This window comes from Aethina tumida, chromosome 7 (genome assembly GCF_024364675.1).
Source record: "Aethina tumida isolate Nest 87 chromosome 7, icAetTumi1.1, whole genome shotgun sequence".
Classification (NCBI taxonomy): Eukaryota; Metazoa; Arthropoda; class Insecta; order Coleoptera; family Nitidulidae; genus Aethina; species Aethina tumida.
In genome coordinates, this window is record NC_065441.1 from 13,603,689 (window position 1) to 14,153,578 (window position 549,890).

Below are 549,890 nucleotides of genomic sequence, written 5' to 3' on the forward strand. Positions count from 1 at the left end.
GGGCTGTGTCCTGGACCGCAGTCCTCGGACTTGGGATAAGTCGCCGAGGCCGCTAAGTGCGACTCTCGATCTCTGAAAGCTCCCGTTTCAGCCGTCAGCCCCCCACCCGACCGTGAACGGGCGTGGCCAACGAGCTTTCGGGCCCGCCCCCCGGGGATATCTTGGATGCAGTCACCCTTGAGTGACATGACGGCGAAGTCAGTCCGTGGTACGCATCGTGTGGCATAGGACAAACGATAATAAGTCTTTGCCGATTTTCGTGCACACGGCCACGTGTCCCGTTTTTCCGCGGCCGCCAGACAGAACAGCCAGCCAGCCGGCCGATACGGTCTTAACGGATAATTACGGGTAAATCGGGCGTAATTCGTGCCCGCCCGGAATTCGATCAGCCAGAATAAGTTTGTGCAAGGAACCGTCGTACCGTCTTTGTTTATCACTGACCGGCCTTTTTGTTTTATTTCGGTGGTACACGGACGGATTTTGCTGGTGCTAAAGTGATTGTTTTTTTTTTGAGTTCATCGGTTTCCGGGTTTTTAGTTCGTTGATTTTTTTTTGTTTTCACTTGGGTGACGGACTGTTCGCATGAGTGGCGGTCTTCAGTGCTTTCCTTGTTTTATCAGGTAGGGGTTATTAATTTTATAATTAGCTATTTATAGTGGTGAATAGTTATTTTATGGATAAAATTGCCCGTCAAAGAAAAATTGTGGAATTTCCGTAATTTTTGTAAATTGGATTAAAATTTAATTGTTACTAGCCATTTATTTTTAATTAGATTTAACATAATTTAAAATTAAAAAAAAAAAAAATTAAATTATATGCTGAAATGGAAAATTTTGCTATGGAAAAACAAATTTGGAAAATAATATTTGAAATAAAAAAATACCTAATTTTATAGTAAGTTGTTACGTTTGTATTTATATATTATCACTAATTAATATTTTAATATTATTGTAGTCTAAAAAATTTTCAAAAAAATAGTTGATAAAAAGTACATATAAATATGTACAATACATTTAAAAAACTATAATATTAATTGACAAAGATAAAATAACAAATTATAACAGAAAAAATGGTGATGTATTTGTTTAAAACATGTGTAATATTTTGCCGTCGCAAAATTTGTTTCTATGAATATAATATTTGAAGCACGCAAAGTTGAAATATTAATTTGATAAAATCATAATTATATTTAAAATGTAAATATAGCGTAAACAGTTATTATAAAATATAGTGTAAAATATAATAATTAATATTATTACAAATTTAATTTTTATTCCTTTCATAATTATATTATAATTTATTAATCTTAATTTTAAAATGCACAGTTTTATTAACTCACTTTAAATTATAATTTATTTTTATTGAATTTAATATAATAATAATAATTAAAACATGAATTTATATTAATTATTCCACTTGTTTTGATGAATTTTAATTTTAAAATATTTGATCTTGATGAAAAAATCAAAGGGATTTGTTTAATTGAATTTCACAAATAAATAATGGTTCAAATTTTAAATTTTGATTTATAATTTTTGAAATTTTAAATTTTTATAAAATTTTAAAAATAATTAACGTTACAGAATTTTTTTTTGTGCAAAAAATATTGATTTTATTAACATATATTAATGTCTCATACAAATTAATCGACAATTTTGTTATTTGATTATTAATTTTAATTAGACAAAAATTGGAAGCATATAAATTTTCAATATTTTAAATTAAGAATCTAAATTGATTCAGTTTTCTTAATTAAGGTATTTTCATTTAAATTAAAAATAAAAATTAGCACTTTAAACTTAATGTTATCAATTAATTCAATTAAAAAATATAAATAATCAATTCCGCTGATTTTTATATATATTTAAATATGTATAACCGAATAAAAGAAAACTGTGTAGAAAATTTTAATTTTTTTAATGGTAATGGTAATTTATATGAATTTATTTCATTCCGTTAAAAAATTAATGATTCTGATTCTGATCTGATTTTTTAAATACAACTTATAAAATAAGAAAAGATAATAAATTCTCTAAAAAATTTTATTCATAAAAAATAGGAATATTTTAAATATATATAATGAATAACAGAAAATTATGTAGAAAATATTAAATATTTTTTTCAAGTTAAGTTAATTTCACTTATTTTAAAAATAAAAAGTAGTAATTTACATTTTAATATATTCATTTTATTTAGGTAAATGATTTTTTAAATATAACTTATAAACACATCAAAGCTAATAAATATATTAAAATAAAATTTAGTTTTTTTATATTGTCAAGGGTAAATAAAAAGTACTTTTTTCTTGGTTTTGGTTGGTTTTAATATAATTAAAATTAAAAGATGTCATTCTGTTCAATTTTCTGAAAAATTTTACAATTAGATTTCCTTAAATTTTTAGAACAATATTCTACTAGTAAAATTAAATAAAGTATAATAATAATAACAATAATTGAATAATAGAAAATGGGGTAGAAAATTAAAACTAAGTTTTTAATTAAAAATATGAATTTAAATTAAAATATTATGTTCATTCTAAACAATGGAAAAAATAAAAGAGGTAATTTAAATTCAATGTGTATCAAATCACCTCATGGTAAACAGCAATGTTTTACTAGTTTAATTAAAATACGAAGTATAAAATAACTAAGTGAATTTACTTGAAATAAAACCACATGAATTTAATTTTTTCATTAAATATTTATTTTCAGTGAACCGATTAAACTTATAAAAGTAAATCAAAACTTTATATTTGAACGGTTATTAAATAATTAATGAAACACTGCAACGAATTTAATAAAACACCTTTCAGTTTTTAATAGAAATCATTAAAAAAATATTAATCAATTTTTTAAATTAAACAAGCATTAAAGCTGAAAATGGCTAATTTTAGTTTGTTTGCCCACCTCGTTAATTCAGAACAAACTCAAAACAGAACCGACTAATTTCTTGTCTAAACAATTAACCGATATTGATTGCTTATTTTGTGCATCATCATTAAATTAAAAACATTTTAACTCTGTTACAATATTCTTAATAAGTTGGTAATTTTTCTGTGGATCGTCGATTTTGTCTTGGCAACATAATCTAAAATGATACGCATGTAACCGAGTCGATTACATGTTAGATTTCAACGGTCTTAGCAGATGTTAATTAACCAGTTGATCTATCACTTTTAATTAGCTGACTTGAAGGAGTCCGAGTGTCAGGTTATCACTGATAAAACCCGTCATTAATTAACCAGCTGAATTTTCAAGATGTCAGCACGCCGACGTGTATGACGGTTGAACTCGTGTCCGATAATTGCGACAAAGACCTCAATTTTCCTCCAGCTCGTATCAAAGACGTTCACGACAATGATCGCCCCCCACCGGTTTTTATTTAAACGCACATAACTTTTATTGTGCAAATAGAAAACGCCGCCGCCGCGATTCAAGCACGGAGCACGAGGGCACGAGCATTAGAGAAAACGCAAGTATTCGACTGTTCCTTTGATGGCTGGAAATCTGGCATAGAAGTCGTTACAATTTTACGGCGGAGCCGTAAAGCCTTTAAAAGTTTCGCATAAAAGCCGACCTTTTATGAAATCCCCCCGCCGGAGTTTTTCAAAAGTTCATAGTTGACTCTCGAGTATGTTGCATTTCGTCGAATGTTTACTTCCCGATACGGCGAATTAAAATCACCTCTCACGTTTGATACGCCTCCCCGTCACTCCAAGCGACATTCACGTCGCACAATCGCACGGATCTACCTCATTAAATTTGAGTGCAACTAAAAAATTTTTTTATTGAATTTTACGGTCTTAATTATGTGCGAAGTGTTTATTTGAACTGTGCCGATTTGAATGTGGCTTACCCTCTTTTGACGTTGATCAAAGAGGCCGGACGGAGAGTTTTCTTTTCACTTTTGGAAACTGGATGAAGTTAATTGAATGTTTTGTACGGGCTGCGGAACATGTTTCAAAAATCTTGTACCTAGTCGAATTCACTTGTGCTTTAATCAAATCTTAAGTAAAAATGAATTCAAGAACAAAGAAGTCACCATAAGTTATCTTAAAGCCTTAGAGGTTCACATCACATTCAGAAACTACTTTTTGAAAAATATGTCATACGTCAACAATACGGTCACAAAACCAACTGATAATTAAAATAAAAATGTTGGTTTCAGTTAGATTCAAGTGAAGAGCAATTTTATCAAAATTTTAATGATGTGAAAAATAAAGGAATTTTAAAATTTAATATAATGTATAAATTAGAATATTTTCAGCTTCAGCTGAAACTTAAAAATACCTTAAAATCAAATTTATAATTATTCACACAAAATATCAGAAATGTTAGTTTTAATTAGATAAAAAATATATATATTAAAATTATCTCTAACAGATTTAATTTATGCATTAATATTTTAAAAGTTAAAATAATATAAATTCAGGTACTGGGAAAGTAATTTATGATTTAAACTGCATACATTATTTGAAATATTTTACTAAATACATTGTTGAAGAAGTTCTAAGTGATGAAGTGGCATGATTTAACAGTGTCAATGGATAAATTGAAGAATAACAACGTCCTGGTCATCCTGAAACAGGTAGCAATGAAGAAATTTTGGAAAATCTCTAAGCTTGTTTAGAAATAAGTCATTAATTAACCTGGAATCAACTAACTATTAGAAAAAGGATCAAAGCAATTAATTTCATAAATACAGATATGATGAATTCCATTCATGCAATGCAAATGAATCTTTTATTGATTACAACAATTTACGTTGGTCAGAACAACGGTTTTAGATGGTAAATATACTGCAACAATACTTAAAAGAAGTTTTAACCCAAGAAAGAGTTTAATGACTGAATGGTAGACAGTGCTGGGAAGTTTACATATTGACTCTATACTAAAAGACCAAACGACCAACGCAACTTTCTACTAGTAGCAAGAGTTTATGAAAAACTTACTTAGAACAAGTTTCTTTAGTCAATAGAAAAGACGTGTTGCTTCTTCATCTTAAAGCAAGACCAGATGTCCCATTAGAGGAAGCTTCAAAATGAGAAGAGCTACCTCTTCCACCATTTAGACAAGATATTGTTCCATGTGACTCTTATTTTTTTAGTCATTGTCTATTTTTTTGATAAAATTTTTTATTTTTTTCTGAAATTCAAACAATAATTATAATTTTTATTAATAAATATTGGTTTTATTTTCATTAAAAATTGAAATGAAAATATTCTAATATAATTTGTACAATTAGATTTTCTATAAAATTTATTTTACTATTAAAACTGAATAAAATAAAGGTAAAATTTAATGTGAAATTGAAAATATTTTAAGTGAGTAGTAAAACATTGTCCATTTCACATTTTAATTCAAACCAAAATATTCTTTCAATTGTTCAAATAAATTCATCAAATTTTTATTACTTATTACTAATTAATTAATTAATTATAATTCTACGTAATAAATATTAGAAAGAATTGTTTATTAAAAATAAAACAACAACAATAATGTATTAATTTTCTAAATTGGATGAAATTGATTGAACATTTTGTACAGCTAGTTTGTACCTAGTCGTTTTTAAGCATCAAACTTTAGAGATAAATGAATCGAAAGACAAAACACCACTACATAAATCATTGTAGTCGTGTCAGAGGTTAACATCTTGTTCAGAAAACCACTGTTTGAAAAATGTACGGCTACCGATACGTTCAAAAGGGACGAGTGACTGGCCAGTTCCATTGTGCACGACGGGTGGTCATTGCGACCAAATGAAGACAAATTTTCGAACCATGGCTCGCTTTGACGACGTTCCGACGCACGGGAATCGGTCCAGCCATCCGCGATCATCATTTTCGAGATGTCATCTCATTAAGACGTTTGGCGAATCGGGAATTGATTCGATCTCACTGGTATTCGTCTCTTGCTCATTACACAAGCGGGGATAATGAAATCAGATTAGATTGACGGTAAATAAATAGTGATGTTTGTCGGGTCTGATTAAAGAGGTGAGTGGTAGCTTTTTTGAAAGGTCGTTGATCGATCTTGACTAGTGGCACTTCCTGTTTTTGATTGAACGTATCCTATCTCTGGATCTGCACCAAAATTAAGAGGTCACAAGGTTTTAATTCTTATCAAATACATAATATTTCAAAGGGGGATTTGATTTTGTAGTCGGAAATTTGCTTTTACAAAAAAGAAATCATGATTTCCGTCTGGTGCACCAAATAGATCTAAATCAGTTCCTCAATATTTGATAAACATAAGTAGAAATTTAACGGTAGGGAATTGTTTACACAATAAATTAACTGTGCCTGTTCCAAGTACTTGGTTAATAAGCTCCACAAACTGAACCGAGTGAGTAATTTACTGTTTCATTGCTCGCTCACTTCTAAGACCAGTCAGGTATGGTAGTATATCTCGGTAGTAATTTTTCCTCGCAACAAGATGTTAACCTTTGACGCCCGATCAATGATTTATGCTCGTGTCAGCGGCGACTTCCACTTTTGTTCGTTGCACCGCACGATAATTTGTCTTGAGGTGAGCAAGAATTCGGTGTCTTGCAGAGTAATCAATCGTTCCCTCCGTTAGATCTGACGTGCGCGTAATCGTTTTAATTGAATCGTCGTTTTGGTTTGCAGGACATTTTAAGAAGTCACCCTGGGAGCGACTTCAGGACCCGTCCCGACTCCGGGCGGGTTTTCACCAGTGATTTCCGCCTCAAAGACGCTCTCCTTACGCGACTCGTCCTGCGCCGAGGCCCTGTGGAAGATGCCCCACAAAGGTAAACCCCCCCAAAATAACCCATCCATCCATTTCGTATCTGATCTCGGCGTTAAATCGAGCACCCGCACCAGAAAAACGGCATTAATTCCGAAACCTTAATACAATCGGTTTATCAGATGATCGAGAAATATGCTCTCGATTATCCCTGGGGTTCCGGAATGGAGGCTCGTACCACTCATGAATAGAAGTCCCGTGGCTTTGACAAGTCCGGGTCGTTTGTCCTTTTTGTCGACGACGCCCTCTATAATAATCTCGCCGATCGCATAATAAACCGGGCCACCCCTCACAGCAAACGCTCGGTCTTTAATCAACTTGCAATTAAGCGGTTCGAGGCTTTTTTCAACATATCTACCCCGCCGAAATCGCCCCCCCACTTGTGCGATCGAGTTAATATAGGTGGCATGCGATCGACTTGTTAAACCGCGTGCCGCTTCAAAAAGCCGCTCCACTGCGGCGGTTTCTTAATTGTGTTTTGGCCCTCTAATTTCGGCCGCACGGATTCATTAAGTGATGTGTGTTGATTGGGAGTTATTACCGGAAAAAGACGGTCAATTGAGGCGACAATTGGATCAAACGAATGTGGGAGATGCTTTCGATTCAAAAAACACTTCCTTGCATGCACAAAAATTTGCATAACGTGAGGATTTTAGTAGGCACTTGCCGCGATAATTACACATTAGCAAAGAAGCTTTAGGTAATGGCTAAAAGCTGGAATTTAAGTGTGCCGTAATCCCGTAATACATTAGCGGTAATGCATTATATAAAGGGATGGCAGGTTCTAATGTTACCAAGTTAACTCCGCCATTCACTGCACCATATTATTGCTTATCCTCCGTTCGCTCTATCAATTCAATTGCATTTGCCGCTGGACCTTATCTAATTTGCCCAGATTTGACTGGAGATTGGATACTAAATGGGTTAATCTACTCAATTTTCTTCACTTGTTGATTCATCCAAGAGTAACTGTCCAAACTACCTCTTTGAATATATATTGATTTTGTTGACACATTTATCACATTTATCTCTTACTTAATTTCTTGTAAATTGTCTTCCTCATTGATCGTCAGGGCCTTGATTGAAGTTAGAAAAAGTCTTCATAAAGCTTCTTCAAATTCATTCATCTATTTTTAAAATTCTTGCGTTTTTTTCTTGTAAAGGCTCAAATAAAAGTATATTTAAAGTTAGTATTAATTAAGCAAGTCTTATAAATAAATGGTGGGCCTGTGCAAACATCGAATTCAATCTAAATTTGTAAGATTTAACCGAAGTAAAATAAGTACACGTTTGTATAAGATGATGCACTTAGTGCCGCTTCCCAAGGAATAAGCGAGTTCTCGTCGACAAGAGGCTCGGTCTCGCTTCCGCCCCGTTTTCCCTCATCAGCCGTCTTTGTTCAGCGACTGGCGAAGCGCCTCGCGAAAATGGCGTCTCTTTGTTGACTCGGTAACCCCGGAGTTCGCGACATTCGCGTTCAAATTGCATTAACCTTAACATTACATGGAGAATTGAGGACGTACTCAGACGTGAAACTGAGCGGAGCGGGGAGCCGCCCGTTTAACCGGTAAGATGGTGACAGTTTTGCGAGGCACGCAGACATAAATTAATGGCGAGAACTTGGGGGTGGGACACCGCTCAAAACCAATTTCGACGTTGAATTTATTCTGCCATTTATAATTCTACTTCCGTTTCAATTAATGCCTTAATATATACAAAGTGTCCGCAACACCGACGCAGAATCGGGGCTTAAGGCTTTTGATTTAATGTCTGCTTTTACAAACTGAGATGATTAAGCAGATAATTTGTTGCTTTGATTAAAATGCTACATTATATACTATTTCGTTGAGCACGCCTCGTCTTCTCAAGTTCATTTTTTTAATTCAAACTCATTGACGGATCAAACACCGAAGCAACAACTTAACAAAATACATCACAATCTTCTTCCTTCCAGAAGATACTCATCACCTGGATTCAATCCGATGTTCAACAGACAGAAAATTAAATTATCTCCATTCTATCTACAATCAAGGTACCAATAACTTAACAGATAAATTGAAATTACAGTAATTCTTCGAAAAGGAAAATTGCTGCCAATCCAATTTATTTCAATAACCTCAACTGTTGTAAAATTGTCTTCAAAGGGAGGCGCAATCCCCTCGAAATGTTTTATAGCAACAATCTTCTTCCTTCCAGAAGAAGAATTCATGCACCACATGGGCCAAAATACAATTTTCGGATGTTCAACAGCCGGCCACAGCGGCATCAACCAACTCGGCGGCGTCTACGTGAACGGCAGACCGCTACCGGACTCGACTAGGCAAAAAATCGTCGAACTGGCCCATTCGGGGGCGCGTCCCTGCGACATATCCCGCATCCTGCAAGTGTCGAACGGTTGTGTGTCGAAGATCTTGGGCAGGTAGCTAATTCCAGGATTAGGCTTCGTTTATGCCACTAATGAAGTTTTAATTTCAGGTATTACGAAACGGGGAGCATCAAACCCCGAGCTATTGGCGGTTCCAAGCCCAGGGTCGCGACGCAGCCGGTGGTCAACAAGATCGCGGAATTCAAGAGGGAGTGTCCCTCGATTTTTGCCTGGGAGATCAGGGATAGGCTGCTGTCGGAGGGGGTGTGCAACAACGATAATATTCCAAGTGTAAGTAAACATACATTTTTGTAATCATACGCCTCTTTCCTCCGTTCCATTTCCGTGGAGTTTTAGCAAGTTCAATAAATTGGAGTGAGTGAACTGAAGTAGATTTCAAACAAAGTTCAAATATAAAAAGAATAAGTTGTTTGTCGATAAATTAAATTATATTTTAAGGCAGGTTTAATTGGATAAAGGATATTATCATGTTTTGGTTTGATTGAAATTGATTATCAAATACACCTAAATGTATTAATTTACTAATGGTACTAAAATTAATTTTAATTATTTAGTAGTGTGTTTATGTAATTCAAATTTGTTTAACATTATGGATAAGTTAATTCCAGATACTTTTAATTTATCATTAATGATATATTTGAATAGTATATTTAATCACATATAAATACCAGGTGTTACAGGCAAAACATATGCATTACTCACCTTTTATTGAGTCAATACATGTTGTACTCCTTTCTCTTTTTTGATTTCTTTTTTGGGTCCATTAATTTTTCCTTAATAATATATACAGTTCATCTTCCCAATTCTTCCACTGTTCTATCAGTGAAATTCAATTTTTAACAATTAGTTGCCATCATTTCAAGCATTGTGCCTCGGAATTCTTTTCTTCTGGTCATGTGGGTATGTTTGCTTTATGAATGGTCAGTTCCAGCTAATAAATAAGTCAATTTCTGAAGTGACGAAAACGATTTGTATAAGAAACTGGACAATAAAATTGACGTTGGTATTACAAAACATCTTATTTAAGTCGTCGAAACACTTGTGTGACAATAAAGCAGAAGTAGTTATTTGTCGGCTTATTCCGACATTCTCGATGATGACATTAATATTGTGTATTTTTATACTGTTTGTACCGTTTTTCCTGAATGAAAAGGACCGAATGAATGAATTCAATTTTCCATACAATGGATCCGAAAAGCTTGGAAATACATAAATCTGGTGGCTGCGACGACAAGGGTACGTTTGTCGGTGGCCATTGTCAGAAAGAAATGCAAAGCCATTATGACGACGAGAGTGTATCGTTTTGATGAATTCGAGTGCGTTTCAATGAGAACGTTAAACTGTACGGAGCATTGTGTGTCGCAGCTACCTGCTAGCCTGTCAAATTTGAGTAAACAAAGCCAGATCTCATCTCTAATAAAGTTTGCCCAGAGCCGACATGCGACATGTTACACAAACATGACCCCAGGGGCAACTTGTCTAATATATTCTGTTATAGTTATTTACCTCAGGTTAAGTCTATATATGCAACTGCCTGTCGTTTAACCGCATACTACTCTATCCGTGAATCCCGACAACAAAACAAATAGATTGTGTCAATAAACGTTTCTAATATTCGATCTACTGACTCAGATATCAATTGTTTTATTCATGAGACTCCAATATTGCCGTCATTGTTTCATGACGCTAGGATCCCTTGTGAGTTTCTTCTTCAGGACTTTAGGTCAATGAATATTTGAAACATTATATTGACTTCTTCCAGACCTAATTTTCTAATTGTCGAAGGTCCACATTAATCCATAGTTTTAGCACAAAAGCTTTAAAATTTCTATTAGCCTAAAACCGGCCCACAATAGAAAATTAAGCGCGGTGCTTTCTTATAATTTTCGCCGCCACAATGGTCAACAAATATCCACAATAGCTCATTAGAAAGTGATATGATCCGCCGCTACGATAAACGATGACTGTGAGATTTATTTTGTATTTATTGTATTCACCGACAAAAATTATTGGGACCGGTAACTGTTTCTAGTTTACAATCATGCTGCATCAGTCAAAAAGAATCGAGAATCATCCGTGGAAGCCTCAATATCTAAACAACTAACTAATCAGTCGGTCTACTTCAATAAGTGATGCATTTGATGAAAAAACTCCAGTCACAAACATAGATCATTAATTGGCTCTCAGTGTGCTTGCTAAAGACAAATATTTAACTAATGCTTAATAAAAAAATCAAAACACGTATGAGAAAAATACTGACAGTGTAAACCGGAACAGCGCGTGTTTCAGCAAATAAATAAATTTGTGCTTGGCACGGTGAAATGGCGGGAATTGGAGCGTTTGTTTGAAACCTCCCACATTATTTTTTTGTTTATACATCTTTCCGCTATTGATCCCGGCATTTACATAAAGCACATAATATTTCTGGAGCAGGTAAAATTTCCGTCAAAGATATTCATGAGTGCTCATTTCAGACCGTATTTCCAGGCCGTGTCACTGAAATTTTTCCAGTAAACTTCCCTTCCAGGCTTAGGACGAACGTTTTTGTGTTTTTGCTCCTGCATATAAAAAAAGAAACGAAATTCGCGCAGCCAAGAGACCTTTATTTACGTACATACCTCCATCACGCAAATCCACCATTTTATCTAATCTCTGCCTATTTTTATAATCCCGGCATTCCAGCCGCCACACTCCCTTTCCGCTCCCGGGGACCCGGTCGCCTAGGTAACCGGACTCCCCCGAAATGCCTACACACCAATTTAACTTTCCTTGTTCACTTTGATTTTATTTTCTATAAATATTTTGGCATCTGATGAGACTGCTCGAGCCTCAAAGTGATACTAATGACGCAATATACATTTAATTTTGCCCGAGAGCTTTCTGCAACAGCTATCAAGTTTTATATGGTACTTTTGTATGAAGTTGGAAGGATTGGAAGGAAACTGGTATTTCTAGGTGATATTAAAACTGAATCAAAACTACTTTGTGATACATTTATTTAAGTACAGATATTCAAATGAGAAGTAAAACCAAATATACTTCTGTTGATTAAGTTTGCACGTTAAACAAGGAAGACTGAATAATTTGATATAACGCACGGATTATAGACAACATGTAATGATACCCATGTAGATAATCCAAATCAGATTTACAGTCCCCTGTTTATAAATAGACAATGCAAACCGAAACATGGAAGTTTATCAAATGAATTCCATTATGCCCATCTTCTTTGTGCCGTCCCCGCAAATTAAACCACGAAAACCCGATACCAGCCAATCTCGTGGCGTTGCATCAAAGGTGCAACCGTCTCACCCCACTCGCCGTCCGCATTAATAACCGCAAGTTTTGGAGAGATCCCGTCGAAAACACCTGGCGATCTCCCCCTAGCCGTTATCTTGTCCGAAATAACCGCCCCATCTGTCCAATTGGAAAACCGGAACACCAGCCATTTTCTTTTTGCGTCGCGCACACAATGGGAATCCCTCGGTTTTAATCCGGGGCCCGTAAGGCGCTGACAGTCCTCTATCCACGCTCATTCCTATTTTCACGCAATGCGTATCGATGAGCTTTGAGTGCGTTTGCGCAATCGGCCGTGCCACGATACACAATACGAAACGACGAAGAAAACCGCACCAGAAAGAAGTCGTTTTCCAGATGGTGCCTTCATCGATCCCACTCGAAGAGGGAAATTATACCAACGACATCATTCATAAACTTGGCGAATGCGGGAAGAGAATTGGGCATAAAATTGATGAGACCTCAATAAATACTTCGTAATAGCTTGTGGATAAACATAAAAGAAATTGACTGTAGCTTGTTTCGTAAATCACTTGGAAGTTGGCCACGGTTTTTTGTAATTTATACAATTTGTACCGAGGACTTTTTAATTTTCTCAGATTTAACCCATTGTCCATTAAGTCTAGTACCTACACTAAACCAGGAGATAATATCACGAGACGATTAACCGAAGTTAATCTTATAAAACACCGGTTCGAAAGCGAAGGTAGAAACTTGGATAGTTTTCCCTCCCGGAGGGTCTAATCCCTAAATGGAAACATTAGAAACGCGCGTACACAGAAGTTTAGGGGTTTAACGTTACCTAATTTCAGAATTAGCTACTGTACACTGGCAAGAGGCACTTGACAGTTTTCCGTGCGTGCATTCCTAGTGGGGGAACACTATCGAAGTCCGAAGGTCACTAAGCAAGAACAAGACACGTTAACTGGCCAAATTGGAAAACGATAAAAATTGTTTAATAAATCCTCCTCGGTGTTCGATGTTGAGGATCGAAATTCGTACGACATAAATTGACTGTAGGGGGTGAGAGTGGCATCACGATAGGTCAAACAATTCGTGTGCAATCGAATGTGAACAGGAAATGCCACTGTAAGGAGGAAAATGCCTGTAAATAGGATCGTTTCAACGCTACGAATATCATCCGAACATTCCTTTATACAACCTGACCGTTTCGAACCCGAAGTTATTTTATCGCTGTCGCATCACGGGGATTTTTTCTTTCTGTTGCTTAACGACACTTTTCAAATGTAGTTCAGTTCTTTTTTGACTTAGGAAATTTAAGTACTCACCACTCACATTGCACAATCACTGAAATAAAATTTTCATCACCAACTAGGTTAGGATTTTTCCATGTTCAACATTTAATTTAATATTTTTTATTTTATGAATTATCTAATATATTTTAGTTAAATTAAAAGAATGTTTAAGCAATTGATAACTTATTTTCAGGATACATGAATCTTTCTATCTTATTATCAAATTTAAAACATACTTTCAATTTGGTAGGCAACCAAGAAAACACCTGTCAATGTGTTCAATTGGTCAATCACCTAATTTAAACTAATATTAAAGATAAATAAATTAATTTATTCATAATTTAAACAAAAATGATTTTAGAAGTACAAAATATATAATGTAGTTTATTTATTTATAGAATAATTAATAAATAACTTTTAAATCAAAATGTGTTTGACATTAAAAATATAATTTATGTAGAAACTTTATTTATTCGAAAAAATATGTATCTCATGTAACATAAAGAAAAAATTATACTAAAACTCTGTTATATTTTACGTGACCATTTTTAATTAGATTTTTATTCTACTAGTTTTATATTTTCACTTCTTTTTATAGTTAGTTTATAATTTCACACATTTTGTAGACCCTTTTTATCATAAAAATTATATCAAAACAATTTCTTCTCAATGAAGATTAGGTCATATAATTGAATGATAAAAAATGAAGAGAATTTGTCCATTATTCTCAAATTACATGTATAGTAGTGGTCATTATTATGAAATTTTTTAAAATGTTAAATATTTTAGCCATTTATTTAATGTGATATTAAAATAATATTAATTTATTATTGTCATGATTACAGTTTTATATAAACTACTATATTCTTATTCTATAAAATGTTACATACATTTTTTTGAATTGAACCCGTCATAAATATAGCAACTTCAATTTTGAAAGAGATTTTTAATGATTAAATCTGTGTTACTTAATTTAACATTAACACTGTATTTTTATTTTACAGTTGCATAGATGACACAACAATAAGAGAAAAAAACAATAATCATTGTAGGCATTCAATTCAAGTATTACAGATCATATTTTTCATTTCAAGTTGTTATAATTGTGGCCTCTACTGTATATCTTATTTCTCTGTGGACTTGAAGTTGAGGGAAGTTGTGGCTGTCTTTAAAATTCCGATTTAAAACTAACTTCTTACCAAGAAAACTGATTATATTAATGAAAATAATATATTGAAGGAACAAGAACTGGGAAACTACGTTGATTATTAAGTCATTTTTCCTGGTCATACATGTATACAATTTAGATTTGTATCACTGAACATTTTACAATGAAATTTTGATTGATTTCCAAGTAATTATGTAAAATACATACTTGAGGGTGGTTGCGGTCGTTTGTGCCAGAAGTCTGCGGCTAAGAATGATCATCCACAACCAAAATTATAACCGTGGTGGTTGCAATTTGCGGGGTGGTTACGGCGAAATTTTAATTTTAAAATAAGACAGCCAGAAGCACGACTGGCGGTTGCCGAAAGCGTATTATTATCATTAAAGAGCATTGTCCCGGGGGTTAGGCCGTGTCCGAGGCGCGTTCCCGCAGTCGAAAGGGAAATCACCGCGGTTCCAGAAATTGAACAATTTAATATAGAGAAATCCAATTACATTTCACGATAAATTTCTTTTTGCCGGGTTCGTTTTGAAATTCGCATTATTACGGTGGAGCTTGGCGACGGACGAAGGGACGAGGACGGAGATAGAGTTGCGGGGTTGTGTGCCCCTCGATACGCGAGCAATTTCTCATATGACCGCACACGAATTGTACAGCACGCTTTGGTGATCTCATTCAAAAAAATTTGCCCCCCATTACCAGTCGCATGGCATTGTTGTGTTTTTACCGCACGGAACCGCCACTACTGCAACGCCGGTCCCGTCTTTTTTGGGGCCGGATCTCTTACGTAAACTATCGGCCGATTGACGTGAAGAGAAATATTCGAGCTTTTACCAAATCCAGCCCCGGATATCGCCGTCCCCGATCTGTTGTCTGTCAAAAACAGGGCCGCACTCGATGACATGTGGCTTTAACAATGCCACATGCTCTACATACATTTACATTAATTTCGCACAACTAATTGCCCTTCGGTTTTAAAACCAATTGCTTTGTTCATGTGAATATCTGATGTAATTGATGGTGGTCCACACTCATCGTCAAACCTATAACCTTTTACATCTTTCCCTCAGACATTAAATATTAAAATGGACGTCCTCGTTTCAACCCTTCACATGTACTTATAAATATAAATTGTCTGTTCCGCCTCTTCATCTTCAGCACTTGGATATCCCACCGCAATTCTTACAAGCGAATTAAAAAATTTAATCATGGTTTTTAACAATTTCAACTCTAGCACAGCCACCAATTGAAACCAGTCAAACATTTTGATGTAATTCCTTTTGTGCGTGGTGCGCAAATAATCCCCTGGCAAATTTTTGGCAAACTCCCTTTTCGATTACCATAATTGCGCCTAATAAAACTGACCGTCGAACAAAATATCGATATATATTATCCAATAAACAGTGTTGTGGGAAAGTTGAGTGAGCAAACAATACGTATGCCAGATGCAATGGTGTGCAACTCTGGCTGCGAAACAAACCGGGGTAAATGGCTTATCCCGGGGAAACGTTATTACGGCCCGTATTCTTTGCGATTAACCAAGTGGAAGTACAACACCTCGTGGCTGAACGTCACTAACACGCACCCGGAACGGGGGCAACCCTCCCCGGCTTTTTTCTTTGCATAATTATCACAATCAATATTAGCATTAGTATTACGACGACTTTATTTGTCAACACCGGGCGCAGGGTGCGTTTATTTGAGTACGATATTAATGAGCTGGATGCTGGAGTTGGGCACATGACGTTTGTTTGCTAGTCAATCATAAATGATATGACGGGGGACAAGTGGTTTATATCATAATTTGTCTATTGCCGCAGCACAATATATTTTTGTTTGGCCGGATTAAAATGTGTAATGTTATGGGACCCCCGAATCATTTTTAAAGATGACGTTTATTATTTGTTTTTAGGATTAATGGCACTTTTTATAACACCGAAGTACATATTTGAATAATGGCTCCAAAATTTAGATATATTTCTAAGTAATTTCTGAAATGATCATCTAACAAGTATAGAAATATGTTGCTTCTATTATTTATGGAGATCAAAAACAATTCTTTAGTGTGGGATAGCAAAGCTTTTGTTAATAAAAGTCTATTTGGACTTGGTTGTTGACGGTTGCGTGTTAAAATTAAATTTAAATTTTATTTAATTTTATGTGTTAAAGTTTCTTACAAAAAAAAACAAGATTACAAACTATAAATTGTGTGAAATCATCTTAAAATTAAATAATTTTGATAAATTTTCTGAGTAATAATTTATATTTTTAGTTGTAATTTAGTTATAATAATAAATAATATTAAATTTTTTTAGTTTAAAATTTTATTTAATTTTTGAACGTATGAAATAATAAAATTTCTTAAATAAATATTCATTCGATAATAAAAAAGTAATTAAGTTTTTTTATTAGTTTTTTTTTTGGAGTGGAATTTTTGAAATCACTGAATTTGAAAAGAATTTTATTTTATGACCTTACATATAATTTAAAATTCTATTTAATTTGTTAAAAAAAATTAATTAATTAATTAACAATTCTTAAAATAAAATTTTCTCAGATTATAATAAGGAAAACATAATAATATTTTTTTCCAACAAAATAATAAAATCAGAAAATATAATACACAATAAAATGTCCAAAATCCCTTTTATATGTAGATTAAGATTCCAACTTTTTTTTAAAATTTAAGATAAAATCAATTAAACAATTAAAAATTTTTCAAATTATAATAAAGAAAAAATAAGCCATTTTTAGAAAAAGAATTTTATTTTATTGTTTAATTTTTTATTTTATAATTTAATTATAATTTAAAATTTTCTTTATTTTTTTAAATGAGAAATAAAATTAATTAAACAATTAACAATTTTTCAGATTATAATAAGGAAAACATAATGAATATTTTTTTTGCTATAAAATAATATAATATTAAAATAAGAATATATAATAATATATAATATACAATTAAACCACCAAAAATATTTGAAAAAATGATTTTGAATATAATTAAAAATTAATCATTTATATTTAGATTAAGAAGAAGTTTTTTATATATAATTTTTACTTCAAAATAAAATAATAATAATAATAATAATAATAATAATAATAATAATAATAATAATTAAAAAGTAACATGTATTGTACTTTTTTTTTCAGTGGTAAATAAAGAATTTGATAATGATAATCAAATGAGCAGTAATTCAATTTTTATGTTTATTGTGTACTTTGAATTCTTTTTTAAAAATTGTTAATTGTTCAATATGATTATTGTTTCATTTTGATACCCTACAATGTAATTTAATCTTTTCCAGGTGTCGTCGATTAACAGGGTGTTGAGGAACTTGGCTTCGCAAAAAGAACAACAAGCCTCGGCGCAAAACGAATCGGTGTACGACAAATTGAGGATGTTCAACGGTCAAACGCCCGGCTGGGCGTGGTACCCCGGTACCCCAACCGCCCCCCATTTGGGCCTGCCGCCCGCTCCCGCCGCACTAACAACCCAAATAACACGGGACGACATCCAAAAGCGAGGTGAGTTAAATGGTAACAGTAAAAAGTTTGCTGTGGAATTATTCAAAAATGGCCGCCTGTAAAAGTTTTAATGGCAGTTTGTTGATTAAATAAATTTTAATTCGGTTTAAAATTCTATTTAAATGCGTTTAAATTAATTCATTGACACGCAAATGATGTTAGTCACAAAAGTGTGGAACGGTGTTTACGACACCGTGTTTGACGTGTGTTTTGGTCTAATTAAAAGTTCTTCCATATCTGATAATGATTAAAGCAGAATACGTACAAAATAACTCCTGAAAAAGTTGGTGGACGTAAACCTTTGTTCGTAATCCCGCAAATATTACGGTTTAAATCAGAAACAAACTAGTTGTTAATTATTCAAAAACAATTCAATTCATTTATAATCAAAATGTGTAAACATTAGTGTTTGTAAACAGGTGATATGGAATTATGTTTTTTACTCCCGTTTTTATCAAGTTATTTCATATTTCCACCGCTGACGGGCGCCAACCGTGAAATTCGGAACGGTTAAAACATTTTGCAAATATAATTAGTGCCGTTTTTATATGGCCCAATTACAGCCCTAATGCAATTTAAATGTTTACATGGCTGATCAGAATTCATCAAAAAAATAATTCTGATACCTCGCAACAATAAAACAATGTTTATGACGGCCAAAAAATAAAAATCCACAAAAAACTCGCATCTACTGATTCATTTCACAGATGAATTTATGAAGCGGGACCGTATCATTCGCTTGCCCGATTTACCCGTTGGTTTATTTCCAATTTCGGCCATTTTTAATGTTCAATTATTGCTGCTAAGACAATTTTTCCAATGAAACAAACAATTTCAATCAGTCCCGCCGGTCACGCCGTGTTTCCAATTCGATTTCCAGGTTCCACATGGCCGTCATTTGGCGAATGGGTGTCGTTGTCAAAGGTGGCGGATGCGCCAGTATAAACAAACGCAATTGTTTTCGGAACATCCGTGCGTCTGGAGCGGTTTCGGCGGATGGACCCGGACGTATGTCGCGAGTCATCCGAAACACCGGGGGGTTTTGCTCGCGCCGCGTTCCGCAGCGTATTTCCCACCCTATGCGCGTCCCTATTTACTTCCGCTTCTGTTAACTCCACCCCATTTCATATCCACCCTCACCATTTCATTCTCCTTGTTTTATTTCATCTTCTGATCCTATTCCCTGCCCTGCCGCCGCCGCCACCGCCGTCGACTTTGCCGCTGCCCCCCCGGATCTCCCTTTCAGCCGCCTCCCCCCCGATCCGCCTCGCCCTTCGTCTCGTTCTCCTGCCTGCCTGCGCTGTTTATGTTTTCTGCCGACGAATCTCGATTCGAGAATTTACATAATTTTAGATTTTAGCAATTTTTCCCCGGCGATCGTCAAATAAACGAATTATGCCCTCTCTTTCGGCGGTTATTGAAATTAAATCTTTATCGATCCTCAGCTAGTCACCATCTGCAACACCTCGCGTTTCTTACACAAACGTTAACACAATGGCTTTTTTATACTGGCAACATTTTTAATGACCAAAATCTAATCTAATCCGAAGTATGGAAAACACTCGTCAATATGTACCAACTTATCTATCTTATGTACCATCTTATCAAATTACAGGTTGTTGAGATTGAAAATATATTGTTTCATCTTCCTTTAAATTATTATAAGTTATCTTTGGATCTTTGTTCATCATTTTCGTCCCTTCATCTTCTTATCACAATTTGATTTCATCTTCTTATCTACCTTCAATAAATATTATTAAAGTTTGTTGAGATTGAAAATATATTACTCCCTCCATCTTCTCATCTTCCTTTAAATTAGTTTTTATTCTTGTTGTTGCTGATTTGAAGGATGAAACTTTGTTTATAATCAATTATCTTCCTATTTATTACATCATTTTCCTCCCATCAGCTTGTCTCAATTTCCCATTTCTTTTAGTTTTCAGTCGCTTGTTAATGTTAACTAACTTAAAAATACTAATGTAATGTTTTTCTCTTTCAAATTATATTCCTTCATTTTCTTATTTTTCTTCCTAATAAATACTATTAAAATTTGTTGAGGTTGAAAATATATTGCTCCATCTTCTGTTAAATTTGCTAACTGATGGATGAAACTTTGTTTATCATCAATTATTTTCCTATTTATGATAAGTTTCTTCATTGTTACCATGTATTATTTGATCTTCCTTCATTATTTTTGTCCCTTCATCTTTCTAACACAATTTGGTGATCAAAAGTTGATACATTTCTTTCAATTTTCAGTTTCCTTTGATATTATCTAATTTATCAATACGAATGTAATGCTTTTTCCTTCAAATTTGACATTTTTGATATACTTTATATTCGCAATTTATATTGTTATATTGCCCCATCTTCTTATTTTCCTTTAATACATTCTTCTAAAGTTTATTTTTATTATAACCGTTTGTAGCTTTGATCACATATGGATGATAATTAGTTGCTTCATCAATCGTTTTTCTATTATGAGTTTTTTATTGTTCTCACTAATAATTGAATCTTTCGACATCACATTTTCCTCTTATTATCTTCTTTCATTTTGAAGTTACAAACGAAACGATTATCAATAAACTTTTATACCTCAAATTGCTCCATTTTCTCGACTTCCTTTAATTAACGTTTTAAGGTTTAGTTTTTTAGAGTGGTCTGCTAATCTGATTACATATGGATGGAACTTTATTGTTTTATCTTATCATTCATCTTTCAAAGTTTTGTTGTTGCCATATTATTAATTTCTTTTTTCATAAATTTTCCTCTTCTTACCTTAACTTGATAATCAAGAATTTACACTTATAAGTATAGAATATACTCGACAGATACATTTTTTATAACGCATTATTTAATTACATTAAAATTAGTAAAAATGTTTATAAAATAATGGTGAATGGTGAAAAATTGAAAGAGGTTTGTTACCTCATCAATTCGTTTCCCTTTATGTGTTATAAGTATTTGTCGCCAAATGTTTTAGGTTTGTGTCTTTTCACACAGTTTTACCATTATTTTTATCTTTTTCAGCTGATGCAATGCACGAGAACACCTCCGACGGTAACTCCGAGCACAATTCGTCCGGAGACGAGGACTCACAACTGAGACTGAGACTGAAGCGAAAGCTGCAAAGGAACAGGACTTCCTTCACGAACGAGCAAATCGATAGCCTGGAAAAAGGTACGAACATTCCACAATAAAAAAAAACCCAGCGAAACCGCTACAATAAATTTTTTTCGTTGCAGAATTCGAAAGGACCCACTATCCGGACGTCTTCGCCCGCGAGAGACTGGCCGAAAAAATAGGATTACCTGAGGCACGTATCCAGGTAACAATTTTTTTACAAATCCGTAGAAAAATTACTCCTAACACTTCAGTAGATCCGTTTAAATTCCCGATAGTTTAAATGGCACTTGATCCATCCATAAAGCTCGTAATCGCGATGCGTCTAGTATCTTTTGATTTCCGCCGTCATTAGCTCGTGTAGCTCGCCCTTATTTGTTTTATCTCCCTCTCGAAAAGCCCCGAAAGGCAAACAATAATATTGCATTTATTAATGCGCCTCCAATTCGACGTTTAAAAAGGAACGGGGCGCAATATTTATCGTCGCATGTAAATATAATGTAATACGGCGACGTTTAAAAGAGAAGAGATTGCGAAATATTGGGGGTGGTTTTTGGCCAAATAGAGAGTGAGTGGATGCGATGCGAAGTCGAAATTGAACCCACACGTTGTTGACGCATGTTTTCAAGCTTCGTTGGTCGCTGGTATTGATCACAAAGTGCTAAACCTGAATTGGATGTTTTACGATTCCATTTTTTTTTCTCTCCTACTCTCCACCATTCTATTTCGATTTCATTTGCCAGCCGCTCGCTCGTCTTACATAATCCTGGAAAATCTATTTCTGTGTACGATCGCTTCAGGTTAATTGGATTTAATGTTAGATGTTGATAGTGGAGGGAGATTTTCGATTCTGTCGGGTTAAACTACAGAGTTGACATATTGTTAGTGAAAATCTTATTATGGCAACTTAAACTTTTTATTAAAATTAATTTTATATCATGTATAAAGAGTTTGTCATGTTTTAATATTAATTAAAAATGAATCTAATTAAAATCAAAAGCATTTGGCACCAAATAAATTGAGGAAAAAATGTAAAATCATAAAGAATATTGCTGGAAATAATTACTCTTAAAAATTTAAATTTTAAAACAACTTTTTGATGAAGCTTCTCTTTTGTATTTTTTACAATATACTTAATTTTATTAATGAAAAAATGTTACTGAAATAATTTAATAAAATATTCAGTTAATTCTCTTTAATTTTACATCTTATATAATTGAATAAATATTTAATTTTTCATATTATTTATTAATAATAAAATATTAATTTTTATAATATAATATATGGTAAATTTAAACATTAAAAAAGGAAAATTTAGTTAATATTCAATGATTATTTTTTTATTATCACAGAGAGAGAATTATATTTTTATGAATATTTTTTAATGTAATAAGAGAATTCATAATTCACATTTAAATATATCATTTTTTATGCACATGTTTTAAAATTTTTCAAGTAAACTCTTTGAAATTTCTTCACTATAGTTATTAAATTGTATAATGAAGCGTTCAAAACATATTACTAAAATATGATTATTAACTAATTCAGATTGTTAGAACGAATTTTGAGACACAGCAACAATTTCGTTACGCCAAACATTGATTTTATGTACAATTTCGACGGACATAAAGCACAAACACGCGTTGTGCCATTGCATTTTCGAATGGACGTCGTGCTTGCCTCTTTTTATTTTTGCGTTTGTTTACCCCCAATGTAGCGGAGCGCGTTTGACACACAAAAAGGTAATTAACTAACTCGTTGGAAAAAGTATCAATTGCGTACGGAATGAGAGACACAACGTACCGTGGGCGGTGGAAAAACAGCGGGGCCACATCGGACCGTGAAAAACGGGCTCACACGCAATATTGGCCGTGTCATCACCCCGGTTACATAAATAAAAGAAAACGCCGGACCCGTACGCCGGTCCGACGGAGGAAGGAAGTAAAATTGTCATTTTTCATTTGTGCACGACAAATAAATGTCCCTCCATTTTAGCAGATATTACGTATAAGCCCCTTGGGGGGTTAGTATTTGACCGTGTGTAATGAGGGGGGCGTTGTCCTAATGAAATTTTCCTTCTCCGGCATTCTGTCTTGTCTTGCAAGATGCTCTTGTCTTAATTAGGATATCCGGTTATACTGGTCACTCGTCTCACTTATTTTGTTTTAAGGATTAACCATAACTGCAGATGATCAAAGACGTTTAGCCTTCGTTTGTCTTAAGTTAGTATAAAGTTGGCCTCAGTTATGTCTTCAAATAAATGTGTGTACTAAAGTGAGGTAATTTTAAAAATTAAGATACTAAACACTACGCAATATCAATATATTTTTTTCTCTCTCAAATTTTTATAAAATACTGGAATTATCTTTATACATCTTTTATTATCTTATATAAATATTTACGATTTTTTAAGGCCAGTTTAAATCCAAACATATTAAATCAATCAATTATAGCTTAAAATAAATTTCTTCTTCCTTAAATCAACGCCAAAATATACAAAAATATACAAAACATATTTAATATGTAATATTTCCGTAAACTACTAATTATTATAGAAATCATACTTATTAATTATACATATTTGTACATAAATTAAACATTTTAATGTAAATAAATATAAATAACATTCAGTTAATGTCAGTTTTATTATTAAAGAATTTTTGATTTTTTTGTTTCAATATTTTTTAACTAAGATATTTAAAAAATATTATAATTTCACTTAAGTCTCGTTAAAATTTTATAAACAAAATTTCACTTATTAACAACATTGATGAGAAACATCTAAAATAATGATTTTTCATATATGATATAAAATACTATTTGCTAACAATTTTTGGAAAATTATTACATTCCAATGTAGAAATTTAAATGTCATTTGAGTATAAAAATATTTTAACATTCACTCAATGTAAATTTTATAATTAAAGGATATTTTTAAATTCCTGAAAAAACAGTACTATTTAATTTTTTATGCTGTTTTAATATAATAATTTAATAACAAAATATCCTAAAAATAATATAATACCACTCAAACTTTTTTTGAATATTTTTGTTGTATAAATATTTTACAATAAATAATTAATCAAAACCCATACGATTAAAAATATTAAAATTTAGATAAAAATTAAATAAATTAATATTTGTACCAGAAATATACAAATTATTATATCGTGTTGGTTTAAAAATGTTGACATAAATAGTTAATTTAATAACTGATTGTAAGAAATGTATAATTTTATTATATTAGGATGTATATTTAGTATTTCCTAAACAATATTTTATTTACAATATTCATAAGACGCTTATTCAAAACTAAATGAATTATTTTTTAAATAAAAATATGATTGCTGAATTTTAAATTATATAAAATAATTTTGGAAGATTATTATTATTATTTATAGAGCAGAAATTTTGATTTTTTACAAAAATTATAAACTACTTTAATTAACAAACAAATTAAACTCATTAATTATAAAAATTTGTACAACATTTAAAACTCATTTATATCTAAAAATATTTTAACATTTAGTGTATGTAAGATTTGTAACCTAAAGATATTTTTTCTCATACTTAAAAAATGTGTAAACCCATTCATTAATATTATGTTTTTCATATTTATACGAGTTTTAAGACGACAATTTTCTATACGAGAGAGACATTTCAAAGGGGCGGCGGTAATTGGTCTTAAAAATTCAAATAAGACATGTTCCCACACTTGGCTAAGATCGAAAACAAACAACGTCAAGTACTGCAACTCCGCAAAACAAAACGAATGAATAAACGTTCTTTAAACGTGCCCTTAAAAGGAGCTCGTATGTTTTTACTTCTTTCAAATTTATAATGAATGTACCTTTTTTTTAATAAGTATAAAATGCCACGTGTAATTTAGATCCTCATAAGGAAAAAGTGTGGTTTTTGTGTTTGTGAAGCGCAGCACGAAGTCGCCTCATTTAAATAAACTTCGATTCATCAGCATTAAGAAAGTTAAAACCATTTTTAATACTCTCTACCCGTCGTTGCACAGACCGCTGGAGTTTCGGGATGTAAGCGAATCCCGTATATGAAAACGTCCTTTAGAAACGCTGTAATTTGGATAAGTAACATGGGATGAATGGGAAAAGCGGGAGACTGAAAATGTACAGCACTTTATCTAAATTAGAAGCCGAGTTTTCATTTAGTGAAAAGCTGTAAAACACGCTTTTATGTGTATATAAACACCACCAGTTTGGATACATGAAACGATTATGTACTTTTGCGAAGTATCTTTTGATTTCTGCCATAGAAAATGTCATTACGGCCGTGTGCATGAAAACGGGCCCCTATTTGTTCGGAGCGGGGCCCCGGGGCCGCCGCCGGGGGGGGCCGTTGAATGCGAACACGAACAATGAATTCGTGTTTTTGCGTTGCGTTCAGCTATTTTCATTAAAAGGACAACTAACGTAAACATCTCGATTATACGCTGTAACTTCCACTGTAATTTATATTATGTTACAATTTGCACTAAGGAATCACTTTGTAACAACTACAACTAGACTGGCTGGGAGAAATCTTTTGAAATATAGGCACTGCACAAATTTAATATTATTAAAATCAAAGACACCTACAATCCGGTTTATTAAAATTTAATAATTTTCGTTATTATTTACTAATTTTTATCTTATTTTTAATTAATTTATCATATGTGTTAATCTTAAAAGGTTAATTCTTAATAGAAATGTAAATACACTGCACCGCAAAATTATGAAATAATTTTTAAAATTAGCAAAAATGAAATAAGTATTTTGCTTTTCTTCCATTATTTTTTTAAAATAAATACAGTTTTAAGGAAAATCTGTGAATATTTATTGAAAAAGAAAAAAATACAATTCTATTAGAGAAACAAAATTTTAGCATTTTTCAAATTAAGTTCTTTTCACCAATAAATGAAGCAATGTGTCCCCAAACCATTAACGTTCCCTCTCCAAAAGTAAGAGCTTCAACTGTATTACATTAAGCGTTCTCCTGGTCGTCTATATACCCTTCTACAACTTCATACATACTTCTAATTTGATAAATTATTGTAGTGTCTTAAAAATCTTAGTTTCTTCTAAGTACAATTTCACTTACTAACAACATTCATGAGTCCTTCACTCGAAACTAAAAGACTTCTTTATCGTTTCAGGTGTGGTTCAGCAATAGAAGAGCGAAGTGGCGACGAGAAGAAAAACTGCGCAACCAAAGACGTGTGGTGGATCAAGTGGCGGGCGCCGTAAGTCCACCGGCACCATCCGGCAGACTTCCGATTAATTCGGGCTTTAATTCCATGTACTCCTCGATCCCGCAACCGATTGCAACAATGGCCGACACCTACAGGTAAGCGAAATCAATCCGACCGCCATAAATAAATTATACCGCTGAATTGGAGAAGAATTTGACGAGGGCTGAATGGCGAAATTGATTGAAACACATGTAATTAATTTACGAACTGTCAGCCGATTGATTTCCACGTATTAGAGCCACGGACAACTGATGATCGACTGTTTTCCTGATTTGCATCTGAATATGCTCACAATGTTAAGATAATTAATCGCGTTATACTGGCGCATCAATGTCTAAATGGTAATTCGGGTTTGTGCACAACAAAAACGTCCGCGTTTGTGAGCCGACGATCCATTTGAATATTTCAGATAAACGCCCCAATGTTGTTGTCCTTGTCAATCAACATTTTCTTCCGTTAGATCTTATTTAATGAAACCAAAAAACGTTTCGTATCAAGACCTCATTCGTTTTTCCACCGATACGTTAGCAAGCCCGGCTCCATCTCGTGACGTGCCCGAACAAAAAGCCACCTCATTATTATTTAAATGCGTGTCCGTGGAGACGTCGACGGGAGAGCGAAAGGCGGCCGGTCCAGTGACAGGAACACGGGGTGTGCAACAGAAGAAAAAGGCGAGGGGTTTTCGGTAGGCATTCCGATGCGGACGGCTCGTACAAAAGGTGTCCGTCGGAATCCCGCAGACGTGACGTGCTCCGAGCGGTCACGTCATGTCAGCAGTGCCCGCCGGGGATTAACCGCGAGGATGCACAGTGCAGGAATGTGATGGGGAAGAATAGACGGGACGGTTTTTACAACTGTGTTTACATTACGCTTAACCCCTATGATAAATACGACTCTTGGCAGGCTTCATTTTCAAATGCTTATTGTTATTCTGCAGGATGAACCTGCTGGAGATAAACTCTTTCAGTATAATGGCCTCTAAAGGGATGGCTTCATCAAGACTTTTAATACATACATGATTATAAGTGTATCAAGTTCAATTTACACATGGATAAGCGTTTGCTTACGAATTTCGACACTGCTTCTGAAAAAAAAAAGAAAATTACTGTAACCCTTTGAAGGGAATTAACACCGCATTATCATTTATTTTTTAGTGGAGGCAATCAATAAAAGAGACGATTATTGCTAGTTAATAGCGAGAATAGTTACAATTCTAGAGTAAGAAAGTAAACAATCCATAAAAATGATGACTGGAGACAATTTAGTAAAATTAATGATACTTGTAGAAAAAGTTTCATCTTTAAATAGATGCTATATTCTCCTACATTATATTTATTCCATAAATCTTGATATTGACGACGTCATCAACAAGAAACATTTTTCTTAGAACAAACGCTTATCTGGCCACGGTGCGACGAAGGGATTATATCCCCACTGAGTCCTGCCACTTGGCTTTATTCGTTAGAATCAGCGGGAGGGCGTTTCGAAAAATGATTGACGAAGAGAAGCTACCGGAGATTCAGAAATTCCACATGTGCTTAGTTCACGTGTCAACCTGTCACTGGAATAACAATCCCCGGCATTAGAGTCGGCCGCGTCTCACCCTCGGACAAAACCCGATATCACTCCACCACACATCACAATTCGCATTTAATTAACTCGCCCATTTGAACGATGGTCTTATTGTTATTTAACGTAATTTGTTGTTTTGTTGCAGCTCGATGCAGGGCGGCTTGAGCAGCAGTTGCCTGCAGCAGAGGGACACCACGGGGTACCCGTACATGTTCCACGATCCGTTGCACACGTTGAGCTCTTCGTACAACTCGCGGGCGGCCGCGGCCGCCTGCAATCCGGCGGTGGCCCACTCCCAACCCACCACCCATCCATCGTACGCACCCTCGGGGACTCCCACCTCCGTGCCAGTATCGACGGGTACCGGTAAGTGTTTTTTTTTTTACTGTTCGCAATTATTTTCGGAGATTGGAAATGTGTTTTTGTAACGCCGTAATATCGGGGGATGATTCGGAATGCCATTAGAGCATCGTTCTCGCATGGCGAGCCGTTCACAATTGCCTGAACACGCTGCCAGCATTGTCGGATGGATCAGCGCAAAAATTGGAAAAGCCAAATGAACGTAACACAATTCCTGAAAGAAATTGAAAAATGACGTAGTCTACAAGAATACCCTGATAACATTACGCCACAGTCCGTGGAGGAACCATGGGCGCACCTCCACGAAACTGTGGACGTGCAAAACTTTTATTATTGTGCATCTTTGGCGGCTTGAATGTTGCTGTTTTCGTTATATAAATTATCCGCAATAGGACTGTGGGAGAAATGTGCGCTCGGGAACAAATGTTCCGTCACAAACTTATTGGGAAAGTTTCTGGAGTGGCAAAAACTCGAAGGCACGCTCATGTAGTGGCAGTAAATCCATGCTGTAAGAGGGTTTCATCGTTTCTCTCGTCGTTCTCGTGCACACTAGGTTGAGTCCATCGAACAAGTAAGATTTCAATTTTTACTAACATTAGTTTGGGCATATCTAATTCAAATTTAGCTCACTAATTTAATAATTAATATGAACTCCTTCCGGTTTTCATCTTATATTATTAATGAATATTAGCTCAAAAGCACTCATACAGACGTTTTCTAAACCATCACGTTGAGGTCCAAAATTACATTGGTTGAATAAAAATTAAAAATCCATCGAGTTTATCACCCTACAGAATGATCGTTCTAAATTAAAGACAAGCATCTTATATATGCCCAACAACGGTTGATGGAGGTGGGATTCGCAGGTTCGCAACACCGTGCAGCCGCCGGTGGAAGAAGCAAGTCTGGCATTTTGTCGGTTCGCTGCCGTAAATTTCATTGTCCCTGATCAGTTTAAAGTGTCGGTGGGAATGGTGCGGAGTCGGGGCTGGCAGCCTGGAGTAGGTGGAGGCGGCGAAGCGAGCGGGGTAACGGGCGACAGAGGGTGGTTTTCCAATTCTCGGCTCGACGGACGCTCAATAATGTGCGAACTAAAGCGAGGGAGGGGACCCGTTGTTCTGGTTGCAAGCTTCGTTTGGTAGCTCCTCTCTTGGGAGCCCACTTAACCTCAACCTCTGTGTACCTTTATGTATGATTACGTGTTCGGCGTAATGGCACGCTCGTCCGCCGCTCCGCTCACTTTGGACCTCTTTGTTTTTGCTCAAGCGACAGTGCACTCGATTGCTCGCCGGCTCACTTTTTTTTTCTCTTGGCCTTTCAAAGGTCGGATTGGCGTTAATGTCTTCGATCGATTCTGGCTTAAAGAGGTGACGACAGCCAGAAGGCAAAATGTTTAACTGAAATATGATTTATTGCGTAATTTATAGGCGCATTCAATCTTCTAAAATAAGTAATTAAGTAATCAATGCATTAAATTTAAAATTGTTTTGCTTTCAGTCAATTATCAAATTCACATTAAAACCTAATTTTAAAGAGCTGACGACATCTAGAAGACGAAATGTTCCTCAGTTTATTTTCTATAGATCCAAACCAGCTTATTCTATAATAGTAATATATGGACCAATCTTACAATTATTGTTCTATGGGCATTCCAAGTAATCTCTTGGGTCGATCTAATATTAAAGAGGCGACTCATACATTATGTTTAATGATTTTAAAGATTATATTGTTTTAGAAGAAATTAACAATCAAAAGCATCCTAAAAGAATGAATGAATAAAATTTTAAATGTTTTTTCTTCTTGTTACAGGCGTAATTTCGGCGGGTGTATCGGTTCCGGTGCAGATCCCGAGCCAGAACGCCGACCTGTCCTCAAACCTGGCGACGAACTACTGGCCGCGCATTCAGTGATCTCAACTTTTCGGGTTTCCACCGCCCGGCCTGCTCGTGCACCAGGATAACCCGACCCTGCAGCCGGCGCTGACGCCGCCCGTAGCGGCCGCGGCAGCCGCCTCCGACCCGGAGACCACCTCTTAAACGGGACAAACGATGCGAACCCGGACCAGCAGGGTACATAAATGTGAATAGTGTACATAGTTGCGGTGTATCATACAGGATTCTATAAAGTTTAAGGATTCTCTCAACAACAAAACGACGAATTTCTACAAGCTATTGTTGTGCTGTACGATTAGTGATTGGTGATCGAAACGTTGTTCAGTGACTGGGGATGCGATCGATTTTTCGATTAGACTCACCGGTTGAATTTGCAATATTTATTACTTATAACAGGGTTGAATGTTGTATTTCTGAGCAAAGCAATAAACTTCTACGACTATTGAAATTGTTACGTTCTATTAGAGGTAATTGTATAGGAACAATGGTTTTTACGTAGGAATGTGTCAAACTGTAATTAAGCATTCTTCCGGTTTTTCAATTCTACACGACTAATGTTTTAATGTACGTAAAAATCACTGTTTATTCAACTTTCAGCCACTTCTATTTAACTACCCTGTTTTAAATTACAGTATTCCACAGTAATAATAATTAAGTAATTGTAAAAATAAATGTACGGACTGTGTTATAAATTTAATAAAATGAAAGTTAGGCACATTTTTAGTTCCTAAAATGCAAAGCTTTTAATTTTTTTATATAGTGTATAGTGATACTTAAAGTATTATTACTAAGTGTTGTGTAAATTTATTGTTGCTGTGATTAATTTTAATAATTACTACATTGAATTTTATGTAGGGTAGCATATATCGCTGTGTAGACGTGTATAAATATTTGTGGAGTAATAAATTAACTATCCAAATACATTAGTTTTATTTAAGTTATTCTATTAAACTTCCAATAATTTAATAAAAGGTAAGTTTTACTTTTCTATAATTAAAACTATGACGTAAACATTGTCATCATTGTTAATACATTTTAAGGAGGCAATAAAACAACAATTTAAAAAAATACATTATATAATTAAACATATTCGGGCACATAACTTCTTAATAGAGGAGTAGTCTCTGTCGGGACTGAATTAAATAAATTCGTTTGACGACCGCCGCAGTTCAAAAAACAAGTATTATTAGGAAAGGGAGCTCTCCCCTTTTGAGTTTTTTTCTGTATGTAGTTCCCTATCCAAGCTAGTAAAGCCCAAACTACTGTTTGCAACATATCTGAAACATTAACATTTAATTTCATTGTCAAAATTACAATACAAAAATTACCTTTCCATTGATAAGGATGATCAATCACAGCCATATTAAAATTCTTAACGGTACCTCTTCTGATCGTATTGATCATGATGTACTGAAAGTAACCACCCAAGTAATAATTGGAAGCCACTATAACGGCGTAGGAACCTAATAGGACGCATCCTAATCGATGTCCTATAGAGAACATTCCGGATAATATTATCATGGTAACGATCGAAATTCCCACAAAAGTTAACCAGAAATTCTCATCGTTGCGAAATATTGGTATGTCACCTGCAATATAATTAATATAACAAATTCCATAAAAAAAACTACGATGTAGATAATTACAACTTACCCAAGCCATAGAAGACAGTGGATGAAACGAGGTATCCGGCGAGGAAGTAAGTCAAAAGCGCTGACAACAAAGGCACGCCAAATTTCACCCACATAAATTGCCACGCCACCGAGTACCCAATTCCCAGTACCAGGGATGTTGTTGACCTCGCTTAAAATAACTTTTTTTACGATATCTGAATAAACAACGCTCTATACAAATTTGTACACAATCAGATCGAAATTGATCAGGATGGTAACAAAGATCAGTTGTTAAATGGTGTTAATTGATTCGACTGTTAGAGAATTAATACTTCATAAAATGATAACGGCTGTTTAGTAAACCAAAGTATTCATTATTGAATTTAGATTATTGTTATTTTTTTAAAGCAAGATATCTTTTATGATATTTTTATATTAAGTAATTTTTGTCATTAAATATTTTCAAATTTATTTGAAATAATAAAGTAAAAACTTTTCTTAAATTATAGTAATTATAAAATTAATATTTTTTATCTACCATTCTGTAGTATATTTTTGTATTTATCGAACTGTTATTAAATATTTGATTAAAAATTACTAATACAAAAAGTACCATTAACAATAAAAAATTAATAATCTTAATTAATTTCATCCCACTAATGCTTTTATCTGCTTAGGCAACTATTTACCTACCTACACATTTTAATTATAATTATCAGAGGCAAAACGGAAACGTGCAGGAAATAATCTCATTTGAGATGAACAAAATAATATTAATAATTTATGTCTTTTAAAATAATGTTTGAAAAAATAGTATTTTTGGCACAGTAAACAATTGTTAAAACTTTAGTAATTAAAATGACTTAAAATTTAATACCTACCTTCAAATGAATATTTACTTGTCAGTGACATAATTTGAAATGTAAGAAGAACCCCAAAAGTGTATGCAACTAGAGCTAATGTAGTTTTAAAAAAGTAATGTCCAAAGAAACAAACAAAAAGTCCAAAAATCAACAACGTAGCACAAGCAAACTTCCAATGTGTAGTTACTAAAAAACTATATAACAGCAATTATTAAACAAAATAAAAAAGACTTACTTGGTCCATAACAGTCATCCCAATCCCAGGCATTACAAGCATAAGAAATTGCTGGTATGTATGCCGAGCTGGCATTATTATACCTTATTACGACTGCAAACACCTGACCAGTGCCCCTGTAAGCACTGTACAAAGTCTTGTACTTGTAATAACCCTCATAACTGGGTACCTTGTACCCGTGTTTTGTTATATCTTCTACTGTAAGCATTTTTTGCAAATACTCAAAATATTTCTCTGTAGAATTGTCCATTTCTGGTAGAAATAAGTGGTACTTCTCTATTTGGATAGAGTTGTTATCACAGTCAATACCATAGCCAGATGGAGCTTGAAAATTAACTTCTATCATGTCATCAGTTTGGGAAATCATTTGGTATGGGGCGACTTTATTGTTGAAGGTTAGGTTGCACCCTCCAGGGACAGGATCTGTATCTTTATGAATGGTTATAACTATCAATATTTTATTGGGTTGAGTAAAAAATTTCGACAGGTAAAACGTGGTGGAACTACTGTCATTGGCGTAGATCAACCCTATGTTGGTGCCTGTGATTGTCGAATGTAAATTGTTGTCTCTACTTGAGGACAGAGTGACATTATTCAAATGTGAATGTACTTGCACTATTATAAATCCGACAGAGTCCGCAATGTTTTCAATGTAAATTTGCGCCCTATCGTTCGTAAAATTGTAAAATTGTTTTAAAATATTAGTTGATTTTATTGGTCTATCAGACAGGTCGAAGGTTATGTCTTGGGCACCACCTTAAAACAAACGACATAAAATCCACAGTAAATCCACAATAGTTAAATAACTTACAGAGGGTAAAACATACTAAAACTAAACATAAAACTACTTTAAACCCCATAATTATTTATATTATTTCAATCAGCTGAGATTTGACGAACCAAACAAAACAAATGTGCGGAACTGCCTCGAGGGCCGAAAGGGGGCGACAGTGCGGCATCATGGCCGAACTCGATCAATGAATTCGTAGTAAGGTAGTGTGTAAAACGGTGCAAGGTGCAAATGGTCTGTTATAAATGAGTGGTGGCGATTCGTCCAGCCTGGTTTCCACCGCCCGGCCTGCTCGTGCACCAGGATAACCCGACCCTGCAGCCGGCGCTGACGCCGCCCGTAGCGGCCGCGGCAGCCGCCTCCGACCCGGAGACCACCTCTTAAACGGGACAAACGATGCGAACCCGGACCAGCAGGGTACATAAATGTGAATAGTGTACATAGTTGCGGTGTATCATACAGGATTCTATAAAGTTTAAGGATTCTCTCAACAACAAAACGACGAATTTCTACAAGCTATTGTTGTGCTGTACGATTAGTGATTGGTGATCGAAACGTTGTTCAGTGACTGGGGATGCGATCGATTTTTCGATTAGACTCACCGGTTGAATTTGCAATATTTATTACTTATAACAGGGTTGAATGTTGTATTTCTGAGCAAAGCAATAAACTTCTACGACTATTGAAATTGTTACGTTCTATTAGAGGTAATTGTATAGGAACAATGGTTTTTACGTAGGAATGTGTCAAACTGTAATTAAGCATTCTTCCGGTTTTTCAATTCTACACGACTAACGTTTTAATGTACGTAAAAATCACTGTTTATTCAACTTTCAGCCACTTCTATTTAACTACCCTGTTTTAAATTACAGTATTCCACAGTAATAATAATTAAGTAATTGTAAAAATAAATGTACGGACTGTGTTATAAATTTAATAAAATGAAAGTTAGGCACATTTTTAGTTCCTAAAATGCAAAGCTTTTAATTTTTTTATATAGTGTATAGTGATACTTAAAGTATTATTACTAAGTGTTGTGTAAATTTATTGTTGCTGTGATTAATTTTAATAATTACTACATTGAATTTTATGTAGGGTAGCATATATCGCTGTGTAGACGTGTATAAATATTTGTGGAGTAATAAATTAACTATCCAAATACATTAGTTTTATTTAAGTTATTCTATTAAACTTCCAATAATTTAATAAAAGGTAAGTTTTACTTTTCTATAATTAAAACTATGACGTAAACATTGTCATCATTGTTAATACATTTTAAGGAGGCAATAAAACAACAATTTAAAAAAATACATTATATAATTAAACATATTCGGGCACATAACTTCTTAATAGAGGAGTAGTCTCTGTCGGGACTGAATTAAATAAATTCGTTTGACGACCGCCGCAGTTCAAAAAACAAGTATTATTAGGAAAGGGAGCTCTCCCCTTTTGAGTTTTTTTCTGTATGTAGTTCCCTATCCAAGCTAGTAAAGCCCAAACTACTGTTTGCAACATATCTGAAACATTAACATTTAATTTCATTGTCAAAATTACAATACAAAAATTACCTTTCCATTGATAAGGATGATCAATCACAGCCATATTAAAATTCTTAACGGTACCTCTTCTGATCGTATTGATCATGATGTACTGAAAGTAACCACCCAAGTAATAATTGGAAGCCACTATAACGGCGTAGGAACCTAATAGGACGCATCCTAATCGATGTCCTATAGAGAACATTCCGGATAATATTATCATGGTAACGATCGAAATTCCCACAAAAGTTAACCAGAAATTCTCATCGTTGCGAAATATTGGTATGTCACCTGCAATATAATTAATATAACAAATTCCATAAAAAAACTACGATGTAGATAATTACAACTTACCCAAGCCATAGAAGACAGTAGATGAAACGAGGTATCCGGCGAGGAAGTAAGTCAAAAGCGCTGACAACAAAGGCACGCCAAATTTCACCCACATAAATTGCCACGCCACCGAGTACCCAATTCCCAGTACCAGGGATGTTGTTGACCTCGCTTAAAATAACTTTTTTTACGATATCTGAATAAACAACGCTCTATACAAATTTGTACACAATCAGATCGAAATTGATCAGGATGGTAACAAAGATCAGTTGTTAAATGGTGTTAATTGATTCGACTGTTAGAGAATTAATACTTCATAAAATGATAACGGCTGTTTAGTAAACCACAGTATTCATTATTGAATTTAGATTATTGTTATTTTTTTAAAGCAAGATATCTTTTATGATATTTTTATATTAAGTAATTTTTGTCATTAAATATTTTCAAATTTATTTGAAATAATAAAGTAAAAACTTTTCTTAAATTATAGTAATTATAAAATTAATATTTTTTATCTACCATTCTGTAGTATATTTTTTTTTTATCGAACTGTTATTAAATATTTGATTAAAAATTACTAATACAAAAAGTACCATTAACAATAAAAAATTAATAATCTTAATTAATTTCATCCCACTAATGCTTTTATCTGCTTAGGCAACTATTTACCTACCTACACATTTTAATTATAATTATCAGAGGCAAAACGGAAACGTGCAGGAAATAATCTCATTTGAGATGAACAAAATAATATTAATAATTTATGTCTTTTAAAATAATGTTTGAAAAAATAGTATTTTTGGCACAGTAAACAATTGTTAAAACTTTAGTAATTAAAATGACTTAAAATTTAATACCTACCTTCAAATGAATATTTACTTGTCAGTGACATAATTTGAAATGTAAGAAGAACCCCAAAAGTGTATGCAACTAGAGCTAATGTAGTTTTAAAAAAGTAATGTCCAAAGAAACAAACAAAAAGTCCAAAAATCAACAACGTAGCACAAGCAAACTTCCAATGTGTAGTTACTAAAAAACTATATAACAGCAATTATTAAACAAAATAAAAAAGACTTACTTGGTCCATAACAGTCATCCCAATCCCAGGCATTACAAGCATAAGAAATTGCTGGTATGTATGCCGAGCTGGCATTATTATACCTTATTACGACTGCAAACACCTGACCAGTGCCCCTGTAAGCACTGTACAAAGTCTTGTACTTGTAATAACCCTCATAACTGGGTACCTTGTAACCATGTTTTGTTATATCTTCTACTGTAAGCATTTTTTGCAAATACTCAAAATATTTCTGTGTAGAATTGTCCATTTCTGGTAGAAATAAGTGGTACTTCTCTATTTGGATAGAGTTGTTATCACAGTCAATACCATAGCCAGATGGAGCTTGAAAATTAACTTCTATCATGTCATCAGTTTGGGAAATCATTTGGTATGGGGCGACTTTATTGTTGAAGGTTAGGTTGCAGCCTCCAGGGACAGGATCTGTATCTTTATGAATGGTTATAACTATCAATATTTTATTGTGTTGAGTAAAAGATTTCGACAGGTAAAACGTGGTGGAACTACTGTCATTGGCGTAGATCAACCCTATGTTGGTGCCTGTGATTGTCGAATATAAATTGTTGTCTCTACTTGAGGACAGAGTGACATTATTCAAATGTGAATGTACTTGCACTATTATAAATCCGACAGAGTCCGCAATGTTTTTAATGTTAATTTGCGCCCTATCGTTCGTAAAATTGTAAAATTGTTTTAAAATATTAGTTGATTTTAATCTATCAGACAGGTCGAAGGTTATGTCTTGGGCACCACCTTAAAACAAACGACATAAAATCCACAGTAATTCCACAATAGTTAAATAACTTACAGAGGGTAAAACATACTAAAACTAAACATAAAACTACTTTAAACCCCATAATTATTTATATTATTTCAATCAGCTGAGATTTGACGAACCAAACAAAACAAATGTGCGGAACTGCCTCGAGGGCCGCAAGGGGGCGACAGTGCGGCATCATGGCCGAACTCGATCAATGAATTCGTAGTAAGGTAGTGTGTAAAACGGTGCAAGGTGCAAATGGTCTGTTATAAATGAGTGGTGGCGATTCGTCCAGCCATGGGGAAGGATCAGGAGCTGCTGGAGGCCGCACGTAAAGGCAACGTCGCGGTTGTGGAGAAAATCCTACAGCGGGCCCGAAGGAGTGGCCCTCTTGCAAGGTGGGTTAGGAATCAGCTGTCAAGTGCGATTTGTTTTCGGTTGTAATTGTCTAAATTGGGCCGATTTCGGGCGGTTTGGGGTCGATTTCGTTGGGTCACGGTGTGAACTTTCGGTCGACGCTTTTTGTTCAGCGAAAATTGATCGGGTTTTATTGTTTTTATCGGTTTTTGGTTAGTTTGATTTTGTTGTCAATTAAATGAATCATTTGTTTTGTTTAACTCTAGTTGATACGGTAATATTGATAATAACAACACGGTGTGGGTTAAATTTAAGTCAAGAAACTTTAATTGACAACAATATTAATTACAACCTAACATATCTAACCTTTCACTTTTTTAATCCAATAAGAACTTTAAATTAGTTTTTCCTTGAGATTTTCAAAATAATTTTATCTTCTTACCTGTTATTTCAAATTTAAAAAAATACAATAAGCGGACTTACGTTATATCCTACAAAACAAATAAGTAGGATATATTGACATTTTAAAAGTAAATAAACACGAGTATACAGATAGGATGTATTTCGTGTAAAATACACAATTTTAAAATTAGCTTTTTATATGTATTAAAACAAATATTGTTTTTAGTTATGAAATAAAAAATTAGATAAATTACATTGTTAGAAGTTATTTTTTAAAATATAAACTTTGTTTCCATTATAGTTAAAATATGTAATCAATATTTACAAATATACATTTGTATTAGCAATTATTTAAAATGACCGGTGATTAAAATTAATAAATGATTCATTTGTATATTAAACAGAGTACTTTATAAATATTTAGTGTTTTACATTGTTCTAATATTAATGTTACAAATTATTTATAATATCGTAACTAGTAAATCATTACTAAATTAAATTAAGATTCTTTAGGAAAATAAAATTTGGTTCATTTTTAATTTAACTCTTCAAGGAAACAAAATATTACAATTACAATTTTTAACATGAAATAGAAGAAAAAGATATCATAATCAGATATATTTTAGATAAATTTCTGGTTACATAAATTTTATAAATTAAAACATAAAAAATATCAGTTTTTATAAATCAGAAATGGAATACTGAACTTCATATTTTTACAATAATTAATTATAATTTGAGGATAATGTAATAATAAAAAGTAAGAGACATAAATCATATTTATTTTATTAACAAGATGAAAAACATTTTTAATTATTTGAATTTGTATGCTGATTTGTAAATAAAATAAGTATTTACATTTTTATTGTTAAAAAAATAAGTCATCAATCTGACATATAATATATACATAGTATGGCCTATTTGGACAAGTTTTTTTTCTATTGTAAAGCATAAAAATATAGACTTACAAATAAAATGTCACGTAGTAATATTTTAGCCATGTAAATTGAAGATTTCATAATAGCAATTTTTTTATAGAAAATGTTACTATTCCACTGGATTAGGCACCTTGTGAAGTGGATATATACCAAATTTTATTAAAAAATATGCATATTCATCATTCTGTGGAAAAATTAGAAATCATATTCATTTTATGAACTTTTTTAATGAAGTAGTCAATTGAATAAACTTTCAAAAATAGCACAAATCATCTTATTTTTCAAAAATTATAGAAGATTATACTATTTATACTATCCTTATACTAATAATATTATGTATCAAAAGTTTTTACGAAAGAAATATAATAAATGCATAGAATTGAACAGTACAAGTGTAGCATTATTCGTATAATATATCTAAATACTTAAAAATCAAGATAATTTATACTATTTTCTGACCATAGACTAATTGAACATTATTCTTATGATTTTTTTAAATTTAGTAGTCAATTGAATAAACTCTCAAACTATTTGCACAATTTTTTAATACACTGTTAAAATAATGATTAACATTTTATGGATAACCATATTGATAACAAAGATAAGAGATATTTTGGATAATGTCAATATGTATCTAAAATAAATAAATTAATTTACGTATTTGATTTTTTATATTTATTTCTTCATAGGTATAATTATTATTAGATGAAACATACTTATGTACTGATCATTGTTTATTTAGTATATAGACAAAAATAAAATATAATTAATGAATATATGTTTATATTAATTAATATTTTAGCTAAGGATTTTATTGATATTTTTATTAGATCAAATCCATTGTAAATTACGTATGGGTGAACAGTTTTACGATCGTTTAAAGCGGAAGAACGACAATTATTTACAACTCGAGTCCACATTGAATCCGTTTAATTGCAACACGAGGCAATATTGAACAATCAGACATCTCCCGTCGCAATTTGCTCGCCGGGGCCGGCACCGATTGTGAGTCACATACACGACAACAGAGTCCTTAGGTCGCGTCCGGGGCCAATTACCGGCGTTCCGGCCCCCCCGGTGTCGAAGTGGTAATAACGTGCGACAATCCAATAACGGGGGGCGCGATCATCACCTTTTAATATCGTCGGATTAAGCCCGGATGCAAACACTTGAAAAAGCGGCCAAATCCGTAAATCTAGTATCGTTATTGTCGTCTTGACGTGCGCCGGGCCGGGTGCCTCGGGCCACTTTGTGCGGCGGCCTACATGTCGGGTGTCGGGGCGTAATTTCTTGCGACACGTTCTTGTGACCGACCGTGGCTGTGGTGTGCTGATTAATATTTGGGAGGTAATTAAGTGGCTGCCTTAAATGGTCCCCTGTATAGAATAGTGCTGCTTTGGTAACAAAGGACAATTGCATTCAAATTACAAGTCAAACGCCGAGTACAAATTAAATCGATTATTCTTTAATCAAATAGGGTAAACGACGAGTTATCAATATTTAGAAATATATATATAATCTGTTATTTTAGTTTCATTATTAAATTTCTATCTTCTCCTAAATACTGTGTTAGTAACAAATTTTTGTTAAACTATAAACATAGTTTATTATTACCTTTACATTTTATTCTCTAAAATCAAAACCAGAAACATTAAAACTAGTTTTTCTTTCACTTAGAAACAATTTCTTTAATTTTCAGATTTCTGAAGAAATATTTATTATGTTAAAATATAATAACTAAGTTATTAATGTTCTAAAATACACAAAATTAAATGAATTTAATAAACACCCTGTACAAAATGTTTGACTAATATTAATGGCTCTTTATAAGGTGGTCCTTATTATAACATTATTGTTAGATCATCAGTCAGTCGCAAAAAAATTGATAACTCAATAACTATTACACATAGATATAGGACATAATATAATATAATATAGGTATTTTATCTGCAATTGCATATAAGGTTTAAAAATGCAAAAATATACAGGGTTTTCCATTGAAAAAAAAGCGTTATTAATATTCTAAAATGCAAAAAATTAAACGTAAGTAATGAACGCCCTGTCCAATTTTTTCGACTAATATTAATGGCTCCTTGTAGGATGGTCCTTGGTTACCATGTGTGCAAAAAATTAACTATCCACCAACAAAATTGGTAATTTTAGATATATTTGTGTTAAATCGTCAATCTGTCACAAAAAAATTGATAACTCAAAAGTTACTGAATTTAGGTATAGAACATAGTATTAACATTTATTTACAAATGCATGTTGAGTTTAAAAATACAAAAATATACGGGGTGTTTCATTGAAAATACTAAAGTTATTGATATTTTAAATTGGACAAAATTAAACGTAAATAACGAACAGCCTGTATAAAATATCTGACTAATATTAATCATTAATCTTTACAACATTAAAAAAAAGTAAATAAAATCAACAAACTTGATAAAACATTTGTAATAAACAACAAATTTTACACCCTTTTGCTATAAATTTTAGTACATTTCGATTTTTTATTAATTAAATTTTGATTAAATATAAAAATATAGATATGTAAACGTAAAAGTTTTATTAAAATATTCAAAGTAATTTTAATCCGTTTCAACATGAAAATTATTATACATATGTAAATAGTTTTAATAAATAAAATGCCAATTTAAATATTTATTCATCGATTTTAAACTTAAAAATTAAATACATGCCAAATCAGTATTTTCGTTATTTATTTTAATCAATGTTAATACCTCTAAAATATTAAAGAGTATTAAAATATGCTTTTTTAAATATGTTATTATTATTTTTGTTATAAATGTAAAAATATATATTTTAAGCTATTAACAAAAAAAAATACACATAATCGATTACACATATTCTTTATAAATTCAATAAAATAAAACACTTTTATATGAACACTGTCATCTGAATACAACTTCACGGAAGACATCAATAAAAATGTATGCATATATGTTAATATTTAATGAATTGAAATAATTATTTAAATTATCAAAAAAATGATACCAGTTAAATTACCACAGTAAGTTAACGGAATTTGCGTTATGATTAAATTAGCGGTTCTTTAATTTCCGTCCACTGTTTTCCCTATCACGCGAGACACCATGAAATTAACAATTACCATGGACAAAATAAACCTTGACCCATCGTCTCGAAGTCGACCCATCTCGTGCGTGGCTAATTAAATTAAATACACCACCATTATCTCCCGCGCCCAATCGTTCCGACACCAAAACAGGAAAAAAATGCGAGTGGCGGCCCGGTGCAAAACACCACGGGGTGTGGCGAAATATTTTGCGGGTGGTGTAGGTCTGATCGATCGGCCCTCGCGTTCCCTTTCGTCCCGCGTTCGCCGTTTTTGTTTGTTTATTCCGGCTCCACTAGTTTTCCACTTGACCCTACGCACCGCCGAAATTTAACGTCGTCGTTACTTTTTTCTGGCGTGTTTTCTGGTCGTTAATTCGCGAATTGGGTTTGGTTCTTGGTGATTGTTTCGGTTTGTGGGATGAATTGTTTTATTGTATAAATGAAGGGTGATCATTCTGTCTTCAGTTTTATTATTGTAACGTAATTGTTTTAGATTTTTATTGGGTCGTTTTTTGTTTCAGTTTACGCAGAGGTCCTGGGGCAAATGTACAGGATAGCAGTGGCTATTCGTCACTGCATCATGCCGCCTTAAATGGCCATCCGTAAGTGTCAATCAATCAAACTATTTTGAAGTGAAATTGACTTAAAAAATGAACACCCTTTCGTTCAAAATGGGGCAAACGGATTAGAGGAAAATCATTGGGGATTTGATATTGTTATATGAAATATTAAAATTTGTTTATTGTTATTTTATATCTCTATATTTATTTAATTTATACAATTGAAGTTACTCTATTAAAAAAGTCTATGATAATCAAATAAAGAATGGTTATATTTTATTATTCATTTACAATACAATGTACAGGAAAATAAATAAGTTGGATCATTCAATTGATAAATATGTAGCAAGTTCAATGATCTGTGTAGTATTTTTACTTTCTATTTAAAACTGTTGATTGTGCAATGTGTTTAATTGTTAAAATTATTTAAAATAAATGTGTTTGTGTATGACAACAGTTCTCAGTTATGCCATTAAATTTCATTCATATACAAACATTTTATGTAATTTATAAAATAAAACAGATAAATGTCTTGAAAAATTTAACAGAGCACTCTTTCTTTAACAAAGATGATTTAAAACAAGGCAACAAATCGTTCAGAATACTGCATTCCATATATTCAGTGTATCATGACTGCATTCTTAACAGTTTAACAACAAAAGTATATTCAAGTGATCTTCTTATAGCACTCAAATTGTTTGTTATAGAAAAAATTAAAAATAATATATTATATAAAAACAAACTTAACATTAAAATCTTATGTGGAAAACTAATTTCATTTAATAAAAAATGAAAAAATTAGCGCCCAACGTGGGGCTCGAACCCACGACCCTGAGATTAAGAGTCTCATGCTCTACCGACTGAGCTAGCCGGGCTTGTGTTAAGATATATAAAAAGATGTAATGTAAAGACCACAATTATCTTATATTTTTCACATGGATAACCGACTTATTAACTCGTAATTCAACAATAATTAATTGGATCAACAACGTACCTTTTTATTAACTGTAAGATATTATACTTTTTATGCTTGAAACATTTTATTTTATCGTAAGATTTTAAAATAGAAGAATCTAAAAATAAACAATCAGAATTCATATCTGGAATCATTGATCTGGATTCGATTAGATACAGTTTCAATCATTTTTAATTACGTTTTTGATTCATGCAATACATCAATTATTTATTTTTAACAAAAAAACTACTTAAAATAATAAAAAAATTCGATTTTTTTTGCTCATTTTATTTAACATAAGCCCGGCTAGCTCAGTCGGTAGAGCATGAGACTCTTAATCTCAGGGTCGTGGGTTCGAGCCCCACGTTGGGCGCTAAATTTTTTTAACATTAATAGCACATTTTTTTATTATCCTTGCAGCGACATCGTCAGACTATTACTGGACCACGACGCCTCCACCAACATTGTCGACAGCAAGGGTTCGTCACCCCTACACCTGGCAGCTTGGTCTGGCAATGTCGAAATCGTAAGACTGCTACTGTCTGGGCCATCGATATGCAATGTTAATCTCACGGTAAGTAACGAATTATTTATTTTATATCTGACTAATCTAAACAATCGGAAGTACACTGCAGAAGGAACAAATAAAATAGATAAGATAGGACAATTTCTTTACTTTTCTTTATTGTTTGACAAACAATTCAATCTATAAACATAGATAGTCAACTAAAAATGTTTCAAAATTCCTAAAATCATTTGTAATAAGCCAGCTAATTTTATTGCTAAATTAGAGGAAAAGCCAAATATAGAATATCCCTATGGATCTTTTGAAATATCTGTAGATTATTCTAATATTTACAAAATGTAATATATGTACGTTAAATTTATTGTACAAAACATTATTTAAAAAGACAGATGTTAATAACATAACATAACTTGGGAAACTGAAGCTTAAAATTATTTCACCACATTTTTTCAGACACATTAATTTTTATAACAGTAGGGTAGAAGGGTGCTCTCACAATTTTTGAAAATGTATTTGAGACGTGTTTGTATTAAAAGTATTGATTGATAAAACTGATAAATTTTTTGAGACAGAGCCATTAAATATTATTTATATACATTTTGTGAATTTAAAGCATGTTTTTGCTATTTGTAAAAAAGTATTGTCTCACATTATTAAGTGTAATTAAAATTAATAAATTAATTTTTGATTTTTAAAGTGGACATTATACCTTTTTTGTAGTGCATTCAGATTAACTAAGGTAGGACAGACTTCCATTTGCAGAGGAATTTTTAATTTTAAATACTGTATGGATGCAGAATTGATTAAAATGTTTATTAACGTTTGGAGTACAATGACAATTGTATTAATGCCTTTTCATTTATTCGACTTTGTGTATACATATGTCGACATCGAGCTTCTGACAACTGTTTTTATTGCTATGCAGACGTGCCAATATAATCAAGTCATTGTCATTTGCTAAGGCCTCAATATATTTATTGCCTTTTGCTCATGTCTCCCCATTCAACGTTTGACCGTGGCGCTCACTCGTAATCAAAGACCGGGCACTTTAATGCGAGATGATCCCCCAATTAATGAATTACCCGCGCGCCGTTTCGAGTGATCGTCCGGGACGCGGGCACCCATTTATGTCGACTAATCACCGATTCTTCGGCTGCGGCGGGCCACTCGAACGGGCCTTCGGGAGGACCGCAGGCCCCCTTAATTAGACGCCCGTAAACGTTCGACCTGCTGTTTATGTGCGGAACGGCTCAATGGCTGTACGGTTTTTCACCGGGGGGACCGGGCGAGTTCGTATGTTCTGGGGGCGGTTTTGTGGGGATGGGGACGGTGGTGCGGTGGAAGTTAGCAGAGTGACACTTGTCGGGGGCGTCCTTTGACGGTGCGTTCCACCCTGGATGTTGGCAATGTCAAAGGATTGTTTAGTCGGTTTGTAATGTGAAATGTATTAAAATGTAGATTCGATGTTTGATGTGCCGGGATTTACTCGCGATAAACTTTGGAACAAGCGTAAATTAATTTACAAAAAACTGTTTAAAATATTTATTATTTTCTATTAATCCATTTATTTTTATAAATTCAAGTTACAAGAGTTACATTATATATATTTAATTTCACACCGAGTAATTATTTTAACAGTATGATAATAATAATATATATAATTAAAATTATTAAAAACATTAAAATTATAGAAAAAGTTTTCGCCCAACGTGGGGCTCGAACCCACGACCCTGAGATTAAGAGTCTCATGCTCTACCGACTGAGCTAGCCGGGCTTGTGTAGGAAAGCAGGAAAAAAATCTCAGGAAAATTTTGTGATGAAGGAAATAACATCATTTAAGATTATTATAAAATATAACTAAAATATTTATAAATTAATATATTCAATTCAAAAACCTTTAACATCTTCCTGTAATCCCAATAAAATATTACGATAATAAATCACTCAACTTCTTTGTTGATCTGTTTAACATGAATTGGAGTGATAAAGGGCTACTAGGTATTATTTGAAATAATAAATGACAATAGGTAGCAGTTTGAAAAAAAATGCTTTAAAAAATTTTGGTAGAAAAGTACAAAAATATGTGCATAAATACAAGATTTTAATGATAATTATGAAGATCATATAAAGATACTATAAGATTTTAACATAATAATATAAAACATTATTACTACTTAATTACAACAATTACTACAGTCTTCAAAATATAGCTGAAAGCTGAAAGTCTTCAATAAAAAAAGTAACAAATATGTGGTAACTGAAAACCTTTTATTGAATTTATATATATTTTTGTAAGAAATTCATGATGATTTTAGTATTTTAATAAATAATTTTTTTATTGTACATTGTTTTTTCAATTAAATGAAAATTTGATTTATATATGATTTGACAACAAAATATAACAAAAATAATATATTTCAACTTTTAAATTCTAACAATGGGATACAGGTATTTAAAACCAAGAAAGATCATTAAAATAGATAAAATACTTTTCTTAAAACTCCATTTTTCTTTCCCAAAGTAATAAAAACTATGTTTTAACTACCTGAATTAAGATACTAACAAATTTTGGGAAAATTACATAAATAAAATTAGAATTTATATCTTTAAAAAACCTTTGTTTGTAGAAAAAAACACCAATAAAAACTATCGCCCAACGTGGGGCTCGAACCCGAGCTAGCCGGGCTTACATATGAAGTCCAAAATATGTGTTTTATAAAGTTTTTACTAAAACAATTCAGAAATGATATATCAAATATTTCTAAAGGTAATTTTCTAGTTAAGTATACCTGTGAAATATTGTTTTCATTAACAGTCAATAAAACTAATGTTTTTAATTCGCACACTACAATGAGAAGCTAAACAATACTGGTTAATGGTTAAAACAAATGGAATTTGAGGGGTTGCCAAACTTATGCCTGGGTAAAAAATTGGTCTTTGTCTACTCATAATATTTGTTTAATGTGTAAATAAACTGTAGACACTGTGTATTATTATAATTAATTTTAATTATTAATATACAGAGCGTTTATTTTTAGGTTATTTTTATAATTATTGTTTATTTTGCTATTTTAAACAATTATATCCTAGGGTTTCCAAACTTTTGTCCAGGAGTGTATTTAGTAGTTTATTCAAATTTATATCAACTTATAATTACAATTATATATGAAGTACAAGAATTTATTATTACATCAATTTAATAAACAAAATATTTACATACGTAAAAACTAAACAAAAACTTACACGCCCAACGTGGGGCTCGAACCCACGACCCTGAGATTAAGAGTCTCATGCTCTACCGACTGAGCTAGCCGGGCTTACATGTGAAGTCCAAAATATATTTTTCAGAAATTTTTTTGTTAAAATAACATGTAAGATGTCAAGGAGTCACGTTTTAGACCTTGTGTAACATTTTCATTACTAATTCTATTTATAAATATTCTAAATAGTCATGACAATGAACTGTTCAAGGAATTGTGTCTAAAAAAAGACAAGCAGATTACGCAACTCATATTCGGATATCAAATTATAGTTAGTCAACATTCTTATCAAACGTGTGGCGACGATTTAAAGTAAATTTGACCTACAAAATTGTAAGAACTCCGGGAGTACTAAAACTAAACTAAAATATATTTTATTTGTCTTTTTGTTAAAATACACATCATTGGCTCGTACAGCTCGAGACTCCTGTGGGCACTATATATAGTAGGCTCCGTTCTTGTGGGGGTGGGTTACCGAATGGAGTCCGGGGTTGTCCACCTTCTTGGAGATTGGCACGGCCAATTGCCGGTGTCGTGGCATCTCCGAGCGTCAGCAACGATGTTGAAAGCAAAATGGGTCCAAGACCCCCCTCACATGGTCGTTGCATTTCTGGGGGCATTTTGTCTCAATATGATTTAGATAATGGAACCTGTAGATGAAATTAGCGGAAACTGTTGCTGGATGGCCAGCTTTGCAATTTAGTGCGCTCGGGAAAAACTTAGTCAAAAAACCCGTTGAAGCATTTTTGGGGGAGGTTTCGCGTTGTTCGGATAATGTTTTATGGTTTAGTGGGCGTCTTTACGTTTTGCGTTTTAAGTGGAAAGTTTTGAGTGCGCGGCAGACATTATGGTGGGAGTTTGTGAAAAATTGGAAGTTTATGGTAGAGGGGTTTGTGTCTGTGATTAGGGTCAATGTTGTGGATTCTGACGTCAGCCATGTGTTTTGTGAGTATCGAGTGGTGTATTTGTTTTTCGTAGAATTTATTAGCCTCTTGGATGATGTAATCCTGTACATATGGCACTCCAGTTGTGTCGTGTATGTGTCGGGTTCTGCTTCTCTGGGGTGCGCTGATTGCCATTCTCAGTATTTTGTTTTGCAGTCGTTGTAGTATGTTAATGGCGGTTATTGAGGCTCCACACCAGATGGGGCATGCGTATGTCATGATGGGTCGGAGGATTGTGGTGTATAAGTTAATTTTGTTATCTCTACTCATGGGGCTGTTTGCAGAGATTAGGGGATATAGTGGCTTGATTGCACCAAATATCTTTGGTCTAATTTTGTCTATATGAGGTCTAAAGGTCAGCCGATTGTCCAGATAGGTGCCTAAGTATTTCACGACTTTTTTGCATGGAATGATGGTTCCGTCTATAGTGGGTGGAGATACTATCCTTGTGTTAGTGTATTTTTTTGTAAAGTTGATCAATTCTGTTTTTTCAGGATTTATTTTAATTTTCCATCTCTCAAAAAACGCAGTGAGCATGCCCAGATGGATTTTAATCTGTTGGGTGGCGACCTGTGAGCTAAAGGACGAGCTGTAGATGGCAGTGTCATCAGCGTATAGTGCCAAGTTAGTGTGGGAAAACTTAGGGATGTCGGAGGTATAGAAGTTGTAGAGTTTTGGTGCGAGCACCGTTCCCTGTGGTACTCCTGCCGAAGTGTTTCGTGTTTCGGATAATTCCCCGCTGATTTTTACCTGGAAGGTCCTTCCTCGCAGATACGAGTCGATTAGTTTGACCAGACATTTAGGCAGTTTTAGCTGGTCCAGTTTATACACTAGTCCATCCAACCATACGGTATCGAAGGCTTTCTGCATATCTAAAAAGAGTGCAACTGTGTTTCTCCCGAAGTTCCAGTGCTTCTTAGTGTGTTCAGCAATTCGCGCCACCTGCAGGACTGTGCCATGTTTGGGGCGGAATCCGAACTGCTCGTGTGGTGTTATGTGTAGGTGTGAGTCGGCTGTTTCCAGGCGTCGCAGTATAACTCTTTCGGCTACCTTGGAAATAGAGCTTAGTAGCGATATTGGCCTGTATGAGTTGGGGTTATGTGGCGGTTTACCGGGCTTTAGTACGGGGATAACCACAGCGTGTTTCCATTGTTCTGGGAAGTATTGCAGCCTAATAATACCATTGATAATATAGGTTAGATGGACCAGTGTCTTCCTTGGTATGTTTTTTAAAAGGATGTATTGGATACCGTCTGGTCCTGGAGCTTTGTTATTTGGCAGCTTTCGCAGAATTTGCTGCACTTCACTCGGCCTTGTGAGTAGTTTAGCAAGTTCATTGTTTTGAATTACCTCTGGTTGAGCTTTGTGTATATTCTGAGCCATTTGCTGTATGTAGTTTTGTTCCGGTGTGAGGTTTGTCGTATCAGTTTTATGAATTTCTGCAAAGTGTGTGGAGATGGCTGTAGCTTTAGATTTGTTGGACATGTGCTCGATGTTGTTGTAGAGGATGGTCGGGTATATAGGACGTTCCCCTTTTAGTTTCTTTACGTATCTCCATAAGGAGCAATCCGTGGCTTGGAGCCTGCCCAGAAGGTCCCGCCACACGTTATTTCTGTGTTGCCCGATTTTATATGTAATTTCGTTTTTGAGCCGGTTCATTATTTGTTTGTCATTGTCGAGTTTGTATTTGTGCCAACGTTTTTTGTGGTAGTTTTTTGTTTTGATAGCTTCTGTTATATCATCTGGAAGATCATCTGCTGGTGGTTTGGTTTTTGTTACCTTAGTAGTTTTGTTCCTGGCTATTTTTAGATTGAGTGTGAATGAATCCACTTCTCTCTTTAGTGATTCCAAATCCGTGATGTGACCTCTTAGGACCGTCAGAGTGTTTAGCTCGTGCCTGTACATGTCCCAGTTCGTTTCTCGGAAACAGAATTTGGTTTGTTGGAGGACATTTGTTCTTTTTTGTTGGATATTAATTAGCACTGGGGCATGGTCGGAGTCTAGTTCATGGAGTACAGTTGGTTCAGTCACTCTGCGTACTCCATTGCTTATGACTAGGTCTATTGTTGATGGAGTGCCCCCGTTATTGGGATAGTGCGTGGCTTCTTCAGGGAAAAGGAGGTCAACGTCGGAGTTGAGTATATAATTGTACAGGGTGGCTCCGTTGGTATTATTTCTGTGGCAGTTCCAGGCTGTGTGGCGAGAGTTAAGGTCCCCTAAGATTATGGTTTTGTTATACTTTTTGCAGAGTTGGTCTATTTGTGGTGTAGAAAAATTGTTGGATGGAGGGTTGTATGCGCACATTATTACGGTTCCGTCGGCTAGTTTGATTGATATATTCTCTATATGACTAGGTATACTATCTATTTTGGAGTGTGGGATGGAGTTTTTAACAAGGATTGCAACTCCTCCGTGTGTAACAAATAAACCATTTATTAAATTATTGTGAAGATTAAAACAAAAAATATTAACGCCCAACGTGGGGCTCGAACCCACGACCCTGAGATTAAGAGTCTCATGCTCTACCGACTGAGCTAGCCGGGCTTATACAAATTTTAAGAGTAATGTAATGAAACAACCAAGCATTAATTACAAAATTAATATTTACGAATTACTTCCTTATTTAGTTTATGTGTCTGTCAATGAATCTGTATTAAAATGATATGCATAAATGTCTCTTATATTGAATCAGGTTTGTTTAAATTAAAAATCAAGGATAAATTTAAGAATATGTTAATAACAATATAACGTTTTTTTACTATTTGACGGCTTTAGTTTACGGAAACTCTCGTATTTAAGCCCGGCTAGCTCAGTCGGTAGAGCATGAGACTCTTAATCTCAGGGTCGTGGGTTCGAGCCCCACGTTGGGCGCTACTTTTTCCTTTTTTGCGCCACATTATCAATTAGTAAACCAACTCTAATTGATTGAGTATTTTAATCAGTTTCAATTAATAAATTTAAAATATAAATGATTGGAAATTGTGTGTAGTGTTAATTTATTTTAACTTGTATTCAATTAGATAATTGACGTTTAGCAAATCGTAAAAATATGTGGCACACACATCATTGCACCCGTTACACTTTCATTAAATGAATGTTACTCATTATTTATGGCAAAACTGCTATTTTCTCGATTTTTTAAAAGATCTTTCCCAACGTTAAGCTCGGCTAGCGCAATCGGCAGAGCATGAGACTCATCATCTCAGGGTGACCGAACCAATAGTATTCCATGAACTAGACTTCGATCATGTTCCAGTGCTAATTCACTATCTTAATCTCAAAGTCGTGAGTTTGAGCCCCACGTTAGGGCTAATCTTTTTTTGTATTCTATTTTTATGAATAATAAATATTTTAAACCTCAATTTGTGTAAATTGCCGAATTACGTTTAGTAAATTTCAATTTCAACTGATAAAAACGTTAGACGAAAACTTATTCTGTTTAATTTTAACCAATTAAAGTGTAATTTTGTCTTTATGTCTAAAATGCTTTGAAATTACCATATTGAACTAAATTTCAAAATATTTTTGATCAATTATTGTGTTAGAAGATTTTCGTTATATTTAAATTTGTTACAAGTAGAAAAAAGAGTTTTCAGTTCTATTTTTGAAGCATAATAATTTTTTAAATTGTAATTATGCATATTGTGTAATAAAAATCACAAAATTGTCGTTAGTATTGTATAACTTTGTTTTTGTGGTTTTGCTTAAAATTAAATTTGAACAAATAAGGCTTTTAACTGAACTAAAAACGTTGGGCGAAAACTTCTACTTAATTTTCACAATGTATTAAAGTATAAAAATTTCACATAATTGTAAACCAATTGTTCTTCAGGATGATTTTGTTTATTTTCAAATTTGTTTCAAGGGGATCTTTTGATTGATAATGTTGCTGTAAGGTAACGAAAAAAATGGAAAAAGTAACGCCCAACGTGGGGCTCGAACCCACGACCCTGAGATTAAGAGTCTCATGCTCTACCGACTGAGCTAGCCGGGCTTGTGCAGGAATGGAGGAAAAAAAATCTCAGGAAAATTTTGTGATGAAGAAAAACAGAATTTATATCATTTAAAATTATTATAAAATATAACAAAAATATTTATAAATTGATAACCTGTTATGTTGATTAATTTGTTCAATTTAAAATCATTTAACACAAATGATGGTTCGACCACAACTTACTCAGACATCCCGACTTACTCCAGAGAAAACCAAAACCAAACTAAACTTTTGGCATCTCCCTATAATCCCAATAAAATATTCTGAGAATAAATCGCTCAACTTCTTTACTGATTGGTTTGCTGTCTGTTTAACATGAATTGGAATGGGGAGTGGGTACAGGTATTATTTGAAATAATAAAAGACAGTAGGTAGAAAAAAATAAAATGCTTTTAAATAGTAACAAGTGATAAAATTTGTTTGAAAATCCATAGATAATAAGTTATTTGAAAATTTAGTAGAAAAGTACAAAACATATTAAAAATATGTGAAAATTTTCAATAAGAAAATTAACAAATATAAACTTGTGGCAACTGAAAACCTAGTGAAATTAAAATGCATATTATTTTTTAGGAATTTAACAAAAATTTCTTTTTTACTTCTAAATTTTATAAATTTTAGATAAGTAAATATTATAAAATGCCTAATATTTATTTTTGTAGGAAATGATGATGATTTGAATAGTTTTTTAAAAAATATAAGTTTTTCTTCGTACATTGTTAATTCAATTAAATGAAATTTTGATTTATATACAATTTGAGAACAAAATATTATATTTAAATTTAAATTCTAACTGTGGGACACAGGTATTTAAAACCAAGAAAAATCATTAAAACAGAAAAAAATACTTTTCTTAAAACTCCATTTTTTCATTTCCCAAAATAATAAAAACTATATATTTACTACCTGAACTAAGAGATTAACAAGTTTTGGGAAAATTACATAAATAAAAACGGAATTTACATCTTTAAATAAACCACTATTCGAAGAAAAAAAAACACCAATAAAAACTACTAAACGTCAATTACCTAATTGAATACAGGAATATTTTAATTGAAACTGATTGAAATACATTCTCAATTAGTGTTAGTTTACTAATTGAAATGTATTTTAAAAAGATACTGATGAGTCCAGCAACAGCCAGATTGCTGTAAGGACGAAAAAATGGAAAAACTAGCGCCCAACGTGGGGCTCGAACCCACGACCCTGAGATTAAGAGTCTCATGCTCTACCGACTGAGCTAGCCGGGCTTATAGAAGTAATATGCTTGGTGTACGTCAAATAGAAACCATTAAATATTCCTTTGTCTTTGTTATAGACCAAAGACGATGAAACAGCTCTCCATTGCGCGGCTCAGTACGGTCACACCGAAGTGGTCAGCTTGCTTCTGGAGCATGCCTGCGACCCGGGCATCCGCAACAATCGCGGCGAGACTGCCCTGGAGCTCGCCGCCCAATACGGAAGGTAAAAAAAAACTACTGACTTTATTCTGAAAACTTGTAACGTAATTATTTTATTGTAACACATTACAGGTTGGACACAGTCGAACTGTTGATCAGAACCGACCCGTATCTCATCAAGTTGCTGAAGAAGACCACTCCGGACACGATCTTTCCCCACACGCCGTTGCATATGGCCAGCAGGAATGGACATAAGTAAGCAATTAACTTCTAATCTTAATATTTTCTCAAGTTGTTAAATGATAAAATCTTTCCCTATTAATTAATTAATTAATTGAATCTTTTTAATTTTTACGTGTCTTGGGGTTTGATTTAGCACTCATTCATTCATTAAAAAAACAGCAATTATAGTGTGTATTTCAGTCAAATTGTTTTTGAAAGATAAGTAAAGATTTGGTTTGGAAAATATGCCTCGTATTGATTGTAATCTCGCCGGACTCGACAATAGATTGAAGCTGGGAAATCTCGTCGAGCAGTACTTATTAACTATCTACCAAGGGGCCAATCGATCAATGCAACTGTCTATTGCTGTTCACGGAACAATTACTCAAAGTTTAGTTTCTTTATTCAATAGAAAAGACGTTCTCCTTCTTCATGACAGTGCAAGCCCTCATGTCGTATTAGATTCAAGAAAAAAGCTTCAATATGTTAAGTGAGAAGGTTTACTTCATCCATCGTATAATCCTTACAAGTATATTTTTGTCATCGTCCATTTTTAGCTAATAAAAATTTTAATTCAGAAAACTGAGGCTGATCTTTTATCAGTATCAAGTTCCTTGGCATGAATTTGCTTGTAGAAATTATTGATTTACTTTTCCTATACTTAAAAATAAAAAAATATATTTATTTAAGGCCTCCATGTGTTATATATTTTAAATACATTTATTAAACTACAGGTACAAAAACATTGTGTTATAAATATCTTAAAAAAACTTGATTATATAGGGAAAAAATATTGCAAAACTACTGTAACGTATTAAAGGGGTTTTGATTTATTTTTCAAAAGAGTGAGCACATACTGACGGTGTAAAATAGCCGATAGCACCTCGCGTAACTATAAAACTGGGCGCAGTTAATGAAAATCCGTAACGAAGCCTGCAGCACAACTAACCGGAAAATGCATATTGAGCTATCCATGCGTGAATATATTAAGTTAATTAGCAATTATAGACATCAGAATAGCAAGTTATGGTTGTCGATTGCCACTAGTAGCGATTGCCAGCCGACCATAAAGCGATCATTCTAGCGAAGATGATCTAGAATTGCGGCATTGATGTGCTTATAGGTGTGTGTGTGTAATAAACAAGCTGTTGCATAGGAGAGTCCTAGGCACCGGCGGGGGAGAGTGAGCCCCCGGAATTAACAGGTAGTTGAACACATCGGATTATTGACGGCACAACGGTCGCCAGCTACGAAATTGTTAGAATAATTATCTTAAATCTATTATATATCCGTGCGCATCGGGGGACCACGTTCCAGCTATCACTACATAAATTACAATATCCGTTCAACCTGTTAAATTATATTGCGATTCAATTACAGCGTAATTGTTCCTCGCATTTATCTTCATTTCATTTAGGTTATTTATCTATCTTATTGTACTTGGCTTACTAACGGTTCTTTCACAGGAGTGTCGTGGAGGTGTTGTTGCGTGCAGGTTTCAGCGTGAACATGAGGACGAAACAAGGGACGGCGTTGCACGAGGCCGCCCTGTGCGGCAAAGTGGAGGTCGTCCGCACCCTCTTGGAGCACGGAGTCAACACCTCGATACGCGACAGCAACAACTTCACAGTCATGGACCTGCTCAGCCAGTTCAACACGGCACAGGCCTCGCAGGAAATCATCAGCATCTTGAAGAGTAAGTCCGATGCAAGGTATCCCGGGTGTGAGTTATTCAGTCGTTTTCAGGATACAAGTCGGGTTTGCCGATCGGTGACAGCGACGCGGACAGCGTGATCCAGCCGTTTCCCACGTTCTCGAACGCCACAGACTCGGACCTGGGCAGTCCGTACGAGAACGTGAGACCGTCGTCGAAGAACGCCAGGTCCGTGACGACGGATCCGTCGCCGGGTACTTCCCCGCAACGTTGGGACTTCAGGCACGCACGTCCGCCTGAGCAGTTCGACGACCGACGCGTGTCCGCCGTCTCCGGGATGTCGATGTAAGTTTTGTGGTTGGTTTAACGATTTTTTTTGGTTGTGTGTGGTTGAACACTTCTACACCATGAATTGGAAAAGAACTTTATTTACCTAATAAAATTTATTTATTTATTTTTATATCCAAAATAATTCAATTTAATATGGAATATATTGAATATAATTTTATATTTTATATTATAATTACTCATTAATTTTATATTTATAAATTCATTGAACCCTTCGTATTTTTATATTTAAAAATAGGAAAAATTATATTATTTTTTTAACCTAGTATATATAAAATAAAATTTCTTCTTTCTTTCACATTCATTGAACACATCGTATTTATTCATTGAGTGATAGAGAAATTTGAATTTAAACGAATATTCTAAAATTAAGGTAATTTGAAAGATATTGCAGTTAATATGGATTCCATAAATTAAATATTCTCATGAATTTAATATTCTTACATTGGTTATACACTTCGTATTTTTATATTTAGAAATGGGCAAATTATTTTAATTATTTTTATCTCCAAAATAATTAAATTTATAATAGCATATATGGAATAAAATTTCTCATCAATATGTTATTATTCTCCTCTATTTAACATTCTTAAATTGATTGAACATTGTATTTTTCATTGAAAGATAGAAAAAGTCTTGTTTTAATGTGAAGAAATTTGAGTTCAAACAAATGCTCTAAAATTAAGAGAATTTCAAAGATTTATTTTATATATGTATGTAGTAAGATATATTAATATAATTGCAGTCAATATGGACTTCACAAATTGAATATTCTCATGAAGTTAATATTCTTACGTTGATTAAACACATCGTATTTTTTTATATTAGAAATGGGCAAATTATTTTAATTATTTTTATTTCCAAAATAATTTATATGAAATAAAATGTCTCCTCTATTCTTAAACTTTGTATTTGTTCTTTGAAAACCTCGTTTTAATGTGGAGAAATTTGAGTTTAAACGAATGCTCTAAAATTAAAGCAATTTGAAAGTTATCTTGTATATAATATACTGTGTGGTAAGACTAAATAATTATTTAAATAATTGAAATGAATATGGTATTCATAAATTAGACATTTCATATTTATATATTTAGAAATGGGAAAATTATTTTAATTATTCATATGTTCTAAATTAATTAAATTTATAATAGCATTTATGAAATAAACTAAATTCTGAAATCTCCTCAATTTGGAAATTCAAAATTTGTTGACCACTTTCTGTGTGAATGTGATTGATTTGATTAAGATATTTTTTATATTTTACCTTATTAAAAATATGAGGTAAGGTAAGTGAATTGTTTTTTATTTCCTAAACAATTAAATTTAACATGGCATACATAAAAATTAATTTCATTATAATATTTTTGACCATTTGGAAGTATATAAAAAAATATTTACCAAATAGGAAGCTAAATTTAACATATATTTATTTATTTTATTTACAAAATAATTAAATTTAACTTAACATATATGACACATGAGTAAATTTGTGTTGACGAGGGATATTTATTTTATTGCAAGTATGATTCATAATTTAAATCACTTGTTGTCATATTTCTTGTTAGACGTGCCAAATTCTTAATTATGTATTATGATTTCCACGTACATTACTCAACACCAAGTAATTGTCTTAACAACAGTATCATTTTCATTTGTAAATAATTGTTTTATTACAGCAATACATATCCTTATCATTATAGTATCATATTGCAGTAAAACTAGCTTATGCTATTTGTTTTTTTGTTTGTAATTCACAATTAGTTAATATTATTTTATTGTGTTAATTTATATTTTCGCATGTTTAGCATGAATTATACATCTTCCCCCAAAAACGGCACCAACAAAGAGGATAGCGGCTATGTCGAAATGACTTTATCACCGTAAGACTATTTTTTATTTTATTTTATTATTATTATTTTGCTATTGTCATTAACAGTTATTTGTGAAATGGAAGAGTAACTTGTTCGATCATGCGACGCACTCTTCTATTTTGCATGTTCGGCTTATTGGCACGCTGCGCTTTCTTTTTGCACCCGCACGACACGTATGCATGTTCTAGGCGCAATTCCAAGCCGTACAAAAGTCTGCCGATCCAGAAACGCAACCGCTCGCCCACCTTTTTGACACGTACGTCGCTCCAGAAGGACCGCCTGCCTTTGGACGGCATCACCTTCTATTTCAACGATCGCAAACCTAGCGACACATCGTCGATCTCCTCCTATCACACGACGCTCGATTCGCTGTCGCTTAAAGAGTTTGATTCTTCCAGGGAGTCGGACAACAGTCTGTACCAGGTGCCGAAGGCATTCATGGACAACAGCGTCCACTCGGAGGACTTGAATTATTTGTGCGCGAGCGGCAGGGAATCCGACCAGATCAGTCTGTCGTCGACGGCGTCGAGCTGCGGGAATCCCATGAGACCCGGCAGCGGCGGCGGTCCCATTTACATACCGATGAGCAATTCAAGGGGCGGCCACAGCCCCGGGTCCAACAGCAAAGTCTCGGTAAGTCCGCTGCTTCAACGTGTTGTACCAAATTGTTAGTTCTGAATGCTTTTGGTTTTTGTGATGAAAATAATCTGATATCTATCTAATACGCCATTTTTAGATTTCCATTTTTAAGATATTTGATCTATTTCTAATGTTTTAGATGGTTACAGAATTTTTTCAAATAAAATTCACTAATTTTTTTATCCCAAATTTCTGTATTGTTTTTTTTGTGAATTTGATTCGTCTTTTTCAGCCTACGCCACCGAAGAAACCGCCTCGCAGGAACATATCAATCTCTCCGACTCACATACAGCCGATGTCCATGTCCGTGGACGGCGTCAGCAACAACGCCTACGAATACGTTTACCTCGCCTCGACCGGCACCAGAAGCCAGGGCAACCTGACGGACATCGACGGCACTGACACGCGCCGCGAGCGCCTCGCCCACGGCCGAAGCGTGGACCAATACGTCGAGATGAACGTCTTCAACATAGCCCTGGACGAGGACGAGCACGACCGCAGGGGCAAAGAGCTGCACCGCGGCAAAAGCGAAGACTTGGACTGTCGCAAGCGGCAGGAACCGATCGCCATCACCTCCATGTACGAGAACGTACCCATCAAACAGCAAAATCCCCGGAGGAAGTTGCGCAGGCACGTTGACTACGAGGACTACGACTTCAGGAGAAAGGAGACGCCGACGTGCTCATCGGCGCCGGAGACGACGTTCGTGAGCAGCGCCTACATTATGGTGTCGGATGACAACACTTCGGACAGGGAGAACAGAGAATTGAAGACTAACGGCAGGAGGGCGCACGAATTTCCGCTCAGTCCGACGCATTACAATCAGCCGCCCACGCCCGATCATCCGCCGCCCTCGGCTCTGCAGGCGGAGTCGTTGATCCACGAGAAAATGCGCCCGCTCAGTCAGGTAAGTTTCTGAGCGCATGATGTCTCTTTATTTTACTCTAGATGTTTTGGTGTTGTTGTGGAATTTATGGTGCGGCACAAGAACTGTAATTATTGTAGTAGCCTTAGAAGGCTTTTATGCGTGATATGAAGAGGAGAATATGTGAGAAAAGTTATGGAATTAACTTGTTGATAAATATCATTGAGTAATGCATTTTAATTGCATTTAAAAAGAAAGAACAAGTTCATAAAACTGAAAAGTCGATGTTAAAAATGATTAATTTGTTAACAGTATTAAGCTAAAATTGTTTATTAAATAATAATTTAGTTTGATTTCTAAGAAATTATCAAATACTCTATTATAAAGAATTAGAACAACTATTATACTTGTATTATTATTTATAGTTCCGTGGAAAAAATGACGACATAAAATAATAAAAAAGTTATTCAAGTCTGAAATCGTTGCAATGTAATAGAATTTACTAATAATATTTTAATTATTATGATATTTGAATGTAAATGAAAACTTTTAGTGCATATATATTACTTGTTAATTTTAATGAAATTTAAAAAAATAGATTTCAGCCTGTATATTATTTAATTACTATTTAATGTGATTATCTAAACATTAATAGAAGTTATATTTATTAAGCTTTAAAATTATTACTTATACGAGAACGTAATTTAATCCTATCGATTGCCCAGATACTAAAACTTTTCTTAACATAGCATGTTTAAACTATTACTATGTTTAGTTGTAAGAATCTACTTTAATTAATTTATAGTATTATTATAAAATAATGGTACAATTTAAGCTGTATATGTGATATTCGTTAAGCATCTCACTTATATTATTTAGTGAACTACCCAATATGCTATGGCCATTAAGTTTTAGTTGTCGTATGTTACGTTTATGTTGCCCCAAGTATTTTATGGACCTGTTGATTTTGTTTGATTAATAAAGCTTAAGCTTTTTGTTTTTTATTTATCTGTTTTTGTTAATCCCTACCCAAATCCTGTTATTGTCGAACAAACAGGTAAGTATTCATTAATGAAAAAAATATATATCATTTTTATTTCCATCCCTTTATTTGTTCATCTGTCATGCACCGTTTTGCTTTTGTAATTATTTTCGACACGCTAATGTGATTTTAAGACCATTCCTCAATTTAATCAGGAGTACAAAAGACGGTCCAGAGATATGGAGACTGAAACTGAAGAAGAGTATCTTCTGGTTTGCGACGAGTCCAGTAGTTTTTCTAGCAGCGTTTCCCTTTCTGATAGAAGTACAGATAATATTATAGAGGAGTATCATTCCGAGGCACCATTTGCAGGTTGGTTAACAGGAAATATCAAATTAAATACTATCCAAACAAAATCAAGTTCAGTTGCACTATTTAAATTAATATAATTAATATATTATTTAAGTAATATAATAATTTTAATTAATTACCTGGTTTACAATATTTTCTGTTTTTCAATTTAAAAATTTACTGAAACTAGAGTTAAACGTTTCTCAGCCATTTTTGTCATCAGACTACATATTTTTAACCAGTAGTTTATTTAATTGCAAATATTTCAATCCCTAGCAAACTAAAATTGCACAAAAAATAGTAAAAGGCAAATTTGTTCATTCATTAATTAACTCTGAACTCCAGTTTAAGTAAAAACAAACTCAAAAAAGATCTTTTATTATTAAATTAAATTTTGTAAATCAGTGTTACATTAAACTTATTAAATTTATAACATTTTCTTAAAAAATGTTTCCTTGAAAGTTTTGAAACTAGTAATTATTATAGGAATACTAATTAAATATTTGCCTGCATTTTAAATTCTTTATTTAGCATTAATTTTAATGAGCATCTCTATTTTGTATGATTTTAGATATAAGAAGGAACTGTCTAAAGATTATTAAAAATAGGTGGAAAAAACGATGTGAGTCCTAATTGTTCTACAATAATTAATAGTGTTTATTTTAATTTGGTAGATAAAAAAGTGTATAAAATGAATTTTAAAATTTGAACTTTGAATTTGTCAAATTTTGAAACTTGTGCAAGTCGTAGAATATTTATTTTATTTTGAAATATTTTTGGTTTTTATGTTTATTGAAATTTATTGATTTATTTATGGCAGTTTATTCAGTTTGATTAATACTACGTGTAATAACAATTTAATTAATAATGAAAATAAGCACTGTAAAATTATATTCTGAACAAAGTGTATGACTATCTTAGAGAACAGTTTGTTCACTATTATTATTTTAAACACAAAGTGCAACAACACTTGATTACAATCGTTTAATTTGATCATCAATTAGAACGACAAAACCTGTCCTTTAGGTTTAATAAAAGGCTCAGCCCGTGTATTAGAAAACATCAACTCGAACACACCGGCGGAACGTCCGAAGACGCTGAAAAAGCTGAAACGCGTTTACGACAACACGAACAACGGAGAGAACGAGCGTTCGTCCAGCTCCGAAAAAGAATCCGACAACAAGGAGAACAAAGAACGGGTATCGGCCCTGTCGCCGTTCGACGAACAGGAGGAATGGGCCAAAATCCAGGAAATAATGTCCTCCTTCGGCACCGGAATCGTGAGAGAGTCGGTGTTCGTGGCCGAGTTGGAGAAGGAATTTCAGAACAGGTTGATGACAATCAGTTGTTCGCAGAACAGTTTGTGCTCGGATAGTGCCGCAACGGTCGAGAAATGGCTGCAGACTTTGGAGATGTCTGATTATGTTGGGCCGTTCATGAATAACGGCTTTGACGACGTTAAATTTCTGGTAAGTATTACGAGAATTATTGCTCAGCAGAAGTGAGCCTCTCCTTTGGTGACTTCCAGAACGGGGTGATCGAAGATGCGGACCTCAAGGATATGGGAATCACCAGCGAGATGGAGCGCCAATTAATATTAGATGCTGTAAAAAAACTACCGCTTAAAATCAACGACCAATCTAGTAACTACGCTAACAATAACGATGAGAACTGCGTGAAAAAATGGTTGAAGAGGATCAATCTGGAACAGTACTACGAGACTTTTGACAAACACCTGTACCACGATATGGAACGAATAAAACGAATATGGGATGTGGAATTAAGTGCCGTTCTAGACATCGACAAAGTGGGACATCGCAAGAGGATTTTAGCAAGTGTCAGCAGTGGAGAACATGTCGTCTCAGGACCAAAATTGGAAGAGATCAAGCCTGATATAGGGTTATTGGTGAGTGTTTGTTTCATTTGGGCGTGTTAATCTATCTGTTTTTTGATTTATAGAAGACGAATCAGCCAGTGGCGGATATGCCATCACCGTCTTCAAAATCCCTGAACAGTAACACTGGTACCATTAGGCACAGACATAAAAAATCCAGACCTGCACCACCTCCTCCTGTGAAACAACCGGAAAAGAAGAACGTGGCTGAAATGTTTGTTGGTGGTACGAATTCCATAAGGTCCCAGTGGAGGCACCAGCCCATATCCCTCATCACTGGGTGTGCTAAATATTTTGCCAACGTAAGTCAAGCAGTAAACAAAGCTTTCTTTTATAAATTATTGTTGTTCACAGTATATGGGGTCTACGACAATTATAGACTTCAAAGGAACTGAATCCAGCAAGAGATCCATGCAAAAAGTGCTGAAGAGCAAAGAACATCCCAGTGAGGAAGTGTGTCTTTCCATTTCGTACAAAGGAGTCAAGTTTGTTAGTCCAGATACACAAGTAAGTTTTACTCCAAAGTTTCTCAAAGGTGTTACATAACAGTCGATTCATTTTGCAGCAAATCATATGCGACCACGAGATAAAACACATGAATTGCGCGTGCCAAGATACGGATAATCAAAATATTTTCGCTTACATCACCAAAGATGCCGACACATTCTACTGTCACGTGTTCCAAGCCTCCTCCCCGGTAAAGAAAAACACAAACACTAATCGATCTCTTGAACCGTTCATTCGATTTCAGGAACAGGCGACCGACATCATCCTCACCCTGGGCCAGGCGTTCGAACTGGCCTATCAAATGGCGCTCCGCGACCAAGTGACCAGCAAGACCAAAACGAACCGCGAGAGTCACAAGCCGGCCGTCAGTCCCGGTTCCGTGTCCTCCCACAGTCGGGACTTCAAGGACACGAGGACGACGGACTTCAAACTGAACGGGCATCCGCTGAAAATGAAGCCGCTTACGTTGTCGATCGCGGCCGAGCCGCAAATCGACGTGCCCGTTCAGAAGACGGCTTCCAAGGCCAGTCACAACAATTAGGGGTGGAATTGGGAGGGTCGGTTTTTTATTTGCTTGTAATGTGAGTAGGATTTGTATGCTCTTGATGTATGTAAGTTGTCATTTGCGTGTTTTGATGCAAGTAACTTTATAAACGTATTTATTGGATAATATTGATTTTTTTAAGAAATAATATAATGAAAATGATATTTGTAATCTTAAAAGTTACTTGCACCTTATTCATCTTTAATTTTAACACATATCAATTTAATAATAATGTTTGTGGTGACTATTACATTCTTCACTTCCTTGATGCACATATTCCAATAATTTCTTCACCTCGTTGAGACGATTTAATTTTTCAGAACCTTCGAAAGCATATTCGAAGACGATGCGCTTCCTTTGACTAATCTATATTCATTTTAGTACGACTCGTACTAAAAGCACTGCCAATATACATTTTACATAACATATATACAAAAGCATCGAGCTGTTTTCATCTTTTCTTTCGGTATTTAAATGTTCGTAAGATTAAGAATAAAACACCCTAATATGCAGAAATGTGTACATATAAAAATTAAATGTTTAAATGTTGCCAAATTTAGAAATATATCGTCGTTTTCAGAAAGTAAATTATTTATTTGATCATTTTCATTGAATTTGGTGCTCAAAATTTTAAGTAGGTTGGGCTGTTTTAAGACATATTTGTCTCTAACAAATTAGTGTTTAGGCTTTGATGTTTATTGAAAGCACTGTTTGGGATTGTAGGAAGAAAAAGTTTATCTAAATGTTGGTTGTATAAGATACGGTTTCGATTGTTAGTTGAGAACGACACCAAAAAATAGTACTCAAATTCTTTTCATCTGGGGTTATCTCTTAAAACTTAAATCATATAACTGAAGCAATAGTTTTCGAAAATAATCAACCGAAAAGCACATATTTAATACTGCCAAAATAAGATGTTTACACTCTGGATGAGAATTTAAGGACGACATTTTTTTTCGTTCATTTTTCACATTGAATCCATTTTAAATTCTAATAATTTTTATTAATGTATGCAACTGTATGATACAAATTAGTTTACACCATTGTAACATTTTCAATTATAAATATTCATGATATTTTTATTACGTAAATGTGCAATTTCAATTTGTAAATAATTGTTTTATTTACTAATTAACTGAAATACTTAACGCATATATTGTAAATGTTAATTATGGGATATTTACAAGTTTGTTAAATTTATTTCAGGCAATTTTTATTCTAAATTATCCGATAAATTATTGTTTTACGTTTCAAATTAACGTTACACTGAACATAATTTTGACATGTAATTGCTCGTCTTCCAGTTTGTTAATTTTTAAACCACAATCCATAAATTTAACATTTATAATAATTGCCACTATATGCTCAAACTTCATTAACATTATATTCAGCAATATATTATTTTTTATTAATACACAATACACCTTAAACTTATATACATACATATATATTGCTTGGGCCTAAGTCCCTTGCGTTTCATATATTGTAAAAAAGCTCGTAATTAAGCTAAGAAATTTTGTGATTATGTTATACATTTTAAAAAGTTATACTATTATAAAATAATAATAAAAATGTGTACATATGTTAGAATATACATATATAGAAGCTTTAATTATATATAATAGCAGGGTTATCTGAATAGGTTGTATATCGCATCAAATGCTCCTTGTTTAGATGTTGACTTTTTGAAATTTATTTACAATCGATTTATGTATTATTATTTAATGTTTTATACGTTTTGTTACTTAAGAGATTTGTATTGTCTTGTAATTCTGTTTTTTTTTAATAAATTATATTTAATTCGAAACTAAGTTTCAATCCTCCTCCAAATTTTGAAGCTAAAACTAAGTAGTTATAAGGTAAGTATGACTTCAATGTTAAGTTCAAAAGGTTAATCAATAAAAATGTCCAGTTTTTACTTAATATAATTAAATATGTCCAATGGACGAGGGTTAAAAAACTACTGATCAGGGAGTAGTTCTTAAATTAACGAGTATTAAAATAATCCCATTTAAAACAGAATGCTGCCAACATTCAACAAGTCTGCAGGACCAATTCGAAGTAACACTCCAGGTGTCAACATCAGTGTCACACCCACGTGTGTTCCCCCAAAAACACAAAACAACAAAACTACACCGAAACAAAACACGTGAGGGATGCCAACCTCCAGCCAAAACGAGAACAAACAAACTGTGCCGATGTGTTCCTGCGAACTCCGGCACCGAACTGCAACGTTCGGATCCGGTTGGTCGTGCTTATATACAGTGCCGAATTTCGTGGACCACTTAACTAGAAAACCTGAACGCTCACTCGATTCCCGGCAAATGCAAAATTAGACGGGGAGGTTCCACGTCGGCCCGGTGTATCAAACCGTGAAACCGGCATTAAGCGGTTCCTTGCATGGACGCCCTAACGGAGACGGTAACGAACATCGGGCACCGATGCGTCGCCTGTTAACCCAAAGCCGACGAAGACGATAACGGGCGGACAAGAAATGATGCTGCTAAGGGGCACGCTGAATAGATTTTCAATAACTTAACTTCTTTCAGATATGCGTCATTACAGTTAATATGAAATATGTCTTTCATATTTTATAAATTGTATTTGCTGCAAAAATACCAATATTATTGTTTTAACTGGTTTATACTTTTCATAATTAATTTGGAATATTTTAACATTTATTTCTTCAAACAAAATCACATTAAAATCAATATTTTAAGTCAGTTCAATTTTAATTAAAATTATAAGTTCATACAATATATTTTAATTTAAACATTATCTTTGTAGTATTCACAAAATTTACATTGTATCTTTTGTTACTAAACAACTAGTTTTACAGTTTTTTAATATCAACATCTTGGTATACTTTTTTCTCACAAATTGTTTTACTTAATATTTTCTATCAAAACTAAAATTTAAAGTATTTTTAATAAGTTACCTATTTAAAGTATCTATTTTTAAATCTTCTGACCTCACTTCTTAACTTTAACAACTCCAAAAAAGTTTTAAAAATTTCTAATTAGGAGAGTTATTATTAATGTAACATTATGTTAATATCATTGATCATTGATTATTAATTCACTTATATCTCATTTCTAATTTGAAAATGTAACCCTGATAAACTTGTTTCTGAGATAAATTTCGGTACCATAGTACCAAAATTATAAAATCACATTGCCTTCTTTATTTTTTTCTTTTAAAAATTTAAAGCAAGATTTTAATCAAATTTGAATGTTTTATATTTAAATTATCTCTTTTTAAATGTTTTTTGCTGTACCATGACATTTCAAAATATTAAAATTATACAAATACTTTAATTTTTTATATTTATTTCTAACAATTCAAGTAAGTTTTAAAATTTACAATAATGAGCGGAGTAAAATTATATTACTATTAATATTAACTGTTAATTATCAATGATTAATATGTTTCTTGATTAAATTTCTGTATCAAACCATTAAAATTACAATACAATATCTCGAATTGTTTATTTTAATATTTTTTTCTTTCAAAAAATTAAAACAATGAAGATTTTGTAGAAATTCCTTTTTTAACTATTTATACTATTTATTATAATTTTCAATATTAATAATTATTAATATATATTAAAATTGTAGAAGTCTAATGTCTTGATTAATTTTTTTTCTTAATTAAATTTCAGTACCACATTCCCAAAATTATAAAATATTTCAAATTGTTTTTCCTAATATTTTCTTCTTTCAAAAAATTATAACAAAGAAAACTTTGACAAAATTATTTTTCAAAATATTTTTGTCTTGTAAAATTATAATTCAAAATATTAAAATTGTACACATACTTTAATTTTTCATTTTTATTTTTTAACAATTTCAAATAAGTTTTAAAACTTCCAATAATGTGAGTTGCCAAATTATATTAATAATATCAATATTGATTATTAATTATTTTATATTTCATTTTTAATTTGAAAATATAACATCTGATAAACTTATTTCTTGATTAAATTTCACTACCGTGGTTCTAAAACTATAAAATTTAATTATTAATTATTTTATAACATAACAGTACAACAGTTTTAATATTAAAAAAAATTTTTTCTAGTATTGTTTTTATTTCAAATTTAATTAAAACAAACTCAAATTTAATGTTTATCTCAGTATGTTTTTATATTTTAAAATATGGAAATTGTATAAGACTTAAAAGTTCAAAAAGAGGATTTCTTCTTCGAATATTGTATTTCCTAATTTTAATTATTTAATATCTCATTTTTAATTTTGAAGTTTAACATATTGACAAACTTGTTTCTGAATCTCCAGTTCTAAATTGACAAAACTACACAATGACAAAAATTTTGCATTGAAACTTTTTAATTTTTGTAATAGAATTACATTTTATTATTGTCTTAGTTGAAAATCACACAAAAAGTCCAAATTGTTTGTTAAAAAATAAAATTTGATTTTAGTGGTGAACAATTACTATCGGAATAATAATATTTATTCATTTTATTGAAGCAGTAAAACCATAAAATCAATATGCTCTTCTTGAAATTGGAGAGTTGGAAAAACCTTTCCAATTAAAGTTATACCAATTATTCGTATTCTTGCCGGTTATCGAACGGACGTTGAAGGAAGTCCAATTTAATGAGGTTCTTAAAGAATTTGTTTTCTCTCGTTTGTCCTTTGAGTTTATTTATTATTTCGCAAAGATGTTCGCATTGAAATCGCGAGTTTCCACTCAAATTTTTCGCTTATAAGTTGAATATAATGAAAAACTTATGTTGAAAAATCAAATTACTATCTTAATTCAAAAGTTTAAGGTACGTTATTCCAGAAAGTTTACTGTTAGGATTATTACTTTAAACCATTTTACAGTTTCATCTGGAGATGTAGAAAAAAGTCAGCAACTTCTCAAAGTTTAAATACATTTTTAAGTTAGAAAGCATCATATAGTATTCTCAATTATGTACCTAGATGGGATAAATCTTTAACACAATGCCTTATAAGTAACTGTATCACATAATAAGCACTCAATATCTTTTTATATCCGAATAATGTCCGTTTTGAATAAGACGACAGACCGAATCCGGTAATCTCATTAATGCCCCATATAATATCCGGACGAAATGAAGCGAGAATTGATACCGAGGCACAATGCATCCTCTACCTGGCTAATCCTACGTACGAGCGTATAGAAAACCGCAAATAATCCCGCTATATCGTTTATTAAAATCGGATGGAGCTGAATGGCTTTGTGGCCGCGGCCAAAGCAAGAGTGGAAGGCATTACAAGGCAACAGACACGGCTCTTCACAGACGCTCCGCAACTCGGTGCATCGTCTTATTGTCGAAAACCATTTTCGACGCATCTGTCTCGGGTTATGGTTCCGTCCATTGTCTACCTCTTCTTCTTATTCTGCTTATCTCCGTTTCCGTTGCCGGATCGTTTCCGGCTAGTGAACTTGAAAACTGGCGAGTGCCCTCACCGCCCAGCCCATCCCCGCTCCGTCCCATTTATACACTGATATCTATCTATTATCTGTCTCCGAGTGGGATTCGCAAGGTCTTTTGTTAAAAATATTGGAGGGATGGTGGAAGAGTCAAAAGTGGAAATTTCGTGCGAAATATTAATTTGTAAAGAATTCATCCACGAACCAATCCGGATTGAAGTGCACATAATTTCTACCCAGTGGCCAAATAGTGGAAGTTATTGATCATATTTTAAAAACCAATTGAATGTCTGTATATTGGAACATTGAAGTTTTATCATATTTAAGTGTTGGTAAAATTTTATTAAGATATACTCAAGAACAATTTGATAAGACAAGTAATGTCAATTTTTTTTCAGGATTTCTGTTATTTATGGTTTATGTTTTCGTTTTCTATACACATTTAATTAGTGATTTCTGAGATATAGTCTATAACTCCGACCATTTTCTAGATGTAAAAATTTAGTGACTTCTGTTAAGACAAAATGAAATTATAAAGTTTTATTTTGTTCAATGTTTAACGTGGTTGGTACCTCTTAATTAAGAAATACTGTAAGAAGAATGTGATAAAAAATAATTAAAATGTTCCTTCTTCTTATTTTTTATTACTATCCAATTAAGTATACAAGTAATTTCTGAAATATGACCGACAATTATTCGGCCACCCGACACAATTGATATTTATACCATTGAAGTAAACTTGATCATATGGTATTCATAATAATTATATTAATTATTCCAATAGCTAATACACAGTGTTTAACAGTCAATTTGTAATCGAGCGAAGTAAGTTCCTGATGCAATCATAATGAACATTGAGGGGAATTACATCGCAGAATCCGTACGTGTCGGTTGAACGTTCGCTGCTGAAAACAAATAAATCGATGTCACGTTTGACAGCGTATCTAACAACTTGCTCAAAATTTGCATGCAAATCGAATTAGTTCCGTATTGACTCAAGATTGAAGCATTTCGAACGAATGGCACGCAATCATTGCGCCGACACATTTTACCGAATTATCATCGCAAGGACCTTTATTTTCTCCGTTCGCGACGCGTCCGGGACTTTGTAAAATATGATTCGGTGATGATTTGCTTTAAACTAATGCGTTTTAAATTTATCCTTTTTAGCCTTCAAGAACAAACAAGATTGATGGTTCGGTTATAATAACTTCTGAAATTCATCCCGTAATACGTTTTGAATCACAGCTAAAATGTTCGATGATATAATTAATTAAATTAAAATGGTTTCAATTCGGTTGTTCGTGTTTTGTGTTGCTGCTTCTATTCGCGTTCAGCTGCTGCAAACTTGCCGAAAGTAAACTCGCCGAAAGTTTTCAGTTTTCAGCATTAAACACAAAATACCTCTTGTCCACGAGGCTTTTAATTATCAAGCTGGAAAAGATGAAAACATCGCGGAGAATCCCTCTCGGCCAACTTCAAGTTTCCATTTTGTTGTTTTAAGCTGTGCCATTTCAAAAACAGATCTTTGTTCAAATTTGTTCCCAGTTGTTGATCTTATCTGGGCTTAGTTGCTGTTTATTTCTGTCTTCGCTTAGATTTAATTAAAAACAGGGTAAACAGACTTCAAAAGACGCACATGAATGAACGGTTGATATTTAAATTTAATAGAGTCAAAATAAATGGTCAACGAAATGTTATAATGTATAAACATTAAAATATTATTTAATTCGAATCAATCAACAAATATCATTTTACATCTCTTCACTAAAAATTGTGAACAATTTACATAAAAATAAATCATCATGCCATATTTTTATACATTTTATTTTGTGATACCCAACTTTCAGAGATACACTTAATGATTACATGTATAAATTATTTGGGTTCCTACGACTGTATACATTTCCTGAATATATCAAAATTCTTGAGAATTTATTGGATATCTTAGATTTTTTAAAATTTTTCTTTAGGTTCTATATTTTTTTAAAATATACGTATAATTTAAATTCTTTGGTTAATTAGACTATTTAGTATTAATTTGATTATTAGTTAAGTTCTCAAAATTTTTTAGTTAAGTTCTCAAATTATTTGATTTTTTTAAATTTTTAGTTACTTTAATTCTTATATTTGAATATAAATTATTTGTGTTTTTCAATTGCATAGATTTCTTGAATATCTCAAAATTTCTTATCAATATATTATTTTTTGAACTCTTTAGATACTTAAAATTTATCTTTAGGTTTTTTTATTTTCAAAATATTTGTGTTATTTAAACTTTTTGGTTAATTAGATTATTTACTGTTAATAAGATTATTAGTTAAGATCCTTATTGACTTTAGTTTTTTTAATTATTTACGTCTTTTAATATCTTTATATTATTCATATTTTTTAGATTTTTATTTGTTTGTTTGGATTACTTACATTTTTTAAATTCTCAAAATTCTTTGGTCTTTTCATATTACTTAGATTTTTTATGTTCTCCAAATTTTCAAACTATATAATTTAAATGTAAATATGTTCTTTAATATCTTAAATTTCTTTAAATATTTTAAATTTTTTGTGTATTTTGATTACATTTTTTAAATTCTCAATATTCTTTGGACTTTTCATATTACTATTTTTTAAATTTTTAGGTATTTTAACTTTTATATATTTATATCAATTATTTGAGTTCTTTCGAACTTAATTAATTTTTGAAACTTCAAAATTTAAATTCTTTGAATTATTTAAATTCTTTAGTTTGCTTAGTTTTAATTAAGTTATAAGAAAATATTTTAAATCTTTCAAAATCTTGATTGCAAAAATAAATTTAAATTTATAGTATAAGGAATAGGTTAAACATTTCTTTAAAATTTCTTAAATCTTTTGATGTTTTTATTAGGATATATTATAAAGATTTTGAAGAAAGTATTTAAATTTACTTTGACGTATTCGTCAACAGAAAAACATTAATTACAAAAAATAATGAACAGGCGAACAATTTAAATTTGCAGCGACAAAAAAGTCGAAAGGTTTTTTTAATTAAAACAAAATTTACAGGAAGGGATATTTGAAAAATAACATGTGCCTCGAAAATGAGTGTTGGTCCTGATCAAACAAGATCCGAAACGAGGATAGGAACGTAAAATGAAGTCTGCATGCAAGTCGTACGTAGACCGCCCCTTAATTCGGGCTGATTGAAAAACGTAACCCGGGGGCAGGTGAGATAACACGGGGTGGCACTTCCACAAGGGGGAGAAGATGAGTCCGAGGCATTTCCCATTGTCATCGGCAAACGCTTGTGAAAAAAGTGGAGCGGTGGTTCTGGTGGTTTTATTGACTGGATGCCATTGTTGTGGGCAATTTAAAAATGGCCGATGGATCCCGTCATTATTTTAATTTGTAGCAGATGTTCATTATAAAAATCGGAGCGCGGTCGGTTTCATTAAGTCTGTTACTGTGCACAATGGTTTTATGTGAGGTGGACCGATCCGGTCTCGTCCTTTGTTCGATTTATATCAAGGATTGGGTGAATGGGTTCCTATTTTTTAATTTGCATTCATAGTAAATATTGTCTAGCCAATACCAAGGTTACATTTTATCTAATTGTAACGTTGGGTTTAATCCGACCTTGTCCCTTATTTTGACATAAATCTGTTATGTCTTTTATTTGGAATTAATTAAATTAAAAAAAATTACACGATTAAACAATTATTTTTATAAAAAAAAAAATAAAAAATAAATTATTACTTTCATTTCAGTGATTTTAAAATCAGCATTATAATTTAATTTAACATTTTATTTATTTATTTTTATACTTTTACATTAAAATTTAATTCTTTAAATTGTTATCTGTATCTTCTATAGATTATTATAATCTTATGTTATTTATTTATTCTAATTGCTTAAGATTCCCTCAATTCTTTAGATTCCTCTTTAATTTAATAAATAATCAAATTTATCAAATTATGTAATTTTTCAGATTTATTATTTTTAGATAATTTAGATTGTTTACATTATTTAAATGTTTAAAATACTTTTAATTTTTTTGAGTTTTTTAATCATTAAGTCGTTTATGTTGTTTATACATTTTATTTTTTTTAATACTTCTAGAATAACACTTAAAATTTAGATCTTTAAAATATTTTGGTTTTTCTAAAACTCTCCTATTATTACCATATTGTTTAAATTTTTGAAATACGTATTTGGATTAATTCCATTACACAAATTTCTTGGATTTTAAAAAAAAAATTAAACTTTGCACTTTATATAGATTCTTTAGTTTCTTTTTATTTACAAAATATATATTAATATAATTCCTTAGACATTTTAATTTTTTTAAGTTTCTAGAAATAGTATATTACAAAATTTTATTATTTAAGTTAAATTTTTTAAATTCCTTATATTTAATTTTTCAAATTATTTATTTAAATTACTGGATTAATCAGATTCTTTAGAATGTATTTAATGTTATTTTTTTAAATAATTTGTTATTTTTTTAATAATTTTTTTTTTTTTGAGAAAATTAATTAAATCTTTTATAATATTATATTTTCAAAATTTTTACGGTCTACATAAATTTCTGAAATTCAGGAACTTTGGATTTGGATTAATTAGATTCTTTAGGCTATTTAGTGTTATTTATTTTAATAATTTCAGTTTTTTGAGAAATATAATTGAATTCTTAAGCATTTTATATTTAATATAAATAATAAATAATAAATGTATTTTTTATTAATTTTCTTAGAATTATTGGATTCGTTGGTATACATAAATTCCTGAAATTCAGTATATTTGAATATCTTAGATTCATTAGACATAAACATGTACATAAATTTATTTAAATTATTTGAATTTCTCAAAATATTTTAGAAATTTTTTATTATTTGAATTCTTTAGATTCATTATATTTAAATTTTCAAATTATTTGTTTATTTATTGGATTAATTAAATTATTTAGTAATTTCAGTTTTTTGAGAAATGTTATTGAATTCTTTATATTTATTACATTCTTCAGATATTTTAATTAATTTTTTTTTAATTTAATAGATTCTTTAATCTACATAAATTCCTAAAATTCAGAATCATTGAATTCATATATTTGAGATTCTCTAAATATTTAAGTACTTAAACTTATTATGTATTTATTAAAATTTTTTAGAAACTTCTTATTGTTTAAATTCTTTAGATTCCATAGATTTAATTTTTCAAATTATTTATTTAATTTATTGGATTAATTAGATTCTTTAGACTATTTTGTGTTATTTTTTTTAAAAATTTGAGTCTTTTTTTTTAGAAATTTTATTAAATCCTTGATATTTTGAATTTTTTAGAAAGTTATTATTTAAATTCTTTAGTTTCGTACTAAATATTTATATAATTTAAATTCTTTGGGTTTGTTAAATTCTTTAGACTATATAGTTTTAATATGATACTTTAGAAATTTTAGATGTTTTAATTTTTATTAAATTGAATTCCTTAGACTAAATAAATTTCTGAAATTCTAAAAATTCTTTAGGTTATTTAGAATTAAGGATATTTGGATTTATTATGATTAATTTTTAAATTTTTTAAAGTATTTAGAGATACTGGATATTTAAATGTGCAACAATTTTAGACTCTTTTACATTATTTGGAGTTTTTAGATATGTATAAGTATTTTGGATTATTTTTCACTTCACAACTTCTAGCAATGTTTATTATCTTATACTTCCCTTCTGATTTCTTCAGCATCCACTTTAGTTCTCTCCCTTTTCGAAACGACTTCCACGAATCTATTACGATTAAAATTTAAGACAGCACGGAAAAAAAGTCCGGGAGTTTTTCTCGTTCGGAGTTCGCCACGTCCTCCAGCCGGAGATTTATGCGCCGTAATCTGTCGCGTGATTACGGCATAAAAAGTGGCCGTAAGTTATTTGGCGTCCTTATGCGTCGATGGTCCTGCAAAACTGTTGTGGACCGCGACGGGAGCGGGCGGCGGGCGGATCGGCGGAACGGGTTCTGTAGCGCGGCGTCGTTGACGTCGTGACGTTCCGACCAAATTTATCGGTGCAGAATTAGAACGCCCGACTGGTTCGCGGATTGGGGTCGGGGCTGTTTTTAGGGGGCAGGGCGGGGGCGTACGGTGTTTTCGACGTGTGTCAAGAGCAGTCAACAACGCCAGTTTAAATGATCTCTCGTATTAATTGGATTGGGTTTTTAATTAATATGAAAATTTTCGCGTTTAATGTTTAACATTATTTTCGTGGTGCGGGCGAGCGTTGCTCCGGACATGTCGATGCCATTTTATAAATTAATTTCGACTGGTGTCAAGATTTTTTTTTATCTCGTTTGTTCGAAATATTAATTAGTTCGATTCGTTATTGAATGTTGGCCTCGGCCAACCGGAATATTTGTGATTCATATTTAAGTGCCATTGTATTTTCTCTATTAATTTATTTTCTTAACAAATAAATTTTAAAAAATATATACAAATATATTTCTAATATCCAGAATAATTGGAATTAAACAAACATGTTTAAGTATCTAAACTACATAAAAAATACCAATATGTTTAATATCTGATAAATTATTTACTTTAAATTATGTAAAATTATGTCGCTTTAGGTGGGGTTATATGATGACATATTAATACATAATTATAAAAAAATAAGTTATTATTAAAAAGAAATATACATTAAAAATGTATAAAAAAGTTTTACTCTATAGAAAAAATTATTCTTACATATTAAGTTAGGTTATGTTGGGTTAGGTTTAGATAAAAATAAAGGAGTTTCAGTTGCTTTTATTTGTGTGTAGAGTTTAATAATTTTAGAAGATATGAGTAGTATAATTTTCATGTAATTATTTTTTTTATATTAGTACAAAATCAGATTCTAAATAACATTAAAATGTTAAAAAGATAAATAAGGTTAATAAGTTAAATTATTTTAAGTATAATTAAGTTAAGTGAAGGTTATGTGAGATAAGGTTAGATAAAAATAAAAGATTTATTTTATTTTCTTTTAATGGCAGTTGTATTTCACAGGAATAAAATATAAATAATTTAAAAACAAGAGCAAAATTCAAAAAATATTAGTCTATTATTTTCTTATAATCTTTAAAATATAAATTGCATATTAATATTGTACAAAAAAGACAATTACTAAAAAAATGGTACTGAAACTGAAATATAATAATTAAATTAAATAATTAACCTCAAAATGTTTAATATCTCACAGTTATTATAATAATAATTTTAAAAATTGATGATGATTAGGTTATATCAGGTTATGTTAGATTAGATTAATTATTTTAAAAATATTATGTTAGGTTAGATTAGAATAGGTTAGAAAAAGTTAGAATGGGATAGGTTAAGATGGGATTGGTTGATAAAGGATAGGTTAGACTAAAATGAAAAATAATTATTTTAATGTTCTTGTAATTGAATAAAGATTTTAGGATACAAATTAAAAAAAATAATTACCATAAAAATCTTTATTGTCTCATAAGTTACTATTATAATAATTTTAAAAGATGATGGAGGTTAGGCTAGGTCAGGTTCTTTTATGTCAGGGAAGAAGGATAGAATAGGATAGGTTAAGATGGGATAGGTTAGACAAAAATGAAAAATAATTATTTTAATTTTCTTGTAATTGAATAAAAATTTTAGGATACAAAGTTATTATAATAATAATTTTTAAAAATTGATGGAGTTTAGGTTAGGTCAGGATATTTTAGGTCAAATTATGATAATTATTTTAAAAATTTGTATAACTTCATAATATTATGTTAAGTTAGATTAGATTAGGTTAGAATAGGATGGGATTTGAAAGGATAAAATAGGATAGGTTAAGATAGGATAAGTTAGGTTGGGATAATATAGCTTAAGATATGAAAGGTTAGGTTAGGATGCAAATTGAAAAATTTTAAAAATTCGTACAATTTCATAATATTATGTTAGGTTAGATTAGATTAGATTAGGACAGGGTAGGTTAAGATGGGATAGATTAAGAAAGGATAGAATAGGGTAGGTTAAGATTGGATAGGTTAGGTTAGGCTAGGTTAGACAAAAATGAAAAATAATTATTGTTATTTTCTTGAAATTGAATAAAGATTTTAAGACACATATTGAAAAAAAATGTCTCATAAGTTATTATATTAATAATTTTAAAAATTCATACAATTTCGTAATATTATATTAGGTTAGATTAGGTTAGGTTAGGAAAGGATAGAATAGAATAAGTTTAGATAGGATAGGTTAGGTTAGACAAAACTAAAATTTATTTTAATTTTGAATAATTGTAAAAAGATTTTAGGATATAAATTGAAAAAAATAATTAAAATTTAGACAAATTAAAGTATTAGAAAAGTTAGGTATATTCAAATTAGTTTTCTTTTGTTTATAAATAGTAAACACTTATTTAAATAAATTTTAACTAGTATTCTATGTGTGTAACGATAAAATGTTGGATAGAAGTGAAACAGCGTTTAGATTTTCCTTTTTCGCAATCTAAATCGGAGTCGGGATCGGCAGTGGCAAAAAATCCACAGGGGATTTTTAATTCGATAGGAACTCATGACATGTTAATCTGTGAAGTGAGTAATTTTATTTTTATCCTCGCCATGCATCACTTGCAGGCTCAAAGCTAGATTCCACAGCCACTGGGTTACGAATAATTATGCTGTATATCTTGCTTTACACGGATTAACGCCGAAGCGGTTAAAGTGACCTGATTATTTATTTTTCCTAAAAAATACATTTATCAAGTGGAACGATAAATCTACGGGATTATTCCTGCATGTGTGCAGTGAAATTTTTACACCAGTCTATCTGCTCTCTCTTCTCTCGTGCATTCAGCAAAGGCATCAGCTCTATTTCTACATGGGATGTTTCGCGACGGATGGATGAGCAATATCCGTCCGAGTTTTTATCCTAAACTATTTTATTTATTATCTGAATTTTACTTTTATATGCTTTTGAACACTCACTGGTTGAACATTTCTTTTGTTACTCTAATTGAATCTTCACAATACATAATTGTGTAAACCTTCAATGTTGGACATGTTTGTTGAAATAGAAAATCTAAATTTATATTGTTTTTTATTTTAATTTTATTCTATACCACTCACTTTTAAAAGTTGAATACCTTGAACACCTGAAGGATTTTGGAGTATTTTCTAGTAAAACATCCCAGGACCATGTCTTCCCCATGTTATGTGCTCGTCCGCCTAAATTCGTGATTCCCGACATATGCAACAGAACGAGCTGGAAGGAAAACACCCCCGAAATTGCGTCAATTAATCAAATGACCAAATGACCCAAGAAAACATCCCGACCCGTCCGTAACCCCAGCGAGTGAGATTCTGGCAAATCAGCAGTACACAATGCACTCAAATCTTGCAAATAATGTTCGGCACAATTGACTTAATAGCGATTGCGAGTCATGTTGTTGTAATTGCACTCGTAGAAGGGCCCGAAACGCTGTTTAGGCCCTTCCATTGTCCCGAACTGAATTATGTTGCATTCGTCGTTGCGTTTGTTTCAGTGAGTTGCCACTGGAAGCGGGACGGAGTCGAGTGGGTGCTCGAAAGTCTGCTCGGATACTTCAGTTATTGTGTTTGTGTTTTATGAATTTGACCTCGTTACACTTATTGCGTTTATTTGTATGTAAACATCATCATCGGCTAATGGATGGGGTTGATAAAAGATTGCAACAGATGGCTACATCAAAATCTTCGGGCTGCAGGGAGCTGCACTTTAATATTAAACAATTTCACCTTCAGTCTGGCAAAAACTGTTCGTTATTAAATATGTAATAGGTATTACAGCATAGACTTCAATTATGCCATCGAAACAAAACTAAAACGAAATTAGCTTTTGTACAAGGAGCCTTCATATCGTACGGTAATTAAAAAACGTTGAAGAATGTGCAATCAACGCTTCCTCCTTGTCGTGCAGCACGCTCACACACACACCGACACAGCCAGTCGGAATTTGTCATTTCACCCCTAACGGTTACTAAGACAACACCCCATGTTCGCACAAAAGCGGCGTTCTTAATTAAATACCAGGCCACTTTTCTGCTGATTGTTAATCTGTGCATTTGAGATAGTCCAATTTATTGCTCATTTTCCAGACGGACGTGCCTTTCGTTGCGAATCCATGGTAAAAAATGAGTGAACGCGAAAGCTGGGGGATGATCACAAGGCACGGAAATTCATTCGAAAGGTCCGGGATTCGATGAGAGTATTTCATGATTTTAATTATGTTTTACGATGAAATTTTCGGTTTAATTGGCTCATTAAAATTAATAATAGAACATGTTACGTAAATATCTTAAAATATAATTAATTAATTATTAAATTATTAAATAACCATTACCAATTTAAATAATATATATTTCCTTATTAAGAAGAAATATATATAAACATAATTTGCAGTGAGGTGGAACCTCCCTGATAATTTTTGAATGGAACAAGATATGTAAAAACCATATTAAATGTTATCAATATATATAAAAGTTGTTCAGTACGATAAGGGCGCTACCAAATATTTTTTAATGGAAAAAGGATGGATTTTGTAATATTTATTTGAAAGATATTCTTAATCTCATTTCTCTTTTCTTTTCCTCCTTCAGTTCCATAATCCATAATTATCAATTTTAAACACTGAAGATTTATAAAAAAATTTTAAAAAAATATTTTATGAATCTATTTAAACTGTAAATTAGGTAATAAATTATATTTTTTTTTAATTTTTTCATTACTAAATTATTTCCTTTCATTTTATTTTTTTTTCTTTCTCCTTCAGTGTGTCTGTAATATTTTAAAAATATTCTGCAATAATCAGTTTACTTTATTTTTCAATTCATTTACTTTTTTCCATTCATATTTTTTTATTTAATATTAAATATATTAATATCTTTTTCTCCTATAATTTCATTTCTTTCAAAAAATTCAATTTTAAACTTAAAATTTCTGAAAATTAATGCTTTTATTAAAATCTATTTCAACTATTAAGTACTAAATTATATTTTTTTCATTTTATCTTTTTTTCTTCTTCTAATTATGTGACAATCAATTGTAAATGATTATTAATTTTCAGAAATTTTTAATATAAAAGCTAAATTACTATTTTTCTCTTATGGTTTAATTTCCTTAATACTACATATTTAACAATTTATTCATAATGACCAATTTTAAACGTTGAAAATTTATAAAAAGGAAAGTTTTATATGTAAACAATTTAGGTAAATTATAAAAAAATTACTAAATTATTTCTTTTCATTTTGTTTTGTTTGTTTGTTTTGTTTGTTTGTTTTTTTGTAATATTGTGTAATGTGTAATATAATTAAAATTAAAATAATTTAAAAAAATTCAGTAATAATATTAGTTTATTTTTCAATTAAATTTTCATTTCTGTGAAACACAAATTCTAAATCAATTAATTAAAGAATAAATAATTACTCATTCAATTTCTTATCAGTTTACATTTTTTCCTTCAGTTTATATTTTTTAATACAAAAAATATTAAATATAATAATGTTTTTTCCCTACAATTTAATTGATTTAAAATATAAACTCTTAATTAAACAATTTATTAATAATCATCAATATTAAACGTTAAAAATTTATAAAAAGGATTATTTTAAGTGTATACATTTTGTCTATCTATTTATAATATAAATAAACTATTAAATTAGCTTCTTTTTATTTATTTTTTAATCATCAAAACAATTTAATAACTACTAATTCATTTTCTTTATGTTTTATTTTTATTACTCTGCTTCAGTTGAGAATTGTTATTTTGTTCAGAATATTTTAATTTATATTTCTTCATTTCACGTTTAATACATGGTCATCAATTTTAAACGTTGGAAAAAAAATATATACTTAAGGGTAAATAATTTTATTAATATAATATGAAAGATTATTTCATTTTTTTTTTTGTTTATTGAAATTTTATTATTTTATTTATTTGTCTGATAATTTTATTTCTTTGGGACATATGAATCATTTTTCATAATCATTTATAAACTGAAAATTCGAAAAGAAAAGAAATAAAGTGAAGTTTTAATATAATCTGTTCATAATATTATGGCAATTAATTTTTGGCATTTGGTAATTTTCACATTAAATTAAAATCATATGAAAAATGTAGATAAATTTTGAAACTCTACATATGACATAAATCTTATTTGATGCTTCGGATGCTTTCCCCCGGAAACAGACGGCTTTCGGTACCGAAATCAGGCACGGTTCGGATTTAAGCCCCGCCGTCAGTTTTAAACAGGATTGTTTTAATGCCATTTATACTAATCGAATTTACTCATATAAAGAGTCTCTCTGTGTGTATGTGTATGTGTGTGCGTTCCGTTCTCCCCCCGTGTTCGTCCCCCGCATCGCCGCCCCCGGAAAACCGAAATGCGGGGAACATGTGTATGACGCGATAGCATTTAGAGGCAAAGCCCTAATGCGCGTAGATTTTAATTCCGTCCATTCAGATTGATCGTTCGACTGATAAATATTGACTTGAAAACGCGGGGTGTGATGCTAATTTTTTTAACTCTACGGTTGCTTACGACCTAATACACCCTTTCATGTTGGCACCGCGTTCATTTAATATTCAAATGCTTTATTAACTTGATTTAATTTGTTAGTCGGTCAATGAAAACGACACATTTGTTATGTAACATGCATTTCGATGGGGACATTAATCTCTTCGTTGGATCGGCTAACTGGATTGGTTTAATAAATATTGATAACTTGCGCATAATATTCTCTCGACACCCCCGCAAAAGTGTAGTTTGCAATCAACATTAGGAAAGGCAACATAAAATCACATATGTTTAGTTCAACATCAAATTATTATTTTTGATAAATATACTAATTAAATTAGTATAATTTAAATATTTAATTATCTGATCTTTATGGACAGTTATAAATATTTTTTTTACATTTATGATTAACATGTATTTGCAATTAGTATATTTTAATATTAAATAATCATTTTTTTAACAATGGTATTTTTTAATTTAATATAATGATGTTGAAAAGTGGTATTTTTAAAATTAAAAGAATAATATTGATAATATTTGGTTCATATCTCATTAAAAATCTTAAATTTTCAAAACATAAATCAACAGATATAATTAATAAGCAAAGCATAATCAAATATTCTTCTTTAATTAATTAACTTTATCCTTATTAATACTATTATTTTATCATGTTTCATTTTTTTAATTTGTTTTTTCCAATGTGAAATCATTAATATTATTAATGATTAATGATTACTTTAATATAATTAATACATATTTTTTATTTCCTTTTACTATTTGAAACATGAAAAAGAAAATTTATTTTTTTACAATCCTATGTTTATTTAAAAAAAAAATTCATTATTTTTTATATATTTTAATATGTATTATGTATGTATGTTATATTTAATAATATGTATATTATAATAAATATTATGTATAATTAAAATAAAAATATGTGTTTTTAAATAAATAATTGAATTAACCTATTTTCTTCAAATAAAAAATTATGTTTTAGTTTAAAAATGCAAAAAATAGCTTTATGGATATTAATATTACTATTAATCTTTACTATGTTTAAATATAATTTTTACCTTTGAATCCGTAAAAATATAAAATAATTATCTAAATTAAAAAACTTATAAAATATTATACATTAATTTATCATTGTTATTTTAAAGATTTTTCATTCTAAATGAAGAAATATGGTCATAACTTAATAATAACTTTTAAAATTGTAATATTTAATAACAAATTTTTTAAAATATTTAAATATTAAAATTTATAAATTTTCCAGTTCATGAATATTTATATAGCTATCAATTTTTACTATGTTTATATATAATTTTGTAATTTTTTTAATAATAATCTACTAATACTAATAAATATTTAAAATATTCATTAAATAATTTTTTATAATAAATTTTGACTTTTACCTTTTTATCTGAATATAAAAGAAAGAATATAAAATAATTTTCAAGGGTTACAAATATCAAAATATTATTTAACGAACTATTTAAGGATGTGTGATTCAAAGAAATAGAAATTTAAATGAAAAAGATCTAAACTCAACTGTATAGTTTTAATTTTAATTATTACTAAAATATTTGAAAGAGAAAAAAGCAAAATGAAAGGAAATAATTTAGTAATTTATCTATAGTTTAAACAGATAAATAAATTACTTATATATAATAATCTTTTTTTATAAATTTTTAACGTTTAAAATTAGACATTATGAATAGTCGTAAATTGTTAAATATTTAGTATTAAAGAAATCAAATTATAAGAGAAAAACACATAAAGTAATTAAGTTTTATTATTAAATATTATTAAACAATTACAGTTAATTGTCACATAATTAAAAAAGGAAAAAATATAATTGAGTAGTTAATTAATTTGTAATTTAAATAGATTTTTAGAGCAATAATTTTTAGATTATTTTTCAGCATTGAAAATTCAAAATCATTATTTATTATATATAAATCGTTTAAATTTGAAATAAATGAAATTATAGAAGAGAAAAAATATTTCATATTTAATGTTTTTTTTATTAATAAAGTATAAATGGATGATGAAAAAAACATAAAAAGAATATAATTTCACAATATATAGAAAAATATCGTAAACTAATTATTACAGAATATTTAAAAAAAAATAAAATAAAAAAGTGTAATGTAATAGTTGGTTTACAATTTACAAATTTATAATATATTTTTTGTTTAATGGTTTATATTTTAAAGTAATGAAATTGTAGGAGAAGAACACCATTAATGTATGTAACATTTTTTTTTTAATAGAAAAATATGAACTGAAAGAAGAAAAAAAATTAAAATGAATGAATTAGTAGTTTATTTATAATTTAATGAATTGTTTAAGAAAAATATGATAATAAAAGAGAAAAATAAACAAAATTATTACTGAACATTCTTAAACAATAACAGTTTATTATCACACACAATAAATAACTTATGGTTTATATAGACACATTTGTTTACATAAAAATTTTTATTATTAATTTTCAACGTTAAAAATTTACGATTATGAATAATCTGTTTGTGGATTTATATATTAAAGAAAATAAATTATAAGAGAAAAATACACTAAATCATTTAGTTTTTTTATATTAAAAATTAATTAAAAAAATACTGTTCTTTCTCACATAATTAAAAAAAGAAATATAATTTAGTGATTAACTTCTTTTCATGAAGTTTCGGTGCTTAAAATTAATTATTATAGATAAATTATATAGGGATGTAAGATTTAAAAATAAATTATAAGAGAAAAAAAAAAAATAAAATTTAAACGTAGTTTATTTATATTTTATTTGATAAATATATATTTGAAGATTTAGTTTAAAAAAATAGAATTATGAAAATAAAGCATAATAAATTAATTAGTTTTTATATTAAACAATTAGTTTATTGTCACATAAATTAAAAAGCGAAAAAAAAATAATTAAAATAAATAATTTGCAGATTATTTATAGTTAAAAAATGTATAAAAAAGTCTCTTTTTTATAAATTTTTGCACAATATTTAAAAATAATTTATTTAAAAAAGAAATAATAAAAATTAAAATAAATAATATGAAAAAAATATTATTTTTAATCATTAAGATTGACAATTATCAATAAATTGTACAAGAATTTATATTTTAAACTATGGAAATATATAAGAAAAACATAAATTTTTTTATCATTTAAAAAAATACTCGAAATTCTTATATTATCAGTTTATTATCAAATAAATAAAATAGATTATATATTTTTTTAAATAATAAGTCATTTTTATTGAATAATCCAGTCACTTTACTAATTATATATCTAATTTCTATATAATGAAATTAGGTCAGTTCAACAATGTATCATGTTTAACGTTTAATTTTGTTTGGAAGTACATCATATTTCTTTAACTTATCTAAACGACTAGGAAACACGTCCGACTCCTGTTAGCCTCATATATCTCGGTGCCCATCTCCATCTCCATCCCCAGCTCCAACCCCCTCCTCACAACAGCACACCGTCCGAATCGGGCTGCAGGTCTCCCATTTGGCGTCCGTTCCTGGGAACTGAGGGCACAACATCCATGATATCCGTGATGTAAGGCGGATCGGCTGGATGGCTGGGCGGTTTGTTACTCACGCTTGGTTGCACATTGGCGACAGCCGTTCGGAAGGCGGGGTCCGCACCCGACACTTCCACGCCACTCGTCAGAGACCAACGCGTAAACAAAAATGTTGAGCTGCGCTTCTTACTCGGACGCGGCTCACGAGTCGCGACCAGGAGACTGGTTAGCACCTTCAAAACTGGCACAGTTTAAAAAATCATTGAAGGTTTTATGTTTTAAGCAAATGGAATTATAAGAGATATAGAGCTATACAAATGTTTAGTAACTCTATAAAAGAATTCCCAAAATATTAAAATGAACATATTTTAGTTACTTTTCCACAGTTGAATTTGTTTACACTAAACCCATTTTTTCTGAATATTTTCTGGTATAATTGAAGATAATGAAGAAATCACTGATAGTTTTATGTTTTAAGAAAATTACATTATAAGAGAAATAAAACTATAATACAGTTCAGAAACTTTCTATAAGAGAATGCTTCAAATGTTTAAATAAACACTGAATACTTTAATAGTTTATTCATAGTTTAAATAAATTTGAAATCGTTTACACTGAACAATTTTTTTCTGAAAATTCTTTGTTAAAATTGAGGTTAAAGAACAAATTATTGAAGGTTCTTTGGATTAATCAAATGGAACTATATGTGAAATAAAACAATAAAAACAAAAAAACTTTCTATAAAAGAATGATCCAAATGTTAAAATAAAAAAATAATAATTGGTGTTCAAGCAAATTATAGCAAAATCGTGTTTAAGCAAAATTATAATAGAAATTAAACAGTAAACCTGGTTAGAAACTCCAAAAGATCGCTCTAAATGTTAAAATGAACACAAAATACTTCAGTAGTTTATTCGCAGTTCAACTAAATTTTGCAATTGTTTACACTCAACACTTTTTTTCTAAAAATTCTCTTGTAAAATTGAGGTTAATGAACAAATTATTTGAGGGTTTTATGGTTTAAGCAAATAGAATAATAAGAGAAATAAAACAGTAAACTTGTTTAGAAACTTTCTATAAAAGAATTATCCAAACGTTAAAATGAACATAAAATACTTCAGTTGAAATAAATATTGAAAGGGTTTATACTGAACACATTTCTGAAAATTTCATAGCAAAATTGAGGATAATGAATAAATTATTGAGGATTCTATATCTAGTTTATTCACAGTTGAAATAAATTTTGAAATTGTTTACACTGATCACTTTTTTCTGAAAATTCTCTGTTAAAATTGTGGTTAATGAACAAATTATTGAGAGTTTTATGATTTAAGCAAATAGAATAATAAGAGAAATAAAACAGAAAACCTGTTTAGAAACTTTCTATAAAAGAATTATCCAAATGTTAAAATGAACACAAAATACTTCAGAAGTTTATTCACAGTTGAAATAAATTTTGAAAGTGTTTATACTAAACACATTTCTGAAAATTTCCTGGTAAAATTGAGAATAATAAACAAATTATTGAGGAATCTATATCTAGTTTATTCACAGTTGAAATAAATTTTGAAATTGTTTACACTAAACATTTTTCTTCAGAAAATTCTCTGTTAAAATTGAGGTTAAGGAACAAATTATTGAGAGTTTTATGATTTAAGCAAATGGAATAATAAGAGAAATAAAACAGTAAACCTATTTAAAAACTTTCTATAAAAGAATTATCCAAATGTTAAAATGAACACAAAATACTTCAGAAGTTTATTCACAGTTGAAATAAATTTTGAAAGTGGTTATACTAAACACATTTCTGAAAATTTCCTGGTAAAATTGAGGATAATGAACAAATTATTGAGGATTCTATATTTAGTTTCTTCATAGTTGAAATAAATTTTGAAATTGTTTACACTGAACACTTTTTTTTTTTAAATTCTCTGTTAAAATTGAGGTTGATGAACAAATTATTGAGGGTTTTATGTTTTAAGCAAATAGAATAATAAGAAAAATAAAACAGAAAACTTGTTTAGAAACTTTCTATAAAAGAATTGTCCAAATGTTAAAATGAACTTAAAATACTTCAGAAGTTTATTCACATTTGAAATAAATTTTGAAAGTGTTTATACTGAACACATTTCTGAAAATTTCCTGGTAAAATTGAGGATAATGAACAAATTATTGAGGAATCTATATCTAGTTTATTCACAGTTGAAATAAATTTTGAAATTGTTTACACTGAACACTTTTTTTCTAAACAGTTTCTGGAATAATTTAGGATAATGAACAAATTATTGAGGGTTCCATGGTTTAAGCAAATAATATTATAAGAGAAATAAAACAATAAAACTGTAGACACTTTCTAGAAAATAATAGTCCAAATGTTAAAATGAACATGAAATATTTCAGTAGTTTATTCACGGTTGAAATAAATTTTGAAATTGTTTACACTGAACACTTTTTTTCTAAAAATTCTCTGTTATGATTGAGGTTTCTATGGTTTAAGTAAATAGTATTATAAGAGAAATAAAACAATAAAATTGTAGACACTTTCTATAAAATAATGCTCTAAATGTTAAAATGAACGAATAATATTTTAGTAGTTTACACATAGTTATAAATATTGAAATTGTTTATTCTGAACACTTTTTTTCTGAAAATTCTCTGATAACATTGAGAATAATTAACAAATTATTGCAGGTTCTTTAAGGAATCTATGGTTTAAGTAAATGGAATTATCAGTGAAATAAAACAATAAAACTGTTTAGAGACTTTCTATAAAAGAATACCCCACACTAAAAGTCAAAGTATTATAGTAGTAATAAATACTGAAGTGGTTTATATTGAAAACTTTTCTGAATTCTGAATATTTTCTGTTAAAATTGAAGATTTTGAATAAATTATAGAAGGTTATATATTTTAACCAAATGAAATTATAAGAGAAATAAGCTTCTAAAACAATGTGCTCAACATTATTTACAATCTTTATAAAAAACTTTTTCAACCACTAGATAAGATTATTTATTAAATAAACAAAGAAGTTGAACGAATTGAACTAAATACAAAATATTTATTTTTTATTAATTTAAATTAAAATTGTGAAATAGTTGTCAGTCCATGTTTTAGTAAAATTCGTCGAAACTCATTAGTCAAGTAGGGTCACTTACTCCCGGCCGAGGGGACAACATTTGTAATTGCGTTGGGTGCGAGATACCGAAAATAACGCACGTATTTCTGTTGCTTTGGGGACCCGTGGAAGTTAATTAAAATAATAAATGTGATTTTAATTTAAATAAACTTTACACGGCGCACCGGCGAACTTTGTGAAAATTAACTTTAATATTTACCTTCTAACGTATTTCGGGTCAAGTGATTTTAAGGTACGGTAATTGTTCTCTGGTTTTTTATCAAGTTACCGCGACCCCCAACTTTGATGTTTACATTGAATTATACAACAAGAATGTAATATCAATTTTGTTGCAAACGTAAACGTTTCATAAATATTAAGTGGGGCCCTGCACGTATCACGGAATGCTGCAAAATGAAAAGTAAATTAGAATTTCAGTTTCTTGATGAATATTTTAATGAAATTACCCACGGGTGCTTATTGTATCCAACTTAACTAGCCCGTTTCGGAGTTTTCATATGACCCAATTTTACGCGGAAGAAAACATAAAAGTTCGGCAGACCTCGAAACCTCCGCCACCCCCAACGTTCTCTCTAATTTACTTTTAATCTAATTCACCTCCGAGCTTACGCTAAATCATTTAATTTCACTCAACAGTATTATGAAAGCTAATCTCAACTTTTTCACTAATGTTTTGGGTCTTCTACGTCTATTTAGGATTTTATATTTTAATGAAAGTCAAATATGTTGTTGCATAAAGCATCTAAATAATCCAAAGTTTCTCCCAAATCTAAAGTAGTTATAGAGAATTAGTTATAGAAAATTAAAAAATATTTAAAGAATCTCAAGAGTCTCTAAAGTCAAAAGAATTTAAAGACTATAAAAAGACTAAGCTGTCTAAAGAAGTTGAAGTAATCATAGAATGTAAATAGAGAAACTGTTGAAACTATATTGAGAATGAAAGAAAACAGTTTTTGAAGACATTTAACAGTTTAGAAGAATTTGAAATTTATTATTACCCTGACAATCTGATTTTTTTAAATATGTTATGGAACTTATAATATGTTAGTCCAGTTGTTCCAGTTTTGAAGAGAAGACTATAAACATCCAACTAATATAGACGAAACTGTTCAAATATGTATATTTTAGCCGAAAAAAGTTAAATTTGCTTGTGGAACAATATTTTTTAGTTCCATCAAAATTTCAAAGGAACTTCAAAGTTAAAGGAAAATTTTATGTAAAAATATCTAATCTTACCCTTTCATTTTGTCTTTTCACCATTTATCCAGTATTAACGTTGAAGAAAAGGTTAAACGAAGCAATTAAAAAAAAAATAAAGTCTTAAAAGTCAAAAGAATTTAAAGACTATAAAGGGACTAAACTGTATAAAAAAGCTGAAGTAGCTACAGAATATAAATAGAGTTTCTGTTGAAGTTATATAGAGAATGAAAGATAATCTAAACAAGGTTTTTTTAAACTTTTAATAGTTTACAAGGATCTGGAATTTATTTTTATCCTGACAATTTGATTTTTCTTCATATGTTATAAAAGTTTTAATAATATTTTGGTCCAATTGAACCAACATTGAAGAAAAGACTATAAAAATTCATTTAATATACACAAAATATTAAAATTATTTATAACAAACATGTTATCTTCAAAGTTGCAGGAAAATTAAATGTAAAAAAATCTTAGATTTATTTTTACTCTTTCATTTTGTTTTTTATCTATATGTCCGGAGTCAACGTTGAAGAAAAGATTTAAAAATAAGAAAATTTTAGGAAAGAATTAAAAAAATTAAAAAAGTATTTAAAAATCTCGATAGTCTTAAAAGTCAAACGAATCTAAGGACAATAAAGAGACAAAACTCTGTTAAGCTGAAGTTGCTATAGAACCCCTTTATTTTGTCTTTTTTCCATTAATCCGGTAATAATGTCAAAAAAAAAAAAAGAAAATTTTATATACTAAAAAATTAAAAAATATTTAAAGAATCTCAGGAGTCTTAAAAGTCAAAAAAATTTAAAGATTATAAAGGGACTAAACTGTCTAAAGAAGATGAAGTAGCTACAGAATGTAAATAGAGTATCTGTGAAGCTTTACATATGTGTAGAGAATGAAACAGAATCTAAATAAAGTTTTTTAACACATTTAATAGTTTTTCATCTGTTACTAAAATATTCATAACATTTTAGTCAAATTGTAAAAGTCTTAAGATCTTATTTATCTAAAAAATCTAAAGGAGATAGAGTATTTAAGGAGAATAAAGAATGTAACGAAATTAAATAGATAGGGAATAGCAAAGAATGTATAGAAAGATTTTTATAAAAATTAAGGTGCAACAGGATTTAAAATTTACTTTCATCCTGACAATCTGTTTTTTCCTCACATGTAAACGTGTCTAGTTTTAATAACATTTCAGTCCAGCATTAGCATTGAAACGAAAAATACGTATTTATCGGAGCGTGTTCCTCGTTTTATTGGGGTCCCGTTTTAAATCTAGAAATAATAAAGTGGAAGGAAAGAGTGGCATGGCAGCGAGTAGGAAACCCGTACGTGGAACGACCGATTGGTCGCATCAGCCACGCATGGGATGCACGGACGTATGGACGGACAAGTGTGACAGCAGGACAGCAGGAGATTTGGTCAACGGCGTGTGAATGAGGAACGGTCGTCGATCGTTCCGATTCCAGGCTTAATCCCATCGCTTTCCTCCTCCGCCGCCACCGCCCTGGACCGGACAATCTCAGGTCGGATAAACTGTCCATTCTTGATCTCGCACGTTGCTCCCGAGATATATTGGACTGCTGCCGAAGACCGATCGCCGCGATTTATTGACGGATAAATCGCGGGACGGTCAATCTACTGAGTGGGTTGTATATCACCGGGTGTCACGTGTGTGATTCAAAAATTGGCCTATTTAGATTGCGATGTCGATCGAAATTTGGGGGAACTTTAAATTTATTGGGCCGATCATTCTTTATTAATCACACGGTTTTTGGCTTCATAAATGGCTTTTTTTACCAAATAAAAAATTTTCTAAATCATTTTTATTTTATAAAGGTAAATCACATTTTTATACTATAAACTAAATTAATCTTTTTTCAAGAAAGGTATTATTAATTGTAGTTACAAATGGGATTAATATAAATTAATAATTAGTATTTTAAATATCTGGATAAGATATGTAGCCTAGAGAAATCTATTGAATCTATATAATTTTAAGAAACTAAAAATCTATACTCCATTCAAACTAGGTATTCAGTAACATAAACAAATTACAGTTATAATGTTCATTTTTAGACCAAATTATTGAATCCAAAAGAATATTCTTTTAATATTTGTCTAAAAATATTATTTGAATATATCTTATATAAAATAATGCTTGACTATTATTTACTTCATTCTGTGTCTTATGTGAATACACTATAGCTTCTAGGAGACTAAAAATGTATATAGTTTAGAGAATCCAACAATTTACATAATTCAAAGTTATAAAAGAGTACAAAAAAATCTAAAATTTTTAAAGACTAAAGTAATTTAAGGAATTTATATAATTTAAAATATTTCAAAAATCTGAATATAAACAATTTTCAATACAGTATAGAAAATAATTAAATAAATAAATAAAATAAATAATATATAATATCAAATTTTCAAAAATATAAAAATTATAACTCTAATGCTTATTTCTATATTATTTTATGGGTACCAAGAAAAATAGAAACTCTTAGAAAACCTAAATAATTTGAAAAATCCAAAATGTCGAAAATAAAATCTAATAAATTTAGGGAAAATAGAGAATTATAAGCGTATAGAAAATATCAAATTAATTTCAAAAAAATTAAAATATCTTAATTTTAATACTTATTTATTATTTCTAAAATAAAATAAATAATAATAAAAAAGAGTTTAAAGAAACTAAAAAGTCTGAGAAAACTAAAGAATTTTAAAGAATCTTTAATAATTTAAATTACTACGATAATCTTAAAAAATAAATAAATTTAAAATGGATAAAAAAATATCAAAATAATTTCAAAAATTATAATTCTCATACTTTAATATTTATTTTACTCTTGGAAAACCTAAATAATTTAAAAATTAAAAATTTCTAAAATAAAATCTAATAAATTCAGAGAAAACAGACAATTAATGTGTATAGGAAATAAAAATAATAAAGGAATAATATGAAATATTAAAATAATTTAAAAAAAAAAAATAAATAAAAAATAAAATAAATAATAATAAAAAATGAATTTAAAGGAAATAAACAGTCTTGAAAGACTGAAAACTAAAGGATCTTAAAGAATCTGTAATAATTTAAATTACTGCAAGAATAAATAAATTTAAAATAAATAAAAAAAAATCTCAAAATAATTAAAAAAAAAACTAATACTAATTTATTTCTATAATATTTTAAAAGTTTAATTAATCTAAAGAATCTAGAAAGTCTGAGAAGGCTAAATAATTTTAAAAAATGTTTAAAAAAATAAATTTAAAATGAATAAAAAAATATCAAAATAATTAACAAAAAAATTCTAATACTTATTTATTGTTCCCATAATATTTTAAGAGTTTAAAGAATTTAAAGAGTGTGGAAAGTCTAAGAAGACTAAAAAATATAAAGAATCTTTAATAATCTAAATTGTTATAAGAATCTTAAAAAATAAATAAATTTAAAATGAATAAAAAATAATAATAAAAATTAATTCAATTACTTATTTATTATCTCTATAAGTCTGAGAATTCTAAAAAATAAATAAATTTAAAAATAATTAAAAAAATATAATTTCATCATGATACTTATTTATTATTTTTATAATATTTTAATAGTTTAAAGAATCTAAACAGTTTAGGTATCTTAGAAGGCTAAAGAATTTAAAGGGTTTTTAATAATCTAAATTGTTTAAGAATCTCAAAAATTAATTAATTATTATATATTATATTTTATTAATCTATAGATAATATAATTTTTTAGTAATCAAGAAATTAAAGACTTAAAATATTCAAAATATAGAAATAATTGGAAAATACTCACCATATTCTTTATTAAGATCATTAAATTTTAAAAAAAATTTGAAAATCTGAAGAATTTAAAGAAAATTAAAAAATCTAAAATACAACCAACAAACATCCAACAAAATCTAAAGGTGATAAAAAATTACTCTAGTCAGAATTAGTATTTTTTTAAACAGATATTTTTAATCTTTCCACCAAATTGTATGTATGAATTATTAACCATCAGATGTTTTAAATCCATTATTTCTGCGCACGTGTTAGAAAACCCATAGAAACAAGTGATCATTTTTGCATCGTATTACAATAAATCGCCCATAACTATTAACACCCTCGAGTGGTGACGTTTATGATGAATCGTTGACTAGATAATGGTCGTGGCAGTGAGAAAATTTCAAAGCGTTTCCTGAGAGGGGTGCCACTCCAGAACACGCCAGTATTAACTGTCATGGATACTGTACTTTAAAACTTGGGGCGCTACAAACAATCTTTTGTTCGACGTAACTACTTACGGCCCGACTGTGATTCCCGTTTAATAACCAAGAGGGGGGACGGAAAGCGTTTTAAACAATATTTAAATTCATATTTGAGAGAGATGATCGTTTTGTTTCGAATAGGATTGGTACAATGAATATATTACGGCTTTATTACGGATTATACGACAGTGCCGTAAATAGATTTCACTGATATGATTTATAGGGGTGGCGCGGACGCCGTTGTTTTTATTTATTTCATTAACACACAGGAGTAAACGCACATAAAAAATTACGACTGTTTATTATGATAAAAAATCTAATTTGCGAGTCAGGACGTTGACTCGATGAAAAGTGTGGATCAGTGCAAAACCGCCCCTACCCATTAATGGTGTCGTTTAGTTTTGCGTCATTAGGTCGGGTCCCGTGGCCGTGTGTTCTCATTGGAATAGTTTCCGTTCCTGCGGAATCTGCCACAGATATTGCGGGGCCACGAACTTCTGCATTCTATGACTTCTCGTGTCCGTAATGTTCCTGCTGTTCGCGTAATCGCCTGTCTTGTTGTGGTAAATTATTGCCGCTGGCAGAACGGGACCCCGGGGGAAAGTGAACGGCGTCTCCGTATTTCATGCGACGACAAAAACATTCGACCGCCAGTTTTGCCGAATTTATTTCGCTGGTTGTGCCGATAAATTTTCGTTTTGTGCAGTAATTTTGTATAGTAATTAGTATACCAATTCAATTACTATCGGATTATCGCATCAAATTTCGATCCACTTGTTCAAATTGCGGCACATGTTTCCCCATATTGTCAACGATTTGAACGCACTCGAGGAATACAGTACAAGTTGATTCTCCACGCGAAAAATAAATTGCCGTCCCGCACAAATAAAAGATGTACAATTAAAGAATGAATAGAGAAAGATAATGATTAGGGATATCGAAACACAATGATGGCAGTTCACGGGCGAGTAAACACTCACTGCGTGCCCGAATCAATTAAAGTATAATCCGGAACTGTGGATCTCGTGACAGACCCTCTCCGGTTCTGTCTGCAGGCAGTTGGGGTGCACGCACAAAGGGCGATACTTGCTGCCACATAGCGGCGTTTACTATAAAAAAAGGATTTTTTCGGGTTATTGTTGCATAAGGTTTTGTAATTTTAATTGGATGCGAAGTTGCAATTGATGACAATGAAGTTGTGCTTAATTATGGTCGCGACCTTTCAAGCTTTATACAGACCCTCCAAAAAATAAACTAACACGTTAACAATATAATTAGACACTTTAAATGATCAAATAATTAATTAAATTAATGAATTAAAAAACCTTACCATATAAAGCAATTGAAGTATCTACAGAAATTATATTTTTGAAAATATAATTAAAGAATTAGAGTATATATAAAATAGAATCTACAAAAGTTAAACAATAAAGAAATTTAAATAATCAAGACCTATTGAAGAAACTAAAGAATTTAAAATAGATAAAGAATCTAAATATCAAGAAACTCAATGAAATGGTATGTAGAAATCATAAAAGAAACAAAATTTTAAAGAACATTAAGAATTTAGACAGTTCAAAAATCTAAAAAAAAATTAAAATTATATCAATTTGGAGAATTTATTCTTTAAAAAACTAAAGAGTCTAATAATATATTTAACTAATAAACTTAAAATATCGTAAACAGTCCAAATATGCTGAAAGAAATCAAATGATCTGAAAAATTTAACAAATAAATAAATAAAAACTTAAATAATCTAATTGTAATAATCTAAAAAATAAAAAAGAAACTATATAAATTAAACAATGATATACATTATTTACAAACATTTAAAAAATATAAAAAATTTAAAAAAATTAAAATAATTTAGTAAATCTTAAGGATTTAAAATATAAAAAAGACCTAAGAAATAAATAAAAATCACTGCCCAAAATTTTTTTATACACCAAAGAAATTAATAATAATAATAATAATAATAATAACAATATAAATTATCTAAAATTGTAAATAATCCTCAAAAAATTGAGAAATGTCATTAATTTTGAAGAGTCCAAACTAGATAGTCTAAATATTCCAAAAAAATATATAGATTTGAAAAATTACCCATAAATTTATATTAAATGAAAATAATAATAAATAAAGACTGATATATTCCTCAGATTCCTGAAACTCATTATTTTTATATATTCTTTACTTTTTCTTATGTTCTATAGATTTCTTATACTTCAATTACTCTCCAGTCTTTAGATTTTTATAAAACCTTTGATTCTAAAATTCTTATAATTTCCCAATTTCTTAAGATTTCTACTATATTTACATTTTTTATAAGCTTTTAATTCTTCATTATCATTAGACTCTTAAGATATTTTTTATGTATTCGTAAAAAAATATTTTTATATTGTTCTTGTTTTGATTTGATAGATGTTTAAATTGTTTAAACATTTTAGATTCTCTCATTTTTTTATTTTGTTATATTTTTTAATGTTTTAGATTTTTAAATTAAATAAACCATTTGGATTCAATGAAATCTTTTTATTTCTAATAATATCAAGTCTAAAGGATTGACAGAAGAGATTTTAAATAACCTCTAGGAAATAAAATAGTTGAAGCACAAATTAATTAACGTTGAGTTTCAAGAATATAAATAATCTCAAATTTTTTAAGATAATATAGAGAATATTAAGTTTTTGGATTCTGTGAAATCTTTTTCTTTCTAATAATATTATATCCAAAGGATTTGAAAGAAATTATTGACACGAGAGAATTTAAAGACATCTAGAATATAAAAAATTAGGACAAATTAATGAGTTTCAGGAATCTCAAGAATCTCAAATTTTTAAAGAAAGTGAGAATATATAAAAATATACACTTCTTATATTCTGTGAAATCTGTTTCTAATAAAAAAAAGGACAAATTAATGAATTACAATTTTTTTAAGAAAGTTAGAAAATGTAAAAAATATAAACTTTTTGAATTCTATGAAATCTTTTTCTTTCTATTAATAGCATATGTAAAGGATTTGAAAGATATCATTGACACTAGAAAATTTAAAGAACCTCTAGAAAATAAAATATTTAAAGGACAAATTAATGAGTTTTAAGAATCTAAATAACTTCAAATGTTTTAAGAAAATATAAAGAATATCAACTTTTTACATTCTATGACATCTTTTTCTTTCTAATAATATCTTATCCAAAGGATTTGAAAGAAACCTTTGACAGGAGAATATTTAAAGAACATACAATATTGAAAAGATAAATTAATGAGTTTCAAGAATCTAAAGAATCTCAAATTTTTAAAGAAACTGTTTTGATTTTGTTTTTTTTTTTATTTCTCATAATATCAAATCTAAAGAATTTGAAAAAAACTAATGTCAAGAGAGTATTTAAAGAACCTCCAGAATATAAAAAAGCACAAATTAATGAATTTCAACAATTTAAAGAATCTTAAATTTTTTTAAGAAAGTTAGAAAATAAAAAGAATATAAACTTTTAGATTCTGTGAAATCTTTTTACAAATAAATTAGTAAGTTAGAAGAATCTAAAATTTTTAAAGGGAATTAGAAAATATAAAGAATATTATCTTTCTACATTCTATGAAATAATTTTCTTTTTAATAATATCAAACCCAAATAATTTTAAAGAATCCAAATCAGGAAAGTATTTGAAGGAGGAATTTAAAATTTTCATGTTCAAGTTCAAGTTAGCAATTAAAGATAATAAATCAACTGAAGAATGTAAAGAGTCTACACATTTTAAAAGATTAAATCTTTTTTATAAAATGTACATAATTAATATTAAATAAACTATGTTTATGATTGCTCCAACTAACTTGACTCTGATAACTTGACTTGATTTCTGCATTACATGGCCTCTATTCACCCTTACTAAGATCAATAGTTTCGAATGGCAACAGCATCAGATAAGCCGTAATTTCCATAATAAAATGAATAAAATATCCCGTTCGAAACGATACGATCTGGTCCGCACAGATGGGACGGAATAAAAGCGGACGCGCACGCCGAAAATATTATTGTGACTTTAATCCGGCACGCAAAACTTCACTTCCGGCCCGGCTCATCAACAACACGTGCCGCCCTTTCGCCCAGCTTCCGCTTCCGTAACAGACTCTTCGGCCCTTTTGTTTCCCCGGTTTTCGCCAGATAAAAATTCAGCGGTACAGTTGGCGGCATCAAAACTTTAAAACGTCGCCAAAATCAGTCGGCATTATTCCCTCCGAATATCTCTGGACCTCTGAACAATTGCACAAACACATTCTTGAACGTCCAGTTTTGATCGCAGCAATTTAACGCGTTTCAATCAAGATGCGATGATCTTCTGCGGCGCAATTAATCTTGCCCGTTGAAATGGGCACCAACGCGGAAAGCAATCTTAAATCCACAGCGCGAAAAAACACATTTTCCAAACTCGTATTCCTTTTTCCGGTCGCGCGTCCGACCGGATGCTCCTAGTTTTTTTTTTCCCGATGCGCCGAACAACAACACACAATTTAAACTGAACATAAAGAATTTGCAATTAAACGAGGCCATTAATCAACTGTATTTCCACAGTGTAAATCAATCCGCATTAGTGAATTCACAGCGAACGAGTTTCCGGAATTTGCAGGCCCGGAATTGTCCGGAATAGAATCAGTGGCCATTGTCTTCTAGCCACGTAATATATCTGTCAGCGTGTTATTACAGAAATGTAGTGTGGCCTGTTTCGACCATGCAATAAATATCTATCGCTACATCTGATAATTGTCAGAAATTGTTGTGCTGCAATTCAATTATGAGGATCTGTTTGCCACCGACTAACTAACTAACTGGTAATTAAAATTCTTTTTAGGAAATGATTAATGAAGTAACGCAGTAAATGCACCTGTGTATTTTATAATGATGTTGTTCATGAACGTATATATACACGTTAATAATAATAATAATTTATATTCACTGAATAAATATATAATCTTTAAAAAGTATATTAATCTCTCAAACTAAAAAATTAAAGATTCTAAAGAGTTTACATTTTTTAATGTTTTGGTAAAGAATCTGAATAAGTTTTAAATTAAGGAATTTAAGGAATTCAAGATTAAGAAGAATTAAGAATGAAAACAATTTAAATAACAATAACAAAATAAATATTCAAAAATATCCACAAAAGAAAACTAAATTGAATGAAAATCACATTTTAATTTATGATTTCAAATTTTATAATGACCTAAAGAATAGAAAGATTATAAAGTGTATTTTTGTAAATTCTACAGAACTTAAAATATCTTTAAATTTAAAAAATTCTGAAGAATCAAGAAAATAAATTTTAAGAGTCAAAACATTTTAAGAAACCAATAAATAATAAGTCAAAAATAAATAATCACTAAAAAGCAAAATAAATCGTACATTTGAAAATATTTTAGGTTCTATAGAATATTCAAACATACACTTTTTAAACTTTGAACTCTTTAGGAGCTTTAGATATTTCAGGCTTTATAAAGTAATGAAGTAATTAATCGACAAAAATAAATAAAACTATTTTAAAATATATATTTGTTACAATATTTTCAATTAGTTCAATTTTTTGATTTAATTACTTTATTACTTTAAAAAATAAAATATCTAAAGTTAATAATGTGTAAGTTTGAATATTCAATAGAACCTAAAATATTTTCAAATCTAAAATTTTTTAAAGAATGAAAACAAGTTAAGGAACCAAAAAATGATAAGTGACAAATATAATAAATAATTAAAAAGTAATTTGAATCGTAAGAAAATAACTTTTTTGTCTAATTGAAAATATTACGACAAATATAAATTTTAAAATGGCTTTTTTTAATTTTCACATTAAATTGATTTATTATTTTAAAAAAACTGAAATATCTAAAATGTATAGTGTCTTTTTATTAAATTCTATAGAGTTTAGAATATCTTCAAATTTAAAATATTCTGAAGAATCAAGAAAATCTAAAAAAGATACAAAAATTTACGAAATCAAATAAATTTTAACAGTCAAAACATTTTAACTTAAAAATATAAAATCATTAAAAAGCAAATATATATTTTTAAATAGTTTTTTTTTTCGATTAATTACTTCACTTTATAAAATCTGAAATATCTAAAGCTCTTAAAGAGTCTAAAGTTTAAAAAGTGTTTGAATATTCTATAGAACCTAAAATATTTCCAAATGTAAAATATTCTGAAGGATGAAAAAAATCTGAAAAAATTCAAAAATTTAGAAGATCAAAAAATTTTAAGAATGAAAATAAGTTAAGGACCAAAAAATGATAAGTCAAAAATATACAATTAAAAAGCAGTTTGAATCGTAGGGGAATAAATTTTTGGTTTAATTGAAAATATTACAAAAAATATAAATTCTAAAATAGTATAGTCAAATTTAACATTAATATTTTAGAGAATCAAGAAAAAGTGAAAAGGGAATCAAATAAATTTAGTCACAAGATTTTAAGAAACCAATAAGTAATAAAGTCAAAAATATATGATCATTAAAAAGCAAACTAAATGATACGAAAATAACTGTTTCAACTAATTGAAAACATTATAACAAATATATATTTTAAAATAGATTTTGTTTTTAATTTTTTCATCTAATTATTTTTATAAAATCATAAATATTTACAGCTTCTAAAGAGTCTAAAGTTTATAATGTGTATGTATGAATATTATATAGAATCTAAAATATCTTCAAATCTAAAAAAAAATTCAGGATGTTAAAAAATTTCATGAATGAAAACAATTTAAGAAAACAAGAAATAATAAGTCAAAAATATAGAACCATTAAAAGGCAATTAAATTATACAAGAATAACTTTTGGGACTAATTGAAAATTGTACAACAAATATAAATTCTAAAATAGTTTTTTATTAATTTTTATATTTAATTAATTTATTACTAAAAATATCTAAAATTCTAAAGAGTCTAAAGTTTATGAAAAATTCTAAAATATTTTGAATAATAAAGAAAATATGAAAAAAGACAAAAATTCAGGAAGTCAAAAAATTTGTAGAATGAAAACAATTTAGGGAACCAAAAGAGCATAAGTCTAAAATATTCAACCATTAAAATGTAAATCATACGAGAATAACTTTTAGGACTAATTGAAAATAGCACAACAAATATAAGTTCTAAAATATATATTTTTTTAACTTTTACTTTTAATTAAAATATTACTTCAAAAAAATCTATCATAAAAATGTGTTTATATTTAAATATTCTATTAAAAGAATGAAAAATGTTGTAAATAAGTTGCTTCATAATCACGTGTTGTAAGAATTATATTCAGAATCTGGAAATAAACCTAAACAGTAATATAGATTTATTTTTAAAATGTTTACATTTACTTCACATCCCGGACAGCTCTAACCAACGAAGCACGAATATGCCAGATACTAAGACTGTCGTCCACACCATGCGAACGGGTGATAAAAAATCGCCAGTTTCTCGTCTCGTTGATCACCAATGTAAGGTCCACGTGTCCGCCTTTGAACGTTTTTAACGCGCCACGTGCCCCGATCATTGTCCCTTTTTTAGCAGGCCGTCGGCCCGCGGGAATCGAACCCCGGACATCGAAACGAGCCGCGTCAAACGCGACACGCGTCCCGACGCCTGGAAACACCGACCGATTTTTGTATTTACCCGAATTAGCAATAAATTGTGTCAAATTGTACGACGGGGGCGCGTGGCCCGGATTACACTTTGCAGTCGTTTGCGGCCTGGACGCCAAAGGGAACCGCTTAATTGAGAGAATTTGCATTGTGACGAGATCTAATTGGGATGGTTTTTGTGTGGGGACCAACCATTAACCGTTTTAAATTCTACGAAGAATTTTACTTTAAAATAGTTGTGTTAAGGAAAATCAATAAAAATTTCCTAAAACCTGCAATTCAAAGAGTTCAAATATATTAATTATTTAGAAACTAATTAACATAGCTGAACAGAGATTACTTTACCAACCAACAAACCAACTATTTTGTAGCAAATCATTTTTAATAATGAACGAACGTTTGGTTTCGATCGTAAAGTCAAATTGGCGGTGATTGGCTGTCGGTGGCGGCGTAACAAATGCTCGGTCTGGTCGGGGAATTTCTAGTCCCGCCGCCTCATCTCTCAAGAATTCGCAAAGAAATCTATTGTGGATTTATGGCCGCGGACCGAGGGATATAAATCAAACGGAATTGATGATTACAGAACACCGCATGGATTTTATGTCAGATTTGTTTGCTTCGTTCCACATTCGGTAGGATGTGGAAAGTGCCGCCAGTTACTGCTACGACAATGACATAAACTTATTGGCTGTGTCTTTTTGTCAAATTCTGATTAATTTACAATTTAACGTTTATAAGGTACAAATTGATAATTTTTAATTCTATGGAATATTGTTAAACAGAAAAATATTGTTCTAAAATGTTTGTGTTGCCCCTTTATTTATGATTATATTTATTATATCGTATCGTATTAAAAATTAAAAAAATCTTCTTTCTGTTACTTAACTTAAATTACGATAAAAATTTTCACAGTTATAAATATATAATACGATAATCTAAAAATATGTGCAATTTTTATTTTTTTATGAATTACAATATTAATAACATTTAGCATTTTTTCAATATTACAATGAAATTTATAAGAAAAATAAAAAGATTTTTTAAATTTTAAAGTTTCTCATGGTTTTAATATTTAAAATTATACTATATATTATAATTTATAAATTAAATTTGTTTTAAAATAAATATAATAGAAAAATTTTAAAAATAATTTTTTTTTTCATTTAATAAAAAGTAAATATAATAAATAAAAAAATTATAAGATTGTGATAGCCTCTTTATTTGAAATTATTTTTAATTTTTGTTAGAGATTGTAAATTCTAAACTAAAACTCTAAAAATCTCAAATTTTCTTATTCATCTAACATTCACTAGAAAAATTTATAAATAATTGTAAAATGTGGAAAACAAAAAAAAAAGTTTCTTTTAGTTTTTTGTATAAAACATAATCGATTAATTTTAACTGCTTACTCAATATTACTTAAGAAGCTGATTTCTCAAAAAAATTATAATAAAACAGGAAACAAGATACAAAATAATAAAATTTTATCTTTAGTGTTTAAGACATGAGTTCAAAAAGAATTAGTTTTATTATTTTATTTTTTATTAGTATTCTGTATACTATCATTTCAATTTTTTAACAATAGAAAATAAAAGAAATAAAAAATTCCATAACAAAAAGGAAAGATATCGGAAATTTAAAGTTTTCTCTATTTTTCGAATTATATTTAACATTTTTTTTTAATTGTAAATTATAAATTATAATAGAGAAAATGATTTTATATATCAATTAATTCATATAAATTAATTAAGAAGAAATTTTTAATAATAAATGATTATAAAAGAGTAACAAATTAATAATATATTTTTTGTAGTACTATTAGTAAAAACACTCAAATGATTAATAATAATTAAATTATTGTTATAAATACCATATTTATATTACAATTAATACATATTTGAAACCAAATATAATAAAAAAATTTGACATTATTTTCCATAAAATATTTTTTATTGTAAAAAGTATATATAAATATAATTTTAATTAAAAAAATTACAAATACATTATGTTTGTGATTCTCTCTTTATCTGAAGTTACAACATATTTAATTTTTGTTAGAGATTATACACCTAAACTAATTCACAACAATAATTTATAAATATTTATAAATAGATATAAAATATGGAAAAAATATAAAAAACAAATAAAATATTTTTATGATTTTTTTATATACACAGAGTCTTATTCGACAAATTTTAACCATAAACTAAATGTTACATAAGAAATCAATTTATCAAAAAAAAAAAAGTAAAAAAAATCAACAAGAAACGAGTTAAAAATAATAAAATGTTATCTTTAGTGTTTGTTTTTAGATCATCTCAATTTTGTAGCAATAGAAAATAAAGAAAACGAAAATATTTCTGAAATTATTTTCTATTTATAGTTACAAATAATATTTTTTATTTCAAATTGTAAATTATAAATTATAGAATACTTTTCACATATAAATCAGTTTAAAAGTATTTTTTAATAATAAATGATTATAAGATGACAAATAATAACAATAATAATAAGAAGTTAAAAAACTTCTATTAATAATATTTTTTTTTTCTAATATAAAATAATTATTATAAACACTAAAAAATTATTGTTACATACATTTTCATTAGAGATTTGAAAGAAAGATCATTTAAAAAAAAAAAAACATTATTTTTACTATTTTATTTATAATTTATTGTATTTATTGATAATTTTTGACAGTAACATTATTATTATTATTTAAACTAAAATTAGAAAAATATTCTTTTAAACATATGTAATAATATAAATAAAAATTTTCAAATTATTTTTTAATATATATGATGTACACATAATTTTTTATGTATTTTCATTTCAACTTAAACTAATTATTTGAATTATTATTGAAAAATTACTTAAACTTGAAAGAATTTGACAAAATGTATAAATTTAAACTTGTATTTTATTAAAAAATAATAACAATTTTCATTATTTTAAATTATATCTAAATAATAACTGAATTATATAATCGACACACTAATTTAATTTTATTTTTCATATACTATTTTAATACGTATTGATTTTTTCATTTTTCTGTCTCTAAATTATATTACGGATATAAATTAAAATCAAATAACATGTTTTACACCACAAACATTTTTCAGTACATCCCCTTAGAGTTCAGAGCATTCGGGTACGTTTCAGCCGTAAATCCACCCCGCAAATCGGTTTTTCATTCGATTACCGAATCGACCAGACCGACCCCTTCCAAGAAAACCCCCGTCTCGCTGGAAAGAAAAGCAGGAATCGCAGCGGGATCCACGCACCCGCCAAAATCGAGTTTCTGCTCGTATCTCTCAAGTGCACTTGAATATAATTAGCAACGTAACATTATGGCACTTGCAGATAACCCCCGTGATACGTAATCACTTTATAAAACAATTTGTCTGACCAGTGATGCGTGCATATTGTGCTGGAACTCAATTAATAATAATAGTTCTGTGGGCCCTCTCCCAGTACGCTGTCCTAACGCAATTACGCCATAAAGGAAAATAACAAGATGGGGATTTAGCATAATATGTAATTTACCAGATTCATGCCGATATTCTATTTATATTTTATCGGATGATGTATTGCATGTGGGCAACTGTAATTGAATGGCTTTTATTTTAGCGGGGTTGTATGGCCTATTCCCATTATACTCTGTTTTCGTTTTTGCCACGGGTTTTTCTCTATGCGGTTAGTTAATGGAAATGTTCCACAAAGAAACCATCATTATATTTAACGTAATTACGTTAACTATTGCTGAAATTGTACCCGAGGGCTTTCCAAGTTAGGTACAAATTAACTGCTGGTGAATGTTTCATTGCTAATGAAATTTGTGTAGAGGCAATCATTTCAGAAATAATATTTAATTAACCTTTAATTTTGACTACATGAAACGTTTTAATATTCAGATTTTTTGGAATTTTTTCAAACAATTTTTTCATCATAAATTTTAATTATTGCCAAATTAATCCTTGAATTTTATATGGACGATTAATTTGGATTTAAAGCCACTAGTTTACAGCAAAAATCGAACACGAAAATTACATACTCACAAATTTGTGTTTTACAGCTATAATTTGTTTAATTTTTAGCCTTTTTAAGCACAAAAAAGTAATTTGTTTCAACAAAACAAATTTCTTCTTCAAGATTTAATGAATCAAGATCTGATAAGATATAAAAATCTCATAGAAGAAATAACAAAATAAACATTATATTTATATTTTCTATAACTAAAGGTATCATCCATTTAAACCATGTAAAGAGCTTTGAGATGCAATCATTTAGATATCTCTGAAGCTTTGATATGTTCTTTCTAATACAATCAAGTATTGGTGAGACGTTTCGACTAGATTTTTTAGGAAGAAATAACCAAATAACTGAGGAAAAAAGTGAATTTTAATTGTCTTATTGGATATTGAACAATTTGGTATGAATATGTATTAGAACGAATAAGAATAAATTGAAGAAACATTTCGACTTGTGTAAAACAATTAGATTATGCTTTTGTAACAAAGCTGATTTGACGTAGTTTGAATTGACCCAAAAATACCTAAAAAAATGCTTCTAAATTTAAATTTAAAATAATTAAATGTACTCTCCCCATAAAATGTAGTAATTATATTTAATTATTTTTCAGGATCTTCTGCCAGAAACAAGAAATAGTCCACCATCATTTGCACATCGCTGAATCTATGATATCTTTCTAATTCAGTCAAGTGTTGCTGAAACATTTCACATAGTTTATTTAGAAAGAAAAGAAAAGTGAATTTTAATTGTCTTATTTGAACCAGGAAATTTAATAATTTTGTATGAATAATATTAGAACGAATAAGAATAAATTGAAGAAACATTTCAACTTGTGTGAAACAATTGTACTGATCCAAAAATACCTATATGAAATGCTTCTAAATTTAAACATTTATTAAATATTCTCTCCACATAGAATGATTATTTTCAATTGACCTTTTGGATAATTATTTGCAGGATCTTCTATAAAAAACGAGAGCTAGTCCACCATCATTTGCACATTTCTGAAGCTATGATATCTTCTTTCTAATTTAGTCAAATTTTGCTGAAACATTTCACCTAGATTTTTTGTGAAGAAAATCTAATAACTGGAAAGAAAAGTGAAGTTGTATTATCCCAAAAATACCTCGATGCAATGCTTCTAAATTTAAACATTAATTAAAAAAAACAAATGACTTAGAGAAAAGTGAATTTTAATTATCTATTTCAACCTGAAAATTGATTATTTTGGAATGAATTTGTATTAGAGCAAATAAAAATTAATAGAAGAAACGTTTTCACTCGTACAAAACAATTAAATTTTGGTTTTGTAGCAATGCTGATCGTTTGGTGTAATTTCCTCAATTAAACTCATTGACTTTTATTTTTAGGAAGTATCATTTAATTATACTACTCATTCAATAAAAAATATTATTATTGTTGTTGATGATCAAGTTCAATTATTCATTTTACATCGGTTTACATAGTTTATATAAATGATAAATATATAGATTTAACTGCAAACTTATATATTATCTTCTTTCTATTACATATCCATTTCTATCCAGTCTGCTAGGGCTACAAATGTTTAAAATTAACTAAAACTATGCATTGCTGAAAAAGGTAACTAAAATGTCACTGAAAATATTCAAAAACTGCATAAAATTTAAACATGAAATGTTCCACCCTTTCCACCCACAATGTATTACTCATATCAATTAGACTTGATATTAACACTTTAAGAAAAACTATAACTGAAAATACAAATGACAAATACATTTTATCATTACCTGATTCAAAATATAAAAAAGTAGTATAAATGTAAAAAATGTGAAAGAAAAATGTTATTTATATATTTGTAAACCAGTGTAATAGAAATCATAAAGGATTATGAAATTATTAAGCAGTAAACTGCATTGAACCGATAAGGCAATCAACAGACATGAAATTTGTAAGCAGACAGGCCACGTGTCCATTGTTTATTCGTATTTATAGCGATTTAAGTGTTTAATTCGCATCGAATCGTGTTACGTTTGTAATTTGACGGGTCTTAGGACGAAACGTCCGCGTTCGCCCCCCTAACGGTTTTTGCGATGCGTGCGTTACACCGTCGGTCACAATGTTAATATTTTGGACGCGTGCATCGCACGCGACCAATATTTCTTTGACGTCTCTATTTAGCGTCGCCGACGATACGTTTGACACTATCGGCGAGATTTTAATATTCCTCCCGAGGGTGCACTTCACAGATACAACGAGCGATACAAGGGTATTAAAAAGTCCAGTCATCGTGGGATTATGTTCTAAACTATGGTGACTTTGTATATGAATTAAAAATGGGTCTACAATTTAAAATTATAATTTTTTGAGGTTTCTTGCAATTGATTTAGTTTCAAACATTTGTAACAGAGATGATGATCATTTTAAAATAAAAAAATCAATAAGCATAGTGCTATTAGAAATTACCACAATTTCTTTACGAAAATGAATATAATAATAAAATTTATAAGGTAATCATTTAATTCTAATCTAATTAACTTCGTAATTTTTTTGTATTTTATCAAATGTTTTGAATATGCAAATACAATTATTTTTAAATTAATTATTATAAGTGGTTTTGAATTACGTAATAAGAAATTATTATTATCATTATTATCATTATTATCATTATTATCATTATTATCATTATTATCATTATTATCATTATTACCATTATTATCATTATTACCATTATTACCATTATTACCATTATTACCATTATTACCATTATTACCATTATTACCATTATTACCATTATTACCATTATTACCATTATTACCATTATTACCATTATTACCATTATTACCATTATTACCATTATTACCATTATTATCATTATTATCATTATTATCATTATTATCATTATTATCATTATTATCATTATTATCATTATTATCATTATTATCATTATTATCATTATTATCATTATTATCATTATTATCATTATTATCATTATTATCATTATTATCATTATTATCATTATTATCATTATTATCATTATTATCATTATTATCATTATTATCATTATTATCATTATTATCATTATTATCATTATTATCATTATTATCATTATTATCATTATTATCATTATTATCATTATTATCATTATTATCATTATTATCATTATTATCATTATTATCATTATTATCATTATTATCATTATTATCATTATTATCATTATTATCATTATTATCATTATTATCATTATTATCATTATTATCATTATTATCATTATTATCATTATTATCATTATTATCATTATTATCATTATTATCATTATTATCATTATTATCATTATTATCATTATTATCATTATTATCATTATTATCATTATTATCATTATTATCATTATTATCATTATTATCATTATTATCATTATTATCATTATTATCATTATTATCATTATTATCATTATTATCATTATTATCATTATTATCATTATTATCATTATTATCATTATTATCAATCATTATTATCATTGTTATCATTATTATCATTGTTATCATTATTATCATTGTTATCATTATTATCATTGTTATCATTATTATCATTCTTATCATTATTATCATTGTTATCATTATTATCATTATTATCATTATTATCATTATTATCATTATTATCATTATTATCATTATTATCATTATTATCATTATTATCATTATTATCATTATTATCATTATTACCATGAATACCATTATTACCATTGATACCATTATTACCATTATTATCATTATTATCGTTATTATCATGATTATCATTATTATCTATATTATTCATTAAAACTTTTCTTTTAAATTGTAGAAATAAATGTTGTATCTAACAAATATAAAAAATAATGCTTTTTATACTTTGCCTAAATGGCAATTGCATTTCGTTACACAGAAAATAAGTATATATATTTTCAATGTTATCATTATTATCATTGTTATCATTATTATCATTATTATTATTGTTATCATTATTATCATTATCATCATTATTGTCATTATTGTCATTATTATCATTATTATCGTTATTATCATGATTATCATTATTATCTATATTAATCATTAAATCTTTTCTTTAAAATTGTAGAAATAAATGTTCAAGCTAACGAATATAAAAATAATGCTTTTTATACTTCGCCTAAATGGCAATTGCATTTGGTTACAAAATATTTTAATGTTGTTAAATCAACAATCTCAATTGTATTAAAAATTAATTCCTTTAGAAAATGTATTTTTAAATGTATATTTATTTATTGTATTAATTATATCATACAATAAATCAAAATTATAATAACTAATTTTTAAGGGAACAATTTAAATCAACTTTTTTCGTAGTAGACTTTTTTAGTTGAAGTTAATATTACCCTTCAAAAAAAATAAGCAAAACTATAAAAATATTATTATTATATAATTTATTTATTTACTTATATAATAACAGACTAGCTTTTTATTTAAATTAGTAATAAAATTATTTTGTACACATATATAATAAATTTATATTTTAATATTTTGACATACATATATAAAAATATATTTTTCATAAATATCAAGAGTATTTTTATAGTAACTTTTCCTAACTGGGTATTTATAAGTTTGAAATTTTTATTTGTTTTCTATTTTTCTCAATTCCAATTAAAAGTTCCTCATCTTCCATTTTTCATTTACTTTGTCACCCTATTTGTATCCTTTCAATGATGAAAGAGTATTGTTAAATTAGTTAAGTCGCAAAAATCTCTCTCCACTCTAGATAATATTTATAACCCCAACCAGCAATTGAGAAGTAATCGACATATTAAAATTGTCATGTACTGCGTAAATATTGAGCTATTACCTATTACTTGTTTTATTAGGAAATGTATCTTACTCAGAAAATTATTAACTCTTAAATAATCTCCGATTTTAGCCTTTCGAAAAACAAAAATACTGCAGGTTGACAAAATTTAGTTAGATTGATTACAATTTACATGTTTTTTTAATATCTAATTATATTTATGGAATTAAATTCAATTTAATTTTTTAAATGGCAAAATTTATTGTATTTTATTAGTAAATTGTTACTTCCAGGTATAAATTGTGGCTAAACTGGGACCTAGTTTACGGTTTTCGATTATAAAATCGAATATTGAATGTGACTGTATATATCAGATTGGTTTCGTCAATTGCGGATTAGCAAAACCGACACAACCGCCGTGAATGGGTCCATCGCGTCGAGTGTCAGCCAGATAAAACATCCCGTGGCGAAGCCAGTACGACAAACGTCAAAACAGTACCTTGAACAAAGCGCCCCAAAATTGACATTGGTCCGCGCGTTTGTTGACAAAAGTGCAGCACACATATTGGAAACGGGGACCACCCACACTAAACCCGGGGACGCCTCGCATACGGCAAGAACGGAGCGAAAATGCATTCGGCATTTTCGGTCCGGCTGACAAACCTGGCAGAGATCTCATTACAGATAGGGCCGCAGATAAGCGCCACAAAGGCAATACCGATTCAATATAAACACGGGGAATTGTAGCGATACGCGTTAGGGAAATTACACACAATCCTAAAATCCGCCTACATGTTTATGTGTGCGCATTTATCGTCCCTTATCTGATTGCACCGAAATTGATTTAACATGCTGACCTCGCTCATAATTCCGTTTTCGGCGTCCCGCTGTCCAGATAGTCGACTTTTTTTTTCGGAATGGGACAGATGGACGTGCGGTCACCGCTCACCGAATCACTTTGCAAAAACGAATAAAGGACTAATTTGATTTTCTATGGGAGGCCCTTTATTCACTTGTCAATTTCGCAAATTGAAATTTGAAAAAATCCGGGCAAACAAAAAATTTATATCCCTTTTATACAGGTATTTATTTCTGTTGGGAATTTTACTTCACTAATCAATTGCTGGTTTATAAAACAAGCATTTAAATAATTATTATATGGAATCTAATAATATGATTAAGATTAGGTTAGGTTGAAATATGTGTAAGACAAGTTTCTTAATTTTTTCTATCTAAATACTAAATTTATGTATCATATTAATAAGATTTGAATTGAAATAATGATATTTCCTGGAATTGAATATTCTATTAGTTAGTTTAGGTTAGACATGTTGTGATAGGTTAGGCAAGGTTACATTAGGACAATTGATTTATGTTAACTTAAGTTTCTAAGAATATAAGAATTTTGATAATATTTTGTTTAAACATATTATTAATTTAGGTTAAATTTGAATTACATAGATAATTATAACATTTGAATTGAAATTATTAACGCTTAGAATTGAATATTCTGTATTGTTTTAGGTTAGTTTAATGTTGGTATATGTTAGGGTTAGAAAAAGTCTATTTATTTAAACATTCTGATGTTTTTTTAATGTTTTAATGGAATTTTAAAATAGCATTTATAATTTTTTTTATTTAAATTGTGAAATTATATTGAAAAAATGTTTTTGATATAAAATTTAATTTCTTTGTTATGAGAATCTTTTATAATGTTAATATAAAAATTTTTAAGTAATTTTAATTAATTATTATTTTAAGTTGTTCAAATTATTATAATATACATCAATTTTTTTTCATTCCAAAGTTACAAAACTTTCATATTACAATTTACGGTTTAATTTTTTTCTCTATATATTATAAAAAAATATAATATTTAATTGTTCACTTATTAGATTGTTTATTAAACTAGTTTAAACAATTGTTGTATATTAGGTTAAATTATATCATTTTAATGTATATCAATTTTTCTCAATTAAAAACAATTTTAAATTCATATTTAAATTAACTTTATCTTCTGCAATAATAATTAATTGTCTGTTTATAAAATTAGTTTTTAATCCGTTTCACAACATTTTTATACAGGTTAGGTTAGGTCATGATAAAAGTACGTTAGGTTAAGTTAATTTAGGTTAAGTTAGATCAAATTGTGTGATGAAAAATAAAGAAAAATTAAAAAAAGTTTCATATTACATTTTATTATTCAATTTTTTCTCTATAATTTATACAAATATTTAATTGTTCACTTACTAGATTGTTTTTTAAACTAGTTTAAACAAATGTTTATAATTATTATAAAGTATATCAATTTGTTTCAATCTAATATAATTTTAATTTCATACGTAATTTAACTCTATATTCTAAAATAATAATTAAATATCTGTTTATAAAATAAGTTTTTAATCTGTTTAACATTTTTGTATAAATATAGGTTAAGTTAGGTCACGGTAAAAGGACGTTACGAGTTAAATCAGGTTAGAGCAAATTTGTGATGTAAAATTAAGTAAAATTTCAAAGAGTTTCATATTACATTTTATTATTTAATTTTTTTCTATATTTTATACAAATATTGTTCATTTATTAGACTGTTAGGTGAGGTTACATTAGGATGAGACTGAACAATTTTTTAAAACATTCTGATGATTTTCTATTTAAATAATAGTAAGTATATATTCGTAATAATAATTAAGTTTCATACTGTATTTTATTATCTAATTTTTCTCTCTATATTAGATTAGAATCTGTTAGATTACATTAAGTTTAGTTAATCTTAAATTAAATTAAAATTATCGAAAAGTTCTAATAAAATATAAAAATTAATTATTTCTTTTTCTATATTAATTCGTCGTTTATTAAATAAGTTATAAAATATGTTAGGTTAGGTTAGGTTAGGTTTGATTAAATTAAGTTAGGTTAGGTTAAATTATATTGGAAGTGAAAGGTTTTATTAAATTAAATTATTATTATTATATTAAAAACTAACATTAAATGTTTAATATAACTACATAAGCAAATTAAAAAATGACAAACTTTGGTATTCAAATTTCCACGTCAATAACACACAATAAAAAGTAACAGTTGATTCAGTGTTCGCTTCCCTCGGCATTGGCGCACGTCGACTTACCGATGTATGAAATGATGAAGATTTAAAACGGAAAAATTCTTTTTACCAGACTTCCGTGTGCCTGTTTACTTCCTGAAACGAGATCTGCTTATTTTGCATATATCTGAATACGTACGGAATTTACAATTCAAAATACCGACATTAGATATTTATATTGCACATTTCGCATGTCACAAGTCGGAATTTGCTGCCAGGCCCCATTAAAAACGTTCGATTACTTTGTAGTCAATTTTTATTCGGGGGAATGATGGACAAAAATTTCATCCACCCCGACTTGGATGTGAGCCAAGATGTGTAATTAATATTGGGATAATTGTGGAAGTTCTAAGAACATGCAGACGACATTTTTGTGCACTGCCAGTTTCCTGGAATTAGGCGGTGAACCGTTTGTAAGCTTTATACGAGCTTAAAGTAAGTGCTCTTCTGTTATCAGGTTGTCGGTACTTTTCACCTAGAAATAAGCCGGTATTTAAATGGACGTTAATGCCTCATTGTATGTAAGTGATACTCCAAAAGTGCATGTGACACATTCGCCGACAAAGCAAACACTTGGGGAGGATTTAAAAAAACGTGTGCAAATCGCAGTTATATTCGAATTTTACACATGAAAAATTGCGGTCGTTACATTTGGGAATTTTTTAGGTTTGGGCCGAAAGATAAAAGGACAATAGATAGTGTGAAGTGGAAAAACGACAGGGATTAATCGAAACGAAAAGTTCAATAAATGTATTATCAGATGGGGGAAAAAGGAATTTACGTTTCCAGTGTTTAACTTTAAAATAACGTGACATTATTTAAATTAAATTTTATTCAATCATCATTATATTCAACAATTATTTGTCAATGTTTTAAAGTTAATATAAATTTATATCACGAAAAAAATCTGGATTCTTGAAATGAAGAAAATATTAACCTCAATTTAGATTTCCTCTACGGAATTAAACTATTCATTATGTAAAAAATATACCATGAGGAAAATAAGCAATAGACATATGGAGAAATATCTGGAGTATAATATAGAGGAGGTAGAACTTCCTATTTAAAATACTGAAGGTACCTTTGATTATCTAATACTGTATGTGATCTTGTGTTATCATGAAGATGTAGAAGGCCCTTTCTACTGTTTAAAGGAGACCATCTAAGTTTTCCAGAAGCTTTATCGTTGGACCTTTTGGAGTTCATGAAATTCTTTCTTGGGTTAAGACATTTTTTATATACTTCTATCAGATTTTCCAATTTCAACAAATGTTGAATCCATTTATCCATCTTTCTCATAAAATTCATTGCGTGAAGCCTTTTTTGCAAGAGATACTGCTTAATTTCTTTGTTGGTTTCAAGACGCCTACGACGTTGTTCTTCTACACCATTTTAAACCCATCAAAATATTTTAAATACCTAGAACGACCATATAATATTTTTTTAATAATATATACAATTTAATACAAAAATATTAAAATATAATATAAAAATTTATTAAAAAAAAGTAGTAGTATGTCATTAAACTATACATGAAAACTGTCAAAAAACAGAATATTTTAATTATTACGAAATATTGACATTTATTGTAATTATACATAAAAACTTCATTGCTATATACAAAAATGAAGAAACAATCATCTATTCAAGCAAATAAATTACACATTCGCAATTTACCAATAACAGTAGACAAAGAAACCATCGAGGAATTGTTAATGGATCATAAACTGACATACACTGACATTATAGTGAAACCAGGTGAGGCATTAATCGAATGCCATAATGAAATAAACGCAGTTATGACGATGGGTGAGATAAACGGCATACCGTTTCATGGAAGATATTTGTACGTCGAATTGGTCGTATCTCCAATTCCATATAATTCTTTAAATTGTGATGATTGAATATTACCATATTTATATAATGTATATTGATTATTAAAGTAAAAATAATTATTTTTTGTTTTAATCTAATGAGAGAAAGTACTCCAAAACGTGTAAGAGATTAGATGTCAGTTTGGTTCACCATCTCTGTGGTGTAAAGAAACACTCCATGAAGAAATTACTGATGTGAATTTGATAAGTACTACATTAAACAAACCAAAGCGAATGGGAAGATTAAATTTCGTGACAAATTGTTGAAAGCATTGTCCAAAAGTGCAACAGCATCAGTTCATGTGCCAACGCCTCTTTTCCAATTGCTGAACTGTGAAACCATCCTTACAACAAAGTGCCGAACTGCAATGACACAATGAGCGGTACGTTTCAACCCTGCAGGCATAAAAACGTTAATAATAAGTTTATTAGACCGCGCTAAACAAATCCTCCTTTTCATAAAAACACTAAATACACACAGCCGAAAGAGAACAACCTCATAGGACACAAAAGGACAATGTTTGTAAAATGACAAATGTAAATGTAAATAAGAGGTAAAAACTTGTTTAAATTTTATTTTAACAAGCATTCAAAATAATTCATATAAAACATTAAGTTCTTATTTATGAAGTTATTATTAATATTAATATAAACTAAGATTACTTTTGTATTTTGGTAGAAATTAAACAAGTTTTTGGAATAAATTTGAAGTAGCAAATGTATATGAAAATTAAGATCTTAATATATTTTCAAAAAATTCTGTGTATCAGTAACATAATAACCTGAGATGAAAGAGATTCTGTTAGGTATTTAGTTTATTGTTTGTTCAAAATTTTATAATTTAAATCAGCACTTCTATAATACAATGCAACGCAGTCCATAACAAGGAGCAATTTTTTACCAAACTAATTCTCTCACTCGTCAAACAAAAATCGGACGATATTGTCTAGTCCCGTACTCGAGACCGTCTACATTGTACGATACAATTTATATCACAAAACCTCAAACCCATTTTAAAAGATGGCACGGTTGAGTGAAACACAAGAGCACATTACCCGACGTCCCACTAATGGGAAAAACGTAACAGTACCTTCATTGAAATGTAAAAGAATACGCCGAATAAAATAAATAAAAAAAAAACAACACTCGGAGGCCTTGGGGTGGGCTTTATTGAATGCTTTTGAAAACAGTTGCGCATCAGTACACGCTCCGTCGGAGACCAGATCTTCGGATGCAACAAAGATGTCGAGGGATATCGAACCCTCAGGTACGAAACAGCGCGTGCACGAGCTAAACCGAACGAATTGTTAACGTGGATTTACATGTCACCAACAGTGTCGTCTTTTGTGCCCTCTAATGTCTCCGTTCTCCTTCGGCTATCTGTTTCTAATGGTGTTTTTCAAAAGGAGGATTTGTTTGGTGCGGTCTAATAAACTCATTATTGACATCTTTAGGGATTCCTGATTGTAAAGGTGCACCGTGGGTCTGATAATTGAGATGCATCGGTTCATGAACTGATGCTGTTGCACTTTTGGACAATGCCATGGCGAATTTAATCTCACATCTTTGGCGTTGTCCAAAACACACGGACAAAGTAATTAAAATTACGTTTTGTAAATGATGTATCTGGATGGCCCTTCCTGTCAATTGCCAGCTTGAAGGGTAGGTAATTGTTAAAACTTTCCGGGAAGTGCACATCAACCCTGAAAAGCATAATTAAAAAAAAAAACGCAACATGAAAAGTACAGAGATCTTGAATGGAGCGCCAGCCACCGTCTTGGTGCAAGCTGGATGCAAACAAACAGACAAACCTGTACATAAACAGAGTCAAGCAGCATGATTGTTAATTGAAGCTCAACCGTATTTGAAATTAAGTGAGGCAGGTAGGCACGTCATCTAGTTGGCAGAGCCTGGTGTTGCACAAAGACAAAACAGGATCAGCAATCAGGCGAATTAGCAGCCAGTGAGATTAGTAAAGAGAGCAGCACTGGATGATGGGAAAGGTGAATGCAGCGTCGATGTTCAGCCGCAATTCAGCGCTACCGACCCATAAGCCCATTTACGTTCTCTCATTTGCCGTAGTTTCCTAATTGGCAGCGAATGGAGGGCTCTGATTGTTTATTACTATTCACACATAAATTACAAACTGTTCCGCTCTTCGGACCTTTCCCCGCATTTCCACTCACCTTTACAAATCCTTATACCTAATTAAATTGTATAATAATATTTCACACACTTTGCTCTTATTAATTTTATTAATTACCTTCTATTTATGACCACATCACCAGTAAACTGATAGATAGCAAATTATCCAGTATTTTTTCAAATTTCAAAATATAATTAAAGGATTAAAAAATTAATTAACACGAGTTTGTTTGTCAAAAACAAAAAAGATATTTAGAGTAACGTATCTCATTTTCTATTATCAAAACATACTGATATTTTTCAAACACAATGTAAATGTTTATTAATTTTACTTAATATTGACAATGGAGTTGAATTGTGAATTAATAAAAACATTTTCTAAAAAGGTTTTACTTCAAAGTAAACCTTCTCAAACTTGGAAAAAAGAAAAGACTGGAACAAAAATAAGGGACACAAGCTATTTTGGAATGAAATACCACAGTGTCAATTGTCGGAACATGCTAATTAATGTTTTAATTACTTTTCACGTCTTACTTTTTTTAAATACATTAATGTATATATTTCTAATTTTAGAAATTGAATTCATTACTGCCTCTCATGTGAATCGCTGAAGGCCTTTACAAAAGAGGATTTGCTTCAAATTCTAATTAAGAAGATCTTCCTCAAAATGAAAGAAAATAGAAATATAATATAAAAAGATAATAGAAATATTCCAATTTCAATTATGAAAAGATAAATAGAAGAAAGCTTTTTCAAAAAACGTTTTGTGTCAAAGTTTAATTAAGGAGAACTCTCTCAAAGTTGCTTGAAGATGAGAAAAGGATGGAACAAAAACGTGTTTTGGAATAAAATGTCCCAGTTTCTATCAATAGAACGTGCTGATCAATATTCTAATTACTTCCTATGTCTTTCTCAATATATTTCTTTGTTTCATAGGATCTATACATCGTGTAAACAATGCAGCATCGACTGGTTTGTAATATAAGTCCCCTTTGACGGATCCGAAGGAAAAATACACACAGAAATTCATTCCCGACATCGACTTTGATGTTGCTCGTGCGTTCTCTCCGACTTTGGCTTTTTAACTCATCTCACAAAACCCTTGCCTTTGCCACCCTTGCTACCCCCCCACACAAAAAAAGAAACCACCAAACAATAATAAAAGGCACTAAGAGATAAAATATTTTCAAAAGATCTGAAGGTACCTGCAGAACATAAAGGATTCCAATAAGGGTTTTCAATTTGCTACGTTGAGGAATCATATTACATTTGCCTTTGTAAATCTTTCGACAGGATAAAAGTTGAAATTTTATTATATTACAGAATCAATTAAACCGTATATCTCTTTTTCTGGCCGAAACATAAACGTCAAAACAAGTCCGGCCATAAATTCGTCGTCCAATAAAAAATCATTAACCCAAGGCGAATTTTTTGCGTGGCCAAAGAAAGAACGCCCGTCCGTAAATCAAAGTAACAAATTAACTTCAAAATAGTATAAGTTACTTTGCATTCAGACGTATATAAATGTAGCTATTAGCATAGACAGCGCAACCGAGAGTCATAAATCAAATACAGGAGAAATAACTTGTTATATCCCATTGTATAATGATGTTGTTTTCATCCCCTTTCATCGCCTGTATGTAAAACCGGAGAGGCGCTACCGTTTTATATTGCCCGATCCACGCTGCGACAAAATGAACAAAAGTGGGATGTGTTACAATGGTGCGACGGTTTAATGTTCAAATTGATAATTTGTAACTTCATCACAATTAGTTTCAGGCAAGTTGCTCAAGTTGGATGGAGGATGGCGCAGAAAACAAAAGTTAATGCAAAAGTGTTAAATGGTAATTGAAAATGTTAATGAAGTTAATTAAAATAACTTGGTCATATAAATTTTTAATTAATTTTAAAAGAGACAAATGAATATGTGGAAATTACTTAAAATTTAATGCAATAGAACTAATAGAAAGAAGAGGAAACCAGTCAAGAAGAATAGTAGCTTTAATCGGATTTAGCAATGATAATGATGTACAAAGATATAATTATATTTCAAGATAATTAAAACAAAGAAAAGGAGAATAGATATAAAGGACGGTAACATCATTTAGACTTGGCAATGATTAAGAAATACTAAAATACAATAATGCCTCAAGAATAATGAAATGAAAGTAAAAAAGAGAAGATGAAGTAAGTTATGAAAAACAGTAATTTCATTTGTATCTGACAATGATGATGATATACCAACAACTATCATATCTCAAGAATGATAAAATGGAACTAAAATAAAGGAGAGGATATAAAACAAGAAAAATAGAAATATCATTTGATTTGGCAAAGATGATGAAACCATTTTACCCAAAGAATAATAAAACAACAACAATGATGATATACAAAGATACAATGATACCTCAACAATAATGAAATGGACCTAAAACAAAGGGGAAGAAGTAAGACAAGAAGAATAGTAACATCCTTTAGATTTGGAAACGATGATGATATATCCATATTCAGGAACCTCAAGAATAATGAAATGGAATTAAAAAAGAGAAGATGAAGTAAGTTATGAAGAACAGTAACTTCATTTGGATTTGGCAGTGATAATGATGTTATATAAAGATACAATCATACTTCAATTGAACTAAAACAAAGAAGATGAAGACAGACATGAAGGACAATAACATCATTTAGATTTGGTAATGATTAAGAAATACCAAAATACAATCTCAAGAATAATGAAATGAAATTAAAAAAGAGAAGGTGAAGTAAGTCATGAAGAACAGTAATTTCATTTGGATGTAGATGATGAGGTTATACCAAGGAACTAAAACAATGAAAGGACGGCGAAGGAGTATATATACAAAATACAATAATACATCAACAATAATGAAATGAAATTAAAACAAAGGAGAGGAATTAAGAGAAGAAGGACAGTAACATCATTTCGTTTTGGCAACGATGGTGATGTATCAAGATACTGCCCCTAAAAAAATGAAATAAAACTAATACAAAGAAAAGAAATATAGTCAAAAAGAACAGTAACATTATATTTGTATATTGATGTTTGGCAATAATGATGATTATTCAAGGAAACAATCATACATCAAGACAACTAAAACAAGGAAGAAGGAGACCTTAAGAACGGTAACATCATTTAGGTTTGGCAATTATTAAGAAATACCATAATACAATAATATCTCAAGAAATAGAACTAAAACAAATAAAGTGAAGTAAGACAAGGATTTATGATGATGATGTACCGAGTGTAGGAAAATCAAGAAGACATGCACATTAAGAAGAATTTTGGAGTAGCGTGCGACACACCTTTTTATTCTCGGCGAGTGGCAGTTGCAGGGAAAAGTTGCGGCACAAAGTCGCAACTTTATGTGCGTTCGTTATTCGAAATGTTTTATAATTCGGGACCGCAACACAGCCGACTTTACCCCAGGGAATTTTCGCACTCGTCCACATAACCAATTGCACTTGTCGTCCTGCACTTTACGCCTTTGTTATCGGCGATCATAATCCCCGAACCCCTTTTATCTGCGATAACAGTTATTGTATGACGGGTTTAAATTATGGGCTTTTCGGCAAACCGACCGAAATAATAAGGCTCAAATTGTGTATTGTACAATTTATATATACAGAAATTTTTTTTCATGGAAAGCTAATTTTTGAAGCCTCATCAAATGGTCAACTTCGACTTTTATGTGTAGATAGGAATTTGCTGAATGTGAAAGAATGTTTTAAAATCCAATAGGATGGCTAATAAAACAGTATGACCTACTTCATGAAATTGATCTCCATTATTAAAACGTCTAGTAAGTATTAATTAGGATCTGAAACAAAAAACGAGGATTTCAGCAAATAACTCATTTTAAGATAGTGGAAATTACAGCGAACATTTTTATCACCGTCGATTGAAAACTTGATGTATCCATAATAGGATATGAAACAAAGAATACAAACAAAAACGAACAATGAACACGAATCTAGTTACCGTTTAATCATGAACGAGACAAAAGAAAATAATAAATCGGCGCCGAGAATTTTTAATAACTGCAGATATTATTAAATCATAAAAATGTAATGGCCTTTCATGTTTCATAAAAGCATTTCTATGATCCATAAATTACGATTTTCAAATGAAGTTGCGACGGAATTTTATATAGCCGTTACGATGACTTTTTTCTGTTTTATTTTTTGGACGCCATCAAACACGTTATTACGTTTGTTGCGCGACGGATTTTTATTTCAATATTAAAAGTTTTTTCAGGGAAACCATCTACATAGTAATTTTATTGCATCTTCGTTGATTTATGTACTGTTCATAACTTCAGAGGATATACCAAAAAATAAGAAATATTTTCTTTTAAATTAATTACGAACGTTTATTGCGTCTAGTTGAAACGTTAATGACTTTTTTCCATTCAACAAATTGTTATAACTCAACACCAATCAATTCGTGTTATTTCCTGATGGAACACAATAGGAAATTTCGGTGGAACAATTTGACTGAACCAGTCTTGCATCGATAAATCAAAATTTTTCCAGCAAAACATTAAATTTTGAGTTAAATGGTGTGCGATCGAATCGCGAAAATTTATTGGCAAACGCACGCTGCAGCATCTGTAGCATGTTCACTTATTGAAAATAATAATAAGCCAATAATGTAATTTGATAGATGACCGGAGAATGAATGGGACATAGAATATGGACGGGCATTTATTGGAATATGAAGTGGAAACTATATACGAAGCACATGCACTAAAATTACACGCTGACATGGACCCAAAATTTTATCTTTATGTGTTACCTCAGATATTTTATATTCAATATTGCTGCACACAATGCACCCACTGTTGATATCATTATGCTGGCGAATTTCAATATATCCGATTTAGTTTGCAATCTGTTTCACATTCAGAAAATTTTTGAGTTGCAAATAAGCACTTTTAAGAATTAAATTTCCTATTTATTATGAATGAAAAATGTAAAGATATATTAAGCTATAAATGTTATAATAAAAAGAAAAGAATTCTAACATTATTTAATTTAAAATGTTTATAACTGTGTTTGAAATTTTTATTTTGATGAGCTTAAATATTTTTCATTGGATCGAAACAAGTTTAGTACCATTAGACATATAATTTACTTTCTAATAAAAATGTTTAAATGGCTTAAGTGCTCTTAAAATCGAATTTAGTGTTTCTTAAGGATAAAAAGTATATGGACATAGCAGTTAATTAAAATGTGATATATGTTTTTTGCGATTTAAATACAATTATTTCGAAATATAAACAATTTTAGAAATCAAATAAACTCAAAAGCAAAATATAATTTCAAAATTTTTTTCAGATGACCAAATATTTTAAAACTTGCATGAATCTGTTAGCTGAAATTTATCACTGAAAATACTAATAATAATGATGTCCATTGTCAATAATTTTCAAATATCAACAAAAATTATAATTACATATTTAATAAGATAATTAAAAAAATGATTGTTGTAATTGTCATTTCTCATCTTTTTAGGGGGCGTCCCAAGAAATTTAATTTTTAAATATCCAGTCTAATATATGTAGTATAGCCTTTAATTTTTTTACTGGACTATTAGGGTTTAAAAAGTTCTGTAATTATATCTATTAATTAAAAATATGTAACATGAAATTTTGAAATCATTTGTGAAGTTAGACAATATTACTTAAATGACGGATATCTGAAAATCGTAAAAATAAATCATGGAATTTAGTACTTTGATCATATATAAGTTAACTATTTTTCATTTCATGGAAACGAATTTGGCACAATTTTTCTTATTAAGCATTTTGTAAGATAAAAGTATTTATTTCAAATTTTGTCCAGTCATTATATATATTAAAATATATTTACGACACTATTTAACTAAAAAACACTAAAAAGGGAGGAGTGAGAAGAAATAAAAAATGTACTCCAGCAAAAAAGGAAATAATAATTAATAGGAAAAATTAAAGTCTAAATATTGTTTGCATCTCTAAACACTTAAGATGCTTTCAAATAATGATTTACAATGTTATTCACAAATAAAACAAACAACACACTTATTTGTAAACACAATAAAAAACGTCCTAACCATAAACAACTTCTTTTATTGACAGACAAACTAGAAGTATAAACGAAATCCTTTCTTGTCTTTTAGTGAAATAAAATATGAATTAATTCTGTCATCAATGTGTTTTATAGTAAATAAGACGTCTAATTTGGCAAAATACCACAGGAATAATGAAATAAAACTAAAAAATAAAATAAAAACAGCCAAGGAGAATAGAAACTTTATTTGTATTTGACAGTGATAATGATTTACAAACATTATGATACTTCAAAAATAATGAAACAGGACTAAAACAAATAAGATGAAGTAATACAAGAAAAACAATAATATCATTTTTATTTGGCAATGATGATGATATTTCAAGATACCATGATGAAATAAGACGTTGTCTGTATGAACAAACCTTATTTTAGTAAAGAATCATTGGTGTCAAAAAATAATATTTGATCAAGACAAAAATTACAAAAAAATATGTTAATTATCCTCTAGAAATTTGGCAAAGAATTCTTTGGTGTTTAATAGGATCAGATGAAAAACAATAAAAGTTTGGACCCCAGATACAAAAACGCGAGACCATTATAGAAAGACATTAGTAAAATCAACAATTTTATGTACAATATATATATATAAATATCATGAGAGATATAATGAAACCATTTTCCACCTATATTTTTGCATGGTATGATGCGTCCATGGTTGTTCAATATTGTTGGGTCTTGAAGTTGAAACGACAGAGTTAAAACATCACAAACCCTCAAATTTAGTTGAAATGTGGTTATTAATTGATTGTTGATTGTATAAATTATTTTGATTTATGTACAAAATGAATAATTATGAAAATAATGCAGTGTAATTATTTTAAATAAAATATAATATATTTTGATTGCATCTAATTAGTGGTATGCATTTCCTAATTAGCATTAAATAATAATGTGTTACAATATTTCTCTGGCTACCGCTGTAATTAATATAATCACATGTTATATCATCACATTTCAAATGTAAAATTTTATTCATTTCATTCAAAAAGGTATTGCCGTTCACTCTAAACATTGGTCTAAATAAACTCATAAATCGAAAAGCACTAATGCACCATTATCATCTAGGTGAATGGACTTAAGTTAGCACAAATTACCCTGAAGCATGTAAGAGAAAGTCTCCACATTTTCCTAGTGAAGTAACACATTAGAAAAGGAGAAAAAGTCTAATTAACATTTCAAAGAACAACTCAATCAGAACGAGAACGTATTAATGCAATAGTGGCCATATGTAAGGTTTTTCTAAAACAGTCAGTGCAAAGACCGCAGCATTTATTCGTAATTTATCCGAATGCATCGCCACATCTGTCAGCGATATCGCTGGCCTCCTCGATTGTTTGACGAATTAAGAGCGAACTGCGGGACAGACTTAAAACCAGTTAGTATAGAGACTCCGCTGAGCGGAAAGTCTGCGTTCGGGGTGTGGGGGAGGCTCAACAACAACGAGATGCACAGCGAAAATGGGGAGGAGAGGGTGGACCCGACGCAATTCTGGACCGCTGTGTGTTGCATGTGTGCGGGATTACACGCCGGATTGCGTTTCAATATATGGTCGATGATTTTATTTTTTTCGGAGGCGACTTGGATCTTTTTCATTTCGCGTTCTGAGGGCGGTTTTGCGTTAATAAGTGCGTTATTAGGGGCGTGTGAGCGTCAAAATGCATTACAAATCTGCACGTGAACAGGTGTCGTGAGTCCCATCATTTTTCTCCATATTAAACTTGTAATGGAAGAGCAGCTTCAAAATAAATTGTAGGAACGGGGACACTAGTTGCAGAAACGTATTACTGGTTTCCAGAACGTAGTTTACTTCAGTGGCAAGTTGAAATAAAATGTACAGAAACCGTTTAGAACACAAAACGAAGGAAACGAGTAACGCTGAACGGGAAACTGGGAGAGCCGGTGAAGGGGTTTTTGTTTGGAAATACACTAAAACTGAATATGATATGAGAATTGGAGAGAATTTACAAGAAAGCACCGGGCAGGCTTTTGAGAGATCTCGCGTTCACTCATGAGTGATTTCGAACGGCTATCGTGGGGTGCTTACATTGTACGGACCAGAATCCATACACCCAGGCAAGTCCATCTGCTTTTGCTTTTCTCCGGTCCGTTTCGTGTTATTTCCGCCTTTGCACACTTTAAAAAGTTTCGCGTCAGAGTAAAAAGCAAGAAGCTGCCGGCTCCTACACGTTCTTGCCAACCAGGCTTTTTAATATTTCGAAGGTGGATCAGGCCAGTCCGGCCCCCAAAACACGAACAACCATAACAAAATGTACTACGGGAATTATTTACAAGAAAGGATCAATAAGGGCTCGACCGGTATTTGAGTGCAGCGAGCCGTGGGGGCGGCTGTATTAAGATGTTTTCAAACATCGCTGGTTGCGACAAAAAATCCTGTTTGCTCTCAAAACCATTGAATGACTTTATTTTGACTTTTATTAAAATGGAGGCGCAACATGAATAGAGGTCCCTTACAAACATGGAAAATCAATTATTCTACCTTTCATTGTGACTAGTTTCTTTATTATAAATGGAAATGAAAAGGTGACAGCCACAAAACATATGTTCAAATTCTGCCAAACTTCTTTTATATAGTGATGTTATTAATATTTTATATAAGAAACTTCTATTCCTAAATTACCTATAAATTAAATTTGAAGTTGGTACGGTAAACTTATCGAATCTTTGAAGTTTAAAGACAGAGAGTTTGAAGACTTATAATTAATAAACCCTTATCTCCTCAAATACTTTAGTGATTGTATTCAACCTTTTCATTCTTAACTTAATTAAGTTACACAATATTTTATACCAAATTTATTAATTAAAAAGCCTTTTATACTTATACTATAAATAAACAAATATTTACAAAAATTAGATACTTCCTTATCTAATAAATGTAAAATTCATGGTTTAATTAATAATATATTGTATTTATACAATTTAAAATGGACATGATTTTTATAAACTGAAACTAAATAAACAAAATATTTTAACAGTTAAATAAAGATCCATATTAAAGAGACTATTAGTGTTACAATTATATTGTAAGCACTTATCACTAAATAGAAATGATTAATGCATTTCTATAAGTGGTAAACATTATCGTAAGTACAGGGGCAGTAAAAAGGGCCTAGACAATTACACAAAATACATTGATCAACTCGTAGGCATATACATGGTGTGGTGATGTAATATTATAATTGATTGTACAACCACGGTCATATATCTCATATTTCAATAACACATATTGCACTAGGTACAGGAGGGCCATTGTACCATCAATCACTTACGGATGGTAGAAAGTTCCACTACATTTAGCTTTCGAATCGTTTCCTAACGCACACACACATACACAACGTTATCCCGGCTCTCTCGTCAATGATAGCGACCACTTGCCCGTTTGTCCGTTCCTGGTTCCTGATCCAGCTATAGGTATCCATTGTTGACACAGTCCTTTAACGTTAATCCCGATCGTAATTTGATTTCGGTGCTGGTTATTAACGATATTACTGAGGAAATTGCCATAAATGGAACGAGTTTTAGTTGTAGATTGGTTGCTTTATACATACAAATTTCATTTTCAACTGCCTCTTATGTTTAATATACAATTAATTATAGTAAATTTCAATTGTTTTGATTGAAAGATGATTGAACTTAGTTTCTTCTTAACTGCTACTCCAATGCTCAATTGAAATTGAAATAATTTGTAATGTAATGTAATCTTTGTATTACATAATTTATTCCATTTTGGCATAGTTCCAAACCAATTATCGGTGATCAATAATAGTTGGATTTGATTTCAATGATGTTCCAAATACTTTTACCTCCGTAAATTAATATTTTTATATAAATATCAAAGCGAAATGTGACTGTAAAGAAGAAGTGGAGGTATTATAGTAAATTATATTTAAATAAATACAATTGTTATTAGGCCAAAATGTTAATTCGCTTAATTAATTTTAATATGAAAAATTAAATTATTAAAATGTTACATTAATTTAATTATCACCTTAACCACAAATCCAGATCACAACATTCGTATCATTAATATTTATATTAATATAATTTACACAAAGTGAATTATTAAAACACTAATTTTAATCTAAATTGTAATTACTACAAAATGTTGATTGACATAGTTGAATCATACAAATTAATTATTTAAACGTTAATTTAAACTAAATTCGTTTTTAAAGTAATTAGTACCTTTTTAACTACAAATCTAGATCACAACATCCATATTATTCCTATTTATATTTATATAATATGCACAAAGTGAATTATTAAAATTCCAATTTTAATTTAAATTGCAGATAGTGTAATATTTGGGCGCACATAGTTCTAGAATACTAGGTGACATCTCGCGGGGAGTAGCGGCACCAATCTATAGCTTATCGTGTAAATAAACCCATCAGCAGTAACGAAACATTTTGAATTTTTATACAGATATACGTTGAAACCAAAATATATAAAATTGTATAAATCAAATATTTAAAAAATATTTAACCTATAAATAAACAAAACTGAATAATAAAATTATAAGATATTCACAATAATTCAAAAATAAATTGTAAAATTATGATTTTTCTTTGAATTTATCTTAAATTGGTTTGAATAAAACAATAGGTAATTATAAACTAAATTTATAATTATCCATTAATTTTTAAATAGTTGCATCATCTGTTCCACCTTTTGGTAATAAGTTTTAACTAACTCAATAAATAACAAAATGAAGTCTGTATGGAATTAATCGTTACTCTAGCAGATTAAGCCACTTACCAAGAGATGTCACTTTGAGAAACGTTAAAAATCATTTACTTATCAAATAAAATAACATGAAATCAGCAGGTAAGATATCCATCTTTGTCTTATCAGACGAAATTGACTTCATCCCATCATATTATAATTTTTACTTTTTACTAACCCCAGGATTGATCCATCTTGTCGTGGTTCTGGGCCACAGTACCGCTCCACAAGCCAGTGGTAGTGGGAAGCTAACGGATTTAACTGCAAGTCCAATCCATCCCCAGGAAGATCTTGGATCTTCCTCAGATTGGACTTGTTCTTCCGAACCCAGTTGATAGGGGGCTGGCATCTTTGTCAGTCCCACGTCTTCTGGTTTGGCATACCCTGTATATGCAAATATACGTTCTTTTCCCCCATGTATTATTTATCATACATGGTAAACACTATGGCCATGATCTTCGGATCCGTGTCCGGAGAGGGGTTTTAAAACTTTCCCCTCTTTGTCCCCCCAAACAAAAAAAAAACTTTTTACTAAAAATATTTTATAAACATTGACATATTTATATTTACGAATGTAAATCATAGAATGTATGATTTAAAAATTAACATAAATTTAATATAATAAATTTTATTGAAATCAAATTAAAATTGTCAAAAAAATGTGGAACGCTTCACGATTTTGCGTGTCATCCTTGCGCAGGGGCCATGCTAATCTTCTCTGTATCGTTCCAATTTTAGTATATGTACCGCCGAAGCGAGTACATAGGCAACCTTGCGGAGATCCTATATCTACGGAACAGCCCTGTCACAACATCGGTGAGATATATCAAAATTTTAATTTTGTAAAACTCAATTATTAAAATTACATTTGCAATTTTTATTTCGAGTATGTGATTATTAATTACTTTATTAGAAAAATTACATTTTCAAAGTACTAACTCCTGAACAATTAAACATAGGTATACAATAGATCGTAAAACGTTTTATCCGTCTGAATCTTGAAAGAGACAACATGCACAATAGACACACTGTCTTCGACTATGGAACAAACATTTTATTGTGCTACTGTAAAATTTAAAGTATTTGAAGTGCACATGTATAACATAAAACGGCAACATAATGGTATTACAACCCTAAGGTCTAATTTCGCTGCGGTGTGAATATGAGTGTTCAGCTATGAGTGTGTGTGTGTGAGAGAGAGAGCGATACAGCAATAATATACTTGTACAAGTGAGACAACAAATTCGAAGTCTTGATGGTTTGTGGTATAAAATAAATTAAGTCCAAATTCAATGAATTAGTTAGTATTTTAAAGTAAACGTTTTGTAAGATAAGATAACCCAATAATTTCACATTTCTAATAAATATATTATTGATTTTAATTCAATTGTTAAATGGTTTAGTTCATAAAAACAGGTTTAAATTTAATATACAAAATTAATACTATTTTATAAATGTTATAAATATCTTCTAAGTTGATGACAAATGTTATAAATGATTTTTAGTCATGCGGTTTCTTAGTTGAAATATTTCGAAAAAAATGCATTTGAGAAAGTTATTACTTTTAATTAATTTGTTTTAATTTCATAATATAAATGAATAATCTCCATTTTAAAATATTATATAAATTAGTATACGTTTATAAACGTGATTTGCTAATTTAGTACACGATAACCTATATATCACTTAAACACAGAAAAAATATTTTATTATTGTGACTTTAATATTATATGCAATTTTTAAATGTATTTTTTACGAAAAATTTGTTTATAAATAAAAAATGTTTAGGAAAATTATTAAAGAGTTTTACAGTAAAACAGAAGATTATTGAAATATATATAAATTTATTAAACGCATATATATTCAAATGTATTTAAATATTTAATAAATTTCTAAATTTATTAATGATTATTGATGAGCTTAAATTTCACTAATGACATGAATAATTTAATGGAAATATTACAATTTAAGTTTAAATATTCAATATATCTCACCGGCGTTATCACGAGACTGTTCCGTAGATATACTACCAACGCAGGGTTGCCAACGTACTCGCTTCGGCGGTACATATACTAAAATTGGAACGATACAGAGAAGATTAGCATGGCCCCTGCGCAAGGATGACACGCAAAATCGTGAAGCGTTCCACATTTTTTTGATGAATTAACTTATGAAAATTTTTGCAATTATAAATTGCGCAATTATAAAAAATTTGTAAAATTATGAAATCTTGTCTCTTCAAGGACTATAAAAATTAAATTTTGAAGTAATATTATTTAAATTAGTATTTTTAATAAGAATAAAGTATAATGGCCATCATATAATATTTACATGCTTATAGACAATTGGCAAGCTGAGATCCATTTTGTAACAATATTATTCTAACTAATAGTGTGGCGCGCCATCTATAAGTAAGTGTTGTCACTATCAATGACGAATCAATGGCGAAGTGTAGGGTACTACATTTGTAATTGTATATGAACCTCACAGATGTTCCCAATAGATGGTACCAAATGCACGGAATTAAAATATATTGATTTACAGTCGGATTCATCAAGATTTCGTTTATTTTATTGATTACCGCCAAGAACAAGGTCTCACTCTGAAAGAAAAGAGTCGCTTTACGTGCTTTAAATTTAATAATAAAATATTAATGGACAAAAAAATATTAAATTAATGTTGGCATAAAATAAAATAAAATAAAATAAATTAACAACTGAATGATACAAATTTCATTACTTTGATTATTTTATATATATATATATATATATATATATATATATATATATATATATATATATATATATATATATATATATATATATCAATTTCTATTAGAAAAAAATAAATTTAATTTATTTCTTTAATCGTTATAAATTTACTTCGTTTACACTTTAAATTCCAAAATTTTAATATTTATTTTGAAATAACTTCGCTTAAAATAAAACCATGTGTGATTACTAGTTTTGTTAGTAGATGGGTGTAATTTAAAAATGGATTAATGCCTAGTGACCTAAATTGCAAATACAACTTGACATCCATCGAACATGAGCCTTACAGTCGAAGGTAGACAAGACGTGATTAGTAGTTACAAATCTCGAGTGAACCAACGAATCGACATAGCCACTTCCCATTGGCAATCGAACAATTGTTGCACCTGTGCCCGGTCGTAATTTTCAATGGAGTTATTGGTCGCGGAACACTCGAGCACCGAGTTCCGCCCTGCGGCGCTCGCTTTGTGTGCGGAACAATACCGTTTCGCCGCCTGACTCCGCCCGCCGTTGTCCGACGCGGCCTATTGTTACGCGCCGGGCCACGGCAACAATACGTTCGCATTGTGCATTGTCGGCGGCGTCGCGGCGCATCCAGCGGAGGCGGCGCCGATTTAGCGCCTTTTGCCCGCCAATTGTTCGCCGTAACAATGCCCCTCTCGGGACCCGGGGACGGCTGCTATTTGTCGGCCGCAGACAATGCTCCCGGCAAATCAGAATCCTGGAAAGTCTTTTAGAAGCATTTAACTCTTCCAGTTAGAAAGACATGTTTTATATTAAGGACTTTAAGTATTACACAATTAAATAAAAAATAAAATTAATTTTAAAATAAATTTTAAACAATACATGACAAAAATTATATAAAGTTTTGATTTGTTAGCAACTAATGATAATAAATATAAAAAAATTTAAATTTTCAATTATTATTTTTCCTTTTTACTTAAATTAATTAAGAAAATTAAAGTATATATAAATTGTGACGGATATAAAAATATACAGTAGTGGTCATTTTTAAAGCAACTTTTTAAAATATTAAATATTATGTCCATCTATTTTTTACTAATATTTTCTTAGTCTATAAAATGTTTTGTGTGAATGTGAGTTGTGTTTTGCATTGAATCTTCTTCTCATATTCCTTAAATTAAATTTCAAAAAGTTTTATTTCCTCAAGATTGCTTTAATTTGAGTTGATGATAATTGATTTTTTTTTATATTAAATGATTTATTGATTATCTTTCAATCTTTTAGCAAAGTCTACTTGGATTTCTTGGTCTTGGAATGACTGAAATATATTTTTCTTATAGTACATAATAAGATTTGGCTATGATCCATTATTAACTAATTATAATAAACAGATAAAACAAACATTATATATACTACTAAATCAAATAATACAGTTTATATTTTTAATACATCTAAATAAGTTGCTACCATTATGTCCACTACTGTAAGTGTGATAGTTTTAATGAATCTCGTGTGAACATTTAACCCTAAGAGGATGTAACAAATGTCTGTTAAATTCGTATAATACATACTAAAATTAGTACTCACTTTCCTTTTGTTGTGTTGAAATGGAAAGAGATTGTATTTCCAGTGATAAGACCCGATTTTATTTAACTATGTGTGATGGTATAAGTCTATCTTTGAATTTGTCCATCCATCCAGAAAATTGTGGAACCCCATTTGCTGCCTTACCAGTTTTTAAACAAAAAAATGTATGTCCTCATATTGCGATGGTCCAATATAAATTTGTTACCATGGGCAACAAGATCACCCTTTAAACACGTGTAAGATATAGGAAAGAGACCTGAAATTCGGACTGACGTTCACACACTCCTTTCACAAACTTTGTGAGACTGTTAATGGACGTATTACCTCTATTTTAGATCAATACCAAGACGATTCAATAAGTTTGGATTATTTTATTATTAGCTTTAATAAATAATTAACATATTTTAGTGAATTTAATTAATTATATAAATTTAAATTTTGGATATATCTCACCACTGTTGTGACAGGGCTGTTTTGAAGATATAGGATCTCCGCAAGGTTGCCAATGTATTCGCTTCGGCGGTACATATACTAAAATTGGAACGATAGTTACTGCTTCAACGGGTTTTTTTGACTAAGTTTTTCCCGAGCGCACTAAATTGCAAAGCTGGCCATCCAGCAACAGTTTCCGCTAATTTCATCTACAGGTTCCATTATCTAAATCATATTGAGACAAAATGCCCCCAGAAATGCAACGACCATGTGAGGGGGGTCTTGGACCCATTTTGCTTTCAACATCGTTGCTGACGCTCGGAGATGCCACGACACCGGCAATTGGCCGTGCCAATCTCCAAGAAGGTGGACAACCCCGGACTCCATTCGGTAACCCACCCCCACAAGAACGGAGCCTACTATATATAGTGCCCACAGGAGTCTCGAGCTGTACGAGCCAATGATGTGTATTTTAACAAAAAGACAAATAAAATATATTTTAGTTTTAAAAAAAAAAAAAAAAAAAAAACGATACAGAGAAGATTAGCATGGCCCCTGCGCAAGGATGACACGCAAAATCGTGAAGCGTTCCACATTTTTTTTGATTAAATAACTTATGAAAATCTCTATATTTTCCTCTGAATAGAACTCTTTTAATGAATTAGCTTAGGAGTCAATTCATTGCCAAGCCGATTCAATAAGTTTGGGTCATCTTGGAAGTCCAATAAATGATCAACTTATTTCGGTAAATTTTACCCTAAGCTAAGTACACCAAATAACGATTAAATCGACTGATAGTTAGTGAGTGATCTAAACAAATTGTGACTTTGTAGAATTTATATCTTTAGTTTAGTAGTACTATTTTTCTTAGTCCAGATGTCCGAAAAAGTACTAATTGCCACCAAAACTGTTAGAGTAAAATAGAAATCGATTAGCAATCTCCTCCACATCGAAAGCGTTGGGAACGTGTTCGAGTTTGAAAAAGTCACGGGACATGTAGAGGCAGCGGGACGCATGTTTTATATTAACTAGACGGTACCGAGACCGCTGTGACATGGCCGGTGTGACATCTGCGGGACATCGCTACAGCCTTGTCAGCCGCTTGTCTTTGATGGTAATGATGGCTATCCCTCATATCTGCCCTGTTCTCCGATCCTCTCATCTATCCACTGGCGGCACTTTATCGGCCTGTTTCTTATTTTTTTTTTTTCGTATTGTTCGCGATTTACAAGCAAACATGGTCGGTTTCAATTAAGTTGGAGGTTCATTGATGGCTGTCTCTACGCAGCTCTTAAATTGATTCCTGATTATATTCGCACGTTATTAATATTAAAGTTTTTGTAACGGTGTTTCGGTTTGTTTTTTAACCATTAATGTCATTATTATTCCGACGTTGTGTCACTTGAACCCGTTCTTCGGACAGAAGAACGTCGAACCAAATTTTTGACACTCTCGAGTTCTTTTTTTTCTTTAAGCTGGTTCGTGACTTGAATGCATGTGCTCCTTCATATTTTAATTAGTTTATTTAAGATTGGATTCAATATTAACTGGCAACTAACGGAAACCTTTTCAATTCAACCACAGGATATATATAAATGTATAAGATGTTTTCACTAATCAATCAAAAGTCAATTTGTACAAAAATACTAAAATTGAGCACAAACATTAGTGTAATTAGTAGTAGTACGACTAGTTAAAATATGGATCCCGCCCGATTAAGATATAAATCACAATCAATTCCACGTTCGACTTGCAACCATAATGAATGAAATAATTCAAGCTGACAAGGATACGGCGATTTATTTGTGCCAATAACAGTTTTAGTCATTCGATCCGTGTAAACGCACTGAGGAGGTGTTGATTTCATTTATGGCTCGCTTACCTCTGTGACCTTTGGCAGTCGGGCAATTGATTTGCAATCGCCTGTGCCAGCACTGCCACTAACCAAGACCATTTGACGCTAAAACATTGTATTCGTGGATGTTCTCCACAGTTTACAATTCACAAACACTCTTGTTGTTGCAGTTTTTCCTCAATTGGAAAAGAACAACCAACCAGCCAAGAGATAGGTACCTTGTCCGAAAGATAAGGAAGAAAACCATTGGTATTGAAATGAATGGCTTCTATAAATTTAAAATCTTTAATTCAGAATCCAAAGAGAAATCTCATTGTGACTTTCATCATTGTCTTTATTTGTTTAGAATTTGCAAGTTTGTGCAAGTCATTTTTTTCTTCGAGAAAGTGAACCTTAATAAATTAAATCTTTTTCAATTATGCCGACTTAAATATCCAAATTACCATCAATCATATCACACAAAAAATCGACTGTCACATTTCTAAATATTAGTTATAAGAAGTGTCCATAATTACAGAGTTGCCACCTGTAATTCCACAACTAAATGCTCCTAATTACACATCACATCACAATAAAAAAGTGGCATATAAATGTATCAGTCATTAAACGGACATGATTAATTACAACAATAAATAATCTATCATTGTGAAAGGTTAACTTTTGTTGTTTGAACATTATTCTCCTGTTATGAGCACAAAAATCTCAATCATTTATAATGTGTATTGTTCTCAATCTTCAAAATATTTTCATCCTTATGTATCATTAGTCAATAGTCAAATATTTGAATCAGAAGAACAATATGTAAAACTGAATAGAAAGGTGATGGAAATATGTCATAGCTGTATAAAATAATTAATTAGACTTTTACAAAATTATGTTTCAATCACTTTGCGAAGGTTTTAAAGCGTTTGGTCCTTCATCAATTAACAGCAGGTCCTGATGTATCTCATAATTCGTATTTGGACTTATACGTCTCGATAATTGACTACCTAAGACGCGTCCGTTGTTAATTACAATAATTCACTGGGTAATTAAGCGCGTTCGTATTCGTTTTTTGTCCCGTTATTAGGCGTAATAGTTCGGCAATAAATCAATAATCGCATTATCGATCCCGGGGAACTGCACAATTAGCGATTCTCCTTTCTTATGCGGGTTCATTGGCGAAGTAGGTGATTAGCCGATTTGCATAAATATGTAAATGAAACTAAAAAATATAATTACAATTTATTCGCTTGTAATGATGATTTTTCTACGTCACTGAATGAGAAGAAGGTGTTTTTCGATGTGGCCTGATTTTTTTTTATTTTACAGAAGTATGCAAACTAATTTCCTGCACGGTATAATTTTTGAACGCGCCGGGGTCACAACGGGCTATAGTAAAAGGTTAAGAGTGGTCGTCAGGCACTCCGAGTTAATCAATCGGGACTATTAACCACGTTTAGAAATATGATGATGATCTCGGCAAGAGGATATAATTATGCATAAATTATAATTTTGTACGTGAAAGGAACGATTCATGCGAGTTGCGTGACCCCCCTCCGGAACATCTACCGACAGAAAATTGCTTTTAACTTCTTTATCATAATTTTATCAGCTTACGTGAGTATCTCCACTTGTCGCGTACGATATTTATTCCATTTCATGTGTATGTATAACAGATATACGTGGTTGTTGAATGCGAAACCTCGTAATTAATGACAGGCGACGTCGATATTTTATTATCATATCTTAATCGTGTTCGAAATTCCCGAACGCAACTACAAATCCACGCCACTCTTAATATCGTTTCATACTTTGATTGGAATCTTGTACGCGTGATGATTTGTTATTTGAACTGTTTCGGTAAATCTCTCAGTGAAACCTTACGAAATATTCATTACTTTGAGTTATTGAATACGGTGAAAAGTAATACACAATTATTTATTTCTTGGATTCGTACATTATTGATTTTTATTAATTAATTATCCGTTAACAACTTTTTAATAACATCACATAATAATATATTAATAAAAAGAATAAGAAATAAAATTGTTACTTTGAAAAATTTTGAAAAAAAAATGAATTGTATTATTTTATTATTATATTTTATAAAATTATAATATTAAAAAATATATGTGATATAAAATTTCTAAAAATATATACGAAAGCAGATAAAATAATAATTTTTGAATAGAACAATTTATTTAATCATTTTAAATTACCACGTTCTCGTGCGCCATCTATGCACAATAGTTTAAATCAAAATTTACTGCAACCAGCAATCCCGCCATAACCTTTAAATCGTTTGGTCTTAGTTTAAAATTCGGAAATGTTAACTTTTATATTATTTCTACAACTGTAACATTGGAGGTGTTGCGAATATAAAAGGTGTATCTATTTGACGAGGCTGAACATAAACATGATTAAACTTCAATTAAGGTCAGTGATTATGTTTCATTTACTACAGATTTGAAATATGTAATTTTAAATGTTTATATAAATATCATATTTAAAGAATTATCACTGTGGAAATATCTTATTCTTTTAACATTTATCAATATAAATAATCAATCACATAAAAAATATATTGTAGCAATAAAAATGTTTAATATACTTTTTATTGTTCACTAACTAGGCAATTAGGCAATTGTGATATTGGTATTTAGACTAGACTGAATAAAAAAACTTTGATATAAAAATATTAAAATAAATATATTTAAAATGACATGTTTAATTGGCCCTAAACCTTTTATAGTGTTTGTTGTCGTATTTTAAGGTTTGACAATAGTGTTCCTTCTAACTAAAATATGTATATATTTATTTCCCATCCATATATTTTCAGAACATTATAAATAATACATAACATCATAGAAATATCATATGTAAAATATTGTCCAATAGTTGTCATTGTAGAGTTATGATACTGGTAACTAGACTACACAAAGTAAAATAACTTAGACCCAAATATATTAAAATGAAACTAATTCAACAAATATATTTAAAAAGTAAGATGTTAGATTGTATAAGGTTAGTTGTGTTTTATTGTTTGACAATAAGAATTTAGTTTTCTTGCAAACTAAAATATGTATACAATTATTCTCCATCCATATATTTTCAGAATATTATAAATATCATATTTAAAATATATTTTATTGTCCAATAGCTGTCATTTTGGAGTTGTGATAGTGGTAACTAAACCAGACAAAAATATTAAAATGACACAAACATAATAAATGTATTTAAAATTTAAATATCAAATTTGTATAACGTTAATTGTGTTTTATTGTTTGGCAATAAGAATTTAGTTTTCATGCAAACTAATATATGTTATATAAATATATAATACACAACAACGTAGAAATATAACATTTAAAATATTTTTTATTAACCAATAACTGTCATTGTGGGATTGTGATATTGGTAATTAGACTAGACAGAGTAAAAATAATTAAATTAAAATGAAACAAACGCAACAAATATATTTAAAATGTAAAATATCAGGTTGGTCCTAAACCTTGTATATTTTAAGTTAGGTTTTATTGTTTGGGAATAAGAATTTAGTTTTCCTGCAAACCAAAATATGTTTTTAATTATTCTCGATTCATATATTTTCAGAATATTATAAATAATATATAAAATATATTTTTATTGTCCAGTATCTGTCATTGTGGAATTATGACAATGGTAACTAGACTAGATAAAAAAGAATAGACTAGACATAAAAATATTAAAACGTTAAAAACATATTTAAAATGTAAGATATCAAATTGGTTTTAAAACCTATTAGAGTTAAATGTGTTTTATTGTTTGGTAATAAGAATTTAGTTTTCCTGCAAACTAAAATATGTGTTTAATTATTTTTTATTCATATATTTTTAGAATATTATAAATAATACATAACATTATAGAAATAAAATATTTAAAATATTTTTTTATTGTCCAATAACTGTCATTGTTGTATTATAGACTAAATAAAAAATAATCAGACATAAAAATATTAAAATGTAACAAACTTATTTAAAATGTAAGATATCAAAGTAATTTTACAATCTTGTATTATCGATATATGTGTTTTATTTAAATGTTTATTGTTGAATTGGATTTAGTTTATAATTATTTTCCAAGCATTTTCAGAATATTATAAATAATACGCAACATCATAGAAATATATTTAAAATATTTTTTATTGTCTAATGACGGTCATTATGGAAGTTCATGTAAGTTCTTAATGAATAAAAATGTCACAACATTTGAGAAAAAATTGTGATGGGGAAAAAGAGAAAACTGAAATACGTTTATAATTATACTTACCATTATATCATTAAAAATATTTATAAAAATGAAATGAAGAAATCTAAATAATTCTAAACTGGAATTATTGAGGGTTAAAAGACATTTATCAAAAACCCAAACAATTTATTGAATGCGAGCGCCACTTACAAGACAGCCGGACACGCGTATAACTAAGCGGGCGCCTACGACACACCACTTATATTCAAATTAGACTCAATTCTACATCTGTACCGTCTACTGTTTCGCCTCACCTTACCGACGACGACTGTCCCATAAATCCTGCCATCACCGGGGGGAGGAAGAGCCGCGATTTATCGCTGCCAATACGACTCCGCTAGATCGTCGATTTAATTGGAATTACGTGGTTTTTCGGTTAAAAATGAATCGCAACAACCAAGGAAAACAGATATTACAAGCAATTAAAATAATTATGTACATCGCCATGTACAAGCCCATTCCCAATGTTGGGATAATATGAAAAACGTCGCATTTCAAAAACGCCTGCCAACAAACCGAAAGAAATTCTTCGACGTCTCGAAGATGGAATGCCGGGTCCGTCGTTCTCGCACCGCGATCGAAAAGAAAACCTTTAACTACCGTCGTTGTTATCAGTGTGTGTACGGCCGGTAAGCGTATGCGGAAAGCATGAAAAATGAAAACGCGTTTGTTAGCCGAAGAATGCGGGATGTAAATCAAAACTCGAAGCGCAATTTATCTACTGTATATGGTGAATACGTAAGGTCTGCCTGGCGCCTTCGTCGCTCGGAACAGTGGCGTCAAAGTCCGTTTCTTGTCGCTTAAATAAACTGTGCAATCGAGGTTTTGCCATTTGCAAAACCGTTACTAATGCGTTTTTCTGTATGGCACCTATTTTAATGGATAGTGTGCTTCAGTTTTATGTTAATTAGAGTAAAACTGTTCAGGATGAGAAATTGTTGCACTCATTAATCACTGATCAAGTTTTCAAAAGTGTTTTAGAAACTAACCGGTTCTTGAATTATAAAACGTGAAAATGATATGATCACATTTTGTTTTACATTTTGTTTTTACTAAAAACTATATACGAATATTAAAATTAGAAAATTTTAATAAAGAATTAACTTTTTATTCTAATACTTTTTATTAATGCTATGATTATATAAAAGTATAAAGTCGATAAACGATAAATCTGTATATATTAAATCTAACTTATCTTTAATACACCTAACTTAACCTAATCTTACTTAATTTAGTCTAACATAGATTAGGTTTTATTAGGACCTAACCTAACCTAACTATCTACCACAACCTACAATTTATAAAAAAATATAATTATTATATAATTGCAATTTAAATTAAATTAAGCTAATAATGTCAATTTGTAAAAATATGTGCTATTAATTCAACTTCAGCTATGTGAATACAATTTACATTAGCAAAACATAGCCTAAACTTTATAAATGGTATAATATAAAACTATGACATTTTAATTTATTCTAATTTTTGGATTATCGAAACTTTTTTTACGTTGTCCGTTGTTTATAAAATATTTTTTTCAATAATAATTCCTAAAGTTGATTGAACTAACTGAAAGCAACCTAACCCAAATTAACCTAGTTATATAATTTAACCTAAAATTTATAAAAAACTATTATATTATACAATTTTTATATAAACGATAAAATATTCTTATTTCGATTAAAAAATTAATTAACCTAACCTAATTTAAATTAAACATACCTAACTTAACCTAAAATAATAACCATGAAAGTATAGTCGAAATAAAATCAATCAATTGGATCAATAAAACAGTATTTTCGCAGTTAAATCATTCACAATAATATTTTTAAATTTTATTTGCAAAATAGGTTAAATTAATCTGACTAAATACAACCTAACCTGAGTTAAACTTATCTAATCTAACCTAAAATTTATTAAAACTATTCAATTATACAATTTTAATATTAGCAAAATGGAATATTCGTTTCTATGGATCAATAAAACATTTTTGCAAAATTTTTTATTTAAAAAATAACATTTTTAAAGTTAATTTGCAAAATAAGTTAAATTAAAATTTAACTAAATGCTTCCTAACCTAAGTTAAACCTAAAATTTATAAAAACTATTCAACTATAAAATTTTAATATAAGCAAAATCTCTTTATTTGATAAATAAAACTTTTTTTAGTACTCCATCATCTAAAAAATAATTTTCCCAATGTTAATTTATACAGTATACAATTTTAATTTAAACAAGAAAAATTATTCTCTTCTTTAGATCAATAAAACAATTTTTTTGGAGACTATCATTTACAATATAATATTTTAAATGTCAACTTGCAAAATAATTTAAACTAATCTAACCTAAAATTTATAAATTATCTACTAAATTACAGAATTTTAATATTAGGTTAGGTTAGGTTAGGTTAGTTTAAATATTCATTTCCCAAATAAACAATTTTTTCGAAATTCGTAGTTTACAAATTAATATTTCAATTACAATTAATTTGCAAAATAATATAATTTTATTAATTTAATAAAAAATAACCAAGATTAAACCGATTTATCTAATTGGAATTTTATAAAAACTATTAAATTATATAATTTTAATATAACCAAGATCAAATATGCTCTTCGTTTGACCATTAAAACATTTTATCATTTAAAAAATATTTTTTTAATGCCAATTTACGGAAGGCCGTTTCTAATATGATCTAATCTAAGTTAAACCTGTATAACTTAACCTTAATTTTATAAAAACCATTAAAAGTATACCGTTTTAATTTGAACTTTATTTATGAAATAAATTTTGAATATTAATTTGCCAAATATAATAAATTAATAAAAACAATAATTTAATCTAACTGAACGTAACCTAACCTAAATTAAACCTGCCTAACCTAACCTAAAATTTATAAATTAAATTAAATAATTTTAATATAAAAATTTTACACAAAATTTTATTTATTACCTACATCATTAATTTACATTTTTTTAAAATTCGGTAACTTTTCGATCACTTGAATACATTTATAATAATTGTAAGAATTGAAAATAAAAGTCACCTTGCATGCGAAGAAGGCACAGCATCATATACGACGAACGAGCAGATAATACATGTAATACAATCTTTTTTCAAAAACCGTATTTATCTGGCAGCGTATACCAGTTTTCGTGCATTTATTCAATGGCACATTAAGTGCTTATAAAATAACAGAATCGTATGAGCGGCTCGATGCGAAGAATGTATTGAATATTGCAAACAACCGGTACATCAGGAATAGAAAGCAGGTTGTGTTTGTTATGATTTATTTTCATCTACAATGCACGCATGTTTTAAAAAAAAAACCTTACGCACATGTTTTACAATCAAGACGTTATTCTTGTTTAATCTGTAATAGCTATGTGTGGAAATACCTGATACGCTGCCCATAAACAAAGTGCAACGACGGAATGAGAAAAAAAAATTACGTGGATACCGGATTATTTAGATCGGTCAGGCGTGAACTGGAGGAAAATTCGTTATTCAGGCTTAATTTACGATTAGATAATGCATTAAATTGTTAATCTCTTCATTTTTATGGTTAGAACTAAGTATCAGTAATTGGAATAAAGTAATTTGAATAAATAACTTATTCATGGCGTTGTTTATTTACTATTTTAAATATTTTTCACGTTACAGGTTTCTGCAACAAGAAGATAATTGACAATTGATAGTTCCCATATTGAATTTAGACATTAAACTAAAAGATACGTTGTATCGTCTTTTCATGTATCAGGTGAATACCTGGAAAATTACAATTTTTACCCCCTTAAAAAATATTTTTTCAATAATGAACTTAAGTTTGTAGTTCAAACGGTGTGGTCTCACAATGGGTGAATGTTTAGATAATGTATAACCTGCATTCATGCTTCCTGGACAGCTTCAAATCCCCCGAAGTGATGTTATGTAGGTCAGTACAGTAACATCGATTGCACCGTCACCCCCTAGTGCTGTGTGCGCGCTACTGGGACCGCGTTAAAAATTCAATCAGTGTCCGCGGGTGCACAATAAGGGAGCCCGAATAATAGACGGGCGAACATGTAAAAATGCCTCTTTATTTCGCCTAATACAATAAATGTTCACATAATGCCTCCACTCCATTCAAACAATGGCACCAGCCTCCACTCAAGTGGGACACAGATTTGTGGATTGTATTGGGAAGGAGATGTCCCATTGTTGCCCGCGCTCTTATTATCATACAAGATGCAACAATGCGAACCGAGGCTCTTTCCTCCGATGTATGTGCCTGAATTTACAATATGATTTAATCATCCGAGTAATTGTCCTGCTAAATCGAGTTATCGCCGGCTAAAGGGTAGGAGTAAGCTGGAACTGATTTCATTATTTCGAGTTCCATATTTCTAGCTTAGGCAACGTATTGATTTAGCTCTTAAATACATCTGGGAAGCGTCTGAAATCACCATTAAGATGAAAGCCTTCGGTTCATCACATTTTTTGTAGTAGATTTAGGCTTTGAACACTTTGAGAATGTGTAGACGGTGCGCCACTGGTGTTGCAAAACGGCTCCTCTACGCAGGACGCGTGAGAACTTCTCAGTACAATCGTCGCGATACGTGAAGATCTGGTGCGCGCAGAGGAGACATCTACATGACAATGCCTATTGGGCCGCCGAGCCGGCCGTTTCCAACCTAATGCTAATGTCGACGCCGCTATGTCCAAACGCAAAACACCACTTTTGCCGGCTCGAACAATGGCGCTATTATACACCACGAGGTCATAAAGAATTTGGTAGACTAGTGTTGCCACAGGAAATTACATATCTGATGATTTGCTACGTTAGATTTGTATTTTTGGATCTTCTGGCTCTTTTTTATTTTATACATTACAAGACATGAAAGTCTTTGAAATGATGAGAATGGAAATAGCTCTCCTCATTGATAAATTTCCTTTCACTCCTTTAAGACAAGCGACAAAGAACCGCTTTTACAATTCAGATAACAGCCCAATTTAACGAATCATTCAGCCAAACAGTTTCGGCGAAACCTGCCCGAAGTTGCGTTAACCCAGTTGCACTTAAATCGTGAGCCGCGTCCGGCGTCGCCGCGTCAATTCGAAACGCGAAACTCCGTGGGCTCGAGGCTCTCTGGTGGCTGGAAGATGGTGACCTGAGGCCAACAGGTGTACCGGGTTTATTGACTCCGGCGTGTTCGCGAGATGAGATGACTCTCCTCTCTACGGATCTACGGTACGGGTACGTGTGTGTGTGTGTGCGTCCCCGCTTCTTCTTCATCGGGTCACCCTCTTTTCTGCCCGCGGTACCTGTTCCCGGCCTCCGATCAATGGACACCGGCTACGCAGGCCGAACGCATCCATTTCCATTGTTTCTCGTTCGGATGCGAAAACTGAATTTCAATGATTTGATCTAGTTTCGGTGGATTGGTGGATTGTCGATGTACGTTTGCTCAACTAGGTTTTATGCTGTTGACCTTATTGTCATTGTTCAAAATCATCATTCAAAAAATATAGTCATACATTTTGAAAGGTTACAAATTTGTGAGTTTGGTTGTACTTCGACCTCTTAAATACAATCTAACCATAAATAAGATTTATCAGGACTTACTATTAAGAGTTATTAAATAAAATACACACCTAGAAAGTTATAAATGTGTGATTTAAGATAGATATTACAAAAGATACTGTTATAGTACATTACTTATCACCTCAAAAAGTGTTTGTAACTTGTTATTCAATAAGAATATTGAAATGAAATTTTGATCACTTATAGCTAACACCCGTATAAAAACAACTGAACAATAAATTTTACAGAATTTGATTAATCATAGTAAAAATAGGCGTAACACAAATGAATATATACGCTAATATTCAAATTAATGTGACATTCAAAAAAGTCGAAAAATTAAAGATATATTTAACAGTGAGTATGTCGTCCTCTACTTCTTCGAAGTTCGGCGTAACGTTGTATTATCCAGCGGATCAAGTCTTGGGGTACATTGTTCCGTTCTCTCTGAAGCTGTTGAGCTAATTCTAGAAGGTTATTTGCGGGTTACAGATTTTTTATGCGTCATCCTAGAATGTGCCAAAGATGTTCTATTGGATTCATAACGGGACTATTCACTGGCCACTCCATAAACTCCAAATTATGGTCTTAAAAGAATCCTATGGCTGATACCAATTTCTCTGCATCTCTGCTGACTTGTTTGGTTTAGTTTTGTCACGTACCTCTGCGATCGGTTTTCTTGCAGAAGACCCTAACAACTTCAACTCGATTGAGATGTCTTCTTTGTACAATAGGTCCTCCAAGGGTATCGTTGTTCATGACATAACACGCTGAAGACGAACGATAAACAATTTAAACATCGATATCTTTTTGATTGTGACTTGTTTATTATGTATTATATTATGTAAAATTTTGATTCCATAATAGTTTTGTCAACACTTCCATACATAGGTTTGCTCACACGAAGCTTAATATCGAAAGATAAGCATTACCTTTGAAAGGGTTGTATTTAAGAAATTTAATTGGAAAAACCTTTAGTAAGTAAATTGTAGGAGTTCCCGGCATTCTAATCAATCGATAATTGGTCTTAGAATTGTTGCAGATTCGTTTGGGCATAAGGTATCATTGGAAAGAAGAAACTTCGAGGAGTTTACCTGAGGCTGGAGAAATTTAACTTATCGAAGGTTGTGCCAAATATTTATCTCATCTTATCAAGATATTCGTGTAATTGAAGTTTATGTTATCAAACTCGACTCTAAAAATAATAATAATAATAAATGACAACTTATAATTTTGTATAATGTTATAAATGGAGGTCATGAATTATCACAAAATATTGCCTATATATTTTATTTTTAATAATATATTTTTTTAAAATGCAACACAGGAATTGTTGCTGAAACAAAATTTTTACGGTATTCCTGAAATATGTGGATCATAATTAGTGTAAATTATGTATTTTAATAAAAAGAAAGGCAATTTAAAGGGTTTAAAATGAAATTTATCTACGATTAACTTTATTTAACTTTCAAAAGCAATAAAATCTGGCCGTCTCGAATCATTTTTTTCTCAGTTAAGAGGAGCCACAGCATATTTACAATGTAATTTTTCAGTATAAACTCGACAAGGCGAACTTTTAATAAAGCAACGTAAAATAAACGATACCTTAAAAATTCATTAAAATAATAATAGGCCGCCTGTATAAAGGCATCATCAACTGTTTTCGACCATAACTTTCATTGGCTGGCGTACTAAAGTAGAATGTTTATTGTTTATTAAAACCAGGTTACAACGGTCCCCAGTCCGAGATCTCTTCATAAATTTATGATTTCTATAAAAATGTGTTAATATTGTAGTCCACTTAAGAGGTGTGTATATTAGCCAGCGGCATCCTTCTTCGTACTCTTATGACGTTTATCTAATATGTGGATCTTTGTTTCACGTATGTTACACCTCATGCCCAAACTATATTATTTCCAAGTTAATTACATTAATTCACCAAATTTTGGTATTTAAAGTGCTCTGTTCTAGTTTCAAAATATTACCTAACGTGTTGATATTTTAATGAAAAAAGGTGTTAATTATAATGTTAGAAAACAAATTATAAAGTGTAAATCTTTAAAAACTATTTATTACAGTTGATCACATTTTTGCATCAACGTGCTGTCACTTGATTTAATTAAAACTAATAATACGGCAAGTCCAAAGTAGGAAATCCAAAGTATCCAAGCATAACATAATGGCTTTGTAGTGTCTCAAGTAGCTGTAATAAATGCATTGCGATACTTAATTAAATTTTGATGTCGGTGGTTTTGGTTTAATTGCATCTGGACGCGCAAACAATCGTTCTGAAGCGAAAGTGGCACAATGTCGGTTGTAAATATTAAGTTTTAAACAACGGGGGTTTTGTTCTTCATTAAAACGCCATCATCAAAATAATTGCGGACATTAATTCGATTATTACACTTTTGTTCTGTTTTTGTTCTGGCCAGTTTTAAATTAGCTGTAATTATTGGCGAGATTAAATTTTAATTTCTGTTGTTTGTTTAATGGCCCCACAAGATTTATTAAATACCACCTTCGAGCCATAGTTGCCTTTATCTGGCATCCAGGCAAGATGCAATTCCAATCAAAACAAACACTTTCACATCAGGAAATAAGGTGTTCATAAAATTGAAAAATAATAAGTTAAGATATATTATAAAAGGAAAAATCAATCAGACAAATAGAGTCGAACTTCGTTAACTTGAATTTTGAAGCAAATTGTTTGGTAATGTCGACCGGGTTGAAAATTATGTTTATTTTTTATTTGATTACTTATTCTTACTTTGATAATTAACTTTTTTGAATTAAAATAAAAATATTTCATAATATAATATATAATAATAATAATAATAATAATAATAATAATAATAATAATGATTGTACTGTATATTACATATTTTATTGGTTTCAAAATGTTATTTTTCATAAGTAGTGTAACTTAAATAATACTTATATGATAAATACAAATTAATAACTTTTTATGTAAGTATTTTATTCAATAACTCGTCTTGACAACTCATTTTTTTTTGTTTTTACAGTTCGACTGAATGTAGGTAATATTTATGTTGTCTTGTTACAGTTAAACTGTGATTTTCTGTTTAGTTTCATTATACAAGTAAGAGGCTTTAAGTTTATCAACGATTTCTCTGCCATCAGTAAAAATAATGATTCAATATTTTACACAAACGTGACTATTAGAACAATCCTCTTCAAACTCCATTGTTTGGAGATGATCACAAAGAGGTAATAGTTAAAAATTGGTTATTATTTGTTAAACGACAGTCCAGTAAATCTTAAACAATAGTGGCAAATCAATAATAAGCCATTGTAATGTTTGGAAAAACATTCTAGAGAGATAACTATCACCATTATTAGAATGAACCTTCTTCTAAAAGCTTCCGTTAGTTTACATTTGTTGATATTCAATTCAGACTGTCAAGGTTATATTAGTTGTTGATTTGGTTCCAAATTAGTGATGGTCTTATTCCTCTGTATCAAAACTCTGAACAAACGGTCCATTAAAGGCGAAAAACTGTAAGACTTAATTATATAAAATGTTGAAAAAGCCGTGGTGCATTTAAAATTCAAATCAATATGCATACACACATTCTCTTTTCGAATATCTCCGACGTCCATCTATTCTAAAATAGGCAAAGTGCTCGAGGAAACCATGAATACACGTCAATTGTTTAATGTGGTGAAAAAAATGTGTCCCCATTAGACCGCGAGTGCATTAATTAAAATTTAATACACGCATAATACTTTCAAGAAGGACAACCGGCTCTTGTGATAAATGATCTGATTTAGAACTTACAGAAACGTTGCGCAACGCACGCCGCAAAATCAACGGGCCGTGCAAAAATTTTCGTACAGGTGCAGAGAACTTTTTCTCGAACCCCGAAAATCACATGCAAACCGGCAATCGTCCCGAAGTTCCCACAGACCCATTCAACAAAAACCGACAATTTGCCAAAGACGAATTAATTTTTTGGGCGGGCGAGGAAGTCGATGTGTTTGTGTGCGAAGTAGCATTAGATTATTTCAAAATTCTAACAAACAACGGTTTCATGGATCATTGACTCCGCACCGCGGGTTAATTATAACCCACGAATATGTAATTACACGAATACAATCAGTATGGATGCGCAAGACTCTCATTCTCGGACATTCCACGGTAATTATTAATATACACTGTTCAACTCTTTTAACTCACTTGACCTCGCTATTAATATATCCACTCCCATCGGTTCTTCGTTATTCATTGTTTACTGGATTCAATTAAGGTTGTGTGTGTCTTGAAAATGGATTTTTACAATCCGTTTGACCCCACCGATAGAGGTCGGTAACAGAATCGCGATTAATCAGGAAGGTGAGTTACAAAATAAAATTCAACTCGAGGAAGAAGTAATATTTTACTCATTTGGTAATTGTAAACGTGGAAGAAAATATTTCTATGGGAGGTGCATGAAGAAACATCTTAGAAACATTACTTAGAAATAAGGATGAACAGGAAGGAAACCCAATTTATCTGGCATTTTAGAAACATTCTCTATGAGAGAGATATATGAAGAAACATATGAAAAATAAGAGGACCTTCCCATCTGAAATTTCATATTATCTATTATGTTAGAAATATCAAAGATAATTTATTGGTAATTGTAAAGGTGAATGAATGATTTGTATAACAGAAACAAGAAGAAACATATAAATTAATTCTTATCTAATAAATAATGTTTTTTTATGAAAAAACAACTATGAGAAACAAGTATAGAAGGGATAGCTTCTAATTCAATTAAGACCAATTTATCTATTTTATTAAAAGGGTAGAAGATCTTTATTTTGTAATTTTAAATGTGAAAGATAATATTTTTATAGAAACAACATTTCCTACCTAAAAAACGGTTAAAACAAGGAAGAATAGGAAGAACTCGAAAACTCAATTTATAGGAAATGTTAGAAAGATTGTTTGGTAATAATAAATGTGAATGAATTATTTTTATGTAAGAAGCATGAAGAAATATGAAAAAGTTTATTGTCTAAGTGGTAATGATTAGAAGAGTCGTAATAAGAAGAGTTTCTATTCTAGACAATTTATTGGTTGTATAAGAAAGATTAAAGATCCTTTGTTTGTATTTGTAGATGTGAGAATGACTTATGCGACAAAAGCATGAAGAAACGTATAAAGAAGGTTATTATCTAATAAATAATATATAGAAACAAGGAAGAATAATAAGAAACATGAAGAAATATGTGGAAAAGTTTCTTATTTAAGAGGCAATTATAAGAAACAAGGAAGAAAGTTAATAAAATCTTCCCAATACCAAATTTTCAATTTTTTTAGTGTATTAGAAATATTAAAGATTCTTTGTTTGGTATTAAAGATTGATTGCTTGGCAAGAGCATGACGAAACATGTGGAACAAAGAATAATAATAAGAAGAACTTCTAACCTAGATGTGTTAGAAAGTTAGGAAATGATAAGTGTAGTAAGAGCATGAATAAAAATATGAAAAAGATTTTTATATAAAAAAGAACCGTTAGAAACATAAAAGACAAGAAGAAGACATATCGACTAGGAACTTAAATTTATTTGTTGTATTAGTTTTACTCGTGGACAAAATATTTATATGGGAACCAATATAAAATGAACGATATTCGATCTACCCTTGCAAAGTAACCATAAAACTTTTATTCAAGATTGCGTGTTCTCCGTTTCATAATTTATGCAATGAGTGTACACAATTAACTCTATTATTCTGTCCGGACATCAAACGAACATGAAAACGGCCATTATTCAGCAGACATCTCCAACTCGCAGCTGTAAAGTCATGCAAATTCATTTAATCTGAACGGGTTCTCCGGTGGCTTTTTAGTAATTAGACCATCATGCGATTCCATTTGTCAACAAAAAACTTGATTTAAGAGGATAAGTGACTAGAGTATTGTCGCAAAAACTCACCTCAATGTTTTCTTTTGCATTTTCACCTTGCTCAAACATAGTAGAAGCAAATTCGGTTGAATACCCATATAATTAAAGCGTTTTACACATCGAACACACAATTGTAAGAGCTAATAAGCGCGGCTATAAATAACGTACATGGAACGAATGTGGACGTATATTCATTACGCTGGAAATATTTGTAACAAAGCGCACATTATATTCATACATGTTATAATTGTGGTAAATATGTAAGAGGCGTGTTCGTATCGGATTTATGTATAATATGCTCGTTTATAAAATGACACTTAAAAAACCACAGCCGATAATCGACTTTGTTTCCTGTTCCATCTCACAAAGCGTGAGAACTGTTTTTATATAATAAATTGATTTGGTCTTGTTTACACTAGCCGTTAAAACTGAAGAACTGCCGTTTAATTGGCACCAGGTTATTAAGAAGACTCGCGACCCACCGATAAAGGTGGGGCACCCTGACAATGTCACGAATGTTTTTGGATAATTGACACGAAAGGCTGTCGCTTCCTTTGTCATATTATTTGATCCACGTCGTCGGTAATTAGGTCAACGGAAGAAGTCAATTTCAAAGGAGATGAAAGATGGGGGATTTGGAGGTCGAAGAGGATATGCCAGAATTTATCTCCAACTAAGGAATCAATGGTCCAAATTAGATTAGATTTAGAGATTTAGGTTAAAGTTCTACTAAAGAGAAAGAGGTAACTATTTCTTCAGAAATATTATTTTAATAAGTAAATAATTATTGGAGACGAATGATATTTAGAACCGATAAGCGTCAGAAAGGATGTCACGTCATTTGTAACAGCAATAAAAGTCCGTGTGATTCCAGTAAACGTCTTTGGTAATACGTATTTATTTATACAAATTGTGTAATTTTAAAAAGTCAATAAACCTACATGTGGACCCATTACAGCGCATGTAAATTAGAATGAAACGAAAGCAGATGCAATTTATTTATAATCTTACGAATTTATCTCCCGGCCCGAAATGAATACAATTAACCAGTTTTAATTATCATCTTATTTGGTGCGGTCCCCGTGACATTGTTTCACGTTTGAAAAAAACGCATGAACAGGTTGGTCCGGTCCTCTCCGCGTTTTCTTTTTGAACAGGTGTGCGTAGCGCCCTCCGTTATACAACAATCACTTAGCCATTGTCGTAAATTTCGTTTTTACTAGCCATTAAATTTTCCGATCCGTTCCGTTACCGATCGATTCGACTGACTTCGCAGATCTTCAGCTCTTTTTCATCATCAGCAGCATAGGTGGCTCATCCAATCAAAAGATCTTCATTGAAAATATTTTTATTTTGTCTATTAGTGTATTTACTGATTAGTGGAGTTTATTATTTATTTTATTTTTTTCCTATATTGTCTTTATAACATTTTTGTGATGAAGTTAAATGAAGTTGGTTTAGTCGGTTTAAAATTGGCAATTGATAACGTCAAAATCGTCCAACGAAGTCATTGAAATGTAAAGAATCAACCATTAGAAAGAAGCTTTCTCCTCAATAGTTTGAACCATGGGTTGAAGCTGGTAAACTCTGAAGATTAGTAAATTAGCCTAACTACCTATAGGGTGAATGATGCCATTGCCTACTTCTAGCAAAATGACCAAGTTAATAAAAAATTTACTCAAAAATGTGGTTCTTTAATTATTAGAAATGTTGTTCAACTCCTTCATAACAATGCAAGAGTAGATGTTGTATTAGAGATTCAAAGGAATGCTTCAAAATGTTAAATGGAAAGTTTCACTTCATCCATTAAATAGTCAAGATATTTCCTTACAACACTTTTATGTAATTTTGTGATTGTTCAAGATGAATTTGCTTTAAGAAAATTATTTCTAATAGTGACTAGAGATTCAGAAAAAGCTTCAAAATATTATATGGGAAGTTCAACTTCATCCATCACGATATTTTCTAACGACTTTCTTATTTTTGCTTTAAGAATATTGATAAAAATTGTTTCTAATAATAATGTTATATTAAAGTTCAATATTTAAAATGTAAATTACTGTTCCCGGTACTTAATCTAAGAAGAAAAGGTAATAAATTAAAAAAAATCAATGGGAAGTTACCACAATAAGTTTTCACATAAAGTTACAGCCCATCCTTTTAAGGATGTGGCGATTAAGGCAAAACTATGAGCTCATCTTTTAATGTTTCCACATTTTGTCATCTAAAATTTTATTGCGTGTATCTGGATAATTGGATTCGTAAATATAATATTCTTCCCTATGTTAATTGTGAAACTCGACCATAAATAATTCGTTAACGATGACAAATTAAACGATTTTATGTTAATAAACATCGATGAGTGCGTGTAGTAGTTGATAGTAAAATTTTACGAAACAAGAATTTTAAACGCACTGTTCTACACGACCATAAATCAATACGATGTACAGTTAGTTTATGTTTTATTGAAATATTTCTGGTTTACATGAAGTTTCTTTGTACTACAAGCTTATTAAAATTTAATTTTTGATATTGTAATTTATTGGCCTGTTCTGTGTTATTAGATTTTTTTTATAAATTATCATTCATGAATATTGCATTATTCATTAAAGATACAACTGTCAAAAGGGAAGAAAACTACTTGTTAAGTAACATTCTTATGGAAAATATTAAATATAATAGATTTACTGATGCTCCTTAAAATAGAATAAAATAAAAATAATTAATATGAATTAATTAATTGTAATGAAATTAATTTGTAATTTATAAAAATTCAGTTTTCTAATTTATTTTCCTTTTCTGTGTTTTTAGACTTTTTTATAAATATTCGTTAATGAATGCAGGGATAATCATTAAAGATTCAACTGTCAAAACTACAAAATGTTAAGTAAAATTGAAGCTGCTGAATAATAATTAGAATTGAACAGTTTAACAATGTAATAGCACAGAAAAGATCAGAAATAATGTCAAAAAAATCAATAGTTTTTGTTTTAAGTTTAATTGTAGTACAAGGTCATTAAAAAATACTGAACCGTTCTTTGATATCAGATTTTTTCATAATTCGTGAATATTGATCTAAAATAACAAAGTGAAAAAATGTGAATTTTTTACAATAAATTAAACAAAAAGGATAATTAGAATTATGTATTATAAAAGTTTAAAGTTGTAAAAGAAGAATTAAAAGAATTGAAAAAAAATTATGGATAAATAATTAAAATATTAATATTTTTAAATTTAATAAATCTTTTGTTCTTTGTTTCTTCTTCCTTTGTTCTAATTGACTAAATAACAAAAATAAGTTTAAACAACATACTGCATTAAAGGTTTAAGAAAAACAATATTTAAAATTGAAATAACTGAGAAAAAGTATACATTATTTAGAATATCTTTTAAATTTTTTCTGTAATTAAAATAATGGGTTAATTTTTGAAAATTCAATTAAAATTTATTGAAAATTGACACATCTAATTAAATTATGAATAAGTTAAAGCAATAAAGTGATTAATGATGCCTAAAATGAAAAGAACAACAATATTGCAATCAATTAATTCAGCTTAATTAATAAGTGGCAGCGTAAAAATGCTGAAACACGGTTCTGTCCGTTTCTTGTTGCGTCTCGTTCCAATTTCACGATCGACGTAGAAGAATGCAAACATAAAATCGTCACAAACGGCCAACGCACTATTATTCTTATATTCTCGGGGCACCGCGCGCCCGATAACAATCTTAGAAAGTTTTAATGTATCATTAATCCGGTTTTCCATTTCAGTAAATTTGAATGAGCACGTCGTAAAATTAAGGCATAAACGTTGAAAATATCCACACGGGCACCGATTTGCATACGCAATTAATGCCATTGTAGCGGCCACCTCGGATCCGGATAGCGTCCGTCGTCGTTTGTTTTCATTCTTTTGCTCTTGATGGGGCAAGAGGCCGCTTCGAATTTGGACCATGCCCGATGGCTTTACGATTATTATGTTTTTTATTATTTGATCCAAATGCCACCAGTATCAACAGCTTTTTGTTTATTATCTCAATAATTCATCTAAACGTTTGGAGCCTCTAAAACGTTTGCAACGATTTGTAATTAATGAATAACCTGTTGCCGGCAAATAAAATTGTCATTTCGTCACCCAGTTCCAGATCCATGTAATTTTCTCGTTCGGAATGTCATTGATCAGCCTGGCACTTCCATGTGTCTCACCCGGTGTGTGCGGCCGGCACATTGGAAATCGGTTCGAAACTAACGACCTTTAGAAATATGCACAACTGACCTCAATTGCCAGAAACAAATATATCTCAGGGCGCTTCGAGAACCAGTTCCCGAACAAAAATCGCCAGCACACATTCTAATGCCTACACTTCATTGTGCCATTTCGACACCGAGGAAAAGAATGAGTCGATTGCTTCTTGCTTCGGCATCGGCGACCTTGTGTGCAATGCGGATTAATTACGAAGCGAATTTTATGCTACGAAAATTGAGGAAACGTCCGAAATGTTCCCTTTCACTTCGTTATTTATTGTTATATAAAATTCTTGGTTGGCCATCACACGAAGCACCCGTGATTACCATCAATCACAAATCAATCGGTTAAATGCTAATTGTTTGCATTTGCTAATAAGATGCATGGTCAGTCACTCCATTGTATTACAAATTGTTAAATTATAGAATAATAACCTTGAGAACGACCATTAAGCATTTTAATATTATTTATTATAAAAAAAACAATAAGAAATAATCAATAAAAATTGACAGCGGCTAATTCTGCGGCTTGCATTAAGTGATTTGAGCAATGCAAAGTGTTATTAGCTTTTAATAGCCTTCGTGGCATCGCGGTGGGTACTAGATATTTGCGGAAAGTGAGAATTCCCCAGAGTGGAAGAAGAAGTAATATTTCAGGTATTCGTTTGGAAAAACTAGTTAATACAAAGGAAAATATTGAGGTAAATTATGGTGATATTTTTATAACCACAGTGGTATTTTACCAAGAATCTTCTAGTCAGGAATCCAAAATGTTCTCAAAGCTGATATTGATTAATTCATAGATTCTACCATTTTAAAATCTGCTCCTTCCATAATGGTACTTTGCCAAGAATCTTTTGGAGAGAAGACCTAAAAGATGTAAAGGTGATACTGGTCTTCCATAAACTGCTTTAAAATCTCTTGATTAAAAATCTAAATTCTCCAGAGGGGAAGAAGCAATAATATTTCCGGCATTCAATTTGGTGATATACTTATATCTATAATGATATTTTACCAAGAATCTTCTGATCAGGAATCCAAAATGTACTTAAAGCTGATATTGGTTAATTCATAGATTCTACGTCTTTAAAATATGTTTCTTTCATAATGATACTTTGGCAATTTTTGGAGACAAATCCTAAAAGATGTAAAAGTGATACTGGTCTTCCATAAACTGTTTTAAAATCTCTTCTCTTATCTTAAATTCTCCAGAGGGGAAGAATCAGTAATATTTCAGATATTTAGTTTGGAAAAAAATAGTTAACACAAAGGAAAATATTGAGCTACATTTTGGTAATATTCTTAGGTCCATAATGGTATTTTACCAAGAATCTTCTAATGAGGAATCCAAAATGTTCTTGAAGCTGACGTTGGTTAATTCATAGATCTTCTTTAAAATCTATTTCTTTGGAGAGAAATCCTAAAAGATGTAAAGATGATACTGGTATTCCATAAACTGCTTTAAAATCTCTTCACTTATCTTATATTCTCCAGAGAAGAAAAAGCAGTAATTTCAGGTATTCATTTTTGAAAAAATATAGTGGTATTTTACCAAGAATCTTCTTATCAGGAATTCAAAATATTCTCAATTAATTGGTTAATTCATAGACTCTTTAAAATATGCTTCTTCCATAATGGTACTTTGGCAAGAATCTTTCGGAGATAAGTCCTAAAAGATGTAAAAGTGATACTGGTCATCTATAAACTGCTTTAATATCTCTTCACTTATCTTAAACTCTCCAGAGAGGAGAGAAATATTTCAGGTGTTAAGTTTGGAATAAATTAGTTAATACAAAAAAAATATATTAAGGTAGATTATGGTAATATCCTTATATCTATAATGATATTCTTTCAAGAATCTTCTGATTAGGAATCCAAAATGTTCTCAAAGTTGGTATTGGTTAATTCATAGATTCTGCCTCTTTAACTTCTGTGCCTTCCATAATGGTACTTTGGCAAGAATCTTTTGGAGAAATATTAAAAGAGGTAGAGGTGGTACTTGTCTTCCATAAATAGCTTTAAAATCTCTTCACTTATCTTAAATTTTCCAAAGAGGAAGAAGCAGTAATATATCAGGTATTCAGTTTGAAAAAAAAAAAAATAGTTAATACGAAGGAAAATATTGAGGTACATTTTGGTAATATTCTTATATCCATAATGGTATTTTACCAAGAATCTTCTAATCAGAAATCCAATGTTCTCAAAGCTGATATTTGTTAATTTATATATTCTGCCTCTTTAAAATCTGTTTTTTTTTTTCATAATGATACTTTGGCAAGAGACTTTTGCTTTTTGAGATATAAAGATGATATTGGTCTTAAACTGCTTTAAAATCTCTTCACCTTAAATTACCTAAGAATTTTTGAGTGCGCATATTATCCAATCCTTTTTATGTCAAAAAATAATTAATGGTAAAGATAAAATATTAAGTTACGTCGTAGATTTGTAAATCGTGAATCTCGGAAGGCTCGTTACGTCCTGCAACAATCGCCAGTTACCAGTTAACTGTTTTCGGGCAGTTTTTTTCGTAATTAGTTTAGGTTATCGGAACTGTCCATAAGCGAGCAACGCCATCTGAAAACAATCGTTAAGACAAAAGAAGTTACAGCAAGTCCATTAGAATGTTTATATGGCAGAGTTTATTGTTGAGTGTTATCCATAGCAAGCTATTTACCTACTCCAATTAAAGACTGATAAATGATTATTGTTGGCGAAACAATCCAACTTTCACCCATATGCCGCAACGCTAGCGGATTTGCTGCGCTCAGGATAGACACTGTCAATCTGCCGTTTGCGTTTTAAGTCGGCACAATTGCCATTGTTGTGAAACGTCCGTCGTATTTTCTGTAAATGGCCGAGCCATTATCGAACCTACACCATTGGCTCATTTTATTTATTCGCCCGTTGTTTATTCACTTGCCACTTGATGTGTTCTTTCGGCGGAGTCGTATTTTTTTTCTACGAAACCGGCACGACGATTTACGAACCTCGAGGTGTATTTAAATTGTATCGAACATATGTTTGGTTGGTTTAGAGACTTTTTTGCCAGGCGTGTTTTGGTGGCAAACGACTTTTTAACACTTCATGTGAGACAGGTTTTCACTCTCCAGGATTAGCATCATGCATTTTTGACTTCGTGTATCCCTTACTTTCATCAGGAACTTCTATTATGTCTGAATATATTTTTGGATAGTTGAAGTTACTGGATATGGAATGTTCAGAAGTGTTTTTGGTAATTTCCATATCTAAGTTTGAAAGTTGAAAAAAATTTCAACTTCTGAAATCATTTGACAATTTCTTTATTTTGTAACTTAACAGTTACATAATTAGTAATAAAAATTTAGAATTAATCTCCAATCAAAAAACACAAATAAGTAATAATCGATTAGCAGTATTGAAAGCGTACAAATGTAGCATAGTCGTGTAACTGTTCTATTAAACAATTCTGTCTGCAGGACAATTTAATTAGTCATTAAAGCCACAATAAAAATAAAGTGTTTGTTAAGATCAATTATTCGTATTACAGTGTTTTCTAAGGAATCTGGCAGTGACACAATAAATAATTGAATCAATGGGAGAAACTAGCCAATTTAGGCGGAGAAATCATGCGTCAGGATGGATTGAAACGACATTTTATTTTCGTTTGGAATTCCAACGATAATTTCTATATTTACAATGGCCAATTTCTAATTATCCGTGCGATAATAATAAATAATTATGAAACACATTACTGGCTACTTAATCGCCGACAATTATTTCAGGTTTTTTTTTTAATTAGCGTTCGTATTCTATATAAGCGGTAGGACAGGAACGAGAAGAATGAAGGTGGTGCACAGTGGGACTGAGTGCTCCTTCAAGCACAACACCATCTTGCTCAACATCATAATAATTGTTTAAAAACAGTTCAACGCGAATTGTATTTTTAGACCAGCTTTTAATTTTTGTGAATTTTAGTTCTTGAGGAGGAAAGCAGCGAGTTGGAAGAGGTTGAAAGTCGGATCCCATTGTGCGTTGGGCAGTTGAAGACACGCGATATTAATATGGCGACAAGTCGATGACACTGGTCAGTGTAGGCCGTATAGACAGCAAGATATTGTGATGCACTATCTAGATTGTGTTTCTTATAAATTACTGGTATTTCTGCGTCTGCTGCCGCTCGTTCGCAGCCACTCACTGGACCAGGCCCGGTCTCTCCTCGGATGCCTTTTCCAGTCCGCTACAGTTAATCGGAAGAAATAACGAAGCCAACGAACAATAGGAATAACATGTCGTACGCGGCCCGATTATATTGCATTGTGATTGTGTGATTGACGTTCTTAACGAAACAATAAGTCGGGGAGTAAAAATAAACTGCGCGGATGTTTGCTTTATGATTGCTGCGGCCGCTGCTGATTGATTTCCGCCGACCATCCTATTAAAAATTACCACTGATGATTCCCGGTTTTACGAGAAATTGATGCCAGACGCGTATTGTATTTTCATCTAATCAATCGACTTGATGTCACTCGGTGCCAAACTTCGAGGAAACGTGAAAGAGTATGGTGAAAAAATTAATGGATGTCTGAGATTGCCTATACAATGATGATAATTTGGTTAATTAAAACAATGAAAAAGTTAATGCAGGAAAAGTAAATTAGGACATACGAGTCTACCGAAGATTTCTAAATGAACTCTCTTAAAAAACCATTTGCTTAATCATACTCTAGGTGGTAAACAAAAACGGCTTAATTATGAAACTATATATCTTCTTCACTCTGTTAAGTAAGGAATAAAGACTTAAATAAATTATCTTAATATTTTTTGTTTACAATACTATTCTTGTCCATAACCAAAAACTGCCAATCCAATAGTTCTTAGAAGAATCTGAGGAGTATGGAGAATCCTTAAAAATTAAGAAATACAAAAGATTGATTAGTTGATGGTTGGCACAAATGTTGAAAAGGAAGATCAGAAGCACAAAAAAATGCCAAGAATTTGTACTGTTAATTGATGGAGATGTTATTGAAAGGCTAAAAAATCCGAAGCTATAGTATCAAAATATTGGATATTAGCACAAATGAGGAAAAAGTATAAACTAAAGCAAGAGATTAGTATTAGAAAAAGTTATACCAAAAACTGCCAATCCAATAGTTCTTAGAAGAATCTGAGAAGTATGGAGAATCCTTAAAGATTAAGAAATACAAAAGATTGATTAGTTGATGGTTGGCACAAATGTTGAAAAGGAAGATTAGAAGCACAAAAAAATGCCAAGAATTTGTACTGTTAAATGATGGAGATGTTATTGAAAGGCTAAGAAATCCGAAGCTACAGTATCCAAAATATTGGATATTAGCACAAATGAGGAAAAAGTATAAACTAAAGCAAGAGATTAGTATAAGAAAAAGTTATACCAAAAACTGCCAATCCAATAGTTCTTAGAAGAATCTAAGAAGTATGGAGAATCCTTAAAGATTAAGAAATACAAAAGATTGATTAGTTGATGGTTGGCACAAATGTTGAAAAGGAAGATTAGAAGCACAAAAAAATGCCAAGAATTTGTACTGTTAAATGATGGAGATGTTATTGAAAGACTAAGAAATCTGAAACTATAGTATCCAAAATATTGGATGTTAGCACAAATGAGGAAAAAGTATAAACAAAAGCAAGAGATTAGTATTAGAAAAAGTTATACATATTTATTTTGCCAAGTTATCAATCAAGCATTTAGTGTCAGAGTCATTTCTATAAACAAAAATGAAGATGAATCATTGTTAAATATTTGAATTAGTTAATCAAACAATCAATTGTTCTAAAAAATTCTTTGAAGATCAATTTGAAAACCTTGAGATGAGTACCTAGAGATAAATCTCGTGACGTTACTTTCATTTCTGGTCGTACAATATATCATGTGTCTCGAGCCCGTTAAAAAATATTCGGATAGCGTCAAACACAGGGAGGAGGGACCCCATGGTACCTCTCGGCGAGAGCATCGGGCATCTCGGTGATCGTACAAGCAGGCGAGCAACGGCTTGCGTGTCCACTGTTAATGAATGCAATCCACAATCCGCGTTTACTGCTTGCTCGACCTGTTGTTTTCCAGTTCAGCTAGCCTATAATTTTTATTGTCACGGCAAAGGAATAACAGCGGGATAGACTTTTGCTTCTTTCGTCTTATTGTGAGGAAAGATTCACTGTCATCGATCAAATTTAAAAGCGGCTGCACGTGAGATCGTTCGGTCTTCTTCTAGCTCGTTGCGGGGGTTTCTGGTGTGCGTACGGTAGGTGTACAAATGATACAGACCCGCTGTATTCCTCACTACGCTGCTTGTCTTTCTAATTTAATGTCCGTTCACGCATAACATATTTCCCAGCAAGACTCTAATGCCTACACACGTTTTAAATAATTGTTTTGGTGTCTACTTCAACGGAGATGCTACGGTATAGTTATTAATATGGCCGGGGAATTAAATAAGTGTTACCATAAAGAATCAGCTTTATTTATCTCTCTGCGTACTGTCTTGTACTGTACAATTAAAACTGCTGGGGTGATATCAGATGTGGTACCGGTGATGGACTGGCTATGTACCGTACAAGGTCTCCTCGCCAATGGAAACCTTTTGTTAAAATGATCGCTTGGAATGGTTAAAATTGGGATGAAATGGGATTTAAAATAGCGGACGGGCGATCGCAGATAGGCGTGTGATAAGTAGAAATCTAGGGACATACGTTTGCGAAAGACAATTGTTCGGGCTGACGGCGGCAGCTGAGGCCAGAAGTAGAGGCTGGCGGCTTCTAATCGGGGGACCCCTAACAAAGCGGCCACTGTCGACCTGTTGCATTGTGGACTAACTAGATGTCTTCTAATTGACAATTGTTTACAGCGGTTATCATTCATGTACTGCAAATTCCTTCTACAGGAACTTTTAGATTCAGATAAATCAACGCCGGATTCACATGCATTCAAGAATCAATTCCATTCTTAAACTATATAACTCTATTCACAAACTTCTAAATATGTTACACATTTAAATTATTTGCTAATATAGACTGTGTGCTATTCTGTATAATGTTAATTACAATAATTAGTTTGACAAGTTGAAATGGGTTATCCCAGGTCAGGTTAGATTAGATTGAGTAAATTTGAAAAAGAAGAATTCATTCATCTAAATAAATTTTGATATATGTATATAATATTTAATTTTTACATTTTTTTATTATTGTATGTGTATATGATCACAGTTTAACCTAACCTTATCTTAACCTTATCTTACCCTATCTTACCCTAGCTTAACCTTATCTTATCCATATATTAACGTTATCTTAACCTCACTTAACTTAAATTTAACTTTAACTTAACTTTAAGTTTAAGGGGAAATGCTATAAAGAACACATTTGAAAAAAAATATTGCCAAAAATTTGATCTCTTTGAAAAGGTCTATGGAAATTTGCCTTATAATATGTAATTATTATATTAATAATTTTTTTTATTTTATTTTTTTTTTCTTTACATTTATTTTCTTATTTTCTATTCCACCTATCCAGATGTATTGTGCTAACATCTGACTTTTTTTTAACTAATCTAATTCAATCTAATCATCGTTACTTTAACCTAACCTTAATCTAACCTTAACCCGACTTATCTTAACCTTAACTTAGTCTTCAGTTAGCTTTACTTAACCTTAATTGAATTTAAATTTAGCTTTAACTTAACCTTAAGTTTAAAGGGAAATGCTACAAAAACACACACATTAAATTAAACTAGTTAACATTATGTTACGTTAACTTACATTTAATAATTTGAAAAAAATATTGCATATAAACAGTTAATTTATATTATCCAACAAAATCTAAAAATTTGATCTAAAAATAGGTATATGGAAATTTGTTTTATAATATATAATTACAACATATAATTTTTATTAATAAATTATAGTTAATATTTTTTAAAATTTTTTATTAATTTAAATTTATTTTCCATTCTATCCACTAGCACAGTCTATCTAATTTTTTTTTTAACTAATCTAATTCAATCTGATCATCCTTACTTTAACCTAATCTTAACCTAACCTTAATCTGACTTAACCCTTTATTTCATCTTTAAATTGACCTTAACATCACTTAACCTTATCTTAATCTTAACTGAGTTTTAACTTAACCTTAACTGAAATTAAATTTAATTTTAACTTAACCTTAAGTTTAAAGGAAAAAAACAAAAAACTCTCACACATCAAATTAGGAAATGTATCATTATGTTACTTTAGCTTACGTTTAAAAGAATTAGAAAAGAAATATTGCATATGGATTAAACAGTTTATTTTTTATATATTTCATAATCTACTTTAATTTTTTTAAAACTTTTAATCAATAGAAAATAAAATTTTGTGGAAATTTATTACAAATTTAGTTATATTAGGTTAGGTTGGGTTAAAACCTCAAGTCAGTTTTAAGATTATGTCAGGTTAAATTATATTTAGAAAAATTAGAAAAAATCAGAAACAGTTGTTCAGTTTAAATCTATTTTTTAGTTTATTTTTTAAAAATTTCACCACAAGAATATTTCATATAAATTTCAATTAATATTTGTGTCTATATAATTTTAAAAAGAGATCTACAAAAGTATTTTATTTTATAATATAATTTTTCTTATGATCTTTTTGTAAATGGAGATGGTGAGTTAATAAAATTGTATGGAACATAAATTGTTTCATTATTAATTACTGTATATCACACTTTAATTACAAAATTATAAACTTAGGTATTTAAAATCCAGTAACTTAAATTATTTATTTATAGAGTGTTACCCTGTTTTACGAATTGTAGGGTAATTTCATAAGTTATTAGAACATTTAACCATTTACTTTTTAATTTTAATATATTTTTGAAATGTGTAATTTTCCTAATTTTATGTATCTAATGTTCTGGACAGAGATGTTTAAGCCTTAATAAATGAAAATATATAATTAAAAGTAAAGAAGCTAAAATTTTTGCATAAGTCTCGGTCTACATTGTGAACTCCATCAGCCTTACGTAGAGGCAGTTCCAATCCGTTCAGAGAGTTGGTTCGTGATCCTTTCATCTAATGAAAGTCATAAACTGTTCTATCAAATTGCTCTCGCTCCGCCATCTAACAATTGGCTTGCAAGCAATCAAGTAGAATTTTCTGTCGGCCAAATAAAAATAATGGCTTACTTTGACCAAATCTGTAACGGCGGAGACAAAGAAATGAATTGTTCGAATAGCGCTCTTAAACGGGAAGGTTGATCTTTACATGTGACTGCTTCGGTTAAATTTATTTCTTAACGGGTACTCGTACCGAATGATACTACCATGTTACTGGCACCGTTTTATGCCCCTTTGTTATTTTTTTTTGTACAACAAATAATTTCCGTTAATTGCGAAACAATTAAATTAAATAGAAGGGAGTTCGTTTGTTGCGAATTGTCGGATCGTGGCACAAAGACAAATAATAGTGCTCGTGCCGATGAAATAATAGACTTCACCGCGCGAATGAACACATTGACAGTTGTAGTGGCGCTGAAGAAGCCATTCGCCCACAAGTTCACAAGTTTCACTCTCGACAGAAACGAACGGACGGACACCCACAAGGGTCGGTACGTGTGTTCAGGCCACTGACGTGAACATTAACCATTTCCTCTGAGGGCTCAATTACCGTGCTGTGGCCACACATTATATTAAGAAAAAAAGGACGCGTATCAACTCTTAACTCCCGGTTAATTGCTTATTGCTATGAGCAATTTAATATTAATGTAATAAGGCCGGTGTTCTTGTTATTTTAATTGATTTGTATGGAGGGAATTTGTGTGTTGCCACCGTTTTTAATAAGTGCATTTATCATAATTCATCGTCTTCAATTTACATTTATTTCATTGAGTTCACACCCACAGTTGTTCTTTGTAGCAATTTACATTTTTGTTAAATATGTGCGGACAATAATGTCACTTTAATTGTTGATAGCTGAGAGCAAAATTTAATGGTAATATAACAAGGCACATGTTCTAGTTCTTTTGATTGATATGTAAGTGATAATTTGTTCAGTGCCACTGTTTTGATTAAAACACGTAAGTTATTTCTTAATGTCATGTATTATTACGTAAACATGAAATGTGAGACAGTAACGACAAAAACTGTGCAGTGTTCTGTGTCCAATTCTATCAATTTCAAATGCTAAATTTCTGTATTGATTATTCCAGAACTCATTATAATTTTGCTATAAATTTATCTTTGAGATAAATCAAAGTCCGATTTCATTTAAGTTTAATGAATTCAATAGATTTTTAAACTTTTAAATAAATTCGTATTTATGAGATATTTTGCTATATATTATATTGTTCTATAAAATTATTTCATTTCCTTCATTCAATCTCATTATATTTTTATTTTAAATTACTTATAAATGGCCATTTTAAATATACTTTAAGTTTGAGAAAAAGACATATACGGAAAATTAATTTCTTTTTAATTGAAAACTACTGCCATATTAAATATATTTCATAGATTAGTGTATTAAAAATTTTTATAAGCTGTATTTATTATTATTATGGTTTTATTCTTAGAAGGGGGATGATTTATTTAGTTCTGTAGTAAAGATTTATAAATTATAATAGATTTTTAAAATTATATACTATACATATAATTATTTTAAAAATTTTAGTACTTTTTTACTTTTTAAAAATATTCTTTTTGGAATTTAGAAATATATTTTAAAAATAAATTGATTTACTAAATATATTTTTTTATTTTGCTTTTTTTATCTAATATATTTCTGTTTTATAAATTTTTTATCATTATCTTACATCAATTTGCGATCAAAAAAAAAAATATTGCATAAGTTTTAAATAATTTTTCAGTTGAACTTTTTAATTTACTTTAAATATTTCATAATCTAGTTTATTTTTTGATATATTTTATATCAATTTAAAAACATAATTATGTGGAAATATATTATTAATTTAATTATATTAAATTAATAAATTACTTTTTTAACTGTTTGCAATTCTAAATTTGTTTATCTCTCTCTCTTATTCAACATTACTTAACTGATCTAAACTTAACTAATCCTAATTACCTCCACCTTTGTACTCTATTAAAAGTTTATAAGTTATAAAACATTTTTAAAATTATATACTATACATTCATAATTATGTTATAAATTTTAGTGCTCTTTAAATATTATTTATTTTTAGAAGTTTAACATTTTAAAAATAAATTAATTTAATATATTTTTTTTAATTTGCTTATTTTTATGTAATATATTTCAAATTTACAAATTTTTTAAAAGATTTAGTAATTTTCTGTGACTTTTAAATTTATATATTCTTGAAGTAATTCAAATATTTTCCTTTTTAAAGTGCTCCATAATTATTTTAAAGTTTTTGGTAATTTTTTAACATTCATAAAAATATATTATATTAAATATTATTAATTTAATTAATTCATTCATTTAAAATTTTCTAAAATAATTGTTAATAATTAATTAAATAATTATATTTATTAGAAATTTAAAAATACGTAGTCAAAATTTTGCATTTAAAATATTACTTTTCAGTAGTTGCCCTTTTTATTCCGTACAAAATTTATATTTTAATAATATTTAATTTGACAGCTGCAAATTTGTGTGCCTTCAACTTCTGATTTACATGTTAGGTATATGCATTCTGTTAAGAGTGGCAAAAAAGAGAACCGCTTCAAATTTAAATATAAATTAACACCTAAAACCAGCACATTTAAATTGTATACCGAGGTATATAATTTACGACCTACAAGAGTAATACTATTTAAAATAACAGGTGGTTTGGACGGGTGAAATTAAGATTTTATTCTCGAATTGGCTTCTTAAATATTAATAAGGGGCGTTAAAAATAATAATTAGTCGTATCTAAAATCTGAACAAACTTATTAGTGTAATCGTAATTGCCAAAATAACTTTCTCAAACTATGTTGTGTGTTGAGGTTGTACAAAAGGTTTGCGACACAACAATATGGATTAGGGGGAATGTTTCAGACAGCTTAATTACTTCACTGAGTTCCAACTTGAATTTTTTTATTAACCCCTAACTGTGACACAATATAAGCTAAACGATTGTTTGGGAGGTTCTGTTCTGAAAGATTTTTTGATACAATCTAATATTGTATGGATATAATTGTTGTAGACAGGAGTGTTTGGTGTAAGACGCAATACAATAATTATTGATTGTGAGCAGCTCACCTTTTTCAAGACAAACTGTTTCACAATTTCCTAATAATAATAACACATTGTGATTTAATTAACGGCCACATTACCGGATTAAAAATGCCGAAGCTGGCCGCATTGTTAATTTCACTAATTATAGTAGATAACTGCGCGTAATGATGATTATAGCGTTGTTGTGAAACAACAATGGGCAATTATTGTAAGTATTCGTATCTCGGTCCGTGATCAGCACCGAAATCTAATCAAAAGGGCGTTACCCCAATTAAACGATTTCAAATTAAATCATCCATAGAACGGACGGTAAATTAATTCGCTGTTCATTATTTCATTGTGCCCCGCCAATTTCATTATTAACGGTGGGCAATTAAAATCGAATAGTTTCGATAGTTTCGATTGTACACGCGAAATGCTACAGTCAAACAAGGATTTTTATGTCGTAATAAACTAGACCGTGGGATCACAATGGATGCTAACAAATACGTTTCAAATACACTTGATAAGTCCGTCGAGTGTTGAACAATACAAGCAATTTATTCCCATATTGTTCGGGTCTGTGAGCAAGGCAAAGGGTTCTTGACTATTGTCTTACTGCGTTGGAATAGATTGGACATTGTTTACGGATAAATCAATTCCGAAGTTACAGTAGCCTGAAGTGGAAAAGAAGTATCACAATGGTTTGGAAATTGGAATTGCCAACTGTACACGTAGAATGCCAAAATAACGTATCGGTTAGATGGTAATGATATTAGGTATTGAATGAGGGATTGTGTTTTATATTCTTGCCAGTCTTGTTGGAAGTCTTACAAAATAAAAAAATATATCATTATGCCGGTAAAAAGCTTAAAGCTCCCGAAACCGATCGTAATTCAAATTTCTTTTCTTTCATGTCGTTTGATTTCCTTGTTCCCATATTTCTAATTATATTTTTCTTTTAAGTCCTCAATGCTATTATCAGCCTCCCGGGCGTCATTCAAGAAACTCACTTTGACTTTAAAACTAATTTTCTTCTTTTAAATTAACGGCATGCACTCATTTCATCAAACATTTTCTTAACGATGAAATTATAAAATAAATCGTTTTACCTTTTTTTATTTGTTTTTCCTTTGTAAATGTCTACTTAAGGTTTATTTAGGTATATAAGTATTAAGTTTATATATAGGTATAAAGTTTCATGATGGGTATCAAATAGAATAAAACATATTCCAGTATAAAAAGTGAGATATTGGTATCTAAGAAAATATTAATTTCTTACAAATTATCCAATATTTTTAGGCTCGTTTTATTTATTGTAATATTTTCAAACAGCAACACGATATTTTTAAATTACTATGCCTGGCCTTTAGATTAAATTGACTAGGCAATATAATTGTACGCGTTTTCTTTACAATTCATTAGGCATTGTAGATTGTTTGTGTATAAATAATAGTTTAGTTGCATTTTATTACATTAGTTCAAGTGTTTTATAACCTAGTTTTATAGTGAATGTATCAATTAAATATAATTTTAACGTCAATATATTGATAGAGAATAAAATATTTGTTAAAAGAGATGTAAAACAATTACACATATATTAAAAAATTAATTCTCTATAATTTTAAATTTCTAATAGAAATCTAAGATAATGCATTTATCTAAATTTATATAAACTTTCATTTCATGTTCATTTTACTCTATTACAACAATAATGCTATTTTATATTTATTTAATGTAATTATTCTTGATTACCTTTTTATTAGTATAAGTTTTACTAAAAAATACATGTTAAAATTGTTACTTATAGAAATGTAAAATAATTTTGTTTTATTTATATGAAAATAACCTAAATAAATTTTTTCCCTTCAAAATATCACATTTTATTTTATTTCTTTTTTTTTGACGATATTATTGTGTTAATATTAATAAACCAGATATATAAAAAAAAGAGTTTAATAATTATACTTGTTTGAAATAATATTTTTTCTAAAATTGCATTACATTTTTTTTAAATTAATTTTAATATTTTGTTGATCGAGTAATCCATTTTTTACTTATTTTATTTCTTATTATACTTATATTAAAAAAATAAGTTAAAAAAAAACAAATAAATAACTAAACATTTAAATATTAAAAAAACTAAATTCTTTAATTTAAATTTATAATATATGAAATATTATCTTAAAAATTAAAAATAACCATTTAAATTAATAAAATAAAATTGTAATTTTAAATTTTTAATATTTGATTATTTAAACAATAAAATAAAATCTTAATTTAAATATTGAGCTTAAAAAAATAAAGTGACCATTTAAATTAAAAATATTAATAATATAAATTTTTATTTAAATTTATAATTCTTGAAATATTTAGCTTACAAAATAACCATTTAAATATGATCGAAAAAAATTAAAATCTTTTATTTAAATTTATATTTGAAATATTAAGCTTAAAAATTAAGAATAAACAATTAAATTTCATTAAAATTGAAAATTAAAAGAAATATAATAAAATAAAAATAACCACTAAAATTAAAGAAAAAAAATTGAATTTGAAACATTAAACTTAAAACTTAAGAACAAACAATAAAATTTCAATATATAAAAATATTCATTTAAATTAAAATAAATAAATAAATTTTTAATGTTATAAAACGCAATATATTAAGCTTAAGAAATAAAAAAAAAATTAAAATTGACTGATAATTATGTCAAAAAATTAAGAATTCTCAGATAAAATTAGGGATACATTGTTAAATTAAATACTTCATAATATTAATTTTAATATATTATTTTATAGATAGATTAAAAATGTATTCCTATTGATGTTTTATTGATGAATATTTAATTTGGAATGTACAAATTTACAACTTATTGTTAACAGTTTTTTATTATTACATTTTTTTATTATATAAGTTACATTTGGTATTAAAAAATATGTAAATTTTTGTTTTGATATATTTAATTTATTTATTAATTTAAATATGTTTTATAGCCATAAAAACTAAATACATATAAGTAATTCCGTTAAATATGGTAATCAAAAATAAGTGAGAAGGTAATTTAAACGACGCTCAAATATTTATTGTTCCCATTACCGTTTTTAAAGACACGTTCCCACAATATTTAATCGACAATCAGTGAAATATTACAATAAAAGTTCGATAAAGTATCCATCCGTTCACAATATTCGAATACTACATGGGTCCGATATGTAAATTAATTTTAATGAGAAAAAAACAAACAGTGGAGAACAAAAACAAAAACATTTAAACGAATCTCATTTAGTATTAAAAGAATGTCAATTTAAATTATCTTAATGTATTTAGTAAAATCGAAACCGGTTATGGGACAGTTATATTGATGTTCGGTCTATTCGGTTTTCGGATTCCGATTATTACCTTATAAATTAAGATAATGGTGAAAGTTTTTGTATTATGTTGGAAACTGGACCGGCTCGTAACCGCAAGTAGCACTACGTGGCGGATATTCCCGAAATGGATTTTATTTACACACCGTACATTTAAACTAAACCAAACGGCCCTACTTCCCTGATTAAATTCCTGATCGATACCCGGCCTTTCAAACTTTATTGATATTGTGAAAAACCCCATAAATTGTGTTATTCTCGTTTAATTTTTGATGTTGGCACAAATGGTGAAACTTGCACCGTTTTAGTAGTAGATTCCCGGTAATTGGAACGGTTGAGAAGCATAATCGATAGCGAGAGTCTCTTCAATTTAGAAAATTGTGCTTGTCCCTTAGAAGAGTTAAGACTTAACGTTTGTATTCTATTCCGTAATATCTGTAACATTGTCTGTTGTAAAACAAGAAAAATCAGTCGGCATCCTTTGTACCATAGAATCCATTCTTCCATGCGTCGGTTCACAATCTAAATACGTATAAGGACATTCTTTAGCCGCTAGATAAGTAGACATGTCAAGCGATTCCTTTGGATGTAAATTTGTTTCGGAGCACTTGTGCGTAACAGCCTCTTTTATTTATTTTAACTTATCTCATATTGTCATAATTAAGTAGAAAAATGCCGAACCATTAATGGACCGATTATTTCTTAATTGAAATCCGATGCTAGTACTCTACGTGGAAAAATGTCACATGCAAAGTAACCGGGAACGTCTTCATCGCCATTAAATATTTAACGTAGACGTTATTTTTTAAATGCCGAAAATTATTTGGCAAGTTACTATAAAATCAGTTAGGAGTTCAAAGCATCAAAAGGAACCAATAAGAAAGTCGACAAAGTTAATGGGAAAGCCTCTAAGGTGTTTGTTTCAGTCGCTACGGCTGCAACACTGATTGTAAGTTATTATCTCTTGTATTTGCATTGGTTGTTTGCTTTTTATTATAAGTAAATTCGCTTTTAAATTAAAATTCAGATACGGCAACCAACAGACAAATCCCCCAACTTGATATATACATTTAAATAAATTTTTTTTCAGGAATTCTTACTGGTGAAGTATTTAGTTCTGTTGGTATTCTCGTCTTCTCTGAACAAGAAACCTTCTTTTTTTTAAATGTCTGATGAAATTTTAGTTAAAATTTAATTTAGATTAGTGGTCTATTGCTCCAACAAATTAACGCACCAGCTGTAATTGTGTAAATAAATTTGAACACGACTTATTTAGTTCATATCTGGTTAAAACATTTCAGATAAGTTATGAAACACAACAATGGAGCTACTAACAAAGTAGTCCACATTTATTGAGAATTGATTTTTCATCCTTCAAAAAATGTTTTATTGTATTGTATTTTTTCTGTGCAAGATGCCAATTTATTTCGAAAGGGAAGAGGAATCTAATATTTTCATTAAGGAACTAAAACGATAAATTACTCTTCCATCTGAAAGATAGTGGAAGATGTTCAGCTTCTTTCAGATTCACACTACAGAAACCCTCATCGTTTCTTCCTTTGTGCCTATAAAATAGTCACCACCTTCATTTCTTTGTTTGTCTCGATTTCGTAGCCGAATCGATTTAATTTGCAAATTGCGGTTATCCTTGGCAGGGATGATAACGAATGAGCGTCGGCCAACATAAATAAGAAGAATGCGAGTGGCACAATCAGTTAGGTGGTCAGTCTATTAGTTGGGAATGTCCGTTGGGTATTGTGCTCTTGATGGGGACTAATGGTAGTTGCCGATTGCTCCCCGGAGACCGGCCACAAATATCTAAAACATTTACATTAGCCAACTCCACGGTCGCTTATCTTATTTTTTATGCGGCGATTTTTCACGCAGAACGCCGCTTTTTAATAGACGCGGACAACAAAAGATTTTGTAACAAACCGAGATGGTACGGACGGCATTCCACGCCGAAGACGTCGATGATGCGAGCTTTCCATGAATCATTTTAGATTGGAGTGATGTTATCTAGTGTTAGTAAGAGTAAGATAAGTTTTCCTACATATTAATGAAACAGATTTATACCAACAATATAAGCCGCACAGAAATTGCATACAATTAATCGTCGCCGGGCGACGTCTGCACAATAATAAATTATCGACGGGGAAAATGATAGAACTGTCAAATTAGAAGCCGCGAAATTCAATTACACGCCACAATTTATCAGTGCGGAGTTTCGAAATGACAGGCCTGAAAAGTTTTTATCATTGTACGGGTCTAATACAAACAAATATGTATGAGACACACAGTTTCCGATTAAAAGATTTTAGCTCGACAATAATTAATTGAGGCCTGTCACATTCCGGTGCCGATTGAAATGTCCCAGGAAAAAAATGGGCGGCGACGGGTATTACGCAACAATCATTCATGTTTTCTTTTCTTTTGGGCATTTGACGATGCGATTTGGGGAGATAACGAAGATGAAACGGTTTATGAGCCATCAATAATCCCGCAATATGTTCGATAAGTGGTCGTTAATTCATTCACTTTAAAATATTTTAATTAAATGTTAACTCACTCTTTAGCTTGCTAAACAAGCTATTATATATTTTTTATCATTAATTAAATAAATTAAAAAAAGTACCTAGTGCTTAAATATAAGAAAATGATTTACAAATTTATTACTCACACTATCTGATTGAATTATGTCTTAAAAATTGACATCAATTTAGCTCAATCTACTGAAAGAATCTGAAAATTTTAAAGAAATTAAACGAATATAACCAGAACCTAAAATAAGTCTAATCTTGACATAACCTTTTATTTAGCTTAAGCCTAGTCATAACCTAACCATAAATAAATTTAAAGCTGACAACATAATTTTACCTTAACTTACAGTTATAAGGATCTGAAAATCTAGAAGAAATGAGAAATTAGACGAATATGACGCAACCTAAACCTAAAAATAACCTAAACATAACCTTAACATAATCCTAATATAACTTAAAGTTACTTTAACTTCACGAACTTATACTTAATTTACAATTACAAGAATTTGAAAAAATTGAACAAATATGACCTAGCCTAAACCTAGCTTGATAAAGTAATAACGTAAACCTAATCTCACTAAAGTTTAAACAAACCTAAATCTAACTTAAACCTAACATAACATAAAGGTAATCTTTCACTTAACCAAACCTAAGCTAAACCTATAACCTATTTCAAACCTTAACCTAATTTACAGTTTTGCGATTCTGAAAATTTTAAATAAATTATTATTTATTTTTTATTACATATACAGTGATTCATCAACGCAAACTAAATTCGTAGACACACGTAAAATTTGAATCAGCCCCAGCAAAACAAAATAGACATTTGTCAAACGTTATCAAAGCCCCCAAGTAAATACCTGAACAAGAGGGCAGAGAACTGTGTCACAATTTAATTACGAAAGGTTACGGCTCCATATATTCTAGGAGACTCTCGTCCCGTAGACAAAAGGGCCTTGGTCGTATATTCCTGGGAATTCGTCGATTGTTCGAAATGTCTGCGTTTGATGTCTGACAATTCCTAATACGCGACGCGATTTCCACAACAAATATCATAATTATGTGCGAATCGTGTACAATGTCGTTTCTAAGGGGCGGATTTACATAAGTTTGCCGGTGAGGTGTATTCAAACGACAATGTACTCATTAATGAATCTTATTTTAGTCAATTAACATCGATATTGTGTGTATTGCGGGTCTGGGCAATTAAAGGTCGAAAATATCCGTCACGTATTTCATTTTTCGTTGCCAATTATCGAAAATAACGACGACCAAGAGGTGCGACAAAAATACCACCACGAAAACAACCAGAAAAAATATGTAGAACAATGACTACTGACAGCTTTTCTTGTCTAATTTTAAAACTAACTAATGGACTCCCATCACTTCGCTTAATTGTCTTTTCAGTCGAGTTAGAAGTGACAAGGCATAACAATGCCACGTTCCCATTGTAGTTTGACAAAACCGATGTGGGTGCACAATATCGTTATTTTTAGTGTGCTGTAAACATGCTTTTTTCTGTTTTAACCGTCTAGACCAGCTAGTTTTATGGCTGATTTATTTATTGAAAAGTCACGATGCTGTGTTTAAGATTTCGGAAACAAGCCCATTAATCGTCGCCCGAAGTCCACCGATTCCACAACAAAGCGAATTAATGGGGCCCAATTAAATTAAATTAAGAATTGTGTACGGTTTCGTGACAGTTTTAGGATATTTTTATTAGGAAATTGTGCCTGTTACTTTCTAAATCGACGAAAAATAAAACAACTACCTACAGGTGTAGCCAATTTGCTTACAGTTTTTGGCAACAACTGATTTATTTTGGCAGGTTAAATGTATTGTACTAAAAACATTTATAAATACAAAATGATTAATAATATTATGGGTATTCTATCAATTGCCAACTTACTAATTACTTGGAATAAAATGAAAAAACTTGATGAAAGTGAAAGTTCTTTTCAGTAAAAGCTTAATGCGTCCACCACAACTCATTATTATTTTTATCAAATTAATTTGTTTAATAGTATAAAATTAAAATCTAAATTTCATCTGTGTAATGTGCATTAACTGATCAAGAACATTAAAACGATAGTTTCTATTGGAATCTTATTTAATAGCTTAACAATTTCCGCTACTTTGATATAATAATCCAACCAAAACGATCGACAATTATACCGAATTTCCTTCTAGATCACCGCCTAGATCAAAGAAATGTTATCTGCTGGAGTATTTATATTTTTCACGTTATTAATTTGAAGGCATCAATGAATATCTAATCGAGTGATAAGGATTTAATCTTATGGAAATTTATTCACCGCTTAATCGGAATAATGATACGATGGTGAAAAGATATTTTAACTAGATTCTTGGCATTTTTCCCCGATGGTTCCCTTGTACACTTACCAGATGCGATGCGGACATAATGGGACTCTTAATTATTGTTTTGTCTCCAATCAAAAACCCAGATAACAATCAAAAAGTCTAACCTAAACACAAAATTTCCAAAAATGTCGTTTTTTATTGTTACAAGACAACAACACGGATGAAGTCGCCTCCATTCCTCCTCGCATACCACGAACAAAGAAACGATTCGAATTGCACGATCCGAATATTACAATTACTTAAGATACCCTCCGGTCAGTTGCATTGGTAGATTTGCAAGTTCATTAGTCGATAGCGGAGCAAACGGCAGCCGCTCCGGTTGTGCGGTAGCGCTCTACTCTATCAATGTGTCACTCGGAGGAATCTATGCGACTGATACCGTCGCGCTGACTTATTGTAACGGCCGCTCCCGGCTCCTGGCTCGCCACACTCACCTTCCTACCACGCTAATTTCATTACCAATAACTGTTATTAAACACTATTATCTTTCTAATTGCTCTTTTAATTAATACAACAATAACACTTTCTGTGAGCTTAATTTGGCCCGTTTCAGTGGTCCAGTATTTGTTAGGCTCACACATCAACTTGGCTTATAGAGGAAGTAGTTGTTTCCTACACTTTTTAAATTAGAAACTTGACAATTAGTATTGGAACATGTATTCATTGCAACGATTTGGAAAAACAAAGTAGTAGGTATGAAATTCTCAATGGTAGATCCATTGAAAAGTAAATCCCCAAACCACAACAATCGTCGATCGTCCAACAATGAAAAAATCTGTTGAATCAGCACCACGAACGAAAATAATTTCCATAAGGATTTATCTCACGCCATTCATGGTTTGGCGTAAAAAAGACGGAGGTAAACAAAAGTGGGCATTGAACAAACCCAACTCAACGTAAAAACAATGTGTGCCCCCGAAGAGAGAGACAGAGAGGCCCGGTCACAATAGCATTCAGCGATGATAGAAGCCATTGTGCAGAGGTGGAATGAATCGGAATAGAAAAGCAGCGGAGTTGTTTTTACAAAAGGGTTGCGATACAAAAGGCATTAGTCGTCCATAACCGGCCACGGTAGCTGTTCCGCGCCGGTTAAAAAGAATCGCCAACAAAGCAGATTGATGCACTTTAATACTCACAATCTGACACGTCATTAATTATTGGTAATCGCCATGTTTCAGAACATTATATCACATCGGTGCCGCACAATAAGCCCTAAATATTTTATTGTTGACCGGCCAACTCGTTACCAGAACGGCCATTCATGGTGGTTTTCATTAACTTTTAAAAATCGATCCTTTTGTACACACGTGGAAACATTCTTGTGTCGACGCTTTGCAATTACCGTTTTATACCTACATTAGAAGAATCGTATTGTGTTACACCAGCTTTGATATCAAAGAATTGGGCAACAACTGAATAGTAGTAGTTAAATATTTTGCTTCTTTTATAAGATCACTTGGTGATACTACCTTTGGAAACCATCAAAGACTTGAATTGAACACCAAAGAAGAAATTCAATTATTTGTGAAATATGCTCCTTCTATTTTTGGTAAGAAAATGTTTCATAAGATCAGTTTACATCAATAACAATCTAAGTAACCTAAAATAATATTTTTCACACATCTTCACACTTCAGTACCATTAGGTAATATAAAAACAATAATCCCCAATAGGAAGGACATAACAACAAAAACAATTGACACAAACTCTATAAATAAATCATATTCAATATCAATGAGATATTAGCTGTATTCAACTATTCTAAATCATTGAAAAAGTAAAAAACTCCATCTTTCTCAGTTCGAAGCATACAATTTACCAATCACTTGGTCCTTTTCTTCGTCATAAAAAGAAAGTGATATTTGATATAAACCAAAGAATTGAAGACCAAGGGGAAAATATTAGAAATAGTTTGTTTACATTGAAATTAGTCTCTTTTGGAAGAAACTACTGAAATAAGTTTTGGCATTAAAGAAGAATGGAGAAATGGAAGAATGACAACACATTTCATCAGTATTGTTTCTATATTAATCTTAATTAATGAATTAGAGAATTAGTATTGTACCTTCTGTAGTACATATCTTCAAAGATAACTGCAGTATCACTAAGTAATGCAAAAAAGAAGTATCTCTAGTAGAAAAGCACCTAATAATCAAGCAGCAGCAAGTTAGTTAGAGTTACTAAATTCTCCTAAATCAGTCGAATGGTGTAAGAGCTGCACGTTTTCTATTACAGAATGAATAATCAAAAAATAATTGGGGATATTTAAAGATAATAATAATATTTGGTTAGTAGTTTGAATCGAAGATAGAATTGAAAATAGCAGGTGAAAATTCTGTTTAATATTGAAATTAACTTCACCCTTCCTTTTGAAGTTTTGACATTCCATATCACTAGTTTAGTATTTGAATGTTTCCCTTCTTCTATGGATGCTGAAAAAACAAGTTAGATAAACGTGAAGTAGGTTTTTTCCAATTTTTATTATTTAAAAGAGCATGAATATAAACAATTGATTACATTAATCCTTTGAGAGTTGTGGGTTTGGTTAATATTGACTGAAATCGAAGAAGATTGAAGACCAAAGGTGAAAATCTTTAGAGTTATTCTATTTAAAATTGAAATTTTTTCCCTTCTTTTTTAAGAAGAAAAATAATAAAATAAATTTTAACATTCAAACATCTTGATTCTACAAATTCCACACATCACTAATTTAGCATTTGGATGTTTCCCTTCCTCTATGGATGCTTAAAAAACAAGTTAATTATGCAAGAAAGTAGATAAATGTAAAGTTTGCTTTCTTCAATATTTATTATTTAAAAGAGCATAAATATAAACAATTGATTACATTAATCCTTTGAGTAAATTAAACTGTTAGTATGAGTACAGTATGTGTAGTAAAATCCATGTTGTGGGTTTGATTAATATTGACTGAAAATAGTATTTTCAACACACTTCACCAGTATTGAACATGTATGTAAAACAGTAATCATATTTAATAAATTTTCGAATCGGTATTGCATATTCGTGTAGTACCAATCTTCGAACGTAACTGCAGTACCATTAAGTAATGCAAAAAGAAGAATCCCCAGCAGGAAGGTACATAATAATCACGTAACAACAAAAACCATCAACACAAACGCAATAAATAAAGCAATCGTCGACATAAAATTCAATTGAACTTAGATATTAGCTCTATTAAACGATCCTAAATCACTGGGCTGGTAAAAAAACTGCACCTTTCCCAGTACGAAGTGCACAATTTACCAGGCCTGTGGAGTGTGTATCTGTTGCACAAATCATAATCGGTTGGTAATATTTCTTGGCAAGAATTTTTACTTATATATGCGTGTGCTTTCCATAGAAGAGATGCCGGTTTTTAGCTGCAATTGCTCTGAAACACGGTATGAAATTCCAATCAATTTATATTATACACGGCAGACAAGGTAATAATATAATTTATAGAGGTATTATTCGAGCTCGTAGCTGTGCTACATACCTTTTGTTGGACGGAGAGTAGTAATTTTTAAGTCCGCTTACCTAAATAATGTACACTCTTCGTTTAATTTCATAATTGCGGCCTGAGCTTTTCACTACGGACACTTTATTTTCAGCCGGCGTTAATTTTTGACACACACAATCTTCCCGTAGCCATTATTGAAATAAACGACCCCATCTCCTTAACACTTTCGTTATTTATCGGTGATAAATCCTCTTGTCGGAACGGACGCATGAAATCCAGTGAACGTGTTAAACCAGACAACGGGATAATGTGTGTAATGGGCGGGCATTATCCCGAATACGAATGGATACGGGCCGATGCGGAACTGATAAATTATTCAAACATACTAGATGATACACGCCATCACATACCATTTCGAAGCAGTTAATGAAGAATGTACAGTCCCTTTGAATTTCCGCCATCAAGTTTTATGGTTAAATCCAAAATATCAGCGTGCTTGTTGCAAGCACCACTTAAAATATCTAATTATTTCTGCGCCTCCGACAAATATTAATCTCCATTTACATCGCCATGAATCAAACGCCAACCACCTACCCACTAATTAGACAGGCTTGACTCAAAACGCAGCGGACTTCATAAATTACCCTGAAATTAATTGGTGCATAATCCCGGTGAACAAGCGCGAATCGCGGTGTCTTCGGCCCCGAGTCCTGATCTGCATATCAAAACTGGATTGGGCTACGTTTCTGACCCCGGCCGTCTGAATGCGTGGCGAACGCGGACAAATGAGGCCCGGTTCCTTTCCCTTCGGGGGGATGAGAGCTGTGCAAATAAATCCACTAATGTGATTAATTGAGTTTTAACAATGATCTTCCGTGGATGACCCTTTGACATATTGTTTCCTTGGGGTGCTCTCTTTGATGTCTGAGCTTTCAGAAGTAAATACTTGATTCGATTAATGCAAATTTACTGCTTCTTTGACAATGCATTTCATGCAAGCTGGACATCAATTATTAATAATTTAGTTACTTAATTTAATTATCGTCCAGTTTCCTTCTTTACACTTTCGCTTTCGCAGTTTTTTGCTCTGCTCTTCCCCCTTTTTTTAATCATGTGTTTGTGAAACAAGTTTCTCTATGTACATATTTATATTATTACATATAATAAATTAAACATCCCCACATTGTTGTTATTACTATTCATTGACTATAGATAAACGTTCGAACTGGACACATAATTCAGAAGCCGCATTCACGCCCAGCACGTTTTTTTGATTTTGATACGGAATCGTTTTTAAAATGTAATTTGCAATAAATTTTAACTGTTGTATTTTTCAAGCAACAAATCATTTTCTGTTTAAACTCCGTTTTATCTACATCTGCATCTCAATTGAATCAGCGATTACAAGGCAACAAGTTAATGTATCTGTCTAGATTGCGTTCTTTTCGTTTGTGCAAAGAAAGGCAATTAATGTGTTTGAGGGGAATTATCTGCACAATTAGTTCGGAGGTAAGTAGTACAGATAAATCTTGATCACAATTCGACCGTTTAACTACCACAAGATTGTTTAACTTGCAGATTTTTGATATATCTAGATTTATTTATAAGGTTTGTAAGATTTAGTTATTTATCAAAGTCTTATCTATGTTACTGTTTAAAAAGAACATAAGTTGTTCTTTAAGGTGGTTAAGTAATTAAGAACCAGCTCTATGTAACATATGTTGTTCTATTGAAATTCTAAAGAATTTGTAATGTATGACAGTTCTTAGTTTGGGTGATATTTCATGTCTTATTTTGGAAAATATTAATTAGTTGAGTATTAATAATAATAAATATATCATTTGGAACATATTGTCACATGAAACGATAAATATTTTTACGTTGATCATATGCAAATATTATCTTATTATCAGGACATGCATATGTAAATTAGTCTTTAAGATAATTAACTCATTCAGCAAAAGCTGAAGTATTGCATATTTTAAGTCATCAGTATCGCGATTATGTTATATAGCCCTATTTTATTTTTACTTTTTATTTATTTATTTATTTATTTGAAATTTAATGTTATGATTATCCATTTTTTATGTCTAGTTGATAATCTAAGTTTTTTTCAATTTCAAGTGTATAATAATTTTATAGAAAAATTTGTGATAGGTTTTGTACTGGGGAAGTAGTACTTATTATTATAATATATTAATACATCCTACGGAAAACATTTTATTGTTTAATTTATTCAATATTTTTAGGTAGATAAAATGCAAATATAATAGAAGAAATTTATTTTTGATTAATAATTTATTTAAATAAATTTTTATTTTACATTCTTTTTGTATTAAATTATACATATTATTTGAAAGTTCTTTTTAGTTACGATATTTATTTATTTATTTACTAAATTGCATTTATAACAATTTTACTGAGACACTCTTATTAGAATGTTTTTCAAATTATTTTAGATTTATTTATTATTTTTTTTTAAATTTATTTAATATTGCGATTATCCATTTTTTACGTTTAATTGACAATCTAAAGTTTTTTCAGTTTCAATTAGCAATAATAATAATTTTACAGAAAAATTTATGTATGTAAGTTTTATACTGAGAAAGTATATTTTCTTATTTTGGCATATAATATAACAGTTACCTATTTATTTTTACTATAATATATTAATATATCATATAGAAAACATGTTATTGTATAATAACAAAAAATTATTCAATATTTTTACGTCGGTATAATACAAATATAATAGAAAAAGTAATTTATGATTTTTATTCATAATTTATTTAAATAAATTTTTATTTTACGTTTTCTCTTTATTAAATTATAGATATTATTTGAAAGCTCTTTTTAGTTAGTCTATTTATTTATTTATTTCATATATTACATTTGTAAAACTTTTTGAGATAAAATTTGTAATATTATAGTTGATACACATTCAAAAATCTTGTTAAAGCTTAAGAAGTGGGAAGTGACATTTACATTTTCAGGTGATGGCAATGAATTCATTGAAGATAAACAACATCATCATCTTCTAAAACGTATAACAACGAAGAAATTGTGCAATATCTTTCACAAAATCATCATGTAACATGTTAAAAATAAGCCAATTTCATCAAAAAGTTAATCAAATAGATTTCACATAAATTAAGTGACAAGAACAAAATTAGTTCTTTGACAATTCCTTATCTTATTCCTTATTGATAGTTGAAAGAAGAGTTCTTAGAAAAGCCTTAACCCAAAAAATATTTCTGATTGTTCACTGCTCTTAGAATTTTACAAAAAAGTATGAAAAACTTACTCAGAGACGAGATTTTTTAATAAATAGGAAAGATGTTCTACTTCTTCATAACAACATAAGATATGACGCACAAGAGACTCTAAAGTGTTGAATGAGAAGTCCTATCTCATCCATAATGTAGTCCAAAAATTTCTTCATGTGACTATTAGTTATTTTTTTCATATTTTGGCATGAAATAGATTAAGGAGTGGGAACTGAGATTGATCTTTTCAGTTCAAAGAAGAAAACATTTTTTTCTGGCTGCATAAATTAGCAAGAAGAACATTGACAAAAACTTGTTGATTATAACGGTCATTAATTTGTGGTGTTAGGGGATAAAAACGTAAATTACTTTTTTATTTTATTTATTGATTTATTATTGGTCGTAATAATCAGATTTTTTTATTATATAAAAATGTTAAAGTGTAGATTATTTGTGGTTGTATCTATATTAGAAAATCTTTATTTCCTTGTTCTGGAAAATATTAATTAGAGTACTAATAATGATGTAGAGACCATATGGAATACATGAAAAAAGAAAGATTAAGATTTTTACATCCATAATATAATTTACGATTAGTTGATCGATGTAAAGAAAATTTTGTTACGCCTGTAAATACTACAGATTATTACATGCTCGTGTACAGTTGGATGGCTTCCTTCAATACCAGTTCGTTATAATAATAAAATGATTTTTTCATCGATATCTAGTTAGCGCGTATCTGTAGGCACTGATTTGCCACTTTCTATCTACCTGTCGCGATGTTGCAACAGTCCGTAAAACTATAATCTATTAACAAACAGTTGAGTGAAGTGAATAAAATGAGTAATTAAGGAACCGCCTCTATACGTCCAGAGGAATGCTACTGTATCTGTATCGTAATTTGTAAATGTATTGACTGCGCCCCGGGCCTGCATACATTTCTATTTATTATTGTGCTGCGTACCCGATATCACCGTAATTTCGCTGCACTCCTCGCGACCACCGACCAAACGAGCGCCTCGCACTCCCTCGGGGCCTTTTTACATAACCGGCCATTGTTCACCACTTTCTCGAAACGCACAAAAACACTTATTCCTCGGCCTTTTTTTTTAGTTCGTTCGACTCTATGCCATTTTAATTGTGCAGTTTCCCTGATTGTGCAATCCCGTGTTATTATGTTTGAGAGCTGGTGAATCAACCGATACGTTGGTTTACGGTAGCTAATTGAAAGATTTATTGGTCGTATTATGTAACAGAAGCTGCAATTAAAATTGGTTAAATGGAGTGAGACACATAAACGTTTGTGACCGTCTTAACTAATTGTTTTCTTTGCGAAACCGCCAATAAATCTCCTCGACTCCAAAATATATTAAGACCTAATGGTCGTTGTTGAGTTGAGTGGTGAGCAGTACTGAATCAGTACCGGCTCATTTATTTAATACTCGTCCATTCCTTCAATTGCGCTTTCTAATATTTACTCAATTAGGGTGTGACGGTTAACTGGTCGTTGAATTTTTTTACATAATTAGACTGAGCGTTAATTTTGCAAAGCAGTTACGTCGTCTCAGGTGTAGACGGTCGCGAGGCCTAGACCATTGAAATTTTACAGCTCGGAGCCCGACGTCTGTTTTATGGGCTTAAATACTGTTAGGAGGACGGTAATTTCGATATTTATGGCCTCGTTTTGTATTATTTATATTAATTTTACGCAAATGGGATCGATGAAAAGTTACGGGCCAAACCTAATTGTTGTTATGCTGTTAATTACAACGCGGTAATTGTTTTAAACTAGTTTGATGGAAGTTGAATCAACTGACTGAGTTTATCACGTATTTTTTGCGTGTACGGTGATTTCACGTCTAATGGCCATGTAATTGGCAGATTAATTAAATGTGGGTATTGTTGTGCAAGTTCACTCATTGGAAAGTTGTTGTTTGATGAATATAAAATTCGTGTAACAAATTAGCTTAGCAAATATATATTCGTTGTGTGCAAGATAAGAGCAACATAATGGAGTATGTTTACGTTTTAATCAAATAAATATTAGAACGGCAAATAGTTATGTAATACTGATAAGGTTCTTGAATATTCCTTTTAGAGGTATGTCTGTGCACAGTAATGCGGGTACATTATAAACATATTCAATCTGTTATTTATGGAGAAATTTAATATTCATAAATCTTAGCGTTTTTCCTCCGCATCCAATTGGCGTTAATCCGAAATCATTAAGGATTTTTGAAAGACTTTAGTTACATAAATATGTCTTGTTAAATATGATTTAAACTAATTAATTATACTAATAAATAACTTTAATCTTTGCATTAAATTTAAAAATTAACAACAAAACTGTTGCATTGATTATCCAAATGATTATAATTATAGAAATTAAGCATTATTTCACGTCTCTTCAACTAATAACTACAATTCATCTAAATTTGATGGTTTCATATTCAGGTCTGAACTTTTTGCTAGCCACTGGAGTACTTTAATACCCTTATCATTTAACTTTGGACACATAGTTCATTCATTATTGTGCACAAAATTTGTGTAACTAGTAAATTATCGTTGGCAAATAAGAGTATCCATTATACCAATAATTTTCTGACATGGTTCTATACCATGACAAAAAATGAAATCCTAAACTATAACGTTTTCTCCATCATGTTTCAAAATTCTTATAATGCATCTGGGGTCCAACCTTATATATGGAGGATGAAAATGTATTATTTACTATCTGATCCCATTCTATTGAACTTCAAATCACTTTTCACCAATTCTTGAGGGCAATTAATGTACACTCCAAGAAATTATCACCACCTCTAATTTTGTAAATAAATTTTCCTATTTAAGTAAATAAAACATTGGTTGTATCAATGAAACACTTTATGATGAATCTAAATTTTTTCGACTTCTGTAGGATATGGAGCGTCTTCTTCTTAAAATTTGGGAGAATTTGGACCAAAATGAACCTAGATTTTGAAAATGAACAGAAGAAATTTTTTTAGAAATACAATATTTTTGAAGATTTTTTGTAACAATTATAAATAAAAACCTATTTTTAAATAAATATACAAAGAGTGTATACATTTATTTTTCCAGTTTTCAGAAAATATTAATAATTCAGTCGATATTGATTATCTTTTTTATGTAGTGTGTCTTTTTCTACTGAAAGTGACTTATTCAATAATATAAACCTTACTAAAAATAAATTCTTATTTTTAAGGGTATTGTTAAAAATGTCACAAAACGTAAATATATTTGGAAAAAAACAAAAAAGAATTAAATTAAACCCTTTTATAAAATATCTTACCAAATATTTAATATTAAATAAATTTTGTGCTATTTTTCTGACCATCACCGTACGTTGATTTGATCTTAATAAAAGGTTTACAGCTAATTACAAAATTATTACATTACCGGCCTTATAAAGAACCCCAGATGTAGAACACCAATTATTTTCACTTCAATCCACCTGCTCAAATCCACCGTAATTACAATATAAACAAATACATATTTTATAATAACTTTCAAGATTTATTTTCTTTTACTTTGTCTACAGTCCATCAAATAAATAATGATAACTAGCCAGAGACCCCCCGCGATTCCGCTCCACAGAAATTTACTTATCCACTCTCTGCTGGAGCACTAATTAGGATGAACTCCATTTACATCACAATAATTAGTTATTATTATAAATGATCGTGCACGTAAATATTATTCACCGATTTTAAACAGTTTTTTCCTTTATTTTTCGATAAATCAAACCGTACAGCTACTTTACATATTCGCTTACAAAACGACGAATTCGATAATTGTTGGAAATTAATGGATTTATGCCTTCAATCACCGGTGTTTTTTGAGGTGTATTATTTGAAAAGCAAATAAAGGAACGATTGTTGAACACGGTGGTCCAAGCCAATCAGACTTTTGATTGACTGAAAATGGACTAAAAAGTTTGAGGAATGTTTTGCATCCTGGAACATTCTTCCTCCTTTTATTTTCCAATATAAGGGCTTGCCAATAACAGAATTCAAGTCGAGCTAAAAAATGAAATATGATAAAATATGAACGTCACATCATTAACGAAAGAACTACCTCCAATTCACTTCACAATTTAATAAACGATTGTTTACAAAGTGATCATCCAGCATTTATAAAATTTATGTTCAATAATAGAACACGTACATAGTGTTTATTTACAGATCTGTTTTATGTTTTATCATCGTGCTTAAGCCAAACAATTCCATATGTCTTGGCAGGATTTATGAACTGCTTTGTTTCCCTACACATTGCGTCTTTCAACGGCACCATTAGTCGGTATGGTGGAACTTTCATCCCGCTCCACACTCGACGGAACCGTTCAATTCAGTGGCTAAATATATAAAAAGAACTGCTTGTTTTCGCTCCACAAATAAACACATCATTGTTTCTAGTTTATACGATCTTTTATTCATGTTTATACGTCGACCATTATTTTTATTTAGACTCGGTGCTTAGTCCGGATTGTTTCCTACTCACATTCTTCTCTCGTGTTTTACTACGGGAATATTCGTGGAATAGAACTATTTAAATGTTACGAAAACAAATGATGCGGTGCTTAAATTGCAACCTTCAGGAAGCATAATATTGATTTATAAGAGTTTTGTAGGTGGAACTATTCAGTTTTAGACACTTTTTCAATTATTTTTGTTGTATTAATATTTATTAAAGCAATAATTTTAGACAAGAAGACCTACATTTATCGTAATACTTAATTCTCAATATATAATGTCAATATTTATTCATTTAAATATTAAATTAAATTGTTTCAGACATGAACACTTCTGAATCTCATCATAAACAATTTTCTCCTGTTATAATCTTGACTTATTGAGAGACTTATATTGAAATTTAGATTCTTAGTCAATTAATATTTATATAGATTCTATATATATCTTAATATTTATTCTTCTAAAAATTTCAGAAAAGAATTAATTTCATCATATTCATATCATTCAACAATTTTGTGTCTCTATCATTTTCTTCTGTTATCCTATGAAATACAGGAAACACATCTTGTATGTAGAGTTATTTAGGTGGAACTGTTCAGTTATAAACACTTTTACAATTTTCTTTATATGTTAATATTTTTTCCTCTAATTATTTTAGATAAAAAGACCGTCATTTATTATGTCGTTTTTTTAGTATTAATACTTTTAAACCTGATCACCAAATCTTATTATTAAATCATAAAACTTTAGGAAGCATATTGATTTATACATTTTTGTAGGTAGTACCATTCAGTTTAAGACATTTTCTAGTAGATATATCATTTTTTATGTCTTATTATTTATTTCCCCATTTTTTTCCAGACAAGAAAACCGTCAACTATCTGGCATTTTTTTAATATTGCCAATCTCATCACAAAAATCTTGTTTTACATTATGTTCCTGACACTTCTACTCTTTCTGTGTAACCCCGCGACCAAAGAGGATGTAATAAAATATATTAACGTGTAAAGACGAAGTAACGGTAGTTTTATTGATTGATTCACGAATTTTCGGTTCACAGGCCCGAACCAAAAAATGGCCATTAGCTCGGGCACCATTCGCGTGGCAGTCAGTTGTTGTGGTGCGTCGATTAGCATACAGCGTCCGCATCTTGCCCGACTGAGAATACAACATACTAGTTTTTCCCACCATCGGTCATTAATGGGCAGCCAGCATTTTATTTCTATTTTCTCCCGATGATTTAATAGACAATCGCTTGCGCAACATGAGCAGCGGACATTATCACGTATGGGACGAGCTTTTACATACATAACATTTAATTACGTTCCCTCCTATGCCTATAGAGCCTACAACGATTATCGTACACAGTAAATAATCCACCTGAACCGATCCAACCCAGCTATTCGCACAAGAATTTTCCTGCCGTCCAAAAGTCCCCTTTCTTGAAAAGTCCAAGATTAGAAACTGAAGGAACAATTAGAAAGGTTTAGAATGTTTAACGAAGTACTTTGGTACTCTCACAATTTCGCACGTATTGTAGACGGGTGGGCCCATCCCAAAAATATTTAATCCAAACAAATTAATAACACGTAAAACAAATTACCAATTACACTAAAACACTCACACACTAATTAATACCTACTTACATAAATTTATTTGATTAGGAATGAACTTTCTTCTTGATTGCCGTGTAAAAAAATCAATTATCATGACAACCTTCAATTGTAAATAAAAAAATCAGCACATCAATATTTATATCTTATGCCACCAGTTTTTTCAGTTGGTGATAAAATGAGCAGGTTGACAATTGCTATAATTTATTCTATTAATCATGCAGTTGACTTGCTGATTTAACATATTCAACATGGTGTAAATGTATTTGAATACTCGTCCAGTATTTATTTGTTTGTATAATTAATTTCATTTAATTAATTTTAATGATGTGTTATTTTACAATAGATGCAAGTCGACGATAAAACTTTGAATCAAGTGCATCTGGTCTTCCCGTTATTATTAAATGATATTCCTTGAGAAATTAATTAATATGCTGGAAAAAATCGCCAAGATCATAAGACAAATTAAGCCGTTTTAATTAATTATGTTATCGTTGAATGAGGGAAAATTATGCGTATGCCACAAAGGAAAATACTTTTGTTATCTAACTGGGCACCACTTAATGGAAAATAATTTACCTTTATGGGTGTGATAGAAATTTATAATTACTAAGAGGACATTATAACAACTTACTAACGTAATAAATACATTTTTTATCAAATTAGTCCTAGGCTATTAAATATTATGGTTGTGATATTACTATCTCCATTAACTCAGGATTTCTTCTTGACAAAGATGCATAAATAACATTAAACTGGTTTTTATTTTATGCAGAGTTTAATTGTACATGTTGTTTAATAGTTTCTATTTAAATTGCCTAATTTTATTATACCACTATTTATGTAAATATTTTAGTTATATGAAGAATTTTTATGTTTTACATTTTTTAACTGTTGTTCATATTGTTGTACAGTAATATTGTTTAAATCATTATGCAGTAAAATTATTTTTCTTAAGTTTTATAACATTACCATTAAAGAACTATTCTTATTTCAAAATGTTTATTCCAAAGGTATTAAATATATATATATATATATATATATATATATATATATATATATATATATATATATATATATATATATTATATATATATATATATATATATATTTAATACCTTATCTATATATAATATAATATATTTTATATATAGATAATCGCCTTATTTAAATATTTTGCAGTACTTTATGGTTTTATTATTTTTAATAATTAATTTCTAATTTAAAAATTTTCTGATATATTTTTTTATTACTTGCTACTATAAAAAAGAGAGAAAATAGTTTCTATGCAATTTCTTTGTCATTAAATTTTGTATCCACTAATTTATGTAATTACCTTATACACTTTTACAAATATTATTTACCACTTTTACTTAAAGAAGTATCTTTATAATTTACATACAAAAAAGTATGGAATATTTATTTGTTTTTTATGTTTTTATGTTTTATGTTCTTAAATCTGAACAAATTTACTGCAAGATCGGTCCATTAACCTCAATGATCATTATATTCTTAATATTTTACTTCTTCATTTAATAAAAAAAAGTTTTGTCTGGAAAAAAGTTCTTGTTTGTTTTTGTTCTTGTTTTTTTTCGGATGTGAGGTTATAATACTTCCCAAAGATGCTCAATGGAATATAGATCGGGGGACTGAGCCGGCCATTCAGTTAAATTTTTCATTAGAAACCACTCCTTAATAATTTTGGGATCGTTGCCTTGAAATAACCAACAAAGTGGCATACAATGATTCTACCCTCCACTTGAATCAAAGGTCCAACTTTGGATCGAGAAAAGAATCCCCAAACCAAAAAGCTTCAGCTACCATGTCTAACCGTAGGAATTTGGTACTTAAAATTGTATCATTGTCCCACTGAAAGTCTCACCAATGTTCTACTAAACAGAAAACGATGAGCGACAGAACGACGGTAAACACAAACTAGCGAATTTGTTTAACATTATAACAGATATGAAAAATCCCAATTTTTAAAAATATTCCATACTTTCTTCCACCACTGGATTTTATAAATATTTGACGTAAAAACTTTTGTAGCCTAAACAATACTGACAGAAAATGTTACTAGATTATTTCCACAAATATCATTTAATTAGTAAGCTAAAAAAAGCCGGACCTTTTTCAAATCGCCGTAATATCAGCGAGGGCTAATTAATGCGAAAACGCTCACGAAATCCGAAGCATTCGGCCTGGGACCTCCGCACATCCCATACCATCCCGTCCCATCATAGGGTAATAAAAGAAAGGTCCGGGCGGACGATCAGATGGGGCACTTAGCCGCTAACAAGTGTCCACCGTTCTCCATAAAGAGTGAAATTAATGCCGGGGCCGCGGGCCCGTTAATGTCTCTAATCTGATGCGCCCCGGCAGTTAAGGCTCGCGGAATCTCGCATCTATTAATTCTGCGGACCGGATCGTATATTAGCGGACACAATGACTCTTGTGTTCGCGCAGAAGAGAACCAGAAGAGCCGGCGGACAACGCCGGATCACCGCTGGATCCGCTCAATCCTGCCGAGGTGCAGAGGTTACTGCACGGGATTCACTTGCACGCTTCTTTGGTGGCGCCTACATTTATTCATTTTTTTTTTGTTTTTGTTAATCTGAGATTATTTTTATTATTGTCTGATATGTAATTGCCGCAGCGGGATTATAAGACCCGGCTAATAATTATGTTCTACCTAATAAGGATAATTGATAGCAAATTGTTGTGTAATCAGATTCAACAATATTATTTTCTTTATAAGTGCATGTTGTTAATTATTAATAAACATTTCAAACGTGCAATTCATAATATTATGCTAACCAAATAATAATTATAAAATTGTGTTTATTACTTGTGACCTACCAGTAAACCGGCACTATATATTGAAATTTCTTGTTGGTGGGTTTAGTGGGTAGATATTTCAAACTAGTCACACTAGTCACAAAATTGTGATCTCTCAAGGCTGTGAAAATACAAATAATAGTTATAATGATCAAAAAGATCCAAGGATAATGATTAGCAAATTGTTGTCTATTGAGATATAAAAATAGGTCATTGTTGGTGTTGTGGTCAATTAAAAGTAAATATTTGTAACGTATTAATCATGATATTAACCTAATTAAAAAAATAATTATTAAAATTATCTTATAAACTCAAAACTGAAAATCTAAAAAATAGTTATAATTGTTAAAAAGAAGCAATTTAATTAAAGCATGTTGTCAATCATATATTTTCCAAGTCCTTGTGAATGGTCACGAAAGCCTCAACCTTTACATATTTGCAAGATTATCCTAATTAAATAATTATTTAAAAAATGTCTTTATTATGTTGATATTCGTGAGCTCTCGAAGCTGTATACATCAAAATATTTTTTTAGATGCTTGTTGTTCATTAATTATAAATATTTTAAATGTAATGTTTAAATGTTTGTTGTTGTTCAAAAAGAAGTAATTAACCAAAGCATATTGCATATATTTTCCAACTCCTTCTAGATAAGTCACTACTCTAACTTCTACGTTTCAATCTTTCCCAATTAATTAATCTTCAACAAGACAATCACAAAATATATTCTTTCAAGAGTATAATATCAGATTTTTGTATATCAAATACATCAAAATGTTTTTAGATGCTTGTTGTTCATTAATAATAAACATTTTAAATAAACTGTTTGTAATATTATTCGAATTAAATAATTGTTTAAAAAATTGTTTTTTTTATTGACATTTGTGAGTTCTCGAAGCTGTGAAAACTCAAAAATATGTATAATGTTCATATAGAAGTAATTAACCAAAGCATATTGTCTATCATATATTTTCCAGCTCCTTCTAGATAAATCACTACTCTAACTTCTAGTTTTCAGTCTTTTCAAATAATTAATTTTCAACAAGACAATCACAAAATATATTCTTTCAAGAGTATAATATCAGATTTTTGTATAATCAAATACATCAAAATATTTTTTTAGATGCTTATTGTTCATTGATAATAAACATTTTAAATATTTTGTTTGTAATATTATCCCAATTAAATAATTATGTGAAAAAATGTTTTTATTAGTTGACATTTGTGAGCTCTCGAAGCTGAAAACCCAAAAATAGGTATAATGTTCAAAAAGAAGTAATTAACCAAAGCATATTGTCTATCATATATTTTCCAACTCTTTCTAGATAAGTCACTACTATAACTTTTACTTTTCAGTCTTTCCAAACTAATTAATCTGCAACTAGACAATCACAAAATATATTTTTTCAAGAGTATAATATCAAATTTTTATATAATCAAGTGCATCAAAATATTTTTTAGATACATGTTGTTCATTAATAATAAACATTTTAAATGTACTATTTGTAATATTATCCCAATTAAATAATTATTTAAAAAGTTGGTTATTAGTTGACATTTGTGAGCTCTCGAAACTGTGAAAACCCAAAAATAAGTATAATATTCATAAAGAAGTAATTAACCAAAGCATATTGTCTATCATATATTTTTCAACTCCTTCTGGATAAGTTACTACTCTAACTTCCACGTTTCACTATTTCCAAACTAATTAATCTTCAACAAGACAATCACTAAATATATACTTTCAAGTGTATAATATCAAATTTTTGTCTAATCAAATACGCCAATATTATTTTTTTGTAGATGCTTGTTAATTAATAAAAGATATTTTAAATGTACGACTCGTAACATTACACTAACTAAATGGTAGTTAATCAAATATTTATTGCCAATAACATATTTCCATCTTCTTGAGAATAAACTAATATACGAACCCCAAGGATTCATTTTCTCCGAACTAATTAACCTTCAGCGACACAATTACAAAACATATTCTTCCAATTTCCTTGCGCCTTTAGACGATTCGTACAAGCGTGAAATTTGAATTTACTTCCGGTAATCCAATTCCAGTAAGAAGGAAAATTTATGTACCCCAACGTGAATGTTAGACGTTATGCGATTGTTGTGTATGTTTGATGTATTTGTTCAAAAGAGTCAGCGTCTCATGGGATGGGACAGATGATCGTCCATTACCATGGGGACCACTAATCGTGGAATGACAACAGCTCATCAAATTTTAACGGGTTGGGGGCGAAACACGCCCTTTGGGATCGTATCGGGTCTGTGACGAAAGGATGACATAATACAAATGAATTCAAAGTAAATATTTTGATACATATCTGTCGTGGATGTTTGTATTCATGTTATATTGGGGAGTACAAAGCCATAAGGGGATCCCACCTATTTATTATTAGCTGGAATTGGCATATACTAAAATGGTAATACATTAGTAATAAAATTGTTAACTCTGCTAGGTTTTCGAGATATAAAATAACACAGTTATCCAATTTCCGTCATTAGCGCCAGCCATAAAAATATGGAATTCCATCAAACGACTTTATTAATACTCAAAAACGCTGTGAGATCATGATATTTCGGATCATCATTTCCTGTTGTCTACGATCGAATAATAAACAACGACGATGATATTAATTAAGAAATGCCAAGCCGTAAAACTCGAAGAATAATTAAAACATTCGGTTACACAATTGTCTTTCATAATATCATATTTGTGATATAAAAATTCCGTAAACAGGTTTTTGTAGTACACAGTGTTCAGGTGTCAATTTCCTCCTCTTCGTGTTGCTATCTTGGAAGATTTTGTTATTAGTTATTCACATCTGAAATTAATTATAGAAGCTACTTAATTAATGCATACGATAAATCACCGAATTATTAACTAATTAAGCAATTTAAATCGATAAACATCTTAAGACTGTGATTTACAATATAATTGGTCTTGAACCCTAAACGGATCTAATTTAAAAACTAAAATACAAAAGTTCACAATTAAATAGGCCTATTAATTAGTTTTATTAACAATTAGCTCCGGTGATACAAGGTTCAACACGAAATGTATAATTTTATTTGAATCAACTTGTTTCAGCTTAATTACTGGAACATGTTCTCTTTTATAATTACATGCGTTTTACTTAAGTAAGATGTGCATAAGTACGTACATTTTTTGAGATTGTTTAGTGTAATTATGAAATTATTTTTAAAATGGTAATTATTCGCGTCAAAACATAAAATGAAAAATTATATTATTTAGATGAATTACTAGTTTTTTGTTTAATTGAATATGTAACTGCCATTAACAACAAAAACTCGTCTCATATTTAATAAGGCAATTAAAATCAATTTTATGTTATATTTTTATATCATAATATGCATTTAAATACAGTTTTTGACATCATCTATAAAATTGTTTATCAAATTCCAAATTTTATATTAAAATCTGCCTAGAGTCTCTTACGATTTTGTTCTGCGCAGTTGTCTTATGGTTTTGTATTGCGCAGCTACGTACATGTTTGTGTCTTTGTAAAACGTATTTTTTGTTTATTTATGGCAGGTACGTTTAAGAATAATAATGTTTATAAATAAATTTAAAAGAACTAGCACAAAAAGAATCAAAGATACAAATAAAATAGGAATAAAAACTTGTAATGTAAATGGGTAGTATTAAAAAAAGAAAATGAGAAATGTTATTTAAATGATTAGCTATATTCTGCTTAATTAACTATACTACTATCCTTAATTCCAAATTAGTCTTTATTCTAATGTTTGAAGACTTTATCTAATTTGCTGCGAAGACTGTTAAATTTTTTATAAAGTATTTATTACTTTTAATATAATTTTTAGTATCTTTTACATGTATGAGTCAAAAATTAAATTTAAATAAATCAGCAGTAAAAGTTTAATTATGCAAATAAAGATCGTGGAACATAATGTTTTCAAGAGTTTTCTTGTTTGTTTAAAGTTATTTATGAAGCTTTTTCTTTATAGAACATAAATAAGAAGCATGGGTATTTAAATTATATGAAAATGAATGAATATAAAATGTTGAATTGATGCAATTGAAAATTAGTTAGAATATAATCATTTTAATAATTTAATTTAATAATAATAAGATAAATCCAATTATTCAGTGCTTTCAGTACTAAAAGAGGCAAACATTAGAACTGCAAATAAATTTAAACCAATAATATTCTAATTACTATGCACAACTTTCCGTTCATCGAAAACTCCATTATGTAATTAGATGGTCAAAGGAGGACGACACAGAGAAATTGGACGGCGAATTATTCCTTTGCCTCCCATAACTCGGCAGCGGCCGACAAAGATTGATCACGGAGCCGGTCGACGGTGCGACAGTTGTAGGACGAGGGCAATTACTTGATTATCTTTCAATAACTCCGTCACAATACCCGGTGATTTCTCGCTCTCTTTCATTACCCTCATTGTTTTCGTCCTTTGTGACGACCTCGCCCATTTTTCGCGCCGATCAACGAAATGATAGGCCTGTGACAGTTGGAAAAGGGCATTCACGACTTTAGATGAACTCCGGGGAAGTTGGAAAATGCAAATTCGATGCTTCTTTGAGTGGATTACAAAGGGGGTAGAATATTGTTGCTCTAATTTTCAAGGAAGTTATCTTGAAATTTCTATATAATACTTTCTAAGTACTAAAAACTAATAATATTGAATTGTAATTAACAAACAAAATGAATAAGTTTCGTTGGTTTTTCAGAATTTATTTCACATCCATGTGTAATTTCGTAACAGTGCAATTTTCCGTATGTCGTTCTCGACCTTAATTCCACGCCGAATTTTATGTCCCGCATCTCCGTTAAATCGCAATTAAAAAAACATTCGCCGCCTCAATTAGCGGGAAAAAACGACCGTCACAATCTCCATACCCGGTCTACGTATCGGCTGATTGATGTCCGACAGTGGCAACTGTTGCCAAAAGGACGATTACGCCTAGCAATTTGTATTCTCCTGATTTATATTTAATCCTTTCAAAATGTTGCAACTCTTAATCAATTGTATCAAAACAGAATTCCTCCCCCACAACACTGGGATGTATTTAGAGGCGGATTCAAATTGTCTAACCCTTTCAGGCGTGTACCCGCCAAACTAATACTGCCTCTATTCAATTACGGGATGAATAGGATGGATATTACAAGGTCAATGATAGGGGTGGGCACAAAGTTCCTGCAAGGTTTATTATTACGAATCTGGGATAAATATACATTTACATTAGCCATTTACAAGAGCAGTGACATTAAAGTCTAAACAAGAATGTAATCAATTTAAGATTACCCCGAAAATTCCCGCAATAATCCGTCTGTTTCTCAAAGAATTACAAGCTGTTAACACAATAAAATTAGAATCGTTCTCAAGCATCTCATTTTAAATTCAAAAATTATGTAAATCTGAATGAATTATTTATAAATTTGTCTATGATATCGTTCATTTCCTGCAATGGTCAAATTCATTAAAATTCCGACTTGTGCACCTCTACACATGTAATATAAACAATAACGTGACCCAGGCAATAAGTCGCGGAGAATACCCGCGATGTTTTATGGCTGCGTTTATTAAGTTTTACATTTCATTACAATAAATCACTTGTACCGTGCCGTACTGGTCGAATTCCATATTATTTTATGTCGTTGTGACATAACACTAGATTTATCACGGGTTTTCTGGAGGAATTTCTGGCTAATGAACACTCAAAATATCACAGAGTTTACTAAAGTCAAGAACATGTTTTCTTTCTTGGAATATTTAGAACTTAAAATTTGAATATTTTAGAGTTACGTTTTGTGTTGCTCAGGGTTATCATGTTTTGGATATTTTATCGATAACTGCCTATTATTATATGTCATATTGATGTTACATCAGGATAGTATTTGAAGCATTTTTGATTAATCCACATTCAATGTTTAACAAATAAAAAAAGTATGTAAGATATTTTGGAATTATTTTTTGTATTCTTCCTGGTCCTCATGATTTGTCACCTGGAGCATATAAATAATTGGGTATCACCTATTAATAAATAAAAAGAAATAAGATTGGCCATCGTGACCTAATATCAATAACTGGAGATATAATCCCTTCAAAATATAAAATTTTATTGAATATTTTGGAGTTATGTTTTGTATTGTTCAGGGTTATCATGTCTTTGATATTGTTATCAGGAGTTTATCCATAACTGTCTATTATTATATGTCATATTGATGTAAAATCAGAATAGTCTTGGTGGAATTTTTGATTACTTAACATTCAAAACTGTTTAAAAATATCAGTATGTAAAGATTTATTTGAGTTATTTTTTGTATCCTTCCTGGTCTTCATGATTTGGAACCTATAAATAATTAGATACGACCTATTAATAAATTTTTATTGAATATTTGGGGACTGTGATTTTTTGTGTTATTCGTGGTCATCATGACTTTGACATTGTTATCTGTGGCCCATCAATAACTGGAGGTCGCCGATTATTTTTAAGCCGCAACATTAGCCGCATAAGAGCTTTCGGAAGTAAAGAATAAGCGTCGCGTTGATAAATTGATGAATTATCTTGGTGAATGGGACGGAAATCTAAACGAAACTATTATTCCTGAAGTGAACAACACTCGAAAACGAAAAGACATGGACCGTATTCCCATGATTAACGATTGAATGCACTCAAGTAAAGGACCAGGCGAGAACACGGAAATTCTTTCTTGTACGGGACTCCGTAAAAAAAAGCAATCGTGTTTTTCGGTTTGCTTTGTGCGACCGACCGGGCATTTGTCAAGCCTTAGTCAATACGGGGCTAATGTATTGTGATTCCTATTAGGGGTACACGGCAAACATTCGAATCGGGGATGCATTACGCTCCCCCGGATCGCTCTCAATGACTGATTACGCGGAACAAATTTACTTATAATTGCCGTCGCTACTTCTGAACGTGGACCCACAATCACTCATTCACTCACTCGATCGATACTAAACTAGGATACATTTTTTTTTCTTTGCCGAAGGAACTTTTATAACTAATTTTCCTTAGGAGTATTTTATATAATTCTTCAAGAACTGAGATAATTAGAAATTCTTTCTTTTATTGTTTTAAAGTTTAGCCTTCATTGACCTTCTTAGCCTTTAATAATATTTTCTATGATTTATCCTGTATTAAGATAATTAAACTTCTGTTGTTTTGAAGTAGGAGCTGCATAGATCTTCATATACTTTAAGAATATTTTGTTTGATTCTTGAAGAGCTGAGACAATTGGAAATTCTTTCTTTTATTGTTCAGTCTTCATTGTCACATCATTTGAGTATTGTTTATGATTCATCAAGAAATAAGACAACGAGACGTTCTTTCTTCTGTCGTTTTGAAGTAAGGTCTTCATATCCTTTAAAAATATTTTCATTGATTCTTCAAGAGCTGAGACAATTGGAAATTCTTTCTTCTATTGTTTTATTGTTCAGTTTTCATTGTCATTCACATCCTTTAAGAGTATTGTCCACGATTCGTCAAGAAATAAGACAACGAGCGTTCTTTCTTCTGTCGTTTTGAAGTATGGACTACATAGATCTTCATATCCTTTAATAATATGTTCTTTGATTCTTCAAGAGCTGAGACAAATGGAAATTCTTTCTTTTATTGTTTTGATGTTCAGTCTTCATTGACATTCACATCCTTTAAGAGTATTGTCTAAGATTCATCAAGAAATAAGACAACTAAACGTTCCTTCTTTTGTCGTTTTGAAGTATGATCTACTTAGAGCTTCATATCCTTTAAGGATATGTTCTTTGATTCTTCAAGAGCTGAAACAATTGGAAATTCTTTCTTTTATTGTTTTAATTTTAGTCTTCATTGACCCTCATATCCTTTAAGAGTATTTTCTATGATTTATCAAGAAATAAGAAAATTAGACATTCTTTTTTTGTCGTTTTGAGTATGGTCTTCATAGAACTTCATATCCTTTAATAATATTTTCTTTGATTCATCAAAAGCTGGGGCAATTGGAATTTTTTTCCTATATTGTTTTAAAGTTTAGTATTCATTGTCTTTCATATCCTTTAAGAAAATTGTCTGTAATTTATTAATAAATTATTTTATTCTTTCTTCTGTCGTTTTGAAATATGTTTTTAATATATGTTCTTATCCTTTAATCTTCGTATCTTTGTATATTTTTTAACTTTTCAAGAACCTGCGACATTTTGAGTCTTTGAAATTTGATCTTTATTGATAAAACATCTCATTTTGATGTTTTTTCAATAACTACCCTTAATTATTTAACATTATATTTAATTTTTATAAAACATTCTTAGTTTCAAGACTAAAATATGTTTAAAACCTTTGAAAACACGGGAAAAATTTGTAAAAAATGTAAAATATTGGTTGCGGTTGTTTAATTCGGTACGATTTGTAAGTTGTGGGTGATCCTTTGGTAGAAAGCACGTCGGACATTTAAGCGACAGCTGGAGGCGCGTTCGCACGCAGTACGTACCGCGGACCGCGGTGATATGTGACGGTGTAAGTGGACAGGCGCTCGCAGGAACACGGTCCAGGTGACAATTGACAAACCTGAGCTAGTATCCTGCGTGTTCGTGCGTCCTGCTGAGCTATGCGTTACTTACTGCCGACGACTGCATACCGTCCCCCTGCACCTTGTTAGATATTTGTCTCCCGACGAGCTGCACGGATTTTTTACTTGTCGCCGACCATGTAGGAATTCCACAGATAATGGAAAAGGTGTGTGAAACAAACAATGGTATTTTATTGCTTTCTTCCATTGGTCGTCAGTTTTATAATGTACGTGCACGGCCAAGGCTCATTTACCCACTCTGATGTATGTCTCGAGTGTGTTCAGGATTCCGTGGATATGCTGGCTAACATGTAAATTCAATTTGCAATTCACGTCTTTTCTAATGCCTTGGTCCTATCGGCTATACCAAATGGACCTCTCAATTAGAAATGCGTCATAAAGTACCAAGACCTGCCTTTCTTACACACGCATATATAAAATGAAGGATGGAAACGTCTCCGGGCTCCTCCGAAAGGTTAATAAAACGATAAAACACCCAGCTCCAATCATTCAATAGGTGCCTTAGATGTTAATAAATCAAACCCTAAACCTTACTCGTCTTGAACCATTGTCATCATTCATGTTGCCAGCTGGCCCGATTAAGGAGCAATGCAAAAACTTCGTTCCGTTACAACATAAACAATGGAGGACGAAAGTGGACGCGTCCACTGTCACCGCAGCCCCGCGGACAAAGGATCAAAATCATTACGTATTCCTCGGCACGTCCCCGTCGCGTATATCGCGAGGGGTTCCATTTTGCGAAAATAACAATGAGAGGCCGAGCGGAGCTTTGACGACGCCAGATGGGAATCGAAGATACGGTCAAACGGGCATTGTGACGATGTCGCGCCGTGATTAATTGGCTTGTTCCATGAGGAAGCTGCACAGAAGACTTTTTTCATTGTGGAATTATCAATCTTATAATAACATTCCGTTTTGAATCGCTTTAAAAATTTAAATCACGACTGTTGTAAGAAAATAGATTTAAAATATGATGTATATCATTATTTAAATCACGTGTCGTTGCAGTTTTGCAGTTAATTGCCCGAGGATAATTTTAAATCGAAATTAAGACATCAGTGCCACTCAAAAAAAAATTTAAATTTTATCAAACGAATTATGAAACACGGCTATTACGGTTTTATTGATATTGCCCGACTGCGGCTTATCTTAATTAGTTATCATGTCAAGTTTTCATAAATTTCTGGACCGAATTAAGACTAGTAGCTCGAAATGATTGACAGTGGCCACCTGTAGCCGATTGACTGGGCACACTATATATTTCCACAATAACAAGTAAAAATGTTAGCCGGAGATTACCAGATAAAGGTCTCGTTATCAGCATAAATTACTTGAAATTTATGCGCAAGAACAAGCATTAATAAATTAATAAAAAAAAACGGCAAGGAACGAACAAAGTTTCATAACCTTAACGCATGTGACAGTGACAATAAATCTCAAATAATTTATTAGGATAGTGCAAGAGTGGCCATAATCGCACTTAACTAATATAAAAACAACAACGAATTCGCAGCATTTCTGCGTGCAAGGGAAAACGGACGGGAAAAAAATACCGCCTGACAGATAGCCACCAGGGACGACGACAAAAAATCATCTTTGTCTGTTTCTACCAATGTTAATTCTATCGCGCCATAATTCATACAGGTTGTAGCCAGTGTGTTGGTGTCGTATTATAATAAAATACGGGGATACCGCATCTACAACTCATATATCTCGCATGGGTGCAAGAATACCTCTACGTTTTTTCCTTTTCGTTTCTTCGGACACGATGAAGAATTCGCACGTTAATAGAATGAGAGTCGAGGCGTTCTAATAGATTCGCAACTGTGTCGGTAAGATTAAAGTATCTAGTTATAAGTTTTATTTTTTTAATGCAACAACCAAAACATGTTCGAGAAAAATTCACACATTAAATGAATCAACGTTCTATATATGTTTACTAAACTAAAGAAATAAATTGTACGTAATAAATATTTATCGATATTCTACTACTTTAGTCAAATTAATAGGATAAGGGTCACCTCCATTTACAGAAACTCACAGAGGTCATAAAAAATGATTTTTATATACATTAATACCATAAATAAAACAAGTATAATACATGTTTAATATTCTTCAAATTATATGTAGATTTTTAGAGTATGAGAGAGATAATACAAAAAATTAAAACATTGTTTTAATATAAATCATTTCAGTCTTTTCTGACAAAATGAATAAGTTAAACCAACAACCTAAATTAATTAAATATTTTTCAATTTAGGGAAGAGTTTAGATATTATAACAAGATCTAAATTGCGAATATTGTAGAATTTGAGTTAATTTGTTTCAGTCCTTACTGATAAACTTAAGATATTATACCAAGTTCCTTGATAAGTGTATAAATATTTTTTAATTCAGTGAAGAAAATAAAAGAATCCGCAGAATTTGAGACAATTCCTTTCAGTTTGTGAAGATTTTAGGCATCAACAACAGCAAGCAGTAGCAATAGGAACCAAATTATACCCATTATAAGGAAAACGAAATTGTATATTAAAAATATACATCCATATATATCCATGTAGTCAATAAGAATTCAGAAACTAGTAGAATCTGAATCGATTTGTTTTAGTCCCCTAACTCAATGAAAAATTTAGAAACTAGTAGAATAACAGTCGTTTCAGTCTAACAAATTTAAGAATTTAGTCTCCTAACTCAATGAAAAATTTAGAAACTAGCAGAATAAAAGTCGTTTCAGTCTAACAAATTTAAGAAATTAAACCAAGAATCTAAATAAGTATATTAAATATTTTTTTTTCCAGTGAAGAAAATAGGCATTTCAATAAAATTGAGAATTTATGCATCATAACAGGAACTAAATTGAGAACATAAATAATTCAATATTCATCTAGTCATCAACCTAAATAAGTGTATTAAATATTTTTCAGGTCAGTAATGAGTTTAGGCATCATAACAAGAACTAAAGTAAGTATATTAAAAATTCAATTCTTATTCTAGATAATGAAGAATTCAAAAACTGTAAAATTTGAAATTAAATCTTTTCTGATAAATTCGAAAAATTGCATCAAGACAAGTGTAACATATTATTGTGTATTTATTAGTTCAGTTCAGTAAGGAATTATAAAATGATACTTAAGTGGTTTTATTTAATTCAAATTTTATTGTTTAGTTGACACTGAATAATTAAAAAGTAATAAAGCAAAATCTTAACTATAAAATAACAAACATCTTATATAACAAAATGATTATGGTTAAATTTGTAATTCATATATGTAAATCATCGTAATTGAGATGTTCAAACCTACGTACTCTTCAGCGATAAACTATTTAAATTATTGCACGGTAGCTGAAAAATATTCCCACAAACCCACTTATACAATGGTAACATAATATTTCTATGTAAACTTCTTAAATATCAGACAACTATTACCTACGACCAGGATATCAATAATAAATATTAAGACATTGTATTGTTTTACATTGTAATATCACACAACACGCAAGTTTATTGTTCACCTACCAACGTATTAAGTTATCGAAAGTATCAAATTTTAAATGCGGGGACAGATCTATTAATAATATAATATGTAATAATGGCGACAGTAAGTTAATTAATCACACTTTTGTACAATGCACAAATATGCGGGAAATACGTGTGATATAACAATATTACGTTCGACACCATTACTTTGCTCGTAATTATGTAAATTGGACGTATGTTAAGTTATAGATACAATTTGTTAAATGATTTTGTGTGGTAAAATTTTGCATATGTTAATTGGTCGATAAAACTAATGTTTCTTTACGTTTCCTTAAACTGTTTAATGGAGACTATCAAAAAGTGCAATACAATTAGATGAAGGTGGATAAATGTCATTGATTTTATGTATCCGTTTGAATAGATATTGCCTCGTTAACATTTCCAACTGTTTTGATCATCTCTTGTCACTATATATACTGTATCGGTCGATGATATTAAACAAAAATCTTTTGTAAAGATCAAAGCTGCTTCCACCCATACTTTAGCCTTCCCTACAACGAAGTAAGATAGGAGTCTAATTACATTATTTATGGTGTTCCTCCAATAATTAACAGGTACAGGTTCAGTTTATTAAAACCGCAAGCAACATGCATCAACTCCATCCTCATCCATGTATACCCACTCAGTTCCCATGGTCTCTCATCTGGTAGCAGCTAATGATAGAACAAGAGCAGCATTTGTATTCTTAACACTTCTTCCGCGTGTCGCCCGAAGGTTTTTCGGGCGTTAGCCGGCTTCCACGGCGTTGTGTGTGTGTGAGCAGTGACTTGCACCGTGGATGGTTTGGGGCTAATCGCCACTGACCGCTAATGGTTCGCTCGACGTCGCTACCGTTCCTATCTTGCCACTTCTTCAATGGGATTTTTTTTATCTCGGTGACTTGCATTATTCATAAATCATTCAGCGGGTTCGAGGTGGTACACCCACAACGCGTGTCGGCGAGGATCAACCCATGACGAAGAACAAAACAAAGATCAAGTTCGAAACCTTTCGGAAATTATGGATTAGTACAACAATTTATGCTGGTATTTTTGTGTCTTGCAGTTTTCATCGGCACATATTCGTTTTGCAGTGCGAATGAAGCCAAAAAGTCGAGAACATACCCGAGCCATTTGTATCGACAATTAAAACCCCGAATACAAAGGCCCTGCGTTTATATAAGGACATAAAATTAATTATCATTAATTGACGATATTATTTACTATCAGGTTCCTTTTGTACCTGCAACGTAGCCGGTACATTAAAAGGTTTATTCGGTATTTAAAATCCCATCACATTATCAGCAAACAAATGATAGACAGTGGCTTTTACTGAAAAGCGGTACAATACAAAGGGGACAATGTTGGATTTATGCTCGTATCCCCTCAGATATTTATTCACTGCCGCATTATTCCACTCATCAATTGTGTTTCTTTGTGGGTCCATCTGTGTGTGTATGGGCCGAAATAGGGGGGGAATTTCATCCACGCTGTGGCATGTCCTGACATCGCTGACCTTTTAAATTCTGCACAGGTGAGCGACTTGGAGTCGTCCTTTTGTGCGCTGACCCTTTCGCACAATAAAGATATCACAGGTATTTCTGGGATTTGTTATTCTAATTCCGAGCGGATTGAACCTTATTGTGCCAGTATGCTAATGAATTGTCTACGCACTTTTTTCACTTCGGACTTCCTTTAAAATCACTGTTGTCGGGGACATTGAAGATTTCAATTTACATTTTTTATTGCGAAACATGTTTAATGCCGCGTACAGTTCGCATTCACAGGCACAACCTTTATTGTTAATAAGGAGTAAACTGGAAATGCTTAAAATCATCAGAGAGAAATTTGCCTAATAATTAGTTAGTTCTGGCTTACGGAATCGTTTGTTGGTTTGTATTTGTAGTTTAATGCCTGCGCCTCGAGAGGAAGTTGATGAAACGACGAGGGGGAACTTATTAGGGAATGTGAAGGAGTTTGTGTCTTCTTTGTACAACTTAGCGCTGTTTGTTTCTATTTAGGTAAACCTCTTCGTTCCTTTTGATTTTCCATCAGAAGCTTCATTTACTGAATAGTTGTTGGTTAGTCTCGTTCGGTCTCAATGGAAACCCGAACTTTCATTATTCAACTTACTTATTTGTGATTGGTTGTTTGCCGGCGCAATCTTCCTTATGTAAGATTTATTTACGTAAGATAACATTTCGATTGATCTAGTTCCCCCTTTGAATTTCACTTTGTTTTCTCATCCTATTCGTCGGGGCATAAGTTTCTGAATTAACCAGTTCTGTAATGTGTCTTTGCGCTGTATTTAACTTCCCATGAGAAATCTCAATTATGTCAATCGTAATTGTTCCTCATACACAAACATTCATTATCCAACTGATTATCGAATATTTAATATGTATTAATTTGATATAAATATATTAAACAATGTTAATGTATTTAATAATCAAGGTGACCTCTTATAGTCATTTTTTAAAACTCAAACTTTCTTGGCGCATCCGCCATTTTACAGCAAGACTCCTCAATAAAAACTGTTTTTTTTTTTAAATTATAAAAAAATGAAAGTGTAAGAAATTAAATTAGGGCCGGAACCTTGTTACATTCAATTGACTTTTCGTCGTCCGATCCCCTAGCTGACATCACCTTTGGTCCATTATTCTCGTCGCTAACTAAGTTTCCGAAGTTGCCGGGCCCGATGTTTCGGGAACTGTTTCCCAGAGACAATGGAGCAATCAATAGGGTAATGAGAGGATAGCAGATCTAATTATCGGTGCGGTCAGCGCCGTCCTACCCTTCTAAAGATATCGACAGACGTCCCCCTAAGTGGTCGCAACATTCAATTACACGTTGTCACTTTCCACCAAGAATGACAGTCGATTTCAAGCCTTGCACCTTGACGATACACCAGCTGATACACCTTTTTGTTCTTGTTCGGTGAGGGACCAATTTCAGTGCCGGTGGTTGCATCTAGTCATCAACGACAGTTTAATTCGATAGTGTGCACTGAACATCAGAACCGAAGTGTCTGGTAAGACGACAAAAATTATCGACCAATTTATCATCGTACCACCACATTTTTTTTTTGCATCGCTTATCGAATGGCGGAACGGTGCGATCTGAAGCGCGAGATCGTCTCCGTTGGACGAGTTCGATTTGATTGACTCGACAATGGGACGGCGGCGTTCACCAGTTCAGCAGCCCCCGTGTGCCTGTGAACAATGGGGCCCCGGGTCCCGCAGTCATTACCTGAAGGCAACGCCGCTGAGATAAGCGCTGATGGAAGGCTGACAATCTGAATTATGTCCTTTCTTGCGCGGACATTAGGGAATCGTTCGGTTTGCGGTCGGTGATGAGGTGTCTTTCGTGTCTTCAGCGGCCTTCGGGCGGGCACAAAGTGTGCCGACAACGGTTCCGTTTTTGTGGCCTTATGGGTTTTATCAATGGACACGCTACAGATATAATGATAATTTGTTCATAACGCTGAGGACGGAACACTCTTCTCTCTTGTTTATCCACTCCTGAATGTTAGAAGCTTGGTTAATTAAAATGATGAACTGAAAAATACATCAATTTCTAAACTCTTTGTTATTGTGACCATTCTTCCAAACTTGTTTCAAATTCCTTCTAGGCACGATGAGTAATCCCCAGACCGTGATCGAATCTGGATCAACCCCGCGTGTGGGTATAACATCGCACGATAAAATCAATCTCAATTTCACGCTAACATGTTAACAAAACCGTCCCATCGAAAAAAAATGAACCCAGCAACTCGAGTCCAATTAATATTCAGATACACGATGGAAAAATTAGATGCGTTGGCCGCGACTGGACGTATAGCCGGCGACCCATTATAATTAATTACCTCGTGCGATTGTTCAATTTCACATGTCCGTTTTTGTTGGTGGGGTTTCGTAACCGCGACTTTCAATCCAATCGACCGATTACATATAAATTAGGACGCCTTAAAACAAACAAGTGCATCATCGGAACAGTGGATTCCGTGAGAAATTTCTCGACTGGTACCAGACCATTTAGATTTGAAATAAGCAAGCAATGTTTTAATTAGGATCGTAAAACTGAAGAAGTAAATACGGAGATAATGCATGAGCTGTTTATTATTGGTAATAATAAAATTGTTTGCCGTAAATAGGTAATTAAAATTTTTCCAATTAAATGGAAGAGCTTTGAGTCAAGGTCCGGCATCGCAAAACTATTCAATAACTTTAACATTTAAGATAACTATATCATTTTTGTTTTATTACGCCATTCAGAATCTAAATATGGATATATATATACACCTTCATTAGTCAGCTCTTATTTATACATATTTACATATCTTGAATCAGAGAACTAATTTTGAGAGGAGTTCAAAAATTTCTCTTCTCTATCTCGGCTTGTGCAACCACCGGTTAAGAAGTAAATTTTAAAAACTGGTAAATAAATAATACCAATTATGAAGGAAAAGAAGAATATATAAATATATAATACGCATTTATAATTGATCGAATATTGTTATGAAACAGCTTTGTTGTTTTCACCTCGTTGAAGAGATTGACCGCGTTTGTCTTGGGCCCGGTACAAGCGATCGTTTTCTTCGCTCCGCATCATTATAGGTAATCCCGCTGGAGTGAAAAAAAAACGATGGTATTAATAACCAAAAACGTCCGAACGACCGCGCTGGAATGACACGGACGACTTTCCGGCCAATCGACCGATTACATATAAATTAGGACACTTAAAACAAACAAGTGCATCATCGTCAGCCGCGAAGACACTTCCAAGCGAGCCCGAAGTAAATCCACTTGTTCCAAGACCTGCCCGACTGCTCGATCTACCTGAGTATGCTTATGTGGCCCCCACCAGACACGCTCTTCGCTTCATATGATCAGTGTAAGAAGCAGCCTCCAAGTGATAGCACGCGGGCCAAAGCTGAGATCATTGCATGTATGGCCATTTCTTAGGACTGGGTACCCGGGACACCCTTTGCGTGGACCATGATTGAATTAAGCACGATAGATTAGTTGTTTTTTTTTTCTAGTTGTAGACAGTTTATGCACTCTTCTATTTAGTGACTCTGGTCTTTGGTCTAGTGTTTTGACTCTGCTTTCCGCCACTTAGTGACGAAACTTTAACCCCATAGTGATTATTGTTTTGTTTTGTATGTGTCTGTTGTTCTGTGCCATATACAATCTTGTTGGCTGTCACTGTTGTCGAGTCTCAAATTTATAGGAATTGGCACTCACCTGCTCTTTTGACACAGGTAAGTGCATGCATATGGGGTTAAAGTCACGTGGTGCTCTCATATTTTGTTTGTAAACACACACCTTTTGAACATTACGATGGAATTTTCTCCGATAACGTTTACTATGCAATTTATTGTGGTATTAGTATGGTTATTAGTAAGGAAGGATTCGATCAACAGGTGTATTTTGAAAAATCATCATAATTACATTTTAATTGTTGAAATTTATTCGACTATACAAGTGACAATAATAAGTTAATAACTTAATGAGAAATTTTCTTCCGCAATCAAAGTTGATTAAGCTTGAAATTAAGATATGAAGATATAAAAATACATACATATGTAAAAAAAAGCAATTTCTACAACTTTATTACTTATATTTATTAATGTAAAATTAAGCATATGTTTAAATCTATTTTTTAACATGAATAATATTAAAAGCCTAAATTAATTTAAAAACATTAATGTTTATTGCCGTGTTTTCTTCAACAATATTTTAAAACACGTTAACATTTATATAAACAATATTTTAACCTTTACATCAGTTGGTATTGTAAATTATTTGCATTTATTTATTGCATGTAACGTTTAGTTCTAATTGTAAAATGTTTATGAACTTCTGTTTACGTATTTAAACTATTGTTAAGAAAGATCTTTTTAATATTATTTTGAAATATCTTCATTTCAATTATTATAGATATTTAAATTATTTTGGTATTATTAATTTAATAGTCCCAATATTTTCATTTTATTCTAATTTAAACATACACTGATAAATTAATTAAATGATAAAACTATATTAATATAAAGTAAAAAATTATTAAAATATATAATAAAGTTTTACTTTGAATATTTTTAGAAATTTTAACGAAAAAAAATTAAATTTGAAAAACTTTTATCAAGTAATATTAAATTAAATAAAATTAAATTTCTGTAATGATCTTTATTGAGTGATAACATCTTAAAGTAATTTTAATTTAAATTGAGTAACAAAATTAATTAATAATTCATTACCACACCACAGATTACCCATAAAAATTACAGACAAATTATTATTTATGTATAAACACAATAACTTTTATTTAATGTTCGTTAAAATTTTGCAAGGAAAAACAATAGACAGGAATTTAAAAATTTTATTTGCACAAATTTAAACTAAATGCTTGCCTAACAACAAGTTAAAAAGCTAATTATGCTGTTTCACAAATTCAACACTTCACTGAACACCAAATCTGATCTAAATTTAATCGAAATACTTCGATCGATCATGGAATTAATTGAACACATTGTTTACACTACAACTCATTATTAAAAAAATATAATTGAAACATTCTAACAGTAAATGTGAAGGATGCATTATTTAATCCAATGTTTGAGATGTTTTATGTTTAATACAAAGTTAGTTTTAAATTTTTTTCTTATAAAAATTATATTGTTGATATTTTTTTTATATAAATTAAGAAAGATAATTTATTTTTTTTAATAATATATTTTTTTATTATGGCACCTAATTTATTTTTTCTTTAAAAATTAGGGTGTATCAAACCTTTTCACATAGAAATATTTCGTTGAAAAAAATATGTACATTTTGAATGATTTATAACAATAAAATTATAAGCATCCGTTAACCCAAATTCGATCGAATTTCACAGTTTGCAACGTCACAACTAAACACTCCCAATAAACTTCGGACAACACATTAATCACATCATTCGAAGATTCTTGGAATTAATTTACCATTTCACTTACAACTTTATTCGAAAACCAAATTAAAATATTCTCACATCTGATGTAAATTGTGTTTAAACGGACGTTTCGTACGCATGTAATTAGTTTGTTTATTGGATTCCTTTGTCAGTATAATGAAAGAATTAAATTGCGGATGAATATGGAAGGCAAATTAAATGTTCTTGAGTTTCGAAACTGAAGCAAAGTTTGTACATTAATGGGATGTCAAAAAGGTATGTTTTCTCGTAAGTAAAAAATTAACTAAAGAAAATACCTCAATTGAATATTACATTATTTTTCTTTTGATGGCCGACCAACCATCTGCTCTTCTTCATAATCAACCTACATCCGTTTCTATTTGCGATTTTATAATGGACGTATTGTGTAAGGATTAACCATTATACACAATATCTGTAATAAAAGCGCTCTTTTTTACAAGCCCAGTTACTTTAGTTAACTTTGCATTATTAAAATGTAATTGCTTGTATAAAAACGTAATTAATCAAGTTAGCAACAAGCCATCAAAGTTGTTACACACATTGCATTAAATTATTCCATTAAATGTCCAAGAAAAGTCTCATTTTAAACTATTAAGTCATTATCGATTAGTGTTCGGTTAACTAGATCACATTTAAATATTCATTAAGTTTTAATAAACCGTTGTCTGAATTATAGAAGAAAGTTTCATATTGATATTTATTTGTTGTAACATTTTTATGCCCCGGGCTGAAATACTTTCCTTGCTTTATACCCATGTCTGCTTTAAGTGAATGTAAAAAAACATCTCGTGTTGTTTACATAATGGAACTTACTTTTCATATTGGAATATTTTAAATATCTGGAAATTATAATCGCATAAATAAGGTGTTTGAGAAACGGTTTAAAACTAACGGTGTCGACATTATTAGGTATTTGTATTAATTAGGGTATAATATTAACAATGTTATATTATAATCCACTTCATCATACATTAACAAATCCTGTCCAATTTGTCAATTTTATCCTTCTACATCAATTCGTTTTTTGCATATTAAGATAAGGATACATTTGATGGCGGTTTCACTTTCAAAATTAAATAATTCTAATCGTCCAATCCCACATGCAAATTAGAATTGGCCAATGAAGTAAAATATTAGAAATATAATGTTAATTAAATATATTTCACCTTTTTTTTAATATTGTTAATGTTAGAGTCCCAATTAATATGTTTTATGTGGTCCTATTCACCTTAAATCACCAAGAGAAGATGGAAAAAATAAAATGTATGACACAATTTTTTCGTTTTAAAGTACATGTGCAAAATTAGTAAGAATCTTTTAATTAGGGAATCTCATTTTTTTTGTTTATAATTTTTTATAAATATTTTTTATTATTTATTTCGATTTCTTTTGTATTTTTGATTTCAATACTTAAACCATTATTAACATTAGAGTCTCAATTAATAAATGTCTTTCAAATCCTTATAAGAAAAAAAATTTAATGATAACTGTAACTCAGAAATAATTTGAAAATAATTTGGTTGTTGCCAAAATATATTTTATATTTAATTAAATATAATTTTAATTTTAACGGAAACCTAATATTACAAATATTTTTTAAGCGAGAATTTTATAATATTTATATTTTAATTATTTTAAATTATTAATTTTTGAATAATAATAGTAATGTTATTAACATTATTTCTAAAAAAAATTCAGAATATTAAAAGACCTTCAATACTGAAATAGTGTAAGTTATAAATATTTTTTAAACAAGAATTGGGTAATTTAATTATTTCAATTATTAATTTTTGAACAATAATATTTAAAAATATTGTTTCCAAAAAAGATTTTACAATTTCAGGAAATTAAAAAACCTTGAAAACTGAAATATTATTATCATAATAAATGTCTTTCAATGCCTTGCAAGGAAAATGCTTCTTATAAAAAGTTATAATTTCTTCATTTATTGTTATATTTATTAATTTTAAACTTTAAAATTATTTCTATTATTTATTTATTTGGATTTCACATAAATTTTTAGATTACTTATATTCTTTCAATTTTTTTTTTGTTATCTTAATAATCTTTGAATTTTCCTTTTTTGAGATTTTTTTAAAATAATTAGGATTTTGAGATTTCCAACATTTTTTAGAAATTAGATAAGTTTATAATTTTTAACTTTATTACTTTCATATGTTTATGATTTTTTAGATATACTTAAATTCTGTTGTTTTTTTTTTTCATTTTTCCAAAATATTTGAGATTTTGAAATTTGATTTATTTAAATATATAAACTAAAAATATTCTTTTCAGAATTTTATATGTCGTAGATTTCATATAAATTTTTATAATTTGCTTTAATTTTTAAAATGTTTAAATTATGTGTAATAAAAAAATTTAAGAAAAAAAATAATAAAAATATTTTTGACATCTACAAAAGGTGTTAAATTATATGTGTATGATTATATTACTGTAACTTTTCCAATTTTTCCTTTTCTTGACTTGTTCTTAATTCTCTAAGATTTTGTAAATATGCAGGTTCCTTAAATTTTTCATATTATAAAATATTATTTAAAATAAAGAATAAATCTGATTTTTTAAATAACGGTGTAAATTTAATTCTAAATATTTATTAAATATTAATTATATATTAAATTCATGTCTTATTTTAGAAATATACAATTTACAATATATCAAAATAAATAATTCATTATAAAAATGCTTACATGAAAAATTATATAAATTATTTGCTGCGATGTTAAATTAAATTTATCTGATTGTATTATTATAATTTTTGTAATTACAAAATTAATATGTTTTATTTTAATTATTTGTCATGAATCTAATTACGTGCGAAACACTTTTTTTAAAAAAAAACATTAATGTGATGTTGAATGTAAATCTAAAATATACAAGTTTTATTCAAAAACATAATAAATTATAAAATATTTGAAAAACATATTTCTCAACAGCTTAAGGTCTTATGAATGTTAATGAATCATAAATTTTACCTTATAGATTAATATCACATACTAATATATTTAAGTGTATATGCTTCCGCAGATTTTCGATTACCAAACTCTTCAAAAATGTAAATTAATTATTTGAATAATAAATTTTTAGTATCACACATGTTCTTGGGGCTATCGTCCCAGTTTCGAACTCAGCATCTATTTATAATGTCTTTGTGGAGTACTTAGTGAAAAACACATGTCCAGCGGGTTAATAAAGTATAAAACAGTCGCTTATTAATACCACTTACCAAATTATACAAGCACTATTAGTTCTAAACTTTGTGTTCGTGCAAATCAAATAAACATTCCGGTAACCTGGCTAACCGATCCTTTGATCTGCCAATGGCAGCTTTATTAGTTGATAAATGATAAAAGCTGATCTTTTATACCGATCAAAAGCTTATGACAGGCTCTCGCACCAAAAATAATATACTCGTAAAATTTGTTTTGTATACCGGTCGGCCCGAATAAAAATAAATGCGTGCAATGCGAGTGTGTGAATATTATTCAATACATACGTTGTGGGCGTATATTATGCAGTTTATTTACAAGTGGCGCAAACAAGTGTTTCGAAGAATCTGACACGGTTATTTTGTTAAATGTGTGTAAATTGTTTGATCAAAACTACAGATTTATTGCACTGTTTATTAGGTCGAATTAAATTGAAAGAAAATTGAAAATAAAAACCCCCCACCGTTAACCGATACATGATTAATCGACGCATACATTTTTTTCCTAATCCGGCCGAATCTTCGTGTAGAAATAGGATGTTGTGCAAGTGCGTTTTTGTACCGTCCATGATTTTACGTTAGATAACCAATTCGAATGTTATTTTCTTTATTTAAATAATAAGATCGTTAAGCTTACATTTAAACCGGCTAATGTGGATGCTGATTTGAATAAAATCATCGATGACACAAAGGAATCCAATAAATAACGAAATTACTTTTATATCTAATGTGACGAAATCGCCGGTACAGGTGCAATATTAGAATGTGATTAGATCGTGCAAGTTTTTTTTATAATGTTGAATCGAAATTGCAAAATTATGTATTTATATTAACGCGTGATTAATTCGCCAATAGCAATATGTCATGTCTGTAACCTAGAATTTTTATGGATTGTTCTGAATCGTGTTTTAGATATGAGAAATTGTGTGTTGTGAATATCGAAATATTTTGAAGTAGCAGTCAAAAATTAACACTTATGATTGATGTGCATTTCAAAATTATTAGTATTTTTTTTTTCTCCTAAGTGAACTCTAAACTTAAGGTGATATATAGATTATAGATATTTCAACAGTCGCAAATATTCTTTAATTAGCCTTAATGAATATGTAAATTTTAATTTCTAAAGTATTTAATATAAAAATAAATCAACAAAAAATATAGACGTGTTTAGTACTTATTGATAACTATTATAAAACGCACAAATAACTCGAAAATAATTTAGTTGTTACCAAAATCTGTTTTATATTTTACTAATTATAATTTTAATTAATCCGCAAATTTAATGTTATAAAAATTTTTTGTTAAAAAAAATTAGATAATTCATAATATTTTTAATTTAATTGTTTAAATTATTAATTTTTGAACAATAATAGGGGTTGTGATAATTTAAATTCTCTAAAAACTGAAAAAAATCTTAACTGTATAATATTTAAAGTGAAAAGAAAAGAGCATTACTAATAAAACTTATGGCAAAAATGACTTAATTTTTGTTGTATTTTTTAATTATCCTATACACCAGAAATCCAAATATTTTTTAAACAACAATTGCAACAATTTATTTTATTTTTATTTTTAGTTGTTTAAAGTTAATAATTTTTCAGTAATAACATTAACAATTTAAATATCTTTTAAACAAAAATTGGGTAATTTTTTTTAACTTATTTTTATTTTTTAATTTAAAGACAAAAATTTAAATTATTCAAAAACTAGAAAAATTTTTAGCTGTAAAATATTGAATGTCAAAATAACTCTTAACAACCAAAACTCATAACAAAAAAAAATTAATTGTTATCAATTTCTTTTATTTGATTTTTACAATTTTATAATTATTTTTTAATTGCAATTGCATAATTTAGAGTATTTTTAATTTTAGTTATTTGAAATTATTAATTTTTCAGCAAAAACATTTTTTAGAAAAAAAACTTAAAATTTCAGAAATTTACAAATAAAATTTCAAAATAATAATAATAAATCATCACAAATCACAATTTAAAAACAAGAATTGAAGAAAAAATATAGATTTTATTTATAAATTAATATTTAAAACTTAAACACATGAAAAATGTTTTAAATGAAACAGAAATTTACAAAATCTTGAAAACTAAAAAAATAAATACTATATTATTTTATTTATATTTTTATATATTAGTTTCATATTTGTATTGAATAAAATGTTATGAAATATCAAAGAATTTTTTAACGTTTAAAATAATCAATCCTTTAGAATCAAATAAATTTCAGGGTAAGATTTTAAAATTTAAGAAATTTACAAAAAAATATTATTGTTAACAAGTTAAAACTTTTAATATATTAATTAAGTTTAATAATTCTTTAACAGATTAAGAAAGATTCAGAAAAACTATCTAAATTTAAAAAATAATAATAATAATTAAAATTTACTAGTTTAAGTTTAATAAAAATTAAATTATTATTAATTTATATTATTTAATATAAAATTAAAAAATATAAATTTATTTATTTTGTTTATAGCTAGCAGAGTAGAATTTAATATGTAAATAATAAACAAAACAATTTTATAAATTAATATTTATTTTTAACCAATTAAATGTTAATATTTTGTCCAATATAGTTATCACAAACTTGTTTTTATATTTTGAGCTATAAAATATTATTTTATAAAAATTGTAGAAACTTCTTTAAATTAATGTTTTTTTTTAACCAATAAAATATTTATGTAATAATATTTTTGTTCATCAGTTATTGTTACTTATTGGTTTACGGCCAATAATTTATCTTTTACCTTTTTATACATTTTTTGTTAATATAATCTAAAATATATTTATTTTAAGATAAGGAAAATGGAAATTTTAATATTTTGTTCAGTTATCCAAATTTGTATAATTTCTTTTATTCCTTATTATATTTAAATTCTTTATAAACATGAGATATTTTAGTTTTTATAGTCTTTGGAATTCTTAAATTAAAAGATAATTTAGCTCATGATTTTAAAAATATACTCTCTTCGATTTGAAATCATTTATTTTTTTATTATTATTTTTTTTTTTTGATTAATTTGGTTTATTAGATTCATAATTAACTTAGATTTTTGAATATTTTTGACTTGATTTTCAATAATATTCAACATTTGGTTTAATTGTAAGTAAGCTAATTTTTAAAACATATTTGAGAAAATTTATTCTAATGTCATGAGTATTCCTCCAACCGATTGTATGACATTTTAAAATGAATGGCAACATGAAAACATGAAACATTTGAAACCGCATTTCGTAATATCGATCGGCAAATCGCAAAATCACACAAGAATAGTGGCCTCGCCATAATGAAAGTGGATCCGCAAGTGCAACAAACGCATGTATGAATAACGCATACGTGTTTAATACGATGTGTCATTCAGTTTGATTTGTTGATGGCGCAGATGAAAGGAAATTAGAAATTTACGTTTTTTCCGAGTCTAGAAACTTTCATTTTTGCGGCAGCATCTATCCGGCCCAGACACGCGTCTCACGGTTAATTAAAAATAATAAGAGTAATTACTTGGTGCGTCTTATTGAAATGTGGCGCGAAACCTTTTCGATTTATGCGTTTCGATGGAAAAAGCTCTTTAATTGCGATGCCGAGCTTGTTCGTGACGTCTGATGCGGGTTGCTTCGTTTTTCTGGTGCTTTCGTTAAAACAATGTTCCACTTCGTTATGGGTTCATTAATATTTTTTTTGACGCATTGTCATTTTTATTATTGATTGTCGGGACTAATTGGCTGTTTGTTTTCTGTGTAAAATGTCACGGTGCAACATTAAAATTTGTAACGTGTTGACAAATTATTCGTACCATCAACCACCCATAGTGATACAGGAATAGACAGACCTATTACAGAAATAGTCAGGCGGATATAAAAATATTAAACCAGTAAACACACTAAAGGTGCTAATAACAAACCATGAATAAATCATGAAACGGTACAAGAGCATATTTATAAATATTACCAACAAAGAAAGTTGCCGATGTCGATTCCAAGTAGTCATTTAAGTATTGTTATTTTTATTACAACAATAAAGATAATTGTTGGACGGACACACGTGTGATGGCCAGATAGATAGATAACAAACTTAGATCATAAAAAAAGCTCTTCATCTGACTCTCAAAAAACAGTATCCAAATTAAACGCGTGAAATTTGGGTCATTCGCTTTCAAGGTCGTCGTTTGGAATTTTTTTTAGAAGATCCACGTTTTGTCTACGCCGCGTATAAATCAGGGACTTAACATAAATCATGGAATTAATTATCGATTTCAGGCGTAAAATGTTTTTAATTGCGGGAAAATCGTGTATTCAAATTAGACAATAAAACTCAGCGGTTTTGTCGAATTATGTATTTTTTTGGAGACTGATTTACGCGCTTTAAAAAAATTAATTTTACACCGACAGTAAATTAAGTTTATCGATAAATATTAATTATACAAAAAAAAATGACTCTCGTGTAGGTCTTTTATTGCGATATTTTATTTTATCGGTAATTAAAGTTTGCTGTATCAAATTTTTATTACCTTTTTTCTAATTTCTGTTTAAAATACATTTATTACAAAACTTTGATGTATTCGTTACATTTTCTAGCTTATTTATATTATAGTTTAGAAATTTTTTAGATTTTTTGATATAAAATCTATAAACCTCACTATATTTTTCATTTTATCAGATTCCTTATAATCTCTGGTAGATGGTAGATTTTTAATATTATTTAAATAATTTAGCTTCTTTAAATTCATAAAATTTCTTATTTTTTATATCTATCGAAAATATATTATTACTTAGCTACTTAGCTTTTTTAATTTTATAGAAATTCTAGTTCTAGAAATTAGATTTTTTAATTTACTTAAATTTTGCTTTTTTATAGTTTTGAGGTCATTTAGATGTTTTTTTTTTAATTTTCATACTTATATTCTTACATTCTTAAGATTATCATAAATTTCTAGATCATTTTGCTTTATTAGATTCTCTAATTACTTTATATTTTTGTAGATTCTTAGATATTTCAAATTCTTTCTACTCGTTATATTCTTTTTTTGTTAGATTTTTAATTTGTTCAGAATTTTATACTCTTTAAAATGTTTAAATGTTCAATTTTATTTATAATTTTAGATTCATCATAGAAAATTTATAAAATTTCTTAAATTTTTTGATATTTCTAGAACTATTTATATTTTCTTTTAATTCATTTCTTCAGATTCTATATTTACTTTTTTTCTAGATTCCTTTAATTCTTAAAGATATTTATATTTTAAAGATATTTGGTACAGAAGATTTTTGAATTTACGTTTTGTTGTAGTCTATATGTTTTGATACACATATTTTAAATTTATTATTTTTTGGACTATTCTATATATTATTTCTAATGTTATTATGAATTTTTTAATTAGTTTGAATTACTATATTATTAGAAAATTTTGATTACTTAGTTTTTGTTCTTTGTACATTATTTTTATAGTAATGAAATCTTCTTTAAACTTTTATTATTTTCTAATAGATTCTATAATTTACCTAAATTACATATCCTTTGCATTTTTAGAATAATTTAATTTTTTGGATATCTTTTTTTCTTCTTTCAATTTTTTGAACTACTTATATTAATATTATTTATACCATTCTTTCAATTTTGTAGAATATTTCAAATCATTTAATTTTTACATAATTTCCTTTTTTAGATATATTTTTTTAAATATTTAGTTATTTTTTAATCTCTTTTCATTCATATACTTTAGGTTTTTTTATTTATTTTTTTTTTAATTCCTTAGAATCTCTCTTAGAATTTTTTTATATCTATCGTAATATATATTATTACATTTACTTATTTATCCAAACTTTATATTGTCTTATGATAACTTAATTTTTTTTTAATTCTGTAAAAATTTAAGTTTAATAATTTTTAAATTCTTTATAATCATAATCGTCGGTAAATTAGTTTCTTTAATTTATTTAAAGTTTTTTTATAGTGCCTTAGTTTTGAGGTCTTTATATGTTTTTTTATTTTCCCACTTATCGTTAAATTTCCTTTTTTAATTACCTTTACATTTAAGATTATAATGAATTTTTAAGTTATCTTGTTTTCTAATTACTTTAGATTTTTTAATATTTAGAATATTTGAGATTCCATAGATTATACATATTCCTTTTTTTAGATTTTTAATTTCTTAAGAGTTTATATATATATTTTTTTGTAATTTTAGAGAAGTTAATAGAAAATTTAAAAAATTCCTTAATAATTTTTATATTTCTAGAAATATTCATTTATTCAGATTATTTTCTCTTTTTGTTTCTTTTAATAATTAAAGGTATTTATATTTTTAAGATATTTAGTATCACCTTTTTCATAGTCTCTACAATTTGGCATGTTTTGGCTTTATTCTTTTTTTAATTGTATATTAACTTCTTCAGCTATTAAATATTTTGGAAAAACTGCTTTATAAATAATTTATTGCTCATTTGAAGGTGGAATATCCCAAAGGTTATTATTAAAAACATTAACGAAGACTAGGACCTCAAAACACCAATTCAAATATTCCCATTGACCTTAACCAACGGCCATAAATTAGGATCCAATGAAGTGCACCCAACAAATCATACACATGCATATTACCAGCAATTTGCTGCGGCCGGTAAAGGCAGTTAGTGAATCTGACCGGAGCTTATCCGCATTGTTAGATACATTCACACGGTTAATGTTTTATGTTCTTACGTAATTTTATTGTTTGGTTGTTAACGTTTGTTGTTTTTCATGTCAAACGTTGTTATTACAGTCCGGTGGAGCATGCAAAGTAAAAGTAACCCGACGCTCGAGTGTGTACTTAACGTATGCAGGATCATTATCTCCTGTGTTGAGGACAATTAAATTATTATTATATTCGGCGCTAAATTTGTTTTTAATAGATGCGCTTTATGCAACCAATTATTCGACGTAATCGGCAAATTTGTTTTCCCTTTTTTAGACATTAACGCACTTTATGAAATGCCTCCTATTTTTTCCACTCTCTTCATGAAATTCATATTGCATACTCAGGAACAACGTCGATCATTCTTGGTATTTACTTTTTATTATATTATGCCGTTCCAATTTCAAGATCAATTCATTCCTGGTATTAGATAGATTAAATCAATTCTTTTCGTTGGGGCAGGTAGATTGTTTTCTTTAGATATAGTAGAAAGACTTTTGTTATGAATATCCTGCTGTCAGTGCTACTGAAACCTCTGCGTCTGAAAGACCGCATCATATTTCATCCGAACAATTAACGTAGTGATAACCGGCCGATGAAAATTTTTACGACAATTCCGGAACGGTCGTAAATCAAAAGGTTGACGGGACCCGTCAAGTGCGAAGGGAGACGGTCACTCAAGGTCACCCGGAAGAGAGCCGCCGCGAAGAGAGTGACGTCAAAGAGGTCAGATCGAAGCCGGTCGCGATCAGGTGTACAACCTAACGGTCGCTTGCATCATGACAGGTAGGAGGCACTGAAAACAATCACGGATCAACAAACTAACTCGGTCTCGGTGTTTGTGGTTTTTTCGGGGGCCCGAAACGCGTCTTCTCACGTACGGCTTATTAATTGTGGGACTGGACCCCGTATTGTGATTTCGGGACGTTAATTAAAGGGTACGGGGCCAATAAACGGGCGCGCGGAGATGCTCAAGATTGGCTTTAATTCGGGTATTAATTTCGTTTATACGGCGCTTTCTCACCAATATTTATGGTCGCTTTAAATCGTGGCGATGGTATTAATTTTATGACACTACGATTTTCGGCGTTCGAAATAGAAGCACCGGTACTACTTTGCTACGTTTTAGACATTCAACCTAAATTCTTCAGTTTCTTTTGTACCAATGTATTGTCGTTACAACAATTAATTATATTTAAGCAGGAAATAGCCCTTTCAATACAAGCCACGTGTTAAAAATAGTTTTCCTTAATGGTTTTCTTCAACAACTTTCTATTTACTTGAAGGATACCTGCTAAAAAATTCTTCATTTTTGTGTTGTGAAATAATAGGTGAAGTGTGAAACTTTTTTCAAATATAATTTATTTTCGTAAATTAATATATTTTCAAGAAATATATGAAACCAGCTTTGGTGATCAACACCAACGCTTTCCACAAACAATAATAAATTAAGATAGTTGAAATATTTTCCTTGAAACATTCCACATGAAAAATGTGAATTAAAAATTATTTATGTTTATTATTTCATTCTTCCTAATTTAAAAGCTTAATCTGAGAAATTGAATTTTTTAAAAAGGATAAAAGTGGCCTTTATCAATATTTGGCTGTAAAACTTCAAATTTAAATTTCAAAATTAATTTATTTTTGTGTATTTTTGTTTATAATATCACTGTTTTTCACAAATAATAAATTTAACTTCTTGAAATATATTTTTTGGAACTGCTCTCCAGTAATTTACATTCTAGTCGAAGACCACAAGTTAAAAACTCTTCATATTCATCTTTTGTTTTCCTTTTCTTCTTCTCTTATTTAATTATTTCTAATCTAATTGCTAAACCACATAGACTGGATTGTTTAAAATGGATAAAAGTAAGCTTATCCAATCGTTTGTTATACATTTTTTTTTAATTAATTTTATTTTATGAAATGATATAACTGTAAAGAAGATAATTAAAACCAACTTTGATGTTTAACGAAATATAATCCCAATGATTTTCTCAAAATTACAGTTTAGTTGAAAACTACAATTTTTCATTTTCATGTTGTCTTCCTACTGTTTATACTCTTCTTATTTTATTTAATTATTTCTAATCTAATTCCTAAATCAGAGAGAGTGGATTGGTTAAAATGGATAAAAGTAAGCTTATCCAATATTTTATTATACATTTTTTTAAATTAATTTATTTTTGTGAAATAATGTAACTTTAAAGAAAATAATTAAAACCAACTTTGACTATCAGCCAAATGCAATGTCACTGTTTTTCATAAATAGTTAGTTGAAGACTAGAAGTTAAAAACTCTTCATATTCATCTTATGTTTTCCTACTCTTCTTCTTTTATTTAATTATTTCTAATTTAATTGCTAAACCACATAGATTGGATTGTTTAAAATGGTTAAAAGTAAGTTTATCCAATCTTTTGTTATACATTTTTTTAAATTAATTTTATTTTATGAAATGATGTAACTGTAAAGAAGATAATTAAAACCAATTTTGATGTTTAACGAAATATAATCCCAATGTTTTTCACAAATAATAATATATTTCATTTCTTGAAATATATTTTTTTGAAACTGTTCTTCAGTAATTTACAGTTTAGTTGAAAACTAAAATTTTTCATATTCGTGTTGTCCTCTTCTTATTTTGTTTAATTATTCCTAATTTAATTGCTAAATCAGAGACACTGGATTGGTTAAATTGGATAAAAGTAAGCTTATCCAATCTTTGATTATAAATTTTTTAAATTAATTTATTTTTGTGAAATAATGTACCTTTAAAGAAGATAATTAAAATCAACTTTGACTATCAACCAAATACAATGTCACTGTTTTTAATAAATAATAATAAATTTAATTTCTTGAAATATATATTTTTTTGAAACTGTTCTTCGATAATTTACATTTTAGTTAAAGACTAGAAGTTAAAAACTCTTCATATTCATGTTATGTTATGTCTTCCTACTATTTATTCTCTTCTTCTTTTATTTAATTGTTTCTAATCTAATAGCTAAACCTGAGAGAGTGAATTGTTTAAAAACCATAAAAGTGAGCCCCTCAATCTTTAGCTATAAAACATTTTGCATAATTAATTTATTTTTGTTAAATGATGTAAGTTTAAAGAAACTAATTAAAACCAGCTTTAGTGATCAATAAAATATAAATTTAACCTTTTCCACAAAAGAATAATAAATTAAACTATCAAGTTTACAATTTGACGATGAGCTAATTCAGTGTCTGTTCAATTTAGCTCCTGCAATCCGCTACTGGATCTACCTGAATAACCTAAACATCCCCAATGGGGCCGCATTAATGAATCTCGATGGCCTCGGGCCGATCGGAACGAGATAGAGACGAGAAAATAACTAGGAGTGCACGAGTTCGCAGTATCTAAGGGCAAGGTAAAGCCAGTCTGGCACATTCTCGTCACGAACACCCGATCCGATGGCAATCCAATAATCTCACTGTTCCGGTCAGACCTGAATGCGATTCTTCTTTAAGCAGCCACGTTTACTTAAATGCATTATGTATGACACCGTTTTATTGCGGCGGTCAGCGGATTTTCCATTGTTTTTTCATTTGACAGCGTCCTATTGATAAGATCCCGAAACTCGCCTGTGGGGACCACATTTTCAAGTTGGTCGAACTGAGTCCAGTTGATTTGGTAACAGTAGTTAAAAATTTTTACGGCAGGATCATCAGAAATGCTAACATAAACGTTAGTAAGTACATAATTTATGATACCGCTGATCGTAATGCCTTAGCAGATTTTCTATTGTTTTTTCATGACGTAGTGGATGGACGAGGATGGTACAATGCGAGCGGATGTGCGTTTTTGTAGTTTTTGCAGTTAGGCATCTCGCGTACCATGTATTTACCTCTACAATTAATGTAAACTGGTAAACCTGTAACAGGCTGAATATATTGATTATTAAACACGTTTATTGTCTCTTACGGCAGGTTCTTGGCCTCTGCTACAACGCTAATTATAACAATTTAATTGAAGCGGGTATTTGCTTCTGCCTCCGGCTGTTTAATCTGCTGTCTTCTCCGCCACTTTACTGCTCCACACAACTTATTCATTTCATTGTCACTGTTTTTTCAAAGACGCCGTTTGAATTATTTATTTATTTATTGGTTCATTGTGTGTTTTCTTCTCCTCCATCAAAATTATACTTCAATATTAATCACTTTTCAATTGAAATGAAATTTTTGCAGTGATTTATAATAATATTTGTACGGGTAGCGTCGTGTGAAAATGATACCCAGCTGGATAAACCAGCGTTGACTGTGAGGCGATCGCGTTCTTAAAAAATTATCAATCTCGTGTCGGGGGGCCCCGATTAGTCGCACCATGGGCCCCGTGATGTATCTATGCGGCCGCGCCATGTGGGGTGAGCTATGCCCCAACATCTCTCGCATTGTTCGTCTTATTGTTTGTTCGCGGCGGACGATCGCGTTCTGTATCGGTCCTGTCTGCATCTGCGGGACGCTACGGCGCGTAAGTCTACACGGATACGGTGGACTTGTAAACATTTTAACGACACGGATTATAAATTGCGGGGGCCATCGAGACTAATGGCTCACATCCAAACGGGGAACGAACTATCATAAATTTTTTGGAAAACGATTTCGTGACCTGAACCACGGAAACTCTGGTGCTAGTACAAAATTTGATGATTGGTATCAATGAACAAAGACAAGGAACTCATGAATGAACCTTTTGTCCTTCAACCTTCTTCTTCGTGTGTCTAGAAGTAGAAAGAGGAACATTTTTTGGAAGAAATTAATTCTCCAGAAAAAACCTAAAATATTCTAAAACAAGACATATGAATCACAGAAACTTTGAGTCTAAGAGATCCTCAGAGTTAACAGAAAGTGTTTTGATTTACTTCAATGAAGAAAGACAGAGATCTCAGTTTTGTAACAATTTAATATTCTACAAACGTCCAGTAGCAAACCAACAAAACAATTTTTGCCTTGAACCACAAAAACTTTGGGTCTAATACAAAATTTTATGGTTGGTAATAGTGGAGGAACATAATGAACACCTTTAACAGTTATTGTTCTTCAATTTTCTTCTTCTAGTAAGTCTGGAAAACAAAGAAACGGACTTATTGGAAGTAATAATTTAATTTACGAAGTCACATATATTGGTAATAAACCAATGCAATAATTAAACAGATTTCGTGGCTGAATGAAAAAAGACAAATAACTCATTTTCGTAAATGTTTTAGTCTTCAATGTTCTTGTTCATGTTACTTGAAAGTCTAGAAGACGAAGATGAAGTAGTTTTTAAATTAAATAAACTGCTACAGAAAAACTATAAACATCCAATCCACTTCAATGAAATAAATCTACAGAATTTTTTACTTTATACCCCTTTAACAGTTATTGTTCTCCAATTTTCTTCTTTTTGTGAGTCTGGAAAATATAATTAGATAGATTTCATGACTGAATGAAGAAAGACAAATAACTCATTTTTGTAAAAGTTTTGTTCTTCAATGTTCTTGTTCATGTATTTGAAAATCTTAGAAGCTAAAATAGTTTCTAGATTACATAAATTGATTAAAAATACTACAAACGTACAATAGAAGGCAACGAAATATATCAGCAGAATTTTTTATTTAAACCACAAAAACTTTGAGTCTGACACAAAATAGTGAATACACACAATGACCCCCTTTTAATTATTACTTTTCAATGTTCTTCTTCTTGTGAGTCTGGAAAATAAAGAAATGGTTTTATTGGAAAAAATAATTTACTCCAAGAAGTAACTAATGTACAACAACAATAAATCAATGAAATAATTCCACAGATTTCGTGACTTTATCTAAAGAAACTTTTCAGCTAAGAGATAATGTTTTGATTGGCATCCGTGAAGAAAAACAGAGAACTCATTTTGCAAGCAATGTGTTCTTCAATTTATTAAAGAGAACAGACACATATAACAGTAAACCAACGAAATAAATTTACTACAGTTAGGACAAAAAGCTTTCTATTCCATTAAACCAAATCCTCGGTCTTGCAAGAATAGAATTTAATAATAGATAATTGTGATGTCAATTTGTTTTTTGCGTTAATTCGCACCTGCGAACGTTTCCATCTAATAAACTGATGCATGTACGAGTGACTTAAAACACATCTAATTTCGTACAAGAATAGTAATGAAATAATAGGTTTGCGTTTGTTAAAAGTAAGACGGGGCAGGCACACATCAGAAAACAGTAATTACATAGTATCGGAAGGCAAAAAGTCGCAAGTAATATCGCAACTTCCTATAATTATAGTCCCGGGGATCCAATTTCTCTTTCGTAGCTATGGCAACAACAGACCATGTGGATATATAAAAAAACGAGGTGAATAACAAAAATTACAACGCTAGTGAGTATATATTGCGTACCACACGCTCTTTAATCTCGGTAATGTATGTAATTCTTGTCATGACGGTGCGCGTATTTTACACACTTAGCAGTCTTCCGTGAAAGTAACCGACTTGCTCTTTCAAAATAATCCTTAGATAAATTACTAGATTATTGTGCGGCCACTTCTATGTGGGTATTCTTGTGGCTCCGCCAAAAAAAATATTTAAATTTTTAACGAAAATTATACAGAAAAATAAAAACAAACAACGAAATAAAAAGACAAGCCGACGAAAATATTTTATTTTTCAATTTGCATATCAGCTGAAATTATACCTCACACCGTTTCCAGTCGGCGAAAATTATTGGATTCTCACAGAATCCGGTACTTTTGCATAATCAGATGCGATTGTATCGTTCGGAGCGTACCGTTCAACACACAATTATGAACGCGTAAAGTGATCGTCTTAAGATCCACCTCCGTACAAACTTTATGGTCGTCGGACGTTAGAACCGAAATTTATGTTGCATAACTTTGAATATTATCCAGTCAAGTGATAACTTTGATGGTTGTTGCGGGGTTTTGTTGTAAATTGTGTGTCTTGGCTTATCGCCAAGATACGAAATGTGAACGAATTGGTCTGTAAATTTATATAATTGAAAATGAAGTCGGACTCTGTAAAAAATAAAACTACACAGTCTTTGGACAATTGAAATCTATTTTATCAATCTTTGTACATATCTGATACTGTGGATTATATTTATTTCAAAGTTTACCTTTTTCAAAATGAAGAAGTATATATAATTAATTCCTTCTTTTAACATTTGTAGTACTAGAAGAAGGAAAGTAATCGATCTAATCAGGTTTCAAATCATCATAAAAAATTAATTTCCTATTTCTATTTCAAGAATAATATAACATAATGAGGAGGAGCATAAAAAAAAAGACTTAGATGTAGTCATGTACTTTTCTATATGGTCTTCATTTCCCTCATTTCTTCTTCTCTTCCCGTCTCTTCCTTTTATGATATTCTCATCCTTTACACCTCATTTCTTCTAGACTATTACCTCCATCTTCTTCTAATGAGCCCTCACATTTATTTTAATCTCCTCTCTTGATGATATTCTCCTGGTGAGCCCACATATCTTATTTCTTTTCGACTCATCTTTTCTGTTGTCATTTAGAAATGAAAATATCTCAAAAACACTAAGAAATTGGTAAATGTTGAGACAGTGGTTTTTTGGTTTACTATAAGTTAATTTTGCTTCATATTTCCTCTTTGAAAGTTTATTAGTTTGGTCAAGATTAGGAATATGATTTTGTTTAACATGTAGAAAAAAACGATAATGAAAGGAGTATAAAAATGATCCGTATGATCTCCATTTCTCTCATTTCTTCTTCTCTTCCCGTCCCTTCCGTTCATGACCTTCTTGCATGATCTCTTATAACTCAATTCTTCTAGACTCCATGATATTCTTCTAATGAGTTCTCACACTTAATTTCTTTTATTCCCTTCTCTTCTTCACGAGCCCTCACATCTAATTTCTTCTAAGTCTCTTCTTTTTATGATTTTCTCCCCATGAGCCATCACACCTCAGTTATTTTCGTCTCCTCTCTTCTGTTACCATTTAGAAAGAGAGAAATATCTCAAAAACTTTAAGAAACTGATAAATGTTGAGACAGAGGTTCATTTATAAAAGCAAATAAAGGAACGGTAGTGAAGTATTTTCCAGAAGACAATAACCGATCGAATCGAGCCCAGAAAAAGCGGGCAGATCAATCCGTAATCGAAATTAAACGGTCGCAGCGGGTTTTTGTGTCGCGTCCGCGATATTGTTTGTAAATCGACGAACAATACGGCCGTAATGGTTTATAAAGATACAATGAGCTTATTTAAATTTCATTGAGCGTACGTGCCCGCTCTCGGTTTGCGGTTTCTCGTCCATAACAGGACTAGGCGCGTTGCGGCGCGGGGTAACGGGGTGTGTCGGCGATCGCCTAAGGACAACGTTCCGACAACATTTCCAACAAGTCCCAATAACGCTGACGACTTCCACACAGTAATTGGCTACCAGTTATGTAATTGAACATCGCACGGTACAATTGCATTTTCTAGACGGATGATGTTTTCTGTTCGGGAAATCAATGCCTTTTGCTATATCTAGATTTTACCATCTTCTCATTGTCTTAAGACCATTCTGGTATCAACATAAATAACTCAACAACTAGCCCTAATAAGGAAGTGCATTCATCAAATGGATCAGCTTCCAAATTTTATTGAAGATGAATAAATATTGGTAATCTTTTTTTTTAATGACCTAAATTTGCCCAGATTTCTTTTAACATTTATAGCAGTACCGTATTTTTTAGAAGGGAACCTTATTTTTTGTATAATTACCAACAATTAAGTCACACCAGATGATTTGTTGTTATTAATTATGAGTGAGTAATGGCCGTGTAGCTGCATGAAGCTTTCAAACAAACAGGCTCGTATTCGGAATGATTAATTATCGGCAAAGTTCGTGAGTAATGTATTAAAATTTTTATGGTATTATTTACAGACTTAATTAAATGTTAAAGTAAGATGTAAATTATTGATGTCAATCAGTGTTTCCCTGTGACGTAAATCTGAATCTCTTGAAGAAAAACGCAATATGATTGTGGTTGTGGTGAGCCAGCCAGCGGACACAATCGCTTCAAGTGCAAGAACGATGTTTGCCTGAAACTATGGCTTCATCTTGCACTATTATGAAGAATGTAGCCGCTTGAAATTCTCATTAAAGGATCACAATGACAGTCTTTGTTGTCTAAGCACCTGACAATAACGATGCTGCATTTTACATCAGCGCTGGTTACAACGTCCCCCTGCCCCTTTGCACAGCGCACACAGGAGACGACTTGCCATTGTAGCCTCGTCGCGCATTTTTTACTTCTTCTTTATATGAAAACACGTATACTTGTTAAAATGCCTGCTTTCTTTTGTCAGGCGCGAATCGCGTAATTATGCCACCGAGGATTTTTATAAAGAACAGGCCAGATACCAGCCTTGCAAGGACCGAGTTCGCTTTAATTATGTTCCGTTCATTGTGGTCACTCAAAAAAAAACATTGGATAATTGCGCCCCAGTGATTACACGAATAATTATTCCCGGAGAAATTAATATTTATGAAAAGTCGTGGAACTCGTGCTTGATTGCTCGCAACTGTTCGACCAGGCATTCCACTTCTAAGACTGGACACAATCAATGTCCTTTTTGTTTTGGACTTTGTTGAACACTCGCGTCTCTTTATGCGGTTATTAAATTGTCAGGTTAAATAAAATAGTGTTGTATAATCGAGCCCAATTTAAATTATTATAACATTATATATAAATTCTCGTCCCGTCCTCGATTTGACATCGGCATTCTTAAGCCGTCAACCCCGCACAACGATTAGCCACATCAACCGGCAACAAAAGTCGGCACCTGACAATTAACTAATGAAAATCCGCGAAAACACGGCACGAACTTGATCGCCGTGAGAAAACTGAACGTATCGGACGTTATCATCTCGGCAACGTCTGTCTTGTACATGACGGACACGAGACGAACGTGTGTGTTGGACGCGGAGTTCGGATAAGGGGAACGCGTGTGCTTCGCGACGGGACGCCGTCGAAAACCGAGAAGAATAATGGATAGAACGAAGGAAACGCCATAATCTGGTTATGTATTATGATGCCTCGACGCACCGACGTCTCTAGGAATTGTGGAATCAGTAACGGATGAGAGCTCGAAACCTAGTCTCATATTGGAGAAGTTTCTGCTCTTTTAATATTCATTATTTTCAGTCATCTGTGGAATTTTGTTCTTCGTTCATCTGTTCTAATACGCATGTCTTGCCTTCAGAAATAATAAGTAGTTTAAAAGAATCACGTGACTTAAAAATATGAAACAAATTCCAGTGTGAAACGGTACTTGGTGTAGACCAGAAAAACTGCTACCTAACAAATTGCTATCCCATAGAATGTCGAATTACGGCTATTTAAGGCATACACAGCATCCAACCGTTCCAAACATAGTAATAACGCAGCACATAAATGAAATATTGATATATAACACATCACATGGCCAATACGGGGATTATAATAAATAAGGCATAAATACAGTTCAGTAGACAGAAAAAGTGACAACCGTATAATGGTACATTAAGGTCCGTAACGCGGCGCCGTATTAGAGAGATCGGCTAAAAACAATTAGGTGGAGTGTAACGATTGCGGAGCGATACGTCCGACGGACCGATGCCTTCCTGAATCATTAATCATCGCGGGCGATCGTCAGTTTTCTATCGGGACGTATGGCGGTAATCTTTCGGCTGATGGATGAGCGCGGGGGGGAACAACCCTAATTTTTTGTGTGCCCGAGGTACAACAGAAAATAATAAAGTGGCAACGTATCAATTATTTGACGCGTCGAGCTTTTCGACACGTTTTGATGGTGATTGAATGTTTGGGGGTAAAGTTCAAATTGATGCTAATTAGCGTGCTATTCGAGTACGTTCGTACTTATTAATTAGTTGTCTTAGTTGCAGTAATATCTTCTCTTTTCTTCCCTTCTATTTTCTTCTCTTCTCTTCCCTCCTTTTCTCTTGTATTCCTTGCTCTTCTCTTCTCTTCTTATCTCTTCACTTCTTTTCTTTTCTTTTCCCTTCTCTTTTCCTCTTTCCTCTCTCTTTCTCTTCTCTTCTCTTCCTTTCCCTTCTCTTCTTTTTTGTTCTCTTCTCTTGTATTCTCTTTCTTCTCTCCTCTCCTCTTCTCTTCTCCCCTCTTCTCTTCTCTTCCTTGCTCTTCTCTCCTCTTCTCTTCCCTTCCCTACTCTTTTATTCCCTTCTCCTCTTTTCTCTTCTCGTCTCTCCCCTTCTCTTCTTTTCTCTCTTCCTGTCCCTTTTTCTCTTTCCTTCTCTTCTCTTCTCCTCTGTTCTCTTCTCCTCTCTTCTCTTCTCTTCTCTTTTCCTCTCCTCTCTTCTCTTTCTTGGTTTCCACTCTCTTCTCTGTCATCCCCTTATTTTCTCTTCTCTTCCCTTATCTTTTCTTCTGTTCTCTTCTCTTTTCTTTCTTCTCTCTTCTTCTTTTCTGTTCTGGTCTCTTCTTTCCCTCCTCCTTTCTTCCCTTTTCATCTTCTTCTCCACTCATTCGTTCTCGTTTATATATTCACTCGTCTGTTCAGTGTTTGTTTTTAATGTTCTGTCTACTTTTTTATTTGCTTTATTGTTTTTTAATGGATTTTGTTTTTTGCCAGAAATTAATTAATCCGCGAGCATCCATTAAAAAACACAAATCACCATTTCGTTAACATGGTTTTAATAATGGAATGAACTGAATGCACAACTGCCCTTGGCGCTGAATGAATTGTTCGTTCCACTCATGATGAATCGTCGATTTCGCACTAAACAAAAACGGTCGCGCACTAAAGACGAAAAAAGAACAAAGCCGGCAGAACATAAATCTCGCTAATCTACAGCTTAAATAAACTGTTTGTTGTTGTGTTTGATTGCAGTCCAAAATCTCCTTTAATTCTTTCAAGGTAAATTAGAATCGTATATTAAGCACCATAAATAACAAAGAATTTATAATACGAAAGACATAAAGGAAATAAATTACATACACATCAAGTTACGAAGACCTCACGCATTCCAAAAGCCCCAAGTACCTAGACTAAATTACTTCCATGTTAAATCAATTTAATTACTACAAAAAATTTCACCCATCAAAATATTGAAGCACGATCTCTCTCCTATTTGCGGCTCATTAAAAAAAACGCACGGATTGTAGCATCAAACACCTGTTACTCCCGCGGATTGAAATGTGGAATGTACGAGGTGCGCCTTATTAATTTAGTAAACTTTTTCATAATACACACTGGTTTCCAAATCCACAATTAGAATAAGTGCAGCATCAATTATCTAAACATCGTCTTGTCGCCGATAAAAAAGAACAAATTTCCATTTAAGCACCTGCTTAATCCGAAGTCGGATTGAAATGTGGAACGCCCGAAGTGCGTTTCTTCTCCTCTAGCAAAGCAGCAACAATTATAATTTATTACATTGTGCATACATGAGTGTTGCGACAGACGAAATAAAGGAAATCCTTTCATTTCTTGCTGAACGATCCGTACGTCGTAACAATACTTTTACTCGTTGCTCCGGGGCCAACACATCGCGGCAACGCTTTTCCTGACTCCCAGCAGGACGAGATGAGGCAGGAAAGAATTGAATTATGAAACACGTTTATTTTGATTCGTGTCGAAAGCGATTAATTTAAATGTTCGTGTGTGATTTGGCAACTGAAAGTACAGATAATGTCCGTTACGTGTAATTAAAAATATTAATTGGTTTTATTGGTGGTGCGTTAAAGAAGGTAAATTTCTTGTGACTGTGGTTATAAGATATATACAGCCTATTAAATAAACGAGTTTATAATCGATCCGATAATTATAGGTAATCAGAAATCATCTGTAACACTATTAGAGTGTATAAAAAGAGTTGTAGTAGTTATATTGTCAAAATAACTAGCAAGCATTAATTATTACGGGGTACGACCAGTTATTAGATCAGTTCCCATAAATCTGTTTGGAACATTGTGCACATAGATCGGGTTCGAAACCGAAACGAATCGAATGATAGGTAATCTTTTAAAGTGAATTTCGGGGTCTGTTGGCGGGCGTAAAAGGTGGCCGGATAATCAGATCAGTGGTTCGAAAATTTCCTTCAATTTTATATGATATCCTGTGGCCGATGGTCGCGCGTGGTCTGCATACGTCCCGACGTCCCGAACGCCGGTTCCGTCGTCCCCGACGAAACGAGCGAGGGGGGCCGGAGGGAAGGGGGATAAAAAACGACGTCCCGAAGCCGGGTCGATTCAGCATCCAGGTTTTATAATGCACTTTATTTATTCATTGCACACAATCGCATCAATAATTAATGAACGCCGGGGTCAGACTGGCCTTTTAAAACGACCCTACAATATTGACTTCTCCCGGCAAATAGCTTGTTTTTGTTTGATAACTTTGTTTGATGGCTTTTTTTACAGTAACGGGACGACATAAATATAAAATTATCCGCTGATGTATGGGCCCCGTGCCCAAACCACTTTCAAATTAAATTTATGCTCAACGCTCCACTTCCTTTCATTTATTTACCCTTTATCATTTTTTCTTTTATTTTTGTAAAATCTACTTTTAATATTATTATTTATTTATGCCAACATTCTTACCTGAAAAATTATTAAATTAAGTTTTTTATGTTTTATTTAATATAACTTTTATTCAACAAAATATGTACAATTATAATCAACAATTCTTTCATCAGTTCCAGAAAAGACTGGAACTGAAAAAATCAACCTCTTCAAAATTTATCATGTAAGAATGCTTTAAACTAGATGTTACAAAAGATGCTGCTTGCCAAAAATTATATTTTGAAACCTATAAAATGTAATTAAAAAATAATTTTATTTATAAATTATAAAATTACATGACTAAATGTAAAAAAACGCACTTTATAACACGTAAGGTGGTAAATTTGGAAGGAGGTTTATTGATGTTTTGGAGAGGAATTAATACTAGCAGAAGAACCGAGTTCTTTTTAATGGAAAGTGGATATTGCGACAACATAGTTTTACCCATTGTGTTACCATATTTAACCAATATGGGCCCAAATTCCATTTTCTAGCAGGATAACGTTAGACCACATACTGCGAAGATCGTTCGAACAGCATTCAAAGAGAATAACATAAACGTTTTACATTGATCAGCAAACTCTCCAGACATTAATCCAATAGAAAAAGCATGGAATGATATGAAAAGAAGACTTTTGAATCTTTCAAAATCATTATGGAGATCACTAGCAATTAATTTTGGTGGTGCAGAAATCTGGACCAAAAGATACTCGTTATGCCAAATCGATGTAGGGCGGTCGTAAATAACCGAGAAGCTCCGTCCGGAGTTTCTAATAAAAACAATAAATATGGAATAATTATTACACATACAATAACATAATAAAAAATATTTGGTACGTTTTATTATTTTAATTTTTGAAGGGGTTGTAACATCATTTTACAACATATTTTTTATTTAATTAGTAAAAAATTCTTGTTTTTATTAATTTATTATATTTTTACATTAGTTTTTTTGGTTTTAATGCAATAATTTATAAATAATTAGGAGTTCCGTAAACACTTTGACGGTGTTTTTTATGTAAAGTTTTTATTTTAATGAAAAAAAAAGTCAGTATTTTGTGTTCGACGAAAGGATTTTTAATTTCAATTTCAAAAAAAGCTACAATTAAACCTTTTCAAAATAGCTTTGTCGATATTTTCATGAAGCCTAGTAGGGAAAAGTATTACCATTGTAGGGGGTTGTCTTTAAAATATTTAATTGGAAAAACCCTTAGTAAAATGTACTTCCATTTAGAATGGTGTCATAAGTTTGTAAATTCAATATTATTTTTTCTTAATAATCTAATAATATATTCCGTAACAAATTGTAAGTTACAACAAAAGCATATATCAAATTTTCACATAAATATTATAATTTAAGTAATAATGATGATAATTCACAAATTCCCCCAAGCGTAAAACGTAACTGTACTAAAATAAATGCGATATGAAGAAATTGTAATTGATAGAAATTACAACGAATTTATCAAACCTGCCTTTCCACGACATTATTAATTAAATCATTTAACACATATTAATATTACTTTTCTTACAAATCTTTTAATGCATTTATAATGATAATAATGATACGTTTAAAATAGCCTTAAGGCAGTTTTGTCGAGATTTGTTAAAATAACAGTCGATATAACTATAATAAATAGTTATAAAATGAGATAATTACAAACAATTAAGTTAATTATGACTGATATGCATCTCCACTCAATAAATATTAAATATGAGTATGACCAAAGTAATAATTTTGAAAAATTACACAATAATTTAAAATAAACCCTCGAGACTTCTCAAGTGGGTGGCAGAAAAAAGTTGCCTCCGACAAAGAGTCCAACTGGAATTGTTTGTTGCTGATGCGTTCGACGAACAATGTTAAACAATCGGCAAAGGCGTTAATTGCTGCAAAATAACAGCCCTCGCCCCACTTCAAAAATTGTCATTTTCCTGCGAATTTCCTGCGTCGCGCCGCCCGGACGGGTTTTTTTTCGGCAAGCATTTTCCAATTATTTTTTCCACTTACGTGAGACGTGTTTTGTATCGATCCGCGCAAAAAAAAGAATATTGGGCCGCGTTTCGTATTATATTTTTTTCTTCCCTCCGTCCCCTAACCTACCTAATTGTTTTGAGGACGAAATGCCGAATTAGCCACCCTTTTCTCTAACGGAAATAACTTGGCGCGTGGGGGTCCCGTCGTTCAATGTAGTTATTAATTTGTCGTAACATTGTTTGTGTACAATTAATTTTACTGGATGGGGTAACCTGTCGACGCTTGGAAATTACGGGGAAAACGATTATTTTAGTGATCACCATTCAGGAAATTTACAATAAGCCAACAGCTCATTTTTCCGGGCGACTGAATCGAAACTTCATCCTTCCTGACTTGTTTTAGTGTAAATTGTTTCAGGAAATTTATCCTTATTAATATTATCAAATGTTCATTTTAATGTTAACCAATTGTTCTTTTACTTTCTGTTGGTAGATCTCATAAAGTAAATTCATAAACACCTTTACTTATCACTTTATTTGTTAATATGGTTGATTATTAATTTATCGTAATGTTGTTAATATACAATTAATATTACTGTTTGGGGTAACTTTGTCGATGCCTGAAAATTACGGAGAAAATGATAATTTTAGTGACCAGGGTTCAGGGAGTTTACAATAAGCTAATAACAAATTTTTTCTGACAACTGAACTGATATTTCATCCTTCCTGATTTGTTTCAGAATAGAATATTTCAGGAGATTTATCCTTATTAATAGTTTCAAGTGTTTATTTTAACGTTAATAAATTTTTGTTTTCCTCTCAGTTACTTTTGTTAAAGATATTTTTTAAATTTGGTAAATTTCATAAGATAAATTTTGAGACATCATAGACACCTTTACTTATCAACAAGTACCATTGTTAATATGGTTTTAGAATAAAATTTATTACTTTTATTATTAAATTTTTGATTTTCTTATTTCCTAACAATCACAAACAGGTCAACAGAGATACTATTGATAATACGGATGATATAATTCCAAAAAAATGAGAGTTTATTTCAGTATTGAACAACTTGAAAATCAGATGATGCAAAATAATTAATACACAGCAATGCACTTTAGATATGCGCTTTGATATAACTGATGAACAAATGTTTACCAGTGAATACAACCAATCTTTAAAAATCAAACAATCTAAAACGCAAACAGAGCTTGTGGGATACTCAAACAACAAAAATTTCGCCTGCCAAGTTTATTTGACAATCTGTAACGTTCGTGGTCACAATCGAACATTAAAGTGCAAACTATCACTTTAGACTGCACAGATAAGAAAGTTGGTAGTTTTGCGAATGCAAATATTGAGACCTATCGTGTCGAATAAATTTGATAACGCACCCATACCACTTATCGAACCCATATTGTGTTTTTTTACAATATATACCGGAAAACGGGCACAACGATGGGATGTGGTTTAGTTGTGGTCTGAATGTTAAACGTCGAAATGGTAGTTTTTCAACCAGTGCTTGTTAAGTAGGGTAATTTTCTGATGACCTGTGTTTCTTGTTGCAGAGGGTGATTAAGGGATTTAATGAACGCTTCGATGACATGAATGGGTAAGTCCAAATAATCAATACTTTTGTGTACAAGAGACAGATTATCATCTATGGGGTGGATGTTTATGCTTGTTTACTTAATTTAATGTCTCATGGTTACATTAACAGTTCGGTTCAATTTATAATTATGCCACTAAATTCAAATTCAATTTCATGTTGCAAAAGCGTGATGCTACAAAAATAAATTTCATTTATCTAGCAGACAGTATGTCGCCAATTATGTTTTTATTACTGATTTTATGTGATAAAATATATTACCATGGTAAAGCAAAAGTGAACAGTTAATTAGTTTCTGCAGTAACTTATTAAAAATATTAATACTAAAAATACGGTGTTATAATCTCTGTAATTTAGACTTAAAAAAGTCAATAGAATATAAGAATATATTGTGTTTAAGAATCTCTAATTGGTTAATATATTATAAGTTTTTATTAAAATTTCATTAAGTTAAGTGTCACTAAATACTAAATGTTAAAGTGAAAATAAACATGAATTTCTTATTCCAAAATACCAAAAATTTAAGCAATAAATATATAACTGTAGTATATACATAGCAAAAAGCAAAAAAAATAAGTTTTATATTTTAAGTAAGTTAAATTTCCTATAAATTATAATTAATTTTTTATATTTTGCAATGAAATTGATCTCACTTAAATTTATGGCGAGACTTACTGAAATGTCATAATCTCTATTAATTACATGACAATGATTGAAAGAACTGTCGTATTTGAAATGATTTAATAGCGTAACTTATTCCAAATTTAATTAGTTTTTAATTAATAACTTAAGAGACTAAAAACTGACCATGTCTAATATAAAGCTTATTTACTTTTTTAAGATAAAATAATTAAATGTTAAATTTTGGAGAGACTTATTAAAAGACAAAATATAAATTCAAACAAAACTGTCCAACTGCAAATACACAACTTCTCAAGAGAAGTTTTAATAGCTTTTTTATATTTTTATTATATATTATATTAAGTTTTATTATTTTTTAATTAAGAAATTAAGAGACTAATTATTGACAATGTCTCAAACAAAGTGTATTATTGATAATTATGATAATTCTTTTTTATGGTGAAACTGATGTATTGAAGTAAAATTTTTGGGGGGCCTGAAACATCATACAAAATTAAAGGAAGTCATAGAATTTCCATTAATTGCATGAAAAAAAAGTCACTAAAAGTTTTGTTTGCGATGTTTTTATAGCTTAATTTATTACAGAGATTATTTAATTAAGAAATTAAGAGACCACAAATTGGCAATATCAAATAAACTGTTTTATTTTTTATTGTAATAATCAAATTTCAGGACAAAATTACTGAAAAGTATATAATATAAATACTGTTTTTGTTATTTACATGGAAAGAAATCAACAAAAGTATATGCTGGAGAAGTTTTAATAGTTTTTTTATTATAAAGTTTAAATATTTATTTAAGAAAATACTTTTAATTATATAATATGGTGAAATTGAGGTATCCAATTTTACAGGAACTAAAACAATAACGAATTATAAAGAAGATGTTACAATATCTGTTGCATGAAAAAATAAAAGTTTTAATGAAAAAATTTATTAGAGAATTTAATTATTACTTGATTGGAAAATTAAGAAACTAATAATTGACAATGTATCAGATAAAGTTGGTGGTTGATGGCTCATGGTTTGGAGAGCCTGAAATTATATATAAATATTGACATTGATGATAATACGTGATTTGTTATTATTAACATTTTTAAAGAGACTAGTCTTACTAGTTAAATTTAAAGATATATGTGCATAGTTGAGTTGAAAATATGGTATAGATAGACATACGAGCCGTCCGTGAGAGTAGCAAGTATTGGACCAGCGGCGGTCTTTACTGCTAATCAATAAGTAATCAAAGACGAAGCAGGCAGACAGCAGGAGCGGCGTGCATGAGTAGAAAGCAACGATCAGCAAGGCAGCGACCTGCTAAATAGAGAGGCACCTGTTTGCGTCGAAACGAACGGCCGTAGCAGGATCGGTCCCTCGAATGCGGTAGTTAGCAGTTAGGCAGGTACGGTTTTGCAATAGCCATCGCACTGGTTTATTATATCGGCTCCGTATGAGCCACGAAACCATGCATAATGCATGGGACATAAACCAGCTCCGCGGACGGAATTTGACACGGTGATTCCCCGATGCGCTCCCGCGCGTCTTATGTACGGTATAAAGTGTAACGTCGGCCACATTATAGGGGTTCCGTGCCGTAATTCATTTTCCACCGGACTCCAGTCAATTATTTAAAAATTGCCGTCCCTCGGTGCATCGTTTCTCCGCAAGCGCCGGTCCCACCGCAGCCGTATTTCGCGGCCCGAGGCCCGCTGGCTGCTTCCGGGAAGTGTATGGGTCCCGGGGGCGCGCTTCCGGCTTGTTTTACGTCGTTTTGTTCTAACAATCCGGGGCATAACTCTTGTATCGGAGCCGGCCCCCCTCCCGGCCGTATGTAAAGTTTTCCGGCCGCGTGAGCACTTTGCCCTTATTGAAATTTCGAATTCGGATACTTTGACAGACCATAACTCAACGTCGAACGATAAAGATTACTGCGGATAAATACGGGATACGTACTCCTCACTTCCCAACACCAATAACCGTCTCTTACAATCAATTGTACTTGTTATTAAATAATATCAATAACTCAGTTAAAAAAAATAAAAGACACTGGGACATTTCTTAGTGATGGCAAAATATTATTTTGAGTGTGCCGAAATCTTGCCACCGTGGAAAATTGTACACACACACACACACAAAGTACCACTAAACTTTTTGCACTTTCTCAATATTAGAAACAAATTGCTCCTGCCGGAGCCCGAGTAACTGTCAAGGAGATAATTGATGAACCACCCGGGCCGACAGTAATTATTAACGCGCTGATGATGTATAATGAGTAACAATTCGGAAGAACCTAAATACACGTACGTTCGATAAAATGTGTGTCTGAAATTTCCACGGTTCGTTACGTTTTTTTAATTGATTACTCTCCCCGCATTTCGGTACGAGATGGTTTTTCTCTTGTCGGCGAAGAAATCCTAGATGCTGTCTAATAAATTATGTGTGTTTTTGATACGGAAATTGTTACTAATTCATTTTTCAAGGAACTGTTTAATTACATCTTTGGTTCTTTATCAATTAGTATATTTTCCTTAAGAATAATTCGAAGGATTAAAGCAAAATAAGTTAAGTGATCCCTTACACAACTATCTAAGTTATAGTTATCAAAATATAAATAAAAGGGGAATTATAATTCAATGTAAACATTTGTTTTACTGCATATTTGTACTTCATGGTAAACTTACTTTTGAATGAGTTGTAAAGAATAAAATAAATTATTTAAATTCTGTATCTTTATTATTTAAATTTAAGATTTGACGTATTAATTTTTAATTTAAATTCTTAATTATTATTTTATATACGTAATTAAATTATTGTATATTAATTCTCTAAAAAAATATAAAATGAACTCAAAACTAATTTTTAAAATATTTTTTTTGTTTTGATAATTGAAGATCTGAAAAAATCAGATTTCATTTAAACTCCGGATAATGTTATTATTATTATTATTAAAAAAAAAACGAGAAAATTACTATTTTTACACTATATTTTATATTTTATTTTTTGAGATATATATGTAAATTAATTTTATGTTATTAAAATTTATTCTAATAATTCAAAGAAAAAAATGAAATAAAATTAATTTTTAATATTTGATAGTTATTACTAAGAAAAAAAATTATAAAATTTTAATGAGAAATTAAATTTGAAATTGAAATACAAATAGAATTTACATATAATCATTAAATTGTTATAATATTTTATTTTGTTAATTTTGATTTTAAAAAATCCAAAAACTAATAATAATCAAAATAATTTCAAGTTAGTTTTCTCTTTGTTTTTAATAAATTTAATAATAATAATATAATAATAATAATAATATAAATATAATTTTCTTTAAAAAGATATACAAATAATTATAATTTACAATTTCAAGATTTTAATATTTAAAATATTAAAAATCTTCATTCATTTAAATTTTTAATTATAATTTTTATTATTAATACTTAAAATCAATTTAAAAACTTTATAAATTACATATTATTATATTTATTAATAATTAAATTATTGGTATCAAAATTAAATAATTATTATAACCAGATAATTATTAAAAATTTAACGATAATTTTCTCTTGATTTTTAATTAATATATTAATATAAAAATATATTTTTATGAAACAACTATAAGAAATATAATGGGAGACTGTGTCAAATATTTCTTGTTAGTTTATTCATTAAATAAATTTAATTATAATTTGAAATATAATAAAAAAAAAAAAGTAAAGATAAAAAATCAGGATTTATTTAAATTCTAAATTACGTTATGTGTATTTTTTGAGATATATTTTTATTGTTAAAAATAATTATAATAATTAAAAATATTTTTTTATTTAAATAATCAGATATTGATATCTAAATATATAATTAAATCTGATATTGAAATAAACATAAGTATCAGAAACCTAATAATATATTCAAAATATAGTTAAAATATTTAAATTTTATCGAAATTCTAGATTAATGGGTTTTTGTAGTTTTTAGATTTTTAAAGCCTTTGATATAATAAATATGACCTAATGATAATTTTAAATTTATTTGAATTGTTTTGACTTTAAAAAATTTAAAAACTATATAACATATATTAGCTAAAATTTTAAATACCCAAATTACCCAAATATAAAATTGCAATAATAAAAACACATTCCAAAATTTATTAAGAATCTGTTTAATTATAATATTAATTGTAATGCAGTTTTTTATAAAAACAAATACATAAATTATATTTCTATTCATTGCACTATTCATTTCTGCTCCAATTTCTGCCACAGAAATTTGGAAATCAATTATTATTGTTGACAAGATGTTTCATCATCTAAGTACACCTTTCCGCGACTTATCGCAACTGTTATCTGTAAACCACTCAAAGAGAAAAAAAATGAGGGGCCGAAGAAACCTAAACCGCTGCAGATGGAAGTGATCTCATGCCAGCGGATCCCCCCGTGTTCGTGTCGTCGTCAGGACCGGCGACGACCTCTAAATCTGTCCGCGTCTGCGGCGAAACACGGCGGAACACGGGCCCATAATGAGCCCCCCCGATTAGCCAGCGCCGCGGACGCAGCCCCCTCATTAACCTTACACATACACACGTGAGCCACCGACCCCACACATGCATGCTTTTCGAGTACTCAATGTTCGAAGCGCATGTGCCCGTTAAACTGTAATAATTATAATTGCCAATTACGGCATATTATTTATGTTACAATTAGTCGTGTTTTGGATTTTTTTTTTTCGGGTTACGGGCACGTTTGCTCCAATTAGCAATTTTGTGTAAATTCAACAAATTTTTCATTACGTGATGGATTTCGCACTTCTTTAAAAATGTTTCACTTGCCATACTATAGAATTTATTTCAAGTCTCTGTAATCACAAATCTTCTCATCTTAAATCTTAACCTAAGAAGAATCTTTGGATTAATTTATTTCATTCATACTTTTCATATGACCATGTTCATTCATGTAGTTACTGTAGAATGTATTTCAACTCTCATTGACATTTGTAAATCAGAAATTTTCTCATGAAGGAAATCGTAACCTAAGAAGAATCTTTGGATTATTTTATTCCATTCATACCGTTCAGAAGCCTATTTTAGCTCCATTTCGAACAAAGATTCCTTAATTATGTTATTAAATTTTCAATTACTTCTTTAATTAAATTTAAAACCAGAATCTTTCCCTGAAAATAATAATAGTTTTTTTGTTGCATTCCTCTTTGATGACTTTTATATTATATTTTAAAATAAGAATCTTTTTTAAGATAATCCTATACTGAATCTATTTCTGAACAGAATCTTCATTATTCTATTGTATCTAAATATATAATTTAGGATCGAGAATCTTTTTTCTTAAAATATCTTTTTAATTTTTATTTAATTCTATTTTATCACAACACTTGAATCAATAAAGAAACCTCTCTTGAAGATAACGCTTTAGTTATCATTGTATTCTAACTCTTAGAATAACTTCTGTCATTCTTTTACTTGTTTTATTACATTATATATGTCTTTTCTAGCTAATTTTTTAAAAATGTCCTTTAAATATCTTATTGTATTTTATTTTCCTCCAACTGTATTTCAAATAAAAAATCTTCCCCTTATAAGTCCATACATTATGTTTTAGAAAAATAATCTTCACCCAAAAAGAATGCTTTGATTATTTCATTCATAACTCTTTAAATAACTCTTTTCTTCTTCTGGTTAATTTTATTGTTTTGCTACTTCTTGAACATCATATTTACCTAATTTTGGAAAAATAGTCTACTCTTGAAATATTTTTTAGTGTTTTATTGCATTCCAACTTTATGAATCTATGGGTCTTCTTTTGTAGAAAATCTTTTCTTTATTTTATTGTGTTCCAATTTTTCAAATAACTTCTTCTTCTTAATGTGATTTTTATTGTATTACTACTTACCTAATTTTGGAACAAGGGTCTATATTTTTTTAGTTTTTTATTACATTTTAACTCAATGAATCTATAGATCTTTTGAAGAATAGTTTTTTTTATTTTATTGTGTTCCAAATCTTTAAAGAACTCCTTAGAATAAATTTTGAGGTATTGCTACATATTGAACATCATTTTTAGCTAATTTTGGACCTAGTCTCTCCCATGAAATATTTTTTTATTGCATTCTAACTCTATGAATTTATGATTGATAGGAAAGGCTTTTCTTTATTTTATTGTGTTCCAAATCTTTAAATAACTTCTCTTCTTCTTATGGGTAAATTTTGTTGTATTGTTACTTCTTGGACATCAGTTTTAGCTAATTTTTTAACAAGAATCTTTTCTAAAAACATTTTTTGTTAGTTTTTCATTGCATTCCATATGTGTATTTTTTTGAACAAAAGCTTTTCTTTATTTTATTGTGTTCCAAATCTTTAAAGAACTCCTTAGAATAAATTTTGAGGTATTGCTACATATTGAACATTATTTTTAGCTAATTTTGGACCTAGTCTCTCCCATGAAATATTTTTTTATTGCATTCTAACTCTATGAATCTATGATTGATAGGAAAGGCTTTTCTTTATTTTATTGTGTTTCAAATCTTTAAATAACTTCTCTTCTTCTTACGGTAAATTTTGTTGTATTGTTACTTCTTGAATATCATTTTTAGATAATTTTCTATCAAGAGTCTTTTTTAGAAACATTTTTTGTTAGTTTTTTATTGCATTCCATATGTGTATTTTTTTGAACAAAAGCTTTTCTTTATTTTATTCTTATGGGTAAATTTTGTTGTATTGTTACTTCTTGGACATCAGTTTTAGCTAATTTTTTAACAAGAATCTTTTATAAAAACATTTTTTGTTAGTTTTTCATTGCATTCCATATGTGTATTTTTTGAACAAAAGCTTTTCTTTATTTTATTGTGTTCCAAATCTTTAAATAACTTCTCTTCTTATGATAAATTTTGTTGTATTGTTACTTCTTCAATAACATTTTAGCTAATTTTTTAACTTTTTATTGGATTCCAACTCTATGAATCTATGAGTCGTCTTTTGAAGAAAAGCTTTTCTTTATTTTTTTATGCTCCAAATCTCTAAATAACTTCTCTTCCTCTTATGGTAAATTTTGTTGTATTGGTACTTCTTGAACATCACTTTTAGTTAATTTTGGAACAAGAATCTTCTCCTGAAACATTTTTTGTTAGTTTTTTATTGCATTCCATATGTGTATTCTTTATGAATAAAAGCTCTTTCTTTATTTTATTGTGTTCCAAATCTTTAAATATGTTGTCTTCTTCTTATGGTGAATTTTGTTGTATTGCTACTTCTTGAACAATATTTTTAGCTAATTTTGGTCTTCTCCTGAAATATTCTTTTACTTTATTGGATTCCAACTCTAGTAATCTGTGGGCCTTCTTTTGAAGAAAACAAGAGAAGAATCATTCATTTGGTAATTTTTGAACACCTGAAATATTTTTTTTTTTAATTTTTTTATTGCATTCCAACTCTATAAGAATTACTTATCTAGTTATTTTATTCTTGAGCGGTGGTTAAAAAATACAGTCTGTGGGAATTGCAAATTATTAGTTCTTCTTATTACACTCATGAACGAAAGTGATTAAACTAATGCACAACCTGTAATCAAGCAACATCAAAAACGGAAGTGCATTAATTGCTTGTGTCATATCACGATGATAGATTTTTTCGAAAGCAGTTCGCAGAATATCTAATCCGGTGTGACCAGAATCGCATTTCCATTAAGCAAACATAATCTGGGATTGAGTCCCCCGTGCATCGGGACTAATAAACGATGCAGCGTATAGACGTATAGAGCGTAGCCGATGTCGGGCGTTCAATTAAAATGATTTTTCGATTTCTGCGCGATTTTAAAACACGTACTTTCCCCTGTTCGTCGTACCGATGCCGATCTTGGAGTGGCGCTACGCTTTTGTATCACCTTCGGGTATTCGGATCGGGAGCATGTTCTCCGCCGGAACGATTGTATCTCCTCCAGTATTTATTCGGTAGTTGCACTACAGGATGGTATCTCTATCAGTTCGCTGGGAGCTACGCGCTATCTCTATTACAGCCCACTTGATTATTTTACATTTACACGCATTTCACTATATACGAACTGAACGAACTGAACAGGTAGACTTGTTGGCCGGCTCTTTTTCGTCGTTTTGCCTGCCTCTCCGCTCCGATGGAATAATTACGGCCATTACTTCTCCAACAAAGGTCCCGATTAGATCACCGATAATAATGGACTACTGTAATGCATTATGGAGCGTCTATTAGCGTGATTTTTATTAATGGGGGCCCCGAATGCGGATCAATTCGATATCCGAACGCCACTAAATTGTTTTTGTGTTCGGTATAATGAATAGTCAATCAAAATGCGTCGGCCATTGTATTATTTCTTAATGGATACACGAAATTTTTTAACCAATTTTATTTAACGTTTTACTTACTTACTATTACTGTTACATCTATGTTGGGAACGGAAGGCGTGTCAGATTTTAACTGATCTTTTGTTCTATCAAATTTTATTACATCTACTTTATACCATTGCCAAGTAAAACACCGTATTAACTATTTTTCTGACATTCTGTAATTTGGGTTTTTATCTTCAGTTTTTTTATTTATTAATTAATTTAATACTTTTTATTAGTGAAATATTAAAAAAAAATATGGGAATTCTTGGAATTTACAATTATATTCTTGTTGATTTGATGATTATAAACATAAAGTTTAATGCCTTCACTTTATAGCAATGATAAATAAAAATATTCTCAATTGAGTGTTTAAATATTCTTTTCTTGTTGGAGGGAAAGTAACACTACTTTAATGTTTAAGCTTTTTACAAGTAATTCATTAATTATTATTATTATGTAATTTAACTTATTATGGAAATCTTTAACACAAACAAATGCGATTAGAATATCTAAAAGTTTGAAATCTGATTTCATGATTAATACTGTTAATTTAAAGCGATGCCACATAAAACGATCTTCAAAACACTGTTTAAATAATGGTGATTTGTTGTTGAATTATAACTTTGTTATTCCAAGTAATTTATTTTTTATTAAGGGACAGTCAGAAAAAAAACAGCCAGGATAACTGGTGTCAAATTTTAAATGATATTTTGTCCTTGACTTGATGAATAAAAACAGAAATTTTAAAGCTTTTACTTTAAACCAATGCTAAATAAAAATTTCTTCAAAACACATTTTAAGTATTCCTATCGTTTCGTGATTGACTTAAATCTTTTTTAATACTTTGGAAATTAATCAATTATTCTGAGTAATTTAATTTCTAGTGTCAAATTTTAAATGATATTTTGTCTTTGACTTGGTTATAAATAGAAACTTTATAGCTATACTAAATAAAAGATTCTTCAAAACTGATGCTAAATTATAACTTCTACTTTGTCAGCTTTTTTGCAATTAATTTATTTTAATTTCCAGTAATTTATTATTTATTAAGGGAATGATTAAAACAAAATACATACAACTAGAATAACTAAAGAAATTTGTTATCAGAAATGCTATATTTTGAATGAAATTTTGTCTTTGATTTAATGATTATAAACAAAAATTATAACACTTTTATTTTATAGCAATGCTTAATGAATATATCTGTATATAACTTTTATTTATGAAGAAAAAAGATTTACATTGTTGTTTGTAATTTCTCTTTTTTGTTTAATTTTTAATATTTTTCACAATATTATACCATGCATACAATTTAAATTTTATTTATGATAAAAACAAAAAAATACATCTAGGATATCGAGAGGGATACTTGAAATTTACTGTTATGATCCAAATAAAAAGCAATTCCAATACAAAGTATATTTTATAGTTCCAATGCAGGAATATAAATATAAAAGTGTCTGGTGGTCACGGACCGAAGTATTAAAGAATAAAAAATAAGTTGGAAATTGCATGTCCCCGACGACATAAACAATGCGACACGTGTGGTCATCCCAAGGGTTGCGTTTCATATAAGTTGCGGGCAAAGAAACAAACACATGATACCACCGGCCGGCCGAAAAGCAGCCGAGCCAATTTCACGTAATTTTCCCCAAGGAATCCAACGACTCCGACACACACAATTCCTGTTTTTTTTTATAAAAAATTATTGACCTATAAATAATCGGTTTTCCGGGGGTTTCGAATTTATGTTTGATTGGGTATTGTGAACGTTTTAATAGATAATTCAGTTCCCACCGATCTCAAATTTTATCTTCCATATGACTGTTTGTTTTGTTTGACCCTGAAAAGTGCAGTTGTTAAATATTTATTTGTAGTTTTGATAGCGAAATACGAAGCTGAATTTAATGGAAAAACTATAATCTTTGTACCAATATTTACCTTAAGTATTTGTCACAGGTTATTCTTAAATAAATTTAATTTAGTTCATAATTTTTAAACTGAATTGGTTTTTAAAATCAAGATGGCAACACTTGACCTTAAGTAAATGTAGGCAATAAAATTTTATTAAAGCAATCTCGGTTGCCTAATAAAAGTAATCTCTCAAAGTGTTACTTTTATAATAATCCATGATAAAGTATTAAAATTTACAGTTGTAAACCTTTATAACTAGTTATACAAGAATAAAACGAAATGTAAATATTTACAGAATGACATAAAATTATCGTCATAAACAGAAGCAGGAACGGCAATACGGTAAAAATTAAAATTCCAGCAATTGCCGTAAATTCCCAGCCAAAGTGGCATCGGAGAATCAAGATACAATTAAGTATTGTCATCGTAATCCCCGATGCATCGTCGTCGTCCGATAAATAAATTTATGCAGGCACGCAACTCCAAAGGGGGGAATTAAAAATTTCGCATGGCTCTTATTATGAACCAGTCTTTGTAGTGTCCAGTATTAAAAAAAGAACAGCCGAAACGAAACTGAAAAAAAAAAGATAAAAGTAATAAAAGAACAAGAGAGCGTAAGCAAAAACGCGACAATGATATCGTCCGATCGATGGTCTGTAAATTATGCAGATGTATTCGCCAATCTCATGCAATTGTGCTGTAATTTAAGACGTACAAGTCTGGCCTCCGCATTTTTGCCGGATTTAAATGAGTCCGTATTAAATTATCTCACAACTTAACAGAAAACCAGTCCGTGTACATCGATCAGCCTGTCCCATCTAACACAATGCCCTCCACGACAATAATAATAATCGAAGACCGCACGTTGCCAAGTTTAAATCTTCATCCTATAAATTCTGTTCTCATTTTGTTAATTTTTTTAGGTAACACTTTGTATGTTGTCTGGTTGCACACACAGAGGTCGTTAATGTGTGCTCACACTAATAGGCAACTAAGTTTACAGTACATTCTTAAATAATCTCAATAATATTGTTAAATATAATCTCCCTACTGATTGTTAATTAACCATTAAAGTATTAAAATTGTTTTTAGATGTTGTAGCCTGAAATCTCGTCTCCTCCGAATAGTGTTAAATTAGTCTTGAAATATGCTGTTTCGAATCATTCTTTTTTACTGTTGTTGATTTTTTTAGTAAAATCGTTTTCAGATATGTGATCTAAAAGCAGTATTTTTTTTAGGTTTATAAATTTTCTTCACATTTTATCAGATTTTGTATAAATTACTTGTCAAGCAAAGAAGTCTTCTGTATGTAAAAAGAGAGGTCAGGAAAGTGTATCCACGCTAATAGGCAACTCAGCTCGCAATATATTCTTAATTAGCGCCCTACAAAATGCCGTTAAAAATATTCTTGATTCTTAATTAACGATCGTCGTCAATTTTAACAAAATCGCTTCCGGATGTTGCGGTCTGAAATCTCATCGCCGCAGAACATTGTCCTCGGGTTTATAATAATGCACAGATGTCCCCGAGATTCATATACGAAATTTATGAGCTCCGTATCCACTTAGCGTGTCTAAAAAAGCAGCTGACAGTTACTTGGATTTCATAAACAAAACCAGCGGTTGTTGGTCGAGATGATGCGGAGAGACGCTTAGAGGCAGAGATGAGTCGCAGCACATGCCACCACTCATAATAGTTGACGGGACGTATTACAAAACAGTGGCACGTAAATTTCACAAAGGATTAGGAACACCGAAAACTACTTTCTATCATTTATCTGAAAAATGGGTATCATAATTCTCATAATTCGAATTTGTTAATTAATTGAGTGGTCGCTATAAATTTTTGATGTGGCAACATGATGAAGTAGTTGTTAACAGTAAATGAATTGACATCCGGTTGAAGGGTGAGAAACACTAATATAATTAGTCTCCTTCTTTCGTAATCAATAACGTGTTAAGTAAGTTTGAGAAGCGCTGCCGCGTCCATAATGCTCGGCCGGTATGATGAATTAGAAAAAAAAAGGAAGGACACAAACTACAGTACAGTGCAGGCCTTTGATCTCTCCACATAAAGAGATATAACCATTAGGTTTTCATCATGCTATGCGGCCGATGTTGCGGCCTCCGTACCGTTTGTGCTCTCAGGGATTAAGGAAATATAAGTGGCAAGCCAGGAGGATGCTCGTTCATTATGAATTAATGTCCGCCCGCCGACCTTTCACATCAAACGCGGATGTTCATTTCTGCGATGGACCGACCGTGTACCGGACTCTCGGCCTGGATGGGCAGTTGTTGTTTCTTGTAAAAAGAAAACACCGCCACGACAAACTTCAAAAGTCCAACTTTTTACTTCCGCACATTTAAACTTAATTAATATTAACTATCTCCGGCCAAAGCTACGAGTGAACTCGTTCAACTTTATCAAGCAAATTATAATTCTTTCCTCTGGCGATTTAACGACGTTTCAATTTAATCGACAATATGCACCACTCCAATTTTACTTTTTTATTTATGTTATCCTAAGGATCGATGCCAGTAAAAATATATTAAATTGAGACAAAAGCACGTACTTCATTTTAATGTTACGGCAATGCAGTTTTAGTAAGTTACGCTCGTCTCGGACTAATTGGCGTGTCAAAAGAGAGTAAGTACCAAGTAAAAGCGTCCTTGACGACGCAAGTCACCGTGAAGTCTACACAGCCTCAAGGAACTGCAAAAGATGAGCGACGACTTAAACGTACAACCTGACAATTCTAATAACTCAATTGAGTCCGCCCTTCAATAAATAACAATATTTAACACACACCCACACACATTTTTACTCGAAAAAACGGGACAAAGCTCGCTTCTTTACAACTTAATGACTTTTTTTGTTCTTAACTTTTCGCTAATTGCCGCCGGAATTGTTCGGTGTGGCTTTAATTAATGTAACGGATAGTATTGTGCACTAAATTGCAGATTCATTAATTAAATCCGTTTGATATTTGCATGACAAGACTTTTACTTCCAAATTATATCTCTGCCCATCAACCCTTTGAAGAAATTATCATTCACGTTTCTTTTAAAGATTATATTTTTTTAATTTCAGGAGAGAACAAGTCCAATTAAAATTTTATTAAAAAAACATTTGGAACTATAAAACAGAACCCAACTTATATCTATTTATAAATAATTTACTATCATGCATAAATAACATCTTTTTTTGATTTTATGAGACAATCTTGTAAATTAAAAAAATTAACAATAATAAAATAATACAATAAAGATGATGCTCTTTCAAGCATATTAATATTGTTTATAGGAATTAATTAACATTAACTGACAAAATATATTAGCCATTAATATCAAAATTTGAATATCCTTATTAATGCTCAGGCGAAAATTGTGTTATATTAATTAAAAATGTGCTTTATATGTAAATTCGAAACAATCAGACGGACTTATAAGGATTTTGTCGCGTTATATACGTGGGAACAGTGAAAAATTAAGTGACACGTAATAAAACCGTAGTAATTTAATAATTATTTAATTCTAATTAATGCGACGACTACTAAGGAAGCCATTACTTTTTTGTGTTCGGTCGTATTTCTCTCGTTGATTAAATTTGGCAATATCTTTGTTTTAAAATACCAAAAATTATTGCCAAGCCACAAATCAAAAAGTTAATTCCCTTCGCCATCCGAAAAACATAATAAAACAGCGAAAAAATCATATTATTCAATAACATAACTCATATTTAACTGTTATGAAAATTCGCGCTATAAAAACGTCGTCCGCACAATTAGAGTCGTCATAAGAAACGTTTTTTATAGCGGCAAAATACCATTCGCAAAATAGAAACTAAAATATCAACACAATGTTTTCTGGACGCATCTGAATTATGTTTCCCGCATTGTGAATGTATTTTTATTGTGACGACAAATTTCAGCAGGGAATTTAAACGTTTAATATGGAGAGCGTGAACGGATTTGATTATTTCACACTTTTGTGACACACGATCTTTCTCACGTTATTTTTGAATTGGGCCGCTTTGTTCTTTCTTTGCTTGTATATTTTTGCTCAAATTCTTCTTGAACATATCATAAAATTGTAAATCTCTGAAAGTAAATGGCTTCACAATTAGATAATCTCAAGAAATTACTTGGATCGGAAATTTCACAAACGCCATCAAAATACTTTTTTGAATAATATTGTGCTTTTTATTTTTAGAAGAATTATATCAAGAATTAAACCTCTGAAAATTATTTCAAGAATAGAATAGATTATCTCAATAAATCTCCCGATTGGAATGATCCACAAATGACAGACGATAAAATTAACAAATTTTGAAAGTAAGTTTGTTCAGGAAATTTAACTGGCAATATTTACGAATGACATTAGAATATAATTTCAAAAAAAGCTTTACATATATACATGAACTCTCGAAAGTAAGTTACTTCAAAATCAGAAAATTATCGCAAGAAATCACATGAATAGGAAATATTCACAAATGCCATTAAAATACTTTTTTGAATAAAATTGTGCTTCTTATTCTTAGATTAATTATGTCAAGAATTTTGTGATGTACTTTTCATTGGTTCATGCTAAATTGTAAACCACTGAAAGTTGTTTCAAGAACAGAAGATTATTTCAATAAATCTTATGATTGGAATTACCACAAATGACATAAAATACTTTCTTGGGGGAAGCTTTGTATAACAAATGTTGTAATATTTTTTTCTTTGTCAGATGATAAACTTAATAAATTTTGAAAGTAAGTTTGTTCCTAAAAAGATCAGTTTCGGAAATCTAACTGGCAATATTCACGAATACTTTAAAGTGCTGTGCCGAAGAAAGCTTTGCTCTTTATTGTAATAATAATTGTTTAAAGTTTTTTTGGACATATTTTTCTTTGGTAATAAGTAAAATTGTTAACTTCAAAATCAGAAAAGTATGGCAACAAATCATGTGTATAGGAAAAGTTCACAAATGACATTAAAACACTTTTTTGAATACTCTTTATTCTTAGAATAATTATATCAAGAATTTTATGATATACTTTTCATTGGTTCGTGCTAAATTGTAAACCTCTGAAAGTTATTTCAAGAACAGAAGATTATTTCAATAAATCTCCTGATTGGAATTACCACAAATGAAATAAAATACTTTCTTGAAGGAAATTTTGCTTCTTATTCTAAAAAGAATTGTATAACAAATGTAATATTCTTTTCTTTGTCTTTGTCTTTGATAATATAACTAACAAATTTTGAAACTAAGTTCATAAAAAGAAGATTATTTCAGGATATCTCACTCCGAAGAAAGCTTTGCTCTTTAATGTAATAATAAATGTTTAAAGTATTTTTGAACATATTTTTCTTTGGCATTAAGCAAAATTTGGAACTTACTTAGAAAGTTACTTCAAAATCAAAAAATTACGAGAAGAAATCATGTGAATAGATAAATTTCAGAAATTACATTAAAATAATTTTTTTGTATAAAATTGTGCTTCTTATTCTTAGAAGAATTATATCAAAAATTTTGTGATATACTTTTCATTGAGAACAGAAGATTATATCAATTACCACATGACATAAAATACTTTTTTGAGGGTGGTTCTGCTTCTTATTCTAAGAAGAATTGTATAACAAATGTTTCGGAAATCTGCCAATATTAACGAATGACACTAAAATAATATGCCCAAAAAAATTTTGCTCTTTATTGTAATAATAATTGTATTGTATTTTTAAATATATTCTTCTTTGGCAATAAGTAAAATTGTGAACTTTCGAAAGTAGGTTATTCGAAAATCAGAAAATTACGACAAGAAATCATGTGGAAAATAGGAAAAATTCACAAATAACATTAAAATACTTTTTTGAATAAAATGCTTCTTATTTTTAGAAGAATTATATCAAGACTTTTGAAATATACATCTCGTTGGTTGATGAAAAAATTATAAACATCCGAAAGTTATTTAAAGAACATAAGATGATTTCAAGAAATCTTCTGAAGAACGTTCATTTTTCTTTGACAGTAGGTAAAATCTTATTGTGTGAAAATGACATTAAAATACCTGTTTTTCACGTTGTAATATGTTTTTCTTTGACAAAAAATAAAATTATGAATTTTCAAGAACTGAAATATTAAAGATGATAAAATCGTATATTTCTGAAAACAAATTGCAACATCTAAATGTATTTTTCTTTGACAATTGGTAAAATTGTGAATGTGAGCAAAGCTAAACTTACTGAAACCCTTTTCTTGTTGCACATTCTTAAATTGGTTGCACTTTTTAAAATACCCCAGTCATTTGGAATATTGTTAGCAGATGAGATGAACCGGCAGTTTCGACCCCTTTGTGTAATAAATTGTTACCAAATATAGGTGTAAAATCCACGTTGGGAGAACCCCTTTTTTATTTACCGTAACGCAACACTTATTTTCTTAAAGGGGTGCGCAACGCGCGCCACATGCAAAACAACCAGCGACGCCGGATTGAATTGAAAAAACCGTCCGAAAGGAAAACAATCCATAAATCTGCAACCTGACACTAAACCCTTTCCGGTGAATAAAGACGAATTTGTCAGCGTGTTTAGGGCCTCCAGATCAAAATATAATTTAAGAACTTTTTATCTGATGGATTATTTTTAACATTCCGACGGTGGAACAGCTGTTGTTACGAATTCGCGCGGCCCATGTCACGTGATTAATGAACGGTGAGATTTCATTCAGCGAGTTTCGGTGGATGCGAACGACGTGTTCAAAAATTTCGAAACGGGGGAATTCATTAAGAAAACGCGGGTGTTTGTTTATTTTTCTTTGGTGTTACAAAATTAAGCGGTGGATAATATAGTGGGCCACTCTCGCCATCCATTCAACTTTTTTTTTCGGTTGGTTTTGTTGCGGACTCTTCGCGTTCATTCTTCGTTGTATTTTAGCACCTCGGAGACGTGGATTTATTTTTGTTAACTCATGTTGCGGTTATTTACAAAAGAAACGGGGACACACAAAGAGTATTTCGGGAGAAAGAAAAATGGGAGGTGATATTAATAAATTATTAACGTTTCCTCAAAGTTCTGAATGAATTAATTTTCGTTTTTATGCATTAAATACTAAATATCCATAATTATTTTATATATTGCAATTTTTTGTAATTTCAATAGCATTAACATTTTTTTTAAATTTTTAATTTTTTTATTATATATGCAATAATTTTAATATTTATTATTTTCATTAATATTTTATAATTTTTTATATTTATTATAAAAATAATATATAAATATAAATATATAATATATTACAAATATGTTTAATGTTTTAATATATTTATTTTATCTAATATATATTTTAACATTTTTCTACAAATTTATAAAACTTTTTTTATATTTAAAATTTTTAAAATTTAATTATATTTAATATTTATTATTTTACGAATTTAATTTATTAATTAATTAATATGTTATAATATTAATATTTCACATATTTTTAATGTTTAAATATATTTATTATTTTGTATTATCTAATATATATTTTATATCATTTTTTACATTTATTATAAAAAATTAATGTACTAATACAATTCTAATATTTCAAATGTTTTAATTTATTCAGTTTTATGGTTTAAATACTCAATATCCATAATTATTTTTATATTATTATTTATATTACATATATATGAAATTTCAATATTATTTCAATATTACTAATAAACATTTTTTAAAGTTTTAAATTTTTTATTACATTTGGAATAAGTTTAATATTTATTATTTTAAGAATTTATTATTATTTATTTAAAATTATTTTTATTATAATTTTATAATTTTTTATATTTATTATAAAAAAATATTATTTTAATACAATACTAAAATTTCAAATATTATCTATTCTTTCATATTTAAAATTATTTAAATTTAATTTATTCTACTATATTTATTTTTTTTATTATTATTTTATAATTTTTTTATATTTATTATAAAAAATTTAATGTATTGATACAATACTAATATTTCAAGTACTTTTAATGTTTTAATTTATTGTTATGTTATTTCATTAAAAAATGAAAATATTATTTTTCTATGAATTTATATCCTTTTTATAATTTTTAATATATAAGAAAATCATACATTTCATATTTTATTATATTCATCATTATTATTTTAATTTTGTTTATATTTAATTATAATATATAAATTATTTATGTATTTGAAATTATATAAGATAATTTACAAACCAGGTATATGTAAAAATAAAAATATAATATATTAATAAAAATGTTTATTATGTTGTATTTAATTAATTGTTCAAATCTGTTAAATTCCTTATTATATTCATCATTTTCTATTTTATATTATATAATAAATATTTTATTTTTTTTTTACTTTTATTACATTTATTATTATTTTTTTAATTATATTTAATATTATTTCCAAATATTCCAAATATAATATTAATAAAAATGTTTATTTTGTTGTATTTAATTAATTTTTCAAATCTGTTAAATTCCTTATTATATTCATCATTTTCTATTTTATATTATATAATAAATATTTTATTTTTTTTACTTTTATTACTTTTATTATTATTTTTTTAATTATATTTAATATTATTTCCATTATTTTACCATATACTTATAAAATTTTAATTATTATACAAACTTTTAGTATTATTTTAATTATATTATATAACATATTTATTATTTATATTTGAAATATTTTTACTATTTCTATTTATTTTATATTAATATTTCATAATATTTATGGTCTTTACCATTATAGAAATTGATATCTTTATTAATTTTATATATTTTTTAATCATTTATATTTTAATGGAAATGGTGATTTTATAATAATAATAGTTTAATTATTTTTGTGTAATTACTTTTTTGACAAAATAACGAAAGTTGACATTCCATATGGACATTATGAAGTATTTTTTTTAAATAATAATGATAAATAAATACTTGATTTGAAAGAAATTATGTATAAAAATGGAATTATTTAGTTGGCTGGTAAACAATACTAAATGTTAGTCATAATATCATGTGTACAAAAATAAATTCTTAATAGAATCATATTAATTAAAGTACATTTAATTTAATAATGAAGAAAAAAACAAAAATAATTTAAATTAATATAGTTTTATGACCTAATTATTGTATAAAATTGACCTGTTTAATCAATCTTACTTGTATAATAAAACTACATGTAGTTATTAAAGAAATTTATAATTTTATAATTAAAAATTTTAAATTAATTAAGTTTACTGCAATAATCAACAACAGCATTATATTTCATGAGTATATCCTAATAAGAAATATTCATATAACAATTTTATGGAACTATTTATCAAGTCGCACAATGGTTTCTATTACTGGCCAATTATTATACAATTCAAGAGATTCCTTCGTTAATAACAACGCAATTTAATTAACGAGTCTGGCCATTCTAGCATCTAACAATAAATAAGCTCGCTTCTAATAAATAATACTGTCGTAAATTAATTTTTGAGGTACAGATAACATTATCCCGCATCGTATATTTATAATTTACGTAATATTTCACGAAGATTTATCAAATAGGACATGCCAACGTACACAATAAAACATTATTTTCTCGAAAGTCCGGCTCCGACCGTACGTAGATACATACGACTCGTACAATTTACAAGAATGCTTCCCGTTAACTTCGATTAGGATTTTTTCTCGGCGATTAATTTATTACGGCATGATATAATGAAACAATGCATAATGATAGATTTTCATAACTGATAACCGGAACTCGTTATACGACTAATATTTATGGGTCTGCGGGCATAAATTTTAATTTACACCAAACTTTTCGACACACGAATTTTACCATCACCAATTTCGTTACTTAATTAATTTGTATTGTGTTTAATTATCTCCGATCTCGTTCTGTATCATTTCACCGTCACTTTCTCTCGAACCGGCCACGGAATATCGAAACGTTTATTATAATTATAAATACACGTAAAAGTATCCGAGGAATTTCGTATTAGCATAATCGTCACAATCGCGACGAAACAAAGAAACGCCGTTCAAAACAAATTTAGTCGTAAATAAATTCGAAATAAATCCTCTGGAAACATAAAATGCCAACACGAAATTACTTAAATTAAAAATACCTGCTGATTTAACGTATTCGTATAATTTACAATAGACGAAAAAAAAAAAAAACTACAACAGGAATCAATTCACATAATTTATGAATAAATAAAACAGGAGGTCGAACAGCAGGTGTATGCCCGAGGTGACTTTTACACCTAAACCGATTCGAAACAATTTCACCGCCTTAAGTTATGCTGCCGTTTGCAAAATTTAAGGCGTTTAGAACAGTTTATTGTTGTTTTAATTGTAGGGCATTTGTAAAATTGATTTTAAGGTGTGGACAACAGGAAAATTCATTATTTCAACAACTTGAGACTTTTTTCAGGGTTATGATATAAATATACATGATATCATAGATATGAGATAATTTCAATATTCATACATTTTGTATATTTTGATAATTGATATGATATGATATGATATTCATACTTAGAAATATATTCTTTTCTTCCATGTGGAAGAAATTATGGTAAATGATTTTAATTTTTTATCAGCTATGATGTAAGATAATTACATTATTTGTACCTGAAATAAATTGTTTTGTGATTTTAATTTTATATTAGCTGGTATGATATAGTATGATATGATATGATATAATTTGATGTGATTTGATATAAGATAATTCTATTCTTCGTACTTGGAGGTTTATTCTTGACTTCCATCTGGAAGCAATTATGTTAAATGATTTTAATTTTTTATTAGCTGGTATGATAGGGTATTATATGATATCATTTGATATAATACGATATGATATAAGATAATTACGTTATCTTATTCTTGTCCTCTACTTGGAAAAAAATTATCATTATCTGTACTTGGAAATATATTCTTGTCTTCCACCTGGAAGAAATTATTGTAAAAGATTTTAATTTTTTATTTGTTGGTATGATATGATATAATATAATATGATATGATGTGATAGAAAATAGTTTCAATTATTTTAATTTTTCATTAACTGGTATGATATGATATGGTATGATATAATATGATATACTATGATATAATATGATATAATTTGATATAATATGATATAATATGATATAATATGATATAATATGATATAATATGATATAATATGATATAATATGATATAATATGATACGGTATGATATGGTATCATATGATAGAATACGATATGATATAAGATAATTATGTTATCAGTAGTTGGAGATATATTCTTCTCCTCCCCTTGGAAAAAAAATTTTGTATACGATTTTAATTTTTTATTAGCTGGTATGTTATGATATGATATAATATGATATGATGTGATAAAATATAATTTCATTGTTCGTTCTTATAAATACATTATTGTATTTCTGGAACAAATTAATGTAAATAATCTTAATTTTTTATTAGCTGGTATGATACAATGTGATATGATATGATATAATATGATATAATATGATATAATATGTTATAATATGATATAATATGATATAATATGATATAATATGATATAATATGATATAATATGATATAATATGATATAATATGATATAATATTATATAATATAATATAACATGATTACATTATTCATACTTGGAGGTATATTCTTATTTTTCATCTGGAATAAATTATGGTAAATGAAATAATTCCAGTAAATGTCGGTCTACAAACTCGAACAAATATAGACATTCAAACGATTTGAATTTTTTATTAGTTGATATATTTGAAGATGTTACTAATTTATAAATTTATTAAAATTAAAAACTTAAAAATAAACTATATTTATTGATATTTTTTATACTGCTGCCTTAAAAACAATTATTATTATGGATAAAAAATGTCAAAAAGATATTTTGTTAGTAGTATATTATATATTTTCAATCGTAATTCGACAATGCTATAAATAACATCAATTAATTAATTAATTAATAATGTAAATGGACTTTCCAGTTTTAGATTAAAATAGAAACCGCAATTCGAATCTAAAAAAGACTCCCCCAAAACATTGTCTATAAATTATATAGAACTAACACCGTAATTTATAAATTAATCTGTCGAATAACACGCCTCTGGCTTTTAATATCGAATGGATTAATTTATTGTACCTGCTACCAATTCTATTAAATTACCCAATAAACGTCGAAACAATTTTACGTGACAAGTAATGCTACACCGGAATAAAAATAACCTGCAACAAGCTCATCCGTTAAAATATGAAACAAAGTTCCATTTTTTAAAAGACGAACAAATAAGTTTCAATCATAAATATCGGACGACGATTTAGTAAATTCCCTTTACTTGTCGGCAGTCGCAAAATCCCAATAATTTTTGGATAATTTTAAACTGAATGGAGGCACTTAAATAGCCTAAACAAAAAGTGATGGTCTCACGTAAAGCTGAGTTCATTCATATGGCGATTTCTGAACGAATGCCAGAATATGCGGGTTTCTTTGTTAAAAAAAAATAAAACAAGACTCGGGCACAATGACGACGATGCTATGTGGTCTAAAATAGCCATCTCAAGAATGCCTATCCTATAAAACACTTCGTTTTACTTGAAACTGGATTTCGCGCAGTTAACCGACTTGAAACAATATTATTGATTGTTGGAAATTCCTGGAAGTATTGTAAAATTGTGTATAATTTTCACAGAAATAGATCCAGACATGAGATGTAAGGAAAATGTCATATAAAATCAATTTGAAATGCCTTTTATAGCAGTAAAATATTGTATTTTAATAGCCTCGCCCTCCCACATGAATTCCATAAAACTATGGCCAGTAAATCTTTATTAAGGAGCATTGCGGTTGCAAAAAGCAACCGTAAATACGCACACAGAGTCTAAAAAATAACTTTATCTCCCGATCCCTTTGGGGAATCAAGCCGGGTCCAAACAACATGAGTTACTTCACAGGGATTATCTGCGGCACTTCGAGTTCCAAGCTACGGCCATCGTAAAGAGACTTTCGCAAACTCGTCGAGCAGTTCCAGTGTGTTCGTCCGAAAGCACTAAAGTATAGATTGAGTAAACTTTGTAATGTCCCACTCCTCATCCAGTCATAAACCTGACTTAATGGTTTATATTTTCCGCAGATCGCACGAACAAGTACGGTCAACTTTATCTCCACCTGCTCGTAAATATCGCGTCCGAAATGCCGGGGCAACTTTGTAAATTGACGGCGGTTCTTCGAAACTGTCCGGGATTAGCTTAACTTTCGACGAGAAATTAGCTTTTCTCTACACATCGCTTTTTGTTTTTCCCCTATAAATATTAAAAGAACATTATGACATGAACCTTTACCGAGATAATTAACGGAAGCATTTATCAAAATTTATTAAATCCGGGACCCACAACGCGATCCGCCTCCAGAAAATACCGAAGCGCTAATGAAGAAATTTACGCGACCAACTAAAATACCGCCATATATCTTTAATCAACTCATTTGAGACCGGTGTTGTACACAACATCGCCACGGCTCATTTCCCCGATATAATAACTCAGTGCATGTGTGTTCCACTCATAATTTACGCACTTGTTAACAATAACATGTGGAGATAATAAAAAAAGCAGCCGGAAAAAGTGGACCGGTTTCCAAACGATTCGAAATCATCACCGAAAACTTATAATTGTTACGGACGTTTTGTTTGTCTATAAAAAAGTTTCCTTGAATACTTCATCATATTCCCATCGGATTCTTTAAGGTAGAACCACCAGTTCTTGCGGAATTTGGTCTAGACCAATTTTGGAGGAAGGAGCATTAATATTCATATTTTTTCTATATGACTTAATGAGTTCTCTTCTTGTCCATATTTTGTGCGATTCGAATTACAAAAGAAACAGGTACACCATCTTAAGTGGTATTAACAACAATAAGTCATATTTTTATAACCAACGATGGAAATAGTACAAGCAGTGACGGAAGGCTTATCATAACTTACACCTGACTCTTGGTTCACATAAATCTGTGAGAACCTTCAAGCGGAACGAGCCTTAATATCTTGCTTAAATTAATGATGATTTTAATATAAGACAAGACCATTTTGTTGATGAAATGATTAGTTGTTATCTAATTTGATTTCGAGGCATGATATGAGATAATCTCATTATTCGTGCTTGGAGGTATATTCTTGTCTTCCATCTGTATGGAATTGTGGTGGTAAACTGTTTTAAATTTTTATTAGCTGGGAATTAGGTTTTACGATGTACCGATAACGGTATGGTCATCATTAACTATATTATTAAAATATTAACGTCATAAAAATCAAGCGGATAACTTTAATTAATAATTTTGCATATGTTAACACATACTTTAGAGCTGAAGAACCAAAAAGAACCAAGATTAATTACATTAGAATATAATTTTTTATATGGCATGAAGGTTAAGAAAATGGGTACCAAATAAAACGTGAGGGAGTTAATATCTGAAGACAGCAAAAGTAATGAGAAAACCACAGTTACTTTAATCATGTAATTTACTATAAGATAATGAAACAATGTAAAATAATAGATGCCCGTAAGAGATAACCGGAACTGGTTGCCGGCCATTATTCATGCCATCTCGAAGTTATAAATTTTAATTTTTGTGGTACATTTCCCAACTTTTCGACACCTATAATTGCCCCGCTAATTATTTCGGACGATTTATTCTCTCTAGCTTTACGTCGATTGATTTACAGATAAAATTCGACCGAGATGAAGACTAATGAGTACGAAACATCCACCGTGCTTCAATTCAAGCGCATTAATAATCCATTAGAGGTCACAGGGCACAACGCATATGAGAATCATATCGTCCGCTTTTGTACACCGACTTCGTGTCCGTCAACTGAAAAATAACAGTCATTATTTATAAGTGATCAGTCGGTTTTTTTTTTCGGATCGGCTGTTTTAACATCCTCAGCAGCCATTCCCTCACCGTGGAGCATCCGTGTGTTACTGGATTTCATTGTTTGGCGTGATTAGTCGATTTACTGCCAGATTTTCTCACACAGTGAGTCTTGTTGGAGCAAAATTTACTTCTGGGGGTCGTTAAAATTAAATGATTTAAGGGCAGTTTATCTACATGAGTACTTCAATTCTTTTCAAGTTAATATCTTGAGGTGGTGGACATTTCAAATGGGTTTAATTCACTCGAAAAATTTATAAGAGGATTAACCGAAGACTTCGTCCATTTGTGGGCAGGTGAATGAGGGCAACATAATCCTGACATCTTTTACTTTTTACTCTTATTGTGTCGAGATCCGGCAACTTTAATTAAAACTGATGATAAAGAATTGGCTCAAGCTTTGTATATACTTTATGAAATACATGAAACATGTGTTGTGCAACGAATAATTTTCACCTTATTTAGATTCTAGGAAAATTTAATTAACCAACGTGTATGCATTTTCTGGTAACTCAATTACATAAAACCTTTCAGCTTGTTTACATGTAATATTTTGTTTGAATAATATTTTTTAAATACTATACAAAGCCCATAATTCATATTTATTGGATCACATCTGACGTAATTAGGCATTTTTGCTATTAATGCAACATGTGAAATTAAAAATAACTCGAAAAACCGGTGCACACGACGCGTTTTTAGGTTTTATTTCTGGTAACCACTATCAATTTGTATAATGTTTTTCCTACAAAGATTAATCGCCTACAATTATTAATATTTGCTCCAAAAACCAGATTTTTTTTCAAACGTTCCGGTCCACCATTTAATACATTAACATCATTAATTTATAGAAAATGGCAGGCATGCACAGTATTAACAATAATTGTAATCATTATACCTGGATTATTTATGATCATTGCCCACATTTTACTACAATCCAACTTAATAAAATCATTATTCAAAGATAATCATATGCCAACACCCGGAACCGTGCAGCATCTCGACATTTTTCCGCTGATGGTTTTATTACACTATTTGTTTATAATCGTCCAATTGTGGGCGCGCACTGCATTCACCGATTTCACACAGTTTCAATCGGCGATTATTTATTTCGATTTAAACTGCTTCGGATTCCGTGTAGGCGGCATAAATTAAAACGCTTCTTTGGAAGCACCGCGACTCTGTTCAACGCATGTATTATTAATAAAAGTATGTAAATGACGTGTAAAAATTGTAATTTTAGGGTATAATATATTGTTTACCGTGCTGCTTTACGTAAAAATTTGTGAGACATAAATAAATGTTACAAAACGAAAGTAAACAAAAAGCAATGAATATGTTAATTGCCATTAGATACGTTTTATTTTTTATTTGTGTGTTGGAAACTAAATTTAAATTAGCTTTAGTTCTGTACACATTTTATGATTATTTATAGGGTTTTATTACTATTTAATAAAATATCTTATTTGCAAGTTGTTATTATAATTAGAATATGAATTTGTTTCATATACCTTTTAATTGAAATACTTTTAATTAGATAAAACTGATTAAATTATAATACTGAATTTACATAAATATTTACGATTGAATGAATTTATATGTTATATGTAATTTAATAAATATTTGAGTTATTAATTAATGATTAATGTTCGAGATTTGTAATTTATCTTATTTTGATAATGGATAATAATTTTAATAGACATAATTTCAATGTAATCAGCTACCTCTGTTTTTAATAATTTTAATAGAACTTTTAATTGAATTCCAGGAATATATAATTTAAAATGTAAATATTAATTTACACAGTATGCAAATACAAATTACATTAAGTATGAGTAATTTAAAAATAATTGCACATACAAATTAAGAAAATAGGGCAATAAAAAATAATTATATTATTACATTAAATTTAAAATGTAGTGTAAACATTGTTATGTTAATTAATTATTTAATTTTTACTACGAAAAAATACTAATATAAAAATTTATAATGATTGTCTTACTATAAAATTCCTTTTGAAATTTTTCTTAATTATTTTTGAAGCCAAACCTAAATTTGTTGAATCATTATTAAATTAATACTAATATTACAAAAAATTACAATTATAAAAAGATGCCACGTACATTATAAAAAAACTACTGATAATTATTTTAATTTTTAAATTACTTAACATACAATTTAAGTTAATTTAGTGTTTTTTGATATTTGCATCAATAATTATTATTATATTGTATAAACTATTTATAATTTAATTTTAAAATTAGTTAATTTTAAATTTTACATATTACCAATATCTAATTATGAAAGACAAATTTAAACAATTATATCATATTAAGATAATAAATTGAAATTAAAATAATATTTTGTTAATTAATATTTATTTCTCAAATAATTACTGATGTAAAAAATACTTTCTACTCTATTTGAAATCTTTAATAGTATTTATTTGATTTGACAAAGTTAATTAACAAATTTTTAATTTATGGAATTTTAGTTATCTGAGTTATTTAGTAATTGTTTAGATTGTATTAAATTATTTTCTTAATTTTTCTTATTAATAAATTTCTGCTATAAGAATGTTTAGTACATTTATTAATATATTTTAAAGTACTCATAATTTAATTTTAAATTAGTTTACATTCTAATCATATAAATTAACCGTATTTAATGATAAAAAATACATTTTTATTTATATGGTATTTTATATTTTAATAAAAAAACTGTTATTAAATTATTAATTATTAAATTCTACAAATAAAAATAATTATAAACAATTAAATTTATTTAATAACAATCAAATTAATACTGCAAATAATGTCAATAATAAAAAATGTTATTTAAATTATCATCAAAAAGTATTATTATTGTTTAAATTATATTAAATTATTTAATATAATACATATGTATTTATGATTTTTAACTTCTATTATACGTACAAATGTTTAGTATATTAATTAATAAATTTAAACTACTCAAAATTCCAAACTTATAAATTACTATATTTAATTATCAAAGACATAAAATAAAATGTAATTTATAATAATTAATAAAAAAAATAAATAATAATTTATTTATGTAATATTTTATTTGTTAATAAGAATTCATTTAGTGTTTATTTATTAATTATTTAAATGTCAAATAAAAATCAGTCAATGGAAATATATTAAAAGAAATTCAATTTTACCTTTTCTCAATATTATCTTCATTAATACTATTTATTATTTTATTTTTGAAATATGTAACATAATAGTATTTTTATTAATTATTTGAAGATTAAATTATTAATTATAAAAATTAGATGCAATTATTTAGAAAGTATTAGTATTTGAATATAAAAATGACATACACATTTTTGTTACTACTAATTTACTTAATTAATGCCCTTATATTAAAAATGGATTTATTGCGTTTTGAATGAACGTTCATAAATTATAATGATGTAATTAAAACTAACAAGTAAATATTAATTGCAATTAAAATTTATATTGCATTGATAATTTGTTTTTAATTTAGAAACATAAATTGTCCCATCGTATTATGAAGTTGTAAAAACTAACTCACAAAAGGCGGCCATTATTTAATTTCGAGATAGAGCGACAGAGCCGAGCGGCATGGTCCTGAATAAGGAAAATATTAATATAGTGTGAAATGCTTTCTATACTTCATTTTCTTTATTGTGTAAGCCCGCTTTATCCTGCTACTTCGGTAATTTCCAAAGCGTGGGGCTTTATGAATTGAACGCTAAATCTATCCGTCAGAGAACAGCGCTATTATGTGACCTGCAGTGTATTTTCAGTGCACGGGCTTTTATTCCTTCATCTCGCCTTTCAGCGTTTTCAGGAACTTTCACATTTGTTCAGGTTATTCATTAACGAACTTGTTATGCTTTACAATATCGGGCACGGAGCGGGAACACTGGGTTTTCGCTCAAATGTGTTTTCCTTTTCTCTTTTTTTTTGCACGTTTGTACGTGCCAGATGGAACTACATGTCCTGATATTATCCTTACTAATAGCAATCACTAGCTGGATTAAACGAGATGGATAGACTAGATTAGATACTATTTTATTTCCTTTTACTCTTCATGAATACTCAAAATGTTTATTTTACTTTAAAATTAATCATATTTATATTCAATGCCAGCGTAAATACCTTAAGTGATTAAAATGTTTATTTTATTTGAAATATTGAAAACATTGAAAAGACGACATATAAATTTAACCTTATGAGAAATTATTTAACTAAGGATTAAAAATAAACTTACTTCGACAAATAAATATTCGAAAATGTGTACTAATATTTATTTAATTGATCATTAGTATTAATCAAAATACTAAGAAACGTTTAAACCTAAACAAATGTCTGAAGAAATAGAGTAATTATAAAACGTTCAAATCAGAATTCTGGTAGATATTTTTAAAATCAGAATGTTTGAAGGAAAAAATTTATAAGAAAATAAGTAAAATGAAATATTTGTTTTAAATATGTGTACTTTATTAAATTCTGGAAAGCAATTTATGACAAGTCCCGAAAATACCTAAAAAAAAACATTTCACCATAACAAACGTGGCACGTCATATTCAATAACCTGTCAGAAATGTATCTAATTTAAAAACGGCTCGTATAAATTGTGGTGTTTAGTAAAATCCACTAAAGACATAAATTTTTGTTTGGAGCACCTCCCTACCACATAAATAACTAAATATGCCCGCCCCGATGTTTCGAATTCGGCCCGAGATCGGGCTGTTCCACATTTATTTATAGGATACTCCGTTCAAGACCAAACATCCTTTGCTTTAAAGTCGCCCACAAAAAATTGCTCCATAGTTAACCTCGGTCGTACTTGAAAATTGTCGAAAAAAAACACACATCCACTGTCTAAACAACGTTAACTTAGGGAAAAGAGGTGTAAACAATTTTTTGTTTTGGTTGAAGGGTGCAGCGAAGGGAAGAGCTAAATGTGTTTAAAATTTCGAATATGGACTAAAAATGGAAAGAGTTATTGGTGTTTTTGGGTCGTTTAATTTATATTAGGTGTATTTTACCAGCTATTTTGATACCATCTCAAAAAAAAAAACTACTATTAATAAATATTTGTATATCGTGCTGAAATTATTTTATAAATTAATTTCTGTTTCTAATTTCTCTATTTGTGACCACTGTTTCCATCTCATTAACGGCCTCATCTTATTGAGCTTCTAAATTGTATTTATTCCTGTATTAATTTTTATCAGTCTAAAATTATTTCTTTTTTTAATTATTGGCCTTTACTTACTTGTAACTCTCCCGATTTCATCAACCGTTTTTTCTTCCTGTCGTCCTTTCCTGAAATTTATTTATTAATGAGTTCTTATGAATCAGTATAATTCTAATTCTTCTCTAAAATGTTTTACTCATTTATTTGTGAGTTTGCAACTCTTTTTTTCAAAGTGTTCCATTAAGGGTCTCTTGTTCTTGAACTCCAACTATTTTATTAATTCTTGGACCTAATTCTTCTTTTAATTCAATTTCTTCACACTTATTAAATGTAATCTTATTTTCTTCTATTACTCCTCACTCATTTATATATTCCTTTAACAACTATTCACAACAAAATTGTAAATCTATTTATAGATAAATAGATAATGAATAAGAAAGCGAAGAATAGAAAAACAATGGGAAGACTTTGAAAACAAAACATTTTATATGGCACATCGGACAGATTTGGTGTGGCCATTGTAGCCCAATGAATAATTCAGTGATTATTTATGTAAAAGGCATTGATACGATAGAGAATTACGGGGAAAGCGAATGAATGAGGGAAAAAGAGATACGCTAACCGTCAGTCAGAGTGATTTATGCCCAACCCGTTGCCTAACGATTTACGGAATGTATTTCCCGATATAATAGTTTTCGCTCTTTAAGCTTGTCACTCAGTATTTCTTGTTTGGGGAAAAAGGCAGTTAAATGTGGTTTATAGGTTTTTTAATAAGACCATGCCGGATTATCAATGAATAATTGTTCCCATATCTGTCTCTAGATTAATTATGGGTATTGGTATTGCCCTTGTTTATCTGTAATACTAATAAATGAGTATTTTATTTTTATAATATCCCGTTAAAACAGTTTATGTGTAAATAATTAAATCGTCGATAACATAACACCCCGCTGTTATAAATTATTCAGGAATCTTGCCGTCATAAGTCAGTGCAATCAATAAGACATGAAAACCGAAGAAAATCCGCCTCCACCCTATCCCCCCTTTGCCCCCCGTGAATAAATAAAATCATAACCTTAATAATTCAAATTGGCGCAGCAAACAATTAACGTTTTATTACTGATTAAATACACATTAACGGTGCCCGGCGACATAAATCACTCCGGAGTGAGCCATTTGTATGAATTATTCAAACAATTACATGATAAGAGACAAATTATACAGAAACTCAAGAGTTACACACTGGTCGTGATACCGCAGCAACGTGCCTTACCTGAATAAGTTGCATAAATTGCACCGGTATTCCAACTGTAGTTTTACAAGGAATAAATATTTTATTTGTATTGCGAAGAAGATCTGAGGAAAACGATAGTGTCACTAATACACGCTCTCTTCTCTCGGTCATTTATTTTTAATTAATTGAATTAATTCCTTGGTTTGTTTTAAAGATAAGGTTCTGTTTATTGTTCTTTGAGTTCTTTAACTTTGAAGCACTGTACTAAATGTGCACCTGATGCAAATGATTGTGGACTAAAATCGAACAGTATTACCAATTAGGAGAATAACATTCTAATTTTTCTTCTTTTTTATAGTCTTTTTTATTTTCCCATCCACTTTTTTTGAAGATTTTCTTTGCTCCTGATAATTTTAAGAATTTATATTTTTTATACCTTTAAAAGTCTTCCTATTTTATTAAAAAATCATATTTTTTTGTCTTTTTTAAATGATTGTTTATATTACATTTACTTTAAATTATATTGATTTTTCTCCTTGTTGTTTAGTCGATTTTCCCACCCAACAATCATCTCATTTCTTAGGTTAACGTGAAGAATGGAAGATCGTGTCGCAGTATGAACAGGTCCCATGAATTAGATAATTTACAACACGATGGCGAGATGTCGGGTCCTAAAAATGAAATCGTCGTCCTACTACAAAGGTGTCCTTTATGTATGTCATTATATCTCTCGACGTATCCCTTTTGTGAGTTTCCTTTTGTGCCGTCCGGAGGTTGGCGGGCTTGCATATCAATGAGATCGTGGCGGGGACCCCGTGCGCCCTGCCCGATTTTAATGTTTTTATAATCACAACGTCTCCCAGTTTTAATGTAACACTTTTGCTTTCGGTCAGGACCGAAAGGGGTTCATAAAAGACTTTTTCCTTTTTTATGTAAAACGACCGAACTTTATTAACTTCTCGGTTAAAAATATGAATATTTAGAGCCGGCCTGTTTTGCAGGGGATAAAAGCTTTATCAGCCCTAAAAGACTTACCCTTTGATTCTACTTCAGATTACATAACTTTTTTATTTATATACGAATACATATATATTTACATACTTTATTTTAGGGACGAGCTTTTGATGTCTAATTTGAAGTTTTAGAATAAAATAGGATAGACCTCAATATGCCTAAATAAATTATTATTAGATAGTCGTTTTAGTTATAGAAAGTCATTACATATTAATCACGGAATCTAAATTATTTAAATTTACTTCATTAGCTCTAATCAAAATCAATCGTTCCATCAATTACACGAAAATAATTTAATTAGCTTACTTACGAAATGAAAGTTTAATTAGCACAACAAATAATTATGAACATCCTAACTCATCTAAGTTTACTTCTTGGTAGTACGACGGTTCTGTTGACTTCAACGTTTAAAATGATTACAGTTTGAACTTATTAAAGTAATTTAATATTATTAACTTTCTTTTTTGGAGAAATTAAACATAATTTCGTATAATTTGATATTGCGTGAAATCTCAACAGTTTTACAATAACAATTATTTTTATCGTAAGCGAAACAATAGTAAATAAAAAACTGGTTTGCCTATACTTCATTTTTACCTTTAATTAAGTAACTTTTTTATTCATTTTTTATACTTTTAAGTTTTATGTTTTGTAGCTTTGAACTTTATTTATTTCCTCAGTTGTAAAAGAAATAAATTGCATCAATCATAACATTCATTGATGAAATTAAATATACAGTTTCTACAGTTATACAATATTGAATAAAAACTGAAACTGAAAAACTCTAAACTTTTAATTTATTTTCAGTCAACTTGCAGTTTTATATTTTATGGTTTTGGATTGAATTATTTATTCAGCTTCAATTGTAAAAAGAATAAATCATAATTTGATTTAAGTATAATCTAATAATATAATATTTTTTTATTGTCAGCAAAGTAACAATTAAAGAAGTGTTTTTTACATCATTTTAACTTTAATTAAATACATTTTCTACTTATGCTTTAGATTTTTAAAGTTTATGATTTTTTTGAATGTTTCTTTAGCTTCAATTAAAAAGGGAAAATGTCATTTCTATCAAAAAGTCTTTCATAGATAACAAAATATAGAAGACCATTTTCAGATGATTTTTTATGGTTGTATTATTAATTGTAAATTTGTTCATATGATACTTATGTTTTATAGTTAAAAAATATAGAAGACGCCTTTCAAATGAGCTGTTAATTACAAATGTATTCATATTAAAAAAATTAACTTATCTACTCATTACAATACTTAATTACTCCAAGTTAATCTTCAATGAATGTTTTTAGGAGTATATTTACGATCCTCTTTTAATACCCTGCCTGATTACTATTTAATATCTGATAGTGTCATCATTGTGTGATGAACAAAAGCAGTTAATACTTTGGACAAATCATAACCGACATGAGATGTAATAAACTAAGAAAACGTGGAAGTGAGGACAAGTGTGGATTACTGATGGATATTACGTTCGATAATGTCGTGGGGGTCCATCAATGGTTTCGATGCAGGAGAGGCCGTTTACACAAAACATAATCCCGGCTTTTGTGCTCGTCATATTGACACCTACAGGACCAAAGTACACATTATTAGAGCCGATATTGCTTGCTCGCTTTTAAGACTTAGCGCAATCGAACTACAGATTACCGGCCCGGGGATTAGAGTCAGTAATTTTTGCTGAAATAATTTCTGGGAGGATTATGATGCCACAATAAAAACGGATGCACTAGAATAAATGGGCGCGGTCGTAAATACAAAATAGAAGAGCTGGCTGACGCATATTAAAACGGAATTGATAGACGTGACATCGTCTCCATCTTACATTTTAATCCGTCCGAAACATATATTAGTGTTATTTATAGATTTCATAATAACATTATAATTCGGGTGGGCGGTTCAGATTAAATTATCACATATTTTACTAAACGAGACGAATGTATTTTATTAATGTTCACAACGACAATATTATTATAATTAAAGCCGTCCGGCGTGTGATAAACTATTATGTCAGAACTGTATAAACACGTCTATCACTTTGAAGTTATAATAAATCCGACATTAATCACAAAATTGTAATGCAACACTTGATGAAAGAAAATATGTTTGTACCTTTAATGAAAAGTTGAAATTGATACATGTCCCATTGAACAACTTAACCCAATTGTCGTCATACTTTGATGACGGCAAAAAGCTGGCAATTAACCCTTAGAGATGATCCGGGGAGCGCATATCGGATAATCATAATGAATCGAATTAAGAGAGGAAGAAGAGCGAATTTGTTAGTTGACATTAATGGCGTTAAGCGCAGCCCCCGGGGGCGCAACAAAGACCAAACAGAATGCGTTATTAGGCCACCGCATTGTTCCCATGGGCTTGTTTCGGACTCCTCGACATAAATTTAGAATTCGCCAACGAGGCATTCATTTTGTAACTACTCCTGTATAACATTTGTAATTTTTTGTTTATTTTTAGGTGAGTTATTTATATATACATAATCAGGATAAAAATGGGTAAGACAATTCTTGATTTAGTATTTTTCACCTTTGTCTCATATTTTGATTTTTAGAAAAACATGATAAAGACAACAAGTTTTAAAAACTAAAGGTTTTTTATAGTTTCAAGTTAATTTTATAAACTATATCTAATTACTATGCAACCACTGATTAAAAAATAAAAGCTTTGTAGAGTTTTAATTTGTCCTTTTTACTCTACCAGATGTCTAGTTAATTAAAACAAAAACAATCCATCTTTGACATATTATACTCTTTTTCTTTGATTCTTTTAAACTATTGCTTATTTCTACTTATTTTAATTTTTAAACTTCAGAGAGTTCCTTTTACTTTATTAATTAAGAAGGTTTTTTTTGACATTTTGTACATATTTCACTTGACTGTCTTAAACAATTCCCAATTATCAACTATTTTGATTTTTAAACTTCTTGCAGCTAAAAGGATACAATGTAAAGAGTTAAACCCAATATGCACTTTTCACTCTGTTAAACAAGATGTTAATTAAAACAATCCTATCTTTGACATGTTGGATCTTTTTGCTTTGACTTTTTAAATTATTATGAATTTTTATATATCTTAATTTTTATACTTCTTGGAGCTAAAAGGACACAATGTAAGGAGTTAAGACTAAAAGTTTCAAAGTGTTCCTAGCAAGTCAACTAAAACAATCCTCTTTTTGACATTTTGGACTTATTTTACTTCGATTATTTAAAACTATTCCCAATTATCAACTATTTTGATTTTTAAACTTCTTGTAACTAAGAGGACAATATAAAGAGTTAAACCTAAAAGTTGCAATATTCACTTTTTACACTGTTAAACAATATGTTAATTAAAACAATCCAATGTTGTGTCCTTTTGCTTTGACTTTTTAAATAATTACGATTTTTTACCTGTTTTGATATTTATACTTCTAAGTATAAATATAAGAGAACACAATTTAAGGAGTTAAGACCACAAGTTTCAAGTAAGCTTTTAAAATTTTTAACATTTCGTTCTCTTTTTGCCTTGTCTTTATTAAACAATTTTCGATTTCTACCTACACTTCTTGTAGTTAAGAGGAAGCATGAGGGTCAAGACTAAAAGTTTTTTAGTTTTTTCCCTGTACATTATGAAACAACAAGTTAATTAAAATATTCCAATCATTGACATTTTGTATATTTTTCTCACTTTTAAAAAACCACAAAGATAAAAGAGTAAAAGATTAGAATGTTTTCAAGATTTTCAATTTGTTTCTTTTGCAGTGCAAAACGACAAGTTAATTAAAATGATATAATTACGTTGTTTTATAAAGCAAGATAGGTAACGATGACTTAAGCCATTGTTTGTAATTTAATTAAACCGCGATTGGATGCAGCGTCACTATCTTCTTATTTTCAATTCCCGGTTTGTTAATGAATCTGTTATCAAAGCAAGAAACTAAAATTGATTTATTTGATTAAAACGGTCGATTTTTGCATCAAGCAAACACGGAATGCCTGCAATAAATTTGACTACGGCAAAGATTTACTCTGAATAGCAACCGAGAAATAATTATTTCTTCATCCAATTAGGGAATCTGAGGCACAGAAGCTACAATCACGCTCAAGGATGCTATATATTCATTGTGTCGTTCTCAAGACTAAATGTAGAAATTAATGGGGATTTTATCTCATTAACAGCGCCATGTTTTTATTTGCATCTCCTGCGAGTACACGCTCAGCAAACTTAAACTAAATAGACTGAGCCATAAAACGGGACAGACCTTTGCCATTAGGTTCTAATTTTTAATGTAGCGCACTTGTATTTTAGTGTTAATTGATAATAATTTAAATAATCACTGATAGTGTTGAATTTAATTCGAATCGGACGTTGTCACCTTTGTCCACATTCATTCTCTTAGACATTCTAATTCGAGTCAGACAATGACTGGCTGTAATTTACATCTTTTGGCAATATAAACTGCATATGAATAAATTTACGTGTAATTTTCGTGTATCTGGAGTTCTGCGCGAAAACATGCATGCAAATTATATTGGACTTTCTTATTAATATCGATTTAAATAAATTACAGCTTAACTAACAGGCACATTAAGTCTTTAATATGTTAATGTTGATAAATTGCTTCCAAAATGTTCAATGTTACAGATTTCTATCATGCAAATTATAAATAATTTACATTTATTGTTTTAATCTTGATTTAAATTTTTCGTCTATCGGAATTATTGTCTTATCATTTAAGTTTATTATTTTAAAAATAGCTTTTATGGCTACATTTTTTCTTTCAATTTTTTAATGAGATTTTTTTTTAAAAACTTGATTTTATATAGAAAAATGTCTATGAATTTTTACAATATGAAATTATAAACATAAGAAAATTTGAAATTTCTTCTTCCACATATTTTTAACAATTTTTTCTTAGCACTTCCCAGTTTTTATTGAATTTTGTTCTTCCAACAAGTCAGAATTGTAAAATTTTTCTATTTTATTTTTTAATTAAAAATATTAAAATTACTGTACCACCAATATTAAAAATAAAATTTGAACACTTCTCCAAAAGATGTTTCAAAAATTATCTTTACTTATTTATTCTTAGAAAGTATTTTCTTTTTCTTCTTCATAAGACAAATTTTTAATAATTTTATCTTAGTGCTTTCTCAGTCTTTATTGTATTTTGTACCAAGAAAGATTAAGAATTCTTTAATTTTTCTCATTTATTTTTTATTCAAAAATATTAAAATTACTGTATTAACACACTATAAGCGGGTCGGGTAAAAATACTCGTCTCGAGAACTGTTGATTGTTAGTGAACCGGGTAATTTTTACCTTTTTGAATGTACTTACTTTAAAATCGGGGTGAGATAATTTTACTCTATTGGTTTATTATCTCTTAATTTTTGTTATAATTCAACAACTTAGTTTGGACTATTTTACTGCCCGCCTATAGTGTGTTAAATACTACTAAAATTGTCACCAATATTAAACATATTATTTTCTTCCTTTTCCTTTTAAACTTCCCAGTTTTACTCCCATATTTTTTAGAATTCTTATACTGATTGAGCAGTAATAAAATTTCCATTATTTTTAAGAAGTATTCTTGTTCTTCTCTAAACCATAAATTATGAAAATGACACTTTTATTTCTTCTATTTGCTTTGTATTAGGCTTTTTAAAATAATTATAATTATAATTGTTATTTACTTATATGAACGCTTCTTTAAAAGAGGTTTAAAAAATTATCTTTCCTTATTTACTCTTAGAAAGTATTTTCTTTTTCTTCTTCTTAAGACAAAGTTTGACAAATGAGGTTTCTTTTATCTTCCTCGTTCATGTTTCAATATTTTCTTAAAATTGTTTGTACATTAAAAATTGTACAATCACTATAGAAATGAAACATCACTATAAACACACCTCTAAAAATATGAAAATAAATGTTTTTTCCATTTCTTCCACAAATTTTTAACAATTTTTTCTTAGCACTTCTCAGTCTTTATTGTACCTTGTACTTCCAAGAAAGATTAAGAATTCTTTAATTTTTCTCATTTATTTTTTAATTGAAAATATTAAAATTACTGTATTGAAAACTACTAAAATTTTCACCAATATTAAACATCTTTTTTTCTTCCTTTACCTCTTAAACTTCCCAGTTTTACTCCCACATTTTTTTAGAATTCTTATACTTAACTGATTGAGCAGTAATAAAATTTCCATTATCTTTAAGAAGTACTCTTGTTCTTCTCTAAAACTATCAAATTTTCATAGATTATGAAAATGACTCCCTTGTTTCTTTTATTTGCTTTTTTTTAGGCTTTTCTTAAAATACTTATTATTATAATTGTTATTTACTTATAGAACACTTCTTTAAAAGAGGTTTCAAAAATTATCTTTCATTATTTGTTTTTAGAAAGTATTTTCTTTTTCTTCTTAAGCCAAAGTTTGACAAATGTTTCTTCTTTACCTTCCCTCTTCATGTGTTAATACCTTCTTGTAATTTATTGTACATTAAAAATTGTACAATCTGTATAGAAATAAAACATCACTATAAACACACCTAAACATATTTTCCAAATAATAATAAAACTTTATCACCAATAAAAAATAATTGCCAATGAGAATAAGATGTGTCCGAGGCTCCTTTAATGTTTGTTTAAATTCAGTAAAAATTAAGTCTCGTAAATCACGCGCCAATTACCGATATTTTCCGTTAAATTACTCGGTCCATTGTTCGATGCAATCATCTCATTTATTCTTTCGAGGCCCATTTCCCTCCAAAAAAACAGAAGGAATCGGGGAATGCCGACGTTGGGTCACTTAGGCAAGAGTTCAAACACCTTGTTGATTACATTAACCGGTTTGCTTTAAATAGTACTATAATGCCAAGCGTACGACCGACTATAACAATTACTTTATGGAGAAAAACCTGCCTCGTCTCCACTACTAATGACATCATAATTTACTGTCTTTCTGTTTATTAAACCAACCTTTAAAATACATATAATTATAATAGAGAATCAATCTTCCGTTCGCCGTTCTGTTTAGTCGGTTCTCACGTTTTAAACAGCGATATTCTTAATGGACGCATTCTTTTATGATACACAAAGACGTTGGAAAAATTAAATAAATGTTTCGCTAACCGGTAGCTCTAATGACTTAAATACTGAACCTGGATGAATAGTTTCGCGAGTGTGCTTTTCATTTTCTACTTTGATTTAATTATAGATCCACATTTTATTGGTTCCTTAACTACCACCAGATAAATCGATCGTTTTATTGACCAACTATTCGCACTATCTAATTAAACTATCAGCAAGAAATAGGAAATTGCCAGTTACAGTATCAGATGCTCAGTTGCAGGAAGAGAAAAAGACAAAGGATCGACTTTTGTTTGATTTTTCACGTACACCCATTAAAATGAACTGAACATCCAACAGCTAAAACGCTTCACACAATAATTAATGAGTCGTGGAACATTGGAAACGGTGGCGAAAAGTTTACCATTGGCTTTAATGATTACGGAACGGGCTCAGTGTCGGGGTGTGTTAAAACTTTTAAAGGAACAACTGATGTCATTAAGAAGACGGATCACCCATTCTGTAGTAACGCGACCCCCGTTATTGTTAACAGCCCCCGCAAATTACGACGTAACAGGACTAATCTATCATACTAATACTGCCTGAATACTGTTCTGGAACGAATCGTCGTGTTATTGACGTACGAATATTGGTGCCCGTGTTTCGTCTATGTTTAAAACTAATAAATTTGACAATGTTAATTAACTTTAAAAAGAATTTGAAGTTGATGTTGAAAATAATATTTCATCTATCTATCTTACTTCATCTTTTCAATGATAACTCGTTTTCCTGCTTCATCAATTTTTAAAACTGTCTCAATTTTAATTATGATTTTCATCCCTTAATGATAATTCGTGTTTCGTGTTTCTATTTCATGAATTTTTAAAACTGGTAAATTTAATAATTTTAATTAAGATCTTAGAAAGATCATTATTAAAATTGAAGAAGTGTTAAATTGAAAAAAGAATAACAATGTGGAAAATATTAATCCAACTATCTTATTTAATTTCTTCAATAATAACTCTTTTTCCAGTTTCATCATTTTTTTAAAACTCGTAGATTTAACAATTTTAATCAAGACCTTAAATTTATCTTATTTCTTCTCTTCAATGATCATGCCTGCTTCTGTTTCATCAATTTTTAAAACTAGTAGATTTAACAATTTTAATCAAGACTTTAAAAAGGAAATCAGAATTGATTTGAAAGAAGAAGAACAATGAAGAAAATACTGGTCCATCTGTCTTATTTCTTCGCTTCAATGGTAATTCGTGCTTCTATTTTATCTATTTTTAAAACTAGTAAATTTAACAATTTTAACCAAGACTTTAAAACTAATATCAAAATTGAGTTGAGAGAAGAAGAACAATGAGGAAAATAATGATGTATCTATCTCATTCCTTCTCTTCAATGATAACTAGTGATCTTGTTTTATCTATTTTTAAAACTAGTAGATTTAAAAAGTTAATCCAGACTTTAAAGAAAATCAGGGTTAAGTTGAGAGAAAAAGAAGAATGAGGAAAATAATGATGCATCTACCTTATTTCTTCTATTCAATGATAGTTCGTGTTCTTGTTTCATCAATTTTTAAAACAAGTAGGTTTAACTATGTTAATCCAGACGAACGATGATGAAAATATCTAATCTAATTAATTCATCTTATTTCTTCTCTTCAATGACAACTCGTGCTCCTATTTTATCTATTTTTGAAACAAGTAAATTTATCAATTTTAATCAAGACATTAAAAAGAAAAAGTTGAGAAGAAGAAGAATGGAGAAAATAATGATCCATATATCTTATTTCTTCTATTCAATGATAATTGATCCTCTTGTTTCATCAATTTTTAAAACTAGTAAATTTAACAATGTTATTATAATTCAGTCTTTAAAAAGAAAATCAATGTTAAGTTGAGAGAAGAAGAAGAATGAGGACATATTAATGATCAATTATTTCTTTTATTCAATGATAACTCGTGCTCCTGTTTCGTCAATTTCTAAAACTAGCAGATTTAAGAATGTTAAACCAGACTAAAAAAAATCAGGGTTCAGTTGAGAGAAGATCCATCTACCTTATTTCTTCTCTTGAATAATAACTCGTGCTCTTATTTTGTCTGTTTTTATAACTAGTAGATATAACAATTATAACAAGTCTTTAAGGAGAAAATCAGTGTTGAGTTGAGGGAAGAAGAACAATGAGGAAAATAATGATCCATCTATCTTATTTCTTCTTTTCAATGATAATTCGTGCTCTTGTTTCATCAATTTTTAAAACTAGTATACTTAACAATTTTAATTAAGATGTTAAAAAGAAAATCCAAGTTGAGTTGAGAGAAGAAGTACAATGTGGGGAATAATAGTAGGACACTGGGGAAAATCAGTGCTCAATCAACTTATCATCATGTTTCTTTAAGATTAATTTTATTAAAAGAAGAAGAACAGAATTAGAAAATAATATCTCATTTCGTCAATGATTAAATGGATAATACAAATGAAGATTATTATTATTTCTCTTCTATTCACTCTACAAAACTTTAGAGAAAAAATGAGACGGCAAGAGTAAAGAGCAGTTACAAACCTCTGACCCTTTTGAGGTGCAAACCCCGGTCTGGCAACAACAACAACAACAACAACCATTATTCCCGACATGGACGATTCCTCTAGTGCCATTAATTAAAAAATATTCAAATTCCCATTAAGCCGGACTTAAACCGACGGTCCACACAATTAATTAAAAAGTCGGACCGGCCGCAACAACACTCGTAATTCCTGCCTCGTGGTTTTTAAGTCCGTGGCTGGCATTGTATTTGTTTGATTAGGAAGAGACTGAAAAGGCTGGGAATCAAGTTCACGGCGGCCGAGTGCATTATTTCGCTCCCCGATTTTTATTTTATTATTTTTTTTTTTTTTCGTGGAGTGGCCGTTCGGCTCGTTCGAGTGGCCTACAAACGGGAACGGCCTCCTGAACATGGAGTGGCCCGCGGTCCTTTGCCCGCATAATAATCCCGCAATTATTGTCAGGGAAGTGGCAAACGTCGGCCGAATTGTTGGCAACGCGATAATTTGAAGTCACCCCCGAAGTCGGAAATTATTGCCCGTGTGCATTTTATAATTGACTCGTCCTGCGTCCAGTAGGAGCAATTTGTCTTCCAGACGTGGCGTTAAATGCACTTTAATTTTATTTCCGCATTTTGTCTTTAAACTTTACCTGACGTTTTCACCTTGACAACTCCCGATATCTAAAAGTGGTGGACCATGAGGAGACGTCGCAAAGTTGGGAAAGCCAAGACCCCATTCATTACTAAATTGCGCTAATCCGAATAACCGACAGTATTTAAGCGGACGGTGAAGTGTCACCGCAATCATTAGCAACAATTTCCCATTTGGCGAAATAAAAATGGTCGGTCGGCTTTCCGCGAGTGTTCATTAAAACGGGCCGACGCCGTTCGCTGCACGCACAAGCCTGAATTTCTTGAGCTCGTTTTCTTGCGCCTCCATTTAAATATAGTCAGTTCTTATTTTACATTCAAAAGCAGGATGTTACCAAGCTCACTTAATTGTGGTCGAAAACGAGAGTAAAACGAGGTGTAAATTATATTTATAAACAAAAGCGCTTCGTACATCTGCTGCTCGTGCTTGTTTTTGCTTTGCTGTCCCTCTCACTCTTTCGCTGCTGATCGGTTACAGTAACAATGAATAAAAGATGAAGAGGTATTGTTGTAATAGGTTAATTGATTTTTGTTGATTTGCAGACAACAAGCGGTGGTTTTGTAACGTAATAGGCACTATCTTCCTGTTCGGAGACAAGATTAATACCTCAGTTTCATCTATAGTGGTACTGTCATAGTCCGACTAACGAGTTAATAAATTTCCATTCTGCATAACTGTTATGGTTGTTAATAACAAAACGATCGTGGAATCGCTAAGGCGCCACAATATCTCTAATCTACTATTACTGCCGGAAATCTCATGTTAACAGCTTGTTGCACTTTTTGCGCCATTACCAACTTTATGTGCCCGCATTAACATAGTCGAGCATTTTTATCAGATCAAATTGTTGCGTCTATGTCTTTGCTCTTGTCACATAATTTATTTTAGATTATTATTTTCCAATTATAAATAAATTATGGGTTCTCTTTGACATATCAATATAAATATGACATGTATAATATTGGTTCAGGTTGTTGTTTCAATTAATATTTTTTATTACTCTTCTTTATGGAAAAAGACAAGGATGGTTACAAACTAAAAGGAAGTACTAAGAGAAACATGCCCCTCTTATATCTTCCAAACAGTTCAATCACCATTAAACTAAGTGCAAAAATTAATAATAACAACCCGTTCCTCCAATTAGACGTAATCCACACCGTTATTCCGTCTGCTGACTAAGTAAAATCAAATTACAACCTCCGAATCGTTTGTAGGTAAGTGATGAATTTCCGCGGAACAGTGCGAGGCAAGTGGCCGCCATTTCGCGTCTAGCCACTTAACTGTATTGCCCAATTGCCCTCATAGTGCTTCTAATTAACCGAGTGTTTAGTTATTGATATGAAGAACAGTTAGAGCGTCAAGGTGCCTATTCAATTCGTTTTGGCTATTTCCTGTGCGACAATGATCCAGCTATTTTAATGTTTTCTAATTATCTATGTCTGGACATTAACTGGTGCACACGATTATTGATGGCCATTAGGAAATTACAGGATTTATGGGTGTATGAATGTTATTAACTTATTTATGCTGTGTTGGTAGTCAGTTGAACTTATTAGTCACAATTAAATAGGTACCACTTCAAAGAATGTTTATAACTTTTAATTTAATGTAACAAAAATATTATATTCAAAAGTTCAGCACAACATTGAATCATTGATTATATCAACCGGCGGATCAAGTTTTGGAGTTCATTGTGCCATTCTTTCTGAAGCTATTAAGCTAATTCTTGAAAGTTATTTGCGGGTTCCAGATTTCTTATACGTCGTCCTAGAATGTCCCGAAGATGTTCTATTGGATTCATATCGGGACTATTCGATGGTCACTCCATAACTCTCAAATTATGGTCTTCACTGAAACTCTGGCATTGTGTGGTCTTGCATTATCCTGTTGTAAAGTGAAATTTGGTACTTATTGATTCATGAAAGGTAACATCATACGTTGCAGAATATCGTTAATGTAATAACATTACAGATCCTCCTCCAAAAGCTCTTCTTTCACCCACAGTTGTATTCAAATATCGTTCTCTTTGGTATCTATAGACCTTTTGTCGTAGCTCATTTGATGTTAAACAAAACCTGGATTCATCTGTAAAAAGAACCTGATTCCAAAAGGTTTATGTTCCAGTTAATGTGTTCATTATCGAAATATCTCCTGTGTGTTATAGTGAATAATCAACTGACTTGTTTGGAGCAAGTTTACCACGTACCTCTGCGATCGATCTTCTTGTAAAAGTGCAAAGGTCCTAACAACTTTGTCTCGATTGAGTTGCCTTCTTTATACAATATATCTTCCAAGAACATTGTTGTTCATGACACAGAACAGTGAATACGACTGATAAACAATGTTATTCACGAATTAAATGAGACTATTCTGAAACTTTTTATGATAAATTTCAATTATTTTTTTTCTACGAAAAACTTAAAAAAAAAAGTTTTGTAATATATTAAAATGTACTGTAGCATATAAATAATACGCTTCTTGCTCTTTTTCATTCACCTCTTTGTTTTGGAATGAATTTAAAAGCTTCAGATAAAGTGCAGTTTTTAAATATCAACTTCAAAAGACTCTGATAATACACCCGCAATATAAAATGTCTCCAATTTGCATTTTATCCTATTTTAATTGCTCAAATTCTATGTATATTTCACTAATAGATATGATTACCCAATACAACCCTTCCAGCAGGAAAACCACGCAAAGTAAAACAACCATAAACATTATCGCCTTACCGTGTAAAATACAAAACAGACACAGACGAGGGCATTAAAATCTGAAAAGGGCCCCGTGAACAATCGCCGGATTTAAGATTGAAATTGTATAATGCCGAGACTCCATTCTGTAACATGCGCCCGCTAAGTCGCATTTCTAAAGACGCGGTAATTGAAACTGCGTCGCCTTGTTCCTGAAACGATGGGCCATATCGTGCAACAGTGTTTGTGACGTGCCTCTGTGATACAGCAGTTGTAACAACTGTTCTGCGAGGGCACACTTTTTAATCTCCCCATTGAAATTGTAAAATCTATTATGTCAGGTTTAGACAGTACCCCCATTGTGCCAGAAGAATTAGTTTCTTTTTCGGGGCCGTCTGCTCAATGGGAGTATCGGTAATGAGTTTTTCAGTTTTATGCCCGTTGACTCATAGAACAAGGATGCTGGATTATTATTGTAACAAAGAGGCGTTTCCGTATTGATACAATGTTTTTGGTGGTGGTGGTGAAAAACTGGACTAATTGGCAGCTATTAATCACGGAGTCGGACATAAATCTCGAGGAGTTCGAAGGCCGAATACCGAATCCGTTGCCGGCGAAATACCGGCATAGCCAAAGTGGCGTGGAGTGCGGTCGAAAGCTCCTCATCCCGTCCATCAATCGGCGCATCGGAATGCGAGGGGCACCGAAAACAACGCGGTCCAGAGCTAAGCGGCATTGCTTTCGGCTCCCTCACGAGCGACAAATCTGTCGGTGTTGTCCGCGCGCCAACCTGACGTTTGCACGTCAACGACACCTCGTTGACAGGTCCCCGGTTCTCCCCCGGTCCGCTTCGATGGATGTCTTCGTTATTGATCTCGGCGAGACTCGCCGCGGTTGCTTCGAATTGATGGATTGGTCCAGGACTGAGCAATTAACCAGTCTCAACGAGGTTTTTTTAAGCATGCGGGACACTTGAAATGGTTTAAAATTGTTCTTCCAGAATCTTGGCCGGCTTCCAAAGCTTCCAAGCCACTAAAATCGCGTATTTAAAAAAAAAATAAGAGAAAATTTCGCGGCACATTAGGACGACGGTGGAAGTGCGCATCTGTCCGCCGTCTTCGACAATACACCCGCCTTCCGATAAAGAATGAAAGTTAATTAGGTCCGACTTCAAAGATTGTTGACAATCGCGGCATCGCGACGCTCCGTGTACCAAAATAGAGGGACGCTCCTCTCTCTTTGAAACTTCCGGCAGGCCCGATGCCAACGACAATGGAAAACCCACGTGCACGTCTCCGAAATAAACCCAACTTAGATGTTAAGAGACTGACCAAAGGTATAGTTGTAAAATCTATGGTAATAGCAAAAGATAATAAAACCAGACGTCGAGAATTCATATAATAACTCATCCGAACACAGTGCCATGAATTTAGCATCGAGAAAGAGCGAAACTATAAATTAGCCGAGATAAAACCGAACAAAGAGTCGCGGACAAAGCGTATAATTTATACATGAAAACAATTAATTTATGACATATCTGCACGAAGGTCTGATTTTTAATTATGACAACAATGTGGCTCATTGCGAGCAATGCGTGGCATCCAGGCGTCTCGACCCGTTCGCCGCGACTCCGTTTACACGGAGAGTTTGTTCTTTCTTTCTTTATTTGCAAAAACTATGGAGACGAGTACGAGTATTCTTTAGAAGACACCTGAGTTCGTTTTATGTTCCGCCATATTCTTATTTTATTTCTGTTTTATCGCGTTTTATGAAACGGGCGCTCCGACCGTACGACCCCGCTCCAAGTTATATCGACAATAAAGGAAACAGAAACTTTACAAGAGCCCGTAGCACACAGTTGTCCGCCGCTGCGTATATAAAATGTATGGAATAATTTATTTTTCTGCCACCGCGCCATTCTCTAACCACGACACGTTTATGACCACTTAAAATATTCCAGCCATTAAATCGCGTTGCTCTTTTATCAGAACGGGCACGATTATGGACCCTAGTGCCAACGAAAATCTTCATCAACACTTTTTTGCATTACACATTGTTTTTAATTAAAGTTTCGTGCTGGAAAAATCTCAGTAGAAGCGCCAAAAGGTCAAAAGAAGATTAAAATTTCCAGTTGTTAATATTAGAATGAGTGTAAGATGGATGTTTAGTAAAAGTATTGATGGTATATTGAGTATCCAGATCCTTAAAAGTTCTAAGTAAAGGATTCAAATTTCTGTTGATGTTGATTATCAGGTAATCTTCACTGATGTGTTCATGATTATACATACATATTTGTACATGATGTATGTACAAGATATTAATAAATACAAGAAGATACCTTGTCAATTAAAGTACCGTTTCAACTAAATATTTTTTCTCCCACTCAAGATTTATGTATCCTGGAAGTTAGCACAATATTGACAAGTAAACATTGAATAGACAAACAATTCACTGACTCGTAACTGGTGGCAATTAACTGGTCAATCAAACCAGGAAAAGGTTACACCAAAGTGTTTAGACAGAAACGGGGATCCCAACAAGTGCCATTGTCTGACATCCAACTGCAAAAGGTGGATCAATGTCTATTTCAACAAAAGCAGTTTCATTTCTTGTCAGCTTTTTGAAGATTAGAATTCGAGGAAGCAAATCGCAATTCATTTTTTTAATAAAACTGTTTTAACAAAGAGGTGCACTGGCATCTCAAGTTCAATAATACAGAATCCTCAATGATGTGTTCGTGATCATACATACTAGTACTTACATGAAGTGTTTACATACATGACAGTAATAAATACAAGAAGATATTCCGTCAATTAAAATTCAGTTTCTACTAAAAACTTTTTTCTCATTCAAGATTTATTTATCCTGGAAGTTGGCGCAATATTGACAAGCAAACATTGAGTAGACAAACAATTCACTGACTGGTAACTGATGGCAATTAACTGGTCAATCAAATCAGGAGAAGGTTACACCAAAGTGTTAAGACAGAAACGTGGATCCCAACAAGTATCATTGTCTATTTTGAATCCTGAGATCCAACTGCAAACGCTGTATCAATATCTATTTCAACAGAAGCAGTTTCATTTTGCAACAGTTCTTTAAATATTACAAGATGAGGAGGTTAATCGCAATTCATTTTTTTAACAAAACTTTCTTAACAAAAAAGTACACTTGTATCTCAAGTTCAATACTACAAAATCCTCTCAGATAATTATCAATGATGTTTTCATGATCATACATATTAGTACTTACATGAAGTGTTTACATACATAACAGTAATAAATACAAGAAGATATTCCGTCAATTACAATTCAGTTTCTACTAAAAACTTTTTCTCATACAAGATTTATTTATCCTGGAAGTTAGCGCAATATTGACAAGCAAGCATTGAATAGACAAACAAATCTCTGATTCGTAATTGGTGGCAATTAACTGATCAATCAAACCAGGAGAAGGTTACACCAAAGTGTATCCCAACAAGTGTCATTGTCTGTTTAGAATTCTGGCATCCAACTGCAAAGCTGGATCAATGCCTATTTAAACAGAAACAGTTTCATTCCGTGTCAGTTCTTTAAAGATTAAAAGACGAGAAATCAAATTGTTATTCTATTTTTTAACAGAACTTTCTGAATAAAGAAGTACACTTGCACCTCAAGTTTAATAATACAAAATTCTTTTAGATAATCATAAAAGACGTATTCATGATTAATCGTACATATTTGTATTTAAATGATGTATTTACCTATATTATATTAATAAAAACAAGAGGATATCTTGTCAATTAAAGTACCGTTTCAACCAAACACTTTTTCTCTCACTCAAGATTTATTTATCCCGAGAGTTGGCACAATATTGACAGGCAAACATTGAGTAGATAAACAATTTACTGGCTCGTAAGTGGTAACAATTAACTGGTCAATCAAACCAGGAGAAGGTTTACACTAAAGTATTTAAATATAAACTGCGATCCAAACAAATGGGATTGTCTGTTTTGTAATCTAACATCCAACTGCAAAAGTTGGGGAAATATCTATTTCGAATAAAATTGTATTTCCTGCTATAGAAGCTGTTTCATTGTAACTGCTGTAATTTAGTTTGTATAGGAACATAACGGTAATGACATTAAGACAACAATGAAGGTTAAACGCCTTACCCTGCAATCTATAAACCTTAAAATAGTGGTTTGATTACCTCGTCGGTCTGCGTCGTCATTATAAATCATATTTTTGACAATTTGGCGTGTTCGTGCCCATCCGGGGGACGTTTCAGCGTAATATTTCATTTACGGAGGCGAAGACACGCGTCCCCATTTCAGTTTTTACCCGATGCCCATCAATTCCGTGCCAGTCGTTAGCTAACGAGCGATCGAACCCGAAACGTTGCGCCTTTCAGTTTTTATCCGGAGACGGATTCTTCGGCTCTAAATTTCCACCCTCCCGCAATCCAACTGTTTAATTCCATTCAATTTTTGTTTGGTTGAGGTCTTTTGATTGAATCGAATGTTCAATTATGTAAATGAGGAGTTTAACAAAAGTAAGATAAGTTACAGTTCTAATTATGACCGCATAGATATCCGGCGCGACCCGAACAAGATAACGCAAAAGTGATTATCGGCAGATGGGCTCGTCGTCGGACCACGAACCTTCTGCTATCCGCTATCTCGTCGGAGGTGTCAACGTAGCCGGGCCCCGGTTGATTAATGACCTGGTGCATTAGCGATTGACAGGTTGCATTGTCACCCCGCAGTTTTACAATGTTACGATCCGTTGTATCCAGTCATCCTACGACCTCCCGATTAAAGGACGTATCAATTCCAGTCTCGCGGGATTCCCTTCTGGTTTTAATGTCTTTGCATGCTAATACGGGGAGCCATGAATCGATCCTCTTATCTCGAACCTGCTCCCATTCATTTTGGTATTATAAAATACCGGATGATTCACACTCGGATTCGTTGCGGAAGGAACCGGTCGGATTGTTTCTACAACTGGAACGGAAGGAGCGTTGATCAAAAAGTTTAAAATTAACCGGCAGCTAAATAAACGCATAGGTGTATTGGAATTAGAAAATCAGACGAAGAGCGCCCATTCGACCTCGTTCGATGGTCTGCATCATGAATAGCCGGTGTTGAGTCCCGGCGGCTAAATCCGTCGTGTGCCGGTTCATTCATGAGGCACCGCGCACACACACACACACACACCAACACAGAGTCGAGAGATACAGAGTGAGGAGGTGAGGAGGCCCGTGCAAAAACCCGGAAGGGACACCTTGCCAAAGTTCATTCACAGATAATCGGGATACGTTGGAGCCGGCCGCTGCCCCGGATTCTTTGGATATTCTCGGATGGACGGTGCGACGATTATTAGAAATCGCGAAATGTTCATTCACAAACATCCGCTGCGGACATCTTGCGTCTACGAGGGGCAGGTTTATGCGGCGGTCACACTTTGAATCACCTCACCGAGTTCCTTCAGGTTATCAGTCTTCTTTACAAGCCTCCTTCCTAAATTAAAAATGCAAAGTGTCGACTGCATGTTGTGTTCTCTTCATGGTTTCCTTTTAACAACTAATGACATAATTATCATCAAGACCTTGATTGGGAAAGTAACAAGCGACATAAAATTAGCATAAACTCCACTGATTCACATGACGAACACACCCCGTAAGCTCTCGCAGTGTATGTAAAGTATGCACCAGATAATTAAGTGTTTAAATGTAGGAAATCTTTAAAACATCCGGTTGTAAATTTACAGCTGTCATGCATATTATATACCAGTGACATGACAGTAAATGTACATCAAATAAACATTTTATTACTGGACCGGGTAGCTACTGGCTGCCACCTCCCACTTTTATGTCGCAATTAAAAATATATTTACTGCCCATGCGACAAGAATATGTCAATCCCGCATCATGTTGGTTGTTGTAAATATACTCAGATGTGAAAGATTATAATTTATTTTGTTTCAGGTAAGTCACTTCTAGTTATTGGCAAATTGACTCTGGTAAGGACTCTTCTCATGTCCCCGTATGATATATCACATCATTTATTAAAGATATCTCATTTAAATAAATACTAAAAAACTTACTATGATTTCCTCTTCAAAGCAGCTTCTTTTGTAGCAGACAAAGATACTCACTTCCTAAAATTTGATTACTTTATCTATTATCATAATAATTAATGTTCATTGATCGACTCAAATCATATTACAATTTTTCAAATTAAGATAAAAACAAAATTGTGGCTTTAACAAGAATGTCTTATTCGTTCCTGAGGTTTGTGTCTAGGGGAGCACAGTATATATATATAAAAAGTAATATTTATTTTTATTTACGCATAATTAACAATATACAATTCGAATGATCAGTGCTTTAGTCCGCAAGATTTTTCAAATGTCTAAAACACTTCTTAACCAAAGCTCTTCACTACCCTTTAAAAATAAAAAACATGGCCAATAAAATAATTTATTTATTTCAGTACTTGTAAATCCACCAGATATGCAGACGGTTACTTTAGCTAGAGGCACGCCTCAGTTCCCCTACCATTGAAATAATAGCCCGACCTTAAAACGCATGCGCCAACGTTGGAACCTAATAGATTTACTTATGAAATGAATTGGCGTGAAGTGTGCATTGAAATTTACTGTGAAACTGTTATTACTTATTTAATTATCGATTTTTTAACATAGTTTATCCTTGAATCTTTGAGATTATGGAAACGTTATTTAATCTTATGTTAATTGTTTTAATCTGTTGTCTTATAATTATTTAAGACATTTGGCTAATTTTTATTCAGTACTACCCTGTAGACGGACAAGTTTTCTAGATGTCTCTGGATTTTGTTTCTTACACTTTCATCCACTTTCTAGAAGAATATTTTACATTTTGAGCATAGTTTATTCATGTATCTTTGAGGTTATGAAAAGAGACCCTCAGATAAAATTGCAACACATATGTATTTATTTTTTTTTCTTATTTAATGTTATTTTGGTTAATTGATTTAATATGTTGTGTTATAATTATGATGACATACATTTGGGCTGTTTTTTAGATGTCTCTGCATCCACTTTCTAGAAGAATATTTTACATTTTGAGCATAGTTTATTCATGTATCTTTGAGGTTATGAAAAGAGACCCTCAGATAAAATTGCAACACATATGTATTTATTTATTTTTCTTATTTAATGTTATTATGGTTAATTGATTTAATATGTTGTCTTATAATTATGATGACATACATTTGGGCAGTTTTTCAGATGTCTCTGCATCCACTTTCTAAAAGAATATTTTACATTTTGAGCATAGTTTATTCATGTATCTTTGAGGTTATGAAAAGAAACCCTCAGATAAAATTGCAACACAAATGTATTTATTTCTTTTTCTTATTTAATGTTATTATGGTTAATTGATTTAATATGTTGTCTTATAATTATGATGGCAGTTTTTTAGATGTCTCTGCATCCACTTTCTAGAAGAATATTTTACATTTTAAGCATAGTTTATTTATGTATCTTTGAGGTTATGAAAAGAGACCCTCAGATAAAATTGCAACACATATGTATTTATTTCTTTTTCTTATTTAATGTTATTATGGTTAATTGATTTAATATGTTGTCTTATAATTATGATGGCAGTTTTTTAGATGTCTCTGCATCCACTTTCTAGAAGAATATTTTACATTTTAAGCATAGTTTATTCATGTATCTTTGAGGTTATGAAAAGAGACCCTCAGATAAAATTGCAACACATATGTATTTATTTTTTTTTCTTATTTAATGTTATTTTGGTTAATTGATTTAATATGTTGTGTTATAATTATGATGACATACATTTGGGCTGTTTTTTAGATGTCTCTGCATCCACTTTCTAGAAGAATATTTTACATTTTGAGCATAGTTTATTCATGTATCTTTGAGGTTATGAAAAGAGACCCTCAGATAAAATTGCAACACATATGTATTTATTTCTTTTTCTTATTTAATGTTATTATGGTTAATTGATTTAATATGTTGTCTTATAATTATGATGACAGACATTTGGGCAGTTTTTTAGATGTCTCTGCATCCACTTTCTAGAAGAATATTTTACATTTTGAGCATAGTTTATTCATGTATCTTTGAGGTTATGAAAAGAGACCCTCAGATAAAATTGCAACACATATGTATTTATTTCTTTTTCTTATTTAATGTTATTTTGGTTAATTGATTTAATATGTTGTGTTATAATTATGATGACATACATTTGGGCAGTTTTTCAGATGTCTCTGCATCCACTTTCTAAAAGAATATTTTACATTTTGAGCATAGTTTATTCATGTATCTTTGAGGTTATGAAAAGAGACCCTCAGATAAAATTGCAACACATATGTATTTATTTCTTTTTCTTATTTAATGTTATTATGGTTAATTGATTTAATATGTTGTCTTATAATTATGATGACATACATTTGGGCAGTTTTTCAGATGTCTCTGCATCCACTTTCTAAAAGAATATTTTACATTTTGAGCATAGTTTATTCATGTATCTTTGAGGTTATGAAAAGAAACCCTCAGATAAAATTGCAACACATATGTATTTATTTCTTTTTCTTATTTAATGTTATTATGGTTAATTGATTTAATATGTTGTCTTATAATTATGATGGCAGTTTTTTAGATGTCTCTGCATCCACTTTCTAGAAGAATATTTTACATTTTAAGCATAGTTTATTTATGTATCTTTGAGGTTATGAAAAGAGACCCTCAGATAAAATTGCAACACATATGTATTTATTTCTTTTTCTTATTTAATGTTATCATGGTTAATTGATTTAATATGTTGTCTTATAATTATGATGACATACATTTGGGCAGTTTTTTAGATGTCTCTGCATCCACTTTCTAAAAGAATATTTTACATTTTGAGAATAGTTTATTCATGTATCTTTGAGGTTATGAAAAGAAACCCTCAGATAAAATTGCAACACAAATGTATTTATTTCTTTTTCTTATTTAATGTTATTATGGTTAATTGATTTAATATGTTGTTTTATAATTATGATGACATACATTTGGGCAGTTTTTAGATGTCTCTGCATCCACTTTCTAAAAGAATATTTTACATTTTGAGCATAGTTTATTCATGTATCTTTGAGGTTATGAAAAGAGACCCTCAGATAAAATTGCAACACATATGTATTTACTTCTTTTTCTTATTTAATGTTATTTTGGTTAATTTATTTAATATGTTGTCTTATAATTATGATGACATACATTTGGGCAGTTTTTTAGATGTCTCTGTATCCACTTTATAGAAGAATATTTTACATTTTGAGCATAGTTTATTCATATACCTTTGAGGTTATGAAAAGAGACCCTCAGATAAAATTGTAACACATATGTATTTATTTCTTTTTCTTATTTAATGTTATTATAGTTAATTGATTTAATATGTTGTCTTATAACACTTTATAGAAGAATATTTTACATTTTAAGCATTCTTGAATCTTTGAGGTGTTATTGCGAAACTTGTTATATTTAACTCTTTGTGGAACGTTCTTTTTTATCTTAAAAGCCTCAGTTTCCGGAAAACTTCTTTCTTACCCATCTTGAAGCTTAATCTTGTAGTAGTTAAGGAAGCCAGTAGCCAGTAAGGTTGGAATTGGAAGTAAAACTGAATATAATTTATGATTATGATAATGTAATCTGCAGAACAACCTTGGGCATCGTTCCCCTTGAGTGTTTAACACAATCTCGAGGACCAGGAGAGTAGCTGGAAGTGGATTGGGTTTTCGTGGCCGACCTATTAAAGCCGTATCAATTCGCGCGGTGCCTTGTGCCATAACCCTTCATGCGAATTTCATGATATTTAATGCACCGCCATATAATTGGGTTACCTTCCAGCGTCGCTCATCCGGTCTTGTCTCCGAGGAGTAGCAGTTAGTAAGCCATTTCGCATCCTGTCTTTGGCTGGCTCCGGGTAGCGCGTTGTTTCGACAGTCAAACGGGCTTCAAACAGAACCTCATTATAAGTTGCCTGATGTTCATAAAATATACAGGAGCCGAGCGGGGACGCGGCCTCCGAATAATTCCATGTTGTTACTGGATACACGAGGATAATGCGGTTAACCCGTTAGTCCTTTGGAGGCGGCCTCCGACCCCGATCTCCCACCCCACAGCCGCTTCTTTGGCGCGCCGTCGCGTAGGTGAAACGAGCCACTTTTAACAGGCCATTAATTTTAAAATTCTAAAATGCCGGACATTATCCACGTTAAATATTTCACTTGATGTCACCTCAACATTTTTATATACTTAAGGGGTACTAGCATGTGTATAGAACTACATTTATTCGGCTTCAAGTCTTCAGGTCTTTCGGTACAACCATAACTGATTATTGCGTTTTGACCACATGGTTAATAATTAGCGGCCGCCGACAAAACCAAACAAACAGTGTGTTTACGACTTGACGCGGATTTAGAAGAAGTCACGACGCGGGTCGGTACGCCTCTGCGCTCGCATTCAACCCCTCGTGTTAGTGTCTCATTATTGTTTTTATTGCAATTAGGCGGTAAGCTGATACACAAAGAGAATATTGCCAAGACCATTAACGCGACTCCTTTAAATATTTACGGCCGTTTAATGAAGTTGCTTTTGTTAATCTGGCTCGTAAATTAGCAGTATTACGATTTTAAATCAAATCGCAGCCGCTGCGACGGCTCGCGGAAAAATAAAATTGCTGTATGTGGTAGCTGTGTGTACAAATATGTGGGATGTGTAGTGATTTTTCTGTGTTGTAATTACTTCAGTTGGCTTTAATTGCTGCTGATTCTGATGTTTAAAAAAGTATGAAGGGGTTTCCTCGGTAAATAACTTCTCTGTGTAATGTTTCAGTTGGTGAAATTTATTTCACTAACTTTCAATTTGAACGTTTTTCCATTTTTACGTACTATTTTCTACACTTTTATTTATCTTCTATTTAACGTTTAATTTAATTTTATAAATTTAGTTCTACGAATGACTTCCTCTTTGGCAAAATATATTTCTTTTAATTTTGTTTCTTTTATTATATTAACTGATAGTATATTTATGTCTTAATAATTATCTTTTTTATTTTCTTATATATTTTAATTAGTCTCTTCTTTCATATTTTTTTCAGTATTTTTTCTTCATTCTGTAACTGTTAACATTTAATTTAAATTTTAAGTATAAAACTTTTGTTTCCAAACTTATTTATTTTAATATTTTATTAATTAAGAACAAAGAACTTTTAAAATTAGGTTTCTTTAGTATGAAAATGACGCTACATAATTCACATTATTTTACAAATTTTTATATTTATTTCACAAATTATTTTATAATCGATATTTTTTGACTCTTAATGAAAGATTTAAATTTAATACTAAAGAAACCTTTGTTTTTTGTTTTTTAAATTTTATTTTATTTTGGTAAAAAACTTTTATTTTTCTTTCAGTGTAAAAATTGAAAATAATTGAAAATAATTGAAAATTGAAAATAATTGAAAACTGAAAATAATTGAAAACTGAAAATAATTGAAAATTGAAAATAATTGAAAATTGAAAATAATTGAAAATTGAAAATAATTGAGAATTGAAAATAATTGAGAATTGAAAATAATTAAGAATTGAAAATAATTGAAAATATTTCAAAATAATTGAAAATATTTGAAAATAATTAAAAATATTTGACAATAATTGAAAATATTTGAAAATAATTGAAAATAATTGAAAATAATTGAAAATATTTAAAAATAATTGAAAATGTTTGAAAATAATTGAAAATATTTGAAAATTGAAAATAAATGAAAATTGAAAATTGAAAATTGAAAATTGAAAATTGAAAATTGAAAATTGAAAATTGAAAATTGAAAATTGAAAATTCAAAAATTGAAAATTCAAAAATTGAAAATTCAAAAATTGAAAATTCAAAAATTGAAAATTCAAAAATTGAAAATTCAAAAATTGAAAATTCAAAAATTGAAAATTCAAAAATTGAAAATTCAAAAATTGAAAATTCAAAAATTGAAAATTCAAAAATTGAAAATTCAAAAATTGAAAATTCAAAAATTGAAAATTCAAAAATTGAAAATTCAAAAATTGAAAATTCAAAGATTGAAAATTCAAAAACTGAAAATTCAAAAATTGAAAATTCAAAAGTTGAAAATTCAAAAATGAATCTTTTCTTGTAAAAACGTTTTTTAAACTTATATTAGTTTTTTTTTATTTTAACATTTTTAAGTTAAAATTAAAAACATATTTGAAGAAAAATTTATATTTTTTCATTAAAAAATTGTTATTTTTTTTCTATACAAAATAAATTTAATACGATCCATTTACAAATAATTTTACAATTTTATTCATTTTTCTTTACACTTTACACAACATTATTAAGAAATACATAATATAATACAAAGTTGTTATTATAATTCATTTTTTTTTCCTCCAAATTTACTTCAAATTTTTAACATTTTTAATGGCAATTTTAATAATTATAAAAAAATATTACTCTTATTATAATATATACTGAATTTTAAAGTTTATTTATTTATTACAGAGTTGAATTAATATAGATTTATTTTTATTTTTCCCTTTTATATTTAATACCATGCTTTGCCATTGCAGTTTTACAAAATGAAATACACATATTAAAATATATTTAATTGTTTTTTACCCTCGGTCGAAAAAATAAATGCACATATAAATGAAAGAAATGATAAAACTATGTCGGCACGTAATAAAATAAATGTGTGTTCCATTAAAGAATATAAAGAAAAAAAACAAGAAGAACAGAAGAGACAGACGAAACGAAACGAGCGTGTAGCGGCGCAGAACGATAAAGGAAACACGAAAAATTAATTTATAATTTTTTATTCGCGCTCGGATTAACAAAACATCGACATCGACAAACGGCAACATGGATCTTTGTGACTGGGCAAAAGGAATGGGTTCCTCCAACCGAGAGAATGCTCCCGTTTACAGTTTGTTTTCAGCGATTTTTTTTCCATGCCTGGCATCCATGCAAAGGACATCACTGAACCCTGAAAGCTTTGTAAGTGTATTAATAAAGCAGTCGACATCCAACTTTTATCTCGTTACGATTTTTTCGTAGTCCGCCTGCTACAATGAATGTGAAATATGCGATTTCGTTTTTTTGTCCGTGTGTGCGTTTAATTTCGTAATTAAAAACTATGGTGAACGATCACAATTAATAACGACCTAGGAAAACATTTCATTCTTACCGCCAGCTAGCCTAATTATCAATTAAGTGCCCCATCTCCGTTTTGAATGACTGGGACTGTAAAAAACTTAAAACAAATCATACTTTTTACAGTCTTCAATTACAGTTAATGTCACGTGTATAGTAAATTAGACAGGAAAATTTCACGTAATTATTTAAGTTCCACTTTAAATACGATCCCGCATCCATTAATATCGTAATTTATTGCTCTAAACATAGAGCAAGCCACAAGTAGACGAAAGGAAAAAAAAACAAAATATTAATATGCTAATGTGTAGATCTTCAGACCGTTTTAATTTACCTTGGTACTGTTTTAATTATTCGAAAGTTAACTTTGGTCTGCCACAATTTAAAAAAAATATATATGACACGAATATTTATACCCAGTGATTCACCTATCTGAGAGAGAACTTAAATATTAATATGAAATTAGTAATATTTTAATATACTGCCAATTTTTACATTTCAAGTGACCAAATGATATGTCTGTGTTATCAACAATTGAAATGTTAAAAAGTGCCAATAAAGATATTTCAAAATATTAATTAAAATTTTTACTGTTTTTTGTTTACTTTAGATGTCAATAATTGTTCTATATTCTTTATTCATCTTGTGATTTAGATTGTTTTAAATTTATATTAAATATACTTTTCTAATTTCTTATTTTTAATGTTTGTATTCACAGATACAATTTTATTCATTAGTTCACTCATTCATTTTTTAGTAATTTATGTAAAAAATGAAATTCTGAAACGAAACATGGTTAAAGTAAGAAAAAGGTAAAGGTTCCAAGCACCCCTTTTAATATTTTGGGAGTATTATTAATGGGTTTTGATTGGATATACTTTTGTAAAAGTGTACCAAGAATTAACTTGATATATTACAATTAATGACAATTCAGAATTTAGTCACAATATATGTGAAAATTTTTTCAAAAAATTAAATATCTGATAAATAAATTTAAATAGAAAATTATAAATATGTAATAGATTCAAAAATTTACGTAGAATTCACAAATGCCATAATATTTAAAGGGTCTCAATTGAAAAAAAAGATAACGTTTTAGTTGATAATTAAAACTGTTATAAACTCAACTTATTACGCTTATGTTATGTAAATATTGATTTACAATATTCTTTTTTTTAGGATTATAATTTTTTTATAATATAATATAGATTTTATATAATAAGACTGAATAGACCCAACTTTATCCAAGGTAACATTACATACAGATAATAAAAATATCTTTCAAATGAGGTATCACAATTTACCCAGGTCTTTACGTCAAAATTTAGTTAGTTTGACAAACCTTTCACAAGGTTTTTATTCGAGGTGGATATCTTGTTCCATTCAAAATTTATTAGGAGGTGAACTTTTTATCGCCACACTGTATATCACGTGTCCGTCAGATTCGATTCCGAATAATCGACAATGAAAAAATTCGACCATTATGCAACACGATCGTGGTCTATTTTTTTTTAATTTTGTTTAGTCGGTCGCACCTGTTTCGAAAAAAAACCGTTAGCTGGATGAGAAAAATTTACATATATAAATTTATGAGTAAATTGTTGTCTTAATGTATAAGTTTTTTAATTAAATTTAAGTTTGAAAGTATATCTCGGCTGTCAGAACCACGGTTGGTTTCATGTTTCATCTCGCATTCGGAGGATTTGACGCGAGTAAATAATTTACTAAGAATTATGATATTTGTTGTTACACCCAATTTGAATGTAAACGTTTCAATTTGAAAAAATGCTTTAGAAGTTCGTTGTATTAGTTAATTTTTTATATAAACAAAAAGAGTACTATATTTTATTTTAATAATTAATAAATATTGTCTAATGAATCTTTATATCTTTTAATTAAGAAAAATAAATTTATAAGTACGACGTTTAAAAATTTTAGACAATAAAGAAAATTTGTCATATTTTTAATTGTATCAAAACACTAAATATTTTTTTAAATTTATAATTAAGAATCAGTTTATTTTTAGAACAAATTAAAACATTAGTCTGTATCCTGCAAAGTAAACTGGTTCTTAATTAAATTAGTATAAAATCAACGTGATGTGAACAATTTATGCAATATTAATTATTTAAAAGTTTCCAAACTCGTTTCTTAATACAGTTAAAATATTCTGTTTCAACACAATTCAATTTACATCTTTTTGTTTTCACAAATGTTTAATTAAATATAGATACAAAAAACACTAATTTTAACAATTAATTAATATTTATAATTATTTATTTTGAATTTTTGTATTGAAATTGATATAATAAATATGTCACTATTGAAATGTTTTGCAATTTTTAAAAATTAATTTACAACTTAATTATAAATTGATATTTGCACAAATTTCAATTTATTTTAAGCAGACCTAAATCTTCACTTCAAATATCAAAATCATATTTTTTTTTTTGAAGTAAATTAATATTTAAAACAAAAATTGACTAATTCTAATAATTAATAATATTTTTTGTGTATTTAAATTAAAGTTAATAATTGTTTACACAATTTATTTTAAGTTTTCGTCAATTATTACTTCAAATAACAATATCATATTTTTATTTTTTTTATTTTTTTGATAAATAAATATTTAAAACAAAAATTGACAAATTTCCCATATCAATAATACTTTTAATGTAATTTAAGTATAATATTTCTTTTTCAATAAATACTAAGTGTTTTTCTTTTAATTTAGCAAAATTAAAATAATTAATTATAGTTATTATAACCTCATTTTAAATTATTTTTAATTAAATTTGTAATTTTATTTAAAATTAGATTGACTAATTTTAAATAAAAATACAAATAAACACATTGATTGACTAATTTTAACAATTAACTAATATTTATAATTATTTATTTTGATTTTTTTAAATTGATATAATAAAAATGTCAGTATTGAAATGTTTCGTAATTTCTAAAAATTAATTTACAACTTAATTATAAGTTGTTTACATGATTTTCAATTTATTTTAAACAGATCTTAAATTTTTACTTCAAATAACAATATTATATTTTTTAACAATTGATATCTAAAACGAATATTGTAAATATATAATAGTACATTTTACGTATCTTAATAATATAATATAATGTAATATAATTTTCCTTTTTCAATAAGTATTAAAAATGTCTTCTTTCTGTTAATATAGCAAATTACAATAATTAATCGTTGTAATTATTTTAGCTTTAATTCAAAATATTTTTGAATTAAATTTGTTTATAAATTCTAATCTAATAAAATTAGTTTAATTTATAAATAATTGTTTAGTTTTTTAATAATAGAAATTCTTTCTTTTTTCAAAACATGTTTTCCCTCATTCAATATTTTTAAATTTTATCTAATTTTTCAATAGGAAAATTTTCTTTTATCATTTTTGATACTCAACATAAATGCCACTTATTTAAAAATAAATAATGTGTTTAAAAATTGCATTGAAAAATTATAAACAACATATTTTTCCACCCAAAAAATTCAGAATTTATATTTTTGCCAAAACAACTCGTCTGTAATGTTTATGTTGGCGACATTATTAAACAATTTAAAACTTCATAATTGTAGATTGTGTTGGCAGCCTACGAACGTGTCACATGTGATCAATAAATCTCTTAACTTGTATAAAAATGCTTTTTAGACAATTTTGATTTCTAAAGTCTGCGTCTAAAACACCCGATAAATCAAAGCGACCCGATAATTTATGTCCGCAATTAATTTCAACCTCGCAGCATGACATAAAGTAGTCAATAAGTATTTATTTTTTAACATCAAGTACAATAAACGTCAGCCCGATTATAATAACAATTAGTAGACGTCGATATTTTACATTATAATCCGGGGAATATTCAAATGATTCGTCTTCTTGGAAGCCACACGAATAACAATAATAGAAAAGTGATATTTATCATATGCAAATATTTTAGTGGTGTAGCCAAAGGCAAGGTCGATTCTGTATAATGACATTAAACGTAAATAACTTATTGTAATTTTATATCGAAGCCATACCAGTCATATGTGTCAGTGGGTTACCAATTTTATGTGGGGTTAACTAAAAAGAAAACCAGTTGTTAGATGCTGTATTTACCATTCTTTAGCACATTGTTAAATTATTTAACTATCAGTAAAATTTTCTTGGATATTCACCAAAACCATATTTAAAATCACTATTAATCCCTTAAAGAACAATCCCTTATTATTTTTGTTGAAGTGGGTACATTGAAATTGTGTGAGTAGATTAATAATGGAATCCTCAGATTCATCTGATACTGAAGTCACAAGAAAAATAATACAGAATAAGAATAGTTATATTTAGGAATTGTTTAATGAGCAAATTGTAAATACACAGTGTGGCTCATTTGAAACCACTTCCATAAAATGTGTATTTTTTTATCGATTTCAACAATATTTTTTTTCAACTGTAAAGCTTACGGACGAAATGACACTTTTTTGGCCCAAAACTAAAATCTACGAAGCAATTAAGCACCCCCTGAAATGAGTACATACTCAATTTTATAAAAAATATTCATATTCATAATTCATATTCTTTTTATGAATATATTGTTTTTTAAGAATATTGGAATATGGTTCATTATTTTTAAATAATGTCTAACGACTGGAATACATACAGTACCGAACAAAAGTGGAGAAACTATTACAAAATATTTAAGAAATCCTCAGTTTACATTTTTCAATCTGTTCATAATTTTATTATTATTACATGGAAATCTTTAAAAAAACACTGTCCTTTAAAAAAAACAATAGGTGTTCCAGGTCAATAAGGTTACAATTTTGAAATGGCCAGCACAGAGTCCGGGTCTTAACCCCATTGAGAACCTTTGGGGTATGGTAAATAGGGAATCTGTTAAAATAGCACAACTTATCTTATTTTTCAAGAATATAGGAATATGGTCTATTATTTTAAAATATTGTCTAACGACTGAAATACATACAGTACCGAACAAAAGTGGAGAAACAATTACAAAATATTTAAGAGATTCTCAGATTTGCTTTTTTTAATCCATTTATAATTTTAGTAATATTACATGTAAGTCTGTAAAAAAACACACTATCCTTTAAAAAAAAGCAACAGGTTTTTTAATTTTAACTAGCAAAACAAGAGAATCATACATATTGCCAATTATATGGCGATTCCAACATGAAAATGATCTAAAACTTATGGCAAGGATAGTAAAACAATAGTTCCAGGACAATAAGTTAACAGTTTTAAAATGGCCAGCACAGAGTCCGGATCTTAACCCCATTGTGAACCTTTGTGACACGGAGGATAAGAAAATTCGATCGAAATATAAAGAAAAATTCAAATTTCAAAAGAATTATTTAGGGCAATTGTGTCAGCAAGGAATTAAATTTCAAGTGATTACATTTATAACCTTATTGGATCTATGAAAAATACATGCTTACAGGTTATAAAAAATAAGGGATATGTCACAAAATATTAACCCAATTTAATATAAAAATAAAAAATGCTTCTTTACTTTTGCTTTCCATTTTGTTTTTATTTCCTTTCAAATTTATAATTGTTGATGAATTGTTTTATTGTTGACATAAAATGAATAAAAATGTTTCCCTACTTTTGCTCGCTACTATATTTATTTTTTTTTTCAGATTGGGTATATTTCCCATATTAAACAATGTAAATAACATCATTAACAATATCACAATTTGTTTCTTTACAAAGGGCACCAACTTAAAAATCTAGGGGTTTTTATTTAACAGTATTAATCAAACGTTGATTATTTGTTGTCAATACAATTTTGACTTAACACATCGTTAAATTTTGAACCACTGACGATTAACAGTTGGATAAACCATACAATGGTGAATACGGTTGTATGTCAAACAACATAAAACCCCGTGCCCACATAAAATAACACAAAATATATAAATTGTAATTGAACATAAAAATTTCGTGTGTGCATGCTACAGTGATTTTGTTGGTGCGGCTAACCTTTGTGGCCGTTTATATTAATATATTTATTTAATTAAAGCGCAGATGAAATAATATTGTGTAAATTTTAATGCAATTTTTGATCGCCAAAACAAATATACGGATCTTTTGTCGCGAAATTTCGCTGTGCACGCACTGTGAAAAATTACCGACCAATTCCGCCGATTTAAATAACAAACTCCATGTGGAAAATAACAAAATCGGGTTTGTAAAAACATGTTTGTTTTTTGTGCGAAAAATTTACATGTACAATTGTTTAACGGGAAATGCTAACATAGTTGCAAATATGCTTGGATCGCAAAAAATGGAACCTTTAATTATTGACTTAATTGCGGTTTCAAATAATTTGCGCTACACGTGGTGATGAAAAGTCTATCAAGCTAATTTGAAGCGTTAAAGCACAATTTTATCAAATAATTTATAATGTTTATTTTGCTAATACTAATAATTAGTTCTGAAAAGTTCTATTTTGCCTTAAATAATTTTTTTATATACACAGTTAAGTAATCAATTAATGATATACTCCCAAAATATGTTAATAATATAAATAACATAAAATCAAATATTAGTTTTAATCAAATAAAATTAATAAAACATATCCAAAACATTAATTATATTTAAATTTATTAATTGTTTTCACTGTTATAAAGAACCAATATTCTCATTAACGAATATAATCTAGTTCAGTTTTAAAACCAAAAAGTGTATAAAGAAGTTAAACATTTCAATTTGTTAGTTAGATATTCTAAAGTAAAACTCGATTTTTGAATATAAAATTGTAGAAATAAAAAATTCAAAAATTATATGAATTAATCCTAAGATAATTAATAATAAATAATCTTTATATAAATATTGTTTAAACAATCAAATAAAAATCATTATAATACATATTTTTCTTAAATAATTTTAAGGATCAAAGTTATTATTTTACACATAGTCCATGAAGCTAGAAAATTTGTTCTGTTTTTTTTACAATCAAAAAATAGGAAAAAGAAACAGATTAAGACATTTTTCATTAGAAATAAGTAACTTCTCTAATGAATTAGCATCCACTATGATGGATACACATTCAATTTCACATTAATCATTTTTATAATGAAATTATATCTTCTGAGGAACTAAATCCAGGAATATTGACTTAAGTCATAAGTTTTCACACACATAAAGCCTATAATTGAGTTTAATAACATACAAATCTGTATTGAATTCTAAATTAAACGAATTAATGAAACACATTGTTAAGATCCTCCCACTTATAAAATTTCATTCCATGGATTATTTGATCAGAAGGAATGAATAATTAGTAAAAGGCATTCTGCAAATTTTGTGATGTTTCATTAATTTTTAAAGCAACATGATTCACAAAACAATTAAAAACGCATGTCCACAGTTTTGCATGCATATACTTTATTTATTAAACTAAAATTATAAATTTGTTACTAACTTAAAAGTGCCCACACTTTATAATTTTATACTATAAAATATTATTTTTATTCAAATTTATTTCATGTCATTCCACAGAAGTCTATTTATTATCATTTTTAATGTCAAAAAATAGGAAAAAAATCTGATTAAGACATTTTTCTTTAGAAACAAGTACCTTCCCCAACAAATTAGCATTCATTATAAAGGATGCATATCAAATTTCATATTAATGATTATATGGTGGAATTAAAAGTCACATTTTTATAATGAAATTATATCTTTTGAGGAACCAAATGGAGGTATAAAATGTCAAATATATGTGAAGACATCAAATATTGATTACGGCATAAGTTTTCACAGTCATTTTAGTGTTAAAATATCCTGAAAACCGTATAATTGAGTTTAATAAGATACAAAATTGTATTGAATTATAAATTAAATGAATTAATACTTCTAAAATTTCTTTCCATGGATTGTCCAGAAGAAATGAATAATTTAAAAAGGCATTTCACAGATTTTTTGAAATTCCATAAATTTTGAAAGTTACAGAAATCAACGACGTACTTAGTAAATATAAATATTATAAATAAAAATTTATAATAATATTTTAATTCAAATGGGAGTTTTATGTAATTAAATTGGAATTATTGGTTATAAATAAATTTTATTAGTCAATCTTCAAAAATATGTTTTATAGTTTATTTAAAAATGTTTATCGATAAAATATTCTGAAAAAAAATCTAATATTTGGTAGATATTTTTTACCATTCATTGAACATTTATAAAAAAATTCAGAATTACGACTATAAAATAGTATACTTTTAATCAATGATTTATTAATACAGTCGATATTCATATTTATTTCAGTTATTTGTGACTGATATTAAAATATCATGAACATTTTAATTCATGTTATCCTTGTGAACCATCGTTTATTAAAAATGAAAGTAAAACAAATTAATATATACGTCAATATAAGTGATTTAGGTGCAGTTGAACTTCAATAACTCGTTTTGGTAACTCAAATGAGTGAGAACTTAGATAAGTTGAATTTTTTGACAAAATCCCTAACACAGCTTTTAAACCTTTCAGGTGGATTTTCCTCTCTATGTTCAGGTTCTATATTTGAGTGATAATTTTTTGTCAAAAATTTTTTGAAATGACTTTGTTGAGGTTATTATGTCAGACGCTCCAACGGTTGATGTGAAAATGGTATAAAATACGGAAAATAGATCAAAGAAAACCCTTTCTTTTGATGCCTGGTTTTATCGGCTTTTATTAAATGTTTAACGTGTTACCATAGCTTTATTTTAAGAGATACTGGAAGAAAATTGTAATAAAAAATGGCGAACATTTTCAAGACAATTAATTGATTAAAATGAAAAATTGATTTTATGATAACTTAAACGATCCACTAGGGGGCGACTTATAAATTTAAAAAAAATGTCATTATTTCTAAGACCATTTTTATTAGTAATATGTTTTTTCTATACCTATTAATTAATAGGTATAGAAAAAGCAACAGCAACATTTTAAATAGCACCAGTCTAATTAGATTGGTATTATTTAAATCATCATTATTTGAATATTAGATATTAGATAACTAAATTTTAATAAGTAGATTTTTTTCTGGTAAGACTGTTTTTAAAATAAGTAGAATTATAGAAATAGACATAAGAAGGAAATTGCCCTCGTCCGCACTCACCCCCTCAAAAACCACCCTGTAATAAATAAACAAAATATTACCATTATTAGCTGTCAATTAACCGCATTATCCGTCCCATAAAATCGATGCGGCGGCGGGCGCCAGGTACATAAGCCCAAATCGCCACAATGCCGACGCGTGTGTCGCCCCCCGCGAAAAATCCGCCGTCCGCGAACCGAATGGGGGGGTGTTGGGGCGCCGCCGCGCCAACTTACATAACTAGGCCTATGATAATCGTCATTGTTCCGTGGGAGTCCCAGAAGACGGCTCCGCCCCCCCTCCCCCTATCGACGGCGACAACAATGCGTCGGCATTCGCGCGCGCGATCGTCTTTGGCACTCGGGCCCGGAATTCGCGAACGGCGGGGCGGGACCGGCACGTGGGACGCCGGGGTGGGGCGTTGGGGCGGAGCGCCGCCGACGGCGGGGACCGACGCGGCGACCCGCGGCCCGCAGCGTCAGACGCATCTGACCACGCAGAGCGGCCACGCACCGCTAGTACCGCCGCTGCTGCATCCCGCAACATCGACGAGCTCGTCGTCAGTCGCGGACCAACAGTACCACACGGGTGATTTTGAATTTTTTTTTTTGAGTTTGTGACTGTGTGAGTGCGCCCGAAGTAAAACGTTGACAGTGCGTTGTTCCGGCTGAAAATTGGAGTTGGAAATTTGGGAGAAGTGCCGGGGCAGACCGGTGGGACGGTGAACAATAGGTGCGAGAGAATATCGTTGCGCATAGGGGTAGACCGGGGGGTTGCGCGCATCATCTCCGGCGCTAGTCGCGAAAGAGAAACACGGACCGGCGGCGCTTTTTGTTTTTGTTGTTTACGGGTTGCAGTTTTGCAGTGCGGACAGTAAGTTACGACACAGTGGCTACCGCACATCTTGCAGAGGTTCGCGCAAGGGCGAATCTGACGCCATGTGTTGATCTGTCCCTGCTCACGCACCTTAGGTGAGTACCCTTCAATCGTCCGTACGACGTTTTACAAATTGGAAATAATAAAATGATAGATTATTTAATCATTGCAATTTAGATGAATGAATTCATCAATATAAACAATATATTTTTTCAGTGTAATTCAAAAAACATGTTTATTTTTACCAAATTGCCTCACCTCCAAAATTGAAAATAATCCAAAAATTCAATCTTTTCAGTTTTATGAAATATTTTTTATTATCTTATTTACTGAAATAATACTAAATTATTAGAGAAGTATTTCAATATTTCTCAATTAATTATTTTAATATTAATTTCTTTTATTTAAATCATACTAGAAAGGAATAAAATTTTTGTTCGTATATCATAGTTTTGATATTTTGTTATTTATTTTTGTATTTTATTTTACTTAAAATAGAATACTAATAATAATGACAAATATAAAATAAAATTTTAGTAATAAAACTATTGAACTGTGTACATTATGAAAATAAATAATATAATATATAACTTGTTTTAAATATTTGATTGAAATGACAGGAAGTTAAAAACCTAGGAATTTATGGAATTCTTTAAAATATTTAATAGTGAATTTGTTTAATGTTTTCAATACTATATTCATTATATATAAGTCAAATGCTAAAACAAATGAAATTTTCATTAACTAAAATTTAATAATATTTTATAATTATTATTATACCTTAAATGTTAATACATAAATATATTAATTATAATATATTAATGTTTGTTTTTTATATCTTGTTGCATTGATTTAATTTTTAATAAAGATAATCACAGATATCAACATTAATTTAAACCAGAATGTTTCTTAAAATATTTGTTGATCTGCCTTATCTTTTAGTAAGAATTGGCCCTGATAAATAAATTAAAATAAAATAGAAAAAATGTTTCCAACAAGTTTTTATTAAATTTTATTTGTATATTATAATAAAAAGTCTTTGTTTTAATGTTCAATTACAAATATTGGCTGTTCCTTATATTTTTGTTATTTTGTTATATTTTTTAATTATGAAAATCATATATTTTATAGTTGTTTAGCCAAAATATTATTTTAAATATTTGATGAAATATGTTAATTTAAAATAAAAAAAAATGATCCAGATAAATTAGACAACAAATTATTAAATCAGAATAAAAAACATTTTTTCCTACAATTTTTTATTAAATTTTCTTCTAATTTTTATCCTATATTATAATAAATAAATCTTTCTTTTAAAGTTTAATTACAAATATTATAAATTATTTATATAAATTTAACCAATTTTTAAAAATTAATAAATTATTTATTTTTTATAAATGGAAGAAAAAATACAATATTTTTTCAACAAGTTTTGTATTAAATTTTCTTCTTATTTTTGTTTTAATATTTAATCACTAATATTATAAAATATTCCTGTGAATTTAACCATTTTTTAAAACTTATTAAAAATATTTTTATAAACAGAAAATACTATTTTTTGGAAGTTAATAAATTAAGTAAATATATGATGTGTATTTTTTTAAAATGTGTAAGAATATCATTAATATAATATATAAACCTTTTTTAAGTTTAATTACACGTATTACAAAATATTTATATCAATTTATCCATTTTTTAAAATTTAATAAATAAACCAAATATTTATATGTATTTTTTTTATTCCTAATTGAAATCATAAGAAACAATTTTTTTTCTATATATGTAATTTGAACAAATTTTATTTTTTATTTATTTTTAAAAAATATAATAAAGTTAATATTTACACGATTTTTTAAAATTATGAAACTCCTTTTCAGTTTTAAGCATTCACCACTAATAACTGTAAATTGCGTAATTTGACACAAATATAGTTAGCAATAAAATTTCCAGATGAACTTTAATTGATAAGACTAAATTTAACCCATATATTTTTTAAATTAGAATAAACATTATTTCTGATTGTTGCTTGTTTATTAAATTAAATTGAAGACAACAAATTTACAATTATGGTAGATAAAATTTTTCGAATAAAAATGTTTCCAAATAATATAACAGTTATTGTAAACCATAAACAATTTATGTTTCTTATTCTTTAATCGCTCATAATTAAATAATTAAATTTAAAATTAACAAATTGTTTTTCAAAATTTTTTTTCTATTCATTTTAATATAATTTAAATTTACCTTGTTTAAACCTAAAATCATGTTTAATATACTTTATAATTTGGTATTGACATATTTTTATATTTTTATAGATTAATATATATATTAATGTCATAAATCAATCAATTTGTACCGTAATTAGCCAAAAAACGGACTTGTTTTATCACTTCTAATTTCTTAAAATACAATAATAAAACATCCGGAAGTGTCGTAAGACAGTTTAAAGCCCGACACAGAGATAATTACACATCAAACATTATTTAATAAATACATATTACAGTTTGAAAAGTACGTAATAGTTGATAGAGATATAATAATAATATTTCAATGGCAAAAACCAATTATGTTTACGAAATTATGAAATATCAATGCCAAATCAAACTGTTTTGTCTATATAGAAATAATCGACATTCCTAAAATAAATAAAACACAACCATTAGAATTGGAATTATTATAATTTAATTCTACTGTCGGCTTGCAATCGCATATTATTATAATAAACACAATAGAATTGAACAATTCAATCTTGCATAATTTTCTTAATTAATTGTCAACAACAAGAATAACCTTGTCCATGTCTACGCCAAAATGAGAATATGTTTACCAACTCAGCTTTAGTTCATGACGAGTTTTCCAATATGATTTGCGCCAAATTAGTTTTTAGTAATTGTTGTTTACGATACCAACAAAAAGCGCGTTGAAAATCGAAAGCACCATCTCACCCATAGTACTGATGGATCATCAAAGCACTCAATAATGGTGGCTGTTGTTTTTTCATTATCCACTGAATAGTAGTTTCTTGGAACAATGTTTGCATCACATTATGTTCTTTTGAAACAGCAGCAAAATTTAAACAAAAGCGTGACTAACGCCTCTGAAAACAAATGGAACGGTTTTAAGGCTAATCTGCATTTAAAATAACCGATAAAAGAGATCGTAAAAATTCCGGATCGATGACTCGATACACGGTGGACGTGCATAGATTTTCCCAGATTTGTTTGCCCGTCATTAATTTTTGGCGGGTCCGTTGGGAGGATGCTGTAATTGGACCAACTGCTGATTATGTATGTGAGTCGATTAGTTTAGAATTAAAAGCAACTACACAAATTTATCTTTTGATATACAATTTAAATGGTTATAGTTTTTGTTTAGTAACAAAATTTATATTTTTACTGTTAACAGAATTAATTTTTGATTTTATTTTGGAATAAATTTACCAAATTTTTTAATTAAAAATATCTGTCACAATATTTCTTTGGTATTTAATATTCTTATTTTATAATTAACTATTCTATATTGTTTTATTAAAAAAAATTAAATAAATAACTATAAATTTCTCAAGTTCTCTTTTTTTATAGTTATTACAATTATTTTATCTACTCTATTTTTTAATACAAAAATTGGTTCTGATAAATTAGATAAAAACTGGAACAAAAAACCAACAAGTTTTATATTAAATTTTTAATGTTCAATTACAAATATTGTAAAATATTTATATGAACTTATCCATTCTTTTATATATTAGTAATTATATTATATGAATCAAAGGTTTTTACTTATTTTTTTGTTGCTTTTTTATTTTTTTAATTATGAAAATCATGTAAATAATATTTTTTAACTAAAATGTTATATTATATATTTAAAGATTTGCAATAGAAAAATTGTTCCACATAAATTAGATTAAACATAAAACATTTTTTCCAACAGTTTTTTTATTAAATTTTCTTTTAAGTTTTATTCTATATTATAATAAATAAACCTTTCTATTAAAGTTTAGTTACAAACATTATAAGTTACTTATAAGAATTTAACCATTTTTTAAAATTTAATAATAATAATATTTTTTATAAATAAGATACACGAATTAAAGAAACAAATATATTTTTCCAACAAGATTTGTATTAAATTTTCTTCTAATTTTATCTCTTACTTTTAAATTAAAACCATTCTTATTATACATGCATAAATATCAAAAGAATTTTCTAATTGTATAAATATTTTTTAACAAATTTACACAAATTATTGTCTTTTTTATTTAGATTTTATTAGAATTATTATAAAAATCTATAAAAATAGTATCCACATATTTCATTAATAAAATTTCACTTATTTATTAATTGAAAACATTTAAACAATTAAAAATAGTGCCTATTTTATAATTATGTAATCACTTAAATTAACAGAACAATATAATTATTAATACAGTGTAATACATACCTTATACATTTTGATATATACATTGTATTGTATATTTCTAATTTTTTTCATAAATATTTTTTATTCAAATTAAACTATTTAATTTTAATATTATCCTAACAAAAATACTATTCAATTATTTCATTAATAATAAATTAATTTAAATTTGTAAAAAATCAATTTAAATTTAAGATATTTTTAATTATAAACATTCTAAATTTAGAAACATTTTGTTTATGCTTCAGAGTAAAATTTTACAACAACAAAATTTAATTAACTAAGAAACATTAAAACCGATTTTTAAGTAAGTTTAATAAATATTTCATCTCTTTCAGTTATTTAATGAATAGTTATTTGAAATCAACTTGAATTTAATATGTTTATAATTTATGAACGTTTTGTCATACCACAAAGTATATTCAGAAATGTATACGAGGTGTAGGATTAAATTATAAAACTAATCCCATACAAGATTATTAAGAATTAATATACTAAAGTAGTAAAAATCCAAATTGCGGTTTTTCTTTAACACTTCGATGTGCAAAGACCGCAAAATTCACCGGACTAGAATTACTGAAAATGATCGTGTTACTTGTGAGGTAACATTGTCAGACAATAAAACAAATTAGACGATTTATTACGTTACATTTTTCATTTCACCTTGCAAACCAGTACAAAGTGTCGGCAATTAAACGTTACTAATAAGTAAATAATTAATTTTCACCAATGACACGTTTGTTTAAAAAACGCGACAGTCGCAACAATGTCGTCACACAGTGGCACGAAGCCTAGAAAAATGAACGAGTATTCTACGTTTTGCAAAGTGAATTCCCCCGGTTTTATTATGATCGTAAAACGGCCAACCGTTAAAAATGCACAAAGACATTTTTTCCATCATTTTTCGTCTTCTGCATGTCTCAGTAATTAAATTTTAATGGCCGTCTTTAGATTAAGTGTCCGGCTTAAAATCGCAACAATGTTACTTTGGCGGCGTACCTGAATATTTTCATATTATGACCGTTCAGATTGCTCGATAAACAAACACACCGATCAATCGGCGCGTTTGTGTGCCGTGAGATAAACAGGGAGTTTGTTATTAAACAACGCTGGATAAGGTTTGCTTTGTGGGAATATATTTTTTTTATTCGGCGTTGGTCAACGAATCAATGTTTTGTTTATTGAATTTCAGTCAGTGCCCCAGCAGATGCTTTGTTTTTATAAACAAAATTCTCAAATAAACGTTTAGACACTAAAAAGAAATACTGTGATCCAAATTATTCTTATATTCTCATTTAAAAAATCAGAAATGTTTACCAACTAAAATAAGATAATACAGTTATCCAAGTTATTCCCGCATTATCATTTAAGAAACAGACATATATGACCATGTTTAACCACTAAAAACGAAGATAATAATTCAGTGATCCAAATTATACTCTCATTTAAAAAACAAAAATATTTAGCCATCAAAAAATACAGTGAATCAAAGTGATAATCTTTAATCACTAAAAATCTTAATACCAGTTTTCAAATATACTATATACTTCTGCAAAATTTTTATTTTTATAAAAATGATACATTTCAGTTATTATTACAGATGCAGGATAACTGTTCATCAATTAGTTCGGCCGCTGTTTCAAATCATGATTTAGGGTCATCGGTTGGCCATTATTTCACGATTTCCTGTCGGAATTTATTAGTGCCTGGCACGGTGTCGGGTTACCGAGTTGACCCAAGCACACATAAATCAGGTTAAGGGTGGCTGTATACGCACACATCGGGGCTCATGTGTCTGCCCTTGATGTTTCAGCGCTTGTAAAACGCGTCGGGGGCGAATTCAACAGGGTTTCTCACAGAAAAAAACACTAAATTGGGGGGTTTATAATGACGGAGGAGTTTCGTCGTGGGGTTAAGCACTAGGAACAAGTGTTTGCAGTTATTTGCCGCGTAGAAATTGTTGAGCATTTTGTGTTTTTGGATAAATAATTGGATTATTGGGAAAAAAGCTTTTCAATTTGGTAGTTTATAGAAACACAATAACGCTTTTGTGCGCTCGAAATTTGAATGGGAAACAAACATCCATGTAAAGGTTTATCGTCGGCGAGCGCAAAGGCCTAAATAATAAAAAAAGAGTGCGAGGGAATAATTATGGACATAAAATCGGTTTTATTGATTTCCATTGGTCGCATAAAAAGACGTAAATTCGCCATCGCATAAAAAATACGTTTGTTCCAACGGGCTTAATTGGAGCAGATGAATTGAAAATATCTGATGATCAAACATTCCTCCATTTGGCCTTTTTAACTGGTATAATTACACTATTAACAGGTTGTTTTGTAGATGCCAGATCTGGGGGGACAATTGTTATGCTAATCTCCGAACCGGTTTGAAATTTCAAAAAGGTTGTTCACTTTATGAAATAGCGACGAGATCTTTTGATGCGAGAGCAAAGCGGCCACGGATCTCGGGGAACCGATTTTCATAATTTTATGCAAAATTATATTTACGACATTATGTAACTCTAATTATGGACATTGTCGCGTTAGTTATCGGCAAGATTAATAGTTCCACTATTTTAATATTGCCTAGGACAGGTGAATTTACTACGTATTTTGTTGTTACAATGTTCGGTTTAATGAGTGTAACATTGGAAACGGGATATTTACATAATTTGCATTTCATCTGACTAATGCATCGGGGTTTTGCAATTCTTCGTTTGCACCATGTGGAAATTGTAAAAAACCAAACGACAAATAAATAATATTGTGTACATGTTCTTATTGTCTGGCCTAATATGGAAAGTACTTAAAATTAATTAGTACTATAAAATGTTTAATTAATTCAAAATAAACTCATTTTACTGAGAAATTTATCTTTCTTAAAAAAGTATAAATAATGGTTTCTATTTTTGTTCATTTATCTTATAAATCTTGCTTATTTTGAATATATTTAAGTACTTGTTTTTAACAATCAAAATTAATTGGATTAGGCTAATGCATACAAATCCGATTTGGAAAAGGAATATTTCTAAGTGACGGATTTATAGGCATTTAAAATAATTAGTAAATATAAATTTATATTAATTAACAAAATAAAATATATACCACTCTAAACTAAATTTTCAAACTTTTTTATTTCGTTCTAAAATATAATAATTTGAAGAAATTTAATATACATTTTTATTATTTTGATTTTTATATACAAGTAGAGAACATTTTAATAAAAAATAGTAATATAAGAAATTGTGGCGCCCAACGTGGAACTTTTAAAAATAATTATTATTATATAAACTCATAATGTTTTATATTATTTAAGCATATAAAAATTTGAAGAAAGTTAGTATTTATTTTTATACATTTATAAATTAAGAAATTATGGCGCCCAACATGGGAGTAGTGAAATTAATTATTTTAAAAACTCAGGAGACAGATATAAAGAATGTTTATTTATCTAAAATATAATAATTTGAAGAACATTATTTATTTTTATTATTTTGATTTTCACATATAAGTAGAAAACTGTTTAATAATAAATATTCAATATAAGAAACTGTGGCGCCCAACGTGGAACTTTTAAAAATAATTATTATTGTATAAACTCATAATTCTTTATATTATTTAAGCATATAAAAATTTGAAAAAAATTAGTATTTATTTTTATTATTTCGATTTTTACATAAAACTATAAAATATTAATACATTTATAAATTAAGAAATTGTGGCGCCCAATATGGGAGTAATGAAATTATTTATTTTAAAAACTCAGGAGACAGATATAAAGAATGTTTATTATTTATCTAAAATATAATAATTTGAAGAAAATTATTTTTTATTTTTATTTTTTCGATTTTCACAAATAAGTAGAAAAATATTCAATATAAGAAAATGTGGCGCCCAACGTGGGATTTTTAAAAGTAATTATTATTTTATAAATTCAAATGACAAATATACAAAATCTAAAATATAATAATTTGAAGATCATTATTATTTATTTTTATTATTTCGATTTTCACATACAAGTAGAAAACTTTTTAATAAAAAATATTTAATATAAGAAATTATGGCGCCCAACGTGAGAGTGGTAAAATAATCATTATTTTATAAATTCATTATATTCAAATTACGAGGTCCCGTACAATTCATATATTTTTCAAAAAATGACACTGTTAATGAACGTGTCATACAAAATATGAATATATATTTTTTGTGTGATACATTCTGTTTTTTAAATGCTACAAACATGTTATAATACTTAACATACGTAATGCATAATTTTTGCGTAATTGAAAGCCTGTGATATGTATACATCTGTAACAATTTGCAAACAATTAGTGTCAAACTGCTCGCGTACACACATAGACGGAACCGATACGTAGGCAGAGAAACAGTTTATTTACAAAACCATTAGGACGGAAATTAGATCATTTCTAAAAAGAACAGTGGATGCATTTTAAAATCAATGTTCCACCCACACATGTGGCCTGTTAGAACCATTTCGCCATTAGGCCGGCCACTCGACTGCCACAATCTTGAGCCAAACCAGATGTAGCTCTTTGCAGAACAAAGATTGCCTTCTTATTATTATTTCATCGAGTGCTGCTCCAAACAATTTCGAACGTTCCGTTTCAGCCGTTCGAATTGTTTTTAATTTAATAATCGTCTAGCGGTTAACAAAGGCCCACACGATTGATACGTGATATTCCGGTGGAATTCCGTGGTTCGTCATGCAGACTCCCGATTAATTCGGTGAGATAATTCTTTTGATGGACGTCGGATTCGGGACACCTGGGTTTAACGCAGGTTAAAGATATTTAAAGTCTCTATTATGGCTGCCGAACAGGTTAGTCTTGAGTTATGAGGTTATTTTTTACTGACAAATCAACACAATGGGATAATAGGTAGATAAGTTTTTTTTATTTGAACACTTATACGTTACCTTTCAATAGAGATTTGTTTACGATCCACGGGTAAGCACAATGGTGCGTGTATTGTTGAGTTTTTATTAAATTTATCAAGCTGTAGGTTTAGGATTTCAGACGTATTCAACGATTTTGGGGTACTTACAAGTGATTTTTTAAAGATATTTTAATTATGTTGGTTTGATATGCTTGGAATAGTTTATTTGTTTTTTGAAGTCTTCCAGATTATTATAAATTGAATCTAATAGAATAAGTGGTATTTACTGTTTTATTTATCTCTCAATAAAATGTTTCAGTCTATTTTTAGTTCTGAAATCACTTGAAATGTATAAAGTGGATACTAATAAAATTACAAAGCATCTATTAAATTTGTATAACCAATTTACTTTAATAGTTGGCAAAACGAATGTGAAGAAAAATGTTTTTATGTTACAAATAAATATTATGTTGCATGTTCAAATATATTTATTTCCCTGTAACTACTTCATTAATCTTTAGAAATTATATTACTATACATTTATCAAATTTTGAATTTTAGAAATATTGTTATATTTAAATATATATTCGAAAAAACTTATCTATTTATATTACTAAAATATTTTAAAAAATTAGTAACTTAAATCTTGAATCAAGTTCAAAATAATTTAAATTTTAATCTTAACTGCATCAAATACTTTAAAACTTCAAAGTTAAATAAGAAAAATAGAACATTTTTAAAGCCAACAATATATTTTATTTATAAATTAATGATTTCAAATAATTAAGATTCTGGGAATTCCCACAAATTTTTATTTTTAGTTTTACTATTATTTTAGAATATTGATCATTCAATATTGAAAATATATTCTTATTGTAGATTTAATTTCACAATATTTCTTGTTTTTAAAAGAATAATTTGTAACTGTTTTTTATATTTATTTAGTAGAAATATAAAAATTGATTTCAATTCAAATAATTATATGATAATTTTATTATTACCGAAAGAAAAAAAAAACTAAAAATAATTGATTATTTTGAATTTTTAATATTTTTTTATTGATTTAAAATAATAATTTTTAACCTTTTTAAAATAATAAAAATTTTAAATTAAATAATTTTTTGATGATTAAAATATATTTTTAATGCCTTAATTATTATATAAATTATAATACAATCGTCGTTAATCGTTATTAAAAAATTCTTTCGTAAAATTGTTAATTAAGTGGAATAATAAATGAGATCAATATATCTTAAATTTCGATTGAAACGTTAATTAAAAAAAAAAAAGAAATTAATAAATAACATTTCTCTTTTTATCTAGATTTACACCTTCCACTCACTGAGTAAGAGGATTTAATCGAAATCGCAAATGTTTTTGTCCGCATTCCCGTCACGTTATAAATCCCATTTGATATTTTTCATGGAACACAACCCAAAAACCACAGAACTGAAATTGCTGAAACTAAACCGTGTAAACTGAAACCTAGCCCATATGGCAAATCCACAATGGATATGTGAGTAGTCGACAAAAACATAACTCAATAATCATGTTTCGTGAACAAAAGCGACACATCTGGTTGCCATTAAGTCAGGTTTTAGATTTTGGTCTGCGTTTCGGATACATCCGTTTTAAAAACTCATCCACAAATCGGATGAATGAAGATTAAAGAGCGACGGACACGCGTTTCTGTAAATAATTATTAATAAATTCAATTTAAATTCCTTGAATAAATTACACGCGTAATGTTATGTATGTAGGATAAAATAATAATTAATCAGATTTTAGTCGTTTAATTGGTGAAAAAATGAAGCCCCAATATAAATTATGTCATTTCATCGATTAGATTAGTTACGTTTTGAACATTCGACGGTTTTATTAAACCTGATATCCCACATGAGAAGCACTTTGAGACAGTTTTACCGTGAAATCATTTGGAAAGTAGCCCGCGGCCGTAAACCCGATATCTCGCGTATCTGTTGCATTGTAAAACGCGTCCGTGATGAGCTGGACCGGTATTTAGAAATGCATACGTTCCCGTAATAATTGAGCTGAATTAATTTTAACGATTTTTAGACGGGTTTTCCGTAAACAATATTGTAAATCGCTTTCAGGGTGTGCCTAGGATGAATCTTAAGTGGCACTTTCTACGTTCTGCACAAGATAAAAGAATACTTAATTTCTGTTTTCTTTTTCAGGTATGCATCTGGACGGTTGTTCTAAAGTAGGAAAGTTAAAAGGTAGAACTATTAATTTAAGGAGATATGCTTATTTTAGTTGAATCGTATCGCTGAATTCACTATTCATTTTTATGAGACAATTTACAGTTTAAAATAAAATTTCATACCTCTTTACACATTCTGTTTTTACATTTTTTCATCATTAACATAATTTATTTCAGTTGTTTTCTTAAAACAATGAAATGGAATAATTTACCTTTAACTAAATATTGTTTTTTTGTTATTAATTATATTTTAATTATAAAAAAATTATTTTTTGTCTTTTTTATGACTTTAGTGGTAAAAATATGTTTTTAAAATTCTCAATTATTTAATTCTTTTTTATATTCCATTATATTCTGGAACAAAAAGTAATTAGAACTACCTGAAAGCTTCAACAAAATATTGACTATAAAAGGGTTTAATTACCAAATAGTTTTTGATGTTTTTAAAATTTTAAAACTCAGTTTATTGCAATATATTTTGAAACAAATGCAATTTGTTCTATTAATAAAATTCAGGAATAACTCAAAAAGCTTTAAACTATATGTTGAAAAGACTCAAACTTTCACAAACAATTAAACAATTTAATCAATTCAAATTATAGTTTCATACCAGCTTACACACTTAATTATTTCAATTACTTTCTTAAATATATTTTATTAATAAAAATTTCTATTTTTTTAGTCAGTTATAAAAGAATGTAATGTATAATTTTTTTATTATATTTTACCTTGAAATATATGTTAAATGCAAGATTGAAATGAAAATTTTAAACTAAACGTATTAAAATATTAAAATTTATTGATCAATTTTCTTATTTTCTTCATACCTGTATATCCCTTTTTTATTTCTATATACTTAATTATTATTTTAATTGCCTTCTGAATTATAATTTACTTGTAATAGTTGTTTTTTTTTTGTCATATATAATAAATCTTAATAACTTTAAGATTTCAAATCTCACTTTTTTATTGCATTAAATTTTGAAACAAAAATAATTTGAAAAAATTATCAAGAGAATTTTATAATGGCAGAAAAAGTTTTAAACTAAACGTTTAAAAAGACAATTTCCTAACTATCAATTAGGAGTAAAATTTGGTTAATTGATCAGTTTTATTATTTGAAATTTAAACTTTATACTATATTACACATTTTTTTACTTTTCCTTCGTTATTAAATATTATTATTATAAGTTTTCAGTTTTAAAGGTTTCAAATTTATGTTTTCTTAGTTTCTTATTACATTATATTTTGAAACAAATGTAATTTTCAAGTCCCAAAAATATCTATCAAGAAAAGTTTATAATAATTCAAGGAGTTTTAAACTAAATGTTTACAAAGACAGTTAACGAAAACTTTTAATTAGACAGTTAATGTTGAAAGTAATTGTTCAATTTTTTCAATTAATTTTAAAACTTTTTTCCTGTTTACACATTCTACTTTTTACTTTCTCTTTATAATCTGTTATTATTTATTTTAATTGTTTTCTTATGTATATAAGTTATTTATAGAGAATTCTATTTTTTCTAGTGATATGAAAGAGTTAAATGTCAAATCACAGTGTTCTTAGTTTCTCTCAGAATTCCCAGAATAATTTATCAAAAAAATTTTATAAAAATTTAAGAAGCTTTAAACTAAATGTTCCCAAAACTTAAAACTCCAAAAAAAGTAATTGATAAATTATATGATTATTCAATTTATTTATTAATTATTATTTATTTTAATTGTTTTATTAAATATATTTTATATATAGAACTTTCTATTTTTTCTAGTCAGACATAGTTACCAAAAAGTTATTAAGTGTTTAAGATTTCTGATCTCTGTTTTTTTAGTTATTTTTTATGTTTATTTACCTTTGGAGAAAGATACTTCAACAAACTTTTCTAATACCATAAATGAAGAAGCGTTCAACGAAATACTTCAAAAACCAACAGTTTTTTCAATTGTAACAATTTATAAATAAAAAAACAATGACTGATTATAATCCATAAAACGAAAAAGATTCTCACATTTGACTTACAACTACCGGGAAGACCCATCAACATTGACAAAACGCAACCGCAACATCCAACAAGGGAAACCTAATGGCCCATCAATAAAACCCCAATAACTTAAACAATATATCGTTTGTCGTTTCCCCTCGAACGGATTCCACAGCGATTTTTTTTCTACCAACCACTCGAAACTCCACGGAGCGGAGTTTTCGCACGACCTGACGAATATGATGAATGCGCGTCGTTCGGTAAACAACCGTCGTCGTGTGTGTTATTTTAAGGAAGCTCCACATCCTGCCACGTTGATATATGGTCCTGGGCCTTCAATCCCGAACAATCCCCCAAACAGTCAGGGGCACTTTTGTCCCGCGGAATCGCGCCAGATGAAGCGACGCTTCGCTGGCTTCGCACATGAGAAATCAGTTCCGATCTAGACTTTTGAATAAATACACTATTAGAGCGCCTTTTCAGGATGTTTCGCCACAATTCAATGGAATAACGCTGCGACGGTCATAAATTTATTTAAAATGTTTCCTAGACCAGGGACTACATTCAATAAAATAAATGATTTGTTGGAAACAGTATACTTTTCAATAGTTTATACTAAAATAAAATAAATCTTATTAATTAACTTGAGAAGAACTAATTTATAGTTGGAGTAATAAGAATTGTTTGTTGTATTTCTCTGAACCTTTTTAAAGATTTTTTTAAATATTTTCCTGAGAACAATTAGAAGAGAAGAAGCTGTGGGAAGAAATCTCAGACATTTGTTATAGGCAAAAAATAAACCAATTAGCAAAGTAATCCCTGACAAAGTACCAGGTAAATTAATCCATAAATCGAGGGTGAGGACCTTAAAAAAATGTTAACAGAAATGATTTAATTAAGTCCCTTTCTGGCTCGACATTAAGACACAAAACGCGGGCACGAAAAAGATCCTTTTGAAACTGAAAAGAATTTCAAAAGCAATTTTATTATATCTCGATAAAAACGTCTTCACAATAATAAATGTGTTTTTTATTTAGGAGCCGTCAAAAGAAAATGAAGTTCTTTAATAAAGGACAACTAAGTATTTACGAAAGCATAATAATATATTTCCACGAGGCACGGCCCATAGAAAATCCCCCGCGTCTACGCCCGTATCGATCGCCCACGTTCGTAATTTCACTTGCACAACGTCCGCGTAAAACAAATCTAATTTTCCAAATAAATATTTTCTCGTGCTTCATTATCTTATTTTCAGTTTTCCATTCAGACGCAACACGGTGTCTTTATGCTTATTATTTCCTGTATTCTTTAACGGGGAAATCGGATTTTCTACACAATCAGCTCAAATAACCGGCCCAATTCAATTACCAGCGAAATATTGCTTCGCATTTTCCTTAATAGACTTATAAAATTTACAACTCCCCCTCGATACCAACAATTATGATTTATTCGGCGCAGGAAATTATTGTCTTTTTTCTCTCAATTCATAACAACCGGAATTAATCATTATTTAAAAAAATATATTTCAAATATTGGTTTAAAAATCACACAATTATATTTTTGAAAAAGAATCCTTCATTTCGATTAATTTTTATATATTTAAAATTTTATCAAAACCAATTTTTATAAAACGTATCATTACGTCAATAAATATAATATCCTAATTTTTTATACTTCAAAAATGTTATACCCTTTGACATCTAATATTTTTAATGACAAATTTGAAATTTTCCTTCAGTTTCTTTAAAAAAATATTTTTTAAATGTGTGAAGGACATATTTTAAAATATTCTTATTGTGCCATTAATAGAGATTTTTATATATTTTTAAATGAGATAAAGCTTTAAATGATTTTATGATTTCAAACAATCTTCTTTTATTTCTATAAGTAGTTGTCATTTAAAAAAATTTCAAAATAATAAAATAAAATATTTTTTTTAAAAAGTGCACTACATGAATTATCAAACATACTATCTTAATTTTTTTAGTACTTTATAAAGATTTATATATTCTGATATCTGATTATATCGTTGAAAGTTTTGAAATGTTCCTTCAAACTCTTAAAAAATGATTCTTAAATGGTTAAAGGACGTATTTTAAAAATTGTTATTGTATTACTGATGGAGATTTCATTTTTATACATTTTTAAATGAGACACAGCTTTAGATGGTTTTATGATTTCAAACAATCTCATTTTATTTCTATAATTAGAATTCATTTAGAAAAATTTCAAAATAATAAACTAAAATAATTTGTATAAAATATACACTACAGGAGTTATTAAATATAATATAATATCTTAATTTTTTTAATACTTTAGACAAATTTACTGAATTTACTACACTCTGATATCTGATTATATCATTGAAAGTTTTGAAATTTTTATTTAAACTCTTAAATAATTCTCACTTGTTTGAAGGACAAATTTTATAATATTGTACCATTTCATTTTTATATCTGTAATTAGCTTAATTTAGAAAATTTCAAAATAATAAAACAAAGCATTTTTATTCTATAAATGATAGTTGTGAAAACTTCCTTCAGACTCTTTAAAATGTATATTTCTTAAATGTTATTAAATTCTTATTGAACCATTGATGGTTTAATAAAAATACAATTAAATGTAATATCCTGAACGTATGCCTTTGAAAGATTATACATTTTTCATCGGATTCCTTCAATGTTTAATATTGAAAACTCTTTTCATTACTCACTTTAAAGAAAACTGTATTACTTAAATTAGAAGGCATATTGAAAATGTTATTATAGATAGAACGTTTGACAGATAATTTAATGTTAAATAACTTTTTGTACCTTAAACTTTTTATGCGTTGTTTTTTTATTGATCTTAGACATTTGAAAACTGCTTAAGTTTAATGAAGGTTTAATATTATTAGTATATCAAACTGAAAAAATTCTTATCACATCCTTGTAAAACACATTAAATTGTTAACTAATAACATCATTATATAAATAATTAGAAAAACTTGAACAGTATACGTGATTCAGTGCTTCAATTTAAAAAATATGAAAAAAAAAGTTTTAGAATTTTGTTCTTTATATTGCATTCATTATTCATAAACGCAGTGAAGTAGTTATTCATTAAAATAGAAAAAGCGATTATGTCTTTAGTCGCATTCAATGTTAAAAGCATTTTTACCATACAATTAAACGCATGGTTTCGTTTTATAATCTTCATAAATTTACAACAATTATGTCTGGCAACACATAAAACGAATGCGTGGTGTAGATAAGTACCGATCTTTGTAAACCTGTTACATTGTTAATTGAACGTTTTTTTGCGAATGCCTCTTTAGTTATTACAGTATCTGAGAAAGGAAGTATATGCCGTATAAACGAACAAGTGAAATAGTTTTTGTTTTTTAATAACAGTATCTATAAAATATCGGAATGCGATATAGAATTATTTATTTCACATAAATAATGCATAGGTTTAATAACAAAAACGTACAAAAGTTGACTCTTTAATTGAACATACGTATGCTGTGTCTCGTACAAGAAAGAATGCAAAAAACACCGTTGATTATAACATTTTCCAACAGGTTCACCAACATCAAGTTTTATAACTTGATAAAGTATAACAAAACAGCATCCATAACTGCCAGGAATATACAAACGTTGCAGAAAACGCAAGTAATGGCTTAAAAACCGGCGATCCAATTATAACGTATTTTATATGAAATCATTTATCAGCTACCTGCTACTTGTCTTATATGGCCATTTCATAGTGTTGTTGATTATATAAATGACTTGTATCAGCTTTGCATTTTCTAATGTTTTAATATATTGCTCCCGTTCAGCTCCTTTTTGCTCATTAGCACCAATAAAGGATGTGGAAGACAATCTTACCAACTGTAAATTGAAACAGGGACGGGTTCCGATCGGCGAGCCCTCGCCTGGAATGCCACCGATTCCCTTATTTAATCTCTTCTCTCACGGACCAATTAATAACCTGAGAGAAGATTCACTCAGATGTTCTTAACAATTTTGGATTTCAATCCTTTAAGTATAAAACATCAAAGAAGTTACACCGTTTCTGTTCTTGTTCCCAATAAGAAACAATTACAAATTTCACTCTTCGCGTGTCCACATCCAAAAACGACATATGGAAAATAGGCGTTAGAGCAAGTGCATCACGAATCGATTAGCACCGATAACTTTCATCGCGTTACGTGTCGTACCGTTTTGTTGTTAATGCTCGACCGACCGATAAATATTCATATGGATTTATGGTCGCCTGGAATCGACGTCTCACTTTCAGTTTTGACACCGTTCAGGCGAATAATTCAGTCCGCATTGTCCACGCATTTCGCCCGACCTGCAAATACTTGATCCACTCGAGCAGCTGTTGAACAGTGCTCGAGCACCGACCAGTTTTTTGAGGCACGATGTACATATGAACGTATAATAGAATATAAAGTGGTCAAACAAACAATGTACAGCTTATTTACAGAACGAGAATGAGTGTTGTCTTTGTGCTGCAAGTCCGTTTGAAATCCGATATTTTATTGGTTGTGTTTTCATTGTGTTTTGTCTACTGTTGTAGTTGTTCTGGGTGCTCTCCGAAAGCAGTCTTCCTTTTGTGCTTGGCGAAACGCAGCCACAATTAATGTCGGCTGTTGGCGTTTTAAGCGGAATTGACGTTTCTGGAACGGAGAGTGGAGCATCTTGGCATTTTGGCCGGGACGCTTTGTGAGAGTGCAATTAGGTGATGATAATATTGTATTAACTTAATTAGCTGTGGTGTTCATGAATAGAACTCCGACGACCACAAATATAGCCTCTACGACTGCCGCACATCTTCTTTCACTCCTTTTTGTTAATTTGACAAACTTAAGATTGAACAGCCGTACTTATTTTCTCAATTCCATATCCGAGCGTGTTCCATCTCGTCGAAGACTGTCGTAACGAACGCTCGAACATCGGACAATGGACGTAAAAATACGCTAATTTACATGATAATGAGACAGGAGCAATCGATTTCGTAGCAGGCCCGTTGTTTTGTCGCCCATACGCAATTTTACTTCGGAACAAGGACAATAAATCGTCGATTGGGTCAAGTGTATCCTCGATATTCGAGGAAAACGACTTCCTCGCAGAACAAGCAGCTCTGATGACAAGCATTGTAACAGTCATTATGTAAACGGTCGTGCTTTTGAGCTTTTATTATGAGGGTGCACTCGCTCCCCGGCTCAATGAGACGTGCATGACAATAGTCTGGACCACTGTTATTACTAAGGCTTCTAATACCGGAGTGATTACATCATTACTACTTTATGATGATTGTCGAAATCGTCGCAGATGTCAACTGCAGCGTATTGATTGATGTTTCCTGTTCGCGTAAATACATACCCTGCTCCTGTAAGCTGTAATTAGACATGTTTCACGTATTTCGATCTCTTTTGATAAGAGGTGTTGAATTTGTGGAACGGCTTCGAACCGGATTTCGTAGCCAAAGTTTGGCGTCTCATGCATAAAAATCCGTTATCAAAATTGTTATTAAACCGAGGAGCGTGTTTGTTTATTTTTACGACTTTTAATTGTGTATTAGACCTCAACAAAAGACAAAGTTCGTATGCTCACTGGGTTAAACTTGATAACTCACTTATCGAAAATTTAAAAAGGACATTATTCAAAAAGTTTACCTTGACACCACACGATATGGCCACGTTACAATGATACAGTTGTTTTAAAATATGTGTTCGGATGTAATTTTAGATGTGATTAAATTACTATAGTAAAGATAATTGGCGCTGACCCGTTTGCTCTTTGATTGTTCTAACGATACACAGACAGTTGTATTTCGTGGATTGTATAAGCGAGACGCATTTTAGTTGATATAAAGTTGTGTTAAATGGAAATTTTGATTTCGCCGCCAGTGTGTGATAAATCTTGCTTCTAAATGTGTTCTTCCCTATTTTCTTTCTGAATCTTCTCTTCTGATTCAGCAACGTTTGTTGATAAAGGTAATTGTGATTCAAATTAAAAGGACTTCTTGAGACTAAATTTCTAAACCATCTTCTTCGTGAAATTTTGGTGCTCTTTAGTGTTGACCTAGTGTGGTACCATTTATAAAACCAAGTCTATAACATTGCAAAATTAGTGCCAAAAATACAATTAGGTATAAATATTGATTCCAAATCTTTACAGACATCTGAGACAGGTGCCAAGAAGAACCTAGGTAATTATTAATCAATAATTTTTAAATTAATAAAATACCTTAACTGTTGCAATAATATTATTTCGTCAGTTGTGTAATCAAGACGCATTTAAATTAAATTGTTGTAGATAAAAGTTTTTGGGGAATGTAAATTGTACTTCGTCGTCAGTTATTGATAAGTATAATGTTTTGGTGTATTCATTATCATAATTGTTGTGTTATTTTTTATTCTTTCTTATGAAGGACATTCAGGGTTAATATGGCCCTTTCAAATAGTTTTTCTAGTTATAAAATGAGAATAAAAAAATGAAAAAAAAAAAAAAATTTGAAAATATAAAATAATTGTTTTATCTAAAAAGTAGAAAACTGTAATTTATTCATCATACTGAACAATTTAATTTTAAAATAAATGACAGACATACATTTTAGTGACACATTTTTTGAGGTGGTTACTTAATAATAATTATCCTATCTAAAAAACAGAAAACTGTAATTTATCCATCTTTCTGATTCCATTTTTTTTCTGTTTTGATGAATTAGGTTTTCTTCGTGGATGATTTTTCTACTTTTACTTCGTTCTTTTAAAAGTATACTAAATTATGAAGACTGAAGATTAATTATTAGTTCTTCATGTTTATCGTCAAGTTAATTTATAATTCTAAATTACCATTTTTATGAGTTTTCTCATTTAAAACTGTAAAGCTCATTAGTTTTAACATGATAATTCACTTATCGATAATTTAAAAATTAACATTTAGACAAAATGCTTATCTCGTCTTCACACGATTCGATCACGTTACGAAGATACAGTTGTAAAATTCATGTTCCGTAATTTTATGTGCGATTAAATTACTATGGAGATGATAATTTATGTTGACCTGCTTGTACTTTGATTGTTTTAAAGAATTGTATAACCGAGACGCATTTAATTTAAACTTGAGTTTGTTGATAAGTTGTGCGAGTCCACTTGTCTTCTACATGCATGTATAACAGTTCGTTAGCTTTAGAACTCGTCCAATAACGTAATGCAATCTGAATGTTGGATACAGATATTGTTTCCGGTACTATTTTGTTGTGGTTATTAATTCCCATTAGTTTCACACGATGGAAAAAAATTAACTGTAGTTATTTTTTGTCACCAGTCTCTGTCATCACCGTTGAAAGAAATCACTGAGGCAATGTCAGACACTTAAAAACCCGATAACCGGTACTACACATTCGAGTTTTTTTTTATCGTTTTCCCATCGCGACCGAAACATGGCTCGTAAACGATCGAAATTAATAACGAGGCTAGTCAATCTTAATTAACACTATTACAAAATAACTAAACGAAATCATCGATGGTCCGGAATGAGTCAGTTTCGAAAATTCCGTATCGCTAATGAGACAATTAGTCTTGTAAACCGTTTCACCTGTTGATGCGATTAACTTTAAGGCAATTTCGTAACGTCTAATCGGTAAAGAGATGGACGCTGGCTGGAGTGAACGGTGAATTTCCGAAAGACGGGCACGGCGCATCTCAATATCCGGATTACAAATTAGGTACATAAAATTGGTCTTTTGGCAATTTACTTGGCCACCGCAAATCTTCGAAATAGACTGTGAACACACCCAAGGAATCAATCACCTCTACCACACATTTGAATATGTAAATAAACAGCGTGGACCTCACATCGGACTGTGGGAAAACGTCCAATTTCATCCGATCAACAATCAAACAATCAGTCAAAATTTGTTTGGAGATTGTTGCTCTGAGTTACTCTTAAGTTTGTTTATCACCATAACTTGGTGCTTATCTTAAATGTTCCGTCACGTGGAGAACAAAATGATTGATTAGGCGATTGTTCCAGAAACATGTCTTCAAAGCGGAAATCCCCACCGACCAAACTCCAAGAGGGCGTGAACCAGTGCGGCGAGGGCGCCGCGGCGCCGCTCCCGCCGACGATCGTGGGCAGCGGCAGCGACGGCGGCGGTCTGACCGACCTCGACGACACCAGCAGCAACAACCTGAGCGACATCGGCGAAGAGGAGCCGAACACGATAGTCAACAACACCGCCTCGTTCTATAAGCTATCCGAATCGTCGTCGGCGAGCGTCTCGGGCAGCGAGGTCGACGACAATCTGGAGGACGACAGGACGCCACCGCCGAAGACCGCCAGGATAATGTGCGAGACGTCGAACAACTTGATACCGACGAGCATCTCGGCGCTCTCGTTGCACGGCGAGGCCGAGAGGAGGAGGAACTCGTCGGAGTGTAGTTCGCCCACGTCGGACATTAAGACTAGCGTGCATTACAATAACAATAATAGTAGTTTCACGAATAACAATAGTTCCTCGCATCCGCTCAAACGGTCCATGGACGATGTGCTCAAGAGGCTCACGTCGAAGATTAACAACAGCACGATCAAGGAGGAGAGGCGGCCGACGCCGTCCTCGACGCCCAACTCTACGCATAATTCGTAAGTATCACGATTTTTCCTTGATCTAAATTGATCAATTATATAAATTATCTGTATTTTTTTGTTTTTGAATAATTATTTTCTAAAAAAAATGTAGACTAATCTTAATGTATTTAAGATTAAGACATTTTTCTAATTGGAATTACAAACTTAAAAATAATCAACATAATTAAGTACTTCACTAATAATTTTATCTTTATTATATTTTTTATATGAATTCCGTTTCTACATATTTTTAATTTTATCTACTTTATAACTTTGTACTTGATGTAAAAATATTAATTTATAAAATTTTATTTTTATAAATTTTTAATGATTACTATAATAATATTACTAATCATTAAATTAATTTAATTTATTTGTTTTTTAATTCATAATATAAAAATAAAATATTTTATAATAATTTATATATATATATATATATATATATATATATATATATATATATATATATATATATATATATATAAATATATGATTTTTAGTTTAAAAAAATGTTTTGAAGATTGAAACTTATTATTTTTTTATTACTTTACAATTAATATTGTCTTTTGGGTCACAATAAAAAATAATTATTAATACTTGTAGTATACTTACATTGTATGTTGTTTTTTATTAAATTTAATTGTTACTAATTTCGGAAAACATAATTTTGTTTCATAAATTTTTTATAGAATTATTTAATTTAAAAAATATATATTTACAAAAATTATATAAATACATTAACAAATTAATACATTATTTTTTACATTTGACGAGAATTTTAAATTTTATGTCACTATTATTGTTATTATTTTATGTTTTCATAAAAGAATATAAAATTAAAAATAATGAAATAAATATAATTTTAATATTTATTTGTAAAAAAATGTAATTTTATATTTTATTTTAACTATAATTTTAAAAATTATTATTAAATATACCTTATTTATTTATTATGATTTTTTATGTTAAGTATATTTTATTTAAAATATTTTCATATTTTTTTAGGATTAAAATTCGCCAATAAAATAATTAAAAAGAAGACTATTCCAAAATTTATTTTTGCTTCTAGTTCAACTCCATTAAGTTTATTAATTAAATTTATATATATTTTATTTATTTCAATTATTTAATAAAGTTGAAATATCTTCGTATATTATAGAGAACACCTTTTACAATGTTATGGTTTTATTTTAGGAAATAAAATAGGTAAAAATAGCTATTGATTTAAATTTATCTGATATCTTCCCCGCTTACTTTGAAGTTCTGATTAGTGAAAGCAACGTTACATAAACTATGAGCATAAACGTATTGCTCCTAGAATAAAATTGTATAATAAATATAAGAAGTTACTACATTTTAAATCTTTATAACTGTTGTTGTAACGTTAGAAACAATTTAATGTTATGAACAGTATTTTTGTTGGAGTTTACTTTCACTCAATTAATTAAACTTAATGTTTTTTGTTAACTAAAAAGATCCAAATTATCCATAAACCTTTAAATGTGTATATTTTGTACTAATCTTCTTGATTTATGCCACTACAAAAGACGGTAAAATTTGTAACTGTCCAAATAAATCATCACACTCGTTGACAACTCATTTACAAAACATGGAAGAAGATGAAACGCGTGCTTCACAAGCAATCATAATATTTCTGAATTATTGTCTGCATTTTTATGATTTGTTGTCCGTCTTAACAACAATATTCGGAACGGTTCAAAGTAGCCGATTTCCTAATTGCCAAAACTATTGTATCCACTGCCAAATTTTATTATAGATTGTGCTTTATTATTCCGCTGGACTGCCGCAATGACATTTGCATGGGCCAAATCGAAAAAACAACCAGATTGTTTTTTCTATTATACGCTGCAATAAAACATCGGTACTAAAGCGTTCTGGCAGCAAATTTGAACGTCGTGAATGTTTATACAATGTATTTTTTCTAAATGGTTATTTTGGCTATGGAGCATAAAAAGAGGCGATTTGTCATAAATTTTAATTAATCGTTTATCGTCTAAATTTAGTCACGAAACTAATACGTAGGTCAATGAGGCTAGTCCAAAATTAGAACGTAACAGACTGATTTTTTCCCCGACTTATCAAGTACTGTCTGTGTAATTTGATCAGTGTAAATGTTATTTTTTTAACCAATTCGACATGCCCCATTGAGATGAATAATATTTCATGGAAGACGATAAAATTACTGGTCCATAATTCGTTCCTACGGTACCGAAAATAGCTATTTCACCTGAAATTTTATGGATTATCAGCTACTTTCGCCATTTTTTCAACAAATCGATTTTTTAAGTCATAACTCATCTAAATTCAAACATTAAGTACAACAAACTAAGATAGGATTAAAATTGAAAAAATTGTTATAGAAGGAAGAAGAATCCAGTGATAAGTTGCTGTAAAATCTCGATATTTTTCTTTCATGTAATCTATGTAAACTAGTAACAAATCACTTATAAATTCTCTATAGTTTCATTTAAATAATATATCACAGAAGGTGATAAAATTACTGGTCCTCTACATTAAGGGAAATAGCCAAGTTTCAGCTGAAACTTTATCGATTATTAACTCTCGCTATTTTTAACAACAACAAATGTTTTCAGTATCCCAAGTTTAACATTTTCAATTCATAACTCATCCAATTTCAAACATTTCAAACACTAACAAACCAAGATAGGATTAAAATTGAAAAAGTTGTAATAGAAAGAAGAAAAACCCAGTTATAAGTTGCTGTAAAATCTCGGTATTTTTCTTTCATGTGATTTTTGTAAACCGGTGACAAATCGCTTATAAATTCCTTATAGTTTCAATTGTAGGAGTATATTTTAATAACATTTGTTTCCTGAAAAAAATTCAATATTACTAAAAAGTTCAATTGATGTAGATATTTCAGAATGGCCTTCATATAATGAATGTTTTGAAAGCAATTCACTTAGACACATTTCAGGGAGTCGTTTTTGGAACCATACTAATCTTCCAATTACTTTAAAGACAGCGCAAGCTGCATTGTTTCAATTAATGCTCATTCATGCTAAGAGATCAAAAGATTCACTTCTATTTCCAGGTTTAAATAAGACAATTAAGATTCCTTTTCAGTTCAGTCATATGGTTTACTTCTTGTAAAATTATGCTCGAAGAGGTCAAAAAGACAAAAGCTTTCACCAACACATGACTGAAATGGAAAGAAGGTATCAAAGCTTCAGGAACAAGCTGATAATGGTGAACTATGTTGATCAGTTATTTTATTAATTAATTCGGCAAGCTCAATTGAGATAAATAATATTTCACGGTAGGGGATAAAATTACTGGTTCTACATAGGTTGAGTTTCAGCTGAAACTTTATCGATTATTAGCTACTTTCGCCATTTTTTACATCAACAAATATTTTCAGTATCTCCCAAGTTTAACATTTTTAATTCATAACTCATGCAATTTCAAACATTAAAAGCACTAAACTAATAAGATATGATTAAAATTGAAAATATTGTTGTCAGATAAGACAATTAAGATTCATTTTTTGTTCAGTTATATGGTTTACTTCTCAGAAAGTTATGCTCAAAGAGATCAAAAAGATAAAAAGCTTTCACCAACATATTACTGAAATAGAAAGAAGATCAATGCTTCAGGGACAAACTAATTAATAATGGTGGACTATGTTGGTTTCTTACGTAGGGCTAGAAATGCTTTTCATTGATTAAACTTACGACCAAAAATATAAATCTTAAGATATCTAATTTTTTTAATGTTGTAAAAAATTACCCATATGGCACAAATGACTGATTATTGCATGAAATTTTAATTTTCTACTGCTGTAACTCAGTTATATGTCATTGGATACATATTTCACTCAACTTTCTACCGCTTTTCTTTGACGAACTAATATGATAAACCAAAAAAACACAAATTTGTCATTATCTAAGTGAGTAGCTCAAATGCATATACCATATATATATATATATATATATATATATATATATATATATATATATAAATAACGTTTGTATATTTTTGCTGTAAACTAATGAAATGCAATTATCTATGGCCTATTATCTTCGACAATGTGTTTAGACATTTGACCTCCCGGCATTAAATTCAAGTGCCCGAACAAAGACATAACATCGTTGCATCATTTTGGACAAGACATTGTTATCACGCGGTCGACTTGTGGAACGAGGCACGAAAGAAGAAAAGTGTGATTTCGAGGAATCGCTTCCAAAATGCATTTGAAACGAATTTATTCTGCGCGTAATAACATGGAAGCAAACGCCTTGACCTCAGGCCCCAGATAAGAAAACACAATAACCCACATAGCACAATGAGTGAACATTTTTCCGTCTCTATCTCCAGTTTCATTCATGTTGGAAGTGAAATGTATAATTAAACAATTTATCGTCGCCGCCGAAGGAAATAAATATGTGTCATAGCATAATAAGATTAACAGTTGTTACTTAATTGCGGGGGATTTAAAAATAGCTCGGGTCGTTATGTAAGGTTTGTTGATCTGTTTTTCTTATGCAAATTACGCGCACCAGTTTAGGAATTTTTCTCCGGTGCGTCCGTCCCCCAGAAATAATCCGATTTATATTCTCGCAATTTATCTAGCGCCCGATCCGGAACGGCGATATTGAAAGAAGAGGCCGTTGCATAATTAAATCCGCATCTGCAGCCCGGTGTTGATCCGATGCAATTCCGAGACCGGGTCGCATTTCCAGGATGAATTTAAACAGCGGGTTCCGTCGATGTTTGATATTCCGCGCTTATTTTATATGAAGCAATCAGACTGCCTGCTAGAAAATACGAGCGCCCGGAGGATTTCAATTGCCTATAAACTATGCAGGGGTTTTTAAATCCGTATGTGATAAAATGTCTAATTTTATTGCGGCTTTCGATGAAACGGGATTTTGTTCGGTCTCATACAATGTATGAAACTCCTGCAAATTTATTTATAAACAAATTAACAATTCTACATTATTTTTATTAATTAATGATTTATTTAATTTAAATATTTTCAAAAATATAATTTAATTAGAACTGGAATTTATTACTACTTATACTAAATAAAAATTTATTCAAAATTACATTATTATTATGATTATTTTTTAAAAAAATTTCTAAATAAAATTTTTGTAAAAGTTTACATTACAAAAACATTATTATTTAATAATAAATAATAATAATTTATTAAATTATTATTATTATTATCAAAATAATAGAATAATGTACTAAAATTGAAAATTATAGAATAAAATGTATTTGATATTCTGAGTTTTGCAAGTAACTATTGTTTAACTCTCACATTAAATAAATATTTCTCCTTTCTATGTTTTATTATTAATTATTAGAGGGAAAAACTAATTAAAGAATTGAATTAAATATTGTCTATTAATAATTTACTTTTATTTTTTTAACTGAAAAATATCACATTAATTTTAAAATAAAATAAATTTAGTAGAACTGTTATTGATATTCAATATTTCTAGAACAAGTTTGTTTATATAATTATATATATTATTGAATAAAAACACTATTAATTTTTTTGCATTTCAATAATAGTAATTAAAAATTCTTACTTTTCATTATCCAGCTTTATTATTGATGCAAAATAAAATTATAATTAATAATTGTCAATAATATATTAATTATTACTGTGGAGTATAATTGTGATATTTACTATTTCATTATTTTAAACATAAACCTTAAACTTTTGAATTTTAATAAGAGTAATTTAAAAGAAAATATAAATAAACTTAACACATAAATAAAATTATATTATTTATATTATATATTACAGTACTGATTTTTAAAATTATTTAATTTATTGTAGTTCAGGAATATTTATTTTTTATTTGTAGTTATTTTTTCCAAAATATGATTATATAATTATATATATTTTTGAATAAAAAAAAAAACAGGAAATTCAGATTTTTTGCATTTAAACTAAAAATTGTTACAATTTATTTTTAATTTTATTATTAATGCCAAATAAAATTATATTTAATTATATCAATAAGCAATTATTTCACATAATTGTAATATTTACAGTTTAATTATTTTAAACAAAAACTTTAGACACCCAATGCTGCAATAGTGGTACAAAATAAACTTAGAAATATCAGTATATAAAATTATTTCATTTATACAACTTATAATTGTAATATTTATAACACAATGAATTGGCTGAGTTTGATTATTTTAATGAAACTTTAAACTTTGTGCTGATTAATTGCATTTTCTGACTAAAAGAACAAATGTAAGTAAATTATGAAATTATAATTCTGATTAAAATATGTAGCAAACAATTATTAAACAAAATAATAATTACATGTAATATTACAAATGTATATAAATAATAAGTTATACAAAATTCTTTATCTTAATTATACTTTATTTTGTAAAAAATATAATAAATATCTTTATTGTTATCCTTATTTAAAATTTTAGTTTATTGTTGCTAAAATTAAATTTTATAAATTTTAGATAACACATTTTTTTGGAATGCACATAATTATGGTTAATAAATAATATTTTTATTAAGTTTGTTTTGTCGATTTTTCTCTTAATAACATCAATAACAGGAAATTTATCCAGTTTTAAAATTAAAGCAACAAATTATTTCCAACTGATTAATAATGTATTTTAACACTTCATTTAATAGCGGTAAAGAAATAGCATCATATTTTTTTTATTATTTATAAACATGAGAAATTTTAATTAGCGACCATGTTCACAGAATTCTATTTTTTTTTTCTTTCTTGAAACAAGAATTTTTTAATAATTTCTTGATATTTGCCATGAATTGGTAAAATATTAACAGAAACCTTCGTAGCCTATTTATACTTACAATGAATAGAATTTTATTCACATTTCACATAAAAGTAAAAAGTAAAAACCACCAATTACCATTCTTTTAATATCCTTCATCCATTGCACTCACCACAACGACAAAGTAAGAAGAAGTGTACCCCATTCCGCATATTTTTACATATGATTTGAAAAAAAAAAACCATTTCGAAACCACAAAGCCTCTCTCCTGCAGCATCCGCATCAAAAGCCGATTGTGCCACGATGGAAACAAAGTTGCCGCTATCTCCTTGTCAAACAAACAATTCTCTGTGTGTTCGCGTTTCGCGTCCTGAATGCCTGAAACGACTGGCACGTATTTCCTTTGTGTCCCCCTCATTTTATTTTTTCTACGCCCGCAATTGAGATATGAAGATAATGTTTTGTCTTTGCAGGGACATGGAGTCGACGGTGGCCATTCAGCAGGCGCTGTCCGGCGACAATTTCATGGAGAAGGACAGGAAATTGTCCGAGCTGATTATGCAGCTGCAGATGGTCAGGGAACAGCTACTTTCGCAGCAGCAGCAGCAGGATTCGGCAAAGGTGAGTCTCATGCAACTGCGTCTGCCAGCGGGAATTTTGCTTTGTAAACGTTACGTTATATGGAAATGAATAAAGCGTTGTTTTTCCATGAATATAGAAAAATTGCATGTTTAAAATTATACTGTTGAATGAACGCTTTGATCAATTTTAACAGCAGGAAACGTTTCGAATTGTTGACCAATTTAAAAATTATTTATTTACCGTCATTCAACCAGACTTTGTTGTTGGAGTTTGAAACATTGAATTAAAATTGCGTGTAGTTTATATTCATTATGGAAATTATTAATAGAGACACAAAATAATAAATATACATAGAAATATATCTATCTAAAATATTCTATAACAGAATATAAAATAAATAAAATAAATATTTAGGCTTGAATTTTTTACTGGAGTATTTTAGTTGAACTGAAATTTAATCAGTCTTAGTCCTCCGCATTGAAACCCTCCAAGAAGAATAAGGAAAACACTATTCACTTCCCGATAAAGCCCTCCTGTATAATTAACAACAACCCCGATTTGTTTTTCCATTAAATTATTCACCGGCCATTCAGGCTGACCAAATCGTGCGCCACCCCTCCCGTGACTTTCGTCCGCGACTCCGGGGGGGTGCGCCTTCAAAAGAGCAACTCAACGAGGTGACCTGAATGCAGATCGGCAGCCCTCAACGTAAAATATGCAACACAGAGGTCCGATTGTGAGGCTCGTTTCCCTTTTGTCGGAACGGGCACGACTTTTGTGTTGTTCGATGTTTGTGTGCCTCTTTCTTTCCACTTCGGTTTTGATTCGGGCCGGAATTAAATTTGCATGTATCTGTTCGCTGGCATTGTATCAAACGGTGGGCCTTAATAAGGGTAATGCGCGACGGCGGGATAAGAAAATTGCATTCGGGGGCTCTGGGGGTGATCTTTATTTGATCAGGATTGAGTTTTGAAAAACAAGGTTAACAATGTGGGAGATGGACCGTTCATTTCACTGATAAATACAAAATTTTTGCTCCTATTTGGTGGTACTTGATTAGTTTTAAAACATTTCAATGTTTTTTGTTTAATTAATTAATTGAAATTCGGGATACTTTCTGTTTATTCAGTCTTTGGTTCAGAAAAATCAAAGATAACAGTGTGAGAGATGTGAGATTATTTTAATATTGAATAAAATATTTTCCTGGAACTACTTGATTAATTTCAAAACATTTCAGTATATTTCATCCATTTATTAAATGAAAAATTATTGTTTTTGAATGTTCGGGGTAATTTCCGTTTAATTAGTATTTGCTTCAGATGAAACATGAGAAGATGACAGTGTAGAAGATGGATCATTTATTTTAATATTGAATAAAAAATATTTTCCTACAAACTGCCATTACATGATTATTTTCAGAACATTTGAGTATATTTCATCCAATTATTATATGAAAAATTATTATATTCGAATGTTTGGGGTAATTTCTTTTTGATCAGTCTTTGCATCAGGAAAAACAAAGATGACAGTGTCGAAGATAGACCATTTATTTTAATATTAAATAAATTATTTTCCTGCAAACTGCTATTATTTGATAAATTTTAGAACATTTCAGTGTATTTCATACAATTATTATATGAAAAATTATTGTCTTCGGATGTTTGGGATATTTTTGAATACTCAGTAATTGCTTCAGAAAAAACAAAGACGAAAGTGTCGGAAATGAATCATTCATTTTAATATTGAATAAAATATTTTCCTGCAAACTCTATTACTTGATTAATTTCAGAACATTTCAGTATATTCCGTTAAATTACTCATTTTTTGGTCATTTCTATTTTGTCTTTGCTTTAGAAGAAGACGGCTAGTTTTACAAAATTGAATATTAGACGTATTTCAATTTGACTGAAAAATTAATCCAGCAATAAATCTTGATGTGGATAGTTCGATTGCGATCACGATGCAGGTAAAACGAATTTTGTAACGTTCCATGCAGTAATTTTTCTAATCGTAAACCTCGATGACTTGGAAATGACCGACGTCCATTCCGGTCGGCATTTGGTGTCTTTCACGACCCCAGTTAAAGGCACCGTTCCGCGATAAATTCAAACCAATGATGTCCATCGGGTCTTTTATGCCGCGTTTTATGTCGCCCTCTTAAAACAGCGGCACTCCACTCTTAATGCCGTCGGACTTACAGAACAACCATAAATTAAAATATTCATGGTGTCATTACAAAGTATATGCAATTGATAGCGATAAACCTGGGACGATAAAATCCTGGAATTATGTGGACGATGAAATAGATAAATTGTAGGATGGAGGTAAAGAGCGACATCAACCGAATCAAAATTTCCTTCAGTGACGTGCGGCGTTATATAAAAGTTGTACCAAGTCATTTTTCGCAGCGGTAGCAAAAAATTACATTCCTGCGTCAGCAGGCTCAGTGATACCGTTTGCCTTTTTATCCCAACTTTCGAATTAAATCAAGTCACAACTAGAAGGAGAACGACAAAAACGTAAACTGAAAGGCATCGATCACTGGCGAAATATTTTCCGATGGTTTTTGGAGGTGTCCCCCACGGCTGCTTGGCACGGCACCAGTTGATTATTTTCACACCTCAACGGCCGGCCCCCGGGTCAGTTTTTTGGCACAGCGCACGGACATATTTTCGTATCGCCATTGTTCAGGAATGCTATTATCCCACCTGTCAGCCGTGCAAACAAAAGCTACTCATCCGTCATCGGCATGACCAATGGTGTGGCGAGCGAGGTGAACGCCAACCAATCGTGGCGGGCTTGCGCGTGGGTTCCGTCACGACGGACGACAATCGCCACTTGAAACAAAGACTATTTTCAGTTGCGCGAACGGTACGGTCTTCGTTTCGCTGGGCGCCGTTTCAGGATGCTGAAAAAACGACCGGTCAAACCGCCGCTGAAGGATCACCACTGAAAGATTTGATGTCTTTCCTCTATAAATGTTCTTATACCCAAGTTTATTAATAAATTAGTAATATAGTACTTAATGTAATTTAAAAAATTTTTGTAAATTCTACATTTATAAACGTCTTTAAATAAATATGTGCTACCTGAAATCTGCAGATAAGAGAATATGCAATAAAATATAAATTTAGTAAATAAGGTTTCAAATAATTAGTAATTAAATTTATTTATTTCATATTTTGAATTATTTCAATTCATTTTATTATTAAACCTATAGGAACAAAATTAAATTGATATGATAAAATTTAATTTAATTTTAAATATTTAATATTTTCAGTTTAATTACAAATAATATAAATAAAATAATTGAAATTTTAATTAAATATTCAATATTAAATTAATCTTTTTTAAATAATTTTTCTTAAATCTGTAAATTTTCCATTATTATTTCATTATATTAATATTATTTATGATTAAAATTAATAAGTATACAATTAATAATAATTACAGTATTAATTTTAATTATTTACCTCATTTTAAATAAAATTTACGCAAAAAATATATATCATATATTTTATTATAATATATTTTTTCTAAATACAATAAATATTTGACAGTGATTAATAATTATTTATTTTTTTTTTAATTCTTAATAATTTATAATTAAAATCGTAAATTACATAAAATTTCACTAAAATTTACAATTATATTGCATATTTCTAGTTTCACATTAATTTTAAAAAATATGAAATAGAAATTATTATTAAAAAGTAGTAAGTTATCAAAATTGTGTATGATAATTTTACTTATTTTTTTAATAATAATATTTATAAATTTTAGTAAGTTAATTAAAATATTTTGAAACATTTAAGAACTTTATCATTAAAGTATATTAAACTAACTAACGAATATTTATACTATTTATGGTTTTAATAAGAAATCCATCTTTAACAGTTTTGATATAAAATCACTAAATATTGTTTAGATATATTTTCCTAATATTGTGTATAAAATAATAATTTCTAGAATTACTATTGAAATATTATTATTTATAATATAAATAAAAAATATTATCTTTATTTAATTTTAATTCCTTAAAAATACATAAATTAATCAAAGTTAATAATAATGTAAATTCTTAAATCTATAAATTTTCCATTAAAATTTCAATATATTAATATTATTTATGATTAAAATTAAAATGTCCAAATTAATAAATATACAACTTATAACATAATTAATTTTAATTAATTACTTGTTTAATTTTAAATAAAATTTATTCAAGTTTATACAAAAATAATTTATGATCTATTCTTTCTTTTCATTGCTATTTATTATAATAACAATAATTGGGATGTATTTTTTCTAAGAAACAATAAATATTTTACAATATTAATAAATTTAATCTGCTTAAAAATAATTATTTTTTTATTCTTAATAATTTATAATTAAAATCGTAAATTACATAAAATTTTACTTAAATTTAAAATTATATTGCAAATTTCTATTTTCATATTAATTTTAAAAAATACTAAAATAAAATTATTAAGAAGTAGTTGGTTATCAAAAATGTGTATGATAATTAATTTATTAATAACAATATTTATAAATTTTAGCATTTTAATTAAAATATGTTGATACATTTAATACTAATTTAGGACTTTATTTTATTAAAGTAAATTAAACCATTAATATTGTTTAGATGTATTTTCCTAATATTATATATAAAACAATCATTTTTAAAATGATTTTATTATTCTTCATTTATTTTTAATTCCCTGAAAAACATGTAAATATATTTCTAAAATGCATAAATTCATCAAAGTTAATTTATTTATATAAAATATTATAATTTAAATAAATTTTTGGATTTTGATACTTTTTTAAGGTAAATTAAACAAATTAAAAGATTTTAGATAAATAATATTGGGATGTATTTTTTTAACATAATAATTTAATATGAAACAGAATAACATAAAAGCAACATTTTTAACATACGTAATAAAAAATTATAAGTATAAATTCAATAATAATTCAAAAATATAATTAATTAATTAATTTTATATTTTCACTTTTTCAAACTAATAATTTTAAAAAAGTATTCAAATGGAATTATTTTTTAAAAGTATTAAATTTATTTATTTTCTTCTCATAACAAATTTCTCAATGTTAAATTAAAAAAAATATAAAAATAATTTTTAGATATAGGTTTTCGTTTTTTTTTATTATTTTTTATTTATATAAATTCAATATTTTTCAATATAATTGAATATAAAATTGATTCAGAACTTTTAATTACACACAGTAGTATAAGTAAAAAGATTGGTAGATTTTATTATTTTTTTATTTTTAGATGTGTTTCATCATTATAAAAATATATGCAGGTACACAAATACAATAAAATATTCTCTAGTAGCAACACAATTTTGGAAATCAACTCCCACTGTTCCTAAAAATATATCCTGGCACTTAATCCATTTTGTAAAGAACAAAACAAAATTTGTCAAAAACAGCAAACTGAAATGATGAAGTTGCCCATCTAGAGGATTATAAACATAAAAACAATATTTTAGTAAGGTCAACTACTACTTTGCGACAAATAAATTTGAAAAATGAATAATATACACATAACCGGATTTAACAAATTGCTAAATGAGTTAAAATATTAAATATAATAGGCCGAGGATATTAATTAATAATTCGCAATTATCAATGATGATTATGGTGTATGATGAGGATGCCGAACCAGATTGAACTTCCTTTCATCGATTGAAAAATCGTGACTTCTCTCATTCGAAATAAAAAGGCACGCCAATTACAAAGTAACTACGTACACACACACAGGCCCCGACACATGCACGCATTTTTCCACCATTCAAAACCGTGTTTATGCGTTTTAATTAAAACCTTAAAAATCCTAGAACTATATAATTAAATCACAAAGGCACGCCGCGACCGCGATCCAACAATATATTCGCTTTTTATGTGCCCAGGCCGTACGTGAATGCGACGATAAAACAACTATTACCATTTTTCGATTTATCTGTAATTCACTATTTACGCGTTTTCATTTGCCTCATTATTACTCCCTGCCACGGACAAGTGTGCATTCGGGCATTTTAATGCGAAGCCAACGTGAAAGTCCGAGGGAATAAATTTTAATACCATCCTCATCATAAATTATGCCGAATGATCGTAATTGTATACTATTTAATGCCGATTTATACAAATTCACTTAGAAAGTCCCTCATTCTATTCGAACGGTATTGCCGATATTTTAACGAGGAGTATTGATTTCAATTATGTTTACATGTTTTTACCTCGGTTTTGGATTTAATTGAATCGGGTCTGGAACAATTATAACGGTTTACTGGTGGATTTTATAACTCACCCTTATTATTATTGGCCTATTTCTGTCCTTTTGAACAAATTTTGATGGAACTGAAATATCGTTTTCCAATAACAAAATTTACCTTACTTTTAAATTTATAAATCTAAACCCAACTATTTACGTAGGATAAATAACTTTTATATCTGAAAGCTCCCGCAAGTTTAATAATTATATGTTTTTAAAAAGATGGGATTTTTATCAAAGAAAAGGTCAGTCAAAAATATCAGTAATTTTTTTTTTAAATGTATCAACGTGTATATTTTTATATAACTTAAAAATTATAATATTAAATTTTTCTAGACATAATTTCATTGTTATCAGGTTCTGATATGGGGCTGAAATTTTTAGAATCTTATCAGTTTTATAGAATTTTTATACAAATTATTTGAAAAAAAAACAATACAAATGAAATTAATACACTTTTTTCATCTGTAAAACCTTTAATTAATATTCTGTATTATATCTGAAGTTAATAATTTCAGAGATATTTAACCTTACCGTTTATCTGAAACTTCAATGATCTGTACCTGAAATTAATGGTAGACGAAACAAATTATTTTTTCTATTTTAAAGTCTATACAAATTATTTGAATAAAATACCAATACGAATTAAATGAATAAACTTTTTTCGTGTAACAACATACATATTTTACCTAATTTCTAAATTCTTTAATAAATATTAAAAAAAAAAAATTTAAAATAGAAAAATAAATTTTACAAATTATTTGATCCATAAATCCTGTAGTATTCTGTATTATGTCTGAAAATATTTTACTTTACCGTTTCTCTGAAACTTGAATGGTCTATACCTGAAATTAATAGTGGATAAGTTAGTAATTTTTTCCTTAATTTTTATAAATGTGTGTCAAACATATTTAATACAATTCTTTGTTGTTTGTTTTGATTTGATATTTTAAGATATTTTTATGTAATTTAATAACAAAAATAATACTTTTTCATTTCATTTTATAACAATCACAATCTAATAAGAAACTAAAAAATATACTATTAGTATAACTATACAGTTGCTCTGAAATTGTTTTCAATTAAAACTGCTTATACACTTTTTTGTACATATAATTTATATATTTTTATGTAACTTGATATATCATATATTTATTATAATAATCTTAAATGCTGTCAAACATAAATCTCAGTCAAATATAGCCTATAACTTCTTTATTATTTGATTTCTTAATAATTGGTTGGAATTTTTGTAATCTTGAAACCTTATTTAAGATATATTTTTTCAACATTGAAACATTGATACCTTTTTTATTTTATATTTACTTTTAAATGCAACATATTTTTACATGATTTAGAGTTTAAAATACTTGTTAATTAATGTAATTGTTGAATCCAAAGTTAATAATTTGAAAAATATTTTATTTTCCCCCTGAAATTTCTAATGGATCACCTTGTGTTAATATTCATATACATTTTGTAAAATCATAACTAGAAAAAGCCAATTTTTCAGGACTAAGTAACTAAGTAAACAGAATAAATTAAAAATTGATTGATATTTAAGTGAAACATCAAAATGCCACCAGGAGAAAAATAAATGAATTGCTCGTCTCGATTTCCCATTTAAACGATCCCAAATCCATTGCTGCGAAACACAGCGGCCGCATCGTATTCGATTTATTCAGTATGAAATTTAAATTCGGGGATTACTATAATCGTCCTTTCTCCGGATTTAGTTCCGGACAATGATGCGTAATATTCGGGCCCGCTTTGTCAGTATGCTTTCTGTTTATGTAGCGCTGTGATTGCATTTGTACTTTGTGCCATTCAAACATACCTAACAGACGGATATACCGACGAAATTCATAATCAGAACTGAAATTGTAATGTTTGTTTGCCAAACTTTGTCGGGTACAAACACACACAGACAGAGTGAGTCGTAATGTATCAAACGGATTGTTCATGCGAATAATAACAGTAACATTTCGGATTATTATTGCAGTTTCATCATATTTTTACCCCTTTGTGGTCGGCAAACATAATCACGGATGACGGGGCATTCAAAACATGACACAAATTGCACCGACATGCCTTTGTTATTATGCAATTTTATAGAAACGTTTAATTGATATGATTTAACTAGTAATTTAGGTTCCAAAAACTGTCTTTCTATAAATAGTAGGGTTTAAAGCTTACAAACATATTTTAGGGCTGTTTTTCATTTGACCAATTTCCATAAAAAAATATTTGCACTAATAACCAATTACAGACAGATTATTTTTGCCTTGTTAACTGATATCTATTACGTTAAATTATTCACATTAATAACCTAGTGAATGAACCTATTAGGATTTTCCATTTTAGGCATTAGATTTATGGTTGATTTTTGCAAAATACGTTCTAATATCACAAATTAATGAGTGATCAGGGGCTTTTAATAGTGCGTTGAATAGAAAGTTACGCTGACAGTAAAACGATGTGATAAATCATCAGTTGCTGTTCGTTTCTGATAGGTACTAATTAACTAAAAAGAAATAATAAATTTAAGTGACTTCTGGCTAGTTGCATTTTAAACAATTCAAATTTTTGTTAAAAACATAACATTTTTATTTTTAATTTATAAGAATCAATATTTCGTCCAAAATTTATAAAATTATTTAATTAATTTGAAGATTAAGAAAAGATTTACTGAAATTTAAATTTTGGTCTTCATATTTTTATAGCCTTAAAATAAGTTTTATACATTTAAACCCAATTTTGAAGGTTGTTTTTGTTGGTTGTTATTAATTTTTAAGTATTAATAGTTTGTATATAAAAAGAAGAAAAAACAAAATTATTTAAATGTTTTAAAACGTATCTCATCCATTTTTGCCAAGACATTGCTATCAATTACAAAAACAAAATAAAAAATGGTAAAATTATTCCTATATGAAAAGAACAAAATTTTATACCTTATAAATTATTTTTTCATATTTCTGCATTCTATTGTTTCTTTTTTCTACTCATTTTTTAAATGTTTTGAAGCATTTATTCTTATTACTTTAAAAAAATTAATATTTTTTCAGTTTTAACATGACCATAAAATAGTAAATAAAAATCAAAATTATATAAATATTCTATGTTATGAATAATGTTATGAAAGAGGATGAAAATTTATAAATTTACAGATTAGGTTTTCATATTTCTACATCCTTGAAATACATTTATAGAATGTAAATCTATTTCTATTTCTAGTTTTTTTTATCAATTTAAAAAATTGAAAAAATCATTTTATTCATGTTTACAATTTATTATAAAATTATTGGAGTGTACAAACTAAAATCAACACATTCTATCTTTCTAATCTCCTAACTTTCTAATAGATTTAAATAAAACAATAAAAAAGTAATATAAAATTAGGTATAGACTTAATTTATTAAAGTAAAACTGTTTTTTGTGCAAAGAACTCAATGTGATTTTAAATAAAAGTGATGATTAAATTGGTTTGTCCGAGCAGGAATATTATTAGGCAAACAAACAAGCGTATCATTAACGGCTTTATTCAAATTTGGTAATATGTACTAATTATGCTGATTATGTTGGCACAAATCTACATCAATAGAAATGTCAATTAGCGACCATTGTGAAAAGATACACACAAACATGGTATATTACAAAATGCGTGTGTACGTATATCGTACACGCCAGATTTATATCAATATTTGACAAAAGGTCTTTGTGCCCGGCTAAAATCATAACGTCCTTTTGATGTTCGGATAAAACGAATTTAATTAATGATATTCATAAAAGGTAAATACAGCGGTTGATTTAACGCGGGGCTGCCTTGCTAAAACATTTTTTTTTATGTACTGTTATGAATAAATTGTGCGTACTTTCTAAATATTTCAGAAAACTACACGATTTATTTAAACATCCATTAAGAAATGCGAGAGGCAATTGGATTTGATTAGATGCGGAATAATCAAGCTTAATTCCCAAGATGGGGGTGAAGTTTGTTCTTGCTTAAAATGTCAATTAGCGAAATGCCCTTTGGAAAAAAGTCGGTCTGCCTCGCCTCGCATTGATGTAGTTTCAATTGATTAATTTCTTATCAGAAAATGCAAACACAAGTGAGGAGTATAATAAACAGTCGGATAAATTGGTAACTGGTGAACAAACAACGGGAACATCAGAAGGTAACTTTGATTTCCATTACTTAATTACACAGAAACTGGGATGTTAAAATCGCGCTTATAAAGGGCCAGTCTCTGATCCTTTGATGGATTTCGGGCTCTGCCCAAAATCAGATGCACGCTGCTAATGATAACGACGTTATGTACAATTACTTCTTGTGTAAATAAAGCCTTACTTTCGAATTAGTACGCCGACAAACTTCTCTAACATCTTTGCTTGTATTATTCCCAATTATAAGATTTATCAAAGGGAAACTTCTATTCGGGATCCTTGTTAACAAATCTGTTCTCTTTTCGTGCTATTATATCAACATTACGATGCAGCTTCCCTGTTTTACAATTTGTTCTTGTATGTATTTTTTGTTAAACCATATATTTTCAACCTACAAATTAATGTTTCAAAGAAATAATATTTTCTTTAAACTTTAAGATCTTTGAAAACAGTTTTTTTTTCTTTTTTCTTGCTATTATATTAACATTAGGATGCAGCTTCCTTATTTTACAAATAATTTTTATATATATTTTAGCTACACTATGAGTGTTTCAAACAAAGTCTGTTTCCTTTACACGTTAGGATTCTTGTTATCAAAATATTTTGCTTTTCTCAACATTATATTAAAATTATGATGCATCTTCTTATTTTACTAATAATTTTTATTTATATTTTCTAGTTAAACAATGATACATTTTCCGCCCTAAAATAATTATTTCAAACACTATTTTAAACCATAGGATCCTTGTTAACAAACTATTATCCTTCTCATTTTGATAAATAATTTTTTTTAACATTTTTAATTATAGTTATATATTTTCTACTCTCAAATAATTATTTAATAATATTAATATTAATATTAATTATATGTTGGGATCCCTGTTAGGAAGTTAATATATAAATTAAAATAATTTTTATATATATTTAAGTTAAACTATGATATATTTTCTTTAAATATAATTTCAAAGAAAAAATATTTTCTTTAAACGTTAAGATTCTTGTTCAAGTATAACAACTTTACATTGCTTTACTTCCTTATTTTATAATCACCATTTCAAATATTTCCTTTAAAAGTTAAATGCTTGTTAAAAAATATGTTCTTTTTTGTTGCTATTATAACAATATTACGATGCAACATCCTTATATTTCACTTTACTTTTTGTTTAACTATATGTTCTCTATTTTTAAATCATTATTTAAAAAAATATATGTTTATATATCAATAATCTAAAATAAGTCATCATTAATCAAAAAATGAACGATAACAAAAATTTGATTAATGTTGGGCACGCTTATTAGAAACAAAATCGCCGACATAAATCATCCAGATTTTGTTGGGATTTCTTTTAATTGCGGCGTGCACCGTTTTAAAAATAGTACTTAATTAAAGTAAGTGTACGACGCACGTTCCATTAAAAATTTCGAATAAAATTGTGTTATGCCCGTCGCTCGTAAAACATCGTCTTGAAGAGCCATAAACGAAATAATAGTTAATTTTTCACTCATTCTGTGACTATGTAAACAGAGCATTCAAATACGTTGCAATTAAGAATGGCCGGGATGCCAAAAATAACAGATTTTGTCAAGAGTACATTTCGTTTTATAGGCTCCAGCGATGACAGATTTCTGTTAGGGTTTCGCCATTTTTTAGCACCGGCTTTTATTATAAACCAAAAACATCTGTATCTGTGTATTCTTTTTAAACATTTGTTTATATTACTTAAACAATATTGTTAAGAGGTTTACAAAGCAATTACTGTTTCTGTTAATTGCCACAATTCTAATTGAAATAATACGGATTCAATCAATTATTCAAATGGTCCGGTCTGTTTCAAGAATGGTGACGACATTCGTTTGGAAATACCAGAAATAAATCTACGGGAACTTAAAAAAAGCAAAACATGATGCGTTAAGTAGTTCGAAGATTGATAGGATGTGGCTAAATACGAGCCCAGTCATAATGAAAAATCCGAGTAAGGAGAAACCAAACGATTTATCAGATCATCCCGGTGGAAATTGAAAAATTAAGGCGATACTATTATTCACGCTTTTGTGTCACGACGTTTAAATTTAAAATGCGCTATTTTAACAAAAATTCTATATTTAAATGACAAAATATAAAGAAGCTATTATACTTCTATTATAATATTTATCATGAATAACTTTAAGATATGGTGGAAATTAAAAATAAAGTAGCGTAATCAATTTTAAATTACGGGAATAATAAATAAATGAATAAATCAAGATTGTTTTAACATATTATCTTTATTACGCCACCTCAGACGTAATTGATAAGTTAAAATTTCTATTTAAGTAAAAAATTTTCAACCTTGCGTGGGTGAGTTCAGTCTGGTCGAGTCTAGCATCAACAATGTTACTTCAGATTTTTGTTCTTACTTTGTTTGCTAACTCGTTTGCTTCCACCGAAGATGATGTAGTGAAACTAACCAATTATCTGGAGGAAAAAATAGCAGAAACAGACAAATACGTAAGACCTCTCAACAACTATCAATACAAACCGTATATAAGTGCTAAACCTGAAAGTAAAACTTTTCCTGTTCATAAACACAATTCGGTCAACATTTTTTAATTTTAGTATTTGGTGAGTACGATTTTATAATTGTTGGTGCGGGATCAACTGGTACGGTTCTGGCAAATCGTCTGTCTGAGGTGAGTACCTGGAAAGTGCTTCTCTTGGAAGCTGGAGGATGGCCGGACACTTTCGTGTCAGTACCAGCAATGGTTGACAGACTGAGACACACTAAATACAACTGGGGCTATCAAAGCGTGCCCCAAAACTATTCCTGCCTCGGTGAGTACCAAACATTATCGCTCCAACAAATTGTGCACGTTTTCCACAGGTATGGTGGACAAGGCCTGCTTAATACCAAGAGGCAAAGGCATTGGAGGTAGCTCTTTGATAAACGGACAAATGTGTGCTCGAGGTAATCCGAAACAGTTCGATAAATGGGAGAAAATAGGCAATCCTGGTTGGTCTTATAAAGATGTTCTTCCGTTGTTTAAACGGTCTGAAGGTTTGGTCGACAATAACCCTCAAGCTGTTGTTGAATGGCAATACCATAACTCTACTGGGCCTTTGTACATGGAGTTTTTCCCTGACACTGACCCTCAACTGAACGCTTTCTATGACGCCAACAAAGCTCTGAATTTTAACTTAACGGACGTTAATAGCCCAAATCAAATAGGAGTGAGTCCTAAGCTTGCGAGTGTTAAAAATGGTCGACGATTTGATGATGGTACAGCTTTTGTTAAACCTATACTAGGCAGGAAAAATCTAAAAGTCATGACCGATTCGTTTGTCATCAAAATTAACTTCAAATTAGGCCACGCTGAAAGTGTATCTTTCACCCACAAAGGTAGACTCTACGTTGCCCATACCAGGAAGGAAATCATTGTATCCGCAGGCTCAATAAACACCCCCCAATTGCTGATGCTCTCAGGAATTGGACCCCGAACACATTTACAAAGTAAAAACATCCATGTAATCAAAGACGCCCCAGTTGGTATAACTTACAGAGAACAACCAATGTACTGGGGATTAATATTCAATACCAATTATTCAAGCCCAAACCATCCTTTCGAGGAATACGTGCGGGAGTTGTTGAACGGAACTGGCCCCTTGACTGTGATGGCTTCAATAAAAGCTTACGGCTTCTACAATACAAAACTGCAAACAGATCCTGACGTCCCAGATTTAGAAATTATGTACTCAGCTAATAATTGCACCGACATTTCGATCAAAAGTATTTTAGGCTTCACTGATAGTTCCTGGAATGCCACCTTCACCCATGTCAATCCATCCAAGTGTTTTATCGCCTTGCCCATTGTTCTTAATCCAAAGTCTGTAGGGTCTGTTACACTAAAAAATAACAACCCCTATGAATTCCCCATAATAAATCCCAATCACTTGGCCGAAGTCAGAGACATGGAAACCATGTACGAAGGTGTTAAGTTGATTTTAAGGCTGGCTGAAACTGATGCGTTAAAAAAATTGGATGCCAAGCTTAGTGTGCAACCTTTACCGGCTTGCAGTCAACACGAATTCATGTCCCAGGACTACTTTTACTGTTCCATCCAGCAACTGTCCGGCGACATTTATCATCCGGTTGGAACATGTTCAATGGGACCAGATCATTTGAAGCACGTGGTTGATCACGAGTTACGAGTGCACGGGGTGAAGAAGCTCAGAATTGCGGACGCCAGTATTTTTCCCACTCCTTTGGCGGGACATCCGAACGCACCATGCGTCATGATCGGGGAAAAGCTTGGCGACATAATTCAAAACCAATATGAATTCTAGTTTAGTTCAAATAAATCAAATACTACTACTTTGTGACTGAGTTTTCTTTGAAATTTGTTGAGATGGCGGAATTGAGATTGATCTGAGGAGGATATGCAAGAATGATGCGGTGAGCAGCACTAAAACGACACGGACCGAACCCAGTGCAACACGCACATCGGTGCAGTAAACTGTACTATTAAAATAATAAACGATCGCAATAAAACTAGGCATTACACGGCGGTATTGACAGCGCAGCGGGCTCTTCAATTCTTCTGCATATTAATCGCATAATAATTATTCGGATTTTTTTCAAACGAAAGGAAATCGCCAAGATCGAACGAGGAACGAGCCCGTGTACCACTTCCAGTGCGTTCTTTTATGTAAATGTGGAACAGATAGTGTTACTGATTTATGTCCTGGAATTGCCGTTTCTAATTCACCGGGGACGGAGATGCGTTTATCTTTGGTTTCATCCTGAAATGGGATGGTAAAAATTAAGTAACACGGGCTAAATATCGAAGAACTTGTTACTGATCTCCGGCCAAACGTTCCCGTTCATCGTTTTTGCTTTATGGTCCTATGAATCTTTAAATATGAAATCTCGGTTAGCTCCTAATGTGCCTTTCAACACTTTAAAGGCGAGGTGATCAATTCATCATCTCGAGTTTGCAAAGTCTTGAGGAATCTTAATTGCTTCGAGTGATCCAATGGATCTGTAGTCAACATTTAGTACTAGAACGGTAAAGAAGGAACGGAGGTGCTGGATAAATGTCACGTTGATGTAGGTATAATAGAAAAAGGTTTTGGGCTACACCTTTTCAATTAAGTGCATTTTTAAGGTGCTAACTAATGTCCGTTCCGTTCTCGAAACAATCCGTGAACGGCCATGGGAGCATTAATCAACGTATCTAATATTAAAAGGTCTTATCTATCGATCTGGCGCTCATAAGTCGCTAACTGTAATTTTTCCATACCCCCTTATTTACGTTAACGCCTCTAACGATCTCGAAACACCGTCTGAAGCGTAAAGTTAATGAAAATCTGGTTAATTATTACGTGGAATATGTGTTCGTTTAACGTTAATAGTGTAAGACGATACCCGTAGTATCTGGTGTCTGCATTAGATCGTGCACCCGTATTGAGGGGAAGGGGGGAGGTTTCAAACGCGAGGCATCGCATTATGGGACAGTGACTTGCATATATAATTGTGTTAAATTGCGCGAGCTTTGAGATAAGAGGTAATTTAATAAACCAGGTAAATCTAGCCCAGTCACTGCTGATGATGCTGAAGCGAAGGGGAGTGCCATCTGGTTTCTGGATACTTTGACTCCTCACATCATCAATAATGTAGATCTGTGCTGATTTTGAATGCGTCATTTATTCAGATAACAACAAAAATAGCACATCTTGGGGACAATATAGATTCTTTCATCATCTCCACTCTTTTAATATCTCAACATAAAGAGTAAGTCTTTACAAAGATTAAGACAATATTTTGGTATAAAAGCAAGTTCAACCAACTTAGCCAATAACTATTTCAATTATTTACTTTTTAACTCTTTAAATAGTTAATCCAAAAAATGTCAATTAGATGGTTTTAGTCCAGCATCAAAAGACGTGTACATTTCAACAGAAAAATTGCTTGTAGACCTCAACTTGCCTCTTCTGGATGACGATAATAAAAAGAGTTAAACTGTTACAATGTTTGGTTTAGAATTTCTAAACAAGCAGTTGAACATTTCACCGCCTGAAACACAGTGATGTCATTAACAATTCCCGAGATTGTTTGGATGTCTCTCGAGAGTCCGGGCGATTATTTATTAAGAAATATCCGTCATAAGTGGTTGGCGGTAATTAATCTCGATGATTTACGATTACCGTGGCCGGGCAACGTGAAGTATAAACAATACGCGCACTTTTCAAGAACACTAAAACCTCTCTTTGGAGTCGCATGCCTCGAATACCACGACCAAACTAATCGTAAATTTCGTAGATTATGATCTCGGATTACCGAAAAAACGTTTTTTTTTACGCTGTTAAATAAGGTTTTTTATTAAAACGCTCGTGGAATTGTGGTTTATAGTTACACGGTTTTTAATAAAAATTATTCGTCGCGGGTCTTTTATTAATATTTCACAAATTGGACTAGATGTAAATTATGGACGCGACTTATCTCGTTGATCTTGGAACATTTCGGTTGATTAATTTTGTAAGGTGCAACGTAGAAGCTAAACGCATGCGATAAATAATTGTGCTGTGTGGTTTAATTCGATTATACCGTAACAAATTTATTTGATATAATTATACCGTCACTTAAGAGTTCGTACAATTGAAAGCGTCAACAACCCATAATTAACTGTAAATGTTATTAATATGTAAAAATCTTACTCTATTATTATCAATTATTCAACAATGTTACTTTAATTATATTTAATTATAAGCTAATTCTTTGTATCAAGTTTAGTGACAGATAAAAATATTTTCTTCAATTATCTTAAGTTACGTAAATACACATTTTTTAAATAATTTAAAAATGTTTGTTTTATTAATTAAACAAACGAATTTCTCTATTTTTTATGTCATAAGCAAGAAAAACTTGAATTATTATTTACTTTTAAAATTTTTATAAACCGCTACATGTATCATTTTAATTTTTACATACATTTCACATATTTTAAGAATTTATTTATAATATTTTTTAAATATATAATATTTATCCTTTACCACTATTCTTTTATTTAATAAAGTAAAAAAAAATTATTCATTTATTTTAGGTTATATATTCCTCAAAATATTTATAAATATTTGTTTAATTAATTAAACAAAAAAATTCTCTATTTTTATATTTTAAGCAAGAAAAACTTGATGTCAATTTTAAAATTCTTATAAAATATAACATTTATCATTTTAATTTGAATCAACATATCATATATTTTAAGAATTTACATATTTACACAATTTTACAATTTTTTTAAAATATATAATACAAAATTAAATATTTATTCTTAAAACTACTACTTTTTTTATTTAATAATAAAATTATTAAAAAATAATTGAAGAAAATAATTATTTTAAATGACATAAAAATATATTTTCATCAAAACTGTAAAATTTAAGTTTTATTAATTAGACAAAAAAAAATTCTCTATTTTTATATTTTAAGTAAGAAACATGTATAACATTTTTATCTTTAAAATTTTACCACCACTCTTTTATTTAATGAAGTTAAAAAATATTGTCTTCAATTGTATTAAATTTCATAAATTTATATATACCTCAAAATATCGTTTTATTAATTAAACAAATAAAAAATTCTATTTGTATATTTTAAACGAGAAAAATTTAAAATGTTCTTTATGTTATTTTTAAAATTCTTATAAAACATATCATTTATCATTTTAATTAGAATATATATCTCACATATTTTAAGAATTTATATATTTACACAATGTTACAATTTTTTTTAATATTTATAATAATTTTTTAAATTGAAATATTTATCTTTAAATTTTTGACAGTAATTTTATTATTTTTAATTGAAGAATTTACACAATCAAATTTAAATGTTTTTTTTTTCTCCTGTTATTACAGAAATTTTTAAATTTTAGACCTAATGAAGATGCATTTTTACCATTTTAGTTTTACATAATATTTATTTAATTTTATATTATATTTTCATTCCTGTGAAATATTTGACAATGCAATACTTTTTTACATTTTAATAATTATTAAAACAGCACAAATTTCACAATTTTATGAAAAACTGAATCAATTATCTACATATTTGATATTAATTATTTTCACACTAATTAATAAACTACTATTTTTTAAGTTGTAGTTTTATTAACTCCCCACTTTGTTTGTTTAAACTTCTTTTATAACACTTATTGTATATTTACAGTATATAAGATAAAAGTATGACCCTCCAGAAAACAATTCATTGAAAATATAAACAACGAACGAAATATTGACTCACATAATCAATATTTTACTCATAGACTTTGAAGTCATCGATTGTTTATGCAGACTCCCAACAGTTTACTTGGCATCTCAATACATTATTTTACAAAAACAATATTCGGAATAAGTTTCTTCCACTTTTGCTGTGCATTAGACGATTTATTTTTGATTCAAACCCTCTATATTTACACCAACGATATATTAAAATACACCACAAGTTCTATTTAAAATACAGAATTTGGTAATGTTGCCAATCAATGACGTTTAAGCTTATATTTACCTTTCTGCAAATTATGCATTGTGACAAATAAATATGAGAAGGAATGCGTCCTTTAATTTAATTTACGATTTTGTAAATACTCGATTGTACCTAAACTATTTTATATCATCAAAACGCACCGGGTTCTATTTTTGGAATGTTTTAAAACGGATCTAACTCCCAAGTAAATGAATCAAAAGGGTTTCTAGTTCCAACAGCACGTGACACTTAAAGACTTTTTATTGCTCAATCAGCATTCGAGTTAATTAAATTTAATTTCTCCGCCGGCCAATAAATAACTCACAAATTGTTTATTTGCTAATCAACCGATATAATTTTTTAAATACATTACAGTACAATGAAGGCGAATTATAAACAAAGTATCCCGTTGATGTAACAGGTGATGAAAATCCGACAGCTTCGATAAATTAACGGTCCGCATTTGTTTGCGTTAGTGAAAATTGTTTTGACTAGAGTCCCAGACATTGCAAAACCAAATATCGTTGTTAATTAACCGAAACCGTAAAAAAAATCAATCGCAAAGACAGAACGATGCCGGAATAAAGAGTGCACCACGAGCACAATTATCTTTGTTAAAAAGCGGGGAGAAAATCAAATCTCATGCCCGCCGGAACATATTATGGGAGCAAGTGCGCATTATTTCATAAGAGCAGCCCGTTTTGTTTATGTTAAACAATAAAGCCTTTCATGGCGGACCACTTGACTGTTTTATTATGACGGCGCTGTTAGAAACAGGCGACCGACACAAATTTTAATTGGAAAAAATATCGCATCTTAATTATGGCTCTGTGGGCTTTTTAGAAAAATATCGAGTGTGGTGACTCGAGTGACTGCAGTCATTCACTCGTTTTGAACGTCGGTCGTGTAATTATGGCAAGCAAACTTACTGATAAAGTATTAAAAACTCTATCACAACTTTATTGTGTTTTGCGTGTAGTTACAAGCCCTGTTTTTGTGTCTGGCATATTTAATTCAACATTAAAATTGAATAGGACTAAAAAAACTGGGATGATGATTTAACCAAATATTTTAAATTTAATTTATTGTGACATACGTTTTTGTACTGGCCAATTGTGGAACATATATTTGACTTGTCAAGTGACCTCAGTAATTTTATTCAGTTAAAGGTTTTAGAATTAAATATGTAATTTAATTTAATGTTTAAATTAGTTCATTTAAACCGTTTTGAATCAAAGATGTTTAGTCTAATAAATTGGAAGGTCCTTGATTGGAACATGTGACCAGTCAATTGACCTGAAGGATATTGATAAATCAAAGGTATAGCTCTGGTAATTTTGAAGTGGTAGTATTAATATTTTCTTTAAAATTTTTACTTAAGATTATTGTTTAATTTAGTTCTGGTCAATTGAGAAATATTTGACTGATCAAGTGACCTCAAGAAATTTGTTCAAAAGCATAATTTGGTTTTTTTAAACCGTTTTGAATCAAAGATGTTTGGTCTGATCAATTGGAAGATCTTTGATAAGATCAATTTACCTCAAAAATTTTGATCAGTCACAGACAAAACTCTGGTAATTTATATTTTGGGGTGGTAATATATATATAATATATTAATATTCCCTTAGAAAATTTTTTTAACTTAAATTTACTGTTTATTTTAGTTCAAGTAAATTTTGAATCAATAGTGTGTGTCCTTGATTTGGTCAATTGAAGGGTATTTAACTGGTGACCTGACCCCCAGAATTTTGACTGCCCAGGCAAAGGCACAACTCTAGAAAAAAATGCCAATATTAATAATCCAAACAACACCTGAAGCACGGCTAATCCTTGATCCAAAAATATCGCTCGTAAAAATACCTAAAATTATCCATTAATGCATAATTCCGAAGGCGCATTGTGCGTTATGCATAAGTAAATTTGATGAATCCCAGGGATACACATAAGATTATTTCTAATTATACGCACGCCTATATATATGAATGGAACACACAGCTGTTTAGAGTTAAAAATCTTCCCGCTGGAAAGATGTCACTTCAATGACATACCTTCTATATCAACTTCAAAATAAGTTCTCTTGTTAATCTTATTAAGCGCGGTTTATGATACTGACTTTGTTCGCCTCGTCGCCGCGTTTACAACGCATCTTAATCGTCGGCAATTCATTGTTTTAATCGAACAAATGTTTTAACTTTGTTTTTTTATGCGCGGCCCCGAAATAGATTTTCGTGGCGGATTTGTGTGCTGAAACGCGTCCGTCACCACTCTATCGGTATCGGTTTTAACACTTTCCACCCTTTCCAGACATAACATCCTTTTGAGCATTTTTTTAAAGTGGGCCAGCTGTTTTTAATTCTTGACACTCAGGTAAATTTTTTTGGGGGAAAATGAGAAATGGGAACCGGACGCACATAAAAAGTCACCAGACAATGTATTGAAAAACACTTACAAACATTGTGTGAATCAGTTAACATAGAGACACCCCCGCATTTTTAGTTATAACTTTTTAGTTACTTTCATCATTCATCAAAAGATATAATTTCGACAAGTGTGATATTTAATTTTAGGTAATGGTATTGAGAACCATTTTTTATGTACACGACATTTTAATTCTTCAAATTTTGAGTTATTATTCATTAAAATGGAGTTATAAATAAAAAAGTTACAGAGCTTTTTCCATTTTAAAGGACCAACACTGAACAATAAGAATAATAATAGAGGTCGGCACTGTTTATATGGTTATATTAGGCAACACAGATTACATGGAATAATTAGCTTGATATACAATAAAATTTTACCGCCTTTTCGTACTTGTCACACGTGTATTCCCACGGAAAGATTAAACGCTCAAATAATAACCAAGTTTTTGTACCTTTGCGAAGTAAGTTTTTGCCTGAATGTATTTAATAAGCGAAGCTGTAAACAGTGCAAATAAATGTTGTGTATGCGTGATGGAATGAGAAGGATTAATACGTTCAAATGTATTTATTAGTGACTGGTTTGAGGTATGCAAATAAAAGTGGGTATGATTTTAATCTGAAAAGGATGGTTGATGACAATAAATGGTAAGAAATAAGCGAGCATGTAGATGAAGTGAGTTTAACACGGAAAAAATTGAAAACCCATGAGAGATACAAACTGCACTTGTCAGATAATTTAAATACAGAATGCTGGAATTAAATAATATTCCAGGGCATTGACTGTGAACTTAAAACTGGTTTGAGCCAATCATACTACATCGTTATAAAAGGAAAATTAATAAATTATTCTTTACATTGTACTAAACGCAGCCTACTGTAATCAGTTTATTAAAATTAAAACGCATAATTATTATGGACCATCGTTTTGGAATATTGTTTCGAAATTATGTTTTACTAGGTCATTGAACAAATTAACGTTTTATGGTCGGTTTTTATGGCCATTTTGAATTGGCTTTTACTAGGCACCATGTGATTAGTTATGTTGTTCGTATCGAAATTTGTTTAGAGACTAAATGAGCCTTGCCTTGAAAAATCCATTAAATTGTTTTACAATTCATCTATTTCTTCAAACAGTGATTAACCGCCTTCTGTAGCAATGTGTCTCTCTACATTAATTGATTATATAAAACTTAAGATTCTTGTAGAAATAATGCGTTATTGCATAAATATTTATGCGCACGAAGAAAATTATCCTTGTAAATTTAATCTATATGCAAAGGTGGCTGTAAAATAATTGAAAATTTACTAGCCAGCAATTTATAATAAATTGCAGATCTCTTATGTTTATCGCTCTAATCCCAGAGCGTATTTATCAAGATATACATATTTCAGTGCATTACCTTAATGAATACGAAAATCACCAATAAACATGAAGCAGTAAAAATGAATTATATATGGAATAACATCTAATGTGACGATCAATTCCGGAATGGATTATCTAACCCTTTTATGGACCGTCATTAGCGTATGGAATTATTCAATGTATTAGTTTGATAAATGCAGACTAAAAAGTTGCACTCACATATTCTCGCAGATTTCATAAAAATGTTTATTTGCATTTTCACTCACTTGCTAACCAGAAAAACACCAATAAAAATTAGATTAGTTTGAAATATGGAATTAGTAATCATTAAAAAGTTGAATTAGATGTGAAAAAATTGTTGCCAATTTTATTTACTTCAAGAAGATTTTTAATATAAAATGCAATTTGGGACTTTCTCTAAAGTAACCTGAAAATATAAACTTATATGATTAAAAAAATAACTAGCATATATAAAGTACATTTCTGATTCCCACTTCCCACCTTATCAGATCAAATTTATTTAAACTTTTAAATTAGGAATATAAGTTACTTCTCAAGTTAAATTTGAAAAATAAGTAAAAATACTGATAACATATTGCATCTAGCGTATAGACTAATAAGTAAAAAAATTAAGTTAATTAAGTTATTAGTTTATATATATATATATATATTACACTGAAATAATTCAAACCACTATGATTTTAGACTTAGTTATTAAACTTTTTAAGGGGGTTTATTATTTGACAATTATACCATTAAATACATTAAACTTAATTTAAATTACCTTTTTCTGTACTAGTTATATAGTGTTCAATTACATAACGACAACTATAAATAAAATAATTACACGTTTATGATTTTGTTCCACGTGTATCACAAAATCAATAAATATAATAATAATTTAATTATATTAATTAAAAAACTAAAGGAGCAACATAAATCACTCCTTCTTTACAATCAGAATATCGTAAATAAATAGATAATAATAAGAGAAATAATAAAAATAAAAAATAATGTACTTCTGTTTCAACAACCATGCATATAAAAATCAATAAACACATAAAACATTATAATTACCGATTAAACTGCGCATCTCGACTAATTGCACAATAATTAATTTAACAGTAATTTTTCATGACCCTTCAAATCAAAGTCCATTCGAAATTGTGTTACTTTAATTGTTTATCGACGTGCACGAGCCCACCGAAATCTAAACGATTTCACATGTGTATCCCAAAAAGCAATTGACTGTTTCCGAATTTGTTGTTTATCAGTTCGGTGGCGACCAGACGGAGATCTTTTACTTAGGAGGTCAAGTGCACGTGGCGACCAAATTTCGAAACGATGCAGCATTTCCGCTTTTTTTAGAATACGACTGCTCCTACCACTGTTCGATTATTATTATTAGAATTGTCGAGTTGCATATTATTGATATGTTCACGTTCGACAATCTTAGATGGTCTTTTTGAGAGTGACCATTATTCTTTGGAACACGAATTTTTTGTAGCACCACGTTTATATTATTGTTGTTGAATTATACAACGAAGTAATCACTATTATAATCAACAAAAATGAGTTGGTTCTTGGAACCTCAGTTTTGCTTTCCACTTCAAAATTAAACCCTTTATGAGATCAAAAGTTTTACAATAACAAAAATAAATAATATTCACATGGAAAGACAACCTTCCGTTTAAAATTTTGAAGCTTCCTTTAAGTCTCTAATGCAACATGTCATCTTTGTTATGAAGAAGTTGGACGCTTTTCTTGGTAACTAACCAACAAGTACCAATGCATCAAATTCTTCCTTGACGTAAGACTTGTATGTACTATCCCTTCTCCAGATTCAATCCAATCTAATAAAAAAATTGTATAAGGAAGGAATTGGCCATTGTCAAACTCTTAATATTATTAAGTTCCGTTGATTTATGTGGACTCTATTTGTCCATTTTCTATTAGTTGATACAGTTTAGTGGCTGTTGATGTTGCACGAGATATTGCTTAATTTTTTCGTTGATACAGGTTTTAGGACGACCTGTTCATCTTCACTGCGTTAATTCCCATATAAAACAACAAAACAAAAATCCTGTGACTTCATTACTCGCAGCTTAAGCTTAAACAAAAGCTTTCAACTAAGATACATATACAATTTAATACAAAAACATAAAAATTAATTCAAATAAATCATTAACTAAAAAAGTAAATTACTTTTTCCTGCATTTAATATAATTTAAAATTGCCCAATTGTATGTTTCGTTCATAAAATTAATTGTGTATTTTTTGTTTCAGGTAAAATACATTCATGAGCCTATTTTCGGTAAGATTTTCGTAGTTCATTAGTTAAAATTAACCAGATAATGAAGCAAACGGATAGTCATCACGTCGTATGTTGAAAATTAATGAACCACCAAACAGTGACGTGCGGTCCCATCGAAAATATGCAAAACCTATCGCTTCCGCCCGTTCGAACATTCAATAAACCACCACTCTTGACGCGCGGCGGTGTTAATTAATCAAACAACGCGCACGGGGAAAATTAAAACACTATTAAAGGGAAGTTTCCCTTGGTCGGTGGCGGAGCGTGGCGTCAAGCCATTCAGCGGCGGTTCATTGTGCGGCGAGCACAACCCCCCGGATATGAATTATGATTTATGGGACCGCGGCTTGGTTACACAAGCCAACCACTGTTCGGGGTAATTAACTTCACTTTCGGGGGTTTGCACACTTAGATTAACCATTATTGGTCGTCCCCCTCCCGTGATAATCTCGTTACCGATTTTCGCAGCAAATTGTACTCGTTATACAAAAGGGTTAATTAAGATGTCGGTGTTCGGTCGGAGACTTTTTGAAGATTGTTTGCGGATTGTTATTTCCCTTAAAATAATGAGTTCTTGCCTAATAATTCTGATCAAACATTTCTTATTTGGATCAAAGGCGTATTTTTAATAAACATATATTTGACCGAGCATTTATTTATACACAAACATTTGCTTAAGCCCCATTTGTTTGTCGAATATCTCTTTGAAGACTCCCTTGTTAAATCCTAAAATAACATAATACATAAGGGCGGACTACTGAAAGGGGTCTGTCAATGCAAATAAAAACGATATATGTATCTATAATTACCCCATTTGTGTTTGTGGGGTAGATCCTAGGGATTATTTCGGTTGTTGTCGGTTTCGTTTAATTGATGTCATTGTACGATTGTACCTGCTTTAAGGGATGACGAGGGCTGATTAATGTATAACTGGCAAATTGTGATTTGAATTTAAGTTTTTGATCTCCTACTTAAAATTTCAAATAATGAATAATTTTTATTTTTTTTTTTTTTTTCTTTTATTGTTACTAAAAATGATACAGAAATTAAAAATATATATATATAATAAATTAATATATAACATATAAAACGATTTTAACATTGAACTAAATTGATCCCTTTAATTAATTATTTTTTAATTACAATTTCTCTTAATACAATAATTTATATGCGTCATTTAATTGTAAATATTAATATATTATTTTCTTATTAATTAGTTAATTATTATTTTTATTAGCACAATACAATTATGTGTTGGTTTTTTGTATTTTAATGGGACCAATGTTTCTTATAATAAACCGTTTATATTTACAATGCATACTCATTTTATGTACTTTAACCAATGAGTAGTAGTATTAATTGAAATAATTAAAAAATGATAATAAAAAAATAATAAAAGTACATAAACTTAATTAATTTTGCTTATAATTTTACTGACAACTTTAATTTAAGAGAATATTCAAAATTTATTTTGAAGTTATGAATATTTTGTATTATTGTGTAATAAATATTCTTTCTTACTCACAAACTACAACATTTGATAAAATACAGAAAATAAATAAAATGCAAAAAAATTTTACTTTCAGTATTTTTTTAATAAAATGAAAATTTTACAATATTTTTAATTGTGTAATACAATAAGTTCATGATTTTTGTACTTTCATCAGAGAATTTATTTTATACAAAATTATTATCAATTTAAAATTTATATTATTTTGTTGTCGTATTTTTTACTCACAAATTAAACATTTGATTTTTTTGTTGTAAATTTTTTACTCATAAATTACACACATTTGACACAATACAGTCAAATTATGATTAATAATGCAAAAAACCTTTTAAAATAAATTATTAGGTTCAAATTTTTTTAATTAAATTTACTAAATTTTTAATTGTGTATGTTTTTCAATAACTTTATGATTTTTTATACTTTTATCAGATAATTTAATTTAAACAAAATTATTATTAATTTAAAATAAGAATTTGAAAAAAGATTTTAATAAAGAAATTTCTGAATATTTTACATTATTATATATTTTTTTACTACTTTTAAATATGCATTTTTTGTATTATAACGATTCATTATTATGTTTTATTAAATGTTTAACGTAAGAAAAAATTCATAATAAACACGTTGTTTTTATTCGATATTTCATATTAATTAATTTAAAATTCAGTAACTAATAATATATCTAATCATTTTTTATATTAAATATTAAAAAAAAAACAAAATTTTCATTTGTTTTATATAAATTGACTTAAATTAACAATTAAAATTCAGTAAAATTATTTATTATTTTCTAAATATTTATTTCATTATTATAAAGAAAAAAAATTGTTATAAAATCATATCACAAGAGACAGACAATGTGTCTATTCTTCCAGCAGAAAAATTTACCGCCGTAACGATCAAAACAAACATTATACATTATAATCACAGTTGAAACACTCACAAAACGCTGTCAAAGGGCAACGTATCCAAACCCTTCGGCGCATCAAAATATGAAAATTTAATGAAGCCAGCGAATCCACGTCGAATTAGTGATAAATACATCTGAGTGTAGTTTAATTTGTAGAATTAATGCGTCGGCGGGGGCGCGCGGGGTTCGTGTAGCGTCATAAAACTTATGTCGTTCCAGTAATTGATGGCGTTCAAACAATACGGACAGACCCTCGACATGGGGCAAAGTCTATATGCTCCCCGAAGCGTAACAGGTTCAAAGAATAATCCGCCAGTGATTTTAATACGTATTATTTCGGTAGCTTTGTATTATATCAGAATATCTGATTAACGCCGCTTTTTAGCGACAGAGAGGTGGAACTTCATCAGATACGAAACGTATTTAGCGACGAAATGAATAAATAAAAGGAATTTTAGATACACGTTTCAAAAGAAAACACAGATGTTGTCGAGAGGGGGAGTGCAAACACGGAGGGTCGAATTATTACCTTTTTATTATTTCTCCTTTATTATTCAATAGCGCGATGCGTTCGCCTAATTTTTATTTACTTACGTCACATCAGGGAATGTTCGGTGACATTTTAAAAACCGCCCAACTCGTCCCAAAAATCCGGTAATCTAAACAAACGTCGCAGCATAGACGAGAATAGTCGTCACGTCATCCCTCATTCACGAATTAATCCTGCTCAGTGGCGAGGACTAATAACTATCGGCGGGATAAGTTGTAACGGGAAATAATCCTGCGGGCGACATATTCCGGCGCGTCGCTCTGGCATTGTGGCTTGACATGGCCAAATCCTGCGGGAGTTTGCTGTCTGCGGCTTAGATCCTTGTCACATCTATACGCCTGTATTCTGGATTATTTCTCTTTTTACAGCGGTAGGTGCTGATATCCTACTTACGCGGATGCTTTTATGTCTTTTACGGCTGTGCCACGAATTATACTTGTTTAAGAGAATCGGGGGAAGTAAGATCAAGTGCGTCAGTTTCCCTAGCATGGTAGTTGTTTGGCTGGCATAGGAAAGCTAATAATAAAATAATATTTCTTTTGTAAACAGCGCATCTAAATTTAAAATAAAGTAATTTAAATGACGACGATATCCCCACGGACCTCTATATTGCCAGCATTAAAAGATTCATAACACGGACGACAAAAATAGTGAATGAGTGCTTAATGGCACTTTTGTTCTTATTTTTAAACGCGCCGCACGATATATTATATTCTTAAGTACGGCTTTTAAATTCACCGAATATCCAGTTTCAAAGTGTATTAATATAATTGTGGATATAAATCAGCTGGAGAAATATTGTTTCATTTGTGCGTTTCAACGCCGTAGAATGATAATTTTGTCATCAACATTTCAATTCATTTCGGTTGTCAAAACAATCAACTCGCGGAATTTCCAGTTGAATATTAAAGTCGCATCGAATGACGTCAGACGGATGACAACAATAAAAAAGCGCTTTGAAGGGTCCAAAGATATATTTGCTTGATGCGCAGACATTTTAAGAATTTCTTTTGAAAGTTAATTGCACTAGAAAAATTATTGGTGTTAGTTCTTCACTAATTAGAACTTCAGGTGCTTTGCATTTTTATCAACATTCGCACTTGTCATCTTAAAAACGTTTTATGCTGTTTTCCTCCTTTTGAATATTTCAAGAGCATTCATACCCGCTTAACCGTAAGGTGTGGTACTAACAACATTAACGAAGTTATCTATTAAAATCTCGATCTGGTCTTCTGGGTTTTTTGACCTTTAAGGATATTATTTGTCTTCCAGTTTTATAGCCCGGTTGCCAAAGCTGTTCCTGAACTGTTGCGACACAATTAATTAGAGCGTGGGCGTGACCATCTAAACATAGCATCAAAAACTAATCAGGGCCACTTTCCGACCGAAAAAAGCGAAAAATCTCGACAGCCGTCAGCGCCCGTTACCGTCAAGCCGCGAACAATATTAGTTTCGCCGAAAAGCTGCGTCAGAAGGCCTTTTACACGTCATCTGTGAAATTCAGCACGACAGGTCGCGTGTACCCGACCACTTGGGGGAGAACATGTTTCTACACATCACTTTGTTATATTGGCTTCCCTGGTTGTTTCATCCCGTGGGGATTTACATTCTCCGCCTAGCTGTGTTTTGCGGATGGATTTGTGGTTTTGTAAATCGCTTTATTATCAACAATCATGGTTCGAAAACAAACGGAAACGTTTGTCGCACCATACAAAAGCTCATCTCTTTGATCAAGATGTAGTAAAAGATATTGAAATAGTAAATGGTTTGAATGGATGTTGTTAGAGTGAGCAAACGTTGGGATATTATAACACAGCCCATAATGGTTGTAATAGTGATTTAGCTCCGGCAACAAGAGCCGATTCCACCACATTAACATGTACTTGAAACAGTTCACACATAAATGTATAAGCACGCACATAATTCGAACGGCAAAAGAAACACAAATCAGTGCGACCACTAGACATTGTTTATTATCGAACAATTGAAACGCATTAGAGCAACTCGAATATTCCATTGGCAACAAATAAAGCTGAGAGTTGTAAGAGTTTATGGACTGGGAACCGCTTATGCAGCAGTACTATAATACCTCGATGGCTCGGACTGATTTACGATCGCTGTTCGGCTGAGTGATGGGCCGCTAGGAACAACAGGCCTCACGTGTTACATAAATCCGGTCGAGCCGTCGAAAGTGAACTGAAAAGTGCCAGCCAGGACATCCAGGTTGCGATATCTTTACGATGGGCATTTAAATTTACCGGCCGAGATCGTTACTCAGCGAACGCTTCCAATTGATTGTCCCCTTGTTTTTCGGACGCTACCTCATTCCATCATTCGCATTTTATCACGCCACCAAACAATGATTTTATCCAAATACTGGACGCTCGTTCCTTCATTCTTCGTGATGTTGAAACTTTTCAATTAATTCTCTTAAATCAATATTAAAAGCTGTACTCAAGATGGTTTTATATATTTTAATCAAAGGGTACGATTATTGAATTATATTGAATATAACTTGAAACTGTTCAAGCAAAGTTGCTCTTAAAATCTGCTTATGAAACAACGGGGTACATATTGGGTACTTTATTATTCCTTTTTAATAAAAATTGCACTTAGACCATATTTATAAAGTTGTTTCGAAATGTTTTATCATCAACTTTTTTTCTTAACCCAATAAAACGTACAAGATACATATTTCAGAGCTTTTTTATGATACATCTCATTATTATCTTCCAATTAAGAAGAGCCTTGATCTAATTATTATATTTTGGTTTAAAACTTCTCTATTCTTTCTTTTTAAACTTTCTTACACCTTGTTTATAAATTTGTTTCAAACTGTTTTATCATCATCTTTTCTTCTTAAACCAATATTAATAAGACGTAGTATAAGAGGAAGCACCATCTAAATTTGTTTTTCAATTTATTATGTCAAAGTACTTAAACAAGTACCTAAATAAAACGTAAAAATGTGAAATTAAGTGACTTAAAACATCTTCCTTCCGACATCACTGTTTTAATGTTTTTCCAATTTGATTTAGATCTTCAAGCTCTATTTTGAAGACATGTGGTACCACATCTTCAATGTTTTCATTTTCACATCAAAGATGGCACCATACAAGTAACAATTAATAACCATTATAACATAGATTGTTTTAGTAGAGGAATTACCAATTTTGTATTTGAATCAATTATGTCGGTACTTAAATAGGTACCTAAATAAAACATAAACATTTGAAATTAAATGAGTTAAAACTTCTTCCTTTCGATATTTATCATCGTTTGAATGTTTTGCCAATTTGTTTTAGATCTTGAAGCTCTATTTTGAAGACATGTGGTACCACATTTTCAATGTTTTCATTTTCACATCAAAGATGGCACCATAAAAGTAACAATTAATAACCATTATAACATAGATTGTTTTAGTAGAGGAATTACCAGCTAATTTTGTATTTGAATCAATTATGTCAAACTACTTAAATAAGTACCTAAATAAAACATAAATATTTGAAATTAAATGGGTTAAAACTTCTTCCTACCGACATTTATCATCGTTTGAATGTTTTGCCAATTTGATTTAGATCTTGAAGCTCTATTTTGAAGACATATGGTACCAAATCTTCAATGTTTTCATTTTCACATCGAAAATGGCACCATAAAAGTAACAAATAATTACCATTAAAACTTAGATTGTTTTATTAAAGGACGAAACCTGCAACTTTTAACAAAAAGGTACTATTGTACTGTGCATTTGTTTAAAATAAATTTGACCTTAAAAACATTATTCAACTATGTTCCTTCTTCTCATCCTCACAATCTTTCTTTCTGGTGCTTGATCCAAAATTTTCTTTTTCTTATCTAATTAACTATTCGTAGTACTATCTGGTAATATTACTAAAATTAACTTAAATTTACATTTATATATTTATTTTTACGATTATTATTTTCGATTATTAAATTTTACCCAGCTTATCATTAAGTGTTAACCAAGTCTGCTAGAAACCCATTAGAAAAAGCCGTTTAGTCCAGCATTAGCTAATAAAATAAATGCATTTCCAGTTATCTATCTTTTAACAGCGGATCTATTATTTTCAAAGGATTTTTTTTTATTTTCAGTAACATACAACATTTTCAATTTTACGATCCCGACTAAAATAGAACCGTTTAATTTTGAAATTTATAGCCAATGCTCTTTATCTAAATCGTACAGTGCACATTCATGTTATCATCGAAATAGTAATAGTAAAACGTTTTACGATATGAATTTTGAACCGCCACAAGATTGAGTATTATTTCCAAACAATCCGCACAAATAAGTCGAAAATAAAATTCTAAATTTATAAGAAAAATTCGGGTAAACAAAAGGCGGGATTCATTACTTCATAAATTAGCTGCCGCGTTTCAAAACAAACCAAACAAACTGCTTAATATCATAATCACCATTGTTGTACACTTAATGATTTATGAATTAAACAAAACTATTCAGAATAAATGTTGGGAGATGGTCCAAACAATAGATTATTGTGATACGTACGGACGATCTGGTTTAAATCAAGCCGGCCAGACGCAGCCAACACTTTGAAATCTCCCCGCCCCAAATCGGTGGCATATGGATGCCAGATGTAGCGTGGCAAATTTGCGAAACAATGGTGTATTAAATTTAACGAAAACAATATCGCATCTCGAAATAATTGCCGTTCCTTTTTCACGTCTCGTTTTTACGATCGCCGATGAAAACGCTGTTGTGTCGATTACCAAACAGGAAGCGTTTTTTAACGATGTGTGAGGTTTGGTGCAATTGCACGGGTTTGAGGAAAAGTTGTTTTGCTGGTGAGTGATGATGAGTGAAGGCGGGTCTTCGAGGAAGTCGGGAGTGAAACGTTTTATTCGATTTTAAGTGTGTAACTTTAATATTTTGTTAATGTGGTGCATTAGCATTCAACCTGGTCTAAAATCAATATCGTGTCCTCATCATAGAACGTTAATATTGCATGTGCATGTTTATGGACTTGAAATGAGATAAAACGAACGTTTCGAATAATTTTTTTTGTAATATCCACCGCGATTATTTCCCCATCAAACGCGTGAACGCGCTTGTATCATTCGGAAATTAATTATTATGGCATTCCATACATTCTATCGTCGGTTGTAAGTGCTGTGTTAGATTGTAAATCCGTGTTCGAAAATAAATAAAAGGGAAGAATTTAAACGCATTACGTGCCTCGCGGTGATAATGCTGACTGTTGGTTCGGACGTGATTAGAAGGAAGGCGAATGTCGATGTCGATGTGGATGACGATTGTGAGCTGAGCATTCAAATCGCGACTGTTTATTTTTTCATCTGAACGAATCCGACTCGGAACGGATCGAGTCGAAAATACGCTACATAAAAAGTATTTTTATGTATTTAAAATACTTTGTATCGAATATTTTCATTAGTGCAGTGTTGACTCGACGTTTTCGGCAACTTTGATCTTTCGTCACGTGATCGCGCACACTTTATTCTTTTATAGTTTTCCTGATTCATTATATACACTGGTCCTTGTCTCTTAACAGTTGACGTCTGGTGAAATTTTATGTCTCTCACGTGTGTATACAATGAGTTTAGTCCGTATTTTTCGTCACGACGTGCGGCCATGTTCCTGTTTCATCTCGGCTACGGCCATTTACTAATAGACTTTATTTGACTGCATCCCAATGTTTACACTTCACTCTATCAAGTCGTTTGTCAGGAGGGAAAAAAAGCGCGCTGCCGAAACGAGAGCCTTTGTTCTCCGTTGTGCTGTTATTTATCGTGTTTATCGTCGCTCGATTTTAAATAAGCGGAAATTTGTCTCAGACATCTGCATAAATAACACACCATTCATCGGACAATAAACTTATTAAAATTACTGAATATTTCTCTTTGTAGAGTGCCGCAATAATTTTATTAAATTGCTAAATTGCTGATTGCACATAAATAATTTGTACTTGGTTTTGATTACGAAGAAAATTGTTATCAATTAAATTATGATAGATTAAAGTAAAACTACTAAATGAATAAAATCCTTTTGAGAAATTTATTAAAACTTATATTTTTTTAAAATTATATAAAAAATACGTTTTTTCTGATTCTGATTCTGATTTTTTAAATAAATTTCAAAATTATTATATAAATAAATAGCTGAAATTATTGAAATATTTGAGATTTTAGAAATTTTTTAAATTTAATACACATACATCATATACTTTGATCATTTTTGATTTTTATTATACAAGTAAATTATTTAACATAATATTTATAATTAATTAATGAAATTAATAAAAAAATCTTTATGAATTTTAGATTTCATTTTAATTTAATCTAATTTTCTAATTTTTTTCCATTTTTTAGTAAAAAATAATATAACATATTCATTTTTTAAAATATGTAAACGTGAATATTGAAAGAAGGATATATTTTGTAAAAATATTATATTATTATAAAATTTTATATAAATAAATGAATAAAGTACATTATTATATATAATACATATAAATAATGTAGTATTTTTTTTAATTCTTATGTTTTAAGCTGTTTAAATGAAACAATTTTTTATAAATATTTGAAAAAATACTTGAAAGAAATTATTTATTTAAATAATATTTTCCCGAAATGATAAATCCTAATAATTTTTTAATTTTATATCTATTGTAAATATTTTCTTTTTTACAGAAAAATCATTTTTAAGATAATTAATCGTTTGTATTGAGAAAAATACTTTTTGTGAAATGATTTGCATTAATTAATTGTAATTTAATATAAGTAAATAAATAAAATAAATTCTTATTTAGATATATAATACGGTATTATTCATTTCTGTATTTTAAAAGATGAATTGTTTAAAAAAATATAAATGTATTGTATTAATATCTGAAATAATACCTGAAATAAATTAAATATTTAAGTATTTCTTACTGACATGAATAAATCCTTACAAATTTGAGATTTCATAATAATTTAATTTAATTTCTGTTTCACAAGCAATAAATTAATACAAAGGCACTTCGAAAGGTCTTTTCTAAGGCTTTCTATAAAAAATAAGATAGAAAGATCATTTTTTAAGGTAATTAAACTAAATTTATTATAATTAAGTATATAAAATAAATTCTCATTGATATGAATAATACGATATTTTTGTTAGTGATATAATAACTAAAATATGAATTGTATAACAACACATTTTTTATATTTTTTTGTAAATATCTGAAATAAAACTTGAAAGAAATTAATTATTTAAATAATATTGATTATAATTAATCCTTATAAATATTATATTTCCTAATAATTTTATAAATTCTCTTGTATAAAATGTAAATTCATTTTTATATAAAAAAGAAGAAAATCATCAATTTTTAAAGTAATTAAACGTTTATTTTAAGAGAGATACTTTTTGTAAAAAGCTGTTTTTTTATTTATTCACGTAAAGGATGAATTTTTTAACAAAATGTAAATGTTTTGAAAATTATTTTTTAATTATACGTGAAATGACAATAAAAAATATTAATTACTTAAATAATATTCCTGTTAAAATAAATGAATCAATAAAATAAACTTCTATTAAATATCTTTATTTTGTGATATATTAACAAAAAAATATACATATTTTTTTCAAAATTTAATATTTTGTAAATATTTAAAATAACAATTAAAAATATTACTTACTTATATAAAATTCTTGCTAAAATTTAATTTAATGATAAGAATAAATAGAATAAACTTACTTACATTGAATGTATAATACTATATTTTTATTTTATTTTTATATATTCCATTTTCAGCTGTTTTGTGCTATATTAGATTTTTTTTTTCAAAATGAAAATATTTTATAAAATATTTTTTGTAAATATTTGAAGTATAAATAATTATTTAAATAATATCCTTGATGAAATTTAATATTGATATTTAATATGAATAAATAAAATAATCTTTCATTGAATACTGTATTTTTTACTGTTTTATGCTATATTAACGTAAATATGTAAAAAATATGTTTTGTAAATATTTGAAATAACAATAAAAATATTCATTATTTAAATAATATAAATAAATCAAATAAATTTGATGTAAATAAGTAACATTAACACCCACTAAAATAAATAATAAAAACATAACATTTGTTAAATTAAAGTGAATATTATATATTATAAATATTTTTTTTATTTTAGTAAAGACGTTTCTATTAAAAATAATTTAAGTAATGCTTGATAGAAATTAATAATAATAATAAAAAAATCATTCATTGAGTGTTCCTATTACTAATTTACCCCAATTTCTCTTGCACAAGCCATAAAATAAAATAGTTATGTTCAGCACCAGAATAATATAGTCCCCCGAAAAACCGCACAATGTATATAATTCTCCCATACAAAATTAATAAACAGTTTCCACAGATATCTACAGTAAATCATACAGTACCTACCAGCCAAACATAATCACCAGCTAAGTAAACAAATGGAACAAAAATAAAAATAATTAATATTTCAAAACCGCGCTTGTGTTATTCTCTGCGGCCAGAGTTCATAAATCATACGGCATAGATTTATTATCATCTGGTTTTCTTGTGCAGGATCTTTATTATTTCCGTTTCTGTTTTGTCTCTATTGTTTATTATTTTTTGTGGCAGATCTATTTTAATGGCCTCTAATAATAAAATATATTTAATATCGCGTACTCGAAATAGCGGGACTAAAAGTGGTTTCAATGTCACTTTTTTAACGGACAATACCGCGGAGACGGTGTTGCGTATTTTTAGACGGTAATTAATATTTGTTTTGGACGGAATAGGTTGAGAACTTTCATTCTCTCGCACCGCAAACGGGATCACCTACGAAACTCTGGATTAACATTTTTAAAACCTATATTTAATATCCGGGCCTTTTTTTCTTAAAATATCTCTTAAAATTATTTTAATTTTAGACACGCATAAATTTTAAATATACAAGTGTGTATGGCGTGTCATAAAAAATTTTAAATATTTCATAACAATTTGTTGATGTTAACTGGTAACATCGTGTAAACGTCCATGCGTAAATTTACGATCGCGGTAATCGAATATTCTCGCAAAAAAATCAATCGTTAAATTCGACGCCCGAAGAATCCCAGAACATCCATCCCAACCTCAAGCGTTAAATCTAAATATAGTGCAAAAACCGAAACGCCTAATTTATTATTCCGTAATGTCTTGCGACAGCACGAGATAACTGGCAATTTTTCATACCAGACACCCACATAAAAAAAATTACAAATCTTGAAAGCAGTACATTGTATTAATTTAGATTATTACAAATAGATAAGGAAGAATATGTTCTTCCGGATGATTTATATGACAAATGTTCTTTGATGGAACCAGGGTCGGAGCCAACACATTTGGAAGGAAGGAGTAAAAGTGTTATTATTTTTTTACACACATTAACAAATTCTATCTATTGTAAGTACAATTTTCTGGGTTGTTTGGCGTTGTTTTCACAATTTTTCTCCTTCAGGAATCAGTTTTTCAATTAATAAATCTATAAAATAACAATTTAGTAAGTTCTGTTGGAGTAGAGTATTCAGATGATCGAGTAGATCAGTACTGTTGCACAGTACAAGTGTAATAAATTCAGTTTGCCTTCAGTTTGGTCTGAAGATTGAAGGAATTGACGCCTTCCTAAGTCAATATGTCTAGTACGTCTTCATATGTAGCTCTTAGTCGTTCAAAAATGAGATAGAGGAAGTGGAAAGTTTGGAATCCAATCCTGGAACATCGGCATCTGTATATGGCGTACAGGAAACCGAATACAAGCAATCATTGTTAGACCCTGGCTGCGTAGAGACGCAACACTCATAAACGAAGATTTTATAGTGATGAGTATCAATATTTACGATATGCATTTAGGTTCTTGAAAACACCAGAAATATGCACCGGTCTTAGCGGTGTACAGTGAATGGAAGATAAAATTGGCGAGCTGCCGACATATATTTAGTAACCGTGGGCGTTTTGGCAACCTGCGATTATTTGGAAAAAAGGACCATGGAGAATGTAACAGATGGACAATTCTTATATCTATCACTCCTGGATGTACGGAGGAACCGAATATGTACACCGCAATTTAATAAGGCGTGGAAAGTGGGCATTTCCATCACCTCAACATTTGATCTACGATCCTCGGCCATTTTCACCCATAAGGAAATATTATAATAGCAGTTAATGTCACCGGTTTCACATACATAATTCCAGTAATTGTTAGCAAGAATAATGGCCGAGTTGTCGTGGGATTGACATAATAATTGAAAATCGCCGACCATGAGACTGAAAATTATAGGTACATAAAACCTTAATGGCCGTTTGAACTCCAACATCCCTAATTAAATTCCCATAATGACCAAGAGCTGCGTTATTTATTACGTTTTAACTATCCGTTATTGCGATGCTCTTAAAAAAAACTGTATCAACGTGTCACTCACAAAACGCTTACAATAGTTAACGCTAGGCGATACAAGATTGATGGCGCAAGTAATACAGATTTTTGTACACATTTACAAGTGTAGTCACCTTGCTCAGCTATTTCGAAACGGTCGTAGATCGCGATACGATTCAATGGAGGATATGATTTCGTTTTATTTCCAACGCATTAAAACAGCGAGATGAGTTGATGGCTGACAATCAATCCCGAAGGATGGACTTATAAATGCTCGCATTCATTACGTTAGAATCGAAAAAATCATCGTTACGTGATAGTTGTATGTTAACCATAAACACTTAGCCGATCTAACATAACATCAAAGGCCGAGTGATGTGAAAAAGCGATCCCGACGGAGATGATCGACCTCCAGCAAGTATTCTTAACACCGCCCGTTCTTGTTCCAGTAATTAACATCCACCGGAAGTGATAGATCATGTCGTAATAATGACCGACACCAGAATATCTGCTCCGGCCCCGTCATGTTCTTCTTATTCTTGCGCCCGACTCTGCCAACTCTCTCGCGACAATTCCTCGGCTGTTGCTAATGCGGACAGTTTTATTAAAACGCACGAATTCTAAAATATCTGTTTCATTCATTTCGAATTTCCGCTTGACGCACACGAATCTCCCGTCTCGCTCCGACCTGCACGATGATGTCCGTCACAGTGGTTTTGTTTTTTTTTTTTTATTTTGTTGGGGCGTTTTGGTGGGCTATTTATGTTCGATGAAAATCGGCAGCCACACACCGAGGCCTGGACCATTCATCAGCACGGGATAAGTCTATTATGCGGAAAAATGTGCCTTCAGTGTGGCCGAAATGTCACAGCCCACCTTCAGAATTCCATCCGATTCAAATCGGATGGATCTATTTAAAGGATTTTTGGTCTTCCATTTTTATAAACTATTATCAATTACTGTTTTCCTTATAAAGTGTTTTGTTTCAGTCGACCCAACTGGCCACGGAAACTCAAAAACAGATGGAACTGCAACGGCGACAGCAGGAGCATCTTCTGCAGCAGCAACAGAAGCTGCAGGAACTTCAGGGACAACTCTCTGCCCAATATGCGGCCAGTGGAGCTGTCGGACCTCAGGGTCTGATGTTCCTGCCGTTCCTGGAGCAACTGCGTGGCCTGCAGCCAGGAGGAATACCGCCGAACGTGGCTAAAGCTGCGCTGACCAATCATGTGAGTTTCCTTTGTTTGTTTGTTTGCGTCAGAGTAAATTTTGGCAGTGATGCTGAAATTACTGTTATTATTAATTGGTAACAATTAGGATTTATTGCGAAAAGAGAAAACGCCGTTTACTAGAAACATAAAAAGTTTATTAAATAATAAATCGATATAATTAGCGATTTTAGCGTGTCTAGGAACGTCTTGTAAAGCGTATAATTAATACAAACTCCGAATATATCCAGTTTATCGATCAATAAATCCGTGCGCTATAATATTTCATTGGACTAACGTAATACTCACCTGGAAATATTTACACTTGTTTTTTAGAGTAACTTTCTACACGGATTACATTCACCTGTGCCTTCCTCATTTACATAATTGTCTATGTTGAACTGGTGGCTACATCTAGCGGTTAACACCGGGAACTCTTCATTGATCTCATATAGTTTTCTTTTTTTATCGCGTTTGTTTTTATTGTAAAGTTTTCTATAATGTTTGAAAAAGTAAAAACCTATATTTAATCGGTAAATTAGTTCAAATAATGTCCATCTCTACTCGCTTAAATTGATGTTATAATGGACAAAACTTTGATCAACTAATTAATTCTAAAATATCTTTAATTGTGAAAATACGTAAATATAATCATTAATCACAAAGCGAATAAATTACAATTTTAAAATTAATGTTGACTATTCTAATTATTGTGTTTTTCTAATAATGATTTACAATAATTTTTATATATTTATTCATTAAGAAGTTAACAATATGCCATAACAAATTTATAATTAATTAGTTCACCAGTTCTCCAACTGATTAGACAATAAATGAGTTTATTTACTAGTTTTTTAAAAAATATAATTGCTCAATAATTAAATCTGGTCTTAGTCAGCGCCATTTGTCATAAATAATTGTTTCTACTTATATATCAATTTTTAATTTAATAAATACGTTTATTGTTTTTATACATAACTTCTTTTACGGTTTAATAATTTTATTATTTCCGATTTCTCCAGATGCTTCCACCCCATCAAATACCAAGCTGGATCTCAACCTCGCACCTCGCCCAACTCTCGGCGTCAGCCGAAAAACGGTCGCCGCCACCCCAAAGAACCCCATCGCCGCCTGCACCGCCATCCGACCCCGACGCACCCCTTAACCTCTCCAAACCAAAATCAAGTTCCGGTTCCGCCGGTTCCAGTCCCCAAACCACGCCGACTGGCTTCAACAACAGCCTGGAACAACCGATGGCGGCCACAACACCCAAACTTCTACCTCCCAATCTGGTGATGCCGAGGGCTTTCATGCCCTACGCGGGGTTGCCGCCTCAGTTTCCTCTGCCTCCCACGGGTGATAGGAATAAAATGGGGAAGGATGGGATGATGAATCCTGACAAGCAACCACATTTTCCGTTGCACGTGTACGGATTACCTGGGGCACCTCATCTTCCCGGCGCTCCCAGACCAAAGGACGATGGCATGAAGGAAGACGGTGATTTTATGGCGGCCTGCCACTGTAAGTACTTACTACTTAACTAAACAATAATAAGTATTCCATGTTTAAAAGATCGTTATTTATTGATGTATGTTTTCTGTTGCAGTGTGGGGCCAGGAAAGCAACTTTAAAATGGATGAAAATTCGGAAAAGGCCAAAATAATCAGACAACAACCAAAAAGAGATACCGAAAGTAAGCCACACATTAAACGTCCCATGAACGCGTTCATGGTGTGGGCAAAAGACGAACGACGGAAGATTCTAAAGGCGTGTCCGGACATGCACAACTCCAACATATCAAAAATTTTGGGTGCGCGATGGAAGGGCATGTCCAACTCCGAGAAACAGCCATATTACGAGGAACAATCGAGATTGTCCAAGTTGCATATGGAAAAACACCCAGACTACAGGTAAATTGAAATATTTTTTTTAATAATTGGATGTGTATGAACTATTATCTTCTTATAGGTATCGACCACGACCAAAACGAACGTGTATAGTGGACGGCAAGAAAATGCGCATCTCCGAATACAAGATGCTGATGCGCCAACGACGACAGGAGATGCGCCAGCTGTGGTGTCGGGACGGCAGCGAGATGAACTTCATGCCGAACCCGGAGGTCGGATCGCCCGCCACCTCCACGTCCGGTATCTCGTCGGTGTCGCCACCGCAAGGTATGATGAACGGTGCCGGCCCCAGTTCAGAATCCGGATTCTATTATCCGGACTGCAGTCCGTCGCCGGACATGAACTTCCCGCAGGAACATATGGCGTACGATTCGAGTCCGAGGCACAATGACGACGACTGAAGATGGGCTAAGAGGGATCGGAAACTCCCTTGGTATTAATTATTGTTGTGAGGTTTGGAGATCCGGACCGGATTAATGAAGGGACGAGTTTGTGCCATTGAAACATGTAAATGGATATGCCAAAAGACTTTTTATTAAAACAATTTTAAAAACAAATTAGTCGGTGTTGTATTTGTATTGTTATGTAGATATATTGATAACTATTAAGATCTTTGAACTATTTATTATTTCTAGTTTTAAACTGTATTTGTTTTTATTTTTCTCTTTTTTTTCTATTCACTTGACATTGCATTGCCAATGCAGAGCTTTTAACTATGTAGCTAGGATGTTTCAGAAATATTATAGAATTCGTTGAACTGATGCTTTAAACTTTGTAGAATTGTAAATTAATTTTGCTTTAAGCTTTTCTTGAATCATCTACAAAATATACAAAAGCTCTGCTTGTTATAGAAACGTCTCATTGTTGTCAAGTTATAGAAACTTTTTTACACAAAAATTGTAAATACTGCTGATTAGTTTTGACGAATTGTGTTTTATTTTTTGAGATGTTTTCTATGTGGCTCGAAGAAATGTTGTTTTTGTTATATTAAGTTTGAACTTTTTTGCGACATGCAGCAAAAACAGTATTTACTGGGACTGGTCTTCTATTATTTGATGTCGCCACAAAATAAAGTTAGCTTTATTAGAATATAAATCGAAATGTGTATTATTGAAAATAGTATGGTACAAATATCTACTTGAATAATACGAAGGCTAGATTTTTTTTTAAATCATCGTGCAATGTACCTTAATAATCGTTTTTCTCAACTGTTGATGTTTATATATTTTAATATTAGAGCCAGTACTTTAAGTAATTATTATTTATTAGTAGTTTTTTAAAAATAATTGTACAGAAAAATCGATTTCTATGCTATGGTTTAGATTTACATAAAAAGTACTTAGTCATAAAATATATGAATATACCCCATATAATCCACGTAGTACTGTATTAGCGATGGAATAAAGATAAAAATGTAACATTTCCTGTAAAAAATTCATATTATACATTTTAGTACTTACACAGTCACCGAAAACTGTACTTACATCTTTGTCGGTGCCTCTATTCGTTTTAACCGAAATTAATTGCATTTTTGGCTTTATTCTAATTAGCAGTATATCTGGTACATTTAAGTCTCAATGTCATACATCAGCTCACACAAACACGTGCCATAAAAATATACATCTGAAACGATTTACTAATTATTAACTCTTAACTATATGTTCAATGTCGATAAAGTCAAGGGAAAGCTCAGAGAAAAGTCCATTGTAGCAGAAAATTACGATTCACTACTGGTAACAATGAAATTGAAGCAAACCGAACGTTTTACACACAATACCGGCATTTGAATAATTATCAACGAAACAGAAAATTATTTTCCAATTAATCGTTTTAATTTTTTTACAATGGGAAACACTATCTAGCCTTAATTATTGTTATGTTGCGGGTTGGTGCTGTTTACAGTTGCGTAAATCGTTTCTAAGTATAAAGTTTTTGAGGTAGTGTAATGAAATTTCAGAGCATGTACTTAAAATAATCATAAAATGGAGTCAGAGTTGTGTAAAAAAGCAAATTTAAATGAAAAAATGTGATACCTGGGCTTAGGTATAGTGTACAGTTTTTAGTTATATAACATGTATGGTGTGCACAAGATTTAAAACAAAAAATTGATATCGGGAATGTGTAGTGCATTTAAGTTATTCCATGATGCATTGTAGGGCTAGTGAATGTTTGTAATAAAAATTTAAAATTTTTGAAACCATTCTCTTATTACAGTTAATATGTGTAAGTCAGTTTAGCACGACAAGATGACATCTTATATTAGTTCATAGGATCATTGTTCTTTCCTGTGCCAAAATCAAATGAATAAAATATATAATAATGCGTGGCGTCTTTTCTTTACTTTATTGCCATAGGAAGCGGTTTTCCAGTCCATGAGTCCCTCGACCACACTTTACTGACGTGACGCAAGAGCGCATAAAACAATAACAAGAGAATAAATTAACAGTATTTCGTGCCGTTTTGGCATTGAATTAATAAAACCTGTTACGTAATGAACCAATTGCCCCATCTCAATTTCCATAACATGTATATTAATCTTTGTGTTGATTAATTGCTGTTATTGAAATTGATTGATAGTTTTGAGACAGTTTTGAACAAATTTATTGGGATTAGGTGGATTATTAACGTATTTATTTTCCCGTGATGTTCAATAATTACAATTAGCTGGGTTGATATTCAATATTTCTTTCAATTAAGGATATTACATTCATTATTCACAATGAAAGATTTATTTCCTAGTTGAGACAATAGTAATTATTATTTTGAAACCAGAGAAAGGACGAATTCATAAAATAATGGTACAATTTATTACAGAATCAAGGTGAAGTTATAAACTAGTACATTGCAATATTTAATTATAAAATTTGCCGAATGGAGACAAATCTAATAAATTCATTTATTTTAGAGCACTATTAATAAATAAATTGTGATTGTTGAAATTCACATATGTCCAAGTAACATTAGAAATTAGTAAGATGATGATTCTACAACAATTTAAAATGAATATATTAGGATGGAATCTTAATGTTTTATTCATATATCGTTTCAAGTCATCTATTTTATGTAAATTTGATAAGATTTTTTAAACCACTTTGATATTACTTTATTATGTATGGATATTTTAGTATATTGAATTACGTAAAGAAAATTTGATTTGCCAATAAACAGCATCATTGTCTTAAAATATTAAATTCTTGCCATAATCAGACACAACAAAGCTTCGACTAAATCAATATAATAATATGGAAATGCGAAGGTTGCGAAAGGAAAAGAAATATAGATTTACCTAGTAAATACCACAACAATTTATTTTAAGTGTCGCATTTTAGGTCAAACAATTAACTATGAATATAATATGTTCAACATATAATTTGAAACGTTAATAGACCATTATATTTTTTCGGCAGATCTGATAGGGAACTTACGAAATAAATTTACACAAATTAAAACAATTAAAATTCTCTACATGTGGCATTGTTTTGTGTTTCGCAATTTTAAAGTCTTTTGTTGAATACTTAACAGGTGGTTTCGAACAATTAGAACGTTATTGTTTTTTGACTGAACGGATGAAAGAAAAAGTGGCTGTAAAATCAGCAATATTATTGCAATATATCAACAATGGGACAAAAGGCGAAAGTGGATATATTTATTGTAAGGTTCATTGAATATAAGTCATTGGCGACAATCAAAATCGAATTAGAAACTGACTATTTGTCGAACCACGGGCTGTCATAAATAATTTTTTATTGAAATACATTAAGACATGATTGACAGTGACCCGTTACTCCTGATGAAATAATAATCTACTATTTATTAACCATTACTGAAGTACTATCATGATATAATTTATTTTCTTTGACGACTTTTAGATGCAAAGTGGATCAATTACACTGTTTACATAATATCCAACGATTTTTATGACACATTGTTTCTCGATCGGCAGAGAAAGGTGTCATGGTATGGAGAGTGGGATCTCGTATATGCCATGCAAAAATCCGATTGTTGCCTACTTGAACGTAAAACACGTAATGGTTTTGAAATAAACTGGTTTACGTGCGAAGATACCTCTATGTAGGCAGAACCGATTTGCTCAACCTCAACAAGCCAAAATACCAACGAGTTTTACTGATATTATTATAAAAATTATTGTATATATTTGTAATAGGAATGCCAGGATTTATCTATTGCTCAACTTGACGCATTTTTAACACTCTTGGGCAATATCCAAAATAGATATTTAGTATTTATTTGGTGCGGTGCCACATAATGAATTAATTATTACCAATTAAAGGATTATAATTAAATTCTCCTTTTAAAACCTTCAATCTCCCTTCTGATGATCAGGCAGTAATAAACCCAGACAGTTTGCGTAGTTATTTACCCACTAGATTTATTCCATGTCATCCAGTAGCTTAATTGAGTGCACCATAAACCACATCCTGACATAAATCACCATTTACCGCACTTTACTACCTTTAATAAACAATAGTTGTAAATCTCAGCTTGTCTTGATTTGTTGTGATGTCGTACCGAACAGTTAGTTACATCAAAATACTTAACGAAGGTAAAAGTGATCGGTTCAAACGTTGGGATTAAAAATGGAAATAGATTATAGTATCACACGTCAGTATGTGTGGATATTGACCCGGATGCGGTGGTTTGCGAACGCGGATGGTGACATATAACGTCGTAATTAAGGCGAAAGTTGATATCTTCGGCCATATTTTACCAACAGGTTGGCAAATTTATACGTGCAATATTGTTTTAATTAGCGTATTACGACACTCGATCAATTCGTGTCAAAGTAGGGAAGTAAATGTAAATAAATAGTATATACGATGCGTTTATAGTTATTCTCATTGTTGTCCAAATTGTGCAATTGTTTAATGTAAATATGTTGCTAAAAATTATATTAAATGGATAAAGAGACCTGTTTTATTGAAGACAGGAAATTTCAATTTTAAAGTGGTTTTGATAGACCATAATTTAAAGTAGTAAATTTATTTAACCTATATTCCATATAAGTAAAGATTCTCATGGGTATTTTCTCTCTAATAAGGCCTTAACGCATTAAATGCGACAGTTATTTTAAAATTTAATTATAAGATTTCAATCATCAAACTCTTTTTGATATATGTAATAAAAATTTTAATATGTTGATAAATTGTGATGTCAAATTTTTTATATGTAAAATTTCTATTTTAATTATTTAGAAACTCTATATGCTTCATATTGGGTTTTTCTTCATTTATTTCAAAATTTATGCCTTAGAAAATATTATTATCTACTAAATGTCATCATTTTATATTTCAACAATAATTTATTATTATCACTATATTAATACGTATTTCAACAAGGTAATTACATATATAAAATTATAAATATTTATCAATAATATTGTCAATTTTTATATTTTTAATTTTAAAATTAGTCAATAATAGTTTTGATCGTTATTAAAAAATAAATGGTAATTTTTAAAAAATTGAATTTAACATTAAAAATATACAAAATTATAAATATTTATCTAACAATATTGTTAATTTTTATATTTTTAATTTTAAAATGAAATAAATATATTGTTATATTTTTACATTATTCAAAAAAATATAATATATTAGTAAAAAATTTAAATTAAATTTAAAATTAAAAATCTCCGTCAATAAATTCAGTCATCAAACTCTTTTTGAGTTAATAAAAATTTTAATATGTTGATAAATTGTTATATAAAATTTTTATATGTAAAATTTCTATTTTAATTATTTAGAAACTTTGATATTGGATTTTTCTTCATTTATTTTAAAATTTATAGCTTAGAAAATATTATTATCTACTAAATGTCATCATTTTATATTTCAACAATAATTTATTATTGCCAATATATTAATACGTATTTGTACATAGTAATTAAATATTATTATAAAAATTTTATTTGTTGATTATTAATGATTCAAGTTATCAATCAATGTTTTAAGTTATTACAAACATATTAAATTAAAATGATATACAATACTTCTCATTTATTTCAAATAATAACCATAACCATAAAATTTTATTAATTTCAAAATTTAAATAATATGTATCCACATTTTATTAGTTTATCTAATTAAATTAATGATTAATAAGTTCTCTTGAACTTTATATTCTTCCTGTAAATTAAATTAACGAATTAATAATGTGCAACGTCATATTTTTTTATTTAGTTTTTTTGAATTCTTTGTTTGTCTATATTTAAATATTCTGACATTAATAAAATATAAAAAATTTTAAGCAATCTCATTTAATTGGTAAATAAATATTTAATCTTTATTTTTTTAATTATCTAACTAATAATCATACATAAAAATATCTAAATATTAAAAATTTACATTAATAATTTAAATAATAATAATTAAATATTATTTTCCCTTTCTATTTAACTTAAAAAATAAAAAAAAATCCTTAAAGCTACAACCAAAAAATATATTCTTGATAATATAAATATATAATTTAAAAAATAAAAATTAGTAATTAAACAAAATATTTTAAACAATTTTATTTACATTTACATTATTTGAAAACATTCAAATTTATTTAGATATTAAAAAATATTGCTTTAAAACCATAAAAATACTGTTTTTCAACAAATCATTTCAGATGTATATAAATAACCATAAATATATATTTTGTGGAAAAGAAATTAAAAATATTTAATTTCAGATTAGTTTAATAAAAATCAATAAAGAATATGTTTCCAAAATGGATAGTCAAAATTTGGGAGTAGTTGGAACACGTCCAATAATGAAGAAAATCTAAAATTTTTTCTCCTGAAGAAAATACAGCCCTGCTAATTTGAATTAAAAAAATTATTTCTTTCTCATATCCTCAAATTTATGCCTATAATTCAATGTAAAAAACTTTTTCCATAATGATACACTAGTGTAGATTCTGGGGGGTTCTTCTCTTTTTTCGTCCTATTTTCTAAGCCACTGAAATTTTTTTAAAACTTTAAGGGGTTCTTGATTAATGTTTATTAACTTAACCGTTTTTGAGGTATTGCAGTTTTAATTTAAAATAATATTTTAAATACAAAATAAAAGAAAAATAATAAGAACCTAAAAAACCTTCAATTAATATGTACAATTTCATATAAAAATTTATTCAAATGAATCATGAAGCAATAACGTAAACTACTTTTGTATTATTTCAAATCTAAAATTGATTTTATTAACACATGTTTACACACAAAATTTAAATATTTTAATCAAAAAAATGTTATTAATCATTCATCTCCGTGAAGCATCACCGATACCAAGAAATGCTCATTTCGGCCAGCCCATTATATCGCAACTGTTTCAATCGAAATGCCCAAAATTAATCACCGGGGAAGGAATATTCACGTGCGAACAATTACAAGTACACCTCCAACGTCCGACGTCACCGATGAGCGACTATATATCGTTAAGTTTATCTCGCGCGCCTCACACTCCTGCACAGTCAATCCTGCGGGGAACACCGTATGATATAAGAACAGTTATCCGACGATTAGATTAGAAAATTACGATTCCGTCTCGCCTCCGTTGGCAGCGTGACACGAGATTCGGAGACCGGTCGGTACGCGCGCCACAATAACTCCTCGAAATAGGGCAACGGGTGAAAGTAAACTCGATGAAGGTGGTGCACAAATAAAAAATAATCGAGAAAAACATATCGCAGTCTCCGGCTCTCAGTCTCTTCGAGCGCGTTGTCTGGGTACCATGTGCCATTGATCACACCACCATCATTCCTGCGAAGATGATACAGATATAGTGCTTTACGCCGAACAAGATCTTGTTCTGTCACCGATTGACGTTTGTGTTTTTGGATTTTGATTATTTTTATTTTAGTAAAATTTTAGTGAAATGTTCCAATCATGGACCGGTTTAGGATTATTTGTGGTGTTGCTTGCGAATAGTGCCCTCAGTTTAGAGAATGGACTGGCCAGGACGCCACCCATGGGGTGGCTGGCTTGGGAGCGTTTCCGATGCAACACCGACTGCAAAAACGATCCGGAAAACTGTATAAGGTAAGGATAAGCATTGCGTTTTACCTTCCTGGTTTCATTTCTTTTGTTTGTGTTAGTTATGAAATGAGAAAGCAACCTTGCCACCGGATTTATCTGTCAATGCAACCTTTCGATGTGGCACGGAAAGTTCAACTTGAATTAGAATTGGAACTTACAATTACTGACTTAAGATCAATGACATAATAATGACATTATTGCAGTTGATTGAAACAATCAAGTTGGTTCTTTTTCTTACAAATAATATTTGTTTTGTTGAAAAATGGTTAAAAAATATAATTTAAAAATGTTTATATATAAATATAATTTATATTAAAAATGTTGGAATTATTTTATAATTTACTATTAAAATTCAAGAACAAATTATATTAGATAATAAAAATATAAAATATATAATTATTTTTTGTAAGAAATATAAAAAAAATATTTAAAATTTTTGTTATAAATAAAAATATAAAATATTTATTTATTATTTATAAGAAATTTTAATAAAAATATTTCTCAGGAACTTAAACAAAATAATTGAATTTCAAATAAATATTAATTTAAATATTATTATTAATAATATTTTATTTAATTAAGTAATAAAAAATAAAAGTTATAAAATTTCAAATATTTATCAATAAAATTGTTAATTTTTATATATTTAATTTTAAAATTAAGTAAACATTTTGGTCAATTATAATCTTTACATTATTAAAAAAAAATTAAATTAAATTTAAAATTACAAATATACAACATTATAAATATTTATCAATAATATTGTTAATTTTTATATTTTTAATTTTAAAATTAAGTAAATATATTGGTCAATTATTAAAAAAGTGACATTTTTTAAAATTTAATTTATATTAAAAATATGTAAAATTATAAATATTTATCTAACAATATTGTTCATTTTTATATTTTTAATTTTAAAATTGAGTAAAAATATTAGTCAATTATAATTTGTGAATTATTAAAAAAAATAAATGAAATCTTTTTAAATTAAAATTAAAATTACAAATATATAACATTATAAATGTTTATCTAACAATACTGCTCATTTTTATAGTTTTAATTTTAAAATTATGTAAATATAATTGTCAATTATAATCTTTACATTATTAAAGAAAATAAGTGAAATTTTTTAAAATTAAATTTAAAATTAAAAATATATAAAACTATAAATATTTATCTAACAATATTGTTAATTTTATATTTTTAATTTTAAGATGAAGTATATATATTGTTATATTTTTTTACATTATTAAAAAAATAAGTAAAAAATTTCTTAAATTAAATTTAAAATTAAAAATATTAATTACATGTTTTTAACTATAGGTATGCAATGTTGCTCAATAAAATTTACAAACTTCAAACATTATTGATAAAATTAAATTGATTATTATTAAATACATTTATATTAAAAAAATTAACTGACGAAAATTTATAGTTTATTTAAAATTAATAGTTAATTTTAAAATTAAAAATATTCATTTCTACTTAATAAAATTTACAAATTATATAGAATACTTATTAAAAAAAGCATATAATATATTTTTTGGTCAAATTTAAAATCAAAAATATAATTAAAAAATAAAATTCAGTATCTAACAAGCTCTGAATATTGCACAAACATTTTAGAATGCTCTTTTGTTGAAACTATAATATTATATTTTTAAATATTCTTGACATTTCAAATTAATTTGGTGGATTTGAATAATTTAAAGGTTAATAATATAAAAAGTATAATTGCCAATTTTGCAATGTAATATTTACTGCAAAATTGTTATTATTGATACTGTAATAATAGCAATACGCAAAAACTTTCCATTGTTTTTTTTAAATAAATTACCTGATTTTAAATCGTAACTATTTTATCGATTTTCCTAACTAGTTCCTCAAAATTGATTGAATACAATTTCTAATTAGTTTTAACAATGGGACTTAAAAATTTGCTTATAATTGTTGCTATTATCTTTAATTACACATTCATTAAATTTTATTTATATTTTAATTTAGTTATTTATATAATATTTAAAAAAAATCGTTTTTTTAGTAGTATTATTTTTAAAAGATTTAAAACTATTTTGCTGATTAAAATTATTAATTAAAAACTTGAGAATTTTAATACAATGCTTGAGACTGATCGATTCGTTTTATTTATCTTCATATAATTTTAGAAAATACAATACACAATATTATTTAAATTTTCCTTTAGAAATTTTGTTAATATTGCTAATAAAACACCTGTCTGAAAACTAATAAACCTCCGGTTAAACCTGTTTGTTTATGTGACCAAATTGGTATTGAAAAAAATACAGCATAAATTGACTTGTCTCACTGATTTGGGTCAATTTTGTTATAAATAAATTACGACACTACGCACAAATTATTTTATAATGAGCTAATAGGTTCTCGCTGCCTCAATTTGCATTGCATGTCTAGATTAGACATTACTAATAACTTCCCATGGAGATTTTCAATTAATTTTTTGCTGCAGGAATAATATTTATTTAACACTTTTATCATTATCATTGACTAAATGTTTGCGTATATTTCTGGGGTTTTCACGTGCAGTTTGCTTTTAGATTTGGTCAAAAATAAAATGTTTTGTATATAACCAAGGACATTACCTCTCAGTACATCTTTTGTCCATTTGTTTGGCAGTAAGAAAGTTACCTTGCTTTTCACAGAACAATTCTAACATGTTCATGGTGCAACCTTTACAATAAAAAATAAATGTTCTTTGTGAACATAATTGTATCATTGTTGTTTTTATGGTCCATTGCGTTTTTTAACAATCGCACGTTACAATTTGTCCATGATTCGAATTGTCAACATTATTATTCAATTGATTGATGGTTTCCTGGATAGAGCGTTTATTTTAGTTAAACCTGGTGAAAGTGTTTTTTGCAATATCGCATAGATTTTATGATCAGTGTTGTCATAAATATTCGAATGATGGTGTTATTATCATTATTACATCTGTTAAAACAATAAAAATTGTTATTCTTGTCCAACTGTTCAATTATCATAATTCCGTGCAAATCAAATTACATGCATCCAAATTTATTCAACTTAAAGCCATAATATAAATTTAAATAAAATTAATAAATGAGTAAAATTGTTAATGGCAGGAAATTTAATGAAGTTTCTTAATTTAAACATGTTTAAATATAGTTTTATAAAGTATTGAACATTTACAGTTATTTACGTAGGTGACAAAAGCTTTTCTGTTGATATATTATTAAATTATTAATGTTCAGATTTGAGAACGCCTTTTCCATTATGCAGTGACATAGTATGTTATTTAAAGATTAATTTTATGATCTACTAAACATCAAAGTCATAAATAAGAGTACATTTAATCTTTTTACTTTATTATTACGACTACTTTAATGCATTACAGGCTTATCAATGATCATGTTTTATCACTTTGAGTAAAATTTAATTCGTTTCCGAAGAACAGTTACATATTATTTTATGACATTTAGACACAGGGTTAGTCATTAATTCTATAGGTTTTTACTACCAGGATGTGGTTTAATAAAAATATGTCGACAGGAAGTGAATTATTTTGCAACAAACAACAAACATATGAAATTATGTTGTTTACTAAAATGTTTTCGATAATAAAATTGCACAATAATATATCTGGTAATTGGTTTTATAAAATTCAATATAAATTAGGCGAATCTGCACTTTCTTTTTCTGTCAATGACACTTAAATGGTACCACCAGATATTTTCAGCCAAAAGATGATATTGCTGAAGAAACTTGTGTTATAAGGTCCGGTGTGTAATAAGCTAAGAAAGTTTCAATATAAAACAATACATGATCACTTTAATCAATTAGATTTAATGGTAAAGTTGGATCATTATAAAATGAAGAGAAAATCATAAATGAAAATAAAATTAAACTTTTTTCAAAACAAAACCGGGAAGTATATATTAAATAATAAAAATACTTATACATTTGTTACTTAAAACCAAGAATCTGATGAAGAAATGCAGATATCTTACTATAAATTTTTTATTTATTTTTTTTTAATCTTTTATTGAGTAATGTACTTATTTTATATTGCACTTCTTAGTGATAATTGTTAATATCAGGGCCATTCCACTTTTCTAAACGTTTACCTTCAATTTATAAAATAAATACCTACTTTTATTTATTTTTTATTAACTATGTGTAATAATAATTACGTATAATTTATTGTTGATGAATCCATTTGTAACACTTTGATTCTAAATTAATTTTTTATATTTATCATTTTATCATTCAAACTGAATTAATATTTAAATATATAATTGAACGCTTTTATGATAATATTCAATATTGATTGTGCCAGAATAAACGATAAAATTAAATAATATAGCGAAGAATACGTTATGTTATGTATCTAATTCTCTTAATTAATAATAACGAATAAAAACAGTATCGATAATTAATTCCCGATTGAATTCAGCACAGTGAAGTGTTTAACATGTATATTTGCATGAGCTCACGCCTTTCGCAACTCACCTACATATGAATAATATAAATTATGCAAAACTGTAACGTTCTCCGTACGGAATCGTTACGAACGCCAAGCTCTGGGATACGCTACGATTATTTTTTTAATCGTACGAAGCATAACTTCAGTTCCCTTTCATTGTTGTCACGACTTTCTATTTACTTACATTGTGACGACCTGAGGCCACATCGTCGAACAAAAACCAATAAAATTAATCGAATTATGAAATACGTTTGTTCGACTGTCTGATTAAAAGCTTCTGGAATTTGGAACAGATTAAATGGTCTGTGTCGAAATTAATTCAACTGGGACAAAATGCATATTTGTTTTTTACTGTTATTAACTTATTAATTGTTCGTTTAATGGTTTTACCAGATCAGGTTTATTACTGCTTGTGGCACCAGAAAAGGACTTTGGAAATTTGCAACCGCATTCTTTGATTTTTTTGTTGAACTCGAAATAACTAAAAGATATGAATCCGTTTAATCGTCACATTAAAAGAAAGTTTAAATTTTTTATATCTGAAATGTTTACAAATTTTAAATTTTGACGTTGGCCACCGTTTGTTTAATTTTGTCTTTATACAAAATTTGTAACAAAGCTCTGTAAAGCTTCGACAATTGGATATTTTAAAACTTTTTAATGAATAAAAATTGCTCAGAAGGTTTTCAAATTTTAAATTTAGCTCTATAAAACTTCGATAATTGGATGTTGGCATCTTTTAAAACTTGTTGATGAACTAAAATGTCTCTAAAGATTTTCAAATTTTAAATTTAAACATTGTATAATTTTGCGTTTAAAGAATTTATATCAAAGCTCTATAAAGCTTCAGCGATTAGATATTGGATATTGGAATCTTATAAAACTTTCTATTGGACATAAATTGGTCAGGTTTTCAAATTTTAAATTTAGAAACATTGATCACATTTGTATGAAAGCTCCATAAAGCTTCGACAATTGGATATTGGTATTATTTAAAACTTTCTGATGAACAAAAATTGCTCTGAAGGTTTTCAAATTTTAAATTTAGAAACATTGATCACCGTTTAATTTTGCATTTACAGAATTTGTATCAAATCTCTATAAAGCTTCAACAATTTGATACAGACATCTTTGAAACTCTCTGATGAACAAAAATTACTCGGAAAGTTTGTAAATTTTAAATTCAGATCTGACCATTGCGTAATTTTGCTTTTACAGAATTTGTAATAAAGCTCTGTAAATCTTTTTAAACATTCGGATGAAAAAAATTGCTCTGAAAGTTTTCAAATTTTAAATTTAGAAACATATATCACAGTTTAATTTTGCCTTTACGGATTTTGAATCAAAACTTCAACAACTGGATATTGGCATCTTTTAAAATTTCCTGATAATTACTAATTAATTTTGATTTTACAAAATTTGTATCAAAGCTCTAAAAAGCTTCAGCAAATGGATATTGTATTTATTAACATTTTCTGATAAACAAATATTGCTCTGATGAATAAAAATGCACAATTGGCATCTTTTAAAACTTTCTGTTCGACAAAAATTGCTGTAAACATTTTCAAATTTTAGACCTTTGAAAATTTAGAAACTATTTTCTTGGTAAAATGACAAGTTTGTGTGTACACTTGTTCTTGTAATTCTTGCAAAATTCAACGTAACATCCCAACAAAACAGGAAGCATGTTTCACAACAATGAAAACTCACGTCAGACAAATTAATCTCATTAAACATTCACGCTTGTTAAATATTTAATAACAAATATATCGACACTTTATGGACGATTTGGAAAGTTTAATTTAATTCTCAACTATCGATTTACAGGTGGGACTTATCAATACTGGGAATTTCTAGTTTTTGTGGTAATTAGTCGTTGAGTAATTTATTATTTAATCTTAATGAGGTAAAAATACATAAATCTGACAAGAAATGTGCACACACGACAGTGGGATAATTTTAATGAGCATGAGGAAATTATGGATAAGTGAAGCAATTCTTTGGAAGGTCGTGTATTTGTCACCGGCTATTATTTAACAACGAACAAGAATTAAATAAAAGTGAATCTTTTTAATTAAACAAAGTAATGTGTGGGCAAAAATAAATGACGTGTCCAAACCATTTGAATAAGCCTTTAATCAAACCGAATTACTTTAACGACGAATCATGTAAATTTTCAAATTAATTAACGAAAATTTTGTGTCAGGGTCACATTCTGGGCTTATCTCGAACGAATTTATAAAATTTCGTAAGAAAATTGTAAAAATTAACACTCCCATAAAGTATTCAAGTTAATTGTTGATTGTTTAGTTTTCGACTTTAGAAAGTCCCATATCTGGACGTGTTGGTCCGTGCGAAATGTTTTGAATAAATTTACATAAAAATGTCTGATGAATTTGTTTAGCAGGTGCTGATAAATTCAACAATGGTCTCAAATTATGGGAATTGTTCTCACTACAACAACAAGGCGAAAATTAACACAAATATCACGATTATATGATGATATCGATTAATTAATACATCATTGATTTCATTATTATATTTTTTGCAGTGAAAACTTATTCAGGACGATGACTGACATCGTGGTGAACGAAGGATATGCAGCAGTCGGATACGAATACATCAACGTGGACGATTGCTGGTTGGAAAGGGAGAGAAACGCTTACGGACAATTAGTACCTGATAGGACAAGATTCCCCAGAGGAATGAAATCATTAGCAAATTATGTAAGTGGAACTAATTTTTCAGTAATAAAATAAACTTACACGTTATTAAAAGGAAAGTAACTTCACCTTAAGTAGAAAGGATAATTGAGAACAATACGAATATTTCATGCATGGTTCACACATTAGCATATTATTTAGATAACTAATGTCCTAAATAAATGATCTTCTTGACTTTTATGTGCAGTTAACAAATTTGCATAGATAAATGTCAGAGGCAGCTTGACACTGTCATCAACCCGAAGTTTTGTTTGTTTTTACATGCAATAAAGTATCGCATAAAAATAAATGATAACTTGAATGCTTGCCTCTCGCTGTCACATTATTACTTTTATTTATGTTTTTATTTTTTACAAGGAAACGATAAAGAATTAAATGTGGACTTTTTAAATAGGTCATGGACATAAAAATATTTATGTATTCGTAGTTTTTTATTTTAATACGTAGTACTAATAATATTCTTTTTTACGATGTCTTCCACTTAATCCATTCTCTTCAGATTCACTCCAAAGGTCTGAAGTTCGGCATCTACGAGGACTTCGGAAACTACACGTGTGCAGGTTACCCAGGTGTGTTGGGCTCGTTGCAAATCGACGCCGACACCTTCGCCTCTTGGGACGTCGACTACGTTAAGCTGGACGGCTGTTACGCCCATCCGTCCGAAATGGACCGGGGATACCCCGAGTTCGGTTACTTCCTGAATCGAACCGGCCGGCCCATGATCTACTCCTGCAGCTGGCCTGTTTACCAGATCTACGCGGGGATGCAGCCCAATTTCAGCTCCATCATCCAGCACTGCAACATGTGGAGGAACTTCGACGACATTCAGGACTCTTGGGCCAGTGTAGAGAGTATTATCGACTACTATGGTAACAATCAGGACGTTATCGTGCCCAACGCCGGACCGGGGCATTGGAACGATCCGGACATGGTAAGCCTACGATTGATCATGCCTAAATTTGGTGCGACCTTATTCTCAAATCATTACGCAATGAAAGTACTGGTTTAACATTAAAATTGAAGACCCAGACATTGGCGACTGGTTAATCTTACATAACCCACTCGAAGTTAATGTATTCGTGGCACAAATCATAATTGAATATATTCAGAGGTGGAGATTCGCAATGCCTCATTCTCTATACTTGCAATTAGTGTTACTTATAAACACTCGAACATTATACTAGCATCTCAGTTAGTGTATCTTTGCAATCTTGTTTACGACTCTCATTATATTCAATAACATGAGCGACAGTTAATCGCAATTAAATTTATATTAGGTCATAAATTAGCCGATGCTAATTCCGCCTCACGGTATCAAACAGAATGGAAGGTCTAATTCAACTCTTACTCGACACTGAAATTGACCAAATAACCGGTGGGTTGTTACATAATTAATCTGAGAAATTGGTGCAGTTCTAAATTACTGCGTTAATTTACTCAACTGAAAACTAATTGCTTCCCAATGTTCTCTTACGTAATCGTTTAAAAATGGTTAACTGCAGTTTTAAGTGCCTCAATAAATTTATTAATGTGCTTACACAACATTTTTTCCGCAAATTTCGATGAAATCAGATTGTTTGACCTTAGGGTTGTTTACCATATAAGTACATTTTTCTGTTGATTGCTTTGTAACATAAGTAATAATTACCAGCACGTGTGTTAAATATTTACCAGAAAAAAACTTTAAAACGTTTTATGTTCCATAAAAATAAATGATTTTTAAACTTGACTTAGACACTTACACAGTAATATTTCAAGACTAAAAAAGCACTAAAGTATTTATATTTATTTGACAGAAAGAGAAGGACAAATGAGATATTCAACGTGAAAGGATTTGTTGCTAATGATTTGACTTTAATTTGGACATTTCAAATTTGCTGGACCAAATTCGAATTGTGGTAACTTTTACTTACATTTTAAGCAGATATCTTAATTTCTAACATTTGTATTTAAACAATAACCAAGCGACGTATTTGTAAAAATTTATAGCCTTTATTCAATGTATTTGCAACATTAACAACCAAAACATTAATCGCACATAAATCAGTATGATTGTTGCATAATAATTACAGCCCATACAGTTATGTTTGATCGTGCTTTAAAATTTTGTAATTGCATACCTAACTGTTAGAACTAACAATATTGATCCCTACAACAATGGTCTTAGTTTACTCAGACTGACTTTTGTGTTCAAACACCTGACGAGATACAGTTAATGGCACATACAAAACTGATTTGAACCGGCTCTTTGATAAAGTATGTTGAGGAGGTGAATAAATTGTGAATTAAGCGGAAGATTGCTTTACAGTTAATTATTTAAGATCACATTCCCTTTTGCCACAAATTCATTTTTTGCATTATGTCATTAAAATCAATATTTAGCAACCTTTGCCCAATTAGTAGCATTCTCTTACAACATTGGCATCAATCACTGAAGTAGATCACCTGATAAGTTCATAAATCATATTACAAAATATTAAATTTTGTCAGTGAAAAAATATGTGTCGTTTAAATGTTAAGTGTTGAGATCTTGGAATTGTGCCTACATTTCGTGAAGTTTTCGTTTTTGTTACGGTTCACGGTCGGGGACACGTTCTAGTTTCTCCGTGTTTTAAATCGCATTTGAATTTGGTGCACTATACGGAATAAATCTTTAGGTTTGGAATTTACGGCAGTAAAAAACTGGAATAACATTTCTAGTATCGTTTACCTTGTGACTGGACAAGGTTACGGGACCATAAAGGAACTACTGACAAAGAACCTAGCTAATATTAATGTGTCAAATGTAGGAGAAAATTGCAATTTATGATCTATCTCACTGTAATAATTGTACGTAGGATTTAAACAATGTTTCTCTGAATAAAATATAATTGAGGTGTAAAAAATTAATACATGTTTGAATGCGGAACAAGAAGTCATAGCAAAATAATTTTAAATTATGCAGAATTCATACAATTTAAATTAATTTAAAAACCAAAAGGATACTAAAAATTAAAAGACATCTAAAAACTAAAAAATAACTTTAATATTTAAATATTCTAAATGGTTTAAAGAATGTAAAAGTATCTGAAAATTTGAAAGGATCAAATGAATATACATAATATAAACATTTATTAAATTCAACATGATCTACCAGTTTTAAAAATTCAAATAATATAAAATCTAAAAAATCTGACAAATTCAAATAATGTTTATACATTACTCCTATTTTTGTAAATCAGGTCTATATAAGAAATTAATAAGTAATGTCCAAATTGAAGAACCTTAAGAAAATTAAAAATGTAACAGCGAAAAACTAAAAAACAAATAAAACTTTCATATATTTTAACTAGTTTAAAGAATGGAAAAAGTCTTAAAAATCTAAATTGAAGGGGTTAAACGAATATAAATAATATAAACATTTAATAAATTAAATATTCTAAATTGTTTAAAGATTATAAAAGCTTTGAAGAACATAAAGCATCCGAAGAATTGAAGAAGTCAATGAAATATAAATAATACAAATAAAAATAATCCAACAGTTTTAAAAATAAAAATAATATAAAATCTAAAAAATCTGACAAATCCAAATAATGTCTATACATTACATTATTTTTATAAACACATTATAATAAATTAATAAGCAACGTCCAAATTTAAAAACCCGAAGAAAACTAAAATTCTAACTTCAAACAACTGAAAAACAAATAAAATTTTATATATATTTTTATTATATTCAAATAGTTTAGTGGAGTGTAAAAGCTTTGAAGAACCTTAAGTATCCAAAGAATTGAAGAGGTCAATCAAATATAAATATTTAATAAATTAAAAATCTAGCAGTTTTAAACATCAAAATAATCTAATTTGTTTAAAGAGTATTCTAATTTGTTTAAAGTGTATAAAATCTCTGAAAAACCTAAAGTATTCGAAGAACTGAAAAACAAATAAAATTTTGAAATATTCAAATAGTTTAAACAGTGTAAAAGCTCTGAAGAACCTTAAGTATCCAAAGAATTGAAGAAGTCAATGGAATATAAATAATATAAATATTTAATAAATTAAAAATAATCTACCAGTTTTAAAAATCAAAATAATATAAAATCTAAAAAATGTGAAATATCCAAATAATGTTTATACATTACTTCTATTTTTGTAAACACTGTTTATATAAGTAATTATTAAGAAACGTGCAAATTTAAGAACCTGAAGAAAAAAAAAATGTAACATCGAAAACTAAATAACAAATAAACGAAATATTTTAAATAGTTTAAAGAACGTAAAAAGTCTGAAAAACCTTAATTATCCTAAGAATTGAAGGGGCTAAACGAATATAAATAATATAAACATTTCATAAATTAAATATCTAGCAAAAGCTCTGAAGAATTTAAATTATCTAAAAAATTCAAACAAATATAAATAATATAAACATTTAATAAATTTAAATAATTCAGTTTTAAGTAAAAAAAAAATTGACAAATCTAAAAAATATTTATACATTACTTCTATTTTTATAAACACTGTTTACTTATCAAATTATTAAGTAACGTCTAATTTGACCAAATATGTGAATAAAAGATACTGTAAATGTATTAAAGAGATCAAAAAATGATAATAAATAAACAACAACTATATCATTTGAGAGCAAAATTTAAAAGAAATATAAAATTTCTTTGAAATTTTGTCACTTAACAACTTTTATATAAAAATGATTCATAAAATTTATCCAGCCGAAGAATTTTATTAATCACCCAAACAGTAACGAAAGCAAGCGCCATAAAAACGTAAAAAATCCGCCCAATTTAATTGGCGACACAACAAAAATAAACCTAGATTCCAAACTAACAACAATTTGCTTTCTCCCGACAATAACCGTATCCGACGCAGTTATACAATTGTTATTACTACGAATTGGCATAGGTCAGTGCGGGGACAAGGCTATAGTCAAAAAGGAGGTTGCATATATTGACCTATAGTGTAGGCGAGGCGTTAAAAATTTTCACCACGAACAGGTATTTTAGTGTCACGAGCTGGGCACTAACAATGAGATGTATTAGATGAACTTCGATTTCATCACACGATATTAGAGGTCTAAACGACGTCCATAAACGACGCCAAAACTTTGGTGTGAACATAAAATAATTAATATTTGTGAATGGGAGATCTTGTAATTTTCCTCTAAGCACCATGTAATTTCTGATGCGTGTTGCGAAAGATATTCGCAAGCGAAATGGTATTTCTGATAACCCGCAGCGTTTTCGTATTTTACGATTTCCTCTCCTATAATGCTGATTAAGATATCGGAATAAAAAAGATTTACGATTATTTTTTTATACCGTTGCACACAATTTAACGTATTAATTATGAATGCAAATGTGGAGATATAAACAAGCGATGAGAAAAGAAACTTTCTTAATTATTTTAACTGATTTTTTGATAGTGCTGCCAACTAAAAAATATTACACAACGGTTTATCAGAGCTCCACTTTTAAACCACATTTTCTCCTTTCTTCACCTTTCTTGTGTTTAAATCCTCTTCTTTTCTTTTCCCTTCTGATTTTTATTTGATTAAGTAACTCCTTTATCTCCTCCTTTTATGTCTCATCATTTCTCACTTCCCTATTCTTTACTCTTTTTTTATTATTATTGTCGCCTCACCTTTTTTATCTTCTATTCAATTCTGGTCCCTTCATTTTTCTTTTTCGTTTCTACCTTCTCGACATTTTCATAACTATTTCTTTTTAACTTGTAGTCTCCCCACATCACTATTGTTTTTCTTAATTGATCTACATTATCTCTCTTCTCTTCACTTATCTTCTCCTTTCTCCACTTAATTCATCTCTTCAAAATGACATCAATTCATAACATGTATTCCTATTGTCAAACATACTAATCCGTTGCAAATGTGATAGATGCGATCCATTCAGGATCTAATTGTGTGTTAAATGTATCTTTACGCACCGTCGCATTTAATTACGACGAATAATTGTTTATTGTCATTCATTCATTAAGTTTCGCGGCTCAGTCCCATGCTTTATTGTTTGCAGAGTCGAACAATGAAACGGTGTGAATCTGTTTAAAGAAAAACAATACAACAATTTTGAACACTTTCATTTTCTATCGACGGTCCGTGTTTGTATATGTAATAAGTCAGTTTCACTTTTTCCACGACGAATTTCGATGTTTCTGTGATGTGATTTATCGCCGGAATTGTCGATAAGTGGCAGCTCAAATTAGTAACAGGATATCGTAATCACTTTACAGGAACACGACACGATTTTATTATTAACATAAACGAAAATTCGTCGAGGTATATCTGTGAAATTGTCGTTTCCTTCTCGCGGATTTCCTGGTGTTACAGTGGACAATCTTAATATGATTCATTTAATCTGGCCACTTTCCACTATCTAAATGTCGTAAGGAATGTCGACGTATGTGGAGTACTAAAAACAAGTTTCCAACGGACAGATCGGTTTATATCGAGAAAATGTGCATGGAAATTGTATAAATGATCGGCGCTTTCTACCCCTACTTCGATTCAAAAGCAAATCTCTGTTGTTAATTCTTATTTTTCATTAGAAGGAAGTGATTCCAAGATAATTAACTCTAATAATTTGTAGTAATTATATATATTTTCAAGTAATAATATTAAAAATGCGGAGATACGATCTGGTTTTAAATTATATCATTTAATTCATAACAATAAACTTATGTTAATGTATTATATTGCCTTGATTTATATCCTGCATTTGCTGGATATATTTAAATTAAAATTATGTGGGAAGGATGTAAATAAATTATATTATAATATTGTAATCCAAAATGTGAGGTCACAAATTTTTGTTGCTGATGTATTTATAGTTAATGTGGGATTGATAATAATAATTATAAGAGGTCATGGTCGAAACGTCGGTGATTTTTTTTTGTTGTAAAATTTGATATTTAAATTGCGGATGTCAATAAACTTTTCAAAATGGTAAAATCAACCTTGAATAAAATATAATAAAATAGTTCGAATCGAATTCAAGTTGGTCCTAAAATAACCAATAGTTTTCTCAAAGCAATTAACAAGTGGCTTTTAAAAAATCATAAAAATACAGTTTTAATAAACACTTTAAAAATAAAATTCTAACGGATAAAGTTTTGGTGTTAAAAACCCTATAAATAATACATATAACTGTAATAGAAAAATAATTATAAACTGATCAGTTATTTTTTTATCTGAATCCTGATTCATGTTAACCCATCTTCATCTAAGAACTTTACGACACGGCTTGCAACTCATTTAAATTACAAAACTTAATTGGAAAATTATGCAAACTTTTTTTTCATGAGATATTATGAAAGAAGACAAATCGCACTCTTAACTCCATCTTTGATTACCTTCTCGTCAATTTGAATAAATTAATATCGATCTATCGAATTCTAATCACACATTGCTTTCTAATTGTTATATTTTGATCAGTGATTCGGAATAGAAAAATGACACAACATATCATACAATAAACAAGGAAGTTTGCACGCAACACTTTCATTCTTATCAATTCAACACTCTCTCTTCTGATACCAAAACAATTTTCTATCATCGAAACCGGGCAATAAAAAACGACGAACCAGTTCGAATGATAATTAAGGTCAGCACATTAATACGTGCTGCATACGAGTGACATCAGCAGCTAGAAAGTGAATATTATATTAATATGATATTCATAATTATGCCTCGTTTGAATTTTCCTGTAATTTTACTTTTTATCTCTCAAGGATTCCGGTCGCAAAGAATGCGCATATTTTCAGTCGCACACATGACTAACCGATAACTAAAATATTCAGTGTTCTGAATTTTTAATTTTTTGTGCTAATTGATTTGTTTTTTTTTTTCTAAAAATAATCGTGATATTGTAAATTATTCAGGAAACTATTACTTAGTTCAAAAGGTCAGACAATCGAGCCTCAAGCGATGTGCAAGTTCTTTAATCCAATTTATATTGTGCTTTATTTACATAGACACGTTCTCCATAAAACGTTTCTGCTATTTTTTATTAAACGTTTTGTGTAATATTTACATAATTAATTCCACTTTACATAAATAACTGTTATAACTTTTTATTAACTGGAATATGAGACTGAAACTGTTTTTTATTAGTGTGAATTTTATTTTTTATAAATGACCTGTTCCAAATGTTTTAAAAGCACCTTATATAATATTTATAATAGATGTATTAGTGTTAAAAATTAGCTTTCATTTTATATATTTATGTCAGAATGTGTTATAACTTAAATTTGTATACATTTGTATATACGTTAATTAATTATGTGAAGTAATAATAAAATTTCGTATGAGATACATTTGTGTCTTGTTTCTATTAAAGTACTTAAAAATGTTAAGTAATTAATTGAAGTATACAATTATTATTTCTTGTGAAGCATCGACTCTTTTGATATTTTCTGTTTAAAATAAGATAAATGAATAAAATTTAAAAAAAAATGCTTCTGCAACAGTAAATAATTTATATAATTTCACAATACAAATCAAATCAGGAACTTTTTCTATCAATCGACGAAAATTTTCATACAATACCATTTATATAATTTCGAGTTGCAAAATGCGGACTTTGTGAAACGATAGATATCTAATTAATAATTCTATTGTCGCAGCGACCTGAAAATGTTACATAATATGATTTATACAATTGTTTCTTTAACATAATTGTTATTATAATATCAAGCGACAAGGCCTACAATGAGATGGGTAGTTAATTATAATAAAATATTCACATCTCTACAGTTAAAAACTCGTATAATATGCAAAACGAAGGTTAATCTGTCAATAATTTCATATACGATTACCTATGTCTATTGTTCTCAAGCAGATGTAAATCAAAAGTCACCACAGTGGAAAAAGTGCTTGAATATTATTTACATATCAACAATAATAAGGAAAACATATTTATTGATAAAACATGAACTATAAATGTTACAATGTATGTTACAGCAACAGTTTTAACATTTCAAATAATTAGATATTACACAGCTCCTGTAAATTGCTGGTTCAAGATAAAATTGCCACGTAATAATTTTGATTATGTCAATATTATGTGGAGACTTGGTTCATCGTTACTTAAGTTCAATTGCACCTACTTTTTTCAGTTAATTATCGGTAATTTTGGCCTGAGTTACGAGCAAAGCAAGACCCAGATGGCAATTTGGGCAATTCTGGCAGCCCCACTTTTGATGTCGGTGGATCTTCGTACGATCAGGCCAGAATATAAGGCTATTCTTCAAAATAAGAAGATCATTGCTGTGGATCAGGATCCTTTGGGAATTCAGGGCAGAAGGATATACAAGGTAAATAACATAAATTACTATTTTATCATTTGATGAATTAATTAAATTGTTCTTTATGAAAACTATAGAACCATCAACAAACTACAACTAAAGGAAATAAATCTTTTGTCTAATTTCATACACTACATTGATTGCTTCCCTTTTATTCACACCTCAATCAACAATCATATTCAATAGCTATACTTTAGTTCTTGTTATTAAACAAAAGTAAATAGATTTCTACAACATTTATAATAATGATTTTGATTTAAATTAAACTTGCTCTAATTGATTTCGTACTTATGTTCTATTAAACACAAAGAAATCTAATTATTCAGTTTTTTTGTTGGCCTTTCCAATCAACTTTAATTCTACCTACACAAAAAACTAAATTAACAAATATCGAACGCAACAAGATAATAAAAAGGAAAGAAATCTACAACAAGAAACCGTATCAATACTCAAGGCACACGAGGAAGAAAGATTTGGTTACATAATTCCTTCGCCTTCGGCCTCGCGTTAATTGTGATAATTACATGCTTTTAGACGTGTGTAAAAAATGCAAATTATCCTGTTGTGTTTTGGCGTGTATGAATTTGTAAAATGGGGAAATACAAGGGAGCCAATTTTAGTTTTTTGTCTACTGAAACGGTGCAGACAAATAAATTACAAGGTGGCTAATTCACTTATAATAGTTAACGAGAATTTGTGTGACTTAATTAAAATTAATGAGTAATTTCCTGTTGCAGCATAAAGGCATCGAGATCTGGTCCAGGCCCATTACGCCGTTGTACCAGAACTACTTTTCCTATGCTATAGCTTTTGTAAATAGAAGGACGGATGGTACTCCGTCTGATGTGGCTGTTACTTTGAAGGAACTCGGACTTACCTCGCCTACTGGTTATAGAGTCGAAGTAAGTATCATAAATCTTCATTTCATTTTTTGTTAAATAAACACTATATTTTACAATGTAGTTCAGATTACCAAACTTTATATTGCCAGTTAATTTTTTAAGATCGACACTTTCTAAATATATTTCATTATCCTTTTTTTACTGTCGTTCCCAGAGGTAATCTTACAAATGACAAATCTCTGTTATAATGAATACACATTAAATAATATTTTACATTTTCTCTTTTTTATAACTCATAATGTAAACTTAGCATGGAACTACCTCATTGATTCACTAGCGTCACCACAATGAGAAAAATTATTTTATTTGCTAAAGTTCAAGGTCTAGCATTGAAAAATCTGACTAATTTCGATTTAACCGGACACAAATTCACGATTTTAATTTGTAATCGTTCTGAGATAGTTCCCATTAGAACTTAATTACAAACCAACCTGAAATTAGATTACTCATGATGTGTGAAAAGTCACGATTCCAATTTTTTTTTGTTATAATTACTCTGATGTAAAAAAAGTATCGCTGTTTATGTAAATGTCTTTTTGAACGGGACGAGTGTGTCTACTTTTAAATAGTGTTGTTGACCTGGATTCATTGAAATGAGCGAGAAATTTTCCAATGACCATCTTCACTTCAGACCTTGGATCTTGGATGTCTAGACTGAAGTGATGAATTATTGACTGGAGTGGAACAATAACCGTGAAATCAAAGGTGTATATTTATAATTTTATACCTGAATAACATAAGAGCCAAAAATATCAATAACCGCATTGACATTTTGTTTGGTGATTTACTGACATTGCAGCTTAAAATTTTAATGCATATTTAAAATGTTTAAACAGAAATAAACCTTGAGTATGCATTTCTATGGAATGCATAGAAAAATAAAATATACAAATTACTAATTTACTATATTGATCATAAAAAAAATAAAATTGCTGTATTATTCGAATTAACAAATTTTGTTTGAGTAATTTTACATCAATAATTTTTAAGTAGTTATTATTATGAGTATATAAATTTCCAATTATCACAATAAATTTTCGTAAATTTTACTTTCTATTATGTCTCAACATCATGTGTTGATTCAGGACCATAAATTAATAGCGTTAATGTGTGATTATTCATTATAATTTAATTACTGTAGATCTCAACATATGTTTAACAAAATTACCGATAAATGTTTCATAATGAGTCACATAAATCAGCGCAACTGCGATTGCTTCTGTCTGTACATTTCTGTTCCGTTTCCTTGGAGGACCAAAAACAATCACACGTGATTGGGTAACGTTACCGCACCAACCTTATGGTGACCGCAAAAAATTATGCAACTATACGGGGTAGATGGGATGCTTTCTAAAAACGGTCATTTCGAAACGGTGGGTGGATTATGTAAATATATAAATTAATATTATTAATCAAAATATAAAAATGAATCGGTACCACAAGATAAACACCCAGTAATACCATGTTTTGAGTAAAATTACGTAAACGAAAATGTCAGATGTGTATTTCACGGGACAATTAAACGAGAAAGTTGTCAAATTACGCGTTTCTCACATGATTTTCTTAATGACCGATGCACCTATTTTAAACACCGCCATTAGTTGTTGTAATGACTGGCAGTTAAAATTCGAAAACAAGGATCTGTGCGTAACTGGTGTATTAGTTGATGTACAAGAAGGCACCCACACGATTACTTTCGTTACATGATAACAGTGTTGTTACAACAAACGGAACATTAATCAGAAACGGAAACGTTTGTTTGGGCTAGTCGGACTGGTTGTTATATTGTTCTGACGCACAACTTAACAAAAACAATTAAATCAAACGCGTTATTAGCCTATGAATTTATCAAAATTAATGTGATAGATATTCATAAAAACTGTCATTTCGTAATCGTTTAAACATCTTATATGGATTATAAATTATTTTTAACATTTGTTGAAATACCAGTTTTTATGTTCCAAAATGCATGTAAATATCTAATCTGTTTCCTGCTGCATTTACGAAAATATTACAAATAATACAGTCAGTCGCCTATTAAGTCATGTCCCAAGGTCTTTCAATTACTGAACTGATTCGATCATGGGATAATCATCATTAATCATTGTGGTGCTGCAACGTGCCCAAATACGGACTGAAATATTGGAAACAAAGAAACTTTACGTAACGTCCGATCGAATTTAAACGATAGCTTTTGTAAATCGACGTGTGCGTGGGATATTTTTTAAAGGATAATTACATAGATTCGACTATTCATTTTATTTATTGTTTCAGGATTTGTACGAAGACGTGGATTACGGTATATTATCGTCGCAGACCAAAATCAAAGTGAAAGTAAATCCTTCAGGTATGTAAATCGTTCAAAAATAGAGTGAAAACGTCTTTCGGGTTCATTTTTACTGGAAATGTCAAGGATAACATATAAAACGACAAAGAAACGATTTGGTATTAAGGAGTAATCAATTTTTGAATGTACAAACGAAGGCTAAATTCTATGTATTGGACGTATTTATTTTTATATATTTATTTTATTTTTCAGGTGTTGTGATATTGAGAGCTGACGTACAAGCCGACTACAACCGAAGAGTTCCTTATTACACAACACAAAGAACTGTTTTTAATCCGTTAAATCAAGTGTTCAGAGTGCGTAATAACGGATTTTAGTTTCGTGATTTTTTTGTATCGTTCGATTAGTAAAATAAAACAAATAAATTATTAATTTAGTTGTTTAGGTACAGGTTGTATTATATTTTTACAGTTTTAATTTAATTTTATATATAAAAACAAAGTGAAATATATTTTGTTAATCCAGAATGTATTGGTATGTCTTTTGTCCTATTGCTATTGTTACTGAAAGACCTCGCACATTTTTCTTAAACCTAGTACAGCTCAGTTTGCATTCCACAGTTTCACCTACAAATTAATTAATAAAAGCTGCATCTTAAATGTTTGTGATATTAAATACCTTCTTTTAAAGGAACAACTTCCTTAAGGTAAAACACGGTTTGTTGCCAATGAGTTTTAGTAGCATGTGGTCCAGTAGAAAACTCCACTTTATTTGGCAGTTCAAAAAAGGTATCAAAATATCCTACAAGAGCTGTTAAAGGTCCGTCTTTGTTCGCAGTCAATTGAAATTTAGAAGTAAACTCGCACGCGTTCGTATCGCAAGTCATAAGATCTATATCTGTAACGACGACCGAATTTGTAAGTATTTTATCGTTCGGCACCACTTCGACGAAAGCCTCGTTTACAACGTCTTGTTTCATACATTTCATTGAAAATCCGTACACGTCGTCCCAGAAGTTCACGATATTATCGTACCTTTCTACAAAAACGTAAACGTTATTACAAATGATATTTGTAAGTAAAATGGAAAGGACGTTTAAATCTAAAGAATACTAATGCAAGAGAATGTTGAAAAAGGTCATGGCAAATTTGAGTTTAAAAAAAAAAACAGCAGCTACATAATTCAAGGATTTGTAAACCAAAATTTGAATATTTTAAAACATTGACACCTTAAAAACCATATACAAAAAATATGTTTTTAAATACCTTGGTCTGAACATCCTACAATGCTAATATTGCATCTATTTGGTAAGAGTAAACCTCCCTTAGATAAAAATTTATCTCTAGCATAAATAACACTGTCCAACATTCCTTCAAACAATAAAAAGTATCCCATCCATTCAGATACAATTATATCCACCTTTTCTACTGGTAAGCTTAAACTTTCCAGCTTTCCTTTTATGAGATGCACTACATCTTGCAGATTATTCTCCCTATAAATAAATAACAATAATAAATAACTAATTTAATCAGAAAGAGTGAATTTTACCTAATAATATCCATAGCTTTATAAATTACTTCAGACTGGTCTATTCCTATTACTTTTGAAGCACCTGCTTTAGCAGAAAACATTGATAAAATACTAGTTCCACAACCTACATCCAAAACTACTTTATCTTTGAATGTTTCACTATTATTTAAAATTGCATCTCTGTAACTTTCTGTCCTAACTTTATCCTAGAAAAAAATTTGTTGAGATTCAATAATTAACAGATTTTCAAATATCAAACATTTAACATATCATGATGTATTCCAAAATGTGAATAAGAATTGAAATATTCTCCATCACAACCAACAGGTAAAGTTGTCACATTGTGTGGAACCTTCTTCATAGCAGTATCACCAGATTCAACAATAGTCCTGGTCACTTCTCTCATTTTTTGCATGTCCTTCATTGCAGTCTCCAGCAGCATATCCTTTTGTCTCAGCTACAGAATATAAACAATTATTTAATTAACTGAGATTGTATAATAATGTTGTACCTGCATATTTAAATGTTGGATTTGTACTTGCAAATCTGAAAAGTTGATATTGCTAATTGGTGGTTTACCATCTATTGCATAGTGAGGTGTGGAAGGTGCAGTGCCCAAATCATCAAAATCTACAATCCATCAAATTAAATAAAACATTCCATTAAATGAGATGTACACTTACCATACATTAGCCAAGGTTCTACAGCCCCAGTTTTCAGATAAACATCATCATCCCAAAGAGCTACACTAGATTCGGTTAATATTTTTGGATCTGGTTTTTGTAATCTAATGTAATTTATCATTTTAATATAAGAGTAACAGTCCATGTTGTACTTTTTCTTGAGTGTCAGAAGATCAAAATTATGCTCAGTACGGCAGTGATCTAATGCTACAGCAATTGTGAGGAAGGTTTGTGCACAAAATAGACATGTTGTCTGTTCTCCTGTAACTTCCATTTCATCCCAGCCATCAGAGTCTTCATCATCTTGACCACAGGAAATGTCAGCAAGTGGTGGAATGTCTAATTGTAAAGAATGATTAATTAAACTCATTAGTCAGAATTTTTATTTATTTTACATTTATTATAACTACATAAAATATAAATTAATGCAAACGAAAATTATTATCTAACATATACAATTACTTTGAGGTTTTAAATGGGTATTTTCTATTAAATAATTATTGATAGTTTCATATTTACCTCCTCCCTCAGCCATATTTCCAATTTATGAATTTGCGGAAGTATAAACAAACAACACGTGGGTTTTCGCAAATAAATTTTAGGTTAGCTGAACATTTACACTTTCAACTAAACAATAAATGAACAGTTTGGAATGTGATTTTCCAGGGAATTTTAATATTGCAAATTAGTTTTAGGTATAAATTAAATTTATCGATTAATTTACTATTCTTCTACCTGCGCCGTTTTTGACAACTGACGTTTTAAAACTAACCTCTTTTCGGCGGGTTTGTTATGATTTGCACGTGCAAATTGTAAATCAATTACTACTGCAGAAATATATGTATTTTTAATATAGGAAATAAGTAACATAATGTGTTCAAGAGTGTTTTAAATTATTATTTATTTATAATTTAAATAGTGTTTGACGTTTAATGTAACCTCACAATTTCATAAACATAACCACTAAGTTTGTTATTGTTTTACACGTGCAAAGCTTAATATTGAGTTGTTTCCGCAAAGCGAATTTATAGTTTCTCTTCTAAACCATGGCGAAAATCAGTAAGTAACCTATACACATTAGTAACTTAATATTAACAAATTACAAATTTTAGCTGATCCTGAGGAAAAGAAAAAGGCTATAAAAGAGGTACTGCGTCAAAGAAAGAAAAAATCGAAACAATTACTAAAAGAAAAGCGTGCCAGATTGATGGTAAAAAATCTGCCATTTACTGCAACTGAAGAAAACCTTAAAGAACATTTTGAAAAGTATGGTGAAGTTAAAAATGTTGAGTTATTAAAGAAGCCAGATGGGAAACTTGTTGGTTGTGGATTTGTGCAATTTGCATTGGTTCAAAAGGCAGCAAAAGCCAAGCACTACACTAACCATCAGCCATTTTTGGGTAGGAATATTCTAGTTGACTTTGCACAGGCAAAAAATAAATTTGTCAAAGAGAAGGTGAAACAGGAACAAGAAGAAGTTAAAATAAAAGAGGAGCCTATAGAAATTAAGGAGGAGAAGGAAGATGATGGTAATGAACAACCACCAGAAAATGAGGATGATATAACTGAAGAAGTTAAAATAGAAGATGAAGATGAGGACTTGGATAGTAATGAAAGTGATGTGGAAGAATGTGATGAGGAAGAAGAGGACTTTGATAAACCACAAAAGAAACAGCCCCATGTAATTTCAAATGATGTCAGTGAAGGAAAAACTGTGTTTATTAAAAATGTACCTTTCTCTGCCACAAATGAAGATTTAAAAAGTTGCATGAGTCAATTTGGACCTCTTTACTATGCATTAATTTGTAAAGATAAATATACTGAACATTCCAAAGGCACAGCATTTGTAAAGTTTAGAGTAAGTATTTTATGAATTCCATTTAAGAGATTAATTAAGAAAATTATTTACAGAATAAAGAAGATGCTGACAAAGCACTTCAAGCAGGAACTGAACTAACTTTACTTGGAAATATTCTTGATTGTCATCCTGCATTGTTAAAAAATGAACTTCAACAAAAACAATCAGATAAGAAAGACAAAAAAAGTCAACCTAAAGATTCAAGAAATCTTTATCTGGTAAAAGAAGGAGGTAACTATTATTTTCAATTATTGTTTTACATTCATTAATTCATAATTGTTTTTAGTTATTTTGGCTGGTACAAAAGCAGCAGAAGGAGTTTCACAGAGTGATATGGCAAAGAGGCTGCAACTAGAACAGTACAAAACCCAAATGTTAAAAAATCTCAACATGTTTGTGTCTAAAGAGAGATTAGTTATTCATAATTTGCCTGCAACTTGGGATGATAAAAAATTGAGGATTTTAGTTCAGAAACATGCAGGACCAGGAGCAGTGATTAAAGAAGCAAGAATAATGAGAGATATGAAAAATGTTGATGCAAATGGTGTTGGTAGATCAAAAGAATTTGGATTTGTAACATTAGGCAAACATGAACATGCACTGAATGCCCTCAGATCACTGAATAATAATCCAAATATATTCAATCCTGGTAAAAGACCAATAGTTGCATTCTCAATAGAAAATAAGGTAATGGTAAATGCCAGAGTGAAAAGATTAGAAAAATCTAGACTTAAAAATCCAAAGTGTAAGGATTATAATCCAAAATTAAAGGAAATTGAAGCTGAAAATAAGAAAAGAAAACTTGAAGATACAGAGGAAAATCTTCCGGAATATTCAGGAATTCCCGCAAAACCAGGCGTACAAAAAATGAGGTCTAGACATAAGTTGACAACACAGGCTCAGTTACATTATGAAAATGTGAAGAAGGAGAAGAGAAAGCAGAAGTTCCAAAAGAAGAGCCTTAAGGAAAGACAAAAGGAATTCATCAAACAACCTAAACAAAAAATAAATAAGAAAAAGTTTGAAAGTGACAATTTTTCAAAAATGGTTAATGATTACAAGAGTAAATTGATGAGTGTACCAGTTTCTAAAAAACAGAAATGGTATGGAAATGAGTAGTTAAGCATTGTTGTAAATATGTGTTTATTTATATTATAAAATAAAGGTTTAGTTGACCTTTAATATACATGTTAAACAACTATATAAACAGTAAAAATAAATACTTTGTTTGAAGAATGATTGAAACTATCAAAAACTGTCAGGCACAGGATTGTCCAACTAGTTTTCATTAAATATGATTGCTTCTGTCAAATTTGAATAGTTTCCAATGATTTTTTAAACAAGGATCATATAAAATTGTCTTATTTTATTCACTATCACTATCAGAATAATCCCCAACCAAAGATAAACCACCTGATGGTTTAGCAGCTTCTTGTGCCTTCCCACTGTTTTCATCTATAACTGTGTTCTCTTCAGTGGTTTCTTTGGTAACAGTCTTTTTCACTTTCACCAATCCGCCCAATAAATTTTTTTTGGCTACATTTGTACTAACTTTAGGTTTACTCCAACTGGATGTTGGTTTTGAAACCAAAGGCACCTGTGACACTTCTATACTTGTTACTGCAGCACTGTCTGTACTAGTTGAAGTAGGTTGCTCCTCTTCCTCAATAATCTCTTCAGCTACTACCAACTTTCTCTTCTCACCTGTCTTGAATTTAATTGACTTTATGTAGTCTTCATCCATTTGTTGCAGCTTCTCTTCTCTTTCTTTTTCTGTTAATGTTGTGTCATAAGCCAGAAGCATTGTGTCATAGTCGATAACCTGTTGTCTTTTGTTTAAATCTTTTAACTCCTCTAAGGATTCCAACAGTTCAATTTCATTTTTAGATTGTTTGGTTCGGTTTTCTAACAACTTCATGGGATTGTTTGCCTCTTCCTCCTTGGCTTCCTCTTCTTCTCTCAGTGCTTGTTCTTCTGCTAACTTTAATGCCATAAAGTTTCTCGTTGCCCCAGCTTCAATTTCATAATCTGTGTTCCTTGGGTCTGTTTTGAATGATATCTCTTGAAGGCACCTTGTGCACTAAAACAAACGATTTATATAAAATAATATAGAGATTTGAGGTGATAGTTACCTTAATGTAGAATCTGTAAATCCTAATTCCAAGGTAGTCCTCATTTTCAACATCCTCCTTTCGAGCATTGAACTTTTTACCTTTGTAAATGTATTCTCCGCATGTTTTGCAACGCATGTTGAAGGGGGCCATCAATCGCACAGTGTATTGGCGATTTTTGGGCAATTTCATACGAGGGATTTTCGACGGATCGAAATCCGGGGGATAGTATTTCTAAAACATTGTTTATTAATTTTAAGTACTCTTACATTAACAGAATACTTACGTTTAACACTTTACGTTCGGACATTTTAAAGTAACTGGAAAATAACGAATAAAAGTATAAAAGTCCTTTTATAAACTAAAAACGTCTTCTTCTTTTTTATTCAAAACATGACAGGTTGACAAAGATTATTTGTACTTTTGAACTACTGTTGTAAAAAAAGTACCAAGGATAGATAGAAATAGTAGAAAAATATGGAAACTTTAACTATTGACTGTTAGATGGCAGCATCGTCGCACATACAAGGTGAAGTCGTTAATTTTGAATATTTAAAGTTTTAACGATAATTATCGTTATCTCTATGTAGGTGATTCCCAAGACGTATCGACTAGTTGCCCAGTTATTCTCAGGTAATAATTTCATAAAAATTCCGTAATTGTTATTCGAAATTTTTACCCTATAATGGAGCATTATGGTGAAAATATACTGGTTTTTATTATATTTCTTCAGTTATTAATTATACTTGAACAAAGATTAAATATATATTTTCTCTATAATTATATATTTAATCTCCATAATTTAAATTATCTAGGATTTTAAATTAAAACACTCTTTTGATTCATAAAAACATGTTTTGTTGTAAATTGTTATAACTGATATGTACAAATACAAGCCAAGATTACATATATGTATAAATATACAAATATACTTAAAACTATTGCTATTGTGGAACTGAACTGAGGTATATAGGGATAAGTATTTCTGTACTATTGAAAATTAGGTTTCTGTATGTTTTTGTATGGAAATGGCAGTGTGAACGTGGTTGATAATATATTCATATTTACAATAATTCTACTATATACAAATGTCGAATAAAAAGCAACTAATATATAATTTTATGCTGAAGCATATTAGGTACTAAATATATTTTTTAATAATTTTTAAATCACTTTTTTGATCACCTCTAATTTTAGAATAAACAAAATCACATAATAAAATACGTTTAAATCACATATACAATATAAACATCATTAACTATAAAACAAATAAAAGCAACTAAAAAAGTAACGATTTTTGTTTAAATACTTCTATTGCATTGGTTATAAATTAAATACAAAAATCTGATATTTTCGATACTATTATAAAACTTAATTAAGTCCTTGCTTATGAGCAAAACAGTCTTTAAGTTCTTTAAAAATATTTCTCTACACAAAACCTTATCGCCCACTTCTTTTAATGGCAGATGTGCAAACAATTTTCACCTGAAAGAATGAATTAAGATATTATCTAACTGCGAAGCACAATTCGTTTGCACATCCGCCAGATTTGAAAGCTGCTAGCTAAGTGTACAGATTACAATTCTTTACAATTGGAACACTCCAAAATCATAGGAACAAAAACTGCAAAATATTCTTAATGTATTTACAATGACTATAGTGCTTTCAAATATTCTGCAACGGTCCTGACATTACCAGAACCAAATTGTTATAATATAAGTATTTAAAAAAATGTACGTTCTATTATTTCACATGTTGTACACGGGCAGTGAATATCGAATTAAAAATGGATTGCCACAGATTTCTAACAGAAGTTTATCAAACGAATACAGTTAAAGATTATGTATTTTAGGTCAGTTTTGAATGATAATGACTCCCCAAAAGATTATACTGACTTAAGTAGATAAGAACAAGGTCGGTCTACCATACACGAATTATATTAAGGCACATTTGACTTGCATAGTATTAAAAAAACCGATAACTTCTGTCTATTTGAAAACATGAGAAATTTTTCTAGAACGAATGTTCTGCAGTTCTGGAGTTGTACCATTTTATTATTCAGGATTCCCACGTTGCTGGCTCACTTCTCGTGTAAAACTGCTTTAAAGCGTAACTTATTGCTTTCCCCACGTAGTTAACATATCTCTGCTTCATTCATCTCTCTTCCTTCAAAAGCACACCGTTTTTTTTTAAGTCTCAAGGTACACAACACACTTTGTACAAAAAATTATTTTCAATAAAAGTTTTATGGAAGCGCTAATTTATCACTATCACTAGACAAAATTGCTTTAGAACTGCACGTTCTGCACATCCGTAGGTGTCAGCGTCGCACTGTGCTCTTCAATTTTGCTTGGTGGCGGCGTGAATTCGCCCGGCCTGAAGGTCTCAGCTTCCTGGTGTTCGCTGGTTTGGCTTTCGTAGCAGGCTGAACTACACACCATACTCTCTATTTTTGACAGACACTGTTCAATGTAGTCCTGCAAAAGAAAGAAGCTCGTTAGTCACAATCATTTAATCCATCATTCGAATCTCTTACCTTCTCGATGGAGGTGATCCTGTTGAGGTCGTCGAGAAGATCTTCCAGCGTTTTCCTGCTCTTGCCCAGCCATCCGACGCCGCAGAGGGCGGACGATATGCTGGCGCAGGCCAGAATGCTCGGGTGGTACATCGAAAACTCAAATTCTGCAAGACAAACAAACGGATCAGCATCGCCGCAAAAAAAATACAGCAGGTATCTCGAGGAGAACTACTAACTCGACATGTTTTTCAGAATTTCAAATCAGGCCATTAATCGTAATTACGCGTCGGGTTGTTCTATCATTTTTAATCGTATTTTAATATCCGCAGTGGACATTGATGGTATCAATTGAATGATCTCATGTGTAAGGTTCGTGTTGGGGATCGTCGGCGCAGCGGGACCCAAGACACGCTCCGCAATAATAAATATGGGCGATATTTAAAATGTGTCGATGCAAAAAACTGAGGCGGTGCAATGTGCCAGTGGAAGCTTTCTCACGATTTTAAACCTTTCAAGGTCCCAACGGCGGCTTTATTTCACTTTGCACTTTGAGTGGGTTTGATTACGCGACAAAATCTGGTATGAACGACTCCCAACGGTCAAAACACAGTTTTGATTAAGCGATATCCTTCTCAATTCCCATGAAATTCGAAGAAACATTACAGCCAAAATGTAAAACTTATTAAGTTCCCAAGATGTTTATATGGATAACGCAGGTTATTTTAAGGTGAAGGAACAAGTACCATGTCAAGATTGTTTCGATTAACGCAAGAACAACACCGCCGATTGGTAGGCTTTCTTCCTTGGAATGTAAATTTTGGTCGTGGCTCTTTATTTAGAATAAAAATTGCGTATTTGCTGGATGAATGGTCCAAGTGACATTGAGATTGTGTCCGACCGTGACTTCTAAAGACAGTCGTCAAGTTTACATAACTAAATTTAATACTTCCAAACGTCGTGTTTATAGATTTTTATCTTGGTCCAGATACGTAAAGAATATTGTCTACGATGGCTTCCAGATAAGTTTACGAGTTAAAGAACGGCACGGATTGAGTTGCCCTTATGGATGGGGTTGTAGACTGCTTGTAAATGGTTTGTATTAACTAAAACATGTTCATGTGTGCCATATGGCAACCCGAGCAGTTTACCGAACAGGTTGTTTTGAAATCAAGTTAAGATAACTCAGGTTTTTATGGATTCCCGTGGTACTTAGCGGCCACCCGCATTTTACAGTATCATTTACGTGGAATATCCTGAACTATGGGAAGATCCGGATTAACAAAATTAACCTACCGCAATTAAAGGGACAGATATTTGTGTTAATTGCTAAGTATAAGGGTAACGTTGTATTGTCTAACCCGCATCCAAACCAAAAATTCCGGAAACGGCAGACTTGAAAAACAAATAATGTCATTCAAATTGACTTAGATCATTGTCAATACAAGTTGTGTTAATTTTATGAGAAACACGCTGCCTCGTGTTTTTCGCACAAGGTTACACGTTGTGCGACAATGGGTCGATGAACTGCGGGTTTTTTCGTGGGGTCCAGCGAATCATTGATGTACCGAATTGAGTTAAATTGATAAAAATAAAGAAAAGGGTCTTGGATATCCGCTGGAACAAGATTCATTGACGCAACCCACAGAACACGTTACCAGTTTAAGATTTTCAGAGATTTTTGCACTCTTTCTTTAAATAACTTTTGATAATTTGTATCAACGTTGGTATTTCTGAGAAACATTCCAGATACAAAATCATATAAGTCTCAGAGCAACGCACATAAAAATAAACTTGTTAGTTGTCGGTATTATCACAGCTGAACTGATATTTGATATGACACTTCCTTTGTGGAGTGGTTTTTTGCCAATGCCCCGCCGTCCCAACAAAATTATTGGAGTATAACTTTCATACATAAATGGCAAGATATGGTCAGCCCTTTAAAAATACGGAAATTTTTTAAGTAGAAAATTGAATTAATTACTCCAATAGTATGAAAACAAATATAGTTTTTAAAATAATATTTACTGACTTATGACCCCCATCACTTTTACTTATCTTTATCTTAAATATGACTCCTTAGGAATGTGTAATCTGGTTGTCAAAATTCTTTTACATTAAAAAAATATTTATGATCTATTTTTCAAAAATAGTAGTTAGTAGAAATGCCACGAGGTAACGTCAATATTGTAAGTACCACGTTTGCAGTAAATTAAAGAGTGCTGAAACCTTGTCCAAGACACCTGACCCGTACGACGTTCAGTCCGTGCCCCACCAATTTGGATATTGGACAACGATTGGATGTTCCCCCGTATGATTGCGGCAGACACCGCTCAGACGCCGTGTGGGAAAGTGATTCGGACGAAAACGAGAGTGTCGTGGTGTGTTTGTTGTCTTCGGGGCTCACTTTAGGTGGAGAGGCCGCTCGGAACCTTGAACGCGAATTATGGGCGGCCGCGGATCGTCTTTTACCAACCGCCATGCCAAAAAAAAAAAATGACTGTAACGGTCGAATTTTTGCTCGTGCTGGTTTCGCGTCCAGATCCAACGGACGGGGCACGGGAACAATATGCACGTCTTTCGCGATGACGGTTTCCAAATCTGGATACTATATCTCGACGGAAGAATGTTCTTAATTAAACATGCCCGGGTCCAATTAAACTGATTAAATGATGTAATTCCCGGGACCGTCGTAATAATTTGCACATTTTACGGTGGGAAATTGTGAATGCCGCAAAGGGCATTCGTATTGTAATAAGTAATAGTTTTTGCCCCGGAGCAAATCTATAAAGACGAAGAATGCAAGTAGGTGTTATGTTTTACCAACCCGACGTAACGAATCTTTTACAGCGTCTGCAAAGTCCAGACAATGCAGCCGCGGTCTTAAATGCGGGTGGCCTTAGAGTTCATTACCTGACTATAAAAACACCACCGAATGGTACCTTATCTTCATATCTCGATTTTGTTGGGTATTTTTTGGCTTCGGTATTAACATGTCAAGATAGTAATTACACGCCACAAAGACTTAAGTGGTACATACCTCTTGCGCACAGGGTGATTAGGGTTTTCGCATGGTTGATGACCATATCCATGCTGACACCCACTTCTTCCACTGTCAGCCTGTTGAGGATGTGTTTCAGGAAGGCTTGCGCTGTCACTGCGGAAATGTCCCATTTTAAGGTTCTCAAGACTAGAAGTTCCCAGTCCTGTAACAAAAACAGAAACTATTAATTTAAACATTAGGAGGCAATATATTATAACAAAACGAGTCTCCTACTTGTTTTCAAAACAGAGTTTATTATACAGTTACATTTCTTATTGTACTTTAAACTTTATAACTGTTTGTTGGTTAGCTTTTAATCCGGTAAATGATGGCTCCTCTATATCTATTGAGCTTTGGTCATGGACTATCCATATTTCCATTTTATGAAGACATCTCCCAATAAACGAGGAATAACTTAACCACATCATTTGCTTCAGAATTATATAATTAAAAATCCGAGACCAACTACGGAATTCCTATTTATACACATGTTTATAGTACCTGTTAGATACCTGTCAGGAATCTTTTTGAGGCTACAGGTAGACAAACTCTAATGGCTTCTAACGGCAAACCTTCTCGGAATTGGGAAATAGGATCCAATGTGACTTTTCTTATGAAAAAAAGTCATTGTTGAATCTGTTTAATCTTCCACATTGACCCAGGCATCCTTCCTATTGTGACATAGGGATTGCCTTGACAATGGAACAATTGAATCGGAGTTATAAAGTGGCGCCGACCGTGACGCAAAAGGATAATGAATACTCGTTTGTTTTTCACGGATTTTTCACCATTTACTGGAAACTACCATCTAATTGAATATTCAATAACCAGTTACGACTACATAAAAATAATTGCCAGGTACAGTTATTCCAATTGTGTTAATAATTAAAGGCGACAGTTTATGAATGAAATTAACACATAATACCGTCTACACAACGTTATGAGGTACTTTAAAAATTAAAAGCAAGCCAAGGAAACAAACATCTATTAAAATTGAGGAAGTGTGAAACAGTGTTGTTTGTATGGCAGTTTACGTTATCGAATTTCACCAAGGATTTTTTGTACAACCGATGTTTAATTGAATTTTTATTGTAATGTGGTTATTAAACTTGAAGAGGCGACATCAATCAATTGTAAATGGCTCCAGCTAAACCTTCAGTTACTTTTAGACTAGGGAAGAAAATGTCTCCAAGCTGAGTTTTTGATAAAATCAATTCTAAATAATCTTTTAATGCGAAAGCTTCAAGGTCCTGTTCATCAATCGTAATCAAATATTAAATGTAGTATGTTCCTCTAATCTAATTTAAATATTGACACTAGTTACTATTGGCCAAAAGTGAATATGTTCATCTGGCAAACAGTTCCAACTATTTCCGTTAAGTTACTTCTTTAAATTAAACACACAGATTTTAATATTCTGTGTTGTCAAATGTGGCATTAATTAATAAATTCCAAAAATATACATTCATTTTTCAAGGTCTTCATTATGAAATGATGAAGAAGCTATTTATCTTTGAATATTTTGACTGTACAGAAAGAAGCAGAGAGATTTTAAGCAAATTTCCAACAAATGATGGATCCAGGACAAAACGACAGGCCTCAGTTTTCGTCAGTCGCTAATTTGATTTGTACATTCTTGCCGAAGAAATCCGATCCAATGGTCGTACAGGACTGGTCTTATGCGGCGAATTCCAAACCCAATACGACCTTCACGTATCTCTGTTCAGCATCTACCTGAACGCGTTCTTCCATCTTCGTTTATTTTTCCAACACACAAAAACTTGAATTCCTTTCCGAATGAGAGAAACACACACAGACTCCACGCAGATCTGTCCTGTCGTGTGTGGTAGGGGGTTATATGGACTCAGCCACGGTTGCAAGTGGAAAATAAGAAGATTAGCAGATGCTTTGAAGGTTGTCCTCGTTTTTTGTAATTCATGAAGAGTTTCGTTTGAGCGTTAAAATACGTTTCCTGGTTATTAAATGTAATCAATGGGCGTTATTTTTGTTATCGGCGCCTGCTGATAATCCTCCAAACCGCTGAATTTCCTATTTGTAGACCTCCAAATCCGCAATGTTCTAAGTTATGAACGAAATGATTGTTTGCGACCTAATTTCCGTACCGAATATTAAAACAAGCACATGATAAATTATACGTAGACAGTCTCAGGTATTGCAACAGCTGATCTAACGTAATTTTGGCGTGTTATCTCATTTGCGATGGTTTATAATTAAGATACGAGCTTTAAAATAACATTTATATATACTCTCAGAACCCAGTGTGATAACAGTCGTTGGGGTCAGACGAATCAGCTGTAATGGTTATAAATTATTTTCATTCATAAATATACATCAAGAGATGACTTTGCGCGATATCGGGCATCTGAACGCACCAAAAGGAGACCGAAACCGATTTTTATAATAGGAATTTTGTTATTCTAAGCACATCCTGTCGATATGTGTTTTGAACCAATATTTATATTGATATAGATCAAAAGTTAATTTGTATCATAAATCGCTTTTTATTCCGTTACATATTCTTATAAATTTTTATCATTGTCTATCAGCCAAGAGCAAATATATGAAGAAAAACCATTTATCTCGTCACAGGAAGTTTGTTTTAAACCGTGATACAATAAATCATGAACAAATACACGTTTAAAGGGATCTTGTTCGCATTTCCACGTCCGATATTTCTTAGTTGTTTTCATTTCGTTTACGTTAATCGAATCAGGAAGAGGTCGACATTAATTTTATGCTGGTGTTGGTAAAACAGGTACCGCATATTAAATTAAAACTAATGGAATCACTTACCAATAATTGTTCCTTAGTGACACTATGATCCGTATAATACACTAAAGTCTCAGCTAATAGAGGTCTGGGTTGCCGGAGTTTTGACGCAATTAGCATACAGGCTGTGCCCAACAATTGTAATTGGGTCTTTCTAATACAACAACACATTAAAAATCTGTCCATGTAATTCATTGCTAATACGAAGACGTCGTCCTGGCATTTTTGCTCCTCACAGACCTGTAAAGATATGGGTGTAATTAATAAAAAATAAATTGATTTAAACAACGTGTTTGTAATTCGAACTGGTGATTTATCTTTGATGTTTAGTCATTTGATGAAATTGCATAATATTGCTATAAATAACCTCGATTTAATTGTAATATACAGATATGTGTGGTTTTTAAACTTATTTAAAAGCCTTATCCCTTCATTAAGTAATTAATAAAGGAGTTAATTAAATTAAAAAAATTATCTGCTTCACGCTCAACAGTTGCTGACTTCTTAGATATGCAAGTCTAAATTGTTATGGTTGTGGATCTATAAATAATCATTAAATTCATAACAGTATCAACATAAGGCAATTCTACGTTTTGGTCGATGGAATTTTCAATTGAATGATTTTATTGTCGATTTAAATAGATTACACCATAATTAATCTTAATATATTTGTTTAATTACATTTATTTGAAATTTTAAACTGGATATTTTTGAGTTTGACTTTTAACCTCCGGGACACAGATGTCGCTTGTTTATATATGCGATTACATCTCATTTTATTTTGGTTTGATGATTTTCGCAATTATAATACAAGTTTCCTATTAACTTAATAATCAATCTTATTAGATATTGTTTAATAAACTTCTTTCAATACTAATAAAATAAATTTTGAAATTTTCCTTGAACTCCTTAAATATAGATGTCGCCAGTTTTTTATGTAAAAAACCACAGAAAATATTTTCTAAAATACTTAATTTTAAATATTTAAGTAAAGAACTGTAAAAACAAAACCCATTTAACTTATTTGTAGTTTAATTCTAATATATTTTTTGTAACCGTGGTTTCTATTTTTAAAATTTTCCAAATTCAAAAACAAATACGTTTAAACTATTCATAATACATTTAAATTAATGTATAACGCTTATTGTTAACATAATTTCCTACTTACAGTTCAAATTCTATGTTTACATTTGTGTGTTTAAAATTTCTGATGATGTGGAAGTGTTACTTACATATAAACTCTGAATTGATCAAACAATGTTACAACCATTGATATTGTGTTGTCAGACGGATTTAAATATTAATAATGTTACTAAGCTAGAAACCGACACAATATACATTTTTTGCAGTACACGTTCTATTTTTACAATTATTACAATACAAAAATTGTCTATTCATCAATTTTTTAAAGGCCTTGACTGAAGCAATATAACATAATGTTAGAATCAAGAAGCGTGACAATGTGCGCGATAAAAACGGTAGTAAAAATTGGTGATTTAAAATTTAAAAGTCCACAACCATTTTTAAAAAGTCATTTAAATAAATGTGTAGCACCTACGGACACCAAAAGTCTCACCTTTTTCCGGTGCACGAGCTTTTCGGCAGTCAAGGCCACGTAAGGACATTGCCATTATTTCTAACCTGTTTAAAAATTCACCATTTGCAAAGAAGGTATGGTACTGGTCCGCGAAATTTTTCGTGGGGCCTCACAGCTGATTAACAGTTCCTTGACCCCGGCCATTTAAATTTTTCCTAACGTGTGCCATACTAGGTGCTAATTGCTCGTACGAAAATACATGTGTTACGAAAGAGTTTCTGTTACGTATGCAATTGTAATCTAATCAGTTTTAATTATGCCTGGCTGGTATTTAAATTTTAAATAGCAAACGTCTGGTTACCGGACGGTACCACAATGCGATACGTGTGATATTGGAGTCAGGACTTCCGCGATTTAAGTTTTTGAGGAAATTTATGTAAAGGAATTAACGTGTCCTTACATCAAGTTGTAAGGACAATAAGGTTACAAATCCACGTTTGTGACATACCTCCATCATCCATTCAGCGACGACTTTTCGCATGTGGACGTTGACTTCTGTTTGTACTGTCCTTAAATCGTTGTGACAGTACTGTATGCAGTATCTGTCCTCGTCCTTAAGTAGCCTTTTAAGTACCCGGTCGTGCAAAAGGTGTCTGTCGTCGTAAGCCACATTCTCGTTCTCCGCTTTCTCGGTACAGTACAAGTCCATCTTTGTGTCCTTCTTCTATTCTTATTCTTTAGTCAGTTACAGGAAAAAATTTAATAAATATCACAAAACACACACTTAACCACTACTAGTATATATCACAATCGGAGTTGAAATAGTTTGTTTTCTTTTTAAATTAATTTCGATTTCGTTTTTTAGTCCTTATTGTCCTTGCTTATAGTGTATTGGTTTCTTAGGAGCGATGTTATTGCTGCGGTTGGTGAGAGAGCAATGTTGAGCTTTCGAGTTGGCGATACTCGTTCACCGTATTCTGCTCCCACCACTTTTTTCAAAGTTCTCTCCGTCGCTTTCGGTTTCGGTTTCGGCCGTGGGTCGGCTGTAATTCTAAGCTCGATTCGGATTAGATCTCGTCTATGTTGCTTGTTTCGAGTAATGCAAAAGCACCAAGACAATAATAATGTCATTTAAATGTTTAAAAACAATTTTAATTGTAAATAAAGATAGTTTATTATGGCTTTTATTATTACTTTTTTAGATTACGTCGTTTATTGTAATGTAATTTTAATTTTTATTACCCATTTAACTGTTTTTAATACTGATTTATTTAAATAAACATAAAACAATTGATTAGGTTTAAATAACTTAAACGATGAATATTTAAATTTACACATACGCACACACAAAAATTAATAATTAACAGTAAAATAACTAAACATTTAACTTCAATGATATAAATAAATTAATTAAATAGTTTTCAGAGTTATAAATTTTTTAATTTTTAAAATATTTTTTAATTTATATATTCATTCATTCAAGTATGACATCAAAATTACATCATAAAATTTGATTAATATTTCATACTTTCATGGTTCATATATTTTCATAAAAAAAAATACAAAATTTGTTAATTAAACTTTAAAATATATAATTAAATATTTATACTGTCTTTGATTTTACTCTTATAAACAATGCATAGAGCACCCTTAAATTATCTTAAGATTCACCAAATTAAAAAAAAATATTCCTAACCAAATTTTTTTTATGAAAATTTACATAAATGTGACACCAAAACTACATTATACAACTATATATATTGACTATTTATTAATCCCATTAAACTATATTACAAGCTTTAAAATGATGAAATTACAACTTAAATAATTAAATATTTATAACTTCGAGGATGTAAAATTGTTTCAGAATTGATCAACTAAAGTATTCATTTCCAAATTCAATAAAATTATTTTATTAGAGACTTACAACATCAAACACACATTGGAATTGATAGTTTTTACATTAATACTAAAATAATTAAACTTTTTTTTAAAATTGAAAGAGTTTGAATATTTTTAATTATACTAACAGATAATCTAATTAAATAATTTTCAAAATTACTAAATATTTTATGTTTGAAATAAAAATTATATAAATTAATTTTATTATCAAATATTTTTTGAACCAATTAAACTAGTTTAAAGCTTTTTTGATTTTACACAAGGATTTATTATCAAAAAAATGCAACCATAAAACTAATAATTAAATTATGTAAAATTTTCAAAATATTAGAATAACTAAACTATTTCTTTAATCTAAAATAATTTGTACATATTAACTTAATTAAAGTATTTATAAAAAAATAGTATATTAACTATAATAATAATAATATCAACTTAAATATAACTTATAAAATATTTTAATTTTTTTTTTTAAATTATTTATTTAAATTTGATTTTACACCATATTTAGCATCTGTTATGAAAAACTGCAGCCCCACAAATTCAAATATAACACAAAATCCTATAAATTAAACAAAATATTCAACCCCAATTTCAGTGAAATTACTTTATTGAAGACCCACTTCGGTATGGCATCACAATCACATGGCAGTTGATATTTGTTTTTCCAGTTACATTGTATCAAATCGTCGTGTGGAGTGATTCTGGAACACATTTCAAAATAAACAGCAATATGTTAATTAATAAATATTAGTTTGTCTAACCGATGTCACGGAAGCCCTAAGTGCGATAGCTGTTATTTATCACGACCTACCCGAACAAATTTTCGATGGATTGATGCGTCTGCACCAAGGCTTCGAAGTGAACCCTAATGGGCTGGGGGAACTGATGTTAATTATAAAAAAATACCACACCGAAAGAGTTCAGCCGTTATTTATCGTTTTTGATATGATTTGGATTTGTTAATTATGATGCTTGCGTAGGCTTGTGGGGATGATTTTTTCTACACCGTTTTTTTTCGTTCAAATTGGTTTTTAAACAATATGGTACCCAGTTAATTAGTGTTTAATGAGGACAAAAAGAGCGGCAATAACGTAACGTCAACGACTTTTTTTCTTAAAATAAAACGAGATCGTGGTTGAGGGCGCGAAAACCCGCCTCCAATGGCGAATTGGAGTGTAACGTGGCACGGATGTACGAAAGTAAATATAGCAATAAACCAAAAATAAATGAAATCGTTTGAAATTTTATCACTAGGTCATGCAATATGTTTAACATCTGTGACTGTGGTGGAATCGAAAAGCTCATTTCTTACGGTTCATTCAGACATTGGTCTTCGGAAAAAGATGAATGAACTGTGACTAGTTGGCATGAGTAACAATAATGCGTAAAAGTGAACCCGGGATGGACTGCAGTGACCATTTTATGGCAAACATATGTTTTTGGATGTTCTCCAAAAAAAACAACAATTACAATGCAATAAAGCTGGTTTACAACCCTTACGGGAACTCGGATTTCCCGTAAAACCCACAAAATATTAATGCTAATTGTCCCCTTTTACAATAGCTTTAGGAAAGTTTTACGCCACCTGTATTTTCAAGTTTTTTCGCATTCGAAACAAATTTTAAAGGAGGGAAACTAATCGGCAATCTGTGACGTGTCTATCTTTGGGCGCGAAACATGTTGTTCTACATTTATAATCACCGCGTTGATAACGGTATTATGTATGCCGTTAGTATCGGTGTGATAAACACATTAGATCAATCCTGCGTCCTTTAAATGCACTTTTCGGCCGTCGGACACGCGGAAAAAATTGTGCAAAGATGTAAATATTTGAATGTACCATAATTAAAATGGTATTACTGAGGCCCAGCATCCGTTCACACGCATCTGATGCCGCAACAGACGAGATATGTTGCGAATCTTGTTGCGATCAGGGTCGTGCAAGTTCAGCTTCCTCGAGGCTCGAACCCGCAACGAATATTGCCATTAAAAATCCTTTATTTTAATGGGTAATTTATTTTAATTTTTCAATGTGTCCGAAATGATTTAATGTTTAATATATCTTTGTGGCAGCTTTGTGACTGTATGGTTTTCCTTGGTGTCTGAAAAAATAGTGGTATTAAAATAATGAAAATCTCCATCCACCAAAATGTTTAAAACAAGTTTTTATATAAACATTTAAATATATGACAAGACTTTAATTCAAATTTGTTAAAATATAGTCTTAAAGACCTAAATGGCAATTTTATAATATAAAAATTTAAAAAAATTATTCTTTAAAATATATATATACATATAACATATTAGAGATTATATCATATTAAATATGGACAAAATGAAAAAATGTTTTATGAAAATGAAGAAATATATTTTTTGCAATTTTTTGATTAAAATTATTTATAATTTATATAATAATAATAATTTTATATAAAATGGTTTTGATAAAATCAAAAATATAAATTGAATGTCTTTTAATATATGCATAATTTGTAGATTTATTATTGATGTTTTACACTTGTATGTAAATTATTTAATAATAATAATAATTCCAAAATATCCTCAATTTCGATATTTTTAAATGAAGGTTATAATATTTAGGATTCAAACACATTTATAGAAGTACTTATTTTTTTTAATAAGAGAATTATTTAAAAAAATATTCTGAATTTTAAAAAATTGTGAAAAATTCTTCTCATCTAATATTTCCACATAAATTCTAAGCTTCTAAAATCTTTGAATAATACTAAAATCTACTATAATTTCTTTGTTCTATTCTTAATATTTACAAAATTATGATTTGTTTTGTCTGTTATATTTCTTATACCTAATTTTAAAAATTAGTTAATGTTTACAATAATTAAGATCAATAACATTGTTATAGAAGTACTTCATTATTTTAATAAATGAATTATTTTAGAAATATTCTTAATTTTAACAATCTCTGAAAAATTATCATCTAATGTTTTCATATAAATTTTAAACCTTTGAATACTAATAAACTATATTATAATTATTCTATTCTATTCTTAATATTTACAAAATAATAATTTTTTGCTTGTTATGTTTCATTTTATTGTTATAGGAACTTTCATTTCATGCCTTAAAAATTATATTTAGTTTTAAAAATTAGTTTTTATAATATTAAAATTAGTGAATTAAATTTAGAAAGTCACTTGAAAATTTTATTTGGAATTAATTAAACTTTATTAGGTTGTTACCTATTAATTATAGAACTATTAGAAAAGTCTGAAAAGTAATACATTTTATTTCTTATCATTTTGAATATGTATATTTATATTTCCATCTCTCTTCTTGATTGCAATGTGTGAAAAATTGCATAAATTTATCCTTACATATGTTTATGCTATACACATAGAACTCTGTATTGCTAAAATATTGTTTACACTTTAAAATGTTAATATAAATATAGCAAATTTTTTTGATCTACACATAACAAGATAACCAATATCAAAATTAACTACGTAGAATTCGAGTGAGAAATCGTTTCCTTCCCATTTTTGTATATTTTAAATAGTGTTACGTTTATTGATTGATAACAGGTATCAATCAACAAAGAACATTTTATGATAATCTATGAAAAAAACCGAGTTGGAGACATATTTCCGTCGCCACTTTCCTTGTAACTTTCAGTAAACATTGTAATGAAACAAAAATCCATTATAGAAAACCTGTAATTAATTATTCTCAGTGCATAAAAAAGTCTTTCTGGTTAACATAATGGAAAACTTGATTGGCTCAATTTTGAAGAACTAGGAATATTATTCAGGTATACGGGTTATTAAATTTTCATCGTGATCTAGGTAAAATTGGCGTACAAGAAACAGATTGTCATTTTTATGGGAGCAGACATCAGTGCAATTAATTAATGGATTATGATTTTAAATAATTCATGAAGCGTAATAAATCAAATTTTTCACGTTAGAACGAGATGTGACGTCTATTAGTTTGATTTTTATCTGTTGTGATAAATGCTAAGATGCAATTATTTATTTATTTTTAAAATCACATTCCATAACTGGTTAAAATTATTGAAGCTCATTCAGAAAACAGAGAAGTGTTATTTAGTAGCATAAAAGTCAAAGAACGACCTTGATTTTTTAAAATTTGCAATCTAAGTGGTTAAAGTACTTATTATTAAACGTTCACGAGTAATGCGGATATTTATAAAAGTCATTGGTAAAACGAGCACTACAATTTATAGTTAGAATATTGCCTTCAACCAAAATAAGTCTTAATTTAATTATTTTAAAAAGTCAAGATAATGGTAACATTAAATTTAACAGTACACATCATTAAGTATTAAAATATCATCAAATATCAAAAGATTCAGTACTTCTAATATCGAAATTTATTGATTAATTGATTAATTAATTAATTATTTACTTTATCTTAAAATATGTAAGAAATGGCCTTAATCCTTAATTTTGCCTTCATTCATTCATTCAAAATAAATTACAATTAAACTATTTACTTAAATATTAAAATATATTTAAACATTAAAAATATCATAAATTTATCCTCAATCTTGCCATTCAAAATAAAATATAAAGTAATTATTTGAAACAGTTAAGAAAAGCTTAAATCTGAATAGTTGGATGTCTTAACATTTTCTAAAGGCATTAAAATATGTCAAACATCAAAAAGGTTCTATGTTAATAAAAAATTTAATATTTCCTTAATATTAAGATTAAAGGAAGAATCCCCATTTAATTACCTAAAACCATTAAAAGTTGTTGGTTGGATGTCCTAAATTTCTTTAAAAACATTCTTTCTACAGATTTATTTTTAATTTTATTAGACCGTCTTAAATTGTATGGGAAATTGTGTGAATTTATCCTTAATTCTTAATATTGCCTTCATTTAAAATAATCTGTAATTTGGTTTATTAATTTATCTTAAGTTTAACCATTAAAATATATTTGGATATCTTAAGATTCTCAAAAAAGACTTTAAACATTGAAAAATCTTATTTTTATAATACTCGTTCTATATCTTTATTCTTGATTTATTCTAATACTAATTAATTAAAAACATTAAACAGTAATTAGATGCCTTAAACTTTTTTAAAAATATTCTTTCTACAGGTTTATTTTTAATTTTATTAGACCATTTTAAAATGTGTGAGAAATTATATGAATTTATCCTTGATCCTTAATATTGTCTTCATTCAAAATAATGTGTAATTTGTTTACTTAATTTATCTTAAATTTAACCGTCAAAAATATATTTGGATATCTTGTTATTTTTAAAATATTGAATCTGTATAATTCGTTCTGCACCTTTATTCTTGATTTATCCTTAAAGCTTAATATTTCCTTTCAAAATAAATCGTAATTTTAATACATAACTCAGCCATAATAATCAGAAATCTGACATTAGTTTCACATCATTAAAAAATACTTGGATCCCTTAAGATTCTTAATCATTTTGTCATCTTTTAATTAAGCCTCCCGATTCTTGGAATAATTTTTAATCAGATGCATATTTCAGTCTTTTTATAGATATTACGCCAACTTATCTGAAACAGACTCGAAGAATTTTCCGTTGCAGCTATCTAAAGTAAAGGAACATGTTGATTAGACTCAAAGCGCGATAAAATAGCGACGATCAAATGGCAATACCATAACCCAACACCTAAACCAACATCCATCCACGCAAGAAAATGTGCATTCACCGAACGCGTCTAGCGTTACTGAATGAAACCGTCGAGAAAAATCGCTGCGGCCAACCGGGTAATCGACGCCTCTCATTTCACACACACTCACATGTTTTTCGAGAGACCGCAGATGTGTGGAATGCGGCCATCCTCAGCAATCGTCTCGGGGACCTGTTCCAATGGTGCGAGTCGGAACATATGATCGGCCATATGATCGCCTACCACGCCACCAACCCCTGCTAACCCGCCTGCAACGGGGTGGTTGTCTGGATTTGTTGGCTTTTAAATTTTAAAAGGCCCCTGGCGCCGCTCTGTTATGTCTGCCATAACTCTTCGCCGCTCGCCGCGCGCAACGAATTCCGTTGGGCATTTAACAGGTTTTTGGGTTAGATGGGATTCTAGCCGGCTAGCTAGACGTTCTAGCGGTGCTGAGGAGCTTCGTGGCACGTCGCGTTCTGCGCCAGTGTTTAGATTGTTTGCAGGAACACTTGCCTGATGCGAATTCGTCTTTAATTTATTATGCTTGCTTGAAGCGACTTTAACAACTATTGAAAAACAAAATATTGATTGTAGCCTTTCAAGAATTTTACTATTACACTGCAGTATACAATATTTTAATTAATAATGTGATTGGATAATATTGAATTAATTTGCCAAGTCTGCGTGTCAAATCTCATCCTTGAAATGAGGCAACTTTTAAAGAATACCTACTCAAGTTGAAGTCAACAAGAACATCAAATTGATAAAACAAATGAATCCAATAATCAAGTTTGATTCTCCCCGTGTTATCCATTTGTTACAGGTCCCAGTCGCCCACGACGTCCGACGTCCAAACCACCCCGTAACTATTTTACTTTGAGCCGCATTGACGGTGATTAATGGCGTTTTCTTTTTGATACAGCACCGATGTTATTATTGTATTATAATAAATAAAAAACAGCCCCGTCAGACCGAATATAATATTCTCGCCAAATTAACAGTTTATTTTCAGGCTGCGGGTTGAATGAACATATATCTATTACGCGTAATAACATAACCTAATTAGCGGAAAAGTCGAACCACTGTTGTTGGTGGACATTTATGTTAGACGTAATTGAATAATTTCCAGAGAAGCGTTTAGTCGAGGTTTTCTAATAAAAGAAAATTTAAACGGTTTTTATTTAAATAAAAGGTTCTGCGGGACATCCCAAGAAAAGTAAATTATGTTTAACACATTTATATTTCTTTTTAAAAACTAAATCCTGTTTTTATTTCATCGTATGAATTTTCATTAGAAAAATGCAGTAATTCAGTTGAAAACTCTTTTTTTATAAATAATTTCAAATAATCAAATAAGTTTCAGAGAAGTCTTTAGTAAAAATTCTGTGGTGACAGAAAAAATAATCTAAGAAATAAATAAATAAAAATTTTAGAAATAAAAAGCAATTATATAACTTGTTGAATTTAAAATATTCCTGTGCAGTAATTAAATTAAACTATACTTAGCAGAGAAAATGTAGTTTATGTTTCTAAATATAATCTTCCATTAAGAAGTTTGAATTACTTCATTTTTTATATTCAAATTTTTTACCTTTCATGAAAGAAAAATGTTTTTATTTTTCTTATTTAATAAGAAGGCTTAATACGATTTATATTTATTCGAATTTTTGAAAAATTACAGTAATGATCAATTTAATTATGTTATCACATCGATTAGAAAAATATATTCATTAATTAATATTATTCAATGAGAAAATCATTTCATCAATCACTTATTTGAGATGTAATTGAAGGTCTACACAAGCCTTAATTAAGGTTTTTAGTAACAGAAAATTAATTGTGGTATTTAAATAATTTTTAATCTAAGGAAAAGTTTCTTTTCAAAAAGAATAAGTGGTTCACATTAATATATTCGAAAATTATTATTAAGAATTGGATTGAATTATACTCCTCCATCATTCTTATTACCTAACCTAACCTAAACAAAGTTCTTTTTGAAATATGAATTTGAATAAATATATTAATGTACATTAATAAAATCCAGTTATTATATGGAATTTTTGGTTCTTATATTACAATTTTTTAAATTTATTGAAGTAACTTTTTTCGATTTTGGAGAAAAAACTTTTGTAACAATATTCATTGTATCATTTGAACAAATTTGACTTAAAGAAAAAGTTCTTAAATGCAACAGAATATTATGTAAAATATTTATTTTATATTTTTGGAAAAAAAAATAATCCATATTTCCAAATATAATATATAATCTCCAATTTTTATATTCGAATTTTCAGATAATTATACCCATGAAAAATTATATAGCGACAATTGACTTGATATTATTTTATTACTCTTTAAGTACAATTTTATTCAATTGAAGAATCCTTTTTAATTTACAGTAATAATTTAAAATTGGTGGACATTTATATTAGATGTAATTGAATAAGTTCTAGAGAAGCATTTAGTCAATGTTTTGTAATACTGTAAAATTCATTTTGGCATATAAAGGATTTAATTTAAAAGAAGGTTTTAAAGGACAACGAAAGAATTTGATTGTCACTAAATAATGATTATACTTTTTTGAACTAAATATTTAAATTTCTATTTTATATGATATTATATAGAATTTGAATATTATTTTTAGGTTACATTTAGTATACTTGTAATTGAGTAAAATATTAAGCACTTCGTCCAAGTTTTATAGTAAAAGAAAGTTTACAAATTATAAAAGAAGAGAAAATAAATTATGTTACTCTAGTTTACTTGGAGATTCTATTTTTATCTAATATAATACTAAGACTTAACATAAAATCTAAATGTACTACTCGAATTGATTTAAAAATTGCTATAACTATTAAGCGACAATTTGTTTTAATTATAATATCCCTTCTATCTATACAATACAACAAATTTAAATAACATTATTCAATTGAAGAATGTTGTTTGTACAATTTACTACTGATGTATTATTTCATAGTGATAAATGTAATTACTGTATTTAAAAATCATAAATTGAGAAACTATTTTATTTATAGTTATTTCATATTAGTACTTACACAATGGCATAGCTAATTTTATTACAAGCGGTTTGGTAATTGGCTTTTTGACATTGAAATTAATGAATAAATCATTCAAAATATATATGTCGAGTTTATTGGCTTCATAGTACTGAAATGTGGTCCAGAGTTTGCAATTTACATCAATTGACTTACACTAATTTTAAATAAAATTAGAGTCGTATGATAAGTAGTTCGTAATTACGTATATGATAATAATTAAGCAAAAATTTGTTCTTGTGTTGTGTATATTAAATACAAACACAGATAATTTAAAGGCCAATAATGTTTTCAATTGCAATTTTCCTTGTCTATTTAAAAAAGTGTTAAATAATGACTTTTATTGCTGTTGTTGTTACGACGGTACGTCCATGTTAAAACCACGGTTTTCACGTTTGGCCAATTAAAAAGTAAATGCCGAACGAAAATTTCGAAGAATTTCCGCAACACGACCAGTTTTAATTCCAAACGAAATACGTTTGGTGTCATTGGAAATGATCGTTACCAAAGGTGCAGGATATGCATTCATTTACATTTATACATGTAGAAAACCGCACGGCACGTTGCGTTCCATTGCATAAATATTATAATTGAAAAAATCGTCATCGATGCCTAGGCTGGCCTTTTAAATTTTAAATGGACAATGAATGATTCTCGGATGTCTGTACACCCAAATTACTCCCACTGGAACTGATGTCATGGCTGTTGTACAAATTCGTACACGTTTATGACACACAAACTAGTATATAAAATACGCTCACATTTTTTTTGTTTAGACATTAATTTAATTTGCATTGTAGGGGTATTTAATGTTCCTTTTTTAAATATTGTGGTCACTCGAGTGCGGAATTGTATAATGGTGTTAATGACTTGGTTTTTAAAATTTAAAAGGACTGCGCACTATACGCGCCTTGACTTTGACTTACGAATTACGAATACAATTACACAATAGACTGGCTACGTGTCTATGTTGGGCAAGGATTTTTGGGTTATTGTCTGATTTATTGGACACACTGGGCATTTAAACTCATTGCAAGGAACTGTAATGTACCGAACAAGGTTAAGATGAACGGCCACAATATATAATTGTAATAGTTTTTAATTAGCACAAAAGCTATAATTGAAATGTCACGTATTATAAGAGCTTCATGGAATGAAGCATTATGATGTTGATGATTATAAGACAGTTTCAATATATTACACATGTAATAAGATAGTTGTTAAAGTATGGCAATGTTGTTAAACTGGAGACGGTTAGTGAAATAATAATTCATTAGTGAGAATTTCGCAGGATGTGATTCATGCTGTGTTAATGTTAACAATTCACTTTGAACAAACATATTACCATGTTCCTTGTATAAACTTCAAAGGAATTTTAAAATTTTATATGTGCATATTTTTATTTACTTTTGTTCGGTTTAGTGCAGAAAACTAAGGTTTCAAGTGTTACTCGGAATATATTCGCGGATGTGACCAAATATTTATGGATTTCTGAGCCACAGAGCTCTAATTTTAAGAGTTTCAATTCTGATACATTTCATTTGTTCTTCTCTGAAATATTTGAAATATTGTAGTTTTTTCAAATTTTTAGATATATCAGTTTCTTTACCATTTTTCTCAACCTGTAGATTTTTCAAATTTTCTTTAATTTATACTGCTTTTATATTTTAAAGTTTTTATTTCTTTAGTTTCTCTAGACTCATTCTTTTCTTCTTTAATTCATTTTTTAATTTCTCCTTTTAGATTACAAAGTCTTTTATTTTTAATTTTTTTTATACTATTCATTTTATTTATTTTTATTCTCATACTTTTTCAGCTTTTTCTGTAGAATTTTAATATAATGACTTTCTTTAATTTTTTGATTTCTTTTAATCTATTTCTTCATATTCTTCAACTTATTTATTCCTTTTTCTATATATTACTTCAACTTCTTTAGATTCTTTGGATTCTTTATTTATTTTTTCAATCAATTATTAAATTTAATATTCACTATTTTCTAATTTTAAGGTTTTTTATTTCTAAGTTAGTAGTCAAATTTTATTTTTTTTAGTTTAATCAGACATTTTAAATTTTTAAATTTATACTTATTTTTTTTGTAAATTCTTCATTTTCTGGTTTTTAAGGTTTTAAATTCTTTAATTTCTTAATAACATTAACTTGTATCGATTTTTAATATTTTAATGTAGTTTTTAATTTCTTTAGTTTCCTCAGACTGTTTAGGATCTTATACTTTAATATTCTTTCTATTTTTAAAAGTATTTTTAATTCTAGAAGCTTCTTTAGGATTTTAAACGCTTTAAATTTTTTCTCAGTTTTTTAGTTTTTGAAGATTTTATAGAATATTTAGATTTTGAGTTCCTTTAATCTGTTTGTGTTTTATGGTCGTTTATTTTATATATTTCTCAATTCTTATTTTAGATTTTCAGTTTATTTTAGTTTGTTAGTTTTTCTTTAATTCTTACTTTGGTTTCTTCTTTGGTTCAATTTATATATAATGTATCCTTTCTTATAATTGTTCCTTTTTAATCTCACACATACATTCTGTTTTAAACACATAAATTTGTTCTTTACAATTTAGTGAACGTAAAGATCCTGCAGGTCACAACTTTTATTATTCACATTTTTTTACTTGGTGATAAATTTATAGCAGTTTGTTCGCTAAATCCTTTTACTATTTATCATATTTGCAAGTATTCAAAACACAATTTAATGTCGCCAATGAAGATTATATTTGAGCTTCATTCGTAATTTTAAACCTTGACTTTTTATGTTACAATCAAGATTATTATCCTTTATTTATTACAAAACTTTTGTTACACAGTACAGCATTTAATCGATAATACCAATAATAAACAATAATTAAAAAACAATAAATCGACAATAATTGTCAAATTTAAAAACACCAAATATATTGAAATTATATGAAAGAAAATGAACGGTCCTTTATCCAATTGTTCTCATTGTAGATCGGATTTAAAAAAATATACAATTCGAAATGCCCGTCTCTGCGGACGCCTCAGTGTGAAGATGAGTTGTGTTTCTTTTCACTGAAATAAATAAGGGGTGAGTCCACCGAAATACCTGAGGATCTCCTTTTTGTAATTTATTCTTTTTAATGTGCCGCAACAACCTTGTTCTTTGTAATTATCCGTTTTTTTATCGATGAATTAGAGGTCTCCGTTTGAGTTTCATTATTGAAACGATTGTGCGTGGTGGTTTTCGTTAGTCCGTGTGATAATACAAAATTCGAAAAGCCAAACAAACAATGCCAAACATTGTTGATTGTAAGTTGTTTATTAAAATATACAAAACGACTAATTGGAATCCAAAATGAGATCTATAAATTTATAAAGCTTTTTTATGATTTTAAATACATGTTTATCTAGAGGAGTGGTCCTGGTGAGCAACATCCTTTTGTTGAACAATGTTAGAGCTAAAATTAACAGATTAAAAAAATAAAGATCACTAGCTTTGTTATAAAATTTTCTTAGAATCATATTAAAAATCTTAAAAAAAGACTGAGAATTCTGAAGATAATTAAGAGTTAAGATAGGGAGGATGTACCTAATAGTGAAGAATAAGAAACGTATGGCTCGTCTAAAAATAACTTCTAACAGCACAGTAAATTTGTGATAAAATGCGAATTACAAGCATCACTTATGAACAAATGGTGCATAAAAGAATGAAAGAATGAGCACTTCCCTCGTCAATTTAATGAATGAAACAGTTTCACACAAACGACTTATTCATCAATTGTCTTATTATTAAGTCTGTTACATTTTATGGCACAGGGCACATTCACTTCAATTTAAAAGCATTAATACATACGTCTACCACACAGGAACTAACTGGATTATGGGCCGACTTGACAACATGCCTCCTCGTCTATTAGTCAGGAGCGCCGGAGTGGAAAGGAGGTTTTTCAAATTAATGCATTTTTCACGACTCATTTATCAAATGTTAAGTTAATCACATATGAAATCTTTATAAAAACATAGCATTAATTATCCAGTTTTGAAGATTTTACCTGTCTCGGAATCCGGCGAAAAATCATTAAAACAAGCACTTAAGTTTTAGTTGTGAAAACAAATTTCGTTCGACAACAATGGTGTTTTTATGGGCAGAAAATTACCGTCATATTTCTTCGGAATTTTGTTGAATGACTTTTTGAGGCAATAACACACATGTCGAATTTTCATTAAAGTGCTTTAAAATTAAATTCTTGTCTGTGGTTATCACCAACATCTAAACGGAAACACATTTATCATAATTTAAATATATTTTAGGTTATATCTTATTTGATTAACTGTGTGAGAAGTATTGGATGAAATAATTTGGGTAAGGAAATTCAAAAAATAATATTAATTAATATTGAACTTAATTAAAAAATTAATAAAGAATTTAATTTATAACAGATACAGTCAAAATAAATGTTTAATTTGTAAAAAATTGAATATTAATTAAAATTGATTGGTTTTTTAGTAATATGTGTCTAGATTAACACATTAAATTCATTTATACATGAAAATACTATTTAGATAGATATTAAAACTATTAGAAAGATATTTTGAAATAAATAGAAAAAACTTTCTTTAAAACATATCCACTAAAAATTTCTACTTTTTAAAAGACATAAAATCCTCAAAAGAAATCAATATTTTCTATGTGGAAATTAAATAGGCTTCATTTAAAACATGATATTAATAAAAAAAAGTTGAATATTAAACTAAAAAAGAGAAAAAACGAGGAAGTAATACTAAAAATATATTATTTAAAAAAATATTAAAATTATTAGGAAGAGAAATATCCAAAAAAAGCTGAAAACATACTAGTTTAGTGAATGATATAATTTTCAGAAAGAAGGTACTGTTCTATAAGAAAACAGAAAGAAACTACAGAAATTCTGAAGAAATACTTCAACATATTATTTACAAGGATATTAAAACTATTATAAAGAAACTAATATTCTGTATGTTGAAAACTTACAGACAAATATAAAAAAGACAATGACATAAATGAAAAAAAAGTTTTTACAAGACAAATATTAAAAAAAAATAAATAAATCAATTCATTTATAAGTAGTACTAAAAACATACTATTTTAGTAAATGATAAATTTTCAGAAAGAAGATACTGTTCTACAGGTTGAAAACTTTTTTTAAGACAAATATAAAAAAGACAGTGAAATCATAAGTATTACTGAAAACTACTATTTTAGTGAATGACAATATTATCAGAAATAATATAATGTTGTATAGACTGAAAAAATAAAACAATTTTTTCCATGACACAGATCACTTCCTTTTTAAAAAAAATACTAAAAAGTACTATTGAAAAAGATTTTAAAATGATCCTTATCAGATAATGTTTTAAAAGTTGGAAAACATTGGAAGAAACTTTTTCCAAGGTAAACATCCAAGAAAACAATAGTTTTTATATTTCAGAACAACGAGTTTTTATTTAAAAATAAATAATTATTTAGTTCCTAATAATTTATTATTTTTACATATTTCAGTGTATATAGTTTTTTTTTTTCAACGTATATATGTAAAAGGTTTTATTCTATTATATCTTAAAGTAAAAATTAGTGGTCTAATATAATGTATCCATTATTTCAATTTTAAAATTTTTGTGGTTATTATAATTATTTGAATGATTCGAATTATTTGAAAAAGAATGTCTCGCATCATCCCAAAACAATGTGTAGAAGAATTGCGCAGTGTTCAATTAAAAAAATTCACAACATTGCATCGCACATCGATGAAATAAAAATTATTCACCTTAATGATAACATATACATTATGTAAATTCCTCAGAGTTTATTTACTTCGGAATTTCATGACAATGTACTCGGTATTATTTACAAATCATTTTGCCAAGTCAGATGTATACGCTGAGATATTGCGAATTCTCGTGTTTCATTTAAAAGTCCGTGTAAATAATATTTTACGTCATTTTTTAAATGGCAAAAATTGTACGAAGCACATGTTGAACAAATAGGAAATACTGACTATTTTTGGACTAAAGTGTCGGATTACTGGAGACGCATAACGATTATATCATAGAAAATACAATAAAACGAGTAAAATACTGTGGGTGGATGTTGAATATTTTCGAAAATGATAACGAGTCTTAAAGGCTCGAGTTATTGAATTCAAACCAGTTATTCCGGGTGTTTCCTGCACAACATAAATTTGATCATTAAACGAATCGATAAAATTTATTTCGGTTGCATATATTTAAAACGGATTCAACTTTTTGCCGGTTAGGTAACAGGTATCCCGAAATACAGAGAAATGCAAAATCGTTAAAAAACCGTTAGTCCGCTTTGGACCATCGGACGAAATGTCAGCACGTGGAGGATATATTTGATATTTATTTACCGACGAATTTATTTATAACTATGCAAATAACCTTAATGTTGCACACATTTATGTACTTAACTCCATTTTAGCACTTATCCAACTAAATTAATTAACAATTTTTTAATCAATTGTCTAATTTCGGCGGCTCCTTTCCCCACATTTTATTTTGTAAGTTAAAGTCACCAATTTGGAGAATCTTATTTTTTATTTCAATATTAAAACAAAAACAATTTATAAAGCTTTTTAAATTTGAAAATATATTTGAGATGAACAATTTCTTTATAAAACCTATCCAACCAATGAGAAGTACTTAATTTTACTTTTTTAGTAAATAATTTTCCTTTACCTTTAAAAAAAAACGTTTGAGCACAGAACACAAGTTATAAAAAAGCTATTACAAAATTAATTTTAAATCAAAACAAAATGGTGGTTCTTATTAAGAACAGAGTATCTTTACAAAACCAGTATAAAACTAAAAATTATTGAGATGCTTTTGATACATTTGTAGTTGTGGCGTGTTAATTTGTGTGAAGTGACATTATTCTTAAAATTTTTTGACTTCAGTAAAATTATTAGTCACATTTTCAGTTTTTATATTAAAAGTAGATCCAACATGAGCTCCAGCTGGAGCAGTACTGCTAGCAGGACTAACTAAAACGTCAAATTCCTTTTTTGTTATTATTAGATTTCCACGGGAATCTTAAATAATTTCAGTATCATTAAATTTTTAAAAACACGAAGTAACCTCAACATATTGTAAAATTAAAGCAACCCCCAATAAATAAACGTGTCAACTCAAGTGTTGAAAAATGCTTGCTGGGATTGTGCGTCCGCAAGGTAGAAAAAACGTTTACGATGTCGCAGAGGAAGTGTATTAAGAGGAAACGGTATTGATACTTAGAAGAAACAGACCACCTACTATTTGCCACTTTCCGCAAACCAAACGCATAAAGGCTGCATCTCTTTGTCCACGTCTTCGGACTATCAAGTTTCTGACTAATGGAAAAACTTCAACGCCATTTACAACCATTTATTCATTGTCATAAGCTATTAAGGAAACGATTTCCACTATCATTAAATGCGTAGTTACACTTTCTGTTCAATTGTGGTAGTTGAAGGAAATTCTTGTACTGTACATACATTATGTTATTTAATAATGTTATAATATTATACTATCTCAGAATAGCTTTCTGTTATGACTGCACCTCCATTAATAAATCAAATCAATTAGAGGTGTCAATTACAAAAGGAGACATACCAAAATAGTGCACTGGTGATGAAACATACCAAATAAAATCTCTTTACATTGAACATTGTAACGTTCGAGAACTTAATACTGTACTTTTCAAGAATTATTATAATTTAAAATATTTTATATGTAATTACAATTCTATAAGGTTTCTCCGTTCCTTGACATTTTACAACATTCCCATACTTACAATTTCGTTGTGTTCCTGCAAATTGGAGGTAATTGATAAATTTGCTTTCTTCAATTTAACTAATTTAATTACGATCCAATTAGAAAATAATCTGTTAACAAACATTTTTGATTAAAATTTCTTGTATTTAAATAATTTAAGTACATTTTCAGTCATGTTAAACAATATTTCAGAATTAATATATGAAGATTGCAGTTTTTTAAGACAAAATTCTATGAAAATTATTAATTTTAGTTCTAATAGAATCAAACATATTGATAATAAAACGTTTTCCAATTTGCATAATGTTATTATAAATTTAGAAAATAACTTGTTGGGTGACATTAATGAGTACGTGTTTACAAATTCTACTATTAGTTTTTTGCAATTGCAATTTAATAACATAACAGATATTTCAAAGCTTTTATTCATTCTATTGACATAGTGAGCTATAACACTGAAGATTATCCAAAGAATACATCAATAAATTTTTATTATTTAGGCATTGGAATATTTTTTACAATAGTCGCAGTATATTTTGTAATAAAATTGCAAAAGAAAAATAAACCTAAAATATAGGCTAAGTTAATGTGTATTCAAAAATTTAATTATTATCTTATTATGTTATAGAAATGATTAGTTCTGTAATTTTTATCAATATTAACGAGCAACAAATTTGACTACTATGATTAATATATAATTTTATAAAATTTAAGTAATAGTTTAAAAGTTTATCAACTTTATACTAAGGAAGTAATGTCCAATAAAAGCATTAATTTAATTTTTTTTTTAGTTGCTATAATTATCATTAGTACCTGTGTTTATTCAAAATCATAATAGTAATCAACGAAAACATGTCAAAGTAGTGCACTGGAAATGAAAAGGAAAACAGGGTTTAAATTAAAGAATGTAATGTTAAATAAAAAATTTCATGTTGAATTGTATAAATATTAGAAAATAAAAGTTAATTTATTAAAAATTGAAAACTACATTAAAAGCTCTGTTGTACACATTCAGCAACATTCAGTTAACATAATCACCATTCGACAGAGTGAACTAGAACACAAATTTGCTTATAAATTTAGTTATTTTAACTTATTTATCTCTTGAGGATAATAAACTAATGGAGATCGATACGGGAGGAGACCTGTCGATGTAAAATTAATTCAGTTTATTGGAAAATAAAACAATAATTACAATAATTTTACATTTTTACCGTCGTTGTTAAATTAAAGAATACTGAAACATTTTATTATTATATATAAACAACCCTACAATTTAAAAAAAGTTAATGAATTAATAATTTTAAACAATTTACTTACATCTTATTTCATTTGAGACAAAAAGTTATAAGTCAAATTTATGAAAATTGCTTTACAAATATGAAGTATTTATGGCAGGGTTAAGTTAATTTTATGGTAATTAGTGTATGCACAGAATAAATGTTGTTTAAACACACTTATTTTTTTAATCATTCTATTTTTCCCACTCTGTTCAAAAAGACGTAAATTTTGAACATTCTTCAAAGTTTTGAAAAGTCTAGTTGCTGCAATTGATCTCGTTCAAAGATGACCTACTGCAGTCCTGAAGAAATTGTTGTCAGGGCCCGTGTCGTCTACACATGCATGTAAATATGTGCACATATTTTAATATAGGTCTTAAGTTAAATCTTTGAAAGCCATTATACACTATTAATTATGTTAAACACAAGGCCGGTGACGTCAGCATCCGGTGTTTTTATCGAAAGTCTATCGACCTCCCCGAATACTCGTGTGATTCTTCCAAAACTCCATGTCGCATTTTTTCCAATACCTACACACGTTCTTACGATTTACAACAAGATTGATTGCTGGTGATCGCTAGTGTAATTAGGAACATTTGGGCGCTTGAAGTTCGTGAGGGTTTCTTCGTGATGACATATTAAATTAACACTGTCAAAATATCTTCTCTGTACTTCTTATTGTTGTTAACACGATGTAATTTTCATCAACATGTGAATTATACTTAACGAGTACTTTTTTATTTTCCCACTTTCATTGCACACTTGTTTCAGGCCATTAAGTATTGCGCAAGTCCAAGTTAAAAAAAAAAGCTAAAGTGATTATTATAACTAACTAAAAACCAACCAAACTAATTGGACCAAAAAAATAGTAATAAAATAGCATTACAAAGATGAAACAAATGTGGTAAAACAAAAACTTAAATACGAAAGAAAAAAACGTTAATGATAGTTCTTATTTATTAACCTTTTTATTTCTTTCATATACAACGTCACTTCTTAATAATAAAATATACATTTGCAATACCAAATCTATCGAAATATTATCATGACCCAAATATTATTTGCACTGATTAGTTGATATCTAAAAACACATGCAAAACAATTTCATTAAAAAATATTTTTAGGCCATCTAATGTTGGAGTGAAATTTTGACTGCTCAGCAGTATTTGTAACCTCTTTAATTTTTAAATACCTTATGTTTACATTAAGCTGTTTGTTCGTCCAGATAACTGACTTAGGTCATATGTTATCGGACTGTAAGGTGCCTAAGTGCTGTATGTACATGTAATAGTCATAAATTCCGTAACTTTTTTGTTGATAATAGTGTGTATACCGAATTTCGTTCCTTGATTCACGTATTAGAAACTATTAACTTGTTCTTAGTGGATATTTCATTCTATATTGCAGATTACAGCCTGTTACAAAACCAGTTCTACCTAAACATTATAACAAACCTGTTATCATTAAAAAACATACGCGCATTTACTTAAAACCCAAATTAACAAGGAGTCTTCCAGTGATAATTATAACTAGGATAACACCATTCATATTATGCCAACGATAATTGGCTGCAGTGACAAAAGTACTTGAAAATTAAAAGAAATTGCTGTTTTTATCTTTCTAACGACAATAGACTCCACATTGAGGACTTATGAATACATGCCAAACAAGCCCACATGATTTAAATTGCATATTTGCTTTAAGCATATTTTTTATTGTGATGAAATGATTTCTATATCGATTACTACTTTACTGTATAATTTAAGTTAATAAATGTCAGTCGTCGGACTGAATTCATTAAATTTCCCATTATTTATGCAAAACCACAGATAATTTATAAATGGGAGACTATGGCAAACTCCATTCATAATCGTCTCGCACGTTACAAACCAGAATCCTACATGGTCATCCAGATTTCAACAATGAATTTCCTTGTAACTTATAAGACAGACTATTTGCTTTCATTAAATGTTGATTTTGAATTAGTAAATATGAGTTTCGCGGTCGAACAGTTTATATAATATCCGTTGGTGCTCAAGAAGTGACGAGAGGTCAGTATTTATTGCTAACCTTGTTGGTGTTATTAAAAATTTCGAACGGATGAAGCATTGCTTCCTCAAAATTTTAGAAAAACGGACGTTATTTCAGAAAAATGGAAGTTGGATCTTAGACTGGTCAACTATTGATGTCCCCCTCGTAAGTGGGTCACACAACATCCCGAGGAGCGTTCACATTTTGGCATCGCGAGCCAGCCAGATAGAATGGCAGAAGACCAGAGGAGCACACGAGGAAGGTCTGGCCGGGTCCGTGTGTGTAAGTGGCTCTGCATTCTTGCGATGCTATCGGCCCCTCTAATATATAGTCTGGGGTTGCTGGCCATGGCGGCCGCAGGAACAAAGCGACCCGACCGTGGGTCTGGCCTGCAACCGGCCAACACACACACATACTTAGCCGCTTGCTGAAATTGAAAGTGGATTAGTTTTTTGCCGTTTTGTTTCGCGGATGCGGCCCCCATTCTTAACCACCGCATACCCGGCTATTATCGTAATATGCCGTGCTCTGGGTGCTTCTTCTTTCGTTCACTTCCAATGATGTGAATATTGGACGCTGTTGCCAAAACTCAAATTTGGAATTTTTGCTATGCGACCTTTTACAGTTACGACAACCTCCGTAATTAGCACCAAGGCTGAAAACACCTGATAAAGATGGCGGATTGGAAATTAAGCAACTCCACTTTCTTATCTTCCTGCCAAAGGTGTGTAATTGATGAAGAAGTATTAAAATTTGAATATGAGTTTAAAACTGTTTGCATTTTAGATCATGTGCCATTTGGCAACAGTGCTACTACCATCAACGTTTTCTCTCAGTTCAGCGCCGGCATTATTAACGCTGCCGATAATTTATTTTTAAACTCCAAACGCGGCACTTTAGTCTCGGTTGGCTCATTTCGACTGGATTTATTACCAAAAATATAATACATTGAATAGTATTCCACTAAGTTTATTTTAACTGTCTTATAGGTGATAATAATTGTAATTTTACCAGATTAATTATTAATATTGAGTTAAGATTAGGTTTTTTAATGCAAATGAATTAGACCAGATTGGGAATAAATAGCGTAGTCCTTATCCTTCAAGAGAAAAAACTCAAAGCTGTATTATCGAAAAATTACACAATAAAAGGTCTAAATTCCCAATAAATTTTCATTTTATTGAAGGCGTGGGATGCCGACTAAAATACTGGTACAAATTAATTACCGACATTAGAATTGATTTTACTGGAGGCTGAGCTGATAGTCCATAGAAGGTACAGTTTTATTATAGGGTGTCCGGACTATTGATGATCCGTTGCTGCATCAGCAATAAGAATAAAGAAAAGTTCTTGGAAATTGTTAAATTGAAGAACTGTTCAGACCATACATCCGTCCTTATCATTCTTGTTTTGCACAAGGACGGCACTTTAATTAAGCAACTGCCTTTTCGACCAGTCTGCGTCTCTCCCTTTTCATTATTTAAACGCTAGTATTCTTAAAGAATCCATTCCCACATTAACTTCACAAAGACTATTAACGAACATCAGAATGTGTTTATATCGGACGCTTTTCAGCCACAACAATACCGATTTCATTTCCATATATGTACGCACAGGGTGAAGTACTTTGGCGCTGATTTCATCCTTTATTTGTATCAATCTTATTGTGTTCTTCGGTTAATTTTTAATTTTATAATTGGAAAACTATTTCAAAAGAAACAGATTCATACAAATAATCCGTCTGGATACATAAATCTTTAGTTAATGTACAAACTGTAACATTTGATAACTGCCTTTCAGGTGAATCTACTTTGTACTAATCAAATAAAGTGCACGTTAATACTCCACACACATGTTCCAACAAATCATACCAATCCCAAGCCAGAACCGATCCTCTCGTTTCAACGTGCAAGTGAGGAGCAAGAAAGAGACCGATACTTTCCATTTCTCTAGACAGCATTCCGAGTGGTCCCACATGATGTTTATCCTTCGCCATTGGAGTCCAATATTTTATTCGGTGCCAAAGCCAGCCGCCCCGAGACTCGGACTCGGCTAGGAAATGTGTGTTTCCTGGAACTGAAACGTCCCTGTTCTGAAATTTGAGGTATTACGGTCATCTAACGACGTGAGGGTGTTCTATTAATAAAGCAGGTTGTTGTTTGTTTACTTTTTTAACAGTCATGCCAGATTCTATTTTCTTCTAGTATTTTGCTTGCGCCTTTTAATGGTTCCCAGAAAACCAATTCTAGAGTCATCTTTTCTCACTTGTAACAAGATGAGTATTAAGAAAAAACAAAACTACATAGAACGTGAAAAATGACAAGAGCAACATAATTTCTGGTCTGGAAATATTTAAGATGACAAAGTGAGCACTCCCAATACTTATTAGATTATCGAGAGCATCTCTTCATATATTATTATCACCTCAAAAGATCTTTATAACCAATAACGAAGTCGCAACGTTTGATACCATATAATTTCACTGTTCGAAGGTTATAATTAAATCGAGACTGCGTGAAAAACGGCTTAATCAGTTTCCACTGAAGTAGGACGCATCCATCGTCGGTGGCGGCTTGCAAGACCGCATCAAATGCGGCAAGTGTTAAAATATTAACAAGTTTCGGACGCGTACTGCACAATTGTGAGGCAGCGTCAAATCGGCAGTTAACGTTCGATGTTACAGCATTTTCTTTATCTTCGGCGGGTCTTTGACGAACCGCCGCACAGTGTGTATACGCCCAAATACCAATATTAATGATTCAAACTCCACCATTGTTATCCTCTCCGTCTTCAAAATAAATATTTGTGTTGCTAAAGTAAGGTAAATATATCAAAAAGCAGCAAATTTTTCTAGTTCTTCATATGTTTGTACCCTCAGATTCTGATCCACTGATCGTAAAGTTTTTTCTTTATACTTTGTATTTATGTTTGTAAATGTTTAACGTTATACACAAGATTAAATCTGACATGTATCGCGCAGAGCCTCTCAGAATTGTGCCCTCGTTTCTCTTCCAAGAAGTGTTTACTTCTTTATACAGTTCGGGTAGATTTTGATAAAAACCCGAAAGGTTCGCCAAGGATAATTGATGAGATTCGTGCCACTGTGCGTCCAAAAACCGCTTATTAATGGACGGTGGTCCTGGAATGCCGCACGGCCGCAGGTCAAGGTTTGCACCTATTTTACCTACAAAAACCGTCGCTACGCCCCCTTTCGGGCTCCCATGGCGCTTAAATTTTCGCCCTTCGTCCTTTGGTGTCTTCACAATTAATCAAACCGTTCAACCTGGTTAGGTTGTTAACGAATTACAAAACCGATTGGTGTAAAGTGCGAGGAAATCGGCTTAATTTGGGGTTTGTGATGTTAAACTGTTAAATGCTGTTACACGGACATTTGTAAAATCCTGACAGGTCGTACCGAAGATGCCAGACTTGGCAATACGGTGGTTGCAACGATATATTTTTTTAATTTCTAGACCACCAAAATGGCGAAATGAATTAGACGTTTCGAGGAACCCACATCTCCTGCGGCCCTTGTCTAAAAACTGCATCGTGCGAACCTGTGTCTGGTCATGCGATCTCCATATCTCTCATCAATGTCCGTTATTTTTTCTGATATTCATCCTTTGGCCGTAATCATTAGCTCTGTGGCCGGGCTTGTGATTATTGTTTTCCGCCAATTTAATGCGAGAAATTTCTTTTGTCAAGCAGATTATGGATGTATGAAAGAAAATTGTCAATATTGATCCTTCGGCTAACAAATAACAAGTGGTTTTTTACTATATTTATCGATGTGCAAATCAGAAAGACAGTTGGCTGATGATCATTAAAACCCAGTGGAAAGAAGTGATACAGAAAACCAGTATTTCAATGTCACTGGATGAATTTATTTGATAAATTACATAATTTATTGGAGTAAAGGATCGATTCTACGTTTCTGAGTACCGACAACCTATGATGAATGTCAGATTAAAAAGGAATAGATTTGTAGACCATCAACTACAATGAATTATATAACTCGGATTTATACATTATTATTCTTGACACATAAAAAATATTTTTAATAAACATGTAGCACCAAATAGCTTTACAATTTTAATATTGATCTCATTTATTTTGTTGTTACAACAAGCTTTTGCTTTGATTATTCGAACGTGATTATGATGACTATTCCCATTTATGATGCATAAACCTATTGATAAATTTGAACAATTGACACTTTCAGCTGATTTCGAATGAGTCACAAGGTCCTTTATATACGACACGTTCATAAAATTTAAATTACAAAGTTTGATGTTACTTACACGAAAATAAATTAGAGGTGCTGTAAATGTAGATTTCCTTAGGTTTGGGGTGATGTCTAAAACGATAAAAGTTTCCAAGCTGCCAACACGACTTCTAAACAAAAGGACAATCTGAGAACACAAAAATACAAACATGAGATGTCCTGAGGATATTTATTCAAAAATTGCTATGTCAATGGAATGCAATCCAATGAGGACCTTTCTAAATCTTGGCATTTAACAACGAAATTGAACTTTAACGACAAAATATATTATGTCAATGGAGGGAACTTTTAAAAAATCAAGATTTATGATGAAAACAACGTGAAATACTGTTAGAATGTCGCCGCAAAAGAGCCGGCAAAATTTCAACGAACCGTGCCGCATGCCAATAAATTAAAGTAAATAAGATTCCGGTCAATAATTTTAATTTAACTACTCCGGGACGATTATTTCTATAAATAAAGCAATTTATTTAATTCCGTAGAAAAATCGTTTGGCAAATGCCGTAATGGTCGGCAAGAGACACTTATATAAGAACGCGGTTGAGTTTTTTGTATTGCCAGAGTCAATATGGGCTTGTAATTTATTAATTTATCGACACCAAATCAAGATTGTAACTTTATTCTTATTTCATCCGTTGGTACCCTTGATTTATTTATTATACCTCCACATTCAAATCAACCAATTTAGTTAATTCCCCTATAAAAAGCATTTATCAAAATCCATAATGGTTGCCAGGGATAAAGAATCTGGTCAGGTCTCCCTTTAATCGGTTTCCCAGTGAGTTTTTATCTTTAATTTGACCACGTAACGGTGCTTTTTTTTCAAGGTAAGGGATGCCCGAACGACGACGGGGTGAGACTCACTTGGGTGGTGCCTACGGTCAGAACTCACACGTTCCACATCCTCAATGAAGACGGAATTCCTGGTATTGTGGGCCCTTAACCGATGCAATAAATAAATAATCTCGGAGATAATCGGCCCTGTAAATATTGTAAAAGAAAATCGTGTCGTAAATACATTTAGTTTACTGATTATGGGGAGAAACCTAATATGCATTGATATAAATTGGTATAAAATTTAAATGAACCCCTAAAGAATTAAATTTATATTAAATAGAGGTTCAAGTTCTCTCAAGAATTTTATAGGGACCCCCCCAATAAAATAAACGGAACAAAGCAATGGCAAATCTGCGTTCAATGTCCTTCGATAGGAGCGCAACCTCAACAATCGGTTTTATGAGGTAACCCGAGAATTCCGTCCCGGATCAGACTACAGTCATTCCGACCGAACCGAAAATAAACTAAAATATTTGTGTTTATGCGGGCAATCAGTGTGCGCAACGCGTGGGAGGGCGCCTCCCCGCAAACGGGATGACAGGACATGTGAACGGAAAGTGCAAACCGCGTTTTACATTGTGCGGGAACTGCGATGCAGGTCCAGACGACCGACTCGCTTTCTGCTCTAATTAACCCATCGGCTTTTGTTAATTACGATGATGCATTGTGCCGTTTGGCACTTGCATGATGGTGGCGGATTCAAAGGGTGCATAGGGACAATTAGATCTATTAATGCTAATTTAGGACCGCTGTGCCACTTCTAAAACCATAAACATTATGACTGGAATTTTTTCGGTGGTCGTTAATTAACTGTTTAAATTTGTTTAATTTCATCAAACTTTTTAATTAATGCTTCCTAGTCATGCAAGGTAATTATAATAAATATTTGTCGTGGTACCAGGAAAATGTTACAAACTGTTCTGAAATCAAATATTTCATCAAAATATGTAAATAGTTGAGATTTTATATTTATGATGTTTGTTTAAGCCTAAAAAATAGTTTTTACAATATAATATGTGATTTCTAAGCCGATTATAGACCACTCATATCTCAGAGTATGTGAGACCTGGCAGAAACTTTTTGCAATTATCTCCAGAATTTTCTAATTCAACTCACATACACTCAGATGGACGTGATCCAGAATTGTTTTAGATCAACTAGTAGTATATATGAAGGTTTGTTAAAATTTTGTGGATGCCTTTTACCTAAACCTTGAAAACGATAAGTACACTAAAATATGTAAGCATGTTTGTTAATATTCTAGGCAAAAAGCTTTAAAAATGGAAATACAAAAAATAACTTCATTAACTTATACACATCACGGTTGATACAATAAGTAAATTAAAAAGCAATAGTACAGATTTCTAACATATTTACTAATATAATGTCATAGTTGATGTAATCTCGTCCAACCCTGTGTAAATGAGTATGTGAGAAGTTTTTAGGCAATGGGTTGAAATATCTCTATTATTATTTTATTACTCGGAAGGACGTGGTCCAATATCGACTTAGATCGACTGCAAGTATGTAAAAATGTTTGTTTAAACTTTGTTGATAACGTCTGTCTAAGCCTTGAAAATGATAAGGACAGTATGTAAGAATGTTTGTTATAAATCAAGGCAAAAAATGCTTTTAAAATGGAAATCACACGAAATAACTTCATATGTTTTAGTAGAAAAAACAAAATAAAAAAGGAACAATAAAAATAAAGTAGAAAGCTTTTTACTTACTAAGTATAAGTAAGCCATTGACCATGGCCAATTGGGGAAAGTGAGATGTAATAAAAGCTTTTGGAGATCATTTCAAGAAGTTTTTGGCTATATATATAATGTCATCCAAACTCGACACCTCATCAACAATACTAATGAGTACTCTCTCTATTAACTTAGACATCATTCATACAAAAATTATAACTGAAAAGAGGCAGTAAAAATAAATAATACTAACTCATAAAAGTAGTAAATAATAATAATTCATTTGCTATAGTCTATGTCAAAACAGTCAAAACTTTTAAAGATGTTCTCAAGAAATTTTTGATTCGCAGAGTGTTCTTGGGAGGAAATCTTTATTTACCAAACATAATGTTGACCTAAATTTCTGTTTCATAATTAAGTGGTGACCATACTAGGAGACCAGGTCAGGATTGAAATCGTGCTGCATCTCCTGCTCAAGATAGTTTTCTGAGACTCTTAATTTTGAGACAACGGATTGTATCTACAAGAAGTTTAAAGTCTCAGTTAAAAAACGTAGAAGGGATTCGAATAAGTATTGAAACTATTCGACAACGACTTAAAGAAGATAATGTGCAACCCCATGTTCTTACTCGAGGCCTGACCTTAACCGTGGATCATCGCAGACTGACTAAATTTGGTAGGGAACAAAGGCGAAGTGGGCACGAGTACTGTTTACAGATGAATCTAGATTTTGAACACATGCGATAGATGCATTCGTGTGTCGTTGGCCAAAGGAAAGATAATCTTAATGTAACTTCATAAATACTTATTTGGTGGGGTCTCAATTATGGAGTGGGGACGCATTTCTTTAACATAACGTACCGACTTGGTGGTGATGAATAATGGGAACCTTACTGTTGATCGTTACATTTTGACATTCTAGAAGAAGATGTGCCATATGCCCCTTTTATAGGTCCAAATTTTTTACTAATGCAGGATAATGTACGGCCACATTTAGCCCATGTTGTCCTAAATTAACTTGCTGGCATTGGGATTAATGCTGTAGCCTGGCCAGCTCACAGTCCAGATCTTAACCCAATAGGGACATTTTTGGGAGACGTTGTAAGTGACCATCCTAACCGTCCTTATAACTTTGAGATTGTGAAACGTCTTCTACTCGAAATTTAGATGAATTTGGACCAAAATGAAATTCGAACCCAGATTTTGAATACGAACAGAAGATATGAGGCTGGCACTCCTAGTAGAGGTGGAAATACCCCATATTAAGTTCAATTTATTTTTTATAAACATTTTTTTTTTGTTAATTTTTAATTTTTATTGATTACGTTTAAGTCTTTAAAACGACAACAGCTGTAAATCGTGTAAAAAATGTTTGTTATTAATAAAAGGCAAAAATACTCTTAAAAAGGAAAAAAAAAGAAAAAATAAAACTCCATTAACTTAGACACGTTTTAGTACAAAAAAGAAAATTAAAAAGGAACAGCAAAAATAAACCAGAAAGCTTTTTATTTACTAAACATAATATAACAATAACAAATGTGTGGCTCTCATCAACCCATTTTCTTTTATGAGAAACATTCCCAACCAACCAACTAACCCTATGTTGACATATTTTATTGCTCTCATTAATTAAAAAAAATAAGGGGGTTGTTTATGTTGTTATAAAAAAGTTATCACTTAAACAAGTAAAATTTATAGTTTGTAAGAAGCCAAAATACGTATTTAATCATCTAATTAATAATAACCATTTTATTAAATTGCGAGGTAACAAAAACAATGCCTCATTCGCCATACGTATGGCTCTTCTGTACGACTTGCCGACCAGCTTAATGATTACAGTTTGATATCCGAAACGAATTTTCGAGTTACGTTACGAAACACGCAAACGCCGGCGACAAGAAACCACCGTCAGTCACCGCAAACGATATTTTCTCCTTCAGAAAACGTTTGAATACGCAAAATAACCAATAAAGAAACGCAAAAGCAAATAAAATGTATCTTGAGATATACCGGTCTGTCTCGGACAGTATCTGATCGGTGCAAGGGGATATTCTGAATTCGCATATTGTTCCATTGTTTAGTTTTTGTGTAGACTCCATTGCGTACTGACCGATATCCCATCGATAAACATCTCTTTCATCCGCAATGTGGAGCGCACTTCGAGACCACTGTCAATATTAATTACTTATTTTTGTGGCCGACTGTGGCTGCGAAAACGATTGGCTAAAGTTACACACTGAGGGCCGCTCTCTTGGTGCATGCTTTCTCGGTATTTGGTTCAATTAAGTCATTTTATACTTTTTTAGAGGTGGTTTCGGGTACTTGTGTTGGGTGGTGTGGAATGTTACGTTATTATTGTTATGCAAAACGAACAGAGTGACCAAGTCGGTTTGGGTGTTCCACAGCTTCATCCACGTCTTATTAAAATTGATGATCATAATTTCGTTGGTGCTGGATTCATAAATGCTATTGTAATTTCTCGTTTTAAAATGACATGTTTATCTAGAATTTAGACACATATTTTCAAAAGGTTTTGAGGTAACTTACAAATTATTACAATTTACAATGACACCAATGAGTAAAAAATAATGATAACCAAATAGAACATAAGTAAAGATCTTAGGAGCAAGCAAACGAAAAAGAATAATTGAGACAATATAAAGTTTTATCACAATATAAAATAAAATAACATCAAATACGAAGAAATAGAAAAATTAAAATTTGTATAGTAAGTTAAAATCTTGTGAATCATTTCAATATTCAAATTGGGCGTAAGTACGTGTAGAAGAAGTTAAGAAGCTAAGTTCATTTAAAGAACTAATAAAATTCTCATTACGAAAAACTTAATCTATTAACTTAATTATTGAAGAATTAAATCTGTATTTTATATGGCAAGAAGTAAATATAGGAATATTCAAATTGAAAGAAATTAAAGACCTTACATATTATTTCATTCATATAATAAATTATTATAAAACAAAACTGATCACTAATTATTTTAATGATTTTTTTCATTTAGAATTTGGAAATATTCTCTGAAGACTGAATAATATCAATGAATGACATTTGAAGGTTTTGAAGTGTCTTACAATTTATAATGACATGAAATAGAGAAAAAATAATAACCACAAATAACATCAAAGATGAAGAAATAAGAAGATTCTAATTAGAAAGCAGAAAAATTTTATGAATCATTTAAATATTTAAATTGGAGGTAAGTAAAGATTTTATGGATTATTTCACCTGCAGATAAAGTTAAGTATCGAAGAAGTGAAGATATACATTAAGTGTATAAAGAATTATATTTATTCACTTTGTCATGATGAATTCTAGTAATAAATTGAACATTTTTAAAATTTATTGATATCAATATTATATTTATTTACTTTATCATGATGAATTCTAGTAATAAATTGAACATTTTTAAAATTTATTGATATCAATATTCCTTAGAAATTTGTTATAATTTTATTGGCACTGGTTGCATAAACGTTATAATTCTTTATCTCAAACAAAGAAACTCGTTTAAAGTAAAGTAGTTCGAAAGTATATTAAGTTTTATTAAAATATAAATTGACACCAAAGAGGTAAGAAGGTTATTCTATTAAGTTTTAGGGAATCATCAAATTGATATTGGCGACTTAGAAGCAACGTTTTTTTAAAGAATTGAGCATATGCTTAATTAAAACAGCACTGAAAATATTCTTTAGACATGGAGAAAAGCTTGATCCACTAACTTTATCACTAAATCTGCATTTAGTAATAAATAGAGCATTTAAAATATTTTATTATTAAAGCATCCCATAACCTTGCGAAGTTAATTTCGGTCCCCCATTGAGCTTACAACCCGTTAATTATAGATCTTGTGCTAGGGCAGTTGTTTGAAATATCTAATTGGAGTGTAAGTTTATAAACGACATAATTACGTGGGACATTTACAGAATGCACAACAGTGCCAGTTAATACATATTCAATATGCATATAATTAATTATTATCTCCGACCATACTTTTTTAGTGCACGAGTATTAAGAATGACAGGGTACAAGAGAAGTGTGTTGAAAACTTGATTCAAACATTGTTAATTACATGTGATTCCGCAAATTCTACTGGCTCGAAACCAGATCTGTTCGTAAACAGGTATTTTTCAGCTTTTCTAGTGCGCGGGACATCACATCTAATTGCCGGCAACACGTTTTCTAAATATATAAAATTCGTCGCAGTCATAACAAGAGGTTTCCAGAAGGACAGTGCTGTCCATTTTCGGGCAAAAACCTCCGTCCAGATTGGCATTTATACGCCGACCGTAATTACATTCTCAGGGTGTTTTTACTGTTAAGCATTGTTGAGGTGCAGAAATCGTTGACCCTGTTCCGAGAAGGCATAGACTCGCTTTATGTGACCTAATCAAAAATGCACTGTGCGCCTCGCCATTGTTTTCTGCATTGCTGGCTTGCTCTTGCGTTTTTCGTTTTGGCCCGGCCCGATCCGGACCTGTACTCCATATGTAAATCGGATGAAATTGTATTAGTGGGCCTTGTAACTGGCTAAGGTATTTCGAAAATATCTCGAAGGAGACGCTCTGGTCTACTCCAAGATCTGTTTGTTTACCAGACGTAGTCAAACAATAACAAAATAAATTACGCCATCCTTGGAAGGCTGATAAATCTACCCGGTGGAATGATCACATTGCCACAATGAAACAAAGGAGTAAAAAGGCGAGAGAACCTTCAAAACAAGATGTATGAAGAAAATAGAAGCTTTGGATAATCTTATTTATGAAGATAAATTCATTGTTAATAAGGGACCGAAAGAATTGATAATTTATCAAATATTAAAGTTATGCTTAAAATAATTTGCACCTTCTTCAATTTTTTTAATTTAATTATAAATTTGAATAAAACTAAATATATTTTTCTGATTTTATAAGCATTTAAAGACATAATAAATATAATGTATTTTAAATTAATATAACAAAAATAGTTCTATAAAAAACTAATCGCAAATGTGATACCACGCAATAAAATTAATTTAATAACTTCCTTGTTCCCGATAAACCCCAGCAATTGATAATTTTGAATTGTTTCACCAATTATAATTTAAACGAAAACGTGATACGTAACTTTTATCAGCTTATTTAAGTCCATATTTTTTTTTACTTTTTTTTATAGAGAAATTCCCGACCACATAGACTTTTAAGTTTTTTTTTCCTATCGAAAATCCTGAATATTTATTTACAACACATGTATATGGAAACTGAATCCTTCCCGAAATGTCACAGCTGTTTCTGGTATTATTTCAATAAATCACCAAACATGTTCTACGATGAGGGAAGTGGACGAAATTAATTTGAAACAGAAAGTTCAACTTTGATTAATTCCTCTTCATAATTAGTAAATTATTAAATAATTATTAATTACACAGGTTTCGGACGGTGCCTAATTTTTATGATCGCTCAAATCAATTTAGGTAAATCATTAATTTTCTAGGAAAATATTTTGTTTGGGGTACGATGTACAATCAAAATATGAAGGTTCAGTTTTAATAAAAATTCCCAAACCGCCTGTATAATTATCGTAACAGGGGAAAAATATTTTCTGAAACTTTCAGCCCCAAACTGATCACAAATCAAGGCCTTAACGTCGAAAATATGAACAGTGTACCATTAAGGGATGAGTTATGGATCGTGGAAATTCAATGGGACTTTGGGCGCCTCCGATGCTTTCAAGCTGCGGTTCTTTTGTGTGCTCATAATATTTATTATTTAGTAATTTCATAAATGTTCTTCAATAATACACTAATTTGGTTTCTGGGAATTGACTCCAGGGTAAATATTGTTTGGTCAAAAAAATTTGGGTTCTTGGTCATTGAATATTACATATTTGAAATTATTATTATTATTATTATTGATTTACAAATTGATAACCCCAAATAAAATTATTTTAGTTGTTTGTATTAAATAGTTTGATAAAAGTCACTTTATAATTTTATAATCGTTTGTTTCTTACCCCTTCAATACTTGTTCTTCTTGCCACTTGAAACAGTTTGAACCATATCTGAATGCTGAAACACGCAACGATTGGTTGTTGTTCTCGTTGTTGTGTTATTCATTATTAATTTATCAATGAAATAAATCTTCCTGAGAAAAATATTTTCCCCATTTGCCCATTGAAGTGCCACTCTATTCTACATTGGGCATTGTTTGTGCATAATTCCTCTCTTGATTAAGCGATTTGTATAATCACTTTTGTTAGGACTTTCTGTGCGATATGTTTTTCGCCCCCATGTCGGTGGATACGTGAGCGCAAAATGTTATCCTAGGTCATAGAAATTCTCACGTCAAAAATCAAAATTTATTGTAGCACTTCGTGAATGCGGGTTTTCGGTTATCGTTGCGATGTGGGCACCTCTGGGTGCCTCCGTTTTAATTAACGAAACATGATACCTTAAGCACACAGAGATAAATTTGGATACTTTGCAAGTTAAATAGTTCACTATTTTTAGACAGATTAAAGATTTATCGCAATCATTTGCGTTTTTTTTTTTTTTGTGTCAATAAACGACAGTGAAAAATAAGTAAGTAGTCACACTTTGGGGGCCCCTTTGGAGGAACTTTCTTAGGATGTTTTGACTTGCCTAACCAATTAATACAGACGGTGTTTGAACAATAGATCTCAATTGACCATAAGTGACAAATATATTTGTCCCATTCCGTCGGAACACGGAAGTAGGCCGTCTTTCTGTCGAATTTATGTGCCGAGATCAATCACCCGAAATTATTTCCGACAGCCCAGACTAAACAACAGTATCGGCTTTAAGAGTTTTAAATTGCGGAATACGACAAGTGGCCGATTTCGCAGAAACCCTCAAAAAAGCCAGCGACAGATTGATCATTTTGCATCAGTTGAACCAGAACCATGCCACCGTGGTAGACACTCGATAACATTGTCGCCCTTAAAAATGTAAATTGGAGTAAAATTTCGGCTTCAGGTTTCATTTCATATCGAATGCGTGCGAAATGAATAACCTGTGTGGTTCAAGTGCTTCTCGGAACGGCCGTATTTATTGGCCCGCCGAAATAAGACTTGCATGTGGAATGGAACTGCCAGCTTTCCTGTTTTTTATGTTCGCAATTAACTATTCTGAATCTCTCCGAAAGTAACATAAGCAAAAATGCAAAACCAAAAAACAGTCTAGAGTATTTTCGTCATTATTGTATTACTCATTTTTTTCATATTTTATGCCTCTATGTAATTTTGCCAATTTCTAAATCCGAAACACAGCCACTGGTAATTTTATGACTATCGTTCTTTTGTAATTAACTTGTCACTTGAGGTTTTAAACACTTGATTACTTGCTTTTATGTTCGTTGTATGTAGTCTTTGCTTACTTCAAACCACAAAATTAGACAAACTAATCCTGAAGCACCACTATTAATTACATCTGTCTTTCAGTAACCTTTTAATTTCAGTTTTCAGCAAATATGTAATTCCTTTTGTTTTTACTCTGGCTCCCTTCTCTATAGCTTCTCAGAATCTTAAATGCTAAATGTGAAATGAAAGCTTTATGCCTGCCTTTATTTTTTGACAATATCTGTGTTCACTCTATGAAAAACATGAAATAAACTTATCCTGAAATGAGTTAATTTCTTCTTCTCTTTCTTCTCAATTTTAAGTATTTAATAATTGTTACTAAGTATTGTATTTTTTGTAGTCTCCTTTTTTGTGAATTTAAAAATTTAGCTTATTTTTCAAGTAATACACATTTGACTATTTTTCAAAATTAAAATAAATCGTAAAATATCAATAGTTCCTGAAATGAATTCTTTATGTTTATATTTCTTCTGCCCATTGCTAAATTGTTAACTTGGCAAGTGATAACTTTATTAGTATCAATGTTTCGTTACTAATAGTAAGCTTTTACAGGCTTCAGGTTTGTAAGCGATTTATTCTCTGTTGGAACTGCAATCTTTTATTATAGATTCTCTTGGCTTTTCCTAATTCAAAAAAAAAAATCTAAAAAAAGAAAAAAATCTTGTAACATGAAATTGTTTAATAATTGTTACAGATTACTGTTTTTTTGTAACCTCTTTTTATGTGCATTTAAAAATTTAGCTTTTATTTTTAAGTTTTTTTTCGAGTAATAAATAAACCCTTTTTCTGATTTGAATATTTTTCAAATTTAAAGTATGTCAATATTTTTTCTATCCACTTCTAAATCATCAACTTGGCAACTGATAACTTTACTAGTGTCAATGTTTTGTTATTAGTAGTGAGCTTTTACAAGGCTTATTAATTAATCTTCAGGTTTGTACGAGATTTATTTTCATTGTTAGGTCTCAATAAGTTTAATCCTGAAATTACTAGTACGACTATTTTCATATCCATTTAATAATTATCATTCTTTTTATTTTTTCTTGGTAAGAAAAAATGTCTCATAAAATTATAAAGTTTAATAAAATGAAATACACTGTTAATTTTGTAAATTTGTATCTTTATCCCTCTATATCATAAACAATTTTTACTGGTCTTTGAATAAAATTGTTTAGCAACTAATACATTCATTATTTTACTGTTTTACTCTTCTAGTTTTCTCTACTATAACTTTCAGACGTGTCAACATTATGGGTTTTTAAAAAATATTTACGACTTCTATACCAATTATGATATTGATAATTCCGTCTGTGTAATATGAATAATTTGGTGTTGTATGCCACTATAATGTGTAAAATTCATAAATTACTTTATGACACACAGATTACACTATCTATGTTTATACAAATGTCTATGTGGAACTTTCCAGATACAAAAAAATACATATTTCAAGAGTCGAAACTATCATTTGTCGATTCTTCAGCATCGATTTGTTATTTTATAAACCGTTCGTTTCTTTTGTGCTGGTCACTGATTGTTTCTAGGAACGGAATCGTTGTGAAAGTAGGGGTGTAATAAATTTTCAAGTGGTCCTTTGTAGAAAATCTGAAACACCCGCCTTGGTTCTATGTCGAATAGCCCTTCAGAAGAATTGAACACCTACTGGGATGCTCTATGTCAAAGGATAATAGATAAATTACGTTTAATAATTGCTAAATATTTCCTATTAAGGCCATTGTTGGACTATCAATAGACCACTCTTCCGAACATAATGGTACTGAAAAAATGTTTACATGAAAACCAGGACACAATGTGGAACTGTTTCACCCCGGATTAATTAAATGTGAATTTAAAATGTGTGTAACTAACCAATTCACAAGTTCACGGGCTCGTTCCATTTTACCATGTCAATGTTAAAACCGTTAATTTTTTCGATAATGAATACAGTTCAAACATTATTACAATTACAAAGTTTATCAGCTTTTCGTAACATGACTATAACACGCGCAATCGTGGATCTATTTCGATAAGGTTCCATTGACACCGTTCGGGGCATTTAATTTTTAAAGCCCCCCTTTGTTTATAATTCGGTTTATTCGGTTTTGTTGTAGGTCGTTCACATCACATAAATTTTAATTAATTATGCCATCGCGATACACTGCTTTTCTTTCACGATAAAACTGTTTGTTGAACGATTGGCTCGTTTTGAAGAAACTTTACTGATTATTGAATTGAATAATAGAAATTGATATTCGATAAATCAACTGGGTTAATGGTTACATGAAAGTTATGCTATGAAACTGAAGGTGTTTTATTAGCTGTTCCACTTGCATATCACAGAAGTTGTAAATCTGAAATAATACACTTCTGTAAACTTTTATATAAAAATTTGCTGATATAAATGCACATACGAGTATAATAAAGTTCAACAGTTCAACGTTTTGAAACGTTGTTGACAAGTTTCTGTTTCGCATGACAGTTTCAGGACCATTTACCCAAAACATTCAAATTACAAATACAACAGCGAAAGCTCAAAACAAAAAAAACCGGTCAGTGTAATTGTCGGAACCGGAAAATTCCTCTTGTACATCGAAACGACTCATAAAATCAAATTAGATATTCATAGAGTCAGATAAAGGGGTTAAGCAGTTGTAAATATTAAAATCCGATTCACATGGTTAAGAGGCTCATTCAAATGCTAAACATCGAACGCGTCTATTAAAACTTAGTCGACTTATATAATCAGGTGAGTTTGTTATGCTAAATTCACAATTGTTACTTTTCCGCATCGTCGTTTTAAGAAACGGCAAAACTGTGGGAAATATTTACGCTTTTAACGTATTTTGTGCCAAAAAAAACCTACAGGAAGGGTTGCGAATCTTGCATTATTGTAACGGCTTTTTTAATTGTTCAACGCAAACCAATCTTTTTAATTACTCAAACTCCATCATCCAGGTGCGTTGCTTGAATGTGGGTTTCAGTGTTTTTATTATTAGGGCGTTTCGATTATGTGTAAAATTATATGCTCATTAGTTGCTTTATTTCATTATCAATGTTGGAACAAAATAATATCAGTAATTTTTCTTAAGTGGAACAAGGTTTTCGCCTCAGCTCGTACCAGTTTACAATATCACAAAAATTTAAATGCCTGGGAACTTTTTAATGGTATGAAAACAATGTTTATAATACGCAGTTTCGTCAATTTCCATAATTCAAGCCTTTGTGTTGAAAGAATATATTACAAGAAGACAAATATTATTTTTGGCCGAATCATCACGATGTCTATAATTGGCGAATTTCCTTAATATTGCTGAAGCCCCCGAAACTGGATACACCAATTATGACACTCATCGGTGGATCCAGTCATTTGGTAATAAAAATAGCCGTGTAATATTCAAGCACTTCCACATCCATCAATAAGATCTCCCAGTGTCAATAAAATTATAGTCGTATAATGCATCGACTTGTTATTTCTATCTGACTGATTGGTTTCCTTGATAAGGATTTGCCGCAAAGGCGTCTCGGGGTGGAATTTTCGTTGCCCCCAATGATTAGACTGTTCGGGGTGTCAGGTAAGACCTGTATTCCCTGAATCGTCGTGCCGTGGGTGTGGTGGAATCCATTGATGAAAAGAAAACCACCACTAATGGCTGGAAACGATTCGACGCACGGTTTATTTGATTGGTTTGACTGGTTTTTTTTAACAATCATGATTTTGATATGGTGGCAATTGTGGGAAGATCTTATAATTGACTGAAGGAAAATGGTGTTGAATCAATTTCTGTTGATGAGAAGAGTTATTTTAAATGATACGAGAAAAATTTGAAAATATAAATAGAAAATAAAACAGAAATATTTTTAAATTGATAAACTTTGTATCATTAGTGCCATCTTTAGTAATGTTAGGGAAACATGCAACTGAAATAAGAAATTTGAATTCAATAATTAATCCATGTTGCTGAAATAGTTCTTGAATTTAACGTAGCAGCTGAAATTTAAGCGAAGGGGGATGACAGTGATTAGGTTTTTAGTAAAATAAGACATATCTATGCTTGGGAATTGGGCTGATAAAGATTATTCATTAGTTACATCTTTATAAGAATTAGAGAAAATACTTTACTGAAATGTGTAATTAAAGAAATAAACAGTGTTGAATGTTGTATACATTTATAAATTATTCTTCATAATTAATCCAAGTTGGTTAAACTAAATTAGCAGTAGTGGGAGAAGAAAGGTAATGGTTTTACGATGATGTCTCAAGTTTTCCTATAAATTTATGAAGTATTTCATGAGAATCAAAATGGCTTTATTAATTAAAGCATTGTTTAAACAGTCAGGAAAGTTAATAAGTTAATTTTTTCATTAGATCTCATACTTAAATTACCTGAACAATCCTATTATTTTGAGGCAACGCCAAAAAAAAAAGACAGCTTAATAAGAAATTTATTCATATAATTGGTTTCTTCTAGCGAAAACCAACAAAAAACAGCTTGTTAAACTCGATGAATCATTAAAGCAAAAATTATTACGCTCATTGTTACAGATTTTAGACAAGGTAAAAAAATATGAATGTAAATCCTCCAGTACGATTTATTTTCTTTGGCGGTACGCCAATAAATCTCCCGGGGGACCTTGAACCGAAGAATTTATACTTAACCTACAAAACATTTTCATTTATCAAAATTACATCTAGATCTTGTCTGTGCAAGTGGAATTATATTATACAATTGTAATTTATAATTAATTAGATTGGACGGAATGAGGGGTGAATTCCGGATTGCAATTACATACGTTCAAAATAAAACGAATTGTTGGCATCTTTAAATTAATCGCCTGTTCCTGTCGCAAGAATGACACTGGATCCAGATGGAAATGTTTTTGCACATCCTGTAATTCAAGATTCCGACAAAAAGAGCCTGAAGTTGGTTATTCTTTCTTTGCCACTTCCTAAAGCAAATTGTGTTGTTGTGCTGTGTTATAAATTTGGTTGGACCGTAGCAAAGTAGACTAATTAATTTCAACAAGAGCGACTCTATATTTAAATTAGACCATAGTTTACCATCGAGCGTTGTATAATTCTTGAACCGTCTCGATTTCCGAGAAACGGCCGCGATAAGAGAGTAGGCCCATTTAAATGTTATTTTAGTCAAACTAAATAATTCGTATCCACGACCCATTGTTGTAGAGAGCCAGAACTAAAGAGGCTGAAGAATGCCGTAGTGGGCAACCTTGAATGAAATGCCGAAATAACATGAATGTGCCTGTGAATCGTCGGACAACAAGGCAATTGTTAGGTTGGCATTATCTGGTATGTAACTCTCTAATCCTTTTCACTTACCCCATTTCGAGAGGACCACGTGATAAATGGGATTTCCTTCCAATGGTTTATCTGTTAAGGAAAATCGCATGTTTGTCAATAATAGCGGGAGTTAAGAGGGCGTAAATGGGATTAAAATGACATTAGTGGCTTGTTTAAGTGGATGGATTAAACGGTTTCCTTGTAACGTTAGGTTCTTGGAAAAATTTGTGTATTTGGGTTTCTCCTAAATATTTAGCACTTCAAACTATTTAGCACATTATGTTTGTTAAATTATGAAAGAATCAGAAAAGGATTGTCAAATTAAAGTCATTTTCAGGATGATCCAAGTCCACATTCAATGAAATTTCCTCGTTTTTCTCAATGAGCATTAAACCAGTAAATAATATGATATATAATTTAAGTAATGTCATGAAGCTTCTTAATTAATTAGTTCTGTTGTTGTTCACATAGATTGTTCCTACCATAAAAATGTTGTAATTTTAATTTAAAACTTGTTGTAAACATTAGCATTTACATAAATATGCCGAAATGACAGTCAAGTTTATGAATATGTATTTCGTCATACAGCTAAATGTTTCATTTAGTTTTTGATCATAAAACTGAGAATGTTAAAAAAACTTATTAGTCAAAACTTTTTATTAAAAGTAATTTATTTTGTTTTTTTTTTTTAATTATTTAGGCGGCAATTTACTGAATTGTGGACCACAGTTATCACATATATTCATAAAATTGGTCCATAATACCATAATTTAAATAAAAACCGTCGATTTCGATTAGAAAACTAAATATTTCCCCATTTTATGAATAGAACGATAATAAAAATAAACAATAAATTTCGGTTATATTATGCAACAGGTACAATAACTAACGGTCTCTCATGAAGATAAGGCCAAGATTATAATATTTAAAGGGCGTTCTCATTGAAAGAGATTACATTTTCGCTGTTCGAACAACGAGTCCGACATATTCTAAAAGATAAAATATTCATTTTAAGTGTGTTCGCTCGCAAAAGCAACTCCTGAGCATCGTTTTTATGTTCGCACAACGGCACAAACGGCCTCTTTCGTTTTTTAACTGCCCAATTAAAATTCCTTCAAATTAAAACTCATTCAATAGATATTCTCAATTGAGCAATTATTTTGTTAATTAAGGCGCTCAGCCTTTCAGTAATTTGCAGACATAACATACTTATATTGTGGACAGGCACGTTTATTTTGACCACGTTATGACTCACTTATCAGTTTGCAATTGTGTGCAATGAAAATATAAAAATGTTTCTTTTGTTTTTTGAATGTGAGGCTGAAGTTCTTTCATTTTATGTGTGTTATAGATGTTTAAAAAAAAAATTTAAAAATGCTTTTATTTATGTTTTATTGTTTTTTATTATCTTAATGAACCTATTAATTGGTTAACAATTTTAAAAATTATAATTTAAAATTTTGATTTAAAAATTCTCACTTTGTGTAATAAAACCGAATTAAGTGTACGATGTTTTGAATATAATTTATTAATTTTATCATAAATCTTTTTTGTAATAAAATGTGACGTTTTTATTTAAATATTTTAAAAATCTAATATAAACTAAATTATTTATGTGCATTTCTGATATTGAAATATTTAAATTTCTCGTTTAGCAAGTTGTGGAATTTATATTTAAAAATTTTTAATATATATTTAAAATATAAATAATAAAAATATTATATTTTAACAAGAAATTTAATTTAAAAAATATATATTGAACATTTTTCTGTATGGTAGAATATATTAAATACTACAGAATTACATTTCAGCTTGATTTATTTATTAGTGCTGTAAAGTTTTAGATACTGAAAACATTACTTGTGTTTTTAATAAATGATTTATTTATATAAATTATACTTTTTACATATGTTTTTAAAATTATTAATCTTTTGGCAATTGTCTTTTATTTATTGTATTGTATATGGACCATGAGACAGTCCTACAGAAAGAAACTCAGTCGATAGATTAGGTATCCTACGACTTTATGAGGACACACAACAACCTGTCGCATTAGAGACTAAAAGGAAGCTTCAAAATATTAAATAGGAAGTTCTACCTGTGTGACTAATATTTATTTTTGTAATCAATTAATTTTTAAATAATAGACAATTAAATTCTGAAGAGAAAGTTAAAACTGAGATAGATTTAATTTTTCTCTTGGTATGAATTTATTTGTAGAAAGTTGGTAAAAATTATTTATTTATTTTGATTATTTTGTTGTTTTAAAGAATGCCACGATAAAAATTAATTTTATATTATATTTAAATATTTTTTAATTTTTAAATATATTTAAAATATTTACATATATTTATTTTGAATGAAATTAAAAAAAAAAATAAAAGAAATATATATTTTTTTTTAATCTTGATATTTGTTTACAAAAATTGAATATGAATATACATAGCAATTCAAAATTATTTAATAATTAAGAATTTTTACATTAACCAAAAACATCAACTACAATTTTTTATATATGTTAATATTTAATTATAATTATTAATTTAAAAAGTTCAAAAAAATAAAGTGGATTTCAAAATATTATATTATATATTTGGTACATATTATTTTTTAATCTTGATATTCATTTTAAAAATTTTGAATATATATAGTAATTCAAAATTATTTATTAATGAGGAATTTTTTGTGTTAATCAAAAATATCTTTTCTATCTACAATTCTTTTAATATATTTTATCCTGAAAAAAGTGAATTTAAAACACCTTTTTTATGTGTTTGTCTTTAGAAGTTGAAGTGTGATCGTGACCACCCAAAACTGTCCAAATAGTGGATATATTTATACAAGGCCAGTAATTAAACTGTCAATAAGGCGCAGCACACAGGAGTTTCTTGTCTGTGGAAGTCAGTCAAATACCTAAATTGATATTTATTTATTTATACATCTTTCCCAGTATCTTCTGTTTAGGTCTTTCGGCATCTTATCTAATAGTCGTGAAGAAGAGAGAGCCGACATCGTTGGTTTAGGTTCCCATAGTGCGGAGGGTTAGTTCCAGGAATCGGGGTAGGCACTACCCCATAGTATGCTGACATAAATATGTTCTTTATCGTGTTCCTTTCAGGTTTCCCACTACTCCAACCATTTATATTTGTCAGATTCGTTTCGTTAAACAACTATTTATATTATTTGTTAATTGCAACTATGATACGGCGGAATTCATAATTTGCATTTTAATTTGGTGTAGCGTGTCGTCCTGTGACTTATTTTACGTTCTGTATCTAGTGATGTTGCTAGTAAAAGCGTTTATAGGTACTTGAAATTTTATAGGCTAATAATTTAATTAGCTGCAACATCACGTGGAATCCAGTTCACATTTTCATCAAACACATGGCACAACATTGCGTCGTATTAATTAAAATGTTGGATTTAATAATCAGTATACAAAATTAAATGGCAGTCCAATTGGTACTGATTATCTTTAGTATTTTAGCAAACTGCGTGGCTTTCAGATGAATACGTTACCGGAATTTTTATTGAAGATAAAGTGAAACTTGAAGGATATGACTTCTTGAGCATTAGCATCAATTAGCAGATTGATTAGCACCTTCACTATTAACTTTGTTAGTTACTCCGTAATGCTTTTTATATTTAGATCCCACATAGCAACGTTTTAAGATAATCTAATATTGATTATGCAAATTGAATAGTGTTTTAATTAGTTAAAGTAGTATGTAAGGATTTTATTTCTATGTAAATAAATTAAAGAAGAAATTGGTTGTTTTTAGTTTTGTAATTAGATACTACTTGTAAAATACTTGAAGCAAATAATTTCAAGAATATTGACAAAATGAATGAAATACTACAAATTTAATGATATTTTCAGAGCAAAACAGTAAAAAAATTCTAAAAAAAAAACAAAAAAAATTTCTTAGATTAAATTATTGTAATTAAACTTAAATATTAAAATATTAAACAAACATAACATTCATATAAATTTGAAAATTATATATATATATTAACTGAATGATTTAATATAATTTATTTAAAAATAATCATTTTTTTGTTATTTCCTTTTTTTATTAATTTTTCTATTGTTTTTATAATTTATATTTGTTTGTAATTTATAATTTCATTTTTATATAATTTATAATTATACATTTTACAATCAAAATCTATTATAATAATAAATAATATTTTACCAAAATTCATCAATAAACTCGCTTATAATTCACAATATAATAAATCTTCTGGCTTCTTAGAGCTTTTTTGTATTTTATATTTTATCCTAAAAAAAGTAATTTACTTTTTTAACGTTTAACTTTACCTTTTATAAAATAATTTTCTTTAAAATCAAATAAAATAATCAATAATATTTTGCTAACGTTCATTTTTCTTATATTTCATACTATAATAAAAAATCTGCCGTCTTATAGCTTTTTTATAATATATATTATATCCTAAAAAAGTAGTTTACATTTTTAACGTTTAACTTTACCTTTTACAACATAATTTTCTTTAAAATCAAATATAATAATAAATTTTATCAACGTTCATCAATCAATTTACTTACTTACTACTTACTAATTAATAAAAAATTGTGGTGTCTGAGAGCTTTTTTATAATTTAGTTTTCATTTTTGACGTTTAATTTCACCTTTTACAACACAATTTTCTTTAAAATCAAATATAATAATCAATAATATTTTGTCAACGTTCTTCAATCAATTTACTTATAATTCATATCACGATAAAAAATTCTGGCTTCTTGGAGCTTTAATTGTAATTTATATTAGATTCTGAAAAAAGCTTATCTTTATAATAAAACTTCCTTTAAAATCAAATATAATATATATATCAACGCTGATTACTTATGATTCATTCTACGATAAAACAAATGAGTTCTTGGAGCTTTTTTTACATACTGAAAAAATAATTTACATTTTTAACGTTTAAATTTACTCTTTATATCTTGGTATAAAATAAAATATTAAAATGAATAATATTTTGTTAACATTCATCAATCAATTTGCTTATAATACTTACTGTGATAAGAAAAATTGTGGCTTTTTGGAGCTAAATAAAATAACAATTTGTTTATGACCTCTTCAGAATTAGTCAGTTTATTATGTAAAAAATTGGTCAATAATAAAAACAAATAATAGTCAAACGAACAAAAATATAGACTAGATTGTGGATGACATTTAATTTTTTTTTTTTCATTTTGAGCTTTCTTTTAGTTTTAATACAAAATATGGTCTTAATTTACCAAGAGAAGCTGAACACATTTTCTCTCAATTAAAGAAGCACATATTGGAGTAAGTTCAACTTTCAGTTATCAAAATCACTCTGGAGTAGCTTTCCTCCACTCATACCAACTTCTACCTGTTAGCTAGACAGACAAAAATAATCATAGCCAACCCAGTTTCATCCCTTGCAACAATATGATCAATTGAAGGTACATTGGCGTTGCGTGCACAGCAGAGAATAGGCAATTGTCAAACACCTAATTTTGTTATCCTCACTTAATTTATGTGGAATAAATTTGTTCGCCTTGCACGAAGCCTTTTTGCAATCGTTGATTTATCGTAATTTAATGACTGGCCCAGTTTTAAACACGAGATATTGCTAAATTTCTTCCTTCGTACAGGTTTCAAGACGATCTGGTGTTGTACATCCTCATTCCCACTTTGAAACCGACGAAATTACAGTTGTGTGACTACGTCATTTACGGCGTCTTCTCCAATTAAGTATTATAATTATACCACTATAAATTTTACACGTGGTTTAATAAGCCATATTAAAAAAAGGGTAAAATCGTGTGAGTTTTTTTACATTGGATTTGACGAAGTAAATCAATATATATTTAGATAAGAATTTTAAATGACTAAAATTTTCAAAATTTGAAAATTAATTGAGCAAATTTCAATAGTTCATTTTCCCTTTTCTGTAATATTTACGGATCACAAACATTCTTATAATGGTTTCTTTTTTATAAATAAATTACAATCAAACATTAAACTAGCACAACATTGAACAATAAAAAACCTTAAAAATTAAGAAAGGAGTGCTTGAAATAATTCAGATATTGTTTGGGAATTTTGGAGTATTTTGGAACGAAATGTTTCGTTACTATTCCATAAAACAAAAAATCGAAATCCAGACAGCCGAAGACGGTCTTCCACGAATCGCATTTCTGTCCGAGCCGTTGTTAATTTTCGGGTACCGGAACCTTGGGCCTGCTAATTTGAATGTCAGCCACCCGTTTTGTGTGTGTGTGTGTGTGTGTGGAAAACTGATTCGTATTCCGCAGGTAAACACACGGTCGTGATCAAACTGTGTGCTCCGATCGCGCGAGTAATATGAATATTCCCTTTCATTCATTTACCCTGTTCCGCACGTCTCGCGTCCGACACGATCGACCCCCACCACCGGCAATATCTCCATTCATATTATATGAGCAGGTTTCGTGGAAGCCGCACTTCAGATCGTAATTTGAGAGGCGGGCGCGGTTGCCAAGCGACCGGGCGCGTTTGTCAGTACCACCGGTACCACCGGAGCGCCGGCTCGAATCAAAGAACCTGACGGAATGCCTCCGAAACCAATAATCCTTTCGGTATTAATGTGTCCTTATTATAATACTCGTTTTGGGCCGTATCAGAGAACCGTTGCTTTTTACCCTCGCAACTTTTTGATCGTGCACTGGCGCTGGTATCAAAAGGATTACTGACTTTAATGAATTAAGGGGGCATCATCTTTCTACCCACATACGTCTATTTACATCCAGAGTTACATTGTACTGAAAAAAAAATATTTTTATCTACTATTTTTAAATTTTAATTTTTATCAATTGTTTTTAATTTTTTTAATGTAATCAATATTTTCTGAAAACAATCAGTTTAATGGAAAAATAGATATTTTACGATCAAAGCTGCAAAAATTTATTTTTTATAGCCTCAATGACCTTTTTAGTATTTACTTCTAGAAAAAAAGGTTAAGTGCCTCGAATATGTTTCGTTTTTCATTGTTGCTCTTTTCATAACTTTTTTTTATGCCTTTTTATCTATGAAACACAAAAGAACGAATCAAAGTTATTTAAAATTCCATCATTTTTTCTTTACTTTTCAAGAAGAAATATCAGATTCAAAAATTTGTTTTAATTTATTAAAAGAAATTTATTGTTTTACATATACTGTTGTTCCATTTTATATAATCATTTCCAAACAAGAGTAGAGAGCTACAAACAATTTATCTTTTTATTGTTTTGACTAAAGTATTTGCACTTTTATTTATAAAAAACAGAAAATAAAAAAAAAAACGAGCCTAACATTTTATTTGTCACTATTATTTTATCTATTTTATTTTATTATTGAAGAAGGTAAATCAAAATCAACAGATAAATAGGCTACATCATAATTAGTAAGTAAAAAAAAAACATTTTACTGTAAAAAATTATATTTTTTTATTATTTTATTGCCTTAACTCAAAAATTTACATTTAATTTTTGTAAAAAAGAAAAAAATTTATTCTTCAATTTTCTTCAATATACTTCAAACAAGGATAAGAAGCTGCAACTAATTTATTATTTATTTATTTCTAAAAAATCAAGTTTCGTCGAAAAACAAAAACTAAGTTTCTTTAATTAATCTTTTTCGTTCATTTTATTTAAGAAAAAATGTCAAACTCAGTGGATAAAATGAAATAGAACATTACACGTACTATGAATTAATTTTGTTTAAGAATTTTCAAAGAATCAGCAATCAAAACTGTACTTTTTATTACTGCCTTAACTTAAAAAAAAATCATTTTTACATTAATAAAAAAGAAAAAACTCATTAAAAATTTCTTGCATATTGTTCAATGAAGGAGTCAAAACTATTTCATTTGTTATCAGTTTTACTTTAATTTTTAAGGAAAATATTGAAATCAAAAATGTGTTTAAATTTGTAAAATAATGGTACTGTTTTATAAATGCTATTTCACCATTTTGTTCAATATACTACAAACAAGAATAGAAAGCTGCAACTAAATTATTATTTTATTGTCTTAACTCCAAGAATTTTCAATTTCAAGTTTTCTGTAATACATTTTTTATTCTATTTTATTTTTCAAGAAAAAATATAAAAATCATAAGATTAAAGTAAAGGAACTACATTACAGGTACTATTATTTCTTTTTATCCAAGGATCTGTCAAGACATTTTACCATCAAACCTGTATTTTTAATTATTTTGTTGTCTTAAATCAAAAATATTTCATTTTTATTTTTAAGAAAGAAATGAACCATTATTATTTATTATATTATTCAATAGAATCCAGTGACTCAATTAAAGGTGTCTCATTTACTAACACTTTTAAATTATTAAAAGAAATATTGAAATCCAAAATTTGTTTTAGTTTGTTAAAATAAAGTTACTATTTTACAAATATCATTGATCAATTTTATTCAGTAAATTTCAAATAAGAATAGGAAGAGCTACAACGAATTTCTTATTATATTCTTTTAACTTTTACTTTTAGAAAAGAACAAGAAATAAAGGAACAATGAGAATAAAGTTTAGCTATTCTTTATTATCTTTTTTATTTTATTTTGTAACACAATTCCATTTTATTTAGGGGACTCCAAAGATAAAAGAGATATTTTACCATCAACTGAATTTTTTATTATTATATTATAGCCTTTACTTAAAAAAAATTTTCTTTTTTCTTAAACTTAACTCAAGAATCATTTTCAACACTTGTCCTTTAATGTTTTATTTTACAGGAAAAAACCATAAATTTACTTTTCATTTGTTATTTATTTTATATTCTCAAATAAGTTCCTTGTTGTTATAATAATATTTGCATGTATGTAAGTATATTTATTGTTATCTTGTTTTCCGCCTTCCTGCCATCAAAAAAATTCCACCATATCATAAATATTAATTTTCTTTATTGATATATTTTCAAATATGTATTGAATATAAATATTAGACAAAACTCACCGCACAACAATTCTTAATATTCTCGTGTTGGATCCGCTTATAAAAAAATCTATTTGAAATTCCTTTGCGATGCTAGCGAAAGCATTTGCCAGGAATTTATAGCTATATCCTGTCATCACGAAAGATAAGTAAATTTAACATGTATTTCAATTCAATAAATTTTCCTACTAAACAAATCCAGACACGTGGTGGCATTAATATTTCTCAGTAAAATCCTCAAACAGAAATTAAAGGCGGCGACCACTCTTCCTCACAGGAAACAACGACTATTTGCCGTTAAAGTTGTGTTTTCCACTCTACTCCTGTTCAAATCGTTTTCGGTACGATCAGTATTCAAGTCGTGATCAACATGACGCAACTGCTCAACATAAATAAAAACGCAAGTTGTATAACAAATCAATAACAGAAATTCGAAATAAATTTTAATCGATTATTGAAGATAAAGTCTAGACTAACAATTTATTGCACGCTTTCCACTTAACTTCTTGTGGGTGCGACGCGTGATTTTATTAGCTTGCGGATCAACATGAAAAATTTTAGCTCGTAAACTTTTGCCACTATCAGATTGAACTTTTGATAGCATCGACCTCTTTTTGTTTAGAACTGGTGCCAGTTTATTGTAAATTTGTTAGAGCGAGTCGAAAACTATTTAATCTTCTGTTAAAAAAAAAGAAAATAAAAAATAGTGAGTTTCCGTTCGGTGAACTTGACACGAACATGCGCCATATTTACACAATTTGTTTTGTGTGTAAATATAAAAAGAGTTGGTCGCATAGTTTCAATCTAGCATTTACACATAAGAGTTAACTACTAAATAGCATTGGCGTAACATCGGCGACACTCATTGGAACAATGGATGGAACATTCTGGGGTGGTTGGTTTGACAAAAACTTAATTTTTTCTACGCCACTGCATCGTAAAACGTTTTTATTTGCTGTTCGGGGGTTGACACCACTGTGATAACAATTTATGAATGGACCTAAGTTGCATCTAGATGCCGCATCTCTATCTACATCAATGTAAATAGTTCCTTCCTAGAATTGTTGCTGGAATTATATTTTTAAATTACCGCCTCCTTAAGTAAAAAATAAATAGTCATCCGAAAGTTGTCGACGGTTCGTGTAATTCCTTTACATATTTACACAAACTGATATTTTGGTTGGTGGAATTCCGTAGCTATTCGTTAAAATTTCAGTCACACACGTATCGAATGACTTTTGAAACATGTACATTTTGAAAGTGAAAACTGTGGATTGATTTAGGGTTTCTAACCGTTGAGAATCTAGAAATTTTAAGCAAAAGAATGCATTTATTTGTGTTACAGATTCATGTGGAAGTCGTTATTTTATCTCTTTTCGGCCAAATAAGGTTGATAACCAATATGTAATCTCATATTTTCCATTTGTATCTAAAGATAAATGGTTTGTGGTTAATAAGTTTAGAAGTAGTGTAGAAATTACATAACATAATAATAATTTCATCAAATTAATTATTATTAACTTTTGTTCAAAGTTAAATGTCAACTTCTAGAATTAGTAATGAACACAATATAAATAATAAAATTATATAATTTTTTAAACCTTAATTTAAACAAATCACCAAACTTAATAACATTATTCATTAAAAATTACTAAAAACATTATTTTTAATAATAAACTTATTCTCAATATTGTATCTTTATTATCAAACGTGTTTTGTTTTTGTTTCATATTCTTACAATTGGTTATTTCATAACCTAACTTAATTCAGCTTAACCTAACCTAACCTAATCTAACTTAACCTGACCTAACCTAACCTATTCTAACTTAACCTAACCCTAACATACTCTATCTAACTTAATGCAACTTGACTAAACTACTTTATTCATTCCATTTAGAGGACACAGATACATCAATTATAGCCCGTTGTATTAAAATTAATTAATAATATTAAATTTTATATGATAAATAATAATAATTAACCAAACCTAACAACATAGATAAAGTGAATTAAGTGTATTGATTATATGGTTATTTCGTAACATAGCTTAATTCAACTTAACTTAACCTAACCTAATCTAACCCAACTTACTCTATCATAACCTAACACAATACAACTTGATTAAACTACTATTCATACCAATTAGAGGACACAGACACATTAAGTGTATCACTGATGCTAAAATTTTTATGATAAATATTAATAATTTATCTAACTTAATCTAACCAACATAACTAAACTAAATTAACTGTATTGATTTTATCACATAAACGACATTAATGATAAGCGTATTAATTATTAGTAATTTTAGACTGATCATAAAAATAGTATGTTGAGATTTATATTGATAAATGTTGATAAGTTAATCAAAATATTGTGAACCACTTCGTTTTCCTTCACAATACATGATAGTTTGGATGTGAGCTTTGGATCTCTTCCGTCAACAAGAGAAAAAAACAACTACTTCCTGCCTATCGATTGGTCTCAGCCCTCCTGAATGGAGTTATTATGAATGAACGAATTGAGGGTTCGCATTGCTCACTACTTACTACATGACCTAGTCTTTCATGTGAACTACTGCCTTTTCATTGTCGAATCTCGGCAATCTCATCTCTATTTTCCTTTATGTTTCGCACATCTAGCTTTTGGGGGGTCCGCGTCCCATTCAAAAAAATTCCATCGGGCCCACGCACTTTGTATACCAAACATTTTTACACCCAGTAAACTAATATGCCTTTATGGGTACTTATCCCTTCTTTCAGGCGAGTTTTCCATGAAATACCGATTCTCAAAGAGATTTGTCACAAAACGGAAGACTTGTTTATGGTTTTTATTTGTCTTTACACTTCGAAAATAAACAGAAATGTCACGGAAGCCTAAACAACTTATCCGTTGGCAGTCGTTTTTCACCGTGGCGGCGACGCTTGAGACACGATAATTGAGAGAAAATGTTTTGGCGGCTACAAGTGCCTTCATGTATGCGGGCAGGAACATGATTAATATATTGCTGGGATAAACAAATATGTCTTATGTGATCCTTGTAACCAAACAGTCTCCCATATATTTTTTATATTTTATGTAGTATTTTCATTATCAATTTCAACGTCACAAGACTTGAAAAACATGTTTTCTTTAGTATTTCTATGATAAGATTTGAATGAATTAAGATATTGAATGGTGGTTGATACATTTGCACCCAAATAAAGATTTCATATTGTTATTTTTACGTTTTTCTCCAAACACCCAACCGCCATGATGGTTTACTGAACTTTGAAAAACCTGCTGTATTTACTCAGCGTTTCACTTTCAATTAGATCCTGAACATTAATCTGCATGAAAACACGGTCCCATTTAAACGCGATCAATCATCCCGATCATTGTTACTATTTAACGACGCCAAGCACTCAATCATCCGTTCGAATCCAAAAGCTCGCGTTGCACTCTCCTGAAATTAAACCTTTCATGCCGCTGCCATTAAGGAGCTGCATTGCACGCGGTTACGTGGCGTCTTTTTTTTCCAGTACAGCGAAATGGAATTTAACGCAACGAATAAATTACAGGAGTCTATAAAATCCATCATTAAAATTATTCTTTATAACAACAAAGTAACACACTGGCTCGCGGTAACGACAGCCTTTTTATGTAGGTTTCAATGCACAAAAGTGTTTACAAAACGACTCCCTTTCAAAATGGTCGGGTCTTTGTGTTGGAGTTATTAAATCAATATTTATTGGCGTGATTTGTAATTTATTAGCCTTTTGAGGAGAAGTATGTGCGAGATTCTTTATTGCAATTTTATTCCGAAATAGGTGATTTAAATGGTCTTAAATGACGTTTAGTCGGTTATATGCTAATTTAATAATCTCATATATCTTTCGTTCAATGTTTTAACATAATTCAATAAGCTTTCATTAAACTGAAACAAAGGTTTATTTTTATTCATGTGTTTTTTGCATTATTTATTCTCATGACCCATTAAAATTTATCCTGAAATGCTTCCAATAAGACAAATTAAACTTGCCTACATAACAAACGTTTGGGAAAAGGTTGTCTTATTGTTTTCTTTCACCTTAAATGAAATCATCTGAAATAGAACTCTACTTTTCCTTCTTATTGAAAATGAGCTAAATCATGATAAACTAAAATACTGCCTTATATTTTTAGATAAATTATGCTTGTTTATTTTTCTACTCCTTAAAGTAAAAAAGTTTCTCTTCCCATTTTTGTCACTTACACCCAATAAGTTACATTAAAATGATGAATAACTTAAACTCCTTGGAAGGTTCTATATGAAAAATTATGAAGTTCCAACTTACATAGAAAATCCTGGCGTATAATTTGTCCATTTTCCTTCCACTTTAAACAAGATAATCGAGAAAGAAATATTTCAAAACTTCAATACACCTTAAAGTTCCTATCTGATGAAATGGGTGATTTAAGTGGTCTTTCTTTCATCCAATATTTTTTAACATAATTCAAGCTTTCATTGAACTGAATCAAAGATTTTTTTGAGATAATCTGAAATGGAAGTCTATTTTTCCTTCTTATTGAAAATGAACTAAATCATGATAAACTGAAACACCACCATGTCTTTTTAGACAATTAAGAACCTCAAAACCCAAACAGCAAATTTTGAACAAAAGCATGTTTATTTTTCTACTTCTTAAAGTGTCCTTTAAGAAAAATGAACATTTCAAGCAAATCCTAATGGAATGAACAAGTTTTTTCCTACCACTTTAAACAAGATAATCGGAATAGAAATATATCCAAATTGTTTATCAATTTCAACACACCTTGAATATCGTATTAAGTAAATCTTGGTGAAAAGTTTACCTATATTTCTTTCTTGCTATAATTTACAATAAGAATATGATAAATTTAAATTTTACATTAATAAAAATTATGAGCCTCTATGTTATATCTACACAAATTCTTCGTGTATAGCTTGATTTTCTTTCATCTCAAATTGATAGATAATTGAAACAATTCTATCAAAATTGCTTATTAACTTCTCTATTATTCCTTCCACTTAGTGATGAAGAGTAAAAAAGCCTAATAAAGCTAAAAAATTGAAGAGATAATTAAAAGACAAATTGATTTTCATAAAACAATTTACTTCACCGTGATGGATGAAACGTGAACCTGACGAATATGAGCGCGAATCTCGCAATCTCCCTGCAAAATTGACCGCGGAATCCGTTAAATTCAGTAATGAAAACAAAAGTAAAAGTGCATGCTTATAATTCCAAGAACAATAATAATCGTAAGTATTGTATGGCCGAGAAGAAAAACACCGGAGAGTGGTATGCCCGATGTAGGTGTATTACACGGTATATGAGTAAAACAAGCTAGTACTCAGGTAACTTTGTTCATGCGTCTGAGTGGACCACACCGTCGTTCCGTGCAGGGTCGGTGCTAGGCGAATTTTTTGCCGCCCCGGGCCGCCCCATCCTGCACCGTCCTCGCAGGGTGGTCCTTTAATTTTCGAGTAAAATGAAGCAACGAGTCTCGCTACTGTTTTCCTTTATTTTGACAAAGGGAGTGTCCAAGATCTTCAAATCAAAATCACATTCTTTATGAAATAGGCTTGGTACAAATTATTTCCTGATTGATTGATGATAATAGTTTGACTTGGAAGAATAATTGAAGATGTAAGATCTAGAACCGTCAAAGTATTAAAACTGTGACAACCTGGAGGAAAAATTGGAGAAGCTTTTCCAAGTAAATCCATCAACAACAACGACAAGCGATGATTGTATTAGTTACTTCCAAGACGAGTTAGAATTTTTATGAGAAGTTTTCTTTCCTTCAACATAACTTATGTTTTGTGTTTATTGGAAGAAGGAATTCTTCGGGCGGTCATTGATTTTTGTTCTCTTAGAACCGGGCCTGGTACCACGGTTGTTTATTTTGTTACGCGGCTATGCCGCATACTATCACGATTAGTCGGTAACTATACAACATAGCCCTGGTGCACGGTGCAAAAAGTCCTCGGCCATATAGAGACTGCAACCGTAAAAATTGCACCGATATGGTTTATAATTGCCACACGAATACACCGGATAATTGGACCATTTTCCAACTCCCAGAACATTTTCTATTTCCATGTAAACACAAAAACATCCCCCATATCGCGTGGAATCAATCAAAACAACACGCCGGCTATGAAGAAACCTTTGTAGTGGCGCTGCTCCTAAAAACGCACGTTGAGGAATTTACCAGACCATATTTTTTTATGGGTGCTCACCACCATTTTAATATCGTTACAACCCGTCATAAAGCATTCTTATTTGCCTTACTGGGGTTGATGTCTTGTTTGATAACAGCGGTCATGAATGAACACTGCATCTATATGCGTTAACTATCTGCGCCCATGTAAATAATCCTTTCCCGGAATTTTGGTAAGTTAAAGTTTCTGAATTGTCGCCTTCTTAAGTAAAAAATAAATAAACAGTTAGACGAAGATTTTTAATACCGTATCCTGTGCATTTGTGTTGATTGTCTAATATTTACATCCTTGGTTTTGGGTTTGATATTTCGGTGGTGGGAATAATAAAAACGGTACAGGAGCCACAAAATTACTGTCGTGCTTTTTAAACACCACAATTAATATTCAAAACTCGGAGCGACTAAATAAATTTATTCACAATTCGCCATCAGTAATTATTCAAAGGTACGTTAGTTAGTTAGAACTAATCTGTAACTCATGGTCAATACGTCTAAAAAATCATGTCCACTAGGAACCTAACTACGTGTCGCCAGTTAAAAATAGAAAAGTGATAGGTGAGAAATTTCTGAATGCAAATTTAGTACTTTGACATCAACCGGAGAGAGATAAGGCCTGATAATGGTGCGATTCTTGAGTTACTGAGAACAGCAATGTGCTGTGTATGTGTATAAGTGAAATTGTAGGCTGCCATCTTACTTTACTGTATTTGTGGGAACCGGCCACGCAAATATTTGATTTCAAAACGAGATGAACGAACTTTTTACCTCGGCTTTATTATCACCGTACCGATAGGTACTGTTTGCACGAAATTTCGCATGGTCCCATGCGTTATTCCAGTACTAAACGGGATCAATTTCGTGGCGGAATGTTCCGTTTTTTGCACATTCGGCTGGATGTATTAAACAATTTATTATCTTCTTTAATTTGTTGTTTTCCGTCATGTGGATAACCCGTCCCGTCCGGTTTAAAGATAATAAGGTATCCTGATACCAATTTTGCGGTAAGTCTTTGGTATTTCGAGTACAGCAAACCTGATTCTTTTTTGTTGCTGAATATATAATTGGAAGGCTGACGCACAATAGGTAAATGATAACTTTGCAGTGGAATAAACATAATATTAATTTAGTTGCTTAACACTGACTTGAATAAATTCAATAACTAACAATTTGTGTTTTGCTTAAAGAATCTCTATTGTTATGCTGATATAAGAATATTAATAAGTATAGTCAAACATTTGAGTTGTTCAATTATATAAAGGATTGAAATAATTGACTTATATAATGATAATAAAGATTATTATAATATTTAATATTATTAAAGAATATCAAAATTAGTTATTTAATTTAAATATTAATCTAATTTTTTTAATATTAGAGTTATAATGAGTGAAAAACAGATAAAAACCCAATATTTCTTGTATGTACATTTAGTCATATATTGAGTAATAAATTAATTATTTACTAGCCCTAATCTATTATTTAATATTTATCTGTTCTTCAATCTGTAAAACAAAAATACACAACATAAATATTGCTTAAAGGTGTGAACGATATTTTAATAATAATATTATTTTATATTTAAACATATTGAAAAACATTTGAATATTAAATCCTTTAAATTGTGTTAATATTGTCAACCACCATAAACATAATAAACATTGTTAATTAATTAATTAGCTCTTTAATTTTAGAGCTTAAAATTTTTATTTTAATATTTTTGAATGTTTTGATGATATTTATTATTTTTATTTAATCTTGATTAATGATAATAATAAAAATGAGTAAAAAAGGAGTAAAATTTTTTCTTCAATGTCTTTTGCTCATTTACACAATGAGTATGAGTAACAAATTAATTATTTACTATATTCATGTCTTAACCCAACATTCATTAATTGTTTTTTAACCCTTCCTGGAAATATTGTCCGCCTATAAAAATTAAATAGGAACTAATAAATTAATAATAACAACAAATCAGATTTCTTGTACAAAAAGCGAGGTGTTATCTGCAAAACAGCTTCCTGGAAGGAAATAGGCTTGGAATAGATTAAGTAAGTTTAAATTTCCGATATAAATGCCAGAATTACTTATTAGAAATATAATAGAGTAATTATTTAAATTGAAATTTACATTCCAGTGGTCATTTATTTTTAGATTTCTTATAATTTTGTGTCAAACAAACATCTTGAATGAATCAGCCGCGTGAATAAGCAATGTTTTAAAACTTCTCCGAATCAGAAGACGGTTTAAACTAAGATACTACTTTTCAAATCGATATTTTAACAAGTGGTGCTTCCCCTGACTACCGAAAATGTTCAATATTCGATAAAATATAAAAATTGACGAAAATTATTGTTGCAAATTGTGAAGCAGAACGGTTGGAACGCCACTTGCCAGCCTTGATAATAAAACGCAACAGACCTAGTTCAAGTCTTATTTTCAGTCCCTGGGGCAATGTAATTGGTGGGTGGTTCTCAAATTTATACATCTAAGATCCAAGATACGTAACACAATATGCTCAAGTCAGCCGATTATCTTATTGTAAATTAATATGCTGTTAATGGGCGATTTCATTGAGTACATTTTGTAGAACCATAATTTAGAGTAATGTCCAATTAATGAGCAAGACGCGTTCAACCTACAAACAACGACCAGTTCCTTTTTTTTTCAACATTATATTAACTTTTACCACGCATAGTTGTGGGTACCTATAATAATTATGTAGTTGCCATGTAGTTATTTTAATGACAAGTGAATGAAACTAACCTACCTCAAAAATACAAACTGAAAACTGGGTTGCATATTGGCAAGCTAATTGTGCTACTTTTGAAAAGATGGCAGTTCTATTGCTGGTACATTAATATGCAACCCAGTGTTACCTGATACGGGAAATTTAAATAATGGCAAATACAATTTAACCGGCTAGATCATCGAAGAAAATAATTAAGTCTTGTATTTTTAAACCAAGCAGAAAAAAATTAAGTGCTTATGCGGTTACCGGTAATTGTCATAATTAAGAATCACTTAAGCTCACCCAAAAAATTGGCATGTCCACGCCCTAGTAACACAAGACATTTGCATATTTCAAAACCGATTTCTCGGTGCAAAACATCAGTCGTGGGGGAATTGCTCGGTGCATTTCATTTTTCGTCGATCGGACTTAATGATGGTGATTTTATGGGGAAAAAATCGGTTTCGCAACTACAATTGTTGTAATTCGTAAATCTATTATGGTGTGAGAAATTTTTAAATAACAGGAACCGCACCGAATCCGGAGGCATGTTGATGCGAAATAAATAATTATATGTGGTGGGGCCAGTAAAAAATTGTGTGTGGTCATTTTTGATACGTTTAATGTGAAGAGATGATTTTTTTTATTATGGTTAAATCGTATATTTTAATTTGGTTTTATTTGACGTGAAATTTTGTTTGGCTCGTTAAGATTTCAATAAAATGTTTACAGGAATTTAAATCACCCCAGTAATATTACACGGTTTATCCGTTATTTTTACTTTCGAATTGAAAGTGGAAAAGTTTTATGCACGATTCAAGTTTATTTGCATTTGTATCAGAAGTAAAACCTATGCGGCTTTAAGTGGAAAAGAAAAATAACTATTTATAGAGAAATGAATTTTGTGGTTTTGATAATAATATATAGTATAGTAAGTACATAATTTTAATTCCTAAATGAATATAATTGTTATATTAGAGACCATTTACATGTTTATTTTTTGGTACAGTTAATATTATGATATAAATATGAGAAGCGTATGTTCCTTCTTCAGTCAACAGTTAACCGCAATCCGAAAATCTGCAAAATCTGCACCACCCATAAACAAACAAATCCTCTTGAAAGCGATCGGAGATCCGATGAGAAGAACCGAACACAAGAGCAGAAAAGAGCAAGAGCAGAGCATCCGCCTCGTGGATTCGAAAATCCGTCCACAGACCGGGGCAGACTGCGGGAGGTACACGATGATGGGACTGGGAGGGTGGTGGAGGGACGCGGTGGGGCCCCAATGCGGCGGCCCGAGTCCAGAAAACAGCTGATTGTGTTATCGTCTGCAGAATGTGTAGTAGGAGCGGCACGGCGATTCCCACGAGCCGACACAAGGACGACGAGTTGTAGAATGCGCCTCTGGCTGGGATGCCAAGTCGATTGCTTTTTCACCGGTTTGGGGGGGACGTTCGTTTTTGGGGGTGGTTAATGGGCGCCACGTCGAGGCGTGTTTTGATCGGAAACAACTGGTTCAGGCCGGACCGGATGCGACTCCAATTTTACTGGAACTTGTTTCGTTTGAAATCAAATCTTTTTTGATATTATAATTTTATATTGATCCTAAATTTATTATTTTTTAAGTTTAATAATTAAAAGTAATTTTAAAAAAATATATTATTTTAAAAAACATTATATAAATTTTAGAAATTAATAAAATTAATATGTTATTTACACTCAATGAATACTCATAATTACGATTTAATTTATGTTTTATTTCTTCTTGAAGTAGTATTATAATTAAGACTTCCTACTAATAATTCTCTTTTAATTAATAAAGTTAAGTTCAAATATCAACATATAAAATCTTGTTGGTTTAAATTATTCATAAAATACTTTTTACTAACAATACTAAATAAAATAATAAACCACAACCAACTGAAACTGCTGGTTTTTGGTTAATATCTCAATCAACATTTCCTGTTCGTTCCATTTAGAATTTGAAATATTCATTTAATATCAAGTTACAACAATTGTATAGTATTATATTTAATTGTGTTTTTGTAATATTCATTAGAAAAACCATATTTGAATTTAAATAATAATTTTCCATGAAAAACTACTAGTACAATAAACTGTTTATAAACATCTTCTACAAACACATTAGGAAAATATGTTACAAATAAAATACCAACCCCACATGTCAATTCCGACGATTACCTTTTTGTTGCATAAGAACGCAACGAGGAATGTGTAAATTAATCACAGGTTATTCCTTCACCGCAAGATATTATTAGCACCAATCGCAATCGATTGAAAACTCCAGGATTTGAGTGTTCGCGAATGCCTCGAATTGTATCGTCGAGTAAATTATCATTGTAAATGCATTACGGGTATGTCGGTCCGAAGCCAACAGTGTCCTTATTTAGTCGCCGTGCAGAATTACAGCTGGATTTTATTATCTCCAGAGGTATTCTAATAATTTATTATCACCTACCACTCTTATTTTATTGCGGCCAAATGGCGAACGTATTCATCCCGACAAGACAATCATTCACCATTTATTGTTTCCACTAATCAGCCGTTTTTTTTAAATGAAACTTTTCGCATGGCATTCTGGCCATGTTTACATGATGGAATCGTTTCGACGTGAATTTTTGTGTGGAATGTTTGTACTATATAAATTACTCAAATATTCAATGATGGAGAATAGGTTTATTATTATAAAGCGGTTACCAATAAATATATTTTTAAATTAATTTGTATTATTAATAGTTTAAACTGCACATAATATTTAAATATGTGAATCGTATAAATTTATATTCAAATTATAATTTGAGATAAAAATTAATTATCAGTTCAACAACCTATTTATTGAAACTACTAATAAAAAATTCTTAGACATTAAAAGCAAACCTTTATTCAAAAAACATCTAGTAGTATTTTTAGATATTGATTAGAAGTAATATTAAACAGGCAATAAAACTTAATTTAGTTAATAGTTTATTAGTTTAAATAATTATTTTTTTATGGAATAAGTAATTAAGATTGTTAATAAATATCTATGACGCACAACTAATTATAAAAAAATATTGTCTAATTTTTTCATAGAAAATGTTGCAATTACTAGTAAACTTATGATTAATAAAATATTCTAATTAAAATTTGAACACAATAAAAGTATAATTTAATTTATAATTTATAAAATATTTTTTACTGAATGGAAATTGTACAAAATTATTTAATATTTATTAGAAATAAATATCAATTCTGGAAGCTATATAAATAAAAATTGATTCACCCTCATGTTTTTATGAGAAATTCTAAATAAACAATTTCAAATGTTAAAGATCAACTATACAATTATTTTGATTTATTGATATTTAAAGCTATTAACGTCATTCATAAGTTAAAAAAATATAATGAAGTATATCGTATTTTTCGGACCATAAGACGCACCCAAAGTTCGAGTCTATTTTCCTATGTAAAAAGTTGCAAACACGGTGATTAAAATCAATAATCTAAAATTTATATAATAATATATAAATTTATATAATAATATATAAATATAAAATTATTTATATAAATAAATTCAATTTTTAAATTTGTTATTTAATATAGGCAATTATACACATGTGCAATGTGGGTTGCCAACTACACCATAAATATTTCAAAGTAGAATAGTGTAACATTTGAACTACATCTCAAATAATCAAATTAATTTTGATGTGGGTTGACAATATTATCTATAAATGTTTCAAAAGTAGAATTAAATAGTAAATTTGAACTACGTCTCAAATTAATAAAGATGTTAATAAACTTTTACTATATCGTTTTAAAAAAAATATTATTATTGTTATTATTATCAATTATTATGAGATAGTTAATAAGTTCCACATAAATTGTATTAATTATTATTTAGAAATAACATGAGTTTTCAAAGGCAGTTGTCAAATATGACATTGAAATGTCATTGGGGTGTTATTATTTTATCTATTATTAGTTTTTAAATTAGTGGAATTCTTGAATTGATTACTAGTTGTGCCCACAAAAAATCCACAAAAATGCGTAGCAGAAGTAATTCGGGCGTCCGCCTGGATTACTACCAACGTTTGGTGCACAAAATCATCATGACCCATCAGAACCCCGTTACCGGGTTGTTTCCCTGCAGCCCCGAGAACACCCACGCCTGGATAAGAGACAACGTGTACTGCATCCTTGCCGTTTGGGGTCTGTCTATGGCATATAAAAAAATGGCTGATCAGGATGAGGATAGAGCCAAGTGTTATGAGCTCGAGCAGTGCTGTGTTAAACTGATGAGGGGGTTATTGATGGCCATGATGCAACAGAAAGATAAGGTGGAGAGGTTCAAGCAAACACAAAACCCACTGGACTCCTTACATGCTAAATACTCATCAGAAACTGGTCAGATTGTTGTTGGAGACACTGAATGGGGCCACTTGCAAATTGATGCTGTTTCATTGTACCTCCTTATCTTAGCACAGATGACTGCCTCTGGATTACAAATTGTTTTCAATTTGGATGAAGTCGCGTTTGTTCAAAATTTGGTGTTTTACATTGAATGTGCATATTGCACTCCAGATTATGGTATTTGGGAAAGAGGTGATAAAACTAATCATGGTTTGCCTGAATTGAATGCCAGTAGTATTGGTATGGCCAAAGCAGCTTTGGAAGCCATGAATGAACTAGATTTGTTTGGGGCAAGGGGTGGTCCTTACAGCATCATACATGTTTTAGCTGATGAAGCCCAGAAATGCCAAGCTGTTCTGCAGGTAATTTACTCAAAATCCATATTTTGTCTATCATTAAAAAAATTTTACTTCAGTCAATGCTACCAAGAGAATCAAACTCCAAAGAAATAGACAGTGGCATCTTGTCAGTGATCAGCTTTCCAGCTTTCGCAGTCGACGATCCAGACCTGATCCAATTCACCAGGGACTCGATCATCGACAAATTGCAAGGTAGATTCGGCTGCAAAAGATTCCTACGTGACGGCTACAAAACTCCCAAGGAAGATCCGAGACGATTGTACTACGAACCGTGGGAGCTGCGCATGTTCGAGAACATCGAATGTGAATGGCCATTGTTTTTCTGCTATCTGATTTTGGATAATGTGTTTCAAGGAAATAAAGAAAGCGCCAGCGAATACACCAGACTATTGGAAGATGTAATTTTCATTCCCTTGTTTTGGAGAATTCGTCTATAATTTTAATTTTAGATTATGGTGAGGACTGATGACGGTTTGAGATTGATACCAGAGCTGTATTCAGTACCGGCCGAATTCGTACCCGCGGAATACAAAGAGCCAGGCACTCAGGATCGCATTGCTTTAGGTCAATGTCCGTTCATGTGGGCGCAATCTTTATACATCATTGGAAAATTACTTCAGGAGGTCAGATTGAAATGCATTCATTGAAATATTTATTATTGTAAATGATTTATAGGGATTTTTAGCTCCTGGGGAGTTGGATCCATTAAACAGGAGGTTGTGTGCGGAAAAGAAACCTGATGTGGTTGTGCAGGTTGTAATTTTAGCGGAAGACAACGAAATTAAATCTAAATTGGCTGAGCATGATATTATTGTTCAAACCATAGCAGAAGTGGCCCCCATAGAAGTACAACCTGCTCGCGTTCTTTCACACCTATACACTTATTTAGGTAGGCCTCATTAAAATTTTGTTTAAAAAAATTATATGATTAATAAATTTTTAGGAAGAAATAAAAAACTAGGTTTAAGTGGACGCAAATCTAGAGATGTAGGCATATTAAGTACTAGTAAATTATACTCTTTGGGTGATAAAATATTTGCTTTTACTCCTCAGGTTAGTAATTGCCAATTAAGAATAAAATTTGATATATTTTCAAGTACCGCGATGAATTTAGAAAACTTGTGGGCTATGGATTTTTCTTCTATATTTAATTTGACTGTATATTCTGAAGAACACATCCTCTCTCCATCTTTCATATTATCATCGTAAACTCTTCCAAACTCTAAATTCATCGCGTCGCAATATTGTATCATTTCACAAAAACATGCTCATAATTTTTGTTGACGATCTCTTAATTGAACACAGTTCACCGACATGGTGAGGAACTATATTGCCTCCGACTACGAGCTAATGATCGATATTTGCAAGAGTGAGATTAATTTTTTGAAGTCTAGCTGGCAAAACATGCTCGGCCGGCCGGTCGTCACTGTGCTCTGCAGACGGCTGCATTTAGGTATCGTGTTTTTTCACAGTTTATTGTATGATTTTGAATGAGGACTTTTAGTTTTTTACTTGGGGCAACCACTAACATCGATTCGTTCTTTGTACATTTTATGCAATATTACGAAACAGAGTACAGGAAGCGGGCTTATTTTACAAACCCCATACTGATGTGATGACACAGGAATACACTATTATCGAGTTGAAATTCCAGTTATTATTTGTAGCCTTTAACCCACTCTGTTGCCTTGTGTCTCATTGTGTATGTAAAGCGGCGGTTTTTTTTGTTTGGTGTGTTGTTGCATGTGCGATTGACACGCGTAGAACTTCGACATGGATGAGTACTACACCAGCCACGACATCGCGTTGCTGGCCGACAAGGTCATCATGCAACTGGCCTTTCTAACAATGAACTGGCGCCACATGCTCGGCCGACCGACCATTACGCTTGTCGCTTCCAAAAATCAATTAGGTAGGGATTGGCACTTTCTCTGTAATACTGGTGGTGCTTGTGACAGGGCGATTCAAACGAGAGAGTCATACCGTACTGAAACTCGAAAGCGGAATAAAAATCTAATTCATTATAGCTATCTAGGATTATAAGATAATTCAGTACCGTACGACTAGATAGACTTTATCCAATAGACAATTAATAATTCTATTATGCCGCTTAATTACGAATATGCATGTTAATGTTTCTAACTAGGGTTATTAGTAACTTTTACAAGGTATTATAAAACTAATACTATATTTCAAAATAAAACAAGCTTTACCAAATATTTAAAAGTACTAACACACTTCCTCAACAATTCCTTGTTTTAGAAAATGGAAAATTGCCATTAGCTATGATAACGACAATGAAGAAATTGAAATCCGGTTACATAAACGGCACCAGGGTTACGCTAGGAAATTTGAACGATTTTCTTAGTACCAGCTGTATTGCAAATCTCAGCTTCCTGGGATGCCATGAAGATGGCCAACCCGACAGTAAGGTTCACTTTTAGTTTCATTTATTTCAATAAACACGTCAACTATTCCAGAATTAAATCCACATGTTCATCAGTACCTGGAGGAACATCTGATGAAATCCTTATCTAACAAACCATCATTGTTAATGCCTTCAGGAGCGAGACCGAGAAATAGGAACTTACGGAGGCGAATGTCCGTCAGAGGAGCTGTCAGAAAGACCAGATCAATTAACGTAGATTGTGAGTACTATTATATAATTGAGTGGTGTTGGTTTTATTGTTGATTCAGATGATATTTTCATGCATCCCATACTGTTGAAGAGAGGTAAATTTCTTTATGTATTATATTTTCATAAAATGAACGGGGATGTTAATTTTTTGTAGTACTGTTTTTACAAAAAATACAAGAACTCTCTGTATTAATGTTAATTGGAATTGAATATTTTAATAGCTGAAACCCTCGGTATGGAAAGTAGCGCGAGTTTGGAACGTAGAGGTTCAATGTTCTTCGCCCCGGCAGTTTGGCACGATTCCGTCGACTCTCCCACCGAATTTGTCCGTTCCCCGTCCCCCGAAGACGCCAAGAAAAAAGACAAACCCACCCTCGCTGCACCTGAGAAACCTAAACTACCCACTATTAGCGTTTCAAGGCACAAAAACAATCCAGAAACTCAATACGCCGACACAGAGGTCGAGGAACTCTTCGCTATGTTGAGGGAGACAGAACACTTAGACGAACAGGGCGATATCTTGCAGTACTTGGTTGATTCCAAGGGGTTGGATTTTAACACTGGCATGTTGGAGTACGGGAAAGTGGTGACGGTCCGGGATTTGCTCAAGGGATTGTACGAGAAGGCCTGTCAACAGAAGATGTGGGGTTTAGTCAGGCATACAGCAGGTAAATTAATATTAATTTCAATTAACTTCAATTATTGGGAACATTAACTTATAGGAATGTTGGGTAAACGAGTGGAGGACCTCGCTAAATCCGTGACCGATCTCCTCGTTCGTCAAAAGCAAATCACGGTAGGCATGCCGCCAAACAACGAACACACAATCACCGCCCCATTGCCCGAAAGCGATTTGCGCATGCTCATTCATGAGGCGTATGGCGAAGACGACAGTACCGCAATGCTGACTCAAGAATTGTTGGTTTATTTGGCCATGTTTATTAGAACAGAACCACAATTATTTTTGGAGATGTTGAGACTTAGAGTTGGTTTGATCATCCAAGTTATGGCGACTGAGTTGTCGAGAACTTTAATTTGTGACGGCGATGAAGCTTCAGAGCATCTACTAAATTTGAGTCCATATGAAATGAAAAATTTGCTGCATCATATTATCAGTGGCAAGGAGTTTGCTATCAGTAGCGGTAGGTTCACTTAATATTATATCGTGCTTATATTAATCGCAAAAATTTATTTTAGTCGGCCGGGGCAACTTTTCCATTGTTAGTAATAAGTCCAGCAGAATTAGTAAGGTATTAAATTTTATTTTTGTAAAGTAACAGTCTTATTTTATCATTTATCGTTACAGAAGAGTCATATAAGTTTGGGAGATACTTCAGCTGATGATTTGCACGAACCAGATCGTCAAGGGCAGTGGTTGAGGAGAAGAAGACTGGATGGTGCATTAAATAGAGTACCTAGAGATTTTTACCCTAGAGTTTGGGGTGTTTTAGAAAGAGTATGTCTACAATATTACATGGTATACAATTCATATATATATATTTTTTCAGTGTCAAGGCATTTCAATAGCAGGTAAAATTTTACCTCAAACTTTAACTCAAGAAATGACACCTGGGGAGTTGAAATTCGCCTTGGCCGTCGAAACTGTACTAAATACAATTCCTCAACCCGAATATAGACAATTAATAGTCGAAGCACTCATGGTACTTACACTTGTGAGTGAATACAACGTTTCACCGACCTTGGGTGGAATTATTGAAGTTGAATTTTTAGTTCATGTCGCCAACGAATTATTTTTAGAAAACCAGGTAAAATATAGTCAACTCAGGAAACTATTTAATCCTAATTATGTTTTTGTAGATGAAAAATGAAGGAGATGCAACACTTTGCTGTGCCAAGCCGGATGATTTCCGTGACAGTAACGGTTTACTATGTGGAGGTGCTGCCAACATTTGTCAGCACTTTTATGATAGCGCTCCGAGTGGCGCATACGGAACAATGACATACATGACCAGGGCAGTGGCTTCTACGTTGGATTGTGTGCCGAAACATGGTGAATTAGACTGTACCATTAGTTAAATTAAAAGTGTTTATAATATATTGAATGGTTAAGTTAATTTTTTTCTAAACTCTAAGCTTGCCATTATCTAATTGGTAGTCTGCGATTTTTGAACATTTAAATGTTAAATTTACTATATATTTTCTTTTAAAAAGCAGAATATAGAAAGATGTCGTAGATAGTTTAGCATTAAAAAATCAAGAGTGACAGATCGTTTAATGTGCCTGTTATTAGTAGAGTCAAGAAAAATTTTAATGAATTATTTTAGTACAAAATATATTTAATATGGGACTGTTCCTGAGAATATATAAATTTGTTGAATTGTTATTCAATGAATATTATTAAATAAATCTGCATCTGTATATTAATGAAGTTTTCTTAAATATCACCCCCCTTTTTATCCTTACAGCAACCTGTTTAGATTCATCAAATTCAAATTTACTAATATTAAAATATGTACAATATCATCATCATTGATGGTATACAAAATAAAAGAACAATATTAATAAAATAATTGTATTAAAATATTTTATACACAAATACAATATATTAATATCGGTAGACATCACTGTCCAAATCATGGAGCTCCATTTCCCGATCTATCCAATCTACATAAAGAGCAACATTCACATACACCCCGGGAGCATTGGAGATCCCACAGGTCAAACCCCAAGAAACTATGCCAACTTGCTCATATCGGTTCGGTTCACCTTTTACTGGACAAATTAATGGACTTCCCCCGTCACCCTTACATGTGTCTTTATTCTGTTCACCACCGGCACAAAGAAAACTTTTGTGAAGGTTGAAAGTTGGTCCCAGTTTCGCCTCTTGCAAACTTCTAAGGCACTTCTCATGCGGCACTATTGGCAGTGTCACCTTCTTCAGAATCGACTGGTACGTACCAGTCTGGTACATATTCTTCCCCCAACCAGAAGCGATGCAATTTTCGCCATATATTACAGGTCTTTTTGGGAGGCATATCACACCAATGTTTTCGTAAAGCTGGTAAGGCTCATTCAATATAAGTATTGCTATGTCATTAGCTAGTGAATTGCGATCGTATCTTGGATGTATGATTACCTCCACAACTTTTCTATCCTGATGTGGCAAAGGCTCGGTCTTAGACTCCCAGTTCCACTCTCCCGCCCTAAGCGAGTACCGCCCATACCTTCCCAAACAATGAGCAGCTGTTATTGCTACCTTCCTATGTATCAGTGATGCGCCGCACTTGTACACGTTTCCATCCAACAATCCCAACATCCATGGAAACTCCCCGAACTCAGCATCACTGTCGGCACCCAAGATTCGAAATCCTAAACCGTTATTGGGTCTCATTTTGCGACTGTTGATGCTGGGAATGTTTCTCTTCTTGCCACAGTCTAGTTTGCAGCACACGTCGAAATCACCGGGGCAAGTTTTACCGGAAGAATTATGCATGGTCCTCGTATCTGCGAAAGCCATTCCTTCTTCAAACAGTCCGCTGAAGTCATCTTTGCATTGCCAAAATGGAACGCACACACAGTTCTGTTCATATAGATTGAACGAATAATCTTCATCAGCGTTGTTACTAAATCCATATACAAATATGGATTTAATAGATAGAAATACAATTACGTGGCCCAGCATCTTGTCGTTTATCATAAAGTAGTAAGCTTCGCTTTCAATTTATATTTATTTGAAAGTATTTTTGCACCTGATGTTACTACCTGTGTAACCATAATAACCAGCCAATATAATCTGTTGATTAAGATTAATCCTATATAAGATTATGTTAAGACGGTATCTGTTTTGGTTGATATATTAAAAAAATATAATAATAAACTCACCAATTAATTGTTACAAAATTTTTAAGTTTCACTGAGTACATTTACTCTGATTAATATTTTTTTGCAAGATATTGTTCCTTAGTTAATCTTAAGAAATGAGTACAACTAGCTTTGCTATATTATGTTAATGTCTGCTAGATAATATAATAAATCACAAAATTGAATCTACATTACATGTCATTCCCCCAGGGGTTATTTATGTTTTTCAAGGTCATGTAAGTCATAGACAGATTATTTACACTTTATACAGAGTGTCTCCGGAAGGTCGGTAGAGAATTCTATTACAAATTTTCGAGGTGAAAATAGTTTAATTGTTTTATCTTAATTCAGAAGTTGATGATTACATGAGGAGATGCACTTTTCTGCAAACGATTGCTCCTAGTGACATTAACAAATTATGCCCATATTCATAAAATCTTATAGTTATCTATATAGTTCATTTACATAAAATACAACAATATTTTATCATAACAACGTAAGTAAAATAAGTCCATATACTCTTATGTTTCTTCTGTCATATCAGAGATTATTACCATTAACAAAAAGATTATGATAAACTTCATTATACGAGAAATGTTGAACATAATATAAGTAAACTTAATTTGAGTTTAATACCTTTCGAAAAATAATTATATTGATTGTAATAATACTTGAATTGAATTGAAATTACTTTTGATTATAAATATTAATAATAGAACGAGCTTGCAACATTCATTTTATGATTTTACAAACCTTGAAAATACGACAAATAACTCATACTTCTGAGACAATTATTAAAAATTACAAATACTTTGTTGAATTATTATAAGAAATAATAACGTTTAACGTTTCAATACTACCCACAAATATGTATAATCAAACAATCTTGGCACCTTTTTGAATCCATCTCTCAACTCTTCATCACCCTCAAAAAGCCGAAACTGAATAACTGATTCAATTTGTCGGAATGATGAAAATGTTTTTATAAGTATCTGAATTAATGTGAACATACATTAAACTATAAATATAGTTTGATAACATACTTGAATAATCATGGCCAGAGTTGCGACGGAGTCTCGTTCATCTGGATTAATAAAAGAATTCATTACTGCTAGTACACCTAGAAATCTTGTTAATGAGACTATATATGAACCCACTGTATTTTTTGAGTTTTCTAGGATTCATGTTGATGTATTGTAAATAACTGAACCAATGAATAATTTTTGACTGTATAACATTGGTCTCTTATAACATACAGTCATGAACAAAGAAATTGCTCGTTGTACCTTTGAATTGACAACCTGATTGTAGTCTGCTAATACATAATTTAATTTTGTGTGTTAGACATTATCTGAGGGAGTTTTGGGATTTTTGGAGTAGTGAATTTAATCGTTTTGTATTTGTCATTTCAGGGATTGACTGTTTAATTCCGGGCCAAGGTTCTAAATGTTTAAACAGTTTGAAAGCTTTTACTTTAAATTTGTAAGTATAGGCAGGTATATAAGTGTAAAAAATTTAAAATGAGCAAAAAAATTTTAATCTACTTAAAATTTTAATAATTAATTAATTATGATCATGAAAACAACGTCTGGTATTATTAGAGAACTAAATTCTAAGCAAAATAAAGAATAATGAATGATTTATATATGGAAACAATTTCTTTTTTAATATTAATCTATTACAAAATAATAATTGATTAAAAAATTAAACAAAAATCTTAAGGCATGTGTCAAAAGCTAGTATGGCTGCTGATGCATGTGTCAAAAGCTAATAATGAATCGGATAAAATAGTGGTTTCTAATGTTTTATCCAAAAATAGGTGAATTACAGAATAAGAAGTACTGTTGAATCAACAATTATTTCTTTAATTATTTCCCACAAATTAAAATACTATATTTTGTTCACAATCTGTTTTGAGTAACATAAATTACCAAACAACAGATTACGTTTAGTTTTGTTCAATTTAATTGAATTCCTGCTTGGTTCAATATACATAAAACTCATACGAAGGAATAATTATCTGAAATACATAAAATAAAAGTAATAAAATTGAATAAGTAACATATGAAAATAAAAGTATAAAAACTGCATTTATCGATATTTGAACTGTAAGCTAGTTTGAGAAATAATGAATATTTTGGCAAATTCTCCATTGTTGATCGTTTTGGTTCAGTTACACGTAAGAAAGTTTCCTGTACATCGCACATATATACACTTTTATTATATATATTTTCATTTACATATTTTTTTAGGGAGCCAGTTTATAAGCCTGATAATTTTGAATTACAACCAATATAATATAGGCGGAAAAGACAAATTTACTTTAAATACTTGTTACTTATTATTGTAGAGGATATCATATTTGTTTAATTTTAAGATTTTAAGATCAAGATTTTCGAAATTTATTCCGAGGAAAAGGAAGTTCGCCGTAGTCACTTGATTAAAAATATTAATCACTTGATTAAATAAATTAATTAATATAAAGGACTGAATTTAGATGAGCGAGGTGACCATTTAGTTGCACCCCTTCCGTCCATCGAGTGTCATCTTTTGTGTCTCCGTCTTCTCCATAGTCAGACCAGTAACGACAATTGTGACGATTCATTAAACCATTCTGGAACAAAGTACACTTGTTCGCAAATCAATCGAATTTTAAATTTTTCGTCAAACTTATTGTTGGTAGGTATTTCACAGCCCCATAATTTTCTAAACGGGTGGGCCGATTTTTAAAAACTAAGTACCAATGTATCGGGAAATAAAATTCCTTTTTAATGACTGAAAAAATAATTTTTAAACCAATTTAATATTTCAATATTGATAAATTCTCAACACAGAAACGTAAAAATATTGGGATCTGACTCGCAGAGGAAGATTTTACCAAAAAATTGCAGCAATAATGTTATAAAAATATAAAGTATTGTAATCACATTATATTAAAATATGTAATTGATAAATGTGGATTTGAATATATTACAAATAGTTTTAACAATTTTTTAACAAAATAAAAAATATATTAGAAGAAGCACAACATTGTAAATGTTTGTAAAATTTTATTCCAAAATAAAAATTAGCGTGATACAAAAATATGTTTAGAAGCTGCTCAGAGACCCATTACAATTATTTAATATTAAAACTTAAATAGTTAAAATGTTAAAATCCTATAGAAATTATATTTTATAGATATTATTATTATATATACAAATAAAATTTTAATTAAATAAAGATTGATATGAAAGTAAATGAAAACCTTTAGATAGTTTTAGATATTTAAATATAAGTAAGTAAATTAGTGTATAGAAAAAGAATCATTTTTATGCATCAAGTGTTTTTACAATCAATATTAAAAAAATAAATTAACAATATGTAATAATCTTATTCATTTCAATAACCATAAATCATTCTGAAAATTCGATTGAATGATTTATTACTTTAGAAATTTATTTAAAAGAAGGTATACCATAAAAAAATTGAAGGATATACAATTAGGTTTTTGTCTTTGCTTTCAGAAAATTAAGTTTGTTTATTTAAAATGAAATTTATTATAATATTTTTTTTGGCAGTGATTTTAGTGTCACTGCAAGAAGGGTAAGAAATTTTATCTTTATTGTTCCATCGTAAGTTTTTATTGTTTTTTAGAGAATCTCGTACAATTAAATTAAGACCAAATGATTCCATATATCCACCAAGACGACAGATAATAACAATATCAAATCATTCAGAAGAGTCAGATGAATCAGATGAATCAGGTACGTATATACAATTTAGAATTTAGTGTTTTATTTATTGATTTGTTATTTTAGGTTCATCTGAAGAGGTCGATAAAAGCCATAAGGTTGTTGTTCCATGGTTATTGGGATTCGACTAAAATCCAGTGTGTTCGACTAATTTGAAAAATAATAATATGCATTTACGTAAACGGAACTTGTTTTCTTTCTATTTAACAAAAAGCAATGGGAAATAACTTATTAAAAATATATTTTATGTCAGCAATACATGTTTTAAACTTATTCAAATTTTAAAATAAATCAGAGAACATTAAAATTATTGCTGTTTAGAAAATATTAGTTCTTATTTAGTCCTTTTTTTTATTAATAAACATACTATATATTTATTGTTGTCAAGTCAAATTTGAATTAGATTTGTGTTTTTAGAACTTATTTTATTTTGTGGTTGAAATCTGATTCTGATTAAGTACCAATCAATATAATATTAACATATTAATATATTTTTCGTTTAGTATAATTATTCAAATGAGATTTTAATAAAAAGGTGCCACATATAAAAGACTCGACCCAAATTTAATAATTTTATTTTATATGTAGTATAATATAATTTTACTCTTAATTTTTAGTAGTTTTTAATAAAAAGTTAGCTCTAATAAATGTCTTAATTTTAATTATTTTATTTTGTGTGGAGTACATAAATAATTTATGTATATTGAATTCTTTTACTCTTAATTTTTAGCAGTAGATCTGATTTAAAATTGATAATAAATAACAATTGAATTGACTACAATAACTATAAAATTTTTTGCGAGTGATTTATTACTTTAAGGATTTATATATAATAAGATTTTTATTTGTTTTCATAACATTATATTGTAAAATGAAATACATTATAATATTTTCTACGTTACTTCTCTTAATACTGTTGCAAACCGTGTAAGACACTTTGACATTATGGTTGCATTTTATTTTATTAAATTATTTTTTTAGTGTATGTGAACATGAAGCAGGAACAAATGAGGAATCCGTGGAAAAACCAAGCACAAGAAAATTGGGTAAAAACGTAATTTTTATCAATAATTTTAAATTTTATCCGATTCATATTTTAGAACCAGATACGTTCAGCAGTAAGATCAACTATTTGAAAAACTTTGTACATGGTGTACAAAATTATTTCATTAATATTTTCTCGTGGATCAAAGGCATAATAAATTAATTGTTTTATTCGAAAATTCTAAAAAAATAAAATTAATAAGGCAAATCCCGACTTTCAATTTAAAAAAGTTACATTAGATAAATTTATGCTTATTATTGATATTTGCTTATAATATTTTTGTATTGGTAATGGATAATTATACATAAAAACAATAAATAATTTATATGTCACTTTCGCCTTACTTTAATTGATTATAATATTTAATTAAAACAGGTTCTAATAAAATGTTTTTAAGAATAATAATTATATTTCAGTTATGGTTGGTTTTATTTTTTCAATCTAAGATCTATACAATTACAAAAAATATTCTTGCGTTTTGCTTAATCACCAGATCAAAATTTTATTAAATATGTTTAAAGAACATACAGTTATTTTGTATATGGAAATAAACGAAAAAAACACTGAATATTTGAAGTACAAACTTGTAATAATCGAAATTAGTTTCCAATCGATATGACGCACAAGGATTTTATTAAAAAATTTAATCACGTAAATATTGATTTAAGTGGTAATAGTTTCAAAGTAAGTTATATTATTATTATTATATTATTATTATTATATTTCTTTTGATAACCGTTTTTGTTTAGGGGCAAGAAACGTAAAACATTTTTTTGTAGTTAACAATAATTTATTTTTTTTATTGTTTCTGGAAGCCAGAAAGTGTTTATAATTAAGTGGTTATTTTAAGATATACATATTAAGATATTTTTATAAAATTTGGATAAAAGTTGATGTTGTTGATGAGTTAGTAGATTAATTCTTTATGCTTTAAGGTTTTTATTTAATTTTTTAATCTATTATTTCGTAATAGTTTAATATTTTTATAAAAAAAAATAGAATAAGTCTATTATATCTTTTTTTGAACGCAGTATATTACATATTTTATAAAATTTTCTGTTTTAGTAATTTAATAATTTTTATTGTAATATTTAATTACCTTAACGTAAAAACGTTTTAATAATTAAACGTTAAATTTTATTATACCATGAAATCATTTTACAAACACGGATAAAATTAAACTAGCATTAAAACAAATTGTGCTCGAAGGGGATTCCAAGCAACCATTACAAAAGCAAAAGATAAAATTATTATTAAATGTGTGTAACTCATTTTATTTACGCTGTCCTATCATAATTACTAATATGTAGAAAAACATTAATACAGTAACAAGAATTTTTGATACAACCCGGGGACTTTTGGTCAATGGGTATCCCCTATTATTTATTCAACATTTATATAAAGAAGCTGGTATGAAAAGATGTACCAGTATTAATAAATATATCCAACTTCACTAATATGATGAAGTCGTTCATTGTTTTCGCCGCATTAATTGCTTTTGCCCTTGCTGAAGTAATCAGCGATGAGGAAGGAAATCTGTACCATTTGGTACCGATACGAGTACGAAGGTATGATTTACATGCTTTTCACTAACTTCTTTAGTTTAATTTGTTATATTAACTAGGCAAACAACATGGGGAATAGAAAAAAATGGCCCAGGGGCGACTGCCCATGTCCAACACCAAGGAACAATTTTCCAAAATGACAAACACCATGTTACGGGAAGTGCATTCGGATCAAAGTCCTTTCCCCACGGACCTTTAACTGTTGGCGGTGGTGCCAGATACAACCACATTCCTTCAGGTACTTAAAACTGCTTTTTATTTATTCGAAATTTTAATTTTGGTTGTTGCAGGTTCCAATGTAGGCGTTGGTGTGGATCACACCCCTCATTTCGGCACTAATGTGCACGCCGATGCCAATGTAAATTTGTGGAGGGGCAACAAAGGTAACACGCGACTTGACGCTCAGGGACAGTACAGTAAACATTTTGGCGGACCTTGGGGTAATGGAAGGCCCAATTTTGGAGGAGGATTAACTTTTACGCACAGATTTTAATTGTTCAATAATTTGTTATGCATTTTTAAAGCTAGTTAAAACTCAATTGTATTAATTTAATAATAAACTATTACTTATTTTAAAATAATAATAATATAATTCCCTAAAAATTCTAAAAGTTTGACCCAATATACATTTTTAATACATTTAATTTAATTTTATTAACAAACATAAATCATTTTCAAATTTAAAATAACAAGTTGTAAAAATAATGTTCGATAAGAAAAATCGATTTGATTTTATATATAAATTTATTAGAAAATAGGTTTACTAGGCTTACATAAACATTTCTTCAGTTGTGTCAGTAAAAATGAAACTTTTAATACTTCTTCCTATGTTGATGGGTTTGGCGTACGCGAATTATTAGTGAGTTGGGCTTTACTATTGTGAATATAGTATTTAAATTAATATTTTTAGCAATTATGGTCGATATGGTGGATATAAGACCCGTGAAGAACAACAATTAGGTTAAATAATGTAATTTCTAAAGTTCAATTTTATTATTTTAATGTTTTAGATGCATTTGTCGACAAGTTTGTGGCTGAGAATTTCGGCAATCTACCACCTGTACCAATAATAGGTTAAATAATATAACCTTAATATGAAGTTGATGTTTATTTCTTTGATATTTTAGATGAATTCATCGAGAATGTTAAGACTCAAATAAAAGCCTCTCCACTTTTCGGTTACATTAGCCCATGGTTGGGTTATTTTGTTTAACAAAGTCTATATGTAAGTTAAACTTTTAAAATAAAGGAAAATAACGCTAATTTATATGTAGTCTTATTTATATTTATTATTTATATATAGGGTGATTTATCTAATTTCATTTCCCGTTTAGCCGTAAATGTGGCAATTTGTTAAGGAACAACAACGGTAATCTCAGATTTGGCACTCGGGGATAGTGGACATTTGCAGAGTCCAGAGGCAACGGAAAGTCCTATTATGAATTTGGATTCATTGTTTGCATGGTTTTAATAACACCATAATTATTTTTACTCAATTATGTTAATTTAATAATAAATTATTACTTATTATAAAATAAAATCATTTATTGCACCACCTATAACACATACACTTTGTTTAATTTTATGAACAAAGATAAATCATTTTTAAATTTAGAATTATTTATTTTTAATTAAATTATTTATTACTAGAAATTTTAACATTAAATATAATTCCCTAAAAATTCTAAAAGTTTCACCAAATATACATTTTTCATACACTTAATTTAATTTTATTAACAAACATAAATCATTTTCATATTTAGAAATAACAAGTTGTAAAAATAATGTTCGATAAGAAAAATCGATTTGATTTTATATATAAATTTATTAGAAAACAGGTTTACTAGGTTAAATTAAATATTTCTTCAGTTGTGTCAGTAAAAATGAAACTTTTAATACTTATTTCTATGTTGATGGGTTTAGCGTACGCGAATTATTAGTGAGTTAGGCTTTACTATTGTGCATGTAGTATTTGAATTAATATTTTTAGCAATAATGGTCGATATGGTGGATATAATACCCGTGCAGAACAGCAATTAGGTTAAATAATGTAATTTCTAAACCTAAAGTCAATTTTATTATTTCAATGTTTTAGATGCATTCGTTGACAAGTTTATGGCTGAAAATTTTGGCAATCTACCACCTGCACCAATAATAGGTTAATAATATAATCTTAATATGTAAATTGATGTTTATTTCTTTGATATTTTAGATGAATTCGTCGATAAAGTTAAGACTCAAATAAAAGCTTCTCCACTTTTCTCTTACATTAGCCCATGGTTGGGTTATTTTGTTTAAACGAAAATTGTTTCGTTTAAACAAAATAACATATTGATGTTGATTAAACTTTTAAAATAAAGGAATTTAAAGCTAATTTATATGTAGTCTCAATTATATTTATTATTTATATTCAGGGTGATTCACCTAATTTCATTTCCCATTTAGCTGTAAATGTGCGAATTTGTTGAGGAACAACAACGGTAATGTCAGATTTGGCACTGGGGGATAGTGGACATTTTGCCGAGTTCAGAGGCAACGGAAAGTTCAATTATGGATTTGGTTTCAGTGTTATGCATGGGTTTAATTTAATAATAAATTTTTACTTATAAAATAAAATCATTTATTGCACCACCTATAACACATACACTTAATTTAATTTTATTAACAGAGATAAATCATTTTCAAATTTAGAATTAACAAGTTGTAACAATAATGCTTGATAACAAAAATCGATTTGATTTTATGTACAAATTTATTGCAAACGTACGTTCACTAGGTTTAATTAATTTCTACACTTGTGTCAGTAAAAATGAAAATTTTGATACTTCTTCCCATTTTGATGGGTTTTACGTATGCGAATTATTAGTGAGTTGGGCTTTACTATTGTGGATATAATATTTAAATTAATATTTTTAGCAATTCTCGTACAAATTATGACACATATGACAAACGTGCAGAAGAAATATTAGGTTAAATAATGTAATTTCTAAATGTAAATTTAATTTTATTCTTTTAATGTTTTAGATGCATTCGTCGACAGATCTGTGGATAAGTTTTTCGGCGGATTACCACCTCTACTAATAATAAGTTAAATAATATTATCTTAAAGTGTAAATTGATGTTTAATTCTTTGATATTTTAGATATATTTATCGAAAGTCTTAAGACTCAAATAAAAGCTTCTCAACTTTTTAAGTACATTAGCTCATTGTTGAGTTATTATATGTATCCATGACAATATGTTGGCGAATGGATCTACAGCTTTCGATAATGTATGATTATTTTACAAATATTACATGTTTATTATTTCATCCTGCAATTTCCATTGGAAATAATATATCTAACAATAAATAAAGTTTATATTGAAGACACAATTTGTATTTTTGTATCGTCCATTTTTATATTTACTTAAATTAAGATATTTCAATTTTATTAACAAACATAGATTATTTTAAAATTATATTAAAATGAAAATAGTGATAACAATAATGTTTGATAAGAAAAATCAATTTGTTGTGACGTATATATTTATATGAAAGTTTATTAACTTATTCTAAATTTAAATTTTGATTCAATTTTATCAGTAAAAGTTAAATGTTAACCCTGACTTTTATTATACCCATTAGTTGCCCTAAATTACTAATTGATTTTTCCTTACCTTTTTATTGCTAATTGGTTTAGATTTTATTATTATTTTTTTAATATTAAGATAATCTTTGATTATTTTTTTCTTAAAAATACGATGAATATATATTATATTTATAAGAATGTTAAGTTTATTAAGTTGTTTTAAATATTGTTTAATTAAAAATTAAATTATTAATACTCCTTTCCATGTTGCTGCACTACCTTTCGCAATAATAGTTTAAGGGGGTATTTTGGTCTAGAAATTTGAAAAAATCGTTTATTTAAGAATATGTTCTCAAATCAACTCAAGTTTAACACCAATTTTTAATTTTTATTATTTTTAAAAAATTCAGAAAAGTAAAAAAAGTAGTACAGTAGTATTTTTCATTTTTCATTTTTTTTTCACTTAGTACGATAGCTGCATTGTTCTATATTAACACACTATAGGCGGGTAGCAAAATAGTTCAAACTAATAGGCGCAGCGAATACAAAAAACAAGAGATAATTCTTTCAGTTCCGTATGTAAACCAATAGAGTAAAATTATCTCAGCCCGCTTTTAAAATAAGTACATTCAAAAAGGTAAAAATTACCCGGCCCGCTAACAATCAATAGTTCTCGAGACGGGTATTTTTACCCGACCCCTTTATAGTGTGTTAATATATTTTTTATTTTTTCATTTCAGATTACTAGGAGGGTTATAATTGTGACGGACTTCGAGTACCATTTTTTTTGGAGTCCCCCACTTAGCCTAAAGCTTTTTCAATTTTTAATTTTTTCACTTTTAATGTACATTTTGTAAAATAATGAATAATAATAATATTGTTTGTCATTTTGTTATTGTGCTTGAAAAAGTACCTAAAACTGATGTCTTTAGACCAGAATACCCCCTTAAATATAAATATATCTTTAAAGAATGCGATTTGAACTTGAGTTCATTGCTAGATTATCCCCGTGATAGAATATTTGTTGGAAATTTAACAATGTGTTGGTTCAACTCTTTAAACACATGGGTTAAAAATAACTAGTATGGTCTTGTCAGTTGCTCTAAATTATTAATTAATGTTTCCTTACTTTTCTACAACAAAATTATTTTAATTTTTTTAAAAATTGTTGTAAAATATTAAGATATTCATTGATTTATAAATTTTTTAAATTATATTATTATTCATTATTAGTATGTTTATTATTCCATCTTGCAATTTCGAATTTGCGAATATTATATCTAATAATAAATAAACTTTATATTGAGGTTACAATTTGAATTTTATAAAAGTTTCGCAAATTTTACTTAAATTAATACATTTCAATTTTATTAATATACATAAATCATTTTTAAATTATTTTAAAAACAATAAGGTTTGATAAGAAAATTCAATTTGTTTTTAAGTATTTATTTATAAGAACGAAGAAGAAATGTGTCTAGTTATTTTAAATTTTGCTTCAGTTCTATCAGAAAAAATGAAATTATTAATTCTCCTTTCCATGTTAGTGTGTTTTGCGTACGCGCAATATTAGTAAGTTCTTAAGTTTTTTGTTTTATATAAGTTATTTTGATTAATATTTCAGCAATTATGGACAAAGACCTTATAATTATCCAATGCAACATAAAGACTTGTTAGGTTGAGTAATGAAATCTTTAAACGTAAATGGAAGTTTATTCTTTTAATTTTTTAGATTTAATCGCAGAAAAGTTTGTGCCTCAGCGTTTCCTCCGTTTCCAAATAATAGGTTAGATAATGTAGTCTTTAAATATAAATAGATGTTAATTTTTTTAATATTTTAGAAACATTCGTTGAAAAGATAAAGGATGCGATTAGGACTTCTGGAATTTATGATTATATTACCCCCACATTGGAATATATGTTGGAAATTTAACAATGTGTTGATTAAACGTTAAACTGATATAGTTTCTATCAATTGTTCCAAATTACTAATTAAATTTTCTTTACTTTTCCATAACTAATAATTTTAAAATTTTAATATATATTTTTTTAACATTAAGATAATCTTTGATTTACATTTTTTTTGTTATTAAAAATACACGGAACATATGTTTATTATTTAGTTTATTATTAATAGTAATATTGTTACATGTTTATTATTTCATCCTATAATTTTCATTACGAATAATACATTCAGTTTATATTGAGTTTCAAGATTTGTTATATGGCAAGTTAAAACATTAAGAATACATTACAAAAATATGAACAATTTTCTTCATGTCTAATACTTTATTATATTAAAATTTGAAACTAATTGAAATATATAAAGAAAACAAAGTTGAATATAAATATTTTTATATAAATATAAAACATGAAATTTGTTTTTATTTTCACACCGATAGCAATATTTGTCGGAGCACAAGACGAGTAAATGAAAAGTTTTAAATATTTCCGGATAAATTTTATTGTAAATTTTTATATTTTTTAGAAATATGGAAACAACGAACTCATGTGATGAATCAGAAGAGCATATACAATTTGTACATTAATTATTTATTATCGGGAACAGTAGATACTCGGGAGGTTGGAGTCTGGTGAGGCTCTTTATATATAGAACAAAAATCATTTTATTTTTTTTACGCATAATTAACAACAATTGTTGATCGGTGCTTTTATCATGTAAATTAAGTATTAGTATTAAAAACCTCCACAACTGAATCCACCAAAATGGTTATTAAATTGAAATAAACGGCTACAAAATTAAAGAAAAAATTGCATAATCATAAGACTATGGCAGATCCCATTCTTCTAGTGGATAAGTCTGAAGTATCAAGAATTTCTAAAAGTGTCAAATAGTCATTTTAACACTTTAGTTTTCACTAATAATTTTATTCTTAGAACCAACAAAACTACACTTTCAATTTTATTAAATAAACACTAATCTGATGTAATCTGAACTAATGTATTAAATTGAACTTCATTAAAATCAAATAAAAAAAATGTACGATTATTGATATTTATCAGTTTAATATCAATTTCAACTGACTACCGAATTATCAACAGTAGCACTCTTTATTTTTAGTTTTTTTGTTGTTCTGTTCGGAAGTTTACAAATCATTTCAGATGTCTTCTGTAAAAAATTAAACAACCTAAATGTTATGAACTTAAGTGCATGTTACTTGTTTACAAAAGGACTATAGGAAAAATAAAAGTATTAAAAATGTATTATAATACTCATAATTATTAAAAATTTTACATAGACTTACATCAATACTGATTATTGTTTTGAAGAAGATTATATATAAAAAACGTGTCCTAATTAATCTGAACAAAAGAAAATTTAATTAAATACACCCACATTATCAAGTAAAATATTATAATATAATTGAAATATTAAATTAAAAATTTATCTACACCAATAACATCATAATAAAATTGAAATTTACTATATAATCAATTTATGTGATTGTAAATGAATAACTTGTAAATTCACTAGGTGATTTAGTTCACCTCTAACTGCAGAAAATGAAGGTTGCATTTATTTTTACTTTACTATTGATATTTGTTTGTGCCCTAGAGATGTAAATAATACTGTAATTATTTTATTTTCTCTAATTTTGGTTATTTTTCAGGAAAGGTGAGGAAACGATCATGGCAAACGAAGGAGCAGATCCAGCTGATGATTCCGGTCGTAGCTTAAAAGGAATTTTATTTAAAATAATTGATCCATTCAATATTATGGATAACGATTTTTAGTATTTTACATTTATTGAGTTGTATGTGCAGTTAATTAAAACAATATAAGATCATCAAAGAAATAAATCTATTGAAGAGAATTATTGTTTTATTAAATAATTTATTATATATTTATTATATAGTTTATTATATTATCAATTATTGAATAAATTAATAGAAAGGAAACAAGAATATAATTTTATGACAAGAAAGTGTAGGTAAATATAATAAAATAAAATATTTCTATCATTAATTAAAAATAATTTAAAAAGACACTTCACTTATTAAATATCAATTACGTAGAAAAATTTTTTGCAGTAAAAACAAACATTTTGTATTTCATCTTGTTGATAATATTACGAATTGTTATTTTATTTTAAGTAATATGCAGTTCTTTTTTATTTTTAGGTAAAATTCTAAGTATGTTTCAAAATTAACTGTTATTTAGACTGAATTTAACAAAAAATAAAATTCAATCATATACTGCCCACATATATATATATATATATATATATATATATATATTGCAATTAACATAAATCATTCTAGATTATTTGGATGACATTTTAAATTAAAAATTCCATATAAAACCATTTTAAATCCGGAAACGAATAACTAAAACCACATTATTCGTTTTGGTTCGTCAAAATGAAATTTATTTTGTTTTTTTTTGGACTAGTTGTGTCAATCTGTGCATGTAAAACCATGTAACAAAAATTCGAATTAATTTTTGTATTTATTGTATTATTGGTTTATTTTTTAGGCCTCCAGGAAGCTTTCAACGTCCTCCTCTTGCATTCAACAATATGGAAGAAATGATGATGGATGCGCCCAGTTGTACGTTAGAAACAAATTTCTTTCAGTTAGGGAACGGAATTTTTAAAATTAAGCTATTCTAATATTCGTTTGATCTTTCAATTTAAAATGTATATTGAAATCATTCGTATAAAATTAAAAAAATCGAATATGAATTGAGAAATGAGAGAGAAAACGAATATTGCAATAGTTATATTAAATAAATCGAAATTATTTCGAGCATTAATTTTAATACACGTAATACATTTATATTATATTATTTTTAGATGCATCGACACTTGATGAAATACCAGAGAACCTATCAGGTAAAAATATATAGAGGTCTTATATTGGCCTTAATTTTTTTATTATTTAACAAGTACAGTATAGGACACACTGGTTAGTTACCATTTAACCCATTTAAGAGGAAAACTAATGAATACTAAGTGCTCAAAATATAAATCATTAAAAACTAACACTTAAAAAAAGAAAAATGTGACTATGACATTTTTATGCAAAAAATGTTTAGTAAATTGAAGTTAATGTACATACAAAATTTAAAAAAAAAAATGCATATTAATAAGATTACGGTAAATCCCATTTTTCTAGTTGAGTTATTTCAGTTTATTAGATAAGCCTGAAGTATCAAGAAATGTGATAGAGATTGAATATTCGAATAATTATATTAAAATAACTCGAAATTATTTCCAGCCTTAATTTTAATACACGTAAAACATGAATTTTGCTTTTTCAGTCGACTCGAATGCAAGGAGACCTTTTTGGCAAAAGATACTTGAACCCCTATTTGATCCGTTTGGTATCGGTGGGTAATTATCTCAAATTTGTAAATATATATTTTTTATACCGATCCTATATCAAAATTTTAAAATTGTCACACATTATGGTATTTAAACGACTAATAAATTGATACAGTTTTAATAAATCGTTTTTATCTTTTATAGCAAATTTTATTTAATGTTAAAATTACAATTTCGCAAGCAAACTATAATCACACGTAGTATATAGTATGCAACCCAGATTACAATTAATTTAACATATACTCTCGAAATGTATCTATGATATGTATATACAGTAGGAGAAGGGTTTGATCCATCTGAATTTAGGGAGTGACAGAGACAGTAGAAGTCTGAACTATAGTGGGATACTTGCTGTATCTATTGTACATGATGTCTCTTTCAGGATTCAGATGGATTAAACTCTTTTCGTACTGTATGTTATGTATCTCTTTATACACAAAATGAATCAAGATAAAAATAATGTTTACATATAATGTGTAATAATATGAGCATATTTTATTTTTATTAAGATACGCTTTTATTAAATTGAACCATAATCATCGATAAAATAGTGAATCAAATTTGAGATTGTGGGATGTGTACAGATGTTGAAACAGTCTAGCCCATTTCACGTGAAGGGCGTTAACTGAATTTGAATCTACACTGATTTGGAAATTGAATTCTGTCTTGGCACCTAATTGATGTCCCCATAACTTACCAATCGTGAAGTTACTGTACAACGTTGTGCCCAATTACTTTGGTTGATATTAACGACATGGATTTATGACTGGCATATTATGTCAATCACATTAGTATGTCGTGCAGAAAGAGTTTCCTTGCAAACATTCTACCTGAGTCGTGTTGCAATTGTATCAAGAAATTAGTATTTTATTCTAAATAAAACAATAGACAATTGTATTATAATAGCCAAATTTACGATAGAATTTCTAGTCAATGCAATCAATGTTCATGGAACGAAATTTTTATTCTATGTAGTGTATTTTAATCAATAATCAATTTTAAGTTAATTTCATACTGAATTATTGAAATCTGTGATGTCAATACTGTTGTTAATTAAGTTTTATCATTTTGCGGAGATATAATTGCGTTCCAATATTCATTTATTAAAATTGTTTTATCGATACTCGATTGTATATAAAAATTTAAAAAGGGAAAAATCAAATAACATATAAAATTGTAAATATAATGGTTGTTAACATTTTTATCATATATTTTTATGTATTGAAATTATATGACAATTTTATAATTCGATAATTTAAAATTAATCATTGTTATTATACAATTAGAGATAATAAATAATATACGTGTGTATTCATCGATTCAGATTTCAAACAGAATAATGTGGTGTTAATGAATATATTAAATTTTAAATATTTGTTGTTGTTAATTATGCAATTATCTGGTTTGTTCGATCTGCTGTTTGATTAGAAACTTTGTTTTTCTACCTTAATCAACCAATTGATAGATATGCTGTTGAATTGTATAAACAGAGTTTGTTTTTAAATTCTGAGAATGTTTCCGCTTTTAATTAATTCTTTAACAAACACAATAACAAAATATTTTCAAAATTTCTCGGCACTTTTTATAGATACATACATATTTAATTGACATATTTGTTTGTTATTGAAATATAAACTAAATACAAAACAATAAGAAATAATTTCTTACCAGATATCTACAAATTCGTAACAAAGGATAATAAAACTCTAAAAATTACCATTAATTATCTGAAATTTAAATGTAAATTGTATGGAATTTGTCAATTATGTATATTGCAAATGAATTAAAACGTTTGAATAATATATTAACAACAATTTATTACGAAATTCAATTGCTAATGATTACAATTACAATTTAAAATGTTTTTAATTTTTATGTAATTTATTGTCCCAGAACGTTGTAATCAAAAGATAACATCAACCCACAACAAAGGGTAAGTAAAATATTTTATTAATTTTCTAAGAACTATACATCATATATTTTTATACTTTTCAAGTGATTCGTAAATATAATATGTGATTAATGATTTTTAGAATTTATAATTCAATCAAAATATGATGGTTATTTCAAGAAATTGTTTATTTATGACATTTTTTTCTTCATATTGTGATAAAAGAGTAGTTTTTGAACCTGAAGAATCAGTAATGTTCGGGATCTTCTTTTGAGTCGGTGTCATGATAGAGGCGCACTTCAGTTCCCCTATCATTGAATATCAAACAGAACTGTTTGTTTATGACAATTATTTTCTTATACACAATTAATGTTTTGTTCGGATAACAATTATTAATAATTAAATAAAACTTATAGTATTTTTTATTGAAATATGTAATTTCAAAGTACTTTTTACTTATGAAAACCGATAAGGAACAAAGATCCTTAGAAAATTTAAATTAAATATAAAAAAAATGTTGAATCATTTTTATAAAATTTAAAATATATAATAAAATAATAAATTATGTATTTTATTTTTAAATGTATCAGATAATTAGGATCAACCATACATAAAAACACATAAACAAAATTAATTGAAAGATATATGAAAGTAATTTATCAAAAAATATGTTACATTTTGATCATATATCAATCAATCATTATGCTATAATTTTTTGAATAAAAGAATATACGAATAAATTTAATGAATATTTGAATATCTATAAAGTTTACCTAAGTTTTGACAATTGTCTAAATAATACAAAACAAATTCCATATGTGCCATGACTCAGTGATTAAAATTATAAATATGTAAGTAGGTACACGTTTGATAATTAAATATAGACGTATAACAAAGACTTTCGTTGAGTACTTTGTAAATCCCAAAGAAAATATAAAGTATCAAGCCGCGTTCGACAACAGTACAGTACAGTGCACCGTACTTCACCGAGTACAATAGCATGCATAAGACGAAATCAAAAACCGATTAGTCCGTTATCGGGGAAAATCCTCGAGTGGACCGGCATGCGTTGATATTTACGTCACGGCGCAGTAGATCTGAGCAAGTCCACATTGCCATCGTAGACCACGATTCCACGATTCGTAGTAGCTACTCCACTCGTATTCGGTGTGTCCGCACAGTCGTGTAGTAAACAGCTGACAGGCCGGCACGTACCGTCGTGTGCAGGCTGCCTCCGCGTACGACACACCACCGCACTATTTTGGGGGCAGATCGCGGCTAAAACGATGCGAACGGCAGCTACGGTCCGTGACAGTTGAATTTCAGTGCGTTTCAGTGGCAGTTTCAGTCAGGAAAACGCGACAAAAAAATGGGGGAGCGCGAACGGATAAAGGCCATCCGGGTCGGGTTCTATGACATCGAGAGGACCATAGGCAAAGGCAACTTCGCCGTTGTCAAACTGGCCAGGCACAGGATCACCAAAACCGAGGTATCTATATAACTGGCGTTTTATTTTTAATTTGGAAATTTAATTTGAAATTTTTTTTTGAAATTGGCGACTCAGCTGAATTAATATTATTCAAACGTATTTAAAGTGCGTCAAATACATATATTAAAAAAATAATTTTAAAATTAAATTTTTAAAAAATATAGCAGTAATAATATGTAATAAATATGTAATATATATATATATATATATATATATATATATATATATATATATATATATTGGAAAAGGTGTTATACAATTACTATTTATTGTATTAATTTGTTGATTTGTCAAAAATAACCTGTGACTTAAAATAAAGCAATTCTTAATTTTTAATTTAAATTTTCATTCATAAATTATTCATTAAGATTAGACTGTTTTCTTTGTTTAATAACATTAAGGAATATATTGGTGAATAACAATAACTATTCAAAAACAAAACAAAGGAATGTACATAATGAAATGAAATGATAATTTGATTATTCCATCATGAAAACATTATTTGTTTATTTTATTACCTAAAATGTGTTTTAATATAGTTAAAAGGAACAACATATTCTTTCGAAAATTAAATTAAAATTTATTAAATATTTTTTTATTAAATTTTAAAAAAATCCTTCTAAAATAAAATTGAAATTAATTAACTTTTTCAATTAGAATGAATAAACATTTTTTAATTGTGTGTTTTTATTTCATCATTAAATTTTAAGACAATTCATAAAAATACTTTAATTATCACTTATTAAAATACCTAATATTCTTTAAAAAAGACAGTTAAAAATATTATTTTTAAATTTAGATTATTAGTTATAAAAAATTAAAAATTCCTCCAAAAATTAAATTAAAATTAATTAAATATTTCAATAAGAATGAATTAAATTTCATTTAATTATGTTTTTTCAGTTCATATCGTTAACTTTTAAAATATATTATAAAAATAGATTACCTAATAAAATAAAACATCTAAAATTGTTTAAAAAAATAAAAATTCCTTTGAAAATTAAATTAAAATGAAATAAATTTTTGAATTAGAATAAATAAAAATAATTTTTTATTTGTATTTTTTATTTCACGTAATTAACTTTTAAAAGAAATTATAAAAATAGATTAATATACCTTGAATATAAAAATAAAAATTCCTTCGAAAATTAGATTAACGTAATTAACTTTTAAAAGAAATTATAAAAAATAGATTAATATACCTTGAACATAAAAATAAAAATTCCTTCGAAAATTAGATTCAAATTTTCAATTAGATCGAATTAATTTTTTTTCATTGTGTTTCATTAACTTTTAAAATAAATCACAAAAATAGATTAATTATAAATTATTAAAATACCTAACATTCTATAAAAAAAACAATTAAATATATTATTCTTTTTAAAATTTAGATTTTTGGTTAAAAACATAAAAATACCCTCGAAAATTAAATTAAAAAAATAATTAAATTTTTTAAATAGAATGAATTAAATTTTTTTAATTGTTTTTTAGTTCATGTCATTGACTTTTAAAATAAATCAATAAAAAATTCTATAAAAAAGACAATAAAAAATATTGATTGTCAAATTTTAATTATTAGTTAAATAAATTGTTTTCCAATTAAAATGAATTAAAAAGCGAAAAAAATGACATTTATTAAGTATTAAAAAATCAAGAATACATATAAAAATAAAATTTTGCTAAGTGAACTGTCGTAACATAATTTATATTAACTTTATTACTTAACCATCAAAGAAAATTTATAAACAAGGAACACAATAATAATAGTGGTAATTTAGATACAATTAACAAGATATTCTTGTATAAACATGTTTTAAGTCTATTATAAAATAATTAATATGTAAATTGAAATGTTGATTGAAAATTAGGCGAATGCGTCACGCCCTATTCAATGACAAAGAAAACGATGTAAATACTGCTATAAAACTCAATTAACTATATATAAATATACTTGAAGCACTTTTTAATTAACACATTTTAGTACAATTTTTGGTTAAATGTAAAGAATAATGCATATAATATTTCATAAAAAAATATCTTAGGGCCCAAATGAAAATTTTGTGCAGAATTTGGCGAATGCGACATTTACGTTACATCACAATTAAATTATATAGGAAGAAAATCCTAGACAATCATTTAATTATGTTATCCAATTAAAATTGATATCTATTAAGTCGGCATTTCAGTGTAATTACGGTGTTATGTACCGTAATAGCGGAAAAATTAGTCGACCGCAAGGATCTTTAATTTCTAGTTGTTTGTTGTGTGTTAATGTTTACTTACAGAAACAGACTATAACATACTTGTGTGACACGTGTTTAATGTATTATTATTATTATTATTATTACTGTTATTGGTTATAAAGGTTTAAAATTTATATGAACCTTTTTAGTAAAATCAATATTGTACATTTACAAGATTTCATCGTGCAAAAATATATAAATAAATAAAAATAAATGATTATTACATAAATGGAGTCTTTTAATATAAGTTAATACATTAATTATGTTTATTAAAAATATTATTATAAACATATAAGCAAGTTTAAATAAATTTAGCAACTTTTCCTATAAATTCAATATTTTAAATTAGAGTTTAAAAGGTACTAAAACATTCAAATTAAAATTAATTTTGGCACCTTTTATTTTTTTTTATTAAGGCAAAAGTAACTTTTATCAATGGTTCAGATTCTTCTGTGACATATTATGTATATGTAAATAAATAAATCAATCAATATAACAAGGTTGAAAATATAAAAAAAAATCAATATTCAGTTAATAAATCTTTTATTATACATTTAATTTAATCGTTTATTCAATTTATATAAACAATGATGTTTAATATTTATTCATTTACAAAAATATAGTTAATTATCAAATTTCAATAAGTTTTTGATGTTTTTATCAATTTACTGCTAATAGAGAAAAGTTAGAAATTCCAACGAATTTAAAACTTTTTTAATATAGTTGATTTCTGTGAAAATGTTTAAAAAATCAAATTTTATTTAATAAAGGTATAATAATAGTACATTATTTAGTACTCATTTCACAAAAATATAATTAATTATTACCAATTAGCAAATACGAGTAGTACAATTTTTGTTTATGTCACATACTCGCAAATTATTCAAATTTTAAACCAGTTACACATTTAAAATCATTTTAGTGCTAATTGGCATCGTGTTACTATTTCCATCAAATTTAAAACGTGTTGACAACATTTAATTTAGTTGATTAAAATAATTGGATGTACTGTGATGATAATTAAAAGAGATAAGTTTCAAAAAAAAAAAAAAATAATAATAATTACAAATTTCTGTTTAGCATAGCAGAAATTCCTGAACTAAAACTAAGGTGAAATTATGAATAGAATGCAGCTTAACGTCAGGTGTTCAAATAATCCGAATAACCCGAACTTTAGTCACTTAAACTATCCAATACCTTTTACATCCCGCACTGCGGATCGTCGATGTAACGAATTTTCAGGAGCCATCAAACTTAACTTTATCAACGTAACACGACGTCAATTCGGCCCGGAAAATTTGATGGATTACTCGTCGAGATTTCGAACGGGAAACAACAACGATGAAAGTTTAATTGGATGCGATATTAAAATTCCCATTGTTCACGGCTCACGGTTGATTTTCTTTAATTTTGTGTCGCGTATCGATAAAATCCTTGAAACGTTCCCCACACTTCATAATTTTTCCCAAATTATCCGCCACTTTTTAAACGTCGAAATTAACCTTGATCCATGAATGTTCCGTCCAAATTAAAAATAGATCTCGTGCCGTTTCCTCTTGATCCGCGGTCCAACTCTGTATTATTTCATGTCGCCGAGCACCAATTAAATAACGGAGTCATTATATGAATTTGTTTCCTTTAATTAAAACGTCTTGTTTATCTTAAATTACGTTTCCCACGACGTTTCATTACTGGTCAGATTTGTGAAACGATGTTAATTAAACGATGGCATGCAGCAAAAATATTAATGGATTATTTTAAAATAGATGGTTTTTTCTTTAGTTTGACGCACGTACAAATGTAATGGTAAACATTTAACGAATCGATATTGTTTACTTTGCTGGAATTTAAATCGAACATTTACTTGAAACAATTTACTTTATTTGCCGATAAGCTCGACTACAGTTAGTGTTAATAATTGATACAAGGTAATTTTGAAATTTTGTTCGGTGATTGATTTTAAATTTCGATTGTAAACAGACAATGTTTACACTAGATTCAGTCGACAACCGGGAATTTATAAAAGGGAATAATATAGTTCGACTGCATTTCCATTAATAATGTTGCTACAACACTGACATGTTGAAAATTAATAGTTACATACATACATATACACGCCCAATAATTTATGTAAGAAATTGAACTTTTATCAATTTATTAGTTGATCAATGAATTTAACTAATTTATACGAAAAAAAAATCAATTTTTCTTTTGTAAAATCTTACGTGGAATTATAAAATTTTTTATAATTACAGTACATGGTGTAAAATACTATGATAATGATACTTTTATGATATTTATGGCCACTCAGAAAAGAGATCCGGCACTTAACGAATCCTCCCCATGTTAATCCCGGCCCATTAAACATTTCCATATATCTTCATTGTTTTTGCCTTTATCAAACATTAAAGAAAGTTTGTTTAAAGCCCTTCAAAGCTTTAAATTGTTGAGAAACATACGAATTTGTGAGAGATTAAATGATAATGTTGTTTATATATTTTCGGAAACAAGAGAATTCACAATTATGAAAAAATCATTTGGTTGATAGGTCTCAATATGACGTTAAAATACATTTCACCTAATTTATCTTTTTCCATTTTTGGAAGTTGAAAATAAAAATTAAATTACTCTGTAAATAAGGTTTGGAGATTAATGGAAAGTGTGGAGATGATTATTTCGATTTATTTAGTTAAAAAATATGGAGGAAAAAATATTTGTATTTTCTTGTTAAACTATATAATTAAAAAAAAGAACAAATTCTCATAAAAATACACCGCTTTTGTAAAATTCACAAATTTTTGAATTTTTTTGTATTAACAAATGCAATTAACGCTGCTAACTTTACATAAATATTTGGCTTGTTAAAAAGATTAAAAAAAGTACTAATTCCAATTATTTTAAGCGAAAATAAAAATGTTGCCCCGAATAAATTTTCACTAATCCCACTTCCTGAAAGTTTATTTTGGTTCAGGTTCGGCGACTATCGAGGGCAATGTTTTAAAAACCGTCGGTATTTTCGTCATTTATTTATTGCCAATATAATTTTTTTTTAATTGCAAAATTCCGAAAAAGTTCCCCCGTGACCGATTAATTAATTGGGCGTTTTGTAATTGCAATATTTCGATTGCACGGATTTCAACCGTTTGGAATAAAACCAAAGCCTACGTTCAATTTCGCGATAATACTACGTAAATCAAGATAAAAATAAAACAAAAACTAACAAATTTTTATGCCAGCGGTTTATTTTTGGAGATTTATCGATAATTTATTGACAAAATGGAGGTCGAAGCGTTATGCGTTAGTCAAAATATAACTGATAACAATATGTTCAATAGGCTCAATGATTTTCCCATATACTAATGTGGTAAATAGAAATTATTGTTATTTATACATTGATTCTAGGAGTTTTTATTTGCCTTGTAATAAAAAAATGGTTATCGATGTCTAGCAGAATATAAACAAATATGAGAGATAATGGGAAGTGGTTTATATTGTATTATAAAGAATATTTCAAGGGAAAACCTTTAATTGAAAACTGGGACAAGTGATAGAGATACCTTTTTATATGTGTATGTACAAATATCGTTGTTATCGCCTAACATATATGAAAAAAATACATATATAATATTTCACTCAATTAGTTATTCAAGCCAGATTTTACAAATAATATAAATAAAATTTATGTTTTAAATAAAAATAGTTTTCGAATAAATTTTATATTTTATTTTATTTCATTGTCACTACCATAAAACTTTAAATAAATAAAACATCAATCAATTTATTATTGTTATAACTTAAAATTATTAATAAACAAGTATTTTATTGCAGCCTATCTTTTCTCTACTCTATAGAATAAATTATCAAAAATAACATAAATTATCTTATTTTTCAAGAATATTGGTATATTCTACTTAATTAAAAAATAAATTCATAAAAAGAAAAGTATTTTTAATTTTTCCACAGAATTATGAATATTTTTTTTATGTAATTTTCTATATTCCTATTTCAGGAGGCGCTTAATCTATTGAAGAAAAATTTGTTATAATAGGTTAAAAATATAAATTTTATGAAGGTTGAATGGACCGTACTGTATATATAATATATACTAATATATATTACAGCCTCTCAAACTTCAAAAATTGTTTTTTTTTTTCATATTTCTGTTTTCTAATCCATTGAATATATTTAAAAACTATAAATTAAGTAATTTTTTGTATTATTTGTACAATTTAGAAGGTAAAATGCGATGTTTCAGTTTTAATGTTTGAATAAAGCTGAAGTGATTTTTATGTCACATATTTTAAAAATTATTTATAATTGTCATCATTTACCTAAAATCTGATTTCACTTTTTCTGTTTTCAAATATCTGAGGTCACCAATAATGAACATAATTGGCAATTTAATTATACATAGTGTGACCCATTAATGGTAGAGGCACATCTGTTGTTTTTTTATTTGTTTAAATTTAATTTAAATAGATTATAAAAAATTCTACTTAGCTCAATGAATTGGATACTTATTGTATCCTTCAAAAGGAATGATTATAAAATTTCAAAAAAATGTAGGTATGTTATAATTATAATTTTATAAAAAGTTTTTAGTTTTAATTATATTTGTTAATGCAATAATATAATTTTAACTAAAGTCCTTGGTTAGTTTCTTTCCTGTGGAAAGGAATGCATATAATTTTAAACAATGTTATCATTTTACATTAAAATTCCAGTTGCCTTTTAAATATTTATATAATTATATACATATTTTAATACACAAATAACAAAACCCATTTTGTCTGTCATTTATTATTTTCCAACAAATGACTTTCTTAGATTTAAAAATAAATGTTTTCGCAAATTTATGGTTTAACGCAGTGTTTACACTTAAACCATCCGATAAAATTGTCGTAATATTAAAAGATTGCATATTATTATATAATTCTAGAGTTGCTTTTATTGAAACATTTTTATTTGCAATTGACGGTCTACGTAAATCGTTAATTTGGTTACGATTACGTTAATGCTGGCGTAAATAATAACGACCAATTCTGTGACAATCGTTTGGCCTTTACATGTTTTTTTTTCGAGTTATTTCTGTTAATTCAGATTTTATTGTCAGCTAAGATAATTTGTTTCTTAGAGGTCTTATGTCCTGGATGTTGCATAATCGGGATGCGTCAATTAAACGGTTATTTTCACGTAATTTGGCATAACCGCCGTGACACAATCGGAACTGCCAGAGGCACTGGCGCCTGACGCAAATCTTCATGCAATTCATGCATTTTTTATTAGCTTTGCAAACAATGCACGCAACTTAAGAATTATTATTGCGGTTATGGTTACGTGGCCGACGCCGAGATGAACGCGTAAGCGGCGAGGAATTGTGTTCAATTTTCGGTCAATTGTTTTCTTACGTCAAGGTCGAAAATTGCACGGATTATCCGGCACCGAAAGTCAAAGGCGACGGCTTTTCACGTCGGCTTCGTGCCATTTGATCGTGCAAACAAATCGTTGCTGTTGTTTTAACCGGCGGTCCATAACTAAACACCTTTCGCATGGACCCGCGGACGCCGTCATCGTCGCACTGTTTTTATGTTCATTATTGACCTGAATGTGGCGAGATCAACAAAACATAAATGATCGCGGTCACGTACCGATTTGGGCGACGTTCTTTTTTTTTCCACTGGACGACAGTGTTTCTTTTTTATCGTCTGGATTGTATCCGGATATGTTTACGGAAATGGTCGTTTTAATAAACAATCTCGATCAATGTCGGAGTGTGCTCGCTATCGCTGTCGAGTTGTGCACGTTTCCTTCATAACATGAACTGGGGGAATTTTATTTAAATTAATACTGTTCTGTTAATAAGTTACATTATTTCAAATTATTCAAGTGAATAATCATTTCTTTCTTAGTTTTTTGAAAAAAAAAAAAACATTTTTTCTGATGATTAGATAATATTTAATAGATACAAATTAATTAATTAAAGTAAAAATATAATATAATATGTTTAATTTTAAGAAAATTAATTTTAAAGTTTTGTGTTTTGTTAGTAAATTGTTTTATTTATATATATATAACATATGTAAATGATATATTTTTTTAAATATTACTAAATTTATTAAAGTAAAAAAGTGGTAACCTAAAAAATAATATCTAATGTTTTTAAAACAGATGATATTTTTGTTATTAAAAGTTATGTAAATTTGGAGTATAATCGATTTTTTAAACTTTATAACTAGTGTTTTTTTTTTAATTTTGTACAAAAAATTTAATATAAAAAATAATGAATATATAATATACAATAATTATTTTTAAGATAATTGTCATTTTATTTAATTTTTTATATCATAGTTATGTTGGAATTAGATTGTTTTATATTTTTTAAGTTTGTAAAAATAGTGGAAAGATAATGATGATATTTAAAATAAACGTTTTATGTTGACATTTTATTGTAGTATTATATAGAATAATTTTTTATTACATTTTATTATACATATTTTTAACATAAATATTATTTTTCAGTTTCTGTTATCCATTTTTGTGATTATTTATTTATTTTACAATGGTAGTTTAAGTTTAATCATTAAGTTTTAAAGCAAAATTTGTATTGAAACATTTCTGACAAGCTTTTATTTTTATTTTATTGTATTTTCTATTAATATATTATTATTATTTAGTTTATATATTTATATAGTGAAATTGAGTTTCATTAAAATTAAAATATTCGGTGAAAAATAATGACAAAAAAATGCAAATTAAACCAATGTTTTCAATATATTTTGAAAGGAGTATTTATTTTTAAGTATTCTTATGTTTCTAGTGTACAAAAAGTAAAAAATATTGCAAATTCCTTTCAGAAAAAAAGAAAAATAATTAATTTATAAAGTTCTTTAAATTTTTATGTGAAAAAAAGGGACAATTTCAGATTTGATGTATATGTTTGAATGGATTTCTTTAATGTATTTAGTACTTAGTTGTTAAGTTTCCGTTCGTAATAACAGCGAAACATCGACGAGGCATTGAGTCTATTAGCTTTTGGCACGTTTCCTGGGAAATTGAATTTCACACTTCCTCCACCAAGAACCAGAGGGTTTCTTTATTAGTAACACTATTACCCCTCAGAGCTAATTTCACAACGTGCCACAAGTTTTAGATAGGATTTAGGTCAGGTGATTGGGCAGGCCAGCTTAAAAGCTGAACTTTAATTATTATTAAGCACTAACTGATTAATATTAAACATTATTTTATTATATTGTATTAAAAATAATATTATTTTTAAGTTTATGAGGAATTATTTTTAATATATTTTTTATTACTGAAAATATATATTTATAAATTTTAACATTCTTTGATGCTTTTCAACAAGGGTTCAATACCCCAATATTATGAAACAAAAATTGATCTAACTAAAGTAAAATATATCTAATAACAATTTTTTAAGATAAAAAATTATTGTTAACATTTTATAGTATTTTTATTGCAATATTATATAGATTATTTATCAATTAAATTTCATTATATATATTATTTTTCTATTAAATTTTATTCTATATTAGTTTTTTATTAAATTTTAAAATATTATATTACATTATAACATAAATATTATATTCTATTATTGTATTGGTTTTATATTTTTATACTGGTAATTTTTAAATTGTAATTTTGATTATTTTGTTTTAAAGCACAGTTTATGTTAGATATTATTTTATTGACAAAAATGTAAAATTTTAATAGAAAAATTATACCCATTTTTTAATTATAAAATAAATAATAAATTCAACTTTATTTATTTCAATTTTTATTAATATTTTTTATATTATTATTAAATTATAAATTAAATTAGTATTCAGTATTATTATTGTTTAGTTTATATTAAATTAATTAAAAATATTAAAATAATTGTATAAAAATTAAGATATCAATAATATATTAAGTTAATTTTTCAATTTAGAATATAAGTACTTTTTTTAGTTTTATACTTTCAAATTAGATGAAATTTTATTCTATTATGTTAACAATTTTTTGTGCATTTATTTTATATAATTGTAACATTTCCATTTTGTAATATTTTTCATAACCATATTTGTTTTATTTATATATTTATCATTAAATTATAAATATTTGTATAATATTATTTGATATTTTTTATATCAGTGTTATGTTGAAAATTACTTTGTTAAATTTTAATATATAATGATTGTTAGTATTATTTTTATTTTGGACATACATACATTATATATATTTTTATTTATATTAAACAATAATTTTATAAATTAAATTAAAATTAAAAAGAATATAAGTTCAATTCAACACATGAATATCACTATTATCAATTTTCCTTGTTATCTTTATGCTAATTTTACACTGTTTTAGATTATACTTTAGCAAGAAAATAAAATTGCTTTGTATCATAAAATGTAGATTACAAAATTATGACGTTAAAAGTAAAATATATAAAATTGTTACCTACTTTAGGTATTAAATTATTTATTTTTATATATTTATTTCATCAACTGTCACAAAAATATCATAATTTATAAAGTCCAGTTTTCAAAAACATTGTTTGTCATGATTAAATGACTTCAATAATAAATGATTTGTAAAACAATAGCAATTAAACTAAAATATCACCTTGTAAATAACAATGACATATAATTTTTTACAAACAACCCGTGTCTACCGTACATTTCCGACAATCATCCAATATATCATTAAGCCGATTCATCGTCCGCATTAACCCAATAATTACAAAATCCGCGACAATTGTCAGTAATATGGATTCCTTGATGGGGCCAATGCAATTAGTCGGGCTTTTGTGTTATGGCACGGATGCACTTTAACATATGACGTCTGTGCTGCGATATATCTATTTTGGCGAGTTTGTTTTCGTTTTGTTCGATGCAAACAAGATTTTTTTTTAGTTTTTCGAAACGTCGTCCCCAATTACTCGGTACGTGGACATTAAAGAAGTTAAATCTGGATGATGTTCTCGAAATAAAATCCGCAGTCTTTTTTTACATGACATGTTTCCCAACAATTAGAATACCATGAACGTATTGTCTGATACAGCGACTAGCGCACGATAATTCTTACGTCAATGGTGACGTCAATCCGCTATAAAAGGTTATTAAGATCCTTCTAATATAATAGTTTTAGTATGGCTTTTCACCAGTAACTCAGTCCGTGCGTTTGCACATTAGTTCCCGTCGAATTTCCGATTAGATAAACTGCAGTGGCTCCAACTCAAATCATTTCGTACCCACTTAAAAATAACCACACGCACTTAAACTTAGTTTTTTTAATTTTCCCGCTGGACGATGTTATCCGATTTTTTTATCGTAAATTTCGAGCAAACTCGTATAAAGAATGCAGCGACCAAAATTTACATCGAAAATAGTTTGATTTGGACGTCATCCAAGTCGTGTCACCAGATCCAGATGAAACAACGAAAATCAGTTTGACCGGCAATCGATGCCATATTAAAAATTAAACGCAACAGTTAGATAAAAGTGATAGGACGTGTGTAATGGGCACCTTTATCGGTCCAATAAAATGACATTAACGTGCGTAAATCGGCGCGATGACGCAGAAAAAAAACCGTGGAACTTTGTGTGTTATTAACGGACGCAATTTGTCAGCGCATTTATTAAATGTGGGGCTCAATTTCGGTCGCCACTATTTTTATCGCGACAAATGAATGAAATTTTAATTCCTTGCCAAATAGAATTAGAGTGAATCGAATTTAGGATTTCATTCATATTGTTAGCGTTTCCTGCCCATTAGCAAACAAACAGTTCCAATAATAATTCAGTTTTTGGAATTACAAATCCATTAGTTGCAGTAATTGGAACTGATAATTTTCAGAAGTCGGCAGAAGTATTTGTTTGTTTAGGTTTAGTTACAAGTTTAACAGGTTTGAATATTACGAGGCAAAAATTTTAATTACCTTTAGTTGCAGACCAAAAGTTTTGGGTCAGTTACAAAAATTGTATAACATTTTATTTACCAAATATGTCTAAGGCGTATATATGGTACATAATAAAAACATTTTATTTAATTTGATTTTGTTTTTAAACATGAGAGAAATGTTTTGTTTATTAAAATTTAGTTGCAAATTTAACAGGTTTGAATTTTACGAGGCAACAATTTTTAATCACCACAATTTTAATTATTTTTAGTTGCAGAGCAAAAGTTTTACGTCAAAGTTATTTTATATTTTTTTACTTACGTTCAAGTACACAGGTAATTAACATTGTGATTTAAATTGCTTTAAAAATGTATACGCAATACAAGTAATTCTCATTAATTATAGGCAACTTCTAAATAAAAAATTGTTTTTGTTACGATAAGTTTAATGTTTCTATTTCGTATTTATGAATATTAAAAATGTGTTAGTGGCAATTCTGGAAATGAATGTTTTCTAATGACGACAAAAATATTTGTTTATTAAGTTTTAGTTACAGGTTTAATAGATTTGAATTTAAAAATTAAAATATGTAAAAGTTTTGTATTAAAGTAAAAAAAATTATTTCATTATTTTTTTAATTTCAAATAGCAATACTGAAAATTAATATTTTCTTAAGAAGAAAAAATAATTAAATTCACAAATTTTAATTACTTTTAGTTGCAAAGTAAAAGTCAAAAATATAAAATTATTTCATATTTTATTGCACAAATAATTTAGTTTGAGATTTAAATTATTGAAAAATATATAAAATAAATTATTTACTTTTTATTAATTATAAATAATATTTTGTTAAAAATTTGGTACGCTAAAAGATTTTAATTTTTCTATTCCTTTTTTTAACTCCAAATCTGTTAATGACAATACTGAAAATTAATGTTTTCTTAAAACTAAAAAATAAATAAATCTACAAATTACTTTTAGTTGCAAAGCAAAAGTTAAATTTATATAATTATTTCATATTTTATTACACAAGTAATTTAGTTTGAGATTTAAAATATTTAATAAAATATAAGTAATACCTACATTATTAAATTTTTATTAATTTTAAGTAATATATAATTAAGAAAATTTTATTGGTAATAAATTTAGATTTTAATTTTTCTATTCCCTTAAGGGCGATACTGAATATTAATATTTTCTTAAGACGAGAAAATAACTAAATTCACAAGTTTTAATTTCTTCTCGTTGCAAAGTAAAAGTTACTAATACTAATAAAATTATTTCATATTTTATTAAACAACTAATTTAGTTTGAGATTTAAAATATTTAAAAATATATAAGTAATAACCATATGATTTAATTTTTATTAATTGTAATAAGTAATATTTTATTAAGAAAAATTTTTTGGTCAACAACTGTTTTAATTTTTCTATCCTTTTTGTTTTTAATTCTATATCTATTAAGAGCAATACTGAAAATTAATTTTTTCTTAATCTATAAATTTTAATTACTTTTAGTGGCAAAGTAAAAGTTTTAAAATTATTTCACATTTTATTACAAAAATAATGTAATTTGAAATTTAAAATATTTTAGAAATGTATAAGTAATAAATGTTACATTAAGTTATTTAATTTTTATTAATTATAAATGATATTTTATTAAGAAAATTATTTTTGTTATGATAAGTTTAGATTTAATTTTAATTGGAAATGTATATTTAAGACAACAGAAATATTTTTTGTTAAGATTTACGAGTGAATTTAATGAGGCAAATATTTAAAATAACAAGAACCACAAATTTTAATTGCTTTTAGTTGTAGAGCAAAACTATTGCGTCAATGTTAAAATTATTTTTTATTTAATTAGCCATATTCAAGTACGTAAGTAATTAAGTTTGGGATTTAAAATATTTTAAAAATATAAATAAATAATGTTCTTGTATATTATTAAATAAGTAACTATTTCTATAAATTTTAATTACTCTTAGTTGCAGACCAAAAGTTTTGCGTCAAAGTTAAATAAAAATTATTTTTTATTTTATTACCCAACAAACAGGCACACAGTCATTTAAATTTGAAAGTTATTCTTTTAAAATATATGAATGAATATGAATAAATTACTGTTATTGATTAGCAGCAATAATTGAACTGAATATTATTAGAAGACCATATTAGAAGGTAATATTTATTTAATAATATTAAGTTTCAACATAAAACCATATAAACTTCACGAGAGTCTAAAATAACTTGTTCCACAGAATTTAATTACTTGTAGTTGCAGGGGAGTTTCGGCTAAAGCTTAGCGCCGAAGTTATAAAATGATTGCCTATTCTATTAACAGCATCCAAGCGCACAACTAATTAAGTTTCAGTATATGTCAATATCATCAGAATATGACGCGAGCGCAATAATAAACATATATGGTACGGTTTAAACGAAATTCGTCTAAAATACAAGTAATTAAATAAACCGCACGGACATTAATTGCTCCCAAGCAAACTTGGCAGGAAATTACAAATTTCCACTTTGACGCCGGAAGAAGTAATTACACACTAGCCTGCCAATAGAACGAATCAATTAAAATTTACGTTTCAACCTAATAATAATGTTCACGGCACACACGATAACATTAAGACGGTTAATCTTGAGAAAACATGAGACAATGACATCGAGATAATTTGACGAGATTAGACTCATTCGGAGTGAGTTGATTAGAGACCGGGGCCTCGTGGAGCAACTGCCAAATAAACTTAGATAGGAGAGCAAGTCGCCAAACTATCTGGAACCTGATTAACCAAAACTTTCACGATACGCCAGACTAAAATTATTTATGTTCAATTTTTTGTCTAGGATATTCATAAACAGCGGATGCAAAGCATGTCACATGATAATGGGATGAGACCAAGACGTTTTGGTTTTACTTAATTAGTTTAACTTTGAACGGACTTCTCTTTAGAACTTTTTTCTACAAATAATTGATTAATCAGAGCCAATTCTCCATATTTCTGACAATGATGAGATCCCTTTTTATTATGAGTTGAGATTTTAGAGATTTATATATATTTTTAAAAGAAAGTTGATGGCACATTTCATTGTTGTTAAAGCAGGAATTTTCAAAACAAACTCTAACACCACATCTGAACGATAATAAAATAATTATCAAGATCCTTCTTTGAATTTCTTGTTGATTAAAAAAAGTGATTAATGATTACTTGGAACCACATTACGAATATTAGTGTGATATGTACATGAATATTTATACAAAATTTAATGAGCATTTTGTATTAAACGCAGACGTCAAAAAATTAAAAAGCTTCTTCGTCACCCATAAACCGAACACTCAAGTATTCGGATGCAGACAATAATTTCTAAGGTTTGACGCACACCGTTCGTCATATCTATTCCAGGTAAAAAATGTTTGAAAAATAATTTCTAATCAATGAATGATTCGTTACTAACCATTTATAATTGTAATTGATCATTACCAAGACGTTGAAACGTGTTGACGCACGTTATTATTAATATTATTATTACACATTAATTTACGATTATGTTTATTTCACCTCCAATATAGTTTAATCAGTTACAAAAATTGTTTGTGTGATAAAATCCTACTCAATAAGTCTACCCATTCTAATTATAATCATTGTTGTTATGTGGAAGTGCGTAACAATTAAAAGATTAGCATTGTTACGTTTCGAATTAATAAAATCGTACAACGTACAAATGATAGTCAATCAATTAAACATATTGCATATTGTTATGCAAAATAGATAAGAACATTGTCCAGGAATTATCATAATTATACGAAGTAAAAAACTAATAATAATAATTGCTGTTACAGCAACGCTGTATCATTCTTATACGGACGTCATACTTTATTTTTTTATCAAACACATCCTTGTAGAAGAATATTGCCTAAGGTTCAGTTTATTTTATCTTACAAAAAAGTTAATCATAACCATTATTATGAAACATAATAAATAATTCTTCTATAATTAACAATATTTACACAACAAATATATTTATTTGGGTTTTATAAATTATGATGTGATCAATGATATTGCATTCATAATATAAGATTTAGATTATTAATTTGAATTTTAATTTTTAGAAATAATTTGAAATAATATATATGTTGCGTATTTTTCTTATGATATTATGTTATTTTTTTAATGATACGAAATTATTTTTTATTACATTTATATAGTATTATTATAAAAATAGTTCAAATCTCTTGTGAATGGAACTATTTTATAAAATAAATAAATAATCAACAGTTTATTAATTATAAATAACATTGAAAAATTAACATTAACATGAACTCGTTTAATGTTTTTAAAAATGAATAAATTTAAAAAATACAAATTAAATGAAATAATCTGAAATTAATTCTTAAATTATATACATTGTACCTTATAAACAATAAATATTTATTTATATTAATTTATTTAGAAAAAATAAAAATTAAAAACTATTATTTAAAATCACGAATTATTATTATTATTTGAAAGTTTTTGTAATAATAATATATTTTTTTGATATGGACGTTATAACTTTAAATATTGAAATTTTCATCGATAAAATATGTCAAAAATTAAACACATTTAAATATGAATGATAATGTTTTATTTGTATTTTTTAATTTTAAAAAATTAATATATTTAAAAAATACAAATTAAATGAAATAATCTTAAATTAAATTGTGAGTGAGTGATTTTAAATTTTGTGAATTATACTTAATAAACAATAAATATTTATTTTTGGTTTTTTATTAAATATTATTTAATATCACGAATTATTGTTATTATTATTTGAAAAGTTTTTGTAATAATATTTTTTTATAAAAGAACTTAAATGTTGAAAATTTTGTTGCTTAAATATCAATGATAATGTTTTTATTTGTATTGTTTAATTTTAAAAAATGAATAAATTTAAAAAATACAATTTAAATAAAATAATCTTAAATTAAATCAAATTTGATTTTAAAATTATACTAATTTATATATTTATTCAAGAATATATGTTTATTTTTATTAATAAACTCTTACCACGGATTATTATTATTTGAAAGATTTTTGTAATAATATTAATACTATATATATTTTTTTATATAGACATTAGAATTTTAAATATTGAAAATTTGATAAAATGTGACAAAAATTAAATATATTATATTTTAAATATGAATCTTGATGTTTTTATATGTATTTTTTAATTTAAAAAATAATAATAAATTTAAAAGAATTAAATCAATAATCTTAAATTAAATCGAATATGAGTGGTTTTAAATTTTGTAAATTATACCTTATAAACAATAAACATTTATTTAGACTAATTTATATAGAAAAAAATAAGAATATTTATTTTTTAATTCCTTTTTTATATTCAAGAATTTGATTATTTTTATTTATAAACTCTTTAATATCACGAATTAATATTATTACTATTATTATTTAAAAGGTTTTGTAATGATAATAATATAATTTTTTTATATAGATATTAGAACTTTAAATATTGAAAATTTTGTTGGTAAAATGTGACAAAAATTAAATATATTATATTTTAAAAATGAATGATGATGTTTATATTATTTTATTTATTTATTAAAAATAAATAAAAATATTTTTTTATTATATATATATATATATATATATATATATATATATATATATATATATATACCTAAATAACAATTTTACTGAAAATTAAAATAAACCATTTCATTACAAACACAATAAAGAGAGCTTTCAATAGCTAAAAACACATTCATTTTAAATATCCTCATTCCGTATGCAACGGCCACAAACACATTATTGAAATTTCATTTGTTCCACTGTTTGAAAGTATTTTATGCAATTATTCTACAGGTAAACTAGGATATATCCTGGAAATAAGAGAATCCAACATTCCTTGACCCATTTTCCATAAAATACGTCCGTCCCAGATAACTGACACCGCAGATAACGTTATTTCATCCAACTTTCCATAATACCGCAAATTCCATCGGTCCACAATAAAATTGTACGCACATAGAAAACAATTTCTCTCCGGAACGTTTCAGCGCAATAAATAAACGATTTTCAACTGTAACACGAGCCGTAACACGAACTGCAATATCGTGGTTAATCAGCAAACATCCACCGAACTAATCCGATGCCCTTTTTCCTTTTATTCTGGCGTCGGTTTCAGTTAATAGATGAAATAACTTTCGCGTTGTTGTCTTTAATTAACCGAAGATCTTGTTCTGCTACTCCCGGCCTCTAATCACCCTTCCCGCGGGTCACATAATTTTTTCTTCTCTCCGTCTACGTGTTGCGAAAAGAAAATTAAATTCTTGTTTATGAGATGTAACGAGATTATTTTTTTTTTTGTATTTATTATGGCCACAAATATAATTCAAAACCGTTGGCTAGTGGGCAAATATTTAACATGAGATGTGGACGTGGATATTAGTCATATAAAACATTCCAACTGGAATATTTAATTTGCTCAAAGCGGCGTGTGTAAATTAGCTTTTTACCAAACGATATTTATTTAACGTTGTACGTACACATAATATTTACATTGTATTAAAGTTATAAAAAATGTTTTGTTTCAGGTCGCCATTAAAATTATAGACAAATCACAACTGGATGGCAACAATCTGCAAAAGGTTTACAGAGAAGTTGATATTATGAAGAGGTTGGATCACCCGCATATAATAAAATTGTACCAGGTAAATAATGCTTTAATTGTCATGATTGTTTGGTTTAAGAAAATGGTCTCAAACATGGTTGAGTCAATTATGATACAGTAAAGTACGCACGTCATTACGGAAGTAGTAAAATAATGTGTTTAAGGAGCAAACATTCATTTTATAATATTAACAAATCATTACCGATATAACAACACAAATATGGTAAATCATTGCCAACGTCCTTTGTTTAAATATATTAAAATAAAACAACAAATATTCAATGGTTTATCTAAATATGTAAATACTTTGACCATGATTATTTTTTTCTATTTGTCCCTGTTAATAAGGTTAAAAAAATCACACCTTAACAATAGCAGAGTTTGGAACACACGATGAAGATTTTTCATTTTTTAAAATTATTTTCTTAATTTCCAAATTTTTGGAATTTATTCAGAAACCACAACTAAATTCTCCCATTAACGAGATTTTAATTTGAATATAAGTAAAGAAATTTTTGACAATTTTAATTGTTAGATTGAAGAAAAAAGTTGAAGGCAAAAATTTATTAGCGAAATTAAGTGAATTGAATAAACTTCAATAGAAGATTAAAATATTTTTGTAGATCAAACAGTAAGATGATGTAACAGTTCTATCAACAGTAATTTCAGTTCATCATTGTTTTAGGTTCAAAAAATAAGACCGTAACAATAACAGAATTTCAAATTTCCAGGAATCATAACTAAATTCTTAAAAGAAAACGGATAAGGAAGTGATTTCAAACACTACAAGATACCACCATAGAATATTTAAACTTTTTTGAGGATGCAAAAGTTCTACCAACAGTAATTTCATTTCATCATTGTTTTTTATTTTCATTTTAAAATATAATCCAGAACGCAGTAGAGAAATGATTTAAGATTTATACAATTTGAAAGGTCATAAGTTATTCCATCTTTCTGAATTATTTCCTTCCCTTTTCAATTAAATTTTAAGAAAAATAAAATCTTAAAATTCGTAATTTCCAGTAACGTCAATAATTAAATTGAAAAGGCGGGAGACAATAACACAATCGGGAAGTGATTTAGTTGACAAAAACTGTAATAAAATGGTTCAGGAAGATATAATCATATTTTAAGATTATTTAATATTTCTGGTATATTTTCGTAGTTTTTAAGAACAAGGGACTGAAATCACAACAAAAATAATATATTCTGGTGATGAAGTTTCGTAGCCAGCAAGACATTAAAAATAGTAATTACCAGTAACATTAATTACACAAATGGACATAGAAGAAAACGACAGCAACACTGTGAGAGAAATGGGATTAATTCGAAATCAGATGCATTGTATGTCCTCTCCATTTCTTTAATGACACAAATGCAACCCAGATAGTCCATTATTCCACACCTGACAAAGCCCGGTGTCGGGCAGAAATCATCATTTAACGACCCGTGATCGATAGCGTCAAAGACAAACAGTTAAGTGCGACGCCGTTTCAGAAAACCGTGTGCATTTGCATGTTCCAGATACCGTTCCACGGTTGCCCCGTAAGTTCGTTAACACTACCTTCAACTTGCCCCTGACGCCGGTGACGTCACGACGTCGCCTGGCAACCGGCTAACGTCGCTCCACGTTTTTTCGACGCGGGAGCGTAATACTACGAGACGGACGGTTTATCCAAGGAGCCCGACTCTTTGTATGTTGGATGGCGACTATCCCTTTCTTCGGGAATCGGACTTCATTAGATACCTGGTTGGAATTGCGTGTTTCGTGTTGTTAGGCTGATTGAGGCGTGATCAGAGACAAAGGAAAAATCACACCTTCTACTAACTACTGGTTTCGAACTAATTTTATTATTTTTTATCTTTGTTGTATCTTTTCTTAAGGATTAGATGTGTAATTGTAAGGTTCATTAGTTGGATTCAATTAAATATCTTGCTGAGTCTGATGCTGGATTAATTAAGACGTGATCAAAGATAAAGAGACAAAGATGTTTTACATTTAGTTCTCATTTTGAACAATATCCATAAAGGAAGAGAAATACTCTAAAATTAGATTTCATTATATTAAACCCTTTGTGTGTTCCAGACTATTCATTGTCATGTTTTCAAATATTTGTACTTGGTTTATAATCCTAGCAAATTTAATTAAATAGCTTAATTTAATTTCATAACTCATCTCTTGATTCAATACACGCACCACTTTAAAATATTCAATTATCCTTTATCGTTTTAGATCTGAATTGGATGGGTATCATAACTTCATGAAAACAAATTCGTTCAAACCTTTTACTTCGTTAAACATGTACAAAGTTGAAAGGTAAATTCTACATTAATTACATCATTTAATTCCTTTGAAGTTGATTAAAAGTTTTTAAAATTTGATGCTAAACCTTTTTCCATTAATTTTAAACTTGCTTATAATTTTTGAACACAAACAATCATAAATCGGAATATTTTATAATCGCCTAATAATCTGAAAAGTTTATAATTTACTAAATTAACAAAGGATTAATGTTAACAACGTATCTTTCTAATCCGCCCTTATTTATGTTTAACATACTTCCTTAGTTGTGCCCAACACAACATATCTTATAATTATCGCACCCATGCGTACATTTTACGCTGCCCATTAGCTCCAAACATTTTCTGTTATGAAATCCCATTAGAATATTAAATAGGAAACATTAAGAAAATGAAAATTTCCCGAGTTTTCAGCACCAGAATATCTTGGTTAATTTACGAACGTATAATTTCCATGCAACGAAAATGTGTATTTTTTGTAACTTCTGCTCTTGGCTGCGGAATATGAAATTGCGATTCGGGACACAATTCACTAGTGCTCGTGCCCGTTTCATTTAGTGTGGCATTTAATTATAGAGCTGTACAAACGGTATATTTATTGACGATATTGGGAATGTTTTGATGGTTAATTGCGTTGTAATTGTTTTTTATTGCGATAACAAATAAGTAGGAGATTCAAAATAATGTAATTTGAGGTCGTGGAACTAAATACGTGTGGAAATTTTCTTTAATTACTTCTATTTTAACGTGCCATTAACGGAAGGTTAAGTTAAGTTAAATTAGGTTAGTTAAATTACATTGGGTTAGGTTACGGATAAAATAATAACTGTTATTCAATTAAATTTGAGCTAATTTGCTCAACATGAACATAATTACGACAAAAGAAAAGTCTGAATTCTTTTATGGTTAAACAATACGGAAAGAATTTATTTAATACAGTCGATTAGGTCAGGTTTAAGGCAATAATACTTATTATAACGAATATAAACTGATATATGTAGTATTAACATATACATATTTCATATATTTCATGGTTAACTATTGAAATTCATACTTAATAGAGAAGAAAATCCTGAATTTATTTAATTTACATTAAGTTAAGTTAGGTTTAATGTCAATAAGAATTATTAAAATGAATCTAAGCTAATTTTATTAACATTATCATATACATATATCAAAAAATTCTTTTATAGTTATTTTATTTATTTATTTATTTTTATATTTATTTATAGTTTATAGATATTTATTTTAGAAGAACACCCCCAATGTATTTAATTTATATTGGGTTATGTCAGGTTTAAAGCAATAACAGTTGTTAAAATAAATTTAATTTTTTTAATAACTTATTTAACAATAAAATATATATTTCAAATATTTCATGGTTAACTAGCCAAAATCAAACTTAATACACAAGAAAATATTGAATTTATTTATTTTACATTAAGTTAAGTTAGGTTTAATGCAATAAAAGTCATTAAAATGAATCTAAGCTAATTTAATTAATATTATCATACACATATCTCAAAAATGTATTTTATGATTTACTTTTAAAAGATATATTTATTACAGAAGAACACACCCAATGTATTTATTTTATATTGGATTTTGTCAGGTTCAAAGTAATAACAGTTATTAAAATAAATATAAACTAACTTATTTAACAATGACGTATATATTTCAAATATTTCTTCGTTAGCTATTCAAAATTATTCTTAATACAGAATAAAATGATGAATTTATTTAATTTACATTAAGTTATGTTAGGTTTAATTTAATAAAAGTTATTAAAATGAATCTAAGTTAATTTAAGTAGCATTATCATATACATATTTCAAAAATATCTTTTATGGTTACCGTTTAAAAGATATATTCATTACAGAAGAACAGTTCCAATGCTCAATAAATCTGGACTAATTTGTTTAACGGCAAAATTGAAAAATATGGTTAATACAGAAAAAACATTAAATTTATTTAAGTAGCATTAGGTTATATTTAAAGCATATTTAATAAGGAAAGCACCCTGAATGTACTTTATTATTCTCAAAATCAATCCAGTGATCAGTGATTGTTCCTTCTTAACTTCCTCGTTAGACGCCGTCTCATAAATTCATAATTTTCCAGACGCCAAAAACGTTAATTTCAACCCCTTTGTGCCGGGAATGCACTTCAGCAATAATAAATTCCACGGCTAACGCCCAACACATTAAACTTGCGTCGAGTTATTTGGCAAACTTCCGTCTTGCAGGACCTCCAGACGAAAACAAGCCGCATCGCCCCGAGGCTGCGGCCGTGCCAACTTTAGAAGGGGCATTACACAAACGAGCTTGCGACTCGTGCAGCCCAGTTACGAAGCCACCACACGAGATCGCTAATTCCGTGTTACCGTCTAGTGTGTGTGCCTAACGCGGGACTCTGCCCACGGGACTCGTACGACTTCCCGAACGAAACGGCCCAACTTTACAACCGTGTAAAACGTTAATAAAAACGATACATGCACGTTATTTATCGCCGCTTTGCCACGCGCTTATGCAAAATGGGAGGGCTGTTATGTTTCGAGAGAGCGGGGTTTTTTTTAGCGAATTTTATCGCCCCATGAATTTACGCGTTCGCCGTTTCCCGAATGGGCTGGCACTCCGGTGTGGTTCGGGGTGTTCAGGTTTGTGGAGTCGATGCGAATGTCGCTATTCGTATTGCGGTGGAGTAAAGCAGAAAACGATTTCAAACAATAATTTTAATATCATACATATGTATGAATTTGAATTTCAATTTCTTAGATTTTAAATTTTCTTTTTATGTATATATTTCACTCTGGAAGAAACAGAAGGAAAATCTAATAAGCAAAGGAGCTTTCGAAATAAAATTCGTCAAAGAGAATTTACTTGGACAAAAATAGACTGAGCTTTATTTATCTAATATTTCTTTTTGATACACTTGTACAGTGAAATCTACTTTGATAAAATCACTCGACTATATTTCAAAAGAAACCATTTTTTAGTATATTCTTATTGTAAAATAAATTTGTAATAAATTATAATAGATTCGAGAATTCTAAACTATATTGTATGTTAATTTTGGAGTGAAGAATAAAGTTTATAAACAAATGTTTTCCCAATTGAGTTGAATAAGTTTGCTGCTTAAAATTAAGTCCTAAAATCTAAGAACTGACATCCTGATTAATTTCAATACATTTTAAAAAGGTTAAGATTTCTATTTTATAGAAAGTTTCCAAATTAAAATTTACAATTCTAGAACAAAAGGATTGTTGGGTTAATTAAACATGTATTTATAAATTTGTGTTAATTAACCACCCATTTTAAATGGATCGAATATGTGACCTAAGATACTTTGCCAGCTGCGAGGTGATCCAAGTCCTGAAATACATAGCATTCAAAACGTAATTAAATAAATTTAATAGACCTGTTTCTAACTTACCTTCTCCCTCAGAACCCCCTGCTCCATGATCAGCGGCCGCAGGAGGTACTTCAGTCTCACATGTACTAAAAAAGAAATATACAAAAGTAATAAAAATTAAAATAAAAATGGAAACTTGTTTTACGTGTGTTGCACCCAGATGAATAGGAGCAGCACAGAAAATAACCACAAATACTTCATTTCAAGAAACTGAAATGAATAAAGTGGTTTTAACTAATATATCCCGTTTTTTAAATGGTTTTTATCCAATTTTTAAAATTAAAATGTCACATAAAATAATCTATAATGATTTATGTTGATTGGAAATATGAATATGTAGGTAGTTAGTGATTGAATTTAATTTTAACATATTTTCTTTTTAACATTTTTAGTTTGATTAGTCACATTAATATATATTTTTTTTTAATTTATTTTAATTTGCTTAGGTAATTAATGGAATAATAACTGAGATTAGATAAATTTGCAATTTAACATAAAAAAGACAAAATTATATGAGAAATTTCTCACATTGTCACTTTTTAGTTTAGATTTTTCTAAAATATTATTACTTAGTCGTACTTTAATAAACAATATTTCAAAATACATTGTTTAAATGATGATATATATTTAGAGTATAAATGGCTCTTCAAAACTAATTCATTTTTGAATTCATAAAACATTTATTTTATTAATATATATTTTAAATACATTTATTGAAAAACAAAGATTAGTAAAATGTTTATTAAATACTAAAATAATTAAAATTCGTGCACATAAATTGGTGCTTAATTCTGAAACAAATTGTGTTTGAATTGAATAAAATGAGGTGTATCTCGATACATATGGATTAAGGCTATTACAAATTTAATAACATAAAAATTAATTGATAAAACTGATTTAAATGTATATATATATATATATATATATATATATATATATATATATATATAATTCCAACAAATTTCATAGTTAAAAAAAAGTGATAAAATATTCTTTTATTATCAAGTGATTAACGAAAACTTGAGTAAAAAATATCAGGGTTTTATATATTTTTGGTTTAACAGGAACAGGAAATTATTTTACTTTATTATTTATTAAATAAATTTAGCAAAACATTTATTTTTAATGGTTTTCTTTTTTATGAAATGATCATAAAACATATAAAACACGAATTGACATAAATATAGAGGATTTTTTTTAAATTATTTCCTTTCAACAAAGTATAATTGGATTTGATAAAGCAACAAGTTAGACTCGTACACAAAAAAGACATTAAAAAATACTTTTTTATGCATATTTTTTTGAATTTCAATTCAATTATTGCCGAGTTTTTTCTCTTTAATTCATGAATTTATTCATGAAGTTGGAGCAACCTTTTCAACTTCACGTGTTCAATTTTTCTTTTTATGGATTTATCTGAATTTTATTATCAATTTTCATTTATTGTTGGACGACTGTTACTAAAGTTGTATTCTCAACGTGATGTTTAATAAAGGATTCACATAATTATTGTCGTTTATTTACATCATTTAAATAAACAAAACTTGTTTGTTTCAGGTCATGGAGACGAAAAACATGATCTATTTGGTGTCAGAATACGCTAGTCAGGGGGAGATATTTGGTAAGCAATATATTCATCCATCCTCAAATTGGTATCGCCAATTCAAAACATAAATAAGATATTTTATGCGATTTGGAGATCCGGATCCGGCCAGACCCCGAAGGCTGTTTCAAAATCAAATCAGTTTCAATCTAATAAACCCATGGAAATGCGGCATCCAATATTCCTTCAATGGCGTAACGCCTTTATTGTGTCATATACATAAAAGTAATTTTATACACAACCTGTTCCATTTTCGTACATATTTGTGGTTTCTATTATTAGGTATCATTCACAAACGCAAACGCATTGACTCGAGGGGACGGAAACAACTAACAAATTAAAAATTTAAACATTTCTGTTGAGCATGCATTCGCTTCAAGCAACGTATTCAGAAAGAGTAGCTCCATACATATGGTAAATGGGTTTGCTTTCACGTAACAACATCGCATTTCGCTTATTCGACAGACTGGCAGTCTCCATGATCGATACCGTCCATAATGCATTTGATAATTTAAAAGTTTCTGAAGCGAGGAAACTTCAAATCGACAATGCGGATCCACTAAATCGGGAAAATGACCCACTTTACGTGCAGTTGTTGAAACCCAATTTTGTTTCGTGGTCATTAATTGTGAGTGACAGTCGTTGCACACGTAACACATAATAATTGAACTTTAAGTTCACCCTCAGTTTTAAATAAATGGCGAATGCGCCGGTTAACGTTGATGGTCAATTAAATTTCAAAATTATTGGATTAGATGGAGAGAAGGTCGCCGAAACCCCCATCACGATTACAGGACCGTAAATTTCTCTGATGCAATGAACCAGTGTACGAAATAGCCAAAGAAAGAATCGACAATGGCACATTTCATCCGGGCTTTGTGTACCATCCAGGACCATCGTCGGCAACAACGGATGATCATTTAATATATTGTCTGCGACCGAATTTCGGTCCGCCCACGCCAGACCTTGACGCGTGCTGACGTCATCCGCCGAAAAGGGGGAAGTTTGGGGGGAATAGGGGAGGAACGTGGCTCAACAAGGGATCAGCGAGCAGAATGGAACCGAGAGCACACCGCAATAATACTGGCTGGCTGCAAATTCTCGCCCTCACCGTCCCGAATAATAGATCGGATCGCAGGAAGTGTATAATGGGGAAAATCAAGCTGTAAAGCGCTTTAAAGAAAACTCACCCGCCTCTACATCGGTCACGATGGGGTAAAGGGTTTTTCTTTCAGGGGTTTCGATGAAATATTGAGCAACGGGATGGAAAGTCACTTTGGAGCATGACAACAATTGATACAAAGAAGTTTCGATTGTTTTTTTATTATAAACGAATACAGAGGATAAACTTTGTTTTTATTAAGTTAGTTTGTTGTGACATCTGTTCTACCTCACCTCATCACATACTACACACATTTTTAAGAATTTTTTATGTGTTGTTAGTTGTTTCATTTTATAAATATTGACCTGACCTAAAATGTTCTTCATTATTTTATGTCTTTATTATATACAGTGTGATTTATTTAATTTATTCATTATAAGTTTATAGAAAACCGAAAAAAATTTAATAATATTTTTTAATAAATACATTTAAATAATATTTACTTTTTTAATTTTATTTTAACGAAAACATAAACAAATACTTAAATCTAGAATAATAATTGTTATGTAAAAAATAAATATTAAATAACGAAATAACTTCTGAAACTCCAATTACATATTTATAAACCTGTATTTTGAAACAATGTGACAACTTTGAAAATATTCAACTGACCCCTTAAACTAGTCTACATTTCACCCTTATCAAATATTAATAAATTCAAATGAGAACGTGTCCCAAAGCAATACTCGACTTAATCGGGTCGCAACTCAATTTACTCGAAAAAACTCAATCTTTTAAATTACTCAAACCATTTTAACTTAATTAATTCACCGTTATTTACCTTTGCGCTGTAAAGAGATTAATTTGGAGATTTTATTGTGTTAAAAGGATTAGTTTATCAGTTTTATTAATGCTCCGACTAGTGAAATAAAAAATATTAATTGTGGCATAGTCTGGAGACAATATTTTGACGAATTGTTGGACTAATTGTCTGTTAATTTTTGCAGATTACATAGCCAGATATGGTAGAATGTCGGAAGATCAAGCGAGGACGAAATTCTGGCAAATCTTATCTGCCGTCGAATACTGCCACAATCGTAATATTGTACATCGAGATTTAAAGGTAGGTTCATTTAAATAATAACACACGCACAACATCCGGTTTTATTAACTTGTTCCGCGGGTTCAATTCATCGTTTCAATACGTGTCCGAACTGGATTATTCACAGGGTGTGATAACAGATTTAAACGGACCACATTCGATAGTTTCGTGCGTTAATTCCTTTAATAGGTCAGTGCGCTTGTTTTATTCAAATTCTGTAGGCGGTTTTGCGGTCAAGCACAAACAGAAGCACTCCCGAATGTTGATGACAATTGCGTTCGTAAAATGTATGGAGGTAATTAACTAATATTCAATTAAACTAAGTGCTTGTTCGCAACTTTCTGTAACTGACATTATAATTATTTTTGACTAAATTATGAATCTGATGTGTTTTCACTATTAGGATTTGTAGTATTATTAAATATAAATTGTAAATAAAGTGCATTTTCATTTTCCACAATTTTATTATTAATAATAATTGTATAATTACTAATTAATTTAATATTTTCTTCTTTGTAAGATCTACGAACTCTAATATTTTATAATTATGGTCACTGAAATTAATTTTACTCATTTATAAACTAATTTTCCATATATGAACATTTTTTTACAATTTTTATAATAATTAAATGGATTATAAAATGTTAATAAATTCAATTAGTGTACTACATCACTGATTGAATTAGATCCATTTTCAATATCATAAATATAAGTCAGATTTTAATCCAATCTATAAAATATTAACAATATATAATATAATTAACTTAATAAAAAATCCAATTATAATATTGTTGTGTGTAAATTGAAATATTTAATACTTTAGAGTTTAAAGAGCTTTATATTCAATATAAACTAATATTAATAAATTTAATAGAGACTAATTGTATTAAAAATCTTCTGTATTTCAGTATTATAAATATTAATCACTATTAAAATATGCTTGTTTTTATTTATTCTCTAATAAAAGAAGTCATTAATATTGTCAAAATGAGATACCACAATTTAATATGAAACATATTTTTATTTCAAACCATACAAATGTTAATAAATTTATTGGAGTCTAATTGTAATAAAACACTTTCCTGTGTATTAATCTTTATACACTTGTTTTATGTTAGTACCTTAAATTTCAGATTTTTGTGTTCAAAATTTTCTATCACTGGTAAAAAATAAATAAAATAATTGAATAATTTTATTAAAACACATATTTTATCTCTCATATATACTTTCAATTATTCAACATAATATGATGATTATGCCATGATTTAATATTAACTATATTGTTATTTGTTGTAGCTTAAACTTAAATGTTTGTATTTTAAAAAGCTCTATATTCAAACTATTCAAATGTAATTAATCTAAAACAGTAAATATAATAAAAAAACTTTACTGTGTAAATTTTATGAATATTGATTATGTAGTTTTTTGTTTTCGAAATCGTCTGTCACAGACCGAAGTAAAAAATAAAATCATTGAATATTTTTTTAAAATGCATTTTTTATTTCTTTTATTTATTTTCAATACGAGACTTATGCACATTGTTAATTGCACTTGTTGTTACATTCCAGCTTAAATATTAGCATATATTCGAATTCAAAAAGCTCTATATTCGAAAAGCAAAAATGTTAACAAGTTCAGTATGGACTAATTGTAATAAAATACTTTCCTGTGTGTCAATATTGTAAATATTTGTTAAATTTTATTTATTCATATGTAATCGTGTTTGCTGTTTTTTGTATTTTAGATTTTTATGTTCAAAATCTAATGCCTCAATCGAATTGAAATGAAATATCTACAAAATAATTGATAATCTTATTTCCATATAATAGAAAAGTCTTTAACATTGTAAACATGATGTATAATATTTTAATATTAAAAATATTATTTTGCCAAAATTATTGCTTTTTAATTATTAAATGCATAAATTTTATTGACTTGTCGCAAATAAATTTAATGGCAATTATCCATTATTAGATAAAATTAACATTTATTTATTTGGATGTAAATTAACATTAATAATTTGAATATTCGCTTTTGCTTCCAATTGAATTACTAATATGAATCATAACACGATTCGGTAACTAAAATTGTGCATAATAAATTTCATAACTACTTATTGTTAGTTAGTACTACGAAACGCGTTGTTTAATTGATAGAAAAAGGAAAGTAGAGAGGAGATCATATTTCACAGCAAAATTACATAATGGCGCCCAACTTTTTCCTATTACACGTTCAGTAATTAGTCTGTAATTACAGAGCGATTATTAAACTCTATTGTGCAATATATTTGTCTAAACTCGAGCACCCAGTTTCCTCGAATTTCACTTAAAGTAGCAAAATAGCAAGTGGGTAATTCCCTTAAATCGCATCAACAGTGGGCTTTGTCAAGTTTCTTCTTAGGCTCTTACAAATCGATTGTGCAGCGCAATGCAGCGTCTACGTAAATCGTTGATTCTTCTTTGCAAATCAATCAATCCGTTCGTACGGTCCATGTTTAAACACGTCTAATTTCCAAGCCCGTAATCCGAGACGGCACGAATCGAATTTATATTTGCCCCGCGCTCAACATTGTCATGTGCCAGTCGATGGCCCTTGAAACCCGCATTGTTACAGATCTTTGGAGTGTTCGCTCTTCGTTCTCCACATTTTAGGCCCTCGAAATCGATTTCGCATCCCGGTGACGTCACGACGCGCTCTATGTGGGAGTTTCGGTTTAGTTTTTAATGCACCCTCTCGCTGGTGCTAAAAGGGGTTTCCTGGAAAATCCTTTTTGTTAAACTTATCCGCGCTCACTTAAGGAAAAAAGGCCGAGAGCGCCTTTGTGAGTCGGGCTTGCTGCCTCACGGGCAGCAACAAATGTGCACCGACAATTCGAGGCAATATCGCCTTTGAGTTTTATTAAAATTTTATTTTGAGTGAGGACTGACGGTGTTACATTTTATGTAATAATATTTTATTACTTTTTCTTACACAGTCTGCCTTTCAAGTAAATTATTCAGTATTTTTTCGTGAAAGGTTAAACGAGTTTTAAAAAATTTAAAGTAAGCATTGATTTTTACATGAGTAAGTAAAAGCCACAGCCCTTTGATAAAATTGAACATTTGTCGTAACCCGGCGATAAAAGCTTCGCTTTCAAATGAAACAAATGAAATAAATCGCATATTCGGCCAGCTCTAAACTCTTTCATTCGCTAATTTCGTATTGTAGACTTGAATATCGAATTCTCATGACTGTTTTATTCAAATTCCACCAGTTTATACGTTTGTCGTCGATAATTCAATGGCATGCAGACAGTATCGCATTAAAAATGAATTCGGTTTTTCGTCACCGATAAATTGATTGATTCATAACACAAATGTAACTGAACCTTGGCCTTAGAACTTCGTGAAAGTCGTTGAACAAGACGCAGGAAACCTCATCAATTTTTTCAACAACAATTATCCTTTTCTTCCATTCCCTACCATTCCATGCAATTTGTTTAATGGAACTTGTTGTAAGCTTTTATTTATTGTCTTTTGTTTTTCAGGCTGAAAATCTACTATTAGATACGAACAATAACATTAAAATAGCTGACTTTGGGTTTTCGAATTATTACACAACTGGAGGCCAGTTATCCACTTGGTGCGGTTCACCCCCGTACGCTGCACCTGAAGTTTTCGAAGGGAAAAAATACATTGGTCCTGAAATTGACATATGGGTGAGTTCCACTTTAAATCAACCATAATTTGACCTGTATTCATATTCATTTTGTTTCAGAGCCTGGGAGTGGTGCTTTACGTTTTAGTTTGCGGCGCTCTTCCATTTGACGGTTGCTCCTTGCAGGCCCTCCGTGATAGAGTATTATCCGGGAGATTCCGGATTCCATATTTCATGAGCTCAGGTAGGTGATTTTACGAGCATTGCGCTGGCAAATTTACTGATGGCACGAGCAAAGGTCACCGTATCACTAGGCGGCTCAATTTTGATTAGGCTCAATGGGACTGACGTCTTTGTGTCTGTTTGTGGTTACTCGCTGTTTCTAATTGATGCAATTAAGGGGGTGACGAAGCGCTTTCAATGTTATGCTTAGCAATTAAGGATTAAGGGAAAATTGGCCACGTTTAATGGGAAGCCTTACAACATTGGACTTTCATCTAAAGTTCAAGGAGAAAATTCTGTAACCTAATAATAATATCTATTATATTTTTCCAATTATGAAAATGTTTAATTATCCCAATAACTGGAATTTTTACTTTAAAGGGAAACCTTACGCTATCGGATTTTGGTTAAAAAGCCAACATTCTGACCAAATAATACCTGCTAACATATTTTTTCAATCATGATCATGATCGTTGGCATCCTCAAAATATTATATATTAATTATTTATACATCTTTGAAGAGTTTGAATGATATAAGATTAATCCCCTCATGTTAATGGTGAATTTCTTCTATTAATGAAACGAAAATATGAATATCTACTTTCCATACATTGTTCATTAACCATAGCCGACAGAAACCGCTCAAGCACTGCTAATGACAGAAACAAAGACTGATTGATACGCTAGGCAATTAGCAAACACAAAAACCCATTGAAAGTTAGCCCGTGTTCAGTCTCCATCAGCATCAGGTTCACACAAATAGGATCAAATCGACCTTCGTCGTTCCGACCGACCCACACTGTCTGTTATGGTGTTACCGTTTGACGTCACATGGACGTCATTGTTTGGACCCGACTGCACATAGAAAAAAATGATGAGGATACCCCACTACCCTAAATTCGTGTCAAAAATAAACCAACCCCAGACTGTTATTGAGTTATATAAGGCCGCGTTAGAAACGAGCCAGACATGTAATTAGGATTGCTTTTAATGTTTGTCGACGGTTTTTGAACAATCATTGGCTTGGATTAGGTGCGAGCAGACGTAAAGCTGTTGTTTGTAGCTGCGGCTTCACTAAATTATGTTTCGTATTACTTAATTGGTTTCGATTTGTGGGTAATTAAAACAGAGGCATATACATCTCGAATAATTAAATTGGGGCTGATTAAATTGCAAATTGATTCAGTTATTGAATGTTCATTTATAATAGAAGACTTAACGCATAGATACACATCTAAATAAAAATATTAAAGCTCATAACTACATAAAAACGGCCGTTAAGTTTGCGCCTCCATAAATAATTCACGAGTTTACCTACATTAAGTCGATGCGTGTTAGTGACATTAGCGACCACAATAATCTCCGCATGTGACGTCTTTGAGCTATTTTCGGGTCAAGTTATTTATTTTCTTAATGTGTTTGATTAACTCACCCCACCTTTCGCGGAGCGTGGCGCGTCAACGTACAAAATATTTTCAAAAAGCTACAGGCTTGGAAATAAACCCGGATGATTTTATTTAATGACGTACAAGCAACTAAAAATATCTACCAAAAATCATAAAACACTACCTTATAAAGTAGCTGTCTAAATCGTCATAATAAATTATTTTTGTCACAAATATGCCAATATATCTGTAACTTGCGTCAATAGATATGTCAATATTTGTACACGGGCTACGTTAATATAATACAATAAAGGTTTTATTTTTTGTGCTGTTTGTTTGAATACGAATAAATACGTTGTTTGGCGACCCTTGACGTGTAGATTAGATAAATATTTGAAAGAAGGGTGAACTTCTTTTCGAATTGACTACGTTTCCTTTGTGTAACAAAACTTTCGTTATAGCAGTAGCAAATACACTGTTCCCTAGCAGAAATCAATATATAATTTACAACAATCAAATAGTCTTGACACAATTAATTATGTACTTTAACCTACATTTATACTTATTATTGTTCTAGACTGTGAATCTCTAATAAGAAAGATGCTGGTTCTGGAGCCGAACAAGCGATTTATTATTGCCCAAATCAAGAAACACAGATGGATGCAAATGGGCCTTCCTCCAAAAATACCCACATCATTTTCCATACCCATCAATCAGCCAATTGAACAAATTCTAAGGCTTATGCAAAGCTTGGGAATTGACAGCACCAAAACCAGAGATGTAAGAACAACACTCAGTAATAAATTACTCATATTAATCCTTTATTTCCTATTGAAGTCTATTAGACTTGGATCTTACGACCACCATGCTGCAATTTACTATCTCCTGCTGGACAAACTGAGGAATCAACTAGACGGAGGGGATCACTCAGGGGTTAGAGAAGTACAACGACGAAGGCCGTCAAGCGTTGCAGAGCAAGCAATGAGAAAGTTGGGTAGAGCAAGTACCAGTGATGACTGCCGAAGAGTATCCCATTACGGCATGACCACCCCCCACGCCAGCAACAATAAACTCAATGCGTCCGTAGGTTAGTCACCAAATGCTTTAAAAATTTCTTATAATCAATACATATTGAATTAGGTATGGCCACTAGTACAACCAACGCACTTGCACCAAGCCCCGTGAGCCCAATACTGTCCCGCCATTCCGACACGTCAAGAAAAAGCGAATCCCCCCCAATCCACGGCATCGATGCCGAAAAACTTCTCGCCGCCACCAACTGCGAGGACGCCCTAAAAATCTTAAATCAAGCAACCACAACCAGCTTTAGCATGTGCTCGGAAGCGACGAAACTGATGTCTACACTCCAGATGTCCGCGATTCCATCCACGTCCGCCGATAATGCAGCGTTCAAGGAATTTAATCAAATGCACATGTACAATCCTATGCAGAATCCAATACATTCGCATCCATTCGAAATTCCGGAGAACATTTCTGCCGTAAGGATCGGGTATGTGTTAATTCAACATGTCTTGGTTCGGGGCTTTGAATGTTGCTTTGTTTTTATCAGGAACTTTCAGATCGGAGATATCCAAAACCAGTATTCCAGTTCGACTGACGAAGGCGTAGAAACTGATCTTGAGGACCACACCCATCGTCACAGCTACGCCTCATCCAGTTCATCAAGTGGTGTGGTCACCAATTTCACTAACTCCAAAACTCTAAGCCAAAATCTCAGTTGTGATAGTAATTTTGAAAGCTTAGAATATCCTTTAACAGGTACAGTTGATTCGACATGTTTTTAAAGGTTATACTAAACTGTTGTATTATTTTTAGGGTCTAACGAATTATGTAGTAGTCTTACTAGTTGCGCTTCAAGTGATAAAATACAAGAACCCACTTTGACAAGTTCAACACCAATATCAAACCTTCACACAACATATTCGTCAGGTGGTGCAAGATCCTTGTTCCATAAAAACAGCCCTTTAGTTCACATGCCGAGTTATAAGTCGACCAGAGGAATTACAAGATCTCCCGTAGATTTTAGAGAAGGTAAAATTTATTATTTTGTTTTTTTTCTTGAAGTTAACATACCATATTTTCTCAGGAAGAAGAGCTAGTGACGGTTTAGTGGGTCAACAACAACCTGACACTACATCCGGCGTCGTGGCCTTTAACTCTCAAAAATTCAACGAACACCAATCGAAAACCAAAGGTGTGCTCGATATGCACCTGGTGCAACGTGAGGCGCAAAGGCTCCAATCTCAGTACCAAGCCAGAGAGCACCCAGAAGAAATCTCCCACCGCCAGAAACAGCACAATCAGTACTTGCATCCAAGGGGACCTAAACGGGTCAGTCTCCCTGACAACTTTAGCTACACCACCGTTTCCACCGAGCCACAGTTACATACGGCCATGCAACACAGGATTTTGCAGCAGAAACGTCAGATATTACAAAAGCAAAGCGCTCTGAACAACCAGACCGCCAGTACTAGCGTCGAGACGGCGCACGCAATTTCGCGACGGCAAATGTTGCGCCAGGCGAGCTACAAAATCGCCCAGCAACAGACGGTGATGCCGCCGCTTCCTCTGACCGAAAACGAGAGTCAAGATCTGATGGCGTTCCAAGCTCTGGTCGAAAACTCCGGCGAAAACGCCTGGAGCGCTCTGCCCGGCACCATGCAGAATTCCTGCCAAATTTCGGAGACCTCGACCTTACCAACTGCCAATTGGACTGGATGGACGCAGGTATCACAGACGTAGTTTTTTTACCTATTAGCGAGTTGGACTGTTTTTCTTTGTTCTGGTTTGTTGCACGCACGTAGATGCCACATGGTGTGCACTAAACTTGTACGAATTTTATTAGACTTGGATCCAACGACGATTTCTGTTGAAAAACGGTGTAATAATGTTTGTTGATGGAAATTCGAAGTTGTTACCAAGGTTTGTTTATGATGCTTAATTTTCGTAAGCATATTTATTATTTAATTTAATTCATTTATTAAATTTTCTTGAAATGTTTTCTTTTTGATAGTGAGAATGCAATGTGAATATATTACTAATATTATTATAAAGTATTATCAACCTAGTCGCCTATTTAGTAATAGTACAAACGTATTAGTAATATATGATTTTCTAAGATGAAATGCAGCTTTAATAAAATTTTGTTTTTAACTTTGTTTTTCTTTTTAACCTGTTTTGCTTAGATTCTTTTTGCAAATATATATTATAAAATCTTAAAAAGGTAAGTACACTATAAGCTGTTCTTAACCACTGGTAAGTATTAAGCAACTTCAACTAAAATTTACTTTATTAGTAAATTATTCGTTTCAATAAAATTTTTGTAAATATTTAATGTTTCCATTTTTATATTTTCCTAATTAATCCTTAAATAATTACAATTATTTTATGTATTGAGTGTTTATCTTTTCTAAATTATATTTATAACGAATGGGTTTGTCTTATAAGGGCAATTAATAAAAATATAAATCAGACATTTTTCCACCTTTTTCTTAGTCTGGTCTGAAATAACTTAACGAACAGTATTTTATTATAAATATTTTACGTTTCCAGCAATTCAACTGAACCAATGAACCAACCACAAATTTATCTAAAACTGGCACGTTATCCTCTATTTAATTTATCTAATAACAAATACTGGAGTTTTTAAAATATCCAGGTACGTGCGCATGTTATATAAACACATTTGCTAATAACAATTAACATCACGATAAATTTCTGTTTTTAGTTAGGTTCTTACAATGTTTTTTTTTTGTTTTTAGCAAGGGGCGCAGTACCAAACCAATCATCCTTGGCCACCACTTCTACCTCTTCGCGAAAGTCCAATATTAGAGATAACCGAACAAATGGAATAAAAATAAAAGGACAAGCAATATTATTTTGTATGTTATTATTAACGATTTTAAAGTCTGTGGCTGTTCAGCTCAAGCCATAAACTGTGCTCTATAATGTTCACTTTTAATATACTATAGATTATTAAATAAGACTGTTCTAAATTTTTATACATGTATATTTTTCAGAATTAATTATCGAAATAAATTTTATTTGTTATTAGATAGTTTTGTTAACTTCAGAGGTCTTCAAAATTCCAATTGATTAAGTTATAATAAAATATTAAATAATTTAATTAGGATAGGTAAATATGACAATAACGCTAATGCTTAATCTTATTGGGAACGTTCGAAAGTGTTGTCCAATATTAAAAGGAATTTTAAAATTATGTACATTATGAATGACCAGAATGAATCAAAGTACGTTTATGTTAATAGTATATATTTGAATGTTTTGATTCGTTCTAGTTCTTTTAAACCACCAGTGTTCTGTATTAAACAAAAAACTTTCGAATTTTCTAACAAAACAGTCGACCGCAAAGAACCACTATGATGTTATATAATTATCGTGATTTGTTACGAACTGTTTTGTAATATCAAGACTGATTCTAGAATTTTTATATAGATTTCGCTGTGTAAATTTGAGCTCGACAGTTACAGGCACACAGTTTATACAAACATCTTATTGGATGATTGTTTAAAAAGTTACAAGATGTATTTAAATATTTGATAATTGCTCTTACTTTCAACACATATTCATTAAAAAACAACATAATAGTTGATCTCTAACTCACTGTAAACAGGTGATAAGACTATATGATGTCAATTTGTTACACACAGATTTAGTCTAGTCGTTTTTGATATACTATTAGTTATTATTAAAGATATATATCAGTTCATCGACAAATTTGTGATCCACAACTTCTATGATACTAAACTCGATATACTGATATGTAAAAGTGGTAACATTGTGACGGAAAACATTTATTAAATAAAAATAATTTCTACAACTAATTTCCAACATATTCCGTGAAGTTGTGGAAGTTCTTTTTGCATGCATTAGATTTCAACATTCCAATGAAGATTTATAGCATTGTGTGCTAGTAGAAAACTTAGGTAGACATTCGTAACAATCAATAAATAATCAAAACTCAGACTGTAATACTAAGATAATAAAATCAATGTAGACTTAGATTTTCTTGAAAATTTATGGAAGTTACATTTAATATTCCGTAAGTTCAGTCAAGGAAACTGCTCACTAAACATTAACTGTAAACACCATTGATATTTCGTTACTACCCGCATCAATATTGTTATGGGACACTTGCAACAAACTTATATAACATATATAATTTGTAATGAAAGTTTAATGGTGTACAAATTTACTCAATTTTAGACATGTTATATCATACGTAACATATCACACCAGATATCATCTGCTAAGGTTTACTTTTGTCAAAACAAAAAAATGTTCACTAGGTGTATGTTTGTAGAGGATTTGGCGATAAATTTAATGTAAAAGCAGTATGTTTTAGTTAACTACTAATCGACTAGAGCTGTGATTAATAAACATGTTAATTGTAGATAAATGTTGAGTTGATACGATTTTTTTATTATCTTAATTC

General features: G+C 29.8%; 14 protein-coding genes, 5 long non-coding RNA genes and 11 other non-coding genes across 42 annotated transcripts; 16 read left to right on the forward strand and 14 right to left on the reverse strand.

The window, feature by feature from the left end:
* Positions 1 to 257: 257 nt before the first annotated feature.
* On the forward strand, positions 258 to 31,525 carry LOC109594965 (paired box protein Pax-6). Of its 2 annotated transcripts, XM_049970174.1 has the most exons (10): positions 258 to 620; positions 6,629 to 6,771; positions 8,964 to 9,186; positions 9,243 to 9,423; positions 18,183 to 18,402; positions 21,433 to 21,582; positions 21,648 to 21,730; positions 26,687 to 26,877; positions 28,500 to 28,720; positions 30,524 to 31,525. In XM_049970174.1, the coding sequence occupies exons 2-10, from the start codon at positions 6,759 to 6,761 to the stop codon at positions 30,622 to 30,624; spliced, it is 1,383 nt and encodes a 460-aa protein (XP_049826131.1). In that variant the 5' UTR covers positions 258 to 620; positions 6,629 to 6,758; the 3' UTR covers positions 30,625 to 31,525. The 2 variants fall into 2 exon arrangements, with proteins under 2 accessions (XP_049826131.1, XP_049826132.1); XM_049970175.1 differs by lacking the exons at positions 258 to 620; positions 6,629 to 6,771 and adding an exon at positions 8,779 to 8,799.
* On the reverse strand, positions 31,518 to 34,222 carry LOC126266318 (transmembrane 7 superfamily member 3-like). The gene is made up of 6 exons (XM_049970173.1): positions 34,129 to 34,222; positions 33,318 to 34,073; positions 33,101 to 33,268; positions 32,260 to 32,409; positions 31,935 to 32,195; positions 31,518 to 31,883 (listed from the first exon to the last, which is right to left on the reverse strand). The coding sequence occupies exons 1-6, from the start codon at positions 34,175 to 34,177 to the stop codon at positions 31,687 to 31,689; spliced, it is 1,581 nt and encodes a 526-aa protein (XP_049826130.1). The 5' UTR covers positions 34,178 to 34,222; the 3' UTR covers positions 31,518 to 31,686.
* A 1,036-nt stretch (positions 34,223 to 35,258) lies between these two features.
* LOC109594979 (transmembrane 7 superfamily member 3) lies at positions 35,259 to 38,002 on the reverse strand. The gene is made up of 6 exons (XM_020010253.2): positions 37,865 to 38,002; positions 37,057 to 37,809; positions 36,840 to 37,007; positions 36,000 to 36,149; positions 35,676 to 35,936; positions 35,259 to 35,624 (listed from the first exon to the last, which is right to left on the reverse strand). The coding sequence occupies exons 1-6, from the start codon at positions 37,911 to 37,913 to the stop codon at positions 35,428 to 35,430; spliced, it is 1,578 nt and encodes a 525-aa protein (XP_019865812.2). The 5' UTR covers positions 37,914 to 38,002; the 3' UTR covers positions 35,259 to 35,427.
* A 73-nt stretch (positions 38,003 to 38,075) lies between these two features.
* Positions 38,076 to 65,928, forward strand: LOC109594978 (ankyrin repeat and SAM domain-containing protein 1A-like). Of its 5 annotated transcripts, XM_049970169.1 has the most exons (18): positions 38,076 to 38,214; positions 43,134 to 43,214; positions 44,548 to 44,701; positions 54,170 to 54,315; positions 54,384 to 54,506; positions 55,940 to 56,169; positions 56,220 to 56,472; positions 58,281 to 58,355; positions 58,535 to 58,979; positions 59,218 to 59,892; positions 61,048 to 61,204; positions 62,210 to 62,652; positions 62,712 to 63,089; positions 63,143 to 63,379; positions 63,432 to 63,584; positions 63,643 to 63,774; positions 63,829 to 64,165; positions 64,449 to 65,928. In XM_049970169.1, the coding sequence occupies exons 1-17, from the start codon at positions 38,114 to 38,116 to the stop codon at positions 64,123 to 64,125; spliced, it is 4,080 nt and encodes a 1,359-aa protein (XP_049826126.1). In that variant the 5' UTR covers positions 38,076 to 38,113; the 3' UTR covers positions 64,126 to 64,165; positions 64,449 to 65,928. The 5 variants fall into 5 exon arrangements, with proteins under 5 accessions (XP_049826126.1, XP_019865810.2, XP_049826127.1 ...); XM_020010251.2 differs by having other exon boundaries at positions 63,829 to 65,928; XM_049970170.1 differs by having other exon boundaries at positions 58,745 to 58,979; positions 63,829 to 65,928.
* On the reverse strand, positions 43,975 to 44,047 carry Trnak-cuu (transfer RNA lysine (anticodon CUU)). The gene has a single exon. It is a non-coding gene; the product is annotated as a tRNA-Lys (tRNA).
* Trnak-cuu (transfer RNA lysine (anticodon CUU)) lies at positions 44,428 to 44,500 on the forward strand. Its single transcript has one exon. It is a non-coding gene; the product is annotated as a tRNA-Lys (tRNA).
* Trnak-cuu (transfer RNA lysine (anticodon CUU)) lies at positions 46,355 to 46,427 on the reverse strand. The gene has a single exon. It is a non-coding gene; the product is annotated as a tRNA-Lys (tRNA).
* Trnak-cuu (transfer RNA lysine (anticodon CUU)) lies at positions 47,898 to 47,970 on the reverse strand. The gene has a single exon. It is a non-coding gene; the product is annotated as a tRNA-Lys (tRNA).
* Trnak-cuu (transfer RNA lysine (anticodon CUU)) lies at positions 51,329 to 51,401 on the reverse strand. Its single transcript has one exon. It is a non-coding gene; the product is annotated as a tRNA-Lys (tRNA).
* On the forward strand, positions 51,656 to 51,728 carry Trnak-cuu (transfer RNA lysine (anticodon CUU)). The gene has a single exon. It is a non-coding gene; the product is annotated as a tRNA-Lys (tRNA).
* Positions 52,779 to 52,851, reverse strand: Trnak-cuu (transfer RNA lysine (anticodon CUU)). The gene has a single exon. It is a non-coding gene; the product is annotated as a tRNA-Lys (tRNA).
* Trnak-cuu (transfer RNA lysine (anticodon CUU)) lies at positions 54,029 to 54,101 on the reverse strand. Its single transcript has one exon. It is a non-coding gene; the product is annotated as a tRNA-Lys (tRNA).
* A 63,365-nt stretch (positions 65,929 to 129,293) lies between the features above and the next one.
* On the reverse strand, positions 129,294 to 129,400 carry LOC126266333 (U6 spliceosomal RNA). The gene has a single exon (XR_007548750.1). It is a non-coding gene; the product is annotated as a U6 spliceosomal RNA (small nuclear RNA).
* A 1,286-nt stretch (positions 129,401 to 130,686) lies between these two features.
* LOC126266334 (U6 spliceosomal RNA) lies at positions 130,687 to 130,793 on the forward strand. Its single transcript, XR_007548751.1, has one exon. It is a non-coding gene; the product is annotated as a U6 spliceosomal RNA (small nuclear RNA).
* Positions 130,794 to 133,889: 3,096 nt separating this feature from the next.
* Positions 133,890 to 133,992, forward strand: LOC126266336 (U6 spliceosomal RNA). Its single transcript, XR_007548753.1, has one exon. It is a non-coding gene; the product is annotated as a U6 spliceosomal RNA (small nuclear RNA).
* A 3,591-nt stretch (positions 133,993 to 137,583) lies between these two features.
* Positions 137,584 to 380,350, forward strand: LOC109601132 (transcription factor Sox-13). 4 transcript variants are annotated; one of them, XM_049969578.1, is made up of 9 exons: positions 201,534 to 201,794; positions 202,887 to 202,923; positions 237,468 to 237,511; positions 328,519 to 329,127; positions 336,360 to 336,507; positions 375,903 to 376,142; positions 377,144 to 377,642; positions 377,728 to 378,031; positions 378,090 to 380,350. In XM_049969578.1, exons 2-9 carry the CDS (start codon positions 202,894 to 202,896, stop codon positions 378,427 to 378,429), a joined length of 2,214 nt encoding a protein of 737 aa, XP_049825535.1. In that variant the 5' UTR covers positions 201,534 to 201,794; positions 202,887 to 202,893; the 3' UTR covers positions 378,430 to 380,350. The 4 variants fall into 4 exon arrangements, with proteins under 4 accessions (XP_049825536.1, XP_049825535.1, XP_049825538.1 ...); XM_049969581.1 differs by lacking the exons at positions 201,534 to 201,794; positions 202,887 to 202,923; positions 237,468 to 237,511 and adding exons at positions 289,440 to 289,697; positions 318,484 to 318,525; XM_049969579.1 differs by lacking the exons at positions 201,534 to 201,794; positions 202,887 to 202,923; positions 237,468 to 237,511 and adding an exon at positions 137,584 to 137,665.
* Positions 380,351 to 385,375: 5,025 nt separating this feature from the next.
* LOC109601137 (alpha-N-acetylgalactosaminidase) lies at positions 385,376 to 406,300 on the forward strand. Its single transcript, XM_020017359.2, has 7 exons — positions 385,376 to 386,069; positions 393,101 to 393,275; positions 393,772 to 394,203; positions 402,396 to 402,593; positions 403,322 to 403,486; positions 405,761 to 405,833; positions 406,026 to 406,300. Exons 1-7 carry the CDS (start codon positions 385,906 to 385,908, stop codon positions 406,148 to 406,150), a joined length of 1,332 nt encoding a protein of 443 aa, XP_019872918.2. The 5' UTR covers positions 385,376 to 385,905; the 3' UTR covers positions 406,151 to 406,300.
* Positions 406,199 to 408,698, reverse strand: LOC109601136 (protein arginine N-methyltransferase 1). Its single transcript, XM_020017358.2, has 8 exons — positions 408,506 to 408,698; positions 407,987 to 408,325; positions 407,815 to 407,933; positions 407,563 to 407,760; positions 407,322 to 407,509; positions 407,039 to 407,265; positions 406,452 to 406,811; positions 406,199 to 406,399 (listed from the first exon to the last, which is right to left on the reverse strand). The coding sequence occupies exons 1-8, from the start codon at positions 408,519 to 408,521 to the stop codon at positions 406,290 to 406,292; spliced, it is 1,557 nt and encodes a 518-aa protein (XP_019872917.1). The 5' UTR covers positions 408,522 to 408,698; the 3' UTR covers positions 406,199 to 406,289.
* A 145-nt stretch (positions 408,699 to 408,843) lies between these two features.
* Positions 408,844 to 411,200, forward strand: LOC109601135 (RNA-binding protein 28). The gene is made up of 4 exons (XM_020017357.2): positions 408,844 to 409,045; positions 409,099 to 409,844; positions 409,898 to 410,075; positions 410,131 to 411,200. The coding sequence occupies exons 1-4, from the start codon at positions 409,033 to 409,035 to the stop codon at positions 410,961 to 410,963; spliced, it is 1,770 nt and encodes a 589-aa protein (XP_019872916.1). The 5' UTR covers positions 408,844 to 409,032; the 3' UTR covers positions 410,964 to 411,200.
* Positions 410,971 to 412,372, reverse strand: LOC109601138 (splicing factor YJU2). The gene is made up of 3 exons (XM_020017360.2): positions 412,242 to 412,372; positions 411,977 to 412,189; positions 410,971 to 411,924 (listed from the first exon to the last, which is right to left on the reverse strand). Exons 1-3 carry the CDS (start codon positions 412,263 to 412,265, stop codon positions 411,211 to 411,213), a joined length of 951 nt encoding a protein of 316 aa, XP_019872919.2. The 5' UTR covers positions 412,266 to 412,372; the 3' UTR covers positions 410,971 to 411,210.
* A 418-nt stretch (positions 412,373 to 412,790) lies between these two features.
* Positions 412,791 to 422,766, reverse strand: LOC109601133 (G1/S-specific cyclin-D3). The gene is made up of 5 exons (XM_020017353.2): positions 422,349 to 422,766; positions 420,328 to 420,543; positions 417,511 to 417,676; positions 414,492 to 414,637; positions 412,791 to 414,432 (listed from the first exon to the last, which is right to left on the reverse strand). The coding sequence occupies exons 1-5, from the start codon at positions 422,547 to 422,549 to the stop codon at positions 414,244 to 414,246; spliced, it is 918 nt and encodes a 305-aa protein (XP_019872912.1). The 5' UTR covers positions 422,550 to 422,766; the 3' UTR covers positions 412,791 to 414,243.
* Positions 422,767 to 484,916: 62,150 nt separating this feature from the next.
* LOC109601139 (probable phosphorylase b kinase regulatory subunit alpha) lies at positions 484,917 to 490,420 on the forward strand. 3 transcript variants are annotated; one of them, XM_020017362.2, is made up of 15 exons: positions 484,917 to 485,727; positions 485,781 to 486,122; positions 486,174 to 486,347; positions 486,400 to 486,613; positions 486,668 to 486,777; positions 487,489 to 487,636; positions 487,987 to 488,151; positions 488,205 to 488,372; positions 488,422 to 488,457; positions 488,584 to 489,030; positions 489,085 to 489,504; positions 489,560 to 489,612; positions 489,669 to 489,818; positions 489,871 to 490,128; positions 490,181 to 490,420. In XM_020017362.2, exons 1-15 carry the CDS (start codon positions 484,999 to 485,001, stop codon positions 490,397 to 490,399), a joined length of 3,633 nt encoding a protein of 1,210 aa, XP_019872921.1. In that variant the 5' UTR covers positions 484,917 to 484,998; the 3' UTR covers positions 490,400 to 490,420. The 3 variants fall into 3 exon arrangements, with proteins under 3 accessions (XP_019872921.1, XP_019872922.1, XP_019872923.1); XM_020017363.2 differs by lacking the exons at positions 487,489 to 487,636; positions 488,422 to 488,457 and adding an exon at positions 487,030 to 487,177; XM_020017364.2 differs by lacking the exon at positions 488,422 to 488,457.
* A 461-nt stretch (positions 490,421 to 490,881) lies between these two features.
* LOC109605444 (phenoloxidase-activating factor 2-like) lies at positions 490,882 to 492,376 on the reverse strand. 3 transcript variants are annotated; one of them, XM_049969588.1, is made up of 2 exons: positions 492,206 to 492,376; positions 490,882 to 492,085 (listed from the first exon to the last, which is right to left on the reverse strand). In XM_049969588.1, the coding sequence occupies exon 2, from the start codon at positions 492,018 to 492,020 to the stop codon at positions 490,929 to 490,931; it is 1,092 nt and encodes a 363-aa protein (XP_049825545.1). In that variant the 5' UTR covers positions 492,021 to 492,085; positions 492,206 to 492,376; the 3' UTR covers positions 490,882 to 490,928. The 3 variants fall into 3 exon arrangements, with proteins under 3 accessions (XP_049825545.1, XP_019877579.1, XP_019877580.1); XM_020022020.2 differs by having other exon boundaries at positions 490,882 to 492,116; XM_020022021.2 differs by having other exon boundaries at positions 490,882 to 492,135.
* A 1,909-nt stretch (positions 492,377 to 494,285) lies between these two features.
* Positions 494,286 to 494,983, forward strand: LOC126266195 (uncharacterized). Its single transcript, XR_007548658.1, has 2 exons — positions 494,286 to 494,378; positions 494,437 to 494,983. It is a non-coding gene; the product is annotated as an uncharacterized LOC126266195 (long non-coding RNA).
* A 1,723-nt stretch (positions 494,984 to 496,706) lies between these two features.
* Positions 496,707 to 497,157, forward strand: LOC109606833 (uncharacterized). Its single transcript, XR_002192127.2, has 3 exons — positions 496,707 to 496,845; positions 496,900 to 496,964; positions 497,019 to 497,157. It is a non-coding gene; the product is annotated as an uncharacterized LOC109606833 (long non-coding RNA).
* Positions 497,158 to 498,374: 1,217 nt separating this feature from the next.
* On the forward strand, positions 498,375 to 499,039 carry LOC109606828 (attacin-A-like). Its single transcript, XM_020023365.2, has 3 exons — positions 498,375 to 498,531; positions 498,588 to 498,766; positions 498,819 to 499,039. The coding sequence occupies exons 1-3, from the start codon at positions 498,422 to 498,424 to the stop codon at positions 499,019 to 499,021; spliced, it is 492 nt and encodes a 163-aa protein (XP_019878924.1). The 5' UTR covers positions 498,375 to 498,421; the 3' UTR covers positions 499,022 to 499,039.
* Positions 499,040 to 501,270: 2,231 nt separating this feature from the next.
* Positions 501,271 to 501,901, forward strand: LOC109606832 (uncharacterized). The gene is made up of 4 exons (XR_002192126.2): positions 501,271 to 501,393; positions 501,445 to 501,497; positions 501,553 to 501,615; positions 501,671 to 501,901. It is a non-coding gene; the product is annotated as an uncharacterized LOC109606832 (long non-coding RNA).
* Positions 501,902 to 505,540: 3,639 nt separating this feature from the next.
* Positions 505,541 to 505,933, forward strand: LOC126266191 (uncharacterized). Its single transcript, XR_007548653.1, has 2 exons — positions 505,541 to 505,678; positions 505,730 to 505,933. It is a non-coding gene; the product is annotated as an uncharacterized LOC126266191 (long non-coding RNA).
* Positions 505,934 to 510,496: 4,563 nt separating this feature from the next.
* LOC109605442 (serine/threonine-protein kinase SIK2) lies at positions 510,497 to 549,246 on the forward strand. The gene is made up of 13 exons (XM_049969577.1): positions 510,497 to 510,825; positions 529,573 to 529,689; positions 536,922 to 536,985; positions 539,077 to 539,192; positions 542,698 to 542,868; positions 542,928 to 543,051; positions 544,992 to 545,194; positions 545,252 to 545,501; positions 545,555 to 545,924; positions 545,985 to 546,193; positions 546,251 to 546,466; positions 546,522 to 547,162; positions 548,197 to 549,246. Exons 1-13 carry the CDS (start codon positions 510,706 to 510,708, stop codon positions 548,287 to 548,289), a joined length of 2,694 nt encoding a protein of 897 aa, XP_049825534.1. The 5' UTR covers positions 510,497 to 510,705; the 3' UTR covers positions 548,290 to 549,246.
* On the reverse strand, positions 534,828 to 535,617 carry LOC109605443 (uncharacterized). Its single transcript, XR_002191964.2, has 3 exons — positions 535,510 to 535,617; positions 535,386 to 535,450; positions 534,828 to 535,324 (listed from the first exon to the last, which is right to left on the reverse strand). It is a non-coding gene; the product is annotated as an uncharacterized LOC109605443 (long non-coding RNA).
* Positions 549,247 to 549,890: the final 644 nt, after the last annotated feature.

Coding starts and splice junctions, on each gene's coding strand:
- LOC109601139 (XM_020017362.2), top strand. CDS start 484,999: ATGCGTAGCAGAAGTAATTCGGGCGTCCGCCTGGATTACTACCAACGT. Junction 489,613..489,668: donor AGTCCAGCAGAATTAGTAAG/GTATTAAATTTT, acceptor TTATCGTTACAG/AAGAGTCATATAAGTTTGGG. Junction 489,819..489,870: donor TTTGGGGTGTTTTAGAAAGA/GTATGTCTACAA, acceptor ATATTTTTTCAG/TGTCAAGGCATTTCAATAGC.
- LOC109601135 (XM_020017357.2), top strand. Junction 409,845..409,897: donor CAGCATTTGTAAAGTTTAGA/GTAAGTATTTTA, acceptor AATTATTTACAG/AATAAAGAAGATGCTGACAA. Junction 410,076..410,130: donor TTATCTGGTAAAAGAAGGAG/GTAACTATTATT, acceptor AATTGTTTTTAG/TTATTTTGGCTGGTACAAAA.
- LOC109594965 (XM_049970174.1), top strand. Junction 9,187..9,242: donor GTGTCGAAGATCTTGGGCAG/GTAGCTAATTCC, acceptor TTTTAATTTCAG/GTATTACGAAACGGGGAGCA. Junction 26,878..28,499: donor ACAATGGCCGACACCTACAG/GTAAGCGAAATC, acceptor GTTTTGTTGCAG/CTCGATGCAGGGCGGCTTGA.
- LOC109601136 (XM_020017358.2), bottom strand. Junction 407,934..407,986: donor AGAACCTTGGCTAATGTATG/GTAAGTGTACAT, acceptor GATGGATTGTAG/ATTTTGATGATTTGGGCACT. Junction 406,400..406,451: donor AGTTGTTCCTTTAAAAGAAG/GTATTTAATATC, acceptor ATTAATTTGTAG/GTGAAACTGTGGAATGCAAA.
- LOC109601133 (XM_020017353.2), bottom strand. CDS start 422,549: ATGGACTTGTACTGTACCGAGAAAGCGGAGAACGAGAATGTGGCTTAC. Junction 420,544..422,348: donor TCGCTGAATGGATGATGGAG/GTATGTCACAAA, acceptor ATATCTTTACAG/GTCTGTGAGGAGCAAAAATG. Junction 414,433..414,491: donor GGATCACCTCCATCGAGAAG/GTAAGAGATTCG, acceptor TTTCTTTTGCAG/GACTACATTGAACAGTGTCT.
- LOC109594979 (XM_020010253.2), bottom strand. CDS start 37,913: ATGGGGTTTAAAGTAGTTTTATGTTTAGTTTTAGTATGTTTTACCCTC. Junction 37,810..37,864: donor TTTAGTATGTTTTACCCTCT/GTAAGTTATTTA, acceptor GTTTGTTTTAAG/GTGGTGCCCAAGACATAACC. Junction 35,937..35,999: donor TACTGTCTTCTATGGCTTGG/GTAAGTTGTAAT, acceptor ATTATATTGCAG/GTGACATACCAATATTTCGC.
- LOC109605444 (XM_049969588.1), bottom strand. CDS start 492,020: ATGATAAACGACAAGATGCTGGGCCACGTAATTGTATTTCTATCTATT.
- LOC109594978 (XM_020010251.2), top strand. CDS start 38,114: ATGGGGAAGGATCAGGAGCTGCTGGAGGCCGCACGTAAAGGCAACGTC. Junction 63,090..63,142: donor AGCCTGATATAGGGTTATTG/GTGAGTGTTTGT, acceptor TTTGATTTATAG/AAGACGAATCAGCCAGTGGC. Junction 63,775..63,828: donor TGTTCCAAGCCTCCTCCCCG/GTAAAGAAAAAC, acceptor ATTCGATTTCAG/GAACAGGCGACCGACATCAT.
- LOC109601138 (XM_020017360.2), bottom strand. CDS start 412,265: ATGTCCGAACGTAAAGTGTTAAAC. Junction 412,190..412,241: donor CCGAACGTAAAGTGTTAAAC/GTAAGTATTCTG, acceptor ACAATGTTTTAG/AAATACTATCCCCCGGATTT. Junction 411,925..411,976: donor TTTACAGATTCTACATTAAG/GTAACTATCACC, acceptor CGTTTGTTTTAG/TGCACAAGGTGCCTTCAAGA.
- LOC109601137 (XM_020017359.2), top strand. CDS start 385,906: ATGTTCCAATCATGGACCGGTTTAGGATTATTTGTGGTGTTGCTTGCG. Junction 394,204..402,395: donor ATTGGAACGATCCGGACATG/GTAAGCCTACGA, acceptor TACTTTTTTCAG/TTAATTATCGGTAATTTTGG. Junction 402,594..403,321: donor AGGGCAGAAGGATATACAAG/GTAAATAACATA, acceptor TTCCTGTTGCAG/CATAAAGGCATCGAGATCTG.
- LOC109605442 (XM_049969577.1), top strand. CDS start 510,706: ATGGGGGAGCGCGAACGGATAAAGGCCATCCGGGTCGGGTTCTATGAC. Junction 543,052..544,991: donor TCCATATTTCATGAGCTCAG/GTAGGTGATTTT, acceptor TTATTGTTCTAG/ACTGTGAATCTCTAATAAGA. Junction 545,502..545,554: donor TAAACTCAATGCGTCCGTAG/GTTAGTCACCAA, acceptor ATATTGAATTAG/GTATGGCCACTAGTACAACC.
- LOC109606828 (XM_020023365.2), top strand. CDS start 498,422: ATGATGAAGTCGTTCATTGTTTTCGCCGCATTAATTGCTTTTGCCCTT. Junction 498,532..498,587: donor GTACCGATACGAGTACGAAG/GTATGATTTACA, acceptor TATATTAACTAG/GCAAACAACATGGGGAATAG. Junction 498,767..498,818: donor ATACAACCACATTCCTTCAG/GTACTTAAAACT, acceptor TGGTTGTTGCAG/GTTCCAATGTAGGCGTTGGT.
- LOC126266318 (XM_049970173.1), bottom strand. CDS start 34,177: ATGGGGTTTAAAGTAGTTTTATGTTTAGTTTTAGTATGTTTTACCCTC. Junction 32,410..33,100: donor AAGTAAATATTCATTTGAAG/GTAGGTATTAAA, acceptor AGTTATTTTAAG/CGAGGTCAACAACATCCCTG. Junction 31,884..31,934: donor TCATCCTTATCAATGGAAAG/GTAATTTTTGTA, acceptor TTAATGTTTCAG/ATATGTTGCAAACAGTAGTT.
- LOC109601132 (XM_049969578.1), top strand. CDS start 202,894: ATGAGTTTAGGCATCATAACAAGAACTAAA. Junction 329,128..336,359: donor CCCAACTCTACGCATAATTC/GTAAGTATCACG, acceptor TTGTCTTTGCAG/GGACATGGAGTCGACGGTGG. Junction 336,508..375,902: donor AGCAGCAGGATTCGGCAAAG/GTGAGTCTCATG, acceptor GTTTTGTTTCAG/TCGACCCAACTGGCCACGGA.